This window comes from Mauremys mutica, chromosome 4 (assembly GCF_020497125.1).
Source record: "Mauremys mutica isolate MM-2020 ecotype Southern chromosome 4, ASM2049712v1, whole genome shotgun sequence".
Lineage (NCBI taxonomy): Eukaryota > Metazoa > Chordata > Testudines > Geoemydidae > Mauremys > Mauremys mutica.
Window position 1 is genome coordinate 9,589,482 of NC_059075.1, and position 452,846 is coordinate 10,042,327.

The 452,846-nt window shown below is 45.9% G+C and overlaps 7 protein-coding genes across 19 annotated transcripts in view; 4 read left to right on the top strand and 3 right to left on the bottom strand.

The window, feature by feature from the left end:
• The first annotated feature begins 26,317 nt into the window (after nucleotides 1-26,317).
• Nucleotides 26,318-233,724, top strand: SAMD4A (sterile alpha motif domain containing 4A). 6 transcript variants are annotated; one of them, XM_045013681.1, is made up of 13 exons: nucleotides 26,318-26,536; nucleotides 151,869-152,387; nucleotides 185,140-185,403; nucleotides 195,477-195,586; nucleotides 197,031-197,117; nucleotides 201,228-201,522; nucleotides 204,526-204,611; nucleotides 211,912-212,030; nucleotides 217,955-218,156; nucleotides 218,896-219,022; nucleotides 224,711-224,794; nucleotides 227,646-227,738; nucleotides 228,937-233,724. In XM_045013681.1, the coding sequence occupies exons 1-13, from the start codon at nucleotides 26,341-26,343 to the stop codon at nucleotides 228,963-228,965; spliced, it is 2,211 nt and encodes a 736-aa protein (XP_044869616.1). In that variant the 5' UTR covers nucleotides 26,318-26,340; the 3' UTR covers nucleotides 228,966-233,724. The 6 variants fall into 6 exon arrangements, with proteins under 6 accessions (XP_044869616.1, XP_044869617.1, XP_044869618.1 ...); XM_045013685.1 differs by lacking the exons at nucleotides 26,318-26,536; nucleotides 151,869-152,387 and adding exons at nucleotides 166,538-166,609; nucleotides 172,913-173,031; XM_045013687.1 differs by lacking the exons at nucleotides 26,318-26,536; nucleotides 151,869-152,387 and adding exons at nucleotides 166,608-166,625; nucleotides 172,913-173,031.
• A 22,102-nt stretch (nucleotides 233,725-255,826) lies between these two features.
• On the bottom strand, nucleotides 255,827-289,151 carry GCH1 (GTP cyclohydrolase 1). The gene is made up of 6 exons (XM_045016939.1): nucleotides 288,681-289,151; nucleotides 270,243-270,352; nucleotides 267,888-267,943; nucleotides 260,803-260,834; nucleotides 259,465-259,549; nucleotides 255,827-258,730 (listed from the first exon to the last, which is right to left on the bottom strand). The coding sequence occupies exons 1-6, from the start codon at nucleotides 289,045-289,047 to the stop codon at nucleotides 258,604-258,606; spliced, it is 777 nt and encodes a 258-aa protein (XP_044872874.1). The 5' UTR covers nucleotides 289,048-289,151; the 3' UTR covers nucleotides 255,827-258,603.
• Nucleotides 289,152-309,966: 20,815 nt separating this feature from the next.
• WDHD1 (WD repeat and HMG-box DNA binding protein 1) lies at nucleotides 309,967-356,817 on the bottom strand. The gene is made up of 26 exons (XM_045016932.1): nucleotides 356,684-356,817; nucleotides 354,135-354,223; nucleotides 352,452-352,563; nucleotides 346,291-346,442; nucleotides 344,360-344,471; nucleotides 343,726-343,776; nucleotides 342,687-342,782; nucleotides 339,818-339,910; nucleotides 338,755-338,861; nucleotides 333,773-333,914; nucleotides 333,391-333,589; nucleotides 333,012-333,196; nucleotides 331,797-331,981; nucleotides 329,953-330,194; nucleotides 328,936-329,073; nucleotides 327,165-327,321; nucleotides 325,242-325,356; nucleotides 322,803-322,934; nucleotides 321,743-321,963; nucleotides 319,741-319,868; nucleotides 318,263-318,319; nucleotides 317,952-317,995; nucleotides 317,654-317,812; nucleotides 317,086-317,219; nucleotides 313,547-313,682; nucleotides 309,967-310,893 (listed from the first exon to the last, which is right to left on the bottom strand). Exons 2-26 carry the CDS (start codon nucleotides 354,209-354,211, stop codon nucleotides 310,690-310,692), a joined length of 3,378 nt encoding a protein of 1,125 aa, XP_044872867.1. The 5' UTR covers nucleotides 354,212-354,223; nucleotides 356,684-356,817; the 3' UTR covers nucleotides 309,967-310,689.
• Nucleotides 349,654-368,287, top strand: SOCS4 (suppressor of cytokine signaling 4). 6 transcript variants are annotated; one of them, XM_045016937.1, is made up of 2 exons: nucleotides 349,654-349,672; nucleotides 365,453-368,287. In XM_045016937.1, exon 2 carries the CDS (start codon nucleotides 365,552-365,554, stop codon nucleotides 366,857-366,859), a length of 1,308 nt encoding a protein of 435 aa, XP_044872872.1. In that variant the 5' UTR covers nucleotides 349,654-349,672; nucleotides 365,453-365,551; the 3' UTR covers nucleotides 366,860-368,287. The 6 variants fall into 6 exon arrangements, with proteins under 6 accessions (XP_044872872.1, XP_044872868.1, XP_044872869.1 ...); XM_045016933.1 differs by lacking the exon at nucleotides 349,654-349,672 and adding an exon at nucleotides 356,769-356,901 and having other exon boundaries at nucleotides 365,453-368,286; XM_045016934.1 differs by lacking the exon at nucleotides 349,654-349,672 and adding an exon at nucleotides 356,794-356,905.
• A 23,742-nt stretch (nucleotides 368,288-392,029) lies between these two features.
• On the top strand, nucleotides 392,030-403,731 carry MAPK1IP1L (mitogen-activated protein kinase 1 interacting protein 1 like). The gene is made up of 4 exons (XM_045016432.1): nucleotides 392,030-392,141; nucleotides 399,858-399,885; nucleotides 400,442-401,155; nucleotides 401,932-403,731. Exons 2-4 carry the CDS (start codon nucleotides 399,862-399,864, stop codon nucleotides 401,941-401,943), a joined length of 750 nt encoding a protein of 249 aa, XP_044872367.1. The 5' UTR covers nucleotides 392,030-392,141; nucleotides 399,858-399,861; the 3' UTR covers nucleotides 401,944-403,731.
• A 21,738-nt stretch (nucleotides 403,732-425,469) lies between these two features.
• LGALS3 (galectin 3) lies at nucleotides 425,470-443,776 on the top strand. Of its 2 annotated transcripts, XM_045015210.1 has the most exons (7): nucleotides 425,470-425,631; nucleotides 436,718-436,739; nucleotides 438,471-438,677; nucleotides 438,741-438,866; nucleotides 439,699-439,787; nucleotides 441,189-441,357; nucleotides 443,477-443,776. In XM_045015210.1, the coding sequence occupies exons 2-7, from the start codon at nucleotides 436,722-436,724 to the stop codon at nucleotides 443,630-443,632; spliced, it is 765 nt and encodes a 254-aa protein (XP_044871145.1). In that variant the 5' UTR covers nucleotides 425,470-425,631; nucleotides 436,718-436,721; the 3' UTR covers nucleotides 443,633-443,776. The 2 variants fall into 2 exon arrangements, with proteins under 2 accessions (XP_044871145.1, XP_044871144.1); XM_045015209.1 differs by having other exon boundaries at nucleotides 425,472-425,631; nucleotides 438,471-438,866.
• Nucleotides 443,777-448,221: 4,445 nt separating this feature from the next.
• The window catches only part of DLGAP5 (DLG associated protein 5), a 46,917-nt gene continuing 42,292 nt past the window's right edge, over nucleotides 448,222-452,846 (bottom strand). For both annotated transcript variants that reach the window (XM_045014175.1, XM_045014176.1), the window contains 4 exons: nucleotides 451,888-451,948; nucleotides 450,561-450,810; nucleotides 450,090-450,139; nucleotides 448,222-448,691 (listed from right to left, as the gene is read on the bottom strand). In XM_045014175.1, the coding sequence (XP_044870110.1) occupies nucleotides 448,566-448,691; nucleotides 450,090-450,139; nucleotides 450,561-450,810; nucleotides 451,888-451,948 (487 nt within the window). In that variant the 3' untranslated portion in view covers nucleotides 448,222-448,565. The remainder of the gene's footprint in view (nucleotides 448,692-450,089; nucleotides 450,140-450,560; nucleotides 450,811-451,887; nucleotides 451,949-452,846) is intronic.

Genomic DNA, 452,846 nt, shown 5'->3' on the forward strand with positions numbered 1-452,846 from the left:
CTGTGCAGACCTATGCGTACCAGAAGTAGAACTGGTTTAAAACTAGTTTTACAACAAAAGTTTCAAATTTCAACATTGATTTAATTTGAAAGGATTCAGAATAGACAAATTATTCACATTTTTGAAATTTTGCAGGGATTTTTTTAATCAAACTTTTTTCCACCTTTTTTTATCAAAATGATGTTTGGCATTTTTGAGGATCCGAGCCCAGTTTTTATTAAACAAACAAACAAACAACTCCCCCAATAACTAGTTCAAGAATATTTTTTAATAAAAAATATGAAAATTTTCACCCAGAATGAAAATTTTGGACAATGTCAACAATTTATCATGAAAAAAAACCCCCACTTTTGATAAAGAGGGAGAACACAACACAATTAGACTGTGGGACTCATTGCCACCGGATGTCATTGAGGCCAAGAACTTAACAGAATTCAAAACGAGACTGGATAATTATATGAATATCAAGCATATCCAGTTATAATAATTCATGATAATACAGATTTTGAAAGGTGCATTAAACCTCCTGCTTCAGGACTTAAGACAATATCTAACTATTAAAGAGCTGAAGGACCTGAGTGGAGGACAGATTATCTCACAGCTGCCTTCTGATGCATCTGCTGTTGACTGCCATCAGAGACAGGCAACTGGATAGGTTATGTGGGTGATCCAGACTGGTAGCTCCTATGGAATTTCCCCCTTAGATTATAACCACTTTGCAGCAGGGACGGCCTTTGTTCTCTGTCTCGTACAGTGCCAAGCACATTACCATTCTTTAATTAATAATTAATTAAGAAAGCACTGATTGTGCTTGGTGCCACCCTCATTTGTTTACCAAGATAGAGTGGACCAAGCTTCCCAAGAGAATTGCTGGCACAAAGGGGCTGTTATGATTTCCCAGCCTGTGCAGATTTCTTAGTCCTTCGGGAACAGCTGGGCCCAAGGACTCAAGTGCTCGGTTGAACAGTGCCTCAGGAGAGATCAGCGTCTTGTTTCATCAAGCCCATCTGCCTGCAGCATACCCACATTCAGCTCCGAATCCTCAGACAAGCTGCTGTCACTAGCAGCAGAGCTGACTGGAGATATTTTGAAAAATCAGACTTCCGTGTGTCAACATGGTGAGAGGATATGGGAGTTAGCCATCTCGCTACCAGGCATGTCCTAGGCACGAAGGCCCCAATTCTGCAAACACTCATGCACGTGCTTGACTTTATGGGTCTCCTCAGCTGGGTACAGTTAAGCGCGTGCAAAAGTGTTGGCACACTCGGGGCCCACATCTGTGATTAAATTTAGGGGGACTGTTGAAGTTGGAAGCTCAAAATATGACACACCCCCTCTTTAAATAAATGCATCAGAGCCCATATTTCCTTACCTTCTCTTAATCAGGGATTGCGTAGATCACCGTATTAGAGAGCTGTCCAGAACATTTTTGTGAGGGGTGTTTTGTATGTCCGGTTGGTCTATTCATTTTGTTTAAGCGTCAGTAGCCCACTTCTCATGAGCAACCTTATGCCAATGAATTACCATGGGCTTATGCCAGAGACAAACATGCCGTGAAAGGCTGGAACTCTGGTCCATGAGGTAGGGATTAACAAAACAACCACCTGACAATGATTTGGCAATAGGTGAACTGTGACCACAGCCTGTCCTGCTGACAAGTACCGCCTCACCATCTCCATGTGCGCCCCCTCGCCGGGCATTTCCTTCTCTCCATTTCATCGCTTGTTTGATATTAGATTGCAAGGGTGTCAGGGCAGGGACTGTGTTTTTGTTCTATGTTTGTAGGGTGCCTTGCACCAGGAGGCCTTGGTGCACGATTGAGGCGTGTAGGTACTGCCAGAACAGAAATAATAATCATCATTAATAATAGAAAAATAATTCATAAGTTCGCTGCCTCATTCACTGTGGATTTGGAGGGATTGCAGGCTATGAAGTATGGGCCACACGATAAAAATAAATCAGGAACAGCTGTCTCATCCCACTTGGGCACTGAGGGTGAAAGTTAGCCCTGTTCACAGAATAAGGATAAGGCTTACGCACCCCTGAAACTTAAATCTTCACAAAAATAAGGCTTCCAGAGGACTTAAGTGGGGCCCAGACCTTTTGCCAACTCTCTCAATGGGGTTGAATTGCACATGTAATGAGACAGGAATCCTTCAGGAAAAAATAGCATGTGATCATGTTAAGGACTGTGTCATAATGCACCATGGGGAGGAGTTAAGGTTGCTTTTTCTGACTTTGTTGGTGTGACTTTGCAAGTTGATTATTCTTTTACTGTAGTTCTTCGGTATACATTTTTGTATGGAGTATATATTTTAATTTCAGAATACGAAGTTGTTTAAATGGAAAGCCCTGGCATTTGGTCAACCCTTCCCTGTCCTCCATTCCAGTAGTGAAGGCAGGAGGTTCTGTAGTTCGTTAGTTTATTATCCAGGTACTAATATTTTTATTAATGTTAGGTTTTAGTGAGATCAGACATGTGGGTCCTGATGTGATGGACACCATGGTACACATCTACGTACATAGATATGCTGTCATATAGTGTCATCGGAGGTGAGCAATTGTTTCCATTTAACTCCTATTAGAAAGTTTTTCCTACTATCTGGGCACCAATGGGAGTTAGGCACGTAAATACCTTGGAAAATCTGGGCCGTAGTGATGCATCACTTGAGCTGATTGTTTCCAGCCAATTATGCACCAGGGTATTTCTTTTGTATGTAACAATAACACTTCTGTTTTAAAAATAGCCATAAACACCTACAGTCATGATTTAAAAGTGCATCGGTATAACAATAGCATGGCAGTGCTTTGGGTTCCTACTGCGGGTGAGCACCATATTTGTTTTTATAAGGGTTTGTATCTCACCAGGGCATTGTGAGGGTTAATTAATTAGTGTTTATGAAGTGTCCTGAGCTCCTCAGATGATAGGCACAATGGTTTATTAATAATAGTGATAATTCTTTCTTTCTTTATTTGTGTTGCAGAAGGGCAATGGATTAGTATTTCCACAAATGTGGCAAAATGTAAAACTTCATAGGAGTAGCTCCCAACCCCAGATCAGCCATTGGTAGAACAGTGCTATGTAACTACGAGCGAACTCTTGATGTTAGGCATTCTGTCTTGAGCTCATTGTTCTATTGATGAATATAGTTTATTATCCCTTGTAATATGTTCCTATGCAAGATGTGCACGCAAACCCAGCAGATGGTGTATCCTCTCAGCTCCAGTTGCCATTTGTCAACCCGTTATAACTGTATGAGTTCTGTCAGCACCAACGTAAGGAAATGGGAGATTCTTTGATTGACCATTTATTAAGACTGAGTTATAGGATTAACAGATGGCTCCATTTTGTTGGCAGGAATGTTTCATGTTTGTTTAATTAGCTGCAAGTTGTATTGAAAACTAAAGCGTGTTACATGCAGATACATAAGTATGTCTGTGAGATGGATCTTTCGTGTGGGATGTATAGGGAGTTGTTGGAAAGTACATTTCATATAATGGAGTTCCTGACTGGATTTCATATCCCCAAATATAAACCTCCTGAAAAATAGGGGTCTAGTGCATTCATTGGTTGACTGGAGGTCCTTTTCTCCCTTTAAGGGATGGCTCCATACAGTTTAATTACTTTAAATCAAGGCCTAGATCGGGGTGGCCAACCTGTGGCTCCGGAGCCACATGCGGCTCTTCAGAAATTACTATGCGGCTCCTTGTACAGGCACCGACTCCGGGGCTGGAGCTACAGGCACCAATTTTCCATGGTGCCGGGGGATGCTCACTGCTCAGCCCCTGGCTCTGCCACAGGCCCTGCCTCCACTGCACCCCTTCCCGCCCCCTCCTCTGAGCCTGCAGTGCCCTCACTCCTCCCCACCCCCAGCCTCCTGCACCCCATGAAACAGCTGATCAGGAGGTGTGGGGAGGGAGGGGGAGGCGCTGATCAGTGGGGCTGCTGATGGGTGGGAGGTGCTGGGAGTGGGGTGGGGGCGCTGATGGGGGGTTGCTGAGGTATTACTGTGGCTCTTTGGCAATGTACATTGGTAAATTCTGGCTCCTTCTCAGGCTCAGGTTGGCCACCCCTGGCCTAGACAGTGTCATGAATTCCCTTGCAATGCTAACGGCGAAGATAGACGTGGAGAAAGCACCGTGCTAGGCTCAGTTCCCAGGTCAGCCACAGACCACGTATTTTTGCGTAAATGACTTAACTTATCTGTGCCTCACTTTTTCCTTCTACTTCCCTGTCACGTGGAGGGGAGGATAGTGATTCCTGCTGCTGAGGTTCACTGTTTGAAAAGCACTGTAAGACCCTGAGATGGAAGAGGCTGTCGAGGTGCCCCATGGTATTACGATGATGAAGCACAAGCAGTGCTTGGAGTCCATGTTTCCTATTTTTCCGCTGTGCCCCCTTGGGAGACAAATAATTAAAACTTTTGTTTATTTGTCCAGAGTTCTCGTCAGATTTCCACTTCTGCATTTGAAATATTTGCTGAATTCTTTAATGTACCTGCAGCGCAGTGCTCAGACTCCTTCCGCTGGGGTTTATTTATTTTGTCCAGCAGCCAAGTACTAGGTACATTAAAATCTGTGGAGTAAATCAATACCCTGAAAGCCAAATCTTGCCCTCAGTTACACGTCTGCAGCCCCACTGTCCTCAGCGCTGAGTTAAGCCTTCTTTCCCTATTGATTCAATAGTGTTGCAGTGGCATAAGTGAGAGCCGAAGTTGACTTAGAGAGGTTGGAACATAAACGTCAGAATCAGAACTATTTCCCCCAGTGTTCGAGCCCCAAGCACCTACCGGGTAAAATGTTATTGATTCTGTACTGAGTAGAATCAATGCACCGCATTGTCAAGAGGCAGTGCTGATCTAGTGGCTTGGGGTTAGAACTGAGACTCAAGCAACCTGGATTCTGTTCCTGGTTCACTATGTGATCCTGGGCAAGCGGCCTCACCCCTCTGCCTCAGTTTCCCCCGATCTGCAATACAAGGCAAAGAAATTGTGCACATCTGTAAAGTGCTCTGAGAGCTTTACATGAAAATGCTATGTAAGGCCACGGCATTATTATCACAGATTGTTCCACTTTCTAACACTCCAGAATGGCTCCAAGGAAAAGCTATTGGCCACAATGGCAAACCCTGGTCTCCTCATCTTCGTTGCAGGACTGCTTTTGGGAGACTCGGTGCTTGTGTTCCACAGAACAGGATGCAGAGGAATTCTGCCCGTCACCGGTATGATGAGAGAGACAAGGTGGATGAGAGACTATCTTTTACTGGGCCAGCTTCTGTTGGTGAGAGAGACAAGCTTTTGAGCTTAGGCGCCGACTCTGTGGGTGCTCTGGGGCTGGAGCACCCATGGGGAAAAATTAGCGGGTCCTTCACACTCACCGGCAGCCAAGCTCCCCCCCTCCTCGCCTCCTTACCCCCTGAGCGTGCCACGACCCGCTCCTCCCACTCCCTCCCAGTGCTTCCCATTGTGGGGCGGCTCTTAAGACTTTCTGGGAGGGAAGGGGAGGAGCGGGGACGCAGCACTCTCAGCGGAGGAGGCAGAGAAGAGGCAGGGCAGGGGTGATGGCTTTGTGGAATGGGGGCAGGAAGGGGGGGGCTGGGGTGGGAAAAGGCAGGGTGGGGTGGGGACTTTGAGGAAGGGGTGGAATGGAGGTGGGCGAGGGCAGTGCAGGGGCAAGGCCAGGGGTGGGGCGAGCACCCACCGGGCGGAGGGAAGTCGGCGCCTATGGCTTATACAGAGCTCTTCTGCAGGATACAAGATATTATCTCCCCCACCTAGTCTCCCGAATATCCTGGGACCAACACAGCTACAACAATACTGCATACATCGGTGTCATTGGCATTTGCGCATGCTCCTCTCCCAGGCTCAGTCATTTGCAGAGAGACAGACGGCCGTGTGGGATGGAGATGTGGTTGGAGTGAGACAGTGGGCGTGAATGCATTAACCCTGAACTGACAATGGCAAAAGCTACATCTATACTAGAGACTTTTGCTGGTAGAGCAGTGTCAGCTGGGGGTGATGTCTTATGACATTTTTATACTGGCAAAAGGCTTACTGTAGACTCAGCTATACTGGCAATGCTTTTGCCAATATAGCTTATTTTGTTCAGGGAACCGCTATAAGCTGCGTCTACACTAGGAGGGTTTGCTGGTATAGTCACACTGCCTAGCTACGCTGCCAAAGCTTTTCTAGTGTAGACGAGGCCTCAGACACCAGGGAGATCAATAGTCCTTGCTGAGTTAAGGCCATCAACCCGTCTAGTACATCTGCTGGGATGGCACAGATAGCACTATGCCCCCAGACCCCTCCATGGGCTCTACATGTACTACACTGGTCTACACTACAGAGTTAGCTCAATGTAAGTCACTTTGTGTCAGCCTATATCTGCATGTGTCTACACTCCAGTTTGTCTCTGGGTGAAGTGCTCCATTACAGCGGTGCATTAAAACCATCTCCTGAATGGTGTTGAGCCATGGTCAACATACTGTGATGGATGCAGTCTGAGTGTAGACACCGTGTGACCTATGGCAACTCTAACAGTCCTCCAGCATCTGTCCCACAATGCCCAACACTGTCCACTCTGGTCACAATTGTGAACTCCGTTGCCCAGGGGTAGGATGACCAGACAGCAAATGTGAAAAATCGGGACAGGGGGTGGGGGGTAATAGGAGCCTATATAAGAAAAAGACCCAAAAATTGGGACTGTCCCTATAAAATCGAGACATCTGGTCACCCTGCCCAGTGGTCACAGAGACCAGAAGCCACCCCCACTCCTTTAAAACCGCCACATGATTTTGCATGCCTCTTCCTAATTGCCCAGCCTGGTGCCCTCACTTAGCAGCTCTCCCGTGTTGTCTGCAAGTGCCCAACCGTCCAAAGCAGCTACACACTCCAGAGGAGCTGCTGCCTGGAGTGGACAGGAGGCATTGGATCTCCAGGGCTGTGGGGAGAAGAGGCTCTGCAGGTACAACTACGGAGGCGTTGTCAGAAGCACACACACCTTCGGGTTGCCAGGTCTCCGGTTTCTGACCACAACACCCGGTCGAAAAGGGATCCTGGCAGCTCTAGTCAGCGCTGCTGACAGGGCCATTAAAAGTCCGGTTGGTGCAGAGCTGGCAGGCTCCCTACCCAGCTCCGTGCAGCTCCCAGGAAGTGTCTGGCACGCATGTCCCTCCGGCTCCTAGGTATGGGGGCAGCCACGGGGGCTCTGTGTGCTGCCCCCACCATAAGCTCTGGCTCCGCAGCTTCCATTGGTCCGGAACCATGGCCAATAGGAGCTGCTGGGGTGGCGTCTGCGGGTGGGGGCAGCATGAAGAGCCCCCGTGGCCACCCCTCCTGCTAGGAGCTGGAGGGACATGCCAACAACATGCTGGGAACCGCCTGAGGTAAGCACCACCCAGAGCCCGTACCCCTCATCCCCTCCTACACCCCAACTTCCTGCCCCAGCCCTGAGCCCCCTCCAGTACCCAAACTCCTCCCAGAACCAGCACCCTGCACCCTCTCCTGAACCCTGAGCCCCCTCCCATACCCAAACTCCCTCCCAGAGCCCTCACCCCCTCCCGCACCCCAACACCCTGCCCCAGCCCTGAGCCCCCTCCCACAGTCTGAACCCCTTAGTCCCATCATAGAGCCCCCTCCAGCATCCCAAACCCCTCAACCCCAGACACACCCCAGAGCCCTCACCCCTTCATGCACCCCAACCCCCTGCACCAGCCCAGAGACCCCTCCTGCACACCAAGCCCCTCATCCCCACCCTGGAGCCCACACCCCCTGACAGAGCCCTCACTCCATCACACACCCCAACCCCTTGCTGCAGCCCAGAGCCCCATCCGCACCCTGACCCCTCATTTGTAGCCCCACCCTGGAGTCTGCACCCCCATCCCAGAGCCCATACCCGCTCCCACACCCCAACCTCCTACCTCAGCCCGGAGCCCCCCCCACACTCCAAACCCCTCGACCCCACCCTCCAGCCTCTCATCCCTGACCCCACTCCAGAGCCTGCACCCCCAGCCTGAGCCCTCCCACACCCCAACCCAGAGCCCCCTCCCATACCCTGAACCCCACCCCAGAGCCCGCATCCCCAGCCAGAGCCCTCACCCCATCCCACACCCCAACCCGCTGAGCCATCCCGGTGAAAATGAGCAAGTGAGTGAGGGTCGGGGAGAGCGAGTGACGGAGGGACAGGGGATGGAGTGAGCGGGGGCAGGGCCTTGGAGAATGGGCAGGGCGGGGGGCGGGGCAAGAGTGTCCAGTTTTCTGCTATTAGAAAGTTGGCAACCCTGTTTTTTCACTGAGATCCAATCTTCTCAGTAATCAACGCCAGCGTCCCTTCATTCTACCGAAAGCCCATTCATCTGTCATTCTACACCTCCTGAGCCAGTAGTTGACTCTTTCCTTGGTGCTGTCGAGGTGGCTGGCGTCCAGTTTCATGAGGCCGGGGAGCAAGGGGTAGACTGGGTCCCCCGGATCACTATGGGTATTTCAACATCGTCAATGGTAATTCAGCGGTCAGGAAAGAAAGGCCCTGCTTGTAGCTCTCTGAACAGTCCAGTGCTCTTAAAGATGGGCATATGCAGTGTAGTTGTAGCCATGTCAGTCCCAGGATATTAGAGAGTCACGCTGGGTGAGGTAATATCTTTTATTGGACTAACTTTGCTTTGTGAGAGAGACAAGCTTTCGAGCCACACAGAGCTCTTCTTCAAGTCTGGGAAAGATACTCTGAGCATCACAGCAAAATGCAAGGTGGGAACAGATTGTTTAGCATAAGTAGTTAGCACATAGAATATGCTAAACAATCTGTTCCCATCTTGCATTTAGCTGTGACACTTGGAGTTCCTTTCCCACACCTGTAAGCTCCAAAACTTGTCTCTCTCACCAACAGAAGTCGGTCCAATAAAAAATATTACCTCACCCACCTCGTCTCTCTAAAGATGTGAGTGTCATGCACTTTCCCTGACCAGCCAGCATTGATTGTGGTGAAGTGTCCCCAGTAATCTAATGCTTGCATAACCATAGAAGAGTTGCCCTTCCTGTTGATGTACTTTGTGGCAAGGCGGCCTGGTGCCAAAATAGGATATGACAGAGTCCTCAGTGGATTAGGTGGCCTAGTGGTTAGCACACTGTTGAGATGAGTTCCTGTCTGCATCCTATAGAACTTGCCCATACCGGTATTGCCCTGGCCTCTTCTTTTGTCATTCAGTGTTGAACGCATTCTAGAACAATATGCATTTCCTCACCTTTTGGGGGCGAAGCCAGACTTTAAGGCACCTGCTCCCCTACATGGTGTAAACTTTGCTTGTGCCAATCAGAAACGAACACAAACAGGTTTTGGGCCCCGTCCCCTATGACACTTCTATGATGTCATTGTGGGTACTTTATGGCCTGCCTGCCATGTGCAGGCAGGGAGAGGAGAAAGAAAAACAAATCCTGTGTATACCCGTGTATTCTGTGTATACCCGTGTTTCCTGTGTATACCCGTGTATCCTGTGTATGCCCGTAACCGAGCCTGATCACCTCGAAGCCTCTCTCTCAGCTCACGTGTTTCAAACAGAGCTTCTACGTTTGCCGGTCGTTATGCGTTGGTTTGTGTTTGTAAGTATCAGTTATTACTAAATGCTGCATCTTTGTTTATAAATATTGTTAGTAGATATTTTAGTCATTGTGTGTTTTAAGTTTCATTAACTCTATTAGCTAATCATACACTGCTCCCTTACCCCTTGTAATTATCCCCAATAAAACTTTTAAATTGATTAAGTTTAGTGTGTGTGTGTGTCTGCAGTTTGCATCGTAACCCATACTCTCCTTGCATCCCTTACCAATATAGTCTGTTGCCACGTGCAGCCTGGTAAATAACAGGCCTGCATTTTCTTTCGCCCCTGCGAGTCCGTGGCAATCTACATGGCGTCACGAACAGGATGCAAGGAAGTTGGGCCATGCCCGTGGCACGCTGCAGACCGCGCAGATGATGAAACTGAACAGTTCCAACATTTGCAGTTTCACCTTTTTACTAGCCAAAATTCGACTAATCCAAAAATAGAATGGATCTGTTCCCTTGGCTCGGGCAAAACTCTAAAAGGCTATACTGTGCCTTTAACCCTGGCAGATACGGGATGCCTCCTCCGGTGCCACCCGAGTTTTAGGTGTCAGCCAGCCGATTGTTCTCTACAGCCTCAGTGCACGGAGACTGTGGAAAACCTCGGTGCTGCAGATCCCTCTCAGCTTTGGAGAGAATGTAGCCGCATTGTTAGAAAATCCAGAGGTACCGTTTCCAAATTGATTCCCCCACCTCGGGTAATGCCTGCTGATCCGGCACACAAATTATTATGCCAGATGATAAAAGAATTAGATTTAATTAAGAAAACCAAAAAATTGCAACCCGATGAATATAAATCTGAGGATGTTTCCACCGTCCTGTTTAGCATGATATGCAAGGCCCTTGATCTGTGCTCTGTCCTCCACGGGGGCACAATGTTTGCCGCTAAACAGGCAGCCCCAGGCTCACCTAAAGATGATAATGAGGAGAAGACAGAAAAGGTAGAGCCCATCACTACCCCCCCCTCAAGTCCCTCTCAGAAAATTTTGCCACCCCCATATGAAGCTCCTAAAACTCCTCTGTATCCAGCTCTGCCAACAGCCCCAGAATTTACTGAATCTGAAACTGTAGCAGAAGCTTTGCCTATTGTGATAACTAAAACTAAAATGGATGCACAAACAGGCAACACCACGCAGGTTACTGAACTGCGAACTCGTACTAAAGCCGAACTTAAAGAGTTTTTAAAGGAAACGCAACGAAAAACTGATGAGGCCCCTATGGTTTGGATCGGACGGCTAGCCTTAGAACACGGAGCCGAACTGGTGGACCGTGAGGAGGCTGGCATCTTAGCTAAAACGGCCAATTGGGCACGAGGCTTCCCGGGTCATGCTTTATTAAATAATCGCATTTGGCCACTTACCACCCCGGCAGCTGCCATTTTAGCAATGCAAGGCAGTTTTAAAGGATTGTATATCCCCCCGGGAGCCTTAGTCACTCCACATGATTTAATATGGGCAATCGCAGGAGCTTCCATAGCCCTGTGGGATCCACTACAAAACCCACTTAATTTAACTGTTCAACAGCAATTGGTGGCCACACCCTTTATATATGTTACTAATCCCACCCAAATTCCTGTCTCAGCAGAGGCAGTTGATTTAGCATTAGAAGCTGCCCCTGGAGCTGACACCGGTGCCATGCTGCACTTGCATGCAGCTGTTCACAGATCCATCTTAACGTTATTTGAAGTAGTTAGTAAAATTAAGTTGTCACAGCCGCCCCTGCCTGTTGTCCTCCCAGTTGAGTCGCCACCAAAAGACCCTCCAAAGAGTCAGTTTAATCCCCAAAAACATTCTGAGCGAACTAAAGCTGAACGGGCACGATTTGGCTTCCTTCTTAACAAAGGAATCCCCAAAGAAGCCCTCCATAAAATGTCAGGCCAAGAGCAGCAAAATATAGCCGAACAGCTAGGCTGGGAGGACTATGTTAGATCAAAAAACGAATAGGGGCCGGATGCTGCCCGGCCCAAATTAAAGACCCCACCGATGAACGCCCATACGCCACCCTGTTAGTTAACGGTGACACTCCCACCTCCTTTTTATTAGACACTGAAGCTCAAGTTAGCATTATTGAGCCCAACGTTCCCCACTGTCCTACTGGCTCCTTTATGTTTGTTCAAGGCCTCAATGCAGTACAAGAAAAACCCGTGGTTTGGGTTAAAATTGCCCATGGAAAATACATAAGAAAAATAAAAGCCTTGTTAGGATCAAAAAATCTGCTAGGTGTCTCAGATATTAAAAAATTTAAACTGCATAATCAAATTCTGCAAGCCCTCCCTATAACTGTAGGCAATCACTCCCCCTATACCCCCGAAGTAGTTAACTCCCAGCCATGGAAATTTTCCCCTATCCCCACAAAATCTGAAGGGCTTCCCCTTATTGAAGCCTTGCTCACTCAGCTTCTAAAAGAGAAGAAGATAGAAAGGGTTACTGCATCCACCTTTCTGTCCGCGGGTTGGGGTATTCCCAAGCCCGGCGATCCCTCTAAATATCGCCTTGTCATTGATTATAGACAAGCTAACAGCCATGTAAAGCCTATTGCATTTTCCAGCTCTGTCACCATTCCAGAAATACAGCGGCAACTTAGCGATGCAAGTAATCAGTGGGCATGTACTCTTGATTTAAAAGATATGTTTTACCAAATCCCACTCCAGGACACACAAGGAATCTTAAATTTTGCTTTTAAGGGCATCCAATATAAATGGAAAGTCTGCCCACAGGGGTTCTGTAATTCACCTGCACTTGCATCGCCCCATCTCAATATCACATTACAAAAGGTAAAACCCCTACAGGATGTGTCCGTGTTAGCCTATGTAGATGACATTGTCATTTGTGGGCCCAATCCACAAGCAGTTCAAAGTACCACCCAAATGGTAATAGATGCATTAGAAGCAGATGGGTGGCAAATTAACAAAACAAAGAGCCACCTGCAGGCCAGCCAGCAATTCTCATTTTTGGAACTCCATTTCACTCCCACCACTCACACACAAGCCCCAGCCAGCGTATTAGACCCTTGGACAGAGGCCCCTCCAAAAAATAAACGAGAGCTTCAGCAGCTACTAGGTCTCCTTAATTATCACCGCCAATATATTCCGGCGCAATTAATTTCTAACCTAGAAATCCTACAAAGCTCTCTCTCTTCTAAATGCTCCCGAGAAGTGTGGAATGCATCAGCACAAAAAGGCTTAGAGAAGCTAGCTGGCTGGTTCGCCTCTAATCCCGCCCTCGCCCGTTTTAATTCCCAAGAACCCCTCAACATTAATTTGTTTATCACAAAACACCATGTAGGGTTCACTGTATTGCAACATGGTAATGCCATTTACAATTGGGCCCATCGCCTGTCTGGACCCCAGTATAACTATGGTCTGGCGGGAAAAATGCTACTGGCTGCGTCCAGTGCTCGTCACTGGTCCCAAGTCCCTGTCCCAGGTACCCTGTCTGGACCACGTGTCCATTTAATCCCGTGGCTCACAAGTACCCCTCCACCCGAGTTTCATGGCACTACTCGCACCTGGCAGCTTCTATGTTTCCAGGTTGAGGTAGCTTGGCAGGCATGGACCCTAACTCCCAGCGATAACATCTTAGCCCCCCCATCTCACCAGCCGTTATGCATTGAAGTAAAATATGATCCCTGGGTTGTGTCTGACGGGGGCACCTCACCATCCCCTAGGGCGGGAGTTCTTTGTTCCACATGTAATCACTTTAATGTGCAGTTACTGCCCCCATCCTGCTCTGCACAAGAATGCGAAGTGCAGGGCGTTCTTTTAGCTGCCCAGCATGTTGCTGATGCCCACTCTGCCAACAAGCAAGTTGTTTTAGGTATCAATTCTCAATTTTGTTTAGATATTTTAATTGAGCAAGCCTCTCCCTCAGCTTTTGTTAAAATGTGAAACCAAATTTTTACCCTAATTCGTAAATTCTCTCACCCTTGGTTCGTTACGCACTGTCCCTCTCATCGACCAAACTCTAACCCCCTGCATTCCAGTCTTGATCAAAGAATGAGAAAGGTCTCCCAAGTTCATATGGCAAATCCCGCCCCACAGGCCGACCCGCTGCTGCGCTGGCTCCACGAAGGATGGGGACACTTACCACCCACAAAATTGTACGGACTGTTATCTGGCTTCTCTAACCAAAAGCCTGACGTTAGCCGCAGTCAGTGCGAGCTCATTGTTCAGTCCTGCTTGCAGTGTGTGCAGGTAAAAACTATAAATCGTCCCCGATATGAGCGCTCTGCATACGCTGCAGAACACTTTGCCCCAGGTAGTACGTGGCAAATTAACTTAATAAAACCCCTGTGACAGAGTCCTCAGTGGATTAGGTGGCCTAGTGGTTAGCACACTTAGCGCCCCCTCTCAGTGGGTAGGTCTTGCGGCCCAGACCCTCTTTTAATCAAGAGGCTTGGGTCCCTCTCGTCACAGGGCAGTGATAGGGGAGCCCGGGCCCACCCACTCCACCAGCTTCTGACCCAGGGCCTTAGGAGGGTCAACAGTGCCTGGCCCCTGAAAGTGCCCTGTGAGTTACCCTCCTTGGGTCGCTTCTTCCTCCTGCTTTCCTCTCCCAGCTTCCAGTTCAACATACAGAGAAAAAGAAAAGAACCAAACTGCCAGCCCCATCCGGGCTCAGCAGAGTCATATCCCCTCAGGGAGACTTCTCTGAAGCCCTTGTCAGTAACCTTCAGGGTTGATCCATCCTCCTCCCCACTTCTGAGCTGGGTTGCTCCCATTTCAACCCTTCCTCCAATGGGATCATGCTCTGCAGGGCTGGAGAGGCAGAGCTACCTGGGCCCAGTACTGTCCTTTAATCCCTTCTGGCCTAGTGTGGGGTTTGTACACCCCATCACATAGGGATATTCATGCCAACTATCACCCCCACCAAAATTTGGGAACCCCATTGCTGCAAATCCTCCACCATGTCCTGCGCAGTACTAAGAGTCACAGTTCTCCATAGCAGGAGTCGATTAATGGCCCTGCACACTTGCATGACAACAGTCCCCACAGTGGATTTTCTAGTTCCAAAGTCATTTCCCACTGACCAGTAGCATCTGGTGTTGCAAACTTCCGCAGCACGATCACCACTCACTTCTCCGCTGCTAGTACAGCTCTTATTCTGGAGTTGCTGTGCTAGAGGGGTGGGGTGAGCTAAGGAACGTGAGATTAAGGAACGTGGCCTTTTGCATCAAAAAGTTCTGCATCCTCCCAAACCTGTATTATGATTAGATCCCACTAGTCTGTGCTTGCGTCTCAGGCGCAGAAGCAGCACTCAACCAACTGCTCCATGAACACCACCGCTCATATCGGGGACGATTTATAGTTTTTACCTGCACACACTGCAAGCAGGACTGAACAATGAGCTCGCACTGACTGCGGCTAACTGCAGCTGCTCCATGAACACCACCACCAACCTTGAATTGGTTTTTGCTGTAGCCCACAGCAATCTGTCTTCCACAAAACCATCATATCTCCTGCTGCTGCATTTCTTCTTGTGGCTCTTCAACTACCGTCAGATCGTGTGTCCTGTGTTTGTGATGCTTACCACAATAGGGCAGAGCTGCGCAGGCTCCATCCTTCCGTCAGAGATGGCAGACAGCAAAATGTGCCACACAGGTTTGTGAGATTTTGTAAAAAAGCACAAAAATGATGGGATATGGATGGCATTATAAGATGGAGAAGGTTGCATGATGATAGCTTGATCACTGGTTCCTACTCACTCCTGCATTACTCGTTTCTGCCCCACTGTGCGTTGCCAGAATTTCCCAAGAGGCATTGTGCTGGATGATGGTGAGTTGCACGCTGCGATACCTACCCATGGCGTGCTGCAGTGGGCATCAACACGAGCACCCCTCCTGAGTACTATCAACGCCGACGCAAGGAGTCAAGTATGCATATGCACGAGCAATATGCTAACTGCAGCGGCTTTACGCCGACATTACTTGCGTCAACCAAAGTTTGTAGTGTAGACGTGGTCATAGGCCCAGATCCCCAAAGATATTTAGGCTCCTAACTTCCACTGGTTTCAATGGAAGTTGGGAGCCAAAATACCTTTGTGTATTTGAGTCTAAGAGCCAACCAGCCCCACCCTCTGGGTCAACTGTGCCTTGCATCCACTCTCAGGTGGAATCAGGCCAGGGCCCGTAATGTGCTGCCTCACCTGTTAAAAATGGGCTGGATTGAAGCTGTGGGTGTCACCCATTCAGTGTGTCCCTTCCTCTCTGAAGGCCACCATTTCAGCAGTGCTCCTGCACCCCCCTTTGATGTAGCCTATTTCTCCCTCGCCCCACTCAGTTCTGCTCCTCTCTCTGGCCCACCTTCGAGATCCCTTCACTGTCCAGATGCCTGTTCCCCCCGTCCCCTGGGAACCTACTGACTTGTAGCTCCCTATGGCCTTCCCTCCAGCTCCTTCTATGTCCAGTGACCTCTCAAGCATCCTTCCTCTTCAGTCTCTCCCCTCCACTTGCAGTTGCCACTCTGTCCCAGCTGTCAGCTTCATTTTCCACCTGATCTAACCTCTCTCCCACCACTTCCCATCTCCTCCACCTTCCAGCTGTAGCTTTGCACAATTACACCCACTGCTTTGGCTCATAGGCCGTTCCTCCACCACCCACCACTGCCTACCACCCCATCTGCCTCCCAGCTGTCATTCCAGAGCCCTCTCTGTGTGGCATGATCAGAAAACACAAGCCACGGGGGATAGTAAAAGATCCCCTCTGTATACAAAGCTATGATGTCTGGGACCAAGCCTTGAGTTGCCCTACATCAACTCCGTTATTTCATCCTCCCAGTAGCCATCATTTTCTCTAACGGCTCCGGACTTCTTCACCTCCTGAACCCGCCTGGTACTCCAGAAAGCCCAATGTCAACAGGGGCCAAGGGCACAGAGCATGTGGGGATTTGTGCTGCCATGCTTCTGAAACCAGAATGCATGAGTCAGACAGTTCCCAATACATCTGGTTTGTAAGTCTTGCCCTGAAACTGATATCTGAAGGGAGAGAGCGGAGACCAGAAGCTCACACCAAGTGCATGATCTTCCCTGTTTAGGGGTGTCTGGTTATTACCGATATAGCTCAGGTGGGCCTGCATTATTCCCTCCCAGTGTGTAGAACTTGGGAACACTCTGTTGTCTTACCAAGCAGTGGTGTGATTACTACTGCTGTCCACTAGGTGGTGTTTTCCTCTAACAGCATCCAGGGAGTTGATTTGGAGATGATAGTTTGGCGTTTTTTAGAATACTGTCAATTTTGTGTGTGAATTTGCTGCTCATCAAAGGTGCTGGACTGATATTGGTGGAGATGGAAATCCTCCATTTATGCACAGAAGAGCTACAGGCATACCAATTCAAATCCCCCCACCAGCCTGCCTGATGGGGGGAACCGGTGCCAGGGACCAGACTAAGCCCAAGTCCACCCTAGAAACTTTCAGCGGGAAAGCAATGTCAGTTAGGGATGGGAGCGTTGTGACACTTCTTTGCTGACAAAAGCCCTGGTGTCGACACAGCTGGCATCAAAGGGCTTTTCACTTGCCAAACCAGCAAAAGCTATACCAGGAAAAGCACTTTTTTGCTGGTATAAGCTGCACCTATGCTAGGAAGATTTTGTTGTTTTAGTTATAATGACAAAACTTGTAAGTGGAGTCTAGGCCTAAATGTAGTCTCCTTGCCATCTGGGAAAATCCTATGGCATTTCAGGTTTTTACAGGGTTGGGTTTTTGTTTGGCTCATCCTGTAGAATTTAACAGAAAATTAAATCCCTGCGGAAGCATTCTGTAGAATGGTTAGAAAGTCCAAGGGGAAGAATCTCATTCCCTACAAAATGACTATCCCACTACCGGTTTTGACTTTTGGCCCGTTTATATTCAGAATGGTTCCCATTCATTCCTCAGCCTTTCTGCTGAGTTGGCCAGCCCGGTTGGCAACAAGTGGCAATTGTGTTGGTGGTTTTTATGATGCAGACACTCATGCATGGGGGAAAAGGCTGAAATCACTCAACTCAATGTACCTAGACTATCAAATGGCCTTCATCTGGAGGCACCATTCGGTCATTATTGTTACAAGCTGGATTCAAATTAACCCCGACAGATAAAGGCGGCAGAATCATTTACCACTGCTATAAAACTACCCCATCCTCTTGGCTTTGCCCAATACTTTATTTTATGTCATTATCATAACACCTGCTAGGGAAAATTTGCACAATCCTTTCACCGTGTAGATTTTCATTTAAAACGTATTGGAGTCAGTTTTACAATCGGTATCAGTGAAACATGCACCAGTCACAAACACTCGGCTGATATTTTGACACCTAAATCGTAGCCAAGTGAGACTGAAATTGCTTACATAGTTGTGATTTCTGCCTGCTCGGCTGAATTCAGGTGGCATGTTACAATGTGCGTACAGCTAGTCTCTGTGAAAATATGCTCATTCGATCCTCACGCCTTGTCTTCCCTCTCTCCCACCCCTACCCATCTCTTTGTTTTATTCACCTGGGCTGTCTTGTCGTTAACCAGGATCGTGAGTTGTCTGGGTCCGGGACGGTCTCTTTGCTACATGTTTATACCGGTCCCCACACAATGGGCCCTGCATTGTGATTGGAGCCTCTCAGTTCTATTATGTTAGAAATAATTAATGCTTGTGTATAAATCCTCTGTGCATACAAAATATGAAGTTCTCATTTCATATTTAAAAAAATAGTTGCATATGACTGAAATATAGTGGGTAATTATTGTTGTTTATTGGTATTACCATAGTGCCTAGCTCTTGTTACACGGGGGTACATCTGGAGTAGAACCACTGCAGTCATTGGAATTCCTTCGAATTTATACTAGTGTAGCCTGACCCATGCTCTGAAACAAGCACATTTGTGAAATTTCAAAGTTATTTTAATACCCATCTAAAAACAACACTGCAGCATGGGCTTGATTAATTTCCACAGGCACTCTGGTCTCTTACATCATACTATTTTGATCTCATTCACATTTTTTTTCTGTACGTGCCACACAGATTGATTTGCATCACCATCAACAACTCATTGCACACCCTGGAAAGCATCATTTCACTGCACTGAGGAGTCAGCCCAGGCCACAGGGAATGTGTACTTTGCAGAATGGTTTCCACCCAGATAGTGGCAAGTTTTCCCTGCTTCATTCAAGTGGCTTAATCCACAGAGGTGCTCCAAGCCAATGTGCTTGCATTGCAGTGCTTTGGGACATCCTTATATGAGCATTTTCCACATTTCTCCCCCTCCCCCTCTTGTATTTGCTGATAATGGTAGGTGGCGGTGATATTCCCTTTATCGTTTTCCCTTGTGGATTGCTGTTACAGTCTTGCAGAGAATACACTCTATGTGACTCTCATGCAAAGCTCCTGCTTACACTTGGTACATTGTTTCTCAAGCCTCAAGCTCTGAGTCGAGGCATTGCTTGGTTGATTTTTTTATTTATTTATTTTTTTGAATGAGTATCATGTGACTAGCCATCCAAATAGGCTCTGCGGCAGCAACAGTGTGCAATCCCGCCTGCCCCATCCACAACCACGCCGGCCTGCTTTCGGAACCCAGTGGAGATGCGCTGGGGTAAAAGAAGGTGGATTTTTAACCCTCTCCCTTTAGCAAGACAGGCGAGGCTTGCTCTCCCAGCCACCCAGAAAGCTTCCCTGAGTCACTTTAAAGGGCAGTCAAAGGTCTTTACTGTCCAGCTTTGTTACTTAGGAGGAGGAAAGAACATTTCTCCTCCACTCCCTGGTCACTGGCCCATTGACAAGTGCTGCAATGTGTAACCCACACACACTGGCATGAAAGGAGAGCTCATTCACAGTCGATATTTGCAATAAACCCTTATTAAAAGAGTCCTAGAGTATCTACAGTCATGGTCCAAACATGGGCTTCCTAATCCTCCTATGGCAGGGTTCTGACGGATTGCTGATGAATGCCACGAACCTATGTTCTGCACATGTGCACACACAATTCGATTCACAGAAAGATTGTGGTGCAAAGGGAAAAGTTCTTAGCCTGTGGCAACATTTGCACCAGCACGCATCCAGTGGTGCAAAGGGGAATCCCTGTCCACTGGTGGTGTTTGCCCCATTTTACAGACACGTGCAAACACACCTGCAGAAGTGTGGAAAGGAGAAGCTTTGCCAGTTGCAGTATTTGGAAAACATAAATATATCGTGCAAGGAGAAGCTCAGGTGATTCGGAGTACAGTATTTACAACATGCATACACAGTGGGTGTGAAGCTCAGCTGGTGGTGTATTTGCAGCACACACACACAGTGGGGTGTGAAGCTTTAATAGGGTGTATTTGCAGCACACATACACACCTCCCGGGTTTGGAAGTAGTCCCAGTGGGGGTGTATTTGCAGCACACACACACCCTGGATGTGAAAGGAAGCCCTAGTGGAGTGTATTTGCAGCGTGCACACACACACACACACAGTTTGAAGCCACACTGGATGTATTTGCAGTGCACACACACAGTGTGAAGCCCACGGGGGTGAATTTGCAGCACATCCACCCATCCCAGGGTTTGAAGGGAAGCCCTGCTAAGGTGTATTTGCAGCACACACATGAGTTTGAAGCCCCACTGAGGTGTATATGCAGCAGCACACACACAAGTGTGAATTCTGCTATGTTGTATTTCCAGCACACGCACGTGCGTGAGCACACACACACACACACACACACACACAGGGTGAAGGCCCGCTGGGGTGTATTTGAGCACACATACAGAGTGATTGTGAAGCCCACTGGGGTGTCTTTGCAGTGCACACATACGAGTGTGAAGCCAGCTGGGGTGTATTTGCAGCATGTACGCACACACACAGTGAAGACCCACTGGGGTGTATTTGTAGCACACAAACACACACAGAATGTGAAACCCTGCTGTGTATTTTTGCAGCACACAGTGACTGTGAAGCCCAGAGAGGGTGTATTCGCAGCACACGCACACACTCTGAATGTGAAACCCCGCTCAGGTGTATTTGCAGCACAAGCACGCAAACACACACTCAGTGAGTTTGAAGCCCCACTGGGGTGTATTTGCAGCACACACACACATACACTTTGAAAGTGAAACTCTGCTCGGGTGTATTTGCAGCACACACACACTCAGTGAGTTTGAAGCCCCACTGGGTTGTATTTGCAGTGCACACACACAGTGTGAAGCCCGCTGGGGTGTATTGGCAGCGTGTGCGCACACACAGTGTGAAGCCCCGCTGGGTGTATTTGCAGCACACACACACTCAGGGAGTGTGAAGCCCCCTGGGGTGTATTTGCAGCACACACACACACTCAGGGAGTGTGAAGCCCCACTGAGGTGTATTTGCAGCACACACACACACACACACACACACACTCAGAGAGTGTGAAGCCCCGCTGGGGTGTATTTGCAGTGCACACACACAGTGTGAAGCCCGCTGGGGTGTATTGGCAGCGTGTGCGCACACACAGTGTGAAGCCCTGCTGGGTGTATTTGCAGCACACACTCAGGGAGTGTGAAGCCCCCTGGGATGTATTTGCAGCACACACAGACACTCAGGGAGTGTGAAGCCCCACTGGGGTGTATTTGCAGCACACACACACACACACTCAGAGAGTGTGAAGCCCCGCTGGGGTGTATTTGCAGCACACACACACACACACTCAGGGAGTGTGAAGCCCCGCTGGGGTGTATTTGCAGCACACACACACACACTCGGGGAGTGTGAAGCCCCGCTGGGGTGTATTTGCAGCACGCACACACACACACACACACACACACACACACACAGGGAGTGTGACGCCCCGCTGGGGTGTATTTGCAGTGCGCACACACACACACACACAGAGGGAGTGTGCAGCCCCGCTGGGGTGTATTTGCAGCACGCACACACACACACACACTCGGGGAGTGTGAAGCCCCGCTGGGGTGTATTTGCAGCACGCACACACACACACACACACACAGGGAGTGTGCAGCCCCGCTGGGGTGTATTTGCAGCACACACACACACACACACACACACAGAGTGTGAAGCCCCGCTGGGGTGTATTTGCAACACACACACACACACACACTCAGGTAGTGTGAAGCCCCGCTGGGATGTATTTGCAGCGCGCACACACACACACACACACACACTCGGGGAGTGTGCAGCCCCGCTGGGGTGTATTTGCAGCACACACACACACTCGGGGAGTGTGAAGCCCCGCTGGGGTGTATTTGCAGCACACACACACACACACTCAGGGAGTGTGCAGCTCCGCTGGGGTGTATTTGCAGCACACACACACACAGTGTGAAGCCCCGCTGGGGTGTATTTGCAGCACACACACACACACACTCAGGGAGTGTGCAGCCCCGCTGGGGTGTATTTGTAGCACACACACACACACACTCAGGGAGTGTGCAGCTCCGCTGGGGTGTATTTGCACACATACACACACACACACACACACTCGGGGAGTGTGCAGCCCCGCTGGGGTGTATTTGCAGCACACACACACACTCAGGGAGTGTGCAGCTCCGCTGGGGTGTATTTGCACACATACACACACACACACAGTGTGAAGCCCCGCTGGGGTGTATTTGCACACACACACACACACTTGGGGAGTGTGCAGCCCCGCTGGGGTGTATTTGCACACATACACACACACACACACTTGGGAAGTGTGCAGCCCCGCTGGGGTGTATTTGCACACATACACACACACACTCAGGAAGTGTGCAGCTCCGCTGGGGTGTATTTGCAGCACACACACACACACTCAGGGAGTGTGCAGCTCCGCTGGGGTGTATTTGCAGCGCACACACACACAGTGTGCAGCCCCGCTGGGGTGTATTTGCACGCACACACACACACACACACACACACTCAGGGAGTGTGCAGCCCCGCTGGGGTGTATTTGCAGCACACACACACACTCGGGGAGTGTGCAGCTCCGCTGGGGTGTATTTGCAGCACACACACACACACTCGGGGAGTGTGCAGCTCCGCTGGGGTGTATTTGCAGCACACACACACACACTCGGGGAGTGTGCAGCTCCGCTGGGGTGTATTTGCAGCACACACACACACACTCGGGGAGTGTGCAGCTCCGCTGGGGTGTATTTGCACACACACACACTCAGGGAGTGTGCAGCTCCGCTGGGGTATATTTGCAGCACACACACACACACACACACAGTGTGCAGCTCCGCTGGGGTGTATTTGCAGCACACACACACACTCAGGGAGTGTGCAGCCCCGCTGGGGTGTATTTGCAGCACACACACACACAGTGTGCAGCCCCGCTGGGGTGTATTTGCAGCACACACACACACACTCAGGGAGTGTGCAGCTCCGCTGGGGTGTATTTGCAGCACACACACACACACTTGGGGAGTGTGCAGCTCCGCTGGGGTGTATTTCCAGCACACACACACACACTCAGGGAGTGTGAAGCCCCGCTGGGGTGTATTTGCAGCACACACACACACACACACACAGTGTGCAGCCCCGCTGGGGTGTATTTGCAGCGCACACTCAGGGAGTGTGCAGCCCCGCTGGGGTGTATTTGCAGCACACACACACACACTTGGGGAGTGTGCAGCTCCGCTGGGGTGTATTTGCAGCACACACACACACACACACAGTGTGCAGCCCCGCTGGGGTGTATTTGCAGCGCACACTCAGGGAGTGTGCAGCTCCGCTGGGGTGTATTTGCAGCACACACACACACACTCAGGGAGTGTGCAGCTCCGCTGGGGTGTATTTGCAGCACACACACACACACACACACAGTGTGCAGCCCCGCTGGGGTGTATTTGCAGCGCACACTCAGGGAGTGTGCAGCTCCGCTGGGGTGTATTTGCACACACACACACACTCAGGGAGTGTGCAGCCCCGCTGGGGTGTATTTGCACACACATACACACACACTTGGGGAGTGTGCAGCCCCGCTGGGGTGTATTTGCAGCACACACACACACACACACACACAGTGTGCAGCCCCGCTGGGGTGTATTTGCAGCACACACACACACACACACACACACACTCAGGGAGTGTGCAGCCCCGCTGGGGTGTATTTGCAGCACACACACACACACACACTCGGGGAGTGTGCAGCCCCGCTGGGGTGTATTTGCAGCACACACACACACAGACACACAGTGTGCAGCCCCGCTGGGGTGTATTTGCAGCACACACACACACACACAGTGTGCAGCCCCGCTGGGGTGTATTTGCAGCACACACACACACACACACACACACTCAGGGAGTGTGCAGCCCCGCTGGGGTGTATTTGCAGCACACACACACACACACACACACACAGTGTGCAGCCCCGCTGGGGTGTATTTGCAGCACACACACACACACACACACACAGTGTGCAGCCCCGCTGGGGTGTATTTGCAGCACACACACACACACACACACACAGTGTGCAGCCCCGCTGGGGTGTATTTGCAGCACACACACACACACACACACACACACTCGGGGAGTGTGCAGCCCCGCTGGGGTGTATTTGCAGCACACACACACACACACACACACACAGTGTGCAGCCCCGCTGGGGTGTATTTGCAGCACACACACACACACACACTCAGGGAGTGTGCAGCCCCGCTGGGGTGTATTTGCAGCACACACACAGCCCGGCCCGGTCTCGCACCCCCGGCAAGGCAGGGCAGGGCAGGGCAGGGCAGGGAGCGCGGCGCCGCGCCCGGGGTGCTGGGGCCCCGCAGCAGGGGCCGGCCGGGCGGGAAGGAGCCGCCCCACGGCCGCGAGCCCGGCCCGCTGCGGGCTCCCCTGGCGCTGCCCCGACCCGGGGGGCGGGGGCCTCGCGCCGCCAGCCCATGACGTAATGGGTTATGCTAATGACTAGCATGTGGGGAGCTGGGGCGCGGGGCTCGGCGCGGCTCAGTCTCGCCCAGCCAGGCGCCCGGCGCTGCTGCTGCTGCACCGCCCGGCGGGATCGCCCCCTGCCCGCTCCCCGCCATGGCCCGGCCGGGGCGCCGCCAGCCGCAGCCCGCCTGACAGCAGCGAGGCACCTGCCTCCGCCTCCCGAGACAGCCGGGGGGCAGCATGGGGGTGAGCCCGGTGGGTGCCGCGGGGAGCCGGCAGCGGTGGGGCGGGAGGGCTCGTGCTTTCCCTGGGGCTGGACCACGCTCCTCTCCCTGCCCTGGGGCTGGTCTGTGCCCTGCTCCGCGCTGGGCTTAGGCAGGCTAAGCACTAGCTGGGGGTCCCCGCAGCTCCGGGGGGGGGCTCCCCAGAACATCGCTGCAGTGCTAGAGCCCCCAGGGGGCTGGCCCTGCCCACTCCTGCGCACCCCCATGGGCTGGGGGAAACAGCGGGGGGGGGTGTTTGCTGAGAGCCATCCTAGGTGAAGCAGAAAAGCCGCAGGAGCCCAACTTTGGTTATGGGGGGCTCCTTGCTCAGCGCTCGTTTGCATTTTGCAAAGCTCCCTTGAGGCTAATGGACCCGGTCGCGCCTTCGGTCACAAGGCGATGCCTTGAATGTGGAAAATGCGTATGTAAAACCGGGCTGATTTCATGAGCGCTTCAGTAGGACAGAAAGAGGGAGGGAGAGAGAGACACCCCCCCCCCGCCCTTCCTCCCGCCCGCTGGAGCGGTGGATCGGTGAAGCTATTTGGAAAATAGCTGGGGGTGGGTGGGATGATGTGATCATTTTTTAAGCAGCCTAAAAAGGGAGAGGGGGGACCCGAAGACTCCCTGGGCTGGCCTGTGCCTGCCGGGCTGTGTGATGAAGTCGGGGGTGGGTAGAGTTTATTTTTGTCTCACGCTGCTGCTGCTGCTGCTTAGGGCCTCAATCCAAAGGGGCTGGCTTGAGATGCTTGATTGCTGTAGATGGAGCTGCAGCAACTCGGCTACTTCCCGGGGAGGAGGAGGAGGTGGAGAGGAAGACACCAGGGCTGCTCCTGCTTTGCATTAGAGCTTTATAGCCGCAGTGTAAGTTTTTCTTCTGCACGAATGGTCTCTTGCAGCAGTTGCAGTTTAAAGCAGGTAGGTCCCTGAAGAACCTGCCCAAACACTAGGAACCCTTTGATGGCAGCAACAGGGAGCTCCCTCCTTTCTTTAAACCATTAGCTGCAAAGCCTGCATCTCTCAGTTGCTGTGTATGGGGGCTGAATTTTTAGAGGCTCGGGTGTCTTCCTCCCTCCCCCTTTCTTCCTCGCCTTTCCCCTCCACCCCCGTTACCCTTCCCTGTGTTGTTGACCTGAAATCTCCTTCGGTAGGTTAGGAAGCGGGCTCTGCTGCTGTCATGCTGAATCATAGCGTTTCCTTGCAAAGTGTGTCATCATCAGCAGCAATTCTTTTCTCTTTCCAGTTGTGAACATTGGCTTTGGGAGGAATGCGGGTGTGGATGGTCCAGTTTGCCACCCAGGGGAGGAGAGAGCTGGCGACGCTAGGCTAAAATAACCTGAGGGAAAAGAAGAAGAAGCTATACATCCACTCCTGTGCCTTGTTGAGATTTATATATATATGTGTGTGTGTGTATATAATATACAATTTCCCATCCCTATTTCCCTGTGCCACTTTGTGTCATCATCTTTGGGGAATTTAACAAGAAGCCATCAGGACACTGAACTGAAGATAGAAAGAGGAGGAGAGAAACCAGACCCACATCTGAGCTGACGGCTGTGTCCAAAAATCCATCTGATTAATAAATAAAATCGTGAGACCGACACGGGGGAAAAGAACTTTGGAGGGAATTTTTTTTCCCCTGCAGAGGCTTTTTTTTTTTTTCTCCCTCCACTCCCCACCCCAATCTAATCATGATGTTTCGAGATCAGGTTGGAGTGCTGGCTGGTTGGTTTAAAGGCTGGAATGAATGCGAGCAGACTGTTGCTTTGCTCTCCTTGTTGAAGCGGGTGAGTCGAACCCAAGCCCGTTTCCTCCAGCTCTGCCTGGAGCATTCATTGGCAGATTGCACTGAGCTGCACATTCTTGAAGGGGAAGCCAACAACCCTGGTAAGTTTTGGTGCAACCAATCCGTTTTGAATGCTACATTGTTCTCTGATTGATACCCTAATGATGGCAAAAAAGGGGAGGTCAGGGAGCTGGGGCTCCACTGAACCAGCCTCATTGTTAACAGCTTCCCTTTTTACATTTTACGTTTCAGACGGGTGATGACTTATTTCAGTTTAATTTTTCACAGCAAACTACTACAGTCTATTCAGTGGTGTAACTACGGTAGCATGAATGATTGATTTTTCTCTCATGCAGTTTCCTATGAAATAAGTCAGTCAGGTCACGTAGAGTCTGGATTTTCTAGGCTTCTTTTGGACAACGTGGCTTGCTGTGCTTTAAGCAACATGCAGAAGAATCTCCTCATTATCTAATACAAACGAGTGTTTTGCTGATCTGTGGCTAGCTGAGGTATCTTAATCTTTTGTTAAATGGTAATTTGTTTCATCATTCAGGTCCTGTTTGAATACATTTTTTTTTCCTGCAGCTCTGAATGCTCTATATATTCCACAGGAGCTGTGGGAAGATATTAGTAGACCATTTAGGGCTGCTATACATAATTCAGTTAGTGTATACTGTGCATGTACTGTCCCAGGGATGTACCTTTAATATATATGGTCCTGATTTTGATCTCATTTATACACCAGTGAAAGTTAGGAGAACTAAAACGGTGTAAGTGAAATTAAACTCATGCTTTGTGCGTGTGCACAAGTGTGACCACGCACTCTTTTAAAGAAACCTTCCAAAATAAAACTCCAAACTACTCTTTGCAGAGATGAGGTTAAATACACAGCTAAATTACCTAGTTCTATTCCAGTTGCAAAAAATCCCTCCAAAACCAAATATAATCCCTCCTGTTCTTGTCTCAGATATTTTACTATAGTTTGTAGGATTAAATATGTACACCTTGGACTTCTGCACATGGTTAAAAGAACACACAAAGCATAGTCTGTGGAAGGGGGGAAAGTCTGTCAATTGATAGGTGACATTCTTTAGGCTTTATTGCAGTAGGATACTGAACAGAGCCCCCAGTGTTTACTGAGAGAAAAGAATGCAGGGTCCTCTTCCAGCTGTTCCATATTAGAGCACTGAGCCTGCAAGATTTGGCAGCTGTCTATGCTGCCATTTGATGACAACGTCCAGTACAATGTTGTTAGGGCTTGGATATATTTAAGTACGCCTTTAGGAAACCAACTCAGGGGCTGTTCCAGTGTACAGAGCTCTATCATCACAATGGTGAACACACTGGAATTGGATATTTCCTTATATAGTTCGTATGAGTGCCGGGGAAGAATGTTGCAGTGTACATTTCAGTGCAATACTACATTTTATAAACAGCTGAACAGTCTAACCTCATACATTTGTGGGTGGAGGCCTAACTAAGAATAAATTGGGAAGGCGAGCACACTCTTTTAAACTGATCTTCCACAGAACAGAATCGCCTTTCCTCTTACCTGCATTAGCACAGTTTATCTTTGGTTCCCAGTAGTGTATGTGGCTATGTACCATTGTATAAACTTCTGGGTTTTAGTTTTACCTGGATTTCCTGTAATAGTTGCGTCACATTTATTTGTCAAAAGATTACACATGAATGATTTATCTGCAGACTGCAGTAGCTGTGGCGTACCTGTTTAAATTATGATAGAAAAATTTCCCCTAAAGCCCATCCAAATATTAGGTCATGTATGAATGAAAGGACTTTCTGCATAATGATCAGTCTCTTGCCAAAACAGTAGTTAACACGAAGGTCCTGATCCTTCCAGTACTGACACATGTGACTAATCCCATTGACCCCCAATGGGTATAAGGATTACTCCTGGGAATAAAGCTTGTGGAATCGAGCCCTTGGTTTGCCTCTGAATGATTACATTTGTGATGCTGATAGCACTTGCTCAGATGTTTGTTCTAATAATCAGCTGTTCTTTTAGGGCTTTTATAGGCTCAATAGCAAGACTTGAGAACCTTTGTTAAATTTCTGATACCACTAACCATTTCTTCTTCTTGTAAATTTGATGCTTGGTAAACATAAGGCAAACATGCCTTTGCATCAGAGAATCAAGGTGTTTACTTTTTGATCAGGATGATTCTGTTGTTACAGAGGAATGGCTGGTCTCTGTGTTTGGCAATGAAGAAATGATAGGAAGTGACTTTTAGTTTGGTATTAACATTACGTACTTTGTAAAACCACCTGTCTTTTAAAGTGCTTTGAGATCTCCTGTTGAAATAATATTAAATAGCCTTTATTCACCACACATTTCATACCATGGCATTTGTCACTTGGCTAGACATGAAATCACACCGGGTTCTCACAACAACCACAACTTAATGCTGCTAGATGCCCAAAACCATGGACTCAACAGGGATTCTGATTTCATGGCTCATTACAACAATCTGTAACACACACCTGCCTGGTAACCCTTTGTGGCCCACTTCAAACCCCTTTTGCATAGCAACCCTTACTGCCCACTCCATCTCAAATGACCTCCTAGGACATGCGTTACCCCTTATGTTTAACTCTCAGTCCCAACTTGTATTTAGCTTGGACACTCTGATTTCGTTCCCCAGACCTGGAGAACTCCGTGTAGTTTGAAGGTTTATACCTGCCACCCATAGAATTTGGTCAGATAAAAGTTGTGTCACCTACCTTGTGTCTAACAACAACAATTAACTTTTTATTGCTCTTACTACTTGAATTCCACAATTTACACAACTAACCTGGGTTTGTTTCTTCCATGGCTGGTGGTGCTGACAGCAATACTTAAAGATATCAATTTGCCCCCTACTTTTTGGCCTAATTTTTTCCCCCTTGGTGGGAGATTTGCCAATGACACAGGCCTGAACCTGCAACTTCTTGCATGGAAGCTGACCACTTTGCCTCTGTGTTTGAATTAATGGGTCTGCTCTTGGGTGCAGCAATCTGCCCAAATACAAGAGGCTTTGGGATCAGAGCTGTAACTTGGGAACAGGTTTGGGCCATAAATCTTTACATGTGGTGTATCAATCCTACTGTCAGTTAAATTCCAGGCTATCTCTAGCTTCCTTAGTGCAGTAAAAAGACAAAAATATAGTGACGAAGGCACAAACGGTCCTATTTTCTCCAGTGAAGCAACATGTGAGTCTAACATGCCAGTGTGAATGTTTGAATTGCCTTTAAAGTTAGTCTCCCATGGGAAAAGAGTCATTCTATGGCAGGGGTAGGCAACCTATGGCACGTGTGCTGAAGGTAGCACGCGAGCTGATTTTCGGTGGCACTCACGCTGCCCGGGTCCTGGCCACCAGTCCAGGGGGCTCTGCATTTTAATTGAATTTTAAATGAAGTTTCTTAAACATTTTAAAAACCTAATTTTCTTTACATACAACAATAGTTCAGTTATATATTACAGACTTCTAGAAAGAGACCTTCTAAAAACGTTAAAATGTATGACTGGCACGCAAAACCTTAAATGAGAGTGAATAAATGAAGACTCGGCACAGCACTTCTGAAAGGTTGCCGACCCCTGTTCTATGGACACAGAGCCTATGTTGCTTGTTAAAATCTGACTGAAATGGATAGTGACTCTCTCTGATCACTGTTGAAATGAGTGTGTTGACTCATCACATTTCTTATTGGATCGATGTCCACCTCACAAATACTGTCCTAGGTAATTGGAGTCAGCAGAGAGGCCAATGGCTGAATAGACATGGAAGGCAAAGTACCTTCTCACCAGCAAGTCCCACAAGACAGGGCTTGAGGCATGTTGACTGGGCAATGGGAGAGAACTTGATCTTACACAGATGGGTATTGGGTTTTTTGTTGTTGTTGCTCTGTTGTGTGGACCCCAGTCTTCAGTGCTGTCTTCCTGCTGCTTCTCGCTAGTATTGAAAATGAAATGAAAAATATTGAACAAAAATTAATTCTTTGAAACTGATTGGTTTTATTAGTGAAGCAAGCACGTTTGGCAGAGTTTCATCTTTCTGTTTTCTTCATGTGGTTTTCTCTAATAGGTTTTTCCTTTGCCTATTAATGAAAATTCAGCTCTCATTTATAGCACCTGACATGTAAAATGTAAATCTGGTTGGAATGCACAGCTACAGCGTAACTCTCAAAAAGGGATTTTTCTAAGAAATCTACTGTTCCTGGAGCCATTTTGTTACCAGTGGCGCTTAACAGACAAAATAGCTGTGTACAGAATCTTTAGAACAGGGGTCTCCATAGGCTTTCCCGGGCTGAAAGCTACTCTGTTGTCTCTGATGCAACAGAGGCACATCACATAGAAGTGATGCAGGTGCCACAGAGAATGTATATGTCGCTCTAAAACCACATGAAAATGTCTTGTTTAAAATTACTGGTGGTTGATAGGAAACAAAAAAAGCAATGCAAAAAATCCCTACAGGTCACTATTGGATAAGATGCACAATCCATGTCGGAGATCTTTAATGATTGTAGCATACAGTAGAATGGAACTTAGAAATCCACAAAGATCAAACAAACAAAGCAGAGAGAATCCCAAACAACCTTTTTGGCTCTTCAATATTCAAACTGCTGGTGGGGGCTGGTGAGGAAGAAACAGCAACCAAAAAACGAGTAAGTAAATCCAGGCTGATGTGAGCAATGGGAAGAGCAATATCGAAGAAAACCATCTGAGTCCACTGTGAGTTTAAATGTGTACAAGACCTGTGTTCCTGCCCCCATTGAGATCAGTGCCTACCGCTGTGAGGTCACGGTCTATGACTAGGGCTCAGAGGTGCTATGGTAATATAAGTACACCGCTACCTTGATATAACGCGACCCGATATAACACAAATTTGGATATAACGAGGTAAAGCAGTGCTCCGGGGGGGGTGAGGCTGCGCACTCCGGTGGATCAAAGCAAGTTCAATATAACGCGGTTTCACCTATAATGCGGTAAGATTTTTTGGCTCCTGAGAACAGCGTTATATCGAGGTAGAGGTGTAATATCAGGGAAAATCCCATTGACTTCACTGGGAACAGGATCGGGTGTGCAGATAGCACCAGTGAGGAATTCAAGATACTTTCACCAGGACTTAATGAATGAGAACGGTTTTGTGTGTGTGTGTGTGTGTGGGGGGGGGGGTGTTGGAAACCAGGTTAGAAACCGGAAGTTTCTCCCACAGAGAGTTACTGTTTTTTCAGTATTATCATTTACATTTATTTTTGTTTGTTTGTTTTCAAACATGGTTTGCTGTGGGGGCTTGTGATAGGGTGCTCAGCAGCAACTGCTGAGCCAGCCCTTTGTCAAGCCAGCTCCAATTAAGGTAGATTGGAGCTGCCTAGAGAAAACCTCTGCCTGGTAGGCTGGCAGCTGTTTCCCCTTTGCCAAATTAGCCTGGGTCTGTAAAAAAAAAAAAAAAAAAAAAAACCTCAGAGGAAGGAAGCAGACAGGGGCGGGCAGGCAGGGGTAAGCCAGAGAGTGGAAGGAAGGTGGGAGCGCTTCCCTCCTGGCTGCAGAGACTGAGAAGCCCTTAAGGCTGAAACCCCCAAACGCTTGATGGTAAGAAGGTGGTGGGATTACATGCTGTAAATAACTGCACCAGTGACTGCTGAGCCGGAAGGTCTGTGAGTGGTTTTTGGAACAGAGCAGGGGCAGGCCCAAGGGCAGGCCCGGCTGTACCCTGTAACAGGGCTACATGGGTAGCTTCAAACCCAGCTGGAAAGAGCTGTCCGGACATAACATACATCTTGGAGTCACAAATAAATGGGTTAGATGAGTGAAATCCAGCCCATGCAGCAAGTGGGCACAAGGGCTCTGCTTCATGTATGACCTCCGAATAGGGATTAAGTGGTATGTAGATCTTACGTTGGCTCTCTGCACAGGGACTTTTCACTCTAAAAGTGACTATCCCCCCTCAGTTAAATTAAATAAATTGATGGAGATATTCCTATCTCTAGAAGGGACCTTGAAAGGTCATTGAGTCCAGCCCCCTGCCTTCACTAGCAGGACCAAGTACTGATTTTGCCCCAGATGCCTAAGTGGCCCCCTCAAGGATTGAACTCACAACCCTGGGTTTAGCAGGCCAATGCTCAAACCACTGAGCTATCCCTCCCTATCAACCACCAGTAATAGCTGAAAACACTCCACTATGAGGACTGGGAAAGCAGGGCTCTGGGAGGAGATAGCAGGTGGAGACTGAAGTAGGGTGTGTCTTGGTTTGGACACAGGGAGGTCTCTAACTCAGGGTATGCCTATGCTGCAATCACAGGATGTGAGCGCAGCTGGCATAGACTTGCCTAAGCTAGCTTTATACTGAGATAGCTCGTGTGCTGGAGCTGTGATACCTTGGCAGTACGGGCTTCAGCACAGGCGGTACGAACCCAGTGGGAGCCCTGGGTAATTAGGTGGCTAGCTCATGCTGAAGCCCGTGCTGCTGCTGCTTGGGTATCTGAACTAGCTAGCTCAGGTATGTCTGCATGGGCTGCAGTCACTCCCCATGATTGTAGGATTGATGTTGCTTCTGCCTGGCTTCCCCTTGTTGATTCCCCTTCATCAGAGCCGTGCTAGGCTAAATAGAGCACTAGGATTTAGAACATGTAGTAAAAAAGCCACGTCTCTTTGTGCATCTGGACTGGCCTATGGTGGAAGCCGCAGGACATAACCAGGCTTCCTCTTTCTGTAGGCTGGCCAGTAGGGGCCACCGTGGGAATTTACGTCCTGCTGGAGTTTAGCGCTTTCCCTTCCAAGTGCCCCCACCTCCTGACTGCTCTGAAATTCCCTGTCTGGTGGCCAGATGCCTGCATCATGCCGAATTCGCTCTAGGCTATTGGGCCAGTCCCCATGGAACGACTGAAAAACCTGATTCTCTGAAGTGCTGAGCACCCTACGCTCGATCAGTCCATCAAATTTCTTTCCTTTGATTTCTGAGACATGTGCTGACCAGGCACTAAGAAAGAGAACAAAGGGCTATTGCTTCCATCTAACTCTTGCTCCCATCAGGTGCAACACCTAATAAAGGAAAGTTCCTACTGGCCATGGCCATAAATGAGACTCTGACAGAGCAGAGAGAGTCCATAGCTATGCCTGCGCTGCCCCAGCTACCCTGGGAGTCCTCAATCTTTCCACTAGCCAAAGAACCCAGTTGTCATTAATCACAGAGCGGGAAGGGAGGAGACTCACTGCTAGCACCTCCTCATGGCTGGGTGTGGTGTGGCAGCTCCACCTCTGCAGAGGCAGGCCCTCCGGCCAGATCACTTCCAAGTCTCTCCCCTTCCTGGGTAGTCCGGGAACAAAAAGCAAGGGGAACTCATTCAAACAAATTGAGTCAGTACAAGAGAGAGGGAGAATGCTTCCCTCTCAGGGTGTCCCAGGATGAGGGGCCTCCAAGCGGTGGTTGTCTGGGAAGCTCCTGCCCTTCAGTCAGCCCTTTCCTCAGGAGCTGAGGTCTGAAGATCTGTTGACATCCCTGGTCTGCCCATATTTGAGCGGCTCTGCTCCCCTTTTAAACTCCCCCTCCAGCTGTGTGTTCCTTGCTGGTGTGGCAGAGTGGGGCCAGGTGTGCCCAGAGCAGCTCCTTAACCCCTTGTCTAGTGTGGGGTTTGCATTACCTCATCACGCAGCGTAATGACTTTAAGTGCTTGGCTCCCAAGGACAAGAACCTTTCTTTGCCGTTTGCACAGTGCACTGACTACTGGGTATATTAAGGTTCTCATCCTTATCTCACACAAGCCATCTAAGTCAAGTGCTAAGAGCATCATCATTGCCTGGGTCTATCGTTCTGGGGCAGATTGACTGGAGAAAGTCTCCTGGGAAGGCTCAGCTTAACGTGAACTGTGGGTACTACTACGTGGGTCCAGCAATCAGTGAAAGTCGCCTGAGCATTTATTTTAAAGACACTTATTTTTTAGCTTGGAGTTATGATGTACTGTGTCAGGTGCATTCTTTATACTGACCCATTGTGTTGACTCAAGCCAAGGTAGAACAACGGCACTCGCATTAAAAAAAAAGCTCTTGCACACAATTAGGGCTTTGGCCTGCATTGTGGGTGGTATGGAGCAGGAACCAGGAGGCATGGCACCTTCATGAAGCACAATGCTTCCCCAAGCTGCTAGGTGTATAGAAGGCGTACTGGTGCTTCCACCTCACCTAAGGGGGTGCAGCATGATCTCCGTTCTTCATCTGCTCCATTCTTCATCTGCTCATTGGTGGGGCTAGTTGGGCCTCTGCTTCTTTTCTTTCTTTCTCTGAAACGACGAGGGCTAAAAGTTGCCCCTTTTAAAACTGAAAGCTTAAGATTTTCATCTAATCGCTTGACTCCTGGAGCTGGGGTTTTAAGAACACCACCAAATATCACAAGCCATCAAATAATGACAGCTGGCAACGTGCATAGGACTGTACTTAAAGGGGTCTCCAGAGCAGAGTGAGCAGAATTGCTAATCCCAAATGTTAAAAATCATGAGACACACTCCTAAATCATGAGATGTGCTTAAAAATCATGAACACTGGGATCTTTTCATTTACCAACTGATTTTAGAGCCTTTAGAGTTCATATTTTCAAACTTTTGGCCCACAACTCTGACAAATTTCACTTGTTTTAAACGAAAGCAGAGATTTGCTTTAAGAGAGAGACCAAATAACAGACTTATGGTGAAATTGCAGGAGTTTGCAACACTGCGTGAGGTATTGGAATGATAGCACGAAGCAGTGAAACTTCTTGCGTTTTTCAACAGCTCTGCTATTTAACAGGTGCCCTTATTTGTACATAAGTTTGTAGCTAGAGTGTAGGAAAATGTTTTCTCTTCTTCCTCCTCCCTCTTTTTAATTTGAAAGAAGAGAATCAGCTTGCAATGCTTATAGATTTCAATATGGACTAGAGGAAATATTTTCTTTGAACTCTGTGGCTCATGTATTCAACTCTGTATTGTATTTCTTTAAAAAAAATTATTCCTTGTCATTCTCAGTCTGTTTCTGTTACATTCACGAAAACTGGAGGAGACCCTCAATGGCTAATTAACAATCAAGAGTTCCCAAAGGTGGGAAATGCAAACCTAGGTCCTACAGCTGCATTGAGAGCCGTGCCGGCAGAAAAAGTTGAAGGATCGGGCCATAGTAGAGAATATGTTTGCTTCATATTTCAGAGTTAGTGAGTGGTACGTAAAAAAAAAAATCCTTTAACATTTTCCCATTAGCAGCACAAAAACTGATTATTATCTGGTGGGTGCGTTGCATTCAATGCATATTTAATATCTGATCTGAAACATTGCACGTGTAAAAAAAGTTGTAATAGAAAAATAGTTGTTCATCCCTAGCAAAATGGGAACCGGTATGTGGTTATGGCAGTACAAGCCTGTGAATCTAGAGAGTGGTGTTCGATCCCCTACTTTGCTCCTAATTCACAAGATGATGCTGGTTGAGTCACTCACGCCCTTTCCTGCCTCAGTTTCCCCAACGAGAGAATGGATAAAATAGTGAGCTATTTCACAGGTGTGCATGGCAACTAAGAGTGGGATTGAAGACCATGTTAAAATTCGCACAAACTTCAGTGGGCGCAGAGCTAGGCTAATGCTGAATGCTTTTGAAATCCCACCTGAAATGTTTGTAAAGTGCTTTGGGAGCCTTAGAGGAAAAGTGCAAAGTATTATTCTATACAGGACCTAGTTTCTTTTAAGTTGGCTTCTTTCCAAGTGAAATATTTTTTACTCAGATATATTTCTGTTATGTTTTTCCTTTTGGAAAATGGAAAGAACTAAATCTACTTGCTTCTCTGCATAAATGGGCGAAGAATGGCTGAGGAAATTCAATGTAAAGAGGCAGAAGCGACACTAGGAGCTCAGTCGCTTATGGCAGTCTTGAATTTGATAAGCTCCAGATGGATGGGCTAGGTCAGGAATTGTTTTAGATTGGTAGTTTCAAACGGGCAAACCTCAGTGCTTTAAATTAAAACAAGTGCTCGCAGTGTATTTGTAAATTGAGTTCTCTTAAAGTGAGATTAAATGGGAGAATGGGGTAGCTTGTCCATGAGTGCAGTCAAAATTCTGGCCAGCGGATGACAGTTTGTACATGTGCTGCACAGCATAGCTAGTGTATTGGACATATTAGAAGCTAACCGTTGAACAAAATTGTCCACCAAGTCGGTCCCTGTATTTGATACATTTGTTTTTAGGTAAGTGGCTTTCAGGATCCAAATGATCTTAGCAGAAGTGCATTTGGAAGAACGTTCTTTAGTCAGGCCCAAATTATTGAAAGAATCCATTCATTTTGGATCCTTCAATTTTTAGGTGCCCAACCTAAGATACCTAGGCAGGCCTTCATCTTTCCCACTAGGAAGGACGGGGGAAAAAAAAAAGCTTACTAGCTTTGGAAGTGATGTAAACCTACCTGATGCCACTCTCTAACTACTGGGGGTCAGGAAAAACCTTTCCCAGTGGGTATGTTATCCCACAACTGCCTCCTTCAGGGTTTTATGCACATTCCTCTGAAGCAGCTGGTACTGGCTTCTGCTGGAAACAGGGTACTGGATCAGACGAACTATTGGTCTGATCCACTATAGTAGGAACACAGGAATTACCAGCTTTCAAGCCTGGCTTTCCTTTCTCCTGAAATCTTAGCTGTTTTTGTGGTCCATGAACATGAATTGTTCCGGGCCGGGAGTTCTGTTTGCAATCAGAGGAACTGAAATAGTAATTAGTATGAATGCTTGCTTTATTTTAAGATGTATTAGTCAGTACTTTAGCTTCCATGCTTCACACTTGTATCTAATGTCACTGCAGAGAACTATTTATAGAGTAGGGACACCGCTTTCCCTACTGGCAGGTTAAAGCTTTATGGGCCAGATCTCCCCATCTATGGTTTATTCTTCTGCAGGGACTGAAAACTTTGTGAGTTGGATTCAAGCATAACCTTGATCCTCAGGTGTGTAAACCAGCGTAGCTCCATCAATATCAAAGAACTTATATTGATTGGCAGAGCTGAGGATCTGGGCCATGGACTGTCTACCTCAGGGGTGGGCAAACTTTTTGGCCCAAGGGCCACATCTGGGTATGGAAATTGTCTGACAGGCCATTAATGCTCATGAAATTGGGGGTTGGGGTGCTGGAGGGGCTGAGGGCTCCGGCTGGGGGTGCGGGCTCTGGGCTGGGGCCAGAAATGAGGAGTACAGGGTGTGGGACGGGGGTTCCGGGCTGGGGCAGGGGGTTGGGGTGCGGAGGGGAGTGAGGGCTCCAGCTGCGGGTACAGGCTCTGGGGTGGGGCTGGGGATGAGGGGTTGGGGGTGCAGGAGGGTGCTCTGGGCTGGGACCAAGGGGTTTGGAGGACGGGAGGGGGATCAGGGCAGGGGTTTGGGGTGGGGGAGGGGGTCAGGGTGCAGGTTCCAGGCAGCGCTTACCTCAAGCAGCTCCCGGAAGCAGGGGTCTCCGGCTCCTACGTGGAGGTGCAGCCAGGCGGCTTGGCGCGCTGCCCCGTCCACAGGCGGTGCCCCTGGAGCTCCCATTGGCCATGGTTCCCAGCCAATGGGAGCTGTGGAGGCCCTTGGCTGTCCCTGTGCATAGGAGCTGGAAGGGGGACATGCAGCTGCTTCCGGGAGCCGTGCGGAGCCACAGCACATGCGGAGCAGGGCAAGCCCCCGGCTGGAGTGCCACCGCGGGGCAAGTCCCGGAGCCTGCTCCCCGGCCCTCGAGCTGGATTAAAATGTCTGACAGGCCAGATGTGTCCCCCGAGCCGTAGTTTGCCCACCCCGGTCTACCTGATTGCCCTCGGAGGGGGTTGGGTTTGCCCATCCCAGAATGAGAAGGGGATTAATCTCCCTAAAATGTGCAGATCCTGGCAAGACCTGCCAGAGGGTCCACCCACACCTGTGAGTTCAGACTCTCTCAACCTCCATGGAAGAAGCAGAGCTGCCAAGCTACTCCGATTGGCTGCTGCCCGCTCAGGAAGGAGGGGTCACTCAGTGGTGAGGGAACTGTGTAACCCAGTGGTGGTAAGGACAGCATTAACTTATGCTTGGTGTCCACACAGGTTGCAGACAGTGATTGTCCCTCCAGAACTGCCTCTTCTTGGCCTTCCTCCTCCTCCTCTCCCTGCCTGAAGCCCGTTCTCCCCATTGAGGGTTGATTGTAGATGTGACAGATATTGCAGTCCCATGCAGTGTCTTTGGGGATCATTGTATTTAAGTTTTGTTTATGTAGGGTTCAGAGAAGAACTAGATAAGTTCATAGAGGATAGGTCCATCAACGGCTATTAGCCAGGATGGGCAGGGATGCAAAACCATGCTCTGAAGTGTCCCTAGCCTCTGTTTGCCAGAAGCTGGGAATGAGTGACAGAGGATGGATCACTTGATGATTATCTATTCTGTTCATTCCCTCTGAAGCACCAGGTATTGGCCACTGTTGGCGGACAGGATACTGGGCTAGGTAGATCATTGGTCTGATCCAGTATGGCCATTCTTATGTTACCACAGCTTCCCTGAGTACTAAAAGCAGTGTGGGGTGATTACCACTAATTCTGAAAACAACTCTGGAGAAGTTCCACCTTCTGCAGTGGTTTGCTAGGCTGAGTCAGGTTGGGTTTTCCAGAGATTAGGAAACAAAGAAAGGGCTTCTGATATAAATGGATGAGCTGGAACTGACTCAAGGTCTTTTTTCTGGTCCAGGAAACGGACAGGACCTTCTGTCTAACGGAGCCCTAACCCTGACAGAAGGGTGGGAAAAGACATTGGCATACTAGGGTGCCATTAGCCAGACGGGTGGCTCCTGGTATGTTTAGTATGTGTTTAAATCTGCTTACTGGTTTTTCTGTTTTCTGTGTAATGCTTTTGCCTTAAGAATAAAGGTGCTTGCTCAGAAGGAGCTGTGTGATAGCTTGTAACTGCTGGCAACACACTGTTCATAGCCCTCGGAGAGAAAGCAAAGGACAGGCGCTGGCTGTTAGGCAGACTGACTTGCTGGGGTTATCACAGTGTAAGGCAGGGATCTGTGCAGCCTTAAAATGGGAGTGGGACAAGCATCCCTGCCAAGGGATGTGATGGCTGGAGGTGGCTGGAAATTGAAACTAGACAAATTCAGGTTGGAGACAGCCAGGGTAATTAACCATTGGAACAAGTTACCCAGGGTGATGGTGGGTTCTCCATCACTGACAATTTTTAAATCAAGAGTCAATGTTTTTCTTCCAGGGAAGTTCCCTGGCCTGTGCTATACAGAAGGTCAGACTGGATGATCACAGTGGTCCCCTCTGGCCTTGGAATCTATAAGACCCAGCTGGGAGCTCCTGGAGTGGACCATGGAGGGGGAACACAGGTGCAGTTACCTTGAAACTGTGCCAGTAGGGTTGGGAAAAGGGAGGAGCAGGCCATGGAGCATGTTCTCCGCCTGCCGGATTCACAAGGCTTTTACCCCCCCCTGTTTTCAAGAAATGGTTGGAAGCTCTTGAGACTGAGTGCGACTTTCAAGGTTAAGCCTGACATGAACCTTGCACGCATGTTGCCCACGTTCGTTTTTTGTACGATTATGAGTGAATAAATACAAAGAACATGTTTCCTGTGTAACTCTGGGTTTCCTACAAAGCATCTGCATCCATGTCTCCCCCAGCCTCTGTCTATACCAGCTGTACTATTGCTGCATGGTAGTGCGCAGACCTGCCACCAGGCTGTTGGGCTTGGCCTCCTCTTGGGAGCTTTAGACGTTTTAAACTCGGGTGCTTCCTTTATGTAGTAATTGATTAGGTCAGAGGGACAGACCTACGGCTTCCGGCGTCAGTCCGGGAGATGTTAATTGGGCAGTTATATAAACTGCTGAGATTTCAGCCCAATGCTCGGGTCTGAGTTTTTGCACAACTGCTCGGTTAAAGCAGGCTGTGTGGCATGGAGGTTTCCATGAGCAACGTGGCCAAAGCTGAGAGGACTTTAATATTCATGGCAGGTTTCAGAATTGTATTTTGCACAGGGAGAGAATTGGAAGGGACTTCTAGAGTTCATCTTGTCCAGTCCCTTGCACTCAAGGCAGGACTAAATATTATCCAGACCATCTAGAAGTCACTGTCCGGGTGTGGTTCTTTTGTACACCCCAGTGTTTGGGGGAATGAATTGTTTGCCCCATCTTTGTCTTCCCAGCTCTGGGCCAGCCCATGGTTGTGTATCTGCGCACAGACAATGGCAGGAGGAAGGGGGCATTGTCTAGTGGAGCTAGAAAACCTGGGCTCTGTTCCCAGCTCTCCCACTGACCTGCTGTGTGACCTTGTGCGAATTATTCCCCCTCTCTGCCCCTCAGCTGTAAGCTCTTGGTACAGGGATGGTCTCTTGCCATGTGTATATATATATAGAAATATGGTGCCTAGCACACTGGGGTCCCAAACTCTGTTGTGGCACCTATACATTACTGTGATACCACTGATAGTGAGATGCAGGTGCCAGAGGGGACATTGGGAGCTATCCCAAGTGCAAGACAATGCGAGTGGGTGTACAGAATAGGTAGCAGTACCAGCCACCGGAGGGGAGTGGAGCAGGGGTTGACCTGCATCAGTGAGGGACGTAGCCATGACCTTTCCCCCAGGTGTTCTGGCTACCTCGGGGCAGAGAGTGTCAAAATGCCTCTAGGACTGGCCATGGTGGCCACCCTGAAGACCCTCCCACAGGCTGTAGCGTGGAAAGCTAGAACAGAGACATTTGTTACTTACGGTGGCCAAGTGCTACGTAAGTGCAAAGTCCCATTCTGAGCCCCTGCTCAACCATGTTTTCCTAATGGTTTGGAGGAGGCAGGATCGCTGCTGTTGTAGGATTTGAGAGAATTGGAGTGGTTTAGAAACAAGGGATACTTGGGACCAGAACCACCTGGGCTTTTTTGCATCTGTGGAAGGTCCAGAAAATCAGTGGAACCATAGTGGTTGCTTTTTGCAGTGAGAGTCTGAGATAGGAGAAACTTGCACACTCCCCGTGTAAACAGCAGAGATCAGCACCCAGCAGGAGTGCGACGGTGGTTGGAGGTTTGATGGCCAATGGCTTCATGACCTGGACCCACAAATCCCATGTGCAGGCTTCCAACCTGGCAGTGCGTTTGTCCTGGCTCTGGGTTATGATGGACAATTCCATCCCCTCCTAGGCTCTGTGTTGGCTCCCTTTAAGGTGGGCTTTAAGCAGAGTCACCAAAATATGATTTAAATTATTTCTCTTTTGGAGACAAGAGTATGAAGTCGGATTTTTTTAAAGGAGTTTTGTAGACAAAACAGTATATTACAGCCCGGGTGTTATGGTTATTGTTTGGTACCTAACACACCCTGCCCTTTGCAAAGTGTGGAGTGAGGAGACCCTTCAGAGTGGAGGAGGGAGGGCATGAAGAAATGGCTGTGGGAGTGGGATACAATATCCTCTGTTTTACCTGGCTGGAGTTAAAATTTGAGTGGAGTGCAGAGTCATCTATTGGCCTTTCCAGATAGACGGCAATTGCATTTGTCTTAGGTAAGAGAGCAGATACAGGTGCAGAGTTTCTCTAGGCAGGAATTCACACATCGGATGCCTGGCTAACAGCTGGTAATCTATTAATTCTTTTATTTTGCACGTAGTGACTTCTTTTCATGATACTGTTGTATCAAAGATTTTGGCAGGGGCTTTTTAAATAGCAGCATTTTTCTGTTCTAGGCCCTGATCCTGAAAAGACTTTGTTACATGCATAAGAGGAAGGTTTCATGTGCTTAAAGTTAAGCAACTTGCATAATTTGATGCAGGTTCAGGGCCCTCACCTGAAACAAGTCTGTGGCCTCTTTACAGGTCTGAGTCAGAGTCAGTGGACTTCAGTGAGCTTTGGATCAAGCCCTAGATGGTGATTTACCACTGTGCTATTGTTAATTTTATCTCTGATCCTGCAAGGTGCCAAGTGACATCACCTCCTGTTGAAGTCAGCGGGAGTTGTGGGTGCTCAACATTTCTTAGGATTAGGCCATGGGACTTGTGAGACCTCTGAATAGTCTCACACAGTCAGATTGAGATGGATTGGGCCAGCCAGATATGGTGACTTTAAGGTGTTTAGGCTCTCAGGAGCAATTTCTGTTGGAGGAGGAATGGTTTATTACTGTGGTCTGTATACAGTGCCTTGGCAGAATGGATGAGCTGAGTTCTTGTGGCTCTTCTCCCTTGGGACCAGTTTGTGATATTTATGAAATACTGGAATTGGAAGCATGAGATGTTTCTCTTACTGTCTACAATAAGGCATCCGAGAGGTATGAGGCCTTTTCTCCTTTGCAGCTTGATGGCTAACGACAAGCATCAGCAGACACGTGGTCATTTAGTGATATGGATACAGGAATCTCTGTAGGATGTGGTTGTTTTTTTCTGACAGTGCTGTTGCACTACAGGGCAGAGCCAACTTTCACTGAGTGGAAAAGGTCCCCTTGACTTTAATGGCAGCTGGATCTGTTCTCGTGTGCTGAGCTGCCATGCTTGATAAAGTGTTGTTTTTTTTTTAATTTTGTTTTATATTTTTTTATCCTTCAAGTATCATCTGTAGGATCCATCCCTGATTCACTCAGCTCTGTGCTTCAAAGCAATAGATCACCCTAGAATAGGGTGGAAGCAAATATAGGTCACTACAGAACTCTAGCTCTGTCTTGTTATTACTCTTAGCACATAATTGGTTCCAGATTTTCTTCTAAACTTTAGATCAGTCAGATAACTAACCTGGCCTTGCTTGTGGCGTGTTGGTTTTCCTGCTGTTTGCCATGTTGTATTACTTGCTCTGCACTTGGATATGCTTCTTTGTTGCGTTAGTGATTGTTTCGTTGTTATAAAAAGTAACGCTGTGTGCAGAAACAACAAGGAGTCCGGTTTTTTACCCACGAAAGCTTATGCCCAAATAAATCTGTCGCTCTTTAAGGTGCCACCGGACTCCTTGTTGTTTTTGTAGATACAGACTAACACAGCTACTCCCGATACTGATGTGCAAAGTATAGCTGGTGAAAATTTCTCCTTTGAAACTTTTTTCCAGTGAAAAACAATCTTTTTGTGAAAATGAAGATTTTCACAGAAATTTACTTTAGATTTTTTATTTTAATGAAACAAAAAACCTTTTTCAGTTTTTATTTAGTTTTTGTTCTTTCTCTTGCTTTTTTCCCCCAGTGGCAAAGGGGGAAAAAAAGGTTGGGAAATCTGAAAAAGCCAAAAAAGTCAGGTTTTTGTTTCTTTGTTGAAAATTTAATTTTTTTTGTTTTTGAAACTACTTTCTGTTTCTCAAACAGTATTAGTGTACCGTTAAATGTTTTCCTTGCAGATTTTGTCTTTTCCTGCCATTGGGATATCCCCAAGCAGTAATCATGGAGCACAAGTCAGCATGATTTTTTTTGCCTGCTGTCTAGTTGTGCATTGGAATTGCCAGTTGTGTCAGCACTGCTCTGAAAAGGGGGTTTGTTCACTTAAAAAACACCATGCCTTGCAGTGCCAAAGAAGTGGATTTTAAAAATAGAAACCTTAGGCTGTTTCCCTCCAGATAATGTGAATGTTGATGAGATGTTGTTTTAACTACCTGCATGACCCTTTCAGATAAGAATTGTTATTGACTTGCAGTATTATGTTAACCTGATAAGAATTCTTTAAAAAAACCTAGAAAAAATTATTTGCATAACAGTCTGCTCAGTTCACAGCCAGTAGCCCAGTCTTCCTCCTCACACTCATTCTTTGAGGTTATGATGCTTGATCTATAAGAGTCTGACCCAGCCAGGTGCTGTGGGCCCTTAGCTTCTGGTGGGAAATACTCAGCTCAGGATTGGACCCTTAAGAATTTTATTATAGCTTAACCTGAATATCTTGAGAAATGCTAGAGCGCCTCCTGAAATACCTAGAGTGAAATCCTGGCTCCATTAATGTCAATGACAAAATTCCCATTGATTTCAGCGAGGTTAAGATTTCACCCCTACAGTCCAAATTGTGGCTTCTTGGGGTTTGATTCTGCACCCATGGTAATGAGTCCAGTGACTTCAGTATTACGGGATCAGATATGGGTGATGATTCAGTGCCCACTGAAGTTCATGAGAGTCTTTCCATTGACTTCAGTGGGTGTTGGATTGGGTTGTGGGTGAGAAAAGTATACAGGGAGCCATGTTCACCTCTCTACCACCAGGACTAGGAGCGTCAGCACAGGGCCTGACAGCATCTGGGTGCTGGAGCTCCCCGAGCACAAAGGTGGGCTGGCTAGCATGGCTGATGGCACTTGGTGCCCCAAAGGGACATGTCCAGCCAGGCCGCGAGGGTACACAGTACAGTGTGTGTGTGTGTGTGTGTGTATGCGCGCGCACATGCATGCAGGTAAGGTTGAATGGGGAACACTAGGGATTGCCCCTCCTGCAGATAAATGGGCCTTTGTATCTACTTAGCTCCTATCTCTTAGAGCGGCTATTGGGCTGGAAGGCACAAGTTAGCTGTTGGTGTTAGGATGCATATTTGGACCCTTCTGTGCACATCACTGGAGGAGGTGTAGGCTGCTGTTATGGGCAGTTTCAAAGTCTTTTACATTTCTGAGATCAGTGTGCACTTAAAGCCCCACACAGCCCCCAACTGAATGGTGTTTTTCAAAGTTTTTGCATATAAATCCAGGGGCCATTGCCAACTTACAAAAAATCACACTTTCATCCGCAAACCGTAGCTAGTGTTGTTACAGATAGCTGCTGAAGTTCCGTACTGGAGCTAACAGAGATTGAGTGAGCAAGCAAGGGGGCTGGAACTAGGGGTGTTGAGGTTACAGGAGCACTCCCTGGCTTGAAGTGGTTTCCATCATATAGAGGGTTTACAGTTTTGTTCAATGGCTTTCAGCAGCCCCACTATACAAATTGTTCCAACGTCGCTGTGAGCAAGTGATTTTTTTTTTAACCTGTTTTCCGGTTTGTTTACTTTAGATTTTTGACAGCACCTTGCGTATAGTCAGTTTCATTGCTGATGGATGGTGCACACTCTTGCCAGAGCTCTACATGATTGTGCGTTTAGCAGTAAGACCAGCAGCAGAATTGGAAGTGGAAAGTGAATGGGCAGCAAGGGTGTGAACAGAGAGAACAAGGATGTGAAGAGAAGGGGAGGTCCTTCTCAGGCCTTCCCAAAGGAGTCTTCTAAACATATCCGGGGGCGGAGAGAGGGCAGAAATACCCTTCTAACAATTTTTGAAGGATTATTTTTTAAATTCAGGTGATGCTATTTAAATGGTATCTTCTCAGGAAATTAATTATTTGCAGTTCGTCAGCTAAAATAAATTCAAGTTTACAGTGTCCCTTTAGCAGTGCACAACTTTGTGACTGTCCGTATTGCGCGAAGAACACATTTTGGATTGCACATTTAGTAACCTTTCATCATAAAAGGATTCTGAAATAATCAGCTTGGCACTGAATGCTTTGTATAGTACATGTCAAACCTCCCTTGTTAAGAGTACCTCTATAAATAAACGTGTATGTTACATTCAAATATATAAGGGTAATAGCTATTATAATATCAGCTGTCCAGCCAAACTGCCCAGTCTTTTAAATGACCTATAAGAGATTCCACAAAGAATGAATATTTAGTGTGGCGGAGCTGCTAAAAGTGGTCTCTATACTAGTAAGTCTCTCTACTAGTAAGTAACAGGTGGCCTGTATTCACATGTTTTGGTTGAGGTCCTGGTTTTATATTTCACGCAAAGCAAATGTTGCATTAATATCACTTTTGTGTTGTGGTTAAAGTGCAAGGCTCTGCATTCATTTTCTTCAAATTGCACTTGTAGCTTCAGTTTTTCCTCTCTTTTTTTTTTGTGGGAGTGGATAAACACTAAGAAGTCTTTCTGGACAAGTCACAGCAGCTGGAGGGTACGGGTTTCTCTGTGGAGTGAAGGAATTTCTTCAGAGAAGCTATTGTTCAACTGTGTTCTCAGCATTTTGGCAACTGTTCTTCAGATTAACCCTTTGCTCTATACAAAGAGTTGCAAAAATATAATCAGATGCTTTTGCATTGTTAAAGTAAATATACTTTGGCCATGGTCTACACTAGTGGGGGATCGATCTAAGATACGCAACTTCAGCTACAAGAATAGCGTAGCTGAAGTTGACGTATCTTAGATCGACTTACCTCCCATCCTCATGGTGCGGTATCGATGGCCGCGGCTCCCCCGTTGACTCCACTTCTGCCTCTTGCCCTGGTGGAGTTCCAGAGTCGAGGGGGAGCGTGTTCACGGATTGATTTATCACATCTAGACGAGACACGATAAATCAATCCCCGATAGATTGATCACTACCTGGCAGGTAGTGTGGACGTACCCTTTGTCAACAGAAAAATGGGTAGTGTGGACGTACCCTAAGTGGACGTACCCTAAGTGTGGAATAGAGGTTAAAGAGTGTGAAGTCACTGCTTTAAATCCCTCTTAAAGCCAAATTCAGTGTCACCACTGATGTTTAGTTATTTTCTGATTTTAAAATAAAACCATTTATCTGATTTTTTCCTGAGCAAACACGATATCAAAGAGAGCTACCAATTTAGGGGCCCTGAAGCATGGCCCCTGGAGTACTGAAGAGTGTCACCCTTCAAGTCAGAGTATCCAAGACTTTGGGACTGAACATGCAACTTCATTTAGACCCATAAAGTCAAACACGTTTCTGTTTGCAGCCATTACTGTACACCTCTCTGAGTTAATACTGGTGTGACCACTGCTAGAATGCTGTGTCCTGTTCTGGTGTCCCCAGTTCAGGAAGGATGTTGATAATTTGGAGGGGGTTCTGAGAAGACCTGTGAGAGTGATTAAAGGATTAGAAAACATGCTTAATAGCGATAAACTCAAGGAATTCAACATATTTAGCTTAACAAAGAGAAGGTTAAGGGGTGACTGGATCACAGTTTATAAGTACCTAAAGGGGGAACAAAACATTTGATAATGGGCTCTTCAGTTTAGCAGAAAAAGGTATAACAAGATTCAATGGTTGGAAGTTGAAGCTTGTTAAATTCAATTGGAAATAAGGTATACATTTTTAATGATGAGGGTAATTAACTGTTGGAAAAAATTACCAAGGGTCATGGTGGATTCTCCATCACTTTCAATTTTTAAATCAAGATTGTACTACACCAGATCTTATAGAAAAACAGCAGTTAATTCAGTGAAGCCCTATGGTCTGTGTTATGCATGAGGTCAGACTAGATGATCATAATGGCCCTACTAGCCTTGGACTCTGTGAATGTATTCAGAACCACTGCAGAGCCCACCTCCCCAATGTCAGGGTGTGTGTGTAAGACCTGATGAATGGCTTGCCCAGCCTGTTCCTTTACACACAGGGGGCTTCAGGGAGTTACAGCAGGGAGGGCATTATCAATGGGCACATTCCCCCTGAAGGAAATAACACAGAAACCCACACACAGAAGACCAATTGCTAGTTAATCCCTTTTACTAGGTGCAGTGTCTACTGCTGTAGGAATAAAGGTTTCAGTGTGAGAGCAGTCATCAAAAAGGCTGCCTGGACTGTGCAGGAAGGAGAGAGACTTTGATGGCTGTCAGTCAGGTTTGAAATATTTATGCACTTATTTGCTTTAGTGCAGGTTCTTTTTTCCCCTCCATCCTCTAGTTTGAATCTGACAGAACTCTTTGCGTTGCTGTATCCATTAAAGAGATGCACATCTCATTTCAGCCTTTGCCTCTCCTTCAGTAAACACTTCAGCAGATCTTTTCCTGGGAATGTCTCCTCCTGCGTATTAAAAAAGCCATGAGAGTGCTTTGCTAGAGAAAATTAGCATTTCTGTTTTAAAAATGACTAACATAACAATAGTGGCTCTTTCCCCATTCCTAGAAGCCTCCAGCGATGTCTCTGAAACTCCTTGGGTTGTGTGCAGAAAGTAGGGTGTGGGGATGGGGGAATTTTCTCTCTCTCACCCCCCCACACACCCTGCCCCTCCCCCTGGTAAGTGTCAGGGGTGAGACCAGCTGGGACCAGCTGCTGGCCTGCTCCCTTCTTAACTTTGCTGCTAGGCAACCAGTGAGCCCAGCTGCTCTGCCTTGATAAGTGTGGCCCCTACAGTAGATCAATGGCTGCTCAACGTGTACCATGGCCACAGCTGCGCTTGCCCTGCTCCTGCTTCCAGTCCCCGCTCCTGCTTGGTTCCCAGCCTGCTTCGGCCTTGTTTCCAAACCTCCTCCCACTGCAGCCTGCTCCGGCTCCAGTCCCTGTTCCCCTCTGACTCCTGGCTTCGATCCTCTGCTCCCCTCTGGTCTTCGGCTGCTGTCCCTCCGGTGCTGACCCATGGCTCGTTCCTGGACTATTCCCCCTGGAACCCAGCTTTAACCAGTAGGCCAAACTCTCGTTTTAACCTCTAGGCCTGAGCACCCACAGCCTAGTGGGCTACAGTAAGGGGTGCACTCTGCAGTAACGTCATAGCTGCTACTCCAGATTTCTGGGGGTAGCTGTCAGGGCTGCCCAGTTTGCCCCAGGCCCCCCATTTGAGAGGGCCCTCAAACCCGTTCAGTTTGCACGAGCGACATTGCGATGTGGTGTTGCGACACCATGTAGAGGGAGCTGGGCCCAACCCTTTGAGACAGGAGCCACCATTGCGCGGGGTGAGTGTGGGGCAGGCTCACTCTCCAGTCCCCATCCCCCACACCCCACTCAGGCCTCAGTTTCGGGGGCGGGGCGGGAGGCGGCTTGGTTTCAGATTTTGCCCCAGGCCCCTAAAAACCCCTGTGCAGCCCTGGTAGTTATCATTCTGCACCCCCTAGGCAGGGTGTTAGTGTCACTGAATCAGTGACGTCTCAAACCCTAGGGGCCAGGGGCCCTCCCCTTGCTTGCTATCAAACCTGTCCTATGCCCGGGCCTGTTTGGGGCCAGCTTAGAGCTCCCTCCCACGGCAGTGAGGATGCTGGGATAGGGAGAAGTCCCCTCTGTAGCTCCACTGTGGGAGAATAATAGCTTGGAAGGCCTTTTCCAGGCCAGGGGCATCATGGGAGAATCAAAGCCCACCACAGTACAGAGTTGCTTGTAAGGCATTTCCTTCTTGAGATCACCTCTGACCTTGACCATTCTTATCCATCCTTCTTCATTCTCCGCAGAACACCAGGGCCGTTGTCTTGCTCTCCCATCTAGCCTAGACAGGAAACTGGGGTTTAAGCAATTGCGGTGTGCTGCCTTTTTTCCTGCACTTGATTTCCATTTCCTCCTCCCTGCCCATGTCCCCAAAAATGTCCTTAGCTTTGTCTCTTGTGGGTCATAGGTGCCACCAGGTGTTATTGCATCCTGCAATTTACTGTTGTGGCAGTAGCCAGCCTCATTAGGGGCCAGACCTATTGCTTTTGCTCATGCTGAGTAGTGGTTCACTCCACGTGTTGATTTCAGTGGGATCACTCCTGGGGTAAGATATTACACAGTCTGAGCAAGGGCATAAAAATCTGGTCCTCAGTGAGGACCAGGACAATGCGGGGCCATACTCTGATACCCTGACTCAGGTTTAGTAGCATTTTACTCCACCTGTGATCCGATTGAAGCTAAGGATACTACTTCTGGGGTGAGATACTATTTGATGTGAGTAAGGGCTTCTGAGTGTTGCCCTAAGATGAGTGGGGCCTGATTCTGGTTTCATTTACCCCAGATTGGCACTGGTGTTACTCCACTGGGTCGAGCTGTGCTCTTCATTGTACTGTTGTACATGGAGAGCTCCCCCTCCGGCCCCTAGACTTTGAAGGACTCGTTCTGGATTTCTATGGCCAAATCTGATCCACTAACTTAATTGAAGTTGCTCCTAATTGATACTGGTTTTCTCAGATAACCTGGGTATGGTCTTGTCAGGATTTTTCCTTCATAAATCTGCAGGCGAAGGGCTCTGTGGCAGTGGACACATCCTACGGGAAGGTGGATCACAGAGTTCCTGAGTTTATAAATACAGTAACTCCTCACTTAAAGTCGTCCCGGTTAACGTCATTTTGTTGTTACGTTGCTGATCAATTAGGGAACATGCTCGTTTAAAGTTGTGCAATGCTCCCTTATAGCATCTTTGGCAGCTGTCTGCTTTGTCCACTGCTTGCAGGAAGAGCAGCCCGTTGCAGCTAGCTGGTGGGGGCTTGGAACCAGGGTGGACCGGCAGCCCGTCTATCAGCTCCCCCTATTAGCTCCGCACTCCCCTAAATTCCCTGTGCTGCAGCGGTCCAGCAGGATATCAAGGCAGTTCAGCTGTCCCTCCCCCAGTACCATGTGCTGCTCCCAGAGACTCCTGCTTGCTGTGCAGGGAGGGAAGGGGGGCTAATGCCAGGGTGTCTCCCTCCCCCTTGCTCCTGCACCTCGCTTACCCCTTCTCCATATAGAGCAGGGAGGGGACACAGACGGAGAGACATGGAGAGCTTGGGGCAGCAACTGCTGTCTCAACTTCCTAATCTACTTAAAAAGACAATGCATTTAAGAGTGAGTCAGCTTATTTAAAGGGGCAGTGTGCATATCTCTCTCTCTCTCTCTCTCTCTCTCTCTCCCACACACAAGGTGTGTGTCTGTCTCTGTCTGCTATGCTGTCTCCCCTCCCTCGTGTTCATGCTGCCTTGTGTGAGAGGCTACATTAACAACAATGTGTTAACCCTTGAGGGCTCAGCCGAGAACTAGTTCATCATTTAGCAGTAAGGCATTCCCTGGGAAATATCCCACCCTCTTCCACTATCTAACTTCACCACCTCAACCATCTTCACAGTCATCAGAGCTGTGAACAGTATTAAATTGTTTATATAAAATGTATACTGTGTGTATATCTATATAATACATAGTTTTTTGTCTGGTGATAAAAATTTCCCTGGAACCTAACCCCCTCTATTTACATTAATTCTTATGGGGAAATTGGATTCACTTAACATCGTTCCGCTTAAAGTCGCATTTTTCAGGAACTGAACGACAACATTAAGCGAGGAGTTACCATGAAACAGATTGATGAAAGAATAGTAATTGGTTGGCGCTCCTGCTTGTGTAACTTAATAGAAGAGCCGCCTTTGAGGAGCAAGGAGCCTGGCACACTGCAAAGCCCGAGCTCTCTTCTGCTTTGGCAGGTGGCAGGCCTCCTCTCCCAGGCAGGGCCACGAGAGAACTGATGGCGATTTGCTGCTGCTTGTTGTGCTGGCCAAACTGCATAGAAGTGAGGCCACTAGCTTGTTTAGGAGGACAATACTGGGCTGTGCATATGGAGCTAAGGCCTTATCTAAATTGAGGATTTTTGAAGTTATGTAGATGCTCCGATGTATTTTATTTATTTATTTATTGCATTATCATGGCTCCTAGGAACCTCAGTCATAGACCAGGACCTGATTGTCGCTGCATCACTGCAAACGCCTAATGCAGACACACTGCATCAGTGCCAAAAGTGGCTAACACCATTGCGGCTTAGCTTGAAACTGCGGTACTGGAGACCTCCCCCCCCAGACAAAAAGATATTACAGTACTGCAAAAAACCCAAACCAGCATCCCTTAGCCTTGTTGTCTCTGAAGTGCCAACAGGTGTGAAAGATAGTCAGTTATTTTTGTTGTTAAAGTAAGCAGATCTGACTCTAGACGCAATCAGAGAGCAGTTATATTAAGAAGGTGACTTTTTTTGCATTTGTCCAGAGTAGAACCTCTGTTTGGGATAAATTCCACTCACATTTACACTGGTGTAATGTGAAGTCAGTGAACCAGATTCTCAGTGGATGTAAATCAGTGTAGTGCCACTGACTTTAATGGAGGAAGAAGGGTCTGGTGGATAGGGCGCTGGACGAGATTTGGTCCAATTTCTGACTCACTCACAGACTTCCTGTGTGATTTTTGGCAAGTCACTTAAACTACCTAGCCCTAGGGGGAGGGATAGCTCAATGGTTTGAGCATTGGCCTCCTAAACCCAGCATTGTGAGTTCAATCCTTGAGGGGGCCTTTTAGGGATCTGGGACACAAATCTATCAGGGGGTTGGACTAGATGACCTCCTGAGGTCACTTCCAACCCCAGTATTCTATGATTATGAGATAGGAAAGTATTATCTCAGTGGGGTGTTGGAAGGATAAAATCCATTAATGATTGATTGTGCACAAATACTGGGTGATGAGGCCCAGATAAGTATTTGAATTGAATCTGTCAGTGTAGTAAATTGGGAGTAACTAGGGGCAGCATTTGACTCTAAATTTATTTAACTATGAGTTCTACAAAATGTAATTGAGATGTATTGATCTAATATGCGTATTTTGGTTTAATTTACCATTATAACATACACCACTTTGTTTTATTAATATTGTATGTGAAGAGTTTAAAGATCTGTCTCTGGCAGTGAGGATTAAAAGCTAGTAATCGGTATGCTAAGAAACATCAATTTATGTTTAGGATATTGTTGGCATTGAGAGTTCTGTAGGGTAAGAAAATCTGGTTGTGTGTTGTTGCAGTTTTCACAAGGAGAGCGTATTAAAGTTAGCATGTTGATAGCACAAATAAAATGGAAGTGAATGAAATTCAAATATGAAACTAAATCCAACAGCATTAAGTGCTAGTGGTGATTTGTAAGAGTTTAATTTTTGCATGTGGAGTCAGAGTAATAGGGTTGCGTTATCTTTTATAGGATTTAAGAAGTCAAATTAAAAAGTTCTTTTAATGTTGCAGCACTTTAAAATAATATAGGGTCACACTACGCAAGGTTAATTCCTATTTATATGCACAGTATTTTCCATTTCTCGATAGACTTGCAATTAGTGAAACAATACTTCTGTTTTCAAGAAGAACTTTACAGGAAATGAGACCACTGGAATCTTTGCAGATAAAATACACACTTGTTTTGTTTGTAAAGGGAGAGAGAGCCCTTTAACGTTCTAGCTTTCATTTCAATGTGCACAGTTTCCCATGTAGCTCTCACCCAAAAGCACTTAAAGGGAGACTCCCAATTTGAAATCTTGTTAGTTTCAGCAAATAAGTTGATAAGTTTCATGTGCTACACCTGCCCTTTGCACCACCTGTCACTTTTTATGGTTTCACTGTCATCACATTTTCCTGTCTTTAAATATTGTTTTTCTCCCCTTTTGCCATTTGAAAGACCCACATGGGCTGGGGAACTGACTGACTATACAGAAGAAATAAGTGAACATGACTAGACACAAAGACCCTCATTCTTAGCTATTATTTGACTGCTCATTCTGTGTGTGTGTGTGTGTGAGTGACACACACACAAAGGTAGCCTTTGCACTCCACTGACCTGGGCACCCATGTGCCAGCCTTGTTCCCTAGATTACTTGAGAGCTGCCTAAGGGGCCAGTCGAGAAGTCAGGGAATGGTGGGAGAAGGTAAGGACATCCTGATCACACCCTCTCATCCTCAGCTATGAGCAGGGAGGGCTGTGACACAGGCACACGATGGTTTGGGGCTGGTAGGTGCTCAGGAGCTATGGTGATGGGTGGCAGTATAAGAGAGAGGAAATCCACGTGGTGGCATCGTACTTCCAGAAGCTCCTGAGAAATACATGAGTAACCTAATTCTAACATACTTAGCATTACCTCACTCACCTGCCCTTTCCTCCCCTGGAAAGGAGTTCTGGGAGCACTAGCTGGAGGTCAAGTCCATGGGAGCTCAGCAGCACGGAGGGTAGGGGGGCTGGAAATACTGCAGTGGCACTCAGTCACTGTGCTGAGGTCCCTGGCCTCTGTGGTGCCAAGAGGTCTGTGAGTGTAGGGGACAGCTCTGTGTGCGCACCTTGCTTCCTGACACTGTGATGCCATAGTAACTGGGGATGGGGAACTGTGGCATTCCCTGTCCCCAGTCTGGCCTTAAGTTAGGAATTAATTTCTAGCAGTAAGGTTGAGTACTCTAGATAATGGAATATGTGGTCAAAGGAGGCAGCCGACGCATTGCCAGTGAAGGTCTCCCAGAGATAAAACAATTCAGAGATTGCTCTAAGACCTCAGTGGTTCAGGAGCCAAATTAGCGATCAGCATTACCCATAGAAGACACAGTGTGAATTCATGGTTTCGTTTACTATAGTACTGTATATTCTGATTTAAACAGTATGACGACGGAATATTTAGATTTTATATATACGTATATAATTCCCACTGAAAAATGACTGAACAAGTATTATTATTTTATCAACTACAATTGGTTAATAACATAGTAAAAGCCTCCTGATTGGTTAATAACTTACATGGGTTAATAATTCAGTCACACGGTGTTTTAATATCATGTGCTGCAGAGAGCCGCAGGAGACACATTAAAGAGCCACTTGCGGCTCCTGAGCCTCCATCTGAGTATCGCTGCTCTAAGAGAACCTGCACTAGGCAGGGTTTGAACTAATCCTCCACTGGAGATTTTTTTGTTTCTCGGGCATTCAGGAACCTAGTCAATGAATTACTGCCGCTGGAACCCCGCTGGTAGTGGGGGTGGGTGGGGGTTAGATGTGCTGCATCGTTGTGAGTGTGGCAGGCGAGAGAGGAAGAGATTGGGGTGGGATGGGGGATAGGGAAGAAGAGCACATGGCAGTAGTGACCCGTGGAGAGACCCATCACAGAAATGGGTCCAGTAGCAGAGGCAAAGGGAGCACCAACATGGGGAGGGAGGTGGGGAATGAGAAGGCCCAACGAGGACTGTGAAGCAGGGAGCTGGCCCACAGAGTCCTTGTCATTCTGTGATTGGGACCAAATTGTCAGGGCTAATTCTCTTCTCACTCTGCTATCTTAGTCCTGATTTGCACCAGTGTAAGTGAGAGCGGGATGCTTATTTGCGTGGGAACTGGATAAATACCAAATCGCTCAGAATAACCTTGGGCACTTCCAAGCTGTTCTGACAGCTGTAGTGTAAGCAGATCTGGGCCGTCTCCAATGCTCAGTGGTGAGGGGTAAGATTTGTTTCATTTTGTGGCATTTGTTGGGTCTCATCCTTCACGCTGTCCCAATGACGCCGTGTGCCCTTATCCTGGGCCCACATGGCTATGACTGTAGCATCAGGCCCTTGGTTTATAAGCCCTGCCATTGTGCTGTGGTTATTGTTTCTGATATGGTTTGTAGCGCCTAGAAGCCCCAGTCATACATTAAGCGCTGGATTTCTTTATTATTTTTCAAACTGGTTTCATTGCTCCATTATAAAGTTTACTCTGATCAGGTTGATTCCTCGATTTTAAGGCCAGACAACACCATTATGATCATTAGGTCTGACCTGCTGCATAGCACACGCCAGAGATTTCCATCCATTTACCCCTGCCTGAGCCCAGTATTTTGGTTGAGCTATACAGTCCTGTGTGGTCCTGCTGGCTTTGCCCGCACCAACAAGATTGTTGTTTTGGCCAATGTTAGCAGTAGTAACAGAGAATTTATATCTGTCATGTAGCATCTTACCATTCCAGGAATCCCTAGAATACATAATTGTGGTAATTTAGGAAAATTTCCAACACCACCTTTATTGTGTGTGTTACTTCTGTCCAAAAAGTTAGCATTAGTTGACACCATCATATTACTTTCCTTTTCAAATGGTATAATGACTGAAGAGCTGGAGACAGTCATGCACAGCCGAAGCCACCAGAAGCAAAGACCACGTCTTCTTAGCAGAGAGCCTAGTGACCTATGTGACAATAGCCAGAAAAAATAAAACTCTTATTGACTGCACTTCATTTTGTTTGCACTCTGTTTAATTCACTTCATTTGCCTGCAGATATATTTTGGTTTAGTTGCAGCTTATATAAAATTTAGACTATGAATATGGAGTTTTAATCACAACTCAAGTTGATGATAACCCTAGCGAATGCGTATGGAAGTGTAAACAATGCCATTCTTTAAAGAAAACTCTGAGTGTCTTTCAGATAAGGAGGGGAATGCCCTGAGGGAGTTGTGCACCTACATCTGCTTACAGTGGGCTAAATTGTGGCTCTGGCACAAGCCCAACATATGGGGCAGTGCTTCGTTGCACTGTCTCAGGAACGGCCCTGGAGGCAGGTTGTGAGCCCGAGAGTCGCACTCTGACTCTGGTGAGGAGATACTCTGACAGCTCTCATCTCCTGGCACAACATCCACCGTGTCAGTTACTATGCTGCGGGGCAGAACCGGGCTCCACCCGTTCCACGCCCCCACCCACCTGCATGGGAAGAGGAGTAGCTGCTCTGTGGAGGTCGCTGCTCTGTCTGTTCTGCTGCCTGCTATATAGTTAGCCAGTGGAGTGAGGTGGCGTTTTACCCACCTCGTGTGGGTTCTCGGGATGAGTCGCAGTCTGTCTCAGTAGGCTTTAATCTCCATCACATTAAAATGACTCTGTACAATATTTTGAAATGACACAGCTCCATTGCATGAATTAGATAGTTAACACCCTACATACCACTTGTTTGTGGATGTGGGGCTAGTATGATAAACAGTGCTGCAGCCGTTCTATGGGAATTCAGATCTCCCTTTGGTTTATGAGAGACAAGGTGGGTGAGGTAATATTTTTCATTGGACCAGCTTCTGTTGGGGAGAGAGACAAGCTTTCAAGCTTCACAGAACTCTTCTTTGGGTCTGGTTTACGATGCAGTGCCAGATCCTAGGATGGATGATGATGTTAACTTTTGAGCTGCATTGCTTCATTTCAATAGTGAGGAAGTGGCTGAGGTTTGCTGCTGTAGGAACTGTGACTTTACTGGTGGTATCAGTACCACTGTAGATTAATTTAATAATCTGATATTAAACTGGAGAGTGGTTCAATCGCTACAATTAAATCTGTTCCGAATCACTACTTTACAGATGACAGAGTTTCAGTAATTTTAAAAAATACTAAATAGATTCCAGGAGAAGAAACTAGAGTTTGTAACACCTGACAGCTAGCATTTAATATGATAAAAAGACCCCTCCTAAAGGTGCAGTTGACCAAGGCAACTACTACACATGCTATAATCTCTCAAACAGTAAAAACTATATTAAAACATTGGGTGTAATTTAAAGAAAATACTTAGAATTGGTTAAAATGTTCCAAATTTTGACTTTTTCATGAAATTCTTCATTAGAAGTTTAATTTCCAAACAGAAAGGAAGAAAGAAGGGAAAACGTTTTACAGTGACATTTGTGATTTTGTGTGCGTATGGGTGGGGGTGTTCAACCCAGGATAGAGCTGGTTGGAATTTTTGATTTTTCTAAAAATTTAAAATGCCAAAAAGTTAGGAAAATGTTACTGTTGTGGCTTTATTTTTTGAACTGTGCTAAAAAATGCACATGGGCTTCAGGCTCCATCCTGCAGAGCATTACTCATGTGAGTAGTCTGCTTTCAGCTAATGGGGCTGCCCAGGTGAGTAAGCATTTGCAGGCTCAGTTCCTTGGGGCGACACCTGAGACTGTTAACTCAGCCTGTGGTGCTTATGTGCCCTAGTTTTCAGCGATAGGTGCGCCTGTTGCAGTTAGTGCCAGCACAACTGCTCACAACCCCCAAGTTTATGCCGCAGATCAGATATGTCTGCAACAGCCTGTCTGACTAGTGCATGCAGTTGGCTAATTGCATGAACAAATGCAGAGGCTAATCCATGGTATCAGCTTTTGATAGTTTGACTCGTTTTGTACCTTGCTATCTGAAGGGCATGCAGCTGGAGACGTGTTCCAGCAGATGAAACTTTCTAGCAAACTACAGATGTAGGCCGGTTCCACCCAATGGTGGGGATATTGGTCCTTGTTTACTGACAAGACGATTGGTTAACAGTGCAGGAGAGGAATTCACTCAAATCACATCTTATTTAGTAAAAGCTTAAGGTGGGGAGGGGACCTAGGGAAGTTCACCAAAGCCCAGGGAGTCTGAGGGAGAGCTCAACAAAGAGTGTTGCGTTAGGCTGAGTGAGGATTAGAATCCTAGAATCTCAGGGCTGGAAGGGACCTCAGGAGGTATCTAGTCCCACCCCCTGCTCAAAGCAGGACCAATCCCCAACTAAATCATCCCAGTCAGGGCTTTGTCAAGCCTGACCTTAAAAACCTCTAAGGAAGGAGATTCCACCACCTCCCTAGGTAACCCATTCCAGTGCTTCACCACTCTCTGAGTGAAAAAGTGTTTCCTAATATCCAACTTGAGACCATGACTCCTTGTTCTGTCCTCAGGTACCGCTGAAAACAGTCTAGATCCATCCTCTTAGGGAGGGGTCAGGTGACTTCTGGGGCTATCAGAAGTGAGGGGGCCTGAGCGCTGATTTGGGGAAGGAGGAGTCTCATCCTAAAAAAAAGCAGTGTTCCGAGCCAATCAGAATGTGGCTCTTAAACAGAATTTCAGTGTAACTAGTTCAGAAATACCCATCTCAGAGTAAACTAATTGGCCTCTTGCTGTTTTATTATAGTGCCTAAATAAACTTGCTCAGAACAAGAACTCAGGGCTGAGTTTTCTTTCCTTTTTATTATTATTTATTTATTTATTATTTATTTGTATTACCACCATAGACCAGAGAAGTCCCAGTCATGGCCCAGAATGCCATTTAGCTAGATGCTGTAAAAAAACAGAACAAAAACACAGTTCCTGCCCCCCAAAATTTAGTCTTACCCTGTAATGCCAGTAAAGTGACTTCCACAGAGTGGGTGAAGTGCAGTGATATCTTGGCCTCATTGAAGACACTGTCAAAACTCTCATTGATGTCAGCAAATCTAGGATTTCACTCGTGGTGTTTATCGGCTACCAGAAAAGGGGTACATCCGCATCAAGGTAATTTGCCATTTATGGAGTGTGCCTTGCTGAATGGATCTCCCACTGCTGGGGTCACTCTGCTTACTTTGGATAATTTCTTTTGCAAAGATTCCTAGAGTCATAGATTACAAGGTCAGAAGGGAGCATTGTGATCATCTAGTCTGACCTCCCGCGTAGCACAGACCATAGAACTTTCCCCAAATAATCCCTAGAGCAGAGCTTTTAGAAAAACATCCAATTTTGATTTAAACATTGACAGTGATCGAGAATCTACCATGACCTTGGGCAAATTGTTCCACATGTTAATTACCCGTCCCTCACTTTTAAGAATTTACACCTTATTTCCAGTCTGAATTTGTCTAGTTTCAACTTCCAGCCATTGGATCGTGTTAGACCTTTCTCTGTGGACGGACGAGGTCATTATTCAATATTTGTTCTCCATAGAGATATTTTTAGACTAATCAAGTCACGGTTAGCATTCTCTTTTTTAAGATAAATAGATTGAGCTCTTTGAGTCTATTACTGTAAGGCAGGTTTTTTAATCCTTTAAACATTTCCGTGGCTTTTCTCTGAACCTTCTCCAATTTTTGAATGCCCTTCTTGAATTGTGGACACCAGAAACTGGACACAGTATTCCAGCAACTGTTGCAGCAGTGCCAAATATAGAGTTAAAATAACTTCTCCTACTTGAATTTCCCTTGTTCATGCATCCCAGGATCGCATTAGCTCCTTTGGCCACAGTGTCACACTGGGAGCTCATATTCAGCTGATTATCCACCACGACACCTAAATCTATTTCAGAGTCACCGTTTCCCAGGATAGAGTCCCCCATCCTGTACATATGGCTTACATTCTGAGTTCCTAAATGTATATCTTTACATTTAGCCGTATTAAAATGCATACTGTGTGCTTGCATCCAAACCACTCTAAATCAGTGACCTGGTCTCTTCGTTATTTGCCACTCCTCCAATTTATGTCACCTGCAAACTTTTATCTGTGATGATTTGATGTCTTCTTCCAGGTCATTGATAAAAATGTTAAATAGCATAGGACCAAAAATGGATCCCTCTATGACCCCGCAGGAAATATAGCAGCTCAGTGATGATTCCTCATTTACAATTACATTTTGAGACCTATCAGTTAGCCAGTTTTTAATCCATTTAATGTGTGCCATGCTAATTTTATATGGGTCTAGTTTTTTAAATCAAAATGTAATGCAGTACCAAATCAAACACCTTAGAGAAGTCTAAGTATATTGCGTTGACACTATTCCATTTATCAACCAAACTTATAATCACATCCAAAAAAGATATCAAGTTAGTCCGATAAGATCTATTTTCCATAAACTCCTGTTGATTTTCATTAAGTACATTATCCTCCTTTAATTCTTTATTAAATTGAGTCTCATATCAGCTGCTCCATTTTCTTGACAGGGATCAATGTCAGGCTGACAGGCCTATAATTACCCATCTCAGCCTGTTTACCCTTTCTAAAAACCAGCACAAAGTTAGCTTTTTTCCAATCTTTTGGAACTTCCCAGTGCTCCAAGACTTGTTGAAAAGCAACATTAGTAGTCCATCCAGAAAGCTTATCAGTCAATTCCTTTAAAACTCTTGGATGGAAGTTATATACTCTTGCTGTTTTTAAAATGTCTGATTTTAGTAGTCTCTGTTTAACATCCTCCAGAGATCTACTGGAACGAAAAGAGTGTTATCAGAGAGACTATATCATCTGTTTTTTTCCCCAGATACAGAACAGAAATATTTATTTAACACTTCTGCCTTTTTTGGATTATTATTGGTCATTCTTCTATATCCATCTAGTAGGGGACCAATACCATTGTCAAGATTCTTTTTGTGTGTACGTGCTCCTGTAATACAAATACACCTCTACCCCGATATAATGCGACCCGATATAACACAAATTTGGATATAACGCGATAAAGCCGCTCTCTGGCGGGGCGGGGCTGCGCACTCCGGTGGATCAAAGCAAGTTCGATATAATGCAGTTTCACCTATAATGCAGTAAGATTTTTTGGCTCCCAAGAACAGCGTTATATTGGGGTAGAGCTGTAATCATAGTTTCACAATGGGTCACCCATTACTTTATTGGAGCTCTTGGAGGTGTCAAGACATCAGAGCTTAAGATCACGACATTATTGTGTGTAGAAAAGGTATTTTTAGAGGTTTCCAAAGTCAACTTTATTTCTGTTTCCAGAGAGGTCTGGTACTAAGGTAACCTATTTGAAAAACAGTATCAAAATTATTTTCAAAATCTAATATGTTCCTAAAATAGATTTTTTTTGGTGAATTATGTGGCACACACAGGGTACGTCTTCACTACCCGCCGTATCGGCGGGTAGCAATCGATTTCTCGGGGATCGATATATCGCGTCTCATCTAGACGCGATATATCGATCCCCGAACGCCCTCCTGTCGACTCCGTAACTCCACCAACCCAAACGGCGGTAGCGGAGTCGACATGGGGAGCCGCGGACATCGATCCCGCGCCATGAGGACGGTAGGTAAATCGATATAAGATACTTCAACTTCAGCTACGTTATTCACGTAGCTGAAATTGCGTATCTTATATCGATTTTCCCCCGTAGTGTAGACCTGCCTACAGAATACATGATGTTATGATGGTTTATGGGTACTCATTGCAGGTGATCTGCATAAAACTCATCCCTGTCTTCTCCACTTGTGAATAGTGAGGGTATCTCAAACTCATGCCGATAACACCGTATAGCGCACAACACTATCATAATTTTTTCATTCTGTAATATGTGTATTTTATATGTGTGATATATTTACAGTTTATAGGATGGCGATGCAATTTATCATGTGGCACAACAGTTTATTACATCAAGTAATTATGTATTGAGGCCAGATAGCAGCATGACTTTAAAGATAAATATCTCGGATTCTACATTTATTTTTTTGCAAATATTCTGGTTTTCCTAAGATAGATCTTTCAGGGACTCACCATTATCTGCTCACATTTAATTGTACTAGCTCTATTGAATAAATAACGCACTGTTTCTTCAGTATGTTCTAGTAACCATGACTAGTAACAGATGGAAATGAAAGATTCTGTGTTGTAGTTTGCAAGACCTTGTTGTCCAGGTCAGCCTTCTTTCTAATTTACCACCATAGGTCCAGATGGCATTAACGTTTTCAGCTCCTATGAAATGTTGCTTAGTGCTTAGTCTTCAGCATTTTCCTTCATATTGTTGATTCATTACCAGTGTATGACTGACTGCTCTTTATAAACTACTTTATTTTGAATACATGCAAAATAACTCATATATGGTAGTTAAGTTCTCAGCTTCATTTTGTTTCAAGCACTTCCTGCCCTAAAAACATCTAGAATCCATTTGGTTTGCCTTAATTTATATTTTAATTTTACATTGGGAAGTAAATGTCAAGGATATTATTAGTTTCTTCCTATTATTATATCATAAAGGTTTCTAACAAGCAGTTAAAATGGGGATGCTTGACAATGTTCACAGCTGTTTGCTTGTATGTCATAGTCTCTCTGTGTGCGCGCACACACATTTAAATGTAAGTAATTCCAATATATCTATATTTGAATCCTCTAGTTGTATACTGCTAGAAGATTATAGATGGAGGAGAAAGATGAATTGTAAGAAAATGTTTGTATTAATTTCTTTTTTAATCAGCATGTATCATATTGTATTCAGATATGACCAACCACATGCGAGAGGTTGAGATTTGAGGAAAAAGGGGAAAACATCAAATAACAATGTTTCAGCAACGACTGCGACTATAAACTTAATCTGAATTAGGCAAGACTAAAGAGAACTGTTACATTTTTCTCAGGCAGTGTCACCCTTGAAGTCATCATGCAATCGACCACGATGGAGAATAAGGAAGAGAAATACTTGCAAGGAAGCATTTGTGTGCTGCTTACACTCTAGCACACTGTTTCATACAGAAAGGGGTTTGGCAGAGGTCAGTAGATGGAAGAGAAACTACACTTCTTAGTGATAAAATTAATATAAATGATTATATATTTAGAGTGCCAAAAAAGTATGCCAGGTGCTTTTACAAACAGTAAGAAGACAAAGGATGAAATCTTGGCCCATTGAAAATCAATGGATTTTTTGCTGTGAACTTCAGCGGAGATCAGATTTCACTCAAAGTCTGTCCTGAAGAACTGGAAATGTACATATTTAGGTGACCATTTCCCACACTTACTTTGGTCCTGTACATTTCCAGCAAATGTGTTATCATGTAGGGTGTCTTCTCTATCTCTTTGACTTGTTTTTACACTTCTCATTCATTAGAATTAATTTTTGGCACAAGCTATAAAGAAACAAAGTAACATATCATCTCTCCTTCTTCATAATGTTGAATAAGTACGATTAGAACTATTACTTCTTATTTGATCATTTGAAATGCCCTGCATGTTGTGAAGAAGGATTTGTCTGACTCTGCTGGCTATGTCTTTGTGGCTCTCCTCCATGGATCTGTATGTGTGCACATCTTAGCTATTGAAAAATTTTATACTTGTTGTATCACCTGCCAGCTCCTCCCCTGAGGTTTGAAAGCTGCTCCTTGTTTCTTGCCTTCTTTTGTAATTATTTAGGCTCTACAGAAGCTTCCTCCACTAAGCTTTGGAATCTCATCCTGGTTGAACATGTGATCATTTTGTTTTTTACTGGACCTCTGTTGGTTAGAGAGACAGGCTTTTGAGCTTACACAGAGTCTTCTTCAGGTCTGGGAAACATACTCAGGGTGTTACAGGGCAGATCTACACTTAAAACGCAGCATCGGCACAGTTTACTGATGCTGCTGCACTGCTGAAGTGAAGAGCTTCTCCCATCAGCATAGTTAATCCACCTTCCTGAGAGGCTGTGTCGATGGGAGAAGCTCTTCTGTTGATTCTCTACATGGGGGTGGAGGGGGAAGGTTAGGATGGTGTAACTATGTTGCTCCAGGGTATGAATTTTTCCACCCCTTAACGATGGAGTTATATCGCTATAGGTCTGTTGTTTTTTTTATTGTATGTATACCTATCTCATAGAGCTGGAAGGGATCTTAAAAGGTCATTGAGCCCTGTCCCCTGCCTTCACAGCAGGACCAAGTACTGTCCCTGTCAGATTTTGTCCCCCCTCAGATCCCAAAATGGCCCCCTCAAGGATTGAGCTCACAACCCTGGGTTTAGTAGGCCAATGCTCAAACCAGTGAGCTATCCCTCCCCCCCTCCAGTAGCGTAGACCTGGCCACAGTGAAATACAAGGTGGAACAGCTTGTTTTTCATAAGTAGTTAACGCGTATTTCAAGGGACTGTTCAAGGTAAAGTGGCCTGTTGTCACCTCTCCAGTCATGGGGTGAAGGGGAAGGGAGGGAGGGGAAGAGAGGGAGGAGAAGGGGAAAGCTGGAGGGGAGGTTAAGTGGGCTACAGATTGTTCTAATAAGACGTAAATCCATCAGTCCATGATTTGTATCTGGCAAAGTTATGAATTTAAGCTCCCAGGCTCGTCTTTTGCAGGTGTTGTGCAGGTTTCCTTTGAGGATGAGGACTGAGAAGTCAGATATAGAATGATCACCTACAGGCAATATGGTGTTTTTGTCATTTGTCATATACTTTAAAAGTAATTGTTAATGCAGTACAACTAACAAGTACTTTTGCATAAGACCCCCTTTATCGTAGCACAACCTCTGGTACAATGATCATGGCAGATTGTTTTCTTTAACAGAGAATTTGACATTTAGCTTGTACTGGTACTCAGACACAGGATGACACAGAGTCTTACCATTCTGTGCTTGCTCAGTCTAAAAAGAGTGCTTTTTTTATTTCCATAATCTTCAGGATGCACATAAGTGGATACTTTATAGTTAGAAATAAAGACGAAAGTTTCATCGACACTAATAATTTTACAGCAGAAGATTCCATAAATGAGTTATCTCTTACTGAGGAGACTATGTGACTGGATTATTGCACAAAATAATGGTTAACGCATTTGGTTGTATTTGCTAAGGGCAAATTGCTGAGACCATTTTTTTTGCAGTCAGAAAAGTTAACCAACCTCTGGAATGCAGGGAAGGTCTGAAGCAGGGAACAAGAGCAGGGTCCGTTGCAGCAGCAGCTCGGGTACTGCTGGGTTGCATGGGCAGCTTCCTGGAACTTCCTCCATGCTTAAACAGTGTGCCTGGACCAATCTGGGGGGCAGGTGGAGGTGCTGCCAATCGGGTCTTCTGTAAGCAGCACTTCCTGTGGTGCTTAGTCTCCCAGGGTTTATAGTGCATTGATTGTGGCACTGCCATGGCTGCCAGCTGGGGGCGATGAAGTGCCGGTCATACGGAGGCCTGCAGAAGGCTTTCCTTCAAGCCAATTTCTTCTCTCCTGATGCAGTGGGAGCTCTAGCAGAGACCTGAGAGGAGCAGAAATCCATTCCCACCAATGTTCTCTCTGTGGAGGAGAGCTCCTAGTCCGTAATAGGGCTGGCCTAAGAACTCAGTATTCAGATATGGAATGGTGGAGTCAGCTGATACTGCCACTTTATTGTTACATTCTTCAGAGGATTTCAACTCTCCCCTCATATATCAAATACCAGGTAAAGGAGAAGTACTTTATGTACATTTTCTGACAAATCAATTTCCTTCTGAGTTACTGTTGTGGCTTTTATATCCAGCGTGGACTGGGAAGGTGTAATGTACCATAGATTGTGTGGGAGGAAAGATGGAAGGGAAAATTCTGCTTAATAATAAGAAAACTTGTATTATCCCAGATGTTTCTAGGGCCACACAGTCAGCTGTAAAGAGTACTTGTTCAGGGTTCAATTTATAGCTTTATGTTTCTCAGCTTCAGTCCTTTTTTCCTCAGTGCTAAAGGCCACACAAAGATCAGAAACAATATATTTTTTATTATCATCATGATCGGGGAAACTTTCCTTTTGTCTGAAATAACAAACAATATGATTCCTGGGGTAATATGAAGATGGTTCTGATAGTGTATCATCTGACCTGAGCTGAATCTGTAATGCCTCCTTGTATACGTTAATATTTCTTTCTTATAGATTCTCTTGTCACTAAGAATAATGTTTAGTGCTTTATCGGGTATTTGGATCATACTCAAGATGTTCAAGGTCTGCTTGCTTTTTCTTTCCCCATTGGTAGTTTCTCCCCATACAATGTATTGACATGTCTGTTTTGTAGCCTTTGCTTTCCCCTCACCCGCATGTGTGTGCATGTGTGTGTGTTTTAATGCTTATTAATCTGAGGTACTAGCATGTAAACATAATGAAATAAAAGGGAGTGTAAGAGGGTGGCTGGGGAGGAGAGCCTGGGATTAAGCCAACCCTGATTACAGAATAAGCCCCACCTCAGAGGAGCCAGGTGGCTGCAGTATAAAATGAGCAGGAAGTTGTAGTGAAGGGGGGGAGTTTAGAAAACCACAGCTATGAGTGTAGACTCTTTAAGGAGTAGTAAGGAGCGTCCTGCAGGCCCTGAGTCAGCAGTGGGAATGCACCTGTGGAGAAGGACAAACTCCAGGCAGCAGGTATTGGGATGTAGGCAAACAGACCCCCAGGGAGGAGGGGCTGTGCCCAGCTAAAAGTGGGATGAAGACAAAAATTTTGTGTTCTGTTTTCAAAGATTGTGTTATTTTGGGCTACTGCGAGGGAGAGGCCTGCAGAGTCAGTGTGTGGCCAGAGGACAAAATGAACAGGACGCTTGGTGGGGACTGTTTGATTTACTCGGGGACTGTGGAGTTCTGAAAGGGCACTGAAGAAGGGGAGAGGATGAAGGCCATAGCAAAGGGAACTCTGGACATGAAGGGGGCTCTCAGGAGGTGACTGCCCATGTTACCGGGAGAACAAGACCAAACCTCCTATTCTACATTGGGAGCCTGTTCCAATTTCCTTTCAAATGAATGCAAATACTCCCATTGTGGGATCAGCCCCTGTGATCTCAACTTGATCCTGATTGATTTATTTGAGCCTCAAGAAGGTTACAATTACTATATATTATTGTAGCACTTAGAGGCCCCAACCAAGACTGAGGTGCCAGCGTGCTAGACTCAGCGTGTGAGGTAGTCTGTGCCTCGAAGAGCTTACCGTCTAATGATTCTAAAGACCATGTTCTTGGTGGCTCATTGAGAAGAGAAGAGGAGTTGCAGTCTCTCTCCTACAGGGGTCAGTATTTGGTTTTCTACCAAGACAAGGCATGGTCATGGCTGTTCCCCATTTTCTCCCTAATGTGTTCTCTTCATTCCGCCTTGAGTCTAGAAGAGTGACTCCCTATTCTCCCATGAACCTTGCCCATTTTATTCAGGGGTCCTAAACAGAACATGGCATTGTCCTGTTTGGTAGCATCATGAGGACTCATGTTGGCCCAGGTGACCTCTAGGAGTAAAAACTTATCCTATTAAGACAGTGTCAACTTCGGAGGTGAAGATAGGGGGTGTCTCTTCCCAGGAGTTGTACAGGGGAGCCAGCCGGTCTCATTAGTTATTACAGACTGGACATAGCCATATGTCTTGATAGAGAGTTTTGAAAGATGAAGAGTTTTGAAAGGTGGTCATTGTAGGCTGCCATTCCAAGGCAGTCCCATCCATATGTCTTTGATCTGGGGAAAGTTCTCCCAATCTCTGGGCCTGCACAGGACAGTGACGAAGAGTAGTTCCCTCTCTTTAGTTATTGTAGTCTAGCCTTTTAAATTTTATTTAAAGTGAATTTTTGTAATGTGGTATTACACTACCGTGGATTCGGCTCTCATCGCTACAGTTTCAAGCGTAACAGAGTGAAAGTCACCTCTGCTGCTTGCTTCAGATTTAGAGTCCCTAGGAACACATAAAGACCAAGGGTAGTGACTACACATACATTCACAAGTACAAGGTCTAGTCCGTTTTACCAGTTTTATTAAAGTGACGATTACCCAAGCATATAGAAATTCTATACAGACCTATGCACAAGTTACAAATACAGTTCTACTCACATCCTTAACAATGGTGTTAGGTCTGATGGGTCTCTCGTGGATTGATCGTCAGTAGAGGGATGGTCCTGCTGGAGTTTCCCATAGGGAGCTCATTTTTCCCACTCTGGGTACCCTCTTTTTATAATGTGATTCTGTCTATACGTCCATTCTGTGCATGTCCATAAAAGTGTCAACCCTCTTTCCTTACTGGTCTGATGTCCCCTAGAAACTTAAGGGACCCCAATTTCTATTGTGTAGGCTCTTTGTATTCTCATTAGCATTCATGCACAACCTGTATCCTGTGGTTAAGGCACATGTTGGAAACAGATGCACCTTTACAGCATTTTTATGATTTAAAATTAACCTTCCAGCTAATATTTTGCAATATTACCACTTGGTATCTCTTTTCCCATAACCGTTGGCCATCGGATTATTCTTCGGCCACTTACTTATTTCAGCGTTTCTTAGCTCCAAGGCCTAAAATAGCTAAGCTAAAATCTTGGAGGCCTCAGCCTACAGGCCTTGCATTTCAGCCCTACGTACTTAGATAGCTAATACATGATCATTCCCTCTACATGCTGATCAATCTTATACTTCTATAATGCTATAATTTAACTCTATGTAGCATACAATGATTATATATAACATAACATGTTAATTAATTATAACCGCACAATCAGTGAACCATAAACTAAAATCATTGGCTACAGTAGTTACAGCTAGATTATTAAAAAAACAAGGTCTGGCCTAATCTGCTGCTTTAGCCCTTGCATTCTCCACTGGGTTAGGCTCTTTTGCCAGGATCTGATTTCTGACCTGAAAAGGATTCACTCTGCTATTGAAGAACAGTTTTCTGAAGCTAGGTGTTGATTCATTAGACAAGGAAAGATCCGCTTGTCAGTGTTTGCAGCTCCATCCCCCTCTGTCCTGGGAAGTTAGAATTTTCAATAGGACTGTCTTGTTGATAGTATCATCTCCAGCTCTTCACTCATCGCTTTGGAGCCTTTCCAAGGAAAAAATTACTAGGGAAACCTCCTGCAGACGCACAGCTGATATAGACAATATCAGAAGCCAGCCTCCTGGCCTGAGCGGTGGGCAGATGGGAATTTGCACTTGTCAGGATGAGAAGATAGTCACCTTCTGCAACTTGACTTGTTAAAGTGTGACAAGTAAATACCTTTGGGAGTGTGTATAAATCACCAAGAGCTCTCGGCTCCAGCAAGAGGATCCCTCTTGTGCAGAAAGATGACCATGAGAGAGTGACTTATGTTCAGGAAGAGCTAAACTTTGTGAGCTAGCTTTGTGAGCTTTTCCCATCAGGCAAATGGGAAGTGCTTAGATCAGGGGGCCTGCCGTCAAGTGACAGAGACGTGGTATGTACCTCAAACAGATCTATTCGCTTCCAGGCGCAGTAGGTTCAGAAGTACTGTTCCAGGCATTGGAGGAGGAAACCTGAGACTCAAACAATACATGCTTCCCCTCGTTTTCTACTGGCAGGAAGAGGAGCAATGAAAGAGCCACGCTAACAGCTCCGGGAGCACATGAACACAGGATTTTTAACTCAGCTGAAATGCATGTGTACGATTTGCCTTCATACCCTGGTTACATCTGCATTGCTATGAGCAGATAAATGTACAGCAAAAAGAAAATCTTCTTATCTTTTTTGTCGGGATACCTTTGACTTGAAATCGCTTTTAAAAAGAGCAAAAAGTTGTTGCAAATGCAGCACTGCCTTTGAGCCCCCTATGGTATTATGAGTGGGACTGGAGAAAGAGGGTTAGGTTTCAGGAGGAACCGAGCTTGGTGAGACACCAGGGGCCAAAGCCTACAAGCTGGAGCCAAGCTGCTGCTGGACAGATACAGGCCTCAGTGTGTAGCCTTGGCCTTGAGGCAGTCTCCATAAAGATCTATTTCCTACAACTCTGGCTGCCAGCTGCATAACTTACTGCTAGTGAAACATCATCTGCCAATTTTTACAAACACACATGCCTGTTATGAAAGCGTTTTTCTCCCCTGTTGTGTGAAAGACCCACGCAAATAACAGGGGAACCTGACGGTCCAGGGGAAAAAGTGACCCTGATTACACAAAAAGGGCTGTCAAATTCATAAAATAAACAAGGAATTGTTTTCTTTTATCTCTTTTTGTTACATTATCGTCACTTAATGTATTTCCAAAAAATAGCAGGAAAATAAGTTTCAGACAGATGTGTGATTTGTAAGTTGAAGCTTTATTTTAAAAGGTGCAGTAAGGATAGCCTCCTTGTGAATGCGGTTACAAATATGAACGATTTTCATGTGTTAAGCATTGTAGATTGGTTTTCTGTCCAAGCACATTAGTGGGAGAAGCATCGGAGGAATAGTGACAATTGCCGAGACAGAGGAAAAAGTCTTTTCCCCCTGTGTTGCCCCACTCTTCTCTCAAGATTTGAAGAGAAACTGAAGGAAAGTGTAGGGATATATTCATTCCCTTCCCCAACATGCGAATAACTTAGAGGTTTGGCTGTTGTTTCAAAGCGTCTGTCTGTTACTGTTTTAAATTTAGTAGACAGCTCACACAGCATTCTATTGTAAATGTCTGCCAGGGAATAGGGTCAGAACATGGTTTTGGTAATAACAGGTGCTATGTTTGCTAATAATTTCGAATCCATTAAAATGTAAAATCCAAATTATGACTCAAATATTTATTTTCATTTTACCTGTTGAACACTCACTTCTACATTAAGGGAGGCCATCAGGAATTTTCTTTGCCTGTGTTTAGAGCATATGATGAGACAAACAGAAAACATTTAAAAGTGGTTTGTGGGGGCTTTTAGGGATCTGATGCCTATAGTGTCAGCAGGAGCTGTGCACCTAAGTCCCTGAGTTTATTTCTTTAAACTGTTGCCACACAAGCACCTTCTACTACAAAATGAATTCCTTCCAGATCTAAAATGTTGTCAGGTGAGAACTGACTAACTCCTGTTATGTATATTGGTGTAGTCTGTTAGAACTTTTACATCCAGATTCGTGAGTTTGAGTCAGAATATCAACATGTGTCAGTGTGTTTTGAGGATATAGGTAATTGTAGATCGTGGCCCTATATGTGCGGTCTTCAAATTGGAAGCTGAGCTTTTAAAAAATAAATACATACATAAAGTTGCATGCCAAAGACAAATGGGGCTTTCCCACTTTAAAGAACACTACCAATAGTCTGCACAGTTCTTTACATAAAAGCTTAAGTGACCTTTTGATCTCATGTAATGCCAATAGCAGAATTAAGTTAAAGAAGCATGGACAAAATGCTAGTTATTATCCTCTCTCATATTAACCAAGGCTCTGGTGTGGGATTTGATAACATCAACCTTTATACCTGCATGGAGCTCCACTGAGTTAATTATAGAATAGAGATCTCAAATAACATTTTGGTCGCTGTGTCCTAGTGGAGAAAACAATGGTCTTGTGCTTTAGATAAGACTGCGTGTGAGGGGACCAGGGTTGTATTGTTGGCTCTGCCAGCATGTTACGTGAGTCAGAACACACACTCTCGCTCCCTGCCTCAGTTTCCTTCTATGTGAAATGGGGATAATTTGCTTGACAAGGTTGTTGTGAGGTTTAATAAATTAAATAAATGTTCATTAAAGCATGCTGGGCTTTTCAGACAAAGTGCGGTCATAAGTACAAAGTTTGAGTGTATGCACAATACTATATAATATATAGTGTACATATGTGTACATAAAATGTGCTGACATCTCAATTTGTCTTTTAACATAGTTGCTAAAAACTAGCTGTAAAGTTGAAGTGTGAATATGAGAAAGAGAATCTGTTGACCTCTACCTTCTGAGGTGAGGTTTTTTTCACCTTTCAGTCTGAATTTTGTTATGTTTCTTTGATCACAGCATAGATTTGAAAGATTGTTTATTTTTAACTATCTGACTAGTACAAAAATGTACAACTCCTCAGTGAGCTTGGCCTTCTCCTGTCATTGGGCGATGAGGATTTAAAGTTTCTCTGGGTAGAAAAAACAAATTTCCTGTTTTTATGTCAGAATGGCTTGGAATGTTCCTGGCTGTAAACAAAGGAGCGCGGAGGTGTCTGGATGCAGTTTAACAATTATTTTGGGCACACCGTGGAAGTAGGGAGGATACAACAGACTTGTCTAGACTTTGGCAGTTCTTAATGTGATCATTCTGTAGACCAAGGGGAGAAGAGGTGTGCTTTCATCACAGAATTTTGACAGCCTAATACAGAATGGATCAAATTCTCCCTGTGCAGTGGGCTTGCATGAAGCCAACATGTAACTGATGTCCCCCTGAAATCTTATTTTGAGACTTCCTTGATGCATAAACGCTTTTCTGGTACTTTGAACAGGGGTGAATTTCACCCTGGGTGTGTCAGGCCCAACTTAATATCTGACCTTTAAAAATTTCATTTAATTTTATTTTTCTGCACAGAAAACACTTAGATTCATAGCTCTGAAAGCCAGAAGGGACCACTAGGATCATCTGGTCTGACCTGCATAACACTTGCCAGAGAATTTCACCCAATAAGTAATTCCTGCATCAAGTCCATGCCTTCTGGTAGAGCTAAATCTTCAGTGTTTTCCATAGAATCTGCAAAATGGGTAAATTTTTGCTTTTTTTCCTCTCCTGAGGCATGGTTGATATGCTGTCCCAGCAGGGGAAAAAACCTGTAGTATGGTTAGTATTGCTGATGACAGATACCAGGTGCAGGTAGTTGCTTTTAGCATGAGAAGCTAGTAGCTTCTAACGTCTAAAGCTTGACAGGCTGGGAATGCTGTTCGCCCCAGGGCCACTGATAAGAGCTGTCCTCTCTCTCTCTCTCTGTCTGACCCAAGGAAGAGGGAAGTGAATGTTACTCAAGCCAGTGCTTTCCCCGCCCTTGGCCACACAGAGCTGATGGCTCAGTGTCCCCAGCCATATGGAGCTGTTGGTCACCACCACAAGGAGCAAATGTCATATGACGTGTTAGTGCCAAATCCCTGGCCAGTTTAGAACAGACAGAATACGAAGTAAAATAGTTTCTTGTTAAACGTTGTAACTGCACTCGCTTTTGCCAAGGGGAGCCAGGTTCGATGAGAATGGCCACCTTGTTTCAGTTTATTGCTTAAGCTACATTTCCCCAGCTTTCAGTTTATTTACAGAGAATATTCAAACACATAATTCCACAGAGTTTGGCTTGTTACTGAGAAGGTTGGATTATTTGTGTTCCATTGCTCAGGCCAAGAAATGCTGGGTCCAGAACATTAAAAACCAGTTCTGAGTTTCTTTTAATGGGGTTCTCACATGCTTTTTCCTTGTCATGCTCTCATTTCCTTTTTTTTACCACTGTCATTCCTATCTCTGTGACCCTGGTGCTGTCCCACAGTCCATTAACTGGAACAGTCAGTGTGGGTGTGTGACTATCGACCCTTTCAGCAGAATATTGGATGTGGAATATTCTGGTTTCAGTGTTTTAGGCTTTTTTGTTTATTTTATCCTTCCTCCCCCGGCCCCTACTGACATTTTTTCGCACATTAAAATGTCTTTTCCCCCACACCAGTTCTACTGATCCAGCTACATTCTGCTTCAGAAACTGTGTGTGTATGTTACGTTCTATCAAAATTTATCCTAGTGTTAACCTGACTTTAAATGTTACACTCCTAGCAGCTTGAAATTGTTGCATCTCTGTGTGTTCATCAGGTTAGGCAGTAAAACCAGTATCAGAATAGGTTGGAGTCTGGAGAACAGTATGAAAACAGGGTTTCTTTTGTGAGTAAATAACTAAAACATTCTTTGCGCCAAATCCTGAGGTCTTCATGGAATTTTTACTCAGTCATTACTGAGGCAAAGTTTAAACTAAGCAAGGACTGCAGCATTGTCCCTTGTCTTATACCTAGATTGTAAGCTCTTTCGGGAAGGGACTGTCTTTTTGCTCTGTGTTTGTACCATGCCTAGCACAGAGGGGTCCTGGTCCGTGACTGGGACTCCTCTGCTGTGGTAATACATTAATGAATAATAGTTGGGGTTAGATCCCCTTGAGTGTCACTTAGATTATGACAGATTTAAACTCTGTTTAAAGCATCATGAGCCAAGTCCATGTATAATATACCCAGATGCCCTTTAGAAGAAGACTAGGCATATTTAGGCATCTGATATATGTGCATTCAGAGTGGTTTTTCATAGACCCACCACGTTGTGCACCAGGTTGAAGCTGTTCCACTGCGAGTTTTGCTTTTGCTCCCATCACATCTCTTCAACTCATCTGTTTTTCACTTCTGCCACTTACCCTTGAAGTAGGGCAAGCCTCAAACACCAGTGGAAAGAAAAGATTGGTTGCACAATCCAGGGAAAGCTTGGTATAAATGACATAAGTAATAGCTGGGGTGAGGATTCAGAATTAATCTGCATTCAATACAGCACAGGTGCCCTCCTTAACCTTTGGCATCTAGCTAAGTATGCGAGAGAGGGAGATCTTATTAATTCCATAAATTTAATGAATAGCTGTCTCAGGACGTGATGCTGCTAGGTGCTGAGCACTGTGACCCTGGTTCATGGAAACATATACAAATTATACATAGTGCTATTGGAGTCAACGAGGCCACTCGTGCTTAGAGTGAGGCATATGCTTAAGTACTGCATTGGGAGTACAGCCCTCAATAGAAGTGAGCCCTTAAAGAATGTAATGCTGCCCCTGAAAAGAGCTAATGCTTTTTGCAGGAGTTCTCCGATGCAGTCTTACAAAGCTACTGGAGAACTTGCTGGAATCACTTAAATTGAAAGTCAGTAACATTAGTACAAATCCAGCTATATGCTTAATTAACCAGAGACGTCTCCGCTTTGTTAATAAGAATACTCAAAAGCATCAGAGCGTGGGTGGCGGAGAGTTTCCCAAACCATGAGATCTGTAAGTCTGATTCCTAACGGATGGAAGTTTGCTCTTGGGGACCAAGTGATCTGTATGATGTGAGAAAAATCAGTAGTGCCAGCATGTGAAGGGCATTAGCCAGGGGAATCAAAATTTTGAATTCTACTTGTCAGCAAATGCAGAAAGCCAGTTCAGCAAACACAGTACAGATGTAATGTGTTCCATCATTTTAACCAGAGAAGACTAGACCCACTACTGTCTTGGGTGAAGTTGGAAAGTGGGTGTCGGCTGAGCTCAATAAGTCCTAAGCAAGAGCCCCTCAAAGTCAAGGAAAAGACTCCTATTGACTTAATGAACTTTGGATCAAGCCCCAAGTTTCCTCTTTGTACAGGGCTTTATAACAGCTAAGAGAACAATGCAAATGTATGGACAGCTTATAAATGCTGAATGCGATTACATAGTACATTTCTTTTTCTCTTACAACAATATTTACTAGTAAAAACCTACTAATATCAGGCCTCTGACTTGGATGTTACCCCAAGTGCCTCCCCCTCTCTCCAGATGACTCAATTTGCAATCTTGGTGTTACTGGTCATGAGCTTTGTGGTGGGCCCTGCTTAGACTCACACGTAGCTCACACAGACCAAGGATTATTACATGTGGGGACATCCAGACCACCGGTGCCATTTGTACTTGCCCCAAAGGGCCTCGTCCATTCACAGCATCAGACACATGCTCAAAATCCAAATGCCCAAGCTGAACCACAGAACTGGTGAGGAATGAGACGACGACTTGTAAAGAAATGTGGTTTATGTTCCCACAGCCCTTACTCACGTATATAGTCCCATTGATTTTAAAGAGGCTACGTATGTAAGAGCTACAGGATGAGTCTCTGATTCTTTATTATTATTTTTTTAAATGATCTGCCCCATTGCAATGTGGTGATAGAGGGGAATCTAGAATCTTTTGCATTGTTAGTATTGAATGTAGGCGGACGTGATCATCTGTAGAGAGAACATTACAAAGTAGGATCCGCAGGGATTGGTCCTTGGCCTTACACTATTTACCATTTTTAATCAGTGACCTAGAAGAAAGCAAAATCAGCACTGATAAAGTTTGTGCAGATGACACAAAAATTGGGGGAGTGGTAAATAATGAAGGGAACAGGTCGCTCGTACAGAGCAATCTGGATAGCTTGGTAAGCGAGCTCAAGCAAAACAATAAGCATTTTATACAGCTAAATGTAAATGTATACATCCAGTAACAAAGAATATAGGCAATACTTACAGGATGGGGACTCTATTCTGGGAAGAAGTGACTGAAACAGATTTGGAGGTTGTGGTGGACAATTATCTGAACATGAGGTCCCAGTGTGGTCAGAACACTGTGGCCAGAAGAGGTAATGCGATCCCAGGATGCATAAACGGGAATCTCAGGTAGGGGTTCAACTGCTGCTGGAATACTGTGCCCAGTCTGGTGTCCACAATTCAAGGGGGATGTTGATAAATGGGAGAAGGTTCAGAGCAGAGAATGATTAAAGGATTAGAAAACATGCCTTATAGTGACGGAGTTCTGCGAGTCTACCTGGTTAGGTTAACAAACAGGTTATGGGGTGACTTGATTATAGTCTGTAAGTATGTACATGAAGTACATGAAGAACAAACATTTAATAAAGGGCTCTTCAATCTAGCAGAGAAAGTTATAACAGGATACAATGGCTAGATACAGTCAGACTGGAAAAAAAAAGGTGTAATTTTTAACAGTGAGGGTAATTAACAATTGGAACAGTTCACCAAGGGTCATGGTGATTTTTAAATTAAGATTGGATGTTTTTCTAAAAAATATGCTCTAGGAATTATTTTGAGAAAATTCTGTGGTCTGTGTTACGAAGGTGGGCAGACCAGATGATCCCAGTTGTTCTTCTTTCTGGCTCTGGAATCTATGAAAAAACCCTGCAAGTATGAGTAGGCTTGAAAGGTTTAGATTTTTATTGGTATATGTTGGTAAACATCAATTTTACACAAACCAACGAGAAAATTTTTCCATAGACAATAATCAGAATGTACATAAGAATATAAGAATGTCCATACTGAGTCTGACCAGTGGTCCTGCTAGCCCAATATCCTGTCTTCCGGCAGTGTCCAGTGCCAGGCACTTCAAAGGGAATGAACAGTCAGCAGTTTAGGGACACACAGAGCATGGGGCCATCTTGGCTAATAGCCATTGATGGGGCTGTCCTCCATGCTCTTATCTAATAGTTTTCTTTTGGCCCTCACAACATCCCCTGGCAGCAAGTTCCACAGGTTGACAGTGTGTTGTGTGAAGTACTTTCTTATGTGTGTTTTAACCCTTCTGCCTATTAAGTTAATTGGGTGACCCCTTGTTCTTGGGTTCGGTGAAGGGATAAATATCACTTCCCTATTCACTTTCTCCATACCATTCATGGTTTTATAGACTTCTATCATATCCCCCTTAGTAGTCTCTTTTCTAAGATGAACAGTCCCAGTCTTTTTAATCTCTCCTCATATGGAAGCTGTTCCGTACCCCTAATCATTTTTATTGCCCCGCTCTGTACTTTTTTCAGTTCTAATCTCTTTCTTGATGTATGGCGACTAGAATTGTATGCAACGTTCAAGGTGTAGGCATTCCAGGGATTTATAGAGTGGCATTATGATATTTTATTTCTTATTTTCTATCCATTCCTAAGGGTTCCCAACATTCTGTTAGGTGTTTTTAAAGTTTCCCTGTTGCTTGCAGGCATTTCACTCTTGTGACTGTTCCTTTTAATTTCCCTTTAACTAGCTTCTTCATTTTTGCGTAGTTCCCCTTTTTGAAATTAATGCTACTGTGGTGGGTTTCTTTGTTATTCCCCCCACAAAGATATTACATTTAATGATGGTTAAGGCTACGTTTTAGTCACGGGTATTTTTAGTAAAATTCATGCACAGGTCATGGGCAGTAAACAAAATTCACGGCCCTTGGCGTGTCCATGACTTGGACTATGGGTGCTCTGACTACACCTTGGGCTGTGGGTGCTCTGGGAGGGTGGTCTGGGGACACCGTGGGTGCTGGGGGGGCCAGGCAGTGGCACACAGCCCGGGACCCCCGCTAGTGCTGGGGGGGGGGGCGTGCGGCGGCATGCGGCCTGGGATCCCTGCTGGTGCTGGAGGAGAGGGGTTGGGTGGCTGTGTGCGGCCTGGGATGCCCATTGGTGCTGGGGGAGGAACCAGGGTGGCGATGCATGGCCCGGGACCCCCGCTGGTGTTGGGGGAGTGGGGCTAGGAGGTGGTGCGCGGCTTGGGACCCCCATTGGTGCTGGTGGAGTGGGGCCAGGAGGTGGCGTGTGGCCCAGGATCCCCATTGGTGTTGGGGGAGTGGGGCCAGGAGGTGGCGCGCGACTCAGGACCCCTATTGGTGATGGGCGAGTGGGGCCAAGCGGTGGTGTGTGGCCCAGGATCCCTGCTGGTGTTGGGGGAGTGGGGCCAGGAGGTGGTGCATGGCTTGGGACCCCCATTTGGTGCTGGTGGAGTGGGGCCAGGAGGTGGCGCGCGACTCAGGACCCCTATTGGTGATGGGCGAGTGGGGCCAAGAGGTGGTGTGTGGCCCAGGATCCCTGCTGGTGCTGGGGGAGGGGGAGGGTTGGCGGGGCTGGCAGGCTTCATACCCAGCCCTGCATGTCCTTGCAGCTCCTAGGGGGAGGGAAGGCCAGGGGAGCTCCCTGCGCTGCCCCCACCATGAGCTCCGGCTCCGCAGCTCCCATTGGGAACCGCAGCCAATGGGAGCTGCAGGCGTGGCGCCTGCGAGCACAGGCAGCGCGCGGAGCCCCCTGGCCCTTAGGAGCTGCAGGGACATGCCATCTGCTTCCGGGGAGTCCGCCCCCCACAAGGTAAGTGCTGCCCTGCACCTCTGCCCCAGCCCTAAACCCCCTCCCACACCCAAACTGCCCCAGCAGCGGCTGGTGATCTGCTCGGGCAGCCCTGGAGCCAGCCGCACTGGCTGCTGCAGAAGTCACGGAGGTCCGTGACAGACGCGCAGCCTTAATTCTGGTTGCTATTACTGAGCAGTTCAGCTATAGTCACCTCTTGGGCCTGATCCTGGGCTCCACTTAGGACTAAATCAAGAATTGTCTCTCCTTTTGTGAGTTCCAGGACTAGCTGCTCCAAGAAGAAATTTTATGTCTGCATTCCATCGTGAAGTGATATGTATCCTGTCAATATGGGGATAGTTGAAATCCCTCATTCTTATTGGGTTGATTTTTTGGGGGGGGGGTAGACTTTCTAAGCTTCCTGAGCATCTCACAGTCATTGTCACCGTCCTGGTCAGGTGGTTGGTAGAATATTCCTACTGCTACACTCTCATTATTCAAGCATGGAATTTCTATCCATAGAGATTCTATGGTACAGTTTGATTCATTTAAGATTTTTACTATATTTTACTTTGTTTTCTTTCACAGACAGTGCTACTCCCTCACCAGTGCGACCGACTCTGTCATTCCTATATGTTTTGTACTCGGGTATTACAGTGTCCCATTGATTATCATTGTTCCACCAAGTTTTGGTGATACCTTTTACATCAATATCCTCATTTAATACCAAGCACGCAAGTTTACTCATCTTAGTATTTAGACTTCTAGCATTTATATACCAGCACTTACAAAATGTATCAATATTTAGTTGTGTGTTCATGTGATGTAATTGACTAGGACTCTCTTTCGTTTGACTTTCTCTTTTTTCTACCTTCATTCCGCTCTTTACTACGATATAGAGGATTCCCTTTAATAAATCCTCCCCTAAGGATGTCTCTGTCTGAACCATGTTCACCTCTTCACCTGTCTGGTCTCCTCCAGCCTTAGTGTAAGACCTTTTTTAAATTTTGCATGCCAGCAATCTAGTTCTGTTATGGTTTAGGTGGAGCCCATCCTTCCTGTATCTCCACCTCCGTTCCCAAAGTCCAGCTAGGAAAAGCAAGAGAAATGCAGCTTGAGCACTTAATACTTTGATTTAAGGATAACTACTCTGTATATTTTGACATATGATGATGACAATTTGTGTTTGAATGGTTAGAAACCTTTAGCTTTTGGAATCTATTGTCATCAAATATTTATTGTCTGATTTCCCCCCCCCCCCATATAATGTCCCCACAACTGTGAAAATTTAAATGGATAAAAATAGGAAAAAAGCTTAAAAATAAACATCAATATTATCCATCAAAATTATCAACAAATAAAAATTTAATTCTGTCAGGCCTGCCAAGTGAAAAGAAAGGAAGGTCTTATGATTAAGGCAGTGGCCTGAGCTTCAAGAGGTCTGGGTTCAATTCCTGGCTGTCACGGGGGGTGCTTCTTTCACTGCTTGCCAGTGCCTCCTCATGGCGGGTCTGGGGAATTAGCTCACCAGTGTCTGTGCCCCGTCCTGCAGTCGCTCAGCCCATTGCCTCCATCACTCGCCTTGCGGCCCCTCTCTCGCTGGTCAGGAGCTGTGACTTAGCCCTCCAGCCAACTCACCATCATCCTCCCCTCCTGGGGTATTATCAGCGCCTCATCGCCACTTCTGTGGTGACTGCGCCACTCCCACAGTGGCTGGTACGGAACCCGGGCCTGCCCTCTGCACCGGGTTCCAGTTCAGGAACCTTTGAACTGGCAGTTCAGATCTAGCCCTCTCAGACCTGACCACTCCTTCCTTGGACTGCTTCCTGCCCTGCCTTTCCCAGGTTCCTACTCCCTTGTATCAGAGAGTGTGACTGCAAAGTTCCTTGCTATGGTCCCCCCATGCATCTACTGCCAACTTCCTTTCTTTATAAATCCCGCCCAGCTCCTCCCCCAACAGGATTTCATCAACAGCTAGGTCTTAGCACTCCCTGGCTTTCTTCCAGGTGCAGCCTACAGGTTAATTGGCCTAATTTACCCCTTCACAGTGGCTCTGCCATAGATGTCCTATGTTACCTTGGGCAAGTCATTTAGCCTCTCTGAACCCCAGTTCCTCCTCTGTAAAGTGGTGCTGAAGGAATGTTGTTTCATGAATGTATTTGAGGCACTCTTATATGAAGGTGATGGAGGCCATAGAGTTTCGTAGAGATTAAGACCAGAAGGGTCCATTAGAACATCTAGTCTGACCTCCTGTATATTACAGACCATTACATTACACCTAGTTATGCCAGTAGAGAGCCCAGAAATTTGTATTTAGCTACAGCAAACTTCCAGAAAGTCAGACAGTCTTGATTTGAAGACAGCAAGAGATGGAGAATCCACCACTTCCCTTGGTAGCTTGTTCCAGTGGTTAATCATCCTCGCTGTTAAACCTGTGTGTCTAATTTCTAATTTGAATTTGTCTGGCTTCAGCTTCCAGCCACTGGTTCTTGTTCAATCTTTCTCTGCTAGATTAAAGAACTTTTTAGTAGCTAGAATCTGCTCCCGTGATGGTACTTACAAACAGTAGTCAAGTCACTTCTCAGTCATCTTTTTGATAAGCTAAGCAGATCGAGCTCTTTAAGTCTCTCACTGTAAGGCATTTTCTGTAATCCTCAAATAATTCTGGGCTCTATTCTGCACTCTCTCCAGTTTTTCAACATCATGTTTAAAATGTGGACACCAGAACTTCACATAGTAATTTAGTATTGGTATCACCAATGCTGTACACAGAAATAAAATTAACTCCCTACTTCTATTCATTTCCCTCCTGTTTATACACCGGTACCTCGATATAACGCCACCCAATATAACACAAATTTGGATATAACGCGGTAAAGCAGTGCTCCGGGAGGGCGGGGCTGTGCACTCCAGTGGATCAAAGCAAGTTCAATATAACGCGGTTTCACCTATAACGCGGTAAGATTTTTTGGCTCACGAGGACAGCGTTATATCGAGGTAGAGGTGTACATTGAACAATTGCATTAGCCCTTTTTTGCCACAACATTGCACTGGGAGTTCATGCCTGTTCAGTGTGACCCCTAAATGTTTTTCAGAGGAGCTGCTTTCTAGGTTTGTCCACCATTTTGTAGGTATGGCCTTCATTCCTTATTCCTAGATGCATAACATTGCATCTGGCTGTACTAAAATGTATTTTGTTTAATAGGCCCATCTTATCAAGCTATCCAGACTGCTTAGTATGACTTCCCTGTCATCACTGTTTACCACTCTGCCAAACTTTTCCATCCACAAATTTGATCCACAGCAATTTTATATTTACTTCCAGATCATTGATGAAAATATTGACTAGTGTCAGAGCTCCTACTGGTTACCGTGGAACTGCATTAGAAACAGCCCCATTCAGTGATGATTCCTCATTGGTGACCACTTTGAGATTTGTCAATAACTTGATAATCCATTTAACATGTCTTTTATTAATATTGTGTAGTGCTAATTTTCTAGTCAGAATGTTGTACGGTGCTAACTCAAATACCTTACAAAGTCTAAGGCCCAGGGCCGGCGCAACCCATTAGACAACCTAGGCGGTCGCCTAGGGCGCTAACATTTGATGGGCGGCAACTGTGGCGGCCAGATCTTCGGCCGCCACAATCGTCAGCAGTATTTTGCGGGTGGGACCTTCCGCCGCCTTAGGGCGCCAAAAAAGCTGGCGGCGCTCCTGCTAAGGCCATTACATCTATACAGAAGCCTTTAATGACCAAACTTGTTATCTCATCAAAGAATGAATTCAGGTTTAACAAGACCCATTTGCCATAAAATTATGTTAGCTGGCATTAGTTATACTCCTATCCATTATTTCTTTATCAGTTGAATCCTTTATTAGTTTTTTTGTTATTTTTCTTGGGATTGATGTCAGGCTAACCACCTCATAGTTACTCAGGTCGTCTCACTTGCCCTTTTTGAATGCAGGCATGACATTAGCATTCTTCAGCCTTCTGGAAATTCCCCAGTATTCCAAGATCTACATCAGCAAGCCAGACATCTCCTCAGCCAGCTCTTTTAGGACTCTTTTCGGTGTAAGTTATCTGTGCCTGCTAATTTAAAAATGTTTATTCTTAGTAATTGTTGTTTACAGTCCATTAGTAACTAAGAAGAATATTAAAGTACTTCATCGTCCTCTTATGATACAAGTACATCATCCTGCTCCTTTCCAAATAAAAAATGGATAGATATAACTGTTACAGGAAGCGCTTTCAACAGTAGAGGAGGTTCTATGGCAGCTGAAGCAGTATAATTACTGAGGTATTGCTTCCACACAAACAGTGCTTTAAATTTGCTTGGGGGATAGCAGGAGTATTAGTGATTATGATACACCCACATTGTTCATTGTTGCATGTTGGTACATACCATCCTCCTCTCAGTTTGAGCACTACTCACACACTAATAGCTGAACCATGAAACGTGTGGTCCACTACAACTACTGAATTTTCTTTCTGTTCTGCCCAACCGCTTGTTACTCACACTTACTCTGTGCTTTCTTTCACGATAAGACTACAGGACCTAGATGTGGTAACTATGTTTGTTTGGGAGACCAAGAGCACAAAACAAAAATCAGAAATGAAGCTCTTTGAGCTACTTTTCCTTTATTTTTAAGCAAAATATTTTTAAGAGTATCCTCCTTCGTCCTGAAGAAAACAAATCTTAGTTTTATTTGTTTTGTTTTTTGTTGGTCTTTAATTTTTAGTCCAGCACATTGAGAACTATAACCTATAACATCCTGTTTTTAGTTTATTTTTCTGTTAAAAGTATGTTGTCTTTTACCAACTTTTGTATCAAGCAGCAGTTGCTGCTGCTGCTGTGTCAAGGGATGGCCTGTACTGGACAGATTCTGTGTTTGCCAGTCTGGGGGCAAGGCATAATATGGACAGTGCTTAGTACTTATTTAGCACTTTGCATCTTCAAAACACTGTACAACTTTAAGTAATTAATCCAACCAATCTTTGAGCCCTGCAGTTCATTCTTCTCTTTGGTCAGCTTTTGTTTTGAATCTTGTAGGCTTTAATCAGACTGGTGAGCAGTTAATCACATGAGGAGCCCTGCTGACTTCAAGGGGGTTACTTGCATGAGTAATGGCCCACCTGTGTAAGGACCGTCTGCACCTGAAAGTTAACGCAGGTTAACTTAAAGTGGGTTAAGCTAAGCAGGAACAAGGCACTGTTCTTCCGGAATAAGCCTGTCTACACTTGGAGTTGATCAGGAACAGCTCCATGGGTATGTCTACATTGCACTCAGAGGTGTGACTGCAACATGCGTAGAAATACCCAAACTAGCTTTGATCTAGCTAGATCCAGCTAGCTTGAGTAAAAATAGCAGTGATGCTTGTGACAGCTCAGGTGGTGGGCGCTCAGCTATGTACCCAGATTTCAGGGAGGGGCGGGGATTAGTGTAGCCAATACAGCTGCCTGTGCTGCTGCAGCTTCATTGTTTTTATTACTTGAGTTAGCTTGGGTAAGTCTGCGGGTGCTGCGGTTGTACCTTCGCATTGCAGTGTAGACGTACCCTGTGTGTAGACGAGTCTTTGGGAGAGTCACACTCTGGCCCTACAATAGCTCTGCTTGCCTTTATTTAACAAGGCAGAAGAGACTGAGCGGGGAGGTACTGTGCTTTAGTTGACTGCAGATGATGCTTAGTAGCTTGTGAGTTAAACACATAGGTTTGCATACAGGTCAAGGTTTACATACAGCAATTTGCAAAGGCCTCAGATCTCTTCCATCAGATCTCAGATTAGCCTTTTCCTTCTGCCTGATGTGTGCAGCTGAGGCTGCATATAATGTCAGATCACAAAAGGAAGGAACTGTTCGAGTCCATAAAATGTTTGACATTTGAGAGTTGTTTTGAAGACATGACCTCCAGGCGACGGTTTGGTGCTTTTCAACTCCCAGATTTCCTGTTTGAATTTTTAAATAGTAACACTTGAGATGCATAATCACAGGATAGTCCTTATGCTGACTACCACGGAGAGGCTGTGAGCGCAGATAATAAAGCCTATTAGACTTATGTATTTTTTTAAATGCTCCGTATGGCATTTCAAGTGGCATTTTTGTTTCAAACTTGACTTTGAAATGAAAGGACAGAGCTAGGATCTAGAAATACCCAAGGCGTTAGCTGTGTCTTTCCTCTTCTGCACTTTCCATCCAAAGATAATAAAGGCTATAGGCCTAGCCCTCCTCCCCAAAGCTGCAGGGTTTGTGTTGCTTTTTACTGCATAATTTTGGCAGCAAAAATATCCTTGAAGTTTGGAGGAAGATAGAAACAGATTCCAAGAGCTTTTAATGTGCCAGAGCATCAAGAATGAAACAGATCTCTTTGGGGACAGAGTGAGATAACAGAGATTATTTTCTTTGTTTGCTGCTGCTGTGAAGTCATAATGAGCAAAGTTTTCATTTTAGGGAAGGAATATCACAAATCTTTTCCTTGGTGGGAGAAATGGTTCAAACGGTTACAGCTTTCAAAGTGAAAACAGAACAAGTGAAGGGCTGGATTTTCAGCAACAAAATTCTTGCTCTGTTTGCACAATTTTCTTTCATCTCCAAGTAACTTTTTTGAGAAATAACATTTGTTTTGCAGTTTTTATGATTTAGCGGCATCATTTATCGGGCTGTGGCTTAATGGTGCAAAACCAATGTAATTCCTAAGTATTCCCTTAGATTCTGGTATTGTCAGTTTCCATACGAGTGGGCAGAGATATATGTTCATTTGTGTCAGTACTTCTGTCTTTTTTTACATGTAGTTCAGAATGAAGGAGCAGCAGCTGAGAGTGGAAAATTGTTGTTCTTATCTCCAAACTGCTGTCAGAAATCCACTTCAGCCCCAGGGGCCGAGTCTCTTTTTCTCTGTTTCTATTCAAGTGTCCTGCAGATCTTTAAGGGCACTACATTTACCTTGCCTGTGGGAGGTTCATGGCTGTTTTTTGCAAATGTGAAATAAAATGAAAAACTCGCCCCACAGCGGCAGCGCGTAGGGCTCCTGTCCGGTGGCTGTGCCCAGCTCCGTGCTTCAAGCATTGCTGCCTGGTGCATGGGGGTGCAGCATCACTTGCTCAGGTTTGGCCCAGCCCACCCCCTGTCATGACATAGGGGTGCCCGGGCCAAACCTGAGCAGCACTGAAACCCTGGACACCAGGTCGCAACACCTGGCGTGGGAAACCGGGCCTGGCAGGACGGGAGCTTCCGCTGTGGGATGGGGATGGGGTGGGTTTGCTCTGAAACCCCCCACAAGGTTACAACGTCTGGAGCAGGGAGCCCAGCTCAGCCCCATGGGATAGGAACTGTAGAAGCTTCTGTTGTGAGTGCAGGGTGGGCTCACTCTCCACTCCCCCCAGTCCCCACTGGACCTCCCACCTTAGGGGCAGGACCACTCCCAGCCCCCCATGGATTAAACGAAATAACAAAAAAATTAAAAATACCCCCAAATTATTAAAAATAAAAAGAATTTCCCGGGGTTATAGTCATGGCCCCTTGAAAGGTCTTTCAGTGATGGGTCGTTACTGCACTGAATTTTCCAGATATAGTGAATAGAGGATAATAGATGTCCTGGATCAGGGTGTGAAAGGCGAGGCTGGATGTTAAAACTCCAGAACAGGATCGCTGGGGGCACTGGAAGTTAGGAGTGAGGTGAATTTGCAGAGGGACGTGTGCAGGGTGCCCCTCTGAAGTCTGCCTGTGCCATTAGTTCCTCGAGTTTCTGAGCACCAGACACACAGGCCAATCGTACATATGCATGTGAATGATTTAGGGCCAGATCAGCCCATTTCCTCAGAAGCATCAAGAGCAGGAAAATGTGGGAAACCTGATGAACTGCTTCCAGTTGTGTCTAGGATAGGCCAAAGTGAGGCAGCACCTGCGTTTTCCCTCTAGTGTCAGGGAAATGGCACAATTGCAATGGGTTTGAGACCTTGCATTATGAGATGTGTGGCAGGGCGGGGATGGGATGAGATTGGGAGAGAGCCACCATCCCTCAGCATCATGAGCCCTGTAAGCACACTGAGGATTTCCCTGCATAAGGTGAGGCTGCATTTTCCAATACACCGTCACACCCCACACTTTTTGGAGGGCAGGCAGGAGTGGGGCTCCATTGGGAGCACAGATCCTGAGAAAGCCATGGTGCTGTGAAAGGTAAGGGGTCCATAACCCCTCCTGTAGGCGGGTCACACCTTAAGCCTGCTCTGTGGGGGTGTAATCCTGCCCCAAGACTGGTTGATTTGCAGGACATTCTGTGAGTTGAAACTCAGATTTTCCTGGCCCTCCTATCTTGGGCTCTTCCTGCAGAGAGGATGATTGGGCACATAGATTTTGATGGGTATGGTCTGGTCTACACTTAAAATGTAGGTTGACATAGCTGCGGCGCTTAGGGGTATGAAAAATCCACACCCAGGGCTGACCTAACTCCAGGTGTAGATGCAGCTAAGGCCTGGTCTACACTGGGGGGGGGGGGGGATCGATCCAAGATACGCAACTTCAGCTACGAGAATAGCGTAGCTGAAGTCGACGTATCTTAGATTGACTTACCTCCTGTCCTCACGGCACGGGATCAACGGCCGCAGCTCCCCCGTCAACCCCGCTTCCGCCTCTCACCCTGGTGGAGTTCCGGAGTCGACGGCAGAGCGTTCGAGGATCAATTTATTGTGTCTAGATGAGACACAATAAATCGATCCCCGATCGATTACTACCTGCCAATCCGGCCGGTAGTGAGGACATGCCCTTTGTCAACAGAAAAATGTCTCAGTTGACCTAGCTATTATCGCTGGTGGGGGGGCAATGTTCTTACAGCAATGGGAAAACCTTTTCTGTCCCTGTAGGCTGCGTCTACACTACGGAGTTATGCTGAAAAAGTAACAGCGCTGTAATTATGCGGGTGTCATCCCTGTAGTGTAGACATGGCCTAAGTATCTGTAGCTCTCGTGCCCGGTGTTCACCCACAAAGCACTCAGTATGAGCTTCACTCTGATTTCAGTGGGGGCAGAGTTAGGCCAATGGCAAATGCTTTTTTTAAAACTTGCTCCAAAATTTCTGCCTTATATCTTACCAAAACCGCTGGGGACAAGGAAAGCTTGCTCAGAGGACCCAGACATCATTTTCACTGTGTCAGGGCTTTTGGCTACATTAACTGCCTGGGAAAAACTGAAGTCTTCTTCCAATCAGCCCCATCAACCACTTCTGCTGAGCCAATTATCACCATTGATGGTACAAAACTAAAGAACAGAGATCATTTTGCATGCCTAGGCAGGACCATCTCCAGTGAGGTTTCCCTGGATCAGGAAATATCAAACAAAATATGGAAAGCAAGCCAGGCTTTTGTGGAAGAAGACTTCTTAAGATTATTAACCAGCATACCAACAAAGCCAATGATGAGGGGGAGGGATAGCTTAGTGGTTTGAGCATTGGTCTCCTAAACCTAGGGTTGTGAGTTCAATCCTTGAGGGGGCCATTTGGGGATTGGTTCTGCTTTGAGCAGCAGGTTGGACTAGATCTCCTGAAGTCCCTTCCAACCCTAATAATCTATAATTCTATGATGTACAGTGCAACAGGGATAGCAACCCTTTTGTACAGGTGTGAAACATGGACAGTTTTTACTGCAGCTACATCAAGCAACTTGAAACATTTCGCATGGGCTGTCTTTGGTCTGTTCGAAGGTCCACTGGCAAGACAAAGTGTCACACGTTAACATCTTTGTGAGGGCAGAAACAAACAGTATTGAGGGACTGATTATCAATGCTCATCTTAGATAAACAGGTCATGCCATTAGAATGGGTGATCCCAAACTCCTGAAGAAAGTCCACTGTGGAGAGCTGAAACTTGGAAAACACAGGAAGGGCTGTCCACCTACATGCTTCAGAGACACCCATAAGTAGAATATCAACTCATGCAGCATAAATATTGATCACTTCAAAGATATAGCCAAGGACACACCTGAATGGAAAGCAACTATCAGTAAAGGTTGTAAACACTTCTAAGAAAGACAGATGTGAAAAAACTGATTGAAAAAGGGGCCAAGCATCATGCCAAGTCTTCAGTGAGAGCCCACACGTACGATGTGACATTTGTTTATGACTTTGCGCTTCTCAGATGGGACTGTGCCGCCACAAGAGAACACACGAGATGCTGTGACGTCATCCTCGGATACGACGGACAGTCACACGCACAAGCCTTGGTGAAGATTTTCCCTGCTGAGTTGAGAGATTCGCAGCTGCCGAGGGCGTCTCTGCTAACTGTAGACACTGGCTCTTGCTCTTGGGAAAGCCCTTTGGCCATCGTGCCATTCTGCTGCAGAATAGTTTGGCATGTGAAAAGAGCTAGCAGGCATGGAACCGTAGGGTAACATCTGAAGACCTCCTGAGATCAACTGATCTTGTTTTTTCACTTGTTTTCCCCCCAACACTAACATCATTTCCCAGCATGGGGGGAGGGATAGCTCAGTAGTTTGAGCATTGGCCTGCTAAACCCAGGGTTGTGAGTTCAATCCTTGAGGGGGCCACTTAGGGATCTGGGGCAAAAATTGGTCCTGCTGGTGAAGGCAGGGGGCTGGACTTGATGACCTTTCAAGGTCCCTTCCAGTTCTAGGAGATTGGTATATCTCCTATTATTTATTTATTTTATAGCACTAATTTAAGTGAGTGCACCTGACATGCCCATCTTGCGTTAAAGACAGGCACTCATTTTCTGTGTTTTCAGCTGTCTGCACTTCTGCATGCTCCCTGATAAGTAACTAACTGAAGACTTTTAACAACCACTGGCTCAAATTCTGCTCTGTTACACTGATATAAATCTGGCTTAGCTCCATCAAAGTCAATGGAGTTTTGCCAAATTGACACCCACGGTAACTGAGATCAGATTTTGGCCCAGGAGAAAAGTCATTTTGCTCTATTGCTCAACATGTTTCCTCAGTTAATTCTGTCTGGCTAGCTAATCTTGTGCTGTGCCCATCACTACACTAGTGTCTAAATTCAAACGACGAGTTTAATGATAAACATCAGACTCTTTGGGGAGGAAGAGAGGAGAGCTCTTTTGAAAAGTGACCAAGAAATGACCATTCATGATAAACCAGCACAGCCCTGATCTAAACAAGAGAGCTCTGTAGTTTAAAAAAAGAGAGCAGAGAAAAATGCAGTGTATCAGTGATGCCTTCAGCAAAAAAAAATTATTCCAGATCGCAAAATGCAAGGAATCTGTCTGCTACGGTACTTTTTGTGAAACATCTTGTGCACACAGCAAATTGCTCTCTTGCTATTGTCATGTCTTTTGTTTTAATTTACTGAATAGAGCCCTGCAAGCTGTATTTCATCCACGTGTTATAATTCTGCTTTTACCCACAATACTGAGTTGCTTCTTTCAGAAATTCACCTTCTATGCAAAAAGATATGTTTATAGCATACACAGTTTAATCAATCTTTCAAGAGGTTATGCAACTCAAGAAAACAACTAGTGTTAGCATTTGGCTGGTCCTGACTGCATTTTTCTAATTGTGACTCCAAAGGCATATTAATCCCTTTCAGATTATCAGTGTGATTTCAGCCTTTGGAGGAATGATTTCTCCTTCTGTCATATCTATTGTGATTGTTTCCCTTCAGTAATGCCTGGCAAATATCTCCAGATATTTGCCTCAATATCACCTAACCTTGGTTCCCAATAGCAGGTGTAAAGAGAGCTTTGTATATTGGGCTGAATTCTGCTCTCATTTACACTTGTGCGATGCCACTGAACTCATTGGGGTTGTTTGGGTGTAAACACAGAGTTTACCACGTCATCAGAGCATCCACTTTTGTGGTACGTTAGTGCCATAACCAAACATTAAAAGAACATCTGTTCGGTCCCATCCCTGATTGTTGATGCCACTTGTCGAGGCAGGCTTTCTCACTGTGTCTGCAGAAGAGTCAGGGCCAGTCCTTCTGCAGCTGTTGCTATTAAGGGGAGTGCAACAGGGCTGCTGCTTAGTGAGCAATCCTCTCATTTCCAGAGCTTCCTCTGCAGCAGCCTCCCTCTGTCCTCCCTTGTCAGGGCCCCTTACAGACCCCCGCCCTCCAGCCTCCACTTGGGGCTGGTTCAATGACTGCAAACAGTTCCAAACAGTCCTGCCAGTGAAGTCCATCTCTGAAATTCAGAGGTTCATGCTTTCTGGCTCTTCTGCCATCAACACAGAACTCTTCCCTGTCTCAGTCGGCTCTTCACAGGGTCAGTTCTCATAGCTGTCTCCTGTGGAGCTTAGCCTTCTGGCCTGGCTTCCTTCTCTTACCACCAGTGTCTTCCCCGATCTGAGAGAGAAGGTGGTCTATATACTGACCTCCTCCAGAGAACTCCTCCTGATTGGCTGGAAGAGAGGGGAGCCCTGCCCCATCCTACAGTACAGGGCTCCTGATTCTGGAGTCCCCCTCCCCCACTGTTCCTAATTCCCCAGGACTGCTTCCTCTCTTCCACTACCAGGCAATTTCCTGGGCCTTTGTTCATTCCAACTCCCAGGAACTGGGTCTTCTGGCCCCCTTCACTACTAAAGGACCTGTATACCCTATTACAAGAAGGCTTACGCAAAGAGGTGTCTTACTTTGCACTCTGTTGATGGCAAGACTTAGTCTTTCTTGATCTGTAGTGGTAGGAATCTTCTGTGAGGTCCTCACTACTCACCAATACCAAATCTAAAACCTCTTGTTGGTTCAGCAATTATAATCTCTCACATCCAGGAAAAGCTGGGCCCTACCATTATTAGTAGCACTTGTCCTCCAATCTATAGCTGGGAAGTTAAAGTCTCCCATAATTACACAATTCCCAGTAGTATTTATTTCATTAAAAACAGGAAAGGTCTCTATCCACATCAAAATCGGATCCTGAGGGTTTTAGCATACCCCAAGCACTATGTCAGGGGAACCTCGAGAAGCATGTTTCCTCAAAGTGGTTTTGGACCAAACAGACTCTGTCCATTCCATCACTTCTAATTTCTTTCCAGTCTACCTCATTATCAATATACAATGCTACTCCACCACCTTTGCCTTTATTTTTGTCTTCCCTGAACAGCACATACCATTCAATACCTGTGCTCCAGTCATGACTCTTATTCCACCATGTTTCTGTTATCCCTATAATATCTGGTTTCAGAGTAGCAGCCGTGTTAGTCTATAATATCTGGCTGAATTTACTGACTCCTGTTAATTTGTCAGAATTTTAATATTGACCACGATTTGGCCCTTAGTGAATTGGGCACTCATGAAAGGTGCCATTCTCATGGCCCCAGAGACAGAGGGCCACATTCTCAAGAGTAGTTAGGCAGCTAAAGATGGAGATAGGCATCATGTAGGATTTTCAAAAACTCCTAAGCAAGTTAAGTACCTAACACCCATTGAAACCAATGGGAATTAGGTGCCTAAGCTGCATAGGTGCTATTGTAAATCCAACGAAGAGCCTGGTTGCATCTTTAGACTTGAGTTGCATCCAACAAGAGCCATCTGAGCCTCTTGATAGTCTAGATGAGTGGTTTTCAAACTTTTTTTCTGGTGACCCAGTTGAAGAAAATTGTTGATGCCGGTGACCCAGCGGAGCTGGGGATGAGGGGTTTGGGGAGTGGGAGGGGCTCAGGGCTGGGCAGAGAGTTGGTATGTGGGGGTGAGGCTGTGGGGAGGGGCTGGGAACGAGGGGTTCAGGATGTGGGAGGGGTCTCTGGGCTGGGGCAGGGGGTTGTGGTGGGGGAGGGGGTCAGGGCTGTGGGCTGGGGATGCAGGCTCTGGGGTGGGGCCTGGGATGAGGGGTTTAGGGTGCAGGAAGGGGCTCAGGGCTGGAGCAGGGGATTGGGGCGCGGGGTTGGGGCACGAGCTTACCTCGGGCAGCTGCTGGTCAGCAGCGCAGTGAGGGTGCTAAGGCAGGCTTCCCGCCTGTCCTGGCACTGTGGACTCTGCTGCTCCCTGGAAGCGGCCAGCAGCAGGCCTGGCTCCTTGGCAGAGGCGCCCACAGATACCCCCCCCATCTCCCATTAGCCAGGAACCTGCCAATGGGAGTGCAGAGCTGGTGCTTGGGGCAGGGGCAGCGCGGAGTCCAGTGGCCGCCCCCCTGCCTAGGAGCTGGACCTGCTGCTGGCTGCTTCTGGGGCGCAGCGCGGTGTCAGAACAGGTAGGAACTAGCCCGCCTTAGCTGGGCAGCACCGCCGACGGGACTTTTAATGGCCCAGTTGGCGGTGCTGCCCAGAGCCGCCGCAACCCGGTGTCTTCCATTCCACAACCCACAGTTTGAAAACCACGGGTCTAGACAGGTTTTTACTGAAGTCTCACGAATAAGGTATCTTGTCATTTGCTGCATTTCTGTGGGGAGATCTCTGTGCCGTAGCAGATCCCTGAGTCATTTTCCTATCCCGGCCCTCCCTTCACATGAGTTTCCGTAAGATTGTCATAACCTCTCATTCAGGATAGGTGGAGCTGAGGAAAAGACAAGCCAATGTTCTACCTTTGTGACTCAGAGCCCCTGGCTTCAGTTTCTTCATGCTTTTTGTTTGTTTCTAGTGCTCGACTTTTCTGGGAAGAATGTGGTTCAGCTTCTCTCCATCTCAAAGGAGCTGGCCAAGGATTCTGCACGTGAAGAGGGAGGATACAGGGGGTGGAGTGAGAAATGCTCAGTCTAGAAGCATGGATCTGTCAGAGTTGTAGGGAGATTACCGCCTCTCTCCTCAGGCTAACGAGGTGCACCATACTGACTATATCTATTTGTTGTTGACAGACTGTCTGATGTATAATGTAGTTTGCCCAAAAGGACACACAGCATCACTTTGGCGGCTCATCCAAGAAAGAATAGGAATAGGGATTTAACAAGGGAATTCAGCGTGATATTCTTACCTTCCTGTGGCAGTGTGTATGCAGGGGCGTATGCCGGGCGGGGAACGCTGGGGCACAGAACTCCTCCTGGGCAGGGAGAGCGAGCTCCTCTGGCCCCGGATGAGAGATGCCAGCTCCTCCAGCTCTGGGGCCATGGGGGGAGATCCAGCTCCTCTGGCTACTAGGGGTAGAACCAGCTCCACTGGCCCCAGGGCTGTGGCAGGGAGAACCAGGTCCTCTGGCCATGGGGTGGGGGCAGAGGGGGAAGCCAGCTCCTCTGGTTGGGGGTGGGGGGGAGCGCAGAAAGTGCCTCTCCAGAAGCAGCCACATTTTCATTCCTGTGCACGCCACTGTGTGTACGAGTGCAGCTCCAGTAAATATTTTCAAACCTGCGGGGCAGAAGCCCTGAGTCCCAGCACCTCCCACAAGGCTGAAACCCTGGAGCTCTGGGAAATACTCTGTGAGAATTTAAGCCCTGGGAAAGAGGGAACCATTCCATGGACACCACTGCCCCATTTCCCCCCCCCCTCTTCCCTGGTCTGCCAGGTCTGAGTCCCCTGTGCCCATGGAAGCCGGTAGTGAAATCTGGCCCCTTGTTCAGGATGTGGGGCTTAATTATCATCTCCAGTCAGGCCCCTTTTACACTGCTCTGGACGTACAGAGGGACCTTAAAGGGCCTTAGCAGAAATGAGAATCTCTCCCTTGATCGATTCTGGGATAGCCCAGTGGTTAGAGCATTGGCCCACTAAACCCAGGGTTATGAGCTCAGCCCTTGAGGGGGCTACTTAGGGATCTGGGGCAAAAAAGATAGTTGGGGATTGGCCCTGCTTTGAGCAGGGGGTTGGACTAGATGACCTCCTGAGGTCCCTTCCAATTCTATGACCTGTAAAGACTTTTATTTCTACAGCAGGAATAAAGAAAACGGTGCCTAATTTTTCTCACCTTGGCCACACATCTGCAGTGCACGTTTTATTCAAGGACGCACGCACACGTACCACGAATAGCATGAAAGTCCTTTTACACAGTTCACTTTTCTAAGCAGGCCTTTGCTTCCGCTTACATTATACAGCAAGCAGCTTTCAGGGTTCAACCGCTGCCGCCCAGTTCTTGGTGTCGGCATCATATCCTCCTGCGTCGGTGCAAGAAAGGATGCGTTTTGGTCGGGAAGTCTGAACAGCTGTGTTATTTATAGGCAGATATTTGTGTTTGGAAGAGAATAGCTTTGGCATTTGTCTCCAGTGCACCTATAGATCAGTGTCGTGTGCGCCTTGTTGCTGCATCTCCACCAGCTAGAGAAAGCGGGGGAGACTCAGTTATCTCTTGAACCCACTTTTCTCGTCCATTAGCAGGGAGGGCTCAGTGTATACAGCGGAACCACAATGATCTGATCTAACTGGGACTGAGGCCAGATCGGATAACCAGCAATCTGGATAAACCAGAGAATAGGCGTCTGGGACTCGCGCTTTCAGCCCAACCCACCTGGGGCTGACAGTGGGAGCCTGAGCCCTCGCTGCCCGGGGCTGGCAGCCCAAGCCCTGCCGCTGGCAGCCCTGCACAGCTGGTGGTTCTGTAAATATGGAGAGCTGGATAACGGAGGCTCGATTAAACAGGGTTCTACTGTATCTGGTTCTCCACAGCTGCCCGTTGCTCGGCTTCATGGCTCTGAATTACAGTCTCTTTGTGCATCTCACTGACATGGCTTTTTAGCTCAGGCGTTTTCGCTAGGCTTCAGTTGTGCTTCGTAGCAACAAAGGCTGCTCTACACTTGCCTCTGGCAGCTGCAGGGGCAGACTGTACCCCATGGAGACAGAGGCCACGGTGCAGCATGGGAGGGATTCTGTTTCCAGTCCTGGGGAAATCCTGGGACTGTTCCTGGGAAGTGCATGCTTTGCAAATAGCTTCACCAGCCTTGCAAGGAGGGTGGTGTGTCTCCCAGCCAACTCCAGCAGCCAGTGCAGAAAAGGACCTCAGGCCAGCTTACCCCACCTTTATCTACTTCCTTTTGGTAGCTAGCACAGGTGGCAGGTGTCCAAGGTACAGAAGCCTCCTGAGCTCTTTTCTCCACCCCTTGCTGCACACTGTCTGGCCCATACTTGTTATGTCCTGCCGTTCTCACTCCGCTGGAATTCAGGTAGAGCTCCCAGGGTTTGCTCCCGTGTTTGGATGACCAGTTAAGAAATAACACGCTGCTTCATTTATCAGCGGGTGAAGGAGAAGGAGTGTGTCAGATCCCATATTCTTTGGGGGATGCTGGCAGGGATAACATCACCCGTCGGTAATCCCTGCTTCTCATGGCGCTCGCAGAGGGCTGGCTCACTTGCGTAGGGCCCTGTTGCCTCATCATTACTCCCTGGCCCACTCCCCCTTGGTAGTAAGCGGAACTGGCTCTAGGCATGGGCGAGCAGGGGGTGCCACATCACCGGGCCGCTTGTCTGGCTTTTTTTCTCAGCCGCTCTAGAGGGCACCAAAAATGTTTTCTGCTCTGGCTGGCAAAACGCCTACAACCGTGCTCCCATTGGCTCCCTGCTAGGAACAAGCCCTTCCTCTCTGAACTCTGTACGTTTGGAGCCAGGTCCCATGGTGGGCAGGGGTCTGCCCTGTCTTCTTGCAGGACATTTGGAGGGGGGCACTGGCAGGGAGAGATGTTCCCCCTCGCGTTGTTCCTGCCTTTCCTAGCCACTCTCTCTCTCAAGAAAGCAGTGCTCACAGCCAGGTCTTCATGGTCCCGAGGAGGGGGCAGGGAGATGTCACCACTCAGCTCAACTGCCTGTTCTGCACTTGGACAGGCTGCTGGTGGGTCCCGTAAATTGCACGACTCAAGAGAGAGATTGCAGTGGGGAGCCTCACAGTGGCGTATTAAAAAGAGCAGTGAGTAACATTTGAACGACTCTGGAAAAATACCTTGATAAGTGTTCACTTAATGGAACATATTTCAAGAATTCTCTTTAGCAGCCTGTCCCCATACACAGCAGATAAACTTGTTCCAGTAGCTGTTAGAAACCCATTTTTTTAAAACAAAATTCGGACTTAAAAATAGACACTAGTATGTGTGTGTTTGGCCGTATCTTACTCATTTCACTGGTTTCCACATTTCACTTTTGAAATGAAATCATCCCTCAGCATTTAACTAATGGAAACTTGTTTTCATTGCCAAGCTAGGTTCTCCTGCCATTGCAACTATTTTTCCAAGGGACTGGAAACGCTATGCAGCTACTATACATGAAGCAGAATGGAAATGTTCAAATGTATGTTACCTCTGATACATATTTTTCACAGATAACCATTTAAGTCCCATGTACCATGTTGCAACTAAATACATGTGTTTTTCTTTTTGGGATAATTGATTCTCATTTACACTTTTTGCTTGTCTACATGATGGGATAATGCACTCTGGGGGTTGATTTCTAGAGCACACTAACATGTTGCGCATTAATTGATCTACATCGATCCTGCTGGTGCGCTTTTAACATTCAGGTGCACTGGGGAATCTCCTTGGTGCTCACCAACAGAGTTTACATGGGCCAATTAATGGCAACACATTAGTGTGCTTTTGAAATAATTCCCACACTACCCCACAGGATAGACAAGGCCTCAGACCCCTCTTCACACAATTCTGCTAATGTAAACTGGCCCTAAAGTGTGAGTGCATTCCATTTGCACCCACTCTAAGACCCTCTGGCACTGTCAGAGTGGTGTAAAGTGGTCTCAGCATAAATGAGAATCAGGCCCACCCTTTTTTATAAATGAAGTGAGAGAGTCAGATTTTTCACTTTATCCAGCTCAAAGCCCATATGAAATGAAATAGCATTTCTTATCGTTTTCATCTTAAATATGTAGTATGGTTGAGTAATGCAGTGTTCACTGTTGACTTTAGCTGCTGTTTCCCCAAATGTGAGAATCAAGAAAAACAGGAGATTTAAAAAAATTGTGTGTGGTTTGTTTGTATAAGGATTGGAAAACATCTGAAGTTCCTTTTCACTACATGTATATGTAATCGTCAAGCATAGTTGTTTGACTGTCCTGACTGCTTATTTAAAGGTCAGAGACTTGGAGGTGTCCCAATGTATATCACATAGCATGGTTTTTCCATATAAAAATAGTTATATATGCCAACAATGTTTAAATGAATTTTTTTCCAATTCATTTAAATTCTAGCGGTGAAGTGTTTACACTTGCACAGAACTTCATGGAGCTACAGACTGTCTCATGTGGATGGGTGCAGGGACAGCAACAACAGTCTAAAGGAAAAAGAGTTTTTGGAATGCAGTTTGAGTCTCAAGTAAAAAGTCTTGTGGGGAAAAATAATGCATCCAAACATTTGCTTGTGGGGGGTGTATGTGTGTAACAAAGAATTGCTGGCCAAAATGTTGTAGCACGGAACTGTAGGTGCTTAACACCTCTGAATATCAGGCTACTTATTAAGGTTCCTAAATACAAATTAAATTGCCTACCTTAAGATACCCAAGTTTGCAAATTGTGTCCATCAAGTTACCAGATTTGCAGTACCAAAAAGTCCTCTAGCCACAGAACATACCCAGCATAGGCATGCAAGCTTTCCCACACTACTCCATTCCTGTGCCCTAGCTCTGATCTGGAGGTGCCACCTCACGGTGCGGGGAAGAGAACACGGTCCCCATCGCTATTCAGTCCTGGCTTCAATGCTGATATTCCAAGCAAAGGTAGCAAATAATCATGATGATGGTTTTTGAATGAGTCTTTTCATGCCGCGCCTTTAGAAGTTTGTTTATCTAAAGCCTTGTGTACATGCAGAAATTACACCAGGTTAATTTAAATAGATTTTTAAATTGATTTAGTTATACCAGTGCAAGCCCCTGTGTGGACGTTCTTTTTTCGGTGTAAGGGCACATCTACACTTTGAGCTGGAAGGTGTAAATTCTAGCTCAGGGAGGCATACCTGCCCTATCTCTGATGGAGCTAGCACACTGAAAACAGAGCGTAGCTGTGCTGGTGCAAGTGGCGGGGGAGGTGAAGTGTCTCAGATGGGTACGTGCGCAGGGCAGCTAGCCCCTCCTGCTGCTTGTGTTGCTGCAGCAACTTTCTGTTTTTAGCACACTAGCTTGATCAGAGCTAGCACCAGTATGTCTCCTTGAGCTGGAATATACATCTCCATCTCACAGTGTGGACATTGAGAATGACTTATTTCAGTTGAGCTCACATCTGTTCCTCAGCAAAGAAAAAGTGAAATAAACCTGGTTTAAACTGCAATAAGTGTCCACACAGTCTTTTGCACCGGTTTAGCTAAATCAGTTGAAAAATCTTACTTTCAGTTAAACCAGCGGCACTTTCCCGATGTAGAAAAGCCTTTTTCTTCGAGCTGAATGGGAACATCTATAATTCACTCAGAGCAAGATAGAAGGAAGGAAGTCCTGTCTAATTACAGATACTGTGCTTATGTTGTAGGCTTTTTCTAGAGCATTTGTAGTGTATCCTGACTGTTCTTTAAGCTGGTTGGCGTAATCCATGCTGATGCTGAAAGTTTTAAAATAGCACTTTACTTATTTTACTTACCCAGCCCAGTGCAAATGAAAATAGCTTTTAAAAAACTTGTTGGCCCTGATTCTTATTTCACTTCCATGGGAATAATGCCATTGACTTCAGTGGAACTTATTCCTGATTTACATCAACACAGGGAGAAGAATTGGGCTAATGTCAAATAAGAAGCAGCTGGTTACGATATTGCCTCTGTTTTCCTCCAGGAAATTTGTTCATGAGCACCTGGAATTTAGTAGGAATGTATTTCCTTCTCTACGCTGTACCTTTCTTTGTATACTAAACAGGGTTCCCATTACAGTTTTGTGAATGTCGGCGACAGCTACTGGTCAGAGCACATACATGCGGCTGGGTTAGCCTTTCCAGAGGGTTAAAGATCCTAAGTCGTTTTGGTGGATCATATAAAGTATCATTGATAGAGGGCTGGATTGTGGGTATGTGGGTGTCCCAACAAAATAAAATGAAAAACATCTCTAAAATAGATTATCTGCATTATACGCGGCATATGCAGTTGGGATGAGCTATGTAACGCACTCATGGCTACACTCCCACCCAGCTGTGTTTCTTTTTAACATACCACGTGACTTAGTAAATATAGTGACTACCCGGCTAGAGATGAACTCGTTTCAGGGAGTTGCTTTTATGTAGTTTACAGGTGCCTGTAATAAAGCAAAGTCTGTTCAGGGCTGAGCTCTGGCAGGGAGCCACTGCCGGTGTGGAGGGTGCAGAGGAGAACCCCATTGGCTGACAGCTCCTGGAGACTTGCACGAACACTGGGGTGGCTCTCCCAGCAGCGGCGCTCTGTAACTTGCTGCAGTATGTACTGCCTCATCGATGGCCCCTTCACATCCCCGGTGTGTGTTTTTTACTGCCACTCTTGGGGTACGTCTTCACTACCCGCCGGATCGGCGGGTAGCAATCGATTTCTCGGAGTTCGATATATCGCGTCTCATCTAGACGCGATATATCGAACCCTGAACGCGCGCCCGTCAACTCCGGAACTCCACCGGAGCGAGTGGCAGTAGTGGAGTCAATGGGGGAGCCGTGGACGTCGATCCCGCTCCGTGAGGACGGGTAAGTAATTCGAGCTAAGGTACTTCGACTTCAGCTACGCTATTCACGTAGCTGAAGTTGCGTACCTTAGATCGACCCCCCCCCAGTGTAGACCAGGCCTTGGTGTTAGTATCTCCTGGTTCTTAGGGGCCATGGGCACAGGAACAGGTATCATTAGAGGCCTTTGGGCAGGGTCACAGTAGGAGATTTAAGCACCGATGGTGAGCTAGGTGTAATCTAACCTTACAAATATAAATGCATGGGGCTGTGCACTTGCATCTGCAGTGTCAAATCTATTTAACCTGAAAGCCACTAACCCTGCAATGTCCATGTGAATAACAGTGAAAGCGGTCAAAAGAATAAACTTTCTGGGCCTGATTGTCACTCTAAGGCCCCTTTACACCTGCCCCTGGTAGATTTAACAGGCTGTAAAGTAAGTGGAAATGACCCTCTGAAAATACAACCTGAGCAGAGGCCTCTTTGGGTATGTCTACACTTCAGTGTAAGGCCAGGGTTTGAAGTCAGGCTAGAGGATAAGTTAGAATAGCCCTGAGGTTGCTCTGATTTACACTGGTAACTGCGTGGATCCTTTTCCAACCCCAGAATATGGGATTGGGAAGGCTACCTTTACTCCCTTGTCCTGTCTCTGCATCACAGAATTTGTATCTTTCTAATACATTGAACTGAGAAATTGTAGTTTTAAGGCCAGAAGGGACCAGTCTGACCTCTTGCCTAACACAAGCCATAGAATTCCACTTAGTAATCGCTGAATCATGTCCCTGGTGTGTATAATTGTACTGTGCACCTAGTTTTATTCCAAGAAGCTTATTGTTGAATGAACACTGTTGAAAGGTGAATTTATTCTGTACACCCAGGCACTCTCTGGGAAGCTTTTGGAGAGCGCTGGATAAGTGATGTCTCCCTCGGTTGTGTAATTTTAGCCAATTGATTACACCTGGTTTTGTACCACTTTGTTGAATGCTAAACGAATTAAAATGTCAGATCCCCAACCTATTTCCGTTGCCTGGTGTTATAAATGGATAACAGTGATCTCAAAGTGAAAGAATGTGGCTAACCACTGTCATTTGGGATCTTCTCAAGTACTACGGAAACTCCACATTCTTAAGGCCAACTTGTGGTATGCCAGCACATTCCAATACTGTGAGGTGGAAGGAATACTGGTAGTGTGTGCTGTGATTTGTATGACTGGGGTGGGGAAACGCTGCTTTAAAAATACGCTTAATTATATTCTTTCTCGGCGACGCATTGATGCCATTTTTAGCCCATTACAGATGCTATGATTTTCACTTAAATGGAGCCCATTATCTTATTGACCTAGTTTTTATTTTTTGCCGTTGAAACGTTCTATTTTCAGACACTTCACAGCCGTTTCACATTCAGCTCCTTGCTCTCCCGCCGATCGCAGTGTTGAGCTCTGAGTCTGGGAGCACAGATGCAGCACAAGTTGCTGTGCAGCATCACCCTGTTTGTAGCCGGTTTTGTGTACTTGAACCGGTCCCCTAATTTCCTCCGGCCACAGAGCTCTAAGCGGCACTTGCTGCTAGCCATTCTGTTGCTCTGTTCCATCGGTCTTCCAGCAGCACTTAGCCAAGTGGTTATGCTGCAAGCCGGCCTCTTCGTGCACCCGTACCCGAGAGGCCTTGAGTCAGAAACTAAGGAGCACAGAGGCCCCCTGCTTCCGTGGAGGGTAAGGGAGCTGCACTAGCCTCCCTGATGCCCAGTCTGAGATGGTGACAGTAGCGAGTGCTGCTCTGCAGCTGGGTTCTGGAGAGGCCCCAGAGGGAGAGAGGGCAGCCTGTTTCAGTGAGTTCTCTGCCCCTTTCACTGAGATTTCCTGCATCGTAAAGACCCCCCAGACTATTGCCAGCATGGGGCTGCTGGAGCTCCCCTCCATGGAGCAGGGGGGAGAGGGGCTAGTGACCAGGAGACTCAGACTCCCCCAGGAGAGGTCAGCTGTCGGGTGAGGCGTAGTCAGGTAAGGGGGAAGGGTGTGGATGGGTGTGTTGTGTTGCCATCCTGTCCCATGAATGCCTGTGGGGAGAGATTCCCTGACAACTCTGCTGCTGTCAGCTGGCCCTGCTCCATGAAGCAGAGGGGCTGCTCAGAGGTCTCACTGGCTGACAAAAGCCCCCTTGTCAGACAAAGCCCCTCCGCCCACCCCAGCCCCGATCATTGCCATGCAAACCCACCCATTTTTTTGGCATAGGAACATAGGAGTTGTCATAGTGGACCAGAACCAAGGTCCGTCTCACCCACTTTCCTGTCTGGCGGTGGGCAGGACCAGCTGCTTCAGAGGAAGGTGCAGCTACCCCAGAGTAGGTAGACGTGGGGTGTTCTGCCCCCAATAAAGTCTCTTTCTAGAGGTTGGCTAAAGCCCTGAAAGCCTGAGGGCTTTTTTATCGTTCCTGAATTTTCGTTGGATGCACTGTTGGCGCTCTAAGGTGAGGTGCGTGCTGGGGGAGAGGCGGGGGCACTCAGCCGCTAGACTAGAGGTCTGGCAGCTCCCCTTCCAGTGACAGGGATGGGGGGGGTTTCCCTAGTACTCTGCAGGGGAAGAGCCCGGCTGGGCCACGGAGCTGTGGCCATGCTTGGGGCATGCGGAGTCCCACGGTCAGGTTTTGGGCCTTTCCCTTGTATGACAATTGGCCGGGCCAGGTTCATTCTCTCCCTGGGTCGGGGATCAGTTTCTCTGGAGCCAGGAAGCTCTACAGACGACTGCTGTGGACACAGCGGTGAAATGGGGGTGGACACATGGATGGATTTAAGAGGCAGGCGGCAGCTTGTATTAAACTTCAACACGAGAGGGGCGCTAGCTGCTTATCACCCAGTCTCTCCTAACCAGGCATTTAATTGGTTCCAGTGCAGGGGTTACAGGGCAGTGCCCCTCCATCCCAGCTGGCCAGTAGGTGCCAGAGCCTCCCAAGGGGGCGGGGGGGGGGAGAAGAGGTAACCAGTGTCCCTCTCTCACTGCTGGGACTGTCTCCCTTCACCGCCAGCCCCACGGAGGCAGGTAGGCAGCATTTGGAATATTTGGTCTAGGTGGGACTCACTTGACAGTATAGGAGCCACAGAAACCTCCTGCTACGTCAGCACTTGAGGTTCTGGGGATGCACAGTTGCTCCGTGTCAAGTATCAGAGGAGTAGCCGTGTTAGTCTGGTTCTGTAAAAGCAGCAAAGAATCCTGTGGCACCTTATAGACTAACAGACGTTTTGCAGCATGAGCTTTCGTGGGTGAATACCCACTTCGTCGGATGCGCCGTGCTTTGCTTTCAGCTGGGGGCCGGGGTGGATTCCTTCTCCTTCTGAGCCCCACAATATATTCTCCTGCACCAAACCAGGCTTTGTGAAAGGGTCTCGACTTAAAGTAGCAGTGAGGAGTGTGTTGCCTTCTAAGCTGGAGAGAATCAACTGTTTGAAGCACTGATGCTCAGGCAGGTGGCTGACTCTGGTGTGACTGTCCAATTTGTGCTGAGTTTGGTGTGTATATTTATAATTCTTCCTGGGTCCTGACCTAAGTTCCCTCTAAGCTGCCGCACAGCAGCCTATTGAACGCCACACAGGCGCTCAGGGCTGCGGCAGGGAGAGACGTCTCTCCCCGCTGGCCCCAGCCCAGCCCTGGACCAGACCTGTTGTGGCCAGGGGAGAGGCCCCACTTCCCCGGCCCCAGCCCAGTCCAACCCAGCCCCGGAGCTGCTGTGGCGGGGAGTGGTGCCTCTCCCCCACAGCCCAGGTGCTGCTGGGGGGAGTCCTCTCTCCCCACCATAGCCCTGGGGCAGCTTGCACCCCAAACCCCTCATCCCCGGCCCCATCCCACATCCCGCATCCACAGCCAGAGCCCTCCCCCCCCGCACCCCAACTCTCGGCCTAGCCCTGAGCCCCCTCCCACACTCCAAACTGCTAGGCCCCACCCCCGCCACATGAATTTTGTTATGTGCACCAATATGGAGGTGCACATAATAAAATTCATTCCACACATGCGTGGGAAAAATTCGAGGGAACACTGGTCCTGACAGTTGCAGAGTGGAGCTGGGCTGTGGGCAGGTGACCTGACCTCACTGAAGGGCTAAGGAAGGCCTAAGAAAAATTGACTTGTCCATTTTGCATGTTAGTGAAAACGGCCTTCAGGAAAGGTGTTCGGTGCAATCGTTAACGATACAAGAGGCCAGAAGGTTTAGGTGAAGTGAACAAAAGGTAGTTGTGTCAGATGTAGACGAAATCACTGTGGAGGATGTAATATAGTCATTTGTCACTCTACGGTGGTGCACCGGAGGAGGGAAATTTTTTGTGTATATGGAAACATGCCTTAGGGTGAGAGACTAAAGAAGCTCAATCTAATGTTTATCCCAGAGAAAGTTAAGAGGTGACTTGATCATGGTCTAGGAACTTACATGGGGAGGTGATTTCTAACAGTAGATGGCTCTGATCTTGTAGAAAAAGACATGACAAAATCCAGTGTTTGGAAGCAGAAGCTAAACAACTTCAGATTAAAAATAAGATGCCAGTTTTTTACTGTGAGAGTAATGAGAGAACGCCACTAGAACAACTTACCTGGAGATGTGCTGGTTCTCCATCACTTGGAGCATATAAATCAAGATAGGGTGTCTGTCTTAGCGATTCACTAGAGCTCTAACAGAAGTTACGCGCTTGGTGCAGGAATCGGGGGGTGGAATCCTCTGCCCTGTGTTATGCAAGAGATGACTTGGTGATCATAAGGGCCACTTTTGGCCTTATTATCTAGGGGCCTCTGAATCTCTGACTGTTCTCCCTAACCTCAGTAAAAGGGATGCCTCGCTCCACAGCCCACATGGATTTTGACACCACACTGGGGCCTAGGCACTAAACATATTTGTCAATATTGGCAGCTTCATATCAAGGGCAGAGGGTCTGGTAAGTGTGGGGGTTTTCTAGGTACACGTCCATTTGAAAGCAGGGCAGAGGAGCTGAACCACAGCGGAGGGACCATAAGCTGGCCTGGAAGTTGGGTAACTTTTCTCTCTTTTAACTTTTTCCTATGAAGTTTACGTTTTTTACTGCATCTGTCAGGGTCTTACTGCATATTCTGTGCCCAAGTGTGTACGCTCCCACCAGCTTGCAGTTTCGGTTTTTCTTTCTGCTCTGTGAAAAGCAAATCAATACTTCTTTGCTTGAAAGAGGATTTTGGCTGCTTCGCCCGGGGAAGGCATTGGCTGGTGCTGTTGTGCTCAAGGGAAGCAGAGTACTGTGAATGGGACAACCTGTGTACTGGCCCTGGGCATGAAGAAAGCTGTGATCTTCCTCAGCAGCAGTGCCACAGGAAGGTACCAGTGTGAGCACAAGAGGGGCAGATGACCTAAGTGTGCAAGGCCTTTATCCCAGGTTACTGGTGAAATGTTACTGGCCTGTGAAGCAGTAGGTGCACCCGATGCTGCTGACATTGCCAAATCACCCTTTGCTTGGATTTGCCCGGTCACAGGTGATGTACCTTTCCTTTCACCTGCAGGTGGAGCTGGAGCTAAATTTTGTAGATTTGTCTCCCAAAACTAGTTTCCTGAAGTTGCAGGCCCTGGTAGGCCTGTAAAGATAAAACAAAGAAGCACAGTTACAAAGGGCCCATCCCATCCTGGGTCTATTCTTAGCCACGGATTGATACCAAGAGCATATTTTTAGAACTGCAGTCATGTGTTTGCTATATCTGGTGTGCTGTGGTGCCTTTTTCCCCTTCCAGTCAAGTGGAAGTGGTCTTTCCTTTCAGATGGTCATTCTGATGGATCTTTTCTTTACGCATGGGCTTTATTTAAAAAAAAAACAAAAAAAAACCTTAATGGGATACAGTCAACTTGAATGTTTTTAATTGACTTATTTAAAATAATTCAGTTTCTGATGGTGCACATTTTCAATAGTGCATTGTAAAACAAACAAATAAAGCCCTTCAGTTTTTTCTGTAAGAGCTTTTTCTGCTCCCCTTTGTAAAGTTATTTTCTTCTCTAGAAACTGTCTAACAGTAAAACGGGAAATGGTGAAATTAATTAGCTGTACAAAGTAAACAAACATTTTCACCAACATCTTTCAGTGATGGAGCCTTTAGGTGTTCATTGTAGCTATGGCAGCTGCAAAATTCTCAGACAGAAATATAATTTTCATGGCGTTGGTGTTCCTTTAACCCTTGTGGACAGGAAACATGGTTTCATGGAATGAAACTGAATCATGCAAGAGCTATTTTTTCCTGTTGAACAAATGAAAGCTAACTGAATGCAAGCCCCATGCAGATTTTAATCTGCAGGTTGCTATATTACCTGTACAGACATGAAGATCTCAAAGAAATAGTCAACATAGTACAAAGAATATGCTAGTGGTATAGCTATAAAACAGAATGTAGCTGCACACTGAATGACGGAAATCAAACTTTAATCAATATGGGATAACTCATATTCCAAAGAGCTGCTCAATACAGTCTTTGCACAACTCCAGACAGATGGATGGGAGTATAAGATTTACTCAAAAATAGGAAATGGAGAAACCTCCCCTCAACCTTTTAATAGTAACTCCTCTAAATTACATTTTATTAACTCATTTAAAATACGATGCAGGCAAAATCTGTTTCTCCAGAGTGACTTATGTTGCGGTTAAAAACAGAAAGCCATTCTAGTCTGTCGGCCAAGTAAAACTTGGATTGCCTATGAAATCCAGATTTTCTTTGGCTAGTCATTCTATCTGGTCACATTAAAGTGTAGGAGCCAGTGCTTTGTAAACCTATTTTTCCAGCCCTTATGATGTCACCTTATCACCTCCTGTGCTTGATCAATAGGCTTCCCTCTCACACCTATGCATTTTAATTAAACCTACATGTCTCAGGAAGTTTAGACAAAATGGTTTTTGTTTTTTTTTAATAATTGTAGCTGAAATTCTAAACAAAAGAACTTGTAAATATTCTGTTTGGGGTTATAAGTGAGCAACGGAGTAGATGCGGAACCTCGCTGATTCTAAGGGTCTGACCATCTGTATGCTTTAAGCCATTTTAGGCTAGATCCTCAGATGACATGTATCATCATTGCTCCATTGGAGTCTATAGAGCTATACCAGTTTAAAACATTGAGAGTCTAGCCTTAGGGATTTCAATGCATTTGAGAGACTCTACCTGCATACTAATTCTGTTTTTAGAATGGAGATCCACTTCACATCAGTTTTTTCAGAAATATATAGGAAAACATACATGTTCCTGTTGCCAGGGGTGGCTCTAGGTATTTTGCTGCCCCAAGCACGACAGGCAGGCTGCCTTCGGTGGCTTGCCTACGGGAGGTCCTCAGTCCCGCGGATTCGGCTGCACGCCTGCGGGAGGTCCGCTGAAGCTGCGGGACCAGCGGACCCTCCGCAGGCATGCTGCCGAAGGCAACCTGCCTGCCACCCTCGCGGCGACCGGCAGAGCGCCCCCCCGTGGCTTGCCACCCCAGGCACGCGCTTGGCGTGCTGGTGCCTGGAGCCGCCCCTGCCTGTTGCACTTGGAGCAGATCAACTGCTGCATTGCAGGATCCTCAGGAAAATCAAGATTGGCACATGCATCTGTGGAAGCTGGTTAACAATTACTATTTGCCGGATTGGTATTTTTATCTTATGAAGATGACAAAGAGTAACATATGCATAACGCAAAAAAGATAACAGATCCTTTAATTGGTATCAAAGCATCTTGGAAAATACTGTCCGTAATCATGAGATTGTGGGCAGGGCGCACAGCAGGAATGAAAATCAGCAGAGATGGGCCCAAGACATATCCACTCTGCAAGTTGTGTTGGGAGGGCCTTTAACACCTGCCCACGCTTTTGAACGTAACACTGAAAGGAAATGTGTGCTCTTTGTATTTGACGCCTTTACAAAGGGCCCTATAAGAATCATTAAATTCATTCTCAACTTTCAAGGCTTGATAAGACTATTGTGGGACAAGACCAGCACAACAACACAAAAATGTTTTGAAGCTTGGAATCATGTGTAGATGAATGATGCTGATCCTGCGAAGGTATCCACCAGCATGCATATTACACCTGCATGAAGTACTGTTGAAGATAACACTGTTGAAGATAATGGGACTTTCTGTGGACATTAGGGCTCAAACTGGTGGTTCCCATCTCAGGATTGGGATCAGTGTGGCCTGGTCTACACTACAGAGTTAGGTTGACGTAAGGCAGCTTACGTCGACCTAACTCTGTAAGCATCTACACTAAAATGCAGCTCCCACCGATGTAACTCGCTCACGACACCCACTTAACAACTCCACCTTCACAAGAGGTGTTGCGCTTAGGTCGATGCGGTGTCAGTGTAGACACTGCATTGCTTGTATCGACTGTTACTGCCTTTCAAAAGCCATCTCACAATCCCCCACACTGACCGTTCAATTGGTGCAAGTGCTCCTAGTGAGGATGCGCACCGCCAACACCAGGAGCGTAGTGTGGACATGCAGAAGTGATTTAATTACTGTGGTGGCTGTATGTCGACGTAATTTAGGTCAACATAATTTTGTAGTGTAGACATACCCACAGACTTGTGGAAAAACATGACCTGCTTCTAGCACCAGAAGATACTCAGGGAAGAATCAATTTTTTTTCTTCTTCTTTGTCATGTGTAAGCCATTTAATGCATTTCTGTGATGCTTTCATTGCAGTCAGATTATAAAAACCTGACGCTCCTGTTGCATCAATTTAAATGATTGCATTTCTGCAAACTGTTCTAAAGAAGAAGAGGGGGAAATTTTTGATTCTGAATGATAGACATTCCTGTAAGCTAAGATCTTTCCAAAGCATGGACATATAAGAGAGAGGTGTTATTCTTTTCATCTCTAGAGAATGGGCATTCAAATCTGGCAGAGATCAATTGACTAATCTCACTGAGATGAAATCTTGAATTGACTCTGTCTACATAATTCTTACCTCATATTTGTCTGTACCTCCTGTTCTTTCTCCTCTCTCCAGGAAGACAGTTAATGATGTTTTCTCAATGACAGTTCCAGGACTGGAACAGCAGGAGGGTTGCAATGTAAAACTGAAAAGCATTTACCACATGGTTTGGTCATACTATGGTCGGTTGACGCCAAAGCACTGTTAAGCCTTCACCATCATATACACTAATGTAAGGCCCAGAGTCAGCCAATACAGTGCCCTGGCACCTCTTTCACGCTGCCATTTTGTTCTCCAGAATCTAAGCTTTCATTTAAAAAGAAAAAGTAAGTCTCTAGCAGTTACGATTGCTGGGAGCCTGGAAGATGTGACACATGTGTAATGGATGCAGTGACTTTTGTCTGTTTTCAGAATCCGAAACAATCCTCTGAGAGATGTGAACTTCCCCATTCATCCACTGGAGGCTAACAGAGAAACCCAAGAGTTACAAGGCTGACATTTTAGGTGGGAGCAAAAAAATTTTCTCAACCACCTCTGATTTTCATCACCTACAAGTCCCTAGTCCTGCTAGGTCAGCAGTAACTAAGCACCAGCCTCCTTGTAGAGGAAGGCTGTAAAATATAATCCCCAGATTTTTTAAAATAAGATTTTCTGTAAAGTCTTTGGTATATCCCATCCCATCTGATCTCCCTGGAGCTCATTCTCATCCCCTCCCTTACTCTTCTCCTTAAACCTTCACTCTCATCTGGCTCCTTTCCCTCACAATACAAGCACGCTTTAGACTCTTCCATCTTACATCCCCCCCCGCCTTGACCCCACTTCTCTCTCCAACCCCATATCCCCTTTCCCTTTTCACCTCTAAACTCATTTAACACCTACTCTACAGTCTGTGCCTGGAATTCCTCTCCTCCAATTCCATCCTAACCCCTCTCTATTCCAGCTTCCACTCCTGGCACGCCAGTGAAACCTCTTTCGCCAAATAAATAATACTTAATGATGATGGGATGATGTGGAACAAATATTCTAGGGGGGATTTTCAAAACCACCTAAGTGATATAGGATCACAAATCCTATTAGTTTTCTGCACTCATCTGCACTTGTGGACCTGCATAATTCGCTATACTGCTTGTGAGGAATGTGTCCATCCCAAATTCATGCTGATAAAACCATTATACCACACCATCGTGTATTCTGTCTAGAGACAAGGTCAATGAAAAAGTTCTCATTCTTGGTCCCATTTTGCTGGCAGTCTGGAAAATGCCAGTATTCTATTGGCTGGACAGCGGTAGCCGGCTAGGGTGCGTTCATAGGGTACCAGTAATGTAAAGGTGCTGTGTATTTAAAGAAATTCAGTAGCAGAAGTTGAGCTTTTTGATTACTCTCTTCTTCTTTTCCCTTGGGCTAGATTTTGTTGATGACAGACAGAGTTCACCCAGGTCGCTGAAGGCATAACCCAGTATCAGCAGCAAGTTCTTGCAGTGTATTTTAGGGTGAGAGTTCATGTAGACATAGAACTGTTATTCCCTCCCTCCTAATGCCTGTTTGTCTGGCATGGCAGCTTTTGTCCCGCTCTGAGGGGATACGAGAGAGCATGATTGTCTAAGACAGACTGTGAGTCCACTGGCAGATTTATCTTGAGTGAGGAGTGTGAACAAATTTGCTCTGCACGTCCCTGCTAGACAGAACAGCACATTGAGTTCACTTAGTTAGGTCTCCAGTGCCCTAGAGAACAACAGCACCCGTCCCTTCTCTGTAGAGAAGCTCGTCTGCATACAGCTGTCATGGAATCATAGAAGTGTAGGACTGGAAGGGACCTCAGTAGGTCATCTCGTCCAGTCCCCTGCGCTCAAGGCAGGACTAAGTCATACACTGCTTTGAAAGGCCTTTCTCTTCTGCACTGGATCCACTGCAGTGTGGATTGTCTGAGGATCCCTCCAAATAATTTTCTGCCAGACAGGACCAGTCCACATCATCCCTGTCTTCCCACATCACAGTCCCTATGGAAAAGCAACATTTACTGGGAGGCTGCCAGGCCTGATGCTGACTATTTCCTGGCTGCAGGGGGCGCAGCTGTAATGTGTTGGCTTCAGGGGTGGCTTACTGACACCTAGGTAGAGAAGAATCAGTAACTGAAACTTTTGATCTCTCTAACTGCAGACAGTTGCACTGCATTGCTTTTGTTTAAAGTGTACCTACCTATGTGCCGTCGGTGCCTGTGCCAGAACAGCAGCCTAGGATCTTATGAAATCAGCCAGTAAGAAATAACAAACACATCCCATCAGGACATGCTCCTTCGACCCACACATGCCCTCCAAACCCACCTCTTCCTCAACAGCTTGAGGGAAAAGGTAGGCCCTGCAGAATGCCCTGAGGCTCAGGAAACTCGGGCTCTGTCAGACCAAGGTGGGAAGCACGTTGCAGGGTGAAGGGCTGGCACTGAGAAAACGCAGCTACCCATGTAAACTAAGGCTGAGTGTGATGGGGTCTGCTTACCCGACACTAACACAGACAGGGTTGAGCCCATATTATTGACAGCGGAAGTCCCGCCTCCCTGGTGGTACTGGGCATGCTCCATATGCTCAAGCTGTATAAAGGGAGGGAGCCCAGTTCATTCTGGGCTGGAGGCCGCAGGGGAAGGACCTGCCTGGGAAGCTCCTGTGGAGGGCCAGCCACAGCCCCTGACTATGCCGGGAATCAGAGCTGCTCTGGGCCCACCCGCACCCCGGTGACTGGAGGAGCCATTGGAGGCGACCGGCCCCCCGACCACAGAGACCCTGACATCTCATGGGAGACCCCAACGCAGAGTCTGGTGGGAAGTGACCCAGGGAGGGTGGCGGAGTGGTACCTCCCACCCGGGAAACCTCAGAGTGTTTCGGTAGGACCCCCACGCTGAGTCAGTGGCAAGCCGCTACGCCACTGTTAGGGCCCTGGGTTGGGGCCCGGTGGAGTCAAAGGGTGGCTTTATAGACTGTGACCGATAGGCCACGCTGCCCTGACCCTAGGGGCGTGGACCGTCACACCAGAGTTCCCCCAACATGCTATAAAAACTCCACGGCCCACCTGTGCCACAACAACTGCTTTTCTGTATATAAAAGCCAGGGCCGGTGTTAGGGGATAGCAAGCAGGGCAGTTGCCCAGGCTCCCTGCCACAGAGGGACCCATGAAGCTTAGGCTTAGGCTTCGGCTTCAGCCCCAGGTGGTGAGACTTGAGGCCCTGGGCTTCAGCACCATGCAGTGGGACTTCGGCTGTCTGCCCTGGGCCCCAGCAAGTCTAATACCAGCCCTGCTTGGCGGCCCCCCTGAAACCTGCTCACAGCCCCCCAGAAGGCCCGGACCCCTGGTTGAGAACCACGGAACTAAGGGATTGGTTGCCTGAACACCTCTGCTGCTACAGGACCCCACGAAGAGAGAGACGTGCTTCAGGTAGGCAGGGCTCCAACCATTTAGGGCTTTGTTGCTCACCTTGAACCGCGCCCGGAGAAGACCTGGAAGCCGGTGCAGAGCTCAGAGCAGCACCGGTGCTAAGGATGGCTGAGCACCCAGGCCACTGCATTCTGCACTAGGTGACGTTTCCAAAAGCCCCTCAGGCGCAGTCCCTTTCTCAATGCATTGCTCGAACCCACTCTAAAGGTGACAAAGGCCTGGGTAACTGCAGGGAGTTCCACAGCCAGATGTAGAAGCTGCAGCTTTCTAGCCTGAGTCTGAAGCAGATAAGGGTTGAACAAGACCTCTAGGTCGCCTTCTGTTCGCTACACAGGTTGACATGCTGTCAATAAAGAGAGCCAAATTAGCCTTGCTCTATTATTATTTATTGTTTGTTTGTATGATGGCAGCACTTATCAGGGTCCCGTTGTGCTTGGTGCTTTACAAACACAGAAAAAAAGATGTTAACTTACAGTCTAAGTCTCAGAGGAGAGACAAGAGGTGGATACAACAACCAGACAGAGGCAGCGCAAGGTAACAATGAGACCTTTATGAGGCCTCAGTCTTGCTCTCCATGCTCAGAAAAGGGCTGGATCATCCCTTCCTACAGAAAATCCTTCAGGGAGGTGGCACTTGGGCTAACCAATTCAGCAGGCTTCCTAATAATTTTCCCACAAGATAAGAGGGTTTTTCTGGATAGTGGGGGTTGGGAGAGTCAGGAATTCACAACTCTGTAGATCCTGGGAATCCTAGAGGAAGGAAGCCATCAAATTCCTAGAGGCAGAAAGGACTGCCTCTCTGCCCTGCTCCCTGCCCCAGGTGGCACTGGCAGGGGCCCACAGTTCTTGGAAGGCGTTAATGGAAAGTTATTGAGAGCACTGAAATGCTATGCTTGAGTAATGCATAAAGTTTGAACAAGCAATATTTGCATAAGAAGTGTTTGGAAAGGTGTTTTATCTTTAGAAGCATTAATGCTTCATTAATCTCTTTTAACAACGCTAGCCCATAAATTATATTTACATAGTAGGTGTATTTACATCATGAGAGGTTGCTTAACTTGGGCGTTACATGAATGGGGATTGGAAGCAACTGTATCCTCAGGCAGCCTGATCATCCTCCGTAAGTGTGTACCAAACGTTCCAATTAAGGCTGTCGATTAATCGCACTTAACTCACGCGATTAACTCAAAAAAGCAATTGTGATTAATTGCAGTTTTAATTGCACTGTTAAACAATAGAATACCAATTGAAATGTATTAAATATTTTTGAATGTTTTTCTACATTTTCAAATATATTGATTTCAGTTACAACACAGAAAACAGTGTCCACTGTTCACTTTATATTATTTTTATTTCAAATATTTGCACTGTAAATATGATAAACAAAAGAAACAGTATTTTTCAGTTCACCTCATACAAGTACTTTAATGCAATCTCTTTATCATGAAAATGCAACTGACAAATGTAGATTTTTTTTTTTGTTTCATAGCTGCACTCAAAAACAGAACAATGCAAAACTTTAGCGCCTACAAGTCCACTGAGTCCTACTTCTTGTTCAGCCAATTGCTAAGACAAACAAGTTTGTTTACATTTGTGGGAAATAATGTTCCCCACTTCTTATTTACAATGTCACTAGCAAGTGAGAACAGGCATTTGCATGGGACTTTTATAGCTGGCATTGCAAGGTATTTATGTGCCAGATGTGTTAAACATTCATATGCTCCTTCATTCTTTGGCCACCATTCCAGAGGACATGCGTCCATGCTGATGATGCTCATGAAAAAAATAATGCGTTTTAACATTTTTCCCCCTATTTCAAAACCCAAACCTCCCACATCCTCTTGCCACACTTACAATTCATATCCTCTGGCATGTGCTCTTCTATAGCCAGGGATGTGCTCTTTGGAGTGAGCAGGTGCTGTGGATTTTGCTGGTGTGGAACTGAAGAGAGGCAGATATTACCACTGGCCGTGAGTATGTTTGTCACAGAAATTGGCCTGAATTGCTGCTGTGGTGACAAGTGCTGATGTTTGATAGGAGAGCTGAGAAATACACTAGTGCAACTGCCTGACTTCAACTCCACATCTGGCTAAGAGCTCAGTGTGTGCTTGGAACTTGGGCTGCGCTAGTGAAACTGCGACACTAAAGTGTACAGTTTCTGCAACCTTGTGTGCATGCTTTAAGATTCTATGTAACACCAGGGTGGGAGGAAGATCAGAGGGAAAATCTCTGTTTCCTTGTGGAAATTCTTTAGGTGGGAAGAATTTTCAGGCCACTCAGACAACAGGATACTGGGCCAGATGGACGTGTGGTCTGACGCAGCATGGCTGTTCTTAGGACAGTGGGTAGGCATGTGTATTTGAAGACTGGTTTTTTTGGTTACATAAAAAAGCCCTTTGTCTTAAATCTGTACTTGTGTTGGTTTTTATTAGAGCACCGAAAACAGAACACTTATTTGCATATCCTTCATGTATGTACAATTAGGAAGCCTCTGTTTGGATGCAGGTGTGCATAGCTCAGACGGACTTCAGTGGGAGGTGTATGTGCATGCGCAACCCAGGGCAGAATATGCCTCTTAGAGTCCACAAATCTAATGTTTTTAACATGCCATGAACTGTTACCAGCTCCTAACGGAAACACAGAAAAGGCCCTTTGTTAGAGGTGCTTCTACAATTGGAAAATAGTACAGGCAGTACAAGTCCCTCTGTGATGCATGGAGAAAATAGAGGCTGTCTTATATGCAGTCTGTCCTTCTTTGTGCAGTTCAGATGCAGCCCTTTAGGCCTGGAGCTGGCTGGGTTTTCAGTGTACTTAGCAGCAGCCTTGCTTATGCTGTGGGGCCCGATCCTGTAGACCTTTACTGATTAAGGGCCTGATCAAAGCCCACCAAAATCAATGGGAGTCTTGTTCTTGACTTCCTTGGCTTTGGTTCAGGCACTAACAGGACGAGTCCCATAGAGCGAGCGCTCATGTAAGGGTACGCCTACCCTGTGCTTAAACACTGACCTGGGTTTGCGGGGCCCGTGTCAGCTGACCTGGGTTTGCGGGGCTGTTTAATTGTCACATAGATGTTCAGGCTTGAGCTGGAGTCCGGGTTCTGGGACCCCACAAAGGGGGGGAGGGTCCCAGCTCCTGTGCGTCACCCTAAGCCCAAATGTCTACACTGCAGTTAAACAGCCTGAGCCTCATGAGGCCACGCCAGCTGACATGGGCCAGCTGCTGGTGTAATGTCAGTGTAGACGTACCCTAAGAGTGTGGAGAGTCAAGCCTTTAAACAGAAGCAAAACTCAATGAAAGCTAATACCTCGCCTCGCCATGAAGGGTGCATTGTTGCATCAAGGTGTTCAGATGGGCACTGTGTGCTGCTGCTAAGTGGAGGAAGAGGAGACTGTCGGGGAGGAAAGCAGCTGTGCTGGCATAGGTAGTGTTGCCTCTGTGATTTACATAGGTCTTTGGCAGCTGCATCCGAGAAAGAACAGCGACACACTTCTTCCAGATCTTCCTGCTGCCTGGGCTGAAAGCAGATCAGGTTTCACCCTTAAATAACTCTCTTCTGTGCATGTAAAATGTGGCAGTTACAAGGTTTGAAACCTAAGTTTGGCTCTAGATTGGTTACTTTATCGAGTCAGGGATTGGTTATCTTTTCTTTCTTTCTTTTCTTTCTCCAAAATACTATTTTCCACCTGTCCAAAAAAACCCCACCAAACCCAAAACAACCCCCTCCACCTCCAAACTTCATAATACTGGGTCAGAGACTAGAGTCATTCAGCATCCTGCTGTCTTCCATGTCTGAATCCTCTGCTACTGTAAATCGGCATGGATCCATTGAAGTTAATGCAACTTCACCATTTGACACCAGCCGAGGAACTGACCCGCCGTATATTACCAAGGGGGTTTCACACTTTGGACAAATATTTCCAGCATGTCAGGTTTGCAAAAAAACCCGTCTCGTTTATTTGTTTTTCATAGTTTTTCCTGATGCACTTACTGACTTTCTATCATGACACTGTGTGTATGTTTACTTATAGGTGTATGTTATATGTATGTATATATATTTTTGTGGCTTTATTCTTTGCTCCTTTCTAGTGTACTTTCCCTATTCTACTTGATCCTTCCAGTTAAACCTATTATGCTCTGGTTGTGACATTGTGAAACCACCAGGCCGAGACTAGGCAGTTGTAAACACGGGATTATGATGTCCCCGAAGGAGCAAGGAGGAGGAGAAAGTTGGCTGTGAGGGCACTTGCTCTTAGTTGCTTTTCATGTCAAATGTTCTGCTCTTTCACTGTGCTCCGATATGAAGTGCTGGTTATAAAAGTAGCACAAACTGGGGCCCAATCCTTGGAAGCCTTACTCATGTGAGTAACCCTCTTAATGGGAATACTGATATGAGTAAGGGTGGCAGGATCAAATGCCTGTTTATTGAAGGCTTACCTATGCCAGTGTGCCCAGGATGGCTAGAACCGAAAGGAGAAATACTCTTAATTGTAAAGGCCCCAGGGCAGTGAGTACAGTCCTTCCTTTGGAGGAGCGTGTGAGACAAAAAAATCATCACATCCTTTTCTGAGGATGGCAGGAGAGGCTGGTCCAGGGCTGAGGAGATGGATGGTGCATAAAAACATAAGAACGGCCATACTGAGTCAGACCAATGGTCCATCTAGCCCAGTATCCTGTCTTCTGACAGTTCCCATTGCCTATGGGAAACTGATGACAAGAACTGTTCAGGGAAATACGTTTTCCCCACCAAAAAAATCAATGAAAATGAAAAATACTTATTTTTTGTTGAAAAATTTCTACAATTCTGAGGGGGCGGGGGTGGGGTGGGAGGAACTTCATCCAAAAATGGAACATGCCAATCCACAAAATTTTCAACATCTTTTACATTTTTCAGCACCTGAAAACTGGAAAGTTTCAGTCAGTTGGGAGGAAAAGAAATGGATCGGACTGAAAATGATCACCCAACTGGCCAAAACTTTTCAGCTTTCAGGTGCGACGCACCAACAAATTTATGAAAATGCTCAGGTTTCGCTAGTCAAAAACCAAAACGTTTTTGGGGGTTTTAGACGGCAATTGTAGTCATAAGCAGACATTTCCCATGGAAATCTTCATTTTTTATGAAAAAGCCATTTTTAATTGTAAAAACATTTTGAATGAAAAATTCTCTTTAGCTTTTGAGCAAGTGCAACACGTAGACTAGATCAGCTCTGTTTTGATTCCTTCTTTCCCCTCTACCCTGAAAATCAAACAGTTTATTAGCTGGATTAACTGTGTTGGACTCTTCCCACACAGGGTTCACACCAGTAATACTCCATCTACTGCTGGTGGAGTTACTCCTGATTTACACAAATGTGAATGAGGGCAAAATCAAGCTGGGTGGGTTTAAGTCAGGTTTGTGTGTTTGTGTTCTGTCTTAATTCTGGATTTACACCTGAATGGTGTGTGTTTTATTCTAGGGAAGTTGTGATGATGACATGAGTGCTTTTGCACTGAAAATGTGTGTTCATTTCCTCTTGCAAACAGCAAAACATCAGGAGCATTTAATTATGTTGGGATAGTATCTTCCTTTATGTTTTTTTTAATCAGATCCCCCCATTGACCTCATGTAATTTAATGTTCCAAATTTTATAAAATGATTAGGAAATGTTCCTAACGAAACAGTTATTACTACTTTTAAAAGGACACTGCCAGGTCCTCTTTGATTTGCAACCCAAGCATTGAAGCATCCAGCTAGGTATGAGAACTAGAAAGTGAAACTGACTGTAAACAGATGTGAAACTGACCCGGCCTCTCATGCTCCAATCCACATGCATTGCTAAAAGGCAGTTGGATGAGCAGTGAATGATGAGTTTTAACCTCACATATTTGCCTTTAGAATTATCGCTCCAGTAACACCTAGCAGCGACAATCAAGGATCCGATTCCCAATTTGCCAAGCGCTGTACAAGTAAGGTGTGTCTACATTGCAGCAGGGAGCAAGCCCTCCAGCCTGGATATGCAGATTCACGCTAGCACCACTCAAACTAGCATGCTAAAAATTGCGGTGTAGATATTGCAGTAACAGCAGTGGTTACACACCCAAGTGACCCACCTGAGTCCAAGCCCACCCGACCTCTGGTCCAAGCTTGGGTGACTAACCCAAGCCACTGTCCAGGCTGCAGTGACCACACTGCTATTTTTAGTGTGCTAGCTCGGGCGCAGTCTGCCTACGTGGGCTGGCACACATGGTCCCAGCTGCAGTGTAGACATGCCCATAAAAAGACAGCCGCTGCCTCAACGAGCTTACAGTCTGCGGCCAATCCTGCAGCTGTCTCCGTGTGGACGCAGGCATCTGCTGCGCTGTAGGATCAGGGGCCCAAAAGTAGAAAGATGCAACAGGTGGAAGAGATAAAACAAGTTAAGTGGCTTTAACGAGTTGCTCTGCTACAAACTGTGAACTAGTTTTAGCCTGCTCTTTGCTCTAAAACTGTATTCAAGTATTCAATCAATGGTTTTGCTGTCCTAAGGAAAAAAATAAAACATTTCTTTTACAAATGCATCTGTTAAGTCCTCCTTCCCCACCACACACAGATGTCATATTTTAATAAGGCCTGTTCCTTGTAATAGCTGACTCAGCTATTCCCCCCCCTGGGAGTTGTCATTTTTGTGTAGGCTAAAAATGGGGAAAATTCGTACTCTCTCCACGTTGCACATGACGATGACTCATTACTGGCTTTGTAGAGTATTTTGTAATGGGAAATGTATTCATACATGGCACTGGCAGGATGGATATGTGAATAAACGATGATGTAAAAAGAAAGTTGTCTAGGCTGCTGCACTCCTGGGTACAAAATGTAGAGTCTGGTGTGGTGGATTGTCCATTTCTCTGAGTTTTGTGTGCTGGACTACCACAATATTGATTTAATCACGCTTTACAGATACAGCAAAATATTCACCTTCTTATCCAGAGAGGAAATCCTGTTGAATCTTAGATCAGATCAGTTAAAGGGCATTTTGTCTTTAGCATTTGTTCCGTTACTATTACGGAGGTTTTTAGATGATGATGAACAGACCTAGTAGCTGTCTGTAGTTTCATGTTGCACAGCCAGCTTTAGTTCCTGGGTTCCAGTTGGCAGGCTCTAGGAATTTGGAGTCAGCCCTCTGTCATGATGTTATTTTAACCATAGCCCTCAGGGTAGAAAACACCTTGCTAGTCTGGTCCCTTCTGAGTAGCCTATAAGAGCAGCAGTGACACGAAACGTGCACTTTACACTAAGACCTTGTCTACACTAGAGTTTTATCAATGCAAGTTACGCCAACGATCAAAAACCGCTATAATTATATTGCTTTTGCATGTTCACACAACGCTCCTTCTATTGGTGGAGCGTGTCCACGGTTGGTGCTCTAGCGTCAACAGTGAGAGCAGTGCACTGTGGGTAGTTATCCCACTGTGCGACTCGCCACCTTTTGCAGCTAAGAGGTGTGGGAAGGAGGAGTGAATCAAAGTGCATCATGGGTGCAGGCTCAATATCCCACAGTGCAGTTTTTTCTGCCCCATCGTTCCATGAGCTTCGGATTATGTTTCAAGCCATTTCTCAATGGCCGCTGTTTACTGTGCACCCACCATCTCTGCCTGAAAGGATGGATCCAGAATTTCTCTCTACTGTTGTGGTCACTGTTATAAACACATCGGTGGTTATGCAGTATATCATGAGCTCCCCACTGAACAGGACTCAGAGTTGTCTGACCTGCTGTGTGCCATGGAAAGAAATAACACCAGATTACTTTTGGCATTCATGGAGCAGCCGCACACAGTTGCTTTTGGGCTCGGGAAACAAGCACTGAGTGGTGGGATCGCATTGCTGTGCAGGTCTGGGAGGATGAGCAGTGGCTGCAGCACTTTTGGATGAAGAAAGCCACCTTTCTGGAACTGTGTGCAAAGCTCGTCCCAGCCCTGTTGGTGGAGACATGTGTGGCGATCACTGTGTGGAAGCTGGTAACTCCAGACTGCTACTGGTCAATCGTGAATCCATTTGGAGTCAGGAAGTCCCCGTTGGGGTTGCACTAATGCAAGTGTGCAGGAGCATTAATCGCACCTTGCTGCGAAGGACTGTGACTCTTGGAAATGTGCGTGAAATAATGGATGGCTTTGCGGCGATGGGATTCCCTAACTGCGGCAGGGTGATAGATGGCATATATATCCCAATTTTGGCTCCAGACCATCTTGCGGCAGAGTACATCAATAGGAAGGGGTACTTCTCTATGGTATTTCAGACACTTGTGGTTCACCGTGGGTGTTTCACTGACATCAACACGGGGTGGTCCGGGAAGGTGCACGATGCAGGCATCTTCAGGAACACTGGCCTGTACAGAGAGCTCCAAGCAGGGGCTTTCTTTCCAGACCAGAAGATTCCAATGGGAGATGTTGAAATGCCCGTAGTGATCCGGGGAGACTCAGCGTACCCCTTACTCCTGTGGCTCATGAAGCCTTACATGGGAAATCCGGACAGCGGCAAGGAGCACTTCAACAATAGGCCAAGCCGGTGTAGAATGACCGCTGAATGTGCGTTTGGCCGATTGAAAGCTCGCTGGCACTGCCTTTAAGACAGGTTAGACCTCAATGAGGAAAATATTCCCATGGTCATAGCAGCCTGCTGCGCTCTATAATATTTGTGAGGCTAAGGGTGAAAAGTTTCCCCCAAGGTGGAGATCGCTTAGCAGCTGGTTTTGAGCAGCCAGATACAAGGGCTAACGGAGGGGCACAATGGGGGGCTATTTGAATCAAGGAGGCGTCAAGGCACCATTTTGACAATGAGCATCAGTAATGCGTCTTTCTATAAAGCACTCTCCATGCTTTGTTAACTTGCCTCCTTCCAGGAAAATTTTGTTGATTGTGTCCTGACCATGATTTGTAGTCTGCAGGTGTTCCAATTGCCACTGTGTGTTAATTCCAGCAGCAATCGCCGTGTGTGGGAGACACATAACGATTGATGATCTTTCAGAGAATTTGTTTTTATTAAATACCAAGTAACAACACACAGAAGAAGCTTGGTGGAAAGGGAGATTACAGTGAAGGGCATTCTCCTGACGTAGGCTCTCATAGCTGTGTGTAACTCCAGCTACCATTCTGGAAGCTGGGGTGGAGCGAACAGGGTACTGCGATGGACCAGGAAGATGTAAGGAATGTGGGGAGTAATTTGGGGAGGGCATGGAAGCAGTTCTGTATCGGCTGTAGAGGGGGAGAGCACAGATGTATTCTGCCTGCAGCATGATTAGGGACTTCAACATCTCCCTTTACTCCTCCATCACTTTTATCATCTGCTCCTGGCCCACTAAAATGTGCTCCTGGCTCTCCTTCCTCTCCAGTCTGTCTATTTTATCATTTTCATTAACACATGCCCTGTGTTCTAGTTTTGAGGCATCAGAGGATTGGAGCACCTCTCAAAACATGTCTTCCTTGCTCCTTATCGGTTGCTTCCTTATCTGGCAGAGATGCTCCGCCGGTGTATAGGGGGTTCCTCTGAAGGCCACATCCGGAGAAGCACAAGAAACAATAAACAGAAGCATGATTGTTAGTGCACTCACAGCATCGCATCATTATAGTAAAATACACCTCTTTCTCACTGTGCCTTGGCAACACGCAGCTTGGCGAATGCCCTAACTATGGTGAGTTTGGACCATGGGGGCAGGGGCCAGCACTCAAGATGGGGGGGAAAAGGCCTTGACAGTTTTCTAAGGGGATCACTGCAAGAAATTAGGGACAAAATTGTAAATTCTCCCCCCATTTTTCACAGGCAGCGCTCATTAACACCAATATCTCACTCCTGAGGGTAAGCAAGGATGTAAGGGTGCATCTCCTGCGTGCATGCAGGTTCAGATCACGTTCCTTGGCTGCTCACCTGTGTGCCGCTTTGGTCCCTGCACATGTGATTGCCGATTGGCGCAGGAAAGTTCCCTACAATGGGGGAAGGAACTCAGCAGCTCTGCCAAGGAATCTTCAGCAGAGGATTGGCGATTACCTCCAGGAAAGTTTCCTTGAATCTCTCTGGAAGATTCCTGTGAAATCTTTGTGTATTAACACACTCTTCTGCCCCACTGCGTAGCTGCACAGGGGAATGGGCCCCACTGCGTAGCTGCACGGGGGCTTGGGCAGCGATTTAAAGGCCCCGCCTCTTCTGGTTGAGGCCCCTCCCCCTGTCCAGGACTCCGGCGTACCGGTAAGTCCTTGAAGTTACTTTCACCCCTGGTCCTGGTTCACCATGGAACAGCAAGTTCGCAGATGACACTAAGCTCAGGAGAAAGTAAATACGCTGGAGGGTAGGGATAGGGTCCAAAGTGATCTAGACAAATTGGAGGATTGGGCCAAAAGAAATCTGATGAGATTCAACAAGGACAAGTGCAGAGTCCTTCACTTAGGATGGAAGAAGCCCATGCACCGCTACAGGCTGGGGACCGACTGTCTAAGCAGCAGTTCTGCAGAAAAGGACCTGGGGATTACAGTGGACGAGAAGCTGGATATGAGTCAGCCGTGTGCCCTCGTTGCCAAGAAGGCCAACAGCATATTGGGCTGCATTAGTAGGAGCATTGCCAGCAGATCGAGGGAAGTGATTATTCCCCTCTATTCGGCACTGGTGAGGCCACATCTGGAGTACTGTGTCCAGTTTTGGTCCCCCCACTACAGAAGGGATGTGGACAAATTGGAAAGAGTCCAGCAGAGGGCAGCGAAATTTATTAGGGGGCTGGGGCACATGACTTATGAGGAGATGCTGAGGGAACTGGAGTTATTTAGTCTGCAGAAGAGACGAGTGAGGGGGGATTGATAGCAGCCTTCAATTACCTGAAGGGGCTCCAAAGAGGATGGATCTAGACTGTTCTCAGTGGTAGCAGATGACAGAACAAGGAGCAATGGTCTCAAGTGGCAGTGAGGGAGGTCTAGGTTGGATATTAGGCAAAAGACGGTTACTCACCGTTGTAACTGTTGTTCTTCGAGATGTGTTGCTCCTATCCATTCCAGTTAGGTGTGCGCGCCATGCGTGCACGGCTCTTTGGAACATTTTTAGCCTAGCAACACTGGCGGGCCGGCTGGGCGCCCCCTGGAGTGGCGCCGCTATAGCGCTAGTTATATACCCCAGCCGGCCCGTCCGCTCCTCAGTTCCTTCTTGCCGGCTACTCCGACAGTGGGGAAGGAGGGCGGGTCTGGAATGGATAGGAGCAACACATCTCGAAGAACAACAGTTACAACGGTGAGTAACCGTCTTTTCTTCTTCGAGTGATTGCTCCTATGCATTCCAGTTAGGTGATTCCCAAGCCTTACCTAGGCGGTGGGGTCGGAGTGAGACGTGGCAGAGTGCAAGACTGCGGAGCCAAAGGCTGCATCGTCTCTGGATTGCTGCACCAACGCGTAGTGGGAAGCGAAGGTGTGGACAGAAGACCAGGTGGCTGCTCTACAGATGTCCTGGATGGGGACATGGGCCAGGAAGGCGGCAGATGAGGCGTGCGCTCTCGTAGAGTGGGCGGTAAGACGGTTAGCTGGCACACCAGCCAGCTCGTAGCATGTTCTGATGCATGCGGTGACCCATGAGGAAATCCTCTGAGAGGAGACCGGTTTGCCTTTCATGCGCTCTGCAACTGCTATGAACAGTTGTGGCGAACGCCGGAAGGATTTTGTTCGTTGTATGTAGAACGCAAGGGCCCTGCGGACATCCAGGGTGTGCAGCTGTTGATCCCGACTCGAGGCATGAGGCTTCGGGAAAAAAACGGGAAGGAAAATGTCCTGATTTACATGGAAGGCTGACACCACCTTAGGGAGGAAGGCCGGGTGAGGCCGAATCTGGACCTTGTCCGCATGAAAGATGGTGTACGGAGGACCGGCCGTCAGGGCCTGGAGCTCGGAAACTTGCCTCGCTGAGGTTATGGCGACGAGAAAAGCTGTTTTCCACGACAGGTGGAGCAGCGAACACGTAGCCAAGGGCTCAAAGGGGGTTCTCATGATCCTGCTCAAGACCAGATTCAGGTCCCAGGGCGGAGTCGGAGGCCGCACTGGCGGGAACAAACGCTCTAGACCCTTGAGGAAGCGGGAAACTGTCGGATCGGAGAAGATGGACCGGTGACCGACGGGCGGCCTGAAGGCAGATATCGCCGCGGTGCACCTTTAACGATGAGACCACGAGACCCTGCTCTTTAAGTGACCAGAGGTAGTCCAGGATCGTTGGGATAGGTACGACGAATGGATTCATGTCTCTCTGGTCGCACCATATGGCGAATCGCTTCCATTTAGAGAGGTAGGTCGAGCGAGTGGAGGGCTTTCTGCTCTCCAGCAGGACTCGCTGGACCGCCACCGAACAAGCCCACTCAGCGTGGGTCAACCACTCAGGTACCAGGCTGTCAGATGGAGGGACTGCAGGTCCGGGTGGCGGAGCCTGCTGAAGTCCTGCGTTATCAGGTCCGGCCATAAGGGTAGAGGGATGGGATCTCGTACCGAGAGCTTGAGCAGCAGAGTGTACCAGTGCTGTCTCGGCCAGGCCGGAGCGACGAGTATGAGGCGGGCTCTGTCCCTCCGAAGCTTGAGAAGCACCCGATGTACGAGCGGGAACGGAGGGAAGGCATATAGGAGGTGACCCGTCCAGGGGCAGAGGAATGCGTCCGACAGGGAGCCCGGGGCGCGACCCTGATACGAGCAGAACTGGTGGCACTTCCTGTTCTCCCTGGAGGCGAACAGGTCTATCCGGGGAAACCCCCACCTCCGGAAAATCGTGTGTACCACATCTGGGTGGAGGGACCACTCGTGGGACAGGAACGATCTGCTGAGATGGTCGGCCAGCGTGTTCTGCACCCCTGGAAGATAGGACGCCACCAGGTGAATGGAGTGGGCTATGCAGAAGTCCCACAGTAGCATCGCCTCCGTGCACAGCGGGGAAGATCGGGCTCCACCCTGCTTGTTGACATAAAACATCGCCGTTGTGTTGTCCGTCAACACCGCGACACAACGCCCTTGGAGACGGGAGCAGAAGGCTTGACAGGCAAGGCGAATCGCCCGCAGCTCCCTGACATTGATATGGAGGGAGAGCTCTCGGGGCGACCAAAGACCTTGGGTGTGCAGGTCGGCTAGGTGCGCCCCCCACCCCAGCTCTGACGCATCCGTGGTCAGAGTGACGGATGGTTGAGGAGGGCGGAAAGAGACTCCGGCACACACGACTGCTGGGTCCAGCCAACAGGTGAGCGAAGCGAGTGTTGGCTTCGTGGGCGTGACTACCATATCGATGGAGTCGCGGTGGGGCCGGTACACTGACGCAAGCCAAATTTGAAACGGGCGAAGGTGCAACCTTGCGTACTGAGTGACGAACGTACACGAAGCCATGTGGCCCAGAAGGCGGAGGCAGGAACGCACCGTTGTCCGTGGGAAAGATTGTAGGTCTCGAACTAGAGAGACCAGAGACTGATGCCGAGGTTGGGGCAGGCAGGCCCTGGCCAAATTGGAATCCAGGACCGCACCGATGAACTCCACTCTTTGCGAAGGGGTCAACATCGACTTCTCGGCATTTATCATAAGCCCTAGACGCTGAAACAGGGCTAGGACCGTGGCCATGTGGGACGCCACCAGTTGGCGGGATGGTCCTCGGACTAGCCAGTCGTCGAGATAGGGGTAGACATGTATCCGACGACGGCGGATGGCCGCGGCCACCACTGCCATACACTTGGTGAATACCCTCGGCGCTGTAGAGAGGCCGAAGGGTAGCACTGTGAACTGGTAGTGCGTATTGTTGACAACGAAACGCAGGTAGCGCCGATGAGGAGGGTAAATGGCGACATGAAAATACGCGTCCTTCATGTCGAGGGCGGCAAACCAGTCTCCCGGATCCAGGGAGGGAATGATAGTCCCCAGGGTCACCATGCGAAACTTGAGCTTGACAAGGTATTTGTTGAGCTCTCGGAGGTCGAGTATGGGTCGTAGACCTCCCTTCGCCTTGGGGATTAAGAAATATCGGGAATAAAATCCCCTGCCTCGCAGATCGCTCGGCACCTCCTCTATAGCACCCAAGCTCAGCAGAGACTCGACCTCTTGTAAGAGGACTTGCTCGTGAGAGGGGTCCCTGAAGAGGGACGGGGTGGGGGCGAAACAAACTGAAGATGGTAACCAGACTCTACCGTGCGTAGCACCCAGTTGTCCGATGTAATCTGGGACCACGCCGGGAGGAAGTGGGAAAGACGACTGAAAAATAACGGGGAAGGATCCAGTGAAGAGACTGATGGGCCGTCCTCGGGTGTCCCATCAAAATGCCTGCTTCGGCCCTTGGGGGGCCTTGGAAGGCGCCTGGGACTGGGTACGCCGATTGCCCGATGGTCTACGGTGGTTCAGTCTGCCCCTGCGTGCATTGTCAGGCCGTGACTTGGACTGATTGAACGGGCAAAAGGGCTGCTGCCTGAAGGATCTCCGCTGTGTCGCAGGCGTGTGCATGCCCAGCGTACGGATGGCAATGCGCCCATCCTTAAGGGTCTGGATTCTGGAGTCTGTTTTCTCCGAGAATAGGCCCTTGGTATCGAAGGGCAAGTCTTGCAATGTATATTGAACCTCTGGCGGCAAGGTGGACGATTGCAGCCAGGAGATCCTTCTCATTGTTACTCCCGATGCCAAGGTCCTGGCTCCGGAATCTGCAGAGTCCAGTGAGGCCTGAATGGAGGACCTGGTAGCTTTCTTGCCCTCTTCTAGCAGGGCTGAGAACTCCTGCCTGGAGGATGTGGGAACCAACTCTGTAAACTTAGAGAGGGCCACGAAATTATCATAGGCATAGCGGGCCAGGAGAACCAACTGATTGGCTATGCGTAGTTGGAGGCCGCCAGCCGAATAGACCTTTCGGCCCAACAGGTCCATCCTGCGCGCGTCCTTGGACTTCGGTGCTGGCGCGGGTTGCCCATTTCTTTCCCGGTCATTCACCGACTGTACAACTAGGGAGTCCGGGGCCGGGTGGGTGTACAGGTACTCGTACCCAGTCGGGGGTACCGAGTACTTCCGCTCCACTCTGCGGGCAGTGGGAGGGATGGACGCAGGTGACTGCCAGAGTGTGGTGGCATTTCTCTGGATAGTCCGAACAAAAGGCAGGGCCACTCGCATGGGGGCCTCCACTCCGACCACATTAGTGATCGGGTCCTCGTCCTCGGTGACCTCTGCTACCGGGAGGTTGACAGCTTGTGCCGCCCGACGAAGGAGGTCCTGATGGGCACGTAAGTCAATCGGTGGGGGATCGGATGACGAGGATCCCGCCACCGCCTCGTCGGGCGAGGAAGACGAGGAATGGCCTTGACCAATGGGAAGTGGCTGAGGCTCGTCCATGGGGTGCGAAGCCGCCGCCTCCACGGGATGTTCCGTCTGCACCGGCGGCGGTGGAACCTCAACCGGAGGCGATGGAGGGGGCCTGCTGATGGTTGCTTCCGGCACCCTATGGTCAGAGGGCCCCTGTCGCAGGAGGGAGGGGGCGCCCTGAGCCTCGTGACAAGCCCAGGGGGGCCAGAAGCCCCATTGCTGAGGACCCAGGTCTTGTCCTTGTGGGTCCGCGCGGTAATCTGCACCGCTGCCGTCGTGTGAAGCGACCGACGGTTGGCGGGAAGGCCACGGGGGGGCAGAGGCGCTCAGGGACTGCGCCGTCGATGCCACTAGTCTGTCCGTGGACGGTGCCGGGTACCGGTGCCGATCATCTCGGTACCGGGAGCGCGAGCGGGACCTTCGACCGCGAGAGTACCGGGAGGTCGACCGCGATCTCGACCGTCGTCGACGGGAGCGGCTTCGAGAACGGCGTCGGGAGCGGTGCCGGGATCCGGACCTTCCTCGGTGCCGACGGTCCGGAGAGCGGGACCGGGACCTGGAACGCCTCGGGAGTACGACCGGTACCGCGATGAGGAGCGGTACCGGGACTGCGACCGGTGCCGAGAAGGAGAACGGTACCGGGATGGAGACCGGGGCCGTGACCTTGAACGGCGGGAAGGTGACCGTCTCCGGGATCGGGACCGGGAGCGGGACCTGGATCGCCTTCTATCCCGTTTGTCAGGGGTGGCAGGTCGTACCATGGCCGGTTTGCCCACTGACGGAACAGCCCGCACCGGCGGTGCCGGGGGCCGGAGGCTCGGTGCCTCTGTTAGCTCTATGAGCTCCCTCGCCGTTGAGAACGTCTCGGGCGTGGACGGGAGAGGCAGCTCGACCACGGTTTGCACCGGGGAGCGCGGGGGTACCGGACTCGACGGCCCTGCCGGTGCCGGAGTCGACGGTACCGCGCACGGACCGTGCGCTGTCGAGGTCGGTGCCGAAGGCGCCGCTACTGGCTGCCGGACCAGTGGCCTCGACGTAGCAGTCTCTACCGCTTTGGGCTTCGGCTTCCGTTTCCCAGATGGTGAATGGGAGCGGTGCCGGGGCTTCGGTGCCGGCTGCTTCTTAACAGTCTCGGTACCGGACCGGCCGGGGACCGCTGGAGTGCTCCGCACCGAGGACGACGGCGGAGCTGAAGGTGTCGGCACCGCAGGGATAAGCGCCGATTCCATGAGGAGCTGCCGTAATCTAATGTCCCGCTCCTTTTTCGTTCGCGGCTTGAACGACCTGCAAATGGGGCACTTATCTGGTCGATGGCCCTCGCCGAGACAACGAAGACAGGAGTCGTGAGGGTCCCCAACCGGCATGTGCCGCTGGCAAGCCGCACAAGGCTTGAATCCCGGTGTCTTGGGCATACGCCCGCACCGGACGGGAAAAGAGGGGCTAAGCCCCCCTAATTCCCCCTAATCTATCTAATGACTACTCAACTAACTAATTTTAACAACTAACTATGTACATTAAACACAAAAGTAGAACCAAGGTGAGCTAGGTAAGTGGAGGACGACGAGCACTCCACAGTTCCAACTGGCCGTCACGGGCGGGAAGAAGGAACTGAGGAGCGGACGGGCCGGCTGGGGTATATAACTAGCGCTATAGCGGTGCCACTCCAGGGGGCGCCCAGCCGGCCCGCCGGAGTTGCTAGGGTAAAAATCTTCCGAAGAGCCGTGCACGCGCGGCGCGCACACCTAACTGGAATGCATAGGAGCAATCACTCGAAGAAGAACACTATTTTACTAGGAGGGTGGTGAAGCACTGGAATGGGTTACCTAGGGAGATGGTGGAATCTCCATCCTTAGAGGTTTTTGAGGCCCGTCTTAAGTCTTCCATTTCATTAGCCAAATGAGACTATTGAGCTAATGGTATGTGGATGGGACTGTGTGCACCTTGGTAGAAAAAGCGAACTGAGGGCCTGCATGAGTGGTTGTGACACTATAGACTCACCTTATCACTGCTAATCCATCCTTACTAGAATACTATATTCAACCCCAAACATTCAAAAATCAGGAATCAGACCCCTCCAAAATCTTAAAAATCATTAGCTTGCTAAAGAATACATTTTGGTTCATTTTATATGCCTTCTGGGTTTTGAGCTTTTAGGTGCACATTTTCAAGCTTTTCTTTTCAACCATGAGGGCAAGAAACTTCCTTTTAAAAAAAAAGTTTAAGCTGAGAGTCTCCTGTAATCACCTGACTCTGGGAGCTGGGACTTTAAGAAAAACACCAAATATTGCAAGATTTGCAATAAAATCATGAGAGTTGGCAAAATTGTCACGGCCGGGCCCATGGTCTGAGGTTTGAGTTTACAGCTCAGTCACTATTCTACAGAAATGCTTGCTAATTGGGAGGGACATTTTCACTGAGGTGTGCAGGTGCCAGATAGCCTGGCAGTGAAATATCTGTGCTGTAGTGGTACCTCACGCTGTTTAGCGTGTGCAGAATCAGGCTGTAGAGGTCTGTTTCTGCATGTCAGGGTTCTCCTGTGTTCAGTATACATCAGGGGTGCGTGTGCGCTGGAGAAAGACGCACGCAGAGTAAATAGATTATAGCACTGTGGCAATGTTGTGTAGCAATAGACTCCATGACCCTGTGGTTTCCAGGGATAGACAAATGGGTTCAGATGAATTAAGAACCAGGCCAAACCTCAGACTGAACCACAACCTTTACCAGTGTTTAAAAAAGTTTGGCGAGCTCTTTACTTCTTGCCCAAACCTCCCTGGTTTGGGCAGGAAGTAAAACAAGCATAGGAAGGGCTATTTTTTGCAGTCTTTTTTTTCCGCCCGGTCCAGACACCACTTGAAATTTCAGCAAAAGGGGTTGAATACTTAACTGAACCTTTTGTGCTATGCCCGTCACAGATGGACCCCTGTCTTGAGAACTGCAGTGCAGTCTAATGGACAGAGCATGTCATGAGTGCCCGGACGTCCTGAGTTCCAGTCTTGTCTCTGACTTCCTCTGGGACTTTGAACAAGTTGCTAGACCTGCTTTGCAGTGGTGTTACGGGGAAAAGTTAATGAATGTTTGCAAAGCTCTGTGAAGATGCTGGGTCCGTGCTAAATGTCCTTATTGTGGAACACACTCTAGAGAGCCACTAAATGATCCATGATGGGAGGACAGGACAAGAGCTATGGCTGAGGCTCCTTTAACAAGGGGGAGGTGACCGGGGACGGGGATGGTAGCAGTAAGTGGGAAATACATATACACTGACCTAAGCTTACATGAGATGAGGGCCAGGTAGGGTGATAGGAATTAGCACCCAGTCGGAGAGTGAGCGCAACGTTGCTTCTCCACGAGGATGCCCAGTTAGTCTGGTTTTCCTGGATGCTGTAGTGGATTAAACAAAGACCTACACCAGGGCTAACCTCACCTCCCACGTGCCAGTTGCACTAACCGGAGGCTTGTGGGGCTTTACTTGCACATATCTAAGAAGAACCATTTGGGCACCTGGGGCCCGAGTCAGCCCTGCTGACCCAGGAAAGTGCATATTGCACCTGCCTGTACCGGTGAGGAGTGCCACGCCTGGGGGGTCCATCTCAGGAGAAGGCAGGCACAGGGGAGGAGCACTGAAGAGACCAGCCCAATCCCATCCCTTTCTGGGCCACACCAGCTTCCTGTGGGGTCCTTGGTAGAAGGGAGGAGAATGTTGTGCTGCCACAGCCCACCTCCAGCTGGATTTTCTACTGCCAGGGACCCTACGCCATAGCCTGTGTTTGCTTCCTCTCAGAGGCGGTGCAGTCTGGTGGCCAGGGAACTGGGCTGGGATTGAGATAACCAGAGACCTTTCCCCAGCTCTGCCACTGACCTGATGTGTGACCATGGACAAGTCACGTCATCTCTCTCTTCCTCTGTTTCCCTTCCCATCTCTTGTTCATATAGACTGCAAGCTCTTTGGGGCAGGGCCTGTTTCTTACTGTGAGTTTGTACAGCACCAAGCACAGCGGGGCCCTGATCTTGGGTGGGGGCCTCTCAACACTACCGCACTATAAATCAATAATAACAGTGGAGTAGACCCTGGAGTGAATCCACCCACTGGAAGTTTAAATGGGGAGTGTTACTTTTAACAAACGATCTAGTAACTGCCCAGATATGGCTGATATAAAACCCAAATAAAGCTACTCCTGGGCCATGACCTTCCCAAGATAATTATGTAGTTACCTTGATTGTCCTCTGTTAATTTACCTACCTCTGCCTCGCTTTCTGCCTCAGCTTTGGTAGCCTGAGGGAGTACAGAGCATTCTGCCTCATGATCAAAGATGAGACACTAGAAAACTGGTAAGGGATCTGCTGAGGAGCAGTTTGCAGGCAGTGGGGTAGAAAATTTAAGCTGAATCCTTAAGGAAAGAGACTGGTTTTAATAATGGCTTTCACATCCTTGAAGATTGAGAAATCAGAGATCCTCACAAATATTTAGAGTAATTAATTGAAGCTTAAACAGGGTCGTTTGGGTGCTGATTCACACCCGGAAGCTAGAGACTGATAATGCAGCCGTATTTGCATATATTTGTACCAACATAGAGCCATTAAATGTAGCAACCTGCAGAATAGGAGAGGACTTCCAGCAGCTCAAAACTCCATGCATCCTTCAAAGTGCAGAAGAGGCCTTCCAAAACTGCCCACTGCATTAGGTAGTACTGAAAAGCCAATGGCCCATCGGGAAAAAGTTCTAAACTCTGTTTGATTTTGACTCCGATTGCCTGATGTATATTATTGTATAATAGTAACTCAAGGAGAAATGGGGTGAGGTAATTGCTAATGTGGTATTAGTCAAACGTGATTCAGATTAGCCGGCTACCTGGATAGGGTTAATCTGATGTGGTTGGATTAGCTTCATTGGTTGAAGACAGCAAGGATTTTCAAAGACCTATGGGATTTAAGCACCCAACTCTCACTGAATTCCAGCTGCAGTTGGGCACCTGAGTTTGGCAGCTGCGTTAAAATCCCAGTCTAAGTTACGTATGTGTAAGACTCTTCTCAGTGTGTTGCTTACTGCAGACAGTTGTGTGTGCCTTGGGAGCCATTCCCCCATGCCCGGATGAGCACTCACTGATATATTCTGAATGCCATTTCATCTACTAAAAGTCTATGTGGAAGCAGGGAACCTCGAATGAGCTAGAAACTGCTGAAAAAAGACAATCTCCTAAATCATAACCTCTAAAGCTGGTCACTTGAGGTTCCCTGGGGGGCTCAGACTGTTCTCATTTCCTGTCTCTGGATTCCCCACTTAAGTAGGTTTGCCCTGTTGCTGCAATCTGGCTTTCTTAGAAACCAGGAATGCCCCTAAATATCAGCATCTCATTTGCACCATTCCCAAGGACTACTGAAAAAAATGGGGGATACATCTGAGGAGAACTGGTTTGCAGGTTTGGTAAACGGACGTGGAATCACACTATGAAAAATGGTGAGGACCTCCCTGATCTGTTCCATAGAAGACTATCTAGATTGGCTTTCTAAAGGCAGCATGGCCTAGTAGCGGATATTGGAACCTCTTGGTTCTACTTCCAGTTCTGCCACACACCTAAGGTAGGTCTGCACCGCAAGTGAAGGTGTGATTGTCGCATGGGTAGCCATACCCAGGCTGGTTTTAATCTAGTTAGCATGGGTAACAATAGTGTAGATGTGGTGGCACAAGGTTCAGTGTGGGCTAACAAACCAGAATTCATATCCAGGGGCCCTGGCCTGGCAGGCTTGTACTCTGGCGGCTAGCCCTGTGCTGAAGCCCATCTGCACTGCTATTGTTACCCAAGATAGCTATGTTAAAGCTAAGACAGGTAAATCTACCCATTGTACAGCCATACTTTCACTTGCAGTACATAAGAACGGTCATCCTGGGTCAGACCAAAGGTCCATCTAGCCCAGTATCTTGTCTTCTGACAGTGGTCAGTGCCAGGTGCCCCAGAGGGAATGAACAGAACAGGTAATGATCAAATGATCCATCCCCTGTCGCCCATTCCCAGCTTCTGGCAACCAGAGGCTAGGGACACCTTTTATCTAGTTCTTTTTTGAATCCTGTTATAATCTTGGCCTTCACAACATCCTCTGTCAAAGAGCTCCACAGGTTGACTGTGTGTTGTGTGAAGAAATACTTCTTTTTGTTTGTTTTAAGCCTGCTGCCTCTTAATTTCATTTGGTGACCCCTAGTTCTTGTGTTATGAGAAGGAGTAAGTAACACTTCCTTATTTACTTTCTTCACACCACTCATGATTTTATAGACCTCTATCATATCCCCCTCCTTAGTTGTCTTTTTTCCAAGCCGAAAAGTCCCAATCTTATTAATCTCTCCTCATACGGAAGCCGTTCCATACCCCTAATCATTTTTGTTGCCCTTTTCTGTACCTTTTCCAATTCCAATATATCTTTGAGATGTGGCAACCATATCTGCACACAGTATTCAAGAAGTGGGCGTACCTGGATTTATATAGAGGGAATATGATCGTTTCTGTCTTCTTATCTATCCCTTTCTTAATGATTCCCAACATTCTGTTCGCTTTTTTGACTGCTGCTGCACACTGAGTGGATGATTTCAGAGAACTATCCACAACGACTCCAAGATCTTTCTTGAGTGGTAACAGCTAAATTAGACCCCATCATTGTATATGTCTAGTATAAACATGTCCTTGCTTTACTGACTTGCTTTGTGGCCGTGGCTAATTCATTCAACTTCTCTGTGCCTCAAATTCTGCTTGTTACTCTCACGAGTGGTTGCACTGAAGCCAGTGGGACTAACTGCGTGCAAGACGGGCAGGATTTGGTCCTTGGTCTATCTGTAGAAGGAGAAGAATTTTACACAGCTTCTATTGAATACACCTCTGTGCAATAGGGAAGGATTCAATTACTAGGTGAAATCCAGCTTGCCTTGCTCATTTACATGATCCCACTGAAGTCAGCGATGAGTACGATTTGGCCCAATGTTTGAGACTATGAAGTATTATGGGATTGCTCAGTAGTATTGCAAAAGAATCCACAATGCAAAGTCAATGGCTCCCCTGATGGCAAAGGGAGTTTTGCCGTTGACTTGAACAGGGCCAGGATTTTGCACTGTGGGTTTGAGGTTAAGCTGGACTGTCTCCTCCTACCGCCTCCCTTTTACATATACATAGGGGGTTTTTTATTTGTGAAATATTTTGCTAGGAAAGCCCATTGAGATCTGGCAGCCCAATGTTCCCTCTGGGTCCCTGTCCTTTAGAACGGCTTCAGAGATTGGTATGTGACAGAGCGAATCATGCAGATTATTAAGAATGATGAGTGATAGCATGAGGAATGGGTGGGAGAAAGCCGTGGGAGGGCTGGGGATGTTCTCACTACAATTAACTTCCCTCTGTTGTGTTTCCTGTTAACTGGGGGAGTCTAGTGGATGTCGTTGCTTTTCCAGCCTTCCAAGATGAATTTAATTGTGGATGATTTCATTCTGCCCTTTGTATGTTGTAGCCAGTGGTTTGCGTCATACAGCAGTGAATTTAGGCAGATTTTATTTGTGCGTGAGTCATTGAGCTTTTCCAGCTGAATGTCACTTACTTGGAATTTTTGTCCGATTTTGTTTTTGTTTTCATCTCTTGGTGGTTTTCCACTGTGCTCTTTCACTACCCAGGGAAAAAAATGTATAGGAAAAGCTAAATCTGACTCCAGCAGGGCTTTGAATTGGCAGCTGACAAGGAGAGTATTATGAATGTGCAAAAAAGAAAAAAAAAACAAAAAACCAACAGCAAAAACGGATGCTGTATTTTGCTCTGAGGGAGGGACTGTGGCCAAGTCAAATTGAGGACTCTAATTTGGGAGTGGTGTTATTACAGGTCAAATGGAGTCAGTTACTAGCTAAATTGAGAGGACAGTCACATGCAGGGGAGCAGTAAATGCTGATCACATGATTGTAGTACAGAGTCTCTTTTACAACTCACTTTTATTTTGTTTACAACATGAAAATGTCTACTTATTTTACACCAATATATTGGTGATCCCCTCCCAGTCTCCAACATATGCCTGCCCTTTACACAGAAGGGTTTATAAATAGACCAGCTCCTGTATTATGTGCAACTTCAGTCTCTTTATTTTTGTACTGGAATCTGTTCAATGATTAACAGTTTAAACCATGTGCTGTATATCAATACCTCCCATACCCTTCATATCTTATTTTTAGTATTACTTTTTTCCCTTCTAAATCCTTTATCCATGTTAGGCAATGCACTACTGACATTCAGATAATTTTTTTAGCCTTTGATGAAACGTGTCTGCATTTCACTGGAGCGGTTACTAAAAAGTTTGCATGGACTATAAAAATGCCAAAGGAATATTTCCTGTGTGCCATGTATTTGTGTACATTATATTCCACTGAAAACTATGAAGGTTTTTATCATTCTTGTGGATTAGCTTTAAATGAGGGATCTAGAAACCCCAGATTATTTTTCAATACAGTTCAGGTTCTTAGATCCTACAAAGTTCCTCTAAAAATCTGAAATTAAATTAGTGCAGGGGCATATAGGACAGTAGAATTCTGATGTGAGGAAAAGTGGAGGGGGAATTCATATACATCTGGTTCTTCTAGTGCCCCTTAAAGCGGCAAGGCAAACGACGTCTGTAGCATTGCTTAGGTGCACTGTCTCCAAGAGGTCGTGGAGACTTATGGAAGCTTTCTGTAAAAATGGCTGTTCAATTATGCCTTTAATCCTCTCTGACCTGGTCTATTGCTATGCTTTCTGGACTTGGCAGGGTCGTGTGTGGTTTTAAATTGAATGCTGTTCAATCTAAGATAGCTTTGTAGCACTTTGCGCACCAGCCAATGAAAGCTGTTCGGCGCAGGAGCCAGAATGGATGTCTTTCTTCTATTGGGCCAATGGCAGACAGTCCACCAGGCCTGACAGCCCATATTTGATCATTCCACTTCCTCACTATATTCATTGGAAACTGATAAATGACTTGTCCTCCTCTAATGGTCGGAGGGCAGCAGCCCACCCAAAATAAAGTTTTTGGTGCCATTTCTAGATTGCTCTCTGCATGTGCTGTGACGTCCTTCCTTCCCCCTCTCCAGGGAAGGACACTCGTGGCACTGATACTCTTGCTTTCTGTGTTCCAGTGCCTCTTTCCTGTGCAGATTACCCAAAGCAGAAGAACTTATCACCCTGAGCAATTCCACAGCCGCTGCCCAGAACGCAACTGGACCACACTTGTTCTTGAGCTTCCATTTGCCTTGAGTGAGAAGGATCACGCTAAGCACCTTATAGTTTGAAAGGAGCCCTCCTCACCTAATTGAGGCTAGAAACAGGATGGCCCTGGTGCACAGGAGTCGCTTGCCCAGGGAAGTGTTGAGGAAATATCAACAGGGCTTTGTGGGTAAAAGTGGGCTTCTTCCTTGGCTGCCGGTCCAGCAAGGCAAAGACACCCACGCTGGCTCCTGTGCCCAACAGATTGCTGCAGGTCTCGTGCTGCTGTTGGAGACCAGCTCTCTTGGGGATGACAAGGGCCTCTGAGTGAGGCTGCTTGTTTGTCACTGGCTGGAAATGTTTCTGTCCTCAAAAAGGTGACGTTGGTTGGGAGACTAGCAAGGTTGGCCTAGTTCTGCTTTCCCTTAGAAAGTGGGTATTCTCGCTGTTTGTCACTGCCTGATATCAAGCTGTCTGTCTTAAATCCAGTGGGGAGTTTTTCCTAGTCATCTGTCCCTCAGAATGATCCTGGAGTCCAAGTTATTTCTGTGGAGTCTCAAGGAAAGCTGCTCTCTCACCATCTTTCTGTGTGATTCACCATCTGTGCTGTTTTGTACCTGTGCTTTGGGAGTAACTAGGACCCTTCAGAGGGACCCTCACCCCATCTAGCTCTCAGGCTCACAATTACTGCTGTTCCAGGCGAGTTGTGACCTTTGGATCACCCCCGAGATGTCTGGCCTGTCGCGTTTAGAACATTCATTTCTGACAGTGAGCTTTTTCCAGCCAATCACTTTAGCCTCTTGGCAACTGCGATGTTCTTCAGCGCCTCTGGCTCGGCCCTGCACCTTGCTGCAGCTCGCAGCGGTAAGTGCACTAATCACTTGGGCAGAATTCTCAGGCTCTCCGTCTGTCGCTCAGGTTTGTGTGCTCTCCCTCCTCTCCAGATATTAGCAACACTTTCACTGTCACATCCACTGCTCATTGGGACCCTGTCTGCTGGGCCACAGCTTGTGAAATTAATGCAGAGGATTATCCCTCCCGTGATGTGCTCGGAGCCCGTGGAGAGAGAACAGGCAAAATGTTGAAAGCAACTGGGGGTTTGCTGCATGGACACTTAGTCTGCAGCAAGCTGGGGTGTAAATCTGCATCGCACTAACTTGCCACTCCTTAAATGTCTGTCCGGACATTGGTGCCATGAACCAATTGTTCCCCAGTCCACTTTGCCCTACTCCTGTTTCAAAGGTTGTGATTTGGGTGCGTTAGAAAATTTTACCAGCATGTCTTTTCTCTTTTCTAAGTAAGCCAGATGCCCTGAAGTGCTCTCCACTGGCAGACGTCACATCCAAGTGTTCTAGTGCCAAGCTTAGAGTATTATTTCTAAGTAACTGTCCCGTTTTCATGGTAGCTGAAGCAAAAGGGTGCCACACTCTGGCCTAGAAACAAAACAATAAAACTTCCCATCAGATGCATGGCAAGAAAATTCAAAGTATCCATATATTTTGGTTTGGTATTAAATATTTTTTTTTGTGGGGGGAGGAAGACTTTATCTCTCTTTCCCCCACCCCCTCCAGGTTTCCTGAAAATCTCTGCTTTTGGAGTGAAAATCATAGTATCTGTATCCACTTTAGAAAAGAAAAAATCCTGCCACTGGTACTCTCTCACTCCAGAAGCACACTTAATAGGGAAGCTGATTGTAGCTTGCCATTAACAAGCACTGGAAATCTATTACTTCTGTTGTTACACAGACCACCTTACAATAACATGAGCACTGCTAAGTTTGCTAATTATGGAGGGAAATATAGCAAAAAGTAGGAAAATCCTTGTTCTTCTGCACACATTATAGTTCAATAGAACCAGATTACTTTGTGGTTGTGGATGTCTGTATGAAGGGAGGGACAAACTGAAGGTTCTGCCCTGTAATACAATGTGTAACACAATAGTGTTTTTTTTTTCATAATACCTTTTTTCTTGATGAACAATGAGCTCCCTCATTGGCTAGTTCGGCACCAGCTGAGGCCTACATCTGTGCATTCACTGGGATGGTTAAGTGTTTGTTGTTTATGAGGCTATCTGGGACATAATTTCATGAAGAGTCCTCATGGCTTTTTTTCTCACTCTGGCCTCAGTGACTTACCCTTTGTCTTTATCATCCCAGACTTGCTGTTGTCTGGCTGAAACATCCCAACAACTTTTGTTCAAGCTGAACGTGGTCAGTTAAAGGGCTGCTCCTCCAGGCTTTCCTCACATAAAATCAGTAAGGCTCCTCACGGGAGTAAGAAATACACCCATGTGTCAGGGATACTGGCCTGGGCCCTAACTATCATTGCCCTGGAGAACTTAGTGGAAAGATGAGTTCCCAGCAGCACAAAACCAAGTTTTTCATCTCCCCATACCTGGCTTCAAAAGTGAAAATGAATTTGCTGCTCTTACTCTAGTCCCCAGTGGACATTTATACACACCGTGAAAACACCACCCAACCTGACACATAGTTTCAGGAGTGGAATAGCAGGATTGTTGTAGGGTAAATGGCTGGGGTGCATTGACAGAGCTGCATCAACAAGCTTGCTTATGTGATGCTAGCCTCAGACACTGCTCCTAGCTTCTACCTTCCATAACTCCGTTTTCACAAACGAATTATAATGAGACACCCTATATATATATATATATATACACACCATATAATACATAGTATATGTAGAGGCTGATGTAACCTAGGGAACATACCTGTTTACGACTCTGTACTCATTTGTTGTTGAATCCTGTTGTCTGTGTATTTCTATGTTTACATGGACATTCCTGGAGCATCAGTGGATGTACACCACATATATTCCGTACATGTATAACTACTACATCAGGCAACTATGAGATTGTTAACATTTTTGCTGATGCCCATATGGTATCTTTCTGACAATGCCTATGAGTTAAATTCATCCCTAGCATAACTCCATTGATTTCAGTGAATGAATTTGGGCCAATATGTTTAACAATCAAAGGGATATCAGGGCGTATTCTGGTAGTTAACACATATGAATCTTCTTAATCATAGAACCATCATGGAAGTTAAAGTCAGAAATGACCAACTTTAGTAAATGATCTAATCTGTGCTCATGTCCATTCAGGAGTGTTCCCTACTATAGGTTTTCTAGCGTTTTGTCTTTGTTTGCTTTCAACTCTTGTCTTTGTTTTACTATCTGTGTAGCTTAAAGTAGGGAGCTCTCAAACTCCTTCTTAGCATGGACCACATCTAATGGTCCATCTTCCTAGCACTAGACCACTTGCCCTGCTATTCTCCATAGCGTATTCACCTCTCCTCCCATTTGCAGTCGCATAACTTCTCTGCAGCAACTGTAGCAATTGCTTATGTGGAAAAGGAATATTAGGAAAGTATTTAATGTATTTTTAGCTTCTTTTAATGTGATGTAGCAGCTGGAAATGAGAAGGGCCAGCAGCGTGTGACCAGATAGCTGCCAGTGGATCACTGGCAAGTTTTCCATGGATCACTGGTGGCCCTTGGATGCAGTTTTAAGAGTCACTGGCCTACAGTGTGAGGTTGCTGGAATTGCTGTTGCAGAATGCAGATTCCAGTCCTGTGTGGGTGTGTTTTCATGTTTCATTTTGTGCAGTATTATCTATCTATCTATCTTGCCTCTTACTGTGGTATTGATAATTCAATTTGCACTTATTTTTCAAAGATGGCACCTACTCTTTAAATGCTTAACATGTCCAAAAACAGACGGGTTAGAAAAAGAATGAAGTCACTCCTGTAATGAGCTACAGAAAGACAGTCACATAAATGGCCAGTTGAGGCCAATGTGAATTCCTTCATGGGTTCATAAATCTAGATAGGAGAGCTTTGGGAGGTAAACAATAGAGCCCTAATTACCTTCTTTAACATTCCATGAACAGTTCTGCTCTTTGATACTTTGTACTGAGTTCTGCTGGCCTCTGCTAGCTTTTAGTGAGGCTTGAGGCTCGTTCTGGGAAGGGATCTTGGCCTACTCTTCTCATATAGGCCCAAATATTTCCGTGTGTCTACGGGCAGGTGAGAGACCTGCAGGGGAGGGGCTTTAGGGAAACAAGCCTCTAACAGATATCCCTGGCCTCTGGCAGATCCTCGGACATTTGCTGGGACTGGCCATGTCATTGGTCTGGGATAGGAATGGCCCCTGGCTGGTTTTGGCACAGATTAGAGCAGCCCCTGAGCCGGTGCGCTTCCCACGAAAGCTTATGCTCAAATAAATGTGTTAGTCTCTAAGGTGCCACAAGGACTCCTGTTCTTTGTGCGGATACAGACTAACCCGGCTGCTACTCTGAAACCTGAGGTGGGGACTACTTGGCCTCCATGATACAGTAGCCGAAAAGGTGGCACAAAGCCACCCTCTCTCCAATGCTTCCACTTGTATCTATTGAAATTAATGGCAAAACTTCAGTGGTGAAGGATCCAGGTCCTTAGACCCTGGGCTCAGCTCAGCTCTAGTGCAAGGATGGGCAGCCCTAAGGAGTGTAGTGGGATCTGAGTTACACCACCGTATGCATCACTGCTGCATTGTCTGGCCCCAGACACAGACTTCTTTAGAAATGCTGTCAGTGCACTGGGTCCGGATGTTGCTCCCTTTGCCTTGACTTTGATGGAGCAGAAGCAGTCCCCAGTGTTCCCGGCACAGACATTTAAAAATCAGTTTCATTAAGTGCATCAAATTTTGCTGTCTCTCAATATTGTGTGACTGGCGAGTTTGCAACATGAAGATTGTTTTAAATGGCGTCAGATACAGTACGGAAAAGGCACTAGTTGAAGTTTTTATTCTATGGAGCTGAAGGATTGATAGTTTTCAACAACAGAAAGAAGGGATGTTCTCAATGGATATACTGAGGGATTCTAAAAGATTTAGCTGATTCGTTTTATTCCCATTTCGTTAACATTCCTCTTTTGGTGTCAAGTTAACACAGGAAGAAAAGATGAGACACCATTTCACCCACGCTAAATATAACATTTTAAAAGTTCAAGATACAGGTGGTAACAATTACTAATAACTAATCATTATTAATAACAACTAATAATTTAAATATTTGTATCTGGATGCCAGTTTTTTTCTTCACACATCATCAAAATTCAGCCAGTCCTGGGGTGGAATATGGCAGCTGTTTAACAGTATCCAGCAATAGTACACGAGAATTTGGGACAAGCGTAAAGAATGCTGTATCTAACTGATAGTGCAGCAGGAATTAGGTAGGGAGAAGGTGACTAGTTACCTAATGTCATAGGAATTTAGACAGACTGGGCCAGATCCTCATTGGTGTAAATTGTTATAGGTCCATTGATTTCAGTGTCACTATGACAGCTTACACAAGTTGAGGATTTGGTGCATGGAGGTTAATCAAAATACTTGTGCAATGCCAGAGGATCTTTAATGGCCACAAGTGGTCTGGACATTATTTGTTATGCCTCAGCTGAAAGGCAGTACATACAATAGCACCGTCCTCCCTAACGCCATACCAGTCCTGCAAGGAGCTGAAAATTGTGGCATTTGGGAGCACGCCGCTCCTTGTAGAAAACACTCAGAACCTCCCAGGATCAGGCCCTACTGAGTAAAGCTTTGTCTACACTGGGACTTTCACCACCACTGCAAACCCTTAGTGTAGACACAATTTACACCAGTGCTGCACCAGACTGAAATTGGGGTAAAATGCGCCAACACAAATCGTATCTATACTAGTAGTTTGCACCATTGCAGCTACACCATTGGCTAAAACGCCAGCATAGATCAGGCCTAGTAGTGCTAACTACTGTATCACCAGTTCCACTCCCTTTGGTACATGTATGCTTTCCTTTTAGGACTCCCATCTAGCTACTAGCCAGGCGTGGCACTGCTTAGCTTACAAGATATGATGTGATCCCAGCCTGAAGGGGGTATGTAAATAGAGGGAAAGGCAAGCCGTGGCTGTTCTCCAATCACTCCTGAGAGGCTTGGGGCTACTTACCAAGATGCATATTTTTTTTAGAGTTTAATTTTTTTCATTGAATTTTTAATACAATTTCTATTTTTTCTCTTACATTGCATCCCACTTGGAATCTTGTTGCCATTTAGCAATATTGTTTGGTTATTCCATTTAGCCAATAACTTTGGGATGTGCGCATCTAATTCTTAGCCATTTCTTCCCTGAACAAATTATCTTAATGCACTTGTGAGCCTTCCTTTATAGGAAATGTTATTAAACTGAAAGCAGGAGTATAATTAAAACAGCAATTTAAGTGTAATTTACTAACATCTGGAGCCCTTAAATGCACTGACTTGCCATTGTGCAGTAATAATACCGGACTTAGTATTGAAACATGCTCTCTGCCACTCCGAGAGTCCTTGGATAGTTTTAAAAATCAGCATAGTCTTTAATTATAGTCCTTGTTACTTATTATAAGATGTCATCTAGTTTATAAATTGCAAATCATTAATTTTTACCTCTCTGTCAATGCCCCAGATGACATATTTGGGTGCCTTCTGTGTGAAATCCGATAAACCATACATGACAGTTTGAGGATAGCCTCCTTTCTGCTGCAAAACTTTCCATTCTGTTTTGAAAATGACAGGATTTGTGTTGAGCAGTTCTTTAAAAACACTTCACAGTGTTTGAAATGGTCCCTTTCAGGTGACTCATCTAATGAGATGAATCTCTCTGTGTGCATGCTGTCAACTACTCTTTCCTTTCTTCCATGCAGGGCCAATATTTTTAAAATGGAAGCTTGAGGCTTCCAGGCAAAAGAAAAAAAATGCTTGTGCCCCCTGCATTCACGGTTGCTGCATCTGCATCTTCAAATTTCTGGGCTGCAAGCACAAATCACTACGTAGCACCAAACTTGCACGTACGTTGGCCTGATTTTCATGCACATTTGCAGTAACTGTGCAAACAGTTGCGTGTCTATCGACATTTTTCATGCATTCAGGTGGGCCTTTATCTTGTGAAAAGTATAGAGACCTGCTGTGATTGGTCTTTTTCATTGGGGGCATTAGAAAATTCACACGTCTGGCATGTGGCTTGAGTGACTACATGGCAGTCCACTTTGGAATGATCTTTTGGAATTGATTTCTTATGGTCAGCAAAGGTTTATGTTCTTATAGTTTCCAGACATGGATGATATTCCTATTCATAAAGTCTTGGAAGAGGGACATTGTCGTATTTGATGGCTAGCCATGGGGAAGAGAAGATGGTGGCAGGGTAGGTATTGGAATTGAGCAGTGAAAATTTAGCATTTCAACTCTCCTTCCCTTGTTGTTCTCCTACTATGCAGGTATATTACATACAAAAATACATTAAAAGAATTGTATTTAGGTTGCAAAGTTACCTAAAGGTGCAAAAGAACTCAAAAATTAGGAAATGGCTGCCCAGGTAACCTTAATTCTGCCTCCTTGTACAATCATCCTGGGCACTGAACATGGCAGGGGTCATGTGGAAATCATTGTATGTGATCATGTAATTAACATGTATCATAATGCATACATACACAGAGACTGAATTAAGGTTGCACAGGCAGCCATAAACGTGGCATTTCCTAACATCTGAGCACTTGACTTTGCAAACTAAAGTGGCATCTCTTTACCCACATGCTCTGCCCTCTGGCTGCATCTGCTCTGAGAGCTCCCAGGCAAACCCAGTATATTGTGTGCTGCAACTCTGGCTTTAGAACGTTCATGTTTGGTTACTGATGTCCCTGAGCAATTAAAGTGACAGAATGGGGAAATATTATTTTCAAAAGCTTATTTCTCAGCCAGGGCTGCCCACAGGGCCCCCATGAGAATATAGTATTCTATAGTATTGCAACTTTTTTTTTATGGAAGGAGCCCCCGAAATAGCTTTGCCCCAGACCCCCCGAATCCTCTGGGCAGCCCTGTTCTCAGACAAACTTAAATAGAATTTCATGGGACATGTAAAAGGCACATTTCTAGCCCTGGGACTTTGTCCCCAACAAATTTCAAAGCTCTGCTCAAACAATGGAGGGGATAGAGCTTCTCAAAATAGGTAGCAAGAATCTTGTAATGGAAGTTAGGTAGCCAAGTGGCTACTAACACCTCCTATAATGAGGGAAAGAGAGATACTGGAATATGAATAGTGTCCGTTTGGAGACAAACTGCTATAAAACACTAGATCTCTGAAACAGGCAATGGAGGTACTTTGCTTAACACTGTTTTGCCAAGCTGGAGATGGGGAACTCTGGGAGGGAGTTTGGGCAGACTGGGAAGAGGGGTTTGGGAGCTGAGGGGAAGGAAGGATCAGGACTTGGGTACTTGGGCGTGATTGATCATTGGTAGGGAGTTGAATTGGGGGCTCCCGTGGGAGGTGAGAGTGAGTCTGGTTGTGGGGAGTTGGTACCAGTTGGTTTTGCTGCTGGGACTGGGTGGAACTGGGAGCTTGTCACCAGGAGAGGGGATGCAGGAGCATTCCTTGGGAGGTGAACATGGTCGTGAGCTTCTCCTGTCTCCCTGGTCAGTCACTGCCCTGCCCATCTAGTCTTCCCTCCTTCCCAATGCCCATCACGTTCCCTACCCCAGTGCCCTGCTAGCAGTGGGCAACAGAACAGGCCCGTCTCTTGCCCTGAACTCGGAGGGAACCAAATCCTTTTGAGCTAATTGTTTGACATTTCAGCTAAATTCAGCCAAGAAGCAGAAAGGATTTTGCAGTTCACTGGGCCTTTGCAGAGCAGGGGGCCTTTTTTCATAAGATTTCTGATCCCGTTTTGCAGACTAGAGAGGTTCAGAGCCACATCAGCTCATTTTGGAATGTTGCATTGAACCTCTGGGTCTCTTGGAGACCAGTCCCACTCCAGTCTGAGCTTCCCAGCATCAACCTTCCTCCATCCCTCAGAGAGGATCTCAGGGCGCAGGTGCCGCTGTGTTTCCTTTGGCCTACGCTGCTCCCCACTGACTTGTACATAGGCTCCCTGACCCCTAGCATTTCTGACCACGTTCTAGGTACTTTCCCTAGTCCCTGGGCTGTGTCTGGCCAAAGCTCTATTTGTTTTCTTTCTGCTTATCAGTGTCTATGTTTTATTTGTCAGTGGTGCCAGGCATTTTGTGGTTTTTCTGAAATCCCAGTTTATTTCAGCATGCATGGTGCACTGTTTCCTGGGTCAGAAAACCACACTGTCCTCCTTCAGACTGTCTCAAGAGAGAGGGTGAAGTGCAGCGGGGAAGGGGCTGAGTGTTTTAGGGAGAGAGTGCAGAAGACGCTCTGTAAGTTGGCGCATGTGTTGGGGGAGCAGATAGGTTGGAGGCACATGTCAAATGGGGGCTGGCCGGAAGGAAGACACATGTCATTGAGATGGGGTGCTCAGGATTCTCCTCCTCCACACAAGCCTTCCAGCTTCCTTCCTTCTGTTGTCGCTTACCTCCGGTGCCTCTGCCCACCTTCGCGCTGGCCCTAGATGCAGCTGCCTCCCCGCTGCATTCTGAGCATGCTACCACAAGGGAGTGTGGGACATAATCCAGGATATCCCATGTGAGCATACTCAGAATTCAGCGTGGAGGTGGGCAGCTGACAGGCAGGCAGCGCAGCTGGGCCGGCAGTTGGAATTGAGGTGGGAAGCAACCAGAGCAGTAACAGTCAGACAGCATGCCAATGATGTATTGAAATTGCAAGTATCTAGTTGGCAGACCACTGGGAATGCCCCACCAGGTAGATAGCTGGTCTCTCTGCTGAATTTTCCAAACAATAATGCTAAACTCTTGTGGGCAAGAAATAATAGAAAATATTCTGTAAAATGAGGGTAAAGTAAAATTGTGCCCTTTTAGTCCCTACGTTTCTACAAGTGGGGATGGCCCAGCCCCAGTGGCTTCTTCGGACAGGAGCCTGAAATAATCGGAACGGGCTCAGTGTCTGAGAGAATCTGCACTGCCTCCATTTCTTGTCTTCCTTTCTTCCAGCCTAAGATTAGTTTTTGAGAATATGAACATTCCAATTTAGGTTCAGCATTCAAGCAAGTATGAGCCCAGCCTTCCCTTGTGTGCCTCCAAGCCTGCAACTGTGTGCCCCCAAGAAGAATTGTGGTGCAAATCAAAGTGCATTTTGCCCACAACCAAGTAGTTACAGCTGCCGGTGCAACTGCAATTCAGATGCATGTGGGAAAATTACTGGTGCATATTTTATGGGCGCAAACTTGCAGGCTCTGTCTAGACTAGCAAAACGAGGCGTGTTTAGCAAATATCGAAGTTCACACATTTTAAAACACCATTTAACACCTGTTGTAGACAAAAGGTGTGTTTTCACAGCAGTTACAGGTGTGATTGCAGATCCCATAGGCCAGGGTTCTCAAACTGGGGGTCGGGACCCATCAGGGGGTCGCAAGATTGTTACGGGGGGGTTGCGAACTGTCAACCTCCACCCCAAACCCCGCTTTGCTCCAGCATTTATAATGGTGTTAAATATATTTAAAAGTGTGTTTAATTGATAAGGGAGTCATGCTCAGAGGCTTGCTATGTGAAAGGGGGCACCGGTACAAACGTTTGAGAGCCACTGCCATAGGCATACCCATGCTAGCTTTACTCTGGCTAGCACAGCTGAAAACAGCCGTGAAGATGCAGCAGGACGAGCTTCAGCGCTGGCTGTACCTGGGCACATACCTGCGTTGCTAGCCCATGCCGGGGCCCTGCCAACGCAGCTTCACTGCTACTTTTAGACACACTAGCTGGAATTTAGTTAGTGCAGATACGCCTACCCGAGCTGCGGTCACAGCTCCGATTGCAGTGCACACCTGCCCAGAGATCATTGTGTTTAAAAACATGATAGCTAGTCAGTCAAGCCACTGTCCTTGTCTACACTAGGTGGTAGATGGTGTTTGAAAGCATGTGAATTAACACCTGTTAGCTGACACTTTTGCAGTGCCACCTTGTTTTCCTAGTCTAGACAGGACCTTAAGGCAGGCCTGTGCACAAAAATGCACTGAAATAACTAAACTAGTTTTAATTCCCACCTCTTGTGACCACAAAGATAAAACAGAAGTAAACCCCTCTTTCTGTAGTCTGGGTGCTGCGAAGTCACCGCATTATTCCGCTGTCAGACCTATCACAAGGCAGTGCCAAGCGGCTCTTTGTCTTGCACTAGCGTTTCCAAAAAGGGGTCGATCCCGCCCTGCTGCGTACGAGAACTGGGTGACGATCTCACTTGGGGTCTCTTGATCACTGGGCTCAGGCTAACCTAACGTGTGAGTGCTGCACAGGGGGGCTGCTCCGGAGGGAGGACCTCCCGTCATTCCGCAGGGACTCTCTGGCAGCGGGGTAGAGAGAGGCGTTGAGAGGTGCTCCGAAGAGGCTAGGCCACAACAGTGACTGTGACTAGAGCCCTGCAAATCCGCGGGTATCTGCTTTATATCCGTGGATATCAGATGTGGATATATGTGGACCATTTTTGCAGACAGCAGCTCCCCCACAGCTGCCAGTGCAGGTCTCCCCGTCCCAGCTCCGGCCGGGGGAGGGGGTCTCGGAGCCGCAGCCCGGCCATGATAAGAGCTGGGTGTGCAGCTATGGGGAGCAGCAGCAGACCCTCTAGCTGCCCTGAGCAGGGCGCCCAAGCAGCCCCCAGCTTGTGTCCCTGTCCCCCAGGCCTGCCGCCTAGGGCAGGTGGAGGGGCTGCGCTGCGGTTCCTCACAGCTGCCTGCCTGGGTCTACACACACACACACACACACACACCCCGCCAGAGCCGGGTCGGGGAGAGCTGTGGGGAGCCGGCGTGGAGTCACCGACCCGGCCGTGCGAGGAGCCTGTGGGGACACAGCCAGGGTGGCTCTCAGCCTCCCTCCGCACCGTGGGCAGGTGGAGGGTCCACGGCAGCTCCCCATGGCTGCCTGGGCTCCCCGGCTGGGCTCCACACTCGTCTGGCCAGGGAGGTCCTTCAGGGGGGAAGAAGAGGGGAAGGGAGAGGGGTCCGCCCCTATAAAAAGGTGCCGCCTCCTCCCCCCCCCGTTCCAGCACCATTGCTGCACAATGACCTGTGGAGCTGTTTACAGCCCTGGAAATCCACAGACAGTTTTTGCAGATCACGGATCGGATGCAGATGCACCTTTTTGTATCCGTGCAGCAGGGCCAGCTCCAGGCACCAGCTAAAGAAGCAGGTGCTTGGGTTGGCCAATATCAAGGGGCAGCACTCTGGCTGCTATTGGGGTGGCACGTCCGGGTCTTCGGCGGAAATTTGGCGGCAGGTCCCTCAGTCCCTCTCAGAGCGAAGGACCTGCCGCCGAATTGCCGCCGAAGAGTGGAGCGGCGCGATCGCGCTGCTGCGGCTTTTTGTTTTAGTTTGGTTTTTTTGTTGTCGCTTGTGTCGGCAGAAAACCTGGAGCTGGCCCTGCCGCGCAGGGATCTAAGTGTGACAGTCACTCTCTCGGCTTGTGGATATAAAGTATTGCATGACAATAAGGACATAAAAATTGCCATACTGCATCAGACCCATGGCCTGCCTAGTCCAGGATCCTGTCTCTGAAAACAGTCAGCACCATCTGCATCAGAGGAAGGTGCAAGAAACCCTGTATAGACCATTCCGGAGTAAATAGCTCACGGGGGTAGTTTGTTCCTAAACCACGTCAATTAGAGATTATGGAAATGGAGTGGGTCGTCGTAGATGCAAAGAACACTCGCCCACAGGGAAAAGCAAAGGAAATTGCTCTTCTTCCTGTCCATCAACAACCCTGCCCCATGGACCTCTTCCCACCACTCATCTCCACATTTTTGTACTGATACTGTCTTGTATGCTTACGGTCACTATCTCTGAGTGATGGGAGCCCATTGGGAAAATCGGAATGATGTGCAAAAGGGAAATTGCTGGCCTTTCTGGCCTATACACACATGCAATGTACTCAAATCACGGTTCTGGTACCCAATTAAACATTTTTCTTTTTTTGCTCGAGTTAGTATAGCTTTGTCACTCAATCCAATTCACACCTCTGTCAGTTTGATATGCAAAGAGAAATCAGACAATTTGGAAGTGATATCAAAGAAATCCAAAGTGTAGAGTTACACTGGGGTGAGGAGAGGAAATATCTCTGCACAAAGTTGGAGTTGGAATGATCAGTGTTTCCAGAAAGCCATCTAGTGGTTTTGTGCTAAAACAGTTGTTTGCTTTTAAACAGGAATCTGAAGCTGGTAAGTGTGTGTGTTATGTTCTGAGAAACTGTCAACGTTCGTACAAGGAAATATAAGTGTAGAGCACAGATTTTGGCCCAGTTTTGCATAGATTCTATAGCAGAATCCAAGCCTTTAATAGTATGATTTGGAGTGACTCTTTCTATATTTGAGGTAATATATTTTATTGGACCGCTTTCTTTTGGTGAAGGAGAGAGGCTTTCAAGCTACACAGAGCTCTTCTTCAGGTCAATAATTGTATTATGCCAATCAGGAATATTTAAATTACTGAAAGTACCAACGCTTGTGTTTTCTGGAGAATTAGTTTGAAGCTTTGTGGACATTCTTACGAACACAGGGCCACATCTTCAGCTGACAGATCGGTGGAGCTCCACTGACAGTTTACACAGGCTAGGTAGTGGGCATGTGTAGTAGTAGTTGTTTTCTATGTTGTAGGTTCTCTCTGTATCAAAACTGTCCACTTCTTTCACAAAGAAGTAATCAGCTGGTGCTTCCGTAGTGAAATCATTCCACAGTTTTCAGTTACAATTATAAATAACTTTCAGAGGAGACAAATTTTGCTATTAGTGTGTAGGTGCTGGGTGGTTTTGGTGGCCTGTGATATACAGAAGGTCAGACCAGATGATGTGGTGATCCCTTCTGGCCTTAAACTCTAGGACTCTAGGACTTCATGCATTAATAGTATTGGTTTTTCCCATCACTGAATGTGATTTTTAAACTGTGTCTTTGAAGGTGTATTTCAGTGCATTAGCACTTGAAACTATTTTCCGTATAACATGTAATGTTAAAAAAGGTTGGGCCAAATTCTGCCATTGGTTACATCAGCGCAACCTCATTAAAGTCAATAGAGTAATTGAGGGCAGAATTTGGGCTGCTAGACAAATTCTCCACATGAGCAGAGATTAAAAAGACTGGGACTGTTCATCTTAGAAAAGAGACTAAGGGAGGATATGATAGAGGTCTATAAAATCATGAATGGCGTGGAGAAAGTGAAGTGATATTTACCCCTTGATGTAACAAGAACCAGAGGTCACCAATGACATTAATAGGCAGCAGGTTTAAAACACACATAAGGAAGTACTTCTTCACACAACGCACAGTCAACCTGTGGAACTTGTTGCCAGGGGATATTGTGAAGGCCAAAACTGGGTTTTGAACTGGGTTCAAAAAAAGAATTAGATAAGTTCCTGGTGAGGGGGAGGGATAGCTCAGTGGTTTGCACAGTGGCCTGCTAAACCCAGCATTGTGAGTTCAATCTTTAAGGGGGCCACTTAGGGATCCTGCTAGTGAAGGCAGGGGGCTGGACTCAGTGCCCTTTCAGAGTCCCTTCCAGCTCTAGGAGATAAGTATATCTCCATATATTATTATTTATTTATATTATTATAAGTCTATCACTGGCTATTAGCCAAGATGGTCAGGGATGCAACCCCATGTTCTAGGTGTCCCTAAATCTCCAACTGCTGGAAGCTGGAACTGGATGATAGGGGATGGATCACTTGATGATTGCCCTGTTTTGTTCATTCCCTCTGAAGCATCTGGCACTAACCGCTGTCAGAAGACAAGATACGGGACTAGATGGACCATTGGTCTGACCCTCTATGGACATTCTTATGTTATGTTACGTTCTTATATCAAGATTTTCAAAAATTACTGGTAATTTTGGATGTCCAACTGGAGATATCTTAGAAGGAGCCTACTTTTCAAAAAGTGCTGTGCCCCCCCCCTCTTTCAGGGGTTTCAAATTGGGCACCCAAAATCACAGTTACTTAAATGTGTGCCATAAAAGAGAACTCCACATAGCGCAGGGCATCACGCACAGGAATCTCTTTGTAATGTTATATGTATCTCGTAGGAATCTATCTATCAATTTATTTATTTATTTTATTTGTTTGCTGATTTCACAACTCTTTTTTTTTACCCTTCCAACAGGAATCATTAACCAATGGCAACAGGAATCCAAGGATAAAGTGATCTCCCTCTTGTTAACCCATCTGCCTTTACTGAAACCAGGAAACATTGAAGCAAAAGTGGAATACATGAAACTGTTGCCTAAAATCCTGGCTCATTCGATTGAACACAACCAACACATAGAAGAGAGCAGGCAGCTTTTGTCCTATGCTTTGATCCATCCTGCCACTTCGCTGGAAGACAGGAGCGCTCTGGCCATGTGGCTCAATCACTTAGAGGATCGCACATCGGGTAGTTTTGGCAGCCAAAACAGAGGTCGGTCCGATTCTGTGGATTATGGACAGACACATTACTATCACCAAAGACAGAACTCTGACGACAAGCTGAACGGGTGGCAGAACTCTCGAGATTCTGGGATATGCGTCAGTGCTTCCAGCTGGCAGGACAAAAACCTGGGGTGCGAAAACGGCCATTTGCCCCTCTACTCTTCTTCTTCTGTCCCCACTACGATCAACACTATTGGAACTAATACAAGCACAAGTAAGTACTATGAACGTAAACTACTGCCGAGAGCCGTTTCTGGCATGTGTCTGTGGCATGTCCGCCCCACAGGAAAACATTTCCTTGCAGCACTTATCATATTAGAAGAGGGGCCAGTTTTAGCTTGGCCCTGGAAAAACCCTTCTTTATACCTGATTGCCCAGAATAGTCATTTTGCTGTTTTGCACATTGTAGGATTTTGAACACAAAGCTGCTTGGAACAAAGATTGAACAGCTAAGAGGTTATAAGAGCAAAAATGTCTGTTGTTGAAGGCTGCCACTTTCCTTTCATGCTTTTAACCCCAGATTTTGGGTAACATTTTCAGAAGTGCCTAAGATCCATTTTCAAAAGTGACTGAGGCACTTAGATGCCTAAGTCTCATTGGAAGTAATTGAACAAGACTCCCAAGTACCGAAGTCCTTTTTGAAAATGGGACATGGCTCCTAATTCAGATGAGCACTTTTTAAAACATTAGCCTTTATCCCTATTAGGCAGAGATATGACTCTTATTGGTAACCTGTGGATCTTAGCCGTGCAGTCTTCAGTGTTCTTATTTCTAATGATGCAAAATTCTGCGGTCTTTCCCCATGCAGAGCTTTCACAGACTTCAGTGGGACCTACACGGGCTGTGGTACTGCAGCTCTGGGCCCCAGAATTGGATAGTGCAGATATGCCCTGGCATTGTAACTGGCATTTTTAAACAGATTTATGTAGCTTTTGCGTGGAGATTTACCCCCAACCCAAACTGTTGTGCCTGTTTACATCTTGGGGGGAGAACAAAATGTAGCATTTTCACAGTCTGATTGGAGCCTGTTCCATTGACTGGCGCTTGCTGGTTGTGTTGAAGGATGTTACGGGGGCTGGCATGGCCTTTTACCCTGATGAAGGGCAATCTGTACACAGAGACCTTCCTTAAGATACATGACGAGGAATTGTTGTGTCTTCGTATCGTGGGTACCAGGGTTTTACAAAGACAGTCCAGCTAGTTTCTTTTCAAAACCACGTTTCCATCTCAGTTTTAATGGGATCAGCAAATCAGACACTTGCCCTCCTCTCCCTGCCTCCTGCGATACCTTTTCCTTGCTCCCCTGCCTACCTTCAACCTTCACCACCTCCCGCTTCCAGTGCTCTTGCTTTCTAGCACTGACGGACACCTCCCTCTCCACCTCCCATGCCTCAAAATGATCCCAGGGCCCAGCTGAGTGCTGGCCTTCATATTCAGGGCCGTGTTCTCTATTGCTACATGAGCACTAGTGCCTGTACTGTCAATGGAGAAGGTGACAGCCTTTCCCAAACACCCCTGCTCCCATAATAGGAAGCTTCAACTCATCCTTCCCCCTCCCTCATCCTTGTCCCCCTCTCCCACCCCTTTACCCCATCCGTCTCCACAAGCCCTTGGACAAGCCCACCCTCTCTCACCCCCTGGTTGCACAAATATCTCACGCACAAATCTCCAGGCCTTCACTGGGGAGCAGATTTAGAAAGTGTTCCAGGTCATCCCTTTTGATGACTCTGAACACACTAATTGTACAGAATGTAGAGAGAGCTTTCTGCGGCTTGCAGTAAAGGAACTTACTTGTCTGTCAACCTGTGGAAATCCACAATGAAAAGTTCTGAGAGCATTAGAATGGTTATTAAAGACTTTGTGGTCTCTGTAGATAGAAAATCCATGCTTGAACAATAAGAGTCTAGCAGTAGGTGTATGCCACCAAGCACCTGACTAGGATGATGATGGTGATTGTGAAATGCTGAGATTAAGGAGGCTACAAAGGCAGAAAACTCAGTAATATTGCAAGATTTCAACTATCTTCATATTGTCTGGGTGTGTGTGTCACATCAAGAAGGGATGCAGAGAGAAAATTTCTAGACACATTAAGTAAATGCTTCTTGGAGCACCTTGCCCTGGAATCCACAAGGGGAGAGGCAATTCTTGATTTAGTTCTAAGCGGAACATAGGCTCTGGTCCAAGAGGTGACTATAGCTGAATCACGTGGTAATAGTGACCACAGTGTAATTAAATTTATCATCCTTGTAGGGAGGAAAATGCCAAAGAAACCCACCACAGTAGCGTTTAACTTCAGAAAGGGGAACTACATAAAAATGAAGAAGCTAGTTAAAAAGAAATTAAAAGGAACAGTCACAAGGGTGAAATGCCTGCAAACCGCATGGAGACTAATTAAAAACACCATAATAGAGGCTCAGACTAAATGTATACCCCAATTTAAAAACAAACAAACAGTAAGAGGACCAAAAAAAATGCCACCATGGCTAAACAGCAGAGTAAAAGAGGTGGTTAGAGGCAAAAAGGCATCCTTTCAAAACTGGAAATCAAATCCTAGTGAGGAGAAACGAGAATAAATTCTGGCAAGTCAAGTGTAAAAGTATAACAAGGCAGGCCAAGAAAGAATTTGCAGAGCAACTAGCAAAAGATACAATAAATAATAGCACATTTTTTTAAAAGTACATCAAAAGCAAGAAACCTGCCAAACAGGAGCCACTGAATGATCAAGATGCTCAGGGAAATTGAGGCTGTTGCGGAGAAGCTAAATGAATTATTTTCATTGGTCGTCTCTGCAGGGGATATAGGGCAGATCCCTGCCCCCAAGCCATCCCTTTTAGGTGACAGCTCTGAGGAACTGTCCCAGATTGAGGTGTCAGTAGAGGAGGTTTTGGACCAAGTTGTTGAGTTACACAGTAATACGTCACCAGGACTAGATGGTATCACCCAAGAGTTCTGAACAAACTCAAATATGAAATTGCAGAACTACTAACTGTGATGTGTAACCTGTCGCTTAAATCAGCCTCTGAGCCAGATGACTGGAGGGTGGCTAATATAACACCTATTTTTAAAAAAATGCTCCAAAGGCGATCCTACTAATTTCAGAACCAGGCAGATTGGTTGAAACTAATAGTAAAGTACAGAATTATCAGTAGATAAAATATGTTGGGGAAGAGTCAACGCGGCTTTTGTAAAAGGAAGTCAAGCCTCCCCAATCTATTAGAATTCTTTGAGGGGGCCAACAAGCATGTGGGCAAGAGTGATCCAGTGGATATACACCTCTACCCCAATATAATGCGACCTGATATAACACGAATTCGGATATAACGCGGTAAAGCAGAGCTCCGGAGGGGGGCGGGGCTGATTGCTCCAGTGGATCAAAGCAAGTTCGATATAACGCGGTTTCACCTATAACGCGGTAAGATTTTTGGGCTCCCGAGGACAGCGTTATATCGGGGTAGAGGTGTAGTGTACTCGGACTTTCAGAAAGCCTTTGACAAGGTCCCTCACCAATGGCACTTAAGCAAACTAAGCAGTCATGGGATAAGAGGGAAGGTCCTCTCATGGGTCAGTAACTGGGTGAAAGAAAGGCTATTCTTTCTCTCCTTAGTTCTTGTAACTAGTGCCCTCTTTCAGGTGGAATTTCAAATCCCCAATGATTGTTATGAATTACCGTTATTACGTGCATTGCTACACATCCCCATGGTGTGTAGGCGCTCCCATGTGTATTTGGCTGGTGCATAGAATGCCATGTGGGCAGGAACATTGCGCTCTCCTGTTGCACAGATTCTTTGCTGAAGGGTCAGACCCCAGGTGCTCTAGGCATGATGTATGTTGCAATTCCTATCCGACTTCCCCCTTTGCTGCATCTTCAGCTAGTGCAGAAATTAAATGGCTCTTGCTGAAAGTCCCTGCTGTGCAGAAAATTCTATTAGGTTGCTTCACAGACTAGTTGCCCAAGAGGTTTTCATTAGGCCCTGGTGGGAAGGTGAGTGAGAGGCTGATCATGAAAATAGCCGTGCGAAGGATCCAGTTGCATAGCCAATGCTTCCTAAGTTAATAATGACCACAGCCTGTTTCACTTTTGCCACACTAGCTTCCTAATGGTCCTGAATGTTACTGCAGCCCTTCTCTCAGGTACTGTCTTTTGCATTGAGGCCTATATTGAATGAAGGATTTAAACCAGCCACTACAAAATATATGTTCATTACACCTCTGCACTGAGCTAGCAAGCACTGGTCACATCCCCCCGGTATCCATGGCGTTACACCAAGGTGAATAACCAGCCTCTGGTGATGATGACCCTGTAGGTTTTTAAATGCATGAGAGATTTAAAGGAGACGGGGAGTGTCTACAGTGCATGGAGAGGAAGTGTCCATGTTGACAGGCAGATGTACATTTTATTCTCTCTTTAGCAAAAGAATGGGGCATATTGTGCCTGTCCTCTGTGGAGGTGCACAAAAGGGTGTAAGGGGGAGCTTTTCTCCACTAGGCGCATCCCAGGGACCAGGCACAGTTTCAGTCCCTGCCGTTTCCTGATCCCAGAGACTAAACCCTGCTAGCTCCCACCAGGGTGTGAGCCACGCCAAAGTGGGAGGGAGACTATAGGGTCATCCCTTCCCCCGACTGACCCGCAAGGGGTGCTTTCTGCACCCTCCTTAGGTGTGGCACAGTGAGCATACTTCCCTGTATGGGCAAGCTCCAGGAAGGATAATGCCTTTTTCGGCATGGTGCATGCACCGTCTGGCCCAGTGTGTGCAGGTTTGGAATGACACTAGATGAGATTGCTCGGTAAACTGCAGCATTGCCAGCACTCGCTATTTGATCACGAATCTCGCAATATTTGGCATTCTTCTTAAAGACCCAGCTCCCAGAATCTGGGGATCATGGGAGAATCTCAGCTTTCGTTAAATAAAAGCAAATTCCTAGCCTTCCTGGTTGTGCTGGAAAGCTGGCAGACGTGACCAGGCCAGCTGGCAGATGTGTGCTGGAAAGGCTCAGAACAAAAAGGCTAATAACAAGATCCCTAAATTTATTATTGTTTTTAAAAATCTTGTGATTTTGAGGGGGCCCCGACTCATGGTTCTTGAATGCTTTGTGTTGGCAATGCTGAAATTATAAGAGGTATGTTCACACGGTGCTTTGGTCCTGTGAACGAGCGCTTCGTTGCTCAGGATACAAATTCGCTGGAGCCCTCTCTTCCACACACCAGTGCCCTTTTATTTCCCAGTATTTTCCCACCACCACGTATCTACAGCTGTATACAATGCAATACCAGTCAGGGAGCCCCTTAGGGAACAGCTTGCTCGTACAGCAGCTGGGAGCAACAGGCCCTCGCTCCTCACTTTCCTGTTCCTCCTCTCCTACTTCCTTCCTGCTAGCTTTATAGGCCTTCCTCTCAGCAGGCTCCCAGGTGATTGCTCCTTTAATGAGCCACACCCGGCCAGCTCCAGCCAGTTCCCCTTGATGGGAGCTCTGCTAGCAGGTTCTGAGCTAGCAGGGGCTGGTTCAGTGCCTCTTAAGCCAGCACCCTGTTACAGGTCCCTTATGTTATGGGCTGAAAATGGGGCAGGTATGACACGGGGGACAAGTTTAGTCTCTGGGAGAGAAGGGAGAAGAGCTTGTTGTCGATGCCGTTTCTGAGTAGCTGAAGAGGAACAGACAGACTGGGGGCATCGGTCATCTGATTTGAAAGGCAGTTGCTTCAAAGTCTGCTAAGGAAGAAGAGACCTGAGACCGGAGTGATGATCAGGACATTTACCTAAGGGAAAACAGACATGAATAAGGCAAAACCAGGTTGGGGGTGGGGGGAGAAGCTTCTGAGAAGATGGTTACAACATTCTGTCTGCAGCAGGTGAATCATTGCAGGTGGAGATACCCGGCAAGAAGTTTTAAGTTCTTCTTCAAGTGCTTGCTCATGTCCATTCCATATTAGGTGTGTGTGCTCGCCACATGCACTGGTGCTGGAAATTTTCCCCTAAGCGGTATTCGTAGGGGACCGGCTCTGAAGCCCCCTAGAGTGGCATCCACATGGCTCCCCCCACCCTCAGTTCCTTCTTGCCACCAGTGACGGTGCTGGAACATCTGCTGGTTCGGCTAGTGTTGTTTCATGTCCTGTTCTCGTGAGCTTTGAAAACCTGTAATATAGTTGTATATAGTTAGTAGTTTCTTAGTCACCCTTAGTAGTAGTTCTCTACTTTTCATTGTCCCAAACGGGACTCAGCCTGGGGACGGGGCATGCCCCGGTGCCCAGGCTTTAAGCCCTGCGATCACTGCAAACGGCCTATACCCGTCAGTGATCCACAGACCACATAGGGTGCTTAGGCGAAGGGCACATAAGTGTCACGTGCCGTATCTGCAAGTCCTTTAAACCTAGGATGAAGAAGGAGCGGGATATCCGTCTGAAAGTGCTCCTAATGGAGTCGGCCCTCACTCCAGCACCGGAGCAGCGGTCTGACTCCGTACCAAGCACTGTGGCCTGTGTGCGCAGTCCTCCCCCGACGCCAGCCATGAGCCGGCACCGGTCCCCCTCCATAGCTCTTGTGAAGAAGCCAAAAAAGACTGGGAGGGGAAGATCTCCTATCTCCTGTAAGGGACAGGAGAGGGCTGGGGGTGAGCCACAACCCATGCCGGGCAGCTCAACACCCCCTTTTGGAAGTCGGGCCCCATCTCAAGTCGAGTGGTGCAGCACATTCCATGCTTTGCCTGCAATCCCGGATAGTGGTGCAAGCCCTAGCCAGCTTCAGGTGCTGTTGACGCCCGAAGCTCTTCGAGAGGCTCAAGAGATCCTGACGCTCCCAGTGCCCCCTCACCGGCTCCCGCGGTACCCTGGTCTTGGGGGAGACCCACATTGGGACCTATGCATGTGTCCCCGCCTCAGCGGTACAGATTCCCATCGAGAGGGACGTCCAGCCAGCGTTCACCCCCGAAGCTATCACGCCTCAGGACTGGAGAGGCAGGCTCAGTGGAGCCCTCTTCAGTCCCCGCACTGGGGGCACCGATTGAGGGACTTGAGGCGTACCTCGCTGGTAGATTGGCGCAGACCCTCTGGGGCACGTGCCACCTGGCAACAACTCTGGGACCAGTCCTGACTCTCTCCAAGGGCTCGGTACTGATCACGGGACTAATCAGACACCAGGGACCGCCAGTCACTGAGCCGTCATCACCTGCAAGGAGGTCGCCCTACTCAGGGCGATCCTCTCGACAACTGGTCCGTATTAGCTCCCGGTCCTGTTTGACATCCCAGTACCAGTCGAGTAGCACGAGGCGCGGATCGCCGGGTATCCGACCCAGAGCCGCTGAACGCTGTCAGTCCCCAAGAGCCCAACCAAGACAGTCTCGCTCGAGTGGTCGCTCCAAAGAGAAGTAGCCTGCATGATCTTCCAAAGGTGGGGAACTCCCCAAGTGGACCTGTTCGCTACCAGACAGAACAGGAAATGCCACCAGTTTTGTTCTCGAAAGGGTCTGAGCAAGGTCTCCCTCCCCGATGCCTTCCTCCTGTCGTGGTCATGGAGCCTGATGTACGCATGTCCTCCTCTCCACTCATCATCAGGGCCCTGGCAAAGATCAAGAGAGACCAGGTGCAGGTTATCATGATTGCCCCGGCGTGGGCTCACCAGCATTGGTTCAGCACGCTCATGAGCCTGTCAGCGGCCCCTCCCTGACCCCTACCCAACCGACCAGACCTGCTGTCACAGGACCACAGTTGGCTCTTACACCCCAACCTCGGGTCCCTGCACCTCTCGGCGTGGATGCTGCATGGCTGAACCCAGAGGAGTGGATGCAAGGAGTCCAACAGGCCCTCCTGGAAGCCCTGACTTACCTGGCCAAGGGGACAATGTTTTCCCTATGGGCATCTGAACAGGGCATCTCTCCCTCGGGTTCCTCCATACAGGCTGTCCTGGACTACTTGCTCCATTTGAGGAACCAGGGCCTGGCACACTCTTCCATTAGAGTTCATCTTGCGGCCCTCTCTGCTTTTCACCCGCCAATCCAAGGACAGACGGTGTTTTCCCGTGACGTGACGGTCAGATTCTTGAGAGGGCTGGAGAGACGCTTCCCACAGGTGCAGGCTTCTGTCCCGCAGTGGGATCTTAACTTGGTCCTCTCTAGGCTCGCTGGCCTGCCCTTTGAACCGCTGGGGTCCTGCTCCCTTTCCCATCTGTCATGGAAGGTCACATTCCTGGTGGCAGTGACATCGGCGAGATGGGTCTCGGAAATTAAAGCCTTGATCTCAGAACCACCATACACTGTCTTCTACAAGGATAAAGTTCAGTTGCGGCCCCACCCAGCCTTCCTGCCAAAGGTGGTCTACACCTTCCATATGAACCAGGACATCTCCCCCCCAGTGTTCTGTCCCAAACCGCACAAGACCAGTGAGGAGAGGCGTCTTCATGTCCTGGATGTCCGGAGGGCCTTGGCTTTTTACTTAGAACGTACCAACCCTTTCCGTAAATCAACTCAACTCTTCATCACTACAGCGCATAGGATGAAGGGTCCTCAGAGAGGATTTCCAATTGGATCCCCTTGTGCATAAGGACCTATTACAACCTGGCAGTGATTCCAGGGGCATATTCAGGGGGACACCAGAGCCAGTCCCCTGTGGATACGGCTGAGGGGAAAACTTCTGGCACCGGTGCATGTGGCGAGCAAACACGCCCACAATGGAATAGACATGAGCAACGCATCTCAAAGAACACCAATTACGGAAAAGGGAACTGTCTTTTCTAAAGTACTCGGCCCTCTTTTCAAAAGAAACCATTACACGATTTGGTGCAAAGACTTGTCCCTTCTGTTATGTTTGCACAGAGCCTAGCTCAGATCCTGATCCGGACCTTTAAGTGTTGCCACAATGCATGGGAATAAACAAGGAGAGAATTATAAATAATTCCTCCATTTTCTGAAATGCTGAGACTTTTTTTGAAGTCACACAGAATGCAAAAAAGCATCTAACTCAGCAGACCATCCCAGGTGATTTAGCAGAAGCCTGTTTTGCTGGATGGATCTGGCAGGGTTGGATTCCTCAGAATTGTTCTTCATCCTGGGTTTTTGTTGCGAAGCCCCCATACTTGTCTTTCTCTCCCTGCTAACCTTTCCTATTCCATTTGTCTTTGCTCCCTCCTCCTAGTTCACCTCATCACCGCTGTGGCTTGCTGTATGTTACCTCTCCTTTACAGCAACGCTCCCTCACATAACTTTCCTGCACAAACACCCCTCTCCCAGGCGAGCTACTTCCTGGCACATTACAGTGACTTCTTTTTGCATCGCCAGAGCCCTCATGCCTGCCATCAAACTGCTCTGATTCCGCTGAAAGATTTATAGAGTCTGTATTCATGGAACTTTTTCACGGCGTTTAATGCCAGGGGCAAGTGTACCGGTTTATGAAGCTGAGTGGGTTTGCAATGTATCTAAATGTTCCCTCAGCCCAGCTCCAACCTTTAATGTTACGCTGTAACTTTGATAAACATTTGCAGTAATGGCTGCACTGGTTCACTGATATCCTGTGTAACACTGAGCTCTAGCTATGGTCCTGTTTTTTATTCCAGTGTATCTATATAACCACATGTTCCACTGAGGGAAGCATATCGTATTCTGTGCAAAGAACTGCTGGAGGGGCAGCGGCAGCCAGTCACTTTCCCCTAGCATATTGCACTGGATCACACATGAGAATTGCAGTGTTGTAAGGTGCTGACATTCAAGCTGACTTGAGGTGGCAAAGTCTGCTGATGGTTTTTGACGGCAACATGTTCTGACAATCTGCAGGCACAGCTGGAAATAACCCAATTGTACTTCATATACTCGTCCATAACCTTCTTTAATACAATATTTGCTTGGACATGAAGCACCGTAAGTCCAGAAACAGATGCTAAAAAATAAACATGGCTAGTCAGCCTTTGTCCCAGCCCCTTGATTCAATCAATATGCCCATTAATCTTCTATTCCAAAGCAAATCCCTCAAATACTTAGTGTTTGTTTAGTTTAGTTTTTGTTTTTTTAAGTTTACGTTTTATCCATAATAGCTTCTGTCCAGCTGGTGGTCTAAACAGTGTGTTCCAGGGCACAGACTTCAGCATGCCATCTCTCCAAAGGTACTGCTTGTTTCTGATGTCAAATCTGGTCAAAGTCTTTCTCCGTAGAGTGGTGATTTCACTCTAGGGACACTTAGTCTGGTGCTGTGGCATGTTATTATTAAACACAGCTATGTTTCAGGTTTTAAATATGATCAATTGATGTCCATTAAAGAATCCCCTTTGTGGTGTTCCAATATTGTTTACTTCCCCATGATTCAGTCTGGACCCAGAGTGACACACTGAGATCAGATTCTGCCCTGTCGCGTGGCTCAGCAGGCTTGGGAACGTCACACCGCTCTCTTTCTCTGTTGCTAGTTTGCACCACTGTTGCTGTCTTATGTGATCATAGAGTTGAGAAAATGGCCAGTAAAGGGTATTACATATATTAGTACAATAACTATGGGCCACATTCTGTTCTCCATTCCAACAGGTGTAAATCTAGATTAACTCCATTTAATGGAGTTACTCTAGGTTTGCACCAAGGTAAATGATATGAGAATCCAACCCACTGTTAACAGCCGGTCCCAACAGTGGTCAATCCATACTGTCTGTGGGAAGGATAGTAGGTGACAGTGTTTCCTCTGTACTTAACTTACAGTGTCCCATTAATAGAGGCATCTGTTTCTATGGCTGGAGAACAGACGTGGATATTAGACAAAACTTCCAGTAGGCCCCAGGGAAGGAAGAAACAAAAGGCTCTTGACTGTGGGTAGAACGTTGGGAGCTCTTTATAGATTTGCTGCAGTCACTGTTGTTTCGGGCTGTCAGAATGTCACCACCCGGCTCCCAGACTGTGCAGATTCCCTACGGTCCTTGGCGTGTGACAGGATGTCAAGCAGCAAACCCACCCCTTTAAAAAAACAACTGAAAAATAATGAAGTCTATATTTAATCAGGAAAAACTCCCATTGACTTTGGCGAGAGGGTCACCTGGGTAAAGACTGAATAAAATTGAATGAAGAACATTGATCTGGCCTGGGGATTGAATAGCAGTTTTAGGGAAAAGTGATGCCAAAGAGAGATTGAAGAGTTGGAGGAAGAGAGAACAGAGCATAAGGAAGGGTAGTCCATATAGGGCTCTTAAAGATACAGTAGTTCAAGGCTCTGCTGTGTTCTCAGGCTCATTGACATCATCAATTTTGTGTCCTAATACAATCGGACAGTTATGATGTTTGATTATTCTTCTCAGCAGTCCAAAAACGAAGATCATGAGCTGGACTCTTCTCAGCTACACCAGTGCACACCCACTGGGTCTGATTGTGGTCTCACGCTGGTGTAAATGAGAGCAGAATCTGGTTCATTAACTTCAGTGGAGTTACTCCAGATTGACCCCAGTGTAGCCGAGAGCAGAATCTGGCTCTGTGTTTTCTCAGTCTCCCAGTTTCCTTACAAGACTATAAAGAGTCTGTTGTTTTTAAAATTTCAGTTACTGCATGTCAAATGCCAGACCACGGAAGACATTTAGGCCTTGTCTTATACTTCAGTTCTTACCTGAGCTTGCAAGTTAACCAGTTAATGATATGTTTGACTCTAAGAATGCTTTCTGTCTGCACACAACATGTTAATTCTTGGTTAGTAACCATGGCACCTTGCATGTGTCATTCCTACAGGGCTAGTACATGGTTGACGTCCTCTACCCAGAACACAATGCTGTTATTTTGCAGTGTAGACAGGAGTGTACCCTTTCCCCTTAAAATGTCTCTGTAACTGGTTTGATTGATTCTCCTTCCTCCCAGCTCTCTGTGCGATAAAACACCCCACAGCACATTGCCCCATGTGTGCCTGTGGCTGATGCCATTCTGTGTGCATGTCCCTATCCCACACTGAGGCATTATGGGGTAGATGGCCTGTTTTTCCCAGAATGCACAGGATCAGACACAGGCAGGATGATTGATGTGGGTTGGAAACTCATTCGACACATGGTTGCATTATGGAAAAAAAATGACAGTATAGACCCAGCCATGGTTGTTGCGGCTGAGTCAGAGGATAATTACAAAATGACCTGGTTACAAAATCACAGTTGCATTTGCAGTGTAAATGGAGCTTTAAAAAAAATTCCAACACGAAACAATGAAAACTAAAGATCCTTTCTGCGTAAAGCAAAGGGGCAGTTGTGAAGAGCTGCCTTTTCTCAATGTGATTGTTACTCTGCCAGCCTTCACGAAGACAAACTGTCTGTAATTTACCCTCTCTGTTCTTGTACCTACACAAACCCAATTCCTTTTAAAGTTATTAATGCATCATTAAATATTTTGCTGTGCAGCTGGCAATGGAATGAGCAGAGTCTTTTAAAAACTCAATTTAATAAAACCAGTACAAACCTTTGGCTCCTCTCTCAAGATGTATGACAGAGAGGTAAGAAATGAAAGTTCCAGACCAATAGTTTATTACATTGAGGCACTCACTTTTTTTGCCTATGTAATTGGTTCCACCTGAAAATGATCTTGCTGCATAAGAGTTTTCATTTGTCAACTGGAAATATCGTATAGTTTAACTCCGTATTCACTGTTAAGAAGCAAATTTACTCTACACCCTTTGCCTTCAGGAGAAAGGGTGAGTAACACCCTAGACTGACACTGAAGAGTTAGGGGTTCTGTTCCCACCTCTGCCAGACACTTCCTGTAGCTCGGTGCCCTACTCCCAATATATAATATAGGAATAATTTTGCCGCCTTCGTCTTTTTGGGGTGGGATTTTTCACAAGTGCTTATTGTTGGCCTCACTTTGCTCTCGCTGAAGTCTGTGTTAAAATCAGCAGTGGGCTGTAAGCTCGGAGGAGCAGGGACTGTCTCACTTTGTATATGTACAGCCCCTAGCGCTGTGGGGCCTCTAGATGTTACTGTAATGAGAATAATAATTTACTCCCAAATGCTCTAATTAAAGTAAAAGTCTGCCAGCCTCACTCGCAATGAGTAGTGCCTGGCCGTGCAAGAAGTCCCTTTGGTTTATTAAGGAGGGCATAAATATGAGGATAAATGCAAAAAAGACTCTTCCATGCAACCAGGCTGAGAAACCAAACACTGAACTCCAGTAAATTCCTAAAGTTGTGGCCTCTCCTACAGTGTTAACTTGGCACACCACACAACCGATAATATTAAATGAGCAGCATTCATAACATAAACAATAATACATCCAAGTTTATATTGGCGTCATCAGAGGTGCTCAGGGGAGTCCACTGCATCTCTACCCCTGCCCTCAGATCAGTTCTATTTAGGGTGGATTGACTTAAAACAAAGTAATTTAAATCACCAATTAAAACCAGCAAGCCAGAAACCTTCATTTAAATCATGGGTTCTAATCATGTTTTGTGTTTGTTGTACTTTTTTATTTTCCTAAAGAAAAGCTGCTCTGATTAGTTGGTAACCATGCACCTTTTGGCTATCCAGGAACATACACTATGTCCTATACACATTTATTTAATCAATTATGTAGTTTAACTTTTTACTAGATTATGATTAATTTTTTGCTTGTGATTTGTGTCAAGTTCTGTTTGAACAGAAATTTAAATTAAATTAAAATGCACAAAACCAGCATGGTTTTTAAAATTATTTGATAAAACTACTTTAAATGTGCTGGAAAAAAGTCTATCAAAACAGTTTTAAAAGCAAAGCATAAGTGATTTATTAAACAAAGGAAGCATTATCTGTAATTAGTGAATTGAACTGATTGTTTCTAGTCACTGCGTCCTTCAAGATTTTAGGGCTAGTAGATCTCATCCCCTCACATCTAGTTTTCATTCACAGGTTGAAAGAGGAAAACAGGCTTTCCAGGTTTTTAAATTGCCAGTTGATTTCATAACTTTGAATGAACTAGTCACTGAACTGATAGAGTTGAATAAACTGTAGTAAAGAAAATATTCTCTCTGCACCTCCAGCAGAGGCTACTGCCGTCAAAAGCTGGTTTAGCACTTCAGCAAACTCAGGTTCCAATTGCTTAGCCAGTGACTTCCACCGTTTTTTTTAAAAGTTGGCACTAATCGTGTACTGCTTCATATTATTCACTGTATTTAATTTAAATTATTATAATTAGTTTAGGCCTCAAGATAAGTTGTCAATTTCAAATTTAGCTTAAATGGGTTTATTTTTTAAAAAATAAACCTGTATTTAGTTTGAATTAAAAATAAGTCAAAAAATCCGATTTAAATTTTAAAAATATGATTTTTTTTAATTGATTTTTAAAAAAAAAATCATCTCTTGTTATCCACCCTGGTTCAGTTGTTGCAGTTGTACCGTGATTCTTGCTGATTCTATTAGAAGGTTGATGTTTTCAAAGGGTAACGTGCCCCACTGTATCCAGTGTCTGTCTGTACCCTGTCCAGTTCACCCTGTGGCCAGGAATGGGCACAAGAATGGATCCCTGGTTTGAGCTAATCATGTGAGAGATGTTCAGGGTAATGGGTTATATGAAAATACCATTCTGGGCAGGGCAAGAGGTCAAGTGAGAGTGGGGTATGTGTTTGCTATGGAGGAAAGAAGGGATTATGGAGTGGACAAAACATATTCCCTAGAGGAATGCTGCACTGGTTTACGTTTCTATTTGGCTGTAACAGACAGGTTCTTGCACTACTGTCTCTGAGGATCTATAACTTGGGCCTCCAGCTTTGACGACTGCAACCCTTTGATGACCAGTGACAGGTGGCAGAAGAAGTGGCATGGTAATTGCCAGGAATCTGGCCAAATTACTTCAGAAGAGAGGGGTTGTTATTATTCCAGTCACTTTCCAAACCGGCGTGGGGAGAATAGACTGGGGAAGCACAGGATGGGCAAAGTGCTAGGTCGCCGTTTATTATCAGTTACACGGGGCCGGAAGTTCTAAGATATTTAGGCTCCTAAAGATGCAGAGAGAGGCCTCGTGGTGTTTTCAGAAGTGCCCAAACATGGTAGGTGCCCAACTCCCACCTGATTTCATAGCGCCTTAGACTGTCAGCTCTTCAGGGCAAGGCCTGTCTCTTTGACTTACGTTTGAACAGCCTCGCCCCGTGGGGATGGAGCCTCCGGGCACTGCCACAATACAGAAAGTGCCGGTTTGCCCTCAAATGAGAGGTGGTTAAGCTCATGCTTAAGAAACTGTCTCTTAGCATTGCCACCCAGTAGCCCAGTTTTTAACTTCCCTTTTTCAGGGGAAGGTTACTAAGAAGGGAATAGTGGGGTAACTATGTTGCTTCTGAGTCCTCTGGCTTCTTGACCCCTGTTGATCTGGCTATGGCACAGATATGGTTAGTTTTGTTAGTCGATGACCTCCTAGCAATGGAAAGACGTCAGCCATCCACAATAATTCTTTATAGGTCCCTCAGCAGCCTTCGGTGCCTTCGACCAGTAGGTTTTGACGACTTTTCTCCAGCCCCCAAAAAGCATAGACATCAGCATGTTTACCTGCCCCAGCAGCCCGCTGTTTACAAGGTTCCATAGGTTTATCTTCTGTCACTCCTCAGTGCATGCCCTGAGGCTACTGGGAAAGGAGGAGAGAATATTTGAGATGCACCTAGATGATGGATCTTTCTCAGAACCGTGGTGCACTGGTGACTAGCAGAAATTGTGGCATGGATGACAGTAAGCTGCAGTGAGAGTCACTCCAGATAAGACTGTTGCCCCTGCAAATGAGGGGATGTGCCTTCCTGGCTTTTCTCTGCATTCTGGAGGAATTTCTAGGTCCCCCTTTGCTCCCAAAGCGCCTTTATCCATCTGTACTGGGTTAGGAAATTGCAGTTATTGCTGATGTTCTCCCCACCAGTCTTATACCTTTGAGCTGTAGATTGGATTATTGCAATGTATTCTGCATGAGCTACCCTGGACTTCCACTCAGAAGCTAAATTTAGTGCAGAGTTCAGGATCTACTTAATTAGTGCAGCTAGCCATAAGGAGCACATTAAAGCTATCCCTCCTTGGCTTCCAGTTTGCTTTGCTGTGCAATATAAAGTGACGTTTTTGATCTGTAAAGCCTGATGTTGTTTGAGTCCTGGCTATCTAAGCACCACCTCATTCCTTCTTCGTTACATGACAGTTGAGATCAGATGGGTTGGTTTTGTTGGCCCGGTTTTGCTAAGTCTTAGGCCATGTCTATATGTCCTAAGCTGCGGCAGTGCGTGTGGTGAAGATGCTCTATGCTGATGGGAGAGAGTTTTCCCGTCGGTATAAAAATACCACCTCCACGAGCGGCATAAGCTATGTTGGCGGGAGAAGTCCTCCTGCTGACATAGCGCTGTGCGCACAAACGCTTATGTCGCTCGGGGGTGGAATACTCACATCCCGGAGTGCCATACGTTTTGCTGACTTAGGCTGTACTGTAGACATAGCCTTAGATTTGAATATCTGGGGAATGGTGGCTGGGCATCCTCAAAGGAGGGCCCTCGGCTGTGGACATTCACTTCCCTTGTTGGTTTACTGGAGCCAGAAGGCTTGCTACGACACTCATCTGTTCCTTTCCAAGCTTTGATGTGGGGGAGGAATATGCTCCATTTATCCTGGGAGGCTGCTTAGAACAGACATTGGTCAGCATGTTATGTTTTATTTTGAGCTTTTTAAACGTACCCAGAGAATGCTGGGTGGATGAGACCGATAAATCTACAAATAAATAAAACCATGTTCGTCTCCCTCTCCTACTGAGGTAGGAGGTAGGTCTGATTCTGGTTATGCCTTTCATGGCCTGGCTCAGATCGACCAGCTTAGCTTGTGAGATGCCCATGGAATGGCTGACATGCTCAGGGCACTAAGAGGGAGCAGCCTCTTTGATTTCAGAGTACAGAGACTATGATTATCTGTGGCTGGTGCATGAGGGGTGCTAGGGCTTGTGAACACACACCTGCCCTTTGCACACCTGTGCAGCAGCTGGGCATTATCTGGTCCTCAGAGAGCTACCTTTCTCATCCCCCTAGCATTCCCTCCGACAGCACGCTGCTGGCAGTGTCATGAGAACTGGCTTTCCTGTGACATTTCCAGTACTTCCCAGTTTGTCTGGTTGGAAATCCCCAGGAACTCTTCCCCCCAGGTTGTATTTTGCTGAAGTGCGAGGCAAGCAAAAGGCATGAAAAATGTACAAATATTAGAGCTGGTTGAAAAAAATTCTAATTTCAAAATGTTTTGACCAAAGAGGGTCAAATTTTTCCATGAAAATTTTCACAAAAAAATGTTCCTATTTGACTATTTAGCTCTAAAAACTATGTAGAAATTGCTATAGATCAATATTATATACAAACGGCTTTTCTGAACATGGGGAAAAAATGGAGGGGACTGGCTCTTATTTTATCTGAACTGGATCAGACCTGGATTTTGGTCGAACTGGATCTTGGCCATCAAATGTTGCCTGTCAGTAACATTTGGAATGGCTGCATTACACTGATTCAGTAACACACACTGAATTAAACTCTGACATATGGTTTAAAGAAGCAGTGTACAAAACAGTTATTTTGCTTCATTTACTAAGACTTTTAACAGCTCCCATAATTATAGCTTCCTTCCCCTTTTCAGATACTTTTGGGGAAAAAATATTTGCTGTTATGCTTATTTGATATCACATCCTTCAAACTGCTAAAGGAGGGTTGGATAATAGGTCTAGTGATTTGATGTTTCCATACTCTGTATAAGCAACATCTGCTCCGTGACTGCTTCCTATCAAAGTGCAGTTGGGAGACTGCAGCAAGGATGTTTCCTTTCCAGCTATATTAAGACTTTGTGTCTATCTCAGATTCAAAGCAGCGCTATCCAAATGCAAATGGATAAAATGCACGGCAATTAATGGCTCGTTATTGGCCGTCATGAGGTCGAACTATTTGCATTAAGTGTGTTGCTCTCATTTGTTATGTAATTGTGATGTAGTTAGATGCTGGTTGATGTTCAGTGTTCTCTTGTGACTTCCAGCTTTCCAACTGGCCGATCAATATAGTTTAAGAATTTATTTTGTTACACAGCAGATACATGTTTGCGTCAACTTCTAGCGTGAGGAAATCTGCAATGCTGATAGAGATTAGGGCAGACTTTTTACACCTGTAAACTCTTATCTTTTGGAGAAGGTAGCAGGATGGTCAATGAGTTTGGCTGGGGTTCTACCAAGTACGGACAGATACGCGTATTGTGGTAGGTCGGACAGCAGGGCTGGAGTTACCAGTGGAAGTACCAAACATCCATGTTAAATATTGAGTTGGGGATTATCAAGAAGCATTACCAGCCAGTGCTGTTTGTGACAGTTTCTGGGACAACAGATGGACTCAGACTAGCTTTCTGGGTAGTGTGATGTGTCGTATCAGTTAAGTATCTCTCACATCCTCTAGTGAGGGACTGTGTCCTGCATTTGCCAGGGAAAGGGCTCAGATCTTTCCCACCACTAACTTATATAATGTGATTGTCTGTTCAGAGCCCCCTTTGAAGCAAGAGATGTATGCAAGGGAATCTAACAAGCCTCAGCAGGTCAGGAAGGACAGATAACAACCCTGCTGGGAACAGAACACACACAGTTGAGGCAGTGCATCTAGTGCAGCGGTTCTCAAACTTCATTGCTCTACACGACCCAAGGAGGGGGGACCAAAGTCTGAGCCCTCCCAAGCCCTGCTGTCCCAGACTGGGGGGACCAAGCCCAGTCCTGCCAACCTCGGGCGTCGGCTTCAGCCCCGGGCTCGGGCATCAGCTTCAGCTCCGGGCCCCAGCAAGTCTAACATCAGCCCTGGCAACCCCATTAAAATGGGATCATGATTCACTTTGGGATCATGACCCACAGTTTGAGAACTACTGATCTAGTGAATGCAAGAGAACAGGACAGAGTGACAAGTATCAGAGGGGTAGCCGTGTTAGTCTGGTTCTGTAGAAGCAGCAAAGAATCCTGTGGCACCTTATAGACTAACAGACGTTTTGCAGCATGAGCTTTCGTGGGTGAATACATCCGAAGAAGTGGGTATTCACCCACGAAAACTCATGCTGCAAAACGTCTGTTAGTCTATAAGGTGCCACAGGATTCTTTGCTGCTAGGACAGAGTGAGAGCGTGAGCAAGGGTGAAAAGAGAATCAAAATAAAGAAGAAAAACTAACAAGTAGACCGGAAGGGAGGAGGACAGAATGATTTAATGAGACAAATGACAAAGGCAGTATAATTCTTTTAAATTCATGTAACTTCCTGTGTGGTATTTCCTAGACAGTTTTATATGATGTGACTTATACATACATCTTTTTTTTTTCAGTGGTTCATTACTGTCAAAAATATGGATTTTCCAAGTAGTCCATCCACTTTAGCTGTTTCTACGTGAATGTTAATGACTGTTTATGGTTCTCAGGCACTATGGGAATGGACCAAGGGTTGCCCAATGCTGTGTACAGGCACATTTCTAAATTCCACCCTACTGTGCGCTCTCCAGGATGATTGTGTAGCTTGCCTGGGGCAGGGGGAGGCACAATGCATGGCTGTCCATCTAAAGTGTATTCCGGTATAGAAGCTAATGCTATCAAATCTACTTCTTCTTCTAGGGGAAACATTTTCTCAAAGATGGAGCTTTTGTTAAGCAGTCCCCAGCAAGTGATTGATGCATGATGCAGCTAATAAATCTACAAATAAATATCAGCACCTTTGCGTTCACTTGCCACTGTGGTGGGGACTGGTACCCAATATCTCATCACCAGTGGCCTGCCAAGTTTCTTTAAAAGCCTAGAGGTCAGATTTTCAGCCTATATAAATGGGCACAGCTCTATTAACTTCAGTGAAACTACACTGATGTAAACAAGCCACAGATTTGGCCCAGAATCTCTTCATCTCTGGTTAGAGCTTTTTAAATGTCGATGCAGTGTTGCGGGAAAAGGCAGTTTGATTTAGAAGTTTCCCTCTGGGAGGAGGAAGAACAAACTAGCCTTCCCTCGGCTTTCTTTTGTGATGTGAGTCCCTTCAGCCTGATGTGTAGCATCCTCAGCAGAAGCTCGTGGGCTGGTAAGCTCGAGTGTGGAACACGTCAGCACAGAGCACATGGGACCAGATTTCCAAAGGTGTCTAGGTGTCTAAAGATGCAGATAGGTGCTCAGTGGAATTTTCAAAAGCATCTAAGCAGGTTAGGTGCCTAATTCCTATTGATTTCAGTGGGAGTTAGGTGCCTGACCTGCCTTGAAGCGTTTGAAAATCCCACTGAGCACCTATCTGTATCTTTAGGCACCTAGATACCTTTGGAAATATGGCCCCTGGTGACTAGGGGACTAAGGACTTGGTGAGAAAATTGTGGTATAACTTGAATATAAAGAATTATGAAGTGCTTTGAGATCTACTGATGAAAAGTGCTATGTAAGAGCCAGGTATCATTATTATTAGTATTATCTAATATTATAATTATAAACTGGTATACTTAAACTGATGTAAAAGGCTGTGTGGACACTCTTATATCGGGATATGAGTGGCTTATTCCTATTTAGTTAAATGTGTTCCTAATCAGCTTTAGCTAAACCAAAATAAGCCACTTTTATACTGAAATAAGAGCATCCACAAAGACTTTTGCACCAGTTTAGGTATTAGTTTAAATTCACACTTTAAGTTATATTGGTGCAACTTTCTGAGAGAGAAACCCCAAGTTGCTTACGAGTGACAGCTGTGAGGGAAGATAATGCATGAAGGGAAGGTAATATGAAGAAGTTAAAGTAAGAACAGGTAGTTTGGTAGCACTTCCGTAAGGAACCTTACAGGAGTTTTCAACTCTTCGTGTTTCTGATTCTATTCTAGGGAGTGACACAGAATTTGCTGTCCTTTGAGGTCTCCACCTGTTAAGTGGAAAGAGAAGATGAGAGGAGACTTGCTGAGTCACCAGTCAGTTTATTTAGGAGAGCTTGGTCAGCAAGCTGGTAGGAACCCTCCCTAGGAACCAACAGAAAAATCAGCAAATTGTGGAGCAATTATTGAGACTTGGGTTAACAATGAAATGTTGCTGTTAATGAACTGGGACTCCCCACTTGTGCACAGTGTTCAACTATAGTTTCTATTTTAAAGGGATTTGAGTGTGTATAAGATGCCAGATGTACAGCCCTGAGGACTAGGGTTCTCTTTTCATCCACAGAACAGATACAGCATGGACGGGGATAGAGCCTTCTGGCAAAACTCCCATAATGCCCATAATCTAGTCACCGAATACTGACCCAGAAAACGGAGAGTGAAATCCTGGCCCCACTGAAGTCAATGGGAGTTTTGTTATTGATTTCAGTAGAGCCCAGAGTTCATCCTGAGACTTTCGGTTGTCTTTTATCCCACATGTTAAATAATCATCTGAATTTAAAACTGACAGATATTAGTCACATTAATGCACAACTGGAAGACTTTTAGATATATAGTGATACGTGTGGGTATAAGAATCTGTATTACAAGATATTACAAGACCTCTACTGCTCAGTAGAATTTACTGGGTCCCTCTCCAGAGAGTGCTACTTTTTGTTTACTGCAGTCATGGAGTAGATGTATCCGTGCCTTTGGAAGCAACCCGGACACGAAGACTTAGGCTTTGGCTACACTTACACTTCAAAGCGCTGCCGCGGCAGCGCTTTGAAGTGTTAAGTGTAGTCAAAGCGCCAGCGCTGGGAGAAAGCTCTCCCAGCGCTGTCCGTACTCCACCTCCCTGTGGGGAATAACGGACAGCGCTGGGAGCCGCGCTCCCAGCGCTGGGGCTTTGACCACACTGGCGCTTTGCAGCGCTGGAGAGGGTGTGTTTTCACACCCTGCTGCAGCGCTGCAAATTTGTAAGTGTAGCCAAGCCCTTAGCCATGGTTATGGATTTGCTCCATGTGTCAGGGCAATGACAGTGTAGTGTCAGCGTATGTGTTTGTCCAGTGCTTAGCTCAATAGGGTGCTAGTCCTTACTGGGGCGTGTGCATGCTGCCATCATATGAATGAGCAAACAATAATAATACTAGTTGTGCGGTGAGTTGCCACTGAAACCAAACTAGCCGGTAAGAAATCACTGCTTATCGTATTTTGAAAGATTCCCACTGACTTCAGTGGACGCTGGATTAGGCCCTACAGGCTCTATTTGAAAAGATCAGCAGTACTAGTAACACAGGCGTTATTGCTACTGTATCTAACTAATCTTTATCTTGAATGGGCAACTGTGCCATCATGTAAAAGAGTCAGGTTTTGGTTTGCTTGAAAAAGCTGAGCTGTGGAACACTAGCTTGGGTTTTGGGTTGTGATTTTATTCCCCTCAGCTGTTGGCACAGTTCAGAGACCAGAGTTTGCTGTTTTGATGTTTGAAGTTACAATCACAATGAAAGCCGAAGCATGGAATGTAAAGAGGAGGCCCCAAGGGTTAGGGGATGTATTTTTCAACACAGTAGTTTCATCAAGATCTGCTTCATACAAGCCTGAGCTTTTCCGTTCGTCTGTATGTCACTAGTTATGTGAATGAACTACTGCAGGAGAAGGGACCAATAGCAGGACACCCTGTATGAGTCATACTGGCTTTTGTTTCTGGGTTCTTCATTAGAGAAAGTAGGAGAAACTGTGAAAGAGGCAAGCAATTTGTTTGCCTTAACAGGGTGCGTTTCCTGGAACAGACTCTTCCTAATGATTTGAACAGCTGCCAGGGGAAAAGGGCCTGTTCTGTTCTGAACTTGCTGTTTCCTTGCAGATGAACAAAAGGAGCTGTTCAGTATTGTCCCATTCTGGTCCACAAACTGAGCAGTGCATAGAGGTGCAAGGGAGCCAGGACGGGCTGAGAACACAGCGATTTCAAATGGGAAACTAGTTGGCATCAAACTGCTGCGTTATGTGTCTGTTTTACTGGGATTTAGCTTATAACCACAGAGTTGCAGAGTAAAAAAATATGGTAGTTAACAAGACAACATCATTTGGTGACATATCCCAAGGAAACATGGTTTACACCCATTCCCTCAGGGGGCACACTGCTGCTTAAATCAAAAACAAAAAACCCAACCCAGGTGCCAGTAGGGTTAGAGATGTGCTCTGGACCGTGTTTTCTTACTCCATCAACTGGAGAACTGTGTTCCACATGGTAGCCACATAGCTTAGAGCAATTGCAGGGCCACTCTAAATTGTGCGTGGCTGCAATGGCCCTCAGGAGCCATCCAGCCATTGAAAATAGTCACCCCCCAGGGTGTTCTTGCCAGGTTTCCCTACCCCAGCAATATCCCTGGCAAGCCCCTTACCCTGGAAGTTCTGAGGATGGGAGAAGCAAAGAGCCATTCCAACAGCTCCACACCACCCAGCGAACCTCCTTGCACCGTGGGATTTCCCCCAGGGGCCAGAGCTGGGGAGACACAGTGGGGCCTGGGAGGACCATAAATCAGGCCATTTGTGTCAAATTCAGCCGCTGCAGCGTGACATCGAGGAATTTTTAGTTCCGTTTTAGAGGTAAATCTTAGTGATGGAGTCACTAATATCTCCACCACTGCACTGTGCCGAGAGTCTCCCAGCGCTTTACAATACTCTTCTCCACATTTTGAGATGGGCGAACGGAGGCAGAGAAAAGTTAAGCCACTTGTCCCAGGCTGCACATTGCATCAATGGCAGAATCCAAGCCCTGTGCTCTAATTACGGGAGGGGCTGCTTTTTGCCTTCTGAACATTTGGTCTGCCCTCCAAAGAAGCCGCAGCGTAAACATCGTTTGCTGTTCCTCATGGTCATTAGTGAAAAATGCTCCTGAAATTAGCCCTGGTGTATAAAAAAGGCATCTCCACTTCAAAAAGGGAAAGAGAATAAACAAACCCCAGTCTGCATGGCCCACATCCTACATGGATCAACAGTATGGGATAAAGAGCTACAGTCAGTTTGGGAGTGAACAGAGTCTGTTTCGCAGAGGAAGCGATCAAAGAGATAAACCATCCCACCTCGGAATTGCCCTAAATACATTTCAGGATCTTCCTGCACCTCGGTCTTTTAACTGTAATGCAGTTAGTGTTATCTAACGTGCCAAAGGAGCTATGCTGATTGACACCAGCTGAGGAGCTGGCCTTGACTGGCTACCAGAGACCACACACCAGTTTTCCTGAATAAAGGATTGCAAATTTCAAGTCTTTCTCCAGCAGCTGTTTCTGCAGATCAGATGAAAATGTCTTCTCTGTTGTAAACCATAGCCTCAGCCCTCTGGAAAAGGAGTTATTCGCCTCTCTTCGCTACAGTACGTTCAGAATCCTGGCCCTGCTAGGAAGAGTTCTGCGTCCCAGCAGTGTCTGGAGTAGGTCAGGGCATTGTCATGGGGTTTTTTTTTTTCCCTATTAGTTTTAAGTCTAAATTGGTTTGAAACCTGAGAGAGACTGCAGTATCTGGCAATTCCAAACACCATTGGGGAAAAATGGCTCCAGATCATTCAGTGCAACTTTCCCTGGGACACAAACCATTTAATGAGCCCATCTAGGCTCTCACAATTAATAATTAACTCCCAGACTGTGGTTGGCCTTTGCTCAGGTACCTCAGGGTGTGTTTGGGGGCATGAACTGACCTTTCTCAGCTTCTTCCAAGTGCGGGGGACAGGCCCATTTCCAGTGCATGTGCTTTCCTCGTGGCTTCCTGCCAGCACCCCTTGGAGAACAAAGCACAGCAGAGGGAAGACTGGCTTATGGCCCCCAATCCCAGAGGTGAAAGTAAGCCGGTCCCGTCCGGTATGGCGTACCAGCAAGAGCCAGTACGCTATGCCGGACCGGACCAGCTTCACCAGGCTGGCGATTTAAAGGGCCTGGGGGTCCTTGCAGCAGTCGGAGCTCTGGGTCCTTTAAATCACTGCTCAAGCCCCACTGCAGGAGCCCCGGGGTAGCGGCGGCAGGGCTCTGGCGGTGATTTAAAAGGGCGGGGATTTAAAGGCCCCGCCTCTTCTGGTTGAGACCACACCCCCTGCTCAAGACTCCGACGTACCGGTAAGTCCTTTACGTTACTTTCACCCCGGCCCAATCCCTTCACCATGCTGTGGAGGGAAGCTACACTGCACCCTCATAAGGGCCAGGCATGTCAACAGCACACAGCTAAGCTCCCCGTGAAGGCATGAGTATGGGCTGCAGGATCAGAGCCGCAACAGAGAAACGAATTAATGATGTAAAGTAGGACTGACAAACGAATGGTTTACCTCTCCACAGACAACGATCTGCATGCTCTGGGCCCTGCCCCATTAAACACCAGTGCTCCAAATAAAGAGTGTCTGAGGAAGATCTCCCCAGAATGATTCAAGAGGAGCAATAACCTGGTCCACCATCTTGGCTAGCATTCAGAGTGATAGGATGTACTGCTGGAGGATGCATGAGTATCTCATGAAGAAGGTCAGGGAAAGCGTGGGACCCTTACTGAATTAGGGAGGCAACCTAGTGACAGGTGATGTAGAAAAAGCTGAAGTACTCAATGCCTCGGTCTTCACAGACAAGGTCACCTCCCAGACTGCTGCACTGGGTGGCACAGTATGGGGAGGAGGTGAGCAGCCCTCAGTGGTGAAAGAACAGGTTAAGGACTATTTAGAAAAGCTGGACATGCACAAGTCTGTGGGTCTAGATCTAATGCACCCGAGGGTGCTGAGGGAGTTGGCTGATGTGATTGCAGAGTCATTGGCCATTATCTTTGAAAACTCGTAGCAATCGGGGGAGGTCCCAGACAATTGGAAAAAGGCAAATCTAGTGTCCATCTTTTAAAAAGGGAAGAAGGAAAATCTGGTGAACTACAGCCTCACCTCAGTCCCTGGAAAAATCATGGAGCAGGTCCTCAAGGAATCCATTTTAAAGCACTTGGAGGAGAGGAAGGTGATCAGGAACAGTCAACATGGATTCACCAAGGGCAAGTCATGCCTGACAACCTGATTGCCTTCTATGATGAGATAACTGGCCTGTGGATATGGGGAAAGCGGTGGGTGTGATATAACTTGACTTTAGCAAAGCTTTTGATACAGTCTCCCACAGTATTCTTGCCAGCAAGTTAAAGAAGTATAGATTGGATGAATGGACTATAAGATGGATAGAAAGCTGGCTAGATTGTCGGGCTCAACAGGTAGTGATCAACGGCTCGATGTCTAGTTGGCAGCCGGAATCAAGCATAGTGCCCTGGGGCAGTCTTGGGGCCAGTTTTGTTCAACATCTTCATTAACGAGCTGGATGATGCGATGTATTGCACCCTCAGGAAGTTCATGGATGACATTAAGCTGGGGGGAGAGGTAGATACCCTGGAGGGTACGGATAGGTTCCAGAGTGACCTAGACAAATTGGAGGATTGGGCCAAAAGAAATCTGATGAGGTTCAACAAGGACAAGTGCAGACTTGAAGTGTGTCACTAACTTTCAGAATATGATTGCAAAGGCAAGGATGTCTCATTCATCTTCCCTGCACTTTTATCAGGGCTCACTGACCTATCTTGTCTAACCAGAGCTTCTTAAATGTATCTAGCTTCCTGTCAAGAAACGCACAACCCCTTGGAATATTTAATTCTTCTTTGAGATAGACGCAGACATGTATTCCACTTATATGTGTACGCACCCAGCGTGCCACAGCTGGAGATTTTGACTAGCAGTATGCATAGGGGGGCGGTGCTCACACCTCAGGGTTGTGACTCCTCCCCTAGCTTTATGAGGCAGCACTGCCCCGACCCCCCTCAGTTCCTTCTTACTGCCTGTGATTGGAGTCAGAGCTCTGTGTGGTTTTAGCCTCACAACCTCTAAATAGACTTGGGCTCACTTATTATTGTATATAGCAAGTAGTTAGTGTTAGTTAGTAGTCTGTTTCCGCGGTGATGCACTCACTGAGGGTTAAACATTGTCCTTACTGTGGAGGAGCAATCACACACGGTGCTTCCTCTGTCTCGGCACAGCTCACATCAAGGATCATTTCATGATCTGTAGATTGTTCAAGAAAAGAACTTGGGTAGCTTGGGACCTTCGCCTCATGCACCACCTGCTCGGACAGGCCACGTGGCCTGATCCGGTACTGAGTCTCTCATCAGGTGGAAGATGACCCTTGGGCTCTGAGAGCGCTGCCACTTCACGTTCTGAAGCAGGTGCCTCTCTGAAGAAATGGAGGAGCCATTTCCCCATTGACTGCGCCGAGGAGGAGGTCACATAAGACCGATCAAGTTCTCACCAGGTCTTGGGCCGATTATTCTGCCTCCCCAGGAAAAGCACGGACAGGCACAGAGCTGGTGCCAGCGTGCAGGACAATGTGGGTACTTTTGACCCTTCCTTGTACTGTTGAATCCAGTTCTGGCCTCCGGGCATCCTTCGAGTCTAGTAAGGACGAGGGAGATGCAGGTACCGACTGTATACGAGAGACCACTTCAGCCTCTCGTCCACCCCTGAGTTTTCACCAAATGTGTCATCATGATTACAGCATATCTCAGAAAAAAGAGAATCCACATCTTTCTGTACCTTAACGACTGGTCACCAAGAGGCAGATCCAGAGAGGAAGTTCTCGCTCACGTCAGTCCCACTTTGCACTTGCTTGACTGTGTTTGGATCTCATTCTAAATACCAGAAAATCATCTTTGGCTCCCACTCAAAAAATTGCGTTAATTGGGGGCCCTGTTAGATTCCATGACATCGAGAGTGTTCTTGCTGACTGACTGTTTTCAGACAATTCGACATCTTTGCCTCAGTTCTGCAATTTCAGCCTTCCATGACTGTTCAAATGTGTCTGAGACAGTTGGACCACATGTCCTCTTGCGTGTGCCCTCGCCCCCTTCAAATGTGGCTCAGGACAATCTACTGTCCTGCTCTTCAGTCTCTGGACAGACTTGTTTGTCTCCCACCACCGGTCCTGGACTTCTTGCAGTGGTGGACCCACCTATCCACAGAATGTTTGCCAGGGCATTTCCTTTGACCAGGCATCACCAACCAAGTCACTTGTTACCAACGCCTCCCTGCTGGGTTGGGGGCATACCTGGGGTCGCTGAAGGTACAGAGACAGTGGTCTGAGCAGGAGGCCTCACTCCATATCAATGTGCTGGAACTTCAGGCCATCCACAAGGCATGTCGTGCCTTCCATGACCATATCAGACACACAGTGGTTCACATACTTACCAACAATACCACCATGATGTACTATGTGAATAAAAAAAGGGAGCACACTCCAGGGCGCTCTGCCTAGAGGCGATGAATCTGTGGCAGTTTTGCATTGAGGAGAACATTACTCCAACAGCCATCCGCTTGCTCGGGGTACAGAATCATCTCGTAGACCATCACAAGTGGTCCCTGAAGATAGATGTCCTGCGGGTCATCTTCACATTGTGGGGCATTCTCACAATCAACCTGTTTGCTATAAGGGAGAACAGGAAATGTCACCTGTTCTACTCTTGGGGTGGGGGCTTCAGTCCAAGCTCCCCCTCCGACGCTTTCCACTGCAGGTGACAGTCAACTATCCTATACGCCTTTGCCCCATCCCGATAATTTCTTAGGCAATCCTCAAGCTCAAGGCAGATCAGGCCAAGCTCAGTCTCCTTGCCCGGGCATGGCCGAGTCAGTGCTGGTTCTCTGACCTTCTCACGCTGTCAATTCAGCCTCCCATTTTGCTTCCTCTCCATCCCAACCTGCTCATGCAGAGTCATGATTGCATCTCTGCTCTCGGTATCTCATGGCGCGGCTGCTGCATGGCTGAATGAATAAGAAGAGCAGTGCACAGTGACTGTCCCACTACCAGGATGGCCTACTTAGCAAAGCGGAAGAAGTTTTCAGTGTGGTCTTTGGCCCACATGATCCAACCAATGCAGACGTCTATCCAGGACATCTTGGGGTACCTGCTACACCTTCAGAAGTCGGGTCTTGCACTTAGTTCATTGAGAGTGCATCTGGCAGCAGTATCTGCATTCCATCCCCATGTACAGAGAAAAATCACTCTTCCCTAATGCCAGGATGATGAGATTTCTGAAAGGGCTTCTACATCTACATCTACATCCTCCGCTATGAGAGCCAGTCCCCTTGTGGGACCTAAACACTGCTCTGATGGCTCGAATGGGCCCCCCATTCGAGCCCCTGGCATCTTGTCCACTGCCCCTTTGGAGTCAGAAAACCGAGTTCCTGGTAGCGATTATGTCCGCATCGAGGGTGTGAGAGTTGCAGGCTCTGATGACAGGGTCTCCTTACACACAGTTCTCTAAAGACGAGATGACTTTATGACCACACCCTACATTTTTGATTGAAGTGGTTTCTCAGTTTCATTTGCACCATGCGGTGTATTTACCTGTGTTGTTTCCTAAACTGCATTCATCTCCAGAGGAGCAGCCTCTACATACCTTGGATGACAGGTGATGTGTAGCTTCCTATCTGGATAGGACTGAACCATTTCATGCTTCACCTCGCCTGTTCGTGTCATATGCAAACCGCATGAAGCAGTCTCTACACAGGCCATCTCTAGACAAATAACATCCTATATCAAGACTGCATATGAAATAGCTTCGGCTATGCCTCCTCCGTGAACGCAAGCTCCTTCGACAAGAGCGCAAATAACGTCAATAATGGTCCTCAGTGACATTTCCATATTGGATATTTGAAAGGCTGCCACGTGGTCCTCCATCCTTACAGTTACAGGCCATTATGCCATTATTGTGTCTTCCAGAGTGGATGCAAACTTCAGAAGGACATCCTTATTTCAGCAGACTGCGAGCTCCGCCTCTTGGGAGAGGTACTGCTTGGAGGTCACTTAAGTGGAATACACATCTGCATGTACTCAAAGAAAGAGGAAGGGTTACGTACCTGTAACTGTGATTCTTTGAGATGTAATGCAGACATGTATTCCACGACCCACCCTTTGTCTCCTCCGCATCGGAGTCCCCTCTCATGGGTGTTCAGTGCAAAGGAACTAAGGAGGGGGTCAGAGCAGCACTGCCACATATAGCATGGGGAGGGGGGCTGCAGCCACAAGGCACAAGCATCACCCCTCCACGGGTACCGCTAGACAAAATCTCCAGCTCCATTGTGCTGGGCTCATACACACTTAAATGGAATACACATCTGCATCACGTCTCAAAGAACCATGGTAACAGTAAGTAACAGTTTAATATTTAGCATTGCTCTTAAAGTAATACCAAGTACCCATTGACACATCTTTTACTGTGTCATGAAAAGTTTGAGGGGAGTCACTTTCTTGAAATTGTTTAATCGAGAGAGAACCAATTATTCCACCTGCACAATGTTCTGCTACATTCTCAAGAGGCACCAGATTCTCTTACAGTAAGAACCTGAAGACCGAGGAACTCTTTAGAAGTTGGAGGAGTCTACATGCTTGTGGTGTTGTCTATTAAATTGTGCACAGTAGCAGGCTACTTTTAAATGAGTGCCTAATAAATAAGACCAGCCGTGAAATAAATAAAGTTACTGATGACAAGTATCAGAGGGGTAGCCGTGTTAGTCTGGATCTTTGCTGCTTTTAAAGTTACTGAGTTTCTCACTCATTTTCCCCCCTTTTCCCCCTATTTGTTCATCTTGTCTCTGTGCTTCTGGTCAGTCAGGAATGTTTTGGTAACATGCTTTCACCAGAGCAATAGCTGAAATTGAAACCTGGGGTATTTTTACTGCATATCTCTTCTTCTCCTCCTGATGGTGAAACTTACATCTAAAGCAGTCAGAAATCAGGGATGTGAAGGAATCTGCCTGTGTTGTGTAATTAGCTTCTTCCTGCAGAATTTTCTCTTTTCTGCAGAAATTAAGCCTTCCTCTGGAAATATATAAATAAAAGCCGTTTCTGGTAGCCGTCACCACATAACCCATCCTGTCTTGAGTTTGCATCCAGACCGATTTAGGAACTTGTGCCTTAGGTTCTGAACACAGAAGACTAATTGCCAACACTTAAATATTAAAAAAGTTAACTACATCTCTGCTGGCCAGTCTGTCAGTAGGCCCATCAAACAGACTTCCCCAGCACAGCTGAAATTTTCTGATGTTCTGTTTGTTTTAACAGATGTGCCACTGAGAGACCGCTATTAGAACTCAATATCACGAGTTAGAGCAGTTTACTAGAACCCGCAAACAAGCTGATCCAGAAGTATTTTTGACTTGGAGCAAACTACCCCCAAAAAGACTGACTAATTCCATTCAATGCACTATAATAAAACATGTTTAAATGGACATTTAAACCTTACTTATCTAGATTAAAACAAATACATTAAATGCATCTGTAGTTCAGTCAGTCTGTGTCAAATTAATGACTATACAAATAATTGAATTTGAATTTTCTGAAGCAAACAGAGCAATCTTTTTAGATATATTTCACCCATAGAAAAGAGAGATAAGTCCTTAGTTTCTCTCCTCTCCCCTACACACTTCAAATTGCCCCTATTACAACCAAAATGAACTGATGAGAGAGAGGCTCATTGACAGGTGCCTAAAAATTAATTAGATGGTACCTTGAAAAGGCACTGAAAAAATGTTGAAATGTATTCGAGTAGTAGCCTGAAACTCAGATCCTGCAATAAAAATAATTGCATTTAAATTATAGTCAGAATTAAACACTCTTCCAGAAAAGTCTCAGAAATCCTAAAACTTCTTTTTTTTATTAACTTCCCAAGCAAGAGCATCTGCATTGCTATTTAAACTCAAAGCCAGGTGAATACACACCCAGCTTTGAAATCTCTCAGATGTTGCTAAAACTCTCCAAGAAATAATCCCAAATCACTGGAGTTTGCATTGTTCTTCTTTTCCCTAGTGTTGTAAATGTTATTTGCCAAAACCAAATTCAACTGGGTCATGTTAATATATCAGTCAGGGAAAATGTAAATACATATATAACCGGAGAGAAAAACCTCAAAGGTTTCTAAGAGAAAGATTCTTGGGAATCTGATTAATCTGTTTGTCACCTAGGCATATTTATAGCATAACGTTTGATGTCTGTTTTTTCTGGAAGGTTGAAAGAGGTGCACTTTATAGCCCACCTGCTGGGCTCCTCTCTGTTGTGATATTCTCATTATTAATCATAGATTGATTGGGTCTGACTACGCTGCAAAGAAAGACCCACAGCACGGACTGTCAGAACCTGGGTTATTTGTCTCGGGCTGACAGGCTAAGAATAGCATTGTAGATATTCAGGCTCGGGCTGGAGCCCAGGCTCTGAAACCCAGCAAGAGGGGAGGGTTTCAAAGCCTGGTGCCAACCTAAGTTGGAACGTCTACACTGCTGTTTTTAGCCCTGCGGCCCAAACCCCACAAATCCAAGTGTATTGACCTGGGGCCTAAGACTCAGTACCATTCTTTACAGTGTAGTCATAACCTTTGAGTCTAAGAGATTAGTAGGATTCAAAAAGGGATAGACATTAATATGGATAATGAGCCATCCAATTGCATTAGATAGGATAACAACTGTAAGGGATGTAAATGGTCATGCTTTGGGGCATAAGCTGACCACTTGCCTAAAGGAAGTAAGAAGAAACTTCCCCTATGGGCAAGTTGTTGCATAATTGCATTATGGGGATTTTATTTCACCTTCTTCAGAAACATCTGGTGCAGGCCACTAAAGAGGATGCAGAACTAGGGGGAGTATGGGTCTGGTCCAGCGTGGCAAGTTCTGTGCTCCTACGTGTAGCTGTCTGAAAATTCCTGCTCCATCTAAAACTTCACCACTGCATCTTTTATGCAAGACAGATACTAGTCTGTGCAGAAATTAAGACAAATGGTAGCAACAGAATATATGTAGCCTCATACTACCTGTGTTTTCTGTCCTGCGTGTAACTGTGCCCTTGATGCCAGGAAAAATAATTTTAGAGTGAAAAACTTACCAGTTCTTTAAAAATTAGAAATCAAATCCATGCAACATTTTTCCTAAGCGATTAGATCTGGATCGTGTGATCCCATCCTGCTTGAGGTGTTGTATCTTTCTGTTTCTGAGAAAGCAAAAGAAAGCTCAGGCTATGATTCAGTTACTAGCAGCCAGCCCGTCATGAAATTGCAGTTCTGGAGGTAAGCAGTACACACCATGATTAACTAATTAGCTTCACTGGGGATTCTGCTGCATCCCACAACGTGAGGCGGGGAATAACCTGTTTAATTTTATTTTTTTTCAGTTCTCTCAGGCCAGACACACCACAGCCCTTTGAAACGATCTGTGTCCCTTACCCCACCCATGAATGTGCCAAACCAGCCTCTAGGACATGGATGGATGTCTCATGAGGATTTACGAGCTAGAGGACCCCAGTGCATCCCCTCCGATCACGCCCCCCTGTCTCCACAGAGCAGTGTAGCCTCTTCGGGAAGTGGTGGGAGTGAACATTTAGAAGATCAGCCTTCTGCTCGTAACACATTCCAGGAAGAAGGGAGTGGTATGAAAGGTGAGTGAAAATGAGACACCCTGCGGCCCCCGCCCCCCAGAAACAGGCTCTGCTCCAATTATATATGGTTGCACAGTTTGAAAAGAAAAGATGGCAAGACAGCGATAGATAGAAGGAAAAGATATTCCCCTAACTTTCCGTAAGATGACAGCGTTTCTTCATTTTCATTGAGAATCCAGCCAGTGTATACTTAAGATACATTTATGTGCTCTTTGTACTAGTGCTATTAATGTTTTAATACCAGGATCTTTGCACAAAGCTTAATTTGAGTGGAGAAATAAACATTGCTTTGCAAAAGATTATTTTCATTTTATCATTAGTTTCAGGCTAAGCAAGTGAGTGCCACCCAATACCACAGGGGTAGTGTAGCAAGTGGGCATTTCTCTACACAAGGTGTGTTCTTCGCTCTGTGCCGCCTTCATGGTGTTATTACAAGATGCTCTGATGTGCCAATATGCCATCTTACCGCAATTCACTTCACACCATCAGCTATTTGAAAAGCTAGGTTGTAACTCTATAGTGTGCAGCCTTAAATTCAGAATTGATCCTCTTGGGCGGGGTGGGGGGTTGTATTGTTTTGTTTTTTATTATTGCCTAAAGTAGTATAGTATAAGCTTAGCATGCCATGTGTGATTTACCATTGTGGCGTTTGATGGAACAAGAATAGCACCAGGTATTTGGAAAAGTTGTAGTTGAGAAAGGATATTTGTTTGAATTGAATTTCTTCTGTGCAGTTTGGTTGAATTTTCCACTACGTCTGCATTTTAACTGCTTTTTAGCAATAAAAATAACTATCCTTTGAGAAAGGATGCAGCATTCTAAGTAACCCATTAAGGCCCCTACCTGGCAATCAGATCTGCAGGGTGGGCCTGACTGCAGGATCAGGGCCTCAAATGTAAGGCTTTGGTTTTTTAATTATATAGAATGTATTTTTAAATGATACTGTGTTTGAGAATGGCAATACTTTACTGAGCTTGACCGAATGCTGCAAACCAAATGCTTGGAAATGTCTCATGGACTCAGCCAAGATATCGCCTACTGGCCCCATTTCAGTTTCACATTAGTTCTGACATGCACCTTTTTCTGTCACTGGATCCGTACACTAGTGTTGCTTTGGATTAGCGAGTTCTATTCCCTGCTGTGTGAACTGGGGCAAGTCACTTCCTGCCTCTGTTTCTCTTCCACCCTTTATCTGTCTTGTTTATTTACATTATAAGCTTTTTGAGGCAGGGACTGTGTGTTAGGGCTTATTTGCAGAGGGAGATTTACTGGTATAGTTACACCAGTGCAACTCCCTGTGTGGACATTCTTATTCTGCATTACTCATATGACTATGTCAATAAATTTCCCCATGTAGACAAGCCCAGTGCGATGCACACAGTGCCCAGCAAAATGGGATGCTAATCTCAGTTAGGACTTCCAGTTGTTCTTGTAATATAAACACTAAGTAATAATCAAATACAGCATGTACTAAGGAGCCTAGAGAGATCAGTGTGGAGCAGCTAATCAGAATCAACAGAGGAGGGTCCCTTATTGATTCCTCTAGGAGCTGTGCTGCCATTAGCCACACCAAGGACACTTGAGGAAAACACAGTGGTGTAGTACTTTTCATCTGTCCGTATTGAATTTCATCCTGTTTATTTCAGACCATTTCTTCAGTTTGTCGAGATCATTTTGAATTCTAAACCTGTCCTCCAAAGCGCTTGCAACCCCTCCCAGCTTGGTATCGTTTGCAAATGTTATAATTCTCTCTATGCCGTTATCCAAATAATGTACGAAGATATTGAATAGAACCAGATCCATGACAGAGCGTGGTGGGACCCCACTAGATATGCCCTTCCAACTTGACTGTGAACCATTGATAACGACTCTCTGAGTATGGTTTTCCAACTAGTTGTGCACCCACCTCATAGTAGGTTCGTGTAGGCCAGAGGTTCTCAAACTGGGGGGTTACATGGGGGGTCACGAGCTGTCAGCCTCCACCCCAAACTTCGCTTTGCCTCCAGCATTTATAATGGTGTTAAATATATGAAAAAGTGTTTTTAATGTAAAAGGGGGGTCGCACTCAGAGGCTTGCTGTGTGAAAGGTACAAAAGTCTGAGAACCCCTGGTGTAGGCTATATTTCCCTGGTTTGTTTATGAGAAAGTCATGTGAGACAGAATCAAGAGCCTTACTTAAGTCGAGATATCTCACATCTACTGCTTCCCTCCTATCCACAAGGCTTGTTACCCAGTCAAAAAGGGATATTAGGTTGGTTTGACATGATTTGTTCTTGACAAATCCATGTTGTCTTTTACTTCTCACCTTATTATATTCTAGGTGCTTACAAATCAATTGTTTGATTATTTGTTCCATTATATTTCCAGGTACAAAAGTTAAGCTGACTGGTCTACAATTCCCTGGGTTGTTCTTTTTCACCGTTTTATAGATAGGTACTATATTTGCCCTTTTCCTGGCCTCCGGGATCTCTCCCATCCTCCTCTCAAAGATTATCACTGATAGCTCAGAGATCTCTTCAGCCAGTTCCTTAAGTATTCTAGGATGTATTGCATCAGCCCCTGCCAACTTGAAGACATTGAACTTGTCTAAATAATTCTTAACTTGTTCTTTCCCTATTTTAGTTATTTATATATGTATGTAGTATAAAGACAAAGGGGCAGAAATTGCTTCATCTTTCTCCACCCATCATCATCATCATCGTTTTGCACCAGCAACGTGCCCAGCATTGTCTGGTACACAAAAATAAAGAAATTCTCTGCTCCAAAGAGAAACAGGTTAGGGAGAGGAAACTCACTTCCCCTCTCCTTTTTTCAAAGCAAATATTATTTACGAGACTGTTTGTCAGCAAGTACAACCACTGGATTCCGCACTGACCAAGAATAAATATGTACACTTTCAACTCCTTGCTTCCTTGCCTAGTTCTTCCAAGGTCCTCTCCTAGAACGGTCTAGGAACAAAGTTGTTCTTGCATTCAGCCAGGATGTTCAGATTCCTTTGTTTCATGGCGATTGCTCAACAGGGTAAATGTACCCGTTAGCTCTTTCCTTTCTTCAGCATATTACCTCCCAGCTTCCTCATCTACAGCAGCAGGGAGATGGTGTTTTAAACATAGGCTTCTGGTTCTGCTATATTCTTGAGCTGTTATATGACACTAGAGCTCATCATCAGGCTGCAGCAAACATATACCAATAAAAAGAATAATATGGAGGACAGGCAAGCAGGGCAGGAAGCGCCATGTATTGATATGTTATCCATAATCTCACCAACCATACAGTGGGAGCTGCCAAAAATACTGTAGTGGTTTGAGAAGGTAATAATTGGAGATATACTGATCTGCTAGAACTGGAAGGGACCTTGAAAGGTCATCAAGTCCAGCCCCCTGCCTTCACTAGCAGGACCAATTTTTACCCCAGATCCCTAAGTGGCCTTCTCAAGGATTAAACTCACAATGCTGGGTTTAGTAGGCCAATGCTCAAACCACTGAGCTATCCCTCCTCCCTAACTGCTGTTCAAAAGTTTTGTAACTTTCTGCACTTTCAGATCTACTTATCCTGATGTTGGGGCTCCATCTTTCATCATGTTAGTGCCAGGCAGTCGCTCCAGTGGTTGTCACTAGGAACTGGATATTTTGCATTATCTCCCAAGTTCCGTAGTCTCTGAGTTTTGTGTGCAGGTAGTCTCAGTGCAAGAGGATATGATTGCCAGTTCTCCTGTGCACTCTAGACATGTTCTGAGAAGGATATCAAAAAGAGAAGTCAAGTTTCTGAGTTACAATGCTAGCATTTTGATCATATTTTTGGTGGAACTAAATATTGGGCTGGATCCTCAGCTGATGCAAACCAGTGTTCTCCATTATCCTCTCATCTAAACTATCAGATTATGCAGTGCTACAATGTGTAACTGGGCTGGCAGCATGAAGTCTACCCCCTAAGAATTAGAAAAATTAAGTGGATTAGCATCTGCACCTTGAAGTCTTTAAACCACGATTTGAGGACTTCAATGGCTCAGACACAGGTTTGATACAGGAGTGAGTGGATGAGATTCTGTGGTCTACATTGTGCAGGAGGTCAGAGTAGATGATCATAATGGTCCCTTCTGACTTTAAAATCTATGATTCTATGATCAGCAACATACAACAAGGTGCATTATTCATTCAGAAATGCCACTTGTGAATTTTCTATGTCTAGTGTTCCATTACCAGCCAAATCCTGCAACCCAAACTCATGTCAGTGAGCTTTGTCCACACAAGTAGCCGTGAAGCTGGTGGAACTGCCCATGTGAGTAAGGGTTGCTTGTGTGTATCAGGGTTCCAGGACTGGATCCAGCTCAAGGAAGGTGTGGCCTGTTCTGAAACTACATGCTGTGAGCCAAACTTTACTTTTAGATATATTGGTGCAAATCCAGGGTCTCTCCTGAATTACTTTAGTTTATACCATAGCATTATCTTACCTTTGCTATAGCAGTTAGTGGAGTTACTCTGGATTTATACTGATGTATCTGAGGGTAGGTCTACACTTAAAATCTCTGCCAGCATATCAATGGGTTTGTCTACACTGCAATTAAACACCCGTGGCTGACTTGGGCTCAGGCTGCGGCACTGATCAATAGTGGTGAAGACATTTTGGTTCATGCTGGAGCCCAGGCTCTGGGACCCCCTCAGCATCTACACTACAATTAAACAGACTCATAGCTCATGATTAATGTCCCTGGGTGTTTAATGGCAATGTAGACATACTCTATCTGTCTATCTTAGGGTTTTATACTGACGCCCATTTGAGTACCTTCTATATAAAATCAATAGCAAAAGTGAAGTCTCTAGTGGATTTTATGGAGTCTCTGGCACCTCTCCCTTTACAGGCTCTAAACTCTGCTTGGGGTTGGACTGGGGAGGTGGGCTGAGTTGAGGGGAGAGGTTGGTACAGGTTTGAGAATAGTCATGAGTGTTCATAGTGTGGTTAGCTAGGTCTGTTAGGGGTGTGATTATTTTGGTGGCATAACTATGGCCAAACTCCTAGTGTAGATGCAGTTCTACTGGCATAGGAGAACTTATGCCTAGAGCTGGTTTTGCTCACCAAGCCAGAATAAACTGTGCTGTCAGAAGCACTTTTTTGTCAGTACAAGTGCACCTACCTTAGAGGGGTTTTCTGGCACGATTATCCCGGTATAGCTATACTAGCACAGCCACAGAGTGTAGACAAGGCCTGAGAGCAGAATTAGCTCCAGACTTCTGTTTGAAATGTAGATGACACGTTTTCTGAATAACTGATTAGAAACACCTGGCATGAAAAAAACCCCTAAAGCTGGACACAGTGTTTGAGCTATCACAGGGTGACTGAGTAATGAACTATTAGTAACTGGTGAGTCAAGAGTAACCCTGCGTGTGTGCAGGATAGCTCGGCGCTTGCCAGCGCTGCAGATCATTAGGGAGTAAGAACTGCATCCTGCATGGTGACTTTCCAGGTACTGCCATTACATGGTCCTAAAGAGCTCAACACCTTGTAATCTCTGCCCTTTGCATCCGATTTTCCTTTCATGGGGCTAGAGCCCATCTGGCCCTTTTGCCGGTGCACGGTGGGGAGGGGGAGTAAGGAGCTGTCCTCTGCCCCTCCCCCCAGCTCAGAGACTTGCGGGCTCTGCACTGAGGGGAGCTCAAGGATTCCCCCTGCCTAGTTCAAGAAAGCAGGGTGATGCCCTAAGGGATCATTATAACACCACCAGTATGTGCCCCCCATTGGAGCCGGCGTGCAGGGTCTGCTGAGTCTGCCACAGGGATGTAGCGGTTTGCACACACTCTATGCGCACAGGGGAGCTGAAGAGCCCTGGCGCCCCCCCTTGGGGTCGTGTGGCTCTGCGCTGCAGCCCCTTACGGTGGGCTCAGAGCTGTGAGCACCGTCTGGCCCTTCCCACTCCATTTTCCTCAAGGCTACATGTCGGACTTCTGTGGAAGCATCACCAGTGAGAAGGGCCCCATCACAGGCAGAGATGGGCCCCAGCTGTGGGCTGAAGTTCTGCAGCGCGTGAGGGTGGTTCGGACCTGAGGTTCAGTGCCGTCTTTTATGGAGAATAATCGTGTGCCTCAAGCTGGAACCTTCGTCCTGACTCGTCCCAACATGCTTTACTGGCAGCGTATGCTGAGGACAGATGCCCACTGGGGGCATGGGGACAGATGTGGCTCCACTATCTAAAACAGGTGCTCATGCTGGGTTGGGTTACATCCATTTACACTAGAAACCAGAGGCTTTCTGTTGCTGTGCTCCAGCTTGCAGTTGGGGTAAGGGGCCCAACAGGACTGTTTGTAAAACGGTTGCATGTCAGGGCTTTTGGAATAGTGCTTACTTTAGACTTCCAGGATTGGTGTGTACCTGGCTCCCGTGTTTGCTCTGCAATTATCATTTTCTTCCTTAGCTCTCAAAATCTAGCATTTAAGTCGTTTAATTTAAATGACCTGGGATGGTGACTGAGGCCAAGGAACTTGAGCTAAATACTGCTGACTGGGCTACTTGGCATTTCCTCTGTTTCCTTTTGAATTGAGTTTGGGGTGAGACCTTCAGCAAACAGCTCCTCTGTGTGCAAGAGCCAAGGTCAAGCAGGAAGATGCTGGGACACTCTCACTAAGACATTCAAAGGGGGGGCTAACGCACCGAACACATGGTAAACTTCTCTATGTACCCAAATCTGGAGAAATAGCTACACAGGTATGACATGCTGAGGAAGGTGCTGCGAGATGGTTGTTCCAGTGGAGGCAGGGGGTGGGTTCGACATATCAGGCGAAATTGTCAAGTGAAGGAGCTTAGGTTGCTCTTCTGTCCATTGTGCACCTAAACACTGTATTTGTATGTGCCTCTTCATGTGTTTGTGCACAAAGTTACCTGGGGTGTGGGCCTAACTTGGGTGGCTGCATTTGAAGGTTCACCCCACTGAATCTTTCTGCAGTGTTAGGTTAACTGAGCGTCTCATAACCATTTTTGTAAGGAACATACTTCAAGGCTTTCCAACCCAGTGACAGCCGGCACTAGATAACTTTCAGCCCAGGGAATCACGACTTAGAGTCTGAGATTGTGGGAACATGCCCTTCTGACGCTGCTGGAACTGGTTAAAGTCTGCAGCTGTAACATGCCTTTGTAATTTACAACCTCCTGAGAAATATTTCATGAAGGGCCTAGCGCACTCTAGCGAATAGTCCAAGCAACCAGGGTAAGGAGGAGTCCTTCCCAACATGCTGCAAAGCCGCTGCACAGCTGTTGGGGGGGGAGGGATAGCTGAGTGGTTTGAGCATTGGCCTGCTAAACCCAGGGTTGAGAGTTCAATCCTTGAGGGGGCCTACTAAGGGATCTGGGGCAAATCAGTGTTTGATCCTGCTACTGAAGGCAGGGGGCTGGACTTAATGACCTTCCAGCTCTATGAGATAGGTATATCTCCAAATATTTACTGCTCCAATTCAGACCAATGGGAGTTTTGCCATTGATTTCAGTAATTGAAGGATCAAAGCAAAAGTCCATCCAGCTTCCAGGCTGCTGTGAGCTGAGCGTGTGCCAGGTTCTTTGTAGGAGGAGCACTTTAGTGTCTCAGTCCAGGAATATACCGAACACCTCTGCAGAGGGAGATTTGTCCAGCCCTCCTTTCCCAAAGGAAGGTCATAGTGACATGGAGCCATTTGGATATGTGTCGGGGGTGGGGAATCTTGGAAGATGAGCTCACCCTGACCCTTGACAGGAATAGACTGCAAACAATCCCCAAAGATCTAAGTATCCTCCTCCCACAGTGGCTTTTTACCTACCATTTCTATGTGCATTTATTGCTTGATCTGGGAGTTAGTCCATCGCCCATTATAACCATACCATTTCTAAGTGACTTGAAAAAAAATACAGTAAAATAAGAAATCACCACAACCTTTTATTTTGTCAAAAACTCTGTAAAGAGGGTGTTTGTTGGAAATGTCAATAGTCTAAAAGGACACATGATGCTAAAATAAAAATAGGTAAATTCAGGTTCTGATATTAGCCCCAATTCAGCAACGCATTTTAGCGTATGTGTAGCCAGAAGCACATGCTTAAATTCATCCCGGCTTAGCAAAGTACTTAGGTATATACCTGACAACAGTGGAACATAAGCATGTGCTTCAATGCTTTGCTGAACCAGGGCTGTAGGATGTTGTACCACAGACTAGAACTGGGAAGGAAGCATGTTTCAGGTAATATGATGGAGTTTGGATTTGATACTAAGCTACACTTCTGAATTTTGTTACACACCCAGCTGTGACAGCGTGTGGTTCTTCCACATAGAAAAAAAATTAAGATTCCTTATACCATTTTAAATGGTTATTTCAACTTTTTCCCCCTGTTCATCAATCAATGTGTGTGTGAGCATAAGTGGTTGTGGAGATACTTTTGCTCATTTTCATTAAAACTCACTTACTAACTTCTCAGAGTCCAGAAAAATACAGAAATGAAGGGCCTCCCTTTCCTGGGGGTATTTACAGCATTGTAGCTACTCTGATGTAACTACGCCAACACAAGCTCCGTGTAGATGCACCCTGCGCTCGCGTAAAATAGGGGGTCCATCCGGGCATTGGTTTCTCATTGTGCAACAGTGGAGTTTTATGAGTTCTTAGCCCTCATTTAGGGCTTCGACAGCTATTTCAATATGTAGATAATGCCCATCCCCAGTGACCAAAGGGGTCTGGTCCTAAGCCCTCTGAAGTTAATGGAAGCCTTTCAGGGAGACTTCAGGGAGTATTGGATCAAGCGCCAGTCGACCCCATGACTCTACGGGCTGGTCTGAGGGGTGGATGACCACCCAAGGGGGTGCTGTGGTGAAGCAGGACTGGGGCCTGGAGAGTCTGGGGGCAGGGGGCCCCAATGGGACCCTGGGCTGCAGACCTTTTGGACAGGCACGTCGAGGAAAAGGATTTTGTTCAGGAGCTAGCGATTCCTCGAGCAGGAGAGAGAGAGGCAAAGAAAGGGGGATTGGGGGGGTGAGGAAGAAGAGTGGTGAGCGGAGACAGGCCACCCTGTGCCATGCAAACGAGGGAAGGAGCAGAGGGTGAGGCAGAGAAGGGGAGCAAGAAGACATGCCGCCTCTTTACAGAAGAGGCCTGAGGCGGCAGCAGCAGCAAGACAAAGGGGGCGTGAGCGCTGCGGGCAGCAGCAGCAATGCAGAGCAGCGCCCAGCGGATGGGCGCATGTGGTCATGGAGCTCAGTTTCCCCCGGGTCTGCCCTTTGCTTTCCCGCGGGGCTGGCTCTCTGCTCCCGCCAGCACCATCAGAATCTGGGCTCCCCCCAGTGGGAGGGGACAGTGGCCCCATAAAGCTCTGCAATGGGGTGTGCCGCACTGCAGGAGCCCCTTCCCCATTCAATGTGTCTATGGGGCCATTATGGGGTTGGGGCATGGTGATGTCAGCGCTCTCCATCACCACTCAGCTCTTCAGCCAAGGTCAAGCTGTCATGAGGGCGTGGAGGGGATTAACCTGGCTGCCCAGGCCTGGCAGGCACTGGGGCGTTGAGGGAAGCATTAAGGGCAGGAGCCAAAATATAAGTTTGTCCAGGGCACCATTTTCCCTAAGGCCGGCCCTGAGTCTAATTATGTATTTGCCAGGTTTGCAACCCTGTAGGTCCTGACTCTTGATCAAAGGCCATGTCACCTCCTCTGCCTTGTCTCAGTGCTGTGAATATATTTCTAAGATGTAACACTAGTATCTAAAAACAATGTGAACAGGGAATTAAGAAGAATCTTCAAATGACAGTAAACGACTTCATTGTGGCTCATAAACAGCAATCAAATCTAATAGGAAATGCCCCACATCAAGGGACTGATCCTGCCAATGAATATACATCTGAAACCCCATTGAAAGCGGTGGGAACTTGGGACGTATATCCTTAGGCACGTTCCAGCCTTCGTTGCTAACATCAAAGTGCAATAAAACTTTTGGAGCCATCAGTACAACAGTACTGTGGAAAACGCAAGGAATCCATTGCCTAATAAACTCCTCATGTTGTTGTTGATTTTATCTTACGTTGTTAAATAGTGTCATTAAATAACAGGGCATTTTGTCGACTTGCCTTTGTGCTGCAGATGTTCCTGCCTGGCTGAAGAGTCTCCGCCTGCACAAGTATGCAGCTCTTTTCTCCCAGATGACATACGAAGAAATGATGGCACTTACCGAATGCCAGCTCGAGGCACAAGTATGTCTCAAATTAGCTATGAAACAGTTAGTCACGTTGCATTTTTTCTAGTGTTGTCACGATTAAAACGTTCTGTTTGTTCAGTTTGTTGATAGGTTGCCCTGAAAACCTTGCATCATTTGTTAACATTGCAAAAAAATGCCAGAACCATGCTGAGGGAGAGGAGCAAACCACACATTGTACCCAAAAATGACCTGGCCAAAAGCTTCTCAGCGGAGTCATAGGGTGAAATCCTAGTCCCATCAAAGTCAATGGGAGATATGCCCTGGCTTTTACCACTGAACTTTAAGGAGGACACTTTCAGAGGCACAAATGGCATTCAGACATCCAACACCCATTGAAAATCAACGGGAATTTGGTGACTGACTTATTTGTTCCTTTAAAAATCTCCTTAATAGATTGCTTTCCATGCTATCCCTGGGATAAATAGATCTGATTACCATCTTTATATATAGAATGCTGCTCCCATGTTGCAAATGGATTCTATTTTCCTCTGAGCTATGATTCCAAAAGTTTGATGGAATTAATGGTCTGGTAACACTTTCATTGCAGGAGAGGGATCCTGTGGTCTTTTGGGGTTCAAGGCCTATACAGCTGCTCAGCTGACTTTTGACAGGGTCTTTTTTTTTACCTTCCAATTTCTTCAGCCCCTTCTAAACTTTCTAGAGCCTTCACTAGGGCCATGTCTACACTTACAAGCTGTGCCGCTGTAAGATCGCTTGTGTAGCTGCGTTATGCTGACAGGAGAAAGTTCTCCCGTCGACAGAATAAAACCAGCTCAAGGAGCAGCAGTAGCTATGTCAGTAGAGCGCGTCTCCCGCCAACACAGCGCTGTGCACACGAGCACTTATGCTGGCAAAACTTGCGTTGCTCAGGGGTGTGTGTGGGGGGGTTCACTGTACATTTAATGACACAAGAGATCCTATTAGAGTCAGCGAGCCTTCTCTTCGTGTCAGTGTACAGTACATTCTACTCAGCCAGAGTAAGGCTTGCCGAGTCAGCTCCCGAGAGAACTGGGAACAACTGCAAACAAACTGGGAACAAAGGCAGCAGGTGGCAGAGGGCAACTTTTTCACTTTCGGCCAAGCGTTTGTTTGATTTGAATCACAGAAAACCATGTGCTGTCACCGAGAGCTGCAGTTCTGCTCCCAGACCTGACACTGGGTTTAAAAACATTTTTCTTAAGTCGCTGAGAAGACCTTTCGTCCCTTGTGAGCACTTATAAATATTGCCACTCCAAAGGAGGGTGCACAAGCTAGTGAGAAATCGATATCTTCAAAGGGTTTCTAAGCTGTTTCCATAGACCCTGTGCCTCTCTGATAATCCCTGAATTCAGAGGTTTCTCGAAATAACAGCAGCCCTTTTCACTTACGAAAGAAAGGATTTTTGTGCATCCTGCTGGCTGGTGGAGATGTTAATGTCACATTGTACTGTATCTTCACAGAATGTTACCAAAGGTGCAAGGCACAAAATAGTCATCAGTATCCAAAAGCTGAAAGAGAGGCAGAATCTTCTCAAGTCTTTAGAAAGGGTAAGTTATTTCTGCTGTTTTTTCAATTAAAATAATAGCCAGGAATTAATTCTCAGATAAAGTCCTTTTGGGTTATTGCTGGGTATTTCCCATATAGTGCGTCTTTTTCATTGAGCATTTTCTTTGTTGGTTTGGCCACATCTGGTTAATTGTATCACAAACCCAATGCTGTACCCACCACTGCGTTTTGTCAGCAGGCTGCCCACTGGCTTTTGTACAGAGGCGTAAGCTGCCTCCTGGTTCTCCCCGCAGCTCCAGGAGGTTGTAACCTGTACCGAGCACAGCGTACATGCCCTGGCACTGCCTGGCTTTTGTACAGAGGCGTAAGCTGCCTCCTGGTTCTCCCCGCAGCTTCAGGAGCTTGTAACTTGTACCTAGCACAGCGTACATGCCCTGGCACTGCCTGGCCAATTGGAGTTGAAGCCACTGCTCCGCCGTTTCCTTGACCCTGCCTGCCCGCCCTCGGTGGCTATGGCTACCCAACAGCGGGGATGATGATTCCTAACTTGGGTGGACGTACACGTGCTAGCGCTGCTTGAGCTAGCACTCTAAAAATACTACTGTGGCCATGGCAACCAAGGCGGTGGCTCAGGCAAGCGACCCAAGAACCGTCGTGCCCAACCCCCTAGTTATACACTTGCGCAGCTAGCCTGAGCCACCGCCCGTCCCACCTCAGCCACGCTGTTATTTTTAGTGTGCTACCTCGAGCAGAGCTCACACACGTGTGTGTCTACACACCCTTCCAGCTGCTGTGTAGACGTACCCTGTGCGAGCCAGGGCATGCCACTCCACGTCACTCATGTCACGAGTACTTGCACCCCTCACGTGTGACACATGGCAGATGAAGCCACATGATCACCTGCAGGTCCCTCTGCTGCTCTGTTCCCTCGTATACACTGTGGAGGAGAGAGCCCCCGTGAGCAGAGCTTCGGCATGCATGGGGTACAAGACCCCTGGGTGGGATCCCACAGCCCTGCCCTCCCCCTCTTTCTCAGCAGAACCAGTTGCAGAGGAGGAGCACGACTTGCCTATCACAGTGAGTTTTCTAGGCTGGCTGGCTGAAGACTCAGGAAAGCAGCGCTGCGTCAGTTCACATTCAGCAGGTTCTCTTGGCAGCCAGAAGAGGTCAAACTTTTTTTTGTTCTTTGTAATGAAAGTTTTAAGTTCTACTGAAACTGATGGAGTCATCAGAAAAGCACCAGCATAGCATACCCGCCAGTATCAACTCAGTCCAACAAGACGCTGTTTGTTGTTTCCCTGTTATATTATATTGCATCGATCATTCTATGCACAGCCTCGGACTAGGAGCTGTTCAATAATTATGCTACGCATTGCTGTTTATTGGTGTTTTGGTTAGCTCACCACTTTATTTTGCATGTTTAAACTACGGGATTTTATTTCTGGAACTGTAGGAGTTAGTAAAGCCGTGTCTCCCTCTGGACATTAATAACAATCATTACATCCAAGAGACAGGCGACTGGATTGAGTTTGCTTTGTGGATGTGTTTTCTAGCCAATGTCACAGCCTTTCTTCTCCCTCCTCTTCATGAAGCTTGAGATATGGTATTGATTGACAGTCATTACTACAGGAATGTAACCCGCATTTGGCTGACACAATGAGCTACACCGGCTATCCAATAAGATGGGATAAATAGTAGGGTTTGCTGTTGACTGCTAGCGATGCAGTGGGATTTGCCTGGACTCTGGGGCTGTGGTTCTGAGGATGGATTGAGTGGGGCCATGAGTAAAAGCTGGCCATGGGCTGTATTACTTAGGAGCATGCGTCTCTGGTTTTCAAGTTTTCCTTCCTTTATTTTAACTAACCAGGAGCATGTGTGTGACTTGATCTTCTGGGCAAGCGTCTCCTGTGTATGTTTCCTTCTTCCCGTAAAGGAGCTGCACTGGGTTAACACAGTGGGTCCCCGACTAGCTGCACACCGACTCCATGTAATTCAGAGCAGTGGAGCCAGCAGTGCAGATGGTGAAGAGTGATGGGAAAAATAAACAATCACCCCACAGCTCAGGCTGGCTGGTGACACCACATGTGCTTTCTCTTAATGTATCTTTCATATGTGCCTCCACAGCGCTTTCCCCGGGAGCTTGTCTGCTCTGGTTTTGTGTCGGAAGCGATGCCTCAAGAGCAGTTTGAGTGGGACCCGGTAGCCTGAGAAAGTGGAGACGAGTCTGGCCCATATTAAGAACAAGATGCAGTCCTTCCCGCCTTCCTCGCTGGCGTTTCCCTGGGGAAGGGAGGGAGGATTGAACCTGAACTGCGGAAGAACAGCTGTGACGCACACACATATGCAGTCTGATGGGCTTAAGAAAGGCAACATTTTTCATTCTGAACCACTGGAAGGAATACAAATGTTTGGGGGGGGGTTAAGATCGTGTTTGAAATATGGAGTGAAATTCTGGCTCCACTGGCAAAATTCCCATTGACTTTAGTGGGGCCAGGATTTCACCCCTGGAGTATTCCAGTGAAATATCTCCCTTTCCAATCACTCCTCCTTCACCAGAAATGACCCAAAGACCAGCCGTGTCTTCACACACCGGCTACAGTAATACTGCCCCAGCCACTTCAAAGCTGAGAAACCATATCTGGTGGTGATACTATTATTACCATACCTCCCAGCACCCGTTGTGCTAGGTGCTGTACAATCACAGAACAAAAAGGCAGTCCCTGCCCCGAGGAGCTTCCAGCCCAAGTGTAAGATGAGAGACACCTAGTGATAGAAACAGACGGGGAGGACAATGAGACAGTATGGGTCAGCATGACAGGCAGTGGTCGCAGGGCACCAGCAGCCTAACCACTGTGAAGCAAGCCGGGGTTTGAAGGAGAATGAAGATATGGATGTTTATAGGGAGCTCCTGTCAGGGGGAGGGACAGCATGGGAGAAAACAGGAAGGCGCTTGCTTGAAAATGTAACAAGTGGGTGATGGAGTTTGGCGTCATGGAGGAACCAGCCTTTCAACAGCGAATGAGATCCAAGCGATCAGCTGGGCTTAGCCCATGCGTGGCCTTGCAAGTGAGGACAAGTCGTTTATGTTTGATATGCTAGAGAAGGCGGAGCCAGTGGAGGGGCGACATGGTCAAAGCGACTAGGTAGGAAAATGAACTTAGCAGCATTTTGAGTGGAGATGAGCAGGGCAAGATTGCATTTGTCAAGTCCAGAGAGAAGCGTGTTGCAGCATTTGAAGACACAAGTTGATAAGAGCCTGGAGAAGGGCTTTAGGTGTGTGGATGGGCCAGACATGGGCCAAGAAGGCAGTACTGAGGGCCAGAGCCAGGATAGGGTTAGGTTAGAGACTGAATCTTGTGCAGGGTAGACAGCGCTGAAATCTCGTGTGCTGCTCTCATGTGATTCCTGTGGAAATTGCAAGGTCTCTGCTTTCTTGAAGGGTGGGAATCTCACCAGATCAACTGTTCTCATGGGATTTCACCTCTCTTGGGCTGCATCCGCACTGGATCTGGACGCCAGACTTACACTGTTTTGGATCCCATCTGATTCATGGGGTGGGTTCAGATTCAGGAGTTCAAATATGAACGCACACACCTGAAAATGGGGTAGGGGCAGGGCCGGCTCCAGGCACCAGCTCAGCAAGCAGGAGCCTGGGGCAGCCAAGGGGAAGGGGCAGCACATCAGGCTGTTTGGCGGCTATTTGGTGGCAGGTCCCTCAGTCCCTCTCAGAGGGAAGGACCTGCCACCAAATTGCCGCCGAAGAAGAAAGTGACGCGGTGGAGCTGCTGCCGATCGTGATCGCGGCTTTTTTTGCTGCTTGGGATGGCAAAAACCCTGGAGGCAGCCCTGGGCAGGGGGTTGCAGGTGGCTTCAGACTTTAAGTTCTAGTTCTTACCTGTTTCTGTTAAAATGGTTCTGTGAAAGCCTCAGTTAATTAAATGGACCAACTTACTGAACATGGACCACATAGTACAAGTAAGTCCTGGAGTAGGAACAATAGAAGAGGCTTCTGCGGAGGTTGTTTTTCTGGAAGCAATGTCCTCGTGTTCCAGCTGAGCTGAGGCAGCATGGCTGAGCTCAGGGCAGCTAGCAGCATATTGAGATTGCAGACATACCAGCTGCTAATCGTTTTTGTTGTCTGGAATCTGCAGGACATCCTGGAAGGTGGCAACCTGCGCATCCCACTGCAGGAGCTACACCAAATGATCCTCACCCCGATCAAAGCCTACTGCTCCCAGAACTCAAACACAGACGAGCAGAGCCGGGACCTGGATTCCCACCACCTGCCTTCTCTGATCGGCTCGGACAGCCAAGGGTCTGACTGCAAGGACTCTGCCTCTGGGTGCATACAACAGCACCACTTGCCTGGCTGCGAGGGCGAGTCTGGAGGGGCACCTTTGCCCGAAGGGGATCTTCCTGGGCAGTTCACAAGAGTCATGGGGAAAGGTCAGCCGCTCCCATTGTCCTTACTCCTTCTGTTAGGAGTGAATAGTTAAGAACAGCGTTTATTTCATTGCAGCTCTGGTCCCCATCCACCCTCCTTCTGTCCCACTCATCATCATATTCTCAGGGCCCCATGGTGCTAGGAGCTGTACCAACACTTAGTAAGAGAGACAGTCCCTGCCCCAAAGGGCATGCAGTCTAATTAGGGAAGATGTATGCAAGGGGACACGGCAGAGACAGGACTGCACCCAGCTCTCCGGAGTCCCGTTGTGCCATGCTGCCATCATTCACATGTGCTCACACGCTGTTCATGGCTAGCGGTGGCGAAAAGGTGAGGTCAGGAGGAGATGGGGAAGTAGCCTTACTCTCTCCCCCTGCCAGTAGAGCTGGCTGGCCATAGAGGCAGGTGAGCTCACTGCCCCTCGTTATACTGGGGGGGTCCTTCCTTCTCCGGGGTGCTGAGGAGCTCCGGAAGGCGTTATGCCTGTCTGAGTCACAAACCCTCCTGAGCCTGCTGCACCACCTCCAACATTAGGGGGAGCGTCTACACTGCGCACTAAGCCTGGGCTCTGACTCTGGTTTGAGCCCGAGAACAAGCCCCCTTTCTGTCCACACAGATCAGTCTGACTCAGGTCAGCAAGCCCCCCGGACCCTGTGACGGGGGTGGGTCAGAGTCCAAGTCCCACTGCAGCTCAGGGCCAAGCCCTATCATTTTGCAGTGTGGATGCAGGTCAAGCTGCAGACATGAGTCGGAATGGCGCAGTATGGACGTGTTAGCGCGGCTCCGAGACCAGGTCCACCAAGTGTAAATCCTGGTTTACAAGGCAGTGTGGATGTTCAGGCATGAGCTTGGAACCCCTGAGTCCACAAGCGCGGATCCCACAGACCCAGGCTTAGTGTGCAGGGTAGACATAACTAGGCCGGCCCTAGCAGGTACAGCTGAGCCCTATACAAATAGGTATGTTGGAAGTTTGAATCAGAATGAGCCTTTAGTGTGCACCATTATTTTAAAAGCCCGTGGAAGGATCTTCCTCTTTGTGGTGCACGATCCTAGAATCGAGTGGCTGCTCTGGGGTTACCCTCGGTCTGGCTGCTTGCTCTCGTTGACAGCCCTTGTCCCCTGCTGCTCACCGGTCCCACGTACGCCTGTGGAGTTTTTTATAGCCCCGACTTGCAGTACGAGGGAGTGCACGTCCAGAGCAGTTGCTTCCTTTAGCTCCGTGATCATGTGACACGGATAGAGCAAGAGCGCCTGGGACCGGCATCGTTTAATGTGCAAGTTGTGGGAGGGTTGGGTTTTTTAAAACACTTTCCTTGGTGTCTTGGGCCCTGACTGTAAATGCTTAAGTGCTTTGCTGAACTGGGGTCTTAAAGCCGATTGCCCAAGCAGTCTGAGCTCCTGTAGGAGTGCTACCCATGGTCTCTGCCTGTCCCTGCCCCCTGGCCTCTGCCTGTCCCTGCCCCAGCACTGTCACTGCACTTTGAAATACAGGAGGAACAATCATACTGGGCAGAATCCTTTGTTGCTGGTGTAAATGGCTTCATTGACTTCAACAGCACTGTGCCCATTTATACCAGCAGAGAATTTGTCCTGCTATGGCCACTACAAACCAAAACTAGTTTCTAAAACTGAGGAATGATTTAAAAGAATATCTACGAGGGATGGGGGCCTCACTTTTGAACTATGCAAACATCTCTAAATTGTTCCTAAAATAGCTTTTGGGTAATAAAAGTGGTGTATACAGAGCACGTGATGGGGTGCTAGAAAGGTTCTCTTCACACTCATTTGGGAGGAGCTGCATAACTTACTCAGAGCTTCACCGCTCCTGGGTAATTCAGACTGCCCACTCCCAACACTGGGTGGGGACTGTTCTGTGTAGCAGCTTGCTGGGCGGAGAATGGAGTAGTTTGGTAACGGGGGGGGCGGTGTTTTGGGGGGGGACGGCGGGGGGTAGTTTATCCACACAAAAAAAGGGCTCAGACTTCCATGGAGAAATGTCAGCCCCAGTCCATTTCCAGCACTTTCTGTTTAAAATGTATGAATACAAATTACACAGAAACGTCAAAGGGCAGAAAATTGAGCCCAGTGTGTAATTTCACACTGATTGGCCATCTACCTTGAGAAAAATGGTTCTTTGTGCCCCATTTTAAGCCCATATCAGACCTCACTGCTAACTCTGGTACCATGACCACCACCTCCATAATGCATGAAGTTGAGTGGTATGGAGATTTATCAGTAGAAGTTGGGGAAATGGCATTGTTAGGAGGCACACTCCCAAGCCTTCTCTGAACAGTGGGGAAATGTAGTGGTCACCATGAGGGTTAAAATTGATGGAAGCCATAATGCAGAGAAGGCTCCTGTGACCAGTTGTTTTGGTTCTGCTTGCTTTCCAGCAGCTTTAACTAATATGGCAGTTCTGGCTGTAGAATTCTGCAGCTCCTACGGACTTTAACACCAGTTCAGTTGAGCCAGGGTTAGAATGGGTGGGAGTGTTTTGGTAAATTCCCCCAACGCATACACCATCTTATTCTGTACGTTAATTTGCACACACTTCTGTGGCGTTATTTCAAAATCTTGCTGTCAGTCAAATCAGTGGGAATTTTGCCATTGACTTCAGCGAGACCAGAATTTGACCCTGGAAGCAATTGATTTTAACACCACACTCTTTGTGTGACAGTGTCTTTCACATGTGAGAATAGGATAAGATAGGGGGAACCAGATCCTACTCTGTTCCTGCTAATTTGCACAAATATAACGCTAACGGAGTTACTCTGGATTTACAGCAATGTAACCAAGAGCAAATATAAATGGCTAAATATAGACGGGCATGGCTGGAATTGTAAAAGGGTGTCTTTATACACAAGTGCTCCATTGATGACTCATTTCAGACAATTGCAATGGAAGTTTAAGACCATTCTTAAAAACAGCACATTGATTTCAGTCCCGTTTCCTGGTCACCATGTGTCTTGCTAGCTGTCCTTTTTTTTTTGTTTGTTTGTTTGCAGTATGTACACAACTTTTAGTTTCCAGACCTGATGAGGAGAATATAAGTTCCTATTTACAGCTCATAGACAAATGTCTAATTCATGAGGTGAGTTGTGTCAGATCTTATAAAACTGTTGTTCTCATTGCTTAGAAACGGTTTCCAAAGTTTCTGTTTATGTAAACATTTTGGTTTCTAACACAAATATTTTTGGGAGTATTAATAGTAATTCTGACTGTGGCAGACTGTAAATGCAATGTGGTGCACAGAAGGGTAGGTCACTATGTCCCTGTACAACATCAAAGAACTGGAATTGAGACATTCATGGTGCTTGTGACATTATGATCAACAGCTGGATGACAGAAAAACCCAGGATGAATGTGCATGGGGTTTCTAGCAGAGAGACTAAACTATCATTCAGCATTTCCAGCTTCTATTTTGTAGCAAACGTTCTGTGATTTGGCACCTACCAGTCTGTGTGCCTCTTCCTGAAAGCTGCTTGTTTATGGATTTTTATTTTGCACTGTAACTTTCTGTAAAAGGTACAGTACTTTACCACGTGTCCTTCAGGGTGACTGAAACATATTTTGAGCTCCATATGCCATAGATCTAGGGCACAAACCCTGCTGTGTATATTTATCCCCTTATGTGTACCAAGTTCCTGCTGCACTTGTTACTCCTGAGGGAATTCTGTGCCAAAAAATTAAAAATTCTGTGCAGAATATTTTAAAATTCTGTATATTTTGTATGTCAGACTAACACAATATAATCACACCAGTTTCAGTTATTTTGGTAATTTATTTCAAATGACTGTCATCCAGTATGTCTGTAACAATACAGACGGGGAAAAAAAGATTTAGGAAATGTTTTTTTGACAAATAGATTCCTTACTAGGCATATGAATACAGAACTCTGAGTAATTCATCTAAACTACAATACAGAGCTGTGTTTCCTGCACCCCTCAGAAGCAGTGCAAAGGCTTGGGGGGATTCAGGAGTAACAGAGAAGCTGAGGGAGAGGGAAGGAGCCTGGAATGAACCTGGAGGGTTATTGGGTGCAGGTGGGAGAAGTATGGGACAGTGTTTTGGGGGGGAGAGTGATAGTGAGGGAGTTGGGGAGCCTCTCCCATGCAGACCCTGGTTGACCCCTAACCTTTGCCACTCAGTCAGACACATCTGCTCTTATCCCCATGTGTCCCTGAAGCCCCCTCCCCCATCCACATGTGGCCCTGCACCTCCCTACCCTCTGTCCCCATGTGGCCCTTCAGCCCACCTCCCATTCAGCCCCTGGCTCAATGCCATCACCCCACTAGCTCCTGAGCCTGCATCCAAGTCTGTCCCCCACTAGCTCTTCTGAACCCCAATCTGTGATCCCCCCAGCAGCCCTGCATGCCCCACTCTGTCCGTCTGGTGCCTCCTCACCTGACCCCACTGTGAGGAAAGCAGCCTCTCTGGCTAACTGCCATCTCTTCTGGTACCATAGCAGCCTCTGGTGGGCGAAAGGTGTAACTGCAGTGCCTCTCCAGCAGAATCTATATTCTACAGAGGAAAAAAAAATCTGCGGGGGACATTCATTCTTCATGTGAGCAGTAGTGCAGAATTCCCCCAGGAGTACCTTGTATACATATGTGCTGCACCTGAACTTGCAAGATTCATACATACATCTGAGATCTGGATGGATCGGTAAATGTTTTCCAGTGTCAAAAGATCTATAGTTTACACTGTCTTTACATGGTCACTTGTGTATAAAAGTGGAGTCTAGAATCACTAATAAATCTGTACTATCCTACAGGAAAATGAGTGGCAGCATTTTGGCAAAAGTACGTTGACTGATGTAAACATAAGTATATACAGTATGCTAGGAGAAAAAAGGATTAAATTACAGAGTTCTGAATCCTCCAGTTTACTGTGACCATGTGAGAAGCTATTGCCTAAATAATAGAGCTCTCCGCTGAATCTTGGGCATTTCCCATCCTCACAAAGGCTCTGATTCAGGAAAGCACTAAGTATCTGCTTAGGATAATTAACCATTGGAACAATTTATCAAGGGCCATGGAGGAATCTCCATCACTGGTAATTTTTAAATTAAGATTGGATTTTTAAAAAAAGATATTCTCTAATTCAAAGGGAATTATTCTGAAGAAGTTCTGTGACCTGTGATATACTGGAGGACAGACAAGATGATCACAATGGTCTGTTGTGGCCTGGAATCTCTGAAGGGTTTTCCTGAATCCGGGACAAAGACAGAAATTTCCAGCTCTGAAGGGAAGTCACTGACGTTCATGGTTTAAAAAAACAAACATTATTCTCCCAGAATGCGTCTATCCACAATAGTTACAAGTTTGCCAAGAGTTTTCAGTGAATGGTAGTGACCTGTCAGCATACATTGTCAACTTACAGTTTGCCACTTGAAATATACTGCAGCTGCACTAGGAAATTTTATTTTACTATGAAGTGAGTGGTTAGTTTGCTTTCCCAGCTCAGCAGTGGTTCTGTCTGAGCCAGTCACATAGTTTAAATATAACCAAAGCTGCTAGTATGTGAGTGTACAAAGACCTCTTCCACCTGAGTCCAAGTTCAAGGAGATCACATGAAAAGCTCCTTTCACTCTAGTTATTCAAGTATTTCCAGACATAGCAAGATTTTTTTCCCCTTGATTGCTTCATGATGAGTCTTGAAGTCAATGCAGCATTATGAACTGCATCCATCCTAGCCTAGTCTTTTCCCCCCTGTTTTCTTTATATTTCTGAGATTAACCAAATCACCAAGAAAGAAAGATCAGGCTTTTATTAGAATGTGACTAGGCCTTTGAAATGTGATTCTGGCTGGGCACATCCCAGCTGCACAGGAGGGTGCAACTCCAAACTCATTTTCTGGGTGATATAAACAGTGTTACACCGCTCTGGCTGCAGTGGTATAAGGGACGTGCTTGTTGGTATTTTCAAGAAATGTCTTAAGTGGAACAGCATTTCCTCCCAGGCAAAGTAGGGGTGGGAGGGGATAGATGCTCCATGCCCTATGAAGCCCCAGATTTTTCCTTGCATATTATACATAAAATGTAGAGCTTGTGAAAGGTGCAGGATTGAGAGGCAGAGAGACCACGGACCTCTCTTTACCCTCTGACCGCACCCAGCACAGGCAGTGGTTGTGCACAATTCCCCACACCACCCAGCCAGTGTGGCTAAACCTTTCCCTGGAAAGACCACCTTTTATGGGGGAGAGGATAGTTCACTCTCCATTTCTGTTCAGCTCTTGTGGGGTTAAGACTGCCCACCGAGGTGCCAATGACTGCCAGCTGTCACAGTGGTGGGTTTTTTTGGTGGACACTGGTCCCCAGGGAGCTAGGGAGAGAGCCCCAAACTCATGTCACATTTGTTACTTCACCGCCATCAGATTGGGGACAGTTTTCAGTCACAAAGCTTGATTCCAGCTGGAGACCTTGAGAGGAAAGGGGCAGTTCCTTTCCCCTCATACTTCAGACACATACCTCCTTCTTCGAGTGCTTGCACGTGTCCATTCCAAGGTAGGTGCCCACCCCAAGCACAGCTGCTGGAATCTTTTCCCCCAGTGGTAGCTCTTGGGTCAGCTCCAGTGCCCTCTGGTGCCGCACACTCATAGCTCTGATATAAAGGGCCCTGTCGACCCTGCTCTCCTTCAGTTCCTTCTTACCGCCTGTTACAGCGGCTGGAACTCCTCATCACTTAGGCGATGGTTCTCTTAGTGGTTTTCTGACAAATGCAGTGTAAATAGTTTGTGTCGTTTTTAGTAGTTAGTGTCATTAGTTTGGACACCTCCGCTCTTAGATAGCAGAGTTGTCCACCATCCCACTGCCGGGGCTTGCGTCGGTCAACGAGTTTCGAGCTCTGCACTTCGTGCAGTAAGTCTGTGCCTTTCAGCGACCCTCACTCAAGCTGCCTCAAGGGGAAGCTCATAGGAAAGACCACTGCCAAATTTGCAGGGATTTTAAGCCCCGGAATAAGCAGGACCGAACCGTGCTGCACGTTTGAAGGTCCTCTTGGAGACAGCCTTAAGACCGGCCTCGGAGCTGCACTCAGACTTGGCACTGAGTACCTCAGCCTCAGTGCAGGGTGAGCCTCCAACAACCCAGAACTCTTGGCACTGGTCATCTTCCCTGGTCCCCAAGAAGAAACACTTTGGAACCTCCATATATGGTCTTTTTTTAAAGACAAAGTCCAGTTGTGACCACCCCCGTCATTCCTTTCAAAAGTTGTCTCACCATTCCATTGCAGTCAAGCAATCTTTCTGCCAGTGTTCTACCCGCAACCACATGCAAACAGGGAGGATATTCCACTTGTTGGATACATGCCGGGACCCTGGCCTTCCACATACAAAGGACCAAAGCATTCTGCGGATCCACTCAGGTGTTGATAGTGGAAAGAATGAAAGGTTCTCCCCATTTCTGTGTGGAGAATCTCATTGTGGATCACTTGGTGCATCAGGGCATGTTACGACCTTGCGAACATCTCACCGCTTGCTCACTTAACAGCTCACTCTGCAAGGTCTCAGGCCTCCACTGCTGCTTTTTTAGCAAAAATTCTAATTCAGGACATCTGCAGGGGGGCAACCTGCACAACGCACTATGCCATTACACAGCAGGCTAGAGAGGATGCCGGCTTCAGAGGGGCCGCATTACATTTAGCCTGCCCTTGATCTCCAAACCCACCTCCGGGGCAATTGCTTGCAAGTCACTTACATTGGAATGGACATGTACAAGCACTGGAAGAAGAAACAGTTACTAACCTTTCTGTAGCTGTTGTTTGAGATGCGTTGCACATGTCCATTCCAAAACCCACCCTCTGTCAGAGGTGGTCACAAGAAGAAACTGACGGGGAGCAGGGTCGGCAGGGCTCTTTATACCAGTGCTATGAGTGTGCAACACCAGAGGGCGCTGGAGCCAAGGCAACGGATACCACAAAGGGAAAAAATTCTGGTGGCTGCACTTGGGGTGCGCAAACACCCACATTGGAATGGATGTGTGTGACACATCTCGAAGAACAACAGTTACAGAAAGGTTAGTAACTGGTTTTTGTGAGGTTCCGTGTGGCAAGTCACCATCTAGGTAGCCCGGGAAAATGACCAGACACTTCAGAGCCATCCCTGTAACAGCTAGAGTAGGAGCTGTGGAGTGGCTTGTGACATTCGGCTCCTTGCCAGGTTGGAGGGGGGAGAACATTGATTCCATAATGTAGCCTGGTCTCTGAGGTATGGGGTGGGACCAGGGTTGGAAATGGTGCCCAGTACTCCTGAAGGTAGTGCTGAGTACTGCTGAGGGAGCAGAAAGTCATGAGAGCAGAGATATAAATGGGGAGCCTGGAAGGTGAGGACTGGATGCTTGAGCTTGATGTGCCATGTGATAGGAAGCCAGTGAAGGGTTTGGGAAAGGAGGAGCATAGTCTTAGCTGCCGGAGGGGGAGGTGATTTGTGCAGCTGAATCTTGGATAGGCTTCTTGCTCAGATCCCGTGATGATGGGTGTGTGACAGGTAATAACAACACTACTTAGCTCTTGTGTAGCTAGCACTTTTCTGCCATAGATTTCAAAACACTTTACAAAGGAGGTATCTTTATCCCCATTTTACAGTTGAGCAAACTGAGGCATAGAGGCACACTGACTTGCCAGAGGTCCCCAGCAAGGTCAGTGACAGAGCCAGGAATGAAACCCAGCCCAGTTTTCTCTAGATAGAATTGAAAAGAGGTCAGAATCTGAGACACTGGAGAGAAAACATTGATTGAGTCCTGTATTCCCAAAGCGAACAGTTTTTCATTGGTTTCCAACCAGAGCTAAAGTGAGTTGCTCCACAGCAACACGTCTGCAGTGTTTTTCATTTGCGTTAAGTAAGAATATGTTAATATCACTAGGATGCAAGGTAAGTAGATTGATCGTTATTGGTTAAGCTGCCCATAAATATGTTTATTGTAGTTAATAACTGTCTGTCGGTCTCTGCTATCGTGGGGCATGCACATGAAAACAGTCACATAATAATGTGTAAGGAGCTCTGGGGGCCCAAATGGCTCAGGAGATTGGTAGTGGAGTAAGGGGACTTCCACTGCCAAACTCAGGTTAACTCCAACCTGGGGCAGTAGCATCAAATGCCATTATAATCTCAAGGCACTTTGGTCTCAGTAAAATAGACTGTGGTATAAAAACCTCAAATGGAATGGAAAATAAACGGAAGGTCTCAATCCATTTCTTGGGAAACAAGTGTCCACCCCTCAGAAACCACTGCAATTGGTTCTGGCTGGCAGCTCCCGTCAATAAGGAGATTGAGGATTCTGCTCTGTTGTTATCATGGGAGAAGGTCCCTCCAGGTCCAGCCAAGCCACGCTGTCAGGACAGCATATGGAACGTTGCACTGCAAAACGCTAACACTGGAGCTGTTGAGTATCTGAGCCAGAAGCCATCAGTTCCCAGGGCTGTCAAGCCAGCACCTTTCATGAACACTTACTTTAAAAGGTTGGGGTTTTTTTAAAGAACTCGGATGTTTGTGTTTATTTTTGGAGATTTCTTGAAAATTTTAGGGTCTGCACTGGGGGATGAAAATGCAAGTTGCTCACTAGAGCGTAGCTTTTAAACAATCAGGAACATGAATTTATCAATAAACTGAGCACTCAGGGAATTTTATATACATACTATGATCTGAGTCATAGACTTTAAGGTCAGAAGAAACCCTCATGAAATACTTATGACCATTATCTGTCCCTAAGCCCCAATATAACTGAATTTCTTTTCATAGGCAACATTCGGTACTTCGCTAATTATTCTGTTTTTTAAATAAACATGAATTTTGATTAAAAGTCAGTAAAAGAAGTAAAAAGAATTGACTTTGTTGTATCAGTGGGACTTTTTTGTAGCTGTTGTGCATTTTGGCATCCGTAATGACGTAGCAATAATAATAATAATTGTATCGGACCTTTATGTATCTGTCATCCTGGCGGACCCACAGCACTTCACACATACACAGTACCACTGAATCGTAGGGGCGGTGGGCAGCCAGGCAGTGGTATAGCATGCCTCACAGTGATGGCGAGAGCAGAAATTAGGACCCAGGACTCCAGGGAAACCTGTTTTCTTTCAGGAAGTGTCATGGGATCTTTAACGCCCAGGCACAGCAGGATCTTTGCTCTTAAGATTTCATCGGAAAGAGCTACGCATAGGAAACGGCCTGGTGCTCAGTTTGTCTTTTTCAAAAGTGTAATGGGCTGAGCCAATTCTTCTAGGAGTTAAACCTGCCAATCAGGGCTTCTGTGTGTTTGCAGCCTGAAGCTTGGCTCGCTCAGCTCTCTACTTCGGGTGCATGTTAACTGCCTGTTGTTTTCTTTATTTTTATACCCAACTGCATCATCCATAAGATGTTTATCTTTTTTTTAATTCCTTTTTTTTGGGGGGCAGGCATTTACAGAGACCCAGAAGAAAAGATTGTTGTCATGGAAACAGCAGGTGCAAAAACTCTTCAGGTCTTTCCCTCGGAAATCCCTTCTAGACATATCAGGATATCGGCAGCAAAGAAAGTACGTTGGGATTTCATCTCTCTGATGCAATGATTGTACTTTGTGGGTTGGTATCTTGGACAAGACTACGCCAAAGGGGATAATTACACTCACATTCACACTGTGCTAACTGGAACTGTCAATGGGTCTGATTCATGAGGCCAGTTACCTCGAGTGCAAGCAGGGCTGGGATATTTCACCTTGTTCTGTTTTAATTCTGTATATCACGGGCAGCTCTCAAATGTCACTTTAGAGCAGTGGGTCCTGTTGTTAGTTATTAGCTCTGATTTGCATTATACTAGCACCTTGAGGTTCCAGCTCAGATCAGGGCTCCATTGTGCTAGATGTTAAACAGAGAGACAGTCCCTGCCCCAAAGAGCTTACAGTATTAATAGACAAAACCTAAGGGTGGGTAAAACGTACCATTGTCCCATTTTACAGATGGTGACCTAAGTCTAGAGAGATTCAGTGACTTGCCCCAGGTGATAAAAACTGCCTGTGGCGGTGCTGGGATTTGAACCCAGATTTCCCGAGTCCCACTTTGGTGGCTTATCAACTAGACAGTCCTTCCTCTATGTGGCTCCCTCCTTAAATTGGGGATTCTGATTGACCTGCCCATCTCCCAAGCCTACACTTTCCCCACGGTAATTGGAGCACTTGAAAAGATTAAAAAGTAGGGCTGTCAAGTGATTTAAAAAAATTAATCGTGCGATTAATTGCTCTGTTAAACAATATTAGAATACCATTTACTTAAATATTTTGGATGTTTTTCTACATTTTCAAATATATTGATTTCAATTACAACACAGACTACAAAGTATATAGTGCTCACTTTATATTTATTTACAAATATTTGCACTGTAAAAAAGAAAAAAGGAATAGTATTTTTCAATTCACCTAATACAAGTACTGTAGTGCAATCTCTTTTTCATGAAAGTTGAACTTGCAAATGTAGAATTATGTACAATAAAGTAACTGCACTCAAGAGAAAAAACAGTGTAAAACTTTAGAACCTACAAGTCCACTCAGTCCTACTTGTTCAGCCAATCGCTCAGACAAACAAGCTTGTTTACCTTTGCAGGAGATAATACTGTCCACTTCTTGTTTAGGAAGAAAGTGAGAACAGGCATTCTCTCCTTCTTGTTTAAGGAGAAAGTGAGAACAGGAGTTTGCATGGCACCGTTGTAGCTGGCGTCACAAGATATTTATGTGCCAGATGCATTAAAGATTCATATGTCCCTTCATGCTTCACCCACCATTCCAGAGGACATGCTTCCATGCTGATGATGGATTCTGCTCGATAAGAATCCAAAACAGAGCAGACTGACAATGTTCATTTTCATCATCTGAGTCAGATGCCACCAGCAGAAAGTTGATTTTCTTTTTTGGTGGTTCATTTTCCACATCTGACTGTGCTCTGTTAAGACTTCTGACACCATGCTCCACACCTTGTCCCTCTCAGATTTTGGAAGGTACTTCTGATTCTTAAACCTTGGGTCGAGTGCTGTAGCTATCTTTAGAAATCTCACATTGGTACCTTCTTTGCATTTTGTCAAATCTGCAGTGAAAGTGTTCTTAACTCGAACACCATGTACTGGGTTGTCATCCGAGACAGCCATAACACAAAATATATGGCAGAATGCAGATAAAACAGCGCAGGAGACATACAATTCTCCCCCAAGGAGTTCAGTCACAAATTTAATAAATGCATTATTTTTTTAACAAGCATCAACAGCATGGAAGCATGTCCTCTGGAATGGTGGCTGAAGCATGAAGGGACATAAGAATGTTTAGCGCATCTGGCACGTAAATATCTTGCAATGCCAGCTACAAAAGTGCCAGGCAAATGCCTGTTCTCACTTTCAGGGCAACATTATCTCCTGCAAATGTAAACAAACGTGTTTGTCTTAGTGATTGGCTGAACAAGAAGTAGGACCGAGTGGACTTGTGGGAGCTAAAGTTTTACATAGTTTTGTTTTTTGAGTGCAGTTATGTAACAAAAAAATACATTTGTAAGTTGCACTTTTGTGATAAAGAGATTGCACTACAGTACTTGTATGAGGAGAATTGAAAAATACTATTTCTTCTGTTTATGATTTTACAGTGCAAATATTTGTAATAAAAAATAATCTAAAGTGAGCATTATACACTTTGTATTCTGTGTTGTAAATTGAAATCAAATATTTGAAAATGTAGAAAAACATTCAAAATATTTAATACATTTCAATTGATATTCTATTGTTTAACAGTGCAATTAAAAGTGCGATTAATCACGATTAATTTTTTTAATCGCGACTAATTTTGTTTGGTTAATCACATGAGATAACTGTGATTAATCAACAGCCCTATTAAAAAGTAATAACAGCACTGTCCCTCTCTGCAGTTTGGTTTTCTCGCCTGTGTTTGCTGCCCCTCCAGTTTTGGTGTCGTCTTCAAATTAAATCACTGTTGGATAGACACCAGAAAAAGCAATCAGCAAGGGGGCAGCGAGGATCTTGGGCTTGTTTAGGTGAGTTGACCAGAAGACCTCAGGAGGGCCCTGTAGGGGGCTACCAATGACTGGAATCTTCACTGCTTGAACACTGAGACTTGCGCCTCCACTGTGACTACACCACAGACCAGCGCCGTGGCTAGAGAACCACTTAGCAGGAGACACTTCATTAGGGTGAAACTCACCCCGTGCAGAACAGCAGCATACAGCAGGTGTGCCACCTAATGTCACGCCTCAATGCTCAAAATAAGGCATAAGTGGGGTATCGACCAAGACTGGAAGGCGTGAAATTCAGCCTTGCTGATCTAGATCAAGTGTGTCATTTTCTTGGACTTTCTCTGCTCTTCCAGTCTGGGTGAAGCTGCAGGCTAAGGATGCAATGGTGCAGCTTTGCCTTTCACATAGTTCCATAGGTATAATGGCAAAATCACTTCCTAAAGAAACTTGGTTGTGTGTCATGGTGGGTAGATTTATACTGGTCTGGATCACATAATCGTATTATTTTTGAAGCCTTGTTCGCTATAGCATGCACAGGCGGGAGAGATGAGGGCTAAGATGAAGGTGAGTTGAAACGTCAAGGGTTGGAGAAGGGGCAGGGCGATACAGGAACTGCACAAGTGATCAGAGTTGTTAATCTCCAAATAGGTACTCTCATTTCATAGAATCATAGACTATCAGGGTTGGAAGGGACCTCAGGAGGTCATCTAGTCCAACCCCCTGCTCAAAGCAGGACCAATCCCCAACTAAATTTGTCATGTTTCAAACGGCAGCAGGTAAATAATAAGTATCACAGCAAACTACCCATCTCTTTGTGTGATCATTTAAAACAATTGGGCAAGAACACTAGGAAGACTTTACACCGCAGTGAAATCCACATGATCTATTTGTTCTGTGGGATCTACTGGTTCTTCTATTTTTTTGGTGCTGTTGCTTTGTGCGTTGTTTCAGTGTGGCATACCAGTAACCAGCGGTGTTACATAGAAATGGGTAAAATGTCCTAATTACAAACCAAGAATGGCCTGCCCTAGAGATGTGTGTTTAAAAGATACATTAACCAAAATTCCCTCAACTTCACTACTGCAAAATGCCTCCATACTAGAGCCATCAAACTGTGGGAGAAACTGAATCTGCAAACACTTGTTTTTCACATGGCAAATGAAAACAAATTCCACTCCTTGTTCATCTGTTGTGCAGACCACCCCTCACTTTCATCACCATGCCCCGTTACCCCTAAGTAAAAGAATTGAGTTTATTGGGCTGTTGCTCCTGCCATACATGTCGGGGGGAGGTGAGCGAATGAGATTTAAGGGCCTGATTGGTCACTCCCTTCCCCCGTGCAAATCAAGAATAACTCTACTAAATCAGTGAAGTAACTAACACTGGTGTATCATCAGAATCAGGGAGATGAGAAGCAGGCCCTGAGAGTCAGAATCATGAACCTGGCTTGTCGTGGGAACTTTTATTCATGGATTCTAAGACCAGAAGGGACCACTGTGATCATCTAGTCTGACCTCCTGCATAACAGAGGCCAGGGAAGTTCCCCAGAATAATTCCTGTTTGAACTAGAGCAGATCTATTAGAATAGTCTAAGGAGCAGCCTATGATCTTCTGACTTCAGTGAAGTTACTCTGGGTTCAGACTGCTGCAACTGAGCTAGGAATCTGGTTCTAAGCAGGTAATGTTTGTTATCCACTTGCTCCCCATCTCCATTAGTGTCAGGCTGCCAACCCAACCAAGACTGCATCATACTGGTTTACAGAGAAAGTGCTTTTCACAACCAAATGGGCTAAGAGATCTGTAAACTTTCTGGCCCCATTTACTCTGGGTTTTCAAACTGTGTTAGCGCTATTCTAAAGAACTGTGTTTAAACCTGGCTCTTGCTCGGGAGGTGTTAATGCAGTTTGACATCTTAGTCTGGATGGAGCCTTTGAGACTGACAAGCCCTTTTCTAACAATTGCACCCACACAAGCACAAACGATCCACAGCAAGATTTGATACCAGGTGCAATGCCTGTGTCTCATTCTGTGCAGAAGTTGTCTACATTCATCATTTCTTTTTTCTGTCTTTCTCTCTCTTTTTTTTAAAGTTTTCATTTAAAATGAGCAAACTTTAACCCAGCCAAATAAACCAAAAATGTAAACCTCAAACTCCTAATACATAACCAAATATAGAAATGAGAGAAATTAAAGCCTTAAGTAAGCCAAAGAAAGGAAAAACGTGCACATGAGAAACAAGCAGGAATGCAAGGGGCTTCAAAGAGGCTTGGATCTGGCCCTGTGGACCCAAATCTGGAGATGCTGAGTGTTATGTTCACACCATGCACACAGAGAAGTTAGGTTAAAAACATAAAATACTTGTGCTGGATGCTTGCAACATAACACTACTTTATTTCTTAGAATTTGGAGTGGTAACACCCAAGAACCAAAAACAGAGAGAGAGAGAGAAAGCAGGCTGCTCCCTAACACAGAGGCACAACTCACTTCACTTGCTCTAGGCTGTCTTCTTGCAAACTGACTCTGACAGATCTGCGTGTTTGGTGCTTCCCTACAGAGCCCCCTAGCCTGCAAACCAGACCAGGAAACCCCTTAAAAATTAAAGTGATGGCTTATAATTTTAACTTTGTTTTCCATACACCACACTCAGCACTGTCAACTCTCATTTCATCGGAGGCAAAGGTGCTCAGCAACTCACGGTGTCAGGTCCTCAGTAGGTAAAGAGCCACAAGAGAAGAGAAAACTAGGAAGCAAATATAGCTCACAGAGGAACCAAGAATCAGCTTAGGACCCTTCTTTGTCACTGTGGGAAATGCAAAGCAGCAAAGGCATCTTGAGAAGGCTGCATGGCGCTTGCAAACCGCGGATTGCCGAGTGCCGGTATATCAGTGCAAACGGAGATTCTGGAGAATATACCAAAACCCCCAGGGCACCGCCAGAATCCATATACTTCTCCAGGCTAAGTGTCTGGATTTCTCCCTGTTTAGCACTTAAAAGGTCATTTACATCTCACCAGCCATCATCAAGCAAATCCCTCCTGCCTCTCTCCCACGGACTCTGCTTTGACTCACTCACAGGAGTATGGTAAGCCGGATAGGGCCTCAAGGGGCTTACCAAAGTTTAATGCTAGCCACAGGGCTTACATGTGCAGCTATCCTCTGACTCCAGTGAAAGCAATTCTGTTCCCTCTTGTGGCGATCCTCGGTAAGACACTTTGGCTAATTTGGCATTAGAGAGCCCTGTCCACTGAAGTCAGTATGAGTTTTTCCATTGATTTTAGTGGGAGAAGGGTCAAGGCTAAAGCTCGTTAGGCTGTGCTGATTTCCAAACCCATCTTTAATCACTACTAACCACGTGCCATTTGAATATATTCTTAAAGTATTTAGACGTCAGCTCAGGCTCGCATTTTAAAAGGGTAAGATTCTGAATGTTCAGACCTGTTATTTTTTCCTCTTTCCAGTCGAGGCTTTGGCCAGTCGAACTCCTTACCAACAGCTGGATCTGTCGGTGCAGGAATGGGCAGACGGAACCCACGCCAGTTCCAGATTCCCTCCCGGAATCTCCCCCCCACCCGGCTGGGTCTGCTGGGCCCCAGTGGACTCCTAGGTGCTGCACAGCGCAGCGCAGCTGCCAACCCAACCATCTTGAAACAAGGAAGACAGGTGTGTGTCAGTCTGTCTGTGTTGTTGCATGTCAGACCTCCAGTGCTGCAGGACGGTTGTTAGCTGCAAAGCTGCAGAGGAGGGTCTATTTTTTTTATACCTGCTGAGAAATACTTTGGGTCTGATCCGACAAGATGCTGAGCACCCCTGATTGCCAGTTTCGTCAGGTGTGGGTGGCTTACGGGACTTAGCAGGGTCAGGCCCATACACATGACAAGGGATTGGTCCGAATGTAGCTATTTACTCCCCAATGGCTGAAGAGAAAACTGCTACTAAAGAAAACACGTTAATCAGCTCTTTGCTAAGGTTAGCGTGGAATGATTCTTCTGATTTTCCTCATCTGACTAATGTGTCTGGATACTCTATTTTACACGCGAACCCAGTGAGAACAGTCTGCAGGCATTTCCTGTTTTTGTTCTTTTCGGTGTAGTGGGGTACTGAAAAGGGACAAGGAGAGCTGGGAGAGAGGGACAAATCAGGCTTCAGAGAGGGATGGAGGAAGAGAAATGAGCCAAGGGTTTTTTATAAATACATCCCTCGGAGAGTAAGTGTCACTCGCAGAAAAAGCCCTTCGCAGGGAGAGGGTGACCCAGTGACTAGAAGGTGCAAGGCTGGGGAGATCAGGAAAGCATTAGCCTACGGAGCGTGCTGAGGTTTTTAACACACCCAGACTGTGTCCTACATTAGCATGGCACTGGCATTTGTTTTACAGTATCGTTGGTGTGTTTGTTTCCCATAGAATCTCTGGTTCGCAAACCCCGGGGGTAGTAACAGCATGCCAAGCCGGACCCATAGCTCAGTGCAGAGGACGCGTTCCCTGCCTGTCCACACATCCCCACAGACCATGCTGATGTTTCAGCAGCCAGGTAGGAAGAAGTCATTTGTCTTTTGCTTATTCATCCCCTTGTCATCTGAGAGTACAGTATATTCAAATAGCGGCACTCGTGAACCCTGCCTACAAATGCTTAGCCTCAACTGTCACCATACATTCTTGGGTGCTTATAGAAAGCTTTCTTTTTTTAAACTGTGCATTGCAAGCATGAACAGTGGTGGGCTGGCAGCAAGCCAGACTCTGCAAGCTCAGTGTCTGTTGCAATCCGACCAAGATATTTTTTGACACTAGTCAGATTACTGGATTGATTAAACCAGAGACATCACTGGAGGGATTTTGACCCTATAAATAACAGACTGACAGTGCTAGTGCCCAACATAGCTTCCTTCTGCAAGGCTTTGTGTTACATGGGGAATGTTGCAGCTCTTGGATCACCTTGTTTGCTTTTACATGGACTGGAAAATCCAGTGCAGAAGAGAAATGACTTCATGCATTTTAGGGAAATTCTTTTGAGAGAGACATTCTGAGGCAGAATTTTAACACACTGGGGATTTTAATTGTTTCCTTGCACGCTTTTAATACCCTTCCATGTGTAAGAACATCCTGTCATTCTTTTTGGTTTGCTGAGTGTCCATCTGAATCCAGAGAGAAAAGCTCTGAGACTTTAGTGCGTTTTTTCTAGTATATCTTAACTATGTATGTGGCTCCTTTTAATGCAGCCTTTCTGCTAATGTACAGTAGTATTAATCATCTGCATTGTTCCAGTAATAATTCACCATAGAAACAAATCTCACTCAAAAGAAGTTTACCACACCAGAAACTTATACCCTTATTTCAGCCTGGGCCTCCATCTAGCCTTCTCGGGTATTATGTGTCCGCATTGTTTTGACCGTCCTAGATTGCAAGCCTCTTGTTGCAGAAACTGCGTCTCCCTCTGTGTATCATCCAGAGCCCAGTGTAATGGCAAAGTTCGGTAAATATTACAGAATAAGAAATAGGTTCTTCTTGCATGTTAGCCTGCAGGTGATGAGGACTCTAGAGGACTGGAAAGTGGCATTGCCGAAAAAAATATTTGTAGAGTAGCCAAGAAAGTGATGCATGTATTTGATGTTATTATTAATAGTTTGCATTTATACAATACTTTTCATTGGAGGATCTCAAAACACATTGTAAACACTAATGAATTAATCCCCACAACAATCCTGTGAAGTAGGAAAGTATTATACTTATGGGGTAAACTGAACAGAGAGATTAACTGAGTTGCCCAAAGTCTTACAGCAAGTTGATTGTGAAGTTAGAATTGCAACCCAGGAGTCCTGACTCTGTCCCTGCTCTGAATATTAGACTGCACAGTCACATCTACTCAGCCTTACTTCTTACATCTCATTAATGTAAACTTGAGATGCATTTAATGTGAATGTCTGTTCAGTCAGAACAAAGCTGGTCTGTTTGTTCAAGCAGAATACTGCATGGGGTGAAACCATAGCTGATCTAACTCTGCTGGCTTTGTAGCATTCAGCCTCAGTTCCCTTACCATGGATCTGTGGGATCCTGCAAACTCCACAGGGTGTCATACCTCTCTCCCTTGAGGAGAACTGTTTGCAAAGAACTCAAAGAGGGGAGCTTCGGGGAGTTTTTCTGATTCCGAGCCCCCTCCTGCAGAGAATCCAGCAAGGGGGACCTAACCCAGGTGACAGGACAGAGGAGAGGAATCTAAAGGGATTGTTTAAATTAAGAATAAAGCCATAAGAACAAGCCAAAACCATCCTACAAATGCTAAATTTAATAATAATACTTAGCTCTTTTTTAAATATTATGGGTCATTTGTCCAGCATGGTTTCAAATGACCCCAAATGCTGCCAATTTCTTGCCTAGAACAGTCCCCCAGCTCCTGCAAGTCGGGCGCAAACATCTGAGGGCAGAATGTTGGCTCTAGCTTTATGTGCTATTTAAAACTAGCACCAAAACTTGTTTCTACCAGGGATTAAAATATCACCTGAACTAGGAATGCACATCGATGACTGCCTAGGAGGGATTTAAGGACATACTGCCAGCGTCTTCATCTCATGTGCATTAAGCCCGGATTAAAAGGCGATCTGGAAGAAAGAGGGGAAGCAGGTCATATAAATTAGTGGGCTATTCCACTAATTCATCTTCAGACCTGTTGGGACACCACCTGCCCTTAATTTCCAGTCATCTGACGGCTGATTTGGAGCCCTAAAACACAAGCCTTCCCAGGTAGCTCACAACCTTACTTGGTACGTGGCTGCAGCATGCCACATTTTTAAGCCGCAAATGATGGTTTCAGATAAACAAGCTCTTTCCTTCCACCTGCTGTGCATGGAGGGGGTGAAAAGAAAATAATCTTGATATTGCTCCTGTAAAATGCTAGATATCCTCGATCCATTGAACTCAAGAGATGTTTCTTTAGATGTCCGGGGTAAGATCACATTCCTTTTAAGCTGTGCGATGGGCGTCTCTCCTGCTGGATATATTTATCTCCATATGAATCAGAGAAGTTAAAGTTGGAGAAGAACTCTTAGGTCACGCCTCGGTCATCCCTTGGGGACCAGCCCAGATCTCCATGGTAACACAGGATGCGTCAGAAGAAGGGAAAAAGATCCCTCAACAGGCACCTACACCGTCTGTTCTCCAGGGCTTTGTCCAGCATGGTTTCAAATGACCCCAGCAATGGAGCTTATTTTTAGTTTCACTTCTGTCATTTGTACAGACAAGTTTTACAGCCCCCGTGTCCCTGGCACAGAGGAGTTTCTGATTTTGCCCTACATGCAACTTTAAAGTTCTTTAAAAAAATCAAGGCCTGGTCTTTACGCACATTGTGGCAAATGAAATCAGCCTGACACAAACTACGTCTAAACAGGGAATAGTCAATATTATGCCTCACTTTTGTTTTAGGCATAAAATACTTTTGTTCTAGAGCATAATCATAACAATATTATCAATTACAGTATACTCCTCTTTATCCGAAACCCCGTGTGATGGGCTTCAGTCCACTGCTGCGGCGCCTCCTGCTGGCTGTCCTGGGGATTAGCTCTGTATGCCAGTGCGCCCTCTTCTGGTGGTGGTCTGCCACCATCATTTCTGTTCCGGGGGCCCACGTTGCTCCCAGGACCCCGGCGTCCTCTGCGTGACACAGCTCTCCAGCTATGCTGCACTCTGTGCTCCCCACTTCCAGGGGATAGTATCACAGTCCCTCAGTCCAGCCACCTCCTCAGTGGGGGTAGGGGGGGACCCGGGCCCACCCACTACTCTGGGTCCCAGCCCACGGACCCTGAAGATGGCCGCCATTTACTACGTCCCTGCCGACTCCTCTGTAGATCTCCCTGGGCCACTTTCCCACAGCCCCAGCACCTTCTTTGCCCTAGCCTCAAGGCCTCAGCCTGCAGCACTGCTCTGTCCAGGGTGCTTGCTGCCCTCCGCCTGCAAGGCAGTTACTCCTCCTCAAGCTCCAGGGAGTGACTGAAGCTGATCTGCTCTGAAGCCTTTCTTATATGGGCCTGCCCGTCCCTGATTGGCTGCCTCTGTAAGCCCTTCTGTGATTGGCTGCCTCCTACACAGCCTCCGTCACATCCCATTATCCGAACCTCCACGCTATCCCAACCCCTTCCTTGTCCCCCTCGTGTCTCACGCGGGGGGACAAGGAAGGGATTTGGAGAATGTGGAGGTTCAGAAAACAAAGCAGAGTCCCCCGGCCAGGACTGCAAGGATGGAGACAAGCCCCCAGCTGCAGGGAGGCCAGCCCGCTGCTGTGTGGCTCCTACGACAGTGCAGAGAGCCCGCTGTCACAGGAGTGAGGGAGCGGGGCCATGACACGGTATTGCCTAGGGCTAGTGACACCCGATCCCTGCAGGCGCAAGATGCAGGATGGCTGCAGTGTTGGCGGGGCAGAGCAGAGTCCTGGCTGGGGCGGGGGGGGGTCTCTGCTTTGCCCCACACAGTCCAACTAGACAAGGTAGACAAAGCAAGTACTCTTGTATTCATTGTGCAGCTGGGGCTCAGATCCTCAGAGGTATGTAGGGTTCCAATTCCCATTGATTTCAGCAGAAGTTAGGAGCCTAACTACCTTCGTGGATCTAGAGCCCTGTGACTTGCTCAACGTCACACAGGGAATGAACCCAGCTCTCCTGAATCCCGCTCCAGGGCCTTACAAGACCATCCGTCCTCATCTGATACCAACAGTTAAGTTCATGCAAACCCCATGCCCTGTATTTCCCCAGGGAAAATTAGCTCAGCAATTGCCTGGAGAGAGTTTCCTTTAAGAACTGCACTGTCACTGCTGACCCAGTCCACAAAACTCTAGGGACCTTGGGATAAGAGGATCAGATAGAATACATCCTCAGGCAGCTATGCCTCAGCGCTGCCTTTTTACTCCTGAGCTGTGTTTACAGATGATCTGAGGAGGGAGTTTTGATTTATGCAGCTCTGAGGCCTTACAATGCACACGTACCATTCTGTTCAGCTGTTGGCAGACCTATGGCTTAGAGGACACTGGTGCTCCTTCAGTAATGCCCAGCGATGGGATTTCACAATTCCTTTAGCAACTCTGAGTACCTGTGGAGCAGCACCTGCATAACAGGGACATTTGACTGTCTTTCTTCATTGGCCTTGCAAAGCCCTTTCTTTGTGGTATTTTCAAACCATGTGAGCATCTTTCTAATACAAACCTTGAACCTTTCACTTACATCAGTTCGTCTCTGGTGGAGCGACATTGAATTCCTCCTGGTTTACACTAACGGAGGTTCAGACCCTTAGTTTCTTGTGTTGAAAGTGCTGCTAAAGAAAAGTGTGCCCCATTTTAAAAAACAGTCCTTGCTAGAAAGTTAGTAGGGTTGAAATCTCAGTCCTGGTTTAGCAGTCCAATAAAACAATTTATAGGCCCATGGTATATATGCCAAGGCCCAGATCCTCAAAGGTATTTGAGGAATTAATGGAAGTTAGACTCAGAGCCTCAAAGGTATTTAGGCTTCTGCCTCTCTGCCTAGGCCAAAATCTTCAAGCAAAGGATGAAGTTAGCCTTGTTGTTTCAGTTCATATGAGTAAAACAAAGTTACTGGATTATGAATGGATTTGAGTGTTTTTCCCTAATTGTGCTGGGGTTATTTTCTTCTAAACTCCTGCCTCCTAACCTACAGCTTTCATCGCCTTGCCCTGCAATGGCCAGTCTGAAACCAAGCCTCTAATCATCAGTATGGTAGCACGTAGTGGCCATTGGGTTTGGTGCCTGTATGAACACATAACAGAGAGACAGTCCCTGCCCTGAAGAGCTTACAGACTGTAGACAAATCTAAGGTTTGGGTTTCATGATTCTGTACCACATCACTGCAAACGTGTGAATCTCCATCAGTGGCATTAGTTAGCAGCTGGGATGGTGTTTGCAAATAAAAACTGATATTAAACAGTTTTACATGTGAGCGTGTATGTCTGTGTGTGTGTGTGTAAGAAAGTCAATGTGTTTGCACATATAAATGAGCATAAAAACATCCAATATTGGGAATGAAAGCTCAATTGCAGTCTTTAGAAGGAGTTGTCAGAGGGACACAAGCGAAGTAAGGCTCCTGTCATCGGGTTTACACAGGGCATATATCAGTGCAGAACAGATTCCTACCTGCCCAGCTATTGTATTTACCCTTTAGTTTTGTTGTGACTTTGCTTCTGCCATTGTGGGTCTCCGGAGTAACAGTCTGTTCCATTTCCTTTGCAGAGTTCCAGGTACCAGTGACAGAACCTGACATCAACAACAGGCTGGAGTCCTTGTGCCTGAGTATGACCGAACATGCCCTGGGGGGTGAGTGCACCCTTTTCCCTTCCCTCCATTCTGTTGTCAGCCACAGTCTCTGGCACAGCCGGGAGGATTCCTCGTTTAAATTCTTTCCTGATCTCCTGGACGCCGTCTGTCACGGCCACCATCCCCTTGACTGAAGGAGACAGGACAAGACTGTGGTGGGAACTAATCAGTGCTGCCCATTAAGTTACTGAGCCGCAGGTAGGGGCACTTCTGTCTGAAAAGGGAGTGAATAGAATGAAAGGGAACTAGCCAGCAGCCAAGCCACACTCTGGAACGTGCTCACCGCTAACAAGCAGGTGAGGAGCGAAGGAGGGTTACGCTGCCCCGGCCAAAATGGTGACCTATTTAGGCACCAAGATGAGAGAACCTTTCAACAATTCTGAGCACCGGCAGCTCCCGCTTGAAGCTAATGGGAACTGACAGTGCTGAGCACCCCTGAGAATCAGGGGACTATTGTTAAGGGCATGTGGTGGGAGCTTTGGCATATGGACTAAAATGGGAGCCGGATTAAGTTCTAAGGGCCAGACCCTCAGCTGGTGTAAACTGGCATGGAAGTCAATAGATGTAGGCCGATCTACACAGCTGAGGAGCTGGCCCTGTGTATGGACTTGGGCATCGGGCCTGAGCACACTGTTTCTGTATCATTGCAAGAGCCTGCCGACATGGAGCGGAGGGGTAGGTTAGTGAAACTTGGGCTTCCCAAAAGACCTTTCCATCCTAGTGCCACTAAATCCAGCGTAAATCTGAATACAGGATGGTTCTTTTAGCCTGTGCCTTTCGAAAAACGCCCACCACCATCGTGTGGGTGCCCTACGGACTGATAGCTGTCAGTTTCCCAGTAGAAGGGAGAATTCTCCTCAGGGATCGGATGCCAGGAGCTGATTACCGGGAGAGCCACATTAGAGTCAAGTTGCCACAGTTGACTATGTCAGATAGCTAAGCAGATACATCTTCCACAGGCCCTTAAGGATTCTGTCTCAGGCTGAGCCCTGGGGAAAGCGAGGCCCATGATCTCCACTGAGAAAACCCGGACTGATACTACTGTTACTGTGTATCACGGTAACGCCGATGAACCCCAGTCAAGGATCAGGGCCCCGTTGTGCTAGATACCATAAATACCACATGGTTCACAGTGTTGATGTCAGACAGGACACAGTTGATGGCCAAACAGACAAATGGGGTGGAGGTGGGTGGACGGAGCAGGTACCAGAACCAACGGCTTAGCAGAAAGATGGACGTCTCAGCTGGGCCGGGGTCTGGCGAAAGCCAGAGGAAGATCTGACTGCATCGCAGCACACGTAGGTTTTGTGAGTTGTTTTATTTCGATGGGGTAGATAACAAACCGAACCATCCCCGCGCAACGCTCCAGGTGCCTTTAGCAATGAACTGGCCGTGACTCTCCCAAAGCAGGGCCACCCAGCTACGAAAAAACTATCCGTGTACAAAGAATGAATCAAGTCAGCCAATCGCAACCGTTCAAACCACTCCCCCAACCCCATCACACAAAGAGTTTGTGTAGCATGCCTAGAAATCCATGGCCTGTGGCAGAGAGGAGCGGGGAATCTGAGGGTGGAGAACACCCTATCAGCAGCCCCCGCCTGGCAGTATATTGTGGGGAGAGAGGCAGATGCTCAGGCAGGGAGGGGCCAGGCCACTTAGGGGTTTGACCCACGTTGCCTTGGCCCAGGCCTCTCTACACGAAAAGTGCTATAAATAGCTTTAAATAAACAGACAAAGCAGAGCTTAACAAACCTGTTTGTTTTTAGTCTTACCATTCCGGCGGGAGGAACTGAAGCGTGTGTCTGAGGCGGTTTCCATGAGGAGCTGAGCAGGGGAACAGGGAGTGCAGTGTGCTGGGCCCTGCCTTGGGAATAGCTCACTTGACGATTGCCAAAGGCAGTAACGTGGTGGGCTGTGGCGTGCAGGGCTGCTGCCCTTACGCGTAGCTGTAGCTTTGTAACAAAACAACCAGTGTCTTGACACCAGCTGCTGCTGTGTCTCTTAGAAGTCGGATCATCACGGCAGCCCTCCTAGGTACTTCCTCAGTCTCGCTCATGCGCTAAATGGGCTGCGTTATGTGGGATGACGTTGGGGGAAGTGGGGAGCTGCCGCTTTTCTGGGCTGAGCGCCTCTGCCATTCGCAGCACCAACCTGATTCCCTTCTCCATGTTCAACAGGGTGGGCTCTCCCAGGGCCATCGTTCTAGGTCACCTTGCATCACTCTGCGTCACCTCTGACACTCAGGCTGCCCTGGGCACAGCACTGCAGCAGGAGCCACCCCACAGCCTACTGCTCACGTTGTTCTCCCCGAACAGGGGCGCACCCGAGCTGGGCTATCCATCTTACTGTGCCTGCGCTGGGGAGGGGCCAGGAACCGCGTCTGAACTTCCCAGAGCCTTGCAGGTGTTTGGATCCAGGTTTTGGCGCAGCCCATCCTAGAGATGAGCCAGCCACTGAATTTGGATCCACTCTGCCCCCAAGTTTGAAGGGTGGGGGTGCAGTGGCAGGTTGATCTGATGTTTCAGATCATGCCCATCTTTGGCCTACATCCATAATTCCAGGTGGGGTTGGAAATACAATATTTTTATCTCTGATGAAGACTCTCCATAGCCCAAAGCCTGCTGTTGTGTTTCTAAAAGCCACCCTAATCCATTCACAAGCCTGTGCACGACTGAGCACAGAGGAGCCATGTCAAGGAATACATGTTCAAAGACAGTGAATCTGTGTAAAAAGCTTGCACCCTGAATGCATTTGTCATAACTCGTGTCTGGTTAAAAACCCGTCTGCAGCGTTAATCCTCACCCAGGCTTTTCATTGTTGTTCTCTCTCTCCGTACTTCGTCCCCTTGTAGAGAGCTGTGCATGGAGCGTCATAGGCACTGTGGATTTCATTGGCGGGAGCAGGCATGATAAGCCCACGCACACCTCTCAGCGCTTTCTGACTGGTCAGTTGGCTCGTTAAGGCCTTGCTGAGACATCACCCCTATCTGAGGAGTTTTCTGCTCCATCCCCTCATCCCCAACCACCGAGTCCCTCGATATCCTGACTCCTGGGCTGTGATGGGACAGGGCCCCGGGTGAAAAGAGTCGGGACCAGTACATTACCAGGAGGCTGTCAGGAAGCCTTAGAAAGAGGAGGCCAGAAATGAACCGAGGGGAATTTAGCCCCCGACGCCTCAGGCCTGGCCCCTGCGACTTGTCGAGGGAGCCCCATCGGCTTCCACCGAAATGAGATGGAGTCCGTGCCCCGGGCATGGCATTAAAGCTTCCTCTGTGACATTACTGGCCTCTATTTCTAATTGTTCCTTTCACTTCCTTGTCCTAGTTCTGTTGCATTTTAAAAACAAACGAAACCCCAGGCCACCCAGCAGCTGCCATTCCTCTGGGCAGGGCTGCATTTCCAAACGCTCCTGGAACTGGGTCCCATCCCGCAGTCCCTCTCACGCTGCCATAAAGGGGAGTTTTGCCTGCTCAGAGTGCACAGGATAACAGAGATGTGCCCCTCCGACTCTGAACCTTGCCTATTAATTTAGGGCAAGGCCGTCTCTTCTGCCATGCTCTGGTACGTGGAGCCAGGGGCTAAGAAGTGCTTGCATGGGCCCTCTACATTGTAGGTCACTGCACACCTCCGCATGGCCACTGTTCCCTGACCCACACCGGATGGGGGCGGGGAAGTGGGCAAAGAGGAACAAGAAATGGGCAACAGACCAGAAGCAGATTGCTTCCTTCCTGGCGCACAGGAGGGACCAGGGCAGGCATGGTGACTCTGAGTCACGCTGCATTCCCTTGACTGCTGCTCCAGGAGCAGCCAAGAACTCCATGTCCCTTACTCAGAGCAGATTGTAAAGATACATTTGAGCCCCTACTGCATACCAGCATGCAAATTATATTCACAACTAGAGAGGGCATGGCAGCGCCCTGCTGACCGGCACACAGATGTGGAAGGTAGGTAGGTGGATCTGAGCCACCAAGTTTGGATCCAGAGCTGAATTTCCCCAACATTTGGATCTACCAATTGGATTCAGGCCAATCTGCTGTGTTTTATTTAAATTGGGTATTTGTAACACGCCCATCATGGTAGTATTGAGGCAATGCAATTTAAAGCAACGTGTGGCTACTTCTGATTATGACTTACATCTTTCAGACGGCGTTGACAGAACCTCTACGATATAGAAGATGAACGTGTACCGGTGACAGCGCTGGCCGTGAGAATGACTGCTGCAGGTCCAGTGGCAACAGTCTCCAGACGTGCACAGGATTCTCCAAGAGATTTTGCATTCGCTCTTTTTCTCTCTCGCTCTTGTTTTAATTTTGTGAATGTGTAGATTGTCCTTGTGAACATATCATTAGAATTGGACTTTGTTTTGTCATTTATTACACATCCTCTCTAGGGGGAAAGTGGCGGGGGGGAAGGCAAGGTCTGGTAAATTAGATGTTAATCTGCAGCTGGGAAGGATGGAGAGTACCAGGCAAACAGGCACCAGGCAAACCCTGTTTCTGAAGGAGGAAATTAACAAGTATCACGTGTGTGACCAAAAAACAAGGGGGTAACTTATTGTTCAGAGTTTACAACTCTTGTATTTCACTGGAGCTCAGACATCTCCTGGAGCTGCCGTGCAGTCAAAAAGGAAAATAAAAACCAACAACCACCACCAAACGTCCTTTCAACCAAATTTAAAACAATTAAATTTCAATCTGTGTATTGTTTACATAAGAGCAGATATAAAGGGTACATAAGTGTGTAAAAATGTCTGGTAGGCCTTTGTCTCATATTCCTGTTGTAAAGGAGTTTTTTGTTTTACTTCTGTTAATAGCAGCAGGTTTGCATTTTACATAGCAACCAAGCTATGCTTCTAGGGGCAGGCCTTGGGTTTTCATCTTATCAGCTGGGATGGAGAGGACATCAGAGAAGAGAGGAGGGATGTCGTGGAATGGGCGGGACTATATGTGATTGGGCGTGGAGAGCAAGTGGGATCAGTTTCTTGTTTCTTGTCTTGTGTATGTGAATACCTAAAAGATGCTGCATCGTGGCTTTTACAGACCTGCCACTACATCCCAGACTGACTGGATCATTTTCAGAACTAGCTACAGTTTGCCAGCTAAACTACAGGGGTGGAGGGCTGGGCCTTTTCTTGCCCTGGGAGTAACAAGAGGATGTGAGGAGGTAGAGAAGGATTAAAGGGGAAAGCATGAGCTTCCTGTGCTAAGGGACCATGCGGGAGAGCAGCAAAACGTAAGCAGTGCTGGACTGCAGCTCTCAGTATGAATAGTGACCACGCTCTGTTCAGTGTTTATACTGGCTCCCAAACACTGCTGCCTTTTTCTTGGTCCTGACAGATAATGAGCGTGCATGTGGCCATAGAGTAATAAGCAGGCTAAACTGGACATTACGTGTAAGGGAAGGAAGGTCAGCATGTGGGTGGATTAAAGATTTAAGAGCCAGTCGTTCGGATGCACATCTATCTCTGTGCTGCTGTCATCCCAGAACTGTAACTATCACACCTTGCTTTTTATAACTGAGTTAAGGGTGGCCCTGGTTCATTTCATACGTGAATTTGATATAACTTTGAACCAGCAAGTGTTTAAACTGAGATCTGAGTCCAGAATCAAGTCTCATTTACACCAGCCTACATCCATAGTTGCTCCATTGAATTCAGTGGGTTAACTCCAGATTTACACCCAAATAAAAACAGAATCTTCACCTAACATTTCAGTAACACCCATTGCTTGCTTGACACACACAGAGCCTGGTTCCAATTGAATCCCCATTGCTTGCTTGACACACAGATAGCCTGGTTCTTTTCCTTTTTTTCTTTTTTTTTACTTACACCAGTTTTACCCCAATGCATCTCCATTGGCTTTAGTGAAGTTACTCTGGATTCACCCTGGTGTAAGTAAGAAATGATTTGGTGCGTGCAATTTTTCTTTATTATATAAAGAAAAGTAATATTGGTGCATACCATGGCTATGTGAATCTGTACAATACTTCAGAAATCAGTTCTGTCGGTTAACGTTGTTTGGGTGGTTGACATTCTCTGAAAGTAGTTATGGAATTGCTCAAAGCAGCAAATATTTTCAGTGCCAAACATTCAACGTGACTATTTTAAAAGGGGGGACTAAGGGCTAAACTGCAGCTTCAAAGAGGTGTTCTTACATGTACTATAAGGTTTGTAAATCCAATTTAGATGCAGCATTTTTACTTAACTTTATAAAAACAAAAAGTGCCAAAATGCAATTTTTCATGCTGATTGACATAAAGTTGATATTTCTTGGTTTCCTGTTTACCGGAATGCATGATACAATGTAACTGAGCATGATTTGGTGGAGTAATAAGGGAAGACAATAGGAGGGGACTTTGGAATGTGTTAGAGGGAGCTTAAAACAAAGTTAATGAAGAGGATAATGAACTGCAGTATTACACAGCTTGGATAGGAAATGAGAAGGTATTCAAATCTGAGTTGCATCTTGAGCATTCATAGCTATATACAATGTGCAGCTTCAGAAAATGACTTGTGAACACAATCACCTTAGTATGAATCTTTTGAAAGGAAGACAAAGTATTTACAAATCTGAAATTCTATTTATTCCTTTGCTGAATATAGAAACAGAGGTTATCTGATTATTAGAGATATTATTTTGGATATATTACTTATTAACTTGCTATGGCTGGTAACCATGATAATGTCTGTTATTAACAACCACATAATTCAATTTTTCTTTTCTTTTCTTTTTTCTTTTTTAAAAAAAGCTTATTTTCCATTGGGAGTGTATAGGTTAATGATAGACTTTGTTGTGTTTTGCTGTTTTTTGTTTTAATTAAAAAGTAGCTTCGGTTCCATTTTGGAAGTCCTTCCCAGCTCCGTTTTGAGGCCTGTGTTGAGTGCAGGTGTAGAGCTCAATTGAAAAATCAAATTCTAAAATAAAATAAATTTATTTATAAAAACCAGTTGCATGCATAAGGCTGTGAAGTCAAATATTTAGTAATAAAGCGGCAGTGCCTTTCTTTTTTGTATTTACCCATTTACCCCAAATGCAACTGTTTTATAATAAGCAAATATCAAATAATTTCAAATCTCAGAGTAAGAAATATTTCACTACATATAAATGTGGGTTTTTTTCTGTTTTCTCACTAAAGCAGTGTGTACTTGGCATCTCTGCAAGCATCTCTTCCAGTGGCAGTAGTTTGTTACACTATTATCATGTATGAGGTTTTATTGGTGCTTTTATCCTTGGCGGTTTCTTGCAGTTATTAACAGTAGGGGGCAGACACACACAAGAGGCTGAGACATACAAGGAATGAAACGCTGCTGATGGTTTTTTGCTGCTTCGGGTTTCACTTCTGAATGACGGCCGACGAGGAAAACAAAGCAGCTTTTGTCTGCTTGGTGATGCTGTCTGCACTGAGAAGCTAACAAATTCCGTCTATCCAAGTGTCCTTGGCTGTGTCCACACTGCAGAAATGAACCTCTTTTGCCCCCAGGTCAAGCTTGGCTGCCCCGCCCATCGGATTGCCCTGCTGAGCTGGATAGGATCAGCAGAGTCCAGCACTGGTAGCGAAGTGTGCCAGGTCCTTGGCAGATTCACCACAGGGCACCCCTCCTCGGAAAGCACATCCGTTAAACAAGTGCTTAAGTTCCGCTGACTTCGAGGGGACTTACGCATGGGTTTAAAGTTAAGCACATGCTTTGCTGAATAGGAGCAGCAGTAAGCTCAACGGGGCTCGCTTTGACCACTGCAGCCAGACACAAGCGTTTACCTGTTGAGAGTGGGATGTTGACAATGTCACCCTGTTGTCCAACACGGCTCATTTTTGCAGTGGAGACAGCCTTCTAATCGTCCCAAATTAGGGCTAAGCTGCCCCTTTCCTCCCACCTTCCTGGTAAGGGACAAGTAAGTATTCATGACACTGAGGAAACCCTGCTTTTCCTTTGAGGTGCCATGAGCTAACCCTTTCACGGACAAGCTCTTTGTCTAAGTAGTAATGCAGGTACCTGAGCTGGGGATCAGCCTGTTTTTCTCAGATGGTGGAAGTCCGGGGATTTTCCCCCAGTCACCAACAGGCCTTCACAGAACTTGCTTTGTTTGAGTAGATCAGCAACATGCACACGGTGCAGAACGAGTATCATGCAGGCCCTGTTCCACACATGTAAGAACATAGGACTGAGAACCAGAGCTCAGATTTTAATCAGCACTTAAAAATATGTCTGTTGTCAACTTTCTCTCTCTTGGGGTGCAGAAACAGGACCCATTTTAGGCTTTCTAAATGTGCCTGATGAAAAGTAGATCCTGCAGAAGTATAATTTGCACACAGTTATGATAACACTAAAGTTGATTTTATACAAGTCATCAGAGTTTGCAAAGTGAGTTTTATTTTTTGTATTCCTTTATCTTTACTTAAAGGTGAATGTGTATTCCTCTGGGAGGAATAGGAAGAAAACAGGAATGTTAATAATGTTAAACAGAATACTTCCTCCCTTATTAATATATAACCCTTATGTATTTATGCATAACGTAAGCTTACTTTAAAAAGCTTTGGACTTTCTTTCGTTGCATGCCATCTTCTGGCAGTTCCTTATCGTACATGCATGCATTTAGTCCTGTTTTTTCTGTATAAAGTTAGTGCACAAAGAAATATTTTTGCCTAGTTAATGTTGCCAAGCAATGCATATTTTTTAAATTTGTCATATATGGAAATAGCATGTTTGTTACATGTAAAAGCTTCCTGATATAAAGAAATACTAATGTTTGAAGATGCTGTTCTTTGCAAGTGTACAGTTTTCAAATGTTGTTACCAGTGAAACACTCTTGTGATTTAAACTTGCTACAATGTATTTATTACTCATTTCCTCCCATGTAACTAGGAATCATGGCTATATTTCATATCAACATTATATTGAAAGTGAAGGGAGATGATTAATACAAGGTTTTGTAACACTGGGGTGTGTAGTCTTTTTTGTTTGTTTGTTTGTTTGTTTGTTTTGGGGGGGTGAAATCTGGTTTCTTTTTCCTTTTTTTTTTTTAAGGCCAGCATCGTGGCTCAAAGGAATGAAGAAAAACAGCTGTTTAGTTTTGTAGAAAAGTTTTATTATATTTATGTAAAAATCCCATGGTTGCGGTTTAGGCCCAGATTAAGGTATTGAGGTGCCTAGCTCCCATTGATTTCATTATTTAGGTGCCTAAATACCTTTGAGAATCTAGTCTTTAGGGCTTCTGAATTCCAAAGCATTGCACAAATGTTTAACTAACTATCCCTTGCGAGGTAGGTGCAGAAAGTTAGTAGTAATCCCATCGGGAAACTGAGGCACAGAACAGTATCCACTTTTCCAAGGAGACACAAGAAGTGAAAAGCAGAGCCAGGATTAGAACTCAGAAACCTCTGGTTCTGTTAATCTGAGTCCACTAGCCATCCTGCTCTTCTATAAACCCTGTCTTCTGAATCACCATCACCAGTTCTACCACCCTCCACAGGAAAGATCTCTAGCTGGTGTTTTCTCTGTATTTTTTCCAACTTCTTAGCAAAGGAGATAGTCATTGCAAAGCTTAGCCTGACACTCAGAGCTTCTCTTCTATGTATATTTTGAAAATGCTAAATCTAATCTGGAAATCAAGGGTACATTTTTAATGATGAGAGTAATTAACCATTGGGATGATTTCCCCAAGGGTCGTGCTGGATTCTCCATCACTGACAATTGTTAAATCAAGATTGGAGGTTTTTCTAAAAGCTCTGCTCTAGGGATTATTTTGGGATGTCCTCTAGCCTGGGCTATAGAGAAGGTCAGACTAGGTGATCACAGTGGTCCCTTCTGGCTTTTGGAATCTATGAATTGCTCCAGTGTAAATTTGGTTTAGACTCCCGCTAAAGTCAGTGGGACTGTTCCCATAAGTACGGGCTGCAGGAGCAGAGGCCCAGATACAAGGCGTAAGGCGATGCCTTTGTCATGGTGTTAGAGGGCAGTGTGTTTGCAGAGCCCCATGGGCTGTGATCCCTCAAACAGGTAAACTGCATAAATTACAAGAAGAGGCAGATTAATTTTACATAGACAAACCTCTTTTTCATGTGACTGTAGCACTCCCCAAAAGCACTGGATTTACTCCCCTGGAGGCCCAATCTCAGTATTGCCAGCCCCAAGTGTTCAAAAATCAGGAGTCAGGCTTCCAAAAACCATCATGAGAGGGTTTTTTTAAACAAACAAAGGGGATGCTTCTTGGTTGTCCGACTAGTGCCGTCAGGCTGCATTCTAGTCACATTTCCAAGCTTTTCTCTGCAACCCTGAGGGTGTGAAACGTGCTTTAGCGCATGCATAGACACGCTATAGAGATTATTTCATAAACCTTTTACTCCAGGAGCTGGGGCTTTCAATAGAACATCATAGCATGAGCCTGCTGATATTTCAACTGGGAGAGTTGGCAACACCTCTAGCCACCGAACAACTGTAGAAAAACAGCAGTAGAGTTTGGGAGCTCATGGGTTAACCTCATTGCCTCAGCTTGACCATCAGGAGGATGAGGACGCTGCTCCTCACCTACCCACAAAGGTCTGTGGGCTTGGGAGAGAGTCCAGAGGCGTGACTCAGGCAAAGTGTGAAAGGAATGTATTGGAGTGATACCTTGTATTTCTTCCGGGCCTTCCACACAGCGAGTGGGAGATCCCCATTCTGCTGTCAAACCCATGAGAAGGGGCTCAGGAGGAGAAACCCTCATGAAGAGCTGCTCAGCTGATTCCTCGCTGTCTGTTCCATGGGGACTCTGCCTCCTGCAGAAAAGGCTGCAGGGGACAGCCCCAAACCCTGCAGCTCCCAGGGGGAAGCTAGAGAAGAGGCCGGGTGCCCCTAGCACCACCAACTGCTTCATGCCTCAGCAGTTCCACCCTATTGGGGACAGCTGCTGTCAACTTCTGCTAGACACAGCTCCCTCCCTTAAACAGGGATCCCCTCCACAGAAAAGAGACTGCAGCCCGGAGGCTGCAAACTCCACTGGCTGCAGGGGAGGAGGGGGGATGAACAACATGCAGCCCCCCTCCCCCGTCCTGCCCCTCACAGCTCCTGGGACCGGTGGAGGGATTGCTACAGGGTCCAGGGGCTGGTAACTCCACAGACGTAACTGCGTTCCCCATCCATGTATAGCGGTGGAGACTGTGCGCCAAGGATTTGCTCCACGCATAGCTTTGAGGTGGGGAGGGGATGTGATTTCTCCCCTCCTCCCCCAGTGAATTAACCCTCACCACACCTCTGCGCAGCAGTAGCCTCCTTTTACAGGTGAAGGAGCAGAGGCTCAGCGAGGAGGTGGGACTATATCACCCAGGGCACGCGTGGCAGAACTAGACCCCCAAGTCTCCTCAAGCCCAGCTTGGCAATGACCTGGGCTGGTCTCCACTTATCACTGGGCCCGGCAAGGCCAAGCCGCAGCAGCAAAGACTGATCCTCAGGGTGGTGGGGGGAGCAAACACAGCAACACGGGGGGAGGACAGAGCTGCCTGACAGGAGGGTGCCCCAGGGGAGCCGTGCTGCATAACGCACTAAGAGCAGCTCTGTTCTTTCTGTGGCAAAGCTGCCAACCACCCATTACTGGCCACAGGCTCTGCAGCATGGAAACACAAGCGAGTTACACAGCCCTAGCAAGGGCTAGTAATGCCCCTTGGGCCCCACCCCCAGCCCAGAGCCGGTGTGACCTGGTTCTGAGCTGGGACGCGCTGCCAGCCTCCCCCAGGTGTCGAACATCCTAGTCCCAGGGCAGCGGCCGCAGAGCCGCCTCGGCTGGGTGGAAGGAGGCACCCAGGCCAGGGCATGACAACTTTTTGGCCCTGCCAAACCTGAATGGCGCTGCAACCCCATGTGCCAGGTCACAATGGAGGAAGCGGGTGTAGGGGGCTCGTAGGATGGGGGGAGGGGGAGGCTGCTGGTTGAGGTGGCGGGGTTTCCTGAGAGGCGACGAGGAGGGTTGGGCAAAATTTTAGCAGGCTCATGGACACACCTGCAGTGTACCCATAATAAGCCCTAGCCACCCTCCCCACCCTCATACCCTGATGGCCCAGCGATGGAGGATGTCCTCCCCCCCGCCACCCCCACAAATAGTGCCCAGCTCTGCAATGTGCTGGGGCTGCAGAATGCCAGGTTCCTGCCTGGCACCAGTGCAGTTCTGCAGGGCCGAGACCTCGCCACAGAGGCAGCAGCGGGGAGGTAAACTTTGCCCTGGTAAGTGAAGGGTGGGGAGGTGATCACACACTCATTAAATGCCATAGGCCGTCTGCCTGAGTAAGCCGCACCGCGTCAGGCCCCAGCTGAGCCAGCAGTGACGGCCATGTTAGTTTTCACCCACTCCGAAACTCTTACTTAAACCCAGGCGCAAGGCCCTTTCCTTCCATAAACAATTCCCCTTCCCATGGCTGCGCAGCTGCCGTTTGGCTTGCAAAGCAAGTGTTTGTTGCACTAATTTAAAATGACAGGGGCGGGGGGGGAAAGCCGTCCCCACGGAAAGCTGGCGCGGCGCAGGTTGAAAAGCTCCAAGGGAAGCATTGCTGCGGGCGGGCGGGCGGGGCTGTCAGTCACTCCACGGGGCTCCCAGCAACGAGGGGGTTTTCCATTTAGTCTTTTAACCAAAGGGCCATGCTGTAAAATTAACTGGGCGCCTTCGAAAGGTGGCTGGCTGAACCACTCACGCGGCATCAGGCAGTTATTTGTCTTCTCGTCCCGATTACGCCCTGCGTGACCCTGAGCCAGTTATTGAACCTGTGCAGTGGCTCAGGCCCCTGTGACGAGGGCTGCGTTTCATTTTGCGAGGTGTCCATAGTTACCCTAAACCCTGGGGTCAGATTCATCCCGGGGTAAGGCCCCTAAGGGCGAAGGAGTTTACAACAGGGATGAATTTGGCCCATTGTTTTTGTAGCTACTTAATTCCAAAGGGCTCTGCTGCACCCCCTCATCAGGCCAGAGTTGGGGCAGCCTTGCGCATGTGGGATGCATACAGCCAGGAGCACGCAGGGCTCTGTCTCACACACAAACACACACGCTGCAGGCCTGATGCCCTGACCCTGGTGCACGCTTAGCTCAGGTGCGCTGCAGTCAGTTGCTGGCTGTCTGCATTTATTCTAAGCAAAGCGCCCTCTCCATTACAAAGTGCCCTGGAAAGGATGGAGCGAATAGCTCCTCACCGGTCGGCGGGGATTAGCCGATGGGGGTGGGTGGGAGGGAGTGCTCCCCTCTGGCCAGCAGCGCACCAGCGCCTGGGTATGTTGTACAGGTTTTACGCTGCTCCTGGCCACTCCGGGAGGCATGGCCCATGTGCCTAGCAATCGCTGGGCTCTGTGCTGCAGGTTCATAGGCTGAGTCCCTCGGGGGTCTGGTTCACTGAGCGATCCCCAGGGCCTTGTCTAGAGCACTTCCTGTTGCTGTTCTGCAACCTGGTCCCTCTAGTGGCCGGTTCTTGTGACCAGCTGCTGTCTGGTCACGGAGATGCCGCAGGCAGCTGAGTGATTGTGGAGACAGAGGCGAAAAGAGCTTTTTGTGGGCTGAATGAGGCTGTATTGCAGTGCAAAGAGCATCTCTGGCTGGGCTCAGCTGGGTGCTCCTGGGCCATGGTAAGTATCAAATGGTTTGTAAAGCATTTACTAGCCACAGATTGGTGCAACCAGTGATGCAAACCAGGTGGTATATGCCCCAGCCTTCTGCCGGTGCAGGGCTAAAGACCCTTGCTTAGCCTCTGAGCAAGAGAGCTCCCTCACGCCAGCTGCACCCAACCAGGACCTTGGCCTAGGGAGTCGGGCCCACCTGTGCCTCTGTAAAACTGGGACTGAGACACAGGGTCACACCCAGTGATGAGCTGCCAAAATCTTAACAACGGGTTCCCTATAAAAACTTCTGATTTAAGGGATGTGCGACAGCATGTATTTTTTGTACCAATAGGGTTACCATACGTCCATATTTTCCCAGGAGGTGATTAAGAACCGAAAAGCCTGACATGTCCAGGAAAATACAGATGTATTTTAACCCTACCTAAAGTTCCTTTTTAAAAAGATGGGGCTGAACTAGAAATGAGCTCCGTTTCACATGTGTGGGTGGTGATCAGGGACAGTCTCAATTTTTGGGTCTTTTTCTTATATAGGCTCCTATTACCCCTCACCCCCGTCCCGATTTTTCACACTTGCTGGGGGCAGGGGCCGACTGGGGCTGGGGGCAGGGGGCGGCTGTGGGCAGGGGCTGGCTGCGGGTGGCTGTGGGCAGGGGGTGGGGCAGGGGGCGGCTGTGGGCTGGGGCTGGGTGGGGGCAGGGGGTGGCTGGTTGCAGGGGCTGGCTGGGACTGGGGGCAGGGGCTGGCTGGGGGGTCGCTGGGGGCAGGGGCTGGCTGGGTCTGGCTGGGGGCAGGGGCTGGCTGGGGGGTCGCTGGGGGCAGGGTCTGGCTGGGTCTGGCTGGGGGCAGGGGGGTCGCTGGGGGCAGGGTCTGGCTGGGTCTGGCTGGGGGCAGGGGCTGGCTGGGGGGTCACTGGGGGCAGGGGGGTCGCTGGGGCTGGGGGCAGGGGCTCGCTGGGGGCAGGGGCTGGCTGGGGGGTCGCTGGGGGCAGGGGCTGGCTGGGGCTGGCTGGGGGCAGGGGGTGGCTGGGGCTGGGGGTGGGGCAGGGGCTGGCTGGGCGCAAGGGGCGGCAGGGGGCCGCGGGCGGCTGGGACTGGCAGGGGCGGGCTGGGGGGCGGGGGGGGCTGGGGGCAGGGGGCGGCTGGGGCTGGCAGGGGCGGGCTGGGGGCAGGGGGGGGCTGGGGCTGGGGGCAGGCTGGGGGGTCGCTGTGGGCAGTGTCTGGCTGGGTCTGGCTGGGGCAGGGGCTGGCTGGGGGGTCGCTGGGGCAGGGGCTGGCTGGGTCTGGCTGGGGGGTTGCTGGGGGCAGGGGGGTGGCTGGGGCTGGGGGCAGGGGCTGGCTGGGGGGTCGCTGGGGGCAGGGGCTGGCTGGGTCTGGCGGGCGGGATGCTGGGGGCAGGGGGTGGCTGGGGCTGGGGGCAGGGGCTGGCTGGGGGCAGCTGGGGGCTGGGGCTGGCGGGGGGCAGGGGGCGGCGGGGGCTGGCTGGGGGCAGGGGGCGGCTGGGTCTGGCTGGGGGTCGCTGGGGGCAGGGGCTGGCTGGGGCTGGGGGCTGGCTGGGGGCAGGGGCTGGCTGGCAGCAGGGGGGTGGGGCAGGGGCTGGCTGGGGCTGGGGGCAGGGGGTGGCTGCGGGCAGGGGGTGGCTGTGGGCAGGGGGGGCAGGGGCTGGCTGGGGGTGGCTGGGGCAGGGGCTGGCTGGGGGCAGGGGCTGGCTGGGGGCGGCGGGGGGCTGGGGGGGGCTGGGGCTGGCAGGGGGGGCTGGGGCAGGGGGGGGCAGGGGCTGGCTGGGGGTGGCTGGGGGCAGGGGCTGGCTGGGGGCAGGGGGGGGCAGGGGCTGGCTGGGGGTGGCTGGGGCGGGGGGTGGCTGGGGGCAGGGGGGGCTGGGGCTGGCCGGGGGTGGCTGGGGGCAGGGGGGGGCAGGGGCTGGCTGGGGGTGGCTGGGGGCAGGGGCTGGCTGGGGGCAGGGGGGGGCAGGGGGTGGCTGGGGGAGGCTGGGGGCAGGGGGGGCACGGGGCAGGGGGCGGCTGGGGCTGGCTGGGGGCAGGGGGCGGCTGGGGCTGGGGGCAGGGGGCGGCTGGGGCTGGCAGGGGCTGGCTGGGGGCAGGGGGGGGCTGGGGGCAGGGGGCGGCTGGGGCTGGGAGGGGCGGGCTGGGGGCAGGGGGGGCTGGGGCTGGGGGCTGGCTGGGGGGTCGCTGGGGGCAGGGGGGTGGCTGGGGCTGGGGGCAGGGGGCGGCTGGGGGCAGGGGGGGCTGGGGGGTCGCTGGGGGCAGGGTCTGGCTGGGTCTGGCTGGGGGGTCGCTGGGGGCAGGGGCTGGCTGGGGCTGGGGGCTGGCTGGGGGCAGGGGCTGGCTGGCAGCAGGGGGGTGGGGCAGGGGCTGGCTGGGGCTGTGGGCAGGGGCTGGCTGTGGGCAGGGGGTGGCTGGGGGCGGGGGGGGCAGGGGCTGGCAGGGGGTGGCTGGGGGCAGGGGGGGGCTGGGGGCAGGGGCTGGCTGGGGGCAGGGGGGGCAGGGGCTGGCAGGGGGTGGCTGGGGGCAGGGGCTGGCTGGGGGTGGCTGGGGGCAGGGGCTGGCTGGGGGCAGGGGGGGGCAGGGGCTGGCTGGGGGTGGCTGGGGGCAGGGGGGTGGCGGGGGCAGGGGGGGCTGGGGCTGGCTGGGGTGGCTGGGGGCAGGGGGGTGGCTGGGGGCAGGGGGGGCAGGGGCTGGCAGGGGGTGGCTGGGGGAGGGGGGGGCAGGGGCTGGCTGGGGGTGGCTGGGGGCAGGGGGCGGCTGGGGCTGGCTGGGGGCAGGGGGGGCAGGGGCTGGCAGGGGGTGGCTGGGGGCAGGGGGGGCTGGGGCTGGCAGGGGGTGGCTGGGGGTAGGAGGGGGCTGGGGCTGGCAGGGGGTGGCTGGGGGCAGGGGCTGGCTGGGGCAGGGGGGGCAGGGGCTGGGTGGGGGTGGCTGGGGGCAGGGGCTGGCTGGGGCAGGGGGGCAGGGGCTGGGTGGGGGTGGCTGGGGGCAGGGGGCTGGCTGGGGGCAGGGGGTGGCTGGGGGCAGGGGGGGCAGGGGCTGGCTGGGGGTGGCTGGGGGCAGGGGGGGCTGGGGCTGGCTGGGGGTGGCTGGGGGCAGGGGGGGCTGGGGCTGGCAGGGGCTGGCTGGGGGCAGGGGGTGGCTGGGGGAAGGGGAGGGCAGGGGCTGGCTGGGGCGGCTGGGGCTGGGGGCAGGGGGCGGCTGGGGCTGGGGGGGGCAGGGGCTGGCAGGGGGCGGCTGGGGGCAGGGGTGGGGCAGGGGGCTGGCTGTGGGCAGGGGGTGGCTGGGGGCAGGGGGTGGGGCAGGGGTGGGGCAGGGGGCGGCTGGGGGCAGGGGCTGCGGGCAGAGGCTGGCTGCGGGCAGGGGTGGGGCAGGGGGCAGGGGGTGGGGCAGGGGGCGGCTGGGGGCAGGGGGTGGCTGGGGGAAGGGGGGGGCAGGGGCTGGCTGGGGCGGCTGGGGCTGGGGGCAGGGGGCGGCTGGGGCTGGGGGGGCCCGGGCGGGCCGGGGGCGGCTGGGGGCACGGGGGGGGCAGGGGCTGGCTGTGGGCAGGGGTGGCTGGGGGCAGGGGGGTGGGGCAGGGGTGGGGCAGGGGGCGGCTGGGGGCAGGGGCTGCGGGCAGAGGCTGGCTGCGGGCAGGGGTGGGGCAGGGGGCAGGGGGTGGGGCAGGGGGCGGCTGGGGGCAGGGGGTGGGGCAGAGGCTGGCTGCGGGCAGGGGTGGGGCAGGGGGCAGGGGGTGGGGCAGGGGTGGGGCAGGGGGCGGCTGGGGGCAGGGGGTGGGGCAGAGGCTGGCTGCAGGCAGGGGGTGGCTGTGGCAGGGGCTGGGGGCAGAGGCTGGCTGCGGGCAGGGGTGGGGCAGGGGGCGGCTGTGGGCTGGGGCTGCAGGCAGGGGCTGGCTGGGGGCAGGGAAGGTGGGGGAGGGGCGCAGACACTCACACGGGGGGGAGGGGCTGGGAGCAGCAGGACGCAGCCGGAGCCCCAGGGCCAGAGGTCCAAAGAGCAGGAGCAGCAACAGGGCCAGGAGACAGCTCACATGGCTCTCGCAGCACAGCGCAGCGCCCCCCGGCGGCTGGGAGGAGGAATTACAGGCTTCCCAGGCAGAGCCCATCAAAGCTTCCCTCGCAGGGAAGCTAGTTAACAAGCGGTTCTAAAACCGCTTCTAAATTTAACAACGGGTTCGCGCGAACCGGCTCCAGCTCACCCCTGGTCACGCCCAGCTACGGGGAGGGGATACTCCCCTTCCCCTTTGAAACAAGCCACTGCTATGTGTCCATCCCTCCTGAATCACCGCTGTGCTTGGTGGGAATGTGGCAGGCATACACCCCGGAGCAGGAAAACTGCATCGTCTCTGCAGAGCCTGTCGCCCTTTCCTGGTCTTCCTGCAGCCAAGTGCATCTTGCTACCCACTGAGTCTTGGGCTCCCGTGTTCAGTGAATCTGCCTCCGACCTGCCTGCTGGCGGGGACTACAATGTCCATCTCCCTTCTGAGAGAGACCGACCAGATCATGCCAGAGAGAGAGAGACGCCCACATTTCGCTTCTCTCTAATTTTCCGCTGAGATCTCGCTCTCTGCCCGGCGCACTAGCAAGCAGCACCCCCTGATTCTGTCTGCGCGTTACCTCTGGGCCTGCCTCTTACTGAATCACTCTCAAAGCACCAGGCACAGAGCAGCATCAGCCTCCGTCCTGGAGCAGGTCTCATCTTTATTAAAATCTCTCTCACACACTGTTCCCAGCTTGCTTGAGCTTTGCCCCTGGTATCTCTAGCTACACTATCTACACTACAGACAGTACAGAGCAGGCAGGTGCGGCTGGCACATTGAAAGCATTAGAAAATGTTGAGATGAGTTCCTGTCTGCATCCTGTAAAACTTGCCCATACTGGTATTGCCCTGGCCTCTTCTTTTGTCATTCAGTGTTGAACGCATTCTAGACCAATATGCATTTCCTCACCGTTTGGGGGCGAAGCCAGACTTTAAGGCACCTGCTCCCCTACATGGTGTTAACTTCGCTTGTGCCAATCAGAAACAAACACAAACAGGTTTTGGGCCCCGTCCCCTATGACACTTCTATGATGTCATAGTGGGTACTTTATGGCCTGCCTGCCATGTGCAGGCAGGGAGAGGAGAAAGAAAAACGAATCCTGTGTATACCCGTGTATCCTGTGTATACCCGTGTATCCTGTGTATACCTGTAACCGAGCCTGATCACCTCGAAGCCTCTCTCTCAGCTCACGAGTTTCAAACAGAGCTTCTACGTTTGCCGGTTGTAATGCGTTAGTTTGTATTTGTAAGTATCAGTTATTACTAAATGCTGCATCTTTGTTTATAAATATTGTTAGTAGATATTTTAGTCATTGTGTGTTTTAAGTTTCATTAACTCTATTAGCTAATCATACACTGCTCCCTTACCCCTTGTAATTATCCCCAATAAAAACTTTTAAATTGATTAAGTTTAGTGTGTGTGTGTGCGTCTGCAGTTTGCATCGTGACCCACACTCTCCTTGCATCCCTTACCAATATAGTCTGTTGCCACGTGCAGCCTGGTAAATAACAGGCCTGCATTTTCTTTCGCCCCTGCGAGTCCGTGGCAATCTACAGAAAAGAGGTATCCATATCCCTGGGAACCATCTTCGCCGGGCTCCTGATAACAAGTATTGCTCAGCTAGCCTCCTGGAGCTTGAATGTCTTAGCTGCCTGCTGCATCTTGGGTCCTGGTTCCAGGTTTTCCACTCTCCTCTTTCCCACCACGTCAGTCAGGCACTAATCCGTGGAGGGCCAAATGCTTTTGATGCTGTTCCACTAACGCTGCTGGAAACTCCAGCGCTTTCAATCACCACATTGACTGTACACTGGTAAGAATTACACTGGGTTCCTTCCAACACCTTGCCAAGAAAGCCAATTTCTTACATAGCTTGCAGAGCTCAGCTGTAGCAAACAGGCTGTTTTGTTCTCCCTTGTTAATTCATTAGACGTCTCTTGTGAAGGGACCAGCAAATGGCAATTGCTCTCAGTGAGCCTTTAGGAATGAAGTCAGATAGAAACCAGGGAGAAAATTTCTCAGCCACGTTAACTGGCTGGCTGGGAAGTAAAAACACAGTCGGCTGGTGCTACTTGGGTTGTTTTAAGGAAGTTATTAAGCGTAACTGCCCCGTTTCTCAGCAACTTGTTACACCATCCATTGCATAGCTGCTCATTTCAGGGTGAATCTAGCACTCTGGAAAGGTACCAGTTTCCCATCCCTGGACAGGGAGGTCTCCTGGTCAGACACAGAACCGTTTCTACACTGGCTGGGGCGTGCAGGCTTCCTCTAGGCTATTCCACCAACTTGCTTCAATCCTTAGCTACAGAGCCCACCTCTAGGGCACGGGACTGTCATGCAACCAATGCAGCCAGTCGGCCCTCGGCCTCGCTGCCGAGCCTGCCAGCCAACAAGCCAGGCGGCTGCTCAGTGAGGCCACTGGGCATTTCAACCAGATGGTAACAGCTTTACGTCACTACCAGCGTGTGCTCGATTTGACCCTGCAAGTGGCGGGCTCTCTAGCTCATTGCGCTTCCACCAGCAAACCATTGCCGCCTCAGACCCACACCTGCTGTGCATTTAGAGCCGTGCAGCTGGCATGCGGCAAGGCTTGGATGCTTTTGCCTCTCTTTGGTCGGCCATCGCCTCTCTTCGGTGCAAGCGCTACACCCACCTGCCCGCAAAACCTACATGGAAAAAAGCCCCTCCCCACCCCCACCCCCCGCTTTGAAGCCCAGAAACTTTAGGGCTGGGGTGGTGAAACCATGGCTTGCGAGCTGCATGCGGCTCGTTGCGCTTTAACGTGCGGCTCTCCGCCTACCAGCCTGGGGAGCTTGGGGCTTCTGCCCTGCGGCAGGGTGGTGGGGCTAGGGGCTTCTGCCAGAGCCAGCTGGTGGGGGGGGGGGGTTGCACAATTTAAAGGTTATCCCACCCCAACAGCCTGAGTCATGTCCCCCCACCCCCCCGACACATGCCCCCCCCCGTCTCACCCTCAGGGGCCCCTCCCTGCAGCTCCCAGATCTTAGCTCCACGTGGCGAGGCAGCAGCACAGAGCTGGGAGCTGCGGGGAGGGGGCCGCTGCTGTAACTCCATGGGGAGAGACACCAGCAAATGCAGCGGCTCTCCCAGCTCTGTGCTGCAGCCTCGCCATGCAGAGAGGGGACCGGGTGGTATCCTGTGACCAGCAAATCCTGGCAAAAATCGGGGGGGGGGGCACATGACTCCATACACCCCACCATGGGTCACCTCTGCAGGGAGGGAGGGGGGGGGTGTTGGGCCTTCAGCCCCATGGCAGAGTGTTGGGGTGAGGGGCTTCTGTCCGGTGGGGAGTGGGGCTGAAGCCCTGAGCCCCAGCAGCCACAGCCAGGCTTGTGAACTGCTGAATTGGGTCATCTATGGCTCTGAGGGGCAGGACGTTTGGCCACCCCCTGGGCTAGACTTTAGGGTTGTGAAGCAAACCTCAGCCAGGTGTAACCACTGCAGCGCTGTGTATCTGCGTCCTGGTGAGCGCCTGGGTCACGAGCGCTGAGTGGCAGGAACGGCCCTGTGCGGCTCAGCGACAACACCCAAGATGCCCAGCGATGAACATTTAACTCTCAACATAACGATTTGCTCTGGGATACGAGACAGGCGCGTGAGTAACACAGATCGGCCCAAGCTACGGTCCGCCAGGCTCATCTGCAGGCCATAAGTGGGTAGCATTTCGGAGCCACTCCCACGTTGTTTTTCCCCCGGTCAGGAAGGCGCCAAAGGCAGGGCACCCGGAGGAACCCGTGAGCACATTCAAACCCGCTGAGGGGAAGCTAAGCCCAGGAGCCCGGCGGACCTGAGAGCTGCACAATCAAATCTGGACCAGCTGCGCCATGTACTGTGAGCAGCATCTCACGCTGGCGAGTCACTGGGCAGAGCTCATGTTGTGGGGGAGCAGGGGGAGAAGGTGGAAGAAGACAACTCCCCCCCCCATTTGACCCCTGACTCAGTCCGTCCCTGGAAGCTGCCAAGTGACGACCTGCTGGATGGGGGTGGCCAAACATTTTCCATCTCTTTTTTTTTTTTTTTTTGGATGGAAGGTTGGATTTGTGCCTTAAACAAACTTCTTTGCAGGGGCTGCTTTTCTCCCAGCAATGTGATGGGTCGTTGGCAAATTGAAAACCCTCAAAAACCAAAAAAAAATTGTCTCTGTTTTGGCAGTTCCGGCTGAATATATTTCATTTTGGGGCAGTTTTGGTGGTTTTTCAGGTTTTTTCAACAAAAAAAAAATCAAACTGTTGTGGGTGGGGGACCCATCTTTCGCCTGGCTCCGCCGCTGAGCGGTAAATACCGCCGCCGTGCTAAATCTGTTCAGTTTCGTTACCCCAAAAGATGGCAGCCTGTCCGAAAGCTCCTTTGCAGGCCTCGGAGTGCTGCCCCTGGCCTGGTGGGGTGTGCCGCAGAGGTACAGCGCCTAACACTGTTCACAGGGCCGGACGAGAATGCACGTGCCTGGGGCGGCACATTGTAAGGGGTGGCATTCCGGCCAATCTTGGGGCAGCACATGCCGGCTGCCCTGCCGGGGGGCAGGAACAAGCAATCCCCGACACTCACCGTGCCACCAGCCTCCCTGGGACGCGCCACTCCCCGCCGCTGCACCGGCCTCCACCTCCCGGCCCGGCCGAGCCGCCTTTAAAGGCGCGGCTGAGCCAGCACCTCCTGCAGCCCCCAGGGGCTCCGCCTGCCCGGCTGGGAGGAGCACCTCAAGGCTGGAGGAGGGAGCCCCTCTCGCCTGGCTGCGAGCGGGCTGCAGCGCCGCCCTTCACCCCTCTGCGAGCCGCCTTGACCGCGCACCCTGCAGCTGCCTTTTTTTTTTTGCTTGGGGCGGCTAAAAAGCTAGAGCCGGCCCTGGCTGTTCAGCCCAGCGGTTACACGTCGAGTGAAACAAAATTAAATGCAAGCGAAAGAAACTCTTCTCTTGATCCCTGTCTAGCCACAGGTTCCTGCTGGGCTCAGCAGAGGGCCCCACAGACTGGTGTATCTCCAGGAGCTGGCTGGGCGGCCCCGGCAGCCTTTCCTGGAAGCCCCACCTCGCCCTGCGCCGCTCCCCTTCCCCGCAGGGGAGGAGTTGCTGGCTGGCTGCCTTGGAAGGAAAAGGCACCAGTCAGACTCCACCGCAGCTCACTGAGGTGGGGGGAACCTCCAGGGAGCCGGGGTTTGGCCCTCAGCCTGCTCCCTGCTGAGCCCCCTGGCTGTGCTAAAAGACCCACTCGGCCAGGGCCCTTATCTTCCCCTGCCTAGGAGGGGACCCGTTCAACTGGGGCGCTTCCCTCCCCTCTCCTGAGAAGGGTGGGGAGCGGCAGGATGTATCGCCCCTGCCCGGAGAGTAGGGAGCATGGCGGAGCTCAGAGATTTGTCTCTGTATCAGACATAAATAAATATAACAAAAGTCCTGAAACACTAAGCGTTGGGCTGTCTCCCAGCAGAGAGGTCACATAAGGTACAGGGTAGGGGAAGCAAATAGACCGAACATTAGCATAGTGCTCGCCTCTAACTTGTTACACAGTAATTCCCAGTTCCGAAGCTCTGGAATTTCACTCCTACCGCTAGTCCTATTGCCTGGCCTAAATGATAAGCAATGCGTGTTGTCGTTAGGTTTTAGAGTTAATACCCAATGGGGGCCGGGGGCATGTTTATGTAACACTGACAGACCCCGGTCGTTGTCAGGCGAGGTCGAACCTGGGACCTCTGGAGCTAAATGCATGAGCCTCTCTACTGCATGAGCTAAAAGCCACAGGGCCCTTAGCTAAGGCTGTAGCAGACTCATTACTCTCTAAGTGAGCCCAGTGCCATTAGAAGGGACAGAGCACCACACCCAGGAGGTGTGGGGGTTACATTTACACCTCTCAGAGCTATTGTTTCAGGCTCTCTGCAGACTCAGGCAGCCATTGCGCCATCAGTTTAACCTGGGTTCACATTTGGAAGATTTTTTTTCCACACCCCCTGGAACTGGAAACTTACCTGTGTATTTTAAACACACGTGGCGATTCTGTAGGCACCGAACGTGTCATGCAAGCCACATGAGTGTATCATACAAGCCAGATTAGGTCAATGGGCCCCAGGGCTGACCCTTTATCAGTGGTGACTACTCACATGAGTGAGGCAAGCAGGATTGGTCTAAAAAATTACTAATGTAGCTTTGGAACATATCACTTGGGGTATTTACAGCTAGGCTAGAAAATGTCCATGAGGCAAGGCCCCCTCCCCCCTTTCCCTGCCCTGGGAGGAAGTTGCGCTAGATAAAAACAGGTCTTTTCTAGGGCTCACTTTGAGGATTCGATGACACAATCAAGTCTTCCACCCTAAAGCTAAAAATCCTTCCAGCATTTACCCAGCTAATCAGCCCTGTAACAACACTGCTAACACTGGCTGCTGCAGTGAGAGTGAGACCAAACCTACTGCTCTTTTTTGTGTATTGATTCACCACAGTGTTTTTGACCTGGCCCCTTGCGAGTACATCTTCAACGCACTCACTAAGTGCGCACACACACACACACACACACACACACACACACACGGCATAGAGTGAAACACACACACACATGCACGCACGGCATGGAGCGAAACACACACACGGCGTGACGTGAAACACATAGACACACACACACGGCGTGGAATGAAACACACACACACACGGCGTGGAGTGAAACACACAAGCATGCATGCACGCACGGCATGGAGCGAAACACACACACACACAGCATGGAGTGAAACACATGCACACACACGCACGGCATGGAGCGAAACACACACACACGGCGTGGAGTGAAACACACAAGCATGCATGCACGCACGGCATGGAGCGAAACACACACACAGCATGGAGTGAAACATGCACACACACGCACGGCATGGAGCGAAACACACACACACACGGCATGGAGTGAAACACACACACGGCATGGAGCAAAACACACGCACATGCACGGCATGGAGCGAAACACACACACACGCACGCACGGCATGGAGAGAAACACACACACACCCCATGGAGTGAAACGAGTGGGGCTGGAGGGGTCTGCAGTGGGACTCAGCCCTTGCCTACACTGCGGGTTACTCCGGTATAATTTACGTCACTCAGGGCTGTGGCTAATCCACACCGCCGAGCAATGTATGTTATACCGACCTAAGCGCTGGTGTAGACAGCGCAGTGGTGGCTTCCCCTGCTGACACAGCTACCGCCTCTCGTGGAGGGAGGTGTTATTAAGCCGAAGGGCGATTCTCTTAGAGCGTCTCCACCACAAGCGCTACAGCTGCATCGGTGCCGCTGCACTGCTGGAAGTGCTGCAGTGTTAGCCAGAGCCTAAGGCTGGAGCTTAAATGTCTCCACCTGTGCCCCAGAGCACGGCTGTGTGGCTGTAATGGAACGTGGCCAAACTAGAGCAAGTGCCTTATAGATCCCATGGGCATTCCGTGTGTCATTTATACATACTGTGAAAATGAAGCATGCAGGGGGCTGTCTAAGCACTTTTAAAGTCTGGCCCAGCATGTTTGTTAGATTATACGTAACTACGTTAGGCTCTTAACCTCGGCTTAACTTTTGTGATCAAGATAAAGAAGAGCAAAACAAATACAATGTCACATGACACTGCCTAAAAATCAATACACGTTTTTTTTTTAAATCTTTATTTTAATATGCTAAGGTTTTTAGTAGTCCGGCTACAACTTTCTGTAATACCGACCAGGATCGTAATCTTGATGCCCCTTTAAATAGTCCAACCTAAAACATATTATAGAGCGATTTGCAGTTGTGAATGATTTGACTCCAACACCATGACTGTACCTTTAAAAAGGAATGGAAGCCAACCCTTTTGTAAAGGTGACCTCCAGGAGGTTAGCAGAATGGCTTAGTCAAGGCTCAAAGGGTGCAGCTGATTAGAGTCTTTCCCAATGCTGATCACTTGATAAAAGCCATTGGATTCAGGAGCATCTGAGCTGGCTAATGAACAGTGCCAGCTAATTACGAAATCAGGACCAGATAAAACTGTGATGACTTCACGAACCCTAGAGGAGTTTGAGCGTCTACAGAACCATGGGCCTTTATCCTGAACTGTGCGTACAATTACTCAGAACACAGATGGTAAAACTTTGACAGAGAGATTCCCTACCCATCATTCGCGGTGTAAAAAGCACATGGAAGGAAAGAATTGTTCTCAACCCACAGAATGCCAGAGCTCCCCTCCTTTTAAGGCCCTGTTCAGTACACCCCTGGGATGACCTCTGGAGAGGAAGGATGGGCTCAGATCCCAATGGGCCATTGTGAAAGAGCCACCTGCCCCATTTAAGAAATGCCAGACTCCTAGGCAAGATTCTGCAGGAAGTGACCAAGTTTAGAGGTACAGAAATGTGACAGACCCAGCCCAGTGGGGGACAGGAGTCTGGTAGAGGGCAAATATACTGGTCACTGGGTGAGTAGTTTTCTGTTCCCTGAGTGACCAGAGCAGGGGCTGCACTAGAGTAATCAGGAACCTGCTAGAACCAATTAAGGCAGACAGGCTGATTAGATCCCCTGCAGCCAATCAAGGCAGGCTAATCAGGGCACCTGGGTTTTAAAAGGAGCTCACTCCAGTTTGTGGTGTGCGTGTGAGGAGCTGGGAGCAAGAGGTGCAAGGAGCGGAGAGGGAGAGGGGGGAGAGGATGAGGATGAGGATGAGGATGTGCTGCTGGAGGACTGAGGAGTACAAGCGTTATCAGACACCAGGAGGAAGGTCCTGTGGTGAGGATAAAGAAGGTGTCGGGAGGAGGCCAGGGGGAAGTAGCCCAGGGAGTTGTAGCTGTCGTGCAGCTGTTCCAGGAGGCACTATAGACAGCTGCAATCCACAGGGCCCTGGGCTGGAACCTGGAGTAGAGGGCAGGCCTGGGTTCCCCCCAAACCTCCCAACTCCTGATCAGACACAGGAGGAGTTGACCTGAATGTGGGTTCCACCAGAGGGGAAGATCTCTGAGGCAAGCAAATCCGCTAATAAGCGCAGGACCCACCAAGGTAGAGGAGGAACTTTGTCACAGAAAGCAAACTGAGTTCATGCAAACACTTCCTAGCACAAATATCCTTTGAAAGATACGGTCAAGATATTTTTCACTCAAGTTTTAATAAGATTTTAAGTTGACATCTGCTTATTTATCAGGGTTTCCATCTAATTTAGGTATTTCTAAAGCCCCAATCACCTTGGTATGCAAGGCCCCAAACTGGAAGTAGATGACAACAGTCCCATTGATTTCTGTCGGCGCAGGATGGGGTTAAGGGTGCAACTGTCATGTACGTTGGAATGCAGTATTTAATCTGCTGTGTGTGCACATGCTTGCTTGTTCTCCCTGGGCTGTATACGCTATGGAAAGCTGAGAGAGACCAAGTACCGGTAAAGTGTTTGGTTGGGAGCAGGGAACACAAAGAACTACGGTTGCTTTGCAAACATAAAGAAAATGGTACATTTAATTCTGGGCCAGCCATGGTTAATTTCAGCGGTGTGGGATTTGTCTGTGGGTACACTGCTCAGTGCATTCCGCACCTCCAACAATCTCCCACACCATGCGATGAGCTACACCAAAAGAAGGGGCCTGCACACTCATATTCACACTTTTTTACACCGTCAGGTCTGTGCACTCACATCTTTTCAAAGGTATGTTCCTGTGCACAAACTGCACTAGCACATGGAAGTTTCGAGACCATTTCAGTCATGTTTTTTTAGACACTAAGCACTTCAGGGCAAAGGACTGGCTCATACTATGTGTGCAAGACCTAGCACGGAGGGGCTCTGCTCTTGGTTAAGACCCTTACATTGCCTGAAAGTACAGTGTGAGTATAAGAACTAAAATCCTGTGCTAGGGAGCAGAGTGTTTGTGGTACAATTAATCCTGGTGCTTTCAAACACTCACTAAAGCAGTAAACAACTGCAGAAATTGCAACTGAAAACTCCAAAAAAAAAAAAGTGGGGGGAGAACATGAACGGGCAGCAGTTGGCATGGGTGTCATTAATGAAAACAGCAGCTAGAAAGAATACATGTCAGCAAAAGTGATACGAGAGCCAATAAGCAGGATACTGAAGTCAGTGTTGGGCTCTTGGGACAGGTGGCGCTGACCAGCTTAGAAAGAAGCACATTGCGGATGAGAGTCGGCAGGAACAGTCCGCCAAAAAAACATGTGGAAAAAGCTTAAGAAATTGAAAAGAGGGAGGAAATATCACAGTATTGCCAACCCTAACCATTCAAAACAGGAGTCAACCCCCCCACCCATCACGAAATTGGCTTAAAAATCCTGAGATTTAAAAAAAGTTCTAGGCTCTTTTTTATTTGCCTTCTGGCTTTTGAGCCTGCAGGATGCAGCATTTCAAGCTGGACTCCACCCATGAGAGCAGAAACCCTTGGTTTTTCAATCAGGGCTGCCCAGGGGATTCAGGGGGCTTGGGAGCTTTGGCGGCGGGTCCCGGGGCAGAAGGACCCCCCCCGCTGCGGGTCTTCGGGGCTCTTTGGTGGTGGGTCCCGGAGTGGAAGGACCCCCCTTCCACCGAAGACCTGGAGTGGAAGAAGCTCCGGGAGCCCGGGCTCCGCGAGAGTTTTCCGGGGCCCCCGAAGCAAGTGAAGGACCCCACTCTGGGGCCCCCAAAAAACTCTTGTGGGGGCCTGGGGCAAATTGCCCCACTTCCCCCCCCCCCCGGGAATGAATGCAGGTTTTCAATGAAAGCACAGCAGGTTCTTACATGACTCCCAGTCAAGTTGTTGAAAACGGACATTTCCCATGGAATTTTCTGTTTTGACATTAAAACCCATTTGCCTTTTAAAAAATGGTTTGACAACAAAGCTCCTCTGACTCCACAAGTGTATTTAATATAGTTGTGTATTAAACAGAGCTTCATTGTGACCAAGAGCAATGCTCGGAAAAAGCTTTTGAAGGTTGGCATTACAATCATTTCCAGATGGACCAGACCGTTTAAAAAGAACAGCGGGTTGGATTGGTCAATACATTCCCCCGCTCCCCTGCTTCCCTCCAAGCTCCACAGCAGGGATCAAATCAACAAATGAGAGGCACGGCGATGTTCCCCCTAGGTGCACTCAGACTGAAGTTTTATCTCCCTGCCAGCTCCTTCCCCTGCGCTAGCTGCTGTATGACCAGGCAATGCAATAACAACGTAGGCACCGAGGTGAAGTAAAGGTTTATTAACTACTGGGTGGGTATTTGGCCTTCCTGTTTCATTTCCTTCTTCCCTTCATGCTTTTACTATTTGCCTTTCATTTTCTCACCCTTTATCCCTCCCCACAGGTCCCACCCCCCATCTCTTGCCCTCCCCCAGCACATCTCCTCTTCTAGAGCTCGTTTGGACGCTAAAGAGACGGACAGATTCTTAATTAATATAAGGCTCCTGTGCACCACTCTGGCCGTAGCCAGCAGCCTTAGAGCAAGTGTAAATGTGAACCACTGCAAAGGGAGCTCGGTGTAAGTAAAGGAGAACCAGGCCCAGAGAGCTGGACTGCTCTCTTGTAACCGCCCCCGTCTGGTTTCCTTCCCGTCATACCCAGTCTGATGCTCACTGACCGTGGTAGGGCGGCCCTTTGTCCAGCTTAAGCTGGACTGGACTGGTTCTGTGGAGCACTGGCCCTGTCCAGTAGGGACTTAGCACCAGACGTGGCTTTGATGCAGGAGGATGCAACGGGGGAGGCGACGCGATGTGGAGTGACGCAGGCTGGGGCCGACCGACGGGGGCAGGCCCATGCAGGTGGGAGCAGGGATGTCCTGTACTCTGGGGATGTACCAGTGTCCACCTCCGATCCTGGGGAGGTCTGGGTCTAATACACCACGATAGCCTCCCTGTTGCTATGCGCACTCAGGGCCCTACGCTCTGGCTGCCCCAGCCCTGGCCTTCCAGTGGAACCGGTTCTCTGCTGGGAGAAGGAAACCTGATGTGGCGGCAGTACCAGCCTCTGGCCTACTTTGCTGCAGTTCTCTTGAGGCCACCGCTGCTCTTGTGCTAGAATCGATGCCAGGAGAGCAGGGGCAGCAGGGGTGGTCCAGGGCAGCGTGTCCACCCGCCACCTGCCCTCGCTCGGTGTGAGCACGTTACACTACAACAGACTGTGCTGGGACTTAACGGGTGGCCTGAAGGGCAAAATTTCAGTCTGGCTGTGGGCTGTCCCCCAACCCAGCTGGAAAGGGGAAGCAGAAAATCCAAGGTCATTTGGTGCTTCTGCTACATTAAGCACATAGAGCCTTTGGTCAGTTACTGACACACTAAACGAGGGATGGGGCTGCTTTTTAGCTCTGTATCCTCTGCCTCCCAGGGCCATCCCTAGCCATTTAGGTGCCCTATGCAGCCCCCCTGCGGGGGGCAACAGGCCCCCCCCCAAGGTCTGGGAGGCAGGAGCTGTGGGGGGGCCACTTTTGGGGGTCCCACGGGCCCCGATTGGCCCAGGGGATTAGCAGGGGGGCAGGGTGACATGGCTGGGGCCTGGGCCGGGAAGCAGAGCAGGCTGGGACCATGTCTCTCCGCTTCCCGCCGCTGGTGAGAGTCGGGGGCGATCCTTTCCCCGCACTCACCGGCGGCAGGAAGCGGAGCGCCGCGGCTGGGCGCTGGCAGAGTAGAGCAGGCTGGGGCCGGGTTGCTCCACTTCCCGCCCCTGCTGGTGAGTGCGGGGTCACTGGGGGAAGAGGTGCAATGGAGGTGGCCCCGGAGGAGCAGGGGGGAAGGGTCAGAGGCAGGGTGGAGGGAGGTGTCCGTGGCCCCACACACCCCCTAGGGATGGCCCTGTCCCTTGCAGGGGGGGCCGGCCAAGGGATAGGGCTGGTTGCCGGGGCTGGTGCTGCTGGGTATGCAGCTGCCTAGGGCACCATTAAATTCAGTGCCCCAAATTGCATGGTGCCCTACACAGCTGCGTATGCCGAAGGGTGGCCCTGCTGCCGTCTCAGCAAAAGTAGTTCCCACGGCTAGCTGGGGGGGCAGGCGCTGTTTTGGTTTTGTCAGGCTGTTTGAATTACAGGGATGAAAGTTAAGACGAAGCGAGGCTCAGACTTCTGGATTGCGAGGAAGGGAAAAGGCGGAACACTCAGCAGGGGAGAGACCATGTTGTGGCTTTCAGGCATTGCCTCAGAGACACGGGGCAGTCTGACTCTAAAGGAAGCGTGGCCTGTGAGGGGGTAGGAGGCCAGAGCTGTGGTCTCTAGCGGCACAGCGAGGCAGGTACTAAGCCTGAACAGATTGCAGGGGCAGCCCCGATGGAGGAGGTGGTGGGAGAGAAAGCAAGGCCTAAGCCAGATGGAAACAGCAGCTGCAGCCGTAGCTCCTCTCCCCCTCCTAAGAAGTTTTGCTAAAGCTGGAGCACACCCTACCCCTCTGTCCCTTGTTTCTATGTATGCGGTTGCTTTGCGTACAGGCTGGATGGTGTAATCTCACACAGTTGCAAGTCACGCTAAATACATTCCAAAGGATAATACTGAAATGTTTTAAACTCAATAGACTTTTATGGGGTACAACAGCAGACTGTGTAGTGTACATATATCCACTGGATGTAGTTAAAGCTCATTGGAGTCAAAGTGTTCCAAAATGCACCACAGCCTACAAAAATCTGAACAAAATCCAAGGCCACATGTACATAGAGGTATGTTTCAAGGACTACAGATCATGATGACGTAGATAATGAAGCGTGGTGGTGGTGTAACGTGGACTTTATCCTGAAGAGAGATAAGTGGTTAAAAACACAACCCCTTCTGTTACCTCTAGAAGAGGAAGGGCTAGTCTGCCCTGCGCAGACTCTCCCACTACAGCTATACTCGCCTAGCCCCTTAGTGTAGACACAGTATATACGGACAGAGCGTTTTCCTGGCTGTTTAGGAATACCCCTCCCTGAAGGACATCAGCTCCGCTGACAGAACCACTCTGCTGTGGCACCCCAATAATTTGAAGGCCATCCGACATTTGTCCGTATAGCTGTGTCTACACTGGGGGTTTTGCCAGCATAGCTGCATCGGCGAGGGGGTGCGTTTTTTTTTTCTTTCTCACTCCTCTGACCAACATGGCCGTATTGACAACTTTGTAGCGTAGACCTGGCCTCAGACTGTGCTTTAGAGACTTGACAGTTTCAAAGCAAGCACGTGATCACGGGAAAATGTAGCTGTGTCTAAAACTCTTTGGTCCTCAAGTTATTTCTAGAGCTGCTGCACTAGGAGAGAGAACAAATCTTACTCTGCATTCCAGACTAGAGTGATTTAAGGCTTTTTAATTAGCATATTTAAAAAATATATTGAAGTCAAGGACCCAATGCTGCTTCCAGAACCACTGCTGTAGATCTGAGGCAATATCACTGGGGGTGGGTGGGATCCAATGAGCAACTCTGGATTTATTCTGTGCAATACTGATTGATTCAGAATAGTCGGCCTGCTGTAATAGAAAGGCTTTCTAGAGTGCTCAGCACTGGAGTAGTGAGGTTAGTGTTTTCAGAATATTGTACAGTTTTCTTATTAATGCTTTCAATGTCTTAGCATGAGTGAGTCAAGACATTAACTTTATCCAGGTATTTCTGGAGATTGCTGGCAGATGGCAATTGAAGTGTGACAGTTAGGGAAGGGCAGCGTATGATTATCACATTCACCCTGTTGCAGAGCTACGGGCCTGATGATAAAATACTTTGTTTCCTTTCGTCACGGGATGAAAAGGGGCATTAATGACCTGTGCATAAACGAGCAATAATTTGCTGACTCAAGCTCAAAGCTCACCTTTTAGTTTAGCCTGTAGTAGATTTTACATTCACACCCAGAGACACTGCGTGCTATATGAATTTGGACTCTGGCTCTTCGAAAGCCTGCACAGGATTGTGTATGTATTGCCTTTGGTTTTAGAAGCAAATGGGTGATTTTGATTTGCACCATATTGTCCCAATTAAGAGTTACAAAACACTCATTACATTTTCCTAATAATTTAATACATTAAATCAATTCCTCTTTACTGCCTGCTTCACATGCCGAGGTTTCAGAAAATATGTTTAACTCACTTTGGTCTCCTGGGAAGTACTTTGCTCAGTTGCCCTCATGAAAAAGGAACAACTGAACAGTTCATACCAGTGTATTTACAGGGCTACACTGACATGGAATTATGTTCCATCAGAAAAGATGTGTCTGGTGTGCAGAGTTCAGGAGTCACTTCAGTTCACAGGCTTTGATCCACTGAGTTGGATAAGATTACAAGTTTAAAACATTGGAAGAGCTTGTCTAGTCCTGATTAACTCCATGTGTGGACACTCTTATTAGAGTGTCCATATGTAGAGTTAATCAGGAATATTTAATTCACTTTTAAATTCACAACCTATTTTATTCTGGATTAATTTTCCCCATGTGTAGTTTTCCTAAAGGAAATCTTTACTCAAATTGTGTGTGTGTGTGTGTGTGTGTGTGTGTAATTTACTCATCTAGCCCAGTTAACACCTGGAAAATCCAGGAAACAACCTCAAAATGATATAAAATGGTTAAAATTCTGTTTGCATTCGTTAGCTCTTTGAAAACCCAAAACAGTAATTTATATAAAATGACTGCTACAGTTACAGTGGCATAATATTCTCATTTTGAGGCACAGAGAGGAAGGTGCATAAACCCCTGCAGACTGAGATAAGATTGCCTCCCCGAATTGTTGAAATTAATTCCCTGCCCGTTGAGACTAGCACGATAACAATATGCCTTTGTAACAGACTAAAGCCACAAAGGAGAGAAGGTGAATGCTAACAAAATATAAGTGTCACCAGACTGTCACATGAAAAGGTACGACATGCATATTCAAAGACTGAAACCGACATATCAGAAGACTTGCAATTAATGGTACAGTACGAATCCTGACATGTCAGTGGAGATCATTCAAGAGCTTCCTGTTAGGAATATGAGGCAGTATATGTGGCACGTAGATTACCTTGCAAAGATCTGTAGCCTTTCAATATTTCCTATGCTGTGTTGTACATAACCTGCCAAATAAAGTTCTACTGGCAATAAAATTTAGTGTAGATGGAGTAAGTATAATTAAAAACTATCGGTAGCTGGGTTATCCTGTGACACAAGAGACAGCATAGAAATCCATAGGGCCTACCTCACGGTTACATTTTTGACTTACCGTCAAAATTATTTCACTGCACATATTAGAACGCACGACTTAGTTAAAAACGAGCTGCACAAAGAGTTAACAGATAGCGGCACGGACAGTGCGATCTGCAGAGAGCATTCGGCGAGTGGCACCGCTTCAGCTTCGGATGAGGGTTAAGAACTCTTCCCGAGTCTTTGCATCCTCCCGGAATACACCCAACATTGTGCTAGTGACCGTTTTACTGTTCATCTTCTGCACCCCGCGCATTACCATGCACATGTGTCTAGAAGAAAGAAAAGGGGAGGAGTGTAAATCAGGGAGGCTTTGTAAAGTGGCGAGTACTGCTGTGAGAAGCAGGGGACAATCATTTTCCAGTGCTAGGTTTAAACTGCAAGCATTTCAGATAATCCACTTACGGCGGAGTCTGGGAAAAGGCCCAGGGCTGGAATTTTCAAAGGCGCCAGCTTTCCAGCGCCTGCTCCCTGTCAGTGGCACTTCAGTTCCTAATTCTTAGGAGCCTTTGAAAATCGCACCTAAAGTGCTGTGTATTCATGCTACGCTGATCACACCAAAATATTTGTTTCTAGATTGGAACCAAGGTCTGCTACTGGAAATCTTAACCATGTAACGACGACAGAAAATTGGTCATCACAATGGATCCATGTTTAAGGATCTATTTTGAATTGCTGGCTAAGCGATCAGCTGCCACCATGAGGTAAGGTAACAAGACACACACCCCCCCGCCCACAGTGCAAAAGCTCCAATCCACTAACACGGCCTGCTGACTGGCCACTGTACAATGCTGGTGGAGGCACTCCCTCGTTATAGCACATTGGCCAAATTGTTATGTGGCTCCGCTGTATGTGCCATTTTTACGTGCGGGGCATGATATGCTAGCTGCAGCAGTGAGAGAGGCAATGCATGAGGAATACATTTTGGCAGGTTGCCGTGTGTCCTCCTTGCCAGGCAATAGCACCAGTATGTTACTACAGAGAACAGCAGTGTATGGTCACTTACGTCGCTTCAATAACCACTCCAACTCCAGTAGGCTGCAAGGCTTCTGTGATGGCTACTGCAATTTGTTTTGTAAGGCGCTCCTGAACTGTAGAGACAACAGGGAGTTCAGAGGCAGATACAGCCCCACACGGCTATTGTGTTTGTATCTCATGGAGAGGGAAAGTGACACTATTCAATAGCATATTACTGTTTCTAAGAGGAACTGCCCTCAAACTCTGTACTTCCTGGATATGTAGCTTGGGGGATGATAGTGCAGGCTTCCCTCACATGGCTGGGTAACTGGAAGCCTTATTTTTTACTTTCATATGTGCATGCAGGAGACTGTATGTAGCGTCATGACTTATGCAAAATCTGCACACTCATTACGTTTGGTTTTCTTTCACAGTGGTTTTCGCATGTTCATTTCTTTGACATAGGGCAAGATATTTTTGGTTTTCCTTTTGTGTGTTAAGGAATTTTTTAAGTGTGCAAGTTAAAACTTTGCAGAATAGCGAAGTGCCACAATCTCCTGCCGTCTAGAGTTCTTGTGTCCTATGTTCACCCCAGGTCTGCTGCTGCCATGCTGGTCCCTGCTGCCTACAAAACCATCTTGAGAACTTTGCCACCAAGAATAGCTCGAGTCTAGTTACAGAAAAAGGAGAGCTCAGGCTGAACCCAACCTGACCTGCAGCCAGAGCCGAGAGCAACTCTCCTCCTCCTCCTGTAGTGGTTTTAGGACCAAAACACAGTGGGACAATTAGAATAAAAAGACCATCATGAAACAAGAAGGGGAACAGGAAAGATAGAAACATCTAATGGGAATTACGAAGGCTGAAAATACACCCCTTGTGGGTAGCCTCAGTTTCTTTAGCAGCTGTGTGGTTCTTAGAAATGCCTGGGAATGTGGCTTATCTCTGAGGATGACTATTGTCCTCTGCCCATGCTTCATCCTGGCTCGGGTATTTCTTTTAGGATTCAACATACAGTATCTTCAGTACACAACTCCTCTAGAATGCCACCTCCTGGAGCCGTCCCTCTGGACAGCAGGACAGCTTCCTCGCCCCCAAACCGCCAGCGACCTCACTTGGTCCCAGCAGCAATACCTTAACTAGCACCTTTCCCTTGAGTCGCTCTCAAAGCCAGAATCAGTTTTCATGGGGAGACTCTGCTTTTCAGGATAACGGCAATGGGCAAATTAGAAAACACAGGACACGATGAGAAATGCCTGGATCATGACTCCCATTGAAAATCTGCCCAGATACAGCCCTGTTGTAGTGGTCTGCCAATGGGACGTACCATGGCCTGCTTCCCCAAGGTGATGGCATATGTGGTAGCGTAAGAATAAAAGAGTCTATTTACCCTGTAGTCTTCTACTGTATATCTCCACAATCCTAGAAAGAAACAAAATCTTGGTTATTGTGTAAGCCAGGGGTTGGCAACCTTTCAGAAGTGCTGTGCCGAGTCTTCATTTATTCACTCTAATTTGAGGTTTTGCGTGCCACTAATACATTTTAACGTTTTTAGAAGGTCTCTTTCTAGAAGTCTATAATATAGAACCAAACTATTGTTGTATGTAAAGTAAATAAGGTTTTTAAAAATGTTTAAGAAGCTTCATTTAAAATTAAATTAAAATTCAGAGCCCCTCAGACCATTGGCCAGGACCCGGGCAGTGTGAGCGCCACTGAAAATCAGCTCACGTGCTGCCTTTGGCACTCGTGCCATAGGTTGCCTACCCCTGGTGTAAGCCATGTGCCTAATAGGGAGATATCCCATTGGGGGGAGGTAGGAATGAGTTGTGTCTGGGTCATTGTTGCTAGGCGGATGAAGCACTTCACATCCAGAAGCTTCTGGACTTGGGTGTGGCAGTTTTGGGGATGCTCCTTTAGGTTCTCTGTTGCTGGGGTCAGCCTCCCTGAAGACAAGCAGTGAGCGTAGCTGCTTTGCAAAAGGCCATGTGCCCTGTGTGAGTTGGGAGAAGCCAAGACCAGGGGCAGGACACAGGCTGTTGTCCTGAACGCTGAAATATTTTGCAGCAGGTTAGTGATATTGTTAACCCTCAAACAGGGAAGCCTGGGCACTGCTCGTTATAGCCAGGGGCAACTGGGAGGGGAAAATAACTTCTATTTTAATTGTATACTGTGAATGTTGTTTTGATTTTAGCCAAACTGTTCTAGTTAAATTGTCTCAACTAGTCTGAGTCACCAACTTCTCTTTAAATGGAGTCATGGGGAAAGAGTCACTTCTATTTTTCTATGCTCAGTTTTGTATTTTCTTGTAACAGGGTTTTCTTTATATCTATACACTTAACTGGGTGGTTTTTTTAAACAGCAGAGCACAAGGCGGCTGCTGCTGCTCCCTGCCTCCCGAGGGGCTGCCCGCGGTGCAGCCAGTCCCTCTCCCCGGGGCCGAGCAGCTGCAGCTGCACCTTCTTCCCCGCGCCGCAGGCCGAGCTGGGCTCCCTGCCGCCCCCAGGGCTCTCGGCGGTGGCAGGCTCGGGCATGGGGGGGGGAGGGGGCTGGCTGCCTGTGCTGCTGCTGAGAGCCCCAGGGGCGGTGGGGAGCCCGGCTCGGCCCGCGGCGCGGGGAAGAAGGCGCGGCTGCACTCTGCTCTTCGGGCGGAGAAGCTGGGTGTCTGCTCCGCCTGCAAGGTACCTAGCCGGGCCACGGCGAGCCGCACGGGCCTGCGGAGCGCCGGGGGCTGGGCAGGTCCAGTCCCTGGCCTGGGGAATGGTGTATGTGGGAGCAACCCGGGCACCTCCCCCAGCCAGCGCCACCCCCTCCAACACCCACCAACCAGCTACCTTCTCTCCTGTGCACCTCCCGCCCCAACAACCCACCCTGTCCTGCCACTTGTGCCTCTGGGCAACCTCCACCTGGCAACCCCCTGAGCCAGCCACGGTCACTTTCACCCCTGCATCAACCCCCACAGCCGCCTGCCATCTCCCTCCTGCCCACTCCTCCCTTGTGCAAACCCCTCCCTGCCACCTTCACCCCCCTGCAACAACTCTGGGCACAGACACCCCCCCGCCTGCCCGCCCCTTGCAACAGCCCCCTCCTGCTCACCTCTCGCTTGTGCCACTCTCTCCCTGCCACTGCACCCCCTGCAATGAGCCCTTTTGCCTCTCTGCAATCTCTCCCCTGCCACTACACCCTCGCCCCCTCCACCTCTTGGCCACCTCCACCCCCTGCAACAATCCCGTGCACCCCCCTCTCTGCCACCTTCACCCCCTGGAAGAGTCCCCCCGCCATGTCCCCTGCACTTTGTGAACATCTGGGCCCCTGGGGGGAACTTGGCCATAGGAAGGTGGGTGCTGGATGGGGGGGTGAGGGGCACAAGGTGGAAATTTCGCCTAGGGCACAAAATATCCTTCAGCTAGAATCCATACAGACAGGACCAGTGCAAGATTCCTACAAGCAAGTGGAGGGAAGATGTTGTTTTAGACTCAGCAGACTGTGTAGATTTGGTGATCAAAGACTCTCACAGATTTAAGTGAACAAAATCTAAGCTTTTGGGAACTCTGTTTCTTCTCACTGTATTTCTGTGGGGCCTGAACTGTTCAGATGTTAATTTTTCTTTATTTATGTATCGCTGTGAAGATAATGTCTGTGGATTATAAAATAGCCATGTCATGCTGTAAAAATTAGATTTGTTTCTTTATCATAAGATTTTATAAAGTTATTTAATTAAATTCATTTCTTTAGTTCCTCTGGGGACTTGAATGTGGGGAGATTGACCCTGTGCAATCCTTGCTGAAAATCCTTAGAGATTGAACTCTGGGTCTCCAGCTACTTTCTGTGGGAGCTGGGTGTGACAGTACCTCCCATAAGGCTTTATAGGAATAGGTCATAACTGGAGTATGTTTTGTGCTGCCTGTGCCATGTAACCTATCTCTGTAAAGGTTATGGTCTACGATATCTATTCATCCTATTTGTACACACATATCATTTTGTACTTGAGGTTAAGAATATTGCTTGTATACCTGCTTGATTTCTAAGTAAGCTTTGTGAGGCATTTGGTCAGCTTCTTTAGGAAGGAATTTGCAAGGTTAAGTACCCGATCAGGAAGCACTTGGGGAACACTGCATCTTGGAATGCTCCAATCCACATAAGAAGTCTTCCTGGAGACATACAAGATACCATGTGGACAATGGCTTCTGCCTGCAAAGACTGTGAGTCATGCATGGACATGTGACTTGCCCCGGTGACTCCAGAACTCCATCTTGGAGCTGGACTTTGCATAGGAGTGGGGCGGGGGGGTCTCCACCCACTAGAGAGTCTATTTAAACCTGTGGGAGACCCCTCCATTGTGTCTTCAGCTGGCTAAAGAAGGAGCCTCTCCACCCTCCCCGGGATACTTGAAGAAAACTGGAACAAAGAACAGTAACTACAGGGGGTGTGAGTGATTGCTGGATCCAGGCTAAAAGGAGATTGCTCCCTTTTACAGACTATTTTGGAACTGGTGAGGATCTTATCTGTATTTAGTTTGATTAGACACAGATTTGCACATTTTATTTTATTTTGCTTGGTAACTTACTTTGTTGTGTCTGTTACTACTTGGAACTACTTAAATCCTAATTTCTGTATTTAATAAAATCACTTATTAATTGACCCAGAGTATGTATTAATACCTGGGGGAGCAAACAGCCATGCATCTCTCTTTATCAGCATTCTAGAGGGTGAACAATTTGAATTTACCCTGCATAAGCTTTATATAGGGTAATATGGATTTATTTGGGTTTAGACCCCATGGGGAGTTAGGCATCTGAATGCTAAAGTCAAGCACACTTCTGTGAGCTGTTTTCAGGTAAACCTGCAGCTTTGGGGCAGGTAATTCAGACCCTGGGTCTGTGTTGGAGCAGATGGGAGTATCTGGCTCAGCATGAAGTCCTGAGCTGGCAGGGAAAACAGGAGCGGAGGTAGTCTTGGCACATCAGGTAGCAGCGCACAGGGGGTTTCTGTGATCCAACCCATCACACGGGTGTTGTTTTTTTTTAAGGCACTGGAGACAAGAAATGAAGTGAACTCTAGCCCACCCAAAGGTTACAATTGCAGCTCCTAGGTGAGAAGGTAACAATAGTCACACGATGAACATTTAAGCATGTAAAAAGCCATGCTAATGATTTGCCTCAGTGTCTGCTGGGAGAGAACATCCTCATGGCAGCTTAGCATCTGGCCTGCATTTCTTAAATGGCAGGGTTGTTTACAGCAGCTGGTCACTCTCCCAGCCTCCAGCAGGGTACAGCAGCAGATGTATCATCCTTCCTGGTGTAACAAACTCATCTCTCCCAGCTCCCCATGGCTTCCCATTGCTCATGAAGGGCCTGTTCTGTGACCCATTAGTTCTGTAGCATCCTTTATAACAGCTTTATTTGGGGATTTTGCAATGGAGTCAGGCATCAAATGAAGGCGCCCCAAGGCTAGTCCTGGAAGCTACACCACACTGTACCTTCAAGACTATCGACTGGGCCCATTAGAACTTCAAGGAAACAGGTGTTTGATATTGGGATTGGTTTTGGTACCTTTAACCCAAGGGATATGCTCCCAGGGCCATGTTGATCACCCCCCACTTTTTAATTAAGAAAATAAATAAAAGGATCTTAATGCTACTTTTAAATTGGTCTGCAGATTTAACCCACTTCTCGTGCAGTGTCATCATGCAGGCAGTGGGGTGATGCCTCAGTATAGTACCGTAATCGAATAAGACAGCCCATTGGCTATGTCAAGAAGCTTCTGTACAAGGCTTTTATATTGGTCTTGTCAGCCTCAACGGAAACCAGACCCACCTTGCCCTGCCTGGGCCATTAATTAGACACTTGTGAAAAAGCAAGAGAATATCATTTTCAGAGGAAGGGTTTTCATAAAAAGTCTTTTTACTGAAGAGCAAGGGGTGTGTTACCAGTCACTTTACAGTAAGTAGCACCAACACTGAGAGGAAATATTGATAAACAAATATTCTTAACTTTGGACTAGAAGAGGATCTGAAAGTACATTTATATTTGTAATAGGATTATTTGCAGTAGATTTGCAAGCCATGTTTTTAAAATCCAGAGAAAGGTGTTTGATTAGGCAAGGATGACCTGTGTTCTGTAAACAAACTCATTAGACTAATCCTATTAGGATAGATTTTACCCAGGGCACCAGCAGCCTCACAAATCTTCATTTGAGCCCTAGCTTGCATTAAATAGGGCAAGGAAGGGATAGAGTTTTTGGTCATCCACTCTGTTTTTTACTTCAGTTTTTGAAAACAAATTTGGACTGAATAATATTTTGCAGTTTAAGAGCCATTGAAAATGATGGGGATTTCACACTGACTTCCTAAGGACAGGATCGGAGCCTGCAATCATACAATGGATCAATATTACAAACCCCACGGTGTGCTTCTATACCAATTGCTAAGAGAGATGGGAAGAAAATTATACACTTTTAACACTATAGTCCCATCTCTAGTAAGAATCATTCAAGACAAGTGATTCTTAAACTGAGCGTTCCTCTTTGTACCACTGCAATTCAGAGACAATTGCTGACAAACGTAAACTCAATCCAATTGATTTATATTTCATTTGTGATCCTGAGAAGAGTTTGAAAATGTCAAGAATTAAAACCCCCTCGGTAAATAAGGTCAGTAAAATGTTAGCGAATACTTTCAGTAAGGAGAGTCACCTTCAGAAATCCTACTCAAGTTATTCTTGAAGTTCCTGCCACAAGAGTGCTGATAGTCAGAAGAGCTGAATCATGAAATGCCACTCCTCGGAAAGGTTTCTAATACTAAGTGGCAACGAAGGGGGAAAAAAATTATATGCCACAAGCTTTTGTCCAGGTAAATAGAAAGATACAGAGTGGAGATGCTGAAAATAGCTCAACAAATTCTCATCCTGCGTTTCTACAATGTTTGCTGCATCCAGACACGCACAGTTTTGTGCCTGTGAAATACAACACAAACTTCCAGATCTTTTGAACAGTCTGCCTGAGCCTGTTACTCAGGGCAAAGTTCAGCTTTTCTAGCTGCCAGCCCATGTGAGATAGAACGTGTGGACTGATGAGCTCCCTGGAATCGGAGGTTATTTTAACAGATTGCTTGTTCGTGGTATAAGGGTCTCTCCAGCTCTGAATCAGATTCATTCTTACGCAAACAGAGTGCAGAATGGGGCCAGCTGCATTTAAAGTGCGTTAGTGGCATATTTGACCCACTCCCTCCCTGCTAAGAAAACCCAGCATGCCTGCGGATTTACAAGTTTAACTCTCAGTGTTATTGGGAACTTCAGAGGATTTACACATGTATCAGAGGGAGAATAAATGAACTCCTACATAGTCTTTGCAAACAGCCAACTTCTGAGGTTTTTTTCAGAAGAGAACCTTCCATTCTTGTCTCCACTAAATGGCATATTTGCTGCATTATCACTCCATAAATGCCACTTTTGCTACAACTGATTCAACACAGCACTTGACATAAGGCCACATGCTGGGGGAAAGCATTTTATGTGACAAATAGGTTTCTGAAATGCATCATAATTACTTTGATCCCTAATCTGAAATTCATCCATAAAATCCATCTCTAGGCTTGTTCACTGCAGGTTATAGTGAAACAAAAATGTCAGATTTAATTGAAGAGTCAACTGATGTAGATATGACAGATTCAAATCATGAACATAATCCAGAAAGAGTTTGGTTAATATCACATTTGTTTACCATTCACAAGTTCTGGAGTTTGACCTTATAATGCAGTGTCCAAGCAAACAAATGATCAACTTTAGTGGACCTATTTGCCTGCCTTCCAAAAACTGGAGCTCCCTAAAATAACCACTTGCCATCACTTTTGCACAGTAGGACCTCAAGAGTTACGAACACGTTCGGAATGGAGGTTGTTTGTAACTCTGAAGTGTTCGTAAAACTCTGAACACAACATTATGGTTGTTCTTTCAAAAGTTTACAAACAGCCAATGAACAGACTTAATACAGCTTGGAAACTTTACTATGCAGAAGAAAAATGCTGCCCCCCCCCTTTTTTTCCCCTTCTTAGTAGTTTACATTTAACACAGTACTGTACTTGCCTTTTGGGGTTGTTTGTTTTTGGTCTCTGCTGCTGCCTGATTGTGTACTTAACAGTTCTAAATGAGGTGTGTGGTTCACTGGGCCATTTGTAACTCTGAGGTTCTTCATATCTCCTATACGCCAATGTTTTTGAGTAGTCTTCAGCAAAATTATGAATCTATCCCTATTCTGCACACTCCCAAGGTGGTGGTGTTTAAAGTAATAAGGAGGTGCAATTTAGCTTTTGTTTTCCAGTAGTCTTAGCGAGAAGGATTGCTGTAAACCCAAATCCAGAACATGAGATACTGCTACCGTCTGCTGTACTTTAGAAGGGGACCAGATTACAGGTCATCACACTTAACACAGCCTGGAATCCTTTTTACAAATTAGCATTGCTTTCATTAAATTAGTACTTACCTAGCAAGCTTGCTGAGACCAAGAACTTGTTTGTTAGGAAGATAACCTATATGTACCTAGAGAAAGGGGAACAAACCATTCACTGAATCAAAATACTCTTCAAGACAGCATTAACACTCACGCATACTTTCTGAAATATGCATTTGCCTCATGTCAAACTATTAGACTCACTTCCGTTTCAAACCCAGAAGCTTTAGCATGGGGGGCGGGAGGACATGCCACCATGCAAGTCTGAAAGATTAACCAGCAAGCAGAGAGTGAGTGCCTGGTGAGTTCAGTATCTTTTTTTAAAGTGGATAAGTGTTTTGGAAGAAATCACAACTTATACACCCAGTCTCAGGATGGCTACAGAGCAACATGCAGAATTTAAGTCAGGTGCAACAGAGAGATTGTTTTAGCATTACTCAGCACAGAAAAGTTAAGCTAAAATAAATGCAGCTTCTTTCAATGGCTTAAAAAAAAATCTTTTGAAGAAAGACTCTTTTGGCTTTAGCTGGAAAGCTCATGTGGGAAGAAGCGCTTCGTGTGCAAACTGCAATGCACTTGAAAAAAAGAATTAAGGGATAGCTCTTAGGACACCGATACTGCAGAAGGCCAATGAAATTAAAGCCATCCTCCATCCTGTTCAAATATGCATTTATTGTCTGAGCATTCATGTTTGATAATATTGAAACAGTAGAGTTCTCATTATTAAAGTCTGTCCTAAAAGCAGTGACAAATTTTTCAGATTTGTGCTGAGAAAAACCGTATTCAGAGTTGTGAAAGAAGCTATTGTATTAAAGTGGATTTATAGTTAGAGCAGATTACAGATGAGTCATTGGTGTGTCACTGTACCAAAGGATGCGTTTGCCAAGATAACACGGTCGGAAAGGGTCAGTGTAGGGTTATTTCATATAATTTTGCCTGGAAATCTGGTCTTTCAGAATCCTATTTTGCTGTACCTGTGGCTATAGGCATTATAATACCACCTAATTACCTGGCTAATTTGCTCACTCCTATCACTTTTCTGTTGGGTAATCAACCAACTGACACCTGAAAGACACGAAACATTTCAGATCAAAGTAAGAGACATGGTTTTGCAGAAGTTACTTGGAAACAAGCAATGACTTTTGTTGCATGGCAAGAACAGCTTAACTGTGAATTTTTAGACAGAGCTACAAATACATCATTTGCTGAAGAGCATTTGCAGCATGTTTGATATACCCAACAGGAGACTGGCTAGTCTAACAATCCTTAGAAGCACACCAAGTCATTTAGCTGACCAGCTGTGACAATTAAGGTCCAGACACCCCAAGGGGAAAGAACATAGCAAAAGGACCAGTTCGGTGTTTGGGATTTCTCCAACCCACACTGGCCAAACTTCTAGATGGAAAAATAGTTTACAGATTGCCCCAGAATAATGAGAAAGCAGCACATAAATCCTACACAGTAGCAAAAATATAGGCAAACAGAAAGCCTCTTACTTTCCAGAATTAAACACTAGCAATACAGCAGAGTGGGGGGAGGAGACAAGAATCAGATGACGCCCTCTAGGAGGCAGATATAAAACTGGGCTTCCCTGTAGGTAGTTTATTTTACAAGAAATGTATTTGGGAACACAAATGGCATGGATAGAATTTTACCGACTATGGGAACACTTGCATCTCAAGTGTGCTTCATGGGGAGACACTGTAGTGCGGATGCTCCATTCTCTGGTACTTCTGGAGCTGGCATGGATGTCAAATGCAGCAGCACAGAGACCAAGATCTTTAGACAGAGCCTCAGTTTTGCAGTGTCCAACTTGAGACATTTTAAAAGAGGCCTGATTTTCAAAGAGTGGGTGCTCAGCACTCTCTGGAATTGAGGCCCCGTTAGGCTGTCACAGTTTGGGCATCTAAAATCACTAGTTACTCTTGGAAATCTAGGCCCGACTATTCATTGAAAAGAGCACACTAATCCAAGGTTTGCACAGTCTGCAGTGGTTACTGTGACGACAATCCACCAGCTGGCTTTTCAAATTGTTAGTGTAATCTGTTACGGATCAAAGCTGACGTCTGAGGTGCGTTGGTTTAATATCAAGATGTCTGCCCTGAAGGCTTGCTGCTGCTTCATGAAGAGCATTGATACAAAATGTCAGAAACTATTAGACTGATAAAGGTTGACCGCTATATGCTAGGGTCTTAAATCGTATAAATCTTGCATGAAGGTGGTCTTCAGAATTTGTATTTTGAAGATTGCTGTGATTCTAGATAGTAAGTGGCCTCATACAGTTACAGCTTAAAAAAACAAAAACAAACCAAAGTTACCAGAAACACACACGAATGAGAGATTTAAATCAGAGTTTACACTACAGTGTCTGTTTTGTGAGGTAGTTACCTTTCCAACGAACGGAACCAGGTGATGTTCACACAATGAGAACATGTCTATGTCCTTCACAATTACCATCTCATCATGATCTTCATCAAATATGGCATCATTCAGGACATCTGAAATTAAATGTTTGCAGGAGATTATGTATAAATTACACCCAACATGCAAAATATGGAGAATGCTGATTTTTCTGATCCCTTTCCCCAGGCACACCTTTAGCTCTTGGCAATTCTTAAGACTATGGAAAGTAGACCCTGAAGTGCATCCATTAAGCATAGACTAAGGATCCAGTTTGATTGGTACAGGGTCGCTTGTCCTATGACTGCAACAGTGCAATGTCAGACTTCACAGACACACCAGAAACAATTTGTCTTTAAGAAGAGAGTCATTAAGGATAAACAAATTTGTTCAGAGGACAAAACATGTCCACCGATTGGTAGGAATGAAAAAAGAAACCTAGAATGTAAAGGAGAGTGTATGTGTACACAGCAATCAGAGGGGTGACTGCAGCATGTGTAGACATACCCAAGCTAGCTTTGACCTAGCTCAAATAACAATAGCAGTGAAGCCATGGCAGTGCAGGCTTGGGTACAATAGGTCTACTACAATCAGTGCTGAAAAAGGCTTAGTTATAAGGATCCTCTCATGTTGTATAGGTTCCTGCGTGCACCACTTTGCGAGGTCAAACTGGTTTAGGGTTCAGAGGAGAGGCAAAGGGTCTCCATATGCTTGAAAAGTAGCACCAAAAAGGGCAAGGTGAGGAGAAAGGCAATTAAACACACCAAGGCATCTTCTAGGTCAGTTTTCACAGTCTGACAAGATACTTCCTCCTTCACAAGTTTCATCAACGTGCCCTGCAACAGTTAGGCCTCTATAAAAGGCAGCGGCTGGTTAGAATGTCCAGAGCTGATCCTCTGTGCCTCAGCAAGAGCAGTACTGGGGTTATAGTTCTAAGAAACTGACAGTTTTGCCTATCTGGCTTCTTATGCCCTCCCAGAAGGTTCATAGCATGGGGCAGAGGATACCCCAACTTAGCTGCACAGCCCATCCCCAAAGATAAGAGGTGTTAAAAAATAAAGTAAATGGGGAAATCCAAGCGGGTAGCGGGAGGACAAATACTTGGTTCTTCTAGTGCCAAATGAGCACCATTCGGATGCTATGCCTGGAGTGTTTGCTGTTTGCACTGGAGAGTGGTGCCCAGAGCCTCAGTCTACTTCTGCCAACTCCCCAAGTTGTTCCCAGGACCGGGCCCTGCTACATAGGCCCACTGCTGTTTCTGTGAGTATTCGGAAAAGCCGGATTGTTTGGAGACGTTAAAGGGATGCTAAGGAAGGGCCCCGAGGTAAGAGACAGACGGTGCCTTTCAAACAGGAGAGAAGCAGAGCTCAGTGAAGTGAACTCCAGGGGCAGTAATTTGTTCTGCTTGTGCCAGGGAGAACTTTGCCATAGACTCCAGCGGCAACCTCCGGTTTCTCAATAACAGGGCTAAGCCAACAATTACATGGGACGTATGGCCAGTTTAATGGCCATAACTCATCCAACGGCTAAACACTCATACCATGCGCAGGCCTCCAGGCAGGTTAACACTAAGCATTTAGTGGGGCCCCATGTATCTCCTAGACCATACCATAAAAAGAGTAGGTCTAATAGAAGAACAAAAGGTGTCCAGTGACTGTTGTACTTCATTAAAAGCTTTGCTTTCGTCTTCAAGTGACTCAGTGGTTAATGTACAAATTCAACAATTGTGCCTGCTGCATTTGCTTTTATGCCTCCCTCGGACACGCATATCCCCAACAGCCGCCATCTGTTGCCAATAACATATCGCCATCACAGATTGTTTTAATTTCCTGCATGCTATCAGAGGTACACAGGTAACCCTGGAAACCAGCCTTTGCGACATTCTGCTGTTTCTCCGTGTTCATTACCAAGAATGGCTAGTGACCTGGAAAGCAGCGAGCCGGAACTTGAGAGAGTCACATATCCACGGGCAGGGTATAAATGAACTGGGGGGGGGGCGAGAGACCAGAACAAGGCGAGCAGCATTTTTACAGTGGGACTTCTGCTCTCTACAATCTTTCTAAGCCATGTCCCCTTCCCCCATATAGTCACTCTGGCAGCGGAGAGGGAGGAGGGGTGGTAGGGAGTGTCGGGGGCACACTTCTTAAGGATATGGGTTTGCCCTTTAGAGGTGACAGCAGCAGGAGCAGGTGATGGAGAGCCAGCAAAGCTGGAGGGGAAAGTGCTCAGATCCCAGCAGCAGGAGTGGTTGGGGTGACACACTGCTCAGGTGTGCAATCCTGTGCTGAGAGAAGTGTCTGAGCAGCATTTGCCAGGGAACGTAATTTAGGACACTGCTCTGTGAAGTACCAGCAGGCCCACTCTGTGCGTCAGCTGGAGAAGTTTGCTATCTGGCACATTCCCGAGACCAGCCTACTCAACAAACACCCAGTGACCCTAATCCCAGCAGTGTTCTCTCTAGAGGGAAACAGAACTGGTGTGGTCTCACTGCAGATACCACAACACGTATACCTGGCTCGTCTAAGGGAACAGAGTGATAGGACAGAAGATAGAATACAGTGTCCACCAGGCATGAGGGAAGCTGTCCACGCCTATGGAGATGGGGAGGAGAAGGAGGGGCCATCCACCCATTTACTTTCCCCACTTCTCTTTGCATCAAGTTTGTATTCTTTGTCCACCCCTTCAAGGTGCTACACAGCTCCACTCCAGCCTTTGGCAGGACCTTCTCCCTCTAAATGCTTCGGTGAGTCCTGTGCTCCAGCCAGCTAGGGGATTGAGCAGCATAACTCCTATTCATTTCAATGGCCCTCAAATGTCTCCATCCCCAACATTGTCTTCGCCTACCAAAGCCTTCATGCCTTCCGCGCTTTGCTTCTTCCCAGTAGCCTTGCACAGAGCCTCCACCCAGTGCGGCCTCCTGCTGAGCCAAAGCAGAACACAGAATGAATCCACCCCCCACCTGTCTGTCTGTTGCACTTGTCTAATTTACACTAAGCACCTCATGGGAGAGCTGGTGTGTTTTTGCTTACAGGAAAAGTGCCATGCACTCTTACTCCTGCCCTTGCTCGAGGTGTACCAAGCATCGGAGAGCTAGCGTGAAAGGTGCTGGAGTACTGCACGCTTCAAGTGGACAATATCCAGCGTCAAAGCAGGTTAATGGGTAGCAAGGAGGGAAGGGGGAGGATACGATGTAATGGCAACAAGGTCTCTAGAGCATCATGTGTCCTTCATAGAACCTCCAGACACATAGTAATAGTAATGTGTCTGGAGGTTCTATGAAGGACACAACTTTCAGCAAACAGCACAATGTACAGAGCCCATCACAGCACGGGATGTGGTATATAAAACCTAAACACGCTAGGTGACGTGTGTCACTAGAGGAATGTTGCCTTCAGTAGAACTCACGCTTCCCTTCCAAGAGTGTTGCTAAGAGTAACAGAGAGGGCTCAGCAAAAGGATCCCAGAGCAGGTCTGCGATTGCACCAAGCATTAGACACCCTGCCCGATGGCTATTAGCGAAGAACCTGGCAGCTGCTGTTCACAATAGGTGGGCAGTGATGTTAGAGGCAGATTTACAAACAAAGCTGTTGCACAGTCAAGCAAAGGGGCTTAGAATGGTTGAGAATTCGGTAAGTTCTTAGGCTGAATGTATCTGGTGTCAGGTCCCACGCACAGCCCGAATACAATAGGCTAGATTAAAAAGTCCGCACTGTCGGAAGAAATTGACATTTACAGAATGGACCTTTACAGGTTTCCATCAAAGCAGCTCAATGGAGCATTTACCAGGGAGATTGTAAGGCTAAGTTACACGTAAAGGAGGAGACTAGTGTTATCCTGATTATACAGATGGAAAAAAAGAGACGGTTAAGAGACCTGCCCATGGTCACACAGAGAGGTTGTTGCAGAGACAGGAATGGAACACAGGTCTCTTGAACCCAGTCCAGTGTCTTGGCCATGAGCCCATCCTTCCTCCCTCCCTCCAAAGCTTTCAGGGACTAAAGGCTAGTGCCATTCAGCCTGTATGTATGCAGTGCAACAAGGGGTACGTCTACATTACTAGTAAATATTGTGGCTGGCTTATGCCAGCTGACTCGGGCTCTTGGGGCTGGGGCTAAAGGGCTGGTTAACTGCAGTGTAGAGGTTCAGCTCTAGCTGCAGCCTAGACTCTAGGACCCTGCACAGCAGGAGGGTCGCAGAGCTAGCACAAGCTTGAACGTCTACATGGCACTTAGGCTAAGGGGGGGGGGGCGCTGTGTGAGACCCACGAGCCAGCCAGAGTCAGTTGGCACAGGCCAGCTGTGAGTTTAACTGCAGTGTAGACAGACCCTAAGAGTTTACACTCCAAAGCAGACAATATCCAGACAAAAGCAGAGTTGTGGAGCAGCCCCAAGACTTTGCCCCTTCGCTTTTCGCTCATGTGGATCTTGCCTTATTGCTGATTCTGCACATAAAAAAAAATAAATAAATGGGTGACTATTAGTAGCAAGAGAAGCCCAGAACAACCTTATCCAGAGCAATTTCTACTACTTTGATCACTGCAGGTCACCCCTCTTCAGCCCATGTGAATGCCAAAAGGGATTTATCAATTTAGCCTTTCCCGCAACCCCATCAGCATTGCCAGAGCAAGTTACACAACAAGCAGAACAGATGGAGCGAACAAGATGTGGGGTAGTGCATATCCAGACGGCAGGGTTAGCTGACTGAAAGAGAGACTCTCTCCAAAGCAGCCCTACCCTGCTGAGATGAGTCCTTCCTACTCAGACTTTGAAAACCTCTCCTTCAATGAACAGTGCAAAGTCTAGTTTTCTTCTGAAGGTTGACTTCTACTGAGAACAATCCAGATTTGTAAAAGCCGACTTCTGGAAAGAACCAGTGTCACGCGCCTCGCTCCAGCACCAAGCTGCAGTGACTCAGGTGAATTGCTGTTGCTCAAGGATGACTGAACCAGGCTATATAAAAGTGACTTGACCCCACTGCCAAAACCAGCCAAGCCTTTTGAGTGGTTACTTGATTTACAGTAGAACCAACTGGTCTCAGGGCCCCCGTGCGGCAGACACTGTACAGACAGTCCCTGTCTCAATGTACTTACAATCTAAAGAGACAGGACAGAAGCACATGTAACCCACACATCTTCTGGGTGTGGTGCGCTGTCCCCTCTAGTGGCACCGAGACCACTTAGAGATTAATGAGTTTGCTCTACAGCCTTAGCTAAGGGCCATGTGGCTTTTAGCTCATGCATTTAGCCCCAGAGTTTGATCCCAGGGGATGGTTTGGTTACACACAGAAAAGGTTGTTGGAGTCTCCTGTGCCAGTTGATGTATGAGAGTCAGTGTGTTTGTAAGCCAATGAGGGATCGACACATTTGTCTGCACGCTGGGCAGATGTGGCAGCATGTTTTTGCCACAGCTTCCTTTTTTCGCTCCCACTTCTCTTTGGCTTCTTCTGTTCTACAATTCTCAATGGCTTTAACTGCAGACAAACAGGTCTACAACCATCCTGATCTGTTGGCAACAGCAGCTTCCCATGTGTTTGGGTTGACTTGGCCAGCTTTTAGGGAGTTCCTTATAGTTTTCATTGGCCTCCCAGCATACCTGCTCCCATTTTCAACGGTCCTTAAAATATGGCTTTGGGGAGTCCTGTATCACCCATACGTCGGAGGTGATCAGCCCACCAAAGTTGTGCCTGCACGATTAGGGATTCATTCAACACAAAGTCATGCAGCACTGGTCCAGGACTTCAATATTTGGTATCTTGACCAACCACTTGATGTTACAGATGAGACGCAGGCAGCGCATGTGAAAATTTTCTAATTGCTTCACGTGCCTGGTATGAAGTGTCTATGTTTCGCAGCCATGAAGGAGAGTGCTTAACATGATTTCATACCAAAATTAGTGACTGCTGTGCAATTGCTAGAGTCACACGGGTCAGTGGTGGACCTGGACTGGGAGGTGGAAGACCGGGGGTCTGTTCCCGGTGCACTAGTCACTGGACCATGCTGCCCAGTTAAGCTTGTAGCTTTCATGGACCACTTCACATCCTTGTTTCACCTAAAACTGGAATCCCCAAGTCATAAATAATGTCTGCACTGGAAACGTCGGTGCCAGATCCTGATATTTCCAGACCAAGTGGAAGCACAAATAAATTTCAGGACTTCTCTTTTCCAGGCATTACGAGATTCACCCAGTGTTCGAATTTGTTCTTGCAAGACAATCCCAGCCAGTTTAGTCAGCGGCAGCTTTCTGTGCTGCTAGAAGAGCTAGTGTACTTTTCTCCTGACTGTTCTAAGCGGGGGTGGGGGAAAGGAAAGGGGAGGGGTAGATTAGCTCTTTAAACAAAAAATAAAAAGGTGGGGAGAGAGAAATTAGCCCCAGTAACTAAACTACATTTATTTTCTGTGTTTCTTAATGAACAAAAAGCCACACACATTTAACACAAGTACACGAGTTGAATTTGAAGCACTCCACATACTAGAGCTCTCAATGGCCGAGAGCATGGGGTTAATTTCACACAAGTGCTAGGATTGTTGTACAACAGTTTCTCTAGTGCACTGTGTCCAACAGGCACACCGATTAAGGCTCCTTGTCCTCTGCAGCGTGCATGTGTAATTGAAAGGAAAGCTCTTCTCCGCCTCAGCTGGAGTTCACCACTCCTGCAACATCACTTTAGCTACGCACCCCCTACCATTAGTACAAACCCCTGAATTATGCATCTGTTCCAGTAGCAGATGGGAGAAGAGAGGTATTCCTCACAGTCTGTGAAGATCTCAAGAGCGCTACTTGTCCCCTGCGTTTTTGCAAGGACTCAGCTGCAAAAAGGATATGTTTGCATGCTGCTTCAAAACAGCATGTCCCACAAGGCTGAGAGATCCACAAACGAAAGGGAAACTGCATGCTCCTAAGGATAACTCAGAAAAACTAATTGAGTTGAACACACAAGCCCTTTGCAAAACGTATTGTATTAACACGGTGGCTACAGTTCAGATCAAACACAGATGCCTTCCGGGGAGGTGGGGCGGGGGCTAAGTAAACATGAGAAGTAAAGTTAGGTGTCATCGTTTAAGTATCACAGCAATTTCTCCTCTGACCCAGAATTAAGGTACTGCTGTGGCGACTTTGATGTGTAGTAAAACTAACAGCTGGCGTCCATTAAGAAGCAGTTCTGAGCAAAATTGAAATAAAACCTTTATCTACAATACAACAGTGGATGAAAGCAAAATGAGAATCAGATGAAAACAAGGAACAAGAGACCTTTTCAGGATTTTGCGTCAGAGGAAAGAGGACCTGTTGCTATAGAAACTATTTGCATGGCTTTCATGTGACACAGGAAAGCAAAAATCACCTCTGGCAACCAAGGGGCAGACTCTGCATCTCCTGACAGCTGGCTGGATAGGGTAAGAGAGTGAAAGATGACAGCACTATACAGACTAGCATCTTGATGCATCCTGTCAGTTTTACAAACAAACACTCGTGACACTTACATTTGCTTCCTTTGACAATGCATCGCAATAGTGGAAACATGAAAAGTTCACAGGCTGCTTACATTCTCATTTAAGCCACTTTAAAAGCCGCTGATATTCAAGTTTCAAAGAGGTCCTTTCATTTTAACAAGCGTTTTTAGTATGGGGCGGCGAATTATTTGCTAAGCCACGGAGCTTTCAGGATATTAGAAGAATTGCATTTTGAATGGGGAGATTACCAATAAACATTAAGCAACAGTTAGCCTCTGGCTGCAGCACATTCAACTTGCTGCTCTGCAACAGAGGTATAATTTTTACTCTGTGCAAAACTGTGTAGTTTCCTTTCATAAGGGAGGGGGGGACAGAGAGCTCTGTGGTTTGAGCATTGGCCTGCTAAACCCAGGGTTGTGCGTTCAATCCTCGAGGGGGCCATTTAGGGATCTGGGGCAAAAAATCTGTCTGGGGATTGGGTCCTGCTTTGAGCAGGTGGTTGGATTAGATAACCTCCTAAGGTCCCTTCCAACCCTAATATTCTATGAACGTGAGTAACACATTAATTCAAAAGTTAAGCTAAAAGAAGTAGGTTTGCACTAAGAAGGCAAGAACCCCACACAGAAAAGTCCAGTTGTCTGTAACAGGTTTCCTCAGATTCAGACAAGCATCTTTAAATCAAGTTAGTTTAATATGTTCCAGGGCAAGTAGGATAGGACAGGACAATCCATTTCTCCTTTGGGTGACTGATTCAAAGCCAGCTGAGGCTTCACCTTCACTCACAGGAACTGGACTGAGAATGGTGTCCACATCCAGCTGACACTGTTCAAGCAATCTCAGAGGCCAAGGAGCACATGTGAACTACATTCATCCAAAGAGGTGTGGTCTGTACAGGTCAAGATTAAGGCAGAATGATGGGGAGTAAGATTTGATTGTGTGCAGTGATGTGAAATGAGAGACTTTAAAAAAAAAAAAAAAACCAGAAGAATACACACAAGATACAGCCACATGCTACAGCTGTACTGGGCATGGGTGGAAACACCAGCCATAGTGATTTGAAACTAATCTAATTTCCGGATGCTTCTCAAACCCTGAATTGCTATTGGAAAGCAAAAAATAAATCCAAGGTTGAAATCTTCATTCTCTCCAGGTGTTAGGAAGTGACTGCAGTTACCCATCAAGAATATTTTCCTTAAGGCATGAAAATTATGGTGGCCTTTAATATAAAAAAAAAAATAAAATAAAAAAGTGTAAGACACAAGATGTCAGGATTCCAACAGTAACAATTCTCAGCCATGTACGGACAGTTTATTGGGTGGTGGCATTTTAATGGCTTACGTTTTTCAGAAGGAAGGGATTCTGGAGGATGCAGAGTTTTCAAGAAATCTTTATTAAAGAAAGAGGTTCCAAATTAAAGGGAGCATGGGTTGAAAACACTGCTGCTTAAACAGACAACAGAACTAAAAAGGAAGCAATACAAGGATTAAATAGGCATCAAATCCACATTGTTCCCCTCACATATGTTCCTGCTGAGTTGAAACTAAAGGAAGAAATCTTACCTACAGGGTTCTTATAAAAGTTTGTCTGTCATCACCATTTCTCATAAGGACAAGAACTGTGTACTCAACCCCAGATGGAATTAATTGTTTCAGAAAGAAGCGCTAATCCCTCAGTTAGCAAAAGCAAAGCTTGAAGAATTTAATACCTATTTGATATATTAAAAAAGGCAAAAAAGGAAAGTCAAAATCAGTTAAACAATATTATTGCGTGTCATTGGAACAGATTCATTTGGTTTCCTATCAATGTATTCTGCATAGAGCACGAGATTGGAGTCTATTCATATGAAAGATCATAGTTATTACAGATTCTCAGATGTAACTAAGATTTCAAAATTCTTAAATTGGTCTTTCACTGATTAAGTAATATGAGGGAAAGCAGGATTATGTAGAGTCTCATTAAAATGCATCAAGATTTCAATAAAGGTTTTCATAACGTTACCATAATATCATGGGAACCATTAAAAATTGAACTAGAGATGCAAAGTAGAGAAGTTTGAAACAATGGACTAGAAAGGCAGCATAAGAGCAAACAAGTCCTTAACGAGGAGGATTCTCAATCAGATAAAGAGGTTAAAAAAATTAAGTTAATATCTAAAAGCAAAAGAAGTTTTGCCAAACAAGTATAATTTGAGGGCATTAATAGTGAGAAAAAGTGGTTAAAAAGCCTGGAGACTTAGTGCAATAGTCCAGGGGGGAGGAGAGTTGATCCTATTATGTAACCATGCTCAAAGAAAGCATCCCCACAAGAGAAGTTAATTGATATTAGTGGCTTTCATAACAAACCATATGCACCCCTGGAAATTTACCGCTTCTGAAAACAACAATGTAGGTCTGTGTGAAAGCCAGCCTTTGAAAACTTATGTTATTTGATCCATCTAGCCCAGTACATTACAAATGATGTTTCATTCCAAACAGATTGTTTGTGGACTAAGATCTAGCAATACACCTTGTGTCTCCAATAACAGAAACAGAATGGAGTAACCGACCATCTTTTAGAAAAGGGTGGTTTGGCTGATCGAACAGTCTGTTTGTTTAAGCTTCAGACTCTCTATTTTTACATTGTGATGTTTAGCAAGGACACTCCTCAGCAAACCAACTGAGCTTTGGGAACTTATGAGTTTCCCCTCACCACTGTCACCAGTTAAAATACCAAATCCACAGACAAAAGATGAGGAAAATAGCAGTAAGGTGGTATTTATTCAGTACTTTCCATCCGAAAGCCCAAGAAATCCAAGCCATACACAATTTGATAGAAGTTAGTCTATTGGTACTGGACATAACACCAGATGTTACTGGTTTTGCCTTAAAATGAGAGATCTATAGTACAGGGTCACTGAGTAATTAGGGTTAAATGAAAACAAAAATCACAAGCGTAACAGTTTGAACCAAAACAAATGTCCAGGAAAGTAGGACTACTGAAGAATTGAATCTAAAAATATGTGCAACTGTATGTCATGAGGGTTGGTTTTTTTTTTGGTTTTTTTTAAACTTCAGATAAACATTCTTCATTTAAAACTTTGAGGCAGCACAGAGTAAGTTAACACATTGTCTTTAGCAGAAAGACAAACTGAATGTACCACCATATATTAGGACTGTTCTGTTCAACGAAAGGTGTGCAAGGCTTTTGCTGTGCGTGACTAGCACCATTTTTACAGTACTTGTTGCAGCCCTTAATGAACATGTTGTTTTGTTTAAAGTGCTTCAATATTCAAACGTAAACAAGTTATTTTCCTTCTGCAAATGCCTGGGATTGCTGGGCAAGAACCAACTACCGGTAGTTACAGCTCAGCTTTTAAAGTCAGCTTAGTTGAAGTTCACCATTTCAGAATGCTCACCCTTCTATTTAAATTACCAAAAGTTATTTCAGAAAGTCTGAAGACTTACAGTTCTAGTTAGAATTTAGTGTTAGCCTACCACCTGATATTTCCACTTATTCTTGTTCATTTATTGTGTGCTTTTTCTTAAGTTTGCACTGTTATATACTTGGTAACGTTTGATAGTTTAACAGCCTTACAGACACCAGCCTCCAAGAAAGTTTAAGCAATAAAAAGGAGTCCCCCTCTTCTCCCACAACACAAAAGGGAACTTTTGACAGGTAGTCTGAAGCAGATATACAAACACTGAATTAAAGACAACCAGCTACTGACAGACTACCCAGCTTTACTTTTATGTATGGAAAATCTAATTAAATGTACAATTTTCTAGATTAAGTTTATTCCAAGAACCATTTAGTAGAGAAACAGACCCTCCCTCTGATTAGGTTTTGTGAGAAATGTTATTTAATGAATCAAATTTAAGACAGGATTTTAATCCAGTTTTTATTTAACCTTGACTGCCTCAGGAAGTTTGTTTAAAAACAGCAAAGAGTCTTGTGGCACCTTATAGACTAACAGACGTTTTGGAGCATGAGCTTTCGTGGGTGAATACCCACTTCGTCGGATGCATGTCGGTGCCACAAGACTCTTTGCTGCTTTTACAGATCCAGACTAACCACTACCCCTCTGATACTTTGTTTAAAAAGGATGTTTTTCTAGAGATGGCCATTTCACTTCGGGTTGGAGTGCTGATATTTTTATATTTGCTTTTCATTGATTTCATATCATTGGGGATAAGTCAGAGATAAGGTACAAGCTCGTTTCTATAATTCTAGAACAAGCTACTAGAGATCAGCTGATTAATCATTTACTCCAAAGCAAGGGCCAATGCATAAACTAGAATCAAAATTAGATGCTTGTTATAATTGTTCTTATTGTGCTTTAGTTAGCACAACAATATATAACTGCAGAACATAAGTACCAAACAAGCATAGGTGAAGTAGGCCAGGACACAGCACTACAATCATCATTACCAAAGTGGCCATGGAATATACAGTGCTAGTCTCAAAAGTAACATACAATGAGGCAAAAAAGTTGACCTCTACCCTATTTTTCTCTTTTATGATTTACAGAGGCTTGAATTTGGCAAACTGTGTTTACACTTTCTTCTCCTCCCTACATTGTCAGAAATCCGTGTCTTGTCTCCCTATGTTTAATGTATCACTGGTATCAAGGAAGTGAAAACTTGATTACACAAGGGGAGGTAACTGTGACGCTGACAAACCAGGTGCCAGCTCTTGCCAAAGCTGTAGGCATCAGCTGAAACCGGACCAGCTCACCTGTATGTTAGCGTTGTCCATGGTAGGTATTAGATTTAGAAGAATGTGTTTAGCATTTAGACTGTATGCAATGCTTGTAAACTGTTGCATGTGTACATTTTACTTGTAAGGTCTGTATCCCAGCTACAAGAGGATATGGAAGTTTTGCTCCATAACTGTAAAAATTCTTGCTCTGAATCTGTCTGTACTTAAAATGCTGTGCTGAGGCAAATTTGCTGCTGTAGCGCTTTAGAGAAGACACTCTCCTGTGCTGACAGGAGCGTGTCTCCCATCAGCATAGTTAATCCACCTCCCCGAGAGGCAGTAGCTGTGTTGACAGGAGAAGTTCTCCCATTGACATAGCTGTCTACATGGGGTGTGTGTGAGTGTTGCTCAGGGATGTAGATTTTTCACACCCCCAAGTAACGTACTGTAGCGTACACCTGGCCCCACTCAGGAGGAATGGTCCACCGCCCAAAACTAAATGGGTCATTGTGGAACATCACAGTACCAAGATTTGGTTAATGGCCCTCTTACACCCATGAAGGTGGTACCTGCAAGAAAGCCCATCCCGTCGGCTTGAATGCTGGAAGAAGGGGATAAAACAGGGACACAAGAAAATTCTCTGTCTTTGCTGTTTGGAATCTCACAGGGATGGAGCTAGGAAACAGAAGCAGAGATCCCCAGGCTCAGCTTGGGTTAGTCCTAAAAGACATCTAGTGCTGACAGATTGCTACAGCTCTGTCACTTTTAAAACCATGGGCAGTAACTCATGTGTAGCTCTATGTTTGCCTGCTTTAACCCGTCAATAACTCGTTTCTTTTTCCTAGTTAATAAATCCTTAGTTTACCATAGGTTTGGCTACAAGCTTCATCTTTGGTGTGATATACTTCAGGTCAATTTGTACCTCGTATGTGACTGGGTCTCTTGGGACTGGAAGCACCTTGAATCTTTTGTGATCTTTGGTGTATGACAGGGGTAGTCAATAGGCAGACACAGGCCAAATCTGAACCACCAGATCCTTTTGAATGGACCGTGAAATCTATTTACTTATTATCATCATTATTGTTATTATTTTTGTATTATTTTCTCTGGAGTCTGGATCTTGACCAAGAAATTTGGACCCGGGGGGGGAGGGGAGGGGAAGATTACCATTGGCGTATGGCAACCAATCATCACTAAGTCCAACTTGCCTGGGTGGCAAGATAGACAGTCCCCTTGGACACTCCAGTCTATGAGTCCATGGTGAGACTGACAGTTCACATTTGTTACTGGGTTGGTGAAATCTAATTCTAGATCACACAACCAGTTTGGAGTCTCTGCCCTGCTTTTTGACAGTTTGCCCTGAGGTTCACACTTAAGGTCATGAACCACTCCAGACAGCATGACAGTTTTAGCCACATGGTTTAAATTTATTTTTTAAATAGTTGCTAAAACAAAACAAAAAATCAAAATAAAGCTAAAAGTTAAAAATCTCCCTGAATCACTGAAGTCTTACAACAAAGACAAGAAGATTAAACGTTTCTGCTCTTTCAAGAAGGAGAATAAGTTTCCAAGCAGAAAAATACTTAAGGCCTTTCAAGTCTTTCTTACACACCCTAAAGAAACAAAATAAGACAAAATCACAGTACTTTTTTCTCCTTTGTGGGCCAACCTTTGAAAATATTAATGGACGTAGATAACACTGTACAATCCAAATACATTAAAACATGAGCTTTGGAAAATGCCAGTCATACACAAAGTTGTGTGATCTTGCATTCACAGCTCTCCTGCTTTCTCCTTTCTGATTTCACCAGGTGAGATGGAGGCAGCAGGAGGGCAGGTAAGGAGACTGACAGAGACACAGCCAATAGCTAGCCAGAAAACTCTGGATTTTGCCCACCTCTTTCAACCAACTCAGAATTCAAGACCAATATTTAGCACTCAGGCAATCAAATAGACAAAGTAATGTGACCCCCTCAATTTTCATTTCTAGACAGAGTTAAGCTGAACATTTAATACATTTGAACGTGTTTTATACTAGGTATGTCTCCTGACCTTACAGTCTCTATATGGTCTTCACTAAGTTTGATATCCAAGTTTATTGAACATCAGAATTTTCTCTAGGATCTTTACAGCAAACTAAACACTATTTCTTTAGAAATAAGCTATCACACATCCCATTGTAGAATTAGAAATACAGAAACTCAGATCTGTGATTTTAAAACCCTGTTGTCATATTGCACACACTTGGACCATTTGTAGTTATTTGAACTCCTTCCTCGGACTTGGCCATCCACAGCCACAGAAGTGTGACAAGATGGTATCGGCACTCTGTGTATTACAGCTGGACTAGATGCCCCAACAAGATTAAAGCCCCATCGTGCTAGGAGCTGTACAAGAATAATAAGAGACAGTTCCTGCCCCAAAGTGTTTAGATATAAATAGGTGCTATATTAAAGAAAAGGAAAAAAATGTAGTTATAGTAAGAGTTTTAAGTATCTACGTTATGGAGGTTAAATCAGTGTCAGCTCCGAAGTCTAAGTCCTCTCAGCACCTTCACATTTTGCTAGGTAACCCCAGGTTTTGCCCCCAGCCACAACTGTTTCCCCTCCAACCCAACCAATGAGGGGTGCGGGGAGAGAAGGACTGTCTGCCTTCAACTGGAGAATGAGAGGTGTTCTTCTTTGGGGGGATGCGGGAGGGGAAGAGGAGAGGAGCAACTGGAAAATGATGATGCTTCCCCTTATGATGGGGGAGGAGGGAAATGAGCACCATATTCACACTGCAGCCTCATTTTGCCTTTGCAAAATAGTTAGCCCAAAAATAAAGCCACAAATGGCCACATCACTTCTAAAGGCTGGTTCTTGTGCAGAAGCTTCTGCAAGATATTTTGACCCAGTTCTGCCCTTCTGTCCATGAACACATCTTCAGAGCGTGGAGGACGCTCCTTATGTGAGGGGCTGCCAGAAGATTGCCCCAACGGGCTCTTCCATGAAGTTTTTTTTCCTGCCATCCTGCAAAGCTTCGTGCCACCAACTCTAGGAATGATCCCCAAAGGGGAACGGCTGGGTCACACATGAGAAAGTTTCCACATCAGAACAAGTCGTATTTCATTTTTTTTAAAAAGAGTCAGCGGCAAGCAACTAACAGTTTACACACCTTGCTGCAATGCAGCCTCCCCCAGTCTCCCTAGGAGACCACACTGGGGACTGCAGTGCTGTGGCCTAATGGCTTAGTGCGGTGGGGGGATGGGGACAGCCCACTCAGAGTCCTTACAGAGTCCACCAGGCAGCAGGTGGCATAGCAGGGATGAAGTGCTACTGAATGAGCTAGAAATCAGGTCAGTCCCCATGGATGTTGCCCACAGGAGTGGGGTTCAGACACTGGCACCGAGAAGAGACAGCTGGCTATCATGGGACATCTCAGTTGACTTTACATGGTGGTCCCGGGCTGATGTCCTGTAGCCAGACAAATGAGAACCATCTACCAGGCAGCAGGCAGAGTGAGAAGAGGAAAATTAGGAGTTGACTGGGAGCTCTGAAGTGGGCTGTAGACATAGAAAATCAGGGTTGTTTGTAAGGGACCATCATCCAGTCCAACCCCCTGCTCAAAGCAGGACCAATCCCCAACTGGCCCCCCTCAAGGAGGGATCTCACAACCCTGGGTTTAGCAGGCCAATGTGCAAACCACTGAGATCCTGCCCCATCTCCAGGTTTCTTTCTGGACCTTGCTGCTTGTAATAACTAGCTCTTTTTGAGCTGCCTTTGAGTTACAGCCAGGTAAGTCCCCATATCTGTACACCTCTCCCAGGGACCCAGCATTCAGCATCAGCATGCAGATAAGTTTTTCATTTGTGACAGAGTTTTACTTTTTTTTTTTTTTAAATTATTGATGTGGAACTGCCACACTTTCTATTCATAAAATCTCAAGGTTTTCTGCCTCGGCAGCATTCTTACAGAATAAGAAATAAAGCAAGACTGTCAGGAAAGTTACACACATATAGTTACAATCTATATATTTGCTCAGCTAACTCTTGGACCCCTCATCAAGGAGGGCTGTGGGGAACGATACACAAGTCTGTGGGTATAAAGCCAGGTTTGAAAAGTGTAGCAGATACCTATAAGCTGAAGGACTAAATGCACTAGTGAAAGGCAAGGGTGAGATGTTCCACTAGTGAAGTCCAAGGGTAACAGCCTAATGAGAGGTGCAGTCCCATATGCCACACCCAGTCGTGGGCAAGGTGCCATTACTGAACCCTTTGGGGTGCCTCCATTTTCACATAATTATCTGGGTGCAATTTCTGTAAGATTCCATGTGCCTCTAGCTACTGGAAGAACATAAGAACGGCCATACCGGGTCAGACCAAAGGTCCATCTAGCCCAGTATCTGTCTGCTGATGGAAGGGAGGAGATGGCCTTTGTCCCTTCTCCCCATCAAAGCAGCAATGGGGCTGGTACGAGAGATGAAGAGTGGTGCAAACTTTCCTCTTTCTCCTCCAATCTCTCTTTTCAGCTTCTCCTCCCTTGCGAAGAACACTAGTACCTGCTGTGGCTCAGCTTTTCCAGTCAGCAACAGCATGCCATTGGCACAGCTCCTGACTGTGTCACTGACAGCATAAGGGTCTGGATAGCAGCCATGAAACTGACCATCATCTTGTTAGTTTCACAATGCTGCTGCTTGACAATGCTATGAACAAAAGTAGACAGTGGAGCTGTGGACTGTAGAAGACATTTGCTTCTATTTGGTCCTTTGCAAAAGTTGACACTTGAATCCTATAGAAATCGCTAATCTACCATGTACTCACTTGAGACTGGTGAGCAGCAGTGAGATTTTCAAACCGTTGTATTACTATTTGTGTTAAAGTGGCATTTAGAGTCCCCATTCAGGTTAGGGCTCTATTGGTCTAGACACTGTACAGGCATTGTAAAAATCTGTCTCTAACCAGAGAGTTTAGATGGGGGTGTGGGGTCCATATTCTTCTTGTTTAGCCCAGTCAGCACTATTTGAGTTTAAAGCTGACACCTGGAAAATTTAGCTGCAAATAGTTTGCAAGGTTAGGGACTTAAAAAAGGAGAAACATTAGAAAGCACCATTTCTCACCTACACCCTGGTGAAGTCAATGTAAAAATAGCACTAAACTGACAATATTATGGTGGAGCAGTCATGAGACAATAGTTAAATTACATCAGAGATTTCAGTTTATAAACTGTTTAAGGAAAACAAGATCATGGAGGCTTCTATTAAATTTGCTTACTCTGGCTTGCTTATCACCTCAAAGCCGATGGGCAAGCCTAAAAATCTACACAAGTCTCAGACAGCTGAGCCAACAGGGTTAAAAAAGTGCACAAGCTTTCAAAAAGCAAAAAAGACCACACTGCATGATGCAGTGGAAACTGGCAATATCTGGGAGTAAGTAGACAAAACTGTCAGATGTGTTCAGCGCATGCTTGCAACCCTGGTAAATATACTCTACTTCAGTCAAGTCGGGTAGGCACTGCCTTCACTACCTACCCTGAAGTCTCCTGGCATCATGAGATCCTTGTGCCTCAATTGGGGGGGGAAAATGTCATACCTGATAAGAGGAAGTAGACATTTTTAAAAGCATCCTACAGACCAGGAACATGCAGAAAATCAGAGGATCAATGACACACTTTTTTCCCCTGGGAGTTTCCCCACTCTCTCTAGTTAAGCTGGCAGCTGTTTGAGTCAGCAGGAAGTAGAGTTTTTGTTTGAAGGCTACTGCAGTGGTGTGTTTCAAGAGTGAATTTTCCCTCAGTGATTGAGCACAGGTCTGCTCCACTACTGCAAGGAGCTGATATTTCACTCAACTTTAATCAAAAGTAAACCTTGGAGTTGGGTGGCTGGGGCAGGACCCATCCTATTTGATTTCATCATGGATGAGACACTGAAGGCAACTTTCCTGTATTTCCTCACTTCTGGAGGTGGTCAGAAGTCCTGAACGTGCTACTCCAGTCGCTGGATTGCTTTAGGCAGTGTGCAGTGTTCAAGATAAGGAAAGTTTCCTGGATTTAACACAAGTTTTACTCTTTCTGCCCTAGACCTAGCCTCCAGGAATAGCCCTGTATCGTCCAATCCCTCTCTAGCCCTCCTGCTGCTGGAACAGACTCCTGCACCCTCCAACTTAAAGATCTCAGCAGGTCTCCTGATAGTGGAGACATCCTGCACCCATAGGGTCCTCATAAATGAGGGATGTCCTGGTTTGGGGGATACCTGCACCCATCACCCACAGAGAGGACAGGGGCACCCTTGCACCTCCCGCTCCTGAGATGGGACGGAGCCCATACCTGAGATGGTTTCCTGGTAGCCCTTGGTGAAGAACTGCATGGCGGTGGCTGCCCTCCAGGGGGTCCTGAGCAGCCCCTGCCGCTCGGGGTCCTCGCCCAGCGAGCGCAGGATGGTGGTGTAGGCGGCGGCCAGGCTGGGCAGGTTCATCTCGTTATCCTCCTCGCTGCGGGTCCTCTCCTCCCTCCAGCTGTCCAGGCACCGCGCGCTGGTGCCCTGCGAGTAGCGGGGCCGCTCCAGGGCCCGGCTCGGAGCGGCCGGAGGCGGCGGCGGCGGCTGCTGCTGCGGCTTCTCCTCCAGCGCGTACCCATTGCAGCTCACCGACCGCGGCGGCTGCTCCAGCAGCGCCCCCAGCTTCCCCTTCTCCATCGGCCCCAGGACTCGGTCCGTGCGCCCGGGAGCTGGGGGGGAGAGAATCCGGCTACCCCCGGGGGAGCGGGCCCGTGCGGTGCCGGGGGCTGGGGGGGGGGGGAGAGACTCCGGCTACCCCCGGGGGGAGCGGGCCCGTGCGGTGCCGGGGGGGTCCGTGCGCCCGGGAGCTGGGGAGGAGAGACTCCGGCTACCCCCGGGGGAGCGGGCCCGTGCGGTGCCGGGGGGGGTCCGTGCGCTCCGGGCAGGGGAGGGGACCCTCTGCGCCCAGGGGTGCCGGGTCTCCGTGCGCCCGGCCCGGGCAGAGGGGCTCGGAGTCCGCGCGCTCAGCGGGGATCCCCGCGTCCCGGGACTCCGAGCGGGGCCAGGGCCACCTGCGGGCTCCGCGTCCAGGACTCGCCGCTGGCGCTTCCCGGCACCGTCCCTCTCTTTATAGCGCGCCCGGCTCCGCTCGCGGGGCCCGCGCCGCGGCCATTGGGCGCCCCGGCCCGTGCGTCACGCAGCCCCGCCGCCTATAAGAGGATCCCGGCCCGCGGGAGAAAGGAGACGGAAGCAGCGGCTGCCCGACAGGTTCTCCGCCCCGCCCCAGGCGCTGGGGTCAGGCCCAGCCCAGCTCTGCTCTGGCTGGGGGCGCTTCATGCCTCCCTCAGCAGCCGGTTCCCTAGTACGCCCCCAAACCAGGGTCTTTAGCACTCGGGCTGGATCTGGATTCAGATCCAGCTGCTGGTTTCGGCTTTATAGGCTGGGCCGTTTGCGGTGCAGTGATACGGAGACACTGCTCAGCCCGTGCTCAGTCTCTTGCGATCACGGTCACTGTACAGTGAATGCTGCCCTCCCCCAGCGAGCTCACCCTTCCCTGCAAATGGCTCGGACGATTATGCAAATATGCAATAAAGCATTTCCGTTTGTTGCGCCATCCCTCGTAAGAACGAACCTTCACACGCTGGGGAATGGCTTCAGATGAGGATTGGTGCCTTGACTACAGATCCCACCCACACAGAGAGTAAAGAGCAAAGTAGGCAGCAGTCAAACCCTTCAGCATCCCTAGGGACGCTCCATTCATCAATTCTTCTGCCTCCCTCCCTTCAGCCTTAACTCACCCAGTGTGGGTACTTACCGCACTAGGGAGTTGGCAGGGCTTTCATGAGTGACAGTGGACATAGCTCAGTGTGGGGTTTGGTAGTGCCTGTAAGTGAAGTCGGGGGAGGTCAGATTGCGAGTAGCGGACAATAGGTTTCTCTGTCATGTTGAAGGGGAGTTGTGTGAATGAATGCTCTGTAGTAGTGATTGTTTGTCGTTTGGCAGCTTTAGGAAGACGTTAGTACTGAAATCTGCATGTGCGGGCAAGGTCATATTTTGGGGCAGGATTAAGGCTGTGGGTTGGTTGCTCAAAGTGAAAATGTAGGCTGAGTGGTCTAAGTTTGGTGGTTTTCAACCTTTTTGCAGTTGCCCACCCCTAAAAAATTTCAAATGGAGGTGCCTGTCCTGATTTTATAGGGACAGTCCCAATGTTTGGGTCTTTTTCTTATATAGTCTCCTATTACCCCCCACCCCCAGTCCTGATTTTTCACACTTGCTTTCTGGTCACCCTATGCAGACCCCTTTGGAAATCGTGGACAGTTTGCGGACGCCCCCCGCCCCAGGATCCATGGACCACAGGCTGAAAAGAGGTTACTTACCTGTAAATGGAGGTTCTTTGAGATGTGTGGTTTCTATTTGGATTCCAAACGTGGGCATGCATGCCATGCACCAGAACAATTCATTGCAGTGTCCACTGACATGCATGTGTGTTGTCCTTGTGTCTGCAGCCATGGCTATAAGAGGCCGTGCAGGGCGACACCGCTCCAGTATCCCTCTTTACCGCTAAGCAGCATCGTCCTCAGCAAAGGGGATGGAGGGAGGTATTGGAATCCAAATAGGGATCTCACATCTTGAAGAACTCCAGTTAAAGGTAAGTAACCTCCTCTTCTTCTTCAAGTGATGGTCCCTATATGGATTCCAAACATTGGTGAGCAGGAAGCAGTGATCGGTGTCCAGTGTGAAGACTCGCAAGAAGTCACAGGCTGTAGTACGGCACAGCCTATGGCCGCATCCACAGCTGCTGCTGGGGGCAATGGCGTACTGAGAAGTAAAGGAGCGGATGGAGCCTGGCAAATATCCTCCATCTGCATCCACGTGGAGTGAGCAGCGACTCTAGGAGGTGGAGGAACATTAGAGAGAGTGTAGCATTTGTGAATGCAATGAGACATCCATTTGGAGATGTGCTGCGAGGAAAGGGTCTGGTGTAAGGAGACCTTGTCGAAGATGGTGCAGAGGGATCAGCCATGCACTGCTATAGACTAGGGACTGAGTGGCTAGACAGCAGTTCTGCAGAAAAGGACCTAGGGGTGACAGTAGATGAGAAGCTGGATATGAGTCAACAGTGCGCCCTTGTTGCCAAGAAGGCTAACGGCATTTTGGGCTGTATAAGTAGGGGCATTGCCAGCAGATTGAGGGACATGATCATTCCCCTGTATTTGGCATTGGTGAGGCCTCATCTAGAGTACTGTGTCCAGTTTTGCGCCCAACACTACAAGAAGGAAAAATTGGAAAGAGTCCAGTGGAGGGCAACAAAAATTATTAGGGGGCTGGAGCATGACTTATGAGGAGAGGCTGAGGGAACTGGGCTTATTTAGTCTGCAGACGAGAAGAATGAGGGGGGATTTGATAGCTGCTTTCAACTACCTAAAAGGGGGTTCCAAAGAGGATGGCTCTAGACTGTTCTCAGTGGTACCAGATGACAGAACAAGGAGCAATGGTCTCAAGTTGCAGTGGGGGAGGCTTAGGTTGGATATTAGGAAAAACTTTTTCACTAGGAGGGTGGTGAAGCACTGGAATGGGTTACCTCGGGAGGTGGTGGAATCTCCTTCCTTAGAAGTTTTTAAGGTCAGGCTTGACAAAGCCCTGGCTGGGATGATTTAGTTGGGGATTGGCCCTGCTTTGAGCAGGGGGTTGGACTAGATGACCTGCTGAGGTCCCTTCCAACCCTGATATTCAATGATTCTATGATTTAAAGTTCTCCTTATTCATATATGCAATACTAGAGTCTATTTACAATGTTACTGCAACCGCATAATTATAGTTTTGAACTACACTGAGGCAGTGATAGTGTGATACATAACATTAACCAGAAAGGTCCTGGGCACAGATTTTCCCCCTCTATAATCATAGCTAGTTTTTATGCCCTTTAACATGAAGGACTAACAGTGCTAGCTGCTATGTAAATTTGCTCACACGGCTCAGCCAGTAAAGTCAATCCTTTGTTATTCCACTGCCACAACTCAGAGTTTACTGAGGGGCCTGCCAGCTGTGCAGATTTCCACCAAACCTCCTTTAGGGCTAAGAGGGATCTCCAGGAGTATAATGTGGTTTTTTTTTTAAATCTAAACCAGTGGTTTTGGCCCCCAAAGTGGGTCACTACCCCATTTTAATGAGGTTGCCAGGGCTAGCTTACACTTGCTGGTGCCCGAGGCCAAAGCCTGAGGGCTTAATTCCTGGGCATAGGGACCCAGGTTACAGGCCCCCTGCCTGGGGCTGACACCTTTGGGCTTCGGATTTGCCTCTCCCCCACCCTCCGACCGGGGGCTCAGGCTGGCTCAGGCTTCAGTCCCCCCCTCCTGGGGTCGCATAATAATTTTTATTATCCGAAGGGGGTCACGGTGCAATGACGTTTGAGACCCCCTGATCTAAACTTGTCTCTGGGAAGGGCAGCGAAGCTCTGCTATCAGAGGGGGAGCCGTGTTAGTCTGGATCTGTAAAAGCAGCAAAGAGTCCTGTGGCACCTTATAGACTAACAGACGTATTGGAGCATGAGCTTTCGTGGGTGAATACCCACTTTGTCGGATGCATGTAGTGGAAATTTCCAGGGGCAGGTATATATAAGCAAGCAAGAAGCAGGCTGTTAGTCTATAAGGTGCCACAAGACTCTTTGAAGCTCTGCTAGTTTATCTCACCCCAATGCACTGATTTAATCTTCCATTTCTCATGGATGTGCAGTTATCATGTTAAAATATCAGCTGGCCACAGCAGAGGTATCAAGGGGTATACAGGTGGGTGGTGCTGGAAAAAACAACTCCCTCCTTACTTAAGAGGTAAACAAGAGACAGCCAGCAGGATACCATTGCTCAAATTGGGTACAGGCTAGAATTAGGTCTGTGATGGGGAGATGGTGGCAAACTCACTTAATCTCTAGAGTCCCACTTTCCCCAGGGAGACCAGGACAACCCACCCACTCCCAGCATGGTTGTTAAATCTGGTGGTTGAAGAAAAAGCCCCTATGTAGCTTGTGCCCAGACTACCTCACTGAGACAGACTGTGGCTCTCTGGCCCCTCTGAGCATGGAAGACAAATCTTAGCACCAGCAAGTTAACCCGTCTCCAAACTCTGCTTTCTCCCTTTAATTTCCTGTTCTCCTCCTGCTTATTTCCTCCATCTGAAGGATCTAGCCTCTCAGCTTGACATTTATGGCTGATAGCTAGCAGACTCCACCCCTGCACTATCTCATTAACCCTTTCCTGCCCTGGGCCTATGGGGGAGGAGGACTGCATTGTGCAAATAAGAAAAGAAGGGACTATTTATTGAACCTGGTTTTTGTAAGTACAGAGTAAAACGTAGAACGGGGATCTGCAGTGCGCAATGAAATGCAAATGTGCTCTTACGGGATGGTAAAGTACACAGAGCGTGCACTCCATCATACATTATCATAACCATTAAATTATTATGTATTTGTATTGTGATATCACCCTAAGCCCCCAGGCTTGGTCTAGGGCTGTGGTTTTCAACCTGGGGGACCGCAGACTATGTCTAAGGGGTGCACAAAAGGTTGTCATTACCATAGAACAATGTTTTTCAACCTGTGGTCAGCAGACTATGTCTAAGATTTACAAAGGGGTCTGCACTTCCATTAAAAAAATTTTAGGGGTCCACAAATGAAAAAAAGTTTGAAAGCCATTGGTCTAGTGGATTAGATGCTAGGCTATATCTCAGGAGACCTGGGTTAGATTCCCAGCTCTATCACTGATTGACTATGGTCAAGTTGCTTCACTTCTGTTTCCCGTCCCTGCTGCAGTGTTTCCAGCTCTCCTGATACATGGTCTTTTCATTAAAGCCCCAGCTCTTGGAGTCAGGGGATTACATGATAATCTCAGCTTTCTTTTTCTTTTCTTTTTTTTTTTAAAGCAAGTTTCTAGCCTTCATGCTTATGGAAAAAAGCCTGAAAACATTGCTCATGTGTCTCCTAAAGGCTCAATTAAAAAAAAAAAAAAGCACCACAATGTGTTATAAAATCTTATGGTTTTTTTTAAAAAGTACTTTCATGACATTTGAGGTCCTGACTCACAATTTTTGAACATCTGGTAATACTGTATCTGTCTTATTTATTTAGACTGAAAGCTTTTCAGGGCAGGGACCATTCTCTGATCACATTTGTGCAGGGTTTAGCACACCAGGGTCCTGATCCAGGGCCCTAGGCATTATTGAAATACAAATAAAATAATTGTGCTGTACAAATACACCATCTAGGAACACATGATCCCTTCCCTGGGAGCTCAGTGAGATGGGGCTAAACTGTAAAATGCCAAACCAGACTTTGAGCTCTCCAATGTTTGCATCTATAGATTTAGTTCAGCCCCATCATATATATATATTGTGACAGACCCAGCCCAGTGGGGTACAGGAGTCTGGTAGAGGGCAAATATACTGGTCACTGGATGAGTAGTTTTCTGCACTAGAGTAATCAGAAACCTGCTAGAACCAATTAAGGCAGACAGGCTGATTAGAACACCTGCAGCCAATCAAGGCAGGCTAATCAGGGCACCTGGGTTTAAAAAGGTGCTCACTCCAGTCAGGTGGGGAAGTGTGTGTGAGGAGCTGGGAGCAAGAGGTACCAGGAGCTGAGAGGGTGAGGGTGTAGCTGTAGCTGCTGGAGGACTGAGGAGTACAAGCGTTATCAGACACCAGGAGGAAGGTCCTGTGATGAGGATAAAGAAGGTGTTTGGAGGAGGCCATGGGGAAGTAGCCCAGGGAGTTGTAGCTGTCATGCAGCTGTTACAGGAGGCACTATAGACAGGTGCAATCCACAGAGCCCTGGGCTGGAACCTGGAGTAGAGGGCGGGCCTGGGTTCCTCCCAATTCCTGATCAGACACAGGAGGAGTTGACCCAGACTGTGGGGAAGATCACTGAGGTGAGCAAATCTGCCAATAAGCGCAGGACCCACCAAGGTAGAGGAGGAACTTTGTTATATATATATATATATATAAATTAAAAAAAAAATCTTAAGGTCAGTCCTGAAATTCAGACCTATATCACGGCTTAGATACCATAACCATAAACAAACAAATCAGTGTGCTAGCACCCGTGATGTGGTAGGAGCCTTCTAGATATTCAAGAAAGGATGGTTCTTCCCCTAGGAGCTCCAAGGCTAAGGACAGACAGATGGGTAGGCAGATCAGGGGAAAAGGAACAACTATTAAGTTTTTTTTGTTATACAAGTCAGACAGTGATAGGCACCTTAGAAATATATTAGATCAGCAAAAGCAGCAAAGAATCCTGTGGCACCTTATAGACTAACTGATGTTTTGCAGTTATATTAGATCAGCGGTTCTCAAACTTAATTGTACAGCGACCCCCTTCTGACAACAAAAATTACTGCCCTGGGCGGGTGGTGGTGGGGCGGCAAAGCTGAAGCCCAAGGGCTTCTGCCCTGGGCTGGGGGCATGTAACCTTAGCCCTGGGCTTTGACCCTGGGCCCCAGCAAGTCTAACACCAGCCTTAGGGCTCCCGACCCACAGTTTGAGAGCCCCTGTGTTAGATGGATAGATTAGACAGATAACATACATACACACTCTCCACCCTAAGTTTGGGGGTAGTTGGAGCTGCTGAGAATTTGCTTCGGGCCCATTTCTGAATTCCAGGTGGCGATTGTTTATCTGTAACCTCTCCTCTCTCTAGTTCTGCGAGCAATGGCCAACCCCTGCCTCACTACGAAGTCCCTTGAAGCAGCCCAGGTAAGTTTTGACCTTTTCCCCCAGCTTTATATTCATGCTAATAGCTTCTTTTGTCCTGTCTCGCGTGGATCTGCCTCCATTCTCAGTATCAAGTACTGTCGTTTGCCACCAGGCACCTAGGAAATGGTAAATGGTCAAAGACAAGAACGAGGCAAGGAAACGTGTCATAGATACAGATTTTAGAACCAGATTCATTTCTCTTCATCCCCCTGCTAGCACCAGCCCTACATTCACTGAAAACAAGGCAGGAAACAGAAACACCCAAATACCATGGCTCTGATTTTGACCTCAGTTTGCACCAGTGTAAACCCAGAGTGGCTCAGTTGAAGTAAGTGGAGTTACACTGGCATAGAGGCAGTATGGGAGCAAAATCAGAGCTTCTGTTTTTATTGCTCATGACACCGGATCAGGAATAGACACTACTGACAAATGGACACGGGATCAAATCCCAAACATGGGTGTATAACCCAATCCTGGGGGAAGATACCTACCTCTGACAGATGGGGGGTCTATCTTGGTTTTACATTTGGCAACATTTATGTACCTTGTCATACCAATAAAATGTCATTGAATTGAACTGATTCAAATTCTAGAACATCTGGCTATGTAGGCTGTGCCAGTGCCTTTAGTGCAGATGTGCAAATTAAGGGCCTAATCCAAAACTCATTGAAGTCATGACAAGACTACCACTGATCACAGTGGGTGTTTCACGGGTTAAAGATTTGCTCTGTAGGCCCTGCTTTATTTCCTCTAAGATATATAACTATATGATAAGCATTTGAAAGACTATTTTAATCACACAAAAGATGCAAGTAAATGGGGATAGGAATGAAGAAGAGTTTATTAAACCATCATCGTGTACTGTGACATGCCTAATCTTTTTCATTTATTTCTAAGAAATAACATGAGAACAAAGTTGTGCATGAGTCACACTTTTATATGCTTAGGGATTCTGGGGTCTGGTTTCCATTTTTACTCATGTTGATTGTTCCTTTTTCTGGTTACTGCAAGTGCCTTGTGAATTCCTAGAAGAACCCATTTCTATAGGTGTATGAGTTGAGTCTGCAGAAGTCTGAGCAGGATCTTGCACTGCCTTCTGAATCAAAGTTTTTGTGTTAAGTGTATTTTTAGTGATCTGGGTGTATGCCATACACTGGCCATGGTGATATGTAGTGTGATAAGATAACCTACTGTATAGAAAACTTTTCCTGTATACACCTAAGCACCTCAAGAAACCAACCACTCTGCAGTGCAGTACTACTAATGGATTGGTGGAGTACCTGTATATTATTTTATACTGTGTTTGTTTTATTGTATTCTAATTCTTTGAAAATTGGTATTCCATTGGTAAGTAACTCTTAGTTAACTGGAATATTTGATTAACCGGCACCCCTGCATTTCCCCAACATGCAGGATAACAAAGCTTTTACTCTATATTGTTTGCAGGATTGTTGTAGCCATGTGGGTCCCAGGATATGAGAGAGACAAGGTCAGATAAAAAAAAATTACCTCACCCACCAACTTCTGTGGGTGCAAGAGACAAGCTTTCAAGCTTCACAGAGCTCTTCTTCAGGTCTGAAGAAAGTGTCTCTTCCACCCACAGAAGTTGGTCCAATTAAAAAATATTACCTCACCCATCTTGTCTCTAATATATTGTTTGCGTCCTACATTCTCACATGGCATGTAATCACACCAAAGAAAGCTGCTTTCCATGATATGTATATCTGAAAGGTGAAGCACAGGAACCATGGAAAGGAAGTGATAGACTGAACTTTATAATGGACAGCATTAAAGCACAGGGTAGGTGCTCATGAAGGAATCTTGCCCTTTAATAATAACATAATATAGGGAGATATTCCTATCTCATGGAAGGGACCTTGAAAGGTCATCAAATCCAGCCCCCTGCCTTTACTTAGCAGGACTAAGTACCATCCCTGACAGATTTTTGCCCCAGATCCCTAAATGGCCCCCTCAAGGATTGAACTCACAACCTGAGGTTTATCAGGCCAATGTGCAAACCACTGAGCTATCCCTGCCCTCCCTTTTTCTGATTGCTTTCTGCAATGTTTAATTTTTAAACGCGAGTCTTGAAAAATTTGACACAGGAAAGGGATGTAAAGCTGCAAAGAATGTAACCTGGATTGTATGCAATAATAGGAAAGTATCTTCATCACTTCTTTCCTCCTCCTTGTATAAAATAGCTCCTTAGTCAAATTGTTCCCTGCACGAGTTATTCCTGTCTGGGGGACTGAACGTCCCCTGCCTCTAACTCACAATGTTTCTTTCTAATGCTACATCTTCACTACAGCACTTGCAGCTGCGCCGCTGTCGTGCTTGTGGTAGAGACGCTCTAAGCTGATGGGAGAGAGTTCTCCCTTCCTTGAGAGGCGGTAGCTATGTCGGTGGGAGAAGCTCTCCTGCTGACATAGCACTGTCTACACGGGCACTTTGATCAGCATAGCTTATATTGCTCAGGGGAGGTGGATTATTCACACCCCTGAGCAACATAAGTTATACTGAAGTAACCTGTAGTGTAGACAAGGTCCAGGAGTTCTTTGGTTGCCCCTATAGAATGGGAAAGGATTTCAGACCTAGACACCTGAAGATCACCCAGTACCTTTGCAACATCCATGAGGAGTCCCTGTGTTTTCACATTGGCTCCTCCCTAGGCCTAGACCCCACATAAACACAGCTTCTGGAGGAGGGATGCCCCAGGGCATTCTCACACCTCCAGTCAGGATTTCCCATCAAGATGGGTGGACAGGGAAAGAGGGACTCCATACATCGGGAAGGACAAACTAGGAGCTGCAGGCTGTATCTGGCCCATCAGGGAATGGGAAACTGCGGCCAATGGGAGCTTTGGGGGTGGTACCCGCAGGCGATGGCAGCACCCCACCCCATCCCCAGGAGCCACTGCCGGACATGCTGGCCACTTCCAGAAGTGGTGCGGGGCCAGGGCAGGCACGGAGCCTGCCTTAGCCTTGCTGTGCACCACTACCACCCCAGGGCCACTCGAGGTAAGCCCATACCCCAATCCCCTCCTGCACTCTGAACCCCCTGCCTCCATAGCATTTGGGTCTGATGGGGTCACAGAGAACAGCGAAGCATGCTGTGGAGCCAACACTCCCTCCTCTCATCCTTACATTCCCACCCTATCGGTTTTTTGGCTCTCCTCCTGTCCTGGAAGAGGAGAGGCATTGGCTTTTTGCCACAATGTTAATAATTACAGTAGCAATAAGTGGTTGCTTTCACAGCTACATCAGTTTGTAGTCACCCTGCTGTTGCATGCTGTGCCACTGCCTGTTTTGAAAGGATAATCAAGAGGAAAGGCTGGATCAATTAGCCTTATCTGGCACAACAATAAGTTTATAATAAAACACGAGTAAGAAGAGCAGAGTCAGCTGACAGAATGCCAACTACAACTTTGTGGAGATAAGGACAAGACATGCTCAATGTCACAGTAGCTAGTCATAGTCCTTGCTGACTTGTCAAGTTTTTGAAGAGTGGCTAGAAGGTACTTGTTTAAGGTATTTGCTCCCAAAAGGTGCCAAACTTGGTCGATTACACAAAGGAGAGAGAAGAGGCATCACAGTGGCAAAGACAACGCAGTGACTTGCGAGCGCAGACCAGTCTGAAGAGCACAAAGCAAAATGAAACCTGCAGCATTCCAAGTTCTTGGCTGATAAGGTGCTGAAAAGATGCACCTCTGTCCTCTGAGGGTATAGAATGCAACTGTGAGTAGGAGATGTTCATTTGTGGGGGAAGTGAGGCAAATCTGCCAAAAGCATAATTGCTCATTTAGGACCTGATCCTAAACCACTGATGTCAATAGGAGTCTTTCTGTTGACTTTGGTGGGATTTGGATGAGGCTCTTGGGACTCAATCTTGTGAGGTAAGGAGCACCCCAATTCTGATTCAAGTCCAGGGGAGTTGAGGGGGCTCAACACCTTTCAGGATTCAAGTTCTTAAAAGAAACAAATTATGCAATGTTTGCTAATAAAGAGACTCTCTAACTGTATTCTCTATTGCCATAATATACCATCGGTTATTGGTTCAAATAAACGCTGCTAATAGCATTTAAGCAGAATTTAACTGGAATGTGTAAGGTGAATAATGATATACACAGGTGTACATGTGATAATCAGTGACAATGTCACAAAGTACTTACCTATTTCCTATAGACTATTAAATACACGCGGAACGTTTCACTCAGCACTATAATTCATCAGTCATTTGGATCTGTATCTGTCAGTTTAAAGAAACACTGAGTTAAATGTAGGAGAATTCCAACATCTAGAATAAAAAACAAAATAGATGAGTGTTTTAGGTGCTATACACCCCTATGTGGCCTACTTCTCCCTGGGGGCCAGGAAACACTGCAAGTTTCCACTCACAGTTTTCCTATAATGCACCCTCTACATTAACTTACCTGCGAAAGTCCTCTGGTGTTAGAGGAGAAAATGATGCTACAAAGAGCAATTTTGCTCAGCCCCACATGCTCCAAGCCATACCACAGGGCTTTGGGGCAGGGACCATCTCTTTGTTCTGTGTTTGGAAAGCACCTAGCACAACGGGGTCCTGGTAAATAATTATCATAATGAACACATGAGAAACCCCCCCCCCACCAAAAAAAGGAGCTGCTGGGGAGATGGTGGAAGGATCGGGGGTGAAGCAACGGAGGCATAGCTTCCCTCTTACCTATTTCCCCACACAGATCTTCTAGTATTAAACAAACAACAAATATAAAATACATTAAAATTAAACCGCCTGGTGTTATAAATGTTAGCAGCTGATTACAAGGTATAAAAATTGTAATCTAAAAACAAATATAATAAGGCAACTGTTTACACCAAATATTATAACTGCTCTTCCCTTAAAAGCAGCAGTCTTCTATAAATCTTCATCTAAAACAAGATAAAGCCTTTGACTAAAGGAAACTAAAATAGTAGTTGTGTCCCTGCATCTCTCTGCTCATTTACTTCATGGCATTATCATCCTGGGATCAATAATGTGATTTGTACACTGGACAGTTTCCTGGCAACGCACATCTTGGAACTATTCTTGTGAATTTCCTCTGTCATTCACATCCAATTGAATCTAGCATCAAGTGGCTCATTTCACAACCTTGGTGGATATTAGTTTTGTGTGGCTTTGGTGAATGAGGGGGCATAAGATTCTCCTCTTTGCTACTGCTGTTAGTTTTCTGCAAAACGGTGTTAACACTTTCCAAAGAGGATGGATCTAGACTGTTCTCAGTGGTACCAGATGACAGGACAAGGGGCAATGGTCTCAAGTTGCAGTGGGGGAAGTTTAGGTTGGATATTAGGAAACACTATTTCACTGGGAGGGTGGCGAAGCACTGGAATGGGTTACCTAGGGAGGTGGTGGAATCTCCTTCCTTAGAGATTTTTAAGGGCAGGCTTGACAATGCTCTGGCTGGGATGATTTAGTTGGGGATTGGTCCTGCTTTGAGCCGGGGCTTGGACTAGATACCTCCTGAGGTCCCTTCCAACCCTGATATTCTATGAACAATGTAGTAGCCTATCATTTTACATTATGGTAGTTTATTCTTCCAGTAGAAAAATATATTTTTTAAATGAAAGCTTAGTACTTTGCATAATGTAGAATGCAACAAAAAATGTGGAGACCTTAACTTTGTGGGATACACACTTCCTTCTTTCATTCCTGTAATTTCTCCCAGCTCTTAAATTGTCACGTTGAAGGGATGATTTTGCTGTATGTGTTTCCTTGAGAGCCTTAGTCTCCCTTGTATGAATTGCAGTTAAATGCAAGGCCTGTCTTGTCCCTGCCTGGCCCGGATTAGGCCAACCTGAGAAAATGTGGAGTGATACAAAACGGGCCAGGAACTTCATTAAAGGAACATTTTCACAATCATAAGCCACATCGTCGTCATCTACCAGCTGAGGATCTGTCCCAATGAATTGTTAACAAGCCAGGGTCTTTACTAATAATGTTATTGATTATTTAAAATACCTACAGAGAGAGAGAGTGAGTCATTTGAACTGGACAAATATGATGCCAGGATGTACAGCACTTGCATGGGTGCTTGCAAAACCTTTAAGATGGGATTTTCAAAAGCACTTGTCATTCATCTATTTTAATTTAAATCAGAAGTTTTACCATTGGCATTTACCAAAGCAAATGCTAAGCACTTTTGAAAAGTCACTCAAAGTTAAAAATAATATTCCTGGCATGGTTTTGCAGTAGGCAGGCAGGAAGCTGATTAGCCTGCCTCACTACATTTCTACCAGTCCAGTTCATTGTTCTACGTTTTCCATCATTTCACTTATCCGTTTTACTCCTTGGTAGACTGCCAAGCACAATGTTGGTACCAGGCACGTGAGGAATGAACATGTGTCAAGTCAGTGCTTCTGTAGCAGGGTTTGCACCAATATAAAACAGCAATGCTGTTGTGCTTGGTCTTCATTTATTTCATCCTGGGACCTCAAAACACTTTGCCAGCAGTATACAACTGAACTGAAGTGGGAGAAACAAAGAGCAGCTACCTCTGAAATGGATTATCACTCATATACACACACCAGCAAAAACCACAGAATGGCAGCTATTGTTACACACACCTTTGTTTGTTTATTTCTGTGGCAAGAGGATGCCACAGGTAGGTAAAATAAGGTTGTGTTGCTCTCAGTCTAATCGCTCAAGGCCAGAATTGAGCCCATTGCCTTGGAAATACTATAGATAGGAGAGGTAAGATAGGATTATTTTTTTTGCCACCCATTATATTTCATTAGAAAAGTTTCAGACATTCTTCATGAAGTGTATTTCACAACATGGAGATGATATGGCCTAATGTGAAATAGCTCTCACTAGCAAACAGGGTGTGCACTGTTGAGCCATCTCATGAGGGGTCAGACATGCTGCTATGGTGCTATAATCCACATGCACAGGAGGGGGCATGCTCATGGAGACTGGACTTGGGACACATTTCATACTGGAACAAAGATTAAAACAAGAAACATCATGTCAGACTCTGCTGTCTCAATGCTCTGAATCCATCCCCAGCCAGTGGGCTGATAGAGTTATGCAGCCCACAACAACCTTAAATGGCAAATCCAGACATTTCACTTAAATAACCACTTTGCTGCTGTCATCTAGTAATAAGAACACATCCCAAATCAGTTAACCAAGTTGTCCAAGCCCAAGCACATTGTTACAGGCTATTGAAATGCCAACACTGGCCAATGCCAGAGCAGCTGCTTCTTTGAAAGAACTTACAGCCCTAGCCCTGTACGTTGAACATACATCTCAGTCATGTTGTGCTACTCATTCTTGCAGCAACAAAAAGGGGAAGGTAAGAATTAGAAAAATAAGTAACTATTGGGTAATCAGTAAACAGAAATGCAAAAGAAATCACGAGTGTGCTGGGAAGGAGCACGTGGCTTATTGGAATGCCTCAATGAGTAACTATTGCAGCAGAACATAAAAACAGCCATACTGGGTCAGACCAAAGGTCCATCTAGCCCAGTATCCTGTCTTCCAACAGTGGCCAATGCCAGGTGCCCCAGAAGAATTGAACAGAACAGGTAATCATCAAGTGATCCATCCCCTGTCACCCATTCCCAGCTTCTGCCAAAGAGAGGCTAGGGACACCATCCCTGCTCATCCTGGCTAATAGTAAACCTTGAAGAACTGATAGATTTTTCAGAAACTCAATTTAGGGAGGGTCTATTTTAGCTAGACACAACATGCAATGTTAAGACAATATTTAAATGCACAGAACCAAGTTTATCCTTCATGTATAATACTAGAGAACACTAGGAGGAGCCCTGAGCATCCCAAATGACGCAGGCAGTGGAGAGTCATTTTTCTTCACCTAATGGAGATGAGTATCTTAATTAAAAATTGCATTGCTAATTCACTGATACAAAATGATGAGATAAGCTTTTCAGTCAAATGTTATTCCATAAAATAATCTTTTCCCATGCAAGTTAGGAAAGAAAATTAAGAGGTCTTTAAAATCTTTGTATTAAAAGGCATTGTGACATTATCCCAGGGTACACATTGCACTGTTGAACAACTGCGTCCCCTCAGTTTTCCAGCCTGAGGTGCCTTTCACACTGCTTTGCTGTGAGAACAACCACTCCTGATCTGCTCTCACACCGCCTCCAGCATGTAAATTACTCCCAGCTATACTGTATAAGAGCTATGGCAAACCACTCTTGAATTACACTGCAGAGCAACACCAGCAAATTACCAGTCCCAGGCTTTCCTCCCCAAATGTGACGCTTGTACTGCCCAGCCCTCTCCTGGACAACACAAGCTCATATAAAGTATCATTTTATTAACAGAAAATGATATGCACAAATCCTGTTAGCAACACTTCAGTCCAAACACACTGGTTTAAATAAAACAAACGTGTTAACTACAGAAAGATAGATTTTAAGCGATTATAAGTAGTGAGGCATAAAAGTCAGAATTGGTTACAAGATAGAAAAAGGTAAAACGCAACTAATATATAACTTAACAAGCTAAATGAATTCAAAGCAAAGGTCTCTCTCACCATATACTTCAGCAATCTTACTGGCTGAATTCCATCCAGCTAAGATGCCTCCCTTAGTTCAGTGTTATTTTCCTTGTCCTACAGGTGTTGTTGATGCTGTGGGCAGAGAGAAAAGGGGTATTTTGGGGGCATCTGTTCCCCTTTCTTATAGTTCTCTTTTCCTTTTTGAAAATCATCTGCAGCTGGGGCTCAGGAGACAAAGTCAGTGGGGATGGGAACCTCCAGCTGTTTGTTTGACAAGATGTAAATTTCTTGCTCAGACCCTTTTTTCCTGTCAAAGAATGGCCACTTACCCAGGTGATAGTTCATTTGATTTTGTTTACTCCTGGCTGAGGCATCAGTCTGCCTTTTGTCTCTGAGGAACTGGTTTGGAACATGTCTGAGTAATATCATACAGTAGAATCTTATAACTTTACATACAATGTTGCCACACATAGTTTACCAGGACAGTAATGATCAGCAAATTATGACTTTTCAAATGATACCTCACAAGGTATACTTTGCACAAAAGATATCATAGTCTTGTAAAAGGGGTGAATAATGATACAGACTGTCACAGGTATAAACTCTACAGTATTTTATTTGACTATATATTGTTTAAACCTCATGGATATTTAACATCCTGGACATGGGGTTGATTATTGCTGTTATTTAAAGGGAAGTGAAAGAAAACAATGTGGACAGATGAAATATTCTGAGGACTACAGATACTATTTTATGCTCAGGAGTCTTCAGATTCCAAAAAAATGAATCATCACAGACTTATGTAAAACAAGTGGCTAAGAAATTGGAGCGGGGGGTGGGTGGGTGGGGAAGAAAGAAGCAATACCAGGTTTTATTTTTGCAAGTACCTTGGCAGTACAGGCCAGAGAAAATAAAACAAAGCAAGCTATGCAAAGTACATTTCAGCAATTCTTTGTGAGCCCAAGCATCATCCTTGGTGCCCTCAGGCAGCCCACCTACCAGATCATTAAACAGATCTCTGAACCAAGTGCAGAGGCTGTGTGAGTCTGGCAGACATGAATTTGTGCCATTGGGGAAAAAGCACATTTTTCTTCACTCAGACAACCACACACACACACACCTTCGAAACGTCTCTGGGTTGGAAGCTCCCTCAGTGTGTGTTAATTTTAAGGAAGTTTAACTCTTTCCTCTGATGAAGGATTTTGCTCTGTGTTTGAATGAGGCATTTAAAATCTCACCTTTTAAAAAAAAAAATCCTCAGTCCGATTGGCACAGCTTGAAAGCCTTGCATAACTGTCTTTTTTTGGACTCAAATATTATGGAGCAAGTGCTTGGAAGGCCAAAGAAAATGTTCCTTAGTAGGATGATTGGTGTATTTTACTTACTTATAGCACAAATGTTTCTCTCTTGAAGAGGTGTGTAAGTTATGAAATGCAATATCATCCCTGGTATTCAGGTATGTTTTGCCTGTGTTCAATTTAATCTGATCTTTAGGGTGGCTGAGTACTGTAACTCTTATTTAAAGTCAATGGGTCTCAGCATGTATTAGACTCAAACCTCAAGTGTTGCACGTATAAAACCCTTCTTTAAGATAGGGCCTCAAAGTTATTCTTTTAGGAATAAAAGCAGCAAAGAGTCCTGTGGCACCTTATAGACTAACAGATGTATTGGAGCATGAGCTTTCGTGGGTGAATACCCACTTCGTCGGATGCATGTCTTTGCTGCTTTTACAGATCCAGACTAACACGGCTACCCCCCTGATCTTTTACGAATGTAAATATTGTTTAAAAAGTTAACCGTTTAGTCAGTTAACCAATTAAAGGCAGAGGGACTGGGGCTGCTCCAGCTGGCGTTGCTCCAGCCAGCCCAGGGCTGGGGCTGGCGACTCCAGCCGCATCCGCCAGAGCAGCCCCAGGGCTGGGGCTGGCTGGCCAGTCAGCGAGGCTGGGGTCAGCCAGCCGGCACGGCTGGGGCTGCTCTGGTGGAGTCGGCTGGAGTCAGTTGGCTGGACCAGGGCTGCTCTGGCTAGTGGGCAGCTGGGGCTGCTCCGCCCAGCATGGCTGGATTTGGCTGGTCGGCGTGGTTGGGGCTGGGATTCGCTGGCCTCGGGTTGAGGGTTAACAGTTAGGGTGGGTTAACTGGTAAGATTAATGCTTATGGGTTAACCGTTTAATATTTTACAGCCCTAGTTTCTTTATGTAACTGAGTGGATGTGCAACCACTGAAACATCAGCCATTAAAAGCCACCACACAACTTTCATTTTGTGACCATTGCAGCATGATGTGTGCATCCTTACAGACTATAGGTTTTTTTTAGATTACTGGGTAAATTGTAGCAGTCACAGCTTTTCAGCAAGAAGCATCTCTGACCTAGGCATTGACAGTATGAGACAGATATATATGGTCTAATTGCAATGATTCTCCATTGCAGAAAATTGCTATACTGAGTCATAGCTGAGACTTTACGCTGCTATCAATGGTGAAATTTTATGGCGATCTTGCTATGAGTTACTGTAGCAACCAAAATGACAGCAAAAGCAGATGCCAAGTAAACTTAAACACCTAAAGGGGTTCAGCAAAGATGGGTAAAGCTATTCTTTTATCGTGAATACTGTAGTAACTGGTTTCAGAGTAGCAGCCGTGTTAGTCTGTATCCGCAAAAAGAACAGGCATACTTGTGGCACCTTAGAGACTAACAAATTTATTTGAAAGCTTATGTGCAAATAAATGTGTTAGTCTCTAAGGTGCCATAAGTACTCCTGTTCTTACGGTAGTAACTGTTACCCATTTTGTCCATACAACTTCATTTTGTATGTCACCTTTCTGACAATGCACGAGAAAACAGCTTTCTAGGGTCACATGCAATGAGATGGTTGAGCAAAACAAAACAACCCCTTCCCCCACAGAAATAAAGTTAAACTGACCAAAAAGATACTTCAGTGAGGATTTGAAGAGGGGTGAAAGCAGTGAGGCTAAGAGGTAGTTCACTCCAAATGACAGGAGCCACGGCAAAGACTCTCTCACCAACACTAAGGAGAAGACAGTCGCTCCTTGACCCGAGCGGGTTAGCCAATATTCAGAGCCTCACTGGGCTGTTCCCATTAGGAAGAGAAATTGATTATGTGAATCAGATATTTCCTCAGTGCAATCCTGTTTACTTAAAAAGAATGTACACAAAGTCCTGTTTCCCTGAACACTGAATGAACGAACAACAGCAGGCAGTTTCCTTGCTCATGATTTCCAAGGCTGCCTTTGCAGACAGTCCTGTGCCAGACATGCCAAACCTGTGGAAAAAAATGCAGAAATTGGGCTTGTTTTAGGCTTAATTGGCTAGATTTTGGCTTGTAGCTTGTTGCCCTTTTTTTTTCTCTTTTGATTGGCTCCCTGCAAGCAGGGACAAGGGGCAAACAGGGGGAAAGAGTCAGGGGTGCACAGCGGGCCCACCACAGTCCCGGACTGCACGCCGAGGGGATCTAGTCACAGAGTGTTGGGGTTCTGAGGGATTGGCTTGTTTTGAAATGGAATTAGCGTGATCTTTTGCTTATTGTGAAAGTCAGGGTGCTTATTTACCACATGAAAGTTGGCAACTGTGTCCTGTGCCCCAAGGAGCTCTCTCTCTCTCTCTCTCAGGGCCATGCTCACAAATGCCGCTCTGGCTCCAGATCAGTGCCCCAGCATTTCAGTCAGTCCCAGGGAAATCCCTCTTATTCTCCCTTCCCATGAGATCTAGTACCTTGGTCCGTGGTTCCTACTGTTTTAGCTATCTCACTCCATCAAGGAGCTCAATTATTTCTTCCATTTAACCCAAATGAAGGGTGGCTAGCACAAGGTCTATGACTGCCAACAGGTGAAAGACGCTTATTTACAGCCATAAACACCTTCTAGATTAACAGTACATAGATCGTGCTAGAGAAGCAGACTGAGGGTGTCTCTATTGCAGTCATAGGGGCTGATTGCAGCTTAAGTAGACATACCCAAGTTAGCTTAGACGGAGCTAGCTCAAGTCCTGGTAGTAGTAAAGCAGCAGCAGCATGCACATCAGTACAGACTGGAGAAACCCACCACAAACCCTGGGTAATTACTTGCAGGGCTAGCCTGTTTTGAAGTATGCACTGCCACAGTGTCACTGCTTCGGTACTCAAGCTAGCTCGATTAAAGCTAGCTCACGTATATCTACGTGTGCTGCAACCACACCCTGTGATTGCAAGATAGAACAGACTCTGAGGACAGACCTTGGTTGGAGATGCAGTGTGGAGTGAGGTCAATGAAGGCTCCAGCCTCCTGCACTTGTCATGCTGCCAGGACCAGACATGTGAGATAGGTGTAAGTCTTAGGAATTTAGTCAGTATTTTCTAAAATAATAGTATTTGCATATTGATCCCAGAATGGCTTAATCTGTTTTCTCTCTTTTTACTTATTGATGTGTACCGTGCCTTATGTATGTCATTTGTTTAAAAGCATGTAAGAGTAAAAACAGTATGAAAAAAGTTTGTATTTATCAATTAGATTATTATTTAAGCTTTATATTAACTGGGTTAATACATCTTCAGATTTTCTTCCATTTGCTTACCCTTAGCAACAATAGCTGCCACAATCACCTCCACTTTTCCACATATAATTAAAAATGCTGTGATACACTGAAATCTCAAGGTCAAGCTTTTCAAAATGAAGAATGTTAAAACGAACAAAAATTCTCAATTTATCACTAACCTCTGAAATTTAAATTCTCTAGGATTTAAGGGGTTTTTGCAGAATCTCAGTTTTATGTCTTGCTTCTAACTGATTTGAACACTAAAAACTCATGATTCCTACTGAATGGGCAGCAGCTTAACATCTCAGTAGAATTACCAGACTGAAGGAGGAAAAAAATACTAAATGACTGTAGCCCTTCAAATTTGACTTGCTACAGTGAAAAGCTAAAGCTGTTACTCCCAGATCTTAAATCAAAATCAATGTGTGCTTGACTTCCAGTCATCAGACACTGTGTTTTATCCATCTGCAAGAATGGTGTTTATAACTGGCTTCCGACTATGAGGTGCAAGCAGGGCCGGCTCCAGCTTTTTGGCCACCCCAGGCGGCAAAGCAGGAAAAAAAAAAGATAAAGCCGCGATTGGTGGCACTTCAGCAGCAGCTCTACTGCGCCGCTTCTTCGGCAGCAATTCGGCGGCGGGTCCTTCGCTCAGAGAGGGACTGAGGGACCCAGCGACGACGACCGGACGTGCCGCCCTTTTCCTTTGGCCACCCCAAGCACCTGCTTCCTTTGCTGGTGCCTGGAGCTGGCCCTGGGTGCAAGTCTACTTCCTAGTGCAACATGCAAAAATTGAAAAGGAGACTTCCACCAACCTAAACACAGAAATGTTCACATTTTATTTTAAACAAATATTACATACAAAACCCACAAATTCAAAAGTTAAGAGTGACCAAATCCTGGGGTAGAGCTCTTCTACAGAGTGTAGATTGGGGGAGGAGCATACACATGTACACACAAGACGGCTTAAATCTCTCCTCTGTACACCCACTGTTCCCAGTACAGCTTCGGTACATGGATGGACCCTCAGTACTAAATTAGGCGCTGGAGCTCAATGGCTGGAAATCATCACAAGGAGCTGTAACTGCAGCCAAAGATCAGTATGGTACAGGGGCATCTCTCTCTCCCCCCATTGCGTCTTCTCCTTGCTACCTTGACAGGATAAGAGTAAGTGACACAAGAGCCCCTACATTGGCTCTACAACACCATGAGATCATCCTTACACTTTGCTGATTCTCCATGGCCTAACTGGCTTTAGGGTCAAATATCATGAGCGGTACGGCACACAAAGGCCACACAACATCATAGAATTTGGCCTTATATCTACAAAATAATCAATGAATTATCACTATTTGTATCAACTATACACACTTTATATAAAAACTTATTTGCATCCAGGATCTCAGGGATGCTGCATCATTTCCATCATTCCACTTTGTAAAGGAACGTTTAGGACAAAACACTCATTCTTTTTGCAAGTGCACTTGGAGTATGTTGGCAAATTTCTCAGTAAAGGAGAAACTAATGTCTTGAGACAAGAAAACAGTGGAAAGGTACCAATTTTAATTTAGCTCTGCTTGAATGCAAAGGCTGACAATCTGACATTTATAGATGGATCTAATGGCTTCCGTTTTTTGGGCAAACTGGAGTCCTCCTTTGATTTTTCTTCTCGTTTCTCTTTCCCCTCGTTCTTTGCATCTGCTGGGCGCTTCCGCTTTTTTGCTTCAGCTGAATTACTAGCTGCTACTCCTTTGGCTTTCTCTGTCCAGACCTTAAAAAAGCAGGTACATTAAAAAAGTAAAACCAAAGCATAATATAGTGAATTCTAATATCCTACCATATAATCACAGAAAGAAAATGTCTGCAGAATAAGGCAGCATTGGAATAGTGACTACACTGACCACCGCTAAGGTTTGAGAGACATTGGTAAGGTTGGAAATTACTTCCTGAGTCCAGCTTGTGCTACTGCAGGACTCTTTGTTACATCAATATCCTAAGTAGTCTAGTTGTGAACGCTAATGGTAGTATTTTAATGATCACTCTTGACAAATTATTCAATGGTCCTTTGTTCTAAATGCACACACACCATGGTAAGGTTGTGTTTAAGTAATTTTGACAACAAAAAAAATGTCAGTGATACAACAATTCCCCCCCGCCCCCCAACCACCAAAAAAAAAAAAATTATGTTTCTCTCAATTTAGCATGATGGATATTTAATGCCTCAGGCTTTAGAGTACAGTTATGGTCACTTTGTTGATTTTTTAACACCCCTAACACTCCTACTCTACTTGCGCTACATTGATGAAATCTTCATCTGGATCCATGGAAAAGAAGCCCTTGAGGAATTCCATCATGATTTCAACAATTTCCACCCCACCATCAACCTCAGCCTGGACCAGTCCACACAAGAGATCCACTTCCTGGACACTACAGTACTAATAAATGATGGCCACATAAACACCACCCTATACCGGAAACCTACTGACCGCTATACTTACCTACATGCCTCCAGTTTTCATCCAGACCACACCACTCGATCCATTGTCTACAGCCAAGCTCTATGATACAATCGCATTTGCTCCAACCCCTCAGACAGAGGCAAACACCTACAAGATCTCTATCAAGAGTTCTTACAACTACAATACCCACCTGCTGAAGTGAAGAAACAGAATGACAGAGATAGATGAGTACCCAGAAGTCACCTACTTCAGGACAGACCCAACAAAGAAAGTAACAGAACACCAATAGCCATCACCTTCAGCCCCCAACTAAAACCTCTCCAGCACATCATCAAGGATCTACAACCTATCCTGAAGGACAATCCATCACTCTCACAGATCTTGGGAGACAGGCCAGTCTTTGCTTACAGACAACCCCCAAACCTGAAGCAAATACTCACCACCAACCACACACCACACAACAAAAACACTAACCCAGGAACCTATCCTTGCAACAAAGCCCGTTGCCAACTCTGTCCACATATCTATTCACATCTACCAATGTGATATATGCCATCATGTGCCAGCAATGCCCTTCTGCCATGTACATTGGCCAAACCGGACAGTCTCTATGTAAAAGAATAAATGGACACAAATCAGACGTCAAGAATTATAACATTCAAAAACCAGTTGGAGAACACTTCAATCTCCCTGGCCACTCGATTACAGACCTAAAAGTCACAATATTACAACAAAAAGACCTTCAAAACCAGACTCCAACGAGAGACTGCTGAATTGGAATTAATTCGCAAATTGGACACCATCAAACTAGGCTTGAATAAAGACTGGGAGTGGATGGGCCATTACACAAAGTAAAACTATTTCCCCATGCTTATTCCCCCCCCGCCAAGTTCCTTGCATCTCCTTGTCAATTGCTGAAAATGGGCCATTTTCATTACCACTACAAACAGTTCTTTTTCTCTCCTTCTGATAATAGCTCACCTTAACTGATCACTCTCTTTATAGTATGTATGGTAACACCCATTGTTTCATGTTCTCTGTGTATATATTAGGTATATATATATATATCTATACCTATTTATCTATCTATATCTTCCTACTGTATTTTCCACTACATGCATCCGATGAAGTGGGCTGTAGCCCACGAAAGCTTATGTTCAAATACATTTGTTAGTCTCTAAGGTGCCACAAGTACTCCTGTTCTTTTTTGTTGATTTCTGTAGTCTATGCATTTTAAAAAACAGGTTTTATTCAGGCCTTGGTCCGTTTGTTTTTCCAGGTGAAATTTGGACATCTAATCACTAATATTTGCACCATTAGATCACTACAGGTCCAAAATAGCAAAGTTTTCTTATTTGTTACAGAAAAGACATGTAAAGGAAAACAAGACAAGACAATGCTGCACACACTATTTTACATAAACATGGTCTAACCAAGGCTTTGTGAGGAACTATTACCTCCTTGCTCTTACATGCCGCAGCTTATTTATACATACCATTATGGCATTTGCTACACCTTCAGACTGTAAGTGCTTGTCTAATTTGCTACTTGTGATCACATCTAGGCCTTTCTCAATATTTCTCCTTTGTAACAAGTATTTTCCCATTTTGAACTTCCGCTTGGTGTTTTTACCTTTTCTTTCACCTTACTAATTCTTGACCACTTCGCTGAACTTTTAAATTCCTTCCTTTCCTAGTCTCTGCATCCTCTCCAAATCTGATTTCATGTCTGCAATTTACTATTGTAAACATTACTCCTTCCTCTAAATCATTATGAAAACAAACAATTTATTAAGATCTGGCTGATAATTAAAGCATGTATTTTGGGTTTTGGCATGGTATAATATTTTGAGTCCAGATGGAGAGCAGCAGCATTTAAGGAAATTTCAAAACTGGAATTTCCACAGGATTCAGTGGTAAAAGAGAAACAATTATTGAAAAATATAGTGCAACACGGCTTTCTTACCATCCTTTCATCAGATGACAGCACTCTAAATCGACTCATGCCTTCTTTTATTATGTCAGCTTCCTCCAAATCAGGATTATCTGCCAAAATACTCTCTCTGTTTTCTTCTAGCCACATTTGGAATCCTGTCTTTGGTCTAAAATTGTCACAAAAATAATTTCCAGCATATGAAGCCTATAGAATAATTTTACAAAAATAGCATTTGCAACAATAACTGATTGGAGTATTTTTTATTGCCACAGAGATCCTGTCTAGAAAAGCAAGTCAGCATACTCAGCAGTTTCTATTAATATGCAAACTAGATAACATTAACTTAGGTTTGAACAGAGACTGGGAATGGCTCGGTCATTACACTAATTGAATCTATTTCCCCATGTTAAAGTATCCTCACACCTTTGTGTCAACTGTCTGAAATGGGCCATCTTGATTATCACTTCAAAAGTTTTTCTCCCCTGCTGATAATAGCTTCTCTTAATTAATTCGCCTCTTACAGTTGGTATGGGTACTTCCACCTTTTCATGTGAAAACTTATTAATGAATGCTCTTATCATGGTTTTATACAGCTTTGTCTCATTCCAATGCCATCAGAAATCATTCCCACAACCTTGATGTGTAACGACTACCGCTAGAGGCGAGGCAGCTAAGTTTTCACTCAATTAGCTAGTGAGACTCCGAAGATGAATATAACAGAAGTGCTGACACACCACTTGATAGCTCATGGTAGCTCAAGCCTGGTCTACACTAGGCGTTTAAACCGGTTTTAGGAGCGTAAAACCGATTTAACGCCACAACCGTCCACACTAGGAGGCACCTTATATCGATTTTAATGGCTCTTTAAACCGGTTTCTGTACTCCTCCCTAACGAGAGGAGTAACGCTAGTATCGGTATTAACATATCGGATTAGGGTTAGTGTGGACGCTGATCGACGGCATTGGCCTCCGGGAGCTATCCCACAGTGCACCAGTGACCGCTCTGGACCGCAATCTGAACTTGGATGCAGTGGTCAGGTAGACAGGAAAAGCCCCGCGAACTTTTGAATATTTCCTGTTTGCCCAGCGTGGAGCTCCGATCAGCACAGGTGGCGATGCAGTCCGAAATCAAAATAAAAAAAGAGCTCCAGCACGGACCATGCGGATGTGATCGCTGTAAGGGCAGGCAAATCCGTTCTATCAGCGCTCCGTTACAGAAGATGAAATTCAGAATCCTTTTTTAAAAATCTCCAGACAGACGCCATAGCAGGGACTCAGCGCACTGCAGCGTGACAAGCGTAACGGAAAGCCAAAGAATCAAATGGACGCTCATGGACTGGAGGACTGAAGCTATCCCACAGTTCCTGCAGCCTCCGAAAAGTATTTGCATTCTTGGCTGAGCTCCAAATGCTTCTAGGGTCAAACACAGTGTCCGCGGTGGGTCAGGGCATAGCTTGGCAATCTACTCACCCCCCCCCACACACCCCCAGAAGCGAAAGGGAAAACAATCCTCTGACTCTTTTACATGTCACCCTATCTTTACTGAATGCTGCAGATAGACACGATGCTGCAGCGGTCAACACCAACATCCTCACTCCCCCCCTGCCATGGGTGGCTGATGGTACAAAAGGACTGGTAACCGTCCTCGTCATCAGCCTCTTGGCACATGGGGCAGTAACCATGCTGACTAGCATCCGTCAGGTCGATCAAGGGCGCCTGGCCCTAATTTTTTCTGGTGGTGGATGGTGCAATATGGCTGGTAACCATCGTCATCATAGCAACAGGGGGCTGAGCTCCATCAGCCCCCACCCTTCATGTGTAAAGAAAAGATTCAGTTGCCCCTGGACTAGCAGAGGGATGCTGGGCTTCTCTCCTACACACTGCTTAATGTCCTGTCTGGACTATCATAGCAGCTGGAGGGTGCCTTCCACTCATTTCTCACTAACAAGTCACCATGTCTTATTCCTGCATTCTTTATTACTTCATCACACAAGTGGGGGGACAATGGTATGGTAGCCCAGGAAGGCTGGGGTAAGAACGGAATGAACCGGTGGTGTTGTTACAGGAGCACCCCCTGTGAATAGCATACAGATCATAATTTCTGCAGGATCTGACACAGAGCAGCTGTGCTCTCTGGTTCTATGATACAGTGGTTATCTAGTACACTTGCCTATATTCTAGGCAGGACTGATTCTATTTTTAGATACCAAAAAGGAGGGATTGACTCAGGGAGTCATTCCCAATTTTGGCTTTTGCGCCCCTGGCTAAGAGCAGCCAGGGGCACTTATGACAGCAGCAAATGGTACAAAAGGATTGGTAGCCATGATCATCTTAGTTCCAATTTATGGAAGGGTTTGGATGGTGCAATATGGCTGGTAACCATCTCTGCTGTCATGCAAAAGCAAAAGCATGCTGCTGTGTAGCGCTGCTGAATCGCCTCTGTGAGCGGCATCTAGTACACATACGGTGAGAGTCACAAAAGGCAAAACAAGCTCCATGATTGCCATGCTATGGCATCTGCCAGGGCAATCCAGGGGAAAAAGGCGCGAAATGCTTGTCTGCCGTTGCTTTCCCAGAGGAAGGAGTGACTAACGACATTTACCCAGAACCACCCGCGACAATGATTTTTGCCCCATCAGGCACTGGGATCTCAACCCGGAAGTTCCAAGGGGCGGCGGGGGAGGCTGCGGGAACTATGGGATAGCTAGGGAATAGCTACCCACAGTGCAACGCTCCAGAAGCCGACGCTAGCCTCGGACCGCGGACGCACACCACCGAATTAATGCGCTTAGTGTGGCCGCGCGCAATCGATTTTATAAAATCTGTTTTACAAAACCGGTTTATGCAAATTCGGAATAGTCCCGTAGTGTAGACGTACCCTCAGTGGCTTGAGCATTGGCCTCCTAAACCCAGAGTTGTGAGTTCAATCCTTGAAGGGGCCATTTAGGGATCTGGGGCAAAAATCTGTCAGGGATGGTACTTGGTCCTGCTAGTGAAGGCAGGGGACTGGACTCAATGACCTTTCAAGGTCCCTTCCAGTTCTATGAGATAGGTATATCTCCATATATTATTATGTTCCAAAATGTTCAAACCAAACTTTAAAAAAAATGCAACACTTCTACGGTAAGTCAACATTGCAGCCTGGGGCATGAATAGCAGCTCATATAATCTAGCTAGCTCGCTAAAAATAGAAGTGATGATGCTGCAGCACAGGCTTCAGTGCGGGCTGCACAAGTCCACCTGACCCTGCTGGGTATATACTCACTTGTGCAGCAACTGCTGAAGCCCACGCTGCAGCATCCTCACTTCTATTTTTAGCAAGCTAGCTAGAGTACAGCTAGCATGGGTACATCTCAGAGTTACTATTCACACCCCAGGCCGCAAAGCAGACATACCCTGAGACTAGCCAGGTCTAAAGAATTAAAGAACATTGATGTGCAAATGAGAAAAATGAAATAGCAACAATTAATGAGCCTGATATTAGAAATGCAGACATTTCTGAAATTGTGTCAAGTGTATACATTAAAATTAAGTGTTATGTGAGAAACAAATCCCTTGTATTCACTCACCTTTTGTTTTCAGTGTTTTCAGTGACAGCAGCTTGGATTTCAGGCAATATATTTTCAGCCTTTTCTTCTTTTTCTTCTACTGTTTTGTCACCAGCATGGGGTGGACGGGGCTGGAAAAAAGTGGCTGCTAAAGCCTATAAAAATTTATAGATTTAGAAAAATTCACTGGTGATATTTACACATTGTGAATACGTCTACATCTGACAATATAAAACACATCATCCCAAGGAAAAGCGATTTTACTGAGGGTTTCTGCTGTTAAACTGATGGTTTAAAACCTTAAGAGAGTACATGTGTATTATTAATACTCTATTATTAAATAAGAATAACTACTGAAGTCACTGCAAGGGCATGCTTTCTACAGCTGGACAAAAAAAGTCTCATATTGCTTTTTAGTATGCACATGGTATAGTTGTACACTTTTCTGTACTCTGCTTGGACAGAGTTTACCATCTGGGTTGTTTCATTCAATCAACAGTGTTTCCTATATACAATAAGAGCAGGGAAAAATCAATTTTGCTCACTAACTTTTTGCTCACTGAACTAGTGTAAAGACCGGAAACATTACCTGCTTGGATTTGGGCTTGGGGATCAGAGGCTTTATAACTGGAGACTTTTGTTTGTTTACAGCCCGGCTGTTAGGTGTTGGGGTATTCTTGGAGAACTTGCTCATATTATCTAGAATATTAGCTGAGTGAGCTGTTGGGTCTTTTTGATTAGCCGATACCTAAAGTAACAAACGGTAGCATTTTATTTTCAGTCACAAAAGGGAGTCTTCTTTTCCAAAGAATTTCTTTTATATGAAAATCTTAACTTAAACAACAACAAAAAACAACCCACTATCAGATGAACTGCAAAATTCTTACCTTGAAGGGATTGACTCGTCCTTGACTGCTAGTTGTAATTACAGCTTTTGTTACAGAAAAGGAAAAGAAACAACACATGAAAATCTGCAAAGTATTGTGTGTGTTTCATATGTTTAAATGGAACAATTATAATTTTATTTCCTTAATTAGAAAAATTAAAGTATTCCGGCCTGTTAAATGAAAACTGAAAGTTCTGCACTTTTACTAGGATGTTAGGAAACAGGAGGAAAGGCACATGGGTAGATACTGACAACAAAATGATAGACCTGACAACAACATTTTCTTATTGGAATAAAATGAGATTTACTCACCAGATTTAGGAGCAGACATTTCTGGCAATCCTACAGTTTTGCAGAATGGATTTTGTCCTTCAAGAATAAAAAGATGCATTTTAAATTCATAACAAAATGCAAATATTAAAACAGCACAACTCATTTTAAAAAAATCCTAGTGAACTCATATGTAACTTTCATCATTACTTTATATTTTAGTGTTTGTATAAGTGCTTTAACAGACACATTTAAATAATTGTATCCCTATTTGGACTCACCTTTTCTAAGAAGGAAAGAGCTGAATATTTATTTTGATAAGATAAGCTTTACTTTGCCACTTTTATGGATAACCCCACTTAAACTTCATCTTTTTTAGCAGTAGAAGCAACAGCATTTATTTAAAAGAATTTCTAGAACTTAAAGTGTTACCATAATATAGAAAAGAGCATACTAAGAAAAGAAAAAACAAACTTATAACTCCAGGTCTTCAAAGCAAGTTTCAGTGTTTGCACCCTTCACTCCTCCAAAAAAATATGGTAAGCATGTGCTAGACCGTAGTTCAGTGATTATTTCCCCTCCAACCCCTCTATCTTAGAGTCCAAAGCATTCATATTACTAAATATGTATTAATACACAGAAGGCGGGAAATGGAAAGAGCACAAGGAGATGCGTGCTAGAAAGTCTGTCTGGAAGTGATAGTAAAGATATAGCAGAGCATCACAAGCTCCCTATAACCCTTCTCCTTCAGGTGCCCCAGAAAATGGGCATTGGCAGCTAGGGAGAGGACACAGCCAGGGTGTGCCTTCATTCTGTTAATTCAGCCCATGTAAGAGCTGGATTGAAACCAAGGAAACAGTTCCATCAGGTGACCCAGAAGTCAGTAGGTGCTATTGTTAAAAATGAAACCATACAAAAAATGCAATGATAGTAACATAGTTAAGTGGGATGTTCAAACCAGACAGAACATGTCTAATGGTTTTGTCCTAACTGGAGTCAAGAATCCTTATTTCTTTCCATTGACTTCAGTGGGCTTTGAATCAGACCCTATGTGTAGAGCACTACAAATCTGCTGCTATCTGGTTTGCATCCACAGATACGGATATCCATGGGCCATTTTTGCAGATCGTGGATGGATGAGGATCCAAATTTTATATCTAAAGCCTTGCAAATCTGCGGATATCAGCTTTATATCCGCAGATCATTTTTGTGGATTACAGCTTGGTTGAGGATACAAATTTTGTATCCATGCAGGGCTCTACCTATGTGTCTGACCTGCTGTGTCACTTAACATCTGTGCCTCACTTTCCTTGTAAGATGGAGATGATACTTACTTACCTCACACTGGTGTCCTGAAAATTAATTCTTTAAAAATGTTAAATGCTATATAAATTGTTGTGTTATCATCCAATCCATTTTATAAAGTTATGAGAGGAATTTCCACAATGAAAAATTCCTATTAAGTCTGTAAAACAAAGATCAGTGTAAACTTCCCAACCTGCCCCAAAAGTGTTTCTTACTAAATTTTTGCATTTCTGGCATTTCTTCCACTTCCTCAACTGCATCAGCTTCCTTGCTGTCTTCCATATCTTGTTCGTGCAGGTTTCTGACTCGAGGCTGGCTCCACTCTGTTGTAGAGTTGCTATAACTAAGTGGAAATAATTAATTTTAATCAGGCTGTGCATGAAACTCCACCTCATCCAAAAGGGAAAGAGGGACGCTCATTAACAGAAAGGAATAAAGTGAGACCAAGTTACATTTATGTATTAATTTTAATAAAATGAAAACAGTCTGGGCTTTTTATTATTATTATTATTATGCTATTGATTAATCTGTGATAAGACAGTCAAAACAATTCAAGGGTTTAATAAATTAAATATCAATAACCACGTCAGTGCCACCAACACAGTACTCCTATGACCCTAAGTGGGATCACATGTGTTCTCTTGAAGTTCACAACATTGAATTAAAACAGCCTGCACTGACCTCCAGAACTCAAAGGCTCAAAGACAGATCCACACAATTTTACCTTACTCCCCAAGACAGGCAAGAGTAAGGTGCGCTCTGAGTAAGAAGAACATTGCAACCATTTTTGAAGGAAGAGTTAATGAGAAAGGTGCTAACTATTGAGGAAAGGGATAAAGTATCTGAGATCTCTGCTATATAGTGTTGACAATTTGCAACAATATAAATGGGCCAAGTTTTCAAGACTAATCATTTAATTGTGCATACATGCCAATTACATGCACAAACTACTCATTCAAATACAAAGCCAAATAACTGGATGCATATATTTTCAAACTGCAATTTAGGCAGCAAGTGTTGAAAATATGATCTTATATTTTACTGAAATTCCATTAAATTACCAAGTACATTTTCTGTATTTCTTTCTCAATCTTTGCTGATTACTAAAATGTATGTATATGTAAACAGAAGCTCTCTTTTTCCAACAAGACACTTACAGCAACGACTGAATCTGGCAATAAGACATATCTAGTTTTTGTGATATAATCCAACCCTAGAAGAGACTGAAATCACCAACATTAGACTGTGGCTTCTATTCATGAACCGGGAAACTGGAGCAGACTACTTGGAAAGGAGTTATCATCCTGTTTGCAGCCACATATTCCAAAGTAAACCTGCAGACATTTTTATGTATGGGCCTTGACTTGTTGCAAAATTAAACTTCTTTCTACCAAAATAAGCTTCCTAACTTTCTGCACTGTACTGTGATGCCATTATCTCACTGCTGGTGAAAGGCTGTGAAAGCTTTTCTATCACTGGATTAGTAACGCCATTTAATACCACCTCTAATCCTCTGTCTACTCCTAGGGGGACAGGGACAGTGAGGAACATCCACTTTGGCTGTAAATCGCAACTAAAGGCTATTCTACCACATTCTTGCACTGAAATAACTAACTTGGTTTTAAGTCACAATTTTTGTTATTTTGGTGCAAGTCTGCGTGTGGACATTAATAACAAAAGGTGTGCATCAAACTGACCTAGTTATTTCAGGATCAGTTTTGTGTGTAGACTAGCCTTAAGTCCCTACACTGTCAACCTAGCCTAGAATCTCAAGAAATTGATCTGAGTTCCTTCAGCCTCATGCATCACCAACAGTAGTTTGCAATCAGAACTTAGTTCTATTCTACTCTATATAGGTTCAAATACCACCATCATTAGTATGGTAACTGAGTGACTTAAATAAAAAATTTTCCAACAACACATACGCAGGAAATGAACCAATCCACTCTCTCTAGCTTTGCTGGCTCTTCAGAGCTAACTTATTGCAATGAATCCCCAGAGGGAGTAAAGCTTTTGAACAACACAGCTCTACTTTTATAGAGACAATTTTTAGAGTAGAATCACACTAGGATTAGAGCCAATTGTCATAACACTAATAAATATATTGCAAGTTATAGCATTGGACAATAAAATTGGATTGGCTGCACCATAATTTTGAATATATCCATATTAAAAAAAACCCTGCAGGTTCCTTTATCATGTCAAAATTCTTTTTACCCAGCATTCAGATGATTTCGGAAATCCTCCTCCTCCTCCTCTTCATCTTCTTCAGGTGCTGCCATCTCTGTCGCTTTCTCCACAGCCATCTCACTCAGCCGCTGGGCTAATATTAGTTTTCTAGAGCGAGATGCATACTTGATAGCTAAACTGACAGCATTTTGGGTCATGAAATCAGCAAGCTCCACACAACGAAATTCACGTTCCAGTTTACAAGAAAGCTAACAAAGAAAAATAATCCTTTAGATACATACTCCACAGGCATGCTTCCTAGAATAACCCAAAGAGAATAATTAATCGTAGTAATGGCACTAACCACCACCAACTTAATATCTCATAAGAGGCATAGCTTAGCCAGACACCTGTATATATACGCCTTATAGCTCCTAGTCATTTGTAAGGACAGTAACTTTTCTTAGGCAACACAGACCTATTGGCCAATTTTATATATATAAAAGAGAGAGAGAGCACAAGAGAGCCTTGAAATTCAAAATAGTTTTTTTAATAGGGAGCATGCATGGGTATGCAAGCCCATCAATTAAGGCTTTCATTTATTAAAAAAAAAATGCTGGAAATTTAGTAATCAGGACAGTGAAAGTTTAACAACACTGCCTTCAACAACAAAGGATAGACCTAATCCTGCGCTCCTGACTCTCTTGATTAGAGTTACTGATTTCAGAGGGACTACATGTATAAGAGAAGTAAACAAGATTTACACAATTTGGGAAGGAACTATGCAAACATTTCACATAGCACTGCCAACACAATTCAATTCTGACCCTGCAACACCTATAGTATTCTGGTGCTAGACTTATTACGCAGAGAGTGCCAACAATACTTAATTGTATAGCAAAAAAAAGGAGTTCTCTGTACAACACCTTTTCCACAATTGAAAAGCAACAGTGAGGCTAAAATCATACAGCATGTTAGGTGGATAACTGTACACATGGAAGAAAATGACAAAGTAGCTATCCATAATTAAACAGCATCAAATACCATCTACTGAAAATTAATGCTCAACAATAAGCTTTAATTTCTTTTGCATTTAAATTTTACTTACAGCAAACAATTTCATTAAAAGCTCCTGCTGTTCTTTTGCTGCCTCATTTTTAGCATTTTCATCGTATTCATATCCATTTTTTGATAAATAATCCAAGTGGTTGTGAAACACTACTGAACGCCAAAATTGTTCCTGAATAAGAGAGAGAAAAAAAAGCATACTAAACGCCAGGAAAAAAAAGGTGCTTAGTACTTTCCACCAACTTGTATCAAATTATTCTCTAATGTTCCTTTTCACATCCTATTGGGGCAAGTGATAGATATTTGTCCTTAAGCCTTTATCTGCAAAAGAAAAATATGCCACACTAAGAACAAATTGGACAAACTGGAGAGAGTCTAGAGAAGAGCAACAAAAATGATTAAAGGTCTAGAAAATATGACCTGTGAGGAAAGATTGAAAAAACTGGGTTTGTTTAGTCTGGAAAAGAGAAGACTGAGAGGGGACATGATAACAGTTTTCAAGTACATAAAAGGCTGTTACAAAGAGGAGGGAGAAAAATTGTTTTTCTTAACCTCTGAGGACAGGACAAGAAGCAATGGGCTTAAACTGCAGTAACAGAGGTTTAGGTTGGACATTAGGAAAAAACTTCCTAACTGTCAGGGTGACTAAGCACTGGAATAAATTGCCTAGGGAGGTTGTGGAATCTCCATCATTGGAGATTTTTAAGAGCAGGTTAGACAAATACCTGTCAGGGATGGTCTAGATAATACTTAGTCCTGCCATGAGTGCAGGGGACTGGACTAGATGACCTCTCAAGGTCCTTTCCAGTCCTATGATTCTAACTTTATTGGCATGCTTGTAACACACAGCATGTCCACACACAAAAGTGCTCCAAATAGTGTTGTCAATGTTGGTTGTATGTATTTCTGGAGGTTTCATCACATGAAATGATCTTTAATTAAAGATTAATCTTTAATTCCTGGAGACTCCAGGACAATCCTGGAGGTTTGGCAACCCTAGCTCCAAACAGCTTACATGCACAACAAATGCCATTTGTATTATACTTGTTCACAGCTGGTCTAATCTGAACTATCTGAGCCTTCACCAGTTTAGTGCTAGAGTGGACAATGCTAAACCATTCAGAATAAAACAGTTCAAACATTCCTACTACTACTGTTCTACAGTGCATTGGCAGCCTTTCAAAATCTCCAGAATCCACTGCTTCTGGGAGCTGTAACAGAAATTGTAGGATAGAATACCAGAAGGCATTGTAAGTGAAATGGTATAAAACAGCACTAGCTTGGACACTGGCCAAAACTGCAGTGGTTTGCAACACAAATAAACAGGGCTAGCGTGCACAAACAGAACCATTTGTGTTTAAGCTAGTCCATGCTCACTGGATCAACTGGGAACCATTCAGTCCTATAGTGTGTAGAGACTACCTAAAATACAAGCTCCCTCCAGCCAAATTAACAGTTCAGGACGTCCTTCTTTCACTGCTTGGCAAGGACAATGACACACAGATTCAGTCAGTACTGTTGAAAAATGGAGGAAAACCAATGAACACTTCACAAGAGAATATGGTATTTTTTGCTGAAGCTTCTTCTGTATACATAGATCAGTGAGCACAGACTTCAAAACATATGAAATTGCCTCTGAGATGGAGATTAACACTCAGTGCACCATTTATACCATGTACACCCCAACTGAAATGAGGTTTAAATCAAAGCAGAATTTGAAGCAAAGTACAGATCTTTTGCAGAGATACCAAAGAATATTCTGCATTTGCATCTTTTTTCAACTAGTCTCTATTTTAAGAGAGAAATTAAACCTGGAGACCAAAATTTTCAGAATGACTAAATTTTGGGTGCTTAGTGAAATACTTTAAAGGAGCCTGATTTTCAAAAGTTGGGTGCTCAGCACTGCCTGAAAATAGACACCTATAATGGGTTTCAAGTTGGGCCCAAAACACTAAGGCAGCCAAAAAATGTTAATCACTTTTGAAAAGCAGACAGATTCGATTTTGATGATCAAAGGGAGATAGCATTTCTTAATGATTCTATCAACTTGGTTCTATATTTATTCTCCTTGGTACATACAATTATTTCAACAACAAAAAACTTGTATGAACTACCAAACCTGAACAAACGCCATGCCTAGATCTCTTCCGCAGACTCTACGCTGCCTCTTTGTAGTATGGTTCCCAAATTGTTTACACGGGTTAGATATTTTGCAATAAATTTAGTGAAAGATGCCAGATTGACAGCCCTGGTGACTGAAGACCCCTATTTATGTACAGATGGACTTCAGAAGTGGAAGCTTCCCTATACTATCCTACCGATGTTCCTCAACCTTGACCTAGGAGCAGAACACTAGTTCAGTGCTGTCACGTATTCAATAGTTTGCCTCTTTGCAGTGAGGGTTTTAATAATGTGGATCTCTGTTCATTAGGAACACCTGAGATAATCTCATCCCAATTTGTTGGTAAAGTCTACATACCTCCATCTGTCCTTTTTCTGTTGTAATTTGACAGTAAGGAAGTTTAAAGGATAAAATTGCTACAGCAGGACGTGGAAGTGTAGGAGGGAACCGAGCTCCTTTACAAGGAATGCACCTGTCCAAGGAAAACAAAACACATACAAACCACTCAGAATCTACAGAAAAGCCTAATTGCAAGTCAGGTCTCCCAAGAATATAGGAGGAACAAGATATTTTAACAGGGTTTGTTAATTACAAAAATTGTATATCCTAACTGTTAAATCAATATTGTAGTGATGGGATTAAATATATTTTTACATCTGTACAACTGGTGAAACAAATAAAAGCTCATGAGATGACCAGAACATATGCTCCACAACGTCAGCTACACCAGAGTACCCTATTCCATTCTCTTGTTCACTTTAGATACTTTAAATACAGCAAACAATAAAAACATAGCAAATTTCTAACACACGATTTAGTATATTCTAGAAACTATACATTGTAATTTATCCGAAACGTGGGCCACAGAAAAACTGAAGATAATTGCAACATTTGAGCTGACTTTCTTATTGTTTGTTTTATTTTTGGCTGAGGAATGAAGTGTGTGATGGAAAGGTATATATAAGCTACAGGACTGTCGAGAGAGAGAGGGAGAGTACACACACACACACTCTCTCTCTCTCTCTCTCTCCAGTCCTGTAGCATGCTGGATCACACATACAGTCCTGAATAAAGTGATTCTAACGTTATTGTAGCACTACAGTGGCATTTAAGCCAGTACACTCTTGCAGGATTCAGCTAAGTAAAATGTCAGTTTGGGAAAGCTGATCTATACAGCTGCATCACTGCAGCATTAACAAAATTTCTCCTTAAGTGATGTTGTTTCAAACACTGCATAAAGAAAGGGGAAGCATTACTGGTCTGGTTACATGTGTCAATTACTGCATAAGGTTTGATAAATGAAACACCAAACAATGACCCTCCCCTGCTTTCTTATCTTTAGCAATTGTGGTGGCTTTGAATAAAACGTTCTTTGTAATTCATAGAGGAGCACCCTTTTTCTTTAGAGGAACAGGAGGAAAAAACTCATGATGACGCTGACTCAGTCATCCCACCAGTTTGATACACATTTTAATGAGTTTCCTGGAGACCAGGGTTATTTAAAGATCTGGAAGAGGAAGTGGACAGTGAATTTAAGTCTGCCGGTGACACAAAACACTTTCACTTAATAAAACACTACAGAGGAGTGTAAAAAGCTCCATTTTGAATTACAGGAGAACCTCAGAGTTATGGCCACCTCAGGAATGCCCTGCGGGAGCACCAGGGCTCAGGGCTTTAGACCTGGAGTGCTGGGGCTCGGAACTTCAGCCCCACGGCTCCTCTCCCTGTTTCAGCCTCACAGAGGGAGCTGGGGCTTGGGGCTCCCACGGGTCCGCTCCCAGTTTCAGCCGCTCAAAGTTTCAGCCCGGGGCGGGGAAAGAAACATGCCAGGGAATACAAGGGGGGAAAGGTATACAAAGTAATCAAGGTGTTAAAAAGGCAATGTAGGACTGGACTAAATGGAATTGGGAGCTTATGATGCAGTTTTAGGAACCCCATAGTCAGAAGAAAGCTTACAAACTTATTTGCTTTAGAAAATTGTAATTTTAATAAGGTTTGTAATTCACGATAAAATGTAAGATGCCTGTTAGCCACACATTAGAAATTTCTTATTCAAATTGTTACTGATAATTTTATTCAAGGTCAATTTAGTAATTAAATGTCCATTTTAAAAATTACATATATAATTGGATCACTTTCTGAGCATATTCATTCGCTATTTACCCTTTAAAAATCATGTTAGTTAAAGTTTCTTTACAGTTTCTATTCTTATAAAGGGGAAACGTTACGTATACTATGATCAAGACAAACGCATAAGTAACTCTCTTTGCAATATCCCACCTCAGCTGCTGGGGCTTTTCATGGATGCCAATTACCCAATAATGATCAGATTTTCCTTTGCAGTATTCTCGTGTGTCACATACTGGAATCCAGGTGTTCCCAAGTCCTCTGTTCAACATCTTCACAATTCCCTCAGAATCCACATAACATGGGGTACCTATTTGTAACAAACACAAGCATTGTTCTGGCAGCCAACTCAATCTAAGGCCGCAATATGACTAAGGATTTATGGGCAGATGCTGCTAGGCAGCAGTACATGGTTAGGATGCCCAAATATTAAGTAATATCCTCCAGCTCAAAAGTACAAACTGTTTGGGAGAAGCTACTGTTTGTTTAGAAAGCTGCACCACCTGCTGGCCAGATTATTCAAACTGACATTTAAACATGGAAATATGTAAGAGATTGAAATTCCTGAAAGATTTGAAGAATTTGACAGAAAATAAGCTACTTTAGGAAAAACTTCAACGTTAGGAATAAGCACTTTTTCCTACTATAAGTCTCAGAAGTTAGAAGTTCAACAGAAAGAAGGTTTCTCTCTTCAGCCCGAGGCACAGCAATATTTGCAATTTATCCTGAAATTCCCAAGCAGGTAGTTCTCAAATTCAACTACTTAGCAGCTGTAAACATAATCTATATTTGATTCAGATGGTGCAGTCTCGCTGCTTTCTCACTATCCAGCCAAAATTGGGGCCTGGATGAAGGTTAGATGGTGGAGACTCAATCCACAGAAGAAAGAGGTAATATTGGTTGGCACAGAAAATATTCAGAAGATGTTAGGGCTGATACCTGTCCTTGGACTAGAGGGTGTTTATCTGCATTTAGTCAGTAACGTGTGCAAGCCAGGGATTCTGCTAGAACCCCAGTATTTTTTAGCACTCAAGTAGCATTAGTAGCCAAGAAGGGTTCTTCTCATCTATGTATAGCTAGCAAATTGGAACCTCTCTTTTTGGATGCAGAGCTGCCCAGTTATCCGGTCTTTGTCACCTCAAGCTGCAATTATTATTGCACACAAAGCTATCACTGAAGACTATTCACATTTCAGCTAGTGCAGAATGCAATTCCTGAATATTTAGTGGTGCTTCTCGCTGGGAGAATGACACCTGTAGTCCACAGTGTGCTCTTGTTTCTAATTTGTGTCCAGGTACAAGTCAAGGTGTTGGCTGCAACCTATAAAATAACTTTATAATTTTGTTCCTGACTATTGCAGAGAACACTTCTCCTCATGCTATACCACAGCAGTTGAGGTCAGTTGAAGAACTGACTTAAAAGCCCTCGCAATTAAAAGGGGAGTGGTTGGTGGCATAGTGTTCCCAGCTACGGGCCCTCAGTTCCAGAGCTCACTCCACACATTGATCTGACAGAGGAGACTTTGTTGACCTTCATAGAATGCTATAGGGCTTATCTATTTTTCTCACAGGCTTTTCCCTAAGCAGATATTTGGGACAAATCTCAAGTTTTTTCTATTTCAGTAGAATGGCAGAGATGTAGCTTTTTTGGGGGGAGGCAGGAAGGAAGCTGATTGGCTCAAGGTTTTTTGGTAACATTTTAATTTATTTTTTTAACATTGTAAATACACTAAGATTTCCAATTACTACATTTATATCAGAGGAAGATGGATGGATCGATAGTCACGAGATGTTCAAAACAAATTGGAGTTACAGGAACATCTTATTTTTTTAAAAAATAGGTGAATGCTTCTGTAAAATTCTCCATCTAAAAGAGAGCCAAGATTCCTCACTGGAACTCTCATCACATAGCTGCATCATCTTACCTTCTGCTGAAAATCCTACCCACATCAGGTAGGATTTCTTTGTAAGAGGAAGTGGGTCTCCATGTAAAACCTGTCTCTTCTTTTTGCCTAACTCTATCAGCTGTACTCCAAGGCACTGGTCCCCATCAAAGCCAGTACCTAGTAAGAAAAGGTCAACCCAATGACTGTGTTGCATAACAATATAATTTTAGACTTGATTAGACAGAATGTGATGGTAAAATGCATCTTCCTATTTCTGAGCTCATGTTAAATATAAGTTTTTAATTGAACACTTACCTGAGTAATTCTATTTCAGGTCTATGCCTGAACTCCTAGGTCAAATAACTGAGAGCCCAATTCTGATCTCAGATATGTGAGTACATGTTGTGTGTATCTTGTAAGATCAGCTACAACTCTTACAAGCACATGCGTAATATTTGTTTTTACAAACTACAGGGGCAATTTGCTCCTGTGTATCTGAAATCCAAGTTGGATCATGGCTATCTTACAGTTACAATCCTCCCCCCCCAAACTTAGCCAATCATCAAAACATTTCATTTGTTCCTGCCTAGCAATTAAATGTCTATAGCATATTCTTCTTCAGAATTCAAGGTATTTTAAGTGATAGATGTGTATAAATATGCAATGAGGCCAACATTTGCAAACTTGAGTGCCTAAAATTTCAAGCAACAATTTTTTTTACTGATTTTCACAAGTGTTGAGCACCTACAACTCCTACTGAAGTCAATGGGAGCTGTGCATCCTTAGCACCTTTCAAAATTAGGTTACTTATTTTTAGGTGCCTAATTTAAGGCACTCAAGTTTGAATATGTAGGCTTTATTTGTTTATTTGTTAAATGACATTTGTGGGTTTGCAGCAATAAAAGGAGTAACTGGTGGAGGAGGAGAGAGGAAGTACAGAGTGAGGAAAAGAAGAATTGGTGACCATGCACAATAAACCAATACTTGAAACCACTAACAAGAGATAGTAGGGATTTAAAACAAACCAAAAAAAGAGTACGAGAGAAAGAAGAGTACCTCTGTGATAAATAACGAGAAGCTGCTCTCCATGTCCCGCCATTGACACCACTGGACCAGGGAGACTGAAGATCTCTTTCTGAACTCCACCAATTGTAAACACACGAGTTAGCATGGCACTAGTGGCACAAGCAGCCCAGCCCTGACCCAGACAAATAGCTTCAATATCTTCATCCTTTGGCATATCTACTGTCCATTCCTTGTTGGAATCCCAAGAGCTAAAATGAACGCAATGAAGCTTGCTAAAAATGAGAGGAATAAAAGGAAAACATTTAAAGCTGAAATAGACAGCGTGACTTAAAATACACTGTCCACTTACCTGTGCTCTGTAAAGTTTTATTGTTTTCTGAGACTGGGGATTACCTACAATTTGCAACTATCAGACAAGTGAAATGGCATGATACTTGCAGATTACCATTTGTAATCCTATTGCTCAGTGACTGATCATCCAATTCAATTTGCAGCTTCAGAAATCCAGATTCTTCAAAAGCATGATGTGGAATCTGATTGGAGTCTATGGGTGGGATCTTCAGATGCGCTGAGCAACTCCAACTCCAATTAAAATTAATGGGAGCTGAGGGTGCTAACCACGCCTGAAAATCAGGTCCTACAAATCTTGCCACATTTTCCTGACAAATTCTGTTGTTTTTTTATTAAAACTTTTAGTTTTTAAAATTTAAGCTTTAAGAGATAGACATAAGCAAATTGCTTTAAAAATTTCAATTTCATAGTTCTATTCAATGCTGCAAGGATATAAAAAATAAAAAAGACAACTCCCACAGATATCTGTCAGAGGTAAGTAAGATCTACCCAGGGATAGGGCTACATGTTTAGGGTTTGATCCCTGTGTCCATTATTCATTACTGCTCATTATATCCTGATTGTCAAGTATCAGAGGGGTAGCCGTGTTAGTCTGGTTCTTTGCTGCTTATATCCTGATTGTCATTTAAAAGTGGAATTCCAAGTGCAACATCTTTCATATGGCAAATTTAAAAATACAGCTACTTTAGAGTCCAGTTACATTCAAACACCAGAAGGCAAAGAAGACAGACTCCCAAGTGTTTGACACAGTATCCCAAGTGCTTGACACACTTTTGAAAAAGCTTTGAAAAACTTATAGGTTTTTCAGAGCTGCTATAACTAGTAGATGCTGATCACATTTTATAAATTAAGAGCTACATTTTGGCTAGTTGTACATGGATGAACTAGATGAGGAAATGGGTGGAAGATCCTTGTCTCCCTAAAACACTCACTTAAGAATCGGGCAGAATGTTATTGCTATTACTCCTTAAGTGTAAGGGAGAACATTCTAGCATGCCCAGCTGCTGTTGGAAAGCATGTACTGTACGTTTCATCTGCAGGTTCTAAGAAGCACTATACAGTGCACAACTTAAGTCATTCTGTCAGTGTGTCCCTGCAGCTAAAATGCATCTCCACACCAATGCTCAGACACAATAGCTTTCTATCATCACTCCTACTACTGCAGAGAGAAGTAACAACCTAGCCAACAGTGCCTTATCATGCATTATTGACTTGAGGGGATTGAAATTCTGTCATTAGTATGTACAGTTTCTCTTGAGACATCAATGCATTAAAATCTTCCAATATACACTTGGAAAGACAGAAGAACTTCAAACAACAAGAAACAAAGAAAAGCTACCTGAACTACATAAAGTATTGGGATACTCCTTAAATCTACATAGTGGAAGGATGTGAAAATCTACCACCAATTTTTTTTTTTTAAATCAAGATCAAGAACCAAAAGTTATAACTACAAAGAGCTCTTTGAACATGCTGACTTTAATTCCACAATACAGGTTCCATGCAGATGTACTACAGTTTACCTTGCAAGTTCCTCTGTGCTCTCACATGCCAATAGGATAGCTTCACTGGAGAGATCAGCCATTGTGTGATTCAGAGAATTTGGCAAGTGTGTTGCATGATGTATAGAGGTATCATGAAACTCCACATCTATAGCGTTGTCTTGCTCATCATTATAACAACGAATAATACCAATAGAGTTCCACACCTATAAAACAAAAGGTGAAGAATATGAGCAATTCCAAAGAAGCCAGTTAAATTATTCACACCTACGAACAGCTTAAAAAGTTTTTTTTTAAATCAAATTCATGGCTCCTAAATAAAAATATAACTGGCTTTCATCTGTAGAAACCCACCCACACAAAGTGGCTGCGGCTGTCAGCTGCTGGGGCCAGAACTGTTCCCCCATTACCCCCTGTGGCCAGAGCTGGAGCTGTCCCCCCTCCCCATGCCTCCCAGCGGCCGCAGCTGGAGCTGTCAGCAGCCAGGGCTGGAGTTGACACTGTCCTCCCCATCTCACCCCCCCCCCCCCCCGATAGCAGCAAGAACTGTCAGTCCCCACCTCCCCCCACAGTGGGACTCGGGCTGTCAGTCCCCCCCAGCAGTCAGCCTTTTCCCCTGCCCCAGTTATTTTTAGTAAAAGTCATGGAAAGGTCGCAGGCTTCTGTGAATTTTTGTTTATTGCCCGCAACCCGTCCGTGACTTTTACTAAAAATAACTGTGACAAAAATCTTAATCTTAGTCACAGTTGAAGATAAACGATTTAAAAGAGTATTTTATCTAGAATGCAATAGCACAGGTACAAAATGTCATATTCTAAATTTTCCCTTAAAACTAAATATTGTGTCTACATCAAAATAAATAAAAATAGGAACTTCTAACCCATGTGTGATTTGGGCAAGTTACTTAACCTCTCTACAGCCAAGTTTCTCCATGTGTAAAATGGGGAGATATATATATATAGATAGATAGATAGATATGCTTACTCATCTTTTTAGAAGTACTTTGAGATTTACAGGTAAAAGGTGCTAAGTGCAAAGTATACCATTAAGAGTTCTGGGTATTAACAGATGGCTACTTTTATTATTTAGCTTCAGAGTTATGTCAAATTTTACAGCTTTCCAAGATAACAGTAAAAAAATTGATTTTAGTCTTAGACAAGTCAAACGAGTAGTGTCAGTAATTACTGAAGAAGTTATCATACCAATCAGTGCAGCCACAGATAAAATTAGACTTACCATGAAGCGGTGCGTGAGGTGCGAAGGGGTGGAACCAGACTGGAATGGCTTTTGCTGGGGGGTTGGCATTGGTCCGTCATAGAAAGGTCTTTGGGTGGTTGATACTGGCAGAACTGGAATGCTACCATCTTGGTCATTGTCATCATCTTTTTCAAGATTGGAATTAACTTTCATCAGTGCAGTATCTAGAAGATAAAACTTTAATATCAGAGAATTACCATGGCAGATGAGATAGAAAACAATTAAAGAAAACACTAAAAATTGTGTAGTGTGATAAAACAGAAGCCATATTTGAACAGAGGATGTAGGTAAGACTCAATAAAACACTATCAGATCCTGAAAAAACACTAAGAGCTGTAGAACCCAGTTCACTCTGTACCTAGTGAGTTCTCATCATCCTCTATTATTGCCCCTCGGTGTCTAGGATGGCCTGAAGCTAGCATGAGGTCGTCATCATCATCATCTTCCTCATTAGATACGACCTTTGGAGATGACCGTGGCTCAATCAGGTCTGTGTTTAAAAAGTCATCATCTTCATCAAAAAGATCATTGTAGTCCTTTGCCACTGCACTGGAGACCTAAAGTGAAACAACAGTCCTCAAAGAGCATTTTTCTGAACCTGGCATTCACAAATTGGATTAGCTAATAACCAAACCAAACCAAGGCTGAGTCTGCGAGAGCTTTGAGTTTTTATGTGCTCAGTCAAAATAAGCATGATTGCTTAACCAATACAGATGAGGGTTAAGTAATATTTTTATTACCTTGCCACTTGATTTCTTTCCATCTTTATTACAAACATTCTCAAGCAGTCCCAGATTTCCTTCAGTGTCTGTATATGCTATTTGCCCACCTTTGGGGTGCCATGCCAGCCCACAAATGGTGTAACTTTTCTCATGTTTCATCCTAAAAACAAAACATGTTTTAAAGCTTCTTAAGGTAGGAACCTTCATAAGTGTATTCTGCAAAGTTCTAGTGCTCCTTGGTGCTATAAAACATATAGATAAATGTAGCAACAACAAAATTAAGAGGTGCAGAGAAGGGCTACTACAATGATCAGAGAAATGGAGAAACTGCCTTATGACAGGAAACTTAAGGAGCTTGGCTTGTTTAGCTAAAAAAAAACAAAGGCTGAGGGAAGATATGGTTGCTCTCTATAAATACATTAGTGGGATAAACAACAGGAAAGGAAAAGAGTTATTTAAGTAAAGGGCTAACGTTGGCACAAGAACATATGGATATAAACTGGCCATCAACAAGATTAGGCTTGAAATTAGACAAAGATTTCTAACCATCAGAGGAGTAGCATTCTGGAACAGCCTTTCAAAGGGAGTAGTGTGGGCAAAAAAACCTAACTTGTTTCAAGACTGAGCTTGATAAATTTATGGAGGAGATGGTATGACAAAGTTGCCTCCAATGGCATACAGCACATCCACGATTGCTATTAGCAAATATCTCCAAGGGCCACAAATGGGACTTTAGATGGGGAGAGTTCTGGGGAGAGAGAATTTTTCCCATGTGTCTGGCTGGTGAGACTCGCACACATGCTCAGGGTCTAACTGATCGCTGTATTTGGGATTGGGAAGGAATTATTCCCCCAGGCCAAATTGGTAGAGATCCACAGGGGGTTTCGCCTTCCTCTGTAGCATGGGTCACTTGCTGGTTTGAACTAGAGTAAATGGTGGATTCTCTGTAACTTGAAGTCTTTAAAAATCAAGATTTGAGGACTTCAATAACTCAGTCAAGATTTGAGAACTTCAATAACTCAGCCAGAGGTTATGGGACTATTGCAGGAGTGGGGGACGGTGAGAGGGTCAGATCTGTGGCCTCTGATGCGCAGGAAGTCAGTTTAGATCAGTAATACTCAATTAGATCTACCCATGGGCCGATTTGAGAATTTTATGACAAGAGGCGGGCCATTAGTGCAGAAGGCTGACAACACAAAACAAAACGTCAGCTGCCAATAAATAAAGACCCCAACTGCAACATAAATATTAGTGTTTCTTTTAACAAAATTTATAAATCAACATGATTGCCAGAAACAAAGATAATATCTAATGGGAGAAGTGACATTGACGATCTCTGGCAAGCTTTGTGAAGAGTGTTTTGTAGGAGGTCAGGGCAAGGCACACGCACTGTTGAAGATGCTCATCTGTCAGGCAATTGCAGCATTGTTTTTTTATAACGTTCATGGTAGAAAACCCAGATTTGCAGAAGTATGTTGATCCAAACATTGTTAAAAGATAGATGGCTAGATTCTGGCTATTCTGAAACTGCTCAGCATATTGAGTCCAGAAATCATAAGTCCCACTTCTCTGAAGTTTGCCTTCAAGACATCTGAGCTCTGGAGCCTTACAATTTCTAATTGAAGGGCACCTTCATCAATTAAATCAAGAATGTTCTTTGCTTTAGAAGGGCAAGGTCCATCAGCAGAAACAACAAACGGATGACAAATAAGTAAAAGTAAATCCTTTGGAATTTTAAAATTCTCAAATCACATTTTAAAATTTTCAATCAGATTGTTTAGGAATTCTTGGATCATTTTCACTGAAGTTTCATCTGTAACAACAACATGCAATGTGGGAAAATGCAGCATCTTTCCCGTTAAGTCTGTCTGAAAGATTTCACAATTCCTCTGAAAGGCACACACTTTTTCAAACAGATCCCCGACACTGCTTGCATGCATGGCCTTGGAGCTGCAAGCTGAGGGAATTCAAGTGACCAATAATATCGTACAGAAAAGTTACCTGTGACATAGAGGAGACATCATTTATAAATTCCAGGAACTCGCAAGCCTTGGTATTGTGGTTTGAAAGAAATTTGATTATTTCTTTTTGAAGTGCTCAAAGCCTCTCTAACATTCTTTAACCAGTGAATGTTGTTGTGCTGCAACAGGTCACTGTATTCAGCTGAAATGTCTTGTAAAAAAACCTTTAAAAAGACTCTGTTGCAAGCTAGAAGTTGAGTGTATGTAGTTCACGAATGTCATCACAATACCCATTGTCTGGGGACTTGGGGAAAAAAAGCAAACAATTTACGGCATAGGACAGTCTGGTGAATGATGCAGTGAAGTGTATTTAATGAAGGGTGTATTGCTGCCAAACATGAAGCAAAGCCCTTCTCTTTCCCTGTCATGGAGGGACCTCAATCTGTAACAAGCAAATTTACTTTCTGCAGATCAAAACCATTTTTTTCAAAAAAGCCTTTTACCTTTTCAAAAATGATCTCTCCTGTGGAGTAGGATTCTAATGGTTTTAAGCACAAAAATTCTTCCTTGAAAATTTTACCATCATAAAATCTAACAAACAGTGATAGCTGGGCAGTGTCACTTGAATCGCTTGATCTGTCCACTTTAAGAGACATGTATCTGGCATTTTTTAAATCAGAAAGAAGTGCTGACAAACAATCCTTGTAAATTACCTCCAATCTTTGCACTGCCATAGAATCAGACAGGGGAATTTGCTTCACATGGTTCACATTGTCATCTTTGTTTTTATCTCTGGCAAAAAGCTCCTCCAGCATTTCCAATGGCATTTCTTCACAAGGTTGGCACCCAAGAAAGGCTTTTTTCTTTTTAGCTTGTACCAACATTATCCAAATAGAAGCAGCTGTTGCTTTTTCCTGTAGTCGCTGATGTTGTGAGAATGACAGTTAAAATGTGATACGAAGACTTCAGATTTTCAATTTTGTCCCGTCGTGCAACACTGCCAGGAAGCTAGGCCGTGTTGAAGTTACTGTGCTTTGATTCAAAGTGTCACATCACATTGATGACCTTACAGATGGATACAGTGGTTTGGCATATTAAATGCAAAGGTTTTGCGGTTAAACGAGGTGGCATAATAAAAAGAAAATCAGCTGTCCAGTTTGGGTTAAAAGCTTGGTTTTTGCTGTCGACTTTGCAATGTTTACTCCCACGCGCATTAATTATTGGCTCCATTGCCATCATTAATGAAAAAATGGGCCGCATCCTAGCTCAATCATAGCCAATGCTCTCATGAGAACGTAAGATCCAGTAAGCAGTGCTTAATTTGTGCCAGGGCATGCTGGGGCTCAGCCCTGGCACCTCTGGACTCCCAGCCAGCAGCTGCCCAGCTCTTAAGGCAGCGCCATCGTCAGCAGCAGCGCAGAAGAGTGGCACTACCATGCCACCCTTACCTCTGTGCTGCTGCTGGTGGCAGCGCTATCTTCAGAGTTGGACACCCAGCCAGCAACTGCCCCTCTCCAGTCGCATAATTTGTGCCAGGACTTGCTGGGGCTGAGTCCCCAGCACCTCCTTCATTAGTAATTTACTTGCAATGCTTAATTTGTAAGTATCAGGGGGAAGCCGTATTAGTCTGTATCCACAAAAACAACAACGAGTCCGGTGGCACCTTAAAGACTAACAGATTTATTGGGGCATAAGCTTTCATGGGTAAATAAATCTGTTAATCTTTAAGGTGCCACCGGACTCCTTGTTACTTACTCAGGAAATCATAGGCAAATGATCGGCAGCGGAGCATATTTTTAAGGTGAGCTCGTGGGTCACACAGGAAGCTTTGTTGGGCCTGCAGGCCGCCTACTGAGTATCACTGGTCTAGATGATCACGATGGTCCCTTCTGGCCTCAAAGTCTATGAGCAGAAGTGAAGTTAGCTGAAATATGTAATATAGCACCTAAAAGTTCTTCCTTTTGTATGAAGAAAATCAATTAGAGTTTTAAAACAATTAATAAATCAGAATTATATTCATGAAATGATAATTTCCCCCTATAGGTGGAAAAAGAGAAGTTAATTCCACAGCAGACATGTCCTGCTGAATTGTCCAGTTACAATAGTGCATACGGCTGCTCTCGTGAATCATATTTGACTAATTAGCCCTTTGCCTCTAATGTCAAATGGATTAAGTCTCCTCTCTCTCTTTGTTCTCATGTAAGTGTCCTCCTACGAATCATCGGCATATAATCTTCCTGTGCTCCTAACATGTATTTTAAAAGTAATAATCATGTTTCTTATCGGACTTATTCACATGCAAAAACCCACCCTCCTCCTCATTTCATCATACTTATGAAACAGAGATACTTTACTAACAAGACAGTAGCACAATCGGGTTCTGCCTTTTCTCCTTTGGGGCAAAGGAGAAAAAGATTAATCAGGGAGTCAACCACTCTATTTCCCCACCTCCTGATTTAAGTATCCCATTCTTGAAAAGATGCATCACAAGAGCCATTGTTCTTGCCCTTTCAGGAGGCTCAAAGCTATATTCCCCTCACAGCCTGTCACAACACTACTCTTTATAAATTAACCAAAGGATGAAGGTGAATAATAAAATGCATCACCTTATCCACTGAGGGCTAGATAGTGGTATTTAGTCATAAACCCACACTTGGCTCCCTGCCCCAGAAGAATCGCCAGGAGTGAGAATACCTCCCAGAGCTCCCTGGTTACCCTGAGAGGAAAGCATGGTGCACACTATGCGTTCGTGTGTGATGATGATGCCTTGGCTTTGCCTACTCCCCTCCCTCTTTCTGGGAAGTTGCTCCTGGTGAGGGGAAGAGGTAAAGTATCTCAAGCAGCCCCTGAGCTCCCTTGAGTGCAAGACAAAGTGGAATTTTTTGTAAATCTAAATATATATCTTTTTAAGAGCTTTCTATAAGCAAATTATGTATCTATTTACATGGACAAAGTCTAAAAATAAGGGATAAGAAAAAACCTCCCCTTTGTGAAAACAATAGATAAACATTTATATATTGTATGGAAAGCAATGAATACCTCTCCATGCACTCCTGAGTGTCCACGTTCCAAACTGCTATACAACCATCGACACTTCCAGCTGCCACATACTGTCCGCAGGGAGACCAGGTCACAATACTCAGAGTCTAGGGAAAGTAGACATTATTATTAATTGAGTGCTGACAATGTTCTTGGTCCTGTATAGTAAAATAGACATCTATGAAAAAGATTAAGAACTTTTAGCAAACTGTATCCAGCTGTCTGTGGGAGGATTTTTTGCTACCCTCGTATAAGAGCCACTCTAAAAATCAGCACATTTTTTACTCCTTTTCATTCAGAGTACTTATTTTTAGTCATTGCATGCTGTAGAGAAATGCAACAAAGTCTGAGTTTTTCAAATGTCCTGCAACACGTGGACAGGAGCAAAATGCACTTTGCAACTGCAAAAAGCAACCATTTTAGGTGGAGTTATGTATGCATAAAAGACTGTTTTATATTTTAATATTTGAAAGACTATTAAGATCTGTTCCACTGACAATACGCCCAGTGATTTACACATGTACTGTACCAAGATTCTTGTAGGCCGAGGAACACATATATCTAAATGACCATGTAGGTGAATTAGCATTCTTCTACCCAGCGATCTCCAAAGATGTGATGTTATAAGACAGGGGAGAGCAAAGTTGCTATTTCCCTACTATGTAGGCAGATTTCAATTCATCAAAATATAGAGTAGAATAATGAAATCTCTACTATGCAAGCAACCACAGAAATATTTCTAACAGTTCTCTTTGTATGAAATCTATTTGGAACAAACGTCTGGAACAGATGCTCCCAAACTCAGGCCCACAGAGATCTGGCTGGTTACATAGTGCTCTCTCTCCTCTTGATTTTCTACCACATTGCATCCAAGTATACTTCAAAACACTTTAGATACTTTCCTAATATTACTTTTCTATTTAAACTACTGCTGTAGATTCCACAAGATTGCAAATGAGCGGGAAATTGACCTGGAGGGTTAATTGTCCATGAGACCGTTTCTAAGAGGATGTGTTTCACCCTGACACAAAAAGGTTGAAAACCTATGATATAGGGCACGTACCTGAGTAATGAAATTATCTGAAAGATCAAACTGATTATCCCAAGTTTCTCTTCTGTACAGTTTAACAACTTTCTCAACTGGAACTGCTAGTAACTATTCAGGAAAAAAAAATGTGTTAATTTAGGACAAATAAAAATTTTTTAAACAGTTTATTTTTATTTCACATTTCCCTTCCCATTCAAATAAGGCTAATTACAGCAGCCAACAAGCAGTGTAGTTTCTTTATTCAGAAGGGATATTATAGTTGTAACTGCCACAACAGCCAATCCGACACAGTATCTTTTCATTAGCATCTCAACATTGTTGATTGATAAAATAAAGACAGACAAAACATTGTGAATTATATTGAAAATTTCAAGAAACCATAAGTAAGCATATTTGAGCACAGCAGTTTGTATTTTAATCTGCATTTATTTCTGGCAGAAGGATGAAGAGGCTGACAGCTGCCCCTGAAAATTACAGAAATTCTGACCTTTGGAACAGCTAGCAAAATTTGTAAATAGTTTTCAACTGCTTATAAATAAAACTTCCGCCAATGGACCTCTTCAAAAGTTGATATCTATAAAACCTTTTGATCGGATTTATTAATATCTTATACTTATATTGTTAGATAATATTTTATATATAAATCTTTGAATATTTGATTCCTAAACAAGATAATTTCACCTAATTCAAAGAGTACAAAAAACAAGGAAAAAAACAAAGTTATTGCCAGTCACCCCACAGATCACTGCACGTCAAAGTACTTCTTACATTATGTCTAAATAAGAAAAATAATACATTTGTTTACATTTCAAAATATGAATGCAATATAGATTGTTCTGCCAATCAAAACTGTTACTGTTTTAGAATTGTATACAAATTGTATACCGGTAAAGCAACATGTCAAACTAATGGACTGTAAGTGACATTCAAGCAGGCACAAAAGGGTGACACATGGTCTTCTGCACCACTTAAGCCTTCTGGTACCAGTGCTAGTGGACATGGGTAAGAGACTCTACATACAAGATGGCCTGAAATGGATTATTCAGACAAGGTTTGTGAGGGGACAATGGAAATGCACTTATGCAGATCCAGTGGATGGGAAACCCACATGGGGTGTAGAAGTTGCAACCATTTTTTCAGATCATAAGCTGCAAGAGGGGTTTTTCCACATCTCCCACTTTCACTTAGCTCCCTATCCAAAGCCCCTTTACAGTAACTCCTCACTTAATGTTGTAGTTACATTCCTGAAAAATGCAACTTTAAGTGAAATGATGTTAAACAAATCCAATTTTCCCATAAGATTTAATGTAAATGCAGAGGGAAATTTTTTGTGTGGCAAACAAAAGATATTATATACACTGTACAATACTGTACTATATGGTGGTGGGGAGGTGCCCCAGCTTACCCTTGGGGCTCAGGGCTGGGGGTGCAGGGTCGGGGAGGGAGTTAGGGTGTGGGAGGGTGCTCAAGGTGGGGGTGCGGGAGGCTCAGGGCTGGGGCAGGCAGGAGGTGCAGAGCACGTACCTGGGGCAGCTCCTGTTTGGTGCAGGGGATGTGCAGGTGGCTCTGCACAGCGCAGCACCGCCTCCATGGCCACGATTCTGGGAGCTCAGGAGGAGCAGGGGCAGCGTGCAGCCAGAGAGAAGCACTGCTTTCCCCTTCAAAGCGCCGCTTCTCTCTGGCCGGCTTTGAAGGGGAAAGCGCCGCTTCTCTGCAGCCGGCTTTGAGGGGAAAGTGCTGCTTCTCTGCAGCTGCTGGCTGCCCCTGCTCTTCCTGAGTCCTCTAGCCCGTGCTCGCAGGGCTGCATTCCGAAAGGGCTTTAGAGCTGCAGGCCAGGGACCAGAGGCCCGCTTAGCCCAGGGCCCTGCAGTCCCTAAAGCCCCCGCGTTCCGGGTGGCCCTGCCTGCGCATGCGGGGGGGGGGGGGCACGGACGGCAGGCAGCTTCCCCAATCGCTTGCTCCCTCCCTCCCTCCCAGAAAGTCCTAAGCGCCGCCAAACAGCTGTTTGGAGGCCGGGGAAGTGCTGGGAGGGAGGGAAAGGAGGTGGAGAAGAGGAACTTGTGCAACGCTCCCTTTTAAAGTCAAACAACATTATAAAGGAGCATTGCACAACTTTAAACGAATATGTTCCCTAATGGAGCAGTGATGTAACTTCGAAACAACGTTAAGTGGGAGGACGTTAAGTAAGGAGTTACTTAGGGGGCCACTTAGGGATCTGGGGAAAAAATTGGTCCTGTTTGTGAAGGCAGGGGGCTGGACTCGATGACCTTTCAAGGTCCCTTCCAGTTCTAGGAGATTGGTATATCTCCAATTATTATTATTATTATTATTACTACTACTACTACTACAGCTGTGTGCGTGGCAGGGTAAGTTTCACATTATATATATTTTTTATTTGTAATGTAACAATCAGCACTTCATCATTCACACTAAAATCAATTTTATTCTTCTGTTGAAAATACAGTAACTTCTTATTTAAAAGGCTTGTTTATTTATACAATAGAAATTATTCACAGTATAAAGTTTACTTACATGAAAGAACGACTGAACCACTTTGATACCTAGTAGTGAGCAAATAAGTTATTTCCCTACCAACAGGGTTCCTTCCTGTTCAGCTTAACTTGAATATAGAATACTGTATCAGGCTGACAGCTGGAGTATTGCCAGCCTCACTTTGGCACTGACTATACAGTACTTTACCAAGTATCCATTTCCAGGGGGTTTTTGTTTGTTTGGTTTTTTAATAATTTCATCAAAAATACTTATCTATTTTTTGGTGTTGGGATATGGATTGGCCTGGCTTAAATTCTGTTGTTAACAATCACTATGCCAAGTATTCGCAGAGAGAGGACTACTACAGACAGCAAAACAATGTGTCACTTACCTTCCCACTTTTAGGCTGCCAGGCAAACCTACATATTGATTTAGCATTTATCACATCGTTACACTTCTGCAGCAGTGGCCAGCTTGTCACGCATGTCTGAAAACAGAATATTTCGGAACTAGGTTCTCTACATTGCAATTGGAAAAATCCTTCTGTATTATAAAAAAGAAAGTCTTAAAAGTGGAGTGTGGGGAAAATTATACTAGAATTGTGGAAGTGAAGTAATCTCTCTCACCCAAATACGATAGTAAGTCTGTCTTCTTCTTCTTATAAAAAACCATGCCCAGGTTTTATAACTTAGTGAAAATATTTTTATAAAAATATAGCTACTTATAAAATATAGCATAATGTCTCAGACCAAGCGCAAACCTTTCATTTTTAATTAAATGTAGTACAAATCAGATTGGTTATTCTACCGATTAATACTTTGTAAAACCACAGTGATTTTAATAGGGTTGGACAGGGTGTGTGTCAAGGCAGGATTTGACCACAGCAATACAAAAAGGGTTGTATTGTTGTGCCCTATATTACTGCTTATACATTAAAATGCAAATCACAGCTATGATCTCAAAACATTGCATATGAAAAGTTACAGTGCCAGCATTGCTATACGAAAGCCATTCACAATCACAGATTCTAATGCTAGGTCTGACAATTTAGGTGTGTATTTGTCTTAAAAACTAGCAAGTCACAAGGTTACTACTCAATCCTGCAATCAGCCCATGTATAATTACTCCCATTTGGAGTTCCTTTGTAGAGTCAACGGGACTTAAGCAAAAGTAATTCTAGACACAACTCTGCAGAGCTGGGCCCTAACTCTGGAGAACTACATAATTATGATCTTTTGTTAGCATTAAACCTGCAAATTAGATTTAATCTGAATTAGGATTTTTAAAATATTAATCTTTTCCATTTATTGCCAATACACCAATTCTGACACATCAAAAGACAAAATGCATTCTTTTAGTTAAGATCATTCTTTTGTAAAATACACACACAGTAAAATCTAAGGTTTAACTCCAAAAGATTAGCATTTTACCTGATCTGAGATTTTCCATACTCTGACAGACCCATCACAGCTTGCTGATGTCTGTATAAGAAAGAGTAGTTTTTAAAATATCAACAATTTGCAGTAAAAGTAGCAAAAGTCATGCTACAATTAGAAGTTTAAGAGGTGTACAGCCAGCAATAGACACATACTATATGAACAGCCTTTAAACAAACTCACAATACATTTTATATGATTTATATTTTTGATATTAAATAAAATATAAATCATCTTGCTTGAAAATATAAGAAACCCTCGTTCATTTCAAAGCTTCTGTATTTACAAATTCTTCACAATGAAATACTTAAAATTAGATGTAATTTTTTTTTAAATCAACATTTTGTTTTAAATTATGTGAGTGGATCAACTTCTCTCAGCAGGAAGGACAATACAAAATTTCACACTGAGAATGTATGTGTAGGAAAGTACAGCTAAGGTTATTGGAGACAGTTTGATATTCACACGATCCTTTTGATGGGTCATACTCAGTAGACAAATTAAATAAAAACAATGTCCTCTGTGTCTGTGGACCATTTTATGATTTAAGATCCCATAAGAAACATAAAATATGAACTGCTGGAGGAAAAAGTAGTACAAAGTAGAAAGTGACAGGAAAATGTTTTACCAGAAAAACATCTTGGGGATCAAAAGACAGACTTAGGACAGGGGCATCATGTCCTCGGAATGTTTTCTGTTGGCTGCTATCTGTTACCTCCACAACTTTGACCATAAAATCACTGCAGATGAGAGAAATGTACTTAATTAACCAGATTAGTTTAATACTGACTGGCAGGCCCTTATTCTGCTTTGACTGAAGTAAATGTAAGTTTTATCTAATTGATCACTGAGGGATAGGGTGCTTTTTTAAAATCACACTTATCACTGTAGAATCTACGTGAAAATAGAAGTCTTGCCATTTACTTCAATGGGAGCAGGAGCAGGCCATCAATATCAGAATAGAATAACTTTTCCCCTAAATTCAAGAGGAAATGGAATGCTTTAATAAGAAATCATATACACCTCTACCCCGATATAATGCTGTCCTCAGGAGCCAAAAAAATCTTACCGTGTTATAGGTGAAACCGCGTTATATCAAACTTGCTTTGATCCACCAGAATGCGCAGCCCTGCCCCCCCAGAGCGCTGCTTTACCGAGTTATATCCGAATTTGTGTTATATCGGGTCGCGTTATATCGGGGTAGAGGTGTATGTGTCATAATCACACCCACCCACACATATTAATAACTATATTATTATGTAATTTTAGACTATCATCACCTAAATCTGTATTTTGGCTCTTGAAAAGTAGACATTTATATTTTATCATTACCATAACTGATTGACTTATCTTGTTAAATAGCTGCTACATATGTAGATTAAGCTTGTTTGCTAAAAATATTTCATAGAAAGAATGCATTAGCTAATTTTCAAATAATTGGATTTTTTCAGTATTATGACCCAATCTAGTCCATAATTAAGAATACTATCAACTTTTAAACCATACTAGGCCCCACAATAGCATCTTCACCCACACTTTAAAAATAATGTAAAATTTAGAAGTACTTAAACTGATGTTTCTGATGTATGAAAAAATAGAACACTAGTTAGAAACATCTGAGTCTCAAATTCAGTGTGGAATACATTTTTATGGTTGACATATGAACCACTTAAAATCAGGATTATAATGCACTTCCCTACAAATATCTTAATAGCACAAGAGTGTTGCAATCTACAAAACCATTAAATAAATCTAACCCTGAGCCTCAATCCTGCAGTCCTAAGCATAATCACAACTCTTTTCAGGATCACAGCCACAGTTTCTGCAAGATACCAAGGGCTTGTCTACGCTGTAAGGCAAAGCACTTTAAGGGGTGTGATTTGTGGAGTGCTCTAAGGCATGGGTGGCCACCCTGTGGCTCCGGAGCCACATGCGGCTCTTCATACGTTAATATGTGGCTCCTCGTATAGCACCGACTCTGGGGCAGGAGCTACAGGTGCCAATTTCCCAATGTACCGGGGAAATAGTCCAAGGATATAAAGCAGATATCGCGGATTTGCAGGGCTCTATCCATATGTTCTGCATTTAAGTGGAATGTACTGTCAACTCACAAGTTCTAGACTTAAAGTGATAATTGAGAGACTTGTGACAATTATGCATGCGCATTAGCGTTTGCAGTAGTGGGTCCTTAAACTGTCAACAATACTGTGATTCTTAATACAAAGTTAGTAACTAAAGCCCTGATCCTGAAATGAGCTCCATATGGGTGAACCCTTGTGCCTTTGCAAAGTAAGTCCCTGAAGAATATAAATTACATCTGGAAACTTGATGTTGTGGGGCAGTTATTTATGTGGCCCCAACCTCTCCCATAAAAGTTTTTCTTAATAGCCTCCTCCATTTGACCGTTTTCTTCTATGAAGACCTTTTGAGGCATTGTAAAATCTTCACAAAATGCAGATTAATTAGATGGTATTATGAACAAAAGTCACATCCCAGGAAGTTGCTAATGTTCCAGATTTAGCGTGGCTATTGGCTTGTCCTGCATCAAGATCAAATTACCTGGATCCAGCAGCAATTTTAGTACCATCCCTGTTAAAGACAACATGGTTTGCATTCGTGGTGAAACGAGTCAGGATGCCATCAGGAGCTCCTTCGGGGAATGTATGAATCTGGACAGTATTGTTGGATACTGCAGTAACCAGTCTTCCATTCTACAAATGAAACAAATAAACTCTGGAATTGGTGGGTTAAAGAAAAATATTTTGGTCCAAGGAACAAAAAGCCAGTGATCTTTCCATATATAATCTTGAGTAGTTCCAAGAGCTTCTGGTTTTAAAAAGGAGCAGCAGCTGGGAAATGTTCCTTCCAGTTATATTTCTTCCTCTTCCCTCTCCCCTCCCCCACCCACAAAAAAAATTAACAGAAACCAAGGAGAAAATTTTCAATTAACAAGTACAACCGTCCACACTTCAAATTTTTTAATTTGATAATATTACTTAACTATCTTCCTTAAACCAGTGGTTCTCAACCAGGGGTACACATACCCCAGGGTACGCTGAGGTCTTCTGGGGGTACATCAACTCTAGACATTTACCTAGTTTTACAACAGGCTACATAAAAAGCACTAGCGAAGTCAGGACAAACTAAAATTTCATCTAGACAAATGAGAAAGGAAGCAATTTTTCAGTAATAGTGTGCTGTGACCCTTTTGTATTTTTTATGTCTGATATTGTAAGCATATAGTTTTTAAGTGAGGTGAAAACAAATCAGACTCCTGAAAGGCATACAGTAGTCTGGAAAGGTTGAGAACCACTGCCTTAAGCTATTTAAACAAGTTACTCCTTTAGGTCCCAATCCTGTAAAGATGTATTCACATGCTTAAATATTTGCTCTGTGAGTAGCCCCACTGGCTTCAGTGGGACTACTCACAGTGCATAGTTACACATGTGAATAGGTCTTTGCAGGATCAGGGCCTTAGACCCAGGGCTGTCCCTAGCTATTCTGGGGTCCTACGCAGCCCTCCCCCCCCCCCCCCCGCAGGGGGGGTGGAGGCCAGGCTTCCGTGCGGGGGGGGGGGATGCGGGCCCCAGACTCCGCGCGGGGGGCGGGGATGACTTGGAGGAGAGAGGGGAACCACCCCCCAGCACTCACCAGCGGCGTGACTGGGGCCAGGTCTGCACTTCCCACCATGGGGAATGCAGGCCCGGCCATGATGGCTGTTGCAGAGCTCAGGAGAGTGGGGGCGGGGCTGGGCAGGGGCGGGAATAAGTGGGGCTGGGGTTGGGGAAGGAGCGGAGCGGGGCGGAGAAGGGGTGGGGGCCATGGGGAAGAGCCGGAGCAGGGGCTGGATCAGCTGCATGCTTTGCATATGGGTAAGGATTGCCCTGCTTAGAGCCTTGTATCTTTACTGAAATAGTGAGCGTGTGAGTCAAGGAATGGCACTAATGAGCTCTAAAGAGATCCATTCAATCCTCTACACCTGGAAGAAGGGGATTGTGAGGCCTTAACCGTGGAGAGTATGAAGCAAGAAAACGGAGGAATTATCAGGGTTTTGATAGAGAAAGAAAAAAAAACCTCACTTCCCAAAGGAAAAATGTGTAATCAAAATATACAGGCAGTCTTGGACTTACAACACAATTGGCTCCTGAAAATCGCGTCAAATTGAAAATGTTTTAACTTGAATTTCCCATAGGAACAATGCCTGATCGAGCGTCTTAAAGTCAAAACCAACATTGTAAAGTTGAAATACAATGACAGTTTATAAATCGTAACTTGCATGTCATAAAGTCGAGAACTGCCTATATTTGGTTTTTATGTGCCACATGATCATGAGAGGGCGCCCTTGTCCCAAATTTCACAGACTAAATGCCATTAAGGAAAGCTTGATGGCTTGTCAGGCATAGTTTAACAAATGGCCAGTTTGCAGAAATACAAACTAGAAGATCATCACATTAATCTTTCCAATATTCCCTATTCAGAATGCCAAATGAATATATATGGTCAAGTGACATGGCAAATTTTACGGCAATCTTTTATGTTTATAGAAAAAAATCTACTGTTACGATGAAAATGTATCATCTCTCTTCACGTATGTGTGGCAGCAGGTTCGACAAATAATTTAAGTTATAGCCTACATAAAATACATAATTACAGCTGCCATGCATATTTCTCTCCAAAAGCAGAGTTACATAAAGTTTATGTTCACAAATATAAATATTACAAAAATTATATACGTAGCAACACTCAGACTAGATAATCTAATATGTTAAGAGATATCAGACCGTACTTAACTGATTCAGACCTACTTCAAATTAAAAACCTTTTTTCCTTAAAGATAAATTATTTATGAGTGAATTAAGAATTAAATCTAATTTTTTAAACAAAATTACTAGACTTAAGTCTTAGCATGAGTTTCAAAAACATTTTCCAGGAAACTCAGACGTACATCTTTGAAAGCAGTGGGCTATTTAATCTGAAAAAATAAAATCAGTATTCTTCAAAATTTTCCTGCTTTAGTAAATTTTACTTGATAACATTGAGTTTTTGCTTATATATTCAAATGTAGTCTTTTTTTTTTAAGTACACACATATCAATAATTGCTTACTCATTCCCCCAAAAAAGTTACCAAAATTTGATACATGCATTTTTTAAAAATAAATCTGCTATCACTGCAAACTTGTATAGCACAAACACTGCTTTCTACTTGAAGATTAATTACAAACTCCTGGGATAATTCTCTCATTTTCAAAAGATGCTGTAAAATGAGAGGACATTTCAGATTTTATACAAAAACCAAAGTATTTATGTAATACATTTTAATGTAGCATAAGAATAGCTTCAGACAAAGGAATTACTATGAAAATTCTCAAGACAAATATGTGAAGTTTTCAAAAGATGCATTAATGATGTATAGTTGACACCTGTTATAAGAAGTGATATAAGTCATCCTTATTTTAATTATCATAGCCAAATAATCATTCCATTCATATTTATAAAAATATGAACTTCCTTCATGATGGATATAGCAAGTTATATTAGGCACTTTATGCTAGAGCAGATCAGTTAGATTACTAGAATAGGTTCTAATCAGCACTCCCACAAACTACTATTATTTGCAGTGGAAGAAGAATTCAAGATTCAATTTCTCTCTTACCTTTGAAAAGGTCAGAGAACCGTCTTTTGGATACCCAAAAATCTTAAAAGCCAGACACCCAATGATTAGCAAGGGCACCACTAGGAAATGACTTCTGGAATGTAATTTTTGATCCATATAGCAAATGACTACTACAAAGTCTGAGCATCATAATTAAATTACACTGTATATTAAAAAATAATTTTCTGTTTCAGTTTCTCTAAGAGAGTTTAAAATCATGAAGTCAGAATATCCTGAGAAACTCAGCAGGAGGAAAACTTCTGTAGTTCTTTACCCTACTGAATGGGGTAAGGAATAAATTGTCAAATCAATATACTCTAAAGCATTTTAAAGTTCTTGAATGATTTATCTAAACTATAAACCAGATAGACATGTTCAACCAATTAGATGTTTCTAGTGATTCAACATTAATCTCTCTTTTGGGAACAGATGTCAGTAGATATGGGGGTAGAATGATATTTAAAGTAAATTGATCAATTTTTAATGGCTTTAATACCTTCACCTAAACACATTGGTGGAGTGCAGTCACTTTTGCAGTTTGTGCAAGGCACAACTGCAAACTATTCTAAGGCAAAGGAAAGATAGGAAAAATAGTAAGACACCAATATGGCTCCATCAGGAGTTCTTTAATTACCTGAAAATCAAAAAGGAATCCTATAAAAAGTAGAAACATGGATGAATTGCTAAGGAGGGGTACAAAAGTATAGCACTAGCATGTGGGGACAAAATCAGAAAGTCTAAGGCACAAAATGAGTTACACCTAGCAAGGGACATAAAAGGGAATAAAGAGAGGTTCTTTAAAAGGAGCAAAAGGAAGACAAGGGAAAGCGTAGGTCCTCTACTTAGCAGGGACGGAGAGCTAATAAGTGACAACATCAAGAAGGCTGAGCTGTTTAATGCCTATTTGCTTCAGTCTTCACTAAAAAGGTTAATGATGATCAGATACTCACAATTAATATAAATATAAGGAGGAAGGAATGCAAGCCAAAATAAGGACAGAACAGGTTAAAGAATATTTAGATAAGTTAAATGTATTCAAGTTGTCAGGGCCTGATTAAATTTATCCTAGGGTAACTGGGAAACTAGCTGAAGCAATCTTGGAACCATTAGCAATTAACTTTGACAACTCATGAATGATGGGTGAGGTCCTAGAGGACTGGCGAAGGGAAAACATAATACCTATCTTTAAAAATGGGAACAAAGCGGACCCAGAGAATTATAGACTAGTCAGCCTAATTTTGACACCTGGAGAGATACTGGAACAAATTATTAAACAATCAATTTGTAAGCACTTGGAGAATAATAGGGTTATAAAGCATAGCCACATGGATTTGTCAAAAACGAATCATTCCAAACCAATCTAATTACCTTCTTTGACAATCTTAGTGGCTTAGTGGATGGGGGGAAGCAGTAGACATGATATATCTTGATTTCAGTAAGACTTATGATACAGTTCCACATAGCATTCTCAAAAGCAAACTAAGGAAATGTGCTCTAGATGAAATTACTATAAGATGAGTGCACAACTGGTCGAAAGACCACATCAATGGTCCACTATCAATGGTCCACTATCAAACTGGGAAGGTGTATCTAGTGGGGCCCTGCAGAAGCCAATGCAGGGTCTAGTATTATTCAATATTTTCATTAATGACTTGGATAATGGAATGAAGAGGATGCTTATAAAATTTGCAGATGACACCAAGCTGGAAGGAACACACTAGAGGACAGGATTAGAATCCAAAATGACCGTAACAAATTAGAGAATTGGTCTAAAATCAACAAGATGAAATTCAATAAAGACAAGTGCAAAACACTTCACTGAGGAAAGAAAAATAAAATGCACAACTACAAAATGGGAAATAACTGGCTAAGTGGTAGTACTGCACTGCTGAAAAGGATCTGGGAGTTATTGTGGATCACAAATTGCATGAGTCAATGATATGATGCAGTTGCAAAAAAGGCTAATATTCTGGGGTGCATTCACATGAGTGTCATATGTAAAATACAGGAAGTAATTTGCTCTATTGCACAAGTGAGGCCTCAGCTGGAGTAGTGTGTCCAGTCCTGGGCACCACACTTTAAGAAAGATGTGAACAAATTGGAGAGAGTCCAGAGGACAGCAACAAAAATGATGAAAGGTTAATAAAACCTGACCTATGAGAAAACATTAAAAAATCTGGGCATGGTTAGTCCTGAAAAAAGAAGATTGAGGGGGAACCTGATATGTTAAGTGCTGTTACAAAGAGGAAGGAGATCAATTGTTCATGCCCATTAAATGTAGGACAAGAAGTAATGGGCTTAATCTGAAGCAAGAAAGATTTAGGTTAGATATTAGGAGAAACTGTCTAATTATACGGGTAGTTAAGCTCAGGAATAGGCTTCCAATGGAGGTTGTGGAATCCCCATCACTGCAGGTTTTTAAGAACAGGTTAGACAAACACCTGTCAGGATGGTCTAGATTTACACCTCTACCTCGATATAACGCTGTCCTTGGGAGCCAAAAAAATCTTACCGTGTTATAGGTGAAACCACGTTATATTGAACTTGCTTTGATCCACCGGAGTGTGCAGCCTCCCCTCCCCTCCCCCCGGAGCACTGCTTTACCGTGTTATATCCGAATTTGTGTTATATCGGGTCGTGTTATATCAAGGTAGCAGTGTACTTGGTCCTACCATAGTGCAGGGGACTGCAGCTGCTGATCTCTCAAGGTCCCTTCCAGTCCTACATTTCTATGATTGTATGATTAAGACAGATCCTTTTAATCTCATGTAAGATGTGTCCGTGACAACATTAAGAAAAAAAGTTAGACTACTGTATTTGTTGAAAGCTATGTTATGTAAGTTAATGCAATGAGTTACATGTGTAATATTAAATCAAGTTTGCTAAATCCAATACCATTCTAGCTCCAATCCTGCAAATATTTCCAATACATGCTTAACTTTATGCACGTCAGCAGTCCCATTGAGTTCACATGCATACAGTTAAGTACACAAGGAAGACTTTGCAGGATCAAGACATATATCAGCATCCATGTTGCACATTTCATAGAAAATATTATACTAATACCTTTAAAGCAAATGAATATGCTTTTTCTCCCACATTAATGGACTTAGGATCATCATCATCCAAGTTTTCCCAAATCCTAACATCTCCATCACTGCCACAAGTTACAATACAGCTGTTAAGAAAATAATAATATTAACATTTGTGTATAGCAGGATTATTATGATTTTCTTCAGCCCAAAATATGGAGCGAAAATGTTTAAAAATTCACATTTTTATTAAATGAAACACATTTTATAAGTGTATTTATTCTTCAAATAATATGAGAGACACTCGTATTATACAACATGAAAAACTTGCAATTCTGCTAGTATAACACAATAATTGAGTACAAGTCTACTAACTAGGTATGCCTATCCCTCTTTTGTATCTGTCCTTAGATACTCAGACACTAACCAGCCAATTCATTTTTCAGCATCTAGGAGGAAATTTTCAACAGCACAAAGGAAAGTTAGGAGCCCAACTTGCACTGACTTTCACTAGAAGTTGGGCACCCAACTACCTTTTCTGCCCCCTATCCTGTCACAAAATTTTGACCTAATCCAAATGTGCTAAACACACTTGACTGAAGCCGAGATGGCTGTAAAGGAGGGCAGGCTTTTTAAAAACTGTCAAGATTCTGAATTCAACTCTCCTGTTTTTCATGATTTCACTTCTACAACTTTGATGCAACAAATTGTTACACAACCTTTTTCACAACCAGAGATTGGGAGCAGAAATCTGAATCTCCAATTTTAAATGCTAGAAAGACAGGAATGATTTCAGGATTCCATTATATCAGCAACACTTCAGCCTCCTCTTAGTGTACTTGGCTCAGACTAAGACATTTGTATTTGCTATCAGTCATGCTGGCAAAGTAATGGAAAGGTTTTATAACTTCTGTCAATCATTTTTTGTATTTTGTCCTTTTGTGGTTTTGGTACTTTGTTGGTAGATCAATCCCCATACCATTCTGACCCTAATACCCTCTTTTAACACACACAGACCACATCTATGCTACAAAATTAAGATGACCTAACTTACATTGGCATACAGTTGCCACAGTCATTATATCGCTTGTACATGTCTACACTTTGCTCCATGTGTTGGTGGTGCATGCCCCTCACCAGGAGTGCTTGCACCAATTGAACTCCTCACTGTGGGCATTGTAGGATGGTTTCTGAAAGCCAATGACAGTCAATGTAAGCAAGGCACTGTCTACACTGACACTGCATCAACCTAGCTACATCAACATTGATTCTACACCTCTCGTGGAGACGGAATTATTAAGACGGTGTAGCAGGTGAGTTACATTGGTGGGAGCAAAATTTTAGTGTAGACACTTAAATAGGTAGGTTGATGTAAGCTGCCTTGCGTCGATCTAACTCTGTAGGGTGGACCAGGGCTCAGTTTCAATTCAGTAGCATTATCATACTACCCCAGGGGTTCTCAAACTGGGGGTCAGGACCCCTCAGGGGGTTGCGAGGTTATTACATGGGGGATCCCGAGCTGCAAGCCTCCACCTTTACTCAACTCCTTTCTAAGGTAAACAACCCCAATCTTTTCAACATCTCTTCATATGAGAGTTTTGCCAGGCCCATGAACATTCCCACCACTCTTCTCTCACCCCCTCTAGTTTTGCAATATCAATGTCATTGCTTACAGACATATGAACTACTGAAATAAGCCCTAATTTCAATAATTTACCTTCCAATGTCGTCAAAGCAGACATCTGTGTGGCCTTCTGTGTGTCCATAGCGCATTGGCTTTTGTGTTGAAGGCATCTTCTCTCTTATCTATATAATAATAAAAATATAAAAAGCTTTGTATAACAAATACAAATGATTTGTTAGTGTTAATAACAGGAAAACACTATTTAAACTTCAGTAGTTAAATCATTTTGATGCAGTGGTATTTTTGCATGTTTTTTTCCTGTTAAAGAGCTTAGCAGTGTTGATAAGAATCACTACAATATATGTATTTTGAAAAATATTATGAAAAGTATGATGAGGGGAAATGAAGAAATTTAAAGGGGGGATTAGTAAATACTGCAGTATTTCTGGTTAAACAAATATAAACTGAGAGCATACAACACCACTTTACTGTATGAGAGTTAAATTGTTTAGAACTTTATTAACAACTGCTAGCCTATGCCAAAACTGTTAGTGTGCTCCCAAGTCCTGTAACTGTATCCACAAAGGCAGAACCTTGCACCCATGTAGAGCTCCAATGACTTTAATGGGGTCCCATGCAAGCACCAGGGTTCACCTGGGTAGATCCAACTGAAGTGCTGGGACTCACATAAGCAACACTGATATCTTTGTGACAAGCCTATATCTTTATTACGAGGGAAATAAAAATGGATAAACATCAGCTCCAAATAACAGTCATTTCAAAAAGCAGAGTCCCGTGGCACCTTATAGACTAACAGCTCATGCTCCAATACGTCTGTTAGTCTATAAGGTGCCACAGGACTCTGCTGCTTTTACAGATCCAGACTAACACGGCTACTCCTCTGATACTTGACAGTCATTTCAAAGAATGTAGTTGGAACAGAAGGCATTTTTTAAAAAGCCATCTATTCTAAAATTCTACATATGTTCTAAGTTGTACTGATATAAGCAGAACAGTTCTGTATTTTAAATTCTTCATGAACTGACTGTGACTGAACAACACACACACAGTGCATTTCACTTTTGCTTGTATTTTTTTAAGGTCCAGGAGGATCATAGTTAAAAAATATTAATCCCTTGAATTTGGTTAAACACGGTGACTCTTAAAACAAGAAAACTGCGTCCACATGTCTGCTTTTTTGAATACCTCTGAAGTTTCTATTCTACCCTGACAGCAAACCTATAAACTGGACAGAACCTCAAAACACATAATTAATATATGTCTGTTATATTGATTCCCTGATATGTGTTTTACTTTTTACAATATATGGCAAGAACTGACTTTAGCAACCTCACAGGGAACTAATGAAAGCCACTTCCCTAGAGTGGTGGGCCTTTAGCTAATGGTGAAACAAAAGAAGGCTGCAGGACTTGGAAGTACAGAAGCTGTTCAAGATAGAGTGTTGCCTATTGGAGGTGGGGACCTCAGTGCAAGCATCACTTGATATTCACTGGCAATAGAAAAAATGACCAGATATCAGATTAAAGTCATTCATTCAGTATGTAGCATAGGGCTAGATAACTATCATCCCCTACCAAGGAGAAAAATATCTGCTGGAAGGGGCAGATCATTCCACCAGTTTGGAATTAAGTTTGTCCCTCAGGCAATGAGCTGTATCTACACTGCAGAATGACAGGGCTTGTACCCAAGTCACAGTGGGACTTGGGCTCTGACCCACCCCCCTAGCAGGGTCCTAGGATCAGAGTTCTTTGAGCTCACAGACCCGAATCCAACTGACTTGTGTGTGGATAGTGGGGGAACTTAGGCTCAAACCTCAGTCAGAGCCCAGGCTTAATATGCAGTGTAGACGTACCCTAAAGGCTTCCCTGCTGGCCACTGGCTGCTCCTGAAACTTTCACATTAGATCAATGTGGGGGGCAAGATGGGGAGAGAGCCCCTCAGAAATTGTCCAGCCCTAAGATATGATTACGTTCTCCACGGGAATGGTAATGGGGGGGGGGTGATATAGCCCCACACTCAACGTGTGTAGGTCCTGAACCCTAAGTAGGCGGCAAAGCCTGGGGTGGCTAGTATCTGAAGGCTACTGCCTCCATCTTCTGTGTGTCAAAGGGGAGATCTGCACCCAGCCCATGAGGGGTGATTGGGCCCAGTGCTGGGGTCACAGTGAGACACCCCACAATCCTCTCTCCTGCTTTATGCACTGCCTGGTGTGTGCATAGCCACACCTAACCTAACCCCTCCACCTCCCCACCCCTCTCCTCCCCATACCCAGCCTAACCCCCCCACCTTCACCTCTCCTCCCCACACCCAGCCTAGCATCCCCCTCTCCTCCCCTACCCCAACCTCCCCACTGAACACCCAACCCCCACCTTCCTACCCTCACCTCTCCTCCCCACACCCAACCTAACCCCCCCACACCTCTCCTCCCCACACCCAACCTAACCCCCCCACCTCCCCAGCCCTCTCCTCCCCACACCCCCCTACTGAACACCCAACCCCCCCACCTAACTCCCCCCTTGACCTCCCCACCCAACCCCTGACACGCGCTCAACTCCTCCCACCCGACACCGCTACCACCCCCCTCACCCGCCCCACCGGCGACACCTCAGCCCGGCACTCACCAGCCACCGTCCCGCCCGGCTCCGTCTCCGTCTCCAGCCTTCCCGCGCTCCCTGCCGGCGCAACTGCGCCTGCGCGACCCTGCCTCGGCCCGCCCCGCGCGCTCGGGCCTACTGCTCCCGTCAGCGGCGGGGCGGCGCCGGCAGGGCGGGCCCGAGTCGGGGAGGAAGGATGGCGGCGGCGGGCGTGAGCCAGGCCGCTTCGGAGCTGCTCTGCCCAGGCAGGTGAGGGGATCGGGGCTCCACCAAGAAGGGAGCGCGGGGGAGGGCAGGTTTCCCCCCGCCACACAGCCCGGTAGCCAATTCCGTACCCTGCCCCTCCTCAGCCTGCCCTTCTCCTCTCCCCTCCAGCCCCACTCCCCCTCCTCAACCTGCCCTTCTTCCCCTGCCCCTCCTCCTCCTGTCCCTCCTCCTCCAGCCCCACTCCCCCTCCTCAGCCTGCCCTTCTCCCCTGCCCCTCCTCCTCCTCCTCCTCCTCCTCCAGCCCCACTCCCCCTCCTCAGCCTGCCCTTCTCCTCTTCCCCCTGCCCCTTCTCCTCCTCCTCAGCCTGCCCTTCTTCTCCTCCTCCTCCTCCTCCAGCCCCACTCCCCCTCCTCAGCCTGCCCTTCTCCTCTCCCCTTCAGCCCCACTCCCCCTCCTCAACCTGCCCTTCTTCCCCTGCCCCTCCTCCTCCTGCCCCACTCCCCCTCCTCAGCCTGCCCTTCGCCTCTCCCCGTCTCCTCTCCCCTTCAGCCCCACTCCCCCTCCTCAGCCTGCCCTTCTCCTCTTCCCCCTGCCCCTTCTCCTCCTCCTCCAGCCCCACTCCCCCTCCTCAGCCTGCCCTTCTCCCCTCCCCTTCAGCCCCACTCCCCCTCCTCAGCCTTCCCTTCTCCTCTCCCCTTCTTCTCTCCCCTTCAGCCCCACTCCCCCTCCTCAGCCTGCCCTTCTCCCCTGTCCCTCCTCCTCCAGCCCCACTCCCCCTCCTCAGCCTGCCCTTCTCCCCTGCCCCTCCTCCTCCTCCAGCCCCACTCCCCCTCCTCAGCCTGCCCTTCTCCCCTCCCCTTCAGCCCCACTCCCCCTCCTCAGCCTGCCCTTCTCCTCTTCCCCCTGCCCCTTCTCCTCCTCCTCTTCCCCCTGCCCCACTCCCCCTCCTCAGCCTGCCCCACTCCCCAACCTGCCCTTCTCCTCTTGCCCTTGCCGCACTCCTCCTCCACCTGCCCCACTCTCCTGCCCCCCTCAGTCTGTTCCCTCCTCAGCCTGCCCTTCTCCTCTCCCCTTCAGCCCCACTCCCCCTCCTCAGCCTGCCCCTGCCCCACTCCCCAACCTGCCCTTCTCCTCTTCCCCCTGCCCCACTCCCCCTCCTCAACCTGCCCCACTCCCCTGCCCCCCTCAGTCTGTCCCCTCCTCAACCTGCCCTTCTCCTCTTCCCCCTGTCCGCTCCTCTTCCTTCCGCCCCACTCCCCTGCCCCCCTCAGCCTGCCCTTCTCTTCCTTCTGCTCCCTCCTCCCTAACTTCTCCCACCCCAGCCTGCCTCACTCCCACTTCCTCCTCTTTCCCCAGCCCCACTCCCCCTTCCTCCTGTCCCAGCCTCCTCCTGCCCCTCCGTTCTCCCCTTCCTTCTGCCCCTGCCTGTCTCACTCTCTCTTCCTCCTCCTCTCTCCCTGACCCAGCCTGTCTCACTCCCCCTCTTCTGTATTACAGCCTCCCCCTCTGTCCTCTTCCTTGGGTCCCCTCTGTGCCCCCAGCCCTCCCCCTCCTTTTCCCCTCCCTGTCCCACACTTCCATTACTCCTCCTGCCTCTCTCATTTTCCGCCAGTCCCCTCTCTCATCTCCATTCTCTCTTCTCCACCCCCTCTAATATTCTTCCTCGCTCTAATCTCCTCTTCCTCTCTCCCCACACCCCCTCTGTCATTCCCTCTTTCCCTTGCCATCCATCCAGCTGTTCAATTAATCCAGTCTATCTTTGTGTCTGATGGTGAGTGTTTGCTGCTGCTGCCTGGCATGAGGTCGGGCTCTGAGATTCCCACCTGCATATTCCCCTCCTAATCTTTTCCGGGAAGCAGCAGGTAAGTAACGTTGGCTGCATTAGCATTAGGACAGTGCTTATTCTTTTGTTTATTGCTCACAAGCAGCTAAAAGAGAAGGGGTCAAAGCTTTGATCGGTTCACACCTTTTAACATGGGGGGGATGCTGGGTTTTTAATACTGCTCAGAACAGACTGGTGACAGAAGCTAGTGTTTAGAAATAAGTATGCACAAATCTATGCTTCATTTCAAATATGCATTGTTTTCCATTTATAGTCCTTCAGGGTGGTCCTAAAGGAGCAGTTATTCAGCTTTTTAAATAGTTTTAGGCCAAACTTTTAATAGTGGGATTGTATCTCATTCATGGAGTGAAAGCGCTTGTTTCTCATTCATGGAGTGAAAGCTCTACAATATAGATAAGTACAAATAATCATGTTTTCCTTCTGTTGTTAATTCCAGAGAGTCAGGTATTAAATGCCTGTGATTTCATAAGCACTAGGGAGACACATAAGAGTATTTTGAGGACACGTTCCCTTTTTTCTCATACTATTGTCTTCCTGAAGGGGAGAATAACAGGAAATAGAACTTGTCCTCCTAAGTATTTTGGTGCAGGTTCGTTGCTGTAGATAGTTTTGACGTCTACAAAAACAGTTAAAATAAATGTTGATGTCTTATAGCCTGTGTTTGCAGAACACAAGAACATATTTTATGTTTCATGCTGACTTGCATAGTCATTTTTACTAAAATAGACTTTTTCAGAGTACATTGACATTTTTGTAAACACAAGTCGCCGTCTTAAACTATTCTGAGTGATGCTGCTGTTATAATTTTTAGCTATAATAGCTTGACTGTACAAGTCAAACCTGCAGTGTTTTGTTGGTGGTTTTTAAAAAAAAAAAAAAATTTGTCCCTGCAAGCACATTTGATCCTTTACAACTTTCATTAATTAATATTCATTTTTAAAATTGAACTAATTTCTTTAAGGACAAAAAATGGTTTGTCTTAAAATCACTAAGTATCTGAAATAAGAAAACAGATCTCTGTTTTCTCTTCCTGTACCTTTAACAATATGGCCCATTTTATTCATGCTTCCAAGAAAAATTGCTTATAGGCTGAAACCTTTTATGTCCAGTTTTATTCTGCAGTTGCATCATCAGTGCCTGGCGGAGGGAAATAATTTTTGTATTGGAAGTGTTATTGGTCCCTTTGTAATAGTCACATCATTGGTGCTTTCATGTTTGAAACAGTATTAGACTCTAGGCTTCCTTTATATTTTTTTATTTTTAGTATTCTCAGCTCTCATTGCAGAACTTTGTAGAAGCTGTGCAGAGACATGGTTTTCAGTGGGGATATGGGGTATGTGTTCTTACAAATTATTATAGTAGGAACTCCTAATCAGGTGAGTGGGAAGGTAGAACTACTCTCCAACTCATAAATTTCTTATGAGGGCTGAGGGAATTTCATGTAAAATGTTTTAAAACAATTCTGTAGTCTTATGCATAGTGTCTTTCATAAACGTTTTAATGCTTTCATCTAAAATGCTTTATACTGTAAAGGTGCTTTAAGTACAAAATCAGGTTACAGCTAATCTTGCTGAAGCTGAATCCATATAAGATTGATATGATGTTGTTAGGTTAGGAAAGCCACCAGAAGATATGGCGATAATTGTGCCTGCCCTCCATTTGTTGTTAAAGTACAGTCTGGGGGTATTATTGGATCCTCAGCTGCTGTTAAAAAAATTGTCTAGCAGTAGTTTTTCTATTAAGGCTGGTTTCATCTTTGCTTGGCCAAGAGGATGCAACCATTTTTTTCCAGACCTTGCTACCGTCATCTATGCATTTGTCATCTGAGTATTAGATTATTGCAGGGCACACTACACAGGGCTACACTTTAAATCTACCTGGATGCTGAAGCTTGTGCAGATTGCAGTATCTGACTTATTAATTGGTGTAAACTTGCTGGGAGCATGATAGCAGTGCTCCATGATTTGCCTGTGCGGTTTCTGTGTGGAATTTAAAGGCTTGGTCTTGCTCTATAAGGCCCTGATGTCTTGGTACCTGACGACATGAGATACTGCTTCTGTCCCTGTGCCACATGGCCACTGCTGTTTAGTCTGCAGAGGCACTTTTTTTTTTTTTGGAGCTCCTTGAATATAAAAGAGAGGGAACTTCTGGTAGGGCATTTTGCATGAGTAGCCCTGAACTTTGGAACCTACTTCCCACACGCACTCACATACTGGATATAAAATAGCCCCAGTATTTAATCTTTAGGCACGGTGCAAGACCCCTCTACCCAGGGTTTGGGTGAAGAAACGGGCAGGGTAAGAATCAGGATTTCTTGTTGGGTAGGAGATGGTATCTGGGTTTTGATTTTATCTCTAGTAAATTATTTTCTGGTGTAGGGGTGAGAGGTAGTTGCTGGTTCCATTTTTGAGTGGGATTGTATCTATAATGTATTACAGAGGCACCCAGAGATAAGGTTCGGTACTTTTAGAATCTGTAACATAAATCAAAATAAATAGTTAGAACTGAGACAAGTCAACAGAGACAAGGGAATTGGGAGTTAATGCTATGTTTAACTGGGTTTATTTCAGAAGTAAGTCAACAGTGTCCCACCTTCAGTGGAAATGAAAGTATTAAATTAAAGTGAGATGTGATGGCCAAAATAATGATTGGGCAAAGATGAATGTGAACAGCAGTTGGTCAATGAGAGATACATAAATAACTGAATATATTTTTTTATATCATAACTAGGACTGGATGACAGGGGATGGATGATTAGCTGTTCTGTCCATTCCCTCTAAAGCATCTGGCACCACCTGCTGTTGGAAGACAGGATACTGGGTTAGATGGACCATTGGTCTGACCCAGTATGGCTGGTCTTAACTTAAGTCATTTGTTTTAAAAAAAATCTAAAAAAACCCACCAAAACTAAAAATACCAATAAAAAGAGATGACAGATAAATATAGACCATTCAAATAATATATTAATTTATACTCGTTATTGAAATGTAAGCAGTCTGAAACTATGGGTAGTAGTTAGGAAAATTATTTAACAGATTTGAATGCTATAAATGACATAAAAATATCAACTTCCACAATTATGACTGAAATTAATCTTTTTGGTTAGTAGTGTACCAGGGGTGGGGTTGTCATTTAATGAGAGGAAAAATCAGATGGAGACACTTGGATTTTTGTATTTGAGTAGAGAACTGTCTAAATAATTAATCACGTGGAAACTATAACTAACAACTTGATTAGAAAGGCTTTGGAGGGATTGGCAGTGCAGTGCAGACAGACATTCACGGTGGCTGTAGAAAAAGAATATTTTAGTAGAGCAACACTCAAGTTATTCAGAACAAGACTTCCCTGTGTTTGTTATGGCCCTGCTCCTACTGCTTCTGAAGTGTATGGGAGTTTTGCCATTGACTCCAGCACACGGGATCAGGCTCTATCTCTTTGATATTTTTCACTGGCTGGTGATTGTTGCCTACTGTCTGATTGGGGACAGCATTTTCATTGTATAAATGCATCTGTTAGAAGATGTTGCTTTTAGTTGAGATCCTGAAGTTTATGTCAGGACACAGTGTAGCAATAACCCTGTAGGGATTTTAAATCCATGATGATGTCTGATAACCTTCAGAATCCAGTAGCCTGACATGAACCCTGTTTTAGCCATTCATGTTGTTTTGTCTTGTCATTTGTTTAGGAGGAAGAGTTTCATGTTTGAGTTTTGTCAGCTGTATCTGCTTTTAACATGCCTAAGGTATATCCACTTTACAAGAAAGCCTCAGTAGACTGGAGACGCTAATCTTATGCGTATAATTCTCTTCCGGTTGTTGTCTCTATTCATCTTTGTAAATGTAAAGTTCTCAGAGCTGATGTGCATAACTTGATATACTGGATAGCTTCATTTAACATTGCCCGGTAGGTAAAAGTATACTCTCTATCTCTGCTGCCTTTCTCTTTTTCTTTTTCATTTGGTTGCATTTCAGTCACTAATGGCAGTACACCTACATGGCATTATTTAGTTAGAAAGTCTTCAGTTTATGGATAGGATAGTTAAGTGTACAGTACCTATCCAAGGTACTTATATGACCCCAATCACTATAATATCTGAGCACCTCAGAATCTTTAAAGTAGTTATCCTCACAATGCTCCTGTGACTTTGATGTTAACCTAATTTTACAAATAGAGAACTAAGACCTGGTCTGTGGTAGAAAATTAGATCAGTTTAACTGCGTCAGACAGGGGTGTGAAAAATCCACATCCCTGAGCAGGGTAGTTAAAACCAACGTAAGTCCCCATGTACACAGAACTAGGTCAACAGAAGAATTCTTCCATCAACCCACCTACTGCCTCTTGGGGAGGTGGATTAGCTACACTGACAGGAGAATACTCCCATTGGTGTAGGAAGGGTCTACATAGAAGCACTGAAGTGATGCAGCTGTGCTGCTGTAGTGTTTTAAGTGTAGACATGCAGAGACTGAGGGCCAGTTTTTTTAAAGGTATTTAGACACCTAACTTCACTTGGTTTCAATGGGATTTAGTGGCTTGCTCAACTTCACACAGGAAATATGTACAGAGCTGGGAACTGAATTTGGGTCTCCCAGATCCCCAGATAGCCATTGCACCATCCTTTCTGTCCTTTTATCAGGCCAAGTTCAGATCTGGTTTTGAGAGGCTGCAGCTCCAGGTACTCTTGCACAGTCATATATTTTGAGTATCAATTGCCTTTCTAATTGGCCTGACAAAATTAGTCTGCAGCAGCAGATGAAACTGGGAAAATAATATTCTCTTTGGGGCAGTGCAGCCTTTTCATTATGTGTACCTACAGTGCCTACCACGACAGGAGCCTGATCCCTGATTGGACCTTCTAGGCACTACTGAAGTACAAATGCTAATTGTTCATCATATATGTATATGGATGTAAATGAAAACTGGGCCAATGAATCTATTAAACTTACTCTCCAGGCCTGTAGTTCCTATTCTCCAGTACTAGATATTGTTGAGTTTTTAATCATCAAGAGTGCTCTAATCGAATAATTTTCACAAACTTCTGGTACTTCCTGTATATTTCCCCTACTCGACATAAAAGGTATGTCTGCACAGCAACGGGGCATGAGCCTTCCAGCCTGAGCAGACAAGGTGGGGCTAGTGTGCTAAAAATAGCTGTGTGGATGTTGAGGCATCACCAGCAGCTCAGGTTTGCCACCTGAGCTTGGACCCAGGAGGTAGGGTGGTTCTGAGTGCGGGCGGCTGGGCCGAGCCTCCTCCAGTGCCGCAGTTTTCACACAACTATTTTTAGTGCACTAGTGCAAGCCCTGCTGCCATATATTTGTCTACCCAGGCTGCAAAGTCCATACTATGCCTATGGGAAATATTTTCTAGTAAAATGAAGTGACTCTCCAAAATTCCACAGTGGAGTTACATCAGGGATGAATTTGGCCCATTGATTAAATTGAAACATCTTGCTAGCCTCTTGGTAGTGCTGTGTAGTTCTATATGAGAGACATAGGTTTCATTTATCATCCGACTCTCTTGCTCGCTCACTAACAGAGGAGAGAACTCAGCATGCAGAATTGCCAGCATGCTCAGCCCCTCAGGGAATGCAGAGTGATGGGGTATAATACTGGGTAATTCTCATGATGAGAATGGATTTGATGGAGAGAGGAAGTGTATGCCTTTTCTTTCCCTTCTTTGTATTCACCATCTCTGTCAGTTTTTAAACAGTGGAGGAGAGGACACATATCCTGACTTTTTGGTATGGAAAAAACCTACCTCAGATTATGACAGATCTGGAGTGCTTAGATGCACCTTGCCATGTATGTTGAAAAATGTGCTACTATACTTTCAGCTATGTACTCAGAAGCAGATTTTTTAAGATGCCTCCCTCCCTTCCCTGTAGCTTGTGTGTACACACACACATTTTAACTCTTAAGAATACAATAAGCCTTAGGAAGCAAACATATAGGGAGTGAACTAACATGTATGTCTCAGGAAAACGCTCATTTAATGTAATGAGTAATAAGCAGCTCCATCTTTCGTGGCCTTTTTCAATTGCTTTTAGTAAGGGATCTGGATTTGTTTTAATCCTTTTCCATATGTAAAGCCCCAGATATTTCAGCCCCCTGGGGACTTAATGTTTTTTTTAAACTTCATTTTGAAAAATAAATTAAAACAACATTCAGAAATTGGCAGAATCTGCGACTTACTTATTTTTAATTTATTTTGTATCCTGACAGTGACCCAAAAGTGTCAATTAAGAATAGGATCCTAGGCATCAGACTTTGTGGATTAGTAATAAACAAGCATATCATCTAGGTACAGTAGCTCTTTGTACTCTTTGACCTACTTTGTTTCTGTTCTGGCTTGTTCTTTCGTGAAAGGCTGATTGGAATAGATGCAGCATTTGCTCAGTGAACAACCAAAGCAATATAACCTAATGCATGTACTGTGGCATTTTAAAACCTACCTGGCGCAAAATTGTTGTCAATTTTGCTATAAAGCACGGTGTATGTATGCCTTATTCATACTCAAGGAGATGGTAACTACTGGAAAATATTAATAATGGAGAAGGATTAAGAGTGTCTAGGTCTGCGACCAAGGCAGTGTTTGTCAAGAACCTTCCTAATGAATTGAGCTTGATTTATATTATTTATACATATGCCAGCAGTTAATTGCCATTACTGTCATTTATACAGTTGAGTTGGTCTTGTGTTGTGAACTTGTAAAGCTGTTAACCTAGTTGTGTTTTCTGTTTCCTTAGATACTTCCAGAAAATGCCTGAAAGAAGCTTCAAGCTGTAGAAACTGTTACAGAAAAACACAACATAGAGCTCTGGGACTTTTGGAGTTAAGCTGTCAAAATGGCGGAAAATAAAGAAAGTAATAGTAAAAATGTCGATGTAAGACCCAAAACCACCCGTAGTAGAAGTGCAGACAGAAAGGATGGTTATGTATGGAGTGGAAAGAAGCTCTCATGGTCAAAAAAGAATGAGAATTGTTCTGATGGTGAAGCAGCAAGTAGTGTAGGAAAACCAGTGGCTGGTTTAAGGAGCCAAGAGAGGAAGCACAGCTGTTCATCTATTGAACTGGATTTAGATCGTTCATGTGGCCACCGATTTTTAGGCCGGTCTCTTAAACAGAAATTGCAAGATGCTGTGGGACAGTGTTTTCCTATAAAGAATTGTAGCAGTCGGCACTCCTCGGTACTTCCATCGAAGAGAAAAATTCATATCAGTGAATTAATGCTAGATAAGTGTCCTTTCCCACCGCGATCAGAGCTAGCTTTTCGATGGCATTTAATTAAAAGACACACTGCCCCCATAAGTCAAAAATCAGAAGATTGGATAAACCTTGATATATCCCAAAATGAAGAGAAGGATGATCATCTGAGAGATGGAGCGAGCACAGGAGGAGGAAACTCTTTCTCACAGCCGTGTGACATTACAGATAGCAACTCCTGTAAATGTGATCCTAGGACTGAATCGGTTATGAGTAAGGTGTTAAAGAACAATAAAGAGGAGAGTGATATGGACTCTGATGATGAAGTTATAACACTTTGCACAAGTTCTAGAAAGAGGAACAAACCCAAATGGGAAACGGATGATGAACTGCTACAGTTGGAAACTCCTCCCAAATATCATACCCAGATTGATTATGTCCACTGTCTTGTCCCAGACCTTCTCCAGATCAATAACAATCCATGCTACTGGGGCGTAATGGACAAATATGCAGCTGAGGCACTACTAGAAGGAAAGCCAGAAGGAACTTTTTTACTACGAGACTCTGCCCAAGAAGACTATTTGTTTTCTGTTAGTTTTAGACGCTATAGTCGTTCTCTTCATGCAAGAATTGAACAGTGGAATCATAACTTCAGCTTTGATGCTCATGATCCTTGTGTCTTCCATTCTCCTGACATTACTGGTCTCTTAGAGCATTATAAAGACCCGAGCTCTTGTATGTTCTTTGAACCACTTTTATCCACTCCCTTACACAGGACTTTTCCTTTTTCCCTTCAGCATATATGCAGAACAGTTATTTGCAACTCTACAACATATGATGGCATTGATGCTCTTCCTATTCCTCCATCTGTCAAGTTATATCTGAAGGAATATCACTATAAATCAAAAGTTAGAGTACTCAGGATCGATGTACCAGAGCAACAAAGCTAGAATGTAGTTTTTTGGGGGAATAGGGGTTGTCTCTTGATCTGATAACATTTGTGTTGTCCTTCCTCCCTTGAATTTTTTCCTATGGCAATTTGAATCTTTTCTGCAGATTATTTACAGTCCAAATTGATCTCTCCCTGGGTCTTTCTATCCAAATGTCCTTTGATTTTTCCTGCCACCCCTTTTTAGTCAACTCACTCGAGTCTGTGGTTTTTTGGTAATGTTCATACCCTAGGGTTTTATGGAATTTCAGGTAGGTTTTGTAGGGTTTCCACATAGGGATAGTCTTTAGATTTAAAAATAAAAATTCATATTTGAATTTGATCTGTCTTTTTATATTGTAATTTGCATATGTTGCAGGCATGTTTGAAAGGTATGCACTGAACACTAAAGATTGATTGATCTGTATTTTCTATCTTTTAAAATGAGTGCTAATGACCTATATATAAAGTAAAATTAATCAGTCTATTTCTAACACTATTACTGTGTGTAAAATATTATTCAGTCTTTATCTTTTGATGGGCAGTTATTGCTATGAAGTTTTTTCTACTTTTTGTTTTTCTTTAAACACTCTTGACACAACACTGTTTTATCTTGCACTGTTAATCCTGAAAAGAAGATGGATAACCTTCTTACTTCATTAGTAGCGGGAGGGCTTTTTGTTTAAATATGGTTTAGAAGAAATAGCTACAGATTGATCAAATGCTACATCTCCCCAGACAAGATTGCTTGCTGCCAAATTCTGTGTGCAAGAAAATTATGCATGGATAATCCTCCAGAAAGCTGCACCATTTTACATTATATTTGTATGGTCATTTACAAAAATCAAACTCTTGCCTTCTTTTCAATAAAATTATTATTCTGCTCATACTTGAATCAATGGCATAATCCAAGTGAACCACAGTGGGTGCAGGGTCAGGCATAGAACTAGTCACTATAAATGGCAGAGGGGCCCAATTCTGTGATGTGCTGAGCACTCTCCAATCTCGTTCTCTTCATTGAAGGGACTCACTTCTGCTTATGGCACAGGGCCCAGATTAGCCAGTCTGTCAAATGTGATAAGTAATAATATAGGTAACTAAAGTGAGCATATTGTTTTTCCATTTAACCATGTGGACAGTTTTGACATGTTGAATAATCCCTTAGGAATTTAGGCCCTGATCCTTTCGTACATGATTAACTCATGAATAGTCTCTTTGACTTGAATGAGATCACTCACATGCATAAATGTTTGCAGAACTGGAACCTAAAATAGCATGACATTGAAATTAAAATGGCCAAAGAAACAGTTGTCAGAAAATTATGTGAATTTGTGAGCAGCAAATCTCCCCTCCCCCCCAAAGTTGGAGACTGAGTAGTGCCAGGGGTGGTTGTGCAAACTTTCCCACACAGCTCCACTGAAGCACTGCATTCCTTGCCTAAAAATTCTTCTGTGACATCATCCTAGGGTTCAACCCAGACCAGTTAGGGGTTGTCATCACCTCCCTTTCAACTCTGGATGTCTTAAATGCTAGGCTGCTGGGGTCACAGCCTGAATGCCAACAGTCAGTCTACAAGCATACAGGTTACACCCGGGCTTCCACGGCCCGGTAACCATTTGCAGAGTGATGCCAGTGCCCCCCAAATCCCAAATTTCCTTAGCTGTCTCCCTGCAGCCCTCTCCTGTAACATTCACAGAAGTTACGTTTGTTGCTCTTTAAAAAGAATACACTGCAGGTTGTTAATTTAACTGAGGTTTGACAAACACTCTTACTTTAGTCACAGAACTGAATTAAGTTTTAGTCTTAGAAGGGTATTTTTACCTGTGACCTTTTGTTTAATAAACTTGTTTTCCTTTTACAGTTCATTAAACAAAAAGTCATAGGGTCAAATTATACCCTATTCTATTTGTATACATTATACAAATAGAAAGGGTTACAAGCAAGCAAAAGTAAAAATACCCTTCTAAGACTAAAACTTTATTTCAGCAAGATACAATCATTGCGGAAGTAGGTTTCTCACCTATATTCAGTTCCTCAAGCCTTCAACCCCTATTGAACATTTGACATTGAAGGACCCAATGTTCTTTGATTTCAAGAGCTCTGGCCCCTTGAATCACACAAGTAATTGATCACTGTCTTTTTGCCCCCTTCCATCACTCCAGAGTTCATTGTCTCTGTTTCAAGAGTCAAGAAGGCTTCCTGTGGACTTCCTATCCCCCTGCTGATTTGTATGTTAGGAGGGTTTCTGTTTTCTTGATTCTAGATTGCTTAATTTACATTGGAGACTAGTATAGAGCTGCCTTCCCTCCTGGCTGAGAGAGAACTTTTTTCTCCCTGGTTTTGGTCACATACTTTAAAGCATGATATCAGTGAATATCCATAATTCCTCATATAGTGTTAATGCATTCATTTCACAATGATATTAATCACCAGCATGTCATAGGCTTTCATAAGACTTTATTCAATAGACTTTTATAATACAGCAATATTGTTTACAATCAATTGATTCAATTGCTTATCTTTTGAAGTTCAGACCCCCTGTCTATAAACCAATAATCTTTTGAAATGTATTCTCAGATAAAGTAACTTTTCTCCTATGGGGAAGAGATGCCATGCAGTCTGGTGAAGTCTTCATACTGGTTCCTCCCCATGTTAGCTTGATAGCTTTTTCCTTTTTATGTAAAAGTACCTTCAGTATTTCTGCCTGAGGACCAGGCTGGTCAGACAAAGCAAATTCACATTCCTTCATCTAAGGCAGTCTAGGCTTATGCATTTCTTGCCAAACACATTTTAAGAACATAATTCTAGCACATATGTTCATGTAATAACATGGATTGATGCACTAATATTTTATCATTGTTAAACCACAAGTGAAAACAAACACAGTGATCTCCTTTTAGTCCCTAGTGGAAAAATGTCTACATCACAAAGACACCAGATTCATTCAGGGAATTTTCTATGCTGAGAAGGCTGAGGCCTGAAAAGGAAGATGTGACGCCAAGGCCCATTAGCGGTTCACTATTCTGCCAGCAACTTGTCAGGCCTGACATACTCACTACACCTAACAGACTGATGTTATGATATATACCCAAATTATATCATTGGAAAACTAATAACTCACTGATAATTAATATTTCTGAGTGGTGTATGGGGCAGATTCTCAGCTGGTGTAAACTATCATAGCACCACAGATGAGTCTATCAAAAGTTTACATCAGTTGAGCCACTGCTCCTGTATGTGCAAATCGCTATTAGGGAACTGATATCTATGAAACTATCCATAGCTATCAATGTATACTTCCTTGTACTCCTTCACTTCAATTAACTTCATTGAATAGACCAGTATCAGAGGGGTAGCCGTGTTAGTCTGGTTCTGTAAAAGCAGCAAAGAATCCTGTGGCACCTTATAGACTAACAGACGTTTTGCAGCATGAGCTTTCGTGGGTGTTCCGAAGAAGTGGGTATTCACCCACGAAAGCTCATGCTGCAAAACGTCTGTTAGTCTATAAGGTGCCACAGGATTCTTTGCTGCTTTTATTGAATAGACCAGACATTCTCTTAAGAGGATTCATGATTTTTTTTAAGCTAGTTCATGTTAGGAAATCTATTTCTTCATTATCTACTGCTGCCATAGTCACATAAGACTGGATGAAAAATGTGAATCATCTTTTGTTCCATGTGTGCATCGCATCAAGCACAATGGAGTATTGGTCCATGATTGACTAATAAATAGTCCAAACCTAAATTTATCCAAAATTGGCAGGGGCACTTTGCTTAATCAAACTGATCTCCTTCAGAAACTCCAGTATACGCCAAGCACTTCATAACTAAAGGATTTCTTACTTAAGTGGAATTGTTCATGTTTTCCACAACACTGTACAAAAACTAGATTGCAACTCATAAAGATGATCTAATATATTTAAGTTCTTACACTGAACCCATTAAGAAGGAAGATGAGTGCTTTAATGAAGGCTTACAAAGCAAAGACTATCTTCATTTTCAACAACAAAAATTCTCCCTTCACAGTGAAAGGCCATCAGACAAATGTGTCTTGGATGCAATTTTACAACCTGCTGCATTTTTTTCAGCTTTGTCTATGTATTTTTAAGCAGCCTCTATAATTGTGGCATCTGTTATAACACTGAAATGAAACAGTAGCTTGGTTTATTCCAGATTTTTCTACAATTTTGGGAGACTAAATAGTTCAATGGGATAGCCATTGTGTGTATAAAACAGCCTTTCATGTGTGGGTTCATTAATCATAACTGTTTAAAGTACCTAGATAGGAACAAAATTGCTGAACAAGTGTTTTTTTAAAAATTGTACAGGTTTTTGTTTTGTTTTGCCAATTCATTTAATGTGATTTTTTGCACCGCTGGGATCTGACTGTGGGCCTTTAATTTCACAAGACAAAACCTTTTTTTACCATGAAGCATGTGAAACTCACTCAAACTGTCCAATTTTTGAGAAAGAACCCTCTTAGAGGCTATCTGGTTTAGAACATCCCTGAGTTCTTTATCTGCCACTAACAGACTTGCTAATATGTTGTCTTAAATACAAGGCCTAATGCCACCTCTGTGAAGTAGGCAAATATATCTGCTTCAAAGATAACGGGGGCTGACAGAAGTTAAGTGACAGGCTCAAGATCACGCAGAGAATGAGTGTCAGAAGCCAGATTATAAATTATATCTTTATGATTCCCAGGTCCATGCAAAATCTAGTAGACCTGGGCATGCCATTTAACCTCTGGGGCTTGTTTTTTCCCCATGATAATCCTACACTATACCAGGCTGGTCCTATTGTCTGAGGCTCCAAACCCTGGCATGAGAAGGTCTGGTCTGCTGATCACCACTCCTCAGCTTGTGCTATAGATCACACACCATACTCAGTGTTAGGAAAATCCACATGCACAGCTGAGAACTGCTGTAGGGCTGACACTACAACTCCTACTCCTAACCTAAGACTCCTCGCCTAAAGCTGACCCAGTGGATAAACTCATGCATATGTCAATAGTTTGACAACCGGTCCATATGTTTGTCATGAGGCAAAATGTTCTTTCCCACTCTTGCTTCCCCAAGTCAACAAATGAGTGCCAGTAAATTATTGTTTGTCGGTCACAATCAAGTGACCCATTGTGTTAGGTACTGTACAGACACATAGTAAGAGATTGCCTGTCTTACCTATTTAAGTTGCAGACACTAGTATGGCGGGGGGGAAGGGGTACCGAGATGTGAAGCAGTTGATACAGGATTATACAGCAAGTCAGTGGCTAAACTGGGACTACAATCCAACTCTCCTGATACCAAGCCCAATACCTTATTCACTGGACCACGCTGCCAGTCTTGCCATAAGCAGAATGACTTGGGTGGGGGGTAACACTTTTAAGTTCTTTTTTTACCCTACATTAGAAACATGTCAAGCTGATTGTAGTAAATGTGAAATGCTTTTACCTTTTGTTAATTAGGCCTCCCATCTGGTAAGGAAAAGAAAAAGCCTGGCTACCATTATCTTCAGTAAAATAGTTGTTTGGTAAGAAAGCATAGGAAGGAAAGTCAGGCCCTGTAATGTACAGTGGACAAATTTCAGATATAAGCTTTTCCTACAGAAAAGATTGTTTTGGTTGTTACTCTTTATGTTGGATTTTACTCTCACTGAGTGTATATAGCTCTCTGCAGCAATGTAAGTTATTGGCCTGACATCAGCAGTGCAGAGCCCTGGTAACTCCCAGTGGAGTGGGTGAAGGTTTTGGGTGCTCAGCATGTCTGATAATCAGGGGTATATATTTCGTGTCGATTTTATTACTCTTGTCAGCAGCTTCAAACCAATTAAATCTATGGTGCAGTCATTTGTTACAGGCTATATCTCTTTAGTGGCACATCCAGCTGCAAAGAAATACAGGGATCATCATTTATATGCTGTCCCTTTAAAGAAGCTGCCCACATTTCCAATATAAAGAAGGAATATTTGTATGATGCTGTCATACATGGCCTTACTGTAAAACTGACATGCTCTTAAATAATTAAAAAGGGGGTACTTTAATTTTGAAAAAAGACCCCATAGGAAGGAGGTTGAAGGAAGCTTTTAGTCAGCTTTGAGGCTAGATTTATTGATCTGGTGATCAATCCCATCTTCTTTCCTGAATTTAAAGCTAATGGGAGATTGTGGTCAAAGATGAGTGGCTTTTAGTTAAGGTTTTTGACTCTTATAAATAATACAACAAATGTCTTAGTAAGTAATAAGAAATAAGGAATTCACTCATTCTTTTAAATAGAACAAATGTGGCAAACAAGACTCAACTGTAATCTTTGAAGTCATTTATTAGACAAATTGCTCTTCCCTACTCTTTTACAAGAGAGAGACATAAACCATTATATTATTTATTCATGAATCATAGCCATTAAGATGATAAATCAAATTATCAGCTTCCTGTCTCTTCAGTTTTAATAATTTTTTATAGTTCATGTAATATAAAGACAGCTTCCTTCCTATGAAACAAGAGACCTTCAGAGACCTATTTATTGTAAACGTACATTTCCTTCCCATTTCTAAGTATATCCTAGTGATTTTCTCAGTCAATTTTAGCTGTAATAAAAATCCAATAAAGAACTTGTACGTTGGTCCAGTGTAGCAAAATTAACTGTGAAGAAAGTGGTTTTTTTAATCTCTGAAGTACATTATATTAGAAAATGCTGTTGAGGTTTGTTTGTTTTTATTTTTTTATGTGTATGGGAAGTGATAAGTTGATGGCATAATGAGACAGAAATCTTGACCGCAGCTCATATACTGCTGATGGGAGCTTTTGCTGATGGTTTGGGATTTTAGGTTGATCCATACAATATTCTCACTTCCTTTGATACTGAGAGCCATCTTCTTTCTTGGTCTCAGCACTGCAGTCACATATCTATTATATTCTGCCTCTTGGCAGGATGCACAGGAGCTAATGTCACTCCTAGTCTGGGAACCAGCTAGCACCGGAGAATGATGGAAACACCATTTCAAACATCCTCTCCTCATTGCTTTCTTGTAGACTGTGATATGTGTAGAGTCATCTGGGGGGCAGAATATCTATTCTGAACCAAGCTGGACTATAGTCGGGTGGCAATAGATGTCTCCATTGCCCTGCATGAGATTTGACCTCCTGTGTACATTGATTTCCATTTGAAACAGAGGCTGTAGTTGTTAACTGATTTTTTAACTTGATTGTCCATATTAAATGCTACTCTCAGGAAGCAAGGGTGAGGGGATAGTTACCAAGAGCGTCATGAAAGCCTTTAGAATGTTGGAAATATTCATCTTGTGCTACAGTGTAAAAATCGATACAGGTTTACTCAACTCTGCATGATTTGCTAGGGCTGCATATAAAATCAATAGTACGTGAATGGGGTGAATTGCAATAACTTCACCCCCAATACTCATTGTAATTATTGCCTCAATGAGTGTTGCTGATGCATTATCTAAATGTTTCCCCTCTGACAATCAAGTGAAAGTACTGAGGATTGCATGCATTCTTAAAGGTATTTGTTGCACCTCTAAAGATTCTGGTAAACTTCCCTGGATTCCAGATCTGCTCCTACTGATGCTCAAAAGGAGTTTTACTATAAGACCCCTTGGTCAGGTTGTCTGCAGAAAGTGAGCTAGGGACATCTTGATCTACAAGCATGAACCTCTACTGCTTGAGCTAAAGAACCAGCTTCATAGCTTAAAGGCTGTAGCAGGCTTATAAACCTCTTTATGAGTTCTGGCCATGAGAAAGGACAAAAACACACTTGGCTAGTGTGTTAAACCATTGGCTTGAAAGGGAGCTGAATCAGGCCTTAGGGTGCAATCTCTCTCCTTTCTCCATCCACCCCCGCCCCCTCCGCCTCCACACACAAGCATGCTTGGCCAACTCAACCCTTCCTGAATCTTTTGCCACATATTCTAAGAGTGGCATTTCCACCCTTATTGAAACTGATTTGCTCATTTTATTTTATCTACATTATATAGGTAAGTTCCTGTCTCCAGTGGAGGTTGGCATTCATACCCATAATAAAGCCTGAGTGCTTCTTTATTTTCATTAATTCTTCTGTGGGATCGCTGTCCCTGATTCTGTTCCCTGAGATGTCAGGGGCAAAATTTACACTGACCTTTATGTATCTGTTAAAGGTGCCAAGATTCATAGATTCCCAGGCCAGTGTTTCTCAACCTGAGGGTCACGAGACAGATTTAGGGGGGTCTAAAACAAGGCTGGTGTTGGGGGTAGGAAGAACCGGGTCTGGGTCCCTGTGCCACAGGGATAAATCCAAAGGGGATCACCCACACAAAAGGGTTGAGAAACACTGATCTAATCTGACCTCCTGTATAACGAAGGCCATGGAACCTTCCCCTTCAAATTCATAGAGCATGTATTTTAGAAGCGCATCCAGTCTTGATCTTTCAGACAGACTCATGATTGATGTTAAGCATATTTGATCAGCTAATCTATCTATGTAATTTATATCATCCTCATTGATAATAGCCCTGCAAGGACTGAAATCCTCTCTGTATCTGCAGATCTGCTATAATGCAGACAGTGCCATTGGACCCTTCCTGATCAATGTGACTCAAGCTAATGGCACGAACACTTTGAAAGGGGGGGAGAAGTTCAGCCTTTAAGTCCGTTTGGCTTCTCTGTTTTGATAGACAAGACAGGTGCCAGCTGCATTGGTGGTTCTTCTATATGGAAATGGAGCCGGAAAGCCACCACGTTGTTTCACATACTGTTGTCCATGACGGAAGAGTAATCAATGAATCAATCTGGTAACAATTGCTGGAAACTGCCAACCTGATCAGGATTTGAACGAGTAACCTAGTGGTGCATGGCTCTGTTTCTGCAGCCTAATCCACCTCATCCTGCTTTATTTCTTTTTCTAACCCATCAGAGAGGAATGATTTCGTATTTACCTTTTTACTCAGTATATTTAGGAAATTTATTTTAAAGTGTCACTGTGAGCCAACAGCTAGAAAAAGCTCTGGATTTGTATCAATTGAATAGGTCTTTTTTACAATGTTTTTAAAAATGTGCTAATCAGCACCAATTACAACTTATTGCTTGCATTAACAATGTGAATTTTCGAGGAATAGACTGCAGTTTGTCCTCCTGCAACAGCTGTGTAGTTATATTCCCAGGACAGGCCTTAAAAAAGTTGCAAGATGGCCAAAAAGCCCTGTAAATGTCTCTTAATTTTTGATGCTGGTCTGACTAGAAAGTGGCCTTATCAGATTTTGTTTCCAATTAAAAACAAATTGGATTAGCTCTTGGGCTGAGATCTACTGTGTCATTTTTAGTCTGCAAGTAATGACCCTCTGAAAATAGAGCTGTATAATGTAAATATGCTGATTGGTGCTGCTGGGATGGTCAGGGAAATACATTAGCAGATCAAACAGGGTAATAAATCTTCTGCCACAACCTCCCTCATTAAACTAGATAAATTGAAATTGCCTCTGGGGTATTAAACAGTTCATTATTTTGTAGGGGAGTAACACACAAGACAAATGGACAGGGTTCTTTTAATTGATATTCAGACCTTGACAAATTGGTCAAGTAAACTTAGTGGGGTGAAAATTAATCTGAGCTATGGCAGTGTTACTGTATCATTTGCATGACACCCCAAACTCATTGTCTCATTGGTTCTGGGGTTGTTTTTTCCCCTAGAAAATACATTTTCTTTAGCAAAATAAGCACACAAAGATTCAAGTATCAGAAGGGTAGCTGTGTTAGTCTGGATCTGTAAAAGCAGCAAAGCGTCTTGTGGCACCTTATAGACTAACAGACCTATTGGAGCATGAGCTTTCATGGGTGACTACCCACTTCGTCGGATTGTATGCCATGTGTGTCAGCAGTGTCTCAATAAAGCCCAACACAGGTTGGTAACTAAACACTTGTGTTGTTTTGAGTAGTTGTAACCTGCTTGCATTTATAAAAAGAATGGACCTGGTTTGCATTGTCAAGCATTGATATAAATACTAGAGGCCACTGATGCTTAGTGCACACAAAGCATTACTGGCCCAAAGTGAATTGAACAAGGGAAGACACAGCAGATATCCGAACGGAAAACTGCAGCAATAAGAGAGAGGTGTGGATGTAAGGCTCAGTGTGGTGCAGGATCAAACTGCAGGAACCCCTGAATGTTTCCTTGTAGCAGGGCATGCTCCTGCCTTCTTGCACCACAGAAAGCTGCTCCACACTTTGCTGTTTGTATATGCTTTCTCCACCAACACCTTTCCAGTTTTGTGCAGCAATATGACTTCCCACATCCCTTGTATTCTCAGCCCCTCTCCCAGGCTCTAAGAGGAGAAGACAGCTCCCTTCTTGGAAAGCTCTCTGACCTTAAACACAACAAACCAACATTCACACTCTCCTCCTCCTTCCTTGCACTGACATCCTGTGCTTTTATCAGTCTTGGGCTGATGGGCTAACTGGCTCTTTAGCTCACCCAGCCTCCACTCACCTCATTAGATCATTAACTTCAATTACCCAACCAGACCTCTCTGGGGGAGCCAATTAGTGCCAGAGTGATCAGAGTCCTGGCTCAGCTGTTAACTCCTTGCACTGTCACAGTATTTCATTCATAAAAGCAGGAAACCTCGCGCTCAGATTTCCTGTAGGAGAACTTGATACTGCAGCTCTTGAATACGGCTCAGAAATTGCCTATATATCTCCCTGCAAAAACCTTCCAGCTCCAACAGCTGTAGACTGAGCATCAGGCTGATCCTTTTAAGATCTTTTGTCAAATTATAACATTTTTGCTTTGGAGATTGGTTTCAATCCAACCTCAGCCACTCTCAGATGGGATTAATGAGTGAGACAGGCCAAATACTAGCATCTCTAAACTCTGGGATGAAATTAATCATTGGTGTAACTCCAAAGGCTTTACACTGTGGATGGATTTACACTGTGGATGGATTTGACCCAGTGTTCACTTGGGTGGGATAGGTGTGATGGTGAATAGGAGATTAATTGAGTGGGTTAGATACATGCCAGGGTGACATTGTGTGGGTTTGTGTGACTTTAAACATATAAACTGTATAAGGTTCTAGGATTTCAAAGAAAAAATCTCGCTCATGATCACATTTATATAAACCTCAATTAAAAGATGTGGAAAGGAAGTTGTCTATCCCCCTACAGAGGCTGCAGTCCCATTCCTTTCTATAGACAACTTATTTTACATGGGTCAAGGTCATATAGTCAATTCTTTTATATTTTTCTTCATTTAATGACAAAAGCAGGAAATAAACTACCACCTTCTTGTACCCAACATGCTCATTTCTTTGGAGTCAAAGTAGCCAGGAATAGTTGGGTGGAGAGGTTCTGGGGGAGGGGAAAAAGCACATGACTCATCCATTTCCAGCCACTCATCAAGCCAGCAACTGTGCCATTGTTATTTAACTATAATGCCTTCCGTTCCCCAAAACTGCATCCTCAAGCAATTAAACTCCTACACAAACATGACCAAATAGCACTCTAGAAAGTATCTTTTAGAGCTCAGCCTTTCAACACTTTCTAAGGTCGCAATATAAATTATACTGTGGAAACTGGGTGTAACCCTTTATGATTCAAGAAAGAAGCATACCCCATTTCACACACAGAGTGTATTGTATTAGCATATAAAAATTACATGTCGTGGCAGTTAAGGTTGTGACAGGACACACTCCATTCACCCATAACCTTAAAATAATTAAAATGAGAAGTTAAGGGGAAAAACTTGTGCATTCCTTTCCACCATCATCTGGCCTTCAGCACTATCAATAACATGCTCCAATGTCCCATAAGGCTTTAACTTTTGTCTCCAACAGATACCCAAAAGCAGAAGCCTCAGTTTCCCTAGACTTGTACTCTAATGCAAAACCTTAACTGTGACCTCATCTGCCTTCATATCACTTCTCTGGCAGACATTCAGAAAGGACATTTGTATAGAAGCGTTGTCCTTCATGCTACGTATTGATTTAAATGGAAGTTAGGTGCCTAAATACCTTTGAGGATCTAGGCCATAGTGCCTAGGAGCCCCAACCAGGGATCAGGACTCTAAGGTGCTAGGTGCAGTACAAACACACAGCAAAAAATGGTCTCTGCCTCCAAAGATGGCTACAAACAGATGGGTGGAGAACAAGGTAACAATGAGATAAGCCAAATAAGCAGTAGCCACAACACAAGAGCTGCGTAACCAACAGTGCCAATCGTAGTTTAGTGGAACTAAGCTCTGGGCTAGCTACGTAAAATCTCTTTTTGCACTTCACTAACCCACCTGCTCTTTAATGTAATTTTAGAGGGATTAGCAACAACCTGGAATAAGAGTATTTTGAGTAGACCACACAATGATAGCTAGTTTAAATGCAGGAAGATAGTAAGTCTCATGTCCTTTGGCATTCATTTCCTTTCACTTTGGTTTCTGATTTTGCTAAGCTTGTAAAATATCACTTTCCTATTAGCCAATGCATTTTCTTCAACCACAAATTTGCAATAAATATATTTTTATTGGGGAGTATAATATGGATCATTGAGACCCGACCATATTTCATAAGCTTTGGTTCAAATACCATAACGTACAAGGGGAATAGACTTTATGGTTCAGATACTGAATCCTTGTAGTAAATAATGATTTTAAATGTTCCAAACTACTATTGCATGGTCTAATTTCAAAATGAATCAGCAAAACTAAATTCACTACCTACATCCTGATTCAGCAAAGCATTTAAGTACTTGTTGAACTTTTAGCACATACATAAGTCCATTGAGGCCAATGGGACTTAAGCACTTGCTTAAAGTTAAGCATGTGCTTAAATGCAGTGCAGATTTGAGGCCCTAATGTACAGGATTTAGTTTAATGTCCTGCAAACTTTATTCACATAGTAGTCTTTCTATTAAGTTAGTCTTGTGAGTAAGGACTCTTCATAGGATTGCAGTATTGTGCTCTTTGCTCTTAACTCACTGTTATTTGATTAAAACAACCACATAAATAGTAACATCATAAAATCTTGGGCTGCTCTTTGGAAGCACTAAAAATACTTGGTTCTGAAGGGAGGAGTGTGCTTTGAAGCATCGGTGGAGTTAGGGGAAGGTCTCCCTCCCATTTAGGGAGTTGGCCCATTCTAGCTATTTTGGCAGCAAATCTTGTTTTCTCAAAATGTATTTAGCAAGAGTAGTGGTGGGGAAGGGAGAGTGATTTCTTTGAACTGTTCCAGAATGTGACTAGTTTTCTCAGGTCAGCAACCAGCCCTGATGTTATGTTTTTCTGCAAGAGATCTCCTTTCAATGTGATACTAGACAGAGAAGAAGTAGACAGCTAGTGTTATTTATATTAATTATTTGTACTGAGATAGCACATAGAGGATGGGGGCACATAGAGGATGGAGGCTCAGGGTGGCTGGAGCCCCTCCAAAAATTTAGGGATTGCACTAATAAAGAAAGAAAGAAAACTCTGAGGTTGGAATTTAAGCTAATTTATTTCTCTGTATTAAAAGTGGACAAGTTTAGTCATGGTACAAAACTACTCATTAGAGTGCTATTTAACAACCATTAGTTTATTATTTCTTAACTTTATTCCCACCCCCACAATAAAAAAAGTTGTCTATGCCCCTATAGAGACTGCAGTCCCATAGTTCTAGGCACTGGAAACTCTAATAAGATGGTCTCTTCCCCAAAATGCTTACAATCTAAGGCCTGGGCTACACTAGCGGGGGGATTCAAATTAAGATACACAACTTCAGCTGAAGTCGAAGTATCTTAGTTCAACTTACCTGGCCGTCCTCACAGTGGCAAGTTAACTGCTGCGGCGCCCTTGTCGACTGTGCTTACTCCTCCTGCTGAGGTGGAGTACGGGCGTTGATTAGCGGATCGATTTATCGCATCGAGACGAGACGCGATAAATCGATCCGGCGGGTAGTATAGACGTACCCTCAGTATAATTCAAGGGAGAGGAGGTGACAGCTAGGGGAACACAAGGTAACAATGAGACAGTTACTTCTCGCCTTCCCCTTCCTGGTGTGGGGCGGGACCGAGGTGAGCCTTAGCACCCCTTCGCCACGAGGTCCCCCCTCACTCCTCTTTTTCCCCTGAGGCCCCGCCCCCGGCCAGGCCGGAAGCCAGAGTCAGGGTTTGGTAAGAGCTGCCCAGGGAGCCTGGGCCGCTGTGGGGAGCTCTGGACCCTCCCCCAGCCCTGGGTGGTGTGCCCCAGGAGGCGGGGACATGGCCCAGGGGCTGCTCTCAGACCCCCTTGGCCCAGGACAGGGGGAGGGTCCAGGGCTTCTACCTGGTCAGGGGGTGGGACCTCAGGGGAAAGAGGAGAAGCAGGGCAGGGCCATGGAGAGAGGCGGGGCCATGGAGAGGGATGGGGCCTCGTGCCACCCACCCACACCATGTCCCGAAGTTCCAGCTAGGGTTGCCAGGCATCCGGTTTTCAACCAGAACACCTGGTCGAAAAGGGACCCTGACAGCTCCAGTCGGCACTGCCAACCGGGCTGTTGAAAGTCCAGTCAGCGGCACAGTGGGAATCCAGGGCTAAGGCAGGCTCCCTGCCTGCTCTGGCTCTGCACGGGTCCCAGAAGCGGCCGCCAGGTCCCTGTGGCCCCTAGGCACATGGGTAGTCAGGGAGGCTCTGCGCGCTGCCCCCGTTCCCAGCGCCGGCTCCACAGCTCCCATTGGCCGGGAACCATGACCAAAGGGAGCTGTGGGGGCAGCACCTGCAGGCCCCAACCTCCTTACCTAGCCCAGATCCCTCTCCCACACCCTAAACCCCTCATTCCCAGCCCCACCCCAGAGCTTGCACCCCCATCTGAAGCCCTCACCCCCCCAGCACCCCAACCCCCTGCCCCCACCCGGAGCCCTCTCCTGCACCCTGAACCCCTCATTTCTGGCCCCACTCGGAGCCCGCATCCCCAGCCCAGAGCCCATACCCCTCCCTGTACCCCAACCTCCTGCCCTAGCCTGGAGCCCTCTCCCGCACTCGAAACTCCTCATCCGCAGCCCCACCCCAGAGCCCGCACCCCCAGCCATAGCCCTCTCCCGCATCCCACACACCAACCCCCTACCCCAGCCTGGTGAAAGTGTCATGGATGGTATAGCTGTTTCCTGCAACTCCTGCCTCAGCACAGGGGGCTAGATGAGATGATCTCTCGAGGTCCTTTCCAGCCCAACATTTCTATGATTCTATCATTACATCCTCTGATTCCTGTGATATAGCTATCTAGTCAAACCAAATATGTTTGCAGTGCGCTTTGTCGAAATCTTCAATTCTCTTTCTTCCTAACATGATTACTATAAATATTTATATTCATTAATTAGGCTCAATTCTCCCTTTGCAAAAAATTACCAAGGGAATTGAATCAGTAAGACAAAGGAATGGGCCATGATTTTCAGCAGACAGATAAAAGAGCCAGGATAGCATCTGCTGTTCAGTAACATACCTCATAGTTAAAGGAAGACTATGCCATCTAGAAGTTAAAACAACAGTCTAGACGCTTGAAAGATCTTGAGTTCTTATCCCGGCAGAGCTTGAATGAGCATAGGGAGGCCATTTGATTTGACAACAGGTAGGTTACTGGTGTGTTGAGACCATTGCCTACCTTGCTGACCATTATTGTCTCTTTGTTTCCTGATACTCCCCCATCTGTCTGTTGTCTCTTGTCGTATACACCACTACCTCACTATAACACCACCCGATAGAACACAAATTTGGATATAACGCGGTAAAGCAGTGCTCCGGGGGGGCGGGGCTGTGCACTCCGGTGGATCAAAGCAAGTTCAATATAACACGGTTTCACCTATAAGGTGGTAAGATTTGGCTCCCAAGGACAGCGTTATACCGAGGTAGAGGTGTACTTACATTCCAAGCTTTTTGGGGAGGGACTTTCTTTTTGTTCTGTGTTTATACAGTGCCTAGCACAACAGGGTCCTGGTGCATGACTGGGGCTTATACACACGACGATAAAATCAATAATAATTCTCTGAGATCCCAATCCAGCCAGCTGGAATGCTAGGTAAACCGGAAAAGCAGGGCCTTCCTAAAAGGTCTGTACTTGGGAGCAGAACTTTAAAATCAAGATAAAAAGGAGGCACAGACATGAAGACAGAAATCTCGCTATTCGTACAGAAAAGCAGAGTCATCAAAGAAGATTGTTAGCACAAATTGACCATTCGCTATACTCTACCTTTTTGAAGAAACGGATAAGAGTAATGTTACAGATGAATGCAGTGATCCTGAAGGAGATTAACTGAGCAGCACGGCAATCTGTTGATTTCAGTGTATGTAATCTGACTTCCTAGAATATAGCCCGAGGTTGAATTAACATTTCTGTAATCCCCACTGTGAAACCCAAGTTGTTGCGAGCTCTGCCCACAGGGAGAGTCTTGGCAGCATGGCTCCACCAGACAAGACCTGTTCATCGTGGGCCTTATCCAGAGCCCTGAGATCAAAGTAAAGGTTCCCAGTAACTTCAGTGGGCTTTGGAGCAAGCCTATTAAGAACGTTCAATTATCCATCTTTTAATTTATCACTGCAATGTCTATAAAACTCCCCAGGGATGCGGGCTAGGGTTTAAAATACTCCTACCCTGCATAATTTCTTCCTCTTTTCATAAAAAGGAAGAGGAACTGGTGATTATGCTAATTGCCTCGAGAGTCGGAAGAACAGAGATTTTCATGGAATTTGTCTGAATTTATTATCACTGCTATATATTTGACTAAAGAGACCCCTACGATTAAAATATGTTCAGGGTTTTATTATGGGTCTTTTGGCTTGAACTGATTGTGCCTTCAATTAATTGCAGTCTAATTTCTGGATTTTAATAGCTCTGTCAAACAGGTATTCAAAATATCTAAGTCTCTTATTTATTTACAGGAATCATTCATCCATTGATGGCTATTGATTTGGCAAATCCATTTGATCTAAAACGCTGCTGAATTGTATCACCGTGGTGTTTTTATTAGTTGAAAAGAAAATCCTTTCCCAGGCTAACCTCTTCTCTTGCTGAGTTTTCCTGCAGGCTGATGTGAAAATAAAACCTAGTTATGGAAGCGCTCATGTGGATTTTCAGAAGCAATTTCACCACCCCTAGAGCACTTTCACATGGATTGAAGATGCAGGTTGGTATTATCAGCAGTAAGAGACTGATTCAACAAAGCACTTAAGCATGTGCTTAAGTGATTTGCCAAAGCAGGGCCTTCAATCTGAAAAGGGGAACCAAGGAAGAATAACATGGGTATTATTTATCCAGATTTGCTTTGAATGGCTGAATGCCCTTTAACTTTAGCTATGTGGGAAGAAATGTCCCTGTTAGTGTTGATTTGATGAGCTTTGACTGCTATATGACTGTTTTTACAATATGCTCTTGAAGGGTTGGAAACTGACAGAGCAATGTAAAAAGCGGCTGAGGTACAGGGGGTGTTGTGGAGTTGGATCCTGCATTACTGGTAGCATTGCGGTGCAGCCATCAAGTTACGACCCAAAGTGGGGAGGATACAGCTAAGCATCTCTACTTTCCTCCCACTGTACACGCTTCGTGTCTCCTGCCTCTGTCCCGTACTTTATTCCCATGAAATCCCATAGCCCAAAGTCACTGTCCCCCTGGCTGCATGATGCTTGTGTTCCCAAAACTAGTGCCAGCTCCACACTAAAAAAGGTTTGCCAGTATTATATCCCAGCAAACCCTGAGCTGTAGCTCACAAAAGCTCATGCTGAAATAAATTTGTTAGTCTCTAAGGTGCCACAAGTACTCCTGTTCTTTTTACCAGCAAAAAAGTGCTTTTGGTGGTATAGCTTATACCGGTTCAGTGAACAAGGTAAGCTATACAGTACTGGCAAAAGCACTTTCTGCCTGTGTAACTGAGTCAGCACTGGGGCTTTTTGCCAGTACAAAAATGTCTGGTGTGTCTCTCATGACCCCTCCCCGCAATTGATATTACGATCCAGGTAAAAGGGTCTAGGGTAGGCATGTCCTTCCCTAGTCTAGGTTTGGTTATTAACCTAGCCTGGCTGTTAAAACTTCTATGCTGCTGCTCTGAAACACAAAGGAACCTCAAAGAGGTTGAACTAAAACCAAATGTCCACAGGAGCCAACTCCTCCAATGGTCCCCATCCAGACAAAAGGGAAAATTTAACTCACGCCCTTTGTCCAGGTGAGGTTCCTGTGTCTAGCTCTTGGGCCAGACCTTCTACGCCTAATCCTTTCCACAGACTGCTTCTGACTGAGCACTTATATCAGTAATTCATGACATGCCTTTCATTAGCATCTTTCCCATCAGAGTAACTTATAGACCCCTGACAAGTCCAAATGATCCATATACGCTTCATTCCAATCATTAATACAAGCCATTCGACTGCAAATGTGTTCTCTGGCACCAATCAGTGGATCATTGACCTTACCCATATATGTGTCATTAGTATACATTTTAACTAGATAAATGAGAAACCTTATATTGTGAACAATTAATTTCACATGTAGAAATACATGCATTTATGGCTGTACAAAGTTAGAGATCTCAAAGGAACTAAGAGGGATTGCTAGAGGAAATGCAGCATGCTTGATCAAGAAAGAGAAAAGTGTGAATGCACATTTATCTCTAGACAGACGGATGGATCCTAGCAACATTGCACAGAAAGACAAAGTGAGACACAGGCACATTCACAAGACTCATAAGTAAGCAGTTAGGGATAGCTCAGTGGTTTGAGCATTGGCCTGCTAAACCTAGGGTTGTGAGTGAGTTCAATCTCTGAGAGGGGAATTGGGGTAAAAATCTGGGGATTGGTCCTGCTTTGAGCAGGGGGTTGAACTAGATGACCTTCTGAGGTCCCTTCCAATCCTAATATTCTAAGTGGCAAACAATTGACTGATGTAGCCATGTTGCTGAGTCTCTGAAATGACTGCAGTTGGTGTAATGTGCTATGTATGCAGACATGAATCCTTTTTCATGTCCTATGATGCACAATATACTCCCTACTCAGGGCTACTCACATGGCCACAGAGGCAATTGTGGGACATACTGCCTATAGAAAATGCTGTTCTTGCTTTGGACATATATTTGTGGGCCATGGGAGAACACTAATTACTTTAGTGCTATTCAAAACAGTATCCAAAATAAGAGCAGCTGCTGAAAGGATTTCACTATGAACACAGGCCCAGATCCTCAAATGTATTTAGGCACCTCACTCCCATTGATTTCAGTGGAAATTAGAAGCCGAAATACCTTTGTGGAGCTGTGCGACAAGGCATCTACCTTTTGACCAATCTATCACATGTATGTACCCAAGCTGCTGCACTATCAAAGATACAAGAGTACAACATTCTGTGGAGCTGAAAAGTAGTACTAGGCCCCATAATGGAGCTCTTATTATTCATTAAAGAATCAAGGGCCAACCAGGGAATTTGAATCCACAGTATTGGTGGCCCCAAGCATTCAAGAACCGTGTAAGGCCCCCCAAAATAATGAGATTAACTTTTTTAAATTTTAGATTAGATTTTTTTTTTAAATTATTTTTACATTACATTAGATTTTTTTTAAATTATAAATTTGGGGTTCTTTTATTTGCCTTCTGCTTTGTGAACCCACAGGAGTCACATATTAAAGCTTTTTTTCCACAACAATGAGGGCTAGAAAAAGTTTAGTGTTTTTTTTTGTGGGGGGGGTTGTTTTTTTTTATGCAAGGACTGATTCTGATGTCATCACCTGGTTCCAGAACTGGAGCTTTAAGCAAAGCAGCTGAGGTTGTGAGACTTTACAGATGGCATCACTGGATCAAGATCCAAAATGTGTGGTTGTGCAGATGTGGGGGGGTTGATTCAGGTTTAGCTCCAATGTTTAGTACTTTTTAAAATCTTTTTTTTCCCTTTTAGAGAATGGAAAATTATATGAAAAGCTCCAGTTAGGCCCAGTACTGGAAATACGAATTCCTACTCACTGAACATCAATGGAAAGTAAACATCTTCCTCCATAGATGGGGTTCTCCTGGCACCTGCTAAATACATTCAGATGGCCACATATGTGATGCCTGAAAAAAGCTCAAACAGTAGCTTGATATGTAATCAGGGTCCCATATATTCCCCAGTCCGACAGGCCCAGAATTTGCTGCAGAGTTCACCCCTTGCCACAGAGCTGTGTTTCAGAGTCTAAGTGATTATCTAAGTGTCTCTAGTGACAGACCACCTGTACATAATTCCGGAAGAATCAAAGGTTCTACTATGTTAGCACTGCTTCTTTTCCAGTTAAACCCAGTCTAATCTCATTTTCTCAATAGGATGCATTTTCCATTTAATTGCACATTAAACCAGCTTTCTGATTTTATCATCATGGCAGCAAGGATCTGCCTAGAGAAAGAGCAATTATTAACTAGAAGACAGCGTCTTTTTCAATGTGATTTATTTTATGAGGGTTTCTGAAATAAATTATCAGTCTGCGATTGGCCATAAGGGAGAAGCACATAAAAGCTTACCACATGCATTGAACGTACCATCTGGTATCCTTTACAAACTAGATTCGGGGTAGGTCAGCTAATTCTTTAGAGTGCATAATGTACACAGTGCACAATGATGCATGGATATAAAAATGGAAGTAACTCAGTAAGAACCAGCTCTGCGTAACTGCAGATTAATTTTACATAGTTTACCGTTCTAGTCCATTGTAAGCTTTTGGCAATTTCTTTCTGTCTGAACTACAAGTAATTTTGTATTCCAGAACTTTTATTGGGCTAAAAAATGAAAATCCTTCTATTAGACTGGGTGTTAAAGATGCTTCTTTCCTCCATTCTGTAATGGGTCTGAGTAGCTGGATTCACACAGCTGGTGCAAAAAAAGATTTTGTTATTGTTTCTCTGGATAGCTTGTTTGTGGTACGCACAGCCTGGAGGGTGTGATTGGATTTCCTGGCTCCGATGTTTGTCATCTCCACATCTCTGCATCTCTGCTGTTGTCCCTGAAAAAGATTAAATCTGACTCGGTAGGAACAATGACAGCTCAATTCCTGTGAAATATAACTGAAGCACAGTATGCAAATTCCACCCCCTTTTTTCACTCCTGCAACCCCAAGGAAGCCAGTGTTTGTATTCATGGAAAATGCAGTTGCTAACAGTTCTCACACGGAATAGCATCGCTGACACTTTATTCATATTTTAAATTCTAGATTAAGTATTTCCTAATGATCTTTCCCATATCCCAATCTACAGTGAGTAGCTAAGGATGACAACTCTGCCACTGAAGAAAAATGCAAGCAGGGGTAGGCAAACTTTTTGGCCCAAGGGCCACATCTGGATATGGAAATTGTCTGCCAGGCCACGGATACGCACAAAATTGGGGGTTAGGGTGTGGGATGGGGTGAGGGCTTTGGCTAGGGGTGCGGCTCTGGGATGCAGGAGTGTGGGACCAAGGGGTTCAGAGGGCAGGAGGGGGATCAGGGCTGGGGCAACTCCCCCCCTCCGCCCTGAGGCGCCCCCCTGCGGCAGCTCCCCACCCCCTACCCTGAGGCACCCCCCCGCCCCAGCTCACCCCTGCCCCGCCTCCTCCCCAAGCACGCCATGGCTGCTTCACTTCTCCCGCCTCCCTGGTTTGCGGCGCCTAAGCTGATTGGTGCTGCAAGTCTGGGAGGCGGGAGAAGTGAAGCAGCTCACCCCTGCCCCACCTCCGTCGCTGCTTCACTTCTCCCGCCTCCCTGGTTTGCGGCGCCTAAGCTGATTGGTGCTGCAAGTCTGGGAGGCGGGAGAAGTGAAGCAGCTCACCCCTGCCCCACCTCCGTCGCTGCTTCACTTCTCCCGCCTCCCAGGGGTGATCTGGGGCGGGGAGTTCCCCTGCATGCCACCCCTCCCCCCATTACTTGCTGCGCGCGGCCCTCCTGGAGCTCCCCTGCCTGTCCCAGCTCCCTCCGCCTAAATGCCGGCGGCAACCGGGGTGGCCGAAGATCCAGCCGCCGCAGTCGCTGCCGAAGAAAATGCCGCCCCCCCAAATCCTAGTGCCCTAGGCGACCGCCTAGGTCACCTAAATGGTTGCACCAGCCCTGCCCAGAGGTACGCATACCCCTGCTTGAGAACCACTGATCTAGGGCAGCTTTACGTCAACATTTAAGGTGATACATTGTAACCTTCATTAGCTGCACATACGCTCTTTAATTAAGATTCCTGGCTACCAGGTTATTCAGTACAGCATTCGCTAGACAGTCTGGGGCACTGAGCCACTGCCATGCTTGGACCCCTTAATCTGGAGTATGCTACTAAATGAACCATTGTGAATGGCACTTTGTTGGCAAGAGGGTACATTTTACTATTATATTATTTCCTCATTATTCCAACTTGGTCAGGGCCGTTCTGGTACAATCACCAGTGGTGATGATACTGGCCAGACAATCTAAAAAGCCAAAGATAAAATTACAGTAGTAAAGAATTGCTGAAGCTGGCCTAAATGATCCATTGTATTTCATTAAATGCTGATTAGCAGAGATACTATTAAATCATCATTTACCTCATAAAAGGACTGGGGCTGTAGTTAATATATTTTGGCTTAGGCAATAATAATTTATGTAAATAAATTGCATCAGCAAAGCTATTGCATTCTCATTCCTATTTCAGCTATGGTAACATTTGGGGCCTCTCCTTGGTCCTATTGAAGAGAGTGGTACTTTTGTAAGTGATTTCAAAGGGGAGCAGGAGCAAGACCTTGGAAAGTGATAAAAGAGGTACATTTACGACAACAGTAAAATGCACAGAATGAGGGGCCCAATTCTTCAGACATGCATGTACTCACATGAACACATTTCACTGAATTCAATGGGACTACTCAGATACAAAAATGTTTGCAGGATCATTACTACAGTTTGGAGTGTCAGGCAGGAGAATGTCCTAAAATCCTACCTAAATATATCACCAATGCTGTGATATAATTTTAAATAACACATTGGAGGGTTTATGCTCATTAAGGTGAAGACTCAGTAGCAAGGGCTACATGTGCTAGGTACAACATATGGAGCTCATAGACAGATTCATAAATTCCAAGGCCAAAAAGGCCCATTATGATCATCATCTAACCTGGCCTCCCAGATAACACAAGCCATAGAACTTCTAAAAAATAATAGATCTTTTAAAAAAACATCTAATAGTGATTGAAAAATTGTCAGTGATGGAGAATCTACCATGACTCTTGGTAAATTGTTCCAATGGTTAATTACTCTCACTGTTCAGAATTTACACCTTATTTCCAGTCTGAATTTGTCTAGCTTCAATCATTGGATCGTGTTAGACCTTTCTCTGATGGACTGAAGAACCCATTATTAAATATTTAATCCCCATGTAAGTACTTACAGACTGTAATCAAGTCACCCCTTAGCCTTCTCCTTGCTAAGATAAATAGATTGAGCTCCTTGAGTCCTAGATAGATCGCTAGACAGGCTGACAGATAGTGACACCTACCCTCTTTATAACAGAGTAAGATCTTTGGATGGATGGTGCTATATAAGTTCAAAGTGATGTTTATCTATTTATTATTTGTATATATACATTTATATTGTCGCTACAGCTGCTTTACACTTTTCTGATAAAAAAAATAAATAAAAATTAGGGTTTCATAAAAAATGAAGATCTACAAGATCTTCACCAAGCGTTCTCAAAACTACGATACTCGCACGAGGAACTAAGGAAACAAATCAACAGAGCCAGAAGTGTACCCAGAAGCCTCCTGCTGCAAGACAAGCCCAAGAAAGAAACCAACAGAACTTCACCTACAGTCCTCAGTTAAAACCTCTCCAATGCATAATCAGTGATCTACAACCCATCCTGGACAACAATCCCTTGCTTTCATAGGCCTTGAGAGGCAAGCCAGTCCTTGCCCACAGACAACCCGCCAACCTTAAGCATATTCTTACCAGCAGCCACACACCGCACCATAGTAACTCTAACTCAGGAACCAATCCATGCAACAAACCTCGATACCAACTCTGCCCACATATCTATACCAGCAACACCATCACAGGACCTAACCAGATCAGTCACAACATCATCTGTTCATTCACGTCCACCAATGTAATACACGCCATCATGTGCCAGCAATGCCCTTCTGCTATGTACATTGGCCAAACTGGACAGTCCCTAAGTAAAAGGATAAATAGACACAAGTCAGACATTCAGAATGGCAATATACAAAAACCTGTAGGAGAATACTTCAATCTCCCTGGACACACAATAGCAGATTTAAAGGTAGCCATCCTGCAGCAAAAAAACTTCAGGACTAGACTTCAAAGAGAAACTGCTGAGCTTCAGTTCATCCGCAAATTTGACACCATCAGCTCAGGATTAAACAAAGACTGTGAATGGCTAGCCAACTACAAAAGCAGTTTCTCCTCCTTTGGTGTTCACACCTGAACTGCTGCAAGAGGGCCTGATCCTTCCTGATTGAACTGACCTCCTTATCTCTAGACTGATTCTTGCCTGCATATTTATACCTACCTCTGGAAATTTCCACTACATTCATCTGACGAAGTGGGTATTCACCCATGAAAGCTCATGCTCCAATACATCTGTTAGTCTATAAAGTGCCACAGGACTCTTTGTTACTTCATAAAAATGAAGCATTTTATGAAAAAAAATATTTTTGACCAAAATATTCAGGTTTTCTTCAAATAGCTAACTCCCCACCCCATTGTATTCTTCTTGTATTAAGCAAATCCCCAGCATTTGGGGGGTTAAGTCAGAATTTTTCAATTTCTGATTCCTGGTGGTGGGGTTGTGTTTGTTTTCCTTCCCTGAGAGCTGCTGTTTCATTGTTTGTTTCATCATGTGACTTATTATTTCGCATTAGGCTGTTGATATTTTATGTGTGTTTTCCTTGGCTTCTTGCAGGGGGTTATTTCTATGAGCAACCTGACTAGTCAGTGCGCTATTGTTATTTGTGAATGGCCCAAGCATGGGATTCTCTCGCCTTCTTCACCGGCTCTGCCCCTCACAGCTGCACCTCTCGTGCCTTCCCCTAGGGGCCGCTGTGGCGCCCTCAAAAATCGGCAGTGGAGCAGGGAGGGACCCTGGGGGAGGGGAGGAGGCTGGAAGGTGTCACGTGGTCCATCTCGAGCCCGGAAAGGCCGCTCGTGCTTCGGGCCGCGGGCGGGGTCTTTATCACGTGACCCGCCTTTCGGGGTGAGGGGGCGGGGTCCGATCGCGCCTCTGTCGGGAAGGGGCGGGGCTAGCGGACGTGACCTTCCGGTCGGGGTCGGGGGGGGGAAGAGACGCACTTCCGCTTCCGCGTGCGAGGCTGGGTCGCGGTGCTGCTGCTGGGCCGGCTTCCTCCCTCCTGCCCTCGCTCTGCGGCGCGCGGTTCCCCTCGCAGGTAGGGCGGGCGCTGACCCCGGGCCGCGCGCGCGCGCGCCTGGCGGGCTCCGGCCGGGCCGCGGCCTCGGGTGCGGCGGGACCTGGAGCCGAAGGGGCCCGAGGCGGGGGTGGCCGGTGGGCTGAGGGGGCGGGCGCCGGCTGGGGACGCCGCGGCAGGCCGGGCTGAGGGGCCCGAGGCGGGGGTGGGCTGAGGGGCCCGAGGCGGGGGAGGCTCCGTAGGGCCGGTTCTCACAGATCCTAGCTGTGGCCTCTGTGGCTCTGATCCTCTGGCCCGGGGTCATGCCCCGGGGGTGGGGGAGGGAGGATTGTGCCTGGGGATGGGGAGCAGCGTCTGGTCTCCCGGCCCTGCACGTGAGGTGACCTGGGGATTTATTTTTAACGCGGGGGGGGGGGGGGAGGGTTTGTTCGCTTGTATTGGAAGCCGCCGCGAAGCCCTGGCAGGGTGTGGGTGTGGATGTGTCATGCGAACCGTGTTCCAACGTACCTGTGTCGCTCTTGCCTAGGGGACAAGCCACACCACCGTTCCGTACACTAGAGGTTGCTCACCTAGTTATTGCCTCCTGCTAGGTGCAATTTATCCCACTCCAAGTCCTATAAAAAGGAGGTGCCTCAAAGTACAAACACCATATGCAACCTATACAGACAGAGTCATCCATCAAAGCTGCTATTTGTGCGCACAGCAAAGTGGCATTAAACGAATGCCACCCTTGGGATGACATGAAATATTGCACAAAGGAATTCAGTTAATGCGGCAGCATGCTGTATTACATCACGGGGCGTTTTGGTAACCAGTTGATTTGTTGCTTAGTAGCTGATCATAAAAATAGCATTTATACTAATTAGTGCTGTGTTCTTACACAGCATGTAAAAAGCAAAGAGGTTCAGTCTAAACTTTGTTCGGCTATATATATAGTGTAATAGTACAAAAAATACTGTGTTTTTTTATTGTCTTGGAAAAAAGCATCCATTAAGTTTATAAATGCTTATTAAAATGTATATAAACTCGGGCACAAGGACACCTCATTGAAGAAAGCCTTTGGCAAGCCTATTTCCTTTCAGTATGCCTTTAGGTCAGATCATGTGAGATGTAATACTTAAACTTTTGTAAGTTGAGCTGTTTGAGTTAGTATCGCATGACATTCTGATTTTAGAATTAACATGCAATATTATGTACAAGTTAAATAGATTAATTGGCTAATTCACAGACTGGAAGATTCCCCACTGACAAAATTGATCATAGATTAGTGGGGTTCTGCTGGGTTTGGGACTAGGCCTGACACAGTAACATTTCTCTCAATGATTTGGAAGTCACACTGATAAAATTTGCAGATTGGCAAAGTGGTAAATAATGAGCACTGAATAATCATACAGTGTGATTTGTCACTTGAGAGCCTCTGCCTGTTCAAACAAAATGGGTTTCAATACATCTGTATGCGGAGTTGTACATCTAGGAATAAGGAATGCAGGCCATACCTGTAGAATAGGGGAGTCTGAAGTCTGGAAAGCTGTGACTTTAAAAGGATTTAAGGTGTCTTAGTGGACAAGCACCTGTATATGAGCTCCCAGTACAGTGGTGTGGCAGTATGGAGGTGATTTTACCTCTGTATACATAGTCATCCTATTCCATGTGTTAATCCCATCAAATGTGGACAGCACCTCAAATCCTCTTCCTCCAAATTCTCTGATGCTGTAATTAAGGCTATGAATCTCTCATGGAAGTCACAGATTCCATGACTTTCCATGACCTCCGTGACTTCTGCAGTGGCTGGCCTGGGGGCCGCATGAGCAGCTCGGGCAGCCCCTGGGCCAGCCGCCTCAGCCGCTGCTGGCTGGGGGCGGTCTCAGGCCACCGCACTTCCCCCCCACACCAGCAGTAGCAGGAGTTTGCATGTGGAAGGGGGCTCTGGGCTGAGGCAGGGGGTTGAGTTAGGGTGCGTTGAGGGCTCTAGGCAGCGCTTACCTGCGGGGGCTCCTGGAAGCAGTGACATGTCCCTCCCTCAGCTCCTAGGCGGAGGCTTGGCCAGGTGGCTCTGCACGCTGCCTCTGCCTGCAGGTACCGCCCCCACAGCTCCCATTGGCTGCAGTTCCCAGACATGTCACTGCTTTCAGGGAGCTGGGTAGGGAGCCTGCTAACCCACCTCTTCTCCTCCTCCCCCCATTCTCCCCGCCCCCCACCTCCCCAGCACCCAAGTTTTAGTTAGGGGCATATAGTACAAGTCATGGACAGTCAACAAAAATGATTAGGAGTATAGAACGGCTTCCATATGAGGAGAAATTAATAAGACTGGGACTTTTCAGCTTGGAAAAGAGGTGACTAAGAGGGGATATGATGGAGGTCTATAAAATCATGAGTGGTATAGAGAAAGTAAATAAGGAAGTATTATTTACTCCTCATAATACAAGAACAAGGGGCCACCAAATGAAATTAGTAGGTAGCAGGTTTAAAAACAAAACACAAGAAAGTATTTTTTTCACGCAACGCACTGTCAACCTCTGGAACTCCTTGCCAGAGGTGTTGTGAAGGCCAATGCTATAACAGGGTTCAAAAGGGAGCCAGATAGATTCATGGAAGATAGGTCCATCATTGGCTGTTAGCCAGGATGGGCAGGAATGGTGTCCCTAGCCACTGTTTGCCAGAAGCTGCGATTGGGTGACAGGGCATGGATCACTTGATAACCTGTCTGTTCATTCCCTTTGGGGCACCTGCCATTGGCCACTGTCAGAGGACAGGATACTGCGCTTGATGGACCTTTGGTCTGACCCAGTATGGCCCAGTATGTTCTTATGAATTTTCGTTTATTGCCCGTGACCTGTTCATGACTTTTACTAAAAATACCCATTACTAAAATATAGCCTTAGCCATAATCCTCTGTCACACCACATGCTAACCTGTCTGTTTATGACATCCCACCACTTTTTGGGTTGGCTTCTCTGTTTTTCCTTTATGCTTTATCTGTTGGACTCTCTTACCCACATAGTTATCAGGACTGTGCTTTACATGACCAAACCATAATTTTTTCATTTATGGGTATTATTTCAAGTCTCTCTAACATACATGTTCTTCACATGGCCTTTCCTCCTTACAGTACTTACTCACCTCAACATTTCCTTTTCTGTGGTACAGATCACTTGCTCATGTTTCTTCTTTGTTGCCTAACACTCAGGCTTGGCCTACACTAGAAAATTAGGTCGATTTAGCTATGTTGGTCCAGGGTGTGGAAAAATCCACACCCCTGAGTGGCATAGTTAAGATGACCTAAGTCCCCATGTACAGACCACTAGGTTGATAGAAGAATTCTTCCTTTGACCTGGCTACCACCTCTCAGGAGGTGGATTATCTATGCGAACCCTCCTGTCGGTGTAGGTATTTCCTCATTTTCCCTGATTCTGTAAACCATATATTCGAAACATTGCATTTTCAGTAATGTCTGCCCATCTAGTTTCAAGGATAATTCTTCAGTGTTCATGTTACTGAAGTTATATACCATATACTTTCTTTCCTCTGTTTATTTTGAGCCCATCTCTCTCCAACACATCTCTCAATTTATCAGGATCCTCTTCTAGACTTTCTGCAAACAACTTGCACCAAAATTCTGTGCATTTCTTGTGACGTATCAAGGATGAGCATAAACAGGAAAGGGCTTAATAGTGGAAAACTGTGTACATCTCTGGTATTCATTTCTTAAAAGTACATTGAAAAATAAGAGGGTACAGAAAAGAGCCACAAATTATTTCAGGGCCAGAGAAAATGCCTTACAGTGAGAGACATAAACAGTTCTGTTTAGATGATTGAAAAGGAGATTAAAAGGTGACTTGACTAGTGTGTAAATACCTTCAAGGAGAGAAAATATCAGGTACTACGGTGCTCTTTAATCTAGTGGAGAGGCATAACAAGAGCCAATGGCTGGAAGCTGAAGCCAGAAATACCAAGAGGAGGTGATGGATTCTCCATCTCGTGATGTCTTTAGATCAAGGATGGACGTATTTCTGGAGAATATGCTTAAGCCATCCCCAAGTTACTAGGTTCAGTACAGGGGTAACAGTGAAAATGAATGGCTTGTGATGCATAGATCAGCCCTTATCTAATGGTCCCTTCTGTCCTTAAACCCTCTGAATCTGAGAATAGAAGGTATGTAATGCTAAGAGAGAGTGAAAGAATAAAAATGTGCTGAGGCAACAAACAGAAATCCCAGCAGGAAGGAAAAGGAATATGAAAAGAAGTTTTGAGAAATTTACATGCCCAAATAATTCAGTCTCCTACAGGAAATACTCTTATTTTGATTTAAGATGAAGTAAACTTGGCTCTTGAGTTGTAAATAATTGATACCAAGGGCCATGTGTGTTTATGGCAATTGCCCTGCCATTCCTTATGCCTGTCTTGGAAATAGCTGGTAGTTAGTTCCAGATAAAATTTAAAAATCCTACAAAGCCCTTTTTCCTATTCAAGACCAGTTGTGGTGACACAAGGACAGAGATTATCAAATCTCAGTAGCTAGTTAATGACCTAATTGTTAGTGCATCTCCTCCACATGTATTTATAGTCCTATAGCGAAGAATGATTGTGCAGGTCAGACTGAATGATATATTTGGTGTGGCAGGGGACTGGAAAAAGTGGCAGGGCTTCTTGAAAAGCATGCAGTATAGAAAAAGAATGACTAATAGATCACCAGCACTGAATGTTAGGGTTAGCCGAGTAGTGGGGAGAGAGAGCAGCAGGAGGATTGGACATGATTTGAGCAGAGTTCATAATTCAGAAAAGTCAGTGTAAATGTTACTTGTGACTTCAGGAGTATGTAGTCCAGTGGTTGGTTTCTGCTGTGGAAGAGGGGCTGGTGGATGGAATTGGAGGCTGCTGGAATATTTGTCCCATTTCATCTCTGGATCGGAATAGTGGAGTATCTAGCAGGCCCTCTTCTTACCCTGGATGCTGGGGGAAGAGGGAGGTGGTTGGCATCTAGGATCAGAATCTTTTCACAGGCCATTCTGACAGCTCCATCTCCCTTCTCCTGATTCACCCTGTTGTTGCTGTAGGTGGAGGCTGCTGAGGCTTGGTGTCTCAGAGCTGCTGGATCTGTTGGAGCAGGACATGGAGCTGGCAGGGAGGGTGTTTCCAGAGGCAGGGGTCTTTATAAGACAGAATTTCCTTTGTCTTGCCACAAATGGAGGGAAGTGTGACTTGGGTTTTATTTCTTTCTTTCAGTTCTGTAATCATCCCCACTCCCTGACAAACTCTTAAACTAGCATAACTCCTTTCCCCCTTATACCCAAAAAGAAGCATTGGAAATAGAGTACTTCATCTCCCAAATTCTTGCACAAAAACCATGTCTGTTAAATTAATTGGCTTCATTTTTGTTCTCTGTAAGTGATAGCACTTGTGTAATGGTTTTCTAGGAAACGTATAGCAAAATAGCTGGTTTCAACAGGAAAATGAGATTCCATTTACTGTTAACCCCCTTTTTCATAAAATGAAGTCAGCATCTTATTTGCTGCAAATCCATGTAATTTTGAGCCCGTGGCTAGCAGTGACTTTAAAATGGAATTATTGGATGTTGCTGAATAAAAATACTTTCCACTTCTGAGTCTAACTAGCTGTAGAGACAAGGTGGGAGAGGTAATATCTTTTATTGAACCAACTTCTGTTGGTGAGAGAGACCAGCTTTTGAGCCACAGCTCTTCTTCAGGCATATGAAAGGTACTCAGAGTATCATAGGTAAACACAAGGTGGAAAAGATTGTTTAGCATAAATAGTTAACATGTATTCTAAGGGACCATTCAAGGTAGAGTGGTCTCTCTCCAACAGAAGTTGGTCCAATCAAAAATATTACCTCACCCACCTTGTCTCTCTAATATCCTGGAACCAACATGGCTACAGCTCCACTGCATCTAACTAGTTGTAGGCATATATGAAGAGTGTCAAGAAAAAAAATCAAATGAGGCATTTACAAATTGATCTGGCATTTTGCCTATTGAGATTTTAATTGAAGCATAATGACCATACTGGGTCCAACAAATGGTCCATCTGTCCCAGTATCCTGTCTCTGACAGTGGCCAGTGCCAAATACTTTGGAAGGAATGAACAGAACAGGGAAATTTAGATTGATCCATACACTGTCATCCAGCCCCAGCCTCTGACAGCTGGAGGCTTAGCGTCATGTGGTTGCATCCCTGACCATCTTGCTAATAGCCGTTGATGGACCTGTCCTCCACAAACTTATTTAATTCTTTCTTGAACCCAGTTATACTCTTGGCCTTTCTAAAATTACATGGCAACAAGTTCCAGAGATTGACTGTGCACTCCGCGAATAAGTACTTCCTTTTGTTTGTTTTAACCCTGCTGTCTATTTCATTGGGTGACCCCTTGTGTCATATAAATGGGTAATAACACTTCCCTATTCACTTTCTCATACTATTCATGATTGTCTAGACCTCTGTCATATCCCTCCTTTTTCATCTCTTCTAAGATGAACAGTCCCAATCTTTGTAATCTATTATTTTCTTTGTAATCTCTCCTCAGATGGAAGGTGTGAGCAGCATGAATCGAATATGCTTTCCCTTTCCGGATTCACTGTCCTTTGTCTTTTTTCTATAATAAATCATGAGTATCTATTCCTGAGCTGGATTTGTGGTCTGTTTCCTCTCTTCCCATTATGTTTTGTACTCTAACTCCTGCCCTAGAAAAGCTTTACACTTTCCCTACTTTCCTCACAAATCTCCTCTTCTCTTCAGGCCAGAATAGATGATAAAATGCTCCCTTCTGGCCTTAAGCTCTGTCCATCAGTCCCTCCAGCCCACCTCATGCCTATCTATGCACCGTAGGGCTTAGAAGTTAATTGGAGATCTAATAGCCTGAAGATTAAATCTACTAGCCAGAGATTGATACAAAGGCCAGGTCTGCAGTACAGACTTTTGCACCTCTACTTTACGCCTTCCGGCCACAGTGATGAAGGGCCATCTGCTACCCAATCTATCCCTCAAGATTTCTGGTTGCTACAAAGTATCTGCACTACTCTGCTCCTCCTCTGTTTGTGGGTATCGTCAATGAGTAGCTCCAGGGCAAAGATTTGCCATCCCTCAATTTGCCCAAGTAGCAGACTGAAACTGGTTTAATTCAAATAGGAACAGTAAAAACTGACAAGATGTGTCAGTTTTCACCCTGCTGCCGTTTGGGAAAGTTCTGAGCAGCAGTAGACAATGGAATGGTTTGTCTTTAGAGTCACTAAAACAGCATCTGTTTAGTCAGTTCACATTTTGAAGGTTGTCTTCACAAATTTAATACTACTTAAAATGAGAGTTTAGATTCTGCAGAAACTGAGGGCAGTTGCCTGGGGCAGCTTCCAACTTGCCATAAGCACATGCAATTTTTAAGCTCTGGTTATATGGTCCCGTTACAGGATAGAGAGGTCCCATCTACCATGTTATGACTGGCTCCCTGGTGTGCTGGAACTGTAATGTAGACAGAGGCCCTACTAAAACTGTCTCTTCACCCATGAGAGAACCACCTTAGTCCGCTCTGGCAACAGATGGATATCTGTTCGGCTCTGAATCCTAAAAACAAAGCCATGGTTGGGGAAACGCTGACATCTAGTAGAGTAGAACTGCTGTGTGCACTGAACCTAGACAAATAGGCAGGAATTAGCTTCCTTACAAGCTCCTGCCTGAAACACTTTGAGAATTGCTTTCAACTAACTTGATTTTTATTTTTATTTTTTTCCAGTAAAATGTCTGGAGCTGATGACTTTTCGGTAAGTAATCATTTTTTTTCCCCTTAAAAATCGCTTGGCCAAGCAACTTCATTCTGAATTCCAGACAATTATTTAAGAAAAAATAGGGAGGTGATTCTTCTGGTGCTGCAGTTGTGGTATTGGCTCTGGAATGAGTAGAGCAATCCAGAGGGCTAAATGTACTAAACTGTCAGATGGTCTCCTTGAGACTTTCAGGTCTGAGATTAGTATTGAAATGTAATTCCAACATGCTGCCTTCAAAGTAGTTATGTAGAAGATGCTTAAAGACCCTTCCCTCTGGATTTGCACTGAAAAGTTTTCTTATTGTCACATATGGTAGCTCTCCTTTTGTCTTCTGACGTGCTATAGCTATAAAACCGAATACCTCTTAACTTCTATTCTAAAGTGAAGCTATTCTGAAGAGAGAAGCTATATGAAATTAAGCACAACCATGCAGGAGCTAATATAGCTTTACTAACGATGATGTACATAATTTGTAAATGTAATGGATTGCCGTGCACAGTTAGTGATTACAATAGTAGGCAGTTTGCAGTCTCACTGGCGCTCTATTTTCTAGTTGGCAGATGCTTTACCGGATCATTCCCCTGCTAAAACCTCCAAAGTGAGCAATACAAAATCTGGTCAACAAACTGGTCAGCCAGCGCAAGGCTGGCCAGCTTCCAATCCTTGGAACACCCCAAGTGCGCCACCTACGGGGCCATCTGGATTGCCACCAAGTACAACCGCCTCCAGTGTGCCATTTGGACCTCCCCCAACAGGAATGTATCCTTCAATGCCACCTGGACCGCCTGCTCCATTTCCTCCACCTCCTACTGGACCCTCTTGCCCTCCTCCTGGTGGTCCATATCCACCCCCATCTGTGCCAGGTCCTGTCCCACCAGGGCAATATCCTCCACCAAATATGCCCTTTCCAGAGCTTCCAAGACCATATGGTGGTCCAACAGAGCCAGCTGCACCTCCGGCTTCTGTTGGGCCATGGGGATCTATGCCTTCTGGAGCATGGGGAGCAACAATGGGAGGGCAATATCCTGCACCTAGTATGCCATATCCACCCCCTGGGCCATATGCCACTCCTACCCAGACACCCGGGGCTGCACCTACAGTACCGTGGGGTACTGTCCCACCTGGAACATGGGGACCTTCACCACCTGGTCCATTTCCTCCACCCACGGGATCATATCCAGCTCCAGGACTATATCCTACACCCCCTAATCCTTTTCAAGTGCCATCTGGTCCTGCTGGTACTCCATCAATGCCTGGTGGTCACCATGTGAGTATTTAAATTGTACTGTGTTGAACAATTCCAAAATTCATCACACACAAGTGCTGATGTTGGGCAGTGGAAAGACCACTTAATAAAATGGTATGGACTGTTAGAACTGTTATGTGTATTTTCCAGGCAACAGTTTAATGGGAAATTAGCAGCCTAGTGGAGTTAAAAAGTATGGGAATGCTCAGTTTAGGCAGTTAACTCAGATTTGAAATACTATTAAGCCTGAGAAGTATGACAGTAGTCTTTAGGGTTGTATTTTATTGGCCTGTCAAAAATACTTCCATTTTAGGCATTGCTTTGATTGCTTTTCTAAGCATGAACATGCAGCTAGAACCCCTTGCTTAAACGAGAGAATGGAAGGAATTATTTGTATAGAGACTAGAATCAAAGGTGATGTCCTCTCTAGCACTTTTGTGGGTAAAACTTATGTCAATCGGGTGTGGGGGAAAAAACACCCCCCTGACTGACATAAGTTTCACTGACATAAGCACTGGTGTGGACAGTGCTATGTTGGCAGGAGATGCTCTCCCACTGACACAGCTCATTGGCGGTGGTTTAATTATGCTAACTGGAGAGCTCTCTAGTGTAGACATAGCCTTAGATTGTAGAACTACCGGTAAAAAAACAAAACAAACCACCATAGTAACAATTGACTTGTACACTTAAATTTGTCCTTGCCTTTCATTGAGACATTTGCTTAGTGCTGATTTGAGGATGTATTGTCTTGCTAAAGCCATAAATTGACCTTGAATTTCATTTTTTAATTTTTACAGCCTTACCGTTGAATTCATGCTGGGCAACAAAGTACTGTAGCTTTCCACCTTCATCCACTATTTACAGAGATTTTAAAAAATTTTGTTTCAGTAACTTTTGGAATTGTGAAGAGTACTCACCTCTTGTATGTACTTCTGAGGTATGAAGGAGCAATCTGCATAAATTTAACTTGCTCATATACTGGCATCTTTTTGGTTTATTAAAGTGAATTAGGATGAGCAGACAAAGTCAAGTCCGGTGGTTCTTACTCAAGGCAGAGCTTCCTTTGGGGGAAAAAGGGAATTGCCATGTGAGTAAGGATTACAGGATCAGGCCTACAGTCTTGCTGAAAAGTTAAAGCATTCACTGACATTTAATGTTTAAATTTTGATACCAGACTTGTGGGGGTCACTAAATGAATGGATAGTCATATTTTGTCTATTTTCAGGTTATTCCAGGATATCAGTAAAAACAATGTATTTTGAGATTTCTTTGTGAAATCTCTTAATATTTTAAACATGCTACAGTAATTCAACATACTAAAGAGAAATGGAGCATGTGAATTTGAAGGTGTTCTCAGCATTTATATAAATATACACTCAAGCACAATTTCTCTCATTCTGGGACTACAGCGAAGCGGTCATAGGCCAAAGTACTTAGTCTAACTTGTAGGCACACCTGTTCACATTCGCAAACAGGCATTTATGTGCAAATCAAGTAGCTGGGTGTGCAGTTCAATTAATTTAAATTCACAAATGTGAGGTTTGTGCATGAAAATGAGGGCATAATTTTTGCCGGCCCAAAGTTAGTAGTGGTGACTGGAAGTTTGGCTTGTTCTCTACATGAAGATAAACTGATTCCCACTGGGAGATAATCCTGTCTCTTAACTTGGGTTCTGTCCATCTGAAACTTGGCTTTGCGGCCAAGCTGTGTAAACTCTGCAGAACTTTTATTCAGCATCCTTGGAAATTAAGCCTGAGTTTAAAGTAGTCCAGTTGGAAAAAGCTGCTTTTGGCCTTCCACATAGTCCTATCGCCTAGATAGATCCTTAGAATCCATCTCCCTTCTGCCATAGTTTGAAAATGAGCCAGTCTTATGTGAGAGCTCCATTGAACATAGTAATTGGGTAGTCCCTTTGTTCATAGCTAGATGTATGTTGTACCTCGCTGAATGACATGATCTGATTTGGTTTTAATTGAATGACTAGAATTCTGTGTAGCTGCCTTTCATCGGAAGGGTCACTGCTATCAGTTTCATTCTCCTGACTGAGAATCTTTATGGAATTATCATGCTAGTAGTTTTGCATTACCAAGACACATTCTTCTCTGAGACTTGGGCTTTTTTTAATTATTATGGTACTTTGATTACCTAGACTTTCTGTGACCCTGCAGAATTTATTTTATCCCAACCTGGGAAATCTTAATTTAGCCTCTGTTGGTGGAATTAAAAAACTGAATTAGTAATACTGATGGATTAGTAAATCATCCATCAGAGCTCATTAGGAAATCCCTTTTCATAGTGGAACTGTGAAATCAAAATAACTTTCTCTTCCCTCCCTTACTATGGACTTTTGCATGCACAGAGTAGTGGACTTTTAAAAAATAAACTGACTGGCCTGGTAGTGATGTTGGATACATAGCCATAGTCTCCATGGCAGTTGCAAGAACCCTGAAATAAATTTTACAGAATAGTGCAGTCTGTGAAGGAGCTGTGGCCACTCTAGCATATTGACATGAGGTCTAATAAATAGCCAAGGTAGGTGTGTTTTTGTACTAGGAAGACGATAGTGGAACTGAACACAACAAATTAAGATTTGTTGAACTGAACACAACAAATTAAGATTTGTCCCTAATATTCAACATAATTCATAGTATCTTTGAACACTGGAAATCAGAACCAGAAGAAATATTTTTAAATAGGATATTTCCTAAATTAAGTGTAGAATGCTATTCCCATAGAATGTAGACTTCAAAAATTCATTGTTGAATTGACTTAAATTTCTCCAAGACTGATACGACTTCTGCACGTGACTATAGCAAACATGCTTTGTTGCATCTGGTCAAGTGCATTTGACATGTGCGGCCTTAGTCTGTAAATTGATCTAGGAAAACATAAATTATTTAAAAGAATTGATCCTATAGTCACAATGTGGGTTGAACGTGCACTGGTCTGGATCTGTTTGCAGGGGAAGGGGCCAGATGTAGAAAATGCAAAGTTAACATATCAAAATATTTTTTAAATGGGGTTTTCCAAAAGTAAATAAATGTCTGGGTTCTTCCTGGAATAGGCAGGATTTATTACTGGAAAGGTTAGGCTAAAATTCAGATACATATGGGACACTCAATGTATATTCATATTTCTTGAAGTCAAGAAAACTGTTTCATATCCCCTTTGTTTTGTGAGCAAGGGTCCTTGCATAGCAGTGAAAGGGTTTATCTGTTAATGTATTGTGTAAAAACTCAAGTTGTCACTATATGCTGTGTAGTAACTTTATCACGTGTAATGTCAAGTGTGAGCAACTTCTGGCCTGAAGCTTTTGCAATGGAATTTGTACATTTCTATGCATCATTTAAGTTAAATTGCTGAGAAGTTTGTTTTGACTTGTGCTTTGAGATTGGCCTACTGCATTTGTTTACAATATGAAATATAAGCAATCACATCTTTAAAGTATAGACTATCACCTGCTGCTGTATTTTCTTTAGATGAGGCAAATATTGCTGTATGATAGTGAAAAGCTATAAATACAGGATTTGATATTTTTTGAAAATGCTGTCACTTTTGTATAAGATTAGACATTAAACGTATTTTCAAGACTGATGTTTTTCTGTCTTTCAATTCCTGTTTTTACCCACTTTTGTGACACTTCAAAGCACAGTTTTCATATTGATTCTGAATAGCAAAAACGGGACTTTTGTGAGTGAGGAATTTTTAAAAAGGGCTCCAGAGGTGATCCTGGCAATTACAGGCTGGTAAGCCTGACTTCAGTACTAGGCGAACTGTTTGAAACTATAGTAAAGAACAAAATTGTCAGAGACAGAGATGAACATAATTTGTTGGGGAAGAGTCAACATGGTTTTTATAAAGGAAAATCATTCCTCACTAATCTGCTAGAATTCTTTGAGGGGGGTCAACAAGCATGTGAACAAGGAGGATCCAGTGGATATAGTGTACTTAGATTTTTAGAAAACCTTGGACAAGATCCCTCACCAAAGGCTCTTAAGCAAAGTAAGCTGTCATGGGATAAGAGGGAAGGTCCTCTCATGGGGCAGGTCTACACTACGGGGGAAAATCGATATAAGATACGCAACTTCAGCTACGTGAATAACGTAGCTGAAGTCGAAGTATCTTATATCGAATTACCTACCGTCCTCACGGCGCGGGATCGATGTCCGCGGCTCTCCATGTCGACTCCGCTACCACCGTTCGGGTTGGTGGAGTTACGGAGTCGACAGGAGCGCGTTCGGGGATCGATATATCGCGTCTAGATGAGACGCGATATATCGATCCCCGAGAAATCGATTGCTACCTGCTGATACGGCGGGTAGTGAAGACGTACCCATGGATTGGTAACTGGTTAAAGATAGGAAACAAGGGATGGGAATCAATGGTCAGTTTTCAGAATGGAGAGAGGTAAATAGTGCTGTCCCCCAAGGGTCTGTACTAGGACCAGTCCTATTCAATATATTCATAAATCATCTGGAAAAAGGGGTAAACAGGTGGCAAAATTTGAAGATGGTACAAAACTCCTCAAGATAGTTAAGTCCCGAGCAGACTGTGAAGAGCTACAAAAGGATCTCTCACAACTGGGTGACTGGGCAACAAAATGGCAGATTAAATTCAGTGTTGATAAATGCAAAGTAATGCACATTGAAAAACATAATCCCAACCATACATATAAAATGATAGGGTCTAAATTAGCTGTCACCACTCAAAAAAAAGATCTTGGAGTCATTGTGGAGAATTCTCTGAAAACATCCACTCAATGTACAGCAGCAGTCAAAAAAAAAAGTGAACAGAATGTTGGGAGCCATTAAGAAAGGGATAGATAAGACAGAAAATATTATATTGCCTCTATCTAAAGCCATGATATGCCCACATCTTGAATACTGCAGATGTGGTTGCCACATCTCAAAAAAGATGTATTGGAATTGGGAAAAGGTTTGGAAAAGAGCAACAAAAATTATTAGGGGTATGAAACAGCTGCCATATGAGGAGAGATTAATAAGACTGGGACATTTCAGCTTGGAAAAGAGATGACTAAGGGGATATGATAGAGGTCTATAAAATCATGACTGGTACGGAGAAAGTAAATACAGAAGTGTTGTTTACTCATAACACAAGAATTAATGGGTCACCAAATGAAATTAATAGGCAGCAGGTTTAAAACAAACACAAGGAAGTATTTCTTCACACAACGCACAGTCAACGTGTGGAACTCTGTTAGAAGATGTTGTGAAGGCCAAGACTATAACAAGATTCAAAAAAGAACTAGGTAAATTCATGGAGGATACATCAATGGCTATTAGCCAGGATGAACAGGGATGGTGTTCCTAGCCTCTGATTGCCAGAAGTTGGGAATGGGTGATAGGGGATGGATCACTCAATGATTACCTGTTCACTCCCTCTGGGGCACCTGGCGTTGACCACTGTTGGAAGACAGAATACTGGGCTACATGGACCTTTGGTCTGACCCAGTATGGCAATTCTTATATACAGCCAAAGTAAAAGTTGCAGTAGAGAAAGAGAGAAAGTTTAGGTAGGATAAATTATATCTTCCCTCCTAGCTTACAAGGTAGCAGAAGCAGTTAGGGGTGATAATTGTGTGTTCTATCCTTGAAACCATGTACACTTGCCTAATGCTGCTAGCACTGTAGTATCTAGAGCCAGCACACACTCTGACTGCACCTCTCCTTTCTGGTCTGAGTGAATCCCCTCAAGTGATAGGCCTCTTATCTTTTCCTGTCTTGGTAGGATTTTGCAATTTTTCCACTCTGACACTGGGACCTGGGTACTGACCTATGTATACCCACTGCTTATTGTCCTGCAGGAGCACCTCTGTTTCTTCCCTTTGGGAACCTATAACCAGTGATATTTACCAACTGCCGCCTTGAAGTATTTAGTCATTAGAAGAAGTAGATGAGAGGATATTAAAACAGCTTCTCGCTCACCACTAAGATGTTAGCTCCCCCACCTTGTCTCTCTAAGCTAGCGTAACCAGACAGCAAATATGAAAAATTGGGACGGGGTGGGGGGTAATAGGCGTCTATAAAAGACAAAGCCCCAAATATTGGGACTGTCCCTATAAAATCGGGACATCTGGTCAACCTACTCTAAGTCTCTTTCATGTCTAATTTGATGCTTCACTACATGCAAGTTAGAAAGGCTTTCCTCTTAATTTACGGGTACAGAATAGAACCAACTTCTATTCTTCTAGCAAGACCAGATCCTCCTGTGTGTGTGTCCCCAAGGGACTCTGGTTCTTTTTGACCAACACCAGTTTCAGTATTACTCCAGGAGAGTGGGCTAGAGCCACTGAGGCTACTTGCACTGGTGTTCTCCTAATGATCCTTTAGTATAAGCTGTTAACTTTAGAAAGGGCCTCTTCCCTCTCCCTAGGTTCATGCACCTACCTCCACCCCCCATGTCTTGGAACACAAGCCTGTGAAATCACATGTTGGGATACAGGTCTTGTCTGCACTTAAAAGGGTTTGCTGGTAGAGATACACCAGTAGAGGTAAACTGGCAGCCTTCCCAGTGGTACGGCTTAAACCAGTTCTCTGAATGAAGAAAGTTGTACAGCCAAAATGCCACTCTTGCAGGTACAACTGCATCTACACTGGAGCTTTTGCTGGCATAGCTGTGTCAGTCAGGGTGAGGGGTGGGAAATCATACCCTGACCAATATGTATACGCTAGCAAAACTCAAGTGTAGACCAGGGTGAAGTTGGAGACTAGCTGTCTGATTTGTGTGGAAGTCATGTACCTTATGGCTGCTGCTTTGCATTCTCCTACCACCATGTTTCCACTAAAGCCATTATACCCAGAGCTCTGATCAGCAGCTTGAAACTCGGGAAGTGTTTGCAGTTAACTGTAAACAGACCGTATAGAGTCCCCTTACTGTTCTTCCTCTATCAGGATCTCTTTCCCATTACTATGCAGAGGCAGCACCTGATGTTGCTGCAAATACACATCCCTTTCCATATCTGATTAAACACACACATGGAATTAGCTCTTTCTCTAAGGAGCCTTTCTGAGAATCCAAAGTCAAAAGATGAGAAATGACTCATCCCCCCTGAGATGCTCTGGCTGCACATAACTGGTGCGAGGATATTTACGTGGCTCACAGATAGTAAAGTATCCCATAGGCTCACTTAAAGAAGGGGCAGATTATTATTACTGTTTCTTTAGCAGGCTGGAGCTCTGATCATGTGACCTGAGACATTGTTAGGAGTAGAGTGTATACAAATGGAAGACTGAGTTATTTGCGAGCTATTATTTGTATTTGACTGAGCTGTTCGTAGATGCTGAAAACTGAAACTACTTATTCCAGTGTTGTTCTTACCCAAGGTTGAGTGTTAAATTTCTATGTAACAGCCCTGTGCAAGTGCTCAAACTGTGGTAACGGAACGTTATCTGCAGGATTTGACCTGTGTGTGTGGATTCCCTTTCTGACTGGTCAGAAGACTGGTCAGTCACCGGTGGGTTGTTTTTTTCAGTGATAACTCATGTGTAGCTAGGACGTGATCACTGTAAATGGGCTTAGATGCGCAAAGAATGAATGCATGCAGCATAAATGGAAATAAATGCTCATTCTCCTTGGGAATAGTCTATTATACAAAGGTGGGGGGTTGTTAGCCCTGATCCAGAAGAGTGCCAGAGAGACAGTATCATTAGGGCTGTTGATTAATTGCGTGAGTTAACTGCGATTAACTCAAAAATATTAATAGTGATTAAAAAAATTAATTGTGATTAATCACACTTTTAATCACACCATTAACCAATAGAATACCAATTGAAATTTATTAAATAATTTGGATGTTTTTGTGTTTTCAAATATATTGATTTCAATTGCAACCCAGAATAAAGTGTACAGTGCTCACTTTATACTATATTATTGTTTTGATTACAAATATTTGCACTGTAAAAATGTGAATTGAAAAATACTATTTTTTTAATCCTCATACAACTACTGTAATGCAATCTCTATTGTGAAAGTGCAACTTACAAATGTTGATTTTTTTTTGTTAAATAACTGCACTCAAAAACAAAACAATGTAAAACCTTAGAGCTTACTAGTCCATTCAGTCCTACTTCTTGTTCATCCAATCGCTTAGACAAACAAGTTTGTTTACATACATGGGAGATAATGCTGCCCTCTTCTTATTTACAATGTCACCTGAAAATGAGAACAGGTGTTCAAATGGCACTTTTGTAGCCACCATTGCAAGGTATTTAAGTGCCAGATATGCTAAACATTCGGATGCCCCTTCATGCTTTGGCCACCATTCCAGAGGACATGCTTCCATGCTGATGATGCTCATTAGAAAAAAATGTGTTAATTAAATTTGTGACAGTTACTTGGGGAAGAATTGTACGTCTCCTGCTCTGTTTTACTCGCATTCTGCCATGTATTTTATGTTATAGCAGTCTCGGATGATGACCCAGCACATGCTGTTCGTTTTAAGAACACTTTCACTGCAGATTTGACAACGCAAAGAAGGTACCAATGTGAGATTTCTAAAGATAGCTACAGCACCGGACCCAAGGTTTAAGAATCTGAAGTGCCTTCCAAAATCTGATAGGGATGAGGTGTGGAGCAGGCTTTCAGAAGTCTTAAAAGAGCAACACTCCAATGTGGAAACTACAGGACCCAAACCACTAAAAAAGAAAATTAGCCTTCTGCTGGTGGCATCTGACTCAGATGATGAAAATGAACATGTCGGTCCGCACTGCTTTCAGTCATTATCGAGCAGAACCCATCATCAGCATGAACGCATGTCCTCTAGAATGGTGGTTGAAGCACGAAGGGACATATGACTCTTTACCGTATCTAGCATGTAAATATCTTGCAACACCAGCTACAACAGTGCCATGCAAATGCCTGTTCTCACTTTTATGTGACATTGTAACCAAGAAGTGGGCTGCATTATCTTCTGCAAATGTAACAAAACTTCTGAGTGGACCTGTAGGCTCTAAAGTTTAACATTGTTTGTTTTAATTTTGAATGCAGTTAATTTTTGTACTTCTACATTTGTAAGTTCAACTTTCATGATAAAGAGATTGCACCACAATACTTGTATGAGGTGAATGGAGAAATATTTTTTTTTACAGTGCAAATATTTGTAATCAGAAATATAAAGTGAGCACTGTACACTGTATTCTGTGTTGTAATTGAAATCAACACATTTGAAAATGTAGAAAACATCCAAAAAGATTTAAATAAATGGAATTCTATTGTTTAACAGCATGATTAATTTTTTTACTCGCTTGACAGCCCTAAATATCATCATCATTCTCTACCGTTGGCAGCCTCTTTGGCACAGCGGTTACTTTAAACTTCCATCTATAGTTCTAATCTTTCTTTACAGACACTAAGCTTCACACGATTCCTATGGCATTTCCCCATTTTACTGCTAGGAAATCTGAGTGCAGGCACCCAGGTAATCAGTGGCATAGCTTGGAACAACTGCCAGTCCTCATAATTACTGAATAATACCAGCTGCCTCTGGGCTGCAGCTTCTGTGGCTTAGCTACAAAACATCCTTCCTCCCTCTGTTATTTACTCTTCGTATTGTAGCTCCCTCCTCCATGATGGTGTCTTGCTGGTTCTGCTCGGGGCCTGTTTCAACCAATGGTCACCCTGAAGAGCATCCATGTTGAGGCGACAGGCAGCAAAATCTATCTTGCTGTGTTCTAACAAACTCATATAAGCTTCTGTTCTAAGACGGGTTAAACATACGAATGACTGAGCTCCAGGTTTGCAGGCCTCGTTTAACAGAATAGCCTGAATCCACTACAGTTTTTCTCGGGGGCTGGCGGATTGACTTTTTCTGCCAAAATTATAGCAAAAATGGCACGTATGCAGAGTCTCCGTTTGGACAATAGAGGGCATAATGGCTATTGGCTTAACAGAAAGCAAACTGTAATGAACAAGAGCTGGCCCGTCTCCATTGATTCTCTCCACATGGTCAGACACAATTTGCTACTCAGTAGTGTCTCAGTGAATCTAGCAACCCTTTCAATGCTGCATACTGCACTAGGGCAACTTTCTGTTTTGTCTCTGCCTGGTGCTAGCCCCAGGGATTTCTCCTGCCCTTGTTTCTGAGGGGAGAGCAAAGCCAGCATAACTCATGTATTCACTCCTGAGTTAACGGGGTGGGGGCCTTGTTTTACTCCCTTCAAATCCAGCAGCCTGGAATTCTCTCTTAAAAATCTAGATTTTATTATAGGTTGATGGTGGCAGATGTTAGACCTTCTCCCTCAGCCGCAGGTATGACTTTGAATGCTGCTGTTTTCTTCCACCTGATTTTCTTAAGTAGTATGAATCCCAATGCGGTTCAACATCAAATGTCTTCACAACAGGGATTTTTATGATCTTTCATTTAGTTTGATTGTAAAGACAGAACACAAATTGGTAGCTTCCAGAATGAAAACCTCTCAGTTTATAAGAAGACTTAATATACATTGATATTAAATTGTGTGCCCAGGGAACAGAGTGGCAGAAACAGCACCTGGAGGAAACAAATTTTATAGGAACCATCCCATGTAACTAACAAGGCTGCTCTAATTTGATTCCTTTCTGATTTAATGTGCTATAGTAACTAATCATGGATAATACCCCAATCATCACTGTTCTATATTAAAAATAAAAAAAGTGTCTCCCTCAAGCTAAATTCATCAAGCGCAAGATACACATTGTTTGGCCTTCTATCAATAAGATCAGTTTGAACAGCCCCATCCTTTCCTCCTGAGCCCACTGCAGGTCATTGGTCCATGTCACATCAAATAGGGCCCCTACTCTCTCCCGCTATCTTCCCCTAGACCCAGCTTCTTCACCCCAGCCCCAGGAAAGGGCTCAGGTCTTAGAGGAGTGGGTGGGTGAGGTTCTGTGGGTTGCAATGTGCAGGAGGTCAGACTAGGTGATCATGATGGTCCCTTCTGGCCTTAAAGTCCACAAGGTAAGATGGGATTTGGGAGCATGGGGATGGGGAGAGCTGGAATCTATTTCATGTCATGAGGAGAAAAGGAGCTTGAATGGCTATTGTGGGGGGTGGAGCCTGTCAGGTAGAGAAAGGGAGAGTCTTGGAGGAGATAGGGGACCTTCAGAGGGGACCTATGCTCATCTGAACCACGCACTAGAGGTTCACCTGTTGTTAGGCAATGGTGGCTAGCAGACAGGGCACCGGACTGGGGCTCAGGACGCCTGGGCTCTACTCCCAGTGCTGCCCTGCTGTGTGAACTTGGGCCAGTCACTTCACCTCCCTGAACCTCTGCGCCTTCTCCCCCCACTTACTGGCCTTGGCTGTGTAGAATGTAAGCTCATTAAGTGCACCCTATAAACCGTTCACTGCACCTTCAGCTCTCCTGACACAGGAGGATATTTAATGTCTGGCTTAAAGTTAGTTTTTAGATTTTTTGAGCTCTAATTTCTATATATTAGGACCGAAATTGCTACAGTCTTCACCTTAGTTTATCCTTGGAAAGCAGCTTCACATTAAACTCGACAGCAAGAGGCATGGGGGGGCTCCCAGGACTGGCATACCCAGCACCTCGGCAAGTGGGCTCAGCCAGCGGGGCGAGGAGCTGCCTTTGCTTTAGTTCCACACGAGGGGAAGTGAAATGCACCATCCAGACTTTGACGTTTGTAAACCATTAAGAGAAGAAACTACACTCGTATTGTCAGGGCTGGTGCTACAAACAGCTGCTGTTCTTCAGAATGGAAAAACAAGCAGGAGCAAGTCACTTGGCTCTTATGTGCAAAGATGGTGCCAGCTTCTTGCAAGAGAACATACCACAAATGCCGAATGCAGGAGCAGCATGGAAGATCCTTAGAAGTATTTAAGTGCCTTGCTCCCATTGAAATCACACCCACTAGCCGACATGGCCATGCTGGCAAAGCCCCCAGTCTGTGCCAACAGAAGAGTGGTTCTGTCAGCATAGCGAATGTTGTTCAGAGAGGTGGTGTTACTATACCGGCAGAAAGAACAAGGAGTCCTTGTGGCACCTTAGAGACTAACACATTTATTTGGGCATAAGCTTTTCTGGGCTAAAACCGGTGCCACAAGGACTCCTCGTTCTTTTTGCTGATACAGACTAACACGGCTACCACTCTGATACCTGCAGAAACACTCCTGTCGACAGATGCAATTCTATGCTAGGACTCTGCCAGTATAGCTGAATCGGCAGAGCCTGCGTAGTGGAGACGAGCCTCTAGTCATTTGCTAAAGGCCCCGGAGGGACAGTCTGGCAGAGCTGGGTCAGACCCTGGTTCCATGCTTTGAGCCAGAGGTATGAATCGCAGCGCCAGGAGACAGCCTTGTGGTAGCTTTGCTCGAGCTAGTGCACTAAAAAGCTTGTGGCATGTGAATGGCAGACGGGGCTGGCTGCCCCACATACAACCCCAGCCAAAATGCCAGGCACGAACTTGGGCCGTTCCTAGCTCCCCGTCCTGTGCTCATACCACTCTGAATAATTATCTGCATGGCCAAGTGCGGTGTGTATCTTGTAAACACTAACAGCCATTGCTCAGTGGGAGCAGGCGGCCCAAAGCCTAGCAGGCCTGGTAGTAATAATGCAAGTGAGAGATTTGGTCAGTGATCATGTGAATGAATTAAATCACATAGGCCAAAAGTGAGGGAGGCGATTCGCACTGAGCTTCACGACAGTGGCATTTGCGGAGTAAAACTGATATGCTAAACTGAAGGCTGCCTGGCTGCCCTGCATAGCACCCACAGCACTGGGCTGGGGGAGGTCACCCTGCTTTGCAACCCGCCCTGGGCAATGTTTGAAACCCCAAAATGGCAAGGCCGTGGTACTGCGGAGCTGGAGCTCTGAGCTGAAGAGCTGCCCAGACTCACACTTGTCCTAACACGACATTTCCTTGCTCTCCCTTAATCGGTTAAAACCAGGAGCGGATTGACCATGAAACAAACCGTGCAGTGGCACGGTGCCCCCAATGGCACGGTGCCCCCAGTGACAGCCTCCCCCTGCCCCCCGCAAATGCAGGATAAATATCTGACAACCTGCCCCCGAGTCCCGGCCGGTGGCGCAGCAGGGCTCAGGCAGGCCCCACGCTGCTCCTGGAAGCAGCCAGCTGCTGGCACGTCTCTGCGCACCCCTGGTGGCGGGGGGGGGGGAAGGGAGGCGGCTCCATGTGCTGCCCCCGCCCCAGGCAGGGCACGGAGACTCACTGCCCCACCCCCCGTCCCCAAGGGGCGCACAGAGATGTGCCAGCAGCAGGGCTAAGGTGGCTCCCTGCCCACTCTGCCTCCCTCCTTCTGCCCCGCTTCACTCCCAAACTTCCTCCCGGAGCCCGCACCCCCTCCTGTACCTCAGCCCCCTGCCCCAGTCAAGGCACCGCACTTTATTTTCATTTACTTCCCATTACTTATAATATAGGAGGAGGATGAAGAAAAAAAGAATGAAAACCGGGGTGGGGGGAGGGATAAAAGAGAACGATCTTTTTCTTGGCTGGGTCCTGCGGTGGGGGGTGGGGCCAAAAATGAAGCTGCTCACAGGGCCTCACTAACTCTAAATCCACCACTGGTTAAAATCACAGCCGAGAACCCCCCTGACCCCTGCAACAACCCCTGGTGCCTCCCAGGTGCTAAAGCACTACCTCCCCCGGCCCAGCCACCCGAACCCGCCTCCCGGTCAGCCTAAAATCCAGCGGCACCCCCCTCGCGCCATGGCTGTAGGGCTAGATTCTCCGTTTCTGAATCTGACGCCCACGCACACCATCGGAAACAACTTAGGGCATGACCAAGGCTGCGCCCTCCCTCTTTGCTGGCATAGCTACCTTGTGGTTCTGCAACTTCATTGTTTTGCAAGTCAAACAATTGCTTAACTGCTGGTGGCCTCTCACCCAGCCCCCTAGCCTGGAGGACCCAGGGACTGCTGTTCATCTGGTCCCTGCCCTGGCTGCCTTGGGTGGCTCTCCCAGGAGTTAAAACCGCTGTTCACCAGGTTATTGGACTTCAGCACCTTCTCACCGTGCCGCCCCTGGGGAAAGGTTTTCAATTTCAAAAGACTAGCTAGGGCTCCTCGCAATAATATCTGAGCTACTGCAGGCTCTAGCTTTGTGGTCTTATTCTGCCCAGGACTGTGGTGAAGGCTCCGGAGTTCTCCGGCCCCGGTTTTGCTGTTTCTAGTGGTAGCATTTCCCCAGTTACAAATCAGGCTAAATTTAGAACAAGCAGCTGGTCAGTGGGGCTTTCAGCAGTGCAATGAATGCATCTCTTTGTAATAAGGAACCATCAGTGGTTCATAAAATGTTTTGAATCCTTTCAGGGATTTCTAGCAGTTTCTTCCCTGGTAGAGAAGATACCCTATCCAGTAATGATTCCCTATCCAGCGTTCCTCCCAGGAGGCCTGAGCTAATGACTGCGCCCTGTGTGATGCCCTGTTCTTTTTCACTGCCATGTGCGTGGCAGAGAGCTGGTGGAACTATCCATGCTGCTCACCAAAGGTGTGTGCAGAGGGATTTGCGTTATATGTCATGCTCCAGCTGAACTGCCCTAGTGTACGACTGCAGTTAGGTGGGGTTTGAGATGCCTGCCTGTGACTCAGGCTTTGGTATGTGGAGCATGTCTGTAGATTTCAGAGTAGCAGCCGTGTTAGTCTGTATCTGCAAAATGATCAGGAGTACTTGTGGCACCTTAGAGAAGGTGCCACCAGTCCTCCTGTTCACGTTTGAAACTAAAAGCCTGACCTCCCTGAAAGAAGTGGGTGCAGGGTTCTTGAATCTAGGGAATGTCTCGAGCCATATGAAACACTTGCTCTAATCCCCCCATTCCCATCTCCTAGAGGGAGGAGTGGCTCTTTGAGAGAGGAGGAGATGTCAAGGCTGCTTCTGCTCCCCGGCTGGAGCTGATTTTCTGCAGAAACTAGCTTCCTCTGGACTCTTACTGTGCACTTTGGCTGCTGCCTGGACTTGTCCCAGGATGCATCATGCTACCACCCTCTTTGTCAGTTGATAGTTTTAGTGCCCATTTTTGGTCACATGGCCAGTATCACCAACTCTGTGCATTGAAAAATCAGGAGTCAGGCCCCCAGAAGTCCTGAGATTGGCTTTACAATCCTGAGATTTTTTTTAAACAGCAATGACTGCTGTGTTGTTTTTCTCTGCCTTCTGGTTTCTGTGCATTTCAAGCTTTCCTCCACCACCCGGAGAGAGAGAAACGCAATTTATTGTTTTAAATGCAAGCTGAGATTCTCGTGCAATCTCTTGACTCCAGCAGCCAGGCTAATATCACGAGCCTCATGATCCACGTGAGAGCTGCTAACACTGCATGGCCATATTTTAACCCAGGAGATTTCAGTCAGAAACCCCAAAGATTTACTGTTTAGTTATTTATGGGTTGGTGTTTTTGTTTCCCTCCCCTCATTAAAAAGTTTATTTCTTCAAAAAGCTTAATAATATTCTGTGTGTCACAGATACACAGGGCAGAATAAAGCCAAAGGCTGAAAGTTACAAACCCAGTTGAAGGGGGAGGGATAGCTCTGTGGTTTGAGCATTGGCCTGCTGAACCCAGGGTTGTGAGTTCAATCCTTGAAGGGGCCATTTAGGGATCTGGGGCAAAAAATCTGTCTGGGGATTGGTCCTGCTTTGAGCAGGGGGTTGGACTAGATGACCGACCGCCTGAGGTCCCTTCGGACTCTGATATGAACTATTTTCATCCAGTCCCTCCCCAGACTTCCTCTGGGCCAACACTAGTTAGCCCTGGGTGCTACAAAACATGAAAGAAAGGCAGGCAGTTACTTGGAAAAGGGGATGTCATGGTTAGAAGGCTAACTGCACCTGTGAGCCCTCTCCAGTCTGAGTGCCCCCTTTCAGATGACAAGCCCTGTGCCCTATCCTCTCTTGGGCTGGAAACCTGCAATTCTCCCATTCTTAGACTGGCTATAGCCCTCTGTGTCCCAACCATGACTTCTCAGCAGCTCCAGCTGGGTCTGGGATCTGCACATCTTCCCTCCAGGAGCTGTGACCAGCGATTCATACAGTGACCAGACTTTTTAACCCTTTTAAGTCCTATTCAGCTGCCCACTAGCAACCTTTGCAAACAGCTGTGTAACTTTGGGCTGGAGCCAAGGGAGTGGGATTGTCCCAGCTAATGGCCCAGGCATTGTTTCTTCCCCTCCTGACCTGCTTAGTAGCCACTGTTTAATCTGGGCCTGTTGTGTTATCGTCCTGCTTGTTTCCTGCCAAGTTAATACATTTAACTAACACGTTTGTGCAGTGGATTAATCCCACGTGGTCATACAGGAAACATTCCCATGACTGGGTCACATACAATGCTCATGAATTAATACAGAACGGTATTGCTAACTTATTACATATGAGCCCCTCCTCCATCACAGGCTAAGCTTGGGAGGGTGGAGGGAAAAGTAAAATAATAGAAATATATAATAGCTGACACCGTTCAAGGGCTGGAGAGGTGTTTTAAATGGAAAATCAATTCTATTTAGAAAGTCCATATGTTCTGGGGCTGTTAAAGAGTCTGCATCACTAACCTGAGATACGGCATGCCCTGAGCCATGGGTCCCCCCAGCTCCAGTCTCTCTCCTCTCCTTGCTGCATGCTCTGATCTGTGGGGGACCCTAATCTTGCAACTCATGTTGGCAGACCACTGCACCCCACTGCAGCTGCAAGATCAAGGCCATAAACTGCTGGATCTTCAGGCCAAAGACTGTGCTTCTCCTACCAGGCTGTAATATTTTTGAGTGTTGAATAAATAATAAAGTATAGGGTATGTGTGTGTGTGAGAGAGAGAGAGATACAAGGATCCCACCGTTGGCATGCAGCCACGTCTGGGGTGGAAGGCAGCAGCTGTTTAACAGCGCACACCACCACTCTGGGACAGTTTAAGACAGAGAAGTGATAATTGAGAATCATAATATTTTTTGGAAGTGGTTTCTGTGTTTCCCTGGCAGTAAACCTATTTCTTACTCCGAGGAGACAAAACTTAACAATGACAACAGCCACGCCTAGGAATGTGAGCACATGAGTACGGATCTGGTGAGTCATGCTAGCTAAGGCAAAGTACACAACACACACTGTTAGTTCTCTCTAGCCCAAATAGTTCTGTGTGCAGAGGGCTGGTGGAATCGAGCCCTGTAATAGCTACAGGCCATAGACGTCCTGCTTCTAGGCACTGCTGTTTATTGTAGCAAAAGGAAAAATGAACCAAAAGCTGAGGGTTTGGTTCATATGTCAATTTTCATCAAAAATTTTCTTTAACTTTTTTTTGGGTTTCATCAAAAACAAAAAAACAAAGCTGGTTTCTGTGTTTTGCTTTTGTTAAAAATTGGGGGGAGAAGGAGGGGGGAATCAAGTTGTTTTTTTTCAATGAAAACCTGAAAATTTTCAGCCCCACAGGCATTTTTTGTGAAAAGTGCATTTGTCAAACAGGGGGATGGGGTGGGGGAGGCGACGTTTTAATGGAACACTTTGCTCTGCTCTAGTTAACGGTCACAAGGGCTGAATGGCATTGGTGCCTATGCCGCAAGGTTTTGTGCACACTAGTTTGTAACACAGTTGGCTCTGAACATGTCCATGTGCACCCTGGTTAATACTTACTCAAAGGCCCTGATTCAGGGTAGCTCTTACGCATGTGCTTAAGCGCGACACTGACTAGAAAGGCTTTCCTAAGTCAGGGCCTAAACGCGATTCACGTTTGCCTGAGCTGCCACAGTGCAACACTGTCTTTGCATATTTAACCCTGCCTGTGTTACTGGTTTGGCTGGTTCTCATTTCTCCCAGCTCTCCATCCGGCAGAAAAAATCCCAGGATGCAGTGACACATGTGCCTAGAGGAGTACCTAGGCAGTAGGCGACAGCTCCCCTGATTGTCCCAGCATGCACCAATGCCAGTGAGCTTTAGGGGGGGTGTGTGTATGTGTGTGTGTGCGCACGTGCATGCAAACATGGCTGCATTGTGAAAAAAGTTGTTGTAAGTAGAAAATTCAAATCTCACTTTTCAAATTATTAACATGCAGCCAAACCTCCAGCCCTGCTCTAGCTGGTCCCCCTTAGGGCAGAGATACCCCACATCGAGCTGTGCTCCATGATTTGCAAAGGTTAAGGACCCCCTGCATGAATTCCCATGTGCAAACCAGCCCTGTGCAATGGAACCACACTACAATTATTCACCCTATCGAATTTTTGCTGCTGACCTATTATGTAATTGTGAGGTGGTGCATTAATCTAGATGGAATATATGGGCCCAAAGGGTGTTAACATAACCCAGTCACTGTCCAACATTAACCAATCTTAAACAAGGTTTGGGATGCAGAGACCACAACCTGCTTGGTACCATGGCAAACACGCCATTAACAAGCCTCGTAACCTTTTGTTAAAGACACAGAAAAGACGGCACTACGGTTAAGGCATTTGAACTCTAAAGTAGTAAATAAGGCTTTCATGTCCACAACATCCTTTGTTCCCTTTCCCTTTAGCTGGAGAGAGTTTCTGAAGTAAAAAGCCCTTTGTTTGACAGTCTCTTAGTGGGTATCACAGATGGGAATAACTCTCTGTTGGGTAAAAGGGAAGTTAGCTGAGATGAGCTGAAGCCAGGGGTCTTGGAATAATTTGTATAGTGGGGGTGCTGAGAGCCATTGAACCAAACTGAAACCCCTGTAGGTGATGGAAACCACTTCAAGTCATAGGGTGTGGCCACACTCCGAGTTCCAGCACCTATGGCTGGAGCTGCAGTTGTTGTTGTTAAAGACAAATCCCATTTCATCCCAGATGGAGCCGATACAGGTGGCGATGTTATCTGGGTCTCTCTCTCTCTCTCTCTCTGGCCTGGTTTGGTCAGGACGTCTCAGGATTAGGATGACGAAGGCCCAGGGTCCCAGAAGAGGTGGGGGTGGCAGTTTTGACGGTGAAGCATGGGTCAGCAGCCTCTGTCTGTTCTTCCTTATTGTCCCCCCACAGTTTCTTTCTTCCAGGACCTGCGGTGGGGTGTCTGCCCCACATCAGGCCCAGGGGTGAAAGTAGAAATAGCGACTTACCGGTAGGGGGCTGGGTTGGGGCCGGCTCTGCCCCCTGAAGGGGCGGGGCCTCAGGCAGAAGGGGCGGGGATGGGGGGGTCAGAGCCAGCCCCAGCCCGCCCTGTACCGGTAAGTGCCCTCCCCTGCCGGGGTAGCAGCCGCAGCAGCTGGGGGCTCCAGCAGCAGTTTCAAGGGCCCAGGGTTCGGCTGCTGCTACAGCCCCGGCCCTTTAAACCACTGCCGGAGCCCCCGGCTGCTGCTGCTACTCGGGGCTTTGGCAGCGGGGCTCCGGGGGGCAGTAGAGGCAGCGGGAGCCCTGGCCCTTTAAATAACCCCCGGAGCCCCACTGCCGCTACCCCAGGGCTCCAGCAGCAGGGCTCTGGTGGCAATTTAAAGGGCCTGGGGCTCCAGCCGCTGCTGGGAGCCACAGGCCCTTTAAATTGCCGCCTGGGGAAGCCGGGCCGCCCCAGTACGGTGCACAGGCTCTTACCAGTACGCTGTACCGGGCGTACCGGCTTACTTTCCCCTCTGATCAGGCCTGAAGGGGTTAAGGTGGCTAGGTGGGCCAATGAACTGCCTAGGCTGCACATGGAGGAGGAGGCGAAGCCAGGAAGCAATGAGGACTAATTAGAGATGAAGTTCAGCTGGGGAGGAACAGGAGGGGCCTGTATAAAGCCCATTAGCTGAGAGCAGGAAGGGGTTGTGTAGGCCAATTGCCTCTACGTTATGTCTGGCTAAAATTATGATGATAGTGGTGACAGAAAGATTGGTGGCCTGGTTGGAAAATAATGGCATTACAGATAAGGTGCAGAGTGGTTTGAGGAGAGGAATATGCTCCATTGCTAAATGGGAAGTGAGAATACCAAAAAGCATGAGGCACAAGGGCTCCATGATAGCGGTCTTTCTAGATACTGAAAAGGCACATGACATGCGATGGAGGGGAGGGATTGCTGTACAAAGTCGGTGCACGAGGGATAAGGGGAAGAATGTATGGGTGGATTAGAGAATTTTTGAGTAAAAGGACCATGCAGGTCTGAGGTGGGAAAGTTACATCAAATTTATATAATACTGTATTAAAAACGATACACTACAGGGAAGTGTTATCAGCCTGACCTTAATTAATATTATGGTCTAGTTATTACTTAGTCCTGCCATGATTGCAGGGGACTGGACTAGATGACCTTTGAGGTCCCTTCCAGTGCTACACTTCTGTGATTATAAGTGATCTCACAAAACAAATAAGTGCCAGAGTAGTGTCACTCTGTTCACAGATGATTGCGATCTGGGGGTTAGGAGCAGGAATATGGAGGTGTCAGAAAAGAGAATCAACAAAGTGTTACGAGAGACCTCTGACGGGGAATGCCTGGGGTTTCAAGTTTTCCACTGCTAAAACTGAAGGACTGATCTTTACAAAAAGGAAAGATACAAAGGAATGTAAATGGTATCTGTATGGAGAATGAATAGATATAGTTCAAATTCTTAGGGGTAATCATAGAATCATAGGACTGGAAGGGACCTCGAGAGGTCATCCAGTCCAGTCCCCTGCACTCAGGGCAGGACTAAGTATTACCTAGGATTCTAGACCATCCCTGACAGGTGTTTGTCCAACCTGCTCTTAAAAATCCCCAATGATGGAGATTCCACAACCTCCCTTGGCAATTTATTCCAGTGCTGAACCACCCTGACAGTTAGGAAGTTTTTCCTAATGTCCAACCTAAACCGCCCTTGCTGCAGTTTAAACCCACTGCTTCTTGTCCTATCCTCACAGGTTAAAAAAACACAATTTTTCTCTCTCCTCCTTGTAACAACCTTTTATGCACTTGAAAACTGTTATGTCTCCTCTCAGTCTTCTCTTTTCCAGACTAAACAAACCCCATTTTTTCAATTTTCCCTCATAGGTCATGTTTTCTAGACCTTTAATCATTTTTGTTGCTCTTCTCTGGACTTTCTCCAATTTGTCCACATCTTTCCTGAAATGTGGCACCCAGAACTGGACACAATACTCCAGCTGAGATCTAATCAGCACAGAGTAGAGCGGAAGAATTACTTCTCATGTCTTGCTTACAACACTCCTGCTAATACATCCCAGAATGATACTTGCTTTTTTTGCAACAGCATCACGCTGTTGACTCATATTTAACTTGTGATCCACTATGACCCCCAGATCCCTTTTTGCAGTACTCGTTCCTAGGCAGTCATTTCCCATTCTGTATGTGTGCAACTGATTGTTCCTTTCTAAGTGGAGTACTTTGCATTTGTCCTTATTGAATTTCATCCTGTTTACTTCAGACCATTTCTCCAGTTTGTCCAGATCATTTTGAATTTTAATCCTATCCTCCAATGCACTTGCAACCCCTCCTAGCTTGGTATCGTCAGCAAACTTTAAATGTACTCTATATGCCATTATCTAAATCATTGATGAAGATATTGAACAGAACCAGATCCAGAAACAATTCCTGCGGGACCCCACTCATTATTCCCTTCCAGCATGACTGTGAACCACTGATAACTACTCTCTGGGAACGGTTTTCCAACCAATCGTGCACCCACCTTATAGTAGCTCCATCTAGGTTGTATTTCCCTAGTTTGTTTATGAGAAGGTCATTCAAGACTGTGTCAAAAGCCTTACTACAGTCAAGATATATCACATCTACCACTTCCCCCCATCCACAAGGCTTTGTTACCCTATCAAAAAATGCTATCAGGTTGGTTTGACATGATTTGTTCTTGACAAATCCATGTTGACAGTTATTTATCACCTCATTATCTTCTAGGTGTTTGCAAATTGATTGCTTAATTATTCGCTCCATTATCTTTCCGGGTACAGAAGTTAAGATGATTGGTCTGTAATTCCCCGGGTTCTCCTTATTTCTCTTTTTCTAGATGGGCACTAGATTTGCCCTTTTCCTGTCTTCAGGAATGTCTCCCATCTTCCATGACTTGTCAAAGATAATTGCTAATGGCTCAGCTATCTTCTCAGTCAGCTCCTTGAGTATTCTAGGATGCATTTCACCAGGCCCTGGTGATTTGAAGACATCTAACTTGTCTAAGTAATTTTTGACTTGTTCTTTCCCTGTTTTCCCTATTTTTTACTCTGATCCTCCCACTTTTTGCTGGGGTGGACCCCGCCCCCTTCCCCTTGTCTTCCCCCCTAAGCCCCACCCCTGGCTAGGACAGTGTGGAGCCCATCTGGGGAGCCCGGGCAGTTGTGGGAGGGCTGAGAGACTGGCCATGATAAGACTTGCACGGGCAGCTGTGGGAAGCTGTGGCATTGCGGACCTTCCACCTGCCCTGTTTGGGGGGTCCAGGGGTGGGGACACAGGCAGGGGGCTGATTTCAGACCCACCCCACGCCAGGCAGGGGGGAAACAGGCTCCTTGATCCTGCTCCGGCTTCCAGCTTGGCCAGGGGCGGGTCCTCCGGGGGTGGGGTCCCCCCAGCCCCTCACTTTTGGGAAGGCTCCAACACCCTTGGGACATTGTGGCTTAAACAAGACTCTTTTTCAAATAGATAGACACAAAGATGGACTATGTGTGCTCAGTAAGGTGGCTCCTTTTCTGGCTATGTTGGGGCTTTGATAAAGAAAGGGAAAAGCTTTCTGAGGAATTCAAACATCTTAAGGGTAAAACAAAATTCCATTGTTAAAGGCATCGGGGACATGGAGTGTTATTAGAAAGGGGCTGCTATATTACCCGAAAGACACAGGGTGCAGAGCAAGAGGATATAATCTGCCAAGTCTTGAGGAATTATAGTTGGTGGTAACTACAGACTATTTAGTCAAGTCTGAAGGCAAGGTAGGACAGAGCCCACGGGGATACAGCCATAAGGTTTAGGACTGTGCAGATCTCGATGTCCTGTTGTTGGGTCCCTGGGCTGGAACCCAGTGTAGAGGGTGGGCCTGGGTTCCCCATCAGCCACTGTGGAAGTGGCCCTGTTAAGGAGCAGTGGCTCATCATGAGAGGCTTTGATACATGCACCCGCCCTGGAAGGGGAAAATTACAGTGACCTGGCCAGACGGCCAAGCCACAAAACGGGAGCACTTGAGTCCTGAAGGAGTGAGACTGAGAGAAGCGACGGAGTGAGCAACCGCAGGAAGGGGCATCAGATGGGCAGAGCTAATCCCCAGATGTGGCCAGAAGCAGGTGCTCCAGCGGTGGGTAGAGCATCTGTGACAGGGCACCAAGAGGGACGGCTGAGTGGAATAACCCATCCCCTTATTATTTAGGCCACAAATTAGGCCTTGTTTCCAACACAATACTTTTAGTTTATTAATTTCCAGACCCACATTTTCTTATTTACCAAGCATGATCTTAACACAGTCCTTCAGTTAGATCCATGGGCTTTTTTGTTTGGACTAATTCGGTTTTTCCCTCTGGCTTTCTTGCGCCTCCTTATAACATTCTTTATTAAAAATCACGTGATCTACTTGTCACGGTCAATTGCCAAGCAGGCAAAAACTTCTAGGCCCAGTTGTCACAAAGACTATTCTCGCTCGAAGTGCTGATATGGATCTCCCCTTTGCCCATAGTGTTTGAGCTCCCTGACTTAGGGCGGAAGGTCTATTGACACACACACTCAGTGAGTTATCGGCTGCAGCTGAGAAGCAGGACAGTCATGTGGGCACATTGTTGGTTTTGTTACTCAGCAGCAGTGCTTGGACACAGCCAGTTTAGCTTGCACAACATGGAAGGTGACCTGCAATGGGGAAAAATGGGTTCGGTGCCCTTTTTGTTGCTGCTTTCTGAGGCGGGAAGGGAGGCTGGAAGGTTTGGGTTTCCAGATTATTTTTTGACATGAGAAATTCAGGCCTGGCGTAGCCTGTTTTTGTGGAGGGCGGGGGGAGCAGTTGGGTTCTCTGACCCCACAGAGGAAACGTTCCTGTGTTCGAACCTGGCCGGGAGCGCTTGTGTTAGCTGGCCCAGTGCTGAAGGCAGCATCCTGAGCTCAGGTTCTCCCCCTCACTACGAAGAGAAGCCCACAGCTCCCCTGGAAGCGGGAGCCCATTCATTCCGAGGGAAACTGGTTTTTATTCACTCTGTTTAAAACAGGGGGGCTTGTTCATTAACACCTATTTCACACAATGGCTTAATGAACAGTGGGGAAGGAAAACTGCCCTTATGGGAGAGTCCATCCATGCCCCAGTCAGGCCTTTTTCTCCAGTGCCCTTCAGCCTGAGGGGCAGCCCCCATCTCGAGTCCCCAAACCCCTCCCTGGGGGGGGGTGACCGTTATCCACACCCCCAGCAACCAGCCCGCCCATGAAGCTGGCGGCGCTGCCAGGGCGGGAAGGATTCACTCCCATAGCAACAGCGGGGCGGTTTCCTTCCTTGATGGTTTGTTGGCGTCCCTGGTTTGGGGCCTTCCCCGTGTCCCACCCCATTGGCCAGGGGAGGCTGAGCCCTGCCCCGTCTCCAGCGCTCGGGAAACTCCCCGCTCCCGGGGCTCCTCCAGGGAGGGAGAGGCTCGGAGAGGAGAGGGACGCGCTGGCTTGGGGGGGCCGCTACGCCTAAGGTAAGTAAGGGCGGCGGAGTGAAAGGGAACCGCGTCCTCAGCCCTGGCACCCACCCCAGAGGCGCCGGGGCGGGGGCGGCGGGGCTGCGTGTGCCCCTCGTTGTGGCTTCTCCGGCCAGCGCCGCTCGGCAGAGCTGGAGCGGGGAGCTGGGGGCAGCAGCCCCGCCTGGGGTCTACACTCGCCCCCTGGCCTGGCCAGCGCTGGAACCCGCTGCGGGAGCCGGATCCCGTCCGTCGGGGCGCCAGTGGCTCGTGTGGACAAGGTGCAGCTTCCTCAGCCCGTCCGGCTCCTGCGGCGGGGCCCCCCTTCTCCTGCCCCGGCAGAGAGCTGCGGGCAGGGGGCGGCGATCCGTCCCTCCCGGCCCCCCGCACCGATGTGGTGTCTTCGCCCCCCCGCCCCCAGCTCTCTCGCTGGCCCGGGCTCCCCCCGCCGGGCTCCGGCTCCGGCTCCGCTTCTTCCAGCGGTTGCCGGGGCAGAATCCGATCCGGTGCAGCGAAGGATACTGCTCCGCGTAGGCATGTGCTACCGGCAGCGCATCCCGAGACTTTAGAAGCTGCTATTGTATAAAACGGCTGCCCGGTGTAGCAAGTGCCGACAGGGAGCAGTTTCTTGCACGATCTTCTATGTGAAATTGCTACGGGTAGTAATGTGCCATCTGTAGCAGCTAGTGACACGCCTCGATTGTAAGAAGCAGCTTCTGTAAAAAGATGCTACTTTCCTTGTACATGCTTGAAAACTGTCATCGAGTTTCTATGCCCTTAGCTCAATCCTATGCCCTTATCTCAGTCATTAAGATATTGACTAGAAACATCCATGACATTGTTATTATGCCCGTCTTCTTGAGCGTTATGTCCATCTAGGCTTCATTTCCATAGTTCGATTATGAGAAGGTTATGTAGGCTTGGTACATTGTTAAAGAAAGCAATCAGGTTGGTTTTACATGTGAGAATGCGTCAAATACCCTTTTTGGCAAAGTTTGAGCTTTCCCTGCTGCGGGTAGCATGGTCATACACGTAGCATTTTCACACACACACATGGGTGTATGAAACTGCAAACTCTAGGGATGTGATCCCTGTAGCACTGCAATGTGATGAAGCTAATTCAATTGCAGGTAGCAACACTTCCCTATAGTTTCCAGTTTCATACTCGTGTGTGTGAGGAAACTGCTGCCTGTAGGAATTAGCTTCATCACATTGCAGCGCTCCGGGTAGCAGCACATCCCTATAGTTTGCAGTTTCGTAGTTGTAGGTGATTCCTACAGAGAGCACTCTCACAGCATACAGGTTGGATAAACACAGTCAACAGCCATCTTGCCTAAGGTATATATTGGCTATGTCGTATCCATATCATAAGCATCTTTTCATAAAGAATGTAGAGTAGAATGTCACACCCCACATGTATGTTTGCTGATCTGCAAATAGTCAAGGAGCATGCACCTTTGGGTGCTAACGCTCATGACAATAGTGCAGAGCCATGCAAGCTCCATGAGTCTGTGCGAGATAGCGGCCAGTGAGGAGGGCCAGGCAGGTTAGTGGGTTTAGAAAAAACAGGGCCACCCAGAGGGGTGTGCAAATGGGGCAATTTGCCCCGGACCCTGCAGGGGCCCCCATGAGAATATAGTATTCTATAGTATTGCACCTTTTTTTTATGGAAGGGGCCCCCGAAACTGCTTTGCCCCTGGCCCCCTGAATCCTCTGGGCGGCCCTGAGAAAAAAACGGTGTAAATGTTATGTATACGTTTATGCGTTATAGGAAGTTTGATCCCCTGGCCACAGCCACCCCTGTCTGACTTGTTTGGTACCCAGCGTACGCTGCCAAACCAAAGCCTCCCAAAATACAGTGCATACATACAAAATACATGGAAAATACAAGTGCCATAGTAACCGTAGTGACTCCATGGTGACAGAACGTGAGTTAGCCCACACTTAAACTGTAGGTACGGCCTTAGGTATATGAAATGTTTGGGAGTATGAGGGTAGCCTACGATTCATTCTGGTGTTTAGGCTCAAGGCATTTGAACTGGCCTTACTGCACCCATCAGGCTCAGGAACAAAGAGGCACAAAAAAAATCTCATTTATGTATTACAATTTCTTGAGTCGAGGGTGTATAACTCGTGCTCCGTACGCCGTAAGTAGCACATTTCTACGGGAGCAGTATCCTTCACTACACCCGCAGGTGAGCGGGGCCGGGGGCGTGGCCTCCCCCTGGGGGCGGGGCCAGGCTGCGAGCAGGGCGGGGCGGCCCCTGCTCCCCAGGGAGGTGCCTGCCTGCTGCCCAGGAGCTGTCCCGGGGGTGCTGGGGGGAAAGTGGGGGCTGCCTGCCACGGGGCCGGGGTCCTGTCCGGGGGGGCCCTGGCTGGCGCTGGGGTCCTGTCCAGGGAGGTTCTGGGTGGCGCCGGGTCCTGTCCGGGGAGGTCCTGGCTGGCGCCGGGGTCCTGTCCGGGGAGGTTCTGGGTGGCGCCGGGGTCCTGTCCGGGGAGGTTCTGGGTGGCGCCGGGGTCCTGTCCGGGGAGGTCCTGGGTGGCGCCGGGGTCCTGTCCGGGGAGGTTCTGGGTGGCGCCGGGGTCCTGTCCGGGGAGGTCCTGGGTGGCGCCGGGGTCCTGTCCGGGGGGGCCCTGGCTGGCGCCGGGGTCCTGTCCGGGGGGGCCCTGGCTGGCGCCGGGGTCCTGTCCGGGGGGGCCCTGGCTGGCGCCGGGGTCCTGTCCGGGGGGGCCCTGGCTGGCGCCGGGGTCCTGTCCGGGGGGGCCCTGGCTGGCGCCGGGGTCCTGTCCGGGGAGGTTCTGGCTGGCGCCGGGGTCCTGTCTGGGGAGGTTCTGGCTGGCGCCGGGGTCCTGTCCGGGGGGGCCCTGGCTGGCGCGGGGTCCTGTCCGGGGAGGTCCTGGCTGGCGCCGGGGTCCTGTCCGGGGAGGTTCTGGGTGGCGCCGGGGTCCTGTCCGGGGGGGTTCTGGGTGGTGCCGGGGTCCTGTCCGGGGGGGTTCTGGCTGGCGCCGGGGTCCGCCCCGGTCCTCACCCAGCCCCGCAGCGAAGGCAGCCCCGTGCCCAAGTGGGATGTCGCGTGTGCTGCTGTTCAGCCAGCAGTACCCCCCACTGGGCCTCCAGCCGCTGTGGGATCCCCAGAGGCCGGCCCAGCTGCTGCTCTGTGACCCCCTCCCCCCATTTCTCACATGGGGAAACTGAGGCACGGAGCCTGTGACAGGATTAGAATCAGTCCGGGCCCTGTGTCTAGTCCATGGCATCTGCCTCTCAGCTAAACTACTGGGCCGTTCTGTGGGGCGACTGTAAATCCTCTCTTTCCCCCTCTTCGGTCCCCCGCTTGTGGGAGTGTGACTAGCACAAATGAATAGCATGAGGGACCAGCCACCTGGCTGTGGTTTCTGGCGGTTACATCCAGAGTCAACACTTCTGTTAAATCTGTTGTAGTAATGAAAGGTGCCCTTGTGCTTTGCGTTGCTTGGAAATAGACGCAGCTGTAATCCCTATGCATTGTGTGTGTATAGTAGGTGTGTGCCCCTCCCTCTGGGGGGGTGTGTGTGTGTGTGATCGCTCCCTATGCATTGTGTATCCCTCTCTGCTTTTCCTCTCCTCCACTCCCTATAGCTACATAATCCCTATGCATTGTGTGTGTATAGTAGGTGTGTGCCCCTCCCTCTGGTGTGTGTGTGTGTGTGTAGTGGGTGTGTATCGCTCCCTACACATTGTGTATCCCTCTCCGCTTTTCCTCTCCTCCACTCCCTATAGCTACACAAGCCTTTTAGCTGATGAGATTCGGGAATATTAAAATGGCCAAATGTCTGTGACTCTCAGTAGGAGCAGGATCGAACATTTATATTCATGTTTATGTTCGGTTGTGAGATGTGTAGCCTAGGATGGTGGTTCTCAGCTTTTTCCATACCGGGGTCCCCCTTTCAATCCTGTGATCCCCTGTCTGCTAGCTGGGATTCCTCCTGGCAGGGTGGGCATGCCCACCCACGCTGAGAATTCATGCCCGAAGACACAGACTGGAAACTAATGCGTGTGTCCTAAAACTGAAGCCCTTTGCTAGTGTAACACCCCGGGGTGTAGACGTAAGCGCACAAGCTGGGGATGTAAAAGGTTCTTAAATCCGTGTTAATTGGCCCACGTTGCGGGTACCTTACAGTAAGTAGCAACTTAGATAGTAATAAACACTCTGAGCCATGTCAGGAACGCTGATAATTTTATTTCCTGGCATTCCTGTGTTCATTGCAGCCTGACTGCTGCAGTAGCCGAGGGTTTTGTACTGAATTCTCTTTTCTGAAAATGGAGGCAGGCGGCCGGGCGGGCAGGCATCCTGTGGGGCAGCTGGGGTTGTGCAGCTCAGTGATTGGGTTCACCTCAGACTTTCCCAAACACAAATGTCTGATGCCAAGCATGGGAAGGGTCAGGCCACGAGGGGAGATTTGGGGGGAGCTAGCAGTGGCAAAAGTGGTGCTAATGAACGTTGTCATGTGACTTTAATCCTGGTGCTTCTGAATCTTCACCCTCCCTTGGGTGCGTGCATGCACACACAGAGCTGGAGCAGTGGGTGGGTGGGAAAGCAGCCCGCAGGGTGAGGGATCTCAAAGGGCCATTCTGTTTCCCGCAGCAGCAGCTGTGCCAGGCAGCCAAAGAGCAGAGTGGCAGCTGCTTGTCACAGCATGCAGCCGGAGGAAGGAGTGCCGAGATGGCCAGGGGTGCTGATGGTGGAGTTGATGCAGAGCCAGCTGTGGGGGTGGGGCTCTATTACCACAGGATTCCTGGTGCTTTTGAGACAATCCTTTGATGGCGCCTAGCTCACGGTGCATTGAAACCCAAGGGTTAATTACAGCTTTTGCTATGGCTCTGAAAACCACAATAGCCTTTGCTGACAAAACATTATTATCTATGCAGAGCTAGGTTCAAATATCAAACAAAACATTCCTGCAGCGATGAGGAGATGTGAGGAGTTGTTGGTCTGCACAGAGCATGAGGAAGGGATGTTGCCAACTCTCTCAGCTTTATCACAAGTTTCAGGATATTTGGTGTCTCCGCCTAAAGCCCCAGCTCTGGGAGTCACGTGATGATGTGAGAATTGGATTCCATTTGAAACAGGAAGCTTCTAGCCCAGGGGTTGCCAACCTGAGCCTGAGAAGGAGCCAGAATTTACCAATGTACATTGACAAAGAGCCACAGTAATATATCAGCAGCCCCCCATCAGCTCCCAGGGCCTCCCACCCACCAGCAGCCCCACTGATCAGTGCCTCCTGCTCGCTCCCCACACCTCCTGATCAGCTGTTTCGTGGTGTGCAGGAGGCTCTGGGGGGAGGAGCGAGGGCATTGCAGGCTCAGAGGAGGGGGCGGGAAGGGGTGGAGTGGGGGCAGGGCCTGTGGCAGAGCCGGGGGCTGAGCAGTGAGCACCCCCCCCGGCACATTGGGGAGTTGGCGCCTGTAGCTCCAGCCCCGGAGTCGGTGCCTGTACAAGGAGCCGCATGTGGCTCCGGAGCCACAGGTCGGCCACCCCTGTTCTAGCCCTCACAGCTGCAGAGAAAACCCTAAAAATGTGAATACTAAAGATGGAAAAAGCAGACGGCAAATACAAAGACCCCAAAAAGGACTATTTGTCTTAAAAATTAAGATTAAAAAAAAGTGTCCTGATTTTAGGGGGCCCTGAGCATTGGTTTAAGAACACTCGGGTTGGCAGTACTGATAAGGGCAAAAATTCTCATAATCTGTGTAGCAGATGGGCCAGATCTCCAGTGGTATCACCTTAATGGGATGGGAATCTTGTTCCACTGCTTTTCCCCTTTCCCCGAGACTCTTCCCTTCCCCCCCTTAATCCCCCCAGTTGACATACAAAATGTAAGGCCCCAACCATCCGCACATGGAACCCTCACTGACTTTAGTAAGAGTTTACTATTTACTGATGCCTCCAGCGGTAGCTTGACACCTCGCAATGCACGATAGGGCCCAAAGGGCTTGCCTTGACTTCAGTGGGTCACACATCCAGGCCTCGCAGCATTGATTCATCAGAGACAAAACACCCGCCCCAGCTTTGCCAGTTCAGCCTGGCACGGGGCAGACAGACAAACGCCACCTGGGCTGGATTAACAGCGCCACCCAGCAAACTCGACCTGCAAGCTGGCTGTCTAGCAGCTTGAGAACTCAGCCTCGGGCTCTGTGTTGCAACTTGCAGTGTGCAGTGGGAGAAGTCTTCCAGTCTCAGCAACAACACAGCAGAGCTGGAGAGCTTCCTGCAAACCTCCAGGCCAGGGGGAGGGGAAGAAATTGGGACCTTTCGGTAGTGCTTTGGCCCGTGCTTTTAACCAGCGGAAGGAGTTGTCGTTTGTCCTTCGTTCCACCAGTGGTCTGCCCCCGAGCTATACTGAGAGCCTCCGGATGTCCATGCTGTGTGTCCATGCTGAACGAAAGGAGAGCCCCACTCTGAATTAGCTGTGCTACTGGGTTCTGCTCCACTGCAGCTCCGACGTTCCCGCCTCCTTCTGAGGCTGCTGTCCCATCATCTTGTCTGCTGGCGGAGCAGCTCGTCCCAAAGGGACCGGACATCCGGTGTGACCGTGACCAAGTCACTTCTCCCCACCCCCCCATCGGGCCTCAGTTTCCTCTCTCATCTTTTGTGTCTCCTCAGCTGTTTTGGTTGTAAACGGTTCCAGATAGGAATTGTCTCTCGCCGTGGGCTTCTCTATGCTAGAAAAGTGGGTTGAGGTTAGGTTGGAGTGTGTTAACTAACCTCCACTTATCCACAACCCGTCCTCGTGTGGCTGCATTGCAACATCCCTCGCCTTCCCAGAGCAGGTCCAAATTCCCCATTGTTCTAGCGTAGACCCACCCTAGGTTTGTGTACAGCCCCTAGCACAAGGGGCCCCCTGATATCAGTTGGCTCTTCCAGGGGCTTCCCATAATGCAGATCAATAATTGTGTTGCTCATAGGGCAATTTTTGCACACACACTTGTGCTTCCAGTTGATTGAATTAATGCATTCAAATGTGTTTCGCATGGTGAGTGTGCAAACATTGCAGATCCTGGTGTGTGCACACTGAGACGTGGAGGCTCTCCTATTCAATGACTTGTAGCATTGTGGCCGTAATGGTAATACTCTTAAACACTGACTTGCATAATGGATGGATGGTGATGGGATCCGTTTCTGGTGAGGGGAAATCAGAGTTACTGCGTATCCCTGTTTGTGTTAATTTACGCTGTAATCTTCAAGGCATGTGTGGTGAGGGTCTACTGCAGGGGTGGGGAAACTTTTTGGCCCGAGGGCTACATCTGGGTATGGAAATTGTACGATGGGCCATGAATGCTCATGAAATTGGGGGTTGGGGTGTGGGAAGGGGTGAGGGCTCCAGCTGGGGGTGCGGGGCCTGGGGTAGGGCCAAAAATGAGGAGTTCAGGGTATGGGAGGTGGTTCCGAGCTGGGAAGAGGGTTGAGGTGCAGGGAGGGGGTTCTGACTGGGGGTCCGGGCTCTGGGGTGGGGCTGGGGATGAGGGGTTTAGGGTGCAGGAGGGTGCTCTGGGCTGGGACCAAGGGGTTCGGAGGGCGGGAGAGGGTCAGGGGTGCAGGCTCTGGGCACTTTCCTCAAGCAGCTCCCGGAAGCAGCAGTATGTCCCTCCTCCGGCTCCTACACAGAGGGGCAGACAGGCAGCTCTGCGCACCACCCTGTCCGCAGGTGCCGCCCCTGCAGCTTCCATTGGCTGCAGTTCCAGGCCAATGGGAGTTGCAGGGGTGGCGCTTGGGGCAGGGGCAGTGTGCGGAGCCCCTGGCTGCCCCTACGCGTAGGACCTGGGGGGCGGACATGCCACTGCTTCCGGGAGCCACATGTTGCATAGCACCTAGGAGCCCTGGTCAAGGACCAGGACCCCAGTGTGCTAGGTGCTGTCCAAACACAGAACAAAAAGACAGTCAGGACCAAACAGAATAACTGCCCCCACGTTACTGGCTGCGTTGCAGTGATTCCTGCTTATGGCAGAGGATGTACGTGCAGTTCAGCCAAGCAGCTAGCAAAGACGTTCTCTGTCCCAGCTTAGTGCCAGTGTAACTGTTTCTGCTGCTGGGTAAATGTAATTCTTTCCTTTGCTGGCCTCAGTGTTAGGCCTGGTCTACACGGGGGGGGGGGGGGGTGTTTCGATCTAAGGTACGCGACTTCAGCTACGTGAATAGCGTAGTCCGCGGCTCCCCCATCGACTCCGCCACCGCCGTTCGCGGTGGTGGAGTTCCGGAGTCGACGAGAGCGCGTCCGGAGTTCGAACTATCGCGTCTAGATTAGATGCGATAGTTCGAACTCCGAGAAGTCGATCGCTACGCGTTGACCCGGCGGGTAAGTATGGACCTACCCTTAGTCGTGGTTAGAGCCCAAATCATGTTTAGAGCCCGATTTTGGTTCCCTTTGGTAGAATTGTTCACCTAAAAAGCAGGTGCAGTTTTGAGTTGCAGGGACGTACAGTGATGACTGATGCTCTATTAACAATTTAGGGGATCTCTCTGAAGTCAGTGGGAATTTTGCAGCTAGTACACTGCTAGAGAGGCAGTGTAACCTAGTGGTTACAGTAGTGGCCTGGGACTCAAAGGACCTACGTTTATTCCTGGCTCTGCCATTGTCCTGCCGGGTGACTTTGCACAAGTCACTTCATGGCTCTGTGCCTCAGTTTCCCCATCTGTAAAATGGGGTAATGATACCTCCTTTGTAAAGCCCTTTTGATGAAAAGTGCAAGACGAAGCTGGGAATTTTATCGCTGTACAGCATTATCTGACACGCTTAGATAAGCTAGTCATATGCCATAACCTAACTTTCTTTATTATTAATGGAAGGAGAATCCTACTCCATCTGAGAGCCGTTGATCAAAATGGGTGAAGTCCTGACTCATATTTGTGCCACGCCTTAGCTGAAGGCTACACAGATCAGCCAGGCGTTTTACCAAGCGAGGTTACTATGGAGATATCCCTGAACTTTAAAAATAAAAAAAAAAATCCATTACGTAGTTTGTGGTTTTTGCTCCAGAAACTTTGGGCTGCCTTTTTTTGTTTTTTTTTAAAGTATGTCGAAACATCCACTGTGGTGGGGGATGGGAGGTGAATAGTCTCTGGGGTTTGTACTTGTGTCTCCTAGGATAAGAGTCACAACCACTCACGTGACCAATGTAGATGAAAACTTGTTATGCATCTGAATTATTGAAACAAGCTGTCGTGCGACTTAAAATGCAGCTACAGTCAGGGGAAAGAACGAAATAAAACAGCACCTTCTTATTTCACCGAGCTGGTCTGCCCACTTCACTAACACAAACCATCTTCTACAGCTCACAGCTGGAGCGTGCTGCATTCTGTCCTGCCTAATGCACCACGCTGAATTTCTCTCACATGCTGTTTGCTCTGGTTTACTTGTCCGTATTGGTTTAAACCAGTTGCAATTCCTCCAGGCAGAGACTTTGTCTTGCTACGTGACTGTAAAGTGTCCTTCATCCCTGTAGCACCATAGAAATAATAATTAGAGTGCTGGCAAATCTCAGGTTGCACAATCTTCATTCCGGCAAGCAGGAAGAACAGAGTCGGGGGGGTTTCTCTTTCCTTTCTTCCTTTTGAGTTTTCAATTTGGCAGAAGTCTTGATTTGCAAAGATAACAACCTTGACGTGTCTTTATTTGCAGACTAAATATGGAGCTTTGATGCTATTTATGTCTGCAACTATAACTGTGTGTTACCACTTACTGATACAAATCTATTTCCAACTGCTATGGCCGGAGGAAAACATTGTGATGAAAAGTATTTGACAAAAAGGAGAATGTAAAGCTGACTACTCTACGTGCAGCTCTATCGTTTGCTTCTTATACACTGCGCTGGGCCAGGTTCTGATTTCTGTAACAGTGATGTATAGCCAGAGTCACTTCCTTGACTTCAGGGGCGTTACTCTGGACTTCCACCAATGGCACAGATTTGGTGTCTAGGATATTGGAACTGGCTTTACACTTTATCAGAACTGGCAGCCATTCAAAAAATGCATAAATAAATCAGAACACAGTTTGTGGAAAGGCTGAAATCTTGTTACCTAACAAAGATTCAGTAAGGGCTTGGCTACACTGGAAAGTTGCAGCGCTGGTGGTGCCTTTACAGCGCTGTAACTCACTCACCGTCCACACTGGCAAGGCACAGCGCTGCATCTCCCTGGCTACAGCGCTGGCTGTACTCCACTTCTACAAGAGGAATGAAACTGTCAGTACAACAATCATCTCAAGTGCAAATTATAGTTAGCTGGAAAATGACAGCCAATAGAAACACAGATATTACGGCCTCTCAGATTTTTTTCATACTGTCGATCTGGGAGATCCGTTAATTAAAAGGACTCACCTCTGTTGGAAAGACAGAAATTCAGCCATGCTTATTCTCTAACTGTGGTCCTGATTCAGCAATATACATGTGCTTAATTTTGAGATCATTGGGATTACTCTGGTGTTTAAGGATGTGCTGAATCAGGACTTGTGTAACTGAATAAGCTGCTGTCCATGACTGCTATGTGTTTAAACAATATTTCCTTAACTGGATTTTAAGCCCCCACAGATGATACACTTCAGATTGGTGTCCATCTCTCCAGGAAAGATAACTGTATTGATTCAAGTCCCGTACAGCAAAGCCCTTGCCAAGATAATGGCCCTTGCATGCATATCTCACAATGTAGCAACTCTCCATTTAAATTGCAGTCCTTGAGCACTGAAGATTCCAGCGATGATTAGCCTCCTTCCCATTAAGGTTTAATATAGAGAATAACAACATTGTCTAAATAAAGGGGCACTAATTTTAAACATCAGTCCAGGTACAGCAGTGTAACATCTAGTATGGTACTGATATCTTCCCATTTAATATTTAGCTAACAATGTTTCATATAGATGTCATTAGTCCTTGGGGTAGTTGAGAGACATTCTCTCTGGGAGTAGAAATGCTTTGAGGTGAAAAGTTGGCAAGCAAGACATAGGGGACAGATTCTTCAGGACGTATTAAATATAAACTCATGTGACTTTTTAAAAAGGCAATGCTGAGATCTGTATCTTGTAGATGGAATGTGGGGAAAATAAGTATTAACTGTCTCCTTTGTCTTTGTTTCAGGAAAATGGCAGACGGTTTTTCTGTAAGTCCTGACTTTTTAAACAAAATTCATGATCTTTGAGCATTATAAATGATGTTGCCTTGTACTAAAGCGTACAGTTCCTGCGGAAGCTAGAATTTCTCATCTTTTCTAAGCTGTATAAAACTCCTCAAAACTAAATTCAGCTCTTAATCTGTACATTTAGTGCTGAAATAATCCCTCCTGGACATCTCAGGTTGGGCATCCAAAATCACTGGCTGCTCATGAATATTTAGGGTTGTGTGCACTATCCCTGCTCTCATTGACTTCAATGGGAAGATTTTCATTGGTGTCAGTGGGAGTGGGACCATTATTCTGGCTTTCAATTGTACGTTTATTACCATAAACACAACACATTGCAGCTTGCTAGAGCGTGATGCTTCCCAGGGTTGTGAAGCTCCTTGCTACCACCTGCCCTTAGCGTGAGGGAGTCTTGTCTGTGCCTACTCTGGATCAGCTCCCTGATTCCACTGGCCTCTTGCAACACAAGCTGCCTTCCAGGTCTCTGCAGGCCTTGTGTTCTCTGGACAGGTTAGCAACCCCCGAATCCTCATGGTGTGTCCCTCTGAAGTGCCCAGTCCCTGATCCACTGAACACTCACAGAACTCTCAGGTCCTGTACTCCCAAGGGAATAGCACATGCCAGCTTACAAGATTCAACTCTGGATCATCAATCTGCTGAAAACACAGCACTTAGATATATTTATAGTGAAAACAAGGATAAGTTTATCATCAAAAAGCAGATAGTAACTAAGAATATTGGAAACAAATGGTTACATATAAAACAAAATTATAACATGCTTTCTAGCTAAACTTAACTCACAAGACTTTTCCTGTCTCAACAGGATAGCTTACTCCAAGTCCTTTTCCCACTATTTTCAGCCAGGATGGCTGAAATCCCGTTTCAAAAGATCAAGCCTGTTGGCAACGTGCCTTCACAGGTTGAAGGCTGCCAGAGCATCTTTCTGCACCCTCCCCCATCAAATATACCATAACAGATGTTTGAGATTCATCTGAAAACCGGGATCCCTCCTCAGTTTGCCTCTTCCTGTTAATTTCCTTCTGAAGTCTCCACAAGCTCTTCATTAGCATTTGACTCAGTGTGTTAATAGACTTCTACTGTAAGACACACACTGGTCCAGCAGGGAGATAAACATCTCCTCTTCCTGTCTGGAGAAATTTGCCTCAAGGGACGCTACCTTTGAGTGCTCTGCCTTTAACTACAAGGCCTAGAGAGCATAATTTGCTGCATGTGTGTGTAACTCTTCACATTTTCCATACATAGATCCCATGATGATGACCAGTGTGCCACAGGTTTTTCATTAGAGACCTTACATGACATTATTTTGGCGAACCCAGGGGATCCCTGTGCCCTCTGCCAGTTGGCATCCAAAGTCTTTGGGTCACATAGAGACACTCCAGAGTAGCCTGTACTCCAAGCCAATGTCCCCTTCTTTCTAACCTCCCTAGGGCTCCCTCTCCAATCCCACTCTGGACCTCAAGGCTCTGTCCAGTGACAGGCCAGATCCTGTAGTTTGTGAAACACATTCCAAACCCTCTCCCCTGGACAAGAAGTAGAATGATAACGACCCTGCTGTTCGATGTTCTGGTCTCTGCCTGTCCTCTCTCCCCATAAAGCACCAAGAGACACAAGCGTGTAAGGAATCAAAACAGACTCACGCTGGCTGGCAGGATGCAATGGTAGCATACTGACGATGTTTTGTCTTCCTTCCAGTTATCTGATGCTTTATCTGGAGCCGGTAACACAAACCCAAATGCTCCTCCAAACCAAGGCTGGCCTGGGGGTCCCTGGGGAAATCAACCTGCTGGTCCTGGAGCGTATCCTGGAGCGCCGGGGGCGTATCCTGGAGCGCCGGGGGCCTATCCTGGAGCGCCGGGGGCCTATCCTGGAGCGCCGGGGGCGTATCCTGGAGCGCCGGGAGCCTATCCTGGAGCACCAGGGGCCTATCCTGGAGCGCCTGGAGCCTATCCTGGAGCACCAGGGGCCTATCCTGGAGCACCACCTGCCCCTGGACAACCCCCAAGTGGACCTGGAGCACCTCCTACTGCACCACAATTTGGACCTGGATTTGGATCTGTCCCTCAGCCCGGGGGACCTACTGCGCCACTGGTGACAGCTATATAATTTTTTAATAGTTTCCAGTTCTTAGACAATCTGCAGTGTCTGATAGGTTGAGAACAGGAGGGACCTGGCTGACCGAGAGTGCAGTAGACAGAGTATGAATTAGGAACCGGAGCACATGGGGCTCAATCTTGCAAGGTGCAGAATCCTTCCTGGAAGGTGCAAAGTGCCCCCCTGTCTCCCAGCGTCCGTAGGCATTGAGAGTACTCAGGCCCCTACAGGATCAGGCCCATAGTGCTGTCACCCATCCCTTTCGAGCGCTAGTGTTACTGCCTGGTAGGTGAACGTGCCAGTGTGCATCTCTGGTCCTTCATGGTGAGTAAGGAGATGTTACAGAGCTGGGATCTTGCTGGAAGAAACCGATCGCTCTGAAAAACACCACACTCCTTGTTGTCACCTTGCATCTAAATTATTCCTGAACATTTTCATTCCTGAGGAACAATCCACTATTGCAATATCTAAAGCAAACTTCCCAGAAAATATCAGTTATTCCCTTTTGTTCCAGGCAGACTTGTTTCCTTGACAGAGATCTTAAGTCATTAGCTCCCAGCTACATTTATATTGTAAAGCACCAGTAACTGAGAAGTCTTCAGTCAGTGTCCCTTTAACGTAGGGAGAGGCAAGAGGGACTCGGGGGTAGCTTTCCTGCGTGGGTCAGACAGCCGGGTGTCTAGCAGTCTCCTGAGGAGCCTGTTGTGTGCCTCTGAGCACTATCAAGTTATGAGACCTTAGGACTTGTCTGTGTATTTTTATATATGTGGTTTTAAATGTTGGCTGCGAGTCCGGTTCTTGCTAATGAAACGCCCGTGTTCTTTCACAGAGAGTCCCCTTTGAGCTGCCCTTGCAGACCGGCCTCGTGCCTCGCTTCTTGATCACCATCGTGGGGACGGTGAATCCAAACCCCAAAAGGTAAAGTGAGCTGGAGCAGTGGGTGTCCCCAACGGAGCCAGGGGGACGCTGCCCGGAGGAGAGCGCTGGGTTACCGAGGGGCTAGATTGTGCTTTGCTCTGCGCCCCCATGCGGGAGCAGAACGGGGAGGAAGAACCCACCGGACAGCTGGCGGGGGCGTGTGTGTGAGGGTGCAGGAGTCACTGGGTGCTGGTTGCTCCCATCAGGGATAGGGCATGGGTGCAACCGTGTCTCTGTCCTCACTGATGTGGGGGCCAGCATAAGGGCTGCCGCTATTTCCTGCTGGTATAGGCCAGCATTGAATTACTGTCCCACTCTGGGCAGGGATGGACGACTGAGCCGCTGAGGCATCCACGGCTACTCCAGGATGGGTGCAGCTCACACCACAGCCCGTGCCCAAGGTGGTGCCTAAAGGCACAGGTCGGCCCTGTCGACTCACCCCGGGGGATCGAAGGTGTTGCTGTGACAATTCAGAGTGGAACTGTACTTTCAGCTGTGGCTAAAGCCTTCTCCAGCTGGATTTTGGTTCACGGCGGGGAAGCAGGGGCTGTAGTAATTGAATTTGCACTAGAGTTTGGTGTGAACAAAGCTCCACTTGACCTTTGTGCCCCAGAGTGGCTCCCCTAACACCACACTGGGGAGCATCACACAGACACGCCAGGGCCCCATTGCAGCACTCGGGCATAACCCCACCGGACAGGCTGATCGGATCAGAGAGGCCCAGGCTTAGCACCTGGGGACAGGAGATTACGCTGAGCATGCTGGGTGGGAAGGGGGAGGCTCCAGCTCGCTCAGCTGCTGTCCTGGAAGCCAACCCTGGGCGGGAGGCAGCCCGCTACTGCTGCAGCCAGGTGCTCTCCCAAGCAGCATCTGCTTCCTGATGAATTGCCCAGAATGTCCTTTCATTAAGCAGAAGTTTCTCAAACTGTCCCTTATCCATGCAAACTGGCCTGTGGAAGGTGCTCTAAGAGCAGCCATTCAGATGGGGGGTTCACGAGGGAAGCCATGAGTATGGGGCAGGGGCAGGAACAGTCAGCCAGTCAGAGTGCAGTTTGTAGTGTGCTGTGTTGTTTGTAATTTTAGACACACATAGGGTGACCAGACAGCAAATGTGAAAAATTGGGACAGGGGGCAATAGGAGCCTATACAAGAAAAAGACCCAAAAATCGGGACTGTCCCTATAAAATCGGGACACCTGGCCACCCTAGACACGCAGGGAGTTGCTGACATGCCAAGTCAGTGAAAGCAGGACCCCGGGCTGCCTGTTTCATTACAACCGTAAAACTTGACTTACTCCTCTGCTTTCTGTGACTAAAGGCGAGCGCTGTAGGAACTAGCCTACGAGCTGTGTGGCAATACCGTTCAGGGGTTGTGGAAAGAGAAGTTATCTATCTCTTGCAGATTTTCACTGGATTTCAAGAAAGGGCAAGACATCGCCTTCCACTTTAATCCCCGCTTCAGCGAGGAGACCAGACCCGTCATTGTCTGTAACTCAATGATTCAGAATAACTGGGGAAAGGAGGAGAGAACCGCTCCCAGGTTTCCATTTGAAGTTGGCAAACCTTTTAAGGTATAAACTAAACTTTACCCAGCAGGCCTGGTGCCCGGTATACCTGGTGCTACAGAAACTTTAAATGTGTATTTTCTAAATATCCACTTCTAAATGCCATATACTGGACAGGAGTGTTCACTGACCCCAGAGCCCCGTTGCAAAAAGGGCACCACCATGGTATGAACTGGCCCTTGTCTTTAGCAATCTAGGTGAATGGGCATAAACCTTTCAGCCCTGCAGCTGGTCCTTCCAGCAGCCCTGGGAGGCTCACCTGGCTATTGTCTGTTTTGGTGAACAGAGGCCTTAAATGGCCAGGGCTATCATGCTGGTACCTTTCAACACCACTAAATTCAAAAGCCACATGCGTGTTAAATTCCTTCTGATGCCAAGACTGTAAAAGCAATAGCAGTAGCTGCTCGGTGTGGCAGATATGGGTCCTTACCAGCCAGGGCTGGCCATAGCAGGGCAAGCCAAGGAGCAAAGGCTTTGCTGCTTGCACAAAGGAGAAAGTCCAGTGAGTCTGGTTATAAAGAAACCTGCTTTAGTAAGGGGCATGTTAAGGTGGGTCTTACCTTAATTGGCAACTTCATAAAATGTGTCCGTTCCCTAACTTTCTCAACCGCTCCTGCCAAGGCTCAGGGCATAGCTTTTACTCCCTCAAAACTCCCCCCCCCCAAATTCATGTTGCCTCTAAGAGTTACTAATTGGGCTGTAATCATAGCCTGATGGTGCAGATCAGGGAGGTCTCCCAGCAGACCACAGGGAAAGCCAGCTGATGCAGAAAACTGCTTGTCAAGGAACCCTTTCTATAGAACAGTTGAGTGCAGGGATCGGCAACCTTTGGCATAGGGCTCGCCAGGGTAAGCAGCCTGGCAGGTTTGTTTACCTGCTGCATCCCCAGGATCAGCCAATCGGGGCTCCCACTGGCTGTGGTTTGCCGTTCCAGGCCAATGGGGGCTGCGGGAAGCGGCGTGGGCTGAGGGATGTGCTGGCCTCCCTTCCTGCAGCCCCCATTGGCCTGGAACAGCAAACTACAGCCAGTGGGCGCCACAATCAGCTGAACCTGGGGACACAGCAGGTAAACAAACCGGCCTGGCCTCCCAGGCTGCTTACCCTGGCGAGCCACATGCCAAAGGTAGCCGATCCCTGGTCTAGTGTTTGGTCAAAGCCAGGCTGACAAGGTAAAGGTGCTGCAACCTCTCAAGGGTTAGCAGGTCCTTGCGGCTCACACAGGGGCTGGGGCAGAGTATCAAAGGGGTGTGCCTTCGCCCCACCTGGCTAGCTGCTACAGGGAAAGTCTCTACTGTAGGAAGCAAATGTCCTGTTACCATTGATTTGTGCTTTGAGTGTGGTGGTTTGGTGGATAAAAAAAACAAGCCCTGAAGCTTGGAGTATTTTTTCCCTTCCCTGGCTGGTGAAACAGCTCTCCAGTTTACACATCACTACTGGAACGTATGGAAGCAGAGTTACAGGATCCAGGGTCCCTGCTCGCTCAATGTTTAAAACAGCCTTGCAAAGCTCTACTCGACCCAGGCAAGTAAAACAGCAGGTTGTTGAGCAGGTGTCTGGATTGCTACATATTCTTGACCATTTTACAAGGGAGCCTGGGCTTTCGCAGGGAACTAACTCCCAGGATAGCATGCAGCGGTAGAGGTGGTGGACAAGACTCAAGCAAGTGTTACTGAACTAGTCCTTATAAGGGAGAAGGGACTGAACAAACACTTAGCTTTAATTAGGGAAAAGAGATGCAGAATTAAGTGCTTGTGAAAGGTATCAGAGCTTGACAATGAGATCCCCTGTCCACAGAACTGGCACAACATGGATGTCAGCCTCGCTGCAAAGCTCTCCCACCAGCTCTGGAGGGATGACGGCTCATGAGGGATACTTTAATCTGAGTCTTTGGTCAGTGGAATGGCAGCAGAAAGGCAAATGGCTTTTTTTTTTTTCCCGCAATAGACACTTTACACTTACCCTTCCGCTGCCAACTTGTTTCACATGCACTGCTAGCAGATGCCAGTGTGACATTGGTATTAGCCTAGGCTTGATTCAGAATAGTGGCCTTAGTCCCCCTAGCCTGAGACCTAGTCCCTGAAACAAATGCAACGTTAAACTCATTTGTTTGACTCACATTTTTCAGATCCACATTCTGTGTGAGACAGATCATTTCAAGGTAGCTGTCAATGATGCTCACTTGCTGCAGTTCAACTACCGGCTGAAGAACCTGAATGAAATCACCACACTCAGCATTGGTGGAGACATCTCTCTCACCAGCGTTACACCTGCTATGATATGAGTGGGGTTTTGTAGTGCAACCTTCACCCCAAGAAACATACTCCGGCCATTTCTTGAATAGCAGTTAGCCTTTAAAAAAAAATTGCTGGCTTCATTTATCCTTTGTATAATAAACTTAATAAAAATACTTGTACTAGAAGTGAAATTTGCTTCCATGTTATTTAAAAAGGGTATCAGAAAATGGGTACAAAAAGCCTTCCTAGCAAGCCACAGAAGTTTAAATATGGCAAGAATTTAGGTAATGCATATTAAAGGCCAGAAGGGGTGTCTACCAAAGGACAGAACAGATGAACTACAGAGAAATGAGGACCTCATTGGAGAACAGCCTGATGCATGTGACCATTGGTCCCAGGAGTAAAAACAAACAGCAAGGTCCACTTTCTTTGCTTCTACAGGAAGCACAACTGGAGCATTCACTAACCCGCTACTTGAACTCAATTTAGAAGGAAGCCTACAGCAAGATGGACTGCACTGTTTTGGCCCTGTAAAGCACAATACGGCTCTCCACTCACCCCTGTTAGCTGAAGATATTAGGAATAAATTAGGCTTAAGACAAGTTACTCTAGAATTGCAGCTATTGGGTGCAAAAAAAAAATCAAATCTGGAAAGACCTTTTCAGACAAGCTAAAAGCTTAAGCATGTCCAAAAACTAATTTTATCTACTCCTGCATTTAAAACTAATGAAATTTAAATGGTAAGTCTTAAAGTTGAAGATAAGTTAATTAAAAGTTGCAGCAGGCCAGCCTGACCTAGCTTGTTTGAAAAAAAGATGCAGCTATCCCCCTTCTAATGGTCCATATTCTCTGACAAGCTGAGGCTGAGAGAACAACAGGGGTTACATTTAATATAGGAAAAGCATGAGGTTCAATAGTAACCTAGTTTACAAAACATGTGGAATAAAAACTGAGTTGAAAACTTGATTAATTCTTCCACATAGGATAATGAGGTCCTAGCTCCTTTCAACTACTCCATACTATGAGCTAGTTAAACATGAATTCCTTTAAGTGGAGAGGATTTTCCAGGAGGGGGAATCTTCTGAAGAGACTACTCCACCAAGCAGCAGCATGGGAAACTGGTAGTATAGCTGGTATGTAGTGAACTGAACAGTAAGATTATTATGTGGGGCACTAGATTCCTAATAAGTTACATTCAGCTGGGAGAAATTACTCAGGTGGATTTGATTTAAATCACTAGTCAGGAAGACTCACTTTAATCATGGTTTTCTACATAAAAGTGCATTCTTGTTGGTTTTTATAACCTTAATACATATTCTTCACAACTCAGAGAGGTTTCATTTTTAGAAGGTACACACTACATTTTTAAACAGTGATTTATTTTGAAAACTTTTCAGGTTAGTTTTACAGCTACATCAGAAAATAAATGATTGTTTCATTTGCCACAGGTAATTGAAGCATTTATTTATGAAGCCATTTAGGGAGGTGAACTCTCTCCAGTTCAACAGGTTAATCATTAATATTTGGAAGATTTTCTTGCCATGCTGTATGAGGAGAACATCGCCAGACAAATAAAACAATTTAAATGTCTAACTGAAACAACGTTAAGTATTCTGGATGTTTTTGTTCAACAGCAAACATAATATTTTAACAAAACAAGCATATGTCCCTCACTTCTCACATTTATCTCCAGACTTTCTCCTTGTCCAGATCAATTCCACCCCTAACAATCTTCTATTCATTGAAATTTTTGAAACTTTGCACTTTGAGGTAAGGGATTGACTCTGCATACACAAATTTGCAGAGGGACAATAGAGTTGAGGTCTATTTCTCACCTCTATATATTATTTATTTAAACACATTTTTGCTGTTAACAAGCATGTTACCTCTGGAGACACAAATCTACAGTTTGAGAACTGCAAAACTAAGCATCTCTGATGGTATCTTCTAGACTGAGCACTGAGTCCTATTGGGTAGATAGAAAGATTAGCCTAAATAATCTATAAAAAGCCTGTGGAACCTCTAAGATTGGGTCCCTAATCCATGAACTATTGGAACTCATTTACAAATCTTTTCTTAAACATTACATGAATATATTGTCTCATACTATAGAATTAAAATTTATAATCCCTATTCCATCATGAGATACCTTTGAGCTATAATGTGTCGTAATTAAAACTAGCTTTATATTGCTTTTTTTGAGGGAAAAACCTTTTTATCAAAAAAATCCAATTTAAATTAAAAAACAGATTTTTTTTTATTTTTAAAAAATCATTGATTTTTATCCACCCTGAAATTACTCAAGCACCATGGAAATGTGTAGGTACTTGCATCACAGAAAATACAGTACAGACAAGCTGATTTTCCTTCCCTCTCTAAAGTTTATTGACAGTGAGTTGGGACTCTTAGCAACCTCCAACTTTGAGAGGAAGGCTTGCATGAAGCAGTGGGGAGGGGAGGGGAGGGGAGGAGGAGAATACACTGATCACCCCAAATGGGAAGGAGCTGGAGCAGTGGCCTTGCACCCTTCCCCCTTTTTGTTTCTAAGACTAACTTCAAATAATTACAGTTAATATACTAAATAGGTCTTGGAGCAGACAGCACAGCTGGATTACTTAAAAAAAAGCATCTGGCCAGGCCAAGCTCCTAGAAAAGGTTGCCTCTGTATAGTCTAAGGGGAAGGCGTGGCAAGTTGTGCCACAAGTACTTCAAGGAGGTTAGAACTCTGAAGCCTGAGAATCAGATGGCTGAAGGTGTGAGCAATACAAGTTAGCATTATCTAGGTACTTAGATCTTCCATTACCATGCTACCTGAGTACCTCAAAACCCCCCTGTGAGATAGGACTATTATCCTTGTTTTATAGATAAGGAACTGAAGCACCGAGAGGCTAAGCAACTTACCTAAGGTCAGAGAAGAAGTCAGTGGCAGAGTGTCCTAGCCACTAGACTATCTTCCATCTCCAGGTGCTTTTACCATAAAGTTTAGCTAAACAAATTCCTCCTACGCCCTGCTGGAAGGAGAGGCTTACAGGTCAGTTAATTTCTTTGGGGGGGGGGAATCTGTTAAAGTCGTACATTCCTTTCACTCTTAGAGAGTCCATTTTCAGGATCTGATTCCATTCACATGCAGCACTCCCCAGAAAGCTGCAATCTGAAGTCACATGAAGAACATCAGGACAGACATTACTTTAAAAGAAATCCTTAGGGAACCTGTTTACAAACGTATCAAGAATGAGTCATATGTAATACTCGAGTTGTACACTTAAGGCAACTAACAGACATGCCTTAATTGTGACATTACATAGTAAGATGCAGGCAGCCTGAGTTGCCAGCAGGAGAGATGTGCTAGCCCAGAAGGACAGTGTCAACAGAACCCCCCCACCATTTAACACTATTGTATATAGACTAACATTTCACATACAATTCTCCAACACTCCTTACTACACAGGATTTTTAGGAATACAGCTGAACAAGAAATTTGTCCTCTGTAAAAGCCATCTCCATTCCTCTATCTGCCTTCAGCAAGTGGATCAGCACAGCAATCTTGAGACAGGTTAGCGTCCTCATCCTTATTTCAACAGATGACTCTAGTGTCATGAATACAGCACTTTCAGCTTAGCATTCTGAAATAAGAAACCCCTGTCAGAGGTGAGTTGCGGCAGAAAGCATTGTAACCATGGAAAGATACTAGGTATCTGACTAAGGAGTTGGTTTGAAGTAAAGCTAGGGGAGAATTGATATTTTATTATACCAAATCGACTATTAGACAAAGAAGAGGCAAAAAGTCACTTTTTTTAAATGTATGACAATTGGAGCTGATCTATAATGATTTATGAATACTGGATGTTGCCTTGGTTACTGGGATGTTTGCTGTATGAATATATTGATCTAGTTCAACAGGGGGCCATAAGGAAACAGAAGGGTTCAGGATAAGCCACTTCTCCATAATCACTTGTGGGTTGTTAAGAGACAATGCCAAGACGGGCAAAGGCTCAGGAACACAGGAGATCAAAGAACTGTGGCAAGTTTAAGGAGTCTCTCTCAAGATGGAGAGGGAGTTTGGGGAAACCAGGGTGACATACTCTCAAGAAAACTTGTCTCAGGGGCGATCAGCAACATGCATACACACCGGTTTTCAAATCCTCTTTAAATGCTTTGTTCCTACTGTTAAAACAAACATATTGTTTGTTTTAAGAAAGCTGGTTGGTCACTGGATAGCACTGATTGCTGACTTCTAAAAAGAACTGTCAGACCTGCTGAGTAAGCACAGTACACAGGCTCAGTGTAAGTGTGGGAGAATTGTGGAATTCCAGAGTGTAGGTAAAAACAAAGGGCCCGAATGGGCACACTCAGAGACCAGAAAGGGGCAAGAGGTGCAGCTAGAACTGTAACAATGACTGCACACAGTATCGCCCCATGACTGCACCCAGTACGCCCCATGACTGCACCCAGTACCGCCCCATGACTGCACCCAGTACCGCCCCATGACTGCACCCAGTACCGCCCCATGACTGCACCCAGTACCGCCCCATGACTGCACCCAGTACCGCCCCATGACTGCACACAGTACCGCCCCATGACTGCACATTAAATTATTTTTGAGGTAAGGAAAGAAATGAAGGAGAAAAGCAAAAACTGAATAAAATAAAGTTTATATCTTGAAGTGGATTGGACATGTGTGGAAGCTTGTACATGATATATTATCCCTAAATAGGAGCATCATCATGCAAGTCACTGTGGATACAGCAAGCCTACTTATCACCCTCCCTAGCTATTACTGTACAGCAGTTATCAAATTGCATCATCTGCTTTATAAAATGTTACAAATCGTTTTTCATAAGTAGCTCTACTATTTAAATACCAGATTAGACACATTTACTCAGTACACAGTTGTTCTCAAGGGTAATATCCTGGTACTTCAGATGTCCCTCTATGTATTCAATTAGTGTAATTTACACATTCTGAATTCAAAGTCAGTCTTCATTTTTCCACAGAGGGGGGAGACAGAGGAGAAAATACAATTAGATCATTGTATATTTCAGCTGCTGCAAACTTCTGTGCTTCATTCCTGACTGGCGTGAAGGGGAGGCTGCAATTCAAGCTTGGCTGTAGGGGAAATTAAAGTGTGAAGTGAGTGTTCAAGCAACAGTTCTCCAATCTACAGCACATAAATTCACTAAATCATAGTACAGCAGCAGATTACTGATTAGCACAGTGATTTAAATGCCAGACTGACAGGAACAGTCATTGTCAATCAATTGTTTATGCCTGGTGTAGGGGTCTATGAATAATAGACACATATAAGCCCTTGGGACAAAAGGTGGTGGACAATGTTTTGACAAAGATTTTATTAAGGGAATTCTCTCATCCCCTCATTCAGTACTATGGGCACTAATCAGCACAGCTTTAAATACACAAGTTCAAAGATAAAACATAAGTTTTGTGAGCAGAATCCTTAAGAGTGCTGAAAGATGCAGAATTATTAGAAATATTAAGTATTGGATGGAGTACTTGACTCAAATGCAGTGATGATAGTTGTGCTGCACATTTTTCCAGAACAAGAGCCACGAATTAAAAAACCCCAAAACCAACTTACCAATGTCACTGGGGCCCCCTCTTTGGTCCAGCACTTTGCCAGCTTGTTTCCAATCACATAAGGAGAGTTTAAATATCAGCTCAGTTTTGGAGAGAAGGGGACCAGTTACAGCAGCAATCCACATGCAAGGTGGGATCTTCAGAGGAGCCAAGGGAGCTGGGTACCCAAATCCCCTAGATTTGGGCACCAACTTTCCCCTGGGGCTCTTTTGACAACTTCAGCCCTAGACAATATTAGTGCTACCAAGGCAGAGATAGAATAGAGACCTGAAGCATTCTCGTAAGAAAGAGGGAAGGAAAAGGACAGATGAAGGCAGAAAGCAAGGAGCATATTATCCATTTTTAGCAGGTATTAACAGAAGGAAATAAGCCTTCACCTGGTTAGCTATCATGCCTCAACTTTTCATGAGGGAGAAGATCACTAAGAGTTCAGACTAATTGGATTTTCTGGATATTTGGCAGTTTGACCAAGTCAAGGGATCAAGCAGTTTGACAGGAATTAGACAACTCTTCTACAAAAATCTTGAGCTATTTTATCCTGGATCCACCTAAGCTGTTCCTGAGTGACCACAAAAGGCAGCATGCACTAGAGCAGGGGTTATCAGACTTCATTGCATCGCGATCCCCTTCTGACAATAAAAATTACTTCACGATCTTGGGGGAAGAGAGAGAGAGAAGAGAAGAGACACGAACCCTGAGCCTGCCCAAGCCCCACTGCCCTGGGTGGGAGGGCCAAAGCCCAAGCCCCACCGCTCCAGGTAACTAGGTCTTTGATACTGACTTTTTAATGGAGTTGAATTCATTGCAGTAGTTCAGGAAATTTTACAAAAGCCATTTAATATGAAAGTTGAATGGTGCTGCCATGTAAAATGGATTGTTTTAGTCAAGTAAGACTAAAGGTGAACCTACCACATCAAAAGGAGTTCCATCACTGGAGATAAAATCGCTATGCAAAAGATCTGGAAAATAAGACATTTCAAAACTTAAAAGTTACAATGCATTGCTTGATAGCGCTGGAAATGCCATACATTTTCTGCACTTATTCCTGACTTCAGTTTGTTTTCATAGCATTTATCAACCTTTGCTTCTGCTTTTTATAGTGGGATTACACACCCTATTGAAGATTATACAATTAAAAAACCCTCTTGATTAGTATGGTTGTTTGCGGTTGTGCATTCAGCATAATACAAGGATGTCAGTGCAAATATCAAATAGACACTGACACTGCACCCCATTTAGAAATTAATAGTCCTGCAGCAATAAGTTCATGTGTTAACAAGGTCCATTAATAAGTTTAAGATTGTCAGATAAAGCCTTATTTTGATTGTAAAATCCTAGTATTAAACACAAACCATGTGAAATAACCATAAAGAAACCCACCTGATTTATATTCTGGTATGTTTGGTTTTTCAGCCTGACTGAAATCAGTTTCTGACTGGGTATTCTTTTCTGGGCTGCACATGACAATGTCTTGACCTGTAAAATCTGTAGCAGACAGTTCCATCTCTTCTGTAACATCTGGCATTTCTATTTTAGTGTCAGGATCTTTCAATGCTTGAGAATCAACAGGACCTGAACTGCTCCTTTCATCTGGGTGTGTAAACACCTCAAGGACAGCTACGTTTGTTTCCTGGAGAATTAAAAGGGATAAGTAGAAAGTAAGATCACAAGAGACATAAATCAGTTCTGTTTTGTGCTTTTTGTTTTGTTTTAATTTAAAAATGTATCAACTTTAGAAATGGAAAGAAAGCACAAAGTGTACGTGCAGGCCAAGAGATCATGGAAGATGGTACTCCACCATGTGTATTGTTAAGATACAAGGCCTGTGGACTGGAGTTAGTCTATGAATAATTTGTTAAGAGTTTAGTAGATTTACACAGGAGAGACTCTTCAAAACAAAACGGTGGCCACTGTAAATCCATTGTTGTGATTTATTTCAGATGAAAGCTAGTTTCTTTGGTGCTTCTTTGACAAGCTTTTAAAGAGGAAAATGCAAGGTCAATTCTCCCTCCCTGAAGAAAACTGAATTTACACTTACAGCAGAGGTGTCTGAAGAGTATTTTAGGTAATCAGTTCTGTGCTTTGAGGAAACAGTGTAGCAAGAGAACTACCTACTGAGCAATACTTAAGCTTGAAAAGTCCTATAGGCAAGGCTATCTCCCTGAGGAAAGCTATGAGGAACTTCTTGGAGGAAGAGAAGAGAGGCAGTCATAACTGGACAAATGTTTCATATATAAGATCCCCTCTGCAGACAGTGATGTGCAATAAATTCATGGAGAGTTAGATGCAGGTAAAAATAATATAGCATCTAGACATTCTCAGAGATGAAACAAGTGAACAGCAAGAAAACTCTTTGCTTGCTCTTTTAAGTGTAGTAGATTATGAGGATAAAAATCAATGCAGGAGATTTTTAGCAGTTTGTAGGAAAATGGCTTTAAGTTGTTGGACTCAGTTGGGCACAAAAAGGATTAAATGTGGATCCATATAAAGAAACAAAGCTTAAGATAATCTGCCATTCAATACTAATGATCCTATGCAAACATCTCTCCAAACTTTCAGACATTCTGGAGGAACTGGAAAGTACATTCTCCAGATTTAGAATCCATGGTATCCACTGCTTTATGGGGTAAACATTAACAGTTTCTTATAAACTGAAGATAGATCTTTAAGGCACATACATGCACTAGTCAATGAAGACATAACTCACATTAGTTCTCTCTGCTGCACCATCTGTCATAGAACATTGTTCTTCTACAAGTGGGGAGCCACTGAAAGAGAAAAAGACAGTTACCTGTTCTGTAACTGGTGTTCAAGATGTGTTGCTCATGTCTCTTCCACAGTAGGTGTGTGTGCGCGCCACGTGCACCGGTTCCAGAAGTTTTTTTCCCTTAGCAGTACCTGTTCGTGGGCGGGGGGGGGAAGAGGAGGGAGGGAGAAGAACACCGCTGCGATCCCTGGAGTGGCGCCTTTATATCGCACTATATATATATATATCGCGATCCCCCCACCCTCAGTTCCTTCTTGCCGGACAACTCCAACAGAGGGGAAGGAGGGCGGGAGGTGGAATAGATATGAGTAACACACCTCGAAGAACACCAGTTACGGAACAGGTAACTGTCTTTTCTTCTTTGAGTGCTTGCTCATGTGTATTCCACAGTAGGTGATTCCAAGCTATATCTGTTGGAAGTGGGTAGGCGTTCGAGTTCCCGGGACTCAGTATCACTCTGCCGAACCCAGCGTCATCCCTAGTTTGGGAGATGATCGCATAATGCGCAGTGAACGTGTGAACTGAAGACCAGGTGGCAGCCCTACAGATGCCCTGGATAGGAATAGCTGACGAGGCCTGAGCTCTTGTTGAGTGCGCCCTGATGATCGGTGGCAGGGGAACCCCTGCCAGATCATAGCACATGTGTATGCATGAGGTGATCCAGCGAGACAGGCGCTGGGTGGAAATAGGCTGCCCCTTCATATGCTCGGCCAAGGCAACAAAGAGTTGTGAGGATTTTCAGAACGGTTTAGTCCGATCCAGGTAGAAGGCCAGTGCCCTACACATATCGAGCGTGCGAAGGCAGCGTTTCTCATTGGAGGAATGGGGCTTGGGACAGAGCATGAGGAGAAAGATGTCCTGTTTCTAGAGGGAGTACCAGTCCTCAATGCTGATATGGC

Bases quoted from the DNA above. Each gene is read 5' to 3' on its own strand.
- SAMD4A (XM_045013681.1), top strand. From the start codon at position 26,341: ATGATGTTTCGAGATCAGGTTGGAGTGCTGGCTGGTTGGTTTAAAGGC. The intron at 212,031-217,954 runs GTACGTTGGGAT...TCCTCTTTCCAG, and splicing joins GGATATCGGCAGCAAAGAAA to TCGAGGCTTTGGCCAGTCGA. The intron at 224,795-227,645 runs GTGAGTGCACCC...GTCCCCTTGTAG, and splicing joins GACCGAACATGCCCTGGGGG to AGAGCTGTGCATGGAGCGTC.
- GCH1 (XM_045016939.1), bottom strand. From the start codon at position 289,047: ATGGAGAAGGGGAAGCTGGGGGCGCTGCTGGAGCAGCCGCCGCGGTCG. The intron at 260,835-267,887 runs GTAAGTACTAAT...GTTTCTTTCTAG, and splicing joins GGTCTCAGCAAGCTTGCTAG to GATTGTGGAGATATACAGTA. The intron at 259,550-260,802 runs GTAAATAGACTC...TTGTCTCTACAG, and splicing joins ATACAGTAGAAGACTACAGG to TTCAGGAGCGCCTTACAAAA.
- WDHD1 (XM_045016932.1), bottom strand. From the start codon at position 354,211: ATGCCTTCAACACAAAAGCCAATGCGCTATGGACACACAGAAGGCCAC. The intron at 325,357-327,164 runs GTGGGATATTGC...TTCCTTGGACAG, and splicing joins GAAAAGCCCCAGCAGCTGAG to GTGCATTCCTTGTAAAGGAG. The intron at 310,894-313,546 runs GTAAGAAAGCCG...TGCTTTTTTAAG, and splicing joins TGTCATCTGATGAAAGGATG to GTCTGGACAGAGAAAGCCAA.
- SOCS4 (XM_045016937.1), top strand. From the start codon at position 365,552: ATGGCGGAAAATAAAGAAAGTAATAGTAAAAATGTCGATGTAAGACCC.
- MAPK1IP1L (XM_045016432.1), top strand. From the start codon at position 399,862: ATGTCTGGAGCTGATGACTTTTCG. The intron at 399,886-400,441 runs GTAAGTAATCAT...TCTATTTTCTAG, and splicing joins CTGGAGCTGATGACTTTTCG to TTGGCAGATGCTTTACCGGA.
- LGALS3 (XM_045015209.1), top strand. The intron at 438,867-439,698 runs GTGACAGCTATA...GTTCTTTCACAG, and splicing joins GGGGACCTACTGCGCCACTG to AGAGTCCCCTTTGAGCTGCC. The intron at 439,788-441,188 runs GTAAAGTGAGCT...TATCTCTTGCAG, and splicing joins GTGAATCCAAACCCCAAAAG to ATTTTCACTGGATTTCAAGA.